The sequence below is a fragment of the Antechinus flavipes genome, chromosome 2 (assembly GCF_016432865.1).
Source record: "Antechinus flavipes isolate AdamAnt ecotype Samford, QLD, Australia chromosome 2, AdamAnt_v2, whole genome shotgun sequence".
NCBI lineage: Eukaryota > Metazoa > Chordata > Mammalia > Dasyuromorphia > Dasyuridae > Antechinus > Antechinus flavipes.
The window spans coordinates 291,532,077-292,108,792 of record NC_067399.1 but is presented as its reverse complement, the minus strand read 5'-3'; the positions used below and the strand labels follow the sequence as shown (position 1 = coordinate 292,108,792).

General features: G+C 34.2%; 2 protein-coding genes across 5 annotated transcripts; both read right to left on the bottom strand.

Annotated features, from left to right (window-relative positions):
- Positions 1 to 130,398: 130,398 nt before the first annotated feature.
- On the bottom strand, positions 130,399 to 131,016 carry LOC127546277 (eukaryotic translation initiation factor 1). Its single transcript, XM_051973481.1, has one exon. The coding sequence runs from the start codon at positions 130,925 to 130,927 to the stop codon at positions 130,586 to 130,588; it is 342 nt and encodes a 113-aa protein (XP_051829441.1). The 5' UTR covers positions 130,928 to 131,016; the 3' UTR covers positions 130,399 to 130,585.
- Positions 131,017 to 145,420: 14,404 nt separating this feature from the next.
- On the bottom strand, positions 145,421 to 475,835 carry STXBP6 (syntaxin binding protein 6). 4 transcript variants are annotated; one of them, XM_051977329.1, is made up of 7 exons: positions 475,612 to 475,835; positions 365,973 to 366,158; positions 269,510 to 269,590; positions 209,806 to 209,936; positions 208,294 to 208,459; positions 156,708 to 156,865; positions 145,421 to 149,750 (listed from the first exon to the last, which is right to left on the bottom strand). In XM_051977329.1, the coding sequence occupies exons 2-7, from the start codon at positions 366,124 to 366,126 to the stop codon at positions 149,727 to 149,729; spliced, it is 714 nt and encodes a 237-aa protein (XP_051833289.1). In that variant the 5' UTR covers positions 366,127 to 366,158; positions 475,612 to 475,835; the 3' UTR covers positions 145,421 to 149,726. The 4 variants fall into 4 exon arrangements, with proteins under 4 accessions (XP_051833289.1, XP_051833286.1, XP_051833288.1 ...); XM_051977326.1 differs by lacking the exon at positions 269,510 to 269,590 and having other exon boundaries at positions 475,612 to 475,817; XM_051977328.1 differs by lacking the exons at positions 269,510 to 269,590; positions 475,612 to 475,835 and adding an exon at positions 459,815 to 459,885.
- Between the last annotated feature and the right edge of the window lie 100,881 nt (positions 475,836 to 576,716).

Sequence of the window (576,716 nt, the reverse complement as noted above, 5' to 3'; positions counted from 1 at the left end):
ATTAAGCATTGGATCAAAGTTTTTTTTCTGAGGTTTGGTGATGTCTTGTATCACCATGACAGCTTGGAATAGATATGTTTGAAGTAGAGCAGAAGTACAATCCTTCTCTCCTTTTCCTCAGTTTCAAATGTAAAAGCAATAATATTAAGTTCTCTATAACAGCCCTTTGATTTCCACACCTTCTTAATTAGCTCCTCCCTGTTTATAAGCAGCAGCTCCTTGTGAAAGCCATGGAGCAGGAACCCAACTAGGCACTTGAAGCTTAATTGATCTGGATGTTTAGAATCAAACTTCATTAGCTTAAATTACTTCACTTTGCTTAATGTGTGCCTTCCCTCTGAGAACACCGATAAGCTTGATTTAACATTTTCTAAACTGTGATGTTTATCATCATTGCTACCTTCTTTAATTAAGCGCTCCAGACTCATGTGCTCAGGGAACATGAAGCGGTGGAAGGTATAGCTTCTGAAAGCATTCCATCATTACTATTTCCATGTTAGTCTTTTAAAACTTGATGATATTGTTTAACATTTAGCATTGATATTCTTTCTCTAATCATTTTCCATTTGTTGCTGGAAAGGGTCTAGAAATCTATTTTCAGGATGAAGAATGACAATTAATGCTGTGACTTTCAGTATATCACTTAACCTCACAAGGTTTCAGTTTCCTCTTGTGTAAAATTAAGAATTGTACCAGATGATTTCTAACATCCAATTAAAATGTAAAATTCTTTGATCTAGTAATATTGGAACCATGAGATATGAAGGATTCTTTCTGTATGGAAAGATCATTCAGATGATCTAGTTTAATAATGACTGTATCAGATTTCAAAACATGGCAGAACCTGTGGAAAGAGGTCTGTAATTACTTAAAAGAATTTGTCCTAAACATCTACACAGGCAAAAACAAGGGTTGCAGAATATCTATTACCCAAGTTATGTTATACAGTTAGAAAAAATGCATGTAGCTTATCCATTGGTGAACATGTATGTCTGTTTACATAGACAGAGACAGTAGATATATACCATATGTACATGTGTATCTATGCACATATGTGTACATACACATATCCTATAAATATACAAAGTCACTTTATATACTGACTTATTTCCATACTACAATCTGACTCAATAGAAAAGACAAATTCTTTGAATTATGAGTAAATTACACATGATTTCTTAAACCATACTATATTTTTTGAAGTGTTTTGATTACTTTTAGGAATTTGATATGTTGCTAAAAAATTCCTCATCTCCAACCCCATAGAACATAAAGTACTTGAAGTAAAGGATTATCACTTTTACCTTTGTACCTGGCACATATAGGTGTATGATAAGTACCTGATGAATGGAATTGAATGAACTGGAAATCCCTCTACTAAAGCATATAAGCTTATGTATGGATGATATTTTGGTTAATTTTGCTGCTTCTTTTTTTCTCTTTTTAAGATATGTTTGTTACTAAGGATAAGTTGTTTAAAGGGAAGTAGGAGACTATATTTGCAAATAAATTTGGCTTAAATAAAAAAGATATCATTTAAAAATGAAAAAGAAGATTAGCATAACTGTCCTTTAATTAAGGGAGACTACCTTTGAAACACCTTGACTGTGTGATTCAGAGAAATCACTTAGCTTCTTGGTTCTCAAGAAAAAGTGGTGAGATTTTAAGTTGCAGAGAAAGATACCAACTTGTACAATAAAGGGAGTGTCCTCACTCAAAAATTAAGTTAATCAATCGATTATATTGCAGGCTTAGCTTCTTTCCCTACACTGCCTCTCTCTATTTTTTTTTTTAATTAGAGTCTTAGATGCAGGTGATTTGGGGTTTACAACTTCACACGCCAAACCCCAAGTCTTTTTCACAGTGGGTCTCCACATGACCAAACAGATAGGAAGTTCATAATCTCCAACAAACATCTAACCAATTCAGTCAAGCAAACCGAAAATAGATGTCCAGTAATATGTTAGTAATCTTTAATTCTACTGAAATAGTAAAATGGTTGTTTGAATATAATCTCATTTCTCGTGTGGTGGGTATGATTCTGAGAAAATAATACTGGGTCATTTGTGTAAGCTAGAGAATATTTCAGCCTTCTCTGATCTGCAAAAACTTATTTCCTTTTCTCTCTGAACCCGGAACTCACTCATATACCTGTTTATTTTGCACATTTAAGTGTTTCCTTTAGTTTCTATTTAGACAATGTAACTCTTTGGAATGAGAACTATAAGTTGCTGACTTGGTGTGCTACCTAAGTCAGTTTTCAAGAATTTATTTTGAGTGTAGACTTATTTATACTTTGAGTTAAGAATGATTTTCAGATCCACAAGAATATGTCACTGATTCCAGAAAATCACCTAATGTGTTCTGTTTGGTAAGAGAAATATGTATTTTTCCAGTTGATTTATTTTTAAAATAAAAATTAATTTATGGAATAAAACAAGCATTTCTATAACAGTACAATAAAGACAAATATATATGAAATGGCAACTCTATTGTGCACAATTTGCTATTCCTTTCAAAAATACAAAAAGAAAATTATGGAATTTTTTTTTCTGCCCTTCCCCACCTTTCCATAAGACACAAATAGGTGTACACGTACACACATGCACACACATATATGTAAAATTATTCTATACATGCTTTTATTTATCAGTTCTTTTTCTGGATGCAAAATAGCATCTTTCTTAGGACTATGTATTCCTGAGCAGTGCTCTAGTCAATTTGTCTGCAAGGATTTATTGATCATCCATTACATGTTTTGTTTATAACTTTTTCATGACATTTTCATAATGATTTTACCCATTTTATTTTCACAACAGCTAAGATAAAGAATCCATCCCTCCTGATTCACAAAATTAGGACTTTGAAATATTTTGGATTTAATTTTATTTTTACTCTAGTTGTTAAAATGCGAAGAGACCATAAGAATCATTTTCTCTAACCTTGTTGTTCAGTTATTTCATTCATGTCTGGCTCTTTATGACCCCATATAGGGTTTTCTTGGCAAAGATTTGCCATTTCCTTCTCCAGATCACTTTACAGATGAGGAAATTGAGGCAAACAGGGTTAAGTGACTTGCCCAGAATCACATAGCTAGTAACATATGAGGCCAGATTTGAACTCCAGACTCTTCTTGACTTCAGGCCCAGTACTCTGTCTATTACATCATATAGCTGCTCTTTGCCTAATCTACTCATTTTATAGATGAGATCAAGAAATGTTAAATAACTTATCCCTTTTAATCTCTGGTTCAGTTCTTTCATTTCTTTGATTCTTCCTATCAATGTCATTTGCTTTTTTTTTTCATTCATGAGTGCCTTTTACTGACATTTCCAAGATGACATAATACAGAACTCATAAACCTTGCTGGTTAGGCAGAATAATGTTCTTTTTTCCCCAAGCTTATCAAGAAGGAAGAAGTGTCTGATCTAAACATTTTCCCTTTAGATAAAGGGAAGAATGTCTTTGGAGTCCTCACTATCTTACTATTCTTTTTGGATGGAGAGACCAATCTAACCATCCCCCAACTGTGTTTCACATTCCATCTGACCATTCACCATAATACCCAGGGCAGATATCTTGCCATCTGCCCTATTATAGCACATATTACTTCCCACTCCTCTTTTCCTATTGATCTTGTTCTGAGAAAGATATTCAAGTTAGTATTACTGCTGCTACTAGAAAAAGGATGGCCATGTACTATACTATAGCTTTATTTGTAATCTCTGTGACTATTCTAATCAAAATTCCCTTGCCTTGCCATCATTTCCCAATATATGTTGTATGAGAATGTAAGTTCTATGAGGGCAAGAACTATCTTACTTTTGTCTTTGTATTCCCAGCAACTATCTCAATACCTGTCATATGGCAGACACTTAATAAATATTTATTGCTTGCTTCCTTTGCTTCCTTCCTTCCTTTTGCGATTATTCAAGAAATCATTGGTGGGAGGAGGCAGAAAGAAAGGGAAAAGGAGAAAAGGAATATTGCTCAATTATGACACCATAACATAATTTATCAGCAAGGATATAGTGCTTCTGCTATTGCTATATATTGTAGTGATGGTTTTTCTTCATTCTGAATAGGACCAAAATGACATCATTATGTTACAGTCAAGTTACAGTGTGTCCGATTATAGCTGATCAGATTAAAATGAGCTCAAAATGCTCTGCCACAGGTCAGCCACAATAAGCCCCTATGAACATTTGGGATAGACTCTCTAATTTTTTGCATCTCATTTTTCTTCAGTCAGGGTTATTTCAGTTCTGCTTTTCTTATAGAACACAGCACCTTCTCTGATGAGGGCATGCCACAATAGGAGGTCCCATGCCTGTGTTTCCCATATATACAATTAATTTTAAAATTATTAAGAGAGACCTGGAGAGTGTCCTTATATCACTTTTTCTGACCACCTTGTAAGTGCTTGCCCTGTGCTGTTATTGTATAATATTAGCATTTAGCTCTCCAAGTGCCTGCTTACCATAAAGGAAACTAAAAAAAAAAAAATTTCCCTCTGTAAAATAGGTACCAGATTGTTCATTGCAAAGACATGAGATAGAGAGAAATTGCAGTATATATGAGGGGGAAAGGGAGATGGGAAAAGGAAGGGAGATAAAAAGAGTGCAGGTTAAGGAAAATGAAATTAATGATTAAGGTTCTCATGAGCAGAAACTGCATTCTCTTCGTGTTCTTTTTTTTTATATATATATATAGCTTTTTATTGACAAAACATGCATGCATGGGTAATTTTTCAACATTGATCCTTGCAAACACTTCTGTTCCAAATTTTCCTCTCCTTCCCTCCACCCCCACCCCTAGATGGCAGGTATTTCCATACGTGTTAAATATCTTAAAATATATGTTAAATACAATATATGTATACAGATTTATACAGTTGTCTTGCTACACAAGAAAAATTGGATTTAGAAAGGTTAAAAATAACCTGGGAAGAAAAACAAAAATTCAAGCAAACAATAACAAAAGGAGTTTAAATGCTACATTGTGATCCCCACTCATTTCCCAGTGTTCTTTCACTAGGTGTAGCTAGTTCTATTCATTACTGATCAATTGGAACTGATTTGGATCCTCTCATTGTTGGAGATAGCCACTTCCATCTCATGGATGTGAGATCCTCATATAGTATTGTTGTTGAAGTGTATAATGATCTCCTGGTTCTGCTCATTTCACTTAGTGTCAGTTCATGTAAGTCTCTCCAACCCTCTCTGTAAAGGTCATTTCTTACAGAACAATGATATTCCATAACATTCATACACCACAATTTATTCAGCCATTGTCCAATTGATGGGCATCCATTCAATTTCCAGTTTCTAGCCACTACAAAAAGGGCTGCCACAAACATTTTTGCACATACAGGTCCCTTTCCCTTCTTTAATATCTCTTTGGTCTATAAGCCCAAACACTGCTGGATCAAAGGGTATACACAGTTTGACAACTTTTTGGGCCTAGTTCCAAATTGCTCTCCAGAATGGTTGGATCCATTCACAACTCCATCAACAAGGCATCAGTGTCCCTGTTTCCCCATATCTCCTGCAAAATTCATCACTAACTTTTCCTGTTATCTTAGTCAATCTGAGAGGGTATTTCAGAGTTATCTTAATTTGCATTTCTCTTATCAATAATTATTTGGAGCACCTTTTCATATGGGTAGAAATAGTTTCAATTTCATCATCTGAAAATTGTCTGTTCATATCTTGTTACCATTTATAAGTATGGTGGAGAATGACTTGATTTGTTATAAATTTGAGTCAATTCTCTATATATTTTGGAAATGAGGTCTTTATCAGAACCTTTAACTGTAAAGATGCTATACCAGTTTATTGCTTCCCTTCTAACCTTATCTGCATTAGTTTTGTTTGTACAAAAGCTTTTTAACTTGATATAAATCAAAATTTTCTATTTTGTGATCAATAATGATCTCTGATTCTTCTTTGGTCACAAATTCCTTCCTCTTTCACAGGTCTGAGAGATAAACTATGCTATGTTCTTCTAATTAATTTATGATATCATTCTTCATGACTAGATCATGAATCCAGTTTGATCTTATCTTGGTGTACTGTGTTAATGTGGGTCAATGTCTAGTTTCTGCCATACTAATTTCCAATTTTCCCAGAAGTTTGTCAAATAGTGCCTTCTTATCCCAAAAGTTGGGGTCTTTGGGTTTGTCAAAAACTAGATTGCTATAGTTATTGATTATATTGTCCTGTGAACCTAATCTATTCCATTGATCAACTAGTCTATTTCTTAGTCAATACAAAATGGTTTTGATAACTGCTGCTTTATAATATAGTTTTAGATCAGGTACAGCTAGGCCACCTTCATTTGAGTTTTTTTTTTTTTCATTAGTTCCCTTGAAATTCTTGACCTTTTGTTCTTCCAGACAAACTTTGTTATTGTTTTTTCTAAATCTGTAATATATTAGTTTAGGGAATATTGTCATCTTAATTATATTCACTTGACCTATTCAAGAGCACTTAATATTTTTCCTGTTGTTTAGATCTGACTTTATTTTTGTGGAAAGTATTTTGTAGTTTTGCTCATATAATTCCTGACTTTCCCTTGGAAGATAGATTCCCAAATATTTTACACTATAGACAGTTACTTTAAATGGAATTTCTCTTTGTATCTCTTGCTGTTGGATTTTGTTAGTGATGTATAAAAATGCTGATGACTTATGTGGATTTATTTTGTATCCTGCAACCTTACAAAACTCGTGGATTATTTCTAATAGCTTTTTAGTAGAATCTCTCAGGTTCTCTAAGTATACCATGATATGATATCATCTGTAAAGAGTGATAATTTGGTTTCCTCATCATCTATTCTAATTCCTTTAATCTCTTTTTCATCTCCTATTGCCAAAGTTGGCATTTCTAACACAATATTGAATAGTAATGGTGATAATGGGCAACCTTGTTTCACTTCTTATCTTATTAGGAATGGGTACAGTTTATCCCCATTACATATGATGCTTACTTATGGTTTTAAATATATGCTACTGGCTATTTATGAAAAAGTCCATTTATTCCTATACTCTCTAGTGTTTTTAATAGGAATGGGTGTTGGCTTTTATCAAATGCTTTTTCTGTATCTATTGAAATAATCATATGGTTTTTGTTAATTTGGTTATTGATATAGTCAATTATGCTAATAGTTTTCCTCATATTGAACCAGCCCTGCATTCCTGGTATAAATCCTACTTGCTCATAGTGTATTATCCTGAGGATGATTTTCTGTAATCTTTTTGCTAATATTTTATTTAAGATTTTAGCATCAATATCCATTAGGGAGATTGGTCTATAATTTTCTTTCTCTGTTTTCAACCTAGCTGGTTTAGGTATCAGTACCATGTCTGTGTCATAAAAGGAATTTGGTAGGACTCCTCCAATCCCTATTTTTTCAAATAGTTTATATAGCATTGGAGTTGTTCTTTAAATGTTTAGTAGAATTCACATGTAAATCCATCTGGTCCTGGGGATTTTTTCTTAGGGAGTTGGTTAATAGCTTGTTCTATTTATTTTTCTAAAATGGGACTGTTTTGTCTATTTACTTCTTCCTCTGTTAATCTGGGCAAGCTATATTTTTGAAGGTATTCTTCCATTTCATTTAAGTTGTCGAATTTATTGGCATAAAGTTGGGCAAAGTAACTCCTAATTATTGCTTTAATTTCCTCTTCGTTAGTGGTGAGTTCTCCCTTTTCATTTTTAAGACTAACAGTTTGATTTTCCTCTTTCCTTTTTTAAATCATATTTACTAAGGATTTGTCTGTTTTGTTGGTTTTTTCATAGAACCAACTCTTAGTTTTATTAATTAATTCAATAGTTTTTTTTTTACTTTCAATTTTATTGATCTCTCCTTTTATTTTTAGAATTTCAAGTTTAGTGTTTGACTGGGGGGTTTTAATTTGTTCCTTTTCTAGCTTTTTAAATTGCAAGCCTAATTCATTGATTTTTTCTTTTTCTGTTTTATGCAAGTAGGCCTCTAGAGATATAAAATTTCCCTTTATTACTGCTTTGGCTGTATCCCACACATTTTGGTATTTTGTCTCATTATTGTCATTCTTTTGGGTAAAATTATTAATTGTGTCTATAATTTTATGTTTCACCCATTCATTCTTTAGGATGAGATTATTTAGTTTCCAGTTACTTTTTAGTCTATTTTTCCCTGGCTTTTTTATTGAATTTAATTTTTATTGCATCATGATCTAAAAAGGCTACATTTACTATCTCTGCCTTTCTGCATTTGAATTTGAGGTCTTTATGTCCTTAAAATATGGTCAATTTTTATCTAGGTGCCATTGACTGCTGAGAAGAAAGTATATTCCTTTCTATCTGCATTTGGTTTTCTGCAAAGATCTATCATACCTAACTTTTCTAGTATTCTATTTACTTCTTTAATGTCTTTCTTATTTATTTTGTGGTGTGATTTATCTAATTCTGAGAGTGCAAGGTTGAGATCTCCTACAATTATACTTGTGCTGTCTATTTCTTCTTGCAGCTCTCTTAAGTTCTCCTTTAGGAATTTACATGCTATACCACTTTGTGCATATATGTTTAGTACTGATATTGCTTCATTATCTACGCTGTCCTTTAGCAAGATATAATGCCCTTCCTTATCTCTTTTAATTAGATCAATTTTTGCTTTTGCTTGATCTGAGGTCAGTATGGCTACTCCTGCTTTTTAGACTTCATCTGAAGCATAGTAGATTCTGCTCCAACTTTTTACCTTTATTCTATATGTATCATCCTGCTTCAAGTATGTTTCCTGTAAACAACATATTGAAGCATCCTGGCTTTTAATCTAGTCTATTATCTGCCTCTGCTTTTGGGGGAGTTTATCTCATTCACATTTATGGTTAAGATTACTAATTCTGTATTTCCTGCCTTCTTGTTAACCCCAGATTATGGTTTTCTCTTTCTTTTTCCTCTTACCCCCGCCCCAGTATTAAACTTATGAGCATCACTTGCCTCACGCAGCCCTCCCTCTTTAGGATCCCCCCTTAGAGTTTCTCCCCTTTTCTTAAACATTTCCCTTTCAATTTCTGTATTCCATTCTATTTAATCTACCCCTTCCCCTTTTGCTTTTCCCCTCCCACTTTTCAATGAGGTGGGAATAATTTCTCTATAAACCAACTATGTCTAATATTTTCTCTTTGAGCCAATTCTGATGAGAGTAAGATTCACACACTGTGATCATCCCCCTCAGATATAATAGGTTTCCTTTGCCTCTTCCTGAGATTTAGTTTCCCTCATTTTACCTCCACTTTTCTCTTTTTTTGGTACAATTTATTTCCACCTCTAGATCCTTTTTCATATTATAACAGTAAACCAAATTATACATGTACATGTTATGTAACCATAACAGAAATACAGTTCTCAAGAGTTCTTTTTACCTTTTTATGATTCTCTTGAGACCTGTATTTGGAGGTCAAACTTTTTTCATCAGAAATATATGGAATTCACCTATTTCATTAAATGCCTATCTTCTTCCCTAGGAGAAAATGTTCAGTTTAGCAGGGTAGTTTATTCTTGGCTGTATACCAAGTCCCTTTGCCTTTCAGAATATCAGATTCCAGGCTCTTTGATCCTTTAATGTGAAAGCTGCTAGACCCTGAGTGATCCTTATTGTAGCTCCTTGGTATTTGAATTATTTTTTTCTGGCTGCTTGTAATATTTTTTTTCCTTGGCCTGATAGTTCTGAAATTTAGCTACAATATTTCTTGGAGTTTTAATATTGGGATCTCTTTCAGTAGGTGATTTCATTCAATGTCTATTTTACCTTTTGTTTCTATGATATCTGGGCAGTTCTTTTTGATGATTTCTTGAAAAATATTTTCTAGGCTCTTTTTTTCATCATGTATTTCAGGGAGTCCAATAATCCTTAGACTGTCTCTCCTAGATCTATTTTCCAGGTCGGTTGTTTTCCCCATTAGATATTTTACTTTTTTTTCCATTTTTTTTCTTTTCTTTTCTTTTCTTTTTTTCTTTTCTTTTCTTTTCTTTTCTTTTCTTTTCTTTTTTTTTTTTTTTTGGCTTTGCTTGACTGATTCTTGTTGCCTTACTAAGTCATTCGTTTCCATTTGTTCAATTCTGAATTTTAGGGTGTTATTTTCTTCATTTACTTTTTTTGCTTCTTTTTGTATTTGTCCTTTGAGTTTTTGAATGAGTTGTTTTGTTCTATGGAATTTTTTTTTTCCATTTCACAAATTCTGTTTTTTAGAGTTATTTTCTTTTTCCATTTCACAAATTTTGTTTTTTAAGAAGTTATTTTCTTTTTCTGTTTCACAAATTCTATTTTTCTGGGAGTTGTTTTCTTTTTCCAGTATATTAAGTCTATCTTTTAATGAGTTATATGCTTTTTCCATTTCACTATGTCTATTTTGTGTTGCCTTTTCCAGACTCCCTTGCAAAATTTTCGTTTTCTTTCTCCATTTTTTTTCTTTCTCTCTTTCTTCTAGAAGAGCCTTGTGTGATGGGGACCAGGTTATTTCATCCCTTGGAGCTTCATCTGGAGACAATCTTTCTTTAGTCTCCTCAGGGTTTGAATCTGTTCTTTTCTTTTGCCATAAAAGCTGTCAATTATTAGAGTCCTTTGTACTTTTTTACTCTTTTTTTTTTTAAAGTTAAGGTCTGCCTTTAGGGTGGGAGAGGTTTTCCAAGCAAAAGCAGCTGCCCCAGGTCAGTGCTGATTCACTACTGGTGCTGGCTCTGCTACATGGAGTCTTTAGCAATTTCCTGGGGCTCTGTGCTGTCTGCCCTGGTGTTTGTGGTCAGAGTCTGCACCACCACCCTGAAACTACACTGCTCCCAGACTCTGAATTGCCTGTGCTGGTATTTGTGGTCAGCTGCCCTGGCCTTGCTGTCTCTCTCCCACTTCTGATTGAAGCAGACCTTCTCTGGTCCACTTCCTCCCACAAATTCTCTGCCCCAAGAAAATCGCACCACCACACTGAGACTGCTCTGGCCCTGGGGCTCTGCACTGTCTATGCTGGCATTTGTGGTCAGCTGTTTGTGCTTCACTGCCTCTCTCTCCCATTTCTGATTGAAACAGATCTTTTCTGGTCTGTTTCCTCCCATAAATTCTCTGCCCTGGGACACTGAGCTATCTGCACTAGCATTTGTACTGGTTGCCCTGGCTGCCTCCTTCCCATTTCCAATTGAAACAGACCTGTTTTGACAATCTTTGAAATTATCTTCTACTGATAATTTGTTGCATTCCAATATTTGTGGGTTCTGCCCATCCAGAGCTAATTCAGAGGCTGGATTTCGTAGTTATTGTGAGGGTTTTAAAGAAGGTCAGAGAGAAATGTGTGTTATCTCCATCATCTTGGCTCTGCCCCCTCAGCCTTTTCATGTTCTTTTTAAGAACCCATGGCCAAATGACAAAGATCCTGTCCCTACTTTAAGAAGAAAATTTCTGAAGTGTATTGATTTGGAAATGGTAATGATGACCAAAAATCTCTTTATTATGAGATAGACAATGAGTTATAAAGACAGAAGTGAAAGAGACCCTGCCCTCAAGGAGATTATACTCAAACTGTCTACAACTAGGTAGACAGAGAGACATATATAAAATAGATAAAAAGTGATGGAAGGGTATAAGGAAAGGCTTAATATAGAAAGGTGCACTTGAACTGTGCCATCAAAAAGAATTCTGAATGTAGATCACAACATAACATTCTCACTCTTTTTGTTGTTCACTTGCATTTTGTTTTCTGACTCATTTAATTTCTTTGTTGATATGATTTCTCTTGTGCAGCAAGAGAACTGTATAAATATATGGATACATATTGGATTTAATATATATTGGATTACTTTTCATCTAGGGGAGGGGATAGAGAGGAGGAGAAAATCTGGAACACAAGACTATGCAAGGGTCAGTGTTGTCAAATTATCCATGCATATGTTTTGACAATAAAAAGTTTTAAAATTTTTCTTAAAAGTAAGAATTCTAAGAGATGGAGATGAAGAGAAAATTCACTGAGTCACCAATAGATTTAACAACTCTGCCAAATTATACCTTGATCCAAATCATTAATACTGTGGAGAGGAGTTTTATTCAATAGAAAATTGGATGAATGATGATTTGGGTCTTTTCCAATTCTGATGGTCTGTGTTCTTGTATAGGTTCCAGGCACTCATGATATAATAATTTACATAGCACTTACTCTGTGCCAGGAATTAGGCTAAGTGCTTTAAATTACTATCTCATTTATCCTCACAGCAACCCTCAGAAGTAGATGCTATTATTATCTCCACTTTACGGATGAACTCAGGTCTTTTTGACTCCAGGTATGGCACTCTATCTATTATTCCACCTAATGTGAGGAATAATAAATAAGGCAGTGGTCTGGAGCATAGAATATGTAAAAGGAAATAATATTCAATAATTTCAGAAAGGTAGAATTGAGCCAAGTTGTGAAGTGCTTTTTTAATTCCAGACAGAAGTGTTTATGTTTTATCCTGGAGCTGTTTAAAGTTATTAAGTAGGATAGTGACCAAGTAGTCAGACAGCAGGGTATTTGAATTTTACTAATTTGAATTTAACAAAATCCTTCATGATATAATTGTGGAGAAAAATGGACTAACAATAATGAGTTAGGGTGACATAGATAGTTGAACATTCGTTTCCAAAGTATGACTGATTTCCAACTGGGGAAGGTTTCTAATTGAGTGTCCCTGGGTGTTCTCCTCAGTCCTATCTTGTTAAAACTTTTTTATCATACATGAAATCTCAGCATTGAAAGAGACCTTAGATGCTATCCAATTTAACCTGTGCCTAAATGGGAATTGTCTCTAAAACATCTGAATATAATGCCTCCAACTAAGGCAGGGTAGGAAATTTCCTATGTGATGTTCTATATATGCAGGGAAATATGACTTCTGATTGATGGAGAGTCCTCAGGGCATCTGGTGCTACATGTATTATTAGTGAAGGGAAAAGACTATTGGAGAGAGAGTCAGGGTTTGAGAAGGTGAATATGAACTTTAGAATGACTTATGAGAGTCTCTGAAATCATGAACATATAAGAGAAGCTGGGTTTTCCTAAAACACTTTTATTCTCAGAACCTGCACCACTTAAAACTGCTTAGATTAGATTTCACCAGTGAGATTGTTCCTTCTATGAACTAATATTTTTACTTATGTCAAAGAGCCCACTCTTTTATCCTTGGATATTTTGTTGTCTAAAAAACTCTTTTATTTTTTTGTTTTACTCTTTGGATAAATATGGTGCTCAGTTTAAATAACTATTTTTGTGTAACAAGTATTTGATGAGAAGGAGCTAAGAAGGCCAACAATAAGTATCTAATAAAGAAACTTAGCACAAAACTAAAAAAAAAAAAAAAAAAGAAAAAAAAAAGAAATTCACAAGTACAGGATGGGGTATGTGTGGCTAGAGAGGATATCACATAAAAGAGATAGTGGTTTTCTTGAACTAAAAGCTCAAAATGAGTCAGCATATAAATGTGGTAAACAAAAAAACTGCACAATCTTATGTGAGTAGGAGATACTTAAAAGTTTTAGTGGAAAGGATATTGGGTAGAATATTGAACTGAATTTAAGAGCCTCTTGAGATTATTAGAGACTATGCAGATTTAAATGATAGATAGGTGATAGATAGATAGATAGACAGACAGACAGACACAGCAAGAATTTATTAAGTTTTTAATATGTGCCAAATATTGGAGATACATTTACAAATAAGCAAGACAGTTCTTATGTTCTCAGAGGTGAAGACAACACATAAAGGCATACTTAATGAAAGAGAAGGACACACAAAGTATAATGATGTGGCGATAGCAGGGAAGTGATACAGAGCCATGAGCTCCATCAAAAGAATGCAAAAGTTCACCTATTAGATCTAGGCAACTAAAGATGAGGAGTGTAATGGGTTGAAACTGAGCAGATGCACTGAGGTTTGGACAAGCAAGCACCTAAAGCTAATTATCAATTGGACAATACTCTATTAGCATTTGCTTGGAAAATGCCCACCCCACCATTCTATGCGGGCTCAATCTGTTGGTGTATAGGGAGATTGGGAGGAGGGATTCGAGGGTAGAGTGAGAAAGCCAGAGTGACTCCTGGCTGTATTCATGCCACCATTCCTCTCACAAAGAATAAAGATCAAGGACTTTTGCTTATCCTGACTCCTGCTGATTCTAAAATATCCTGGGTGCTAATGCAGTCATCACATTTGGCACCCAAATGTGGGACCACGGACCCAACTTTCACAGAAGAAGTCCCTGGTGACCAGGAAATTGAATAAGTATTTTAATAGACAAACAGGGAACTTACTTTGTTAAGGGCTAACCTAATAACCTTTTCTGGCTGAAATGGGGCAGATGTTAGGAAAAGATTCTCCTCCATCCCCAGCCCCACCATCACCCCCACCCCCACCCCGAAGGGATACTATAGAAAGCATGCTTAACTTAATTAAGGGACAAGGCTTAATTATAACTTGGGAACAGATGGCTAGACTCTTGGGTACATTAGAACACACATCCCCTTGGTTCTTAGAGGAAGAAGAGATTTCACCAAATAATTGGAAGCTTGCAGGACAATTATGTGAATACTACAATGATAAAGGTCCTCATTCAATTTCCAATGAAGCATTCTATATATACAACATAATACAGTTGGTCTTAAAAAAATCTTGCAAGTTATAGAAAAAAGAAAAGTTCTAGGAACAGCCAGATGAGGAAGTATGAGAAAAAAGAGGAAGACAGTTTAATGACCACATCCCCACAGGGCATGGAGATTTAAATGAGGTTCAAGGGTGTGGCGATTTTCCATCTCACCAGGCAGCTTCAACCCTGCCTATAGAGCAGATAATTGACACAACCCCATCAACTCCACCTTCCAGTATGGAAAGAGAAAGAGTAATGGGAGGGGCAGTGATGCCACCAGCACCCCCCCCCCCAACAACCACCCCCTCTTATGAGTAGATTGCAAAAGGAATTACTTAAGGCCACAGAGGAAGGGAAGGATATAGCTGAGTTAAAACTACAAATATATCCTGTCATTCATTAGTTTAACTCTTCAGGTCAAGAAAGTAGAAGATATGCTCCTTTTGATACAGACATCCTCAAAGACCTGAAAAAGGCTTACACTCTTTATGGGGCTACATCAGCTTATGTTAAGATGTTATTACAGAATTTGGCTTATGAAATCTTAGCCCCTAGTGACTGGAAATCTATAGCAAGGGTATGCCTAGAACCTGGATAAAACTTGTTGTGGCTTTCTGAATGTAGTGAGCTTTGTAGAATACAAACCCAACAAAATAGTCAAAATGGAGTTAATACTTCAATCACCTGTGACCAACTAGCAGGTGTAGGTTCTTATGCAGACATTTCAGTACAAATGAATTACTCCATATGGAGTATATAGGCAAATTGCTGCTGCTGCTATCAAAGCATGGGCTTCTCTCCACAATAAAAATGACAAGGGTGAAGCCTTCACAAAAATAACACAAGGACCAAATGAACCCTTTGCTGATTTTGTGGGATGTTTTCAGACAGCTATCATATGAACTAATGGTGAAAATATAATAACAGACATTTTGATAAGGCAACTTGCTAAAGAAAATGCTAATGAGGTTTATACAAGAATTATACTAGGACTACACAAAGATACTCCTTTAGATGAGATCATAAGATGCTGTGCCACAGTGGGAACAAATGCCTTTTATAGTCAGGCTATGATGCAGATTTCCCAAGATCCCAACATGGGAAGACAGGGTCCCTTCTGGCAAGGGACTTCCAGAGAGACTCATCAGTGCTTTCAATGTGGTAAAGTAGGGCAGCTTCTTGAGCTGAAAGCTCAATGTTGGCATAGAGACAGAATGAGAAAACAGCGTGGGAGAACAAGACCCAATACCCCATGTCCAAAATGCAACAGAGGTTTCCATTGGGCCTCAGAATGTAGACTGATTTAGGGAAATGGGATGAGGGCCCAGCTCCAGGGACCCAGGCAAAAAACAGTTGGGGCATGATGGCAGCCAATGTTACACCCAGAGAGTGCCTAGAAGTGCAGTATGGCTTCCAGCCAGGAAGCCATATGATGGGAGAAGGGAATTACACAATCAATCAGCCGGGAAACAACCTGATAGGAAAAGGGAATTATAATTGGGGAGAATAGAGTTGTGTGCAGCTGGGACAACTGAGATATTCCCTGGAGAGGTGAAATCTGTTCCTCTCCAGCCTATGGATCCCTTGCCTCCCGGCACAGTAGGCTTGACCATTTCACCTCCTGAGAGTATTTACAAAAGTGTCCATCCATACACTGGTGTGGGAAACTGGGGATTGTGTAGATAATATCCCAGTCACTAATACAGGTAGACCATGTGTGACTTATCAGCCAGGAGAAGTAGTAGCATCAGGTTTACTAATGCAGACTCCTAATAAGCAATCTGGTGATAGTTGCCCAAATTCTGACTCCAAGCAACAAAATCCAGGAATATAATAGACAGCAGCTATGACAGCTGAGTGACCTATGCTCACTATCTATATAAATGGCCTACCATTAGAAGGATTGGTAGACACTGGTGCAGATTGTATAGTCATTAGAGGTGCCAACTGGCCCAGTCACTGGCCAAAGATTAAGGCAGACACTTACATTTCTGGCGTAGGAGGATCAATAGCAGCTGAAGTTAGTGCTATCCCTTTGAGATGGACTTTTGAAGGCAAAACAGGAGTTTTTATTCCTTTTGTAGTTAAAAAAAATCCCCATCAATCTGTGGGGAAGAGACATTTTACAACAATTAGGGTTAAAAATGAGTACTTCTTTTTTTAGGCAGGGCTGCTGTTAAAGGCTTGACAACACTTTCACCTGCTCCTATCCAATGGAAAACTGATACACCAGTGTGGATAGAACAGTGGCCCTTAGGTAGCAATAAAATTCAGGACTTATTAGATATAGTACAGGAGCAACTTGACCAAGGACACTTACAACCTAAGTCCTTGGAATTCCCCAGTATTTGTTGTAAGAAAGAAATGTGGAAAATGGAGGCTATTGACTGATTTAAGAAAGGTAAATGAACAGATGGAAGTCAGCCCAGACTTCCATCTCCTACTCAATTGCCTAGAGAATGGCCTCATTGGATTATAGACATTAAGGATTGTTTCTATTCTATCTCTCTAGATAAGGAGGATATGAAAAGATTTGCCTTTCAGTGCCCAGCATTAACTTAGCTGAGCCTTATAAAAGATATGAATGGACAGTTTTGCCACAGGGAATGAAAAACAGCCCCACTATGTGTCAAATGTATGTTGCTGCTGCTCTTGCTCCAGTAAGAAAAGCATTTCCAAAAGTTATGCTATTACATTATATGGATGATATATTGGGATGTGCACCTGAGGAACAAATGTTAGAAGCATGTCTACAAAAGACCATAGAAACACTAAGGAATTACAAATTGTACATAGCTGAAGAAAAAATTCAAAGACGTGCTCCTTTTCAATATTTAGGATACGAAGTATACCCTAAGATGCTTACAGTATAAAAACTGTCCTTGAGAACAGAGAAGCTAGACATCTTAAATGACTTTCAAAAATTGATAGGAGATATCCAATGGATGCGTCCAGTGTTAGGCTTGACTACCTATCAATTGCAACTGTTATATGACATTTTAAGGGGAGACAGTGTTTTAAACTCACCACACCAGCTTACAAAAGAAGCGCAAGAGGCTTTGAGAGAAGTTGAACTGGCTTTCTCCAATGTGCTTGAAAGAGTCACTCAAAAACCCTTGGAAATATCAGTTTTTGCTACACAAGAGGCACCCACAGCAGTCCTTCATCAAGGAGACACTGTGATAGAGTGCATGAACTTCCCAGCACAACTAGAACAAAGCCTTACTCCTTACCCATTGCTTGTGGCTAGAATTTTATTAAAGGCCATTAAGTGAGCAGTACAATTATCTGGGATAAGGCCTAACAAGATATACACCTTTTATACTAATGCACAAATTAATGTGTGCTGTGAGACCATCCCAGAGTGGCAAATTTTATTAGCCATGGCTGCAAATTTTACTCACGGTCTCCATTAAAGATAACCAGACTATTACATAATTGGCGATGGATTCTTGAAGGTTTCTTAAGTTCCTCTTAAAGGACCAACTATCTTTATAGATGCATCCAAACATAATATTTGCGCTGTACACTCTCATGACTTAACTATAAAGAGAGTAGTCAAAACTCCTTTTCAGTCCACTCAGCAGAATGAATTGTATGCAATCATTCTAGCTCTTACTTATTATCCAGGAGATATAAATATAATATCTGATTCGGCCTATTCAGTAGGTGTGGTACAAAGAATTGCCACAGCCCAAATAAAATTTGTAATCTCTAATATATATCAACTCTTTAAGGAACTTCAAGAGCAAGTGAGAAAGCATCCAGGTAATATTTATATCTTTTCTGTCTTAATTGCCTGTTATTTCTTCCTTCCCAACATTGTTTGTGGAAAAGGTAGGCCCTCTTCTCTCCTCTCCAAAATTAACTTTTGATACTGTACTTTGGCTTTGTTGCTATTCCTTTCTGGTCCTTGCTCTATCAAGTATACCCTATATTTATTTCTTTCATTTTTTATATATTTCACCCACTGACTCCACCCATTTAGCCTTTGAAGATGTTCAAGTAGAGCCATAAATAAAAATTGTTACACTGAGATGCACACATTTGGTAGGGGAAGCAGTGAGGAGAACAAGTAAATGGGGAAGGTGACATGAGATATCAGAGACAAGGAAGGAAAGGAAACATGACTTTCTGGATTCAATCCCCAATATGAAGTCCTATTTGTCCTCTATTAATGCAATTAAAATATACTACCTTTCTTTCACCAATAAATTTAGTCATCAAAAAAAAATTGCATTTTTTTTCCAGTCCTCTTTGTCCTTCATATCTCTGTAGCTCTTTGACACTGTTGAAACTCTCAGCTTCCAAAACATTTCTCTTTCCTGATTTTACTCCTAACTAACCACTGCTCTCAGAATACTGTATATAATTAGCCAAGTCTATACATATGTTGATTTGCTTCTTAGTTTTGTTGGTATTGTACTCAAAACAGTTATTATCAATAAAAAAGCAAATATCAACAAAAAGCAAATATTCACAAAGTTTAAAAAAAGATTTTAAATGATCATATAAAAAAGTAGAGATGTGCTGATAAATGTTTGGCAACTATATTTCCAGAAAAAAATATATAATAAAGGACTAATGAAACACTTCTTTTAATATATGTTATTAACACTCTTTCAACATGCCTCTGAGAGAGACCATCAGAAAGTTCATGCTACATATCCATCCTTATCAATCTGTGTTATTGTTTCTCTTCTTTTGTTTTTAAGAGGATCAATGAAATGAATATAAGTGAGGCAGAGTTGCAAAAAGTCTTCAGCTTCATTCTCTCTTCCAGAGTCATCACAGTTCAGTGACAAAATAAGAGTTAAGGTGATTGGTGATAATCCAGGATTCAGATGACACTGTTGTCTTCAACCTCAGACAACCAAGCTCTAAGTACTCTATGGTGCCTGCTTCATCCATCTTCATGGACAGTGAAACAAATTGTTCTCATCCAACCTTTCAGCCAAGGAAGTCTTCATATGGTAGGGGTAGACATCTTCCTAAATTATCAATAGGTTTGAAAACTGACAGATATGACTATTGCATATGCTACAGATAAGAGATTATAGGTGAACATTTAAAGGTAAATGAGCTCTGAAAAGGGCCACAAGAGGTGCTAGTCTTTCCTGATCATCTCCTACTCTGTAGTAAAGGATCTCAGCTAAATGTTGTCAATGTCCTCTTAGGTGACACTATATGACACTATGTCATATGACATAGTGTCCAAATATGCCATTGTATATAATCTAGAAGAAAAGCCTAGAAATCAGGACAAGTTTACTCATGTGTTTAGAAATTAAACTACAAAAATCTTTACGGCCAGTGTTTCTGATAAAGGTCTCATTTCTAAAATATATAAAGAACTCTATCAAATTTATAAGACTAGCAATCATTCCCCAGTTGATAAGTGGTCAAAGGATCTTAACAGACAATTTTCAGATGACAAAATTAAAGCTATCTATAATTATATGAAAAATATTCTAAATCACTATTGATTAGAGAAATGCAAATTAAAACAACTCTGAGATACCATCTCACATCTCTCAGAGTGATTAAAATAAGATGAAAAGATAATGCTAAATATTGGATGGGATGTGGAAAACTAAGACACTAATGCATTGTTGGTGAATTTGTGAAATGATCCAACCATTCTGAAGAGCAATTTGGAACTATGCCCAAAAGGCTATAGAACTCTGCATACTCTTTGACACAGCAGTGCCATTACTGGGTCTGTATTCCAAGGAAATCAAAAAAGAGGGGAAAAGGACCCACATGTACAAAAATGTTTGTAGCAGATCTTTTTGTGGTAACAAAGAATTGGAAAATGAGTAGATGCCCATCGATTGGGAAATGGCTGAACAAGTTGTGGTAGATGAAGACAATGAAATATTTTTGTTCTATAAAAAATGATGAACAAGATTCTATAAAGGCCTAGAAAGATTTATATAAACTGATGCTGGGTGAACAAGAAGAACCAGGAATACATTGTACACAATAACATCAAGAATGAGTGATGATCAATTATGAAAAACCTTATTCTTCAGTGATCCAAAGCAATCCCAATAGATTTTGGACAGAAAATGCCATCTATATACAGAAAAATAACTAAGAAGATTGAATGTGAACCAATACATTTTATGTTCACTTCTTTTTTTTTTAATCTATCCCATGGTTTTTCCTTTTTGCTCTTATTTTCCTCTCCCAACATGATTCATAAAGCAACATGTATTAAAAATAAATAAATTTACCAGAAAAAAATTAAAACAGAAATTAGGCTGCAATGATATGCCTCAATAATTCCCCACAATCCTGAAATCAAGAAAACATGAATAAAATTACCATAAAGCTGAAAGAAAGTAATCTCTAAAAACAGAATTGTGGTTAATATTATTACTAGAGGAGGAATTATCAATAAATCTTACAGCAGGTTGTTGCACCTACCACAAATACAAGGGCATGAGAAAATGCAGACCAAATATAGCAGGAAGCATCAGCCTGGATGTTTATAAATCACACACCATTCATAGAGACACCCAAGATAGCATTTCCCAGTGCACTAAATTGACTTTGGGGTACTAAGATACTGAGATTTTAACAAGAGGAGATAAACTAGAGCCCAAAATTCTGAAAGTAAAAAATATATAACAAAACAAACAAACAACAACAACAAAAACCTCACACTTTTATGATTCCCTCAAACTATCATCCTATATTTTACTTCTTTCATAGTAGAACTCCTTGGAACAGTTGTTTTCACTCTTTCCAACTTCCCCTCATATTTCAATTGTTGACAGTCTAACTCAATGATTCTCAAAGTATGGTCTGGGATCTCTGAAACCCTTTTAGAAGGTCTACAAATTCAAAAATAGTTTTTATTTCCAATATGGTAAATGTCTATAAATATAATCCAGATAAACAAAAACACTTTGGAGAACTCAATAATTTTTAATAGGATAAAGATACTGAAAACAAAAGTTTGAGAATCACTAATTCATTGTTTAATTAAAATTTCTCACTCCAATCTTCTATTTGGTGCCAAATCTGATTCCCATCCCCTTCATTCTTCATCTTTCCTGACCTTTACATATATATACATATAATAATACAACTACCCCTTCCTACTGAATATAACTAAATATTCTGGGTTTTGAGTGATAGTGCTCTTTCCCTTTCTCCTCCTTCCTGTTTGATTTTTCTTTATTGGTAATCATATCATGCCCCTAATTATAAGTATCATTTTAGGGTTTGTCCTGAACCTATTTCTTCCCTTCTATCCTGTGCTCTTCTATTCTCTCCTCTTCTCTTCTCTTCCTTGGTTACTTAACCACCTCCTATAAGTTTAATTATTCTGTGCATATGACTGTTACATTTACATCTTCAATTCTATTTTCTTTATTAAGCACCTGTACCATACCTGCTTCTTTGATATTTTGAATTATATATCCCAAAGCCATCTCAAAATCAGCATGGTCAAAATAGAATTCATCATCTTTCCTTCTTAAGCTGTTCTCTGGATTTCCCTATTTCTGTTGTGAGCACCATCATTTTTCCAGTATTTAAGCTTTTCAACCTCAGAGTTATCCTTGACTCTACTCTTCCTCATTCCACGTAAGAACTCAGTTGGTAAGGTGTGTCATTTCTATTTTAACAAGATCTCACATTTTACTCTCATTCCCTGCTTATATAGGCACTACCTTAGTTTAATCTTTTTTTCACTTGTAGGATTATAATAATTCCTTCCCCACCTCAAAAATTTTCCCACTCATTTCTCTACATAGAGAATGTAAATATACATTTATATTGACCTGAATGTCTCCTAGGCCAAACTTAGAATTCAAACTTAAAATGTCTAAAGTAGAATTTATTTTTCACAAACACACACATACACACACATATACACACCTTCATTTCCTCTACAATTTCCTTTTCCATTTCTTTGATAGCACTACAATCCTTTTAGTCATCCATGTTTACAATTTTGGAGTCATCCAATGAGCTGTGTCCCCTACTCCTCATATCCAATCAGTTGCTCAATATTGCTGATCCTTCTTTCATAATACTACTCATTTCTATCCCTTTATTCAGCTAACAGAGCCTCAATGCTTATCCAATATCTCACCCAAGACTCTGATAATAACTTAAGTTAATATTCCTGTTTCCCTTTTTGTGATGACCACATATTTAAAATCAGCCGGAGTCAGGAATTCAGGTTAAGGGGAAAATCTTCAATCTTTATTCTTTTTGAGGTGAAGGGGGATTGTGATAGCAATGTGGGCAGCTGTGACAGGAAGCCAGCCAGCAGAGGTGAAGGAGGATTGCAGGTGAAAGGGGATCAGAGGTGAAGGGGGGTCGCGATAGCAATGTGAGCAGCTGTGTCAAGAAACCAGCCAGCAATCTCTCTTTCCACTTCCCTTTTCACTCCCCTGCCTCCACCTACCAAAATCGTCATTTCCTATATAGCACATCAGGATTGTACAAAGAGTGGGCGGGGGCCATTCTTTCTCCAAGTATATATATTAATAGAATATGGTCCAATTACTATTTAGCCTCACGTGCTTGGGACCTCAGTGCATCAACTCGAGCCTCAGCCCATTACACCTTTTCCATACCATTATTATATACCACAGTATTAACCAATTATGAATGCAACATTATTCAGAATACTAGAAAAGTTAGGTATGATAGATCTTTGGACAAAATTGAATGGAGACAGAAAAGAGTACACATTCTTCTCGGCAGTTCATGGAACCTATACAAAAATTGACTGTGTATTAGGACACAAAATCCTCAAAATCAAATGCAGAAAGGCAGAAATAGTAAATGGATTCTTTTCATTTCACAATGCAATAAAAACTACATTCAATAAAAAGCCAGGGGAAAATAGACCAAAAATAATTAGAAACTAAATAATCTCATCCTAAAGAATGAATGGGTGAAACAGCAAATCATAGACACAATTAATAATTTCATCCAAGAGAAGGACAATAATGAGACAAAATACCAAAATTCGTGGGATGCAGCCAAAGTGGTAATAAGGGAAAATTTTATATATATAGAAGCCTACTTGCATAAAATACAGAAAGAGAAGATCAATGAATTGGGCTTGCAACTAAAAAAAACTAGAAAAGGAGCAAATTAAAACCCCCCAGTCAAATATTAAACTTGAAATTCTAAAAATAAAAAAATAGATTAATAAAACTGAAAGTAAAAAAAAAACTATTGAATTAATAAATAAAACTAAGAGTTGGTTTTATAAAAAAACTAACAAAATAGATAAATCTTTGGTAAATTTTATTAGAAAAAGGAAAGAGGAAAACAAATTGTTGGTCTTAAAAATGAAAAGTGAGAACTTTCCACTAATGAAGAGAAAATTAGAGCAATAATTAGGAGTTACTTTGTCCAATTTTATGCCAGTAAATTTAATAACCTAAGTGAAATGGAAGAATACCTATAAAAATATAAGTTGCCCAGACTAGCAGAGGAGAAAGTAAATTGTTTAAATAGTCCCATTTTAGAAAAAAGAAATAAAACAAGCTATTAATCAACAACCTAAGAAAAAATCCCCAGGACCAGATGGATTTACATGTGAATTCTGTCAAACATTTAAAGAATAATTAACTCCAATGTTATATAAACTATATGAAAAAATATGGAATGAAGGACTCCTACCAAATTCTTTTTATGACACAGACATGGTACTGATACCTAAACCAGGTAGCTGAAAACAGAGAAAGAAAATTATAGACAAATCTCCCTAATGAATATTGGTGCCAAAATCTTAAATAAAATATTAGCAAAAAGAACACAGAAAATCATCCTCAGGATAATACACCATGACAAAGTAAGATTTATACCAGGAATGCAGGGCTGGTTCAATATTAGGAAAGCTATTAGCATAATTGACTATATCAATAACCAAATTAACAAAAACCACATGATTATCTCAATAGATGCAGAAAAAGCATTTGACAAAAATCCAATACCTATTCCTATGAAAAATATAGAGTATAGGAATAAATAGGCTCTTCCTTAAAATAGTCAGTAGCATCTAAAACCATCAGTAAGCATCGTACGTAATGGGGATAAACTGGAACCATTCCCAATAAGATCAGGAGTGAAACAAGGTTGTTCACTATCACCATTACTATTCAATATTGTATTAGAACTTTGGCAATGAGATGAGAAAGAGATTAAAGGAATTAGAGTAGGTAATGAGGAAACCAAATTATCACTCTTTGCAGATGAGATGATGGTATACTTAGAAAACCCCCAGGGAATCTACTAAAAAACTGTTAGAAATAATTCACAACTTTAGCAAAGTTGAAGGATACAAAATAAATCCACATAAATCAGCATTTTTATACATCACTAACAAAATCAAATAGCAAAAGATACAAAGACAAATTCCATTTAAAATAACTGTTGATAGTGTAAAATATTTGGGAATCTATTTTCCAAGGGATAGTCAGAATCTATATAACAAAACTACAAATCACATTCCACAAAAGTAAAGTAAGATCTAAACAACTGGAAAAATATCAAGTGCTCTTGTTTAGGTTGAGCAAATATAATAAAGATGACAATACTACCTAAACTAATCTATTTATTTAATGCTATACCAATCAAACTCCCAAGAAACTATCTTACTGACCTAGAAAAAAATAGCAACAAAATTCATCTAGAAGAACAAAAGGTCAAGAATTTCAAGGGAACTAATGAAAAAAATCAAATAAAAGTGGCCTAGCTGTACCAGATCTAAACTTATATTATAAAGCAGTGGTCATCAAAATCTTTTGGTACTGATTAAGAAATAGACTAATTGATCAGTGGAATAGGTTAGGTTCACAGGACAAAATAGTCAATAACTATGGTAAACTAGTGTTTGACAAGCCCAAAGAACTCAGCTTTGGGGATAAGAATTCACTATTTGACAAAAACTGCTGAGAAAATTGGAAACTAGTATGGCAGAAACTAGACATTGACCCACACTTAATATCATATACCAAGATAAGGTCAAAATGATTCATGATCTAGACAAAGAATGATATCATAAATAAATTAGAAGAACATAGGATAGTTTATCTCTCAGACCTGTGGAGGAGGAAGGAATTTGTGACCAAAGAAGAACTAAAGATCTTTAGTGATCACAAAATAGATAATTTTGATTATATTAAGTTAAAAAGTTTTTATATAAATGAAACTAATGCAAACAAGATTAGAAGTGAAGCAATAAACTGGGAAAAGGTTTTTACATTTAAATGGTCTGATAAAGGCCTCATTTCCAAAATATATAGAGAACTGACTCAAATTCATAAGAAATCAAGCCATTCTACAATTGATAAATGGTCAAAAGATGTGAACAATTTTCAAATGAATAAATTGAAGTATTACTAGTCATATGAAAAGGTGCTCCAAAACACTACTGATCAGAGAAATGAAATCAAGACAACTCTGAGATACTACTACACACCTCTCATATTGGCTAAGATGATAGGAAAAGATATGGATGAATGTTGGAGGGGATATGGGAAAACTGGGACACTAATACACTGTGGGTGGAATTGTGAATATATCCAGCCATTCTGGAGAGCGACTTGGAACCATGCTCAGAGTTATCAAACTGTGCATACCCTTTCCAGCAGTATCTCTACTGTGCCTATATCCCAAAGATATCTTAAAGGAGGGAAAAGGACTTACATGTGCAAAAATATTTGTGGCAGCCCTTTTTTGTAGTGGCTAAAAACTGGAAACTTGTGGTGAGCTTTTTCTTCCCAAATGCAGCCAGGTGATAAAAGTTCAGATCTTTTATTGTCCCAATATAGCCCGGTTAGCTTAGAGGCCTATCTCTCTGCTTGGTTCCAAGAGCTCTCTCCGAATGTCACCAAATCCAAAGGTCTGGTCCTTCAGCCTCTGCCTCAGTTTTCTTCAGCCTCCAGCCAGCTCCAACTCTTCATGTCATTCCGCTGAAATCTCGACTTGTAGCATCTTCACTCTCCGAAGAACACTTCTGCCACCAGCCAGCCAAGTGGAAAATATTCTGCCTTGCCTTGGAGAGAGGGCTTCTGGCGTAACTCTCCTGAAATCTGGCTGAGAGCTTCTGTCTGTTTCTTTTATCCAAGAGGGAGGAATTGTGGGATACTAGAGAGAGGGATTATGGGTTTTCTCCCATAGTGCTCTCTGGCCCAACGAGCTTCAAGGGAGGTGTGAACTCATTGAACTTAGTTCTACTTAGTACCTTGTTTCAGGTTCTGCCCAAAACATCTTCTTGTAAGATTAGATCAACTCTAATTAGTTAGCAGTTAGTAAGGATTCCAACAATGTACAATGATCTCCTGGGTCTGCTCAGTTCACTTAGCATCAATTCATGTAAGTCTCTCCAGGCTTCTCTGAAATTATTCTGTTGGTCATTATTTACAGAACAATAGTATTTCAGAGCATTCATATATCATAACTTATTCAGCCATTCTCCAACTGATGGACTTCCACTCAGTTTCTGTTGGAATCCTTACTAACTGCTAACTAATTAGAGTTGATCTAATCTTACAAGAAGATGTTTTGGGCAGAACCTGAAACAAGGTACTAAGTAGAACTAAGTTCAATGAGTTCACACCTCCCTTGAAGCTCGTTGGGCCAGAGAGCACTATGGGAGAAAACCCATAATCCCTCTCTCTCGTATCCCACAATTCCTCCCTCTTGGATAAAAGAAACAGACAGAAGCTCTCAGCCAGATTTCAGGAGAGTTACGCCAGAAGCCCTCTCTCCAAGGCAAGGCAGAATATTTTCCACTTGGCTGGCTGGTGGCAGAAGTGTTCTTCGGAGAGTGAAGATGCTACAAGTCGAGATTTCAGCGGAATGACATGAAGAGTTGGAGCTGGCTGGAGGCTGAAGAAAACTGAGGCAGAGGCTGAAGGACCAGACCTTTGGATTTGGTGACATTCGGAGAGAGCTCTTGGAACCAAGCAGAGAGATAGGCCTCTAAGCTAACCGGGCTATATTGGGACAATAAAAGATCTGAACTTTTATCACCTGGCTGCGTTTTGAGAAGAAAAAACTCACCACATTTTGGCGCCCTGAACGTGGGACAAACAGACCCCTCAGTGGATTTCAGTGGAAAAGCTCCGATCCTGATTCAAGTGGAAAAGCCTCTGATCCTGATCCAGTGGAAAAGACTTCAACCCAGAAATTAGGGTGAGTGCAACAAAGAAATTTTGTTAGAAGAGTTAAAGTAGAATTTCAGCTAAGATGGGACAGATATTTAGAAAACAGCCTGTTTCTGTTCAAGGAAAATGTTTAGAGAGCATTGTCAAAATTATGAAAAGCCAAGGTTTAATTATAAGTTTACAGCAAATCACTGAACTTTTACAAACTGTAAAGGACATATGTCCTTGTTTCTCTCTTGATAAGGAATTAGATCTAGATGAATGGAAATTGGTTGGAGAGGATCTTTGTCAATTCTATGATAATACATATAATGTAATACAATTGGCTATAAGAAGTTATTTAAGTGATAGAATGATGAAAAGGAAAGTACAGGAGGAAGAATTGCCAACTTTACTAGGTGAAAAGGAGGACGAATCAGATGAGAATGGAGTTAATTACAATTCTGAGTATGATACTTCACAGCAGGAGGAATTAAGTGATTCCACATCTCATGACCCTCCCCCCGCAATTAACCGTTCATGGGTGGAACAAGGGGGAGGGAGGGAGACAGAAACACAGTCAACTTCTCCTGTAAAGCAGAATTTGACAAGATTAGAAAAAGCATTAATTAAAGCAAAAAATGAAGGAGAAGATATATCTGATTTTATAAATGCATATCCTGTGATTGAAGAGCTCAACTCCTCAGGTCAAAAAGAGAGAAAATACACTCCTTTTAATTTGGGACGCAATAGGCAAACAGGAGCTGTTGTACAAATCACTTTTGACCAACTAGCTGGTGAAGGTCAGTATGCAGAGAGTTCAGAACAGATTTATTATCCCATAACAGTCTATGAGCAAATTTCTAAGGCTGCAATAAAAGCCTGGAATTCTCTCCCTGGACAGAAAGATGGAAATAATGCTTTCACAAAAATAGAGCAAGGTCCCAACGAACCTTTTGCAGATTTTGTGGGACGTTTACAAACAGCTGTAATAAGAACCATTGGAGACAATGCAGCAACAGAAATAATGACTAGACATTTGGCTAAGGAAAATGCCAATGAGATTTGCAAGAGAATTATATGGGGGCTAGACAAAAATGCTTCTTTAGAGGAAATCATAAGACGCTGTGCCACAGTGGGCACAAATGCTTATTATGCCCAGACTATGGTGAACTTGGAAAGACAAGGTCCTTCTTGGCAGAGGAATTCTAGAGAAACTCGTCGATGTTTTCAGTGCGGAAAAATTGGACATTTGAGAGCTCATTGTAGATATGGAGATAGAGTGAGAAGACAGGGTGAGAGAAAACCCAAAACCCCATGTCCAAAATGTAACCGAGGCTTTCATTGGGCCTCTAAATGTATATTGACCCAGAGGAATGAGAGGCAGGGCCCAGCTCCAAAGTATCAATCAAAGGACAGGTGGGGCATGATAGCAGCTGAGGTTACACCCAGAGAGACTTTAGAAATTCAGAACTCTGATGTCATCAACCAACAGAAAAGCAATCAGGATTACAGTTGGGAAGAATACAGGCCTTTTAAGACAACAAGACAATATCCAATGCAAACAGCTCCAATGTAATTACCAGATGATGGGGAGAAATCCCAAAAGTGGTAAATAGAAGAGAATTAGATAGGTTAAGTGCTTGGGGAAGAGGATCTGCTTATATTTCCACAGATGAAGAAAGAATCAGATGGCTGACAATGAGACTGTCAAAAGGATTCTTAAAATCTTCAGAAATCATTGGGTTCCCTGAGATGAAAAATTGTTGATGAGACTTTTGCAGTACTTCAGAGCTTACAGGAATTATTAGATTCCTGGCACATGAACTAATGGACAATGGATTCCTTATGGACTATTTCTAGGACTTATGGACATTTGTAAATTTTCAGGTCGATTTATGTTGTTACATTACTACTAGCCTGTGTTATATTACTATGTGCTTATGTATTTTAAGCAATTGCAAGAATCATTGGATTTCTTGAGATGAAAGATTGTTGATGAGACTTTTGCAGTAGTTAAATTTTCATGTTGATTCATGTTATTTGTTACATTACCACTAGCCTGTGTTATATTGCTGTGTGCTTTTGTAAATTATGTATAATGCCTCCCATATTGATGGATTTATGTATACCATGTATATCTGTTACAAAGTTCTGGCCCATATTGATGTATTTATGTGTACCCCCTCAGAAACCCCCTATGTTTTAAAACAAAAGAAAGGGGGAGATGTTGGAATCCTTACTAACTGCTAACTAATTAGAGTTGATCTAATCTTACAAGAAGATGTTTTGGGCAGAACCTGAAACAAGGTACTAAGTAGAACTAAGTTCAATGAGTTCACACCTCCCTTGAAGCTCGTTGGGCCAGAGAGCACTATGGGAGAAAACCCATAATCCCTCTCTCTAGTATCCCACAATTCCTCCCTCTTGGATAAAAGAAACAGACAGAAGCTCTCGGTCAGATTTTAGTAGAGTTACGCCAGAAGCCCTCTCTCCGAGGCAAGGCAGAATATTTTCCACTTGGCTGGCTGGTGGCAGAAGTGTTCTTCGGAGAGTGAAGATGCTACAAGTCGAGATTTCAGCGGAATGACATGAAGAGTTGGAGCTGGCTGGAGGCTGAAGAAAACTGAGGCAGAGGCTGAAGGACCAGACCTTTGGATTTGGTGACATTCGGAGAGAGCTCTTGGAACCAAGCAGAGAGATAGGCCTCTAAGCTAACCGGGCTATATTGGGACAATAAAAGATCTGAACTTTTATCACCTGGCTGCGTTTTGAGAAGAAAAAACTCACCACAGTACATGGCAACAACAAAATTAGATGATCATCAATTCTGATGGATATGGCTCTCTTCAACAATGAGATGATTCAAACCAGTTCCAATAGTTTAGTAATGAAGAAAGTCAGCTACATCTAGAGAGAGAACTATGGGAAATTAGTGTTTACCACAACATAGAATTTCCGCTCTTTCTGCTATCATTTGCTTGCAATTTTGTTTTCCTTCTCAGATTTTTTCTTTCTTTCTAGATCTGATTTTTCTTGTACAGCAAGATAACTGTATAAATATGTATACATATATTTTTATTTAACATATACTTTAACATACTTACCATGTATTGGACTACTTAGTATCTAGGGGACAGAGGTGGCGGAAAGAGGGGAAAAGTTGGAACAGAAGGTTTTGCAAGAGTCATTGTTAAAAAATTACCCATGAATATGTTTTGTAAATAAAAAGCTATTAAATAAAAAAAAAAGAAAGAAAGAACCAGAGATTCTGGATCTGAATTCTGCCTTCATCATTTGCTGTATGTATATATGTATGTATGTATATGTGTGTGTCTATATTGTCTCCTCCAGCTAGATTATAAGCTAAATTAATTATAAGTTCTATTTCACTTTTAGTTTTGTATTCCCAGTGCCTGCCACATAATAGATTAATTAATTGACCATGGCCCCCTGATCTACATGTGGAGAACAAGAACTCCAACACTTAACAATCTTCAATGTCTCTCTACAACTTCTCAAATAAATACCAAATCCTCAGCCTAGTATTTACTGCCCTCTGCAATATACTTTCTTTAACATACTTATTTCATATCACTTCCCTTCACATGCTTTATCTTCTAGTTAAATTTGCCGGCTGACTGTCCATTATTCACAATAACTTCTTTCTTGCTTCTTTCCTTTTGCATTGGTAGTGTTGCCTCATGTCCATAACTGAGTCTTTCTTCAGCTCCACTTCTTTGAATCACCTTGAGTTCCCTGAAAGCAAAGTTGAGTATATTCTATGAGGCCTTTGCTTATCTCTGCAGCAGTTAGTAATATTGCCCTCTTTAACTGATTTTGTATTATATACTTCAAATTTATTATATATAGATGGATGTGTAAATATATACACATATCTTTTTTCTACATTCATTTTATGTCCCTACAGTAAGTTTCTTGTGAGCAGGAACTACTGTTTTTGTCCTTTTATTCTCAGGATGTAGTATATAGCAGATGCTTAATATTTTTATTGATATGAATTCAATTGAATTCTCAAGTATGTCAATTTTGGCAGGAAAAACAGGAGAACCAAGGTCTTCCAGGATAAATGTACTGCAATGACAAAGTACAGTATTTTCCACAGCTGTATTTTTAAAGGAAGTAGAACATGAATTTCTTATTTGTTTTATTTTGGTTTGGTTTGGTTTTTAATTAAAGCTTTTTATTTTCAAAACATATGCAAGGACAATTTTTCAACATTTACCCTTACAAAATGTTGTGTTCCAAATTTTCCCCTCCTTTCCCCACCCCCTTCCCTAGATAGCAGTAATCCAAAATATGATAAATATGTTAAAATATATGTTAAATTCAACATATGTATACATATTTATACAATAATCTTGCTTCACAAGAAAAATCAGATTAAAAAAGGAAAAGAAAATGAGAAAGAAAACAAAATGTAACCAAATAATAATAAAAAGAGTGAAAATACTATCTTGTGAACTACAGTCAGTTCCCACAGTCCTCTCTCTTATCACAAGATCATTGGAAATAGCTTCAATCATCTCATTGTTGGAAAGAGCCACATCCATTAGAACTGATCATCGTATAATCTTGTTGTTGCCATGTACAATGATTTCCTGGTTCTGCTCATTTCACTTAGCATCATTTCAAGTACATGAATTTTTTAGCAAGGTCTGTGATTTGCTGAATTACTTCCTCATATTTCTACATTGGAGTCCTAGAGGAACTCCCAAACTCTACTCATCCCATTCCACTCGCTCTGGTGACGAACTCTCCCAGACTACTATTTCGGGGAAATCCTAGATGTGGTCCATCTCACTACCTCCTTTCTAGCCATCTCCTAAATAAACTCTTCCTCCTCTGACCTCCAGCTCTGGAACCATGAAATCAACTGTGCTATTGTTCCTGGATGGGATATGTCAATTTATTCCTCCATGACTCTACTCACCATCCCTGAAATTTTCCAGACCAAAGTGTCCCACCCAATCATCATTTCCTGTGTGTTGTCACCTTCTATTATAATTTAAAATCTTTAAGGATAGGAATCCTTAGTACACTAGTTGGCATGTATTAAGTGCTCAATAATTTTTTTTCATTCAAATTTGTTAGGAGTTCAAATGTTGGAGTTTGTTCTTCTCAAGGCACAGCCGGTTTAGAGGCTTAGAGCCCTTCGGATGTCTCCAAATCCAAAGGTTCTGCCCTTCAGCCTCTGCCTCTGCTTTCTTCTGCCTCCAACAGAGATGGAAGATCTCTCTTATCTCCTTCTGGGGAGCCCAGCACCAACTTGCCGCGGAGAGAGGGCTTCTGGCGTAGCTCCACTGAAATCCCAAAAGTGTTCTCTGCAGCAGAGTCGTTTCTCTCGAGTCTAGCGCGATCAGCCAGCCAAGAGGAAAAAAGTGTATTCTGCCATAGATCCTTCATCGCTGGCTTTTTATCTGCCTCTTCTGAGAGAATGGGATTATGGGTTTTCTCCCATAGTGCTCTCTGGCCCAATGACTTTAAGGGAGGTGTGAACTCTCTTGAAGTTAGAAAGTGTACTTTGTGAAGCTAGCATACTTGTGGAGTCCAATGAGTAAAGGTGGGAACACAAGCCTTGTCTTGATTAGTTCTACTTAGTACCTTGTTTCAGGTTCTGGCCAAAACAACTTCTTGTAAGATTAGATCAACTCTAATTACTTAGCAGTTAGTAAGGATTCCAACATCTCCCCCTTTCTTTTGTTTTAGGAGGAGTGTCTTAATGTCTCTGTTTCTTCTTTCTACTATTGCTTGACCTTGAGGATTAAAGGGTATGCCAGTAGTGTGTAGAATCTTATACTGTGCACAAAAGTGTTCAAAATGTTTGGAGGTATATGCCGGTCCATTATCTGTTTTTATTTCTTGTGGCACACCCATAATTGCGAATGCTTGAATGAGGAATTCAGTGACCACTCGGGCTGTCTCTTTTGCTGCTGGTATGGCAAAAGTGAATCCTGAAAAGGTGTCTACCACAACGTGGATAAAAGACAGACGACCAAAAGATTTATCATGGGTCACATCCATTTGCCAGATTTCAAAATTATTTAAATAAAGCTTTTTATTTACAAAGCATATGCATGTGTAATTTTTTCCAACATTGATCCTTGTATAACCTTAAGGATTCCAACACAAATTGAATTCCCTAACTACTCTGTCCTCAACTCTTAGTTAAGTTCTTGCTGACATGAATATAAAGCCTTTCATCCAATATGATGTGGATATGTGACAGCTGATTATGAATGAAATCTTACCCAGACATTGAGAAGGTTAGATGTAGTAAGAGCCAGCAAGTAAAGTCAGTTTAAATGGTAGCTTCCAAATTTGGATTCTCTAAAATCAATAGGCTACATCCTGACTAAAAAGGTGTTTATAAAGTAAAGAGGAAACAGAAGTAGTGAGTACTTGAGAGTCAGCTACAGTTCTCTCTGATGGAAGAATACTGTTGTTGATTATTAGTTAATCCAGTAAATCCCATGTAGGTCTGACTTCCCTTAATTCAAATAGCCTTTTAGACAAATTGATGCATAAAATGATGTGATAGAAAGAGTACTAGAATTCACATGATAACATTTAAAACTAGAAGATATTGGAGGTGATTTAACCCAGTACTTTTATTTTATATATTAAGAAACCAAGACTTTGACAGATGAAGGACTTGCCCAAAGTCACAAAGGTAGAAAAGAAGGGAGGAAGTGTGATGACTGCATTAGCACCCTCGATACCTTAGAATCAGCTGGAGTCAGGATAAGCAAAAGTCTTTGGTCTTTATTCTTGGTCTTTAGAGGTAGTATTGAATTGGATGGACACAAAATCTCCATGACCTCCTTCTTCCTCATCTACCACCAAAGTGATCCTGGCTAGTCTTACTCCACCCCCAGTCCCTCCTACAATTCTGTGTATATACCAATTATTGAGCCAGCATAGAATAGTGGAAAAAGCCATTTTCTAAGTATATGCTTATAGAGTATTGTCCAATCAGTAATTAGCCTTAAGTGCTCAGTTGTCTAGACCTCAGTGCATGAACTCAAGAGTTTCAGCCCTCTACAAACAAGAGTTTCTGCTATGTGTCAAGCAGTGTGGTAGGTGCTTTATCTCTTTGATTCTCATAGTCACTATGTGGGGTAGATACAATTATGACCTTTCTTTAGGAAGAGGTAAAGTGACTTGTTCAGTGTTATACACCTAGTGTCTAAGGACAGAATTGAATTCAGGTCTTCCTGAATCTAGTCTTATATAACCTTTCAAAGTTAGAAGTCTTAAATTCTGGCTCTACTATTTCTTTACTACCTGTGTGAATTAAGAAGATAAACTAAATTATCTCTAAGATCTATTCCAACTCAAACATTTTATGATTCAACTATTTCATACTTTAGAAAATGAACATAATGGCTTCTATGTTTTCTATGATTTCTTCCAGCTCCAAATTTAAGATATGATATATGATAACATATATGAAATAATATGCATCTTAGATCAAAGCTCTAGTGGCCCCATCCTGTTATGTAGGTCTGAAAAACAATTTGTTCCTGAGTCATTTATTGTCTAGAACATGTCCATGGGCAAAGGATGTCAGGGAAAGAATACAAAAAAATAGGATTAGTCAGTGGAGAGGTACAGGCAAAGGCAAAGATATCTGATAATCCTGCAAAGGAAAGATTTTTAACCTAGAGTGGAATTAGGGACAGTTTCATAAAGATGATGGTAATTGAACTGGATATGCATGGGTCTCCCTTTTCTCTATCCAGAACTTTGCTTCATATTTTACATTAAAATATGGTTATTAACCCTCCTCCCAAAAAAGAAATTATATGCAGCTGAAACTTTCTCACTGTTTCAGGCAATACTAGAAAGTTGTAAAATGTTGCAGATCTGCATTGATCAAGGAAATTTCCCCACTAGGCATTTCTTACACCCATGAAAATTCAGGTACAGACAATACCATGATATGTGTTATGATGTGATGAAATATGAAATGATTTGGTATGATATGAGAAATAGGATGTGATGATCAAGGGAATTCTTTTAGCCTGCCTCTTTGGCTAGTCATTCATATATTAATACACGAGAGGGCAGTGTTTCATAGGTCTGTGACATTTTAAGACATGAAAATATGTTAGTATTAACATCAGTAAAGAAATCTTGGACTGATTTTTTTTTTAGCTAGAAGATTTTAGAATCTCTAAGAGGATGCATTTTAATGACTCTAGGGGACTGAGCAAATTAAACATATTATCCTGGATTTTCTCCCCATTCTTCTTCCCCCTCCCCTTGCCTTCCTCAGATGAGGATTTCATAAAAGCTTCTACACAGAATGAACCCTGTCACAGGCCTCAGAGTTGCCCACTGCAGCAAGGTTACAGCTGGAGGTAAAGAAATAAGGGAAAAGAAGGAGCTTCACTAGCAAGCTTTGGATTTTCTCTCAAGGTCACCTTCCCATAAGATAAACTAGGAAATGATTGTTGCCCTAAAAGAGATTTCTAAATTGACCCAGCATTGTCCTCCAAGTAGACGTTGCTTTTCATTTTGTTTAAGCACAGAGATTAACTTATCTTTCACACACATTTTCCTTAGCCTCATAATTATCCTGGGGAAACTTTTGCCAGTATTTAAAACTAAGGTACTTACTTACCAGCTATAGTGACTCTAGCCAAGTCATATAAATTCTCAACCTCAGTTTTTTTCATACTAAAATAGGGATAATACCAACACTTATCTTACAGGGTAATTGTGAGGTTTGAATGAGATAATTAAAGTCAAGCACATAGGAAACATTAAAGTGCTACAAGAATGCTGGCTGTTATTATTATTGTTTAGCCCTATGTTGCCCTTGTACAAAGAAATGTTCCTATCAGAGTATAATGTGGCTCTCTAGCCTTCAGCTCTTTATTCATTTTAAACCCGTCCTTCATATCATCTGTACATGGCATGTATATATACATATACGTGTACATTGTACATGACAACAACAAGACTATATGATGATCAATTCTGATGGACATTGCTCTCTTCAGCAATGAGATGATTCAAACTGGTTCAAATGATCTTGTGATGAAGAGAGCCATCTCCATCCAAAGAGAGGACTGTGGGAACTGAGTGTGGTTCACAATAAAGCATTTTTATTCTTTGTGTTGTTGTTTGCTTGCATTTTATTTTCTTTCTCATTTTTTTCCTGGTTGATTGGATTTTTCTTGTGCAGCAAGATGATTGTATAAATATGTATGCATATATTGGATTTAGCATATATTTTTACCATGTTTAACATATATTGGATTACTTGCTATCTAGAGGAGGAAGTGGTGGAAGGGGGGGAAATTGGAACACGAGGTTTTGTAAGGGTTAATGTTGAAAAATTATTCATGCAAATGTTTTGAAAATAAAAAGCTTTAATAAAAATGAAATAAAAAATTGAACCTTAAAAAGACAGGAACAAATTTGCAAAACTGACATGATATGAGTTTTACCAAATTATATTACAAAAACTTTAATTAAAATATAAAATACATCTATAAAACATAAATAAATCTACATTTTGCCCAAAAAAAAAAAAGAGACCCCACAAGGAAGGCCCCAAGAAACATTGTTGCAAAACTCCAGAATTATAATCTGCAGGAAAAAATACTACAGGCTGCCAGGGGAAAAAAATCAAAATAATTCATGTATTGACAAGCCACAGTCAGAATTACTCAGGATTTGGCAGATTCTACAATAAAAAATCAGAGGACCTGGAATACTATATAATAGAAGACAAAGAACTTGGGATTACAACCAAGAATCAACTTCCCAGTGAAACTGAATATCATCTTTTAGGGATAGAGATGGACCTTTAGAACTAAGAAGAAAATTTGATCTACATCACAGGATCAAGAGAAACATAAAAAGATAAACAGGAAAGAAAAAGAAATCATATATTTAAAGGTAAACTGTTTTACATGTCTGGATGGGAAAATGATATTTGTAACTCTTGAGAACTGTATCTTTTATTAAAGCAGTTAGAGGGGGTATACATAGGCAGAGGGTATGGGTATTAATTGACTATGATGTGATGATAAGGGGTGGAGAAAGGATGGTACTGGGAGAAGAGGAAAGGAGAGGTACAATGGAATATATTAGCTCATATGAAGAGGTACAAAAGACCTATTACACTAGAGGGAAAGAAGAGAGAGGGATGAGCATTGTCTGAAATTCAAATTCATCGGTTTTGGCTCAAAGAAGGAATAACATATTCATTCTCTTGAATATAGAATTTTCTCTTACCCTTAAAAAAAGAAATGGCAAGAAAAGGGAGGGGTTGACTAGAAGGGACGGTAAAAACACAAGGAGGAAGGCATAAGAGAAGAGAGAAGAGGTGATAGAAGAGAGGCCAAATTGAGCAAAAGGTTGGTCAGAAACAAAACACAATACTACTGAGGAATGATAGGGTAAAAAGAGAGAATAAAAGTAATGTAGATGGGAGAAAATAAGTTGAAGGAAACTACATAGTTGGCAACATCTGTGAATGTGAATGGGATGACCTCTCCCATAAAACAGAAGTGAAGAGCTGAGTTAAAAACCAGAATCCTATAATATGTTGTTTAAAAAAAAAAAAAAAAACACATGTGAAACAGAGAAACACATCCAGAATAAGGGTAAAAAGCTGGATCAGAATTTATTATGTTTCAGCTGAAATTTAAAAAAAAAAAAAAAAGCAGAGGTAGAAATTCTGATCTCAGCCAAAGCAAAAACAAAAAGAAAAATCTAATTAAAAATGATAAGGGAGGAAACTATATCTTGTTAATGGGTACCATAGACAATGAAATTATATTCAATACTAAATAAATATGCACAAAGTAGTACAGTGTCCAAATTCTGAGGGAAGAATTTAAGCCAGTTACAGGAAGAAATAGACAGCAAAACTATATCAGTGGAGGACCTCAACCTTCCCCTTTCAAAGTTAGATAAATCTAATCACAAAATAAATAAGAAAGAAACTAGGGAGGTCGATAGAATATTAGAAAATTTAAATATAATAGACATATAGAGAAAATTGAATAGAGATAGAAAGTAATATGCCTTTTTCTCAGCAGTGCATAGCACCTGCATAAAAATTGACCATGTATTAGGGCATAAAACTTCACAATCAAATGCAGAAAGGCAGAAATAGTAAATGCATCCCTTTCAGATCATGATGCAATAAAATTTACAATTCAATAAAGTGCCAAGAAAAAGTAGACTAAAAACCAATTGGAATTAAAATAATTTAATTCTAAAGAATGGATCAAACAACAAATCATAGAAACAATGAATTTCAGCCACCAGAATGACAATAATGAGACAAAACACCCAAATTTATGAGATAGAGCCAAAGCATTTCTTAGGGCACATTTTATATCTGTAAATAGTTACATTAATAAAATAAAGAGGAGTTCAATGAACTGGACTTGCAGCTTAAAAAAAGCTAGAAAAATAACCAAACTTTGGTAAAGTTAATTAAAAAGGAAAAGGAAAAAAAATATTATCAGCATCAAAAATGAAAAAGGTGAACTTACCAGAAGTGGAGAAAAAATTAAAGCAATAATTAGAAGCTATTTTGCCCAACTATATGCCAGCAAATCTGACAATCTAATTGAAATGAATGAATATTTACAAAAGTATAACTTGCCCAGATTAATGGAAGAGGAAATTACTGAAATAACTCCATTTTAGAAAAAGAAAATGAACCACTCCCTATGAAAAATCTCCACAGCCAGATGGATTTACAAATGAATTCTACCAAACACTTAAAAAACGATTAATTCCAATACTATGTAAACTATTTAGAAAAATAGGCAAAGAAGGAATATTGCCAAATTCCTTGTATGACACAAATAAACCAGGAAGAGCCAAAACAAAGAAAGACAATTACAGATCAATCTCTCTAATGAATATTGATGCAAAATTTTAAAATAAAATATTAGTAAATATTACAGTAACTTATCAGCAGGATAATACACTACAACTAAATGGGATTTATACATGCAATACAGAGTTGGTTCAATATAAGGAAAACTATTGGTATAATTGACCTTATCAATAACACAATTAACAGAAATTATATGATAATTTCAATTTTGACAAAACATAGAACCCATTCCTATTAAAATCACTAGAGAACATAGGAAAAAATGGAGTTTTCCTTAAAACGAGAAACAGCATCTTTCTAAAATTATCAGCAAGCATTATTTGTAATAGAAAGAAGCTAGACAGCATTCCCAATAGGACTAGGCTGAAACAAGGATGCCCATTATCACTACTATTATTCAATATCATACTAGAAATATTAGCTTTAACAATAAGAAAATAAATGAAAGGAATTAGAGTAAGAAATGAGGAGATAAAAATATCTTTCTTTGCAGATGTTATGATGGTATACTTAAAGGATTTCAGAGAATCAACAACAACAATAAAAAACTACTTGAAATAATTTAACAGCTTTAGCAAAGCTGCAGATTATAAAATAAATCCACACAAATCACCAGCACTTCTATATGTCACTAACAAAGCTCAACAGTAAGAGATTGAAAAAGAAATTCCATTTAAAATAAATGTAGACAAAATATTTGAAAACCCACCTGCTCAAAATCTGGGCAGCCTCTAATCAGCACAGTGGGGGGCTCAGCCTGGGGCAATAGAACTTCCCCAGCAGACTGTGCTTCCCAGGCAGATACTTCCAGTCCCTGCAAATCCATTCACTGCTCAACTGCTAATACCCACAGCCCTAGGGCAGGCTTTGGCTTGGGATAGTGAAATTCTCACTGCTCAGGGTCTAGCCCCAGGGCAGTCATTATCTCAAACAGCCAGGGGTTCTTTGAAAGGGCACTTTCCCAGCTCGGCTCTGCAGGCCTGAGTTACTCCTGGGTGGGGAACTCTTTCCCAGAGCACTCCAGTACTTAGCTGCTTTTTGTAGCTGACTGGCAGGACAGCTATAGGTCCATACACCTTTCACTGCTCTGCAGAGGAAGCTGGTAACCTTCTGGCTCTGAAGGCAGACCCTATAGGCTTTAACAAAATGAGTAAAAAAATACAAAGAACAATTGATAGTTTCTATACAGAAAGAGAGCAGCTTTTCAACCCTGAAGAGACTAATAGCAGACAATCACCAGACAATTGTTGGTCCCCAATACAAAAGGCTCTCCTAGAAGAGACTATTAAAAAACCTTAAAAGAGAACTAGAAGAAAAATGGGGAAAGGAAAGAGAAGCTATGCAAGAGAGTACAGAAAAGGCATATAACTCACTAAAAGAAAAATTTGATAAAGAGGAAAAAGAAAACAACTTCCTGAAATTTGAATTGGAAAAGGTAAAAAACTCCCAAGAAGTGCAGGGAAACAGAATTTGTGAATTGGAAAAAGAAAATAACTCACTAAAAAAAAAATAGTGAAATGATAAAAAATTGTATAGAGCAAAACAACTCAATTGGACATATACAAAAAGAAGTTAAAAAAAAAAGCTAATGAAGAAAATAACTCACTAAAAATCAGAACTGAACAAATAGAAATGACTGATTCATTGAGACATCAAGAATCAGTCAAGCAAAACCAAAAAAATGAAAGATTGGGAAAAAATGTCAAATATTTACTTGGAAAAACAACAGACCTGGAAAATAGATCTAGGAGAGGTAACCTGAGGATCATTGAACTATCCAAAAATTATGATGAAAAAAAGAGCCTACATACTATTTTACAGGAAATCATCAAAGAGAACCCCAGAAGTAATAGAACCAGAAGGTAAAATAGGCATTGAAAGAATTCATCAAACACCTTCTGAAAAAGACCCTAAAATAAAGACTTCAAGGAATATTGTGGCCAAACTTCAGAATTTTCAGACTAAAGAAAAAATTTTACAAGCAGCCAGGAAAAAACAGTTCAAATACTGAGGTGACACAATAAGGGTCATGCAAGATCTGGCTGCCTCAACATTAAAGGATCGAAGGGCTTGGAATCAGATATTCTGAAAGGCAAAAGAATTTGAAATGCAGCCAAGAATAAACTACCCAGCTAAGCTGAGTATTTTTTTCCATGGAAGAAGATGGACATTTAATGAAATAAAGGAATTCCATTTGTTTCTAAGGAAAAAAAAAACAGACTTAAAAAAAAATTGATCTCTAACAACAGAACTCAAGAGAAGTAGAAAAAAGTAAAAGGAACTCTTGAGAACTGTATTTCTGTTATGGATATACATAAAAACCATATGGATAATTTGATTTTACTGATATAACATAAAAAAGGGAAGTAGAAATGGAAAGGGGATAGTATCAGAAAAAGGGAAAAGGGGAGATAAAAAGAGGAAAACTACATGCGACAATGAGGCAAAGGAAACCTATCATATCTGAGGGAACTTAGAGAGGGGGAGGAACATTGTGTGAATCCTACTCTCATCAGAGTTGGCTCATAGAGGAAATAATTGACATATTTGTTTTACAGAGAATCTTCTTTCACTTCATTAAAAAATGGGAAAGGAAAAGGGAAAAGGAAAAAGAGTAATAAGGGAAGGGTACAAGAAAGAGGAAGGTATTCAAAGGGAGAAGGGAGGAATACTAAAGAGGGAGAGCTGCGTGACGCAAGTGGGACCAATAAATTTAATACTAGGGAAGGAGAGAAGGAGGGCAAGAAAAAGGAAAGCATAATCTGGGGATATTAGAATGGTAGGAAATACAGAATTACTAATTTTAAACATAAATGTGAATGGAATGAACTCTCCCATAAAGAGGAGGCAGATAGCAGACTGGATCAAAAGTCAGAACCCTACAATATGTTGTTTACAGGAAACACATTTAAAACAGGGAGATACATACAGAGCAAAGATAAAAGGCTGGAGCACAATCTATTATGCTTCAGGTGAAGTCAAAAAAGCAGGGGATCAAGCAAAAGCAAAAATTGATCTAATTAAAAGAAATAAGGAAGGAAACTATATCGTGCTAAAGGGTACTATAGATAATGAAGCAATATCAGTATTAAACATATATGCACCAAGTGGTATAGCATATAACTTCCTAAAGGAGAAGTTAAGAGAGTTGCGAGAAGAAATAGGCAGCAAAACTATAATAGTGGGAGATCTCAATCTTGCACTCTCAGATTTAGATAAATCAAATCACAAAACAAAGAAGAAAGAAATTACAGAGGTAAATAGAATATTAGAAAAATTAGGTATGATAGATCTCTGGAGAAAACTGAATGGTGACAGAAAGGAGTATACTTTCTTCTCAGCAGTTCATGAAACCTACACAAAAATTGACCATATATTAGGACATAAAGACCTCAAAATTAAATGCAGGAAGGCAGAAATAGTAAATGCTTTCTTTTCAGATCACAATGAAATAAAAACTACATTCAACAAAAAGTTAGATGTAAATAGACTAAAAAGTAATTGGAAATTAAATAATCTCATCTTGAAGAATGATTGGGTGAAACAGCAAATTATAGACACAATTAATAATTTCACTCAAGATAATGACAATGGTGAGACATCTTACCAAAATTTATGGGATGCAGCCAAAGCGGTAATAAGGGGAAATTTTATATCCCTAGAGGCTTACTTGAATAAAATACAGAAAGAGAAGATCAATGAATTGGGCCTGCAATTTAAAAAGCGAGAAAAAGACCAAATTAAAAACCCCCAATCAATTACAAAACTTGAAATTCTAAAATTAAAAGGAGAAATTAATAATATAGAAAGTAAAAAAAAAAAACTATTGAACTAATAAATAAAATTAAGAGTTGGTTTTATGAAAAAACCAATAAAATTGATAAACCTTTGGTAAACTTTTGGTAAATCTGATTTAAAAAAGGAGAGAGGAAAATCAAATTAGTAGTCTTAAAAATGAAAAGGGAGAACTTTCCACCAATGAAGAGGAAAATAAAAGAAATAATAAGGGATTACTTTGCCCAACTTTATGCCAATAAATTTGATAACCTAAGTGAAATGGATGACTACCCCCAAAAATATAGGCTTCCCAGATTATCAGAGGAGGAAGTAAATTCCTTAGTCTTATTTCAGAAAAAGAAATAGAACAAATTATTAATCAACTCCCTAAAAAAAAAATCCCCAGGACCAGATGGATTTACATGTGAATTCTATCAAACATTCAAAGAACAATTAGCCCCAATGCTTTATAAACTATTTGAAAAAATAGGGAATGAAGGAGTCCTACCAAATTCCTTTTATGACACAGACATGGTACTGATACCTAAACCAAGTAGGTTGAAAACAGAGAAAGAAAATTATAAACCAATCTTCCTAATGAATATTGATGCTAAAATCTGAAATAAGATATTAGCAAAAAGACTACAGAAAATCATGCCCAGGATAATACACCACGATCAAGGAGGATTTATACCAGGGATGCAGGGCTGGTTCAATATTAGGAAAACTATCAGTATAATTGGCCATATTAATAACCAAATTAACAAAAAACATATGATCATCTCAATAGATGCAGAAAAAGCATTTGATAAAATCCAGCATCCATTCCTATTAAAAAAAACTTGAGATTATAGGAATAAATGGACTTTTCCTTAAAATAATCAGTAGCATCTATTTAAAACCAGTAGTAAGCATCATATGTAACGGGGGCAAACTGCATCCATTCCCAATAAGATCAGGAGTGAAACAAAGTTGCCCACTATCACCATTACTATTTAATATTGTATTAGAAATGCTAGCTTTGGCAATAAGAGTTGAGAAAGAGATTAAAGGAATAAGAATAGGCAATGAGGAAACCAAATTATCACTGTTTGCTGATGATATGATGATAAACTTAGAGAACCCCAGACATTCTACTAAAAGTTCTTAGAAACAATCCACACTTTTAGTAAAGTTGCAGGATACAAAATAAACCCACAAAAGCCATCAGCATTCTTATATATTACTAACAAAACCCAACAGTTAGAGTTACAAAGAGAAATTCCATTTAAAGTAACTACTGATTGTATAAAATATTTAGGAATCTATCTGCCAAGGGAAAATCAGAAACTTTACGAGCAAAACTACAAATCACTTTCCATAAAAATAAAGTAAGATCTAAACAATTGGAAAAATATCAAGTGCTCTTGTTTAGGTAGAGCAAATATAATAAAGATGACAATACTACCTAAACTAATCTATTTATTTAATGTTATACCAATCAAATTCCCAAGAAACTATCTTATTTACTGACCTAGAAAGAAATAGCAACCAAATTCATCTGGAAGAACAAAAGGTCAAGAATTTCAAGGGAATTAATGAAAAAAAATCAAATGAAAGTGGCCTAGCTGTATCAGAGCTAAAATTATATTATAAAGCAGCAATTACTAAAACCAACTAGTATTGGCTAAGAACTAGACTAGTTGATCAATGGAATAGGTTAGGTTCAAAGGACAAAACAGCCAATAACTTTAATAATCTAGTGTTTGACAAACCCAAAGACCCCAGTTTTGGGGATAAGAACCCATTATTTGACAAAAATTGCTGGGAAAATTGGAAATTAGTATGGCAGACACTAGGCATTGACCCACACTTAACACCGTACACCAAAATAAGATCAAAATGGGTTCATGACCTAGGCATAAAGAATAAGATTATAAATAAATTGGAAGAACATAGGATAGTTTACCTTTCAGACCTGTGAAAGAGGAAAGAATTTATGACCAAAGAAGAACTAGAGATCACTATTGACCACAAAATAGAAACTTTTGATTATATCAAATTGAAAAGTTTTTGTACAAACAAAACTAATGCAGACAAGATTAAAAGGGAAACAATAATCTGGGAAAGCATTTTTACAGTCAAAGGTTCTGATAAAGGCCTCATTTCCAAAATATATAGAGAATTGACTCTAATTTATAAGAAATCAAGCCATTCCTTGGAGAGACTTACATGAACTGATGCTAAGTGAAATGAGCAGAACCAGGAGATCACTTTACACTTCAACAATGATATTGTATGAGGATGTATTCTGATGGAAGTGGATTTCTTTGACAAAGACTCAGTTTCAATTGATAAATGATGGACAGAAGCAGCTATGCCTAAAGAAAGAACACTGGGAAACGAATATGAATTATTTGCATTTTTGTTTTTCTTTCCGAGTTGTTTTTACCTTCTGAATCCAATTCTCCCTGTGCAACAAGAGAACTGCTCGGTTCTGCAAACATATATTGTATCTAGGATATACTGCAACATATATAACATATATAGGACGGCTTGCCATGTAGGGGAGGGGATGGAGGGAGGGAGGGGAAAAATCGGAACAGAAGAGAATGCAAGGGATAATGTTGTAAAAAAAATTATCCTGGCATGGATTCTGTCAATATAAAGTTATTATAAAATAAAATAAAATATTTTTTTTAAAAAGAGAATATTCATATAAAAGACATAAATAAATGAGAACAGTAAAAAAAAAAAAAAAAAAAGAAAGAAAGAAATCAAGCCATTCTCCAATTGATAAATTGATAAAGTCAAAGGATATGGACAGACAATTTTCAGATGAAGAAATTAAAACTATTTATAGCCATATGAAAATATGCTCCAAATCATTATTAATCAGAGAAATGCAAATTAAGATAACTCTGAGATACCTGTCAGATTGGCTAGAATGACAGGGAAAGATAATGCGGAATATTGGATGTGGGAAAACAGGGACACTGATACATTGTTGGTGGAATTGTGAACACATCCAGCCATTCTGGAGAACAATTTGGAACTATGCTCAAAAAGTTATCAAACTGTGTATACCCTTTGATCCAGCAGTGTTTCTACTGGGCTTATACCCCAAAGAGATACTAAAGAAGGGAAAGGGATCTGTATGTGCCAAAATGTCTGTGGCAGCCCTGTTTGTAGTGGCTAGAAGCTGGAAAATGAATGGATGCCCATCAATTGGAGAATGGTTGAGTAAATTGTGGTATATGAATGTTATGGAATATTATTGTTCTGTAAGAAATGACCAGCAGGATGAATACAGAGAGGACTGGTGAGACTTACATGAACTGATGCTAAGTGAAATGAGCAGAACCAGGAGATCATTATATACTTCAACAACGATACTGTATGAGCATGTATTCTGATGGAAGTGGAACTCTTCGATAAAGAGAGCTAATTCAGTTTTAATTGATCAAGGCTGGACAGAAGCAGCTACACCTAAAGAAAGAACACTGGGAAATGAATATAAACTGCTTGCATTTTTGGTTTTTTTCCCAGGTTATTTATACTTTCTGAATCCAATTCTCCTTGTGCAACAAGAAAACTGTTCGGTTCTGCACACATATATTGTATCTAGGATATACAGTAACCTATTTAACATGTATAGCACTGCTTGCCATCTGGGGGAGGGGGTGGAGGGAGGAAGGGGAAAAATCTGAACAGAAGTGAGTGCAAGGGATAATGTTGTAAAAAATTATCCTGGTGTGGGTTCTGTCAATAAAAAGTTACTTAAAAAAAAAGAAAGAAAGAAAGAAAGCCCACCTGCCATGAGAAACCCAGGAACTATATGAACACAATTATAGAACGCTTTTCATCCAAATAAAGTCAAACCTAAACAAGTAGAAATATATCAATTGCTCATGGGTAGAAAAAAAATAAAAATGGCAGTTCTATCTAAATTAGCCTATGGTTCAGCACCATACCAATCAAACTGCCAAAAATTTAGAGAACTTGGGAAAAAAATAACCAAATTCATTTGGAAAAAGAAAAGGTCAAGAATATTAAGAGAATTAGTGAGAAAAATGCAAGCAACAGTGGCCTTGCCACAGTGGGACATATTATAATTTTACTCTAACATAGTCCTCTTTGAAAGTGCAGGACAACCAACAAACCAATTCTACATATGTATAAATGTATATATGTATATATACACCCACACATACACACATGTGTGTATGCACTTTTTTTTTCAGATTGACTGTCTTCAACTACGCCTTCTATGTCACCGAGTCAGATTTGCCCAAATGGAAAGCCAAAATAAGAGAAAGAAGAAAAATGAAAAGTAAATATAAACATATGTGGACGCATGTATATCAGATAAGCAGCCCCAAATATGGGAAGGAGGCACTAGATCCTATAGTAGAGTTCTGGGTCTGAGATCAGCAATGCTATCATTAAATCATTTTGTTAGTTGGATTCAACATTTCATGACCTTTGTAGGAGTTTCTTGGCAAAAAAAATACAGAATTCTCAAAGCTGATCCACATGTACACAAATGTTTGTAGCGACTCTTTTTGATTTGGCAAGGAATAAAATTATATCATAAAGCAACAACCATCAAAACTATATGATACTGACAAAGAAATAGACTGGTGGATCAGTAGAATAGGTCAGATACACATGACATAATAATCAAGAACTATAGTAATCTAAAATGAGGTCCAAATGGGTACATCATTTAGTTATAAAGGGTGATGCTGTAAACAAATTAGGAGACCAAGGGAGAATTGTGAAAAATTGTGAAGAAGGGAGCAATTTATTGCTAAAGAAGATATAGAGAACATTATGAAATGCAAAATGGATAACCTTGATTATATTAAATTTAAAAGGTTTTACACAAACAAAACCAATTCAGCCAAAATTAGAAGGAAAGTAGAAAGATGAAAAACAATTTTTACAGCCAGTTTTTCTGACCAGGCTTCATTTCTAAAATATATAGAGAATTGACTCAAATTTATAAGAATACAAGTCATTTCCCAACTGATAATGATGAACTGACAATTTCAGAAGAAGAAATTAAAACCATCTATACCTATATAAAATTGCTCTAAATCACTATTGTTTAGAGAAATGCAAATTAAAACAACTCTGAGATACAACTCTCACCTCTCAGATTAGCTAAAATGACAAATGTAGGAGGGAGTATGGGAAAACTGGGACATCAGTGCATTGTTGGTGATGAAATGATCCAACCATTCTGGAGCACGATTTGGATCTCTGCCCAAAAGGTTATAAATTGTCAACCCTTTTATCTAACAGTGCCACTAATGGATCTGTATCGCAAAGAAATCATAAAAGAGGGGAAAGAACCTACATATGCCAAAAATGTTTGTAGCCTTTTTTTTTTTTGTGATGACAAAGAATTGGAAAATGAGTAAATGCCCATTAATTGGGGAGTAGCTGAGTAAATCATAATATATGAAAGTAATGGAATATTATTGTTTTATTAAAAATGATGAACATACTGATTTTAGAAAAGCCTGGAAAGAATTACATGAACTGATGTTGAGTGTAACAAGCAGAACAAGGAAAACATTGTACACAGCAACAGTTAAATTGTACAATGATCAACTAAAATAGACTTGGTTCTTCTTAGCCTTTCAATGATCCAATACAATTACACTAAACATTGGATGGAAATATCAGCTGCATCCATAAAAAGAACTACAGAGACTGAAGGTATAATATGTTATGTCCACTTTTTTTCTTGGTTTTTTTTTCTCATGTTTTTTTTTTCCTTTTATTCTGATTTTTCTTTCCCAACACAACTCATATGGAAAAATGTAAAAATGAATGCTTAAAATAATAATAAAACTAATATTTTAAAAGTTTTACATGTAATTGGGAAATTTTTTTTTAAATAATATTGAGGAAAACAGAATGACTTATGTAAGTTTAGCTATCACCATTTCTAAGCTCTTTGGTGTTTTGTTTGCTCTATTTTATTATAATTGTCTTTTAATTGATCTCCTTGCCTTAATTCTCTAAAGTCAAATACAAATGCTACTATTTGCAATTATAAGGTCTCAAGCAAGGTGAGGGTAGTTTTTCCTAAAAATGTATTAGAAATGTGCTTGAGATTTAATTGGTTGAGTACAGGTGTTAAATTCAAATAGAAATAAAGCAATTACTATATACATAAAGGTCCTTGTTCACCATATATTAACTTAGTTTCAAAATACAATACTATCTATATTTTGTTGTAGTTCTATTTATTTTATCAAATATTTACTGATTGCATTTTAATCTGCTTGGGGGGGGTCATTTGAATGTTGGGACACATTTGGTGATTAACAACATTAGAACTTAATATCCTTTTTGAAATTGGGGAGTTTTCCCATTTGATATTTTTCCTTCTTATAATTAATTGCATTCATTCTGTTACAGAAGTTTTTCAAATTCACACAATAGTGTCCATTTTATTTTATTTTTCATGTCTACCTTTATTTAGTTAAGAAATTTCTCTGTAAGTTAATGGGGAAAAAAGCAAAAAAAAAAAATGGCCTAGCTATAGCAGACCTAAGACTGTATTATAAAATAGCAGTCATCAAAATCATTTGGTACTGGCTAAGAAATGGATGAGTGGATTGGTGGAATACATTAGTTCACAAGACACAACAGTCAATGATTATAGTAATCTACTGTTTGATAAACCCAAAGATTCCAGCTTTGGGATAAGAACTCACCACTTTACAAAAATTGCTGGAAAAAATGAAAAATAATATGGCAGAAACTAGATATTGACCAACATCTAACACTCAAATGAAGATAAAATTAAAAAAAAAGAAAAGAAAAGAAATGATGAGCAGGATGATTTCAGAAAAACCTGGAAAGACTTGAATGAACTGAATCAAAGTGAGTAGGACCAAGAGAACATTCTACACAGTGATGACAATATTGTAAGATGATCAAACTTTGCTATTATTAGCAATATAATGATCCAAGACAATTTCAAAGAACTAATAATAAAAAATACTATTCATCTGCAGAAAAAGGACTGATGAGCTTGCATGAAGATTGAAGTATACTATTTTTCACTTCATTTGATTAATATGGAACTATTTTGCATGATTGCACACATATAATCTATATTGAATTGCTTATTTTCTAAATGAGGAAAAAGGAAGAAAATTTAGAACACAATTTTTAAAAATGAATGATAAAATTGGTTTTTGCATGTAATTGGGGAAAAATAATATTTTCCTTTAAAGTTTGTACACTGCCATTGCTATAAAAGATGTTCAATCTTTTTATATTGTAGTATCACCTTTTATATTCAGATCAAATATATAATTTGACATAGTGTAATATATTGATCTAAACTAAATTTCTGGACAACCACTTTATAGTTTCCTGAAATAGTTTCTGTCAGAAAGTTCTTCACCGTGTAGTTAATGTACTTAGATGTTTGATTTTTTTTTTTTTTTTGCTTATAATACTGGGGTATTAAATTCAGGTTTTGTTTTTTGTTTTTTGATTCTTGCTTATCTAATTTATTCCAAGATTCACTTCAATATTATTTAAACAGTACCAAATAGTTTTGATAATACAACTTGAAGTCTGTGTTAATTACATTTTTTTTTCAAAATTGTCTCATAATTTTATAGCTTTTGTTCTAAATGAATTTGTTAGTATTTTGTTTGAGACTATAAAGTCCCTTCTTTGGAGTGTGATTGGAGTACAATTTCAGATTAATTTAGGCAATGCCATATGTTTTATTATATTGACAATGATTCAAAATGAACAATGAATATCATAAAAATACTGATTCTCAGAAATTTTAAGATCTTTATAGTTATTTTGAATGGAGTTTTCTTTTCTATTATTTCTCCCAAGATTTTGTTATTATTATATAAAATACTGATGATAATTGTGTGGATTTATTTTCTACCCTGTTTACTGAAACTACTATTTTATCTGTTAGCTTCTCTACTGATTCTCTGGGATTTCCTATGTCACTTGTCATCCCATTTACAAATAAGGATAATTTATCTCCTTTCTGTCAGTGTTCATGCTTTCAGTTTTTTCTCTTGTATTATTGCTATCAAGAATACTTTTACAATAATTATAATAGCCAACATTTATATAGCATATGTTGTCTCTCTTTGGTTTCCTTTTGTTCTTTGTTATAAGGACTGTATTCGTGGAGAAAGAAGGCAGAATATATTGAGAAATGAAGGTGATATAATAATAACATTTATATAAGCTGTGTACCAAGCACTGTGCTAAGCACTTTATAATTATTATCTTATATGATTTTCATTACAACCCTCAGAGGTAGGTGCTATTATTATCCCTATTTTACAAATGAGGAAACTGAGGCAAAAGAGTAATCTGTGATTTTAAATTCAGATACTCTTGTCTCCAGGTTAAGCGCTCTGTACACTATGAAAGGTAAGAGCATCCCTGCTTTACTTTTATATTTGTTGGGAAAGTTTCTAGTGCTTCTCCATTGTAAATAATGCTGTTTTTTCACATATATTATATTATCTTAAGTTGCATATTAATTACATATTTACTTATAAAATGTATATACATAATTACATATTAAAATATATATTTTACATATATCATAACCTCTTCTAATTATGCTTTGTGTATTTTTTAGCAAAAGTAAATAATGTGCTTTGTCAAAGTCTTTTTCTGAGATAATTCATGTATTCAAGTGATTTGGGTGTTTTTGTTTTCAACATAAATAATTATGGGAATTATTTTCCTAATGATTAATTATGTAAACATCAGTAGGAATGTGCTACTAGCACAAATCCAACTTGGTCATACTAATTTTTTTTCTTTTATATTCTTATTAGGATTTTCTTTTAAAAATTTTACATAAATATTTATGTGGCTATAGTTCTTATATTTTGCTTCCTCCCTTCTTGGTTTAGCTATTACTACCCCACTATTATTCCTACAACAGGAATACTAGCCCTAGGCACAATCCTGAACAAATTCAAGTTCTTGTTGAAATCTCTTCCTTCCCCAGTACTTGTCTCTGTCCCCTTTTGTTCTCTGAACATGTGAATGATTCATATGGTTTATCCTTGGGTCCTAATCAGACTCTGTCCCAGCATTGACAGACCTTTCTATCTCCCTTTGCTAACCTGATCAGGAGAAAAGGCTTACTGTGATGGTTTTCTTGGCTTTCCTTCAATATTCTTCTCTAAAATGTAATCTTCTCTGGGAGTAGGTTTCTTGGGGGGCTTCTGGAGGCAGCCTTAGTTTCAGTTCAGAGTAACCATCCCAAATGCAGCCAGGAATTAAAGTCAAAATCTTTTATTGTCTCTTTTCCTGGGCCCCATAAGCTTTCTTAGAGGTCTCTCTCCTTGGTTCTGAAAGCTTAAGCTGCCTTCTCTGGCTTGTGAATCTCCTCGACTGAATCCTGGCTTGTGAATCTCCTGGAATGAAATCTTGTTGAAGTTCCTAGCTTATATATGCTCTCTTAAAGGTGTGAATCTTGTAGAACTCTAGCAAATACTAAGTACGTAATCATTGTCTCTTATCATTTCCAGTGACTTAGCACCTTGTCAGAATTCTAACATCTCCCGCTTTCTTTTGATTTAAATATAAGTGGTCATGACCTCCCTGACTTCTCAAGAAGGAGAGAACCCCCCCAAAAAGGGTGATCATATCTTCTCTGACTGCTCAAAAAAAAGAGGTGGCCTGATGTCTCAGGAAGGGAGATGAAAATGCCAAAGGAAGTGGGAAATCAAATCAGATTAATGGGTTTCTGAAGGGGCTCACTTGAAACAGGTATTCATAAATCCATCAATATGGGAGGTATTACACATAATTACATAAGTTACATAATCACATAGTAACATAACACAGGCTAGTAGTGATGTAACAAATAATATGAATTATACATGTCCATAAGTCCTAGAAACAGTCCAAAAGGAATCTATTATCCATTAATTCATGTGCCAGAAATCCAATAATTCCTGCAAATTTTGAAGTCCTGCAATAGTCTCCTCAACAATTTTTCATCTCAAGGAATCCAGTGATTCCTGCTGGTTTACAAGTCCTGCAATAGTTTCATCTTGTGTTGGGGAATCCAACGATTCCTGCAGATTTTGTTCTCAGGTCTTTTCCTTTGTTTCCAGATTTTTCTCCTTTTCTGTTTCTCTCTGATGGACAAGGCAAATATGACTCGTTAGCACCCATCTGATTCCTTCTCCATCTGTAGAAATACAAGCAAATCCTCTTTCCCAAGCAGTTACCCTATCTGGTTCCTTCTATTCACCACTTTCTGGATCTTTCCACATCACGTGGCGATTATCTAAAGATAGTGGAGCTGTTCACACTGGACACTGCCCTTCCGATGGGTTATAAAACCTGTCTGCTGGAGCCAGTGCATCTTCATCAAAAATTAAAGAATTAATGGTAGAGAGAACTAAATTTAGAAGTTCTCTAGGGTTACCCATGGCTTTCCCTTTCTTTTGTTTTTGGAGGAATGTCTTAATGTCTCTTTTTCTCCTCTCTACTATTGCCTGACCTTGAGGATTAAAAAATATGCCAGGAGTGTGTAAAATCTTATACTGTGCACAAAAGTGTGCAAAATGTTTAGAAGTATATGCAGGTCCATTATCTGTTTTTATTGTTTGTGGCACACCCATAATTGCAAATGCTTGGATAAGGAATTCAGTGACCATTCAGGCTGTCTCTTTTGCTGTTGGTATTGCAAAAGTGAATCCTGAAAAGATATCTACTACAACGTGGATAAAAGACAGATGACAAAAAGATTTATAATGGGTCACACCCATTTGCCAGATTTCATTGGGCCTCAAACCAAGAGGGTTCTTCCCTGGAAGAAGCATAGGAGTGTGTAAAGGAAAGCAAGCTGTACAACTTTTTACTATGCTCCTACCTTCCTCTTTTGTTATCCCAAATTGTAAACATAAAGCTTGAGCAGCCTGATGATATTTAGAATGAGATTCCTGGGCTTCCTGAAATAAAGGCCCCACCTCTCATTTCTCTGGGTCATTTTACATTCTGAGGCCCGCTGGAAGCCCTTGTGGCATTTTGGACATAGAGTTTTAGATCTCCTCTCACCCTGTCTTCTCACTCTATCTCCATACCTACAAAGGGCTCTCAAATGTCCAACTTTTCCACATTGAAAGCATCGACGAGTTTCTCTAGAAGTTCCTTGCCAAGAGGGACCCTGTCTTTCCATATTCATCATAGTCTGGGTATAATAAGCATTTGGGCCCACTGCAGCACAGCATCTTATGATCTTCTCTAAAGGAGAATCTTTGTGTAATCCCCATATAATTCTTCTGCAAACCTCATTAGCATTTTCCTTAGCCAGTTGTCTTATCATAATTTTTGTAACTGCATTTTTCTCCAATGCTTCTTGTGAGAGCTGTTTGCAAACATCCCACAAAATCCGCAAAGGGTTCATTGGGACCTTGTTCTATTTTTGTGAAGGCTTTACCTCCATCTTTCTCTGGGAGGGAACCCCAAGCTTTTATTGCAGCAATAGCAATTTGCTCATACATTGTTATGGGATAATTAGTCTGTGCTGAATTCTCTGTATACTGACCTTCACCTGATAGTTGGTCAAAGGTGACTTGTACGTTAACTCCTGTTTGCCAATTGCATTGGGCTTGAATCCTACATAATTCATGATACTCTGAAAGCCATAACAAGTTTTGTCAGGTTCTAAACATATCCTTGCTATGGATTTTCAATCACTCTGGATTAAAATTTCATAAGCCAAATTATCTAGTAACATCTTAACATAAGACAATGTAGCCCCATAAAGAGTGCAACCTCTTTTCAAATCCTTGATTTTTTTTCCAAATCAAAAGGAGTGTATCTTCTCCTTTTTGGACCCAAAGAATCAGGCTCTTCAATCACAGGGTATGCATTTATTTTTAAATCAGATATATCCTGTTCTTCTCTCTTAGCCTTAACCAATGCCTTTTGTAATCTTGTCTTAGGCTGCTTCATAGGTGGTACTGAATGTGTTACTGCCTCTCCCCCTCCTCCTTCTCCCTCCACTCATGAAGGGTTAATTGAGGGAAGTAGATCAGGGGATGGGGAATGACCTAATTTCTCCTGCTGTGAAGCACCACAGTTAAAATTGTACTTAACTCCATTCTTATCTGATTCTTCATCCTTTTCCCCTAGTTTATTTGGCACCTCCCCTCCTGCTCTTTCTTCTTATAATTTAGATAATTTCCTAAAGCCAGTTGTATTAAATTATACATATTAAGTGTGTCTTTGGAAATTGAGTCAGGTCCATTTTCATTATAGAATTGACATAGTTGCTCTCCTACTAATTTCCACTCATTTGAATCCAATTCTTTTTCTTTAGAGAACCAATGAGATATGTACTGTACAGTTTTTAAAAAATCAATGATCTGCTCCCAGGTTACAATTAAACCTTGATTTTTTATCAATCTGACCAAGCTTTTGACACATTTTCCTTGAAGAGGAAAAGAAGGCTGTTTTCTAAACATCTGTTCCATTTTAGCTGAAATACTAGTTTAGCCCTGTAACAAAGTTTCCTTGTCTGTTTTTGTAATCACTCTAATTTCTGGGTGGAGGAGATTATTCCACTGAAATCAGGATCAAAGGCTTTTCCACTGAAATCAAGATCGTGTCTGTCCCACGTTCGGATGACAAAATGCAATATTCTTCTCTAACATGTAATCTTCTCTGGGAGCAGGTTTCTTGGGGGGCATCTGGAGGCAGCCTTAGTTTCAGTTCAGAGTAATCACCCCAAATGCAGCCAGGAATTAAAGACAAAATTATTAAAGACAAAATCTTTTATTGTCTCTTTCCAGTCTTGTCTCTTTTCTGGGGCCTGGTTAGCTTTCTTAGAGGCCTATCTGTCTCCTTGGTTCCGAGAGCTTAAGCTGCCTTCTCTGGCTTGTGTATTATTGTATTTATGAGGTTATTTTTTTAAATCCAAGTATGAAAATTAACATTGATGTCTATATGCACCCTGTGAAGTAATATTATGATCCCATTTTACATGTGACAGTTGTAAATAGTAAGTCCCCTAACTTACTCTGGTTAAAATATACCTAGAATATTAAGCCTGAACCCTGGCTATTTCCAGTGAAATGATCTCATCTCTGAAAAACTTGATGCTTTAAAATAATACATGAAACTCTTGAATCCCATTATTGCAAATTATGCATTAATTACATGCAGATGATGAAATTAGCTCAGAGAAACTAGGTGGCTTGCCCCAAGTCACCAGTAAGTAGGTAGTAGAACTTAAAGTGGAACCCAGGTTAAGGTCTTTGTATTCTAAGGCCAGGTGCTCTTAAAATTCCAATGTATAGCAGTTCCAGTTTCCTCTCATTTTAAATTGGAGTTATTAACCATTTTTGTATTATGGCTCCCTTACATAGTCTCATGAAGTCTAGAAACTCTCATAATAATGTTTTTAAGTTTATAAAATATATGGGATTACAAAGGAAGTCAAATATTTTACATTGAAATAAGGTTAAATAAAATATATTTTAAAACAAGTTCACAGAATCTAGGCTATGCATGTCTGTTTTAAAGGCTATTGTAATCTTTTCCTGCCTGTCTGTAGAAAAAATTTGCTTAGCCTGGAGGAAGCTTGTATTTGCTTCCCTAAGCTTTGTTCTCACTGATAAGGAATATAACGGATAAAAAAGCAGAACTAACTAATCAATCAAAACAAACAGTTGAAATCATGTTAACACAATCTGCCTGATAACATTTGTTAAGATGAAATAATTTCCTCTCTAGAAGGGATAAAATGCAAATACAATTTAGATTAAAGCCTTCTTGGCTTCATAAAATGTCAAAAGGAAATTCCATCACCAAGTGTGTTCATGGGGAAAATTGAGGATGTGGTTTTCTCTCTCACATTCACATTCTCTTGAGTAATTCATAATCTTAAAGAATGATAGGATTTGGTATAAGGACAACATTAAAAACCATAGTATCATACATCTAGATTTAGAATAGAATTCAGAATCCATTTAGTTGAACCATTCATTTTACAGATGGGGACATTGAGGCCTACATTTGTACAAAAACATTTAGTAACACAGATAATAAGTAGAAGACCTAGATTTGGGACTTATTTTCCCTAACACCAAATGCAGCTCATTTCAGAAATGTGTCATGTCTGTAGATTTCACTCAGATCTCCTTATTACAAATGTCATGAAACAACATCAAGGATTATTTAAAGAAAAACTTGTAGACATATGGACAGATAAAAATGTCAGTTTCATTAGAAAATTTCCCAAATTTCCAGGTGACAAAATAAGTACAGAAATAGTGCTTGTTCCTCAATCTGTTTCTAATCCATTCATAGCATTTGTCTTGGAGACAAGTTTTATCTTTTACTGCCAAAGGTCCTCTTCTTTCTACCCCATCTTCTGCCTCTGAATTGGAGAAATACTACATTAAGAATAACTATAAGAAAAGAAAAGAAAAGAAGAGAGAGAGAAAGAGGCAAAGAAATTGGAATAGTGCCTAGAAAAACAAAGAAGAAAATTGTAGTAGTCTCAAAACTGGTAAATTCCTTTGGGTTTTCTCAACATCTTGAAAGATGTCTAGTTCTAGACAGACATATCTTCACATCCAAATTCTCCACTTCATTCCTAGCAAATGGATAATAAATATTGTCTTCCACTAAAAGGAGCCAGGAAGGAAAAGACTCTTAAGCAGATATTTTAAGTTGTATAATGGAGAATCTGCATAATTAGAAAGCCACAAGTCAAATCATGGGCAAGAGACATAGATAATGAAATTCCCTCACCCCTTCTTTGAAGAGAAATGAAGGACTACATGTGCATAATCTTGAAAAAATGGTCAGAGAAAGTCATCGTATGAATTGGATTTTCTTAATTACTGTTATTTGTTACTAAGGAAGACTCAATTCAAGATCTAGATCAGATAAAAAGCAAAAGAAATAAATACAAATAGTCCTAACATTAAAGAAAATTATTTCAACTTACCTTTTATCCATGTTTCCAGATGTATCTGATTTTCTATATATTTGAATGAGTTGTGGTATTATCAAGTATATCTAGTATTAACTAGAATGAATCAAATTCCATTCAACAAACATTTACTAAGTTAAGGCCAGGTACTGTGCTAAGTAATGGGAATACAGAGATAAAAATGAAATAATTCCTTTATAACATGATTTAGTTTTATTTTAAAAAATATTACACAATAATTATATGTTGTATAATTATTATTTTATATTTTATTGAATATTATACTATATATTATCATGTTATAATTATATTGATTCATTCTAGTTTTCTTCTTTCCAGATTGCAGCATTTTCCCTCAATCTGAGAAGGAACAAAATTAATTCTATACCCTCTTTCTTTCAAATGCACACACACAAATATTTGAAACACACATACATACATGTGTATATTATATTATGATACATATAATGTATATAGTATATATGATAGATACATATAAGAACTATAAAGTATAAATATATTATGTACGTATAATTGTTTAATCTTATGTTTAAAGCAAAAGTTCTTAATTTTTTTTGTAACATACTCCTTGAGAAGAGTCCAAAGACAATATATTCCTGAATTCCTGCTTTCTTTTTAAAGAAGGATGGTTTCTGAGGTAGCATGATTCTGATTTCTAGCAAAAGGAAATTATTTGGGCAGTCGATTAGTTGCTATAGATGCTGGTTAGAAAATGAGCTCAAGTTCTAGAATTGAATAATTGGACCTTCTAAAGAAAAAATGAACAATTCATGGACAGTATGTCTCTTAGGAAAAAGCAGATGGTCACTCATGTGACCTTGATGTTTGAGGATTAGTAAAGAGCTAAAGTAATGAGATGAGGGACCAAAAGACAGGGACTTGGCCCAAAGTATTACCATGAGTAACTCATACAGTGTAGATCTAATGAGAAGGTTACCTGTCCTTTAATTTTCAAGGGAAGTCCAAACCATGGGGTGAGTCAGAAAGGGACTTTGAAGAATCCTATGATAAAGAAGAATGTTGCTGGAATGTCACCTATTGCCTCACTGGCATGTCAAATTTCAGTTCTATTCTGAGGGGAAACTTAAGAGATATAAATAATTATTTGTGTGTTTTTTATATCTGTTCCTGTACCTTATGGGATTCTTGATTTCTTTATGGAGTGAAATAAAGACTGTCCTCTACATGATGATGATACCTTGAATGCACATAAAGGATGAGTCTAATTCTATCATCAATGTTTATGGAAATCTGAACCTAAATTATATTCAAGTATTTTCCAGAAAGAAAGAGATATAAACTTCTTTTTTCAGTCCCTGAGATCAGGTTCAGTCTAAGTGCACCAAGGGCTTGGGCGACACTTGCCCACAGGCTTTATTTTTTATTATCCTACCCTAAGTTGCTATAAGGGACCTGAGAAAGGTTATCCCATACCAAAAAAAAAAAAAAAAAAAAAGGTATCATTATGCCATACATAGTAGAAAACACGACAAATGAATAGTTGATTTAAGGTTTCTGGGATTGATATCACTGAGATTTATATCAACCCATAATTCACTTACATATAGAGCAGCATTTCCTCTGATTCTTGACCTCAATAATTATTGAGTTCAATACCATATATCCCCATGTCTATGACATGTCCCTTCTAACTTCATCCTCATCAAAAAATAGTTTTTAGAGAGTGCTGACCATGTTAGGCCATATTGTCATTGTGATGGCACTCTGACAGAAGCCTGGCTTTTGAGCTAGAAGCTGAATTTGAACTGGAGATCAGATCCAAACTCCAAGAAAAGTGAAAAATGATTGGTTCTGTTCTATTTTTGCGCTATTCCTTCACCCTGTTTAGCATATTTTGTACCCACATGTTACCCTAATGCTTCCTCCATTCATCAGTCTCATCTGGGATCAAAACACAGCAACCATCAGAAGAAATGGTCAGCCTTTCTCAAAACAATCTTTCATGTCTGATTCAGTTGGAGTAAAAAATGTCCCTGTCTTTTGTCAACTCCCTAAATATCTAGAAATATGATCACAAAGCCCAATATTTCAAAACTTCCAGAGTATCAGTCATCCTTGCTTTTGTATATGATTCACTAGAGTTAGAGTTTTACTCGGAATCTTGTCAAAACAGTGCTGTCACTGCTGATCCAAATAATTTTTTGAAATACTAAATTGTTGCAGCTGACCGATGAATAGTGTCCAGTGGGAATAACAGAAATGATAACCATTTAGAGTATACAGCACTTTTCTCAGGTACTATATAAGCTATCTCCAGTTCCCCTGTATATTGGATTTTACTGCATTTCTTTCCTCACCATGTTGTCAAAGTAGATTAAAGATTGCCACCTTCAAGAAAATTTAATTCTGATTTCCATATTGTCTATTCTATAGTAAAGCAAGCTGTTCTTTCTCTTTAGGAGTATTAGGAAAGAATGGGATTGGAATCAAAAGAAAATTATCAATTCTCTGTTGGCAGACATAAAGGGCTTACCCAGAAAGTGAAGTTCAAAATCAAAGTCAGAAGAATTTATTCTACTTTTTCTTCTTAGTGCCCCTTTTCTTTCACTTTGAGAGCCCCCCCCATCTGTCTCTTGCAGTGTCTCATTCTGCTTCTGAGTTTACTGTCAACTAACATCACAATAGCATAATATGGTAGTTGTCTCCAAATACCTGAAAGATTATATTGAAGGGAGATTAGATTTGTTCAGCTTGGCCCTGGAGGATAAAATTAAACCCAAGTGGTGGAATTTCTAAGGAGGCAGACAAACTTAGTTTAAGGAGAAATTCTCTAACAATAGGAGCCATCTAGAAATAAAATAGGATGCCTCAAGAGGTAAAGATTGTCTTCCTTCTGGAAATGCAGTGTAAACTCATGGACCAGTTCCACTTCTGACTGGCTTAAGAGCCCTTTTCCAATTATGAGCTAGTTCACTTTCCTTAGGTAGTCTGGTGACTCCTGGTCACTTGCTTTATTAAGTATTTGAACATGCATTGAAATTCAGGTGCACCATCTCCTATCCATTTTCTTATCTCCCTAATAATCTGTGATTCTATGCTAATTAAAATAGTATATAGCACCATGATACAACTAGGTGGCATAGTGCATAGAGAGCGGCTCTGGAGTGAGGAAGACCTAAGTTCAAATTTGGTCACAGACATTTAGTAGCTATGTAACTCTGTTGAGATCATTTAATCTCAGTTTCAATTTCCTCCTTTGTAAAGTGAAGATGATAACACTTTTCGTTGTAAGAATTAAATGAGATCATGACTGTAAAGTGTTTAGCACAGTGCATGGCAAATAGAGAATACTTTATAATTTTATCAAGTGATAGTAATAATAGTAGTTGTAGTAATGGTTTAAAGTAGCATCTCTCAAATTATATTCTGGAATCTCTAAAGTTCCATAAAATTGTCCAAGGCCTTCTGAAAATAAAAATGTGCGTACATACATATCTATGTATATATATATATATATATATATATATATATATATATATATATATATATGTATATATATATATATATACATGCATACACAAACATATATAATAATGAATAAATGTAGGCTTCAATACCTTTCAGTTTTGCTGTCTCTGCAAGTCAAATGCCATATATGTATATGGATGTATATGCTTAAATATGTAAGCACGTGTACACACACACACACACACACACACATATATGTATGTAATTTGACCAGCAGAAATAGCAAAATTAGAAGGGAATATATAATTACATATATCATACACATTTACATATATAGCATACACATTTAAAATATGATGTATATATATGCATATATACATATACACACATACATACATAATTTTTTTAGCTAATGTGAAGAATGCTTGGAGATGTCCCAATTTGGTAAATTTGTGTGTGTGTGTGTGTGTGTGTATGTGTGTGTGTGAAAAACTCAAAACCCTAAATTGGTGTCTTTTTACTAAAGAACAAATCATTAAGCATGACAAATGTATAAGCTGCAATCAACTGACTGGCAATCTTTCTTGGCAAATCACATTCCCTGTCTGAATCTTTTTTTCACAATTATGAAATGGAAAAATTGAATTAAATGATGTAAATTCCTTTTCACAGCTAGCCTGCAAATCCATGAATCTCTGAATCTATTTCACCACCTATTCATTTTATGTTGACTCTTATCTTTATTATACTTTCAAATATCAAGAACATCTAAAGCAATAGTCTCAAAGTGTGGTCTATGGATCCGTCAGATCCCCCAAATTCTTTTAGGGACTTAGAAGTAAAAACTATTTTCATAATAGTATTATGATTTTTTCATTTCCAATATGGTAAGTACTGATAGAAATAATCAAAAGTGTGCTGGAGCCTGCTCAAATCAGAGGGCTGATTGGGAAAATTTCAGAAGGAGCACTAACAATGGACAAGCAACAAATTGGACTTGATTTATTGTTTTGTTGATTATCTAGACTTAATAAAATCTTAATAATGCAGATGAAATTTTAAAATGTGTCCTGCTAACACTTTTTGCTTTCTTTCCCCAGCAACTCAGTTATTAAACATTTATCAGGATGCCTCTGGAAATAACCCATGAATCAATAGTTCGTTGGGAAGGAGTCCTCAATAATTTAAAATATAAAAAGTTCCTGAAACCAAAAATTTGGGTATCATGAAGTTAAAAGCACACAAAATACAAAACTTAATGGAAATTCCAGACATAATTTTTACCCCCACAAGGATCCTTAAAAGTAGCTAACTACACCAATGGACAATATATAATATAACAAAAAATGAAAGAATCCAAGGTTACCCAGGCAACCCTAGATATTTCCCTAGAAGATTAGAGTCTTTCCTGACTCTGTCTACCAATTCTAATGTGGAAGTAGTAAAAAGTAATAAAGTCTCAAGACCAACTTGGATACAACAGCAAATTTAATTAGACCTTCCCCTTCTTCACACACTCAAGCTGAATACCATCTCTATACATTGGAAATTGGAAACATAATTTAGGAAATTACACTACCTGCTCTCTTCCACCTTGATAACTCTTTATTATACCCAGGTTATCATCATACCACCTAAGTTAAACAAATAAGAAGAGAAATGAGAATTGTCAAGAAGGATTTCACAAGTTGAGCTATCACATCCAAAATTATCTCAAAGTTAACTCCTGCTAATTGAGAACAAACACATCCTTTTAATTATGGAAGTTGTTTATTATTTTATTAATAATTGTGTTGTTAAAAATAGGAAGATTTTAAAAATAATCAGCCCGGAAAATGGTCAAATTGTTGCATATGAATGAATGGAATAGTATTGTACTGTTAGAAATGATAAATATGAGGGATTCAGAGAAACTTGGAAAATTTTACAGAAATTAATGCAGGGTAAAAATAAACAGTAGAATAAAGTAAATAATGACTCTAACAATGTATATAAATGAAGATATAATTTTATTTTGAAGCTGAAATTATGGAAAAAATTCAGAGGAGAATATTTATTACTTATTGGTAAAATCACTCAGATTTGAATTATCAATGTTCAAAATTTTATTAAAATAATAAATTTATAGTTTTAAATGGTTTCCTACACTTTATGGAAAAATAAAATGATTATCATAGAATTTTTGCTGATGATGACTGGATAAAAATCACAATGTTTTAAATATAGATTTCACAATAAGAAAATTCATAAACACCCATATTGAAGGACAAGCTATGCACCCTTCGAGAGTCACTGTCTTGCCATCTAGCCTAATCTGCAACTCCTACACACATGGAATCCCCCTTAATAACCTTCGAGAAACAGAAACCATCACTTCTTGGAGAAGCCCATTTCTCTTTAAAACAACTCATATTTTTAGAAAGCTTTCCTAATAAGAAAGCTAAATTTGGCCCTTTTTTTTTTTTTTCTTTTCTTTTTTCTTTCTTTTCTTTTTTTTTTTTTTTTTTTTTTTGCAGTTTCCATTCACTGCACCTGGTTGCAGCCATCTTGGGCTAGCCAGAACAAGCTTAAATTCTCCTCCCCATGAAAGTTATTCAAATATTTGATAATAGTCATTATGCATATCCTGAGTCTTCTTTTTCTTAAATTAATAAGTGTTTATTTTTATCTTTCCTTCTCACAAGGAAAAAGATTACAAAAAACTAATAACAAATATGCATTGTTAAAATAAACATATTCCCTCATTGTCTATATAATTAGTGCATTATTTTTCTGTCAGAAACGAGTAGCATTACATATATACATGTGGATATAGCACTATATATATATACCATGAAGGAAGTACCCTCCAAAATCTATAATGAAATAAGAGGAGAGGAATAGGTGGATGGGGAAGCAAAGAGTAAGGGGAAATGAAAAGGGAGGGATTCCTGGGTGTGGGAGGGAGATTAGTAAGCCAAGTTATGGAACAGAATTTAATGAAAGAGCCAAAGGGATAGGAAAGACATGTGTGTATATCTGCGGTGTGTATGTGTGTATGTGAGTGTGTGTATGTATGAATATATCTATATTTGTGGGGGAGTATATATATGTGTATGTATATATATACTTTTTCTTAACTGTAGCTTGCTTGAGAGTGAGGAGGAATGAAAAGGAGATAAGTGTGTGTGTGTGTGTGTGTGTGTGTGTGTTTACATCTATATACATATATAAATATATCCTGTCTTTCCTATAGCCTGTTTGGAGGTGGGGGAACGGGGATGAAAAGGGAAAAGGAGAATAAAGTTAAAAAGCTATGCAGCAGAGAGCAAAATAATAATTTACCAGGAAGTAAAGACAGACACTAATGAATACAATTTCTTCTACTAATTGGTAGAATTAAATTAGTATCTGTTGTTATATATTTTGAATCCTCCATGATGTTCTGTTGGGCACTTGACAATGTTCTTTTTTGTTTTGTATTTCCTTTCTATTTTTCTTTTTTTTCTTAGTCTGTTTCTTCAAATAAAATAAATGTGGGGAAAAATGAGTAGCATTTCTTCAAAATAAGGACTCATAGTTGATTATTGCATTGATCAAAATTTTATGATTTTATAGCAAATTTATGCATTTGGTACTAACTACTTCACTCTGTCAGTTCATATAATTTTCCGACTTTCCCTAAAACTGCTCCTTTATTTTCTTACAGCACAATAGTATTTAAATTCATTGAAAATTATTATTTCACTATATTCAAATACCTTAATTTGCTTGGTCATTCCCCACTTGTTGATTTTCCAATTTTTTGCCACCAAAAAAAAGCTATTATAAATATTTTTAATTTTTGTACATATAGGACCTTTTTCACTTTCTTTGACCTCTGAGGAATATAGATCTGGAAATGATATTTCTAAGTGAAAGGGTATTTTTCTCTAGTTGTATTTTTTTTCAATCAATTCTCATATGTCATATTGCAAGGGCCTTCACTAACCTGGTTGTCCTAAGTTTTAGTGTTATTGGCATTTTTAAACAGATGAATCTTGAACATGAAAAAATCTTCAAGCTTTATTTGAAGTTTTATAATAATGGAATCATATACAGATGATAAATATATCATGTTTGAGTAGGTATTCTTGTAGGCAATCACAAGAAGTGGGCATCTACTTCTAATATTGGCCCTATGATCTTGTATATGATTTGATATGGGTACAACTGTGTAAATTTTGAGTGCTAATAATAGAAGATATTACCATACTACCACCAGTTCTTTATGCAACTTGATGCAGTGTACCAAAAGCCAGGCATCCTAGATCTTAGTTCTCTCCCTAAATTCATATTTCAAATTGCCTCAACCTCATACCACATTCTTTTCTTCTTTGTTTTTGTCTCAGAGGGAATGCTGTGATTATTCTTGCCATTGCTAACCTTTCTATGTGTTCCCTTGGCTACATTTCTTCCCATGCCTCTCTAATAATCATCTCTGTACTTAATGTTTGACCTTTCCTTATCCAATTCCCTGTTACCTAAAAACATGTCTAGATCTTCTTCCATCTAACTGTCTCAAAAAAAGACTGCAGTAGCAGCAAACAATAGCCAGCAGCTTTTGTAGTGAGTATTCTGTAAATTTGCTAATCCAGAGGCAGGCTACTTCATCTCTTCTTCAGGGTTTTAGAGATATTCCCTGAGGATTGGATGTATGTTCTCTAATGCTGTCACTTCAAGTCTCAATTCTAGGTATTCTCCACCACCAGTAACTAGCACTCCAGTTTCACCTAACCAGTTAATATTAATTAATCTTTACAAAGTGGTTTCTAATTTGAAGGGCAGTTATGTGGAATATTGTATAGAACACTAGACTTGGAATCAGCAAAACTCATATCCACCAGCCATTTTGGAGAGCAATCTGGATCTATGCCCAAAGTGATATAAAATTGTACATATCCTTTAACCCATTAGTGCCATTACGGGATCTATATCCCAAGGAAATCTTAAAGGAGGGAAAAGGACTCACATGTGCAAAAAAGTTTGTAGCAGCTCTTTTTGTGGTAGCAAAAAATTGACAAAAGAGTGGATGTCCATCAATTGGGGAATGGCTGAACAAACTGTGGTACATAAAGGTAATGAAATAATGAACAATCTGATTATAGAAAGGCCTGGTAATATTTTCATGAAGTGATGCTGAGCTAAACAAACAGAACCAGGAATACATTGTACATAATAACAGCAAGAATGTGCATTGAAGAACAATGAAAAACTTGTTTCTTCTCAGTGGTTCAGTGATGCAAAGCAATCCTAATAGACTTTGGATAGAAAATACGGGCGTCCAGAAAAAGATCTAAGGAGACTGAATGCTATGTTCATTTTTTTTTTCTGTTTTTTTTTTAATTTCTTCCATGGTTTTTCCCTTTTGTTCTGATTTTTCTCTCCCAACATGATTCATTAAGTAATATGTATTTTAAAAATAAATAAATTTACTACAATAAAAAAGAAAAAAAAGGAATCTATGAATTCACTTTTGGCCTCATTCTGTGGGACAGCTGTGTGACTCTGGACAAGTCACTTAACTCTGCTTGCCTCAGTTTCCATATCTATAAAATGAGCTGAGAAGGAGATGGCAAACTGTAATATCTTTGTCCCCCCCAAAAAAAAAATCCAAAGGGCATCATGATAAGTTGTTCATAATTGAATGAACAAATCACAATAAATTTAATTTGCAAATAAATTTAATTGAAAAAAAGTACAAACACCTTTCTTCCAACACCTTGGGGTTACACTCTCCCTTATACCACCTCAGTTTCTGAAAAGTGGGCTCACATTTTTTATAGAATAGTTATATATTAATCTCCATTATACATATTCCATATTCCAAACAAACTGACTAATTTATCTATGTCAGTTGTGCATTAGAGCCAACTGTAACTGGCTTGCAAGAACCAATTAAAATTTCAGTGTATTTATAACCTCAGAAATCACCAACTGCTCCAAATCAGGGCTTGATTTATTGTTTTATTGATTTTTCTAGACTTAGCAAAATCATGTTGGCAATGCAAATTTATATTTAAAAGGTGACATCAATTATAATTGCTCTTCAGAATGGTTAAATTAATCCACAGCTCCACCAACAATGCACGAGTGTTCCAATTTTCTTACATCTTCTTCAACACTTATTTTCTTTTTATGCCATATTAGTCCATATAATAGGTATGAGGTAGTACTTCAGAGTTATTTTAATTTGCATTTCTCTAATCAATAGTTATTTAAATAATTGTTTTACATGTAACTATAGTTTTTATTTTTAATTCTTCATCTGAAAACAGCTATTCATTTACTTTGACATTTCAATTGGGGACCATTTGAATTCTTATAAATTTGACACAGTTTTCTATATATTTGAGAAAAGAGGTCTTTATCAGAAACATGCAGTAATTATTTCCCAACTTTCTTCCATCTTTCTGCTTGTGTGAACCCTTTTTACTTTAATGTGATCAAAATTATCCATTTTGCATTTTATAATGTTCTCTATTTCTTGTTTGGAGATAAATTCTTCCCTTCTCCATAGATCTGATAGGTAAACCAGTCCTTGCTTTCCTAATTTGCTTATAGTCTTAACATTTATGTCTAAATCATGTACCAATTTTGATCTTACCTTGGTATACCATGTGAGATGTTGTCTATACCTACTTTCTGCCATATTATTTTCCAGTTTTTCCAGCAGTTTTTGTCAGATAGTGATTTCTTATCACAGAAGCTGGAATCTTTGGATTTATCAAACAGTAGATTTAGATAGTCATTTACCTAAGCTGTTTTATTTATCTACCACTCTATTTCTTAGTCAGCAGCAAATAGTTTTGATGATTGCTTCTTTATAATATAGTTCAAGATCTGGTATGCATAGACCACCTTCCTTTGCATATCTTTTCATTAATTCCCTTGATATTCTTGACCTTTTGTTCTTCCGGATTAATTTTATTATTTTTCTAGTTCTATAAAATAATTTTGATAGTTTTATTAACTTGGCACTGAATAAGTAAATTAATTTAGGTAGAATTTTATTTATTATATTAAGCTCTGTCTACCAGTGAACAATTTATATTTTTTCCAGTTGTTTAGATCTGACTTTATTTGTGTAAAAAGTGTTTTATAATTGTGTTCATATAGTTCTTGGGTTTATGTTGGCAGATAGATTTCCAAATATTTTATGTTGTCTACAGTTATTTTAATTGAATTTTTTTCTCTCTCTCTTGCTACTGGACTTTGTTGGAAATATATAGGAATGCTGATGGTTTTTGTGGGTTTATCTTATAGTCTACAACGTTGCTATACAGGTTAATTGTTAAATGAGCAGTTTTTTAGTGGATTTTCTAAATCTATCATTGTCATCTGCAAAGAATGAGAGCCTTGTTTCCTCATTGCCTGTTCTAATTCCTTCGATTTCTTTTTCTTCTCTTATTGCTAAAGCTAGCATTTCTATTCAATAGTAAGTAATAGTTATAATGGGTATCTTTGTTTCACCCTGATCTTATTAGGAATGCTTCAAGCATTTAAGCATATAATTCTTGCTGATAGTTTAGATAGATACTATTTATCATTTTAAGGAAAATTTCATTTATTCCTATGCACTCTAGATTTTAATAGGAATGGGTATCATATGTTATCAAAAGATTTTGTGCATCTATGGAAATAATCATAAGATTTCTATTACTTTTGTTATTGATATGGTCAATTATGCTGAAAGTTGGAAGAGGGAGTACTAGATTGAGAGCATAGAAAAGAAACTTGGAATAAAAGAAATAACACTTTCACTTCTCTGACAATGGAATATGGACTTGGAAAAGGAAGCTCACTAAAGGGAAATTTTAGTTTAGATTGTTTATGGCATTCTCTAATTGATAAGTAGTCAAAGGATATGAACAGACAATTCTCAGACGAAGAAATTGAAACCATTTATAGACATATGAAAATATGCTCCAAATCATTATTAATCAGAGAAATACCAATTCAGACAACTCTGAGATACCACTACATACCTGTCAGATTGGCTAGAATGACAAGTAAAAATAATGTGAAATGTTAGAGTGGGAAAACAGGGACACTGATACATTGTTGGTGGAATTGTGAACACATCCAGCCATTCTGGAGAGCAATTTGGAACTATGCTCAAAAAGTTATCAAACTGTGCATACCTTTTGATCCAGCAGTGTTTCTACTGGGCTTATACCCCAAAGAGATACTAAAGAAGGGAAAGGTCCGTATGTGCCAAAATGTTTGTGGCAGCCCTGTTTGTAGTGGCTAGAAGCTGGAAAATGAATGGATGCCCATCAATTGGAGAATGGTTGAGTAAATTGTGGTACATGAACATTATGGAATATTATTGTTCTGTAAGAAATGACCAGCAGGATGAATACAGAGAGGATTGGTGAGACTTACATGAACTGATGCTAAGTGAAATGAGCAGAACCAGGAGATCATTATATACTTCAACAACAATACTATTTGAGGATGTATTCTGATAGAAGTGGATCTCTTTGATAAATTCAGTTTCAATTGATCAAGGATGGACAGAAGCAGCTACACCCAAAGAAAGAACACTGGGAAATGAATATAAACTGCTTGCATTTTTGTTTTTCTTCCTGGGTTATTTATACCTTCTGAATCCAATTCTCCCTGTGCAACAAGAAAACTGTTCGGTTCTGCATACATATATTGTATCTAGGATATACTGTAACCTATTTAACATGTAAAGGACTGCTTGCCATCTGGGGGAGGGGGTGGAGGGAAGGAGGGGAAAAATCAGAATAGAAGTGAGTGTAAGGGATAATGCTGTAAAAAAATTACCCTGGCATGGATTCTGTCAATAAAAAGCTATTTTAAAAAATAGATTGTTTATGGCAGATCAGCCCTAGGAAAATTTATGTAGATGAAATTTTTATCTTCAGTGTTCTTGGGATATCCCCTTCTCCAATAATCCTCTTCTAATTTCCACCCTTCCAATTGAAATGTGTCTGTCCTAAATCTTCTGTCTCTTTTTTCTTGTTATTTCATAAGCTGAGTACAAACAGATTTCTATGTGATTCCTTAATGAATTAAACTGTTTCCCCACATAGGTTATTTGCATTTTATCAAAGTTCTTCAATTTCTAAACCCAAATGTGTAAATCTCTAATACTGGGGGAAAACTGACTATCGTCCTAATTAGTTTCACCAACTATTTCTCCAGGTTTTACAATTGATGCCGTGTTTTTAGCAACTCCCCTCCCTCACCCCCCATCCCCCACCCCCAACACACATGCATACAAATAGATGCACACTCGTGTCAGCCTTCTACAATTAACTATAATATTTTCATGTTTCTCTTATAAACACTTCTAAGTTCCTAGATTAAATAAATAATATGTCAATATAGTCAGCATTTTCTAATGTCCTTTTAATAGTGAATTAGACTTGAGAACAGGGACTGTCTTCTACCTTGCTTTGTAAACCTATCACTTGGCACAATGCTTAGTGAGCATAAACTGACAAAGCCACTTCATCAGAGGAGCTTTATTTCATATTTCCAAATAAAATACAAGAACAGTTTCATATGTATTGCTATTTCCCAGGGCATGTCAGAGCATGAATTAAGCTTATGTTGTAGCTATTGGTTTTTATTTTTTGAACTTTATTTATTTATTTTGCTGAGGCAGTTGGGATTAAGTGACTTGCCAGGACCACACAGCTAGGAAGTGTTAAGTGTCTGAGGCCAGATTTGAACTCACGTCCTCCTGACTTCAAGGCTGGTGCTCTATCCACTGCATGACCTAGCTGCCCCATAACTATTGATTTTTAGCAGTCAAAAGATTCACTAAGAAGAGAAACCACACAACTAAGGCTCCCAATTTCACTTCCCCAGTTATATCAGTTCCATGGTTAAATTTTAAGTGCATTTTGATGTCTGCAATCATTAGGATCCTAAAGTCAGAAATCCAAATGTACATTTTAATATTAAGTAGTTTAAGTGGATCTCTGTTGGGCATCAGTGATTTTAAAACTGGGATGAAGATGACTTGAAAAATTCATGATTAAAATGTTTCAAAGTTTAACTTGCATCTCAGGGTTTAAGCTTCATCAATAATAATTGATGAATTATTATTCAGGGATAATAAAGACAAGCAACTCTGAAAGACCTAAGAACTCTAATCATAATGACCAACTATGACTATAAAGGACTCATGATAAAACATGCTACTACTCCTAAGAAATACTACCAAAGTAGCAAAAACTAGAATCTTTAATGGAAGCAAAGGAATTGCAATCTGGTATCACCATGCAGCAAATTTTCTTTTATTTGTTTGTTTCTTCTTTCTCACAGATTTGTTTCCCTTTTTGGACTGATTTTTCTTGTACAACATGATGGATATGGAAACATATTTTAAAAGACTACAATGTGAAACCTATATCAAATTACTTACTGTCTTGGGGAGGGGAACAGTAAAGATGAGGATAAAAATTTTGAAACACAAAATATTACAAAAATTAATGTTGATAACTATCTTTACATGAATGTTACATGTATTTACATGCATTTGGAAAAATAAAATACAATTGAGAAAAAATTAAATTAAAAATAATAAAATAGAGGTGAGATATTCAGATTAGTTCACAAAGATTAATCCCTGATATAACTGAAATACTCTTCATTTGTAAAGAAAGTAGGCAGCAATTTCTTTAAATAAATTATGTAATTAAATATGCCAGAGACCAATAATGTTGAAAAACAAAGTTATTTGTTTTGAATATCAGTGCTACAGGAAAATCATAGAAAGAAGTCTTTGGTTATCTCAGGGCTTTTTGTGAGTTGATAGCATCAGTTTCTCTGAAGAAATTAAAACTTTTAATGTCTTCTCTAGGAAGCCTATGCAGTTTTCTTTGTCTTGTGATAAAATAGCTTCTACTGGAGAGAAATTTTTCTGAGAAAATTGTAGCAAATGTCACCAAAGCATGCATAACTGGAAAAGAATGTGAACTGATCACAAAGATGTGCTGGAAAGTGTTTAGCAATTGGTTAACAGTGGGGAAAAAAGTATATCTGACAGAATTTGAAGTTTAATCTACATTATTAAAATTTTCTTCATCACTTTCTTAAATCTAAAATTTAACAAAATAATAAGACAAGCCCCAATTTATAACATTTGTCAATTTCTGGAGTGTAAATGCTCACATTGAAAATTTAAGTCACTTCTCCTTAAACCTTTTGAGAAGGCTCCAAATTATCTAGTCCCTTTGTAACTTTGAGGGATTGCAGATGAGATAGTGCAAGTTTGCATCAATATCTATGAAATATTAAAAGATAGATTTTTTTATGTTCCAAAGATCATACAGAAGGAGCATGCAGAGTTTAAAGACAGAGGGAAAGTTGGTATGAGTTAAATAGGTTTCCTGATATGTATTCAAGAAAGTGATATGTAATGTAGAGTTAATTAAAGTGTGACCAATAAAAGATGGTGAGCATTTACATAGGACTTTGAAGTTTGTAGAAAGTGCTTTGCAAATATTATCTGAATTCTTATAGCAGTCCTAGGAGACAAGTGCTATTATGGGACAGCTAGGTAGTACAGTGGATAGAGTCTGGGGTCTGAAGTCAGGAAATCTCATCTTCCTGAATTCAAATCTGGCCTCAGCTGTGTGACTGCACAATTCACTTACCCCTGTTTGCCTCAGTTTTGTTATCTGTAAAATGAGCTGGAGATGGAAATGGCAAACCGCTCCATTATCTTTGACAAGAAAATCCCAAATGGGGCCACAAAAAGTCTGACATGATTGAACAGCAGCAACAAGTACTATTATTAACCCCATATTATGGTTGAGAATAACTAGGTAAAAGAGAGGTAAAGTGAAGTATCTATTAACTATTGTCTGAGGTTGTACTTGAAGTCAGGTCAAATGGACTCCAGGTTCTGTGCTCTATCTAATACATCACCTAGCTGCTTTGGGAAAAAATAGAACAAAGGGAAACAAATGAAAATTGGGTTCAAAGAGATCCCAGTGTCAGCCACCAGGTGGTACCAGCAACAAAGGATAACAGTTACCAGACTAAGCAGAAACTAAGCTACATTTCTGTCTTGGGGTGCTTGTCTAGTGTCCAGGGATATTGCAACAATTATTTGTGCATGTAGCTATTGGTGTTAGATGTTTACAATTCAAAATGGTAACATGCTGCTCTTTATCTAAATTGGTCTATAAGAATTTTGGCCATGGCTGGTTATGTATATTTATGGGTTTGCCAGATTTACTGTGAGCCATCTAACATTGCCTAGACAGTGAAGAAAAGGCTTCCAGATCTCCACTGTGCAGCTCACACTGAATCTTCGACCTTGTATGCTTTTCCCACCGTTGTACAAGTCTAACCATTATCTCCATATGCAGCCAAGTTTAAGCAGCTGAAGAGAACTCCTGCTCTCTTATAAATTGCTTCTGAATTTTCAGGTTGGCCTGCTGACTGCTCATAGTGGCAGCCTCCCTGGGCTTCCTGCTGAATAATGCACTTGGACACGGCTGCTCAAGAGGCAGTAAATGAATTGCAGTCCTTGTCCAGTGTGCCCAAGCAAAAAGATACAGACAGGACTGTGCCAAGTTTAATTCACACACACACACACACACACACACACACACACACACACACACACACACACAAAGACTGTGAGGAAATGAATGCAAGTGAAGCTACTCTTAGTAAGGAAAGACAGTAACTATCTGCCTCCTGACAGAATATTTCAGAAAACAAATCAACTCAGAGCTAAAAACCAATTTCAAAAAGGTCTGATATACTAGGAGTCATGATGTTAAGCAACAAAATTCTACTATAGCAAAAATGCCAAAAGGACCTGCAGATTACTACATGAAACAATGAAGGATTCATTTCTGAATTGCTAGAAAATAAGTAGAGAGTGCACATATATGTTTTTGAAGGATTCATAATTAGCAATCAAATCCTTTCCTCTTTTTGTGATGTAAGAATATTTTGATACTCCTAGTGCCAAAGAGTGAGTTCATTCTGAGATATCCTTGAAAATAATTTCCTGGGATATTCAAAGAGGAAAGAGTTGATTCTAGCTTGTAGAGGGACAGACATGTTTACCTGAAAAATCTGAACCTTGCACTCAATAAGCATCTGGAATTTTCCACCTTGACTAAGTTGATAGCCAAGTGCAAGTTTTTAGAGATATTTTTAAAGGCAAGTTCCCTCAAGCCTTTATTATTTTCCTATGTAATTCAGTGATTGTAAAAAGTCTCAATCAAAAACTCATTAAGTAGGATGTTTCTGATTTAACAACCTTACACATCTACCAGGTACCAGAGTTTCTTGAAAATTTGGTGATGAATGTTGGATATACCATATTTTGATCTTATCCTTACCCAGTGAAAACACTGCCCAAATTAAGCACTTGATAGATGAGTTGAGAAGTCATTCAACCATATTTTCTGAAGACAAATTCATCCCTTCACTTTTAGTCTTCTCAAAGCAGTTTAGGATGACACTTTCACTTGTCCTCTTACTTTACTTCTACATTTTCCCTTTTCCTTTCTCTTCCCTGAATTATGATTATTTTCCCAGAATGATCAGCCCTACTTCCTGCTCTTTCACATTGTTGTTTGTAGTGTCACACTCACTATGACTCTATTTGGAGTATGCTTGGCAAGGATACTAGAATGTTTTGATATTCCCTTCTCTAGCTCATTTTTTGAATGAGAAAATTAAGGCAAACAGAATTAAGCAAGTTACCCAGCTGTATAAACAGCAAGTAAGAGTTGGAGGCAGGATTAGAACTTAGATCTTTCTGCCTATGGGACCTCGCTGCTTCCTTTGCTTTTTATGTATTCTCACTAAAACAACTTTCTGCCTTGAAAAACTCAGAGGCTTAATAAAGGAACTGAATAAATATAGTAAATAAATGAATAAGATTGCCTTAATAGTGCTAATGATTCATGCGCTAGCCCTTCCATTAAGAATATTTGCTTTACATATTTAATTTATATTGGATTGCTTGCTATCTAGGGAAGGGGATAGAGGAAAGGAAGGGAGAAAAATTTGTAACACTAGGTTTTGCAAAGGTGAATGTTGAAAATTATCTTTGCATATATTTTGAAAACAAAAAAGTTATTATTAAAAATATTTTTTGCATTATAAGAGACTTTCAATGCCTATTAATTATTTCTTGGTCTAATGCCATTAGTTTAGTAAGCAGTAATAATAGTTTCATTTTTATAATTTTTGCAATTGTGCCTGCTCCACAAGCACTCTCATATGTATTTCTCATCTTGTAGCATATGTTTCTTGTCATTTTTAAATTTAATTTTCCAACTTTTTTACATTTTAATTTTTGAACTCTTTGCCTCCAGCCCTCCCCACTACAGAAGACTACCATTTGACAGACATGTGTGAGTACATGTTTGTGTGTGTTTGTGTATGTATGTGAAAAACCCATACTATGCATTCTTCTATTTATCAGTTCTTTCTCTGGAGATGGAGAGCATCTTCCTTGTTAGGCCCTTTGTAGCTCATATGAGTCTGTGTAATTCTCAGAATAACTTAATTGTTCATAATTGTTCTTCAAACAATATTGCTATTAGTTACAATGATTCTGCTCATTATTTCATGCAAGTCTTTCCATGAAAGTCCTACATGTCTAAAATCAACCAGCCCATTATTTGTTACAACATGCCATCATAGTCATATACCATCACTTGTTTAACCATTCAATTGTTAGGCATTCTCTCAGTTCCCAATTCTCTGCTACCACAAAGACAGGTGCTATAAATATTTTAAAACATGTAGGTCCTTTCCCCTCAAATGATCATCTTGTGAAATAGACCTAATAAAAGTATTGCTGGGTCTATATGTAGACATAGTTTTATATCTCTTTGGGTATAATTCCAGAATGGTCTCCAAAATAGCTAATCAGTTCCACCAATAGTGTATTAGTGTCCCAATTTTTTCTACATTTCTTCTAAATTATTATTATTTTTATTTTTTTTCAAGGCAATTGGAAGTTACTGACTTACAGGGTCACACCTCTAGTGTTAAGTACCTTAGGTCCTCCTGACTTTAGGGTCAGTGCTCCTTTTACGGCACCATCTAGTTGTCTCAAAGATGTATATTCTTACAAATTTGACTAAGTTCTCTATATATTTGAGATATGAGACCTTTATCCAGAAACTATCTGTTAAGAACCATACTTAAGTGAAGAGGCAGTCCAATTCTCCAAGAGCCTCCACAGCTATGAATCATAACACTTGAAGGAGTTGCAAAGCAGCTTTTACTAACACAGATATTCCTTGTGGATCGGGAATGAAATAAATTGGAAGCAAGAGGCAAGAGGAGAGAGGGTCAGAGAACACAACTGCCTCTCATTCTCCTTGTATCATCATCATACTCTCACATGAAGAAATCCATTCTCTGAATTAGACCTCCAGTAGCCACTGGCAGGTGGTTTCCGTATCACAACAACTATCTATTAATTCATCTACAAAATAGAATCAATCAGTTTTCCTTCTAGTCTTAACTACATTGGTTTTATTTGTACAAACTCTTTATAATTCAATATAACTAAGATTATCTACTTTAAACACTCAATGCTTTCTATATCTTATTTATTCATAAATTCTTCTATCCACAAATCTGACAGGTAATATGTTCTTGTAATTTAAAAATTATCTTTCTTTAGATATAGGTTACATATTCATTTTGACTATAACTTTGTAAATGGTATATTATAGTGATCAAATGCCAATTTCAACCAAATTGCTTTCTAGTTTTCCCATCAATTTTTTTTTTTACCAAGTTCTGAATTCTTATGCCAGAAATTTAAATCTTTACATTTGTCAAACACAAAGTTACTTATTATAATCATTCACTACTGTGTATTATATCTACTCTGTTTCACCAATTAATTTTTTTTCCTAGCTAGTACCATGTAGTTTTGACAATTACTGCATCATAATATAAGATCTAGATTTGCTAAACTTCTTTCATTTATTTTTTCCCATTAATTTCTTTAATATTCTTCGCCTCTTTTTCTTCCAAATGAATGTTGATTTTTTGATAATTTAATTGGGGTGCAATTGAATAAGTATGTTGATTTTGGTAGATTTTTCATTTTAATAATCTTGACTTGCCTACTCATGAAAAATTAATATTTTCCCATTATTTACATCTGCTTTTATTTGTATAAAAAGTGTTTTAAATTATTATAATTATTTCCAGGTAATTTCCAGGTCCTTGTCTGGCAAGTATACTGCCAGACATTTCATGCTATCTACAGTTTTTTAAAACTAATATTTTATTTTCTTTAGTTACATGTAAAAACAATTTTAGCATTCATTATTTCTTTTTTAAGGTAAGAAAGAAGGAAAAAAGGAATGAAGGAAAGAATAGCATGCTTCACTCTTTACTTAGATGCCATCATTTCTTTCTCTAGTAGTGGATAGCATTTTCCATCATAAGTCCTTTGGGATTATCTTGAATCATTATATTACTGAGAATAGCTAAGTCATTCATAGTTGTTCATCATAAAATATTTTTGTTACTGTGTATAGTGATCTCCAGGTTCTGTTCACTTTACTTTGCATCTGTTCAAGTAAGTCTTTCCAGTTTTTTTTCTGAAATCATGCTGCTTGTCATTTCTTGTAGCATAATAATATTCAACAACATATGCCACAACCTGTTCCCAATTGATGGAGCACCTCAGTTTCCAATTCTTTACCATATCTCTCATTATTTGAAATGGATTATCTCTTACTATGTCTTCTTGAAGGGTTTTCGTGGTGAAATGTAGGAATGCTGATGATTATGTGCGTTTATTTTATATCTTGCTACTTCTCTAAAATTTTAATTGTTTTAATTAGCTTTTAAATCATATCATCTATAAAAAGAGATTGTTTTATTCCAGATTCCTGATTCCTTCATTTGTTTTTTCTTCTCTTAGTGATATTGCTAGTATGTCTTATATAATACTGAATAATATTGGTGATAATGAGTATCCTTATTATAATCCTGATCTTATTGGGAAGGCATCCAGCTATCCCCATTACAAAAAATGCTTGCGGATGGTTTTATGTAAGTTCTTCTTATCATTTTAAGTAAAAATCCATTTACCTCTTCCTTCAAGTTATTTTTAAAAATAAGAATGAGTGTTATATTTTCCAAAAGCTTTTTCTGCAACTATTGATATACTCATGTAATTTTATTACTTTTGTTTTTGATATAATCAATTATGTTAATGATTTTCCTCATGTTAAATCATCCTTACATTCTTGGTGCAAGTTCCTCTTGAATATAATGTATAATCTTTGTGATATATTGTTGTTATCTTCTACTTAGTATTTTATTTAGGATTTCTGAATCTGTATTCATTCATGTTATTGGTCTATAATTTTCTTTCTCTGTTTTTGTTCTTCCTAGTGCAGATATTAGCAGCATTTTTTTTTTCATGAAAGGAGTTTGGTAGAGCTGTATAATTCATTTCTTAACTTGATTGAGTGAATAATTACAGACTTAGCTTTATCTTAGCTGACTGATGGGTCAATATCATTTCTGACACTTACTGCCTCCGTGTCATTTAATTTCTCTGGGTCTCAATTTACTCATTTATAAAATGGTAGTGAGAGAGTAGATTTGATGATCACTGAGGTACCTTCCAGAGAACTAGCCTCTACAATTGTACAAGTGAGAGAAATGAGAAAGCAGAGACTGGAAAGACCTGTTAGGAGATGATTTAAAAAGAAGGAACAGTTAGCACACTGAAGCATTAATAAGTGGTTTAAGAATCAATGGACATTTCAAAGGAATCTACCTCCAAATCAAGAAAAGGAGCATTGTATTTCAGAACATACCTGGATTCTAGTCCTGACTCTGTTATAAATTTGGATTTTTAGATAGGTCATTTCTTTTCTCTAGGTCTGAGCTTCCTCATATGTATAGTTAAGTCACTGGATAATATGATCGCTAAAGTCCATTCTGTCTCTGACATCCTGTACCTATGACCTGAGATTTTAGCAGAAAAATGATCAAGCTCGAGGTTTCTTGACTTAAAGAACCAGCAGAGGGCACTTGAATTAAATTATTATGTCCAAAGACATGATTGATGCTGGTGTGGGACCCAGCCAACAGTACAAGGTCATTCAGAAATAGGGGGAAAGGTACTTGTCATTTGAAAAAAGACCATATGAGGAAAAGTGAATTTTGCTTTGTTGAGTGTTCTTAAATCAACCAACTTATGCCAAAGAGAAAGAAACTACTTATTTGCTTATAGCTGCTGTTTTAATAACAGCTCTGTGAAATTAATCATAGGCAATTGTCATCAGGCCGGCCTGGGGTTCATGTGGAAGGAGTTCTCCTGTACAAATCATAATAAGGCAGAGATTTTTTAACTTTTTCCATGTCATGGACCCATTTGATAATCTGGTGGAATCTATAGACCCTACTTAGATTTTTTTTTTTTTTCCCCCTGAGGCAATTGGGGTTAAGTGACTTGGCCAGAGTCTTACATTTAGGACGTATTAAGTGTCTGAGGACAGATTTGAAATCAGGTCTTTCTGACTTCAGGGCTGCTGCTCTATCCACTTCACCACCTAGCTCCCCCCCAAGAATAATTTTTAAATTTAAATATATAAAATAAAATACATGATAAAAATAAAAATACAAAGGTTTTAAAATATACAAAATAAAATTTTCATTTAAACATAAAATGTATATGTATAAAGATATATAAAAATTTTAATTGTATAAAATAGTTTTTATTTAAATGCATTAAACAAAATGCCTAAGATTACAAAGGAAACTGATTATATTGATAAAGTTTTCAAAAAATTTAAAAAATAAATTTAAGGCTCCCAGATTAAGAATTTATGCAATAGGCTCTCAGCTATTCCAAAATAAATAAGTCATCTAGAACTTTCTACCTTTTTATCAGATCTTTTTTTTGTTTGTTTGTTTTGAGGGCTAGAGGTAGAGATTATGTTGTTCAAATAACAGATTTTGTTTTTATTAGATGCCAAAGTGGATAGAGCACTGTGCCTGGAGTCAGGAAAATCTGAGTTCAAATTCAATTGCTTATTAATCATATAACTCTAGGCAACTCATTTAAAGACTGTTTATCTCAAATTTCCTCATCAGTAAAATGGGGACAATAATAATAGTTATTTCTCAGGGTGTTATGAGGATTAACTAAATGAGATAATAATTGTATATGGTGTTTATCGTAGTGCTGCTACATACTAAGCACTATATAAATTTAAATTATTATTGCAACTAGTTGTCTATGGTACATCCCATTCAGACCTGTCCTAGAATAAAGATACGTCACAGGCAAGAAGAAATTACTGGCATAATTCTTGAGTTCAATAGTTTTATTCCCTCTGGCCATCTACTTATCTCTTTCAGAAGGAAGTGAACACCAACCATCTTATCTTACAGCTCTTTTTATAGCTCCACATTTCCCTAATTACACTTCTCATATAGATTCAAGTTTAATTTCATTAAGTCATTTAACCTATTTAATTATAAGAATTCCCATAGTCATCATTTCTTTCTATCTTAAATGTTAACTGCAATTTTCAAATTTCCTTTATTTCAACTGTCTATTAGGCTTCTACTTGATTTTTTTTTCTTTTTTTTACCAACAACAAACTTTTAAGAGAAATTTAAATTGCTTACTTACTAGCCATCCACTAAATACTAACAAATAACCATAACTGATGATGAACCAAATATTACATTAAACTCTTAGCTTTTGACAAAGTAGAACCTTTTAATTATTATATATCATATCAAACAATCATATCGAAGACTTAGAGGTAGAAAGCATCTTAGAAGAAATATAGTCCAACCCCCCCCCTTAATATGTGAAGAATATCTTTTTACTGTATGTTTTTTTTTCCAAATCTGTCTGAAATAGCATTAACTTTATGTGTGTGTGTGTGTTTATTTATGGTTATTTATATGTGACTGTGTATTGTGCATGTGTGTATATGAGTCCATCTGTGTATCTATGCAATTCCCATGGAGCTGGGCACGTACATGTCACACGTTAGATTTTCAGTGAGCCATGTTCTCTGTCCCTAACTAAAGAACATGTGATATTTAACATATATAGGACTGCTTGCCATCTTGGGGGCGGGGGGGTGGAGGGAGGGAGGGGAAAAAATGAAACATAAGCGAGTGCAAGGGATAATGTTGTAAAAAATTACCCTGGCATGGATTCTGTCAATACAAAGTTATTATTAAATAAAATTAAATTAAAAAAAAAAAAACATGTGAGAGTAGAGGCTTCTGGTTGGCTTCTTGGTTTCCATGACCCACTTGGAAATGGGGGAATTATATCAAAATCTTTGGTAGCTAAGCTCAAAAGAGCAGCCCATAATAAAGGAGAGGTGGTTTCCATTCTCTTTCATTCAAGGTTGCCTCTTGCTGAGACACAGTTAAAACCCTTTCTTTAATTTCCTGCAAGTTGCTATGGCTTCCTCTTTCCCAATAGTTAGTATGGCAGTTTTGTGTATATGGCAATGAAAATATACTTCTTGCTTACATTACCTTAATTCTTGACTGCATCTTTTGCTTTGTGCTTCATTTCCTGAACATAGTTTGCCCAAAAAATAAATAAATAAATACCAAGACATGGACTTACCAAGTCTCCGTGACTACTTTAGATCAAGAAATATGCAGTTCTTGAACAAAATGCTGATTTTTCTGTAAGAGAAACTTGTGAAGATACACTATTGATGGAGAAGAAACTATCTTCAGGAAGAGAAGCCATATTCTGATTGTCCAGATGATCTGAACTTTGAATTGCTACCTAGATAATACATACAGGAACAAAAGTAAAATTTGTTCAGCAGTACCATAAATCTCCCAAGAGTCTCTTATACCTACTAGAAGAGTGTAATAGAGTAATAGACTATAGTTGGTCTTAAGTAAGTAATAATACATAGTTGAGTCTTTTATATTTTAAGCATTTCTTTTTGGTGATGGACATAAATTGTTGTTATTTACTTGATATTTACTATTTCATACACTAAGTAACTTTTATAAAAAAGATTCTATTGATCTCTTTTAGGAAAGATCCTAGTCATGAGCCATATCAAGTCTTTAAATTTTATTCCCTGAAATTTTACTCTGAGATAGAAGTATAATGAGTCAGAGAATTTGAGGATAAACTGATCACCTTTTCTTATAATCTCCCTAAGAGCTCAACCCATTCTACTTGAGACTAGAAATGGAGCTACTTTACAAGAGAATATCCTCAGTGCTTTAGGTGATATATATAATTGTAGTTAATGTGCATCTAGTTTTTTTGTCTTCTGATATTTTGCATCAATTTATAAATGAGTTCCACAAGTCTTCATATTCTTCATAGTTAAAAGCACAATAATATTGACTGAATGAAAAAGCATATGTTGTTTACTTTGTACCATTCCATTAATATACTATTTTCTATCCATGGAGCCTTAGAAAAATCGTTTGACCTTTCTAAGTCTGTTTCCCAATATGTAAAATAAGGAGATTGGACTAGATGACATATAAGATATATTTTGGTTTAAATTTATGATCTAATGCTTTTTTATTTTGAAGAGGAAAGTCAGCCAAGGATTCCAGTTTCATAAGTGAAATTAAACACACAAATACACACACACACACATTATTTTAGTAAGGAAGAAAAAGAGAGAACTGGTTGAAAAAATAGATATGGATAGACAGGAAACTCACTGACAGTCTTAGCCTTTTTGTGATAGAAGGATTTAAGAGGAGAAGAACTCAAGGCAAGATTGTCAACTGTCAATGCTACCTACAATACTGTCAATCAGATATTTAAAAATATTTTGAATATTTATTGTTTTTTCCTTATCTTTTAAAAAAAGTCCACTTTAATATATAGCTTTGTGGAGGGGAAAGAAGGAAGAAGAGTTATCAATAAAAATACATTATTAACAACTAAATGTTTGTTAATTGATTCATCATTTTCTTTAAACTGCATGCCTTACCCTCTTATTTACAGGATATTTCATTAATAGTCACAAAATAATTTTTGCCTCAGAAGTTTTAGTGCCACCTTAATATTTAATAACTTGATACTACATGAAGTTTTTTAAAACACCCTATGTAATTTTGTTTAATGTGTCACAGAGGTTGCCAGATGACATTTTTTCTTTCATTTATTTATTTTTATTGTAGAAAGTTCATTTATTTTTAATACACATTGCTTTATGAGTCATATTGGGAGAAAAATCAGAGCAAAAGAGAAAAACCATGGGAAAGATAAAACAAAACAAAACAAAACAAAAAGTGAACATAGCATGTGTTGATTTACATACAGTCTCCTTAGTTCTTTTTTCTGGATGCAGGTGACATTTTCTGTAGAAAATCTATTGGGATCACTGAAATACTAAGAAGAACCAGTCCTTTCATAGTTGATCATTATTAGAATTCTTACAAGTTGATAAATCAGTGAAATTGAGGAGACAATAGTTAAATCTAATTTAGCATTGATTTAATCCTACAACAAATAACGGTTTCCTAGTGATGTAATGATTAGAGTATACTCAGTGTGCATCATATAAGCAAGAAGCTCTAAGGGCCAGATCAAGGAGATTAAGAAGCCAGGATTCAATTGGGCAGAACAAAGGGAGACAGAGAAGAAGTGGCAGGCTGTCCTGTGGAAAACATTGAAGCCAAGATCCGGAAGGCCTCCAGAAAGCTAGCCGAGCCCCAAGTGAAGGAAAGAGAAAATAAAGGATCTGAACTTTAACTCCTGGCTGCATTTGGGGGTGATTGTTGAACTGAACTGAAACTAAGGCTGCTTCCAGAAGCCCCCAAGAAATCTTCTCACAGAGAACATTATAATTTTAGAGAAGAACATTACAGATCATTGCACATTCTTACAGTTATTGTGTATAGTGTATTCCTGGTTCTGCTTGTTTCATTCAGCAAGAGTTCATGTAAATCTTTCCAGGCCTTTCTATAATCAGGGTCTTCATCATTTTTATAAAACAATAATATTCCATTACCTTCATATACCACAACTTGTTCGGCCATTCCCCAATTGATGGGCATCCATTCCTTTTCCAGTTCTTTGCCGACAAAAAGAGTTGTTACAAGCATCTTTGCACAAGTGGGTTCTTTTCCCTCCTTTATGATTTCCTTCAGATACAGACCCAATAATGGCACTGATGGGTCAAAAAATATGCACAGTTTTGTAGCCCTTTGTGCATAATTCTGTATTTCTCTCCAGAATGGTTGGATCATTTCACAACTTCAGAACTAATGCATTAGTGTCCCAGTTTTCCCACATCCCCTCCAACATTTGTCATTGTCTTTTCCTGTCATCTTGGTCAATCTGAGAGGTATGAGGTGGTGCCTCAGAGTTATTTTAATTTGTATTTCTATAATCAATAGTGATTTAGAACATTTTTCATACAATTATAAAGATTTTTTCCCAAGCTTTGTACTTCCCTTTTAATCTTATTTCTGTTGGTTTTGTTTGTGCAAAAACTTTTTAATATAATCAAAATTGTCCATTTTGCCTTTCACAATGTTCTCTGGTTCTTCTTTAGTCATAAATTCCTCTCTTCTCCAAAGATCTAATAGGTAAATTATCCCTTGTTCTGCTAATTTTTGTATGGATCATCCTTTATGCCCAAATCACGTATCCATTTTGTTTTTATTTTAGTATGGGGTGTGAGCTTAGATCTATGCGAGTTTCTGACTTATTTTCTAGTTTTTCTAGTAATTTTTATCAAATGGTGAGTTTTTATTCCAGAAGCTGGAATTTGGGGGTTTATCAAATACTAGATTGCTATAGGCCTTGATTATTGTGTCATGTATATTTAATCTCTTCTACTGATCCACCACTTTGTTTCTTAGCAAGTATCAAATGGTTTTGATTACTGCTGTTTTATAATATAGTTTTAGATTTGGTACTGCTCAGATGAAGTCTTTTCAATTGCAAAAATCTTAAGGGTTTCCCAGTTTTATTTTATCTGATGACATAAGCTAGGATAATTTGATATTTGTAGAATTAAATAGCTCTCTTCTGAAATGTGCTGACATTTGTGATGGTTTTGAATGCCTCTAAATGATTCTCCTATTTTGGGGAAGAGTATCTGAGTCAGTAATAGAGCATCACATATAGAGTCCCTTTCTCTCTCTCTCTCTCTCTCTCTCTGTCTCTTTCTCTCTTCCCTTCCCTCCTGTCCATCTTCGACCTCCCTTTATATTTGAAGGCAATATTGCTAAAATAATTTTCTTCAAACATTAGTTTATTGCATCACTTCTCTGTCAAGCTTCAGCTGAGTGCGCAAGAAACTGTCACTAACTCCTTCTTTCCATTTCTTGAACTTCCTATTGTGAACTATACCACATATGTGACATTTCCACTTGACTTCTCTCCAACTTAGGCTTATGGACATAATCTTCCTTTTACCTCCTTTCTATCTACCAATTTCTTTCTTATTCTTTACAACTAAGCTCAGGTATCACATAGTGACCTTTCAGGGAAACTGGGAAGCAAGGGGTTGAAGGGCTCAGCCATGCCCACTCCTTATCATCACTGTAGTCAGTTCTGTTCTGTGACCATTTCCTGATACAATCTTTTGCAGCCAGCTTTGATACAGAGATGAGTGTGAGGAAGAAAAACAAGGTGGGGTATTTATAAATTTCTCTTTCAATCTCTTTGTCTTTTGTTGATATTTTTCATGCATTTTTTTAAAATGCTAATGAGAAAATACTTAATTTAGAGTCTCTAAACATTCCTTTGGTTCTATAAATGGCAGAAGAAAACACTTCAGGAGCCCAGGCAGAAACCAGTTGTGCATAACTGATTATTTACTGTTTCATAGGAGGACCTTTCATGGAGTCATATACATCAAATTTGACCCCATATCCTCAGGTTTTACAACTAGTGAAAGGAGGGACCTGGTGATAGAAACACTTGTACTAAATCATATTACAAGATTAGCTTTTATTAGACAGTAGAAATAAACATTACAATCATGAAAATCTTTTTTTTCCTAATTAAAAAATTTCTTCTACCATCTCCATAGAGTAAGGAGTTGAAGGGTCATATAGAAATGGAACTTTGGTAGGAAATCTGACTTTGATTGCAAAAATAAGTTAATAATTGCAATTCAAAGCCATCAGGATCTTTTGTTAACATCCACCTAAATTTCTTACTGTTTTTTTCTATACTAAACAGGAGGAGAAGAAAATCTCCTAAATAATCATTTATTAGATAGCATTGATGAGAAGTTTAAATTTGGGCCTTTTATTTTTTACTTTTGTAATCTTGAGGAAAATTTGCAAAATACATTAGAAACTACCTGAAAGAATCAAAACATTTTGCTCAAATAATTTAAAATGCAATGCATTTGATATTATTTATACTTGTCTTTATGATTTCCATCAATAATTGATTTTTTCTCTTATATTATTAATCAATTATTGAATTAGGACCAGAAGTTTTTCAGAAACCTATAGGTTATTTAGGACATTTAACTAAAGGACATTGTTAATGGTTGAAATTGTCCATCTGGAGTAAATGCTTTTCATTCTGGATGGGAGACCTTACCCAACCAAAGAACTTTACAAAGAATTTAATCTAAGGTGAATTCTGGCTTATTGTATTTCACTCAGATTTCACTGGGGCCAATTCTTTGTGCATTTTCATTTCAATGCAAGATACATAGATTGCCAGTCTAGAGATAAATTGCATCAAGAGAGATCAAAGTAACATTCCTCATTCCCTCATTAGAATAGGTCCTTCTCTCATTGTAATATCCATTCTCCTCATCAACTGTTAACTAATCAAAGTTGATTGTCACCCTCAAGAACACCTACTTTTCCAAGAGCATATGAGTTGAGTGGGTTCCATGTAGTCTTTGGAATTCAAAATGTATTAATTTTGTTAATTATCCACTATCATGATTAATAAAATAATTACCCAGAAATCATGGCTTTTGAATTTTTTTATACATCACACAATCATATCCTTTTGTACTGGAGGCTTTTATTGTTTTTTAGTTTCTAACTGTTCCTTCTCCCCAGCCACATTTTGTTAATCTATTATTATCTTGTTAGCCACCAGATCTTCAATTATAGTCTTTTCAACCTCAAAAAAGTTGACCTTTGGTCTCAGAGATCTCACTAGTGTGTTTGTATGTATGTATTTATCCCAACAATGTTGAAAAAGTAGTTTTGACACATAAGAAAATATTTGTAGTAACACTTTTGGTAGGAGAATAAGTTGCCATTGTTTATGAATGGCAAAATAAATTAAGATATACAAATGTAATGGAACTGTATAGCAAAAATTGAGGAATATGGAAAACACAAGAAACATGAGAAGGCTTATATGAACAGAAGAAAAGTGACATAAACTGTAGTGTGCTTTCTAGAGCCCCCAAGTTGGGGTGCCAAAATGTAGTGTGCTTTCTAGAATCCCCACGCTGGGGTGCCAAAATATATAGGTGCTAAAATATGCCCTCCAGACTAGCTCTTTGGAGGATCTTGGGATCAGCCAGAGTTTTTGGTCTTAGAGGAGGAGTGATGAGTCAGGGACCCATATGAATAATCAAACATGGAAGCAGTTATTTCATGTTCTTTCAGCTCTACATACTTTAGTAAAATTACATCACCACAGCACACTGAGCATGTGTCAGCTATTACCACAAAACACTGAGCATGTGCAAACTCTAGTATGATTACATCATTATAGCACATTGTCATCAGATTCCCTCTGGATTGAAGGGGTCTTATACCTCATGGAGAGTTCACCGGCTGTCTGTGGCTCTCTACAATAAAACAAACAAACAACAACAACAACAAAAAAAAAAAAAAACCAAGAAAATGATACATATAATGACTATAATAAAAGAAATGAAACAATAACAATATAAATGCTATATAATTATAATGCCCAATCAAAACTAAACAGTTGAGGAAATGCATCTCCATTCCTTCATTGAAAGGAAGGGGAATTATGGGTGTGGGTATTAAATTTACTGTCCAATGTAGCCAATGAATAGCATTTATTGATTTGTTATTATTGTTCATTTTTGTTACTGAGGAAGATTTGACAAGTAGGAGAATAAGGAGATGTTATATCTGTAAATAATGTGGTTTTAAAAAGAAAAGTAATTCATTTTTTTAAATACTAAAAAAAGTTTAATGGAAATTATTTTAAGTGGTTTAGTAATATAGTTTATCATTTGGAGGTCCTCCAAAAGCAAGGGGAGTCAGGGGCAAGGCTGCATTTTTACCCAGCCCTACTTTCTCACCCCCAGTAGTGTTTCCTTTCAAAGTAACAACCTTCATGGAAAACCAAGAACATTTTCAACTCAGTCAACTAAATTACTAAACAAAAAAAAAAAAAAAAAGGAGCTTTGAGTATGCATGAATTTGCAGAAGTTTTTCTAAATGAAAAGAATTCCATTCAACATTCAGACCTAGTTAGTTGCAATAAAATCTCTCCAGAAAAAAAAAAAAGCTATTAAATAAAATAAAGATCTTGTTCAAAAACATAGATTCCATTCTAGAGAGTAAATTTATTAGTGCAACAAATTTGAGAAGGCTTTCAGTCAAAAAACTGATCTTACTGAACTCTAGAAAATTTATACTGGTGAGAAAACTCTCAAATAAAGGAATGTGAAAAGACCTTCAGATGTGGTTTACAATTTACTATACATCAGAGAATTCATATTAGAGAAAAGCCCCACTGTGTAATATTTGTTAATAATCTCCTGATCCCTCACCTACTGATTGAAGAAAAAGAGATGTCAGTAACCATCACAAGTCCAATAATAGTACAGCCCAATTAGACTTCAACATAAAACATTGCTAAACCATTGTTGCTTACAAATAATGGGTGCTAGATATTCTCATATCAAGTAACCCAGTTCAAATCAACAATTCTTAGCACCAACATTTGGCTTTTTCAGACAGCATACTTCCAATGAGATCTCCTTCAGATGTATCATCTTGTGAAATCTAGTCTCTTCAATGGACTAAGTCTAGGTGGTTAACAAATGTGTTTAATGAATCCACTCTGTGATGCTTAATTATAATGGTCAAATATGGTCCAGAGAAGAGAATATGTAGTTTTATTCATTCATTGCAGAGATGAGGATCTATGGGTGTAGAATAGCATGTATACTAACAGACTTAGATTCTGTGTTTGTTAGTTTTATTGAATTATATACTTTTTCCTCTTTTTAAAAAAATTCTTGTTAACACAGATGGCTCTTTGGGTGACTGGGGATGTCAGTTGGGATATATTGAGAAATGGTGGTGACAAAAATTTAAACAAATGGTGACAAAAAATTAAACAATAAAAATTTATTTATATATAAAGAGAGAATATGTGCCTGTTTGCTAAAAAGTGCATGATTTTAAAGTTTACAAATAATAAAATTTCACATTTATATATCAGTTTAACATTTATAAAACACTTTCCTCATAACCATCTTATGAGATGTCAAGAATGAGTATTTATCAAATCAAGACAACAAATACTTATTAAATGCTTGTTGTTAGCCAACACAAACCATGTGCTAAACTATGGGGATACAGACACAAGAAAAAAGAAAAAAAAAAAAAAACAATCCTTTCCTCAAGTAGCTTACACTTTAATGGAGGAATCACACAAAAAAGGAGCTGAAAAACGGGGGGAGGGGTAGTTGAATGAGATATGATGATTGAGTCTAGATAATGAAGAATAATTAGTCTGTGTTCCTCCTCAAAAGAAAGATTCAGGGAGACTTCTCATGTTCAGTGATAGAATTCATTATCCTCCCTCAATAGTCATCATTTTTTTATACATCTTGTGATCTTAGTATGTTGTCATTTGTGCATAGTTTTTCAGGATATATCTTTGGTCTTTCCCTACCCCCATTCAATTTTTCTTTTTCTTATATTTTCCTATTAACAAACTTTTAAAAATTAATCCATCCCTTGGGACAGCTAGATGGCATAGTGGATAGAGCATCAGCCCTGAAGTCAGGAGGACCTGAGTTCAAATCTGGTCTCAGATACTTAATACTTCCTAGCTGTGTAATCCTGGGCAAATCACTTAACCTCAATTGTGTCAGCCAAAAAAAAATTAAAGTCTATCCCTACCATTACCTCATTTAATCATTCCCTTCAATATGCAAATTAGAACAAAAATATGGCCTGCATAGCCAACATTAGCCATGTTGGAAAATGTTATATCTCTTTCTTCATTTTAACTTCATCACTTCTCAATAAATGGTGTGTTTCATTTTTATTCCTTTGGTTTCAAGGTTTAATCATTGCATTGATCAAAATTCTAGTCTTTCAGAGTTGTTTTTCTCTATAATGTTATCATTGTATAAATTTTTCTCCTATTTCTGCTCATTTCACTCTTCATCAATTCATAGATATCTTTCAATTTCCTCTGAAATTGTACACTTTGTCATTTCTTATGTTAAGATAATATTCCATTATATTCATATGCCACAACTTGCTTAACTATTCCCCAATAGGAAGATACTCCTTTACTTTCCAATATTTCACTACATGAAAACAAATGCTTGGAATATTTTTGTATATACAGATCCTTTTCCTCTTCCTTTGAGTTCCCACAAAATTTTTTCAAATGTTTCCCATTATGCCTCTCACAACTGCATTGTATTATTGTTTTTAATTTTCTTATTTATTGTGAATTTAGCAATTATCTACAACCAATACACAAAAATAACAAGAAAGCAGAATGTATTAGAAACTGTGAAGTTCTGTTATGTATAGTTTGTTCTTTAAAGAAATATGTATATGTACATATACACATATTTTTAATATTAAATTTAGCAAGGTAACAACAAAAATGAACCTTTTGTAGATATCCCTTTCTGTACTTCTTTTTGTTTTCTCTTCCAAAATTGCATTATTTTTTGAGGTTCCTAAGGGAAAAGAATTTTCTTTCTTTATTGCTTTTAAACATTTTTTCATTTTATAAATATTCTTTAGGATCCTACTGCAATTGGCCAAATAAATCAGTTTCTCCCCAGGCACAAAGCCCCATGACCAGTTCACAAACTGACCTTTTTTCAAAGGGACTTATTGAATATTTGGATTTCGTTTTCATGATTTACCCAATTATTAGGTTTTCAGGAAATTTTATTTCTCCTGAGTTAATAGAGATCTTTTCTCAGTTCCAGACTCTAAGAACCCCAAAGGGAAATTTACATCGAATCACAGGGACCTGGGAGATGTTATCTGCTGGAGTTATAGAAATTCTCTCAGCTTAGGACTATAGTAATTTCTCTCTCTGTGCCTATGAAGTTCTCAAAGTAAAAATCTTATTATAAACCAATCTCTATTATTCAAAACAGTGCATAATTCAAAGCAGCTGCTATTTCTTAGCCAGCTAGATGTCCAAATAGTGTTTAATAAAAAAAAAAAAAGTACTTAATACAGTGTCCAGAAGAAATAGGTGTTTTATTAAATGTCTTCTTATTGTTTGATTTTGTGACATCATGAAAATCCAGATAACTCTGAGTTCATCCCCCTCTCCCCAAATTTTATTGGTTACTTCTTCTGTCATAAGAGAAAATTTGTCAATCTTATAATAGCCCCAATGAAAAAGGTAGAAAGTTGCATCATTATTTTCCTGTAATAGAGACAAAGAAGGTACAGAAAAACTAATGGACTTCCTCAGAGGCATATGATGGGATAGTTAGCAAAAATTACTTAGGTATATATATGAAAGGACATCCCAGTTTAAAAAAAAAAAATGTGAACAAAAACTTAGAGATTAGGATTGTCAAAAAGCATTCTCTTCTATAGGAATAGAAGATTGTTAATCTTCATCACTGGTCAGTCATAATACTTAAAATTTCCACTGATCCTTACATGGATATTTATGTGGAAACTATTGCTGATTCACTTAAAGATGATAGCAAAATTCAATGCACAAATCACATAAATTCCTTTGGGGTTTATTGTTGCATATTACATGCCAGTTCTCATATCGATAGCAGGTACAAAGAATATGAAAGTTGCCAGGATTCTGATGGAATCTTTCAAGTGAGGGATAAACTTTTTTGACTCTGTAGAATTTTCTGTTCCTACAAGAGCAACTGATTTACCAATATGAGTACTATTCATTCTATAAGGTCACAGGATAAATCTCCAGTGGAAATACAATTTGAGACTGCATTGCTTTTGCTTACATAAAGAAACAGTCATATCTTTGACATAGTTTAGCAATAAAGTCACACTTTTATGGGGCTTGGAGATTTGAAAGTGCTAATTGACAATAGAGAAGACTTTTTTTTTTAAACTCATGATTAGTCTTTCAGGTAATCCAGCCTTGGCACATATTCAATACCATCAGTAACCATAGAAATAAATAGATATTATCTAGTCAGGGAGGGGCGCATAAGAAACATTTTTTCTTAATTAGCCAAAGAACAACATAAATTCAGTAATTTTTTGAAGCAGCTGATTTTCAATGTGGGCAGCATACCAAGCTCAGTTCTTAATAAGACTTGTTTTGGTACTATTATTTTGGAGTGCACAAAGCACAATCTTCTTGCAAAAGTCATAAAGGGAAATAAAAACTATTGAACTTTTAGCATGCAACAATGAGCTTAGAAAGAGTTCAAAGAAAACCATTAACTCCTAAAATGCAGGCAAAAAAGGATCATAGTAAATTATACTTAATGGAAATATTTCTTCTATTTAGGAAAGAAGCATCCCAAAATCAATTTCTCTTGTGATATCAGTATTCAATGAGTAGTAAATATATCTAATCCTACACAAATGAATGGTCTATCAACAATCAAGTTCTACATATAGAAATTCATACATCAGTAGCAGCTACAAAAATGAGATGGGTCACAGCAATAAAATAAGGCACTGGTCATCCAGAACAATCTTCTCTTTTAGGAATGAGTAAACCAAGACCCAGAGAATTGAAATGATGTGAGCAGTTCACATCAAGTAGCAAGTAACAAGACCAAGATTTGAATCCTAGTCCTTGAAGTTCAAATTCATTGTACCATGAAGCTACTTCATTTGCAGAACTGGTACAAAGAAATCTAAATAACACATGATATTGTAATTAATCAAGTGTTCTTGAGCTAATAGGTGAAATACTTTATTGGCCATTGACATTATACCAAAACCAAGTTTATTATATTTACTTGATAACTAAAAAAGAATAAGACCATAATCCAATAGAGAAGATAGGTAGGTTTTGATGACATCAAAGGAGAATAAGAAAAGGTGTTAGCTATGATGACTTGGTAACTAATATATATACACATATATGAATATAGAATTATATCTATATAAAATACATATGGCTATAAATATGTAAATATTTGTCTATATTTCTATATGTAGACACATAAAAGATATATAGATATATATGCACACAAATAAAACTTATTATGTGTATTATACAGAGATATACAGATTTCATCTGCATATCTGTCTATATTTGTCTCTATATATCTATAAGTACAGTATATTTGCTTATTTGGGATTAATGGTATAGATTTAGTGATAATGGTATAGTGATCAGACTGGTATTATCTTTTTATTATAGCCCAGGATTTAGTCCTCTAGCATTTTATCTGTGAAACTTGTATTGCTAATTTATTCAAAGATAACCATGTCTTGGGGATCTTCATTCACTGAAACCAAATTTATGAGACTGTGAATGTAGATTTATTGCCTCCAATTTTTTAATAATAATAAAACTAGTATTTAGAAATTTTCATGTTTACAAAATGTTTTACAAATATCTCTCTTATTAATTATCTCTCTTACACCAACCCTGGGAGATAAAATGAGAAAACTAAGACAAAAGGTAAATAATTTGGTCAGGACCCATAGTTAGTTGGGACAAATTTGAACTCAGGTCTTCTTGACTTCAGGTCGAGCACTCTATCCACCGCATCACTAAACTTCCTTTGCTTTATATTCCAATTATATTAACCACATTAAAAAATCCCTAATAGTTTCAAGATAAATATTCAAAGCATAAATTCCCCTCCAAACATCTGATAGATTATTATCAAACATATCAGTGGTTCAATAGTTAAAAGAAGAGTATGTCTTATTGACCTTAGCCCCTTTGGACTCCATAAGAGACCCCTTTTTTTCATAAAGAAAAGAAGCCAAAAAAGAGGAGATAAGAGATAAATATCTCACCTCATGATTGTGATTCTGGGCAGCAGCTTTAGTAATGAATACACAAGCAAAAGAAATCACTTTGGATTAAAGTGAATTAAAATGTCCACTATATGAAAAATATTCCTCCTACATTATCATAAAGTTTGAGAATACATAACAAAGAAAAGCAAAAAACAGTCCCTGCCCTCAAATTGTGGTATTTAAATTTTTTGAGAGACATAATTTCTGGTTAATTTGTCACTTTGTTAATAATGCCAACATTTTAAATAAATGGTCAGTGACATTCTTGAATGTCAAAGACAATCATGACAGCTGTCTCACAACTTATGTGCCCTTAAAAAGAGTTCCTGACAGTAGCAATAACTTTGATTGGTTAACTATTAATGAGAGAACTAATATTACAATGAGGGCGTGGATCTATATTAAGGAATTTTGATTATTTCACTTACTCATATATTGATTCCCTCTATCCCCACTTTAAGCAATCTTTTAAAAGAATTTATGTCCACCCAAAGCAAAGTAGAACACCATGACTTGCCCCATTGGGTGGGGTCTGAACAAATTGTTAAAAAATGGTAATCCAATTTCATTGTCAGTGATATTCTTCAATGTTGGAGTCTCATATAGTGAATGAAAGGTGTGAAGTCAGGAGGCCAGGTGAAAGAATTCAGTTAGAACTCTTCAATGTTTATTGATAAGAGAGACAAATACATATACCTCAAATGCTCATAGACTTGATACAAAATACACTCTTTGAAGTTCCTATAGTTTTCTCTAACAAACAAGATCTACTGAGATTTAAATGATTAAGCCTGGATCTTTGTTACTTAAAGAGAGATGCAAATAGTTGAGATACACATCAGGGTAAACTTTATCATACCATTGTCTCAAGTATCTTTCTCCCAAATGCCTTTAGTCTCTATTATGGGCTATTTTTCCTGTTTTCCTGATTTCCAAATCAAAAAAGATTTGCTTTTAATCCAAAGAGTAGTATTTGCATTTTGCTTCAGTTGTTAGATTATTCATTTATTATATTGACAAGTGTCTCTGCTATTTCAATAAGAAAAGGGAGTTTTGGTTAGCCAAGTTACTTTAAGATTCAAGACCTGGAATGGATTCTTACCTCTTGACCCTCTACACTTCAAGAGACTGCACTTTTTGAAATGTGAACCTTAGAAAAAGATGGGAACTCTGGATCTCCTCAAATCATTGATTATTAATAATCATTTCTCTCTTTCTCATTCCTTTCATCTGCTCTACATATACTGTATATTCCTTAAACTCAAGAGTCATTAAATAGCAGCTTTGGGCATTCTATTAAACAACAAGCATTTATTATGCTCTTAATATTTGCCAGACACTATTTTAGGAAGTAGAGATTCAAACCCCAAAATGAAACAGTCATAATCTTAAGGAACTAACAGGCTATCAAATAATCTTTTTTAATCCATGATGTCCAAATAATACAAGAAATAATTAAGAAAAATCCAGCCAATAGAAATGGTGAATTAGTAACTACAGTGACTTATTCTTCCCACTGTCTACATGTATGTGCTTTGGGGCAAAACCACAGTCCCACCCTAGGTATGGCTCTGGGGCAAGTCAAACACACTGGTATCTAAAGAAGCCATTCTTTAAGAATTCCTTAAAAAAAAAAAATTCTTTCTCTTTCTCTTGCTTGTGAGCTTTCCAAGTCCCCAGCATGGTCCCTGAACTGCTGCACTTTATACTTGCTGACATAGAAGAATAATACTTCCCTATAGCACACTACCAGATGGTAATTGGATTCTAAAAATAGAACAAAATCCTGAGAATTCCCACAGCTTGGTCTGGTTTTAACTGATGTGACAGAAGAGAGTCAGCCTTTTCATTGTAGGCCTATGTGAAGAATGTGTTGTGCAGAATATGAAGTTGCAGAGTCAGTGTAGTAATGTGCTGCTAGTGCCAGAAACCTTAGTTTTTTGCCTCAGGATAGAAGACAGAGTGCAGTTATTTTTTCCAATCTATGCAGGACCTTACAGGATTTAGGAATGTAGAGAAGAAATTGACTATAGAGAACACCTACTACCTAATTCATCTAGCCGAAGGTTCACATGAATCTATAGCAAAAAGGAAACTTACACATCATCTAGTTCAACTTCTTCATTTTGAAGGTGAAGAAACTGAGTCCCAGAGACTTTTCCCAAATTACACACATTTCCTTCAATGACTTTACAGTAATGAAGAGTCAAAGTTTTACTCAATGTGAGAAAGAAATTCTACACATAAAGTGGTTTGCTTCCAGAGATGGAAAGATTTCCATCAATAGGGGCTTTTGAGACAAGGTTTAATTGCTGCTTGTCAAGAATATCAAGGAAGAAATTCCAAGTACTGATAAAATAGCTGATCACTCCATTTCTCCTGTTAAAAGTTCATTGATGGCTCTTCAATGTTCATAGAATGGATTCCAATTCTAAACCAAATGCAGAATGCATTATACTAATGTCAATCTATTTACCTCATTTTGTCTCACATTGATTCCATTTGTAAAACCAAAGCTTTAACCTCCATGTTGCTCTCAATATTATTTCAATTCATCCTTCATTCAGCCATTAATGTGATTTTCTAAATGGCAGGTCTGATTAAAGCATCCTCCCTCGCTCCCCACAAGTAAACTGCTTGTGGCTCCCTATTATAGTCTGAAGGATTAAATACAAAATTCTTTATTTGGCATTCAAAGCCTTTCATAACTTAGCTTCTCCCTGCCTTTCCAGTCATCTTATACTTTAGTCTTCCATACATACTTGGTATTTGCACATAGTAAGCACAATATAAATGTTGACTATCATTATTGTTGTTATTTTGTGGTTTCCTGCAAGTTGCAACTAAATCTCATCTTCTATAAGAAGCTTTTGCCAAATCCTCTTAATTATAAAACCTTTCATTTGTTAATTATTTCCTGTCTATCCTATATATAACTTGCTTTGCATATATTTGTTTGCATGCTGCTTGTCCTATTGGAACTATCTTTCCCTTCTTTTTGCATCTCTAGCACTAAATACAGTGTCTGGCATAAAATAGGGGCTTAATAAATGTTTAGTGATTATTACTTCTACCAGGAATCCCCCTCCTTATCACTAACTCTTGGAATTCTACTCATCCTTCAAGGCCAAACATAAATGTTACTAATCTATGAAGTTTTCCATGAACACTATAGTCAAAATTTGCCTCATTCTTCTAACACCAATGTTTTACCTTTCATAACAATTATTATATTCTTCCCTAATATACTGTGTGTTTTTATATGTGCTTTATCTCTCCTATTAGACAGGAAACTTCTTGATTAACAGTGGTCTTCTTTAATTCACTATTGTCTAGTGTTATATAATATATTTACTGAATGAATGAGGTGAAAAGAGAAGGTTTCACATGAACTGAGATTTGAGCTAGGGCACTATAATATGCATAGAATTAAGAATGGTGGAAGTAAAGGTATGCCTTGAGCCTCTGGCTAGTACAAAAATAAAATGCCTAGGCACTTGGGTTGGTTTTAGAGTGGGAATTACACTCAAAGGGAAGGCAAAGGTGCCCCCTGCAAACATAAGGGGGTATTGTGCTCAAAGGCAAGGCTCAGAGCTGCACAAGAAGATTGAGACAGCATGCCGGTTACCCCAGGAGCAGAGTTTAGCCATAAAAGTTGAAAGAGAGAGAGAGAGAAAAAGAGAGAGAGAGAGAGAGAGAGAGAGAGAGAGAGAGAGAGAGAATACCAAAAGAAAAGGGGAAAAAATGAGCAATAAACAGAAAAGAACCTTGATCATAAAAAGCTACTATGGTGACAGAGCAGACTAAAACACTAACTCAGATGAGGACAAAATTTCCATAAAGGAAACCTCAAAGGCCAAAAAGTCTTCTTGGAAGTTCTCATAAAAGACTTTAAAAGACAATAAGAGAAGTAGAAGAAAAAATAAAAAAAGAAATGAGAAATATGTGAGAAAAAGTCAACAACTTGAAAAAGGAAGGGAAAAAATTGACTGAAGAAAACAATTCCATAAAAATACAATTGGCCAAATGCAAAAAAGAATCTACTGAAGAAAACGCCTTAAAAATAGAAATAATCAAATGGAAAAATAGATACAAAAACTAACTAAAGAAAATCATACATTAAAAACTATAATGGGGCAAATGGAAGCTAGTGACACTATGAGACAGCAAGAATTAGTTAAATAAACTAAAAAGAATGAAAAAATGGAAAAATATATGAAATGTCTTGTTAGAAAAACAGAAGATCTGGAAATTAGATCCAGAAGAAACAATTTAAAATTTTTTGGCTACCTGAAGGCCATGATCAAAAAAAAAAAAAAAAAAATACAGCCCAAATAGCATTCTTCAAGAAACCATTAAGGAAAACGATCTCAATATTCCAGAAACAGAGGGGGAAATACTCATTGAAAGAATCCATCAATCACCTTCAGAAAGAGGTCCCAGAAGCAAAACTCCAAGCAACACTGTTGTGAAACTCCAGAACTAATCTCAAAAAAAAAAAAAAAAAAAAAAAATACATCAAGCTGCCAAACAAAAACAATTCATATATCAAGGAGCAACATAAAAGTAAATAGCAGAGTAGATTAAAAAACAGAATCCTATAATATGTTGCTTACAAAAAACACATTTGACACAGAGAGATACATACAGAGTAAAAGGTAAACAGAATTTATTATGCTTCAGCTGAAGTTAAAAAAAAAAAAAAAGCAGGGATAGCAATTCTGACCTCAGATAAAGCAAAAGTGAAAATAGATCTTATTAAAAGAGATAAAGAAGCAAAGTACATCTTGATAAAGTGTAACACTAATGCATTGTTGTGAAATAATCCAACTATTCTGGAGGACAATCTGGAACTATGGCCAAAAGGCTAGAAAATTGTGCATACCCTTTGATCCAGCAGTGCCATTATTGGGTCTGTATACCAAGGAAATCATAAAGGAGGGAAAAAGACCTACATGGGCACAAATGTCTGTATCAGCTCTTCTTGGAGTAGCAAAGAATTAGAAAATGAGTAGAAGCCCATCAATTGGGGAATGGCTGAACTATTTATGGCATATAAAAGTAATGGAATATTATTGTTCTTTAAAAAATGATGAACAAGCTGATTTTATAAGGGCCTGGAAGATGTACATGAATTGATGCTGGGTGAAACAAGCAGAACCAATTATACATTGTACACAGTAACAGCAAAACTGTGTAATGATCAGTTATAAAAGGTTCTTCTCTGCAGAGTGATCCGAAGTAAACCAATAGACTTTGGACAGAAAATGCCATCTACATCCAGAAAAAGAACTATGGAGACTGAATGCTATGCTCACTTCTTTTTTCCTCTCCAATGGTTTTTCCAAAAATGCAAGCAGACCACACTTGTTTCCCAGTGTTCTTTCACTGAGTATAGCTGGTTCTGTTCCATCATTGATTAATTGGAACTGAATTGGATCCTCTCATTACTGAAGATAGCCACTACCATCAGAACTAATCCTCAAATAGTATTGTTGCTAATGTGTATAATATCAAAGGTTTCTTAAAGCAAAATAACTCAACAAGTTACAAGCAAAAAAACTAACTTCTGATAAGAATATAACCAAAAGAAGTTTAGGAGTCAAGGAGATGACTAAAAGACCTTAATAATGCAGGCCATTCTTGGGGCCAGGATATAGAATCAGTGACCCTCTCTTGGGCATAGTCTTATCCTTAAGCCAATATTATAGACAACACTTTATCACTACTTCAAGTAATAAGTTCTAGCATGAATTATCTGAAGAAAGACTGGCAAGACCTATTTTCAATTCTTTCCTTTTTCATTGGAACCCTAAAGCCAAAAAAGCACCATAAAGCAGTGTTGTTAAATTAAAATTAAAAAACCACTAATTATTCTGTATTTTATTGATTTTTTAAATTTTGTTAATATTTCTCAGTTATGTTTTAATCTAGTTCAATCTCAGTAGGGACTGTTATGTGCCTGCATGAAGCCACAGTAGCCTGTTTGACACCTCTGTTCTAGGAAACCCAGATTCTTAGGGGACAGATCTAACCAAACACCAGATCACACCATAGTTCCCAGTAGATACTGCTGACCATGAGACTATCTGCAAATCTGGTATGGCATGTTGTTATTGGAAGAGTCCACTGGAGTTCCAGTCTGATTCAATTCTTTGACTACAATTCATAAAATCACAATGCTTTTTTTTAAAGGCACAAGTAAAATCACCTCAAGTTCCTGGCAATATAATGATAACTTGGGCTAATATAATTTTATGGTCCTAGTTTGCTTTGCCTATGGAATATAAATAGCATCCCAGTTAAACCCAGCAGTAGATCCAATTTGAAATTATAAAATCTTTTTCTTTTCTAAGAGAGTTGAGATATTTATCCTTCTTCCCCACATCCAGGGAAATCATATATGAGACAGATGTCTATCAGGTATAAGAAACAACCTGATCTGAATACTGACAGAAAGCTGAACTAATTGTTGAAATATAATTAACCACTGATAAATCTATTACTCATCCACATTAGCCCATGCTAAGCAAACACTATGTGGTATTGGCAGAGGAAAATTGAAAATCCAATGGAACCAGTATCCTAAGTAATATAAAGAGTACTTATTCAAATCTCACAAAAATATCCTAAGGTTATTCAGCCCTCAGAAGACAGTAAATTAGATCAACAAGAATTTATTAAGCAATTACTATGTGGCAGGCACTGTGCTAAAGCAGGACTAAAAAGGACCCTGTAAGTATCTCATGAAAACCTGAACTTAGCTTCACATACTAGATCAAAATGACAAGTGTGACCATAGAGTGACCTTGCCTATTTCTGTTCTTCTGCTTACTTGGACATGACACCTGTGAGGTGCTTCTACAGGTAAGATCAGTTATTGCTCTCTGAAAATACTGATCCTGGAAAATCCCCTTAAGCCCATTTTCATCATTGTATGCATCCTATTATTCCCACCATTGTATAGATCCCAAGCCCATTCCCATCATTGTATGCCTCTGGTTATTGTTTTAGGCTGTGAGAAATATATATTTTTTTGGTACAATAGCTGCTTGATGACTTAACTGCATCCTTTTTGCTTCTGTATTATTTGCTTGTGTTGTTCATTATAATCCTCTATAAACACTGTTCCTCAGTCACTGCATATGGAATGATTTAGACAGTAGTCCCATCCGTCAGCTAGCTTATTAAACTCTTCACATTAAAATATTAAAAACCAATCTCTGTCTTGCTTCAATTTCTCTAGTATTACACTAAAAGCTTAGGGATAAAAAAAAATAGTTCTGACTCTCATTGACCTCATATTTTAAGGTTGAGACAAACGTGTGTGTGTGTGTGTGTGTGTGTGTGTGTGTGTGTGTGTGTGTAGATAGATAGATAGATTTAAAGAAAGGCAGACACATCTGGGAAGATTAAGAAAAACTTTCCATAAAAAATAGGATATGAACTGAATCTTGAAGGAATTTAGGGAAACTAAGAGTAGAAGTAAAGAGGGAAAGCTTTCTAGGGGTAGGGAATAGCCAGAGCAAACACAGAGATGAGAGATGGAGTATCATGTTGGAGAAAAAGCAAGAAAGTTAGTGTACCTAGAATACAGAATACCCAGAGAAAAGAAGCAAAAAGAGAATTCAGCACCTTTGGGGTTAGTTTCTTAATGAGTAGCATGTGTTCCCTCTGACTGTAATGCCAGAGAAACTGAGGCAAGATAGAGATTAGAGAATATTTAATAATTTATTAAATGGAGAGATATACTGGAATCAAATTGGATCCATGGTTTGGTCCCAGGGCTGAATGAGACTATCATCTCCAAGAATTCAGCAAACAAGAGTTCTCAATGATATATATACATGTGGCTCAGAAGAAGAGAGCAGTTATGGAGTAAAGGTGCTGAGAGCTGGAAAAGGACTCTGACAAGGTGGGTCAAACACTGGAGATGAGATGACAAGTTACAAAGGGGGAGGCACCCTGGACATGGGGAGAGGCATCTTGATATTCCAATCATCCTGATCTATATCTTGAGGTTTACCAGCTAGATTTCTTTTTTAAGGATCATTCCTTAAACTCAAATCATTCTGGCTTTCATTGACTAACCAAAATTGATCCCAGACCAATCCCCAATTGGTCATTGTTTGGGTCTTGATTGACTCCCAGTGAATATAAATAGCAGTTATTTCTATTTTGGCCAGAAACCCTTAGGATCATCTCCTTCCAGATTGGATTTTTTTTTTGACTTGGTATCTGACATTTCAATAGCTTGGGATGGGGAGAGGCATTCTGATATTCTAAAACATAAGATCTTTTATCCTTATCAAGTATTCTGATAAAGAGGGAGGGGAGGTTTTGCAGAACTGAGAAGAAGGGAAACTAAGGCAGGACTGAGTCAGGATAATTAGGGAAACTGGGTCAGGACAATAAAAGAGAACTACGGCATAACATGGGCAAACAATTTTACACTATATTTGTATAGTGCTCCCCAATTACAACGTTCTTACTTATTATAGCCACAAAGATAACACTGTAAAATACATAAGGAATGTATTATAATTTTTTCCAAATTTTACAAATGAGAAAATTAAGGTTTCTAAGGGATCCTAAGAGACACCCAAGGATCCTCATGTAAAAAATTATGGAATTATAAAGATGTAGCACAGACTTTTTGATGCTTAGTTCAGGAGAAAGAAAATTTACTACTGTAGTAAATTCCATAGATGATCTATCCTGAAGAAAATTGGAGGATCAAAGATAGAATAATGATATTATTGTTGTTTGTCTTTACTTCTTGAATTTGACCATGACATCAGGGAGGTGAAACCATGAAATCCAAGTAAATTAGATTTAAGTGAGGGTGGACCATGCAAAATCATCAGCCTCCTTTTTCTCCTCTTTCTCCTCTAATGATATCTGCATCCAGTGGAAAGATATAGATCAGGATGACTGAATGACCCTGTATGCACTGGGAGACCTTGGCTTTTTAAAGCTAAGATCTTTAATAGATCTCAGTTTGACTAAGGCAATACCCATTCAATGATTAAAGCTAAGGTAAGAACTGAGGGAAAGAATGGCCTCCTTTACCAAGTCAAAAAAAAAAAAAATCCAATCTGGAAGGAGATGATCCTAAAGATTTCTGGCCAAAATAGAAATAACTATTATTTATATTCACTGGGAGTCAATCAAGACCCAAACAATGACCAATTGGGGTTTGGTCTGGGATCAACTTTGGTCAGTCAATGAAAGCCAGAATGATTTGAGTTTAAGGAATGATCCTTAAAAAAGAAATCTAGCTGGTAAACCTCAAGATATAGATCAGGATGATTGGCTCATGTAGATAGAACAATCATGTTGAAGAGAGAAGGAGAGAAGAAGAGGGAGAAAATTATTATTTTACTTCTCTTTTCTCTAATCAGCTAAACAACCTTTGATGTGGAAAAGACAAAATAAAAATAGATCCATAGAAACTGATATTCAAGAAAAGTCATTGGATTATAAGAGAGCATGACTACTCTTGATAAATTCAAGCCACTATACCCAAATGAATGACATCTCAGGGTACCAAAAGAGGTATTTTTCAATGGTCTTGAAAAATTGTAATGAATGTAAGCTGGAGAAAGGAACATGTTTGGATTTTCCAAAATAGGGTAGCAATGAAGTCTTCAAACAATAGACCAATGAATTTGACTCTGATCCCTATAAAAATTCCAGAATGTATTTTTAAAAAATTAGAAAAAGGAAGTAGTAATCACAGAGCCAGCATGATTTTATGAAAAGCAAGTCTTGCCATCCAAAAACTAATTTCCTTTTTTTTTTCCTTACATGCTCACTAAACTGGGATCTCAGGGGAATAAATGTTTTAAATGTAATTTATATAATTTTAGATTTAGACAGTGTAGATTTAGTGACTCTGACAATGTCTCTTTTGCTATTATTGTGAACAAGATGGAAAGATATAGGGGCAGAGAAGAATACAGTTAATTGGAATCAAAACAAAATGGTCAGTCCAAGAGAAGTCATTAATGGTTTAATCTCAACTTTGAAGGAATTCTCTAGCAGTTCCTTGAAGGGTTACCCTTGACCATATGTTTTTCATTGACATGGGTAAAGGCATACTTTGCACTTATTTATAAATAACAAAGCCAAGAAGGAGAGCTATGACACTGAATGTCAAACTCTAATGCTGGAGAAACTGAGACAAGATAGAGATTAGAGAGTTTTTAATATTTTATTGGAGAGCTTGAATTAATTGGCTGAATAGGACTAATGTCTCAAAGTATTCAGCATTGAATGTGAGATTCCAGGGATTTTTATAGGCTTCAGTGATATGGGACACAAAGACAGGGGTGGGGAAGAACACTGGTGAGCGGAACTTTCAGTACTATAAATTCAGTTCTGACGAGTTGAGGGTAAGAAAGGGTCATAAATTCTGATAAGTTGGAGATCTAGGAGCCAGGATGTCTGAAATAGGAGATATGTCTACCTCTCTCTAAATAAACCATTTGCATTTTATGGCTCTATAGAAGCTAATGGTCAGGGCCCCCAGCCCTAATTTATATCAATTCTAATGGTCACATAGTGGAGTTGAAACCAAGGGGACTGAGGCAGAACAATTCAAGGAACTGAGGCAGAACAATTTAGGGAAACCGAGACAGAACAATTCAGGGAAACTATGGCATAACAAAACATATTCCCCTTCTTTATCAAAGAGGTAAGTGGGGTGAGGAAGGGTGGGGGAAAGGTCTGTGGGTATAGAATGTTGTATAAAATATCAGAATTTTTTTCATTTTGTCTCTTCCTCTTTAAAACAAAATTTTTGTTCTGCAAGATGATACTATGGGAAGAAAGAAGGAAGAATACAGGATGAAATAATGCACATGATACCCAAAAAATTACTCATAATTAATTGGATGTCTAAGCTAATATTTTAAAACATTTTGTCTGGCTAAAACTTTGGTTTGAAACCATCTTCAAACACATTATTAAGAACATATGTGCTATGGGTATATGAGATATATGAGAGAGTGTATGTTGGTGGGGGGGTGGGGTAGTATCTTTGATATGAGGACTTGTCACTTTTTTTCCAGAGCTGCTCACCTACCTTTGATGTCTGTTATCACCCAATTCTCAGCTGTAGTTCCAAGAAGCTATAGCATAAACATCCATATTCCAATAAAACCATCTTGACAGACATGCTAAATCAGGTTGAGAGTATCTGACCAGTCTCAAATTTGTTGGTGAACTAAGGGGAAATTTATCTCAAGCATGTAAAGACTTCACCCCATAGAATAAGTAGATGAGACCAATTACTTCCAATTTCTATGAAAATAACCAAAAGCAGGTGCTATGAAGTGCTTAGAGCTTAGTAGCCATGGAAGATTCCAAGGTCATCCACTGCATCCCAAGCCATTGCCTGTTTTCCTGATTTTTATCTCCCTACTGGACTAGGATGACTTTGGAAGAAAGAGTGAAGTGAACAAGTTTGTGCAATTCTGCTTCACTTAAGTTCAATTCATTCACAACTAAAGACATCACTCTGTAATGTCATTGGTCCTCTTTGAAAATGAAGGACTATTTGCCAAGCACTGTGCTTAGTGATGGGGATAAAAAGAAATGTAAAGAGAATAAAATTAAACAGGGATTATATAAAGAGGTACAGTGGATTTGTTTAAAAAGACAATTTCACGAAAGATGGAGGAGACATTACTAGATAGCAACTTGTCTAGGGAAAAATTTTTTTATGGACTTTGAGCTCTGTATGAACTCAACTGTTTCAACACTCAAGATAACTCACACTTCTTAGTATTGTAAAGAAAGAACCTTGTAAACTTCAAAACAAAAACTAAATTTTCTTATCATTAATTAATATAATGATCAAAGAAGTTGCCCCAAGAAAAGGAGAGTTTAATAATTGGATAAATGATCCATAAATAATTGAAATTTTATTATTATCAGTCTGCATTTTCAGAATGAACTTGGTCCTTTTGTTCTCTGGTTGTTTAGCATTTGTATCAGGCTGCTTAAGATATATTTAATATAAAGATGAACTGAGGAATATACTCTAAGGAAGGCCACCATTGTTTCATTCCAATTCAGGAGACTTTTTTCAAGAGACTACTTTAAGCAATACTCAGTGCTACCTTTGAGATACAACAGTCAAACTAGACATTCTCTTCCTTATTTAAGAAGATTATGACCTAATAGGGAATAGGAGGAGGCAATAAGACAAGAACAAAATAACTATTACCCAAGGCAGAATCTACTAAGTGAAACAGGAAGATCTATGATGTATGAGAAGTTTGAAGAAGAGGAGACAGAAACTATCAAGCTTCATGAAACAAATTCAGTGTAAATTGGATCTTAAAAGATATACAACCCAGTTATAAAGAAAAAAAAATATGATAGGGAGATCGGGAGAGAAGGGCAGAATGAGAATGGCATACATAGAGAATGGAAGGAGGAATATAAAGGGGTATACCAACTTATTTAGGGGGAGTATTCTCTGTCCTATATTCATTTCCATGAGCATGGATTGAGTATGATTCCAGTGAGCAGGAGTAGGGAGAAACTGGGAGATGGGAATGAGGAGTAGGTTGGGGACAGATTTTCATTGGTCCTTTCTCTAAAGGTAAAGGGAAGGACCAAAGGGAATAGTCCATTAAACCATGTTGCCATGACTAACCTACTTTCTCTATATGTCCATAGATTAAAACAAGATACAGTGAATAATACCTCAATCTACCTGGGATGTAAAGAACATGAAGGAGAAACAAAGATTTAAAGTGAAGAGAAAGGTAATGCATATCTTTTCTCTGAACAATTTCTAAATTCATAATAAAAATCACCATCTTTTCCCTTTAAAGATATTTTCTGTACTGATGCTAAGTGAAATGAGCAAAAGCAGAAGATCATTGTACATAGCAATAACAAGATTATATGATAATCAATTCTGATGGACATGGCTCTTTTAACAATGAGATGATTCATATTAGTTTCAATGATCTTGTGATGAAGAGAGCCATCTACACCAGGAAGAAGACAGTGGGAACTGAGCATGGATCACATCATAGCATTTTAACTTTTCGTGTTGTTGTTTGCTTGCATTTTATTTTCTTTCTCATTTTTTCCTTTTTGATCTGATTTTTCTTGTGCAAGATAATTGTACTGGATTTAACATTATATTGTTAATTGGATTTATTATGTTGGATTTAACATATTTTTAATATGTTTAACACATATTAGATTACTTGCCATCTAGAGGGGAAGAGGGGGAAAATTTGAAACACAAGGTTTTGCAAGGGTCAATGTTGAAAAATTATCCATGAATTTATGACCAAAGAAGAATTAGAGATCATTATTGATCACAAAATAGAAAATTTTGATTATATCAAATTGAAAAGTTTTTGTACAAACAAAACTAATGCAGACAAGATTAGAAGGGAAGCAATAAACTTGGAAAACATTTTTACAGTCAAAGGTTCTGATAAAGGCCTCATTTCCAAAATATATAGAGAATTGACTCTAATTTATAAGAAATCAAACCATTCTCCAATTGATAAATGGTCAAAGAATATGAACAGACAATTCTCAGATGAAGAAATTGAAACTATTTCTAGCCATATGAAAAGATGCTCCAAGTCATTATTAACCAGAGAAATGCAAATTAAAACAACTCTGAGATACCACCATATACCTGTCAGATTGGCTAGAATGACAGGGAAAGATAATGCGGAATGTTGGAGGAATGTGGGAAAACTGAGACACTGATACATTGTTGGTGGAATTGTGAATACATCTAGCCATTCTAGAGATCAAATGATATGAAAAGGCAATTTGTAGAAGAAGAAATCAGAACTACCTGTAGTCACATAAAAAGAATACTCTAAATCACTACTGATTGGAGAAATGCAAATGAAAACAATTCTGGTATACTACCACTCATCAGATTGGCCAACATGAAAACAAAAAAACAAAGGAAATCAACAAATGTGGGAGAGAATGTGGAAAATTTGGAACACTAATGCCTGTTGGTAAAGTTGTGAACTAGTCCAACCATTCTGCAAAACAATTTGCAATTATGTCCAAAGGGCTATATAAAACTGTGGGTACTTTTTGACCCCATTTCTGGGTTTATTTCCCAAAGAGATCAAAGAAAAGGGAAAATGGCCTTTTTGTATAAAATTATCTATAACAACTCTTTCTGTGGTGGCAAAGGATTAAAAATTAAGGAGATGTCCATTAATTGGGGAATATCACAAGTTGTGATATGTGATTATGATGAAATATTATTGGGATCTAAGAAATGATGAGCTAAAAAACCTGAAAAGACTTATATAAACTTATACAAAGTATTTTGAGCCAAGCCAGGAGAACACTGTAAACAGTGATATTAATATTATAAAAATGAAAACTGTGAAAAACTTGGCTTTCTTATCAAGAAAATGAGTGAAGACAATTCAAAAAGAGCCATGATACTATTTATCTCCAACAAGAGAACTGATGAGACAATTCAAAAAGAGCCATGATACTATTTATCTCCAACAAGAGAACTGATGAACTCTGAAGCATACTTATTTTTTACATAGCATTTTACTTTTTCCAATTGTATGTAAGGACAATTTTAAATTTTCATTAGCTTTTTATACGATTTTGAGTTCCAATTTTTTCTTCCTTCCATGTCTCTTTCCCCTTTTCTATAAGATTGTAAGAAATTTAATATAGGTTATATATGTGCAATCATGAAAAGTTTATTTCCATATTACTCATCTCGTGAAAGAAGAAACATAATAAAAGAAAAAAAGCATGAACAAAATTAAGTAAAAATTGATTGCATTCAGACTCCATTAGTACTTTCTCAAGATGTAAATAGCATTTTCCATCATGAGGCTTCAGGAATTGTCTTTAATCATTGTATTGCTGAGAAAAGTTAAGTCAATCATAGTTGATCATCATACAATGTTCCTCCTACTATATACAATGCTCCCCTGATTCTATTCACTTCATTCAGGGTCAGTTCATCTATGTTTTTGGGGGTTTTTTCTAAAATTTACCTGCTCATCATTTTTTATCATACAATAATATTCTTTTACATTCATATACCACATGTATATGTGTTTTTCTGTTCTGGCATTCCCCAATTGATGGGAATTCCCTCAATTTCCAATTTGTTGTCATCACAAAAAGAGCTGAAGTTTACTTGTTTTAACTTTTTTTATTATTTTATTTTGTTTGTATGTCCTTTTTAAAATCGACTAATAAGGAAATGTGTTTTGTATCATTTCACATATTTAATCTATATTAAATTGTTTGCCTTTTCAATGAGGAGAAAGAAGTGGGATGTAGCAAAACAATTTGGAACTCAAATTTATTAAAATGATTGTTTAAAAATGTTTAATTAATTTAGTTATTTATTTAGTTAAGTAAACAAAAATAATTTTAAGAAAATATTGGAACATGTATCGAGGGGATGGGGTAAAGGAACATTAAAATGAAGATATACAAAGTTGGGCTGCAGTAAAGTTATTATAATTCTTATTTATAAAGTGCTTTAAAGATTGCAAAGCAATTTCTTTACAACAGTTTTGGGATATATCATCATTATCATCCCCACTTTACAAATGAAGAAACTGAGACTTTGAGAGCTGACTGACTTGCTCATAATCATCCATTTAAAAACTTCAGGCAAGAGCTGAAACCAGGCCTCCTGACTTCACATCCATCATTCTATCTAATATGCTATACTGTTTCCCAAGAATAGAAGTCCTGAAGGATCCAACCTGCCTGAAGTACTTTCATCCTTACAAAGGTCCTGGGTAGAAGAATGACCTCCCTGAAGAGAAGGGCAGCAGAAAGATTCTCTGCTTAAAAATTGACAAGGTAGTCCTAAATCCTTGGCATCTCGCACAGAGCACATAAGTTATAGAGCTATAGAGTTATAGACAGCTAATACTAACTGTCTCTGGACTTAATGAAAAATGTGAACCACAAGGAATATGAAACATGAAATTAAATTTTATGCAAAGTCAGGAAAAATTGGATATTCAAAACTAGAAGAGATGTTTTTTAGATCTATCACCATTGCTCGAATCACTACTAATATCATCATTATTATTATCATCAAAGTTATTAAATATAAATACTACAACTCATTAAATATAAATATTATATATCATCTCTGTCCTCTAGAAACTTAGAAACAAATGGAAAGCCTATTTTGGAGTCATGAATTGGCTCTATTTTTCTCCCAACTCTAGAGTTATTTGTAATTTTAGTACACACATTCAGAAGGGTCCAAAGTAGCAAATGCATCTCACATTCATTATGACCCAGAATTCCAAGTTTCCTTCTTGAACACACTATAGACTCCAAGGGAAGTTAACAGTGGAAGAGTGTGTTGGAGAAAAAAATCATTTCTGAATGACCTGGTATTGAATGAAATACGCCCAGTCATAAGTTTCCTTTAAGCCAAGCTCTTTGAAATATCCCTATTAACCAAGATAAAGTACCTACAGATGTTCAACCAGTCTAAGCACTTGATTAGCGGAACATCTAAACGCCTCTATTATGAAAAGTGATATAGTCTCATTCAAAAGCAATAATGAGCTGTTTCCCATTCCTGCTGTGGGGAGGGAGTCTGAGAGAATTTGAATTATTTTTCTATTTTGAGTTATTGCAATGGAGGGATAGAGAGGATCCCATGCACTTGAGAATCACAGCTGAGAAGCTTTTTATGTTCAGGAATATAAAAGTAGACAGTCCTCTCTCTCCAACAGGACATTTGTTTCTCTTGGAATCTCTTCAAGTGGGAAAGGAAGATACCTTAAGGATGCAGTGAGAACAAGCCCTGTGAGTTCTTAAGGGATGTGTAGAAGCGAGAAGGAACCTCCTTTTATTTCTGGTCCAGCAATTGTTCCCTGACTTTAACCATGCATTTACTTAGAAATAGAACATTTGTGAATGTTTTGGAGACCAGAAAATTCAGATTCAAGGCCTGATACTGACACATATTAGCTCTGTGACCATGGACAAATAAGTCACATAGCTTCTCACTGCACAATCTCCCTCCATACAGACATAGACACACCACCATCAGATACCTGTATAAGACTACAAAAAGGGTTTCTACAATATTGGGAACCTTTTGCACTGATCAGATCAGAAACCAACCCCCCTCCCTCCCAAAAAAAATACTAACAATAATAATAACTAACATTTGTATACTGCTTAGTGCTCCAGTAAACATTTTACAATTATTATTTCATTTGATCCTCACAACGCTCCTGTGAGATAATATTATTATCCCCATTTTATAGATGAGAAAACTAAGGTAAACAAAAATTAAATGACTTGCCCAAAGACAAAGGCCAGATTCAAACTCGGTTCTTCCTGACACTAGGCTCAGTAGGTACTCTTTACCACTGCTTTACCTAGTTGTAACTGAGATTCTTCTAATTGTCCTACTTCTAAGCCTCACCACAATATAAAGAAAACTTAGATTCTCAAAAGTTATCTGAGTGAGTACAAGTTATGACAAGTTCTTGAAAAGACTTTAAAACTGGACAAACTATGTCTTTTGTCAATAGGAAGCCAGCCAAGCTAAGTTCAGAGAGGCTGATCAATGGAAGGTTGGCCATGAGGTGATGAGTTCTTTCTGTCCTGCGACGTTATGGAGACTATGTACTAAGAGATAAAGGGGAAGTGATCTATATTGGTGGAGATAAAATATATTCTAATGAAATCAGAATCTGAAGAAGTGACATCTTTCTGGGAGTTGTGATTGTTCAGTTATTTTCAGTCTTGTCTGACTCTTCATGATCCCAATTGGGGTTTTCTTGGCAGAGACACTGGAGGGGTCTCCAATTAATTATTTCCTTCTCCAGCTCATTTTACATATAAGGAAATTATGGCAAACAGGCTTAAGTGACATGTCCAGGGTCACAGTTAATATAAGTGTCTAAGGCCAGATTTGAATACAGGAAAGTGAGTCTTCCTGACTCCAGGCTTGACATTCTATTCACTGTGCCACCTACCTGTCTTGTAGGTAATGCTGAGGTCCCTCCCACCAATACAAGGTGACAAGGTAGGTTGCAATGGATTATTTCAGTGGCCTACAGAGATAACAATACAAAATCTTTGTTCCACAGACTAACTCAATTAAATGCAATGGTCTTTTCTATCCTCATCCTTAAACTCTCCAGTTTTTCATTCTGTTGATCAACTCCTGTTTATGGATACTCCTCTTTTGTCTTCTGACACTGTTTTCTTCTAATCCTCCTACTTGTATGACCATTTGCTTCTCAGTCTCCATCACTTACTTTCAATCATGTTCTGTTACTTAAGCAAGCTGTTAGATAGCACAATGGATAGAGTTAGAAGCCAGGAATCAGGAAGACTGGAGTTCAAATGCAAATCTAAATTAATAACTCTATGTGACACTGAGCAATTCACTTAACTTCTGTCTCAGTTTCTTCAACTATAAAAGCCATCATAATGGCACCTCTTGTCATTGTTGTTGTGAAGATCAAATGAAATAGTAGCTATAAAATGCATGGCATATAGTAGGCATTATATAAATGGTTATTCCTTTCCCCTCCCCTAAGCATAGCCAAGGGTATAAATGCATCCATTTTTAAAGGATATATTTACACATATACATATTTCAAATAATACTTTGCCAAGACATTTGCTTACTGGAAATTTATTTCACCACTTTATAGAATTTTAACTAGCATTTCACATATAGAACCTGAAGGGGAAAAGAAAAGCAATTCTATAAGACTTTTGATTCAGCACTTGAGAAAATAATCTAAGACCATTCACCTTACACTTGCTAAAAGATTGCCATGTATCTTATAGATCTTGATTGTTTCTTACCTGATATTTTCTACTTTAAAACTAGCTAGATCTATCTCCTCCTCTTCTCAACAATAACTTCAAAATTAAAATGTCCATCTAGGTCCAAATGGCCCCCAAGCACCTGACATCATAGAAAAAAATTCTCAGCATATCCTTATTAACCAACCATGAGAAAATCAGAGAATGTTCTACTTTTTTACTTCCATTCTCCTCAAGCAATTACTGTTCTCAAAAATATAACATAGATATGAAAGTAGAGATGTAAAATAATACCTTCTTCCCCACTTATAACCATCCTAAAGGATCTAAAAAGAGTGTTTTTAACATACATTAGTGTAGGAACTTTTGTTGCACAAAAAAGGAAAACTAGGATATTATCTTTGTAACTGCTGCATGACCCCAATATATGACGCTGTAATACCATCACCCCATCTGGATAGAGATGATGAAGTCCACAGGGTCCCATTCCCTTCCCATCTGGCTGTAAGGACAGCCTTTTAATTAATTTCCTTTTGACATTTTAAATATCCTAGTTGGGTTTCTTTTTCCTTTCCATCCCTAGCATGAATATAGCATTACCACAGTCACTACATTTTGATGGCATTTGTCACCAAATCAAAGAATATACAAGTAAAAAAAAAACAGATCAAGGATGCAACTCATTTTGAAGTTCCTTTAACTCAATGCTCCCTTATTCCAGTTACTAAAGTTAGAGTATCCAAATGAAATTCCTTTAGTCTGGGTCTGACTACCTTACTTCCCTATTCAAAAAACTCTTGTGTGTAGGATAAAATACAAATTTCTCAGCTTTGCATTCAAAGCCCTCCATAATCTGACTCTCACTTATCTTCTAGACATTTAAAAAACTTCCTTAATAGGATCATAGAATTACAGCTTGAACTTGAGAAGGTATCAAGTCATCAGTCAATCAACAAGTAAATATTATGCTCACCACAGGGAACACAAAAAAAGAATTCTCTCTAAATCTCTAAATTTCAATTCTAAATCTATCTCTGATACTAAATGTAAGGAACAAATATAAGAAAGACTGAGCCTGACCAGAAAACCCTTTCACTTCCTTTACCCAAAGGAGATGGAAGAGTAAAAGACAAAGTTAAAATGCCAAATAAAAGAAAAAGGAGGAAAAAAAAAACTATTCAAGTCAAGTCTTATTCATTCAATGTATATAGATATATGCAATAGAACTACTGGAAAAATCATTAATACTCCATTTTCCTGAGAAATGAGAAAGGAGTACTCTCTCACTTGGCAATTAAGAAGAAATACCCTACAGAAGTTATAATCAAAATCATATAATTACAGAGATGAAGTTTAATCTCTGGGCCAAATGTCCATCTGTTTCCTGTTTCTAATCACTTAATATACATCAAGTGTTCACACAACATAAACTTATAAGAATCTCAGTCATGCATTACATCTTCAAGACAGGAGTTAGACAAGAAATGAACTTTAGGCAAGACAATTAGTAAGACAGGTCACATGGTGATACTCCATTCAGGGATGGGTTGAAATACCAGAAAAAAGAACTGACCTTCAAAGTAAACCATCTGTTCTTAGTAGAAAAGGACAATAAACAGTGATCCATAAGCATCATTCATTTATAGGCATGATGTATCAACACTGAAGCAACTGATAATTCCAAGCACATCTTGTCAGGGATAATGTTAGAGTGCTAGAGATACTCATTTCACGTCATTCCTAATAACTGCCCTAATTTGCATTTCCTTTTCTATCTTTCCTTAGTTTATTTAAACAGTTTTTTACCTTTACACCAATGTGATAAAGTGCTAAGTAATTAGCTGGAATTCATTTATAGACTAATAAATGTTTAAAATATATTTATTTTAAGAAATATCAGCCAGGTCCTCCTCTCTCTGAAAAAAGAGTGGTAGGTTTAGCCCCAACCTCCTGCTTTCCCTCCAAGTAGAAATGAAAGTCTTCCCTGGGAAACAGTGAGGGAAGAAGAGGCTAGAGTTGTCTACTCATTCTTTCCTCATAAACACTCCTCAATGAGTCTTGAAGCACATGGGTTTCTCTCTATTTTTTGCATATGCACCACATTTATTTAATTATCACACCAACTCGGTGTTAGTTAAGTACTATTATGATCCTCATTTTATAAGTAAGGAAATTGAGGCAGTTAAAGGTCAAGTAACTGATCCAGGGCCAACTAGCAATTGTCTCAGACCACTGAATTCAAGTCTTTCTTACCCCAAGCCAACACTCTATCCATTATGCTATCTAACATTAATAAACATTAACAAATGTTTGTTGAATTGAATTTATTAAGTATTTATTAAGAGTAAAAAATGAAGGATAGCAGACAGTGGACCAAGAGATATGCAACATAAATGGCATCTTTTTCTTACACAGTGTGAAGAAGTAGGAAGCCTCTTTACACTGTGCAGCAAATCTTTATAGCCTTTACAATATGGACTTCTGTGTATGCTGATTCTACTCTCTGCTTTTATCCTTTGAAGACTGGAAGACAGCCCAAAAAGGTAAATGCTATCACAAGTAGAACTTTGTAGCTATAGATTAGTTATGTTTAAAATGCCTACTTGCAAGTCTTGCTTCTTTGGGATATCAAAATGTATTTTGTGATGTACTAAAGATACTGTTCCTGAAGTCTACATGCTAGGCATTAGGTATACAAAGATGAAATAAGACATGATCCTGCCTCCCAAGGAAATTATAATATAGTTGAGGAGATAAAGCACAAGATAGTATAAATATAATATGAGAAAGTTTGGCATAATGACCAGAAATCTGACTGAGGTGTTTGGGAGACCAAGATACAAGTCCCATTTTTGACAAATACTAGTTTTGTGACATTGGACAAATCACTTAATTTCTCAGTGCCCCTTAGTGACTCTCTAAACCTTAAATTGTTGAGAAGGAGCAGATGAACATAGATTAAAGACATTTTTTTCTCCCACTGAGACCTCCCCATTTTTAGAATGTGGTTTGAACTTATTCTAAGCACCCAATATTATTAACAACTTACATAACTAGCTATTAGCACTCTAAGAGTGAAGGCTGATTAGTAGTTCCCAGGGTATTCATAGGCAGCTTAAGTGGTGCAGTAGATAAGAGTGACTTATCTGAAGTCAGTCTGAATTCAAATATGTCCTAAGATAACCTGCTAGCTTTGTGACACTGAACAAGTCACTTAATCCTGTTTGCCTTAGTTCCTTATCTGTAAAATGAATTACAGAAGAAAATGGCATGTAGAAAGGTACTATTCTAGTACCTTTACCAAGAAGACCCAAAATAGAGTTAGAAACCTACTGATTAATAACAAGAAGGCATCCATGCCCTCAGTATTCTATGAATCTCTCAAACTACTGGAGGAGCTAGGAAAAGAAGATTCCCCTACACTGGCTAAGGATGAAAGGACATTGTAAGTGAGGTGACAGTCACAGACTCAGAATTTGCAAAAAGGAACCTTTAAGCATTTTCAATTTTCTTTTCAATCTTGCTTAATGATTCAGAGTTTCATTTTGTCAGAAATGATGAAAGGGTAGAAGATGTGTGACTCTAAACTGGACACTGATATAGAATGATGCAATTGGAAAAACAAAAACAAACAAACAAAATTGTACCCTGAGTCAAGAAAATAGTATATTATACCCTCCTATATTTGTGTGATTCTAATATCTAAATGACCTTGTTTGTAACCTCTCAGGGCCTGAGTTTCCTCATCTATAAGACAGGGAAATTGGGTGAAGAGTCAATTTAACAATTCTCAACAATCAGTTATTAAGCATCTACTCTGTGATGGGCACATAAGCTGCAAAAGTCATGAGAAAGAGAGTCCAGATCCCTTTCAGTTCTACTACTCTATATGCCATTTTAGGACAAAAGCACTTTCTTATTCCATTTGGGAAGCGGCAGTAATATAGAATAGGGGACAGGGAGGAGAAAACCAGCCAGAAAGTGATGGAAAGCAGGGAAGAGATGGGAAATAACTTTTCTTTTTAAAAACTAGTTTTTTTTTAAAATAGTATTTTGTTTTCCCAAAGACATGTACAGATAGCTTTCAACATTCATTTTTGTAAGACTTTATGTTCAATTTTTTTTCCTCCCTTCTCTCTCTTCCCTTTTCCATGACCACAAACAATCTGATATAGATTAAATATGTTCAAATTTTTAAAACATTTCCATATGAGTCATGATGGGAGAGAAAAATCAGAGGAAAGGGAAAAAAATCATGAGAAAAAAAAAAACAGAAGAAAAAAATGATGAAAATACCATGTTTCAATCTTCATTCAGGTTCCATAGTTCTCTCTCTTGGATGCAAATGATATTTTCCATCCCAAGTCTATTGTAATTGCCTTAAATCATCACATTGCTGTAAACTGCCAAGCCCATTACAATTGATCATCACATAATCTTGTTACTGTGTACAATGTTCTCTTGGTTCTGTTCGCTTCACTTAGCATCATTTCATGTAAGTCTTTCCAGGTTTTTCTGAAATCATGCTTCTCATCATTTCTAACAGAACAATAATTTCTACTATATTCATAAACCAGAATGTATTCAGCCATTCCCCAACTGATGAAAATCCACTCAATTCCAATTGCCACTACAAAAAGAGCTGTTACAAATATTTTTGCATATGTGGGTCCTTTTCCTGTAGTGTGTTTTCTAGAGCCCCTAAGTTGGGGTACCAAAATATACGGTCTGCACTAGCTCTCTGGAAGATTTTGGGACCAGCCTGATACCTTGGCCTTAGTGGAGGAGTGAAAAAGGCAGGAGACCCATGAAGCTGGTCAAAGATGAAGTCTCTTTATTTCAAGTCCTCTCAGCCCCTAAATACCTTAGTATGATTATATCACTACAGCACACTGAGCATGTGCCAACTATAGAACCATTACATCACCACAGCACACTGTACCAAGTGTTAACTATAAGCACCCTGCTATTGATATGTAAATGCCTCCTTACTGTAAGTATCTCTGCCTTCAAGTAGAACTAAGATGGTCACACCCTTCTTGACTTCTCAGAAAGGATGAAACTCACCAAAGGCAGATGGGGAGCCAAACCAGACATTGTCAGCAGGTTCCTTCTGCACTGAAGGATCTTATATTTTACCCGGAGTTCCTCCATTATCTACAGCCCTCTACATTTTCCCTCTTTTATGATCTCTTTAAAATATAGACTGAGTAGTTATGCTGCTGGATCAAAGGGTATACAGAGTTTTATAGCCCTTTGGATATCATTCCAAATTGTTCTCAAAAACGATAGGATCATTTCACAACTCCACCAACAATACATTAGTATTTCAGTTTTCCCATATCCCTGTCAAAATTTATCATTATCATAAAAAAGTATTAGCATTTATTTTTAAAATTTCAAGTTACAAATTCCCTTCCTTCCACTCTCCTCCACTCACTGAGAAGGTAAGCAATTATACATTTATACAATTATAATTTACATTATACATGTGGACTACTGAAAAACATTTACATATTAGTCATATTGAAAAAAAAGGCAAGAAATAAAGTAGAAAAATTACACTTCAATATGCACTCAAAATTCATTCGTTTTCTCTCTGGAGATGGATTGCATTTTTCTTCATGGTGTTCAATCCTAACTTTTTGTGGCCTTATTTGGGATTTTATTGGCAAAGAAACTGGAGTAGTTTACTATTTCCTTCTTTGGCTCATGATGATGAGCTTTATGATGAGAAAATTGAGACAAACAGGGTTAAGTGATTGTCTAGGGTCACACAACCATTAAGTATATGAGGCTAAATTGAATACCCACTATGCCACTTTGCTGCTCTTTTCATCATGGGTCCCTGTGGAATTTTCATGGATCACTATATTAATCAGAGTAGCCAAGTCTTTCACAGATGATCATCATTACAATATCAATGTTACTGTGTACAATGTTGTCCTGGTTCTGCTCATTTCAATTTGCATCAGCTCTTATAAATCTTCTCAGGTTTTTCTGAAACATTCCTCCTCCTCATTTCTTCTGATAAACTCTACATCACAGTCTACATACTACAATGTATTCAGTCATTCCCCAATTGATGAACGTGGAGGGGAGCTTTTCTCACAGGCTTTCTTTGAATTCTATTTTGAATGTTTGTTTACATCTTCTTGGTGCTTCTATTACTCTCAATATTATTTCCCTGTATGCTCTCTTCTAGATATCTGAACACAGGAATAGCAACATAATATATAATAATATAATATAACAGGAATGGCAGTATAACATATAATAAAAAAAAACAATAGGTTAGGAACCAAAAGAGAAGTTTAGTTCCTGGCTAGATCATCAAGTAGTTGGCTGACCTTGAATAATTTTTCTTATTTTTGTCATGAAAGGATTGGACTACGATTATTTCAAATATATACCAATACATAATATTCTAATATGTAAAATAATATGTGCCAGACCAAGAAACAGAGATTACATCTGTGATTTCATTGGTAGAGAGACCTTCTGGATCAGGAAAATCTTTCTACCAATGCAGGTTAGCACCTTTTCTGCAATTTAAAATCTTCAAGAGCTGACTAGAGCTCTGAGATGCTAACTTACTTTCCCAGGGTTACACAACTAGTTTGGATCAGAAACAGAGCTTAAACCTATTTATTTCTGAATTCAAGGTCAGCTCTCTGTCCATTAAATCATATTCTATCTTATGAATATGAGATGACAAATTAGTGTATAAGGATGTGTATATATGTGTGTGTGTGTGTGTGTGTGTGTGTGTATAAACTCTGTATATATATATGTATTTATATAATACATATATCATATAAATTGTAATCCTCAGTATAGGTATCCATTATCTATATTTGTCTGTCTGTCTGTCTCTCTCTCTCTCTGTGTGTGTGTATGTGTGTGTATACACACCTACCCTGGGTTTGATAACTTTAAGGCCACAGTACTAACTGTCAAGGAATCTATAATGTAATCATAGATTTATAGTTGATAGGAACTTCAGAGATCATCTAGTGCAACCTCTTTATTTAAAAAATGAAAGAAAAAAGGCACAGATAAATGAACTAGCTTACCCAAGGTCACACAGTAAATAAAAAAGTGAGGATTTGAATATGTTTTTAGACTCCAAATCCAGTGATCTTTCTCTTGTATTTTATTCTATCTAACTCCAATTTTATAATCCTCTTTATATAAATAAGATTGTAATACAAAATGGAATGTATTGGGACAAAGGAGAGATACAGACCAAGGAGCCCTTAAAAAAAAAAAAAAAACTCCTAAGATTCCTTCTAGCTAAAAATATTACATGATTCTTTGTTTCTGTGAGACTAAAGCAAACTGGGAAAGAGCTAAAGCCTCTCTGGCTGCTGATCTCAGTGACACACCCATCAGGGAGGGAAACAGCTGAGCATCTGCTCCTGTCATGTAGAAGGCTTAAAGCTAATTAACACAGGGCTCAAGATCTGAGTTTTGTGAGTGTTAAGAAGATTTCCAGACAATCCAGCTCTTTCAGAACAGGGATCATGCATTTTTTTTGGCTGTCTTTCTTCCCCTGGTAAGCTAATGATAGGATTAGTGGCAGGAGACTTTGTTTCTGATAATTGGAAAGGCAAAGGAAGGGCAAATAAGAGGACTGGATCAATACTGCAGCATTTTCATGTACAAAGACTTAGAGTCATGTCTGGTGACCATACAGTCCATCTCTTTTATTTTACAGTGGAGCAACTGGAACCCAGAGAAGTGATATGAATTCTTCAAGGTCATATAGCGAGTTCGTGGCAGAGTCAGAATTACAACCTACCTCTCAACTCCAAACTCATTGCACTTTTTTTCTACATGGGAAAAGGGATGGAGAATATCTCTTAGTCTAAAGACCAAAGAAAACAATATTCTAAGAATATCTCTATACCTCCTTGAAGATTGGTGCCTCAATATTTACAACTATTATTTTTTCTTCAGAGCAGTAATTCTATCCTCAGCAAAATGTACAATGACTACATTCAGGATATCTTCACCTGTATGTCTCATTGCCTCAAAGACAATACATCAAAACAGAGTTTATCTTTCTTCCTAAACCTATGTTTTCTTTTGACTTTACTATTTTTTATCTATGGCAACAACATCCACTCAGTTTTCCTTGTTTACAACTTTGGAAATATTTTAATTTTTTCTCTCCTTTCCTCCTCCAGGCCAATCATAAAATTCTCTATCACATATCTTTATAATATGTCTAGCATCTGCCATCCCCATCTCTGTTTATTCTGCTATTACCTTAGAAAAGATCCATTTTACCATGACCTTGGAATATTTCTATAACTTCCTAGTGGATTTTGCTCATTCTACCCCCTCCTTGTTACAAGCCATTGCTTTAATAGGAAACAGGATAAACTTTATTTTGTGTATATCTGGTCAAAGAAACATGAATCTCAGTTAAAAGAATTTTACAGATGGTAGCTTAGTAGTACTAGACCTAAAATTATATTATAAGCCAGCAGTCATAAAAACCATTTGGTACTAGTTAAGAAATAAGAGTGGTGGATCAGCAGAATACATAGATACACATGGCACAATAATCAATGCCTATAGTAATGTAGTATTAATTAATACCCAAACTCCAGCTTCTGGGATAAGAACTCAGAATCTGACAAAAATTGCTGGGAAAACTGGAAAATGATATGAAGAAGCTTGACATACCAAAATAAGGTCAAAATGAGTACATTATATGGGCAGAAAGGGTGATACCATAAGCAAATAAGTAGACGAAGAGATAATTTACCTATTAGCCCTTTGGAAGAGGGGGGAATTTATGATCATAGAAGAACTAGAAAAAATTATGAAAGCAAAATTGATTACATTAAATTAAAAAGGGTTTGCACAAACAAATCCAACAGGAACAAGATTAAAAGGGGAAGTACAAAGCTGGGGGAGGGGGAGAGGGAAAATTTATAGTCAGTGTTTCTGATAAAGGTCTCATCTCTAAAATATATAAAGAACTATGTCAAATTTATAAGAATAGAAGTCATTCCCCAAATGATAAATGGTCAAATGATATGATCAATTTTCAGATGATGAAATTAAAGCTATCTATAGTCATATGAAAAAAGGCTCTAAATCACTATTGAATAGAGAAATGAAAATTAAAACAATTCTCAGATACCACTTCACACTTCTCAGATTGCCTGAAGATGACAGGAAAAGATAATGAGAAATACTGGAGAAGATGTGGGAAAACTGGGACACTAATGCATTATTGATAGAATTGTGAAATGATCCATCCATTGTGGAGAATAATTTGGAACTGTGTCCAAAGGGCTATCAAGCTATGCAAACCCTTTGATCCAGCAGTGCCACAGGTATATTTGTATCCCAAGGAAATTATAAAGGAAGGAAAAGAATCCATATGTGCAAAAATATCTGTAGCGGCTTTTTTGTGTTGGCAAAGAATTGGAAAATGAATAGATGCCCATCAATTGGGAAATGGCTAAATAAGTTGTAGTAAATAAAGGTAATGGAATATTTAAAAAATGGTGACCAAACTGATTTAAGAAAGACCTGTAAAGATTTACATGAACATTGATGCTAAGTGAAACAAACAAAACCAGTAATACATTGTACACAGCAACAGCAGTTATGTGCAATGATCAGCTATGAAACACTTGGTTCTTTTCAGTGGTTCAGTGAACCAAAGCAGTTCCAGTAGACTTTGGGTAGAAAATGTCATCTATATCCAGAAAAAGAACTATGGAGATTGAATGTAAATCAACACATGCTATGTTCGCTTCTTTTTTCTGTTTTTTTGTTTTTTTTTCAATTTCTCATGGGTTTTCCCTTTTGTTCTGATTTTTCTCTCCCAACATGATTCATAAAGCAATGTGCTTTAAAAATAAATAAACAAGCAACAACAAAAAGGAAAAGTAGCCTGAAAAAGGAAAAGACTTTACAGGCCATCTTATCTGATCTGCTTCTGTACATGAATTTTTTGAGCAATCTTGTAATATAGAACTTATTACTGTGGAAGTAGCTTTTTGAGTAGCTCTGAACATTCAGAAATCTGTTCATAAAAAGATTCATAAAAAGGCCTTTCCTAAATACCTCAAATCTTAATGCTCCTTTGTACTCCATCCCAGGAATAACTTTATATTATTTTGTATTAATCTACATATGTTTCATTTCACCTTGAAAAATGTAAGCTCCTAAAGGGTAGAGACTGGATATTTTTTTTTTATCTCTGTATGCTTATATCTAGCACAATGTTTGATACATAGTAGATACTAAATAATTACTTATATTATTCAGATTGAATCTGTATTTTTGCAACTTTTTCATGAGAACATGCCAACCAAAACTCTTGATCTTCAAATACAACATGGTATTGTAGGATGCAAAGAGCAAAACTAAAAGATATACCAAGATAAGAGACTGAGTGAAAGTAGTAAAGTTGAAATCCCTCACCCATTTCTGCTCAAATAAATATCTAAGAAGAGCGGCAGAATGAGGAGAGATTGGGAAAATTTAAGGAGAAACTTCAGTGGGTTATTTTTCCAACTTAAGATCATAAATTAGAACTGAAAGCAAGTGAACAGGGCAAGAACTAAGAATTAGGGGTAGGACAGTATTACATAGACAAACCTTGAACTAAGAAAAGAGTCACTGCACTATTGTTGTAAGTCTGGAGAAAGGAATGCTAACTCTGGTTGTGCTCAGAACAGAACCTACCTAAGCTGTTATTCTTATGCTTCCCATTTAGAAGACTGAGACTGAGGTCTAGAACTGTCTGTTGTAGATCCATCCAAGCTCAAGTCTGCAGATTTGTTGCATAGGAGGATAAAAATCAGATTATGCCCTAGATTAGATCACATAAAGTTTGCAGAAAGTAGCTCCCTTGATTGAGCCAGCCCCATAATGTTTGAAGAACAGTAGGACAATGTAGAAGCAACAACAACAAAAAAAAAAAATAAGCTATGCTCATATAAAGCCTACCAGAATTGCACAAAGTCACAAATTTAAAATTAAGGTAGGAAGAATGAGAAAATAAACAACAAAAAAAATGAATTATTATGATAATGGGTACATCCAAGATGCAAACCCAAAAGAAAACAATTCCAAAACACATAAAATCTCTAAGAAAGCACAATTTGGCCACAAGATAAATTAAAATTCCTAAAAGAAATGAAGCAAAAGTTTAAATAAAAGATTCCTTTTAAATTGATAAAATTAATGGATTATTTTTTTAAAATGAAAATTATGGAGAAAATACTTAGAAAGAAAATTAATAGCCTAGCACAAGAAATACAAAAACTTACAAACGTAAAAGTACATTTGAAAATTAGAATAGATCAATGAGAATTTAATGATTCTATGACATAAGAAAAATAGAAGAAATGTAAAATCTTTAATATCAAAAACATTTTGAAAGATCAAGGAAAGATCATTTAAGAAACATTAGATTATCTGAAAGCTATGCCTCTTCTCCCCCAGAAAAAAAAGTCCTGGATATAGTATTCAAAAAACCAGAAAAGAAAACTATCCTATACATATTAGAACAAGAAGACAAAAGAAAACCAAAAGACTCACCAGTCACTTCCTCAATGACTCCCAAATAGAAACTTTCTAATTAAAAAAAAAAAAAATACAGCTACTAGATTAAAAAAATACTGCAAGCAGCCAGAGAGAAGGAATTCAAATTATCAAAAAAAAACAGTCAAAATCACACAAGATATAGCATTATGAAGAAGAAGAAAGCATGAAATATGGTATTTCAAGAGAAAAAATATAGGCTTACAATTAAGAATGATTTAACTGTAAAAACTAAGAATAATCTTACAATGGAGGAAATGGATCTTTAACAAAATACAGAATTTTAAAACATTTATGGTGAAAAAAATTAGAATTGAATCTTTGAAATGAAAAGACAGAAGTCAAGAGAAACATAAAAAGATAAATGCAAGTGAGAAACAGTATTTAATATAATTTAAAATGTAAAATTCTCATTTAGAAATGAAATGGAGCAAGAAGAGGTATCTGCTGAGTTTAAAAAGATTTATGGTTTTAGAATGAGCTCTTTATGGCCCCATTTCTGATACTGAAACCATTCTAAGCATAGAATATTTGCAACAAATCTCATCTGGAAGCATGTCATATATACTTTCATCCAAATTATTGAATATTTATTTATGTATATATGAAATACTATACTCATGTATATATGTATATAGGCACATATATACATATGCATACATATAGAAAAATATAAGGGATTTTTATTATGCATATACATGTATACACATATATATACACAGAGAGAAGACTTTATATATAAGGGATAGATAAATATATACAGAAATGATAATTGACATGTTTGTATGTGCATATACATAAATATATTGTCATCCTAATCTATATCTTACCACTGACCCATGTGGTTCTGGAGGGGAAAGTGAGGCAGGTGACCTTGAATAGCCCTTCCTCACTCAAGTCCAATTTACTTGCATGTCATGATATCTACCTTCCTTTGGTTATAGTAGTCTTCAAGAATGAAGGACAAATGACAACAATATTCTAGATGAATAGAAGCACATGGTAATTTATTTTATTAGTTATAATTGTTCTATTATTACTATTAATCCTCTATTAAAGTCCTATTCCAACACAATATCAGGATGTGGCAATAACCTTGGGTTCTCTAAGGCTAGTCCAGCAAAATCTGCTCTGCATCTCATAGATCCTATTAAGTCTGAAAGGCTTTTTTTGTTTGTTTCATGGGTCCATTTGGCAATATAGTGAAAACTATGGGCCCCCCTTTTTTCACAATAATGTTTTAAATGCATAAAATAAAATACAAAGTGTCACTCAGGAAATCAATTATACTGAACTGATTAACAACATTAAAAAAATACATATTCTCAGATCTCAAAGTAAAAGATCCTAAATTACAGGAAGTTCTCCTTTGTATTCAGTAGGACTTTTGAAAAGAGTTTATGGAAATACATAAATAAGGATTGTTCAGTATGGGAAAATCATTAATGGACTGCTATATACATTGGTGTGAAAAAATATCTATATCTCTGAGATCACAGATCCCCTGAAGAATCAAATTAAAATTTTAGTAGAAATAGTAATATTAGTGATACTTATACTATAGTTTTTTTTTTTAAAGGATCTTTATATTTTGCTTTAAAATGTATTTCTTTTTTTAATCACAGTCATTTCCCCTTAATCTCCCATACTAGAACTAGAGTCAGGGAGATTTATCTTCCTGAATTCAAATCTGGTCTCAGACACACTTAACTAGCTATGTGACACTGGGCAAGTCCCTTATAACCTTGTTTGCCTTAGTTTCCTCATCTGTAAAATGAACTGGAAAAAGAAATGAAAAAATACTTCATTATCTTTGCCAAGCAAATCCCAAATGAGGTCATGAAAAATCAGATTTGACTGAAATGACTGAATAACAACAAATATATTAAATGTCAAATTGTGTATGTTTTATAGTTTAAATCTAACTTGATGTAACTGGAGATAATTGAAGCCAGAATAGTTTTCAGAGGAAGAAGCTACGAGTTGAGAGTTCAGCGGACAACCAGATTCATCTTCATCTCACACCACTGTGGTAGGTGGCTGGACTCCTGCACGCCCCCCACTGAGACCAAGCTGGTCTGAAAGACTCACCAGAAAGCTAGCCGAGCCCCAAGTGAAGGAGACGAGATTCATTCCATCTTTGTGCTAGTTGGAGGCTGAAGAAAGCAGAGGCAGAGGCTAAAGGACAGAACCTTTGGATTTGGAGATATTCGGAGGGCTCTAAGCTAAACCGGCTATGTTTTGAGAACAAGAACTCCAACATTTGAACTCCCAACATTTTGGTGCCCGAACAGGGACCGACAAAATCCTGATTCCAGGGAAGGCACCCAGAGAGAATTTTATAATATTTTATAGAAGAACAAGAACCCCACATTTGAACTTGCAACATTTTGGCGAATAGCCAAAATAGCCCTTAGTAACTCTCTAAGTATGTTGCAGATGGATATTTTTGATTCTCCTAGGTCCCAGATCTAGCAAATAAAATTGTTTGGGGTTTCTTCATTCAGATTCTCTCTTGAGGCAACCAAAGTTTGTGTTTTGGGTTTCGTTTATATTTTGGCTTTGCCCAAATCTTATTGAATGTCTACATTTACCAATATTCATCTCATCTACCTTGCTTCAAATTACTCTCTCAGCAAAATTTCTTATCTATGTGTAGTATGTGTGAGTACACGTTGATCTAAATCCCATATAATGTGAATTTTTCAGAGTCTAGACAAGCAGAAGCCACACTTTCTTACTCATTCAAGGCAATCCCAGTAAACTTTGGATAGAAAATGCAATGTACATTCAAAGAGAGAACGATGGAAAATGAATATAAATGAACATACTTCATCTTCACTTTATTTCTTTTTCTTTTTTTTTCTCTTGTGGTTTCCCCCTTTTGTTTTGATTTTTCTCTCCCAACATGATTCATAAAGAAATGTATATTAAAAAATTAATGTACGTGTAGTACCAACAAAAACAATAAAAAAAATTGTTCAGAATGTTGGGTGGGTAGGGTAGTGGGAGAATAAAATAAATGCCTATAAAAATCAATAAATTTTTAAGAATTGCCCACCGAGTCTTCTTGAACTTATTAGATAACCTCAGAATCTAATTTATGTCCAGATTGGTTATCTTGTATCAGGCAAAGGCATAAAAACATAGGGAAATATTCCCAAACTAAGACTCAGACTTGCCTTCATCAGTGTTTGATCATCTATGCCAGGTCATTTAATGTTTTTCCACTCATAACCCCTTTTTGTCCAAGACATTTTTATGTGACCCCAGAGATGTGGGCACATGAAATAGGAAAACAAATCAAATATTTACTGATAATAAGTCACAATTTCATGACCCCCACATTCAGTTATGAAATATCCATATGGGGTCATGAATCACAGTTTAAGAAGCTGGGATCTAAGCAATATTCTCTTCAGTTCTGTCACTGAAGTAGCCAGTTCATATAGATCTTCATAGAAACTGACCGAGTACACATAAAGTGCTACTATTTTATAAAAAATGGGATCAGAAATTCAAAGTTGGAAGGGACCTTAGAAAGTTAGCTAGTCTTACCCTCACCTCAAACCCATTTTAGAGGTAATAAAAGTGAGACCCAGGGTCACATAAGTATTAAAGTACCTGAGCTGAGATTTCAACCCATTTTCTCTAAGTCTATATCTAATGGTTTTTTCCCATCATATCACCTTTATTTGATCAATAAATACTTGGTTGTAGCATAGTAAGAGAAGCAGAAAAAGAGAAGAGGGGGAAAGTGCTGGGGAACTGAAAGCAGAGTACCTCAGTTCAAATCCCACTTGGAAGGGAAAAGAAGGACACAAGGATTTTTTTAGGACCTACTATGTGTCTTAACAGTTATCTTGTATGAACTTCATAACAATTATTATATCTCCATTGGACAGATTAAGTGACTTTGGGAGGTGGAGGGAGAGAAGGATTCACAAGTTGGGAATTATCTGAGACTCAAATTACTTCAGGTCTTCCTGATTCCAGGCTCAGCATTCAATACATCTGCCACCAATTGTCTCTGTAGTGCTCCTTGCTATGTGTATAATGAGAGAGGAATCACTTAAATCTTCTGGGTTTCAGTTTCCTTATCTGTATGATGAAGGGAACTGGACTTTAGAAATCCTTTCCAGATCTAAATCTAGGTGGTTCAATTTGAGAGGAAGGATTTAGAGTCAGAGAACCTGAATTTTGATCCTTGTTGTCCTACTCAATACCTATTTAACTTGTGCAAGTGACTTCTCTCTGAAGCTTAGTTTTCTCATATATATACTCTGAATTAGTACTGGATAAGAGGATCAATTTTCTAACTCTGTCTATATTTTTTATTTCTTTTTCACATTTCTGAAAAGCAGTTTTATTTAAATAAGAATTTAAATACATTACATAACATCTACTCTAAAAAGGGGAAAAAAGAAAAGAAAATCAAATCAGTCTGTCACTTCACATGGCACTGGGCAGCTGTGGCTAGTAAACTATGAACTCAGCTGTTATTACATTGACTATTTTGATACATTACTTCAAAATTTGTTCCCTTGTCAAAAGATTAATTCAGGTAAAGTTGTCCTCATAGTGTTCTCTCCACTTGTGTAACCCCCATAGTTACTATGTCTGGTTAGACAACATTAGACCTTGGTATGACTGATGTAAGAAAATGCCCTACCATTGTCTCAAAATGAAACTCCTTTCTGGTCAGGTGGACTGGGAGTTGGTGACCTTAACTCACTCCTCTGAGCATCATCAAAGGCAGCTCAGAGAGTTACGGTAAACTTCTCTAAAGCGGACAGAAAGCTCTGCAGAGGGAGCACCAAGGATACTCTGGACCTCCATGGCCTCAGAAGCTAGCGCTTTGGACTTGACTGAAATCTTAGATTATTTGTATTTTAGGCTGGGCACTGCCAGGCTTTACCTCTGTTTAAATGAGGGACTGCAAAATTAGACAGCAAGGCTCTTTTCAGTTTATTACAAGAATGAGTTACACTAGTCCAAGTTAAACAGCAGACCCCAAATGGTTACATTATACAAGCTGTGAGGTTTTTTAAACTTGTGACAAAGGACAGAAGGGAATTTTTCTACTCATTGCAAGGAAATCCTCACTTAAGCTTCAGTGAGCCAAAAGCACTTAAAACCCATGAACCTTCAGCTGGTCGTCCTTAGCCAGTCCAATCTCTACGAGGAACTGACATATGTTCTTACGCTGGTCACCCTGTAGCTGAATTACTTCTCCATATTCTGGATGCTCAATTACAGTACCATTGCAGGCAAATTTTTTCTTGAACGCCTTCACTAGTTTCTTTTTATCATAATCATCAGCAATCCCCTGGACAGTAGTGAGGGTCTTCCTGCCGTTTCTCTGTTGAATTCTTATATGGATATAATCCTCAGTCCCAGCAGGAAGCAGGTCATCACCCTTACTTGCATCAGCAAAGGGGTCGAAAGAGTGGAGGTTCTGGATAGCGGACATACGATGCGATTCCTTTTTCTCGGTGGAAACGGCCTGCGGAAGGCGGTGGCGGAAGAAGGAGGGCGAGGCGGGGGGGAGGGGAGGAACGGAGCGTCAGGAAGCACCTGGGCTCGAGGGAGAGGCTGCTGAGTCCCCAGCGGCGGTTCAGTGACGGGGACCGCTAACTCTCATTCTTAAGATTTTGTGTCTCTTAGAAACTGGAAGTGAAGGGGTAAAGAGGATGCCTTATAGAAAAAAATAATGAATGGACAATCTATAAGGCTAGGCACATAGTAGACACCCAATAATAAATATTCATTAAATAAATAATAATGAATTTCCTTTCTCCTATAAAGACACAAACAAAGCCAGGCACACAAGTCTTGCCTTGATGGAAAACCTTTGGCTGTAAAACTCTTAAAAAAAAAAAAAACTGACAAAGAAATACCTGTTAGTCAAGTAGCAAGTGACAGATTTAGAAAGGTTAAAACTGTCAAATTTTTACAATATGAGGTAGCAGTAAAGTAGATTTCATATAAATAGCAAAAATAGGAAGGTGAAGGAAGGAGAGGATCTCTACAATTTAGCTACAATGTCAAAAAAAGAAAAGAAAAAGAAAAAAGAAAAGCAGTGGAAATAAGGTCCAGGAATGGAATGACAAGACATCAGGGATTAACTAGGTAAATTATTTTTTTCCCTTTGATGCAGCAGTCATTTCAAAACTGAAAAAGTAGTTAGTTGCGAAAGTGGACCTTCTTTAATATTTCTCTAATAAATACAACTAAATAACAAGGCTGGGGCTTGCTTCTCTATCCTTGGGCCTGAGAGGACAGTGAAAATTATGAAAATGCTGTGGGCAGACAAATGGGACCTGTCTCTGCCATCTGTCTTCCAAATGATCCTGGAGGTACAGCTATTATTTCAGTCAGAAACTGGTAGGCCCACAATTGTTCATGGTCTTCATGAAGAATAGCGGCTGTCAAGGACTCGGTGAGTATTACAATTTCTAACAGACATGTTTTTAGCCTACCTGAGTCACTGAAACATAGGTGACTGATTGGCAATCTTCAGTTATCTATTCCCCTCATAGCTCCAGTTTAGACACTTCCACCACCCTCATCTGACTATTTATCCTCTCCTCTGTTGTATAAACATTTTAGGAGAAAGCCTGCCATTGTCTCTAAAAGGCAGGGAGGGAGGAAAAGAAGAAATAATGATATGGGAAATGTGAGACTTGATTGAAATCAACAAGAAGTCTTCTTTGAGACATCCTGGTAGTTTCAGCTAAAGAGATTGTGTAAGAAAGATGGCTAGTTTTTACCAAGGAGACACAATGGAGAATATATACTAAAAAAAGACTATCAAAAAATTTGTCTACTTTACTATTGCTATCTCATAAACTGATCAGAGAAATAAGGAAAATAAATAGGGTCAGTCAACAAGTATTTACTAAGCTTTTATTGTATCAGAGAAAAACAAACATATATATATATATGTATATATATATATACATATATATGTATGTGTGTATATATATATATATGTATGTATGTATATATACAGAGATAAAAAAACAGATTTTTTTTTTGCCCTCAAGAAGTTTAAATTCTATTTGGGGTTCAATAAAGGCATATATTCATAACTAAGTAAATGTCAAGTATATTTAACATGACTCCAAGTAATTTCAAAGCAAAGACAGTAATAATAACTATGAAGATCCAGAATGGTGTCACATTAGATAAGATACCTGAACTGTGATTTGAAGTCATACCAGGAGCTCAAATCCTGTCTCTTAAAACTTTCCTCAGTGTGAAGATTAATTGGTTGATTCTTCATGATTACTTGAGAGGAGAGTTGGCAAGTGCTTTGGAGTAGAGTTGGGAAGAGCTTGAAAGAACTTGGAAGAAGAAGACATCTTGGTTTCCTATATTCCTGCTTTAGGGAAATTTACATTATCCAAGCTAGAAGCAAGAACAATCAAGATCACTTTTCTGAATTTGGATCTGATGATCCCAGGACACAGGTTGCTTTTATGGACTAAGATTTATCGCAACTCATTACAAGATATAATCCAAACTGTTTCATTATTGAGTTAAAAAAAAAATCTTGAGTTCTAGGAGTCTAGTGTTAATGGGATATGTATTTTTATTCACTGAATCATGTAATGTTCCTAATGAGATTACCCTGACATGAAACCTTGTGCATGATTTTTTATTTTTCCTCCATATCCCAGAGTAATAAGATCCCTCATTACCTATAGGATCAAATGGAAAGTCCTCTGAATGATCTTTGAAGCTTTTCAAAACCTAGTATCTTTCTACCTTTCCAGCCTTCTTACTCTTGAAGACTGCTAAACTTTCTTTTCCCTGTTCAATTCCAATATAAATTCTCGAAGGAAGGGGCAGGGAATATATATTTGTATTTTCTGCATTCTATATGCATTCATGCATGTTATCTTCTGCCAGGGAATGGGCCCAGCTGGAATTTGGTTTGGTAACCTTGGAGAGAATCCTTCTTCAAGGAACTTATTTGATTTTTTCAAAATGTTGAATTAAATTTAAGAAAGCAGATACATGACTCAGTGGCTAATGCACTGGGCTTAGAGTCAGGAAAACCTGAGTTCAAATCTAGCCTCAAATACTACCTGGGTAACCTTAAGTAAATAACTTAACCTTGATTTGCCTTATCCACTTATATGAAAATGGTAAAGCACTCCAACATCTTTCAAGAAAACCCCATGGTCTCAGAGTGTCCGACATGACTGAATGCTTTAACAACACTAACAATTTTCAATAACTCAGTTGTCACCTCCTAGTCATAGTGATGTATCAGACCAGGGCTACATTGCGAATTATATTGGTATAAGGAAGGAATGTTGTTTCCCAAGTGATGAAATCATAGAAAAAGATTGTTCCATTTCAGAAATATGAGTCCTTTTCTTTAAATGAATCAAAAAGAACAGCATGATTTGCTAGGCTAAAAATGGGTTGTATCCACAGGGGATTTTAATTAAATTGGAGAGAGTCCAGCAGAAGCAGTTTAGTTGAATATAGGCTAAGAGGAAAGAGACTTTCAAGGAGAAGACAAGATATTTTTTCTTCTCCTCCACCCTCCATGGATTCTAGCAGTAGAATTATATCTTAGAAGTAGATATTTAGTTCAACAATGGGATAATCAGTATGTGAGAATTCAAGGAATATTTAAGGGAGAATAAGCATCCATTCCAAACACATTTGGATATAGAGTCCCTTGAGATCAGAAGCATCTTCAAGAAATGTAGCTTCTGGGAACAAAGAGAACTAGTTATAGAGTGAAAAAGAGGACTAGCTTTGGCAACAGAATAGAGCTTTTAGAGGACTGCACTTGAGAAAAAAATTTTAAGGCCTATTTGAATTATAGACCACATTATTTTCCCTAGACAATAACCACACTACCATTGTTGGTTTCTGTCCTTCATTTTTGAAGAGGATCAAAATGACATCACTATGTTAGAGTCGAGTTAGACTGTGGTTGATTAGACCAATATGAGTTTGGAATGCTCTACTATAGGTCAAACACAAATGGTCCCAGGGAACATTTGGGGTGGACTCTCTAATTTTGCACATTTTGCTTTTCTTCTGAGTTAATGCAAGTCTACTTTGTTCATAGAGCATAGCACCTACTCTGATGAGGGCACACCATGCTGGGTGGTCCTGTGCCAGTGTCTTGCGTGTCATACAATATCAATTCGAAAATTCTTAAAAGAGATCTTGAGCGTGCCCTTATATCACTCTTTCTGATCACGATAGTACTCTAAATTTGAATCACTCTTTCCATGGACACTATTTGTGAGAGACTGCACCCAGGTTTAAGGTACCATTCTTCCTATACCATCTCAGCAAAGGCTTTTGCTAAGAGCTAATTGGATTGTACTGATTAACTGCAGTGAGGATTAATAGAAGGGGCAATTCATGGCTTCTGTAGTATTAGGAGCATAAATTCATTGGATACTCTAGAATCCCAAGTAGCAAGTGTCCCTTGAAGGCCCAGTCCTAAAGTTTGAGTGCAAGCATGAGTTGAAGCAGTGGACCAGAAGAAGAATCGTATTTTTTTTTCCTTAAAAAGAGTTAAAATTCCTAATGACTGAAAGGAAAGCACCAAGGAGAAAATTATGTATAAATTAATTATATGAAATTAATGAGGAAGAAGGAATTTACTCAGTGGGAAAATAGATCCTACCCAAAATGTGATGAAAAATATAAAAGAAAACTGTTACAAACAACTAAATAGCACTTCATAGTTTCTTCTTTTAAGAGTCTAAAGCAATTTTTTATAATTCTAGTTGTATAAAGTGAATAAATATTATCTGGATTTTGAATATGATATACAATATAAACTGTTAGACACTGTGAAAAAAAATAGGGTTGTAGACCTCTCACTCCTGCTTCAAGGGATGGAATTCTCATTGTTTCACCAAGATTAATCATGAAATTTGTGCTAAACCTCCTTAAGATGAAGAAAAGAATTGTTTCTGTGAAGTTCTACTTGAGGGGCATTGGGGAAGGATCAGTGATATCGTAAAGGCTCAGTCAGTCATCAACTCTGTATTTAAAATATTCTCTTGAAAGAAAACAGTAATTATTACAATTATGACAAAACCAAAATATATGTTAAAGGCAAATTCATTCTCTGAGTTTGCTTATCATGGAATGATAAGATTCAAATATTTGCAAGTCATCTTGTCCATTCCCTGTGGCACCAGGGCAGAACTACAGTTGAAACATTTTAGAGAATATATTAAAAGTCCTTCAGAGGAGAGCCCTCTCCTCCCATTATTAACATTTCTTACCCATTTTTTATATTTTTACTGTCTGAGTATTTTTGTAGGGAAGTTTGTTTGCCTATCAAATAAAATAATAAAGATGGGAATTTGGAACAAAGAACTGATGAGTCATTTGAGTTCTCCAAGTGGCTTCATTTAAGGTTTTTTTTTTTTTTTTTAATTTACCTTTCCTTTTCCTATTCATTTTCATGAAACCATTTTTGTTTTTTTTCTTTTGATGTTTTTCATTTCTTAAATCACCATGGTATCGCATATAGCTTTCCTCCCTTCTTTGTCCCCCTTCTCCCTGATAGTCATCCCAACTGACAAATAGTATTTTTTAAAGAAAGGAAAAAAAGTCAGCAAAATGATCAATATGTTGAGAAAGACCCAAAATATGCAATATGTTACACTTGTAGCTCTCTCTCCTCCATGAAGGAATATCTTGGAGCTATCTTTTTATATCTCTTCAAGTCCCACTTGATCTTCATGTTACATTTAAAAAATTTTTTTGATGTATTGTTCTTTCCATTTAAGTAGTTGTAGTTACGGTGTATATTATTTTTATATCTCAGTTCACTTTGCATCAATTCATATAGATCTTTACATGCTTCTCTGTATTCAACACAAATAACATCTCTTATAACACAACTGTATTCCATTACATTAATGGACCACATTTTGTTTAGCTGTTTCCCAACTGATGAACATTTACGTTCTTCAATATCATAAAAATGTTGCTATAAATATTTTAGAATTTTCTTCTCTCTGGTTTCCTTGGGATATAAGCTCAGTTATGAAGTCATGAAGTTCAAAAGATATGGACATGTTAATAACATTATTTAATTTCACATTACTTTCCAAAATTATTATATCATTTTACCAAAAAAGAATCTTAAGGTTGATAAAACTAAGATATCTCAGACTTGGACAGTCATTGGTATTTTGCTAAAAAGATAGTATTTTTAAAAATATTATGAAAAAGCTAGGTAAACAAACATTAACATTATAAGAAACAGAACAATAAAATGTTTCCCCCACAAACCTGAAATTCATTCATCTATAAGTACATATAGTGCCTGTAAGAAGAATGGAGACACCTAGGGAACATGGATGAATAAATATATACATAGGAAAATTATGTGGTCATAAAGCAGTCATGCAGGGATTTACATGAAAGGAACATATAAGGTGGGCATATCCATGGATGAAATCACATAGGAAAGATGTGGATTATAATGAATATATATGGATCTGGTGATGGTATGTTGTTTGAAGACTACTCTAGTTTGAGGAACTCATCAACATGATGATGATTTTTTTACAAAATAATAAATTTTTGGACAATAGCAAGATGTATTGAACATTTATAAAAACATTTATAAAAGTATCAATGGTTGCAATCTCTTTGGAGGAGATTAACAACACCAATAAAATTACAGGTCACTGAAATAGTAATATGAAGTCAAAGAAGTTACTTTTCACTGTTCACCCAACAATATGAGATTATTTCCTCATTTCTATTCTTCCTATATATGTGGATTATTAGATTATAATCTGAGTTTTCTAGCATGGGAGAGACAGAACAAAGAAGATAACTGACGAAACTGGAAAGTGAGGAAAATGTATCTTTTCTCACTCAGAGACTATTTTTTAAAAAAATCTTTCCTTCCTCCCTCTCTCCTTCCGAGGTCCTCCATTCTTTCCAGATAATGTCCCATTCCTGGAGTTTATAACCACTGTTCCCTCACCACAATTCTTTTAGCTGCTAAATATTGTTATTCAAGGTTTTCCACAAGAAAAATGTTCTGATTTTATATCTCTATTCACTTGGATTGAGGAAACGGCCAATTTGCAAGAAGAAAAAGGGGATTTGAATCATCTTTCACAAAAATATACAATTAAAGGGATAGTTTATAAGCACTTAGAAAGAGGACTGCAAAGATGGTCACAGAATTAAACAGTGGCTTTGAGAAAGCAGCATAATTGGAATTCATTTATGTAGAAAAGAGAATAGAATCGAAGGAACCTTAGAGATCAAATTTAATTCCCTCATTTTATAGATGAGAAAACTGAGAGCAGAGAGCAATGATATCCCTAAATTCAGTCAATATTTTTTAGTCCAATCCCCCCACTTTACAGATAGGGGAACTGCAGCTCTGAGAAATGATGAGTTTGCTTAAAGTCAAATACAATGTACATAGCTGAGCCAGGAATTAAACACAGATCTTCTGATTCCAGATCCAGAGTTTACAACATATCTGCCACATTTCTGCAGACTTCTTTGAAAGATTCAGTTAGAAAAGAGGCTACATAGAAATTAACTCAGAAACTTTACCTGTGAGGGTATGCCAGAAAGGCAAAGAAAGTGAGAATAATTTCAAATTAATGGCTGGTGTGCTGGGACATTAAGAATTTCTAAAGCAGAAGATAGAAAACCTGCAAGATACTATTTAATCTGTCCCTTTGAGTTATTTATGGCCTACATGCTTTTATTCTATCAATTGCTACAAGCATATATTCGCAGGTGTTCATCAACACTTGTACACTCATTTCTGAGTTACCTGTGTATTTTTTGCTCACTCCTGTTACATGGAAAAACAGTGGTTCCCTCAAAGAGAATCATATCCTGATAACCAAAAGGGTACATAATTATTGTTCAATGATGACTTGTGATAAGGAAGTTGGGGGAACTGCAAGGAAAGAGAAGGAACACACTTGCCCAGTTTCTTCTGTCCAAAGTGTTGAAAGGCAGATCAACATAAATGGTCCTACCAGCAGATGGTGCTATAATCCCAATACGGCTGAATGTAGAAATTCCTAAAGAAGATACTAATAAGTATATATACAATAATACAAGGATTATACAATAATATTGTCATGAGAAGGATAGAGAAGATGGGGAAAGTGTTTTGTGAATGATCAAGCACTTTGCTGCTGCAAATCTTTAAGAAGAAACAACATGATAGGGTGGAAAAATCATTACATTGGATTTAGGAAACCCATAATAATAGAATCTCGGATTTGGAAGGAGCCTTAAAGGTCATCTAGTCCGATTTGTAACTGAAGCAGAATTCCCTTTTATGGCACTTCTAACAAGTGGCTAAACATTATCTGCTTAGATAATATGACACAGGCTTAAATAGACACAGACTTAAAGTTGAAAGGGACCTCGGAAACCAAGTAGTCCTCTTTGTTGTTGTTTTTTACAGATGAGGAAACTGAGGGCCCAAGGTCACATAATTTGGAGACTTCTAGTGACAAGGAAGAAATATAGGACATTAAATAGCAGAGATGGTGAGATCTAGTAAGAGGGTGTTCATTTGTACGTGTTTTAAAGAGAGGTGTTGGATATGTTTATTGATAGTAGGGTTGGAACCAGGACAAAGGAAGACATGGAAGATGAGAACCAGAAACAGAGAGACAAAGAAAAGGGGACAATAGAAAGTAGTCTGATATACAAGATAGTAAGTGATGGGACCAAGGGTGTATGTTGAGGGACTTCTTCATAGTAGTAGTTGTTCGGGCACTTCAATCTCATCAGAATCTTCATGATCCAAATTGGGATTTTCTTGGCAAAGATACTGGAATGGTTTGCCGTTTCCTTTTTCAGGTCATTCTATAGATAAAGAAACTGAGGTAAACAGGATTAAGTGACTTAACCAGGATCACAGAGCTAGGAAGTATCTGAGTTTAGATCTAAACTCAGGAAAATGAGTCTTCTTAAATCCAGGTTTGGCACTCTGTCCACTATGTACCTAGTTGCTCCCTCTTCACTAGAAAGTAACATAAAATAAAATAAAATAAATATCAAGGGCATGTGATCTGAGAAGGGGAGGAGCTAATGGAAATGGCCTTAATTTGTTGGGTGGCATCTGAAGTAAGGTCCTCAACTGGGAGAGTAGAAATGGAGAAGTAATGTAATAGTAATTTTAAGGAAAGTTTGAAGCAACTCTTGGGATAATGGAAATAGAGAATCAATTAGAGAGGAGTAAAAGAATTGCCTTGAAATAATGAAGTACCAGTTGAGATTATACAACATGATTATGTAAGTCCAATCAGCATGGTTTCATGATTTAACCTAGCACAGTTATCAGTATCAGATTAGTAGGAGTGAAAGTGGGAATGCTGGGAATAATGCAGAGTTGGAGTTTGGCAAGATGTGAGCAATGATAGGACAAAAAAATAAGGGATTTGAGAGTAGAAAATTAAAATGTTTAGCCAAGAGTGTACAGGGAAGAAGAGATTGTAGCAAGTACAAAGGAGAAGGCCTAGAAAAATATTGAAGGACATGATGAGGATAAATAGTTTTCAGGTAGTAAGGAATAGAAAGTGACAGAATGATAAAAGACTACAGAGGAAAATATGTAAGAACTGTGAACTGGGTGGGTTGAGGAAGTATCCAATAATGAAACCATATTTTGTTTATATAATGACAAACACAATGATCCTTGGTATTCCAATACTTTCACTGGAATGAGAGCTCAGTTTCAAGGAAAAGCAACTTGGAAAACCAGAGGTTCCAATAGCTATGGCAGAAGAAAACTTGCAAATTCTAATTTGCTACAATTAAGACATTTAGTGAATACATGCAGAGGGCAGAATCAGAATTATTTTTGTTAATTGTGAATAATGTAAACTCTCTATCCGATATGTTGAAAGAATGTATGGGCTTAGCATTTCTCACTCTGTGTCATTTGAAAATCAGTCTTAGAATGACAAAGTCATTATGATATGATACTATGGAATGGAGACAATGAATGATACCGATAATTGAATGTGCCAAATAATTTACCTGAGATGTTTGATGGGATTTGGTTTTTATTTAAATAGGTCTTAGAAAAATTTTAAACAAAGAGAAAATAAAATCTTCATCTTAAAAGTATTTTTTTTTTTAAATTCTGAATTTAACAAACACCAAATTGAATGGACATTTCTATTTATATGTTTCTGAAAAAGAGGATTGTGCATATAACTGCAGATCTTTCTCCTATAGTTTCCTTCTCTAAAGAAAATTTAATAAATTCAACCTATACTTTCAAAACTGTTGTTTGCGCTTTTTCTCAACTTTTTTCTGTCTTGATTTTCAAAAAGATGGCTCAATAACTTTCTTTTTTTTTTTTTTTCTTTTTGCTATCTTTCTCTATGCCCCTATACCCTCCTACTATCCCTTGGTTAAAAAACAACACAACAACAACCCATTCCAAATAAAGAAAAACAAAATTCTTGTGACATAAATATATATGCAAGTAAAAACAGATTCCCATGTTAGCTGTGGACAAAAATGTATATATTCTGCATTTTGAGTCCATCATCTCATTGTTGAAAAGCTGGTTGTATACTTCATTACCTCTCTTCTGGAATTATGGGTTATTGCAATAATCAGACAAATGTTTCAAAGTTATTTTTCTTAGAATGGAGTTGTTAAACATAGTTCTCTCTCTCTGCTGACTTTAAAAGGATTCTTCCCTGATGGGACTTAATTGGTAATCACTGAAATCAGCTCTTTTGTTACCATATGACTCAAGGAAATCAGTGAGGAAGTCTCCAGTACACTCCCATGGTTTAGGATTGACTCCCAGGCAGCTTTTCTTTCAGGCTTGTAAGTTCCTAGACTCAGACCCAGGAGCAACAAGAAATTGATGGTGTCACATTAGCTGAGGAGGAGGGGGAACAAAGTAAAAATGCTACTCAGGAAATTCTGTGCTTCATGATGACACCCAAGAGAGAAAACATAATGGGGGTCAAGGCATAAGGCTTATACTGTCATTATAATAGAACTTAAATGGACATTATATTTAATTTCCATGACAGCTTTAATTTTCTGGTTTAAATCTTATGAACATCTGGAAAAGCCATCTGCCCTTTTGTCCAAGGCACCAGAGTATTATTTGTTCTTTGCTTTGTAAAAGATATCCTCTTAATTTTTTTTTTTTTAAAGATATCCTCTTATTGACAGGAGGAGGAGAATGTAGGGAGGAACCAAAAAAAACACTAAAAACGGACACTGGCTAAGATAGGAAAGAAAGGAGGTAAAGTCATGGCAGGCAATATGGTGGACAGAGTGACTCAACTAAGGGAGTCCAGAGATCAGATGTCCAGTTCCAGTTTTGAACTTTCTAATTCATTGTATAATCCAGGATAACAGAAACCAGATTCTACTATTTAGTATGTTCTTTGTGCGTTCATGGGCAAGTTATACAATCTTCCTTGGCCTTAGTTTCCTCAACTGTAATATTGGAATAATATTCATGAAGAGAGTGCCTTTGTAAAGCATTAAGTGTAAAGTATTAAATCAATATAAGTTAAAAAGCTGCAGATAAAATGATATTGACCCAATGTAAAGAGAGACTTCTTAAATCCTAAAAACAAAACAACAAAACAGGCTACCTTGGGTGAAAATAAAAGCAGGGGGAAAAAAAGAGCTTGCTTTTCTATTTGTATCCTCATTGCTCAGCACAATGCATCATACTGAGTAAGCAGTTAATGCTTTCATTCATTCAATGAATCCTTCAGCCCATCTATTAGGGATGCCAAAATGAGTATTCCTTTTCAGTTACACATTGGGGTATAATCTCTAAGGCTGCTTAAGACTTTACAATATCACCTTTCTGGATACTATTTTCCTCATCTGTATAAGGGAAGGAGTTGAATTTTTTTTTAATAGCTTTTTATTTACAAGTTATATGTATGGGTAATTCTACAGCATTGACAATTGCCAAACCTTTTGTTCCAATTTTTCCCCTCCTTTCCCCCATCCCCTCCCCTAGATGGCAGGTTGAGCAATACATGTTAAATATCTTAAAGTATAAATTAAATACAAAATAAGTATACATGTCCAAACCGCTATTTTGCTGTACAAAAAGAATTGGACTCTGAAATAGTGTACAATTAGCCTGTGAAGGAAATCAAAAATGCAGGCGGACAAAAATAGAAGGATTGGGAATTCTATGTAATGGTTCTTAGTCATCTCCCAGAGTTCTTTTGTTGGGTGTAGCTGGTTCAGTTAATACTGCTCCATTGGAACTGATTTGGTTCATCTCATTGCTGAAGATGGCCAGGTCCATCAGAATTGATCATCATATAATTTTGTTGTTGAAGTATATAATGATCTCCTGGCCCTGCTCGTTTCACTCAGCATCAGTTCATGTAAGTCTCTCCAGGCCTTTCTGAAATCATCCTGTTGGTCATTTCTTACCAAACAATAATATTCCATAATATTCATATACCACAATTTATTCAGCCATTCTCCAATTGATGGGCATCCACTCAGTTTCCAGTTTCTGGCTACTACAAAGAGGGCTGGGGAAGGAGTTGAATTCTAAAGTCTCTTCCAGTTCTAAATCATATAAGCTTTTCCTCAAGTCTCAGCCTTTTAGAATGTCCTATAGAATGACCTGGTCTCACTAAACTTGCAGACAAATGCAAATTAGGGACCCATAGAGAGTCTCTACGGAGCACCTAAGCAGAAGGGATGGCTAGAGAAAAGGCAAAAAGAAGAGGATCTGTCAGAGTATACTTTTAAAATGCAAATAGCATTTTTTCTCCCCAGTAATAATCAAACTAGAATATTATTAGCTAACACCTTTCAGAAGGATTGGTTAGTAGCTAAGGGGAGCAAGAAAGAGACATAGGATCGTGGCCTTGGAAGGGGAGATAGGAAAGAGGAAAAGAGGTTTGACATATGATAGGGATACTAAAGCCCTATTTGGCCACAAAGATAACTAGTACCACCCCAAACAAGCTCATGTGCTCTCCTATCTTTACAATCTTATATTTTACTATTCCAGTAACACTGGCCTTCTTGTTACATGGAGAAGACACTCCATCTCTTAAATTAAGGAATTATCTCTGCTATCCTCCATGACTGAAATGTTCTTTATCCTCATCTCCACTTATCCTGGCTTCCTTTAAACAGTAATTGAAATCTGTCTTCTATAGGGAGCCTTTCCAAACTTCTCTTGATTCTAACACCTTTCCTCTCTATTTATGTCCTATTTACCTGAATGTGGTTTGTTTTCACATATTTGTTTGCTTAAGGTCTCCCTCATTAGATTAACTTCTTGAGTTCTTGTGAACTTTTGACTCTTTTTTGCATCTTCAGTTCTTAGCATAATGCCTGATACAAATAGGAGCTTAATAAATGTTCACTGAGTGTTGAATATCATGTTATTTCTAGAATGGTGGTCAGTCCCTGGGATGAACTTTTTTTTTTTTAACTACTTGTTTTATAGTACTCCTATTAAAATCTGTTTCTTCCAAAATTATATAGGAAAAGTAAAGAGAATTATCTTATACTTTTCCATTCCCATATATGTAGATCTCCCAGAATTCAATGAACTGATGTGCTCACAGTTCAACAAAATCATCATATTGCTAACTATGAGAATGTAATTTTCAATGTAAATGGAAGAAATCAAGAAATGGAAAAGTCAAGAAGTCAAGGCATGGAAAAATCCACTGACTTATGGGAGGTCATACACTAACTCCATAGCTGATTAGAACCCAAAAGCCTTATGAGTCTAGTTTAAAAACCTCTACTTATTCAAGCTGAAATCTAAAGAATATTTAATTCTCAATGATGTATGCTAATGAAGGGAAGAAAGAGCAGAGAATGGATGATCCACCAGGAAAGGGAAAGCTTTGTTTTACTCTAGACTTTTTACTTTTGGTTGGATTGTATAATTCTGTATTGGTTGGGAAACATCACTTACAAGGGATCAGTATTTCCCAAGTATATGTTCACTCTCTTATAAGAGAAGCTAAATTGAAAGTTTAAAAAAATTCTACAAATAAGATTCTGTCCATGGGTAATCTTGGTTGTATTATATATTGCTAATAAGAAAGTAAAATTAAAAACAAAACACCAAACTCACATTTATATAGCATGTTAAGATTTGAAAAATGTTTGATATATTATCTCATTTGATAAAAATTCTGCTGCAGTTTTGGACTTTAATTTTTCAATTTACCTTATTAGAACAGCTCAATAAATGGGAAACTTATCTTCAACTTAGATGTTTGTGACACATTAGCAACTTTCCTCTGCTGAAGTTTAAGAAAGCTGATTTTTGCTTCTACACAACATGCACAGAAAAACTTTCAGTATTTGTTATTTTACTGAATTCCTGCAATTCAGTAAATTGATCAGCCAAGCTAATGACTTAAATGGAGAACGGATGATAACCAGCACAGGAAAGAGAATCATACAATCAGGAGGCACTTGACAGTTTTTTTTTTTTAAAAAGCATTCTTGCATACATTATATCACTCTTGATGCAATCAACTGTTGTATTCTCATTTGCTAAAAATAATAACTTAATATGATGGTAATTTCTTTCAGATGGAACATAGTACATCATAACCTTGGGAATAATAGTATATTATAGTTATCATGGATGTTTCAAGGTTGAGAAATTGCATAACTACAACCTGCAGAGGCAGGACCAGTAGCAGTGATTTGGCTCAAATATTTCATTTAAGAGAAAAAATAGGCATTCATAATTCTTGTGAGACTAAATATTAGTATGTTTCTTTTTTTTTCCAAGTGTGTCAGGTGGAGATCTTTTTTCTCCTGTAATTTCAAGTTTCTCATTGCAACTAGTTGAGGAAATCTGTGTATTCTATGTTCTACTACCCAAGTTGTAACCATGACTGCTGGTTATTTCATCATGAACCAAAGACCATCACTCAAAGAACTCAGAGAAACAAGCTTGCATCACAGAGATAAAATATTTAATGACAAAATTGGTGTTTACAATAATGAATACACATATCAAGTTGAACTTGTCTTTAAAGAAAACAAAATTATGTTTGATGTCCTGGAGAATTTCTTGAGGAATTAATTACTGTACAACAGATATTGGCAATTTACAATTTGGCAAATTAGAGCAAAACTTACCTTTAAGATTACTTGTTTAGGACATTCTGCTAATAATTTCACATGAATATGTGACCTTTGCTAGCCACAAAAGTAGCGTTAAGACAGATTTCACTGTAGTTTTAAAATCTAACACAATCTTTTTTTATTCTTTGCAAAGCTTAAAAAATGTTGACTACTAATCTTGTTACATTTTACAAATACATTCTTTAATATGAAACATTAACCTGAATAGCTGTATACTTTCTGTACACATATATCTAATAATACTAGTAAGAAAGGCTATAGCTAAATTCCAGGAAGAAGCTATCACACTACAATTTTCTCTTTAGGATGGTTTGATTGTTGGTACAGTTTAAGAGTTTCATCAGGAATATAACACCCATAAATGTATAGAATATTAGGAATGAAACAAACACATGTTAAAAATCTCTTTAGCTCAGTAAATTGAATTGGTCCCAAACCATTCAAGTCTCTTTAAGTTCTTGGCCTTAAGTCATGAGTAATACATGAATACCTTCTATTGAAACACCTCTAGAAGAGCTCAAACTATTTCACATATCTTCATGTGATTCTTCATAACAGCCCTGGGAGATAGAACAGAGATCGCTATCCTAATAGAAATGATGACATTTTTAAGACATAGGCATGGTCATTAAACAAATTGGTGTTAGAAGCCAGAAAGGGTTGGGTTAGGCTTTCTCTTAAACAAGACCATTCTCAACAAGGAGTCTCCCATTCAAAACTTTCAAGAGGCATTAAGGGAAATGGAGGGAAGCTATTTCAGACTTTCATTTAAGAAGATTCTTTATTCAACCTGGGGGAAAAAAAACCTCATAATGTATTATATATATAAAACCTTATCAACTTGAATCTTTCTGAGACAGCTTCACCAAATAATTGGCAACAGACTCCTCTAAAGTTTGGTTGACGTAGGTCTTTATATTTGCCTTTTTTACCCTTCAATTTTATGTGCCACCTGAGTGGCTATGAGGTGTTCAGAATCCAGTTTGTAAATATATATATATGTATACAGACACACATGTATATAATTGCATATCCTCCCTCCCCTATGTCCATATTTAATGACCCCAAAACCTACTGAGTTTATTTCCAGCAACTTGGACAGTGCTTGATACAAAGTAAGCACTTAATAAATCTTGCAGAATGAATGATTGAAAAATTGTCATAGGCAGCATCCATCTCTCTCTTTCTGTCTCTTGTCTTTTTGTTTATTGCTCTATTTCTCTCTTCCTCTCCCCTCCCTGTCCTCATTGGTTTTGTTTTAAAAGTATTTTCCTAGAAAGTATACAATTTAAAAACAAACAACCTTAGTGAGCAGAAAGACCCATTGTGTCTTTTCCTGACAAAGCTGAAAAGCCAGTATAAAATACTAGGTCAAAATATTTTTCAAGTCTGATCATATCCTATACAATATATTTTGTACAACTATCTGCTATAATACGTGGCTTCTATGACTAGCAACTTTAATGGCCTCCAGTTTTGCTTCTTAGATAATAGTTTATTTATTTTTTAAGGTTCCCAGGTCCCCAAAGGAAAATAATACAAAATGCTGCTAAAAATAACCTTACTTTTATAAGGATATATCTTTAATTAGTCTCCCTAAAAGGATTCAAAAATTCATCTCAAATAAATTCTAACTTCTTTCTGACATGCCAACATTGTGAAAGAGATCTGTTTTCCAATAACTACAATTTTCTGTGTCCCTGAGACTGTTTTATCAGGACACAGAAGCTGCTTAAATGGACATTAATAATGCAGTTCCTTCTTTTGAAACATGAAAGATTACTTGGATTTTATATCAAACACTTTTGGACTATACTGACCCTGTGCTCAATGGGAAGAAGAAAGAAATAGAGTTTAGAAGAATCAAGCATTTTAAATATCAATGCATTTCAATGAGAACCTGGGAAGGCAAATAAGTCTGGGATATGCTGGGCAGCATGTTCTCATGGAGAAGAGAAGGCATCATTCCTTATATAGCATTTTAACTCTTGGTGGGAAAAAAATCTCTACTATCAAAGTCTTAGATTTAAGGAAGAATGTGAATAAAACCCATTCTAATCTGCAAGTGATGGAATAGGTATCATGCCTAGGTTGATCATGAAAAGTGGTTTGTTAAAATCCCCATGATTTAAATTACAAGAAATAAATAGCAAAAAAAAAAAAAAAAAAAAAAAAAAGGAAAAATCAAATCAATATGAACACAAAGAATGTCCAAAGAAATTATGATAATCACTCTAAAATAGACCATTTCATGGACAGAGAGAAAAGGGTGTAAATGTAAATTTTTTCTCCTTATTTGTACAAATTTTATCTGTACCAGTTTTTGTGCTGGACATTCCTTATACTAATGAAGCCAGTATGTGAAGAGCAAAACAAAAGTATGGGACAATGAGGAAAGAGAGAGACAGAATCAGAGAGATGGAGAGAAAGTGAGAGAGGAATAATCACTAATTCTCAAATTATTGCAACTTAGAATCATAGCATGAAAGAATTGGGGAGGAATCTTAGAAGTCATTCAGTTAAGATCTATACTTTATCAAGATTTTCTCTCTACACTGTAACTACCTCTGGCCTTTGTTTGAAGACTTCTTAGAATACTGGGAGACTTAGGCCTCTGTTGACACATGTATCCCAAGTTTCTGTCTAAGTAGGAAAATGCTGCCCTTTAAATATGGGACAGACACCATTAGGCCCATCACTAAATGCTTGAGACCTGATTTCTGAGAATAATTTTGCTGTACCCTAAAAGCTTTCACCTAGAAGGATGCTTAAAAAAAAAAAAAAAAAAAAAAAAAAACCCTTTTACATCAACAAACATTTTAGAAATTACCTTAATTGCTAAGATTTTCTTCAGAGGTGAAGAGGTGGCAAACTAGTACCTTCTATTTTACAGTCTTTTCTTGTCACCTCAAACAGAAGTTCCCTCTAATTTCAGAAATAGTACTTTGGTTGTATCACTCTTATGGCTTATCACACAGTGCCATTTCTGTGCTAATTGATATGTTTGTTTTAATCTCTCCCACTGGATTGTAAGGGAGCAGTGAATGAAAGGCTGGACTTGGGAGTAAGGAAAAATTTAGCTTCAAATCTCGTCCTTCTGACCTTTGTTGAGAAACTCTGAGCAAATCATTTAATCCCTTTGTTTCAGGTAACTTCTTATTTCTTATCTGCTAAGTCACAGATACTTTAATGAAGGAGTTCCCACATTGAAAGTTCTCATCCTTACTCAATGAAATATTCCCCACCAGCTACTGGAGGGCAAAGGAACCATATGTCATTAAAACTACTCTTACTGTACTTAGTACAGGGAAACTACTGTATTACAAATGAAATTTTTCCTTAAGTCTTTAACTTCACATTTATATTTTTCACAGTAAAGTAAAAAAAAAAAAAATCATTCTGGAACTAAGTAGCAGAAACATTGAATCTGCAACACAGAAAGCAGAATCTTAGCTGCAACTTTGTTTTGCTTTTTGGAATGCTGGTGATGGCTCATGCAGAAGGTAGCTAGGCAAAGAGCAAAATCTAAGTCGGCTGTTTCCCCTGATAAATCCTATTGTTTTCCATAATAGAGACTTTTAATATCCCAGGATACAGAATTCTAGCTTTCTGATTCTGCTAACACTAGCTACAAAAATGAGGAAAAAAATTAATCACTCTGAATTTTATTTTCATACAGAAACAATAACATTTGATGTAGCCAAATTAAAATGTCTTCCTGTTTCATATCAAGGAAAAAACCAGATTTTGCCAGTTTTCACCTTGTTCAAATTATTTGGTCCAATTTTCTTGTATTCTTGCTTAAAAACAAAACATCCAAGACATTTTGGGGAAAAATACAAAAAAAAAAAAAAAAAAAACAAAAACCCCACAATCTTTCTTTCTCCTACCCCCAAATTGAAGATAGTGCAGCATTTCTTAAGGTCACTACAGAAATGTAAAAACACAACATATTTCCCCTCCCCCCAGTACTAATGTCTGAACAGAACACAAACCAATTTCCAAAAAATTGGCAACAAGAAGCAGGTGGAATTTTGGAATTCTTGTAAAAACTGCTGAACCAATCTTTTTCATTTCTCTTGGGAGGGTCATCAGGATAGGCAGTAAGTACTTCAGCACTTATGCTTCATGGCAAGCTGAGGAGAGAGAAAAAGAGAAAAAGGGTAGTGAGAATCTCAGCCATTTCAATAGGGGGAAAAAAGAGGAGTAGATTTCATGGCATCTCTCTCCACAATTACACTTTTTTCAGAAAATTTTTTTCTGATTTCAATCTTTCTGGATAAATTAATGTATAGCATTTTAAAAAAAATTGCTTACAATTTTCAGAGTGCTTAAATGACACCTTTCATTTACAAAGTCCAAGTGGGTTTTCCTATCTTTTATCACGTCTTCTAAGGAATTCCTGAGACAGAAGTTAGGGTAAGGCAACAGTATCTACATTTCATACATGACAAAACTAATGCAAAGATTAAATGGCTTGTTCAAGGTAATACACTATTGTCCTGACTCTCAAATTGGTATTAGAAGTTGAGATTCTCTTTATCATTTGGCTCTATGCCCTTTCCAAATTGATTTCATGTAACTCCTCCTTCAGGCATGTTATGTAAAACCAGTCTATTGAACCTTGTTTGTAAGTGATAGTCATAACTTAATTCCATTCTTGGAATGCTCCTCTCTCCTTACTTGACCTTTTGAAATTCCTAGTTCCCTTTAAGGCTTGGTTCAGGTATAACCTCCTGCAAGATTCTTGATTTCTTCAATTGATGGTAATTTTCCTACTCTTCACCTTCAATCTTCCACCAGGATAAAATTTCTTGGTATTTATTTTGCATTTATTCATCTGGGTGCATGTTTGCTTCCAGCAAAATCTAAGCTCCTTAAGGGTAGGGATTATTTCATTTTTGTCTTTGCAACCCTGATACCTAGCACAGTGCCCAATACATTAGCAGTATTCAAAAAATGCTTGTTGATCTGAAGTCTTAAATTTGAACCTTCATTAATTAATTTCCTTCACTAATTAATCCATTAATTCTTGGCTTAATGAGATCACTCAAGCTAGTGCAATACACTTGATGATTAAATCATGCTATTGACAAAAGCTGAACAATAGCTGGAAGCCAGATCTTGATTTCTACTTCCAGGGGTATTTAAGAAATGCACTCTATTGAAACATCAGATTTCTACAAATGGGAGCACCAAATGCCACCCTATTAGTCAATAGGTTTCCAAACTTAGCTGAGCTCCAAGACAATTCATTTAGGGAAATTGAATTTGGGTACAGGATACAGATTTAATCCCACTGTGTCTCAGAGCCATGTCCCTACCCAATGAGTCAGTGCAATGCTATGACTAGAAAGGGAGAAGAAGTTGATGCTGAATTCCTTGTGTGACCTGAAATTACTATAGAGAGCTACTTGATGGAGTAAAAAAAAGATTTGAAAGTGGAGTTGAGAAAGACCCGGTATTGAATCTCTCCTTAAATACTTATTAGTTGCACGATCACAGGTGAGTCACAACTTCTCTGAACTTTGTTTTCGTCTTCCCAAAAGAGAGATAATGAAAATACCTCAAACTTATTTACAGGCTTGTTGTCAGGATGACATGAGATAAGGTATATAAGTGCTTTAAAATTTTTTTATTCCATAAATATCAGTTACTATTATTGTTATTAGGAACAATGGAACACAGTGGACAGAGTGCTAGGATCTTGCCTTTGGTATTTACTGGCTATATGGCTACCAACAAATTATTTAACTTCAGTTGCACTTCAAGAAATTGGAGGGCTTATTTACTAAATTATTGACTTGTGGCATCTGAATTGGTGGGGATTTCTACACTAGGATTTCTCTATTGTGAAAAGATTATTCCCCCTTACTGTTTACTTCTCATCATTAGAAGCCCTCTATTCTAAGGATGAGAACAGTCTCCAGCAGGTGAAAACTTTGTGTGTCTATGTGAAACTAAGCAGAAACCATAGTTTCAAGTTAAGAAAAAAAAAAAAAAAAAAAAAAACAAAAAAAACAAGCCAGGCAGGGATTTGATTAATTGGGTGATTAAAACCATAGCCGAACACCAGTTTTCACTGGAATTTTTGTAGAAAGCCCAATTCTGTCAATGTTATACTTGAACAGGGATTTCTTTAAAATTAGCTTTAGAAAATTAATTCTTGCTAGATCCTTCTCATCAAGAAAGTGGAGAACAACATTGCATAAAGAAAAGAACACTACACTAGGAACAAGGAGGAATTGTATGACAGATTTGAACAGACTGTTCAAGTCACTAAGCTCTCTGTGCCTCAATTTTCTTGTCCCTAAAATGAACAGGGCTAGAAGAATGAAGCAGGCCTTGGGGTTCTAGGTCTAACATTCTATGAATTATTGGGCCAATGTAAGACAGGATCAAGACTAGCATAATTCACCAAGAACAGCTACCATTGGCACAGTATCCTGTGGAAGTAGTAGAAGTAAGGACTATGGTTCCTTTTTTATTTAGTTCTCTAGCACTAACAGGAATATGTACTTACCCATTGGTCTGTAGTTTACAAAGCTTTTTATGCATAACCTCCCCCATGCTATAGGCAATCCAAATATTATACAATGACATCCCCATTCAACAAAGGTGGAACCTGCAGCAGAGAGGCCGATGCAAGGATCATAAAATTACATAGTGGCAAAGGTGGGACATGCCCTGAAGTGTTTAAAATGTTTCCACTAAACATCCTCACTCCTGCTTGTCCAGCAATGCCTTGGCACGCTGTATAGAACAGATACCAACTATCCTTTCTTCTCCCATGAGGATTTTAAAAATACTATTAACAGCAAAACTGCTGATTCAACATTCTCACTGAGCAAAAGTATTGCCCAGAGGCATTGCATACTCTGCAACTTGGTGATTTTTAGGGCAAAGGAAAAGTATGTATCTCTGCTTGAGTGGTTCTCTTGTTTGGAGTTTTGCCAAATCCTTTTCTCAAATCAGAATGTGAAACTGGGTGTGGGGAGGAGCTGAGATGTAGGGGGAGAGAGAACTTAATTCTCCATCCCTTTTACAGGAGACAACCATAAACACACATAAGGTTAACATGTATGAGAAGTCATCCATTCATATGCCTGAAAAATTCAGAGTATCTGAGAAATCCCCTGTACGTCTTAAAGCATATTCCTTGAAATACACTTGTATAACTTCACTGTGCTGCTAAGAGTTAGGGGAAGTGGTGGGAGAGGAGAGGATGAGAGAGGAGAAAAGTGTTCCAATTAAACTCTAGTATTAAATACCTTATAAGATGAAATTTTTGTCCTCTGCTCAGAGTGTATAGTTTGGGGGCTTTGTAAATACAACCTACCCATTATGAGTCAACTGAGCCAAGATTGGAGTGGGGGTGGAAGGCAAAGGCTGCATTTCTTCTAAACCCTCACCTGGGAACTTGTCCAGAGGAACTGTCAATGGGCCAGTGAAAGGACATCAACCCAATCAGACTACACTGGTTGTTCTATATGAGAATTTAGGAGTCTCATTCCCTGGGAAGATAGACATTCTATCACCTTGGAGACAAGTCTGCTTATTAGAGAACATTTCCAGGGCTGGGATGATTCATAAGCAAACATACTAATTTTTAAAAGTTGCAATCTTTGCTTTGAAATGTTCTCTCTCTCTTGTTTGCTTGCATACTTGTCTATCTCTCCCTCATTCTTTCTCTTCACCCCTTCCTCCCACCCTCCCACTCTCTTGTCTCTCCTTCCTAGGGCACTTAACATCAAAACTGCCCACTTAGAAAATCTAATGACTCGATCAGTTTAAACCAGACATCTCATGGTCCTTTAGTCCATACCAATTTCTCTTCTGATGAGTTTTTCATTATATCCTATGGATTGTTCTATTTGGGGGAAGTACTAACTTTAGCCCTTCACTTCTTTTGATTTTGGCAGGCAGATTTAAATCAACAAAACCTCTATCACTATATCATAAGCAAACTCCTTGGACCCCCAACTTTTCCTAAAGTCTGTTGAAGTTTCATACAATAATAGAATAGGTAAATTATAGCAGGAATTAACTTGCTAATTAATTAAGAATCATAAAAAGAACCCCAACAAACTATTCCTTCTGTTAGCCTCAGTTTTCTAATTTGCAAAATGTGAGCATTGAAACAGAGAATCTCTGAGGTCTCTTGGAAATTGAAAATCCTATGACACTTGACTGCATAGTCAGAGATTCACAGGCTGCATAGAAAAAGCTTGGGTACTTGCATAGTTTTTGTCTCTACAATTCTGTTTTATTGAGGTCTCTTATTCAAGCCTTATCAGTTCCTAATCTGCTGTCCTGTACCCAATACAAAGAGAAAACTAGTAGGTCACTGCCTTTATAATAAGCCTTTACAGAATTGAAAGACAGCTAACTTGTCTTCCAATAAGCTTGTCCTCTCCCTTATTCACTTTAAACTTTTTCCCATTCTTAATTTTTTTTTCCCTTTTAAATCACTTCAATTGCAATTATGTAAAACCAAACTGAGAAGGTAAGTTTTTGAATTTCATGATTTGTTTCTGTACCTAGACCTAGGAGAAGAGAGGCAAAAAAAGTAGAGGAGAAGAGAGTTAAGGAAGTCTCAACTCTCAGGCACTGTGGTATAGGGAAAAAGTGTGCTGGATTCAGTTAAATGAATGGATTCAAATTGTGGTTTTTTTTTTTTTTTTAACTCACTGACCACCTGTGTAACCTTGGACACAAGTGTCTTGACTTTCTTATCTAGAAAATGAGGTGGTGGACCATATCAAGCCCAATGTTCTTCCAAGTTATGTAATATTCTTCTCTTAAATATACTTGTTCTCTGGGAGCAGGTTTTTTGGGGGGCTTCTGAAGCAGCCTTCGTTTCAGGTCAGAGTAATAATCACCTCAAAGTCATCCAGGAGTTAAAGTCCAGATCCTTCATTGTCTCCTTCCAAATAGTCTGGTTAGCTTTCTTAGAGGTCTATCTCTCTCCTTGGTTCTGAGAGCTCTTGCTCCTTGTCCTTTGCTTCTGCCAGCTTCCGCTTCTAGCTCCCTCCTAATCCAAAGCCTCTAGCCAGCACAAAAGTGGAAGTTGGAGTGAATCTGACTTGTGAATGTCCCAAAGATCCTAGTGGGCTTGTCCTTTAGTGGGATCCTCCTTATATATGAGCTAATGTGTGAACTCTCTTAAAGGTGTGAACTAAGTACATAAGCATTGTCTTTATCAATTCTAGTCACCTTGTTTCAAGTTCTGGCCCATAACAAAGCTCTAATATTATCCTATGACAATGCATCTTTGAACTAATCCAACAACAAGTATTTATTAAGCAACATTATGCACCTGTACTAGGTACTGGTAATACAAATACAATGAATAAAAGAATCTCTTTTCTCAAGGAGCTTAAATAAAATAGGTAAGTCCTATTCCACAGTCCTTCCACAGGACTGGCTAATATTCAAATCTCCCCTCCAAATGAGCAATAAAGATAGAAGGATGCAACCAACAATATGCTAATGAATATCTGACAAATGGCTCTTTGGGGGAAAAATGTATGCAAGACACTTTTAACTTTAATATTTATTATTTGCATTTCCCCCTCATTTTCTTAAGTCAAGACAATCAACAAAATGCTAAAGAACCAATTTAATAGTAATATTAATGGATAATGTTTATATAATGTTTACTACATGACAGGTACCATGTTAAATCCTTAACAGTGATTTCATTTAAAGCTTACAACAACTTTGGAAGTCTGATGCTCTTATTATTCCCATTTTACAGATGAAGAAATTGAGGAAAAATGATTTTCCCAAGGATCCCACAGCTAGTAAGTGTCTAAAGTTGCATTTGAACTTGGGTCTCCCTGAAACTAGGCCCAGTACTCTATTTCTCTGAGCTAATTAGCTGTTTCTAGCATTTGCTGATTTACACAACATAAATAAGCTACCAGTGAAAATATAACTAGCTATCTACAATTAGAAGGAGCTGGCTTTAGCACAATCCAGCATGCAATTCAATGAAAAATCTGCCATTTTACAATTAGGTTGAACATGAATAAAGAAGTGGATCAGAAATCAAAAAATATCTGAGATCAAATTTGTAGGTGATTAATGTTTGCTGATTGTTTACCTGAAAGCCCTTGACAAATCAAGTCCTATTCATTAACCAGATCCATTATATTCTTTAATCAGAATTTTGACACACTTATTTAACCTACTGGAATATTTCTTTCTTCCTATACCATCAGTAAACTTGTTTGCCTCCACTGGTAGAAAGTTTCCTGATTTGGGAGTTTTCTATCTTCAGGTTTAGTCTATATCTCTAATCTCTTACCTAAGAAAGCTGGTTGCAAATGAATATTTGTGGGTTTTTTTCCTTTAAAAAATGACTGTTCTTAGAATATGGAGGTGTCCTGGCACATTTTGGTTATAAAAGTAGAAACAGATCTTGGCAGGCAAGACTGTAATAGCCAACTTATAGCTAAGATTCCAGCAATAAAGCACCAGGAATAGCTGGCCCCCTTCCTGAGTGATGCAATATTAAAACCACTTTTTCTAGCGCTTGTTTTATGCATAGCAGAGCACAAAGATGAGAACTCACAAAATGCCTCTCAGGAAGAAAAAGAGACTGTAAATAAAAAAAGGAGACAAGCACCCATGACTTCTTTCAAGCATACATCAACAGAGGGATTAGGATGGGGCAAGGAGGGAATCCCTTTTTGAGCACCATCTAAAGCACCATCCCATCCTTTGACACTTTAATTCCAAATCTCTCAGTAGGAACAAAAAGAATATTTCTGTGTAAAATATCAAAGTTTAAGGTAATGAGAGTTAAAGGGAGACAATTAAGGAATTAGTTAGAAAGTACAGGAACTATTTTCCTTTACTCCAACCTAAGAATTTATTGACGCAAATAAAGTCTGAACAATACATGTCTGGTTTATTGTACAAAGAATGGGAAAACAGTGTTGTTTGCATATTTCATGCTATACAACAAATAATCAGGGACAGATTCTTGGCACAACAGATTTCTATAACAGAATTTACCAGTGACTCAGAGTCTCCTTGAAAATAAGCAGGAGACCAAAACCAAGTTTTCTTGCCCTGTATCTTACCTTGTGGGCAGTTTCAGCAAACTGCTGGGCACTGTTCTTCATGTCTTCTGTCTTTTCTTCTGCTCGACCTAATCTTTCCCCACGCTCATTCAAGGCCTGGCTGGCCTTCTGCACTGCACTTGTCACACTGTCTGCTGCTGAATGAAGTATGCTGTTTCCTGGAGCAGACAAATAACAATAAATAATGATAATGATGATGATGGCTCATAATTTACACTGAAAGAGTAATTTAAGGCTTTCAACATGCTTTCCTCACAATGATCTTATGGAGGTAAGTACTATTTTCCAGGTGAGGAAACTGAGGAAATACTTTGACTGAGGTCAGAAAACCAAGGAATAGCACCAAGATTCATATACATCGTTTCCTGGGTATAAGTCCAAAGTTTACCTATTATGCTATATTGTTTCTTTTTTCAAATAACATCAGAATCCTGTTTAAGAAACAAGTAACTGACCAGGCCCTTTAAGGTGGGAAGCCATGCTTTAGGAATAAATTAGACAGATTAGGATGGGCCCTGACATTTTCAAGATTCAAGAATTCTAATTAATTGTTCCCAGGAGTCTAAAAAGGACAGCTTCTTATTTCCCCAAAAGAAAATTTATGCAGTGGCAGAAATTGGCAAACACTAAAATCTGTCCTTTGTACCTTAAAGTATGAGACATTAGATATCTCCATTGTACATGGCATGCCAGAGAGCTTTGTTTTAGGAATGAGAGTGGGAAAGAAAAGTGTCCCAAGAGATAATCTGAACACAAGAGCTTTTGATATAAAATTAAATAACATTGGATAGTGTGCATCACCAGACAGTGTAAAAGAAGAAAGAAAGAAGAAGAGGGGAATGAAGGAAAAGGGAGGAAAGGAGGGAAGGAGGAGAGGGAAGAGGAGAAGAGGGAGAAGGGAAGCAAGAGAAAGAAAAAAGAAAAAGGAAAAACTAAAAAAGGAAGGAAGGAAGGAAGGAAGGAAGAAGGGAGGGAGGGAGGGAATAAAGGAAAGAAAAAAGAAAGGAAGGAAGGAGGGAAAGAGGGAGGGAGGGAAAGAAAGAGGGAGGGAGGAAGAAAGGAAAGGAGGGAGGGAGGGAAGGAGGGAGAAACCTCTCCTACCTTTCCAATCTTCCTTCACTTTACTCTCTAACATGTACCCTTTAATCCTGTAATGCCGTTCTCCTAGTTGCATCATAAAAAAGAAATCTAAAATCTTTGACTTACACATTCTCTATGACTTTCTCCCACCTGGGATGTTCTTTTGCTTTTCCTACCAGCCTTCCCTCTGATAATTACTACTAGTACTTTCCCATCTCATAATTTCTAGAGATGAGGAAGGAAGTACTTCCCAAGGCACCCTACTTTACCTTTAGATAGTTCTAATAATTAAAAAGCTGTATTCTATCAAAAATAATCAACAAACATTTTATTAAGCATCTATTATATACCAGACATTTTCCAAAATGATGGGTGATACAAAATACCCTGCTCTCCAGGAACTTACAGTCCAACAGAGAAAACATGCAAACAAATATATATAGAACAAATTATATTCAGGATGATTAGGAAGTAATTAACAGAGGGGAAAGTACTAGAAGTAATTATCAGAGGAGAAGCTGAACTCAAGGATTCAGAAAGGCAAATTATTTGTTCATAGTTATATAGTTAGTTTTGTGTAATGTTCTGGCTAGCTCTCTGGAGGTCCTCTGAATGGACCTTGGTTTCCACAAAATCATCACCACAAGAATAGTCAGGAATAAAGCCCAAAGTCTTTATTATCTCCTTAACTGTCCATCTCCTTCTCCTGGGGCCGAGTTAGCTTTCTGGGGAGCCTTCAGATGAGCTTTGATCTTAGTGAAGGAATGCAGAGGGCAGGAGAGCTACTAGGATTGTGGGAGATGAAATCCTAAATGCAGCTGACTTTATCTTCAGTTTAAATACCCTATTACAATTACATCAACTGTAGAACTATTACATCACCATGCAAAGTATTAAGTATATGTAAACTAGATAACCATTGTATCATCAAGTCCTCTGAGTTAACACCTTGTTTCAAGTATACTTCTTTCAAGTATACTTCTCCAGAGTTCTGGCCCTCTACAATTTTGAAACTAAGAATCTTAAATGGATACTATATCCAGCACGACCAATAAATTACAAAGTAGCAACTGGAAAAATGTACAGCTCCCTCCCCTGAAAAGCTAATAAATTTATTATACTATTTAACTTTACCTCTGGGATGTATACATGTAGCTACAATAAGTTTTTAAAAAGAAATTAAATTTCCACTGGTATCAGATGCAAAAACCTTATAATTTCATTTCTGTGAGGATCAGCTATGGTCTATAGAAAAGATGTGTGAACAGGGGAAAAAAAAAGTCTTTTTTTTTTTTTTTCATGGAGTGATTTTGATTAATCTTCAGCTAACTGTTAAGGGATGGCAAATTCCTTAATTATAGAAAATGTTAATTAGTTTGTAAGGCAACAGAGAAAACGTAGGCTGTATAAGATAACGCTAAGGAGAGAACAGGTAAATGACAAGATCAGTATGCAGGGATATAATGCAAGACTTTTGTGCCAAAGGGGACCCAGAAATGGGTGAAGAATACATAAAAAAACATAGGGAGAAAGAGCAGATCTTTCCACTGTTTTCATCAGTGTCACTGGCCCTTTATTGTCAGTAATAGTATAAGTTATTTAATTAATGAATTTGTGAGAAAGTTATACTATTGCTAGTTGGTCTGAAGCAACTAGTCAGAAAACAAGAATGTAGAAAAGTTAGGGGATTTTGGATGCTAATTTAGTATGAGATGATAGTTGCATTCCATACTGAGCCTGTGCCCCAAGGAGGTAAAAAAAAGAGGAAAAAAAGAACTCATATATGATAAAAAAAAAAAATCATAGCAAAACCTCCTTAAACAAATCTCTAATGTTTTGCATTATTGCTTATGTGTAACTTACATAAAACTGCTTACTTTTTCAGGAATGGGAGGGAAAACTTGGAACTCAAAATTAAAAAAATATATATATATATAAAGTGTTTTTAAAGTAATTGGGGAAAAAATAAAATGTTATTTAAAAAAAAGATTTCTAATGTTCCACACCCATAAATTCCTCTTCTCTGCAAAGAAGTACATATTTTTGTCTCTCTCCTTTTTCCCCCTTAATTTTTATGTTGTTGAAGTCTCTTTGTATATTCATCATACTTCATCTTCTATGTGTTCTCATGTCTCTTTGAATTCTTTAGATTTGTAATTTCTCACAGCACAATAATATTTTGTGACATATAGGTACCACAATTTATTTAGTCATATAGTGGTACTTCCTGGAGCAGCAAAACAAAAAACGAACCAAAAAACCCCCACAAAGCAAAACAACAACAACAACAAAATCTTTGGGGGAAAAGCTATAACATAAGGGATGAATAGACAAATGATGGTAATTATGTGTGTATGTCTGTGTGAATACATATGCACAGACATGCAATAATATTGTGCTGTGAAAACTAAGGATATCAGAAATATGGTATTATGCCTATGAAATGATACATGATGAAATAGGCAGAAATAGAACACACTGGTTACAATAAGGGAAATAAAAAGAATATTAAGATGAAGTAGAGTACTGAACAATTATAATGCCCAGTCTTTGCCCTGGAGAAGAAATGAAGAAGTACCTCTCTCTCTATTTAATAAATAGCTGGGAGACTAAGAATGTAGAACATTGCATGCACAGTTACAAATGTCCCTATTCTCTACTTATGCATGACTTTATTTCTTTGTAGTGGAGGAAAGAAATTGATTCGTAATAGAAAAACAAAATTCTCTCTCTGTCTCTCTCTCTCTCTTTCCCCACCCCCTCTCACACACTCACATGCACACACACACACATACACACACACACACACAATTCAATGACACTCTCTGGAGACACAAAGTACTTAGTGTTGTTCCAGAAATGCTAAAAAAATCAGATATCATGATGGGTAATCAGCGACTACGCCTTATTTAAACATTATATAGCTCCTAGCAGTGATCGTTTAAATGCTTCCTAGCTGGCTGGCTGGCTGTTGAATGTATCTTCTTTTAGGAGATGCTTAGCCATCTCCTTTGACATCTTGTAAATAATTGGAGAACTGAAGTACTCCTCTGGGACCCAGTTTCAGGTCTTTTAAGAACAAGACTCAGAAGCAAAACAAAACAAAACAAAACAAAACAGAATTATTCCTTCTGGATGCAACTGAAGTAGTCATTTATAATAACTGGCATTTATATAGTTCTTTAAGGCTTGAAAAGTCCTTTTCATCTTTGCAAGTTTCCATTTGATCCTCACAACAACTGTCAAGTAGGTGCTGTTACCTCAGTTTGACAGTTGAGGAAACTGAGGTAAATAAAGGAGATTAAATGACTTGCTCAGGGAAATGCTGCTTTAAGTAAATGCCTGAGGCCTGATTTTAACACAAATCTTCCTGACTCCCAGCACCCTATTCACCTTGTTATCTAGTTGCCTTCTGGAGAGGCTATTATAAGAGTCCAAGTAAGAGTTGATGAACCTCTGTATCCTGATTGCTGGTGGTTGTGTATGTAAAGGGAAGAGAGATTCAAGAGATGCTGTAGAGAGAGGGGGATGAAATAAGCTCTTAATGATAGGAGCTTGAATTACAGCTTTTTTTTGGTATTTCTCAAAAGTAAGGGCAAATTAGTAGGTGCTCAATAAACATTTAATTAATTGGATAGATAGCCATTAATAGTCTTACCATGTCCCTCAACTACAATAACTAAGGGTATAGTCTGTGGTTATAAAACAGAGAGAACTTAACTGTCTTATTTGGGAATTGGTTGCATAACTTTGGTCTCTAATGAAAAATGATGGGGAAAATGGTGCTACTATTCTTTAAAATAAGAAAAAAATGTATTAATGATGAAATTTGAAAATAAGAGAAAATGAAATGGTCCATAAAATTCAAAATAAAATTACTTTCTTGTGAGATTAATGACCAGAGCCAATGAGACTTCAATGGAGCCTCCTGATTTCTCTAATCAGAGATTTCTTTTTGATACAGGACACTCAAATTAAGATAATTAGAGAAACCTTTTCCCCCTGGTTAACTAGATGGAATAGACAGAAAATATACTTTAGATAATATAAAGAATGAAAACACATATGACCTTATGGAAAATGACTAATTAAATGTACTTTTAAGAGACAAATGCAAAGCTTTGTGGTACAAATTAAGAGAGCTAGGAAACAATGGAGCTACATAAATACTCAAATTTACTCCTCTGCAGCTAATGGTCTAGTAGATAGAGTCAGGAGAGTTCAAATCCAATCTTAGATACTTGCTAGCTGTATGCCCATGGGCAAGTCACTTAAACTCTGCCTCAGTTTCTTCTTCTGTAAAATGGGGATAATAAGCACACTTACTTCATAGGGTTTCTGTGAAAATCAAATGAGTTAAAAAGAACTTAGCAAAGTGCCTGTAACATAATAGGCATTTAGTAAATGCTTGCTTCCTTCCTGACATCTGAACTATTTTTATAACAGTCTTCCACATCAGATTGTAAATTCCTTGGGGATAAGGGGTGAATCTTATTCATCACTGCAGCTTCAATTAAATCCTTGGGGATAGTAGACACACTCAGCTAATGTTTATGGAATAAATGAGACCCTTAAAACTCAAGGCTTTGGGAACATCACATATTGGCATTCATTTTCCTGGGGGGAAAAAATCTGTAACTTGCTTTAAATGGAATGGAAAGATATTAACACTTAAATTTATTCAGGTATTATGAAGATAGCCCAGTCAACTGTACAGGAAAAAAAAAGTCAACTGACTTTTAAATTATAGGACCCAGAGAATCAAGCTAAGACCAAGCTTGGTTCATTTATGATGTCTTCATAAATTTCACTCAATATGTACTTTTAAAAAATGTAATAGCATCTTATGTTAAATGATATAGAAGTTTTTATTGTGAGAGAAAGTCAAAATAATACCGTAAAAACTAGAAGCAGTGACTTCTGGAAAGCACAATTAGTGAAGGTGGAAGTTTGTTAAAAATGAAGCAGGGGTTAACAACTTAAATCTAGCATTTCCAGGAAGGGGAAAGGGACTATGTAGAATAACATGATAAAGAAAAATTTAAAAACATGAGCCATGGTCTAAGATGGCAGCTAGGTGATGTAGAGATAGAGTAGCAGGCCTGAACTCAGAAAAACTCTTCTTTCTGAGTTCAAATCAGCCCTCAGACAACTTACTTGTCACTTAATCCTGTTTGCCTTAGATTTCTCATTTATAAAATGAGCTGAGAAGGAAATGTATACCACTCCAGTATCCTTGCCATCAAAACTCCAAAACTTCAAATTCAGACTCAACAGAAACAACTTAACAATAACAACAACAATATGGTCTATGGCCACATGTTAGACAGTTGTTTTTTTTTTTTTTTTTAAACTACATATATGCAGTTGACCAATACATCAGTTTCCAGTTTCTATCTCTGGTATAACTTCTACAACTTATGTTCAAGCAAATAGAGTACTTGGACTTTTTTCTATGGGAGGTAAATTTAAACTGTGAAATAGAAAGCGAGTGTTCTTTATAACCAACAACAGTTGAAGGGTAATTGTTCTGGGGGAATGACTGGAAACTCTATGATATTTTATTACTATGCATGCATATGGATGCATGCTATTTCTCACACACACTCACAGAATTCATGCTATTTTAGCTTTCCTATACAAATAATATTCTTTCAAAACTGAATCTTCCTAAAATCCTACCTGACCTATGACTACTTCATAGTTGAATTTTGATTTTTTTTTTGGTGTTTTATAGATATATTTATATATCTATAAAACAAAATATTGATAATTCAAGCAGATTCTGAGAAAGTGTAGGATGAATTATAGAATAGTTTTTACAAATGTATTTTTATATCTTGGTAAGAGAAATTAATAAATTCCTGCCAGAGAAAGGGCTAATAAATGACTTTTAAGTTTGTGTGGTCACAATTATTAGTAAATAGTTTGTAGAGAAATGAAGTCTAAGAGCTTGGAAGTAGTTTAACTCTCCTAGGCAGCCAGATAGAACAAATGGCTAGAGTTCTGGACAAGAGTCAAGAAGGCCTGAGTTTCAATACTGCCTAAGACACTAGCACTGTGAACCTGGGCAAGTCAGAATCTGCTTCTGGGTGCCTCAGTTTCCACAATTATAAAATGAGAAAAATAATAGTGCTTACTTTACAGAGTTGTGAGGATTAAATGACATAAAATTTGCAAAACTCTTAACACAATACTTGCCAGATAGTGGGCACTTAATAGATGCTTATTTCTTCTCTTCCTCTAAGAGAGTTATATCTTGCCACTATAATCTTAGTTATACAATCAATTTCCCTAGCTTGTGATAGGTAGTACAAAGGTAAACTCTCTGTCTAATGCTCTATGAATTACCAATTAGTGAGGTCAAAAATCAATGAATTTTTATAGTATAGAATTGGAAGAAATCTCAGAGGAATGACATGAGGAGAAGGCTGGGTTCTTTAAGACACAGGAGCAAAAATATTGTAGGGTGTACCAAACCCAAAAGGCTGCGAACACAGTCCTGTATGCTGCAATCAGATTGTATCCACTTTCAGAAAACTGGGCTAACTACCAGTAATCTGCTCATTGGGTGATAAATTCATCAGCCACAGCATCCCATGAAAGAAAATGTATAAAATAACCCCAAATCTTGTTGTGGTAGGGAATGATTCTTCTATTTCTGTAGCAGAAGGAAAATAAGAGATGAGAGAAGAAACATAGAAAGCAATAAATATTTGTGGAATGAGACTTTAGGATAGAGCAGACCCTGAACAATTCAACAAGCATTTATTATTATCAAAGACTTATTGGGTCCTGATTTTCAGCAAGGTTTCTAATAGATATGGGACCCTGGAGCACTGCAAATTCTCAATAAAAGATGCAATAAACAAATAAAGGCTGACAATTCTCTCAGTTTTTAGGAACACAGAGACAAAGCATGTAATTACATTTCAAAGGCTTGCTTTCCAAAGAGAAGAGTGTAGCTAGAGCTTAATAGCAACTCCAGAATTATCTCTTGTATCAAGTCTGAGGCTAATTCCCTAGGCAGTGAAATTAGTTGTGTTGCCTGGAGCTGAGTGACAAAGAAAAGTCAATTCAGTCACCAGGAATACTTTGTAAACACAGAAACAGAAAAGCTGGCCTGAAGAGAAAGACCTCACAGTTATATAGAACTTTTAAGTCACCAAATGGAAAGCAATAATATTATCTATTGGATCAAGCCCATGTACACTGACAAGAAAGCCTTTTTTAAAAATTAAAACTTTTCATTTTTCAAAACATATTTATGTATAATTTTTCAACATTAACCCTTGCAAAACCTTGCATTCCAACTTTCCGTCCTTTCTCCCATCTCTTCCCCTAGATAGCAAATAGTCCAATATATGTTAAACATGGTAGAAATATATGTTAAATCTAATATATGCATACATATTTATACAATTATCTTGCTGAACAAGAACAATCATATCAAACCAGAAAAAAATGAGAAAGAAAATAAAATGCAAGCAAACAACAACAATAAAAAGAGTGAAAAGGCTATGTGGTGAATCACATTCAGTTCTCACAGTTCTCTGTCTGGGTATAGATGGCTCTCTTCATCATAAGATCATTGGAACTGATCTGAATCATTTCATTGTTGAAGAAAGCCACTTCCATAAGAATTGATCATCATATAATCTTCTTATTGCCTTGTACAATGATCCTGGTACTGTTCATTTCACTTACCATCAGTTCATTTAAGTCTCTCCAGACTTCTCTGAAATTATCCTGCTGATCATTTCTTACAAAACAATAATATTCCATAATATTCATATACTATATCTTATTCAGCCATTCTCCAACTGATGGGCATCCAGTTTCTTGCCACTACAAAAAGGGCTGCCACAAACATTTTTGCACATGTGGGACCTTTTCCCATCTTTAAGATCTATTTGGGATATAATCCCAGTAGAAACACTGCTGAATCAAAGGGCACATGCACAGTTTGTCTGGGCACCTGAGTTTTCATTGATTCAAGCACTGAAATTTACAAAGACTAATGGAAATAAGTTTGTCAAGGCCATACTACCCCAGTTTAACCTGTTTCTTCTTAAAGAACACCAGGTAACTACAATAATAATGGCCTCTTGGTTGGTACCAAGGTCTACGACACAAAATTTTGAATCACCAGTTTTTGTCATAAATTTATCAGAACTAGTGTTTTTCTTTTTTGCAACAGTTCGTTGTTTTTGGCCTTGCTGCTCAAAATAAGATGAGAGCCCTTGTTTGCTGACTGATACAAACCAAATTATCAGTTTTAAGAACCTGTTGCTAAGATTATGTGATGATCAATTGTGATGGACTTGACTCTTTTTAACAATGAGGTGATTCAAGACAATTCCAATAGACTTGGGATGTAAAGTGCCATTCACATCCAGAGAAAGAAAGCACTATGGAGACTGAATATGGATCGAAGCTTATTTTTTGTTTTCATGTTTTGTTGTTGTTAGTTGGCTTTTTTCTTTTATTTTCTTTCTTATGTTTTTTTCTCTTTTGATCTGATTTTTTTTTATGTATGCAGCATGAGAAATATGAAATATGTTTAGAAGAACTGCACATATTTAACTTAATTTGGTTTACGTGTTGTTTGAGGAGGTGATAGCAGGGAGGGAGAAGGAGAAAAAAATGGAACACAAGTTTTTGCAAAGGTGAATGTGTGAAGACTACTTTTATATGTATTTTTAAAAAAGGAAAAAAAGAACCTGTTACTGAGTATTTTTCACAATACTTCAGTACTTTTGGTATATGATTTATTTGTTGTTGAGTCATGTTTTTCAATTGCGTCTGACTTTTTGTGATCCTATTTCGTATTTTCTCGGCCAATAATATTGGAATGATTTGCCATTTCTTTCTCCAACTCATTTAGCAGATGAGGAAACTGAGGCAAACAGATTTAAGTGACTTGCCCAGGTCATACAGCTAATGTGTCTGAGGTCAGATCTGAACTCAGAAAGAAGTCATTCTGACTCCAAATCCCATATTCTATCCAATATATCTAGTCATAAAGCTAGATGACCTATAAACTTCCATCTAGCACTAAATTGTCCTAAGATTGTGGAGATATATAATCTTAACATAATATATTTAGGGACCAATGTGGTGTAGCAGAATAATTTGTGAATTTGGAGTCAAAAACCCTGTGTGTAAATCCTTTCTCTACTACTTACTGGCTTTAAGCCAGTTACTTAAGCCGGGCACACAGAAGGCAAGATAAATACTTCCTGACTGATTGACTTAATCTTGTCCTCTCTCCCTCAAAAGGTTGTTAAAAGGAAAATATCTTTTTAAGCCTTAAAGCACTTTATCTAATTATTTATTTATTTATTTTTATTTCCTTCTTTGATTTTCTTTTTTTTTTTTAAACTTTGTCACAGATATTCACCCTCCTCCTCCTCCTCCTCCTCTTCTTCTTCTCCTCCTCCTCCTCCTCCTTCTTCTTTTTTAAACTTTTTATTGACAGAACCCATGCCTGGGTAATTTTTTACATTATCCCTTGCACTCACTTCTGTTCCAATTTTTCCCCTACGTCCCTTTACCCCCTCCCCGAGATGGCAAGCAGTCCTTTATATGTTAAATAGGTTACAATATATCCTAGACACAATATATGTGTGCAGAACCAAACAGTTCTCTTGTTGCACAGGGAGAATTGGATTCAGAAGGTATAAATAACCCGAGAAGAAAAACAAAAATGCAAGCAGTTTATATTCAGTTCTTTCTTTGAGTGTAGCTGCTTCTGTCCATCCTTGATCAATTGAAACTGAATTAGTTCTCTTTATCGAAGAGATCCACTTCATCAGAATGCATCCTCCAACAGTGTCGTTGTTGAGGTATATAATGATCTCATGGTTCTGCTCATTTCATTTAATTACAGTTCATATAAGTCTCGCCAGTCCTCTGTATTCATCCTGCTGGTCATTTCTTACAGAACATTCATATACCACAATTTACTCAACCATTCTCCAATTGATGGGCATCCATTCATTTCCAGCTTCTAGCCACTACAAACAGGGCTGCCACAAACATTTTGGCACATACAGGTCCCTTTCCCTTCTTTAGTAGCTCTTTAGCTACTTAAAGGGACTTTAAGGGAGCTACTTAGGGACACTAGATACTAGATTGGTTTGCCATTTCTTTCTTCAATCCTTCTTCCACTCCATCACACTATGCAAAGTCACTTTTTTCCCTTATTAGCCACATAAAGAAAATTAATATTTGGTCTCCTAAAGTTATCTCATGTCTCCTAAGTCTTGTTTCCAAAAATTATACAATAATTTAGATGGAGAATAGATGATCTTTCTCTGGTACACAAACTTTATTTAAAAAAAAAAAAAGGGTAGGGAGAATAGGAGAAAAGATGCTTGGAATAAATTAAGTCAAAGTCAGAGTAAGAACAAAATAAAGTCCTTATGGGGATAAATCTATCCTGAGAGAAGTGCAAGATGAAGCTCAAAGATCTGAAATGAACCTTTTAAGACTCGTTTAAACTAGATCATGAAAGCAGGCAACTTTTTTTTTCTCTTGAGACCAATTAGGCTCAGAATCTGACAGACAATGACTGATTCCCATGGTAATAATTTCAATGTAACATATGCAGGTTTCTTTCTTCTCTCCACTCCTCCCTTCAACCCCACCCCACCCCCCTTTGTACCTAACGTATATAAAAAGTTCCATTTTATCCTCTGTTTCAGTGCATAAATTTTAGTTTTCTATACAAAACTACCACCTTGATATATCTCAGCTAGGCCAGCTTCCTGTCATCTGCTATAGGAACCTACTGGTACATCTTCATTATCTATCCATGACTCTTTTCATCTTCTTCTCCCTCCAAATTCTTGGAATATGCAAGATGTGTGAGAGTCACAGACAAGACTGTTCATTTTTTGAGGACATCTCAATTCCAAACAAGTCCATTCTGACCAGCATGCTCTGCACCCTTGGGAAGATTCCCTAAGTAATCTCCAGTCTTCCAAGATAGAGCTGACAAGATTCTACCTTCTGGCAACTTCCTAGCACTATAAGATTTAAATCTAGAAGCAATCTGGTGATCTAGTTCAAGACTCTCATTTTACAGAGAAGGAAATGGAAACAGAGGGAGATTGAGCTCCCTAAACTTAAATAAGGTAATTAATAGATTCAAACCCAAGTCCTCCAATTCCAGATATTGAGATCACTTGGTTCTTTTTACCCATTGTCCTAATCCAATCAAAGAAACATTTATTAAGTATACATTATGTTCAAGGCATTTTCGAGGTGCTGGGAATTTAGGGAAGCAAACAAAAAAATCTCCCTTGCCATCAAGAAATTTTTTATTTATGCAGAATACAACATGTATATAGAGAAGTATATACATAATAAATTGGAGAACAGAGAGAATGTTAAAATATAAGGAGATCAAGAAAGACTTTCCCAGAAGATATAGCAAATGAACAACGCTATGAAGGAAACTGGAGATTCCAAGAGGCAGAGACAACCTGTGTTTATGTAGCATTTCAAGGTTCTAACAGCTAGTAGCAAATATTTTATTCTCACCATGACTCTGAGAAATAAGTGTTATTATTATCTTCATTTTTACAATTAGAAAATTGAGGCAGAAAAAAATAAACCTATTTGTCCAAAGTCATAGATGTCTAAGGGTGAATTTGAAGTCGGGTCTTTCTAATCCCAGGCTCAGCACCTGATCCACTGAGCCATAAAAGCATAGAGAGTCTGAAGTGGTTTGATATATAACAAATTGAAGAAAACCTGGAGCCATATTGTAAAAGGATCTAAATGTAATGCAATGGGATATGTTTTCTAACCCACAAGCTTTCTGAGAGACAAAATAGTATTATTGATAGAGAGCTGGTTTCAAAACTAGTCCTGCTTTCATCCTCTGACATATACAAGCACTATGATGTCATCCAGACTTATCTTAACTCAGGACTGATTAAAATATAATTAGGAAATGTTTAATAATATAAATAAAAATACAATACAAGACAGATCATGTTAATTTGTGGTAAATCAATATGCAGTTTAGAGTGGTCCATTTCTATTTGAATTTTATACCACTTGTTCTGACAACTTTCTAAGACTATAAATTGACAGAAGGTATATTGGTAGAGGGAGTTTCTTTCTCTGGGAGCTCCCTATACAAATGAAACCACAGATTTAGCCTCTATCCATCCTATAGCAAATAGGGATCCACTTAAATCTCTTGAACAAAGGAGTAACATGCTTAGACCTATTCTTTAGGAAAAATATTTTAATAGCTTTGTAAAAAATAAATTGATGAAAAAAGAGATGGTGACTTAATTTTGAATATTTAGTAGCTTTTCTGTATGTTTTATTGTGTTAAGACAAAGCATTCACTTTTTAAGAAGCACAGAAATAGCAAAATTAGGTTAAAAGATAATGAGTTCTGTTTGAGATATGTTCAGTTAAGAGATAGGAATTGAAGTCGCTTAGATTTAGACTATGACTGTTCTGGATCATGATGATGGGATACTTATGAATAATAATGCCACTGATTGTGATAAGCATCACTCTGTGGATTTAGAGTAGACTGAAAGTATAGATGTGTAGGTCATAGGACTTCGGAAAGCTGATGTGTGTCTTCCCTATTCTTTCTATTTCCTTTACCCTAAGATAAGTAGAAGAAATAATTTAAAACACAAATGAATAAATATATTTTCATATTATAATAATTAATGAAGTACAAATAACCTAATCTGTACTGCTTGATCATTTGAGGCATTGCTAACTTCAATTATTCTTTAGGCAGATATAAAAGAGAAAAAATATATTTTACCAATTCAGAAGCTCTTAAATGCCATCAGTTTTTAAGCCTCAAAGCAAAGCTAACTTCCATCTTGTTCCTGATGCCCAGGATAATAGACATTTACTAGCTGTGTGACCTTGAAGCAAGTCATTCAACTCTGCTTCAGTTTTTTCATCTGCAAAATGAGTTGGAGAAGAAAATGGCAATCAATGTCAATATCTTGGCCAAGAAAATTCCAAATAGAATCATAAAGAGTCAGATGCAATTGAAAAACAGAACAGAACAGAATAACTTAACAACAACCAAGTCATGTTATATTAAAAGTTCCAAAGTTTTGTGAAAAAATACTTAGCAACAGGTTCTTAAACTGGCAATCTGATTTATGTGAATTGGCAAGCAGGAGCCCTCATCTTATTGTGAGCAGCAAGATTGGGGGAAAAAAGGAACTGTTTCACAGAAGAGAAACACTAGTTTTGAAGAATTTATGATAAAAACTGATAGATGATTCAAAGACTTGTGGTATAGTCTTGAGCATCATTTTGATGTCAGCTAAAAGGCCACTGTTATTATAGCTACATAGTGGGTTTTCAAAAATTAATAATATTTTATGTTCCCAAATATATGCAAAGATAATTCTCAATATTCATCTTTGCAAAAACTTATTTTCCAAATTTCTCACTCTCCCCTTCCCTATGCCCAAGACAGAAAGCAATAAAATAAATCTTAAACATATGCAGTTCTTCTAAAAATAGTTCCATATTTATCATGCCACACAAGAAAAATCGGATCAAAAGAAAAAAAAAGTCCACAAGCAAACAAACAACAACAAAGTGAAAATACTGTTTTGATCCACATTCAGGCTCCATAGTTCACTCTGTGAGTGAAGATGACATTTTCTATTCCAAGTCTTTTGGGATTGTCTTGGATCACTGCATTACTAAGAAGAGCCAAGTCCATCACAGATGATCATCACTTAAACTTATTATTATTATATATAATGTTCTCTTGATTCTTCTCACCTCATTTAGAATCAGTTCATATAAGTCCTTTCCAGGATTTTCTGAAATCAGCCTGCTCATTATTTCTTATAAAACAGTAATATTCCATTACAAACATATACCATAACTTATTCAGCCATTCCCCAACTAATGGGCATCCATTCAATTTCCAGTTTCTTCACACTACAAAAAGTGCTGCTACAAACATTTTTGCCCAGGTGAGTCCTTTTCCCTCTTTTATGATCTCTCTAGGATGCAGACTCAGAAAAGATACTGCTAGATAAAAGGATATGCAGTTTTATAACCCTTTGGGCATAGTTCCAAATTGCTCTCCAGAGTAGTTAGATCATTTCACAACTCCATCAACAATGCATTAGTGTCCCAGTTTTCCCACATCCCCTCCAACATCATTATCTTTTCCTGTCATGTTAGCCAATCTGAGAAGTATGAAGTAATATCTCAGAGTTGTTTTAATTTGCATTTCTCTAGTCAATAATAATTTAGAGAATTTTTTCATTACATGGTGTTCCTTAGAAGGAAACAAAATAATTTGGGGTGGTATGTCTTCACATGTTTATTTCCATTAGTTTTTGTAAATTTCAGTTCATGAGTGAATGAAACCTTGGTGCTGGCCAATAGAATTGCCACATGAAAGCTCAGCTAGGATCTGTTTAAAAGAAAAAATGTTCAATTTTAGTACTTATTGTATTTTCATTAATATAGAGTTGAGTCTGTCAGTTGATTTGCATATACTTCTCTCTAAATATAAACATGTGATTATGGTTAGTGGCAAAAGGCCCCCCTTTTTCCTCTCCACAGTCCTCACACTTGAGATTTCCCTCTCCTACTTTCATAGCTTTGAGCTGTCCCAAGTGGCAAAGTTCATTTTTATATGTGGTACTTAGGAGCGCTGGAAAAGGCCACTTAACCTTTTACATAACATCCTAGCTATTATGTAGGGCAAAAGTTCTGAAACTCTGCAATGGAAAAGATATTCAGAGTTCCACTTTGGACTGTCAAGAATATTTTTGTTTTCCTGTTGTTGTAGCATCAGAGACCTCCTGTCATTCCTCCTAGAAGGGAGCAACCATGCCATGGGAGTAGAAGAACCTTAGAGCATTCTAAACAGATTCTAGTAGACAAAAGACTACAAGGTGATAAAAGACACAGATGAACAAATGTATTTAATTTAAACACAAATTACCTAAATAGATTCTGCAACTTCTTGATTAGCAGTAATATAGTAATTTATTAAAAGTCAAATTAGCATTCACAAAGGTGCTATGAACTAATTGGGGGGTGGGGAAGGATTTCAAGGGAAGTGTTACTTTTGGTTTCAAAAACTGGACTGTGGGATGTTTTGAATTGTTCTATTTCACTTTTCCTTTTATTTTTAGGTACAGGTGGTACAATCCTCACTGACCTAGAAGTTCAAGTCATGGAAACCTTGAAGACAGGATTACAGATGGGATGTGCACTCAGCAAGTCTAATAGGGAAGTTCCAAGTAGCGAGGATGACTGAGATTTAAGTCTAAGAGGGACTTTGAAATTGAACTATGGGATTGTACTATATTTCAGGAAATGAGCTAAGCTGTGGAATTGTTTCCCTCTCTAGAGTATGAGATGATGTGGGGGCCTAGGGAGAAAATTTCACCCCGAAATGTTGGGGGTATATGTTCGTGTTTGTTTTTGCTATTCCTCTGAAATAAATATAAATATTCCCTTGTAAAAGCAAAAGAAACAAACTACCCCCAAATACAATGTTTTCAAAACAAATGAATTTTTTTGTTATACTTACTAGTTTTGGTGGACTCATGATCTGATTTGGTCATTTTCTACCTTATAATAACAAATATATCTGATCTATGTTTTCTCATATTATGTGATTCCTAACTATGCCTGAAGTATCTATCCAACATATGGAAATTTTTTCTTGTCTTCTAGTTTTCAGTGGAACCAGGCTTTTGCTATATGGCTCATTAAATTTATTTTATAGTCATAGGTATCCTTAAAGGTGATATTTGTGCCACTTTTTATTTACCAGCCAATATCAGCAAGATATTCCTGTTTTCTTAAAACTATGTACCTTTTCACAGCTTTTGGTTCAAGGCAATTTTGATTTTTCTGGAATCATGGTATTTCATAATTCACACCTATATACTATAGGATCCCTGAAAGAATACTGGTATGAAAAACAAGTTAATTTTCAGGCTGGTTATCTTAGAAAGAAATATCTAGCAGTCTGTCTATATTTTGTCTTATGCAGAAAGTGGCTTTGTGTAAGAATGAGATCAAAGTTTGAAAATGAAAAAAGAAAAGAGGCTCAATGCTTGGCCACTGATGCCTCTGTCAGAGGAACTAGTAGTAATCACTGTGAATGATGCAAAATACACTAAGTTTTTGGAAACTCCCCAAAACAATCTGGATCATTTTCTAAAAGTGTCTTCTTTAAACTCTTCCTGGCATGTTGGGTGATCACCACTAGTGATGTCATATGCTATTTATTTAGGGTGTTGTACAATAAAAGGAAACAGATCAGGCAGTGGATAAAGTACTGGGGGAGAAGTCAGGAAGACCCATGGTTCAGGACCTTGTTCTACCACTCTGTAATATTAGAGAAGTCATTTAGCATGTTGCAATCCATTCAATAAAATGAGAATACTATTACCTCTCCCATTTAATATGAAAGAATATGAAAATGAGCATAGCATTACATGTCCTCTTTAAAAAGCTATTCTAGGAAGTTATAATGAGAAGCTATGTAAAAGTACTTTGAGTTCATTAAAAAATATATACAAATATCTGGGCAACTGAATGATATAGTAGATAGAGTACTGGCCCCAAAGCCAAAAATATTTGAGTTAAATTCAGCTGCAGATACTTACTAGCTGGGTGACCCTAGACGAGTCAATTAACTTCAATTGCCTGCCCCCCAAATGCAGATATTCAAAGTATTTATTGGTATAAATATTAGCAGTAACAGTTATAATTTTTTCTATCTCAGATGAATGTAATCTTAAATTTAAAAAAAAATTGGGGTCACAGTAAAGGCATTAAAACAATTTGTCAATGATAGCGACTAACATTTATAAGCTTTTTTTGGCTTACAGAATATTTTTGCTCATAAATTCTTAGGTGAATGTCAAATGGCCTATTGCTTTTTGTTTTGGGTTTTTTTTTTTTTTTTAACCAAAACAAGACAGGTATTATGAATTTAAATGTGGTGCTCTTTAAAGTCTCTTTTTTTTGGCAAAAGCAATACTAACTTGAGAATAATAATAATGAACAGTAGTTTTAATTACAGAGGTACTTGAAGAAACAACAGATAATTATAGAATGGCTTATTCACCATATAGATAGAATTATCATAGGCGTATGTTAGACAGTAAACTTTTTAAAGGCATTTAACTGAGGGTTCTGGTTAAGATGGTGAGGTGAAAAGGTAATAGAAAAGACCAGTTCTCCAGAGAAATTGCAATATGTGAAACTGGTCCCAAAAGAACAAATGGAATTCCCAGAGCCTCAGGAAAAAAAATGCCTCTATCCAGTGAAGTCTCACCAAATAAGGGTAAGAAGAGGGCAGAGGCTGGTACAGTTGGGTTGAAACAAAGCTAGCATATCAGCACATTAAAATACAGAAGCTGCTGGAGGGTATAATACTATGAAAATCAACACAAAGTAGGCTGTAAGCTGCTTGGATTGATTGCAAAAACAGTTTTAAAAATTAAACACCTGCCTTGACTGTGAGAAGAGAAGGGGTGATAGAATAAGTCTCCAGAGATCCATGTGCAAGATTCAGGACCAAGTGAGTACCTGGGCACCATTATGAGTGTGAATAGGACCCACCAGGATAGAGAAGATTGGGATTGAAACAGAGCCTAGTATTAGCTACACTGAGGTGTTAAACATACAACTTATGATATTACATGGCCAAGCCAGTTTAAAATATAACTAGAAAATATTTAACAAAAAAATTTAAAATACAATAAAACATTGTTAACACTACATTTTAAAACTAACCCAATATGTGGGCTGCAGGGATCTTATCTATGGACTAGTGGCCCCAGTTACACTAGTGAAAGCAGTAGTATCTACTTCAAAGGAGAGGGGATAAACCTATTCAAGAGAACCAGAGGAGGCTGGCCAGAACACAGAAATCTCAGGCTAAAAACTGAAGCAGAAAATACAAGTAAACAAAAAAAAGATATCAAACATAGTGAAAAAAAATTATAGGGTAAGAGAAGCCAAAAAAGTCAAACTTGGAAAAAGAGTGACTTCATAATGGAAGTAGAACCTCAGAATAAAAAAAAAATAGTTTGTTAACAAAAATAACAGGACTTAAAGAAATGAAACAAAAGATCAGTTTGTTAACAAAAATAACAGGACTTAAAGAAATGAAACAAAAGATCAAGGATGAAATTAAAACGAGAGTTTAGAAGAAAAAACTAAAATGAGAATAAATGACTTAGAAGAAAAGATGGAAAATCCTACATAAATTGTAGGCTTCCTGGATAATAGAATGGAGAAAAGAGAGTTCTGTAACTCCATGAGATGACAGGAAATATTAGGACAAGGTCATAAGATTGAAAATAATTTCATTTGGAAAAGAGAGAAGAAATAATGTAAGCATTACAGGAATGCTTTAAAATAATGATTAAAAAAAAAAACCTGGATAACACATTTTAAGAAACTATGAAAATTTTCTTTTACTTGCACTTCAATTTCTTTATAGGCAAAATAAAAGGAAGGAGATTTGGTATTTTCTAATGCTCTTCCAATTATACAACTATGATCTTATAAATTCTGTTCCTGAAACTCTTAAGTGTATTCAAGTTGATAAAACAAAATTAGTTTAAGTCCATACAAATATAACAAAATTTTTGTTATGTAGCTCTTTTAGGAGCTAGAAAAGCTACTATAAAAATCCATAATGATTAATCATAGGATCAGAGACTTGAACTAGAAGAGAATTTATAGGTCATGTGAAATCTATACATTGCATTTTAAAATAAAAAGTGTGAGATAATTTATTAATGTAAGTATTTTTGTTTGAAGAGATGTAGAGACTGATAGATTTCACTATACTAATGAGAATACTCTCTCACCCAAGCAATTTCTGCTTAAATTTCAGAGGTAAAGGTAAAAATACACAGCAAAGAAAAAAATCAAGATATAATGTATAATTTAAAGAGGAAAAAATCTTAAACTTAAACAGCATAGCAATGGTAATGACTTGTACTATTGTGGAAAACTATCTTGCTAAAAGCAACTACTTACTATCTTTTTTTAAGTTTATTTAAAATTTTTCTTTTAATAATACCTTTTTATTTTCAAAATATATGCAAAGATAATTTTCAACATTCACTCACTCCTGCAAAATTTTGTGTTCCATATTTTTTCTCCTTCCCTTCCCCCACTCCCTCTACTAGACAACATTTATCAGTTGGAGAATGCCTTGTATTCTTATAAATTTGAGTCAATTCTCTACATATTTTAGAAATGAGGCTTTTCTCAGAACACTTGGATGTGAAATTGTTTTCCCAGTTTATAGCTTCTTTTCTAATCTTCTCTGCATTGATTTTGTTTGTACAAAACCTTTTAAACTTAATTTATTTATAACTATCGATTTTGTATTTTATAAGGCTCTCTAGTTTTAATTTGGCCACAAATTCCATAGATCTGAAAGGTGGACTATCCTTTGTTCTTCTAATTTGCTTGTAGTAGCCACTTTTTATGTCCAAATCATGAACTTACTTCAATCTTATTTTGGTATAGGATGTTAGGTGTTAGTCAATGCCTTGTTTCTGCCATACTATTTTTCAATTGTCTTAGCAATTTTTGTCAAAGACTGAGTTCTTTGGGGTCTTTGGGTTTATCAAACACTAAATTACTATAGTCATTGACTATTGTATTTTGTGAACCTAACTTATTCTACTGATTCACTACTTTATTTCTTAGGTAATACCAAATGGTTTTGATGACCACTATTTTATCACCACTATCTGCTATAGCTGGGCCACCTTCATTTGCATTTTTTTCATTAATTCCCTTGAAATTCTTGATCTTTTGTTCTAGATCAACTTTGTTATTATTTTTTCTAGCTCTGTAAAGTAGTTTCTTGAGAGTTTGACTATTCTTTTTAATATAAAGATTTCTTAGTCTTTTGGGGAGTAGTCTGGTGAAGTTTATGATTATCTCAAAATAATGTTTTTAAATACATAACACAAAATACAGAGGATTACAAAAGAAACTGATTATACTAAAATACAACTATCAAAAAATATATATATATTTTTAAGTTGACTAATTTCCAGGTTAAAACTCTTGCTCATATGGTTCCTCTTTGATCTTGCCAGTGATGAACAGAAATTCCTTTTTCATTAGATTAAACAAAACAGACATTCCTAATTCTAGTATGGTTACCATAAACAAAGCATGCTTTAATGATCTAAATCTTAAGAAATTAATATTTCTCCATGAAATTGATTATCTATAAAGAGATAATATATAAAGTATTTTATTACATAGGATTCAGCACAATTTTAAAGGTGCTTAGAGAGTTGCCTGAAGCACTAAGAAGTTGTCAGATTAGTTCAAATTCATGCAGTCTTTTTGTTTGTGCTATGTATTTTGAACCCAGGGCTTCACAACTCCATGGTCAGCAATCTATCCACTAGATCAAGCTATATCTCTCTAAGACTACAAACCTCCTGGACAACTCTCTAAGTAGTATAGTGGAGAGAAAGTGCTGCTTTGAGGATCCATGACTTAATATGGGTAAAACATTATCCAAGCAGTAAAGTTCTATACACAACCAGCTATTATGAAAATTAGTACCAGAAGATTGGGTCTACTTGATAAACTTTTTTGCCCAAGAAATTTAGATACAAAGAAACTGCAATATACATTGGCAGAATAATATACCTTGAGAAAATCACAGCTTTTGGAAGTATGATGATTATTATCTCTGATATAGTTAGGTGAAACAACAGATATAACACTGGACCTGGAATAAGGAAGACAAGTTCAAACTAGCTTCAGACAACTATCTGGGACTGAGCAAGTTATTTAACCTCTCTCAGTCATTGTTTCCTTATTGGTAATATCAACTATCTCTAAGATTTGCTATAAGGGTCAAATGAAATCATATATAAAATATTATGTTCATTTTAGTTAGTTTCTCTGATGACTGTTAGAGATAGCAAATGTAGAAACAGGAAAAAAATGGTGTGAGGCTACTTATCTCAGAAAAATGGCTTAAAGGACAATCGAAGATTATAGTTATCATAATCAAGAATTTTGGGGACACACAATGCATTTTTTATTAAAGCTTTTTAATTTTCAAAGACATACATGGATAATTTTCCAACATTAACTCTTGTAACTTACATTCCAAATCCTTCCTTCCTATACCCTCCCCTTAGAGAGCAAGTAATCCATTATATGTTAAATATGGTAAAAAATATGTTAAATCCAATATATGCATACTACACACACACACACACACAATTATCTTGCTACACAAGAAAAATCAAATCAATCTGGGAAAAAATGAGAAAGAAAATAAAATGCAAGCAAATAACAACAAAAAGGATGAAAATGCTATGTTGTGATCCACACTCAATTCCCACAGTCCTCTCTCTGGCTTTAAATAGCTCTCTTCATCACTTAATCACTGGAACTGGTCTGAATCACCTCATTATTTAAAAGATTCATGTCCATCAAAATTGTTCATTGTATAATCTTGTTGTTGTTGCCTTGTACAAAGATCTCCTAGTTCTACTTATTTACTAAATTCATCAGTTCATGTAAGTCTCTCCAGGCCTCTCTAAAATCATCTGCTGATATTTTCTTATAGAACAATAATATTCCATAGCATTCATACACCATAACTTATTCAACCATTCTCCAACTGATGGGCATCTACTCAGTTTCCAGTTTCTTGCCACTACAAATGGGGCTGCCACAAACATTTTTGCACATGTGGGTCCCTTTCCCTCCTTTAAGAGCTCTTTGGGATATCTACTCAGTAAAAACACTGCTGGATCAAAGAGTATGCACAGTTTGACAGGCCTTTGGGCATAGTTCCAAATTGCTCTCCAGAATGGTTGGATCACTTCACAACTCCACCAACAATGTCTTAGTGTCTCAGTTTTCCCACATTCTCTCCAACATTCGTCATTACCTTTTTCATCTTAGACAATCTGAGAGGTGTGTAGTAATGCCTTTTTTTTTTCTTTTAAATCACAATGAAAGGTAACTTCTGGAGAGAAGGGTCTCCAGTTTAAAAAAAAAAAAAAAAACTCTGTTTTGTTCATGTGAAAATTGCCCTTGCTTTCATTTTTCTTAGAGTTGATAGAGTGACACATTTCAATATATCTTTATGGTTGCTTCTTTTTATAGCTTCATTTTATATTAATAATATTATCTCCCTCTCAAGGTTGCAGTGAAGGCAAAATGACAGCATGTGTAAAACACCCTGAAAACTTTAATGTTATATAAATTCTACCGATTTATTATTGTTGTTGTCATCATCATCTTGTTGCTGTCATGTTGGCAGCCACAAGAGCCTAGGAGGCATTTTAAATTCTTCAATGGATCAGCTAGGAGATGCAGTGGATAAATCATTAGGCCTGTTAGTCAGAAGAAATTGAGTTCAAATTTGATCTCAGACACCGGCCACCTGTATGATTCTAGGCAAGTCTGGGGGATCCTGTTTGCCTGAGTTTCCTGATCTTTAAAATGGGCTGAAGAAGAAAATGGTAAGCCATTCTACTAATTTTGCCATGAAAATGGCAAACTAAAAAAACAACTAAAGAAAGAGGGCTGTGTTTTAATTAATCAAAAAGGCTCTTCTTGACATTCTACCATATCTGCCAATGGAGTTGAAAGAGATAATATGTGTCAAAGAGATGATATAAATTGGTAGCTGAACCAGAGTCAATAAATCCATCATAAATAAAAAAAATAAATAAATCCATCATATTAACATTGATATGAAACCAATTAACTGATATTGTGGGGTTTCTTTTAAACTACTTCTTTAGTATCTCGGTAATTATTCTAAAATGAACATTCATTCCCAACATCAAATTTCTGCTCCGGTAAATTTTGATTACATCCCCTACTGAATTAATTTGAATTGGATCACATTTCAACTCAAAGCAGTCATTCTGTTATCCTATCCTATCTCACTTGATTAATAATGAATTCCTGGGAAAATTTAACTTTTTAAAAAGGATGCATTGAAAACTCAAGCCAACTGATCATTAAAATATACTAGAATGACCTTCAAGGGACTCAAAATTATTATCAACTCAGTGAAACCAATTGAGCCACATGGTTTTTAAATAAAGTTTCAATTCAAATTAACATGATTATCACTAAATTCATGGTTTGTGAATACTCAAAGAATGGGGAAAAAAAATTCTATCCAGCTCAAGTTCTACTGCCAAAGTCACAAATGCAGCCATCTTCTATTTCAAAGGCTCTGTTCAAGAGGTTAAAGCATAAAGAAACAACAATAATTTCCACATATGGCTTGTGGGAGCCATCTGATAATTTTATGATCACAGCTTGCTCTGACGGATTTCCATTAAAAATATGGTAAAACGAAAAAAAAAAGAAAAAAGAAAAAAATAAAAATATGGTACAACGTTCTTTTTTATCACCACTCATTAGTTTTCAGAAACTCTGATCTCTAATAAGAGTTTCCTGGTGAAAATTCTTTTTAATCAGAAATCATGTATAATTGGTTCATCTAAATTACTGTCCTCTAGAAATTCAGCTTGATTACATATTATTTATTTCCTTTTAAAGCTTAGAACTGCCATTATCTTGTCTGGTGTATGATTTTTTTTTTCTAACCAGGAAAATATGTGGACTCTAATATCCCATGAAAAATGGATGGGAAGAATTTTTTGTCCTATACATCTTTCTGATAAAAGTATGATATTTAAGATATACAATAAGTTGGTACAAATTCACACACATAAATGAGTTAGATGAAGTCATTCCCTAATAGATAAATAACACATCTAAGGTTAACATTTCCAAAAGAATATGGGGAAAAAATATTTTCCAAATCACTAATATATGGAATACAAATTATAATTATGAGGTTTCCCCTCTCGAACAGCAAATTGGCAAAGATGATGAAAGATGAAAATGCTTAGCATTAGAGAAGGCAATACATTGAAGCTAAAACAGTAAATTGGTCAAATTGTTCTAGAAAACAATATAGAGCTATGCTATAAAAGTGATCAAATTATTCCTACTATTTGATCCAGCAGTACCACTACAGCATATATTAGAACTTGGTCAAAAAGAGAGGGAAAGATGCCTTATATCAAAATATTTATAGTAGAGTTTTTTGTGATAGCAAGAAACCTGGAAAATTTGATGTTCACTAAACATGAAATGACTAAATATAACACTAGAGAAGATTTATTGATACAAAGTAAGTAAAACCAAAGAGAACAATATAAACTATAAATGACTACAACAAGGTAAAGAAAAGAAACCCTTAAAGACATTAGAATTAAGATCAATGCAATGACCAATCAATACCAAAGGATAAAAGATGAGTTATAATTCCTTTTTTTTTTTTTTTTTTCTGTATAGAGATCAAGATTATGAGTGGAGAATGAGGCATATACTATCAGAAGTATCAGTGATTTTTTGGGGGGAGGGGGAGTTAACTGGGAGTCTTTCAAGGGGGTTACTGTGAAAGGACAGTGATCTAAATAAATTAAAAATAAGTTTTTAAAAAGGGGGAAAAAAATCCCAGGGAACAGATTATGGTTTGTCAGGAAAATAGAAAAAGTAGTTGGGTTTTTTTCTCCCTCCACCCCCCACCCTTTACTCCTTGCTCTCTATACTTTATTTTACTGGTCACATGAATCATAGTTACTAAAAGGAGAATAGAACCTTAAGACATTAACAAAAGGAAAAGCCTAATAAGATATCTCTAAATATATGTGTATGTGTCTTTACCAAGAGAACACCAAAAGGGATCACCAAGTGGTGCACAAAACTGAAAACAACTAATCAAAAGCAAGGTACCCTAAATTTCAGAGATAAAGCAGTGGCAGAATAACATTCACAAAGGAATCAATTCCTTTGAATTCTGGTTTAAACTAATTATTCTTGTAATTGCTTTCTTATTTGATGATTGCCATGTTAGAAAAAGGAAATAATCAATATAAATGGAACATTACTAAATATAATAGAAAAGAGAAAGCCCAACTATAATTTCAATTTAAGAGACCAGAAGGGAAAACAAAATCAGAAATGTCCTTTCTAGTTCTAAATATACTGACCCTGTGCATGACAGAGGTGCATGACTTCTCTCTCTCTTCACCCTCCCCACACGCATGCACACAAACACAAGCTTCAACTTCAAGATTTAATAACCTCCTCTGTTCATCACATCATGCTAAACACTTGCTATACAAAGACAAAAATGAAAAATGTCCGATTATAAGGATTTCACAAAGATACTAACTATATATGATTAAATAAATATAAAGTATAAGGTTTGAGATCAGATCTATCAGATTTAAATAAAGGAAATACCTAGATGAGGAAAACTCCCTCTACCAATGTAGGTTAGCACTTTTCTGCAACTTAGTCTTAAACTGTTGATTGAAGTAGCAATTTTTCCAGGATCAAAAAGCCAGTTTCTGTCAGGGCCAGGTATTCCTGGCTCCAAGATTTTCTCTAACCCAAATTCAACTAGACTAAAATTTTCAGTGAAATGTGTTATAGGTTAAAGGTCTTTGTGATCCCCTGTAGAATATATAAAGAAACAGTTTCAATATAAGTCCAGCATCATGAACACATAATCTAAATTTCGCATTTTGTTTTGGAAAACTTATGGGAAATGACTATTATTAAAAGACTTTTATTTGAAAGATGAGACATTCTGACTAATGCAAAAATATATTTCAAACGCTTTCATATCTAAGGGCAATATAAGCCATATATCCCTGACTACTCTATTAATGGACCCAAGCCGTGGCAGAAAAGACCTTCGATATTCAAATGCATACAGAGAGTTATTTTTAATTTCAATTTTCATGAATATTACTTCTCCTGCTTAGAATCTTAGAATTGTAAAGGACCTTCGAAATCATCTAATTCAAGGTGGGATGAGGAGAGAGAAAACTTTGAAGTAGCAGACCCCAGATTTCAGGTCTTCTGACACCAAATATAAATTTCTCACTATATGACTATCATCTAAGACAAAGTGTCAACAGAAAGAACTTTCAGTTTGGAGCCACTGGATCTGGTTATGAATCCCTGCCTTGTAACTTACTATTTGTGAAACCAGGAAAAAGTTAATCTCTCTGAGCCTAGTTTTCCCAATCTGTATATACTACTACTTAGCTCTGTTAACTCCCTCTCCCGAAACATTGGGCTAAGGGAGCAAGAAATGAAATAGTTTGGAGATAAAATCTTATTGGAGAGCAATCTTCAAGGTCATGGAGGCACAACAGACCAATGATGTAGTTGATTTGGCCTTGGTAAAAGCTGGCCTTCTCCATTTTTTACATTAGCATTTAATTTTTTTTTTCTGGAAAAAAAGAGAGAAATCTCAACACATATCCACAAGGTGGATCTGCCACTGATCTCGTCTTGGTTTACAAAGTAAGAGAAGGACACATATTTTCCATATATGTAACACATTGAACACATATAGACATATACACACATATGACTTGTAAACAGATGGAGAGATTGCTAAGTCTATTCTCACAGCTTTCTCACTAGCTCTGGCTGCTTAGTTTATTTATTTTGATTTGAATTGACTTGTCCAGGGTCATAAAGCTGGTAAGTGCCTGAGAGCAGAACTCAGGAAGATGAGTTTCATGATTACAGTTCTGGTATTTTATCCACTAAGGAGTCTAGGGTATACTCAGGGAGGACTAACATCTCTGGGGTGAGGGCTTCTGAGCCCTTTATAGGACTTCTTTTCACCTTTGGTATCCATCTGATCCCCCTAATTTTCACCTGTGGTTCCAAAAAGCTATAATGTCTACCGCGGCTAAACTCTGCTAAACCATTTTGGCAGATAGCCAACAGATCAAAGGTAACCAAAGGTTCTCAAAACCTAAGGTGAATTAAGGGGGTACCTACCCCAAGCATGTGAATATTTCCCTTGGTGGAATGAGCAGATGAGAACAATTTTTCCCAATAGCCATGAAGTAAGCTGTAGAGTGTTTACAACTTGGTTAGACACTGGCGATACCAAGATCATCCATTGGTTTTAAGTCATCACCAGTCATTTTAACCCTGACCTGCCATTCCAGAAGAAAGAGTGAGGCTGATAACTTCCTGCAACTGCCTCACTTAAATCCAATTTATGCATGAATCAAAAAATATCACTATACTATTTTTTAAAACCATTTGTGCTGAACTAGCTATGGCCAGATGTGGTCACAGGTTCCTATCAGGACGATCTAGTAAGACCATGGGAAAATACTGATTTCTAAAGTTCAGGTCACACTGAATCCTGAATTCCACCTTGATGTGCTTGTCTCAGTTCCAGAATTTCTTCAGTTATCACTTTTGCTTCTAAAGATTAATTTAACTATTGTCCTCAAAGAAGATACACCATGGGGAATTAAACAAATTCAAATCATGCATGTCTAAAGAGTAGACCTGCATTACTCATGTGTTCAAGAAGACTTCCGGAGTTTAAGAAAGTGGATGACTCATAGCTACTTGGGAGAAATTTCATATATTTAATTTTCACTGTTCTCTGATTATTTGCTTATTGAATAAATGCTGCTTGTAGTATACTTCTTCCTTCCTTCCTTCCTTCCTTCTTTCCTTCCTTTCTTTCTTTCCTGAGGCAATTGGGATTAAGTGACTTGCCCAGGGTCACACAGCTAGAAAGTGTTAAGTTTCTGAGACCAGATTTAAATTCAGTTCCTCCTAACTTCAGGACTGGTGCTCTATCCACTACACCAAGTAGCTGTCCCTACTTACTCACTTTTGTATAAAATTTTTGTATAAAACTGATGCCATTATTCCAACATCATTTGACTAGAGATCACTAAAATGCATTAAGTTTAAAATAAGGAGAAAAGATTAAGCAGTTGAAGGAGCTTAGAGTTGGCTACCCGTGTGCATGTATATTTACAATAATTTTTCTACAATCCAGCATTTCCTTTCTCTTTGAACTTGTAGGAAAGAGCTATTTCTATCCTCTATTGTCATACCTTGAAATTACTGCCTTTGTTGTATATGTTACCAAAGGTATTTTCCCTATCTTTTATCTGTTTATTTTTTTTCTTTTTTCTTTTTTCTTTTTTAATTTTTATTTAATAATTACTTTATATTGACAGAATCCATGCCAGGGTAATTTTTTTTACAACATTATCCCTTGCATTCGTTTTTCTCTTAAGTTTATAAAGCAGTAAAGAACTATTCCATATAAGTGAATTTTCTAGATAATTAATGTTTACGCATATAAGCATAATTTTTTAAAAATTTAAGCCATTTTGATGAAAATCTACTGAAATTATATCTGGTCATCCACTTCTTTCCTAAATAGAAGGCACTACCTAGACACAATTTAACTGTAATTCAGGGTCATTCTTATGAAAACAAATACAGAATAACCTTGTATTGGCTCTACAAATTTTCTCTTTTCTTCTTCCATATTTTGCTATGGCTTGTCATTATGTCTGATATCTACTAGTGTTACTCTTCTCTCATCTTGCAGTTTGTTGCTTTTGATTTACTAATAGCTAGGAAATCAAATTATGACATATATTAAAAATGATTTGAAATAAGAATACAATCCTGATAGGAAGATTAAATTCAGACTGTATTAGAGATATCATCACTTATTTTTTATTTGGAGTTATTATTGCTATGCCTCTGGATAAATGGAAAGTTATGATACACACACATGCACACATAGGCACACGGAGGTAAGATGTGTACATGTATACAAATGTGTACATGTATACAAATATTAGAAGAAAAAGGTAGGAAAGATGCATTTGGTAATGTACCCAACAAAGACAGTAATTCTAAGGCATGGTAATAAAGATAGAGGTACTTATTTTCCCAACAGTCCAAGTAGAAAGGCAATACAAATCTGAAAGGAAAACAAATATGATCATTCTTTCCCATATTAGATTCATGACCTAAGTGATTTTAGTTTTTGCACAGGCAGAAGAACAGAAAATTCTCTCTACTGACAAGTTTGAAATTATTTGGAAGAAACTCAATAACTTCATTTCAAATACATGATTGAAAGTGCTGGTTCCTCCTTTTGGGTAATTTTTTTTTAGATTTTCTTTGCAGTAACCTTCATCTCCATCTGCACCAATGCCAACATCCCAGGAAATTTGGAAAGCAATGTGACTTACTTAGCGTGCTTGAGTAGGATAAATATTGGTCACTGGTGGTTAAGAAAATATATAGTGGCTTAGACACTAGAACTTAAAGGTTGGGAAGGATCTTTAAGATTTCCAATGCAACCTCTAAAGTGAATCAGGAAATCTCTCAGTCAAATGGTTTTCTAGGCACTATATTCATTGCTCTTTTTCTTTAAAAAAAATTTCTTAGAGAAATAAACTTGCTTTAGAAACAAAAACAAAAATACCAAGGACAATGGAGTCAGATAAAAATAAGTCAATTCTGGCTTTTTAAAGATAGGTTAAAGGCACCTATAGATATGGACATTCAAGCTGAGGAAACAACAAAACTCAGAACAGGAAAAAGCAAAAGGTAGAACAAATCCAATCATTGTTTACCCTTCAATTATACGGGAAGCTGTTCTGAAATTCCAATTAGATTAGAAGGACCTGAGTTCAGATTCTGTGCCTGCTATGTGATATGTATGTGACCCATAACAAGCTGCAAACCTTCAATTTCCTCAAAGGAAAATAGATTTCAATTAAAAGTGGAGAATATCCCCGTCCAGTAGGATATCTTATGATTTCTTTCCCTTCCTTCCTCCTTTTTTTAATGGGAGAGCCAGGGAAATGGCCAGTCTTTCATTGGAAGGAACAAAATATTATAACACATTTCGAATGAACTAATTCAGAGGTTCAGTGGCTCAATCAGTACCAAATTAGGGCAACACTATGACTTGCCTTTGTAAAGCCAGAGGCAGATGACTATATTGTTGGCCTCTTCACAGACACAATTTGAACTCAAATTTTACTTATCAGTGATGGAAGGGAGCAGGTTGGGATTCTTGCTTCCCGGAGCTGCCTTTAGGTCTAGCATAGTGTATGGATTCAAATCATTTCTTGAAGCCATCATAATCTCTCTCTCCAAGCCAGTTACCTGATCCTCATCAGAAGGGATTTCTCTTCCTGTTACCATGGGATGAGTGGCCACCTGAGCCAAAAGCCTGGCTATGGACCCTCAAGGCCTGGACTACCAGCATTCAGTACTGGTCCCAGCACCCTACAGTACCCAGAACTCAGTCCTCAAATGGTCAGATTTGGTTATCTATTCCATGTATACTATACCAAGAAGGGAAAAGCAGTCTAGAAATAAAAAGTAACTTGACAAAATCAATCAATCAATGTCATGGCAAGAACAGGCTTTGCTAAGTATTGGTGATACACCTGCCTTTAAGGAATAATCTTTTCTAATCACCAGTATTCATTTTCAGACAGGGAAACAGAAATTGAGGGAAATTAAGTGACTTGTCCAGAGTTACACAGCTGGCTAGTTTCTATGGCAGAATTTGAACTCTAATTTTATCGACTTCAAGTTCAGCACTTTATCCACTATGCCACAAATTGTCTCCTAAATAAAGAATACATTCTATTGCATGGTTAGTCAGTAGCAGAACTGGGGATAGAATGTAAGGGGTGGGGAGTAGGTATGGGAGTCCAACTCTCAGTCAAAGGCTCTTTATACATAACAAGTTTCTTGTGAAGCAGGCATTTCTCGTCTCCTTTCTACTTTGGATGAGATAATGTTAGTGAAGCCCATAGATCTCTGTGCAGAATATGAAATACTTAACACTATTCCTGGTTGAACTAGATAACAATTTCAAGTATGGAAAACATTTTAAATTCACAATCCAGAAACAATAATCAATAATAAAGTATAAAGATTAATTAATTAGTGACTGTTTCTAACTCAATTTTGGATCTGGAATGGAAAGAAAGGACAGGTAAAGGTTTAAAAAAAAAAGGAACAAGGAGATGAGTACGGAAAAAATGGAAAGACTTTTTTCTTCTTAAAATCTTTATAAAAGTCTTGCTTCAAGTAAAATTTTACAGGGGCCTAATTAAGCATTTTTGCTGCAGAAGTGAACTATAATTAAAACCCTGCCTTATATGGCTTATAAACTTGCAGCTGTGGGCTGACTGTTTCAACATATCATCATATTGGCATTAGTCTGACAAAACATGGTAATCATTTCCTTTTGTATATACTAAGAAGCCTCTAGTAGATGAATATTTTAATTTATATGTTAACCATTGTAGACACAGATTAGTACTGTCAGTCAGTATGAAAGCATATGTAAAATGTCTACACATATACATACATATATACATGTGTATGTGCACATACATATATAATATTGCTATGATTTATTTTCCTGTTTTTGGTAATTGGATGCCTTGCTTATCTTCAATAAATATAACAATCTAAGTTTTCCAAACTAAGGGAGATGTTAGAAAAGAGAACAAAACTTAAAACTTCATAGCATGAGGGTAGGCAAGTGTATTATATTCTTGGGGGAAAAAATTGCTTTGAATATTGTAATGAGATAATTTCTGTGGTCCAACAACCATAGCAATCTTATTTGAGATTTTCTTTTCAATAGGCTTCATTTTCAGATATTTGTTCTTGCTAGTAACCAAGGGAATTTGATATTCTCCCCAAATTCATATTCATTCTTTGGTCAATAGTGAATAAGATGCTTTCTTTTTCTTCAATTGAATGAGTCCATGACTTTCTGGACTGAGTATCCTTCCCAGCAACAATGACTTAATGATACTGTGCAATTAATGTCCATAGTCTTCTATTAATTGTCCAGAGAGTATGAGCTACCCTACAAATTGGAGGCTCTCCTTTAAGGTTTTAAAAATATTTTTAATTTCTAAAATTTTAATATTTAAAAATATTTCACAGATGGGTACAAGTCCAAGTACATTATCTAAGGTATTCATCTTATCTTTCACTTTTTAAGAATCCTACATTTTTTAATTCTAGTAAACATCCCTGTATCCTTGTAAATATAGGATATGTTGTATTTTAGTCTCTTTTCCTCAAGGCTGTAATTATTGAATACTTAAAATTCAGGTTCATTTGACTATTCTGTTCATATTATTGTAGTAATATAAATGCTGTACATAATATAAAGTGTGCATTATTGATATCAAGGGACCTCAATCTGCTTTTGTTATGAGTCCTTTTGAAAGTCTGGTACCATCATTGGATCCCCTCTCAAAATAGTTTTCTTAATATATAAAATACACAGAATTACAAAGGAAACTTATCATAATAAAATATATTTCTCAAAATATTTTTTAAGAAAAGTTCATGGACCCCAGGTTAACAAATCTGGATGTTGTTGCCCTATTTGTGTTTATTTCATTCTATATAAGTTTATATAACAGCCAATACCACCGCCGGTCACCTTTTAATTCACCTTATCGGTTCGGCTGCCCTAGCACTCATATCCATTAACATCATACTATCCTCAATTACACTCATTATCCTTTTCCTTCTCACAATTCTAGAACTGGCCGTAGCTATGATTCAGGCCTATGTTTTTACTCTTCTAGTTTTTTTATTTATTAAATGCCTACTATATTTTAAGCACTGTGCTAAGTGCTGGAAATACAAATAAGAAAAAAGAAAGATAGTTCCTATCCTCAAGGAGTTTACCATCTAATGGGAAAGACAAGACATAAAAAGGAAGCTGGGAAGGAGGAGGTAGGGGAAGTAAGGGTAACCAGGATAAGGACATCTTGTTATGTGGAGGCGAAACTGCAGACAGAAAATTAAATAATCTGAGAAAGTCCTCTATAAAGGAAAATTTTGGGAAGAGTTTAGTACTCCACCCTCCAGGCTTCTAATCAGAGGGGAGGAAAGGTTGGGAGATGAGAAAGTATTTTTTGAATTCCTCATTGCTCTTATAAAACAATAATGCCTTATTACTTTCATTTACAATAATTGGTTCAGCCATTCCCTACTGATGATTGCTCATTTTGATTCCATTTCTTTTTGTGTGTCCACAAGAAGTATTGGTATGGATATTTTGGTACCTATTTTTATCTCTGACTTCCCTGGTTATCCTATACCTCTTTCTATAGAAATGCTCCACTTCCATTTTTAGTTAAACATACTTTCAATTGTATCTTTTTTATGCTTCGTCTTGTGCATGAGTCACTAATACTGACATGCTATGGTATCAAGTGACTCCAATTTTTTTTGCGTCACTTACAATTCTTTTGTTCAACAGTAAAAATATAAATAAAGCTATTATTTCTTTCAGAGACTTTACCACTCTGTTTTTCTTAGGATACCCCAATGTGAGCAATCAACATTTAAAAGGAAGTATATTTTATATGCTAGGTATTGTGTTAAGAGCTGAAGATGCAAAGGAAGGTCAAGATATATTTTACTTTCAAAATGCCTACACTATAAAAAAAGATATAAACAAAGAGGGATATACAAGAAACCTCCAGAGTAAATAGACAGTAATATGGGAGAAGATACTAGTAGTGGGAAGGGGAGAACTAAAAAACACCTGCAGAACACATAATTTGAGGTAAAGAAAGCCTGGGAAACTATGAGGCAGATGTGAGGGGCCAAGAATTTCCAATATATGAGACACTTCATTCAGATGGATCATAGAGTGGGGAAGGGGATTTTAGAAGGCTGCAAAGGTTAAAAGGGGCTAGGCTATAAAGCTTTGATTGACAGAAAAGTTCATATTTGATCCTGGAGGTACTAGAAATGTATTAACGAGGAAGCTGAGAAAGTCAGGCATATACTTTAGAAAAAGCTTTTGAAAATTAAGTAAAAGATGGTTTTAAGTGGGGAGAGGCTTGAGGCAGGGAGACTAATTAGGAGATTACTACAATAGTTAAGGAAATAACAATCATAATAACTAGCATCTATATTATGTGCCAGGCAGCATTTTACACTTAATTTATTTGATCCTCACAATAACCAGTAAAATGATCCCCACATTAGGTCCTTTTATGAACAATCAAATTGGCTTCTGAAGTATTCTTTATTGATAGTGTACTATTTTCTATTCCCATGCTTTTGCACTCAGCTGGCTGTCCTTTATGCCTGTTATGTTTCCATCTCACCTAGAATTCTTTGGATCCTTAATTTCCTTTAAGAATACTAAGCTTGAATTCTGCTTTTTTCCATGAAGACTCTCCTAATCCCTTTAACAGTTAGTGCTATATCCCCGTCACAAGGATGTGTTTTGTATACACTTACTATCTCCACTTTGTTACATAGCACCTGAAAGTGATACAAAACATAGTTCTTGTCACATCGAGGAAGTGTGACAGTTTGGCAGACCCAGCATTTGAATTTAAATTTTTGGAGACCATATCCAGTATAATCCTATTTTACCATACTGTAAGAGTTATTTAACTGATAATTTCAAACACACATAAGCACACACACACACATATTCACACACTCTCCCTCTCTCCTTTTCTTCCTCCCTCCCTCCCCCCCTCTCAAATATACAGTGGTATCTCAGCATTCATTTGCTTTAAAACTGGTCAAATTGGGTATTCCATGCATTTTAAGGAGAAAAATATGCTTCAGCACTTGCTTGGCACTCACTGCACTTGGTTGTTGTCTAGATTGAGCAGTAGGGATGTGAAGATGGTCAGGCACACTACCCAATTTTGCTCCCATCCATTCACTGCTATTGCCTGGGCAACTCCTCCACAGGTGTGTGGGGCTGTAAAGCTGGAGCCCACAATGCTGAGGTTGCATATGTTGTCAGGCAGATTATGGAGCAGACAGTGTGGCTACAGTATATAGTCTCCTCGCCTCAAATAGCAGTACTAGAAGGGGCTTGTCTAACAGGAGGAGGAGAAGCAAGAGCAGGAGGAGCAGTAGTGGTGTGAGCAGCAGCAGCAGCAGCAGTAGGAGCCCAGGCAAGTTAGAAGCAAGAGAGGACCTAGAACTCCTGGCAGCTTCAAGCCCTGAGAAAAGGAAGGTGAGGGACCTTAGCTTCTGCCTCCACATCATACCCTTCCTCCTTCTTCCCCTCAGGAAACTTGGACAGTATGGAGTGCTGGGAGGGGGGAGAGAGTATAAAGTCCTGATTGGGCTGGCTTGTTTCTCTGCAGCTGGAAGCCCCACTTGATCCTTTGGAGAATTGGGTGAGGAAGGGTGGTTAGACTGTGGACTAGAGATGTAATCTTTATAGAAGAAATTCTTTTTGTACTAATTATTTTTGCCACTCATCGTGCCTTCTTTAACCACTTAACAATGAATGCCAAGGTACCATTCTATATATACTTATAGATGTCAAAGAGGTAAGCAATCAGCATTTATTAAGCATTTACTGTTCAGGCACTATGCTAATGTTAATCTTATTTTATCATACTGTAAAGAGTTGATTAACTGATATTTTTGAACACACACACACACACACACACACACACACACACACACACACACATTCATATATAAAGATACAGATGTCATGGAAACAAGCATCAAGCATTTATTAAGCATCTACCAGGTGTCAGGCACTGTTCTAGGAACTAAGAATACAAGTACAATAACCAAAAAAATCTCTGCTGTGGAGTTCATGATATTCCCCTAAATCACAATGCTCAAACTGTCTTCTACCTTTCTGCTTCTGAACTTTCCCATTACTGTCCAGGTACCACCATCCTCTCAGTCACTCAGGCTAGCAACTTAGGTGTTATCCTTGACTCTTACTCCTGCCATATCAAATCTGATGTCAAAGAGCTAACTCAGAGGAATTGAGGAGACAATGGTTATCTAGTTTAGCATGATGTTCTCTAAGTTCAGTATGGCTGATTTAATCTTACAACAAATAATGGTTTCCTAGTGATATAATGATTAGTTTATACTCAGTGTAGCGCATATAAGCTAGAACTCAGAAAGCCCTGAGAGGCAGAGGCAGAGAAGACAAAGGACTAGTGGCAGGAGCTTAAGCTCTCAGAACCAAGGGCAGAAATTAAATTCGCTCTTTGATCTTTCTGGTGGCAGGCCTGGACTCCTGCATTTCTTCACTGAAACCAAGGCTGGTCTGAAAGGCTCTCCAGAAAGCTGCCCAGCCCCAGGAAGGAGATAATAAAGAATCTGGACTATAAGAAAATTAACAGGGCCCCAGAAAAGGAGACAAGACTTTGAAGGAGACAGTAAAATATTACAAACAGTGACATGGTTCATTTACTCAAATAAAATAAGTCATTGGACAAGGAACTTATTCAGGATACCAATAACTAACCTAATGTTTATCAATTATCTAAAAACTGTGATTTCTACTACTTTCTTCATCCTTTGCTGTCACTCAACCACAGACACTGTAAAAATAGAAGGTCACAAAAGGGTGAAGAAGAAAGCTTACAAAATAAATGAAGTAGTAAACATGATCATTATAGTTCCCTCAACCTAATATTCTGCTTCTGTAGTTAGTTAAGGGCTCCCACCTCTGATGCTTACTAGCTTTACAACTAGTAGCAAATAAATAAATTTCTCAGGACCTCAGTTTCTTCATCTCTAACATGAAAAATAAATGGGGGAAAGAATGGTTGGAAGAGGTTGAAAGACTTTTCATGAGAGGAATAGAATCAGCTAACCATATTTTAAGAGATAAAAAAGTCTCAGTGTTATTATGAAAATATTGTTGATCTCAGGGACCCTCTAGGCCTCAGACCTACATTTTGAAAACCTTTCTAGACTACTGCATTTAAAGAATGTCTTAATGGATATTTTTGCTTCTAGCATTGTCCTTCCCTAACTCTTTTTTGACCCAATGCTAAAATGTTATTACTGAGGTATAAGACTAATATCACTTCTCAAACCACAAAATCTTTAGTAAATACCTACTTTCTCTAGGATAAAATACAAACTTCTCATTCTGGCCTATTTAAGATTCTCTACAATATAGATCCATCTATCTTTTCAGACATATTCAATTGTTTAGTTTATGTATTATACTTCCTATGAAAAAATCTTTCACATTCTCCTAGCAGTTCTTTCTCCCTTCTTAAATTACTTTGAATTTACTTAGCTGCATAACTGTTGAATTTGTCCATTTCAAAAAAAGGAGGGCAGGAAAGGATTATTTCATTTTTGTCTTTCCACTTACCCCACCTAGTACATCATCATGCACATAGTACAGTTATAGCTTTCATATCATGACTTTCTCCATTATGGTTTTGATATATTGGGGTCAGCATGAGAAATTAAATGGGAATTTGAGGAAATTTTTTGGAAGCTATAGACAACAGAAAAGGTCAGCAGATGACACAGAGAAAGTTTAGGAACTCAGACTGCATAAAATAAATGTACAATATTGTATAATATCGACACATTTTACTTTTTAAAACTGTAAATACTACAAAAAAGAAAAAAAAATTTAGACTTCTCTGGTATGAAGGGAAGGCCAAAAAATGTGGATTTTCTAGATTGCAGGAGTAACACATTCTAATGCCAGCATTATGGAAGAAATAACTATACACACTTAACATTTACTTAAATAACTGCTATTATAGAAATAATTGCATGCTCAAAACAATTCATAAAGACTAAGAGTAAATTCACCAAAAGAAAATCTTTAGCTTTTAGCACCATTATATTACAAAGTTGCATACAATATATTTTCATTTTTTAGCTTTTAACAAACAAGAAAGACAAGAATTAAGGCTCCTATCAACTTTGAAATAAAATTTAGTTTGCCTTTAAATGTTATTTACAGATTAAAAAAACAACAACCTGAAAAACAAGCATTTCCCTGCCTCCTTCCATTTTATCACCTGTATAATTAAGGCTTAAAAATTTAAAAATCACACAAAGATTTCATAAATATACATATATATATATACACACACACATATATATACACACACACACACACACACACACTATATATATTATATAACACTTTCATAAAAAAAACTTATCTTTACAATGTCTTTACAATATTTAAGGAAAACTGACATTATTGGAGTTCATCAACTGCTCATCAAGTCTAGTGTCTGGCTTTTAGAACAGAAGTGTGAAATCATTCTGACCTTGTGGAAAAGACTTTTTGCAGAAGTTTCAATGCCTTATGATGAGAACAGGACAGAGAATCAATAAAACCAGTGAACTATGAAAATAAAATGAACTTTAGTTTCTACAACTGTAAATTGGGGGCAACAACTTCGACTAAATGCCTCAGAGTTGCTGTGAGGAAACTGCTTTATACATGTTAAACCATTACAGATATTGAGATATTGTAATTGCTTCACCCTTCATTCATATAATTTGTCTTTTTGAAGGGTGAGGGGTGGGAAGCCTGATTTGAAAAAATATATATATTCAAAAGTTAGGATAACAAGGCCCACTCTCCAGTAAAGCTGGAAAGAAATTTTTAAAATATGGTTTCAGCTGTTTTCTTGCCCACTAGAAGGCCTAAATTCGAGGCTTCTAACTCTGCTGAACTGTCATTCTATAGATCATAGACACGATCATTTTGGTAAGTCAGCAGGAGTATATGCACTCTGTAAATGTCAGAAGTAAAATGCAACACAATCAGAATTCTATAAGCCATGGCAAAGAGCTCAGAATTTAAACATTTAAAATGTCTAAACTACAGATCAACTCCTTACGTTAGAAGAAAGAAATCACTATTTCTATCCCACATTCTACAGTACACACTAAACTGAATTTGGTGGCAAAGCCAACCAAATGACTGTTTTTCATGCCTTTGACAAAGAAACATATACTGGAGAAGAAGAAAGGTCAAAAGACTTGTCATAGTAGAATCAGAAGAGAGGGACATAAAGAAAGAAGCTTTGTGCACACTCCCTTTTCCCAAGAGTAAGAAATGCATGTAACTATATTTTATGTGTTTATGTTTTTATTGAATCCTTTCAGTTATATCCATCTTTCTGTGAACCCATTTGTATTTTGTTTTGACAAAGACAGTAGAGTGGTTTGCCATCACCTTCTCCTACTCTTATGTATTATTCTTATACTGATGAAATCACAGGAGCAGTCCCTATGTATATGCTAAGGTCATCGGAGCTTCATATTCTCCTTCTCTGAATGTCTTTAAAAGATAAATTCTTATCAATTAAGATTAACTATATAGTTCTGCTCAAAGACAGGAGAAAGGATTCTACCAGAGGTCAGCAAATAATTGTCTGTTTTTGATCTGAGAGTTAAGAATGTATTTTACATTTTAAAATAAGGTGTTACTGTACTTTAAAATATTTTTAAAAACTTCTTCACCTGAAGGTACAAAAATAGGCAGAGCTATAATGTGCCAACATCAGGACATATGACTTTCCCAGGGCTGATATTCAGACTAAAGGCAGCATTTATTGGTTTACTAAGGAATGGTTTGAAGCCTGGATAAAACTAAAATCATGAAAAAGTAAATCTCAACTTGAATCCTAGCTATATCACTTATTAGTTCTGAGACACTGTCACAGACATTCATCTCTGCTGAACCAGAATTCCCTCATGCATAAAATGGGGAAAAAACTTAAAAGGTTGTTATGATAAGTATTCTATAAAATTTTAAATATGGTACTATCATATAGCTGTTATTATCACTTTTAGACTTTCATTGGACGTCTTCAAGTGGAAACTTATCCAGTATACTTGTTCAGTATGTAATGATAGAAATTTCTTTATATCAAATATTCTTAATTAGGTTCCATGGATACCTGGGGAAGAAGGGTAGTGACCATGACAGAGAGCTGGTGATTGGAGAGGGAAAAATAATATGCCTTTACTTGTCATTCATCTTTAATGGAAAGTTAGCATTTCCTTCTATTATAAATGTAGGTAATAATATATCAATTCTGAGAAGCGATCCATAGTCTTCTTATAGGTAGTGAGCTATCACAGTGAAAAGAATGAAATTAGGAATAGCTGAACACAATTTCTACTACAGACACTTATAAGCCATGTAGCCCTGAGCAAGTCCTTAACTTCTGTTTCCTCTAGTTTTTTTATCTGTAAAATGTAGATAACAAGAACATCCACCTTCTAGTGTTGTGGTGAGGCTAAAATAAGATTTATAAAATAATATAATAAATAATTGTATATCATATTTACAAATACAATATAAATATAATACATAAACATATAACAGGTAGATACTAAAATACATATAAAATAAAATGTTTTGAAACTTTAAAGCACTACATAAATGTTAGTAATTATTATTCAGCAGATTTACAAGTATGACATCATACAAAAAAAAGGTTAAAAACTTCTATATTAATGGACTGGGTGGCTATTTTGAGCTTTCTTCAAGCTCCAAAATTCTGTCACTATTATGAGTAAATATTTTGATTGAATCAAATGGTTTGGGGATTTAAAAATATATATATCACTATAATAATTCCCCACATAATCCCAGATAATAAGTCATTTTTATATTAGAATGCATTTTCAAAACAAGGTGCCACCAGATTTCTCAGCAATGAAACTTAAGACTACAGAGCAACTGAAAAAAAGAAACCAGTATATGTGACGCTATTCTTCATTTGTCATTGATGATGTAGAAGGAATATCAGAAGACCTTAACCTAATTTTGATTCTAATAGATCATTCTCTCTCTCTCTCTCTCTCTCTCTCTCTCTCTCTCTCTCTGGTAAGACTGACATAAAAACCAAATGTTGACATGACTTCTTGATTTGGCTTGCAGTTCCTAGCATATTGCCCTATGCTTGCCTGGGATACTCCCTATTAGACTGTGAGTTCTTTGAGAGAAGAGACTGGCCTTTCTTTGAATTTCTAGCATTTAGTGAAGTGCCTGGCACATAGTAGGCATTCAGTAAATGCTTGTTAATTGTGATGTGACTCAAAATTGGTGCTGTATGATGATAATGTGCTTCCAGTGAACCAAATGAAATGCTCCTCATACTCAGTGGCAACTGATGTATTTTGCTAACTTTTCCAAACTAGAACTTCTCTTCTCCAAATTGTGTTTTGACTATGTGCATGGAAAACCTGAATAATTATTTTGATTGCTGCAGTTTTTCTTCCTTATGTTTTTAATCTCCCACCCACTCCCCCCAAAAGTCTATGGAAGGGAAGTTTTGAACAGGCACAAAAAGTAGAATATTCTTCAAAAGACATTTGAATAAGAATAAAGGAAGAAAAATATACAGACACCCTCAAAATTAAGTGAATTGCCATTATTAAGTATCTAGTACTTCTTGTTCACGATCATCTTTAATTTCTTAGCTCATTCTTTTTATAAGCAAAGAGCTAGGTCTACACCATTTTCAAATACACACAGAAACAGAATGCATGCCTAGAAGAGGTCAAAGTTTAGAATTTTGGAAGCTAAGAACTTGGCTCAATCCAGTTGTGCTTTGGAATTCACCTTGATACTTTAAACTTTCTTTTCAGGATAAGTCAAAGCAAGCCAGTCCTTTACATGACTCTCCTGGTGTAACATTATCATCTTCTCACTGAAGTGATTTCATGTCAATTTTCAGAAGTGAGGCAAAACAAGCTAAAAACTAAACATACCCTTTTCCTTGACAAATTTCTATGCTGCATTTAAGGGCCAGGTTTTGTGAGGTCAATTGTTCCTTCTAGTTCCTTCATAGTCAAAGATCAAAGAACATGAAGTGTTAGGATTGGAATGGTTCTTACAGATTACCTAGTTAATCCTCTCATTTTACAGAAGAAAAAAATAAAACAGAAAGTCAGGAAGTTGTTTGACCAAGATCACAGAGCTATTAAGTGGCAGAACTGAGACTCAGATTCATTTAACTACAAATTCAGCATGCTGTCTACTATAACACATTTCTTTAGTGAATAAGGCAAAAATCCACTTTCATTTATTAAATTTATCTAAATAGGCAAAGTAAGTTGTTCTATTTTTTTTTCTGAAATGCTGCCCAATCCTAACTAAAGGTGTCCAACCACATAGATTTTTTAAATTAAAAAAAAAAAAGAAACATGACTTTCAACTTAACACATTTTTCTGCTATCAATTCAACTAAATAAAAGTTAAAACAGGAGCTTAGTTATAGGTAGTAGGGTTCTAGTTCTTAGAATATTTAAAAACTTTAAAAGGGATTGTCATTCTTTAACAAATTTCATAATATCAAACTTATCTCCAATAATAAAAAAAATGATATTTTGTTTCTGAGATATTCAGCAGCAACATAATATGCCTGGATAATAAATCAAAGGTCAATCCAGAGATGAACCAAAAGTTTCTGGAGAATGACTTCAAATAAGAATACACTTTTCATCTAGAATGAAAAAAACTGAGAACTTTAGACTTAAAAAAAAATTCCTAAGTAACATGGCTGATCCCAAGAAACCAAGAGCATGACTATAAACAAATAATATTGCTTCTATAAAACAGAAACAAATAAAAGAACAACTAATTGGGACAGCTAGGTAGCACCAAGCCTGAATTCAAGAGGAATTGAGTTCAAATCTGACCTCAAACACTTAACATTCCCAAGCTGTTGTGACTCTGGGAAAGTCACATAATCCCAATTGCCTCAGGGGAAAAAAAAGAACAACTAATTTATGGATCTCTTTTCCGTATATTCTATACTCAGGAAGTGCTCTAGAATATGAATATGGATGTAAGTAGAGTCATTCATTGCTTTTCTGAAAAATAAATGAAATATAAACTTAAGTTCACTGGAAAAAGTTAATCCAACAATTATTGGTACTGATCACAAGAAAAAAAATTGTTTTGATTTCTAAAATATTTTTTTCATTGTTGAAATAAACAATGGTCTTCTGCAGTTCCCATATGGCTGTCAGAATTTTGTACTCTACAATTCTATAACTATGCTGATACTCATGAGAGCTCTGCAACACAAATATTCTTAGATGGTGATGGAAATGAGTACAACCAAAAGAAAGACTTCTCAAAAATTGTCCTCTAGATTTCAAAAAGATAAATTTAAGACAGACATTTTAGATTAAGTTCAGTAAGATGAACAATCACCATTGATACTTTAAGACCTAAGGCATAAGTTGGAGAATAAATTTTTTTTTAAAAAGCCCACAGACAATGCTCAGGGGGAAAAGGGAACAAAATTTAATTTTTATGGATTTTAGACAAAGTGAAAAACAAATATCTAGAAATGTAATACTATTTCCATTTTACAAAGCACTATTCCCTTTAAGGACATTACACATTTCTGCTTCTAACTAATTAGCTGAACAATTTTTCCTGTTTGCTTAGAAAAAAATAAGATGAACAAATAATGATTTTATTTTCATAGGATAGAAGTTGGTATTATTAAGGATGATCTGAATTCATACCTATAAGAACAGGCATAAAATAAAATTAAAAAACAAATTAAAACAAAATATTACTACAAACACCTCAACGTTGAATGAGCAATGAAAAAAAGAAAAAAATATATAAACGGATCTGAAAAGATTTATTTTTGATTGCAGAAATTTCTTTTTGCTTCTTACATGCTAAAACATAGTGATACAAGTTCCCTTTTTAAAAAGACTCTGTGTTTATTCATTTCTATTGAGCACAAAGTCAACAAAGGTACAGAAACTGCTGAAAAATATATAGGTCTGTTGGATAGCTTTTTTTTTTAAAGTATGGGGTTTTGTCTTTATTTTGGTGTTTCACTTTTTTTTTTAAATCTACAATCCATAAATAACACAACTCTACATTCAAACAGCTTCCCTAATCTAAGCACCTGTGTGGAAAAGGGAAGGAAAAGGAAGAGTTAGGGGAAGGAGGAATGAGGTAGAGGGAAAGGAGAATAAGAAAGGGGATAGGTGGGAATGATCTTTGATGTACTGGTTTTCTTGGGCTCTCGAATGTGCCATTTCCTCATGGCCTCTTGATTTAGGTGCCAGGCCATCATGCCATGTAATCAGAAAAATTCCTGAGTCCTCTGGGGATTACAATAATTGTCATGAAAGTGAAAAATGAAAAGTATCCTTCCTGAAGAAGCTTGCTCACTGATGGCCTGTATTTGATTCTAGAAGACCAAAATGGTATGGAATCATTTTCCTAGAATACTCAGGCCTTCTATGGGAAATGCTACCTTGAACCCCTTTGCAATAGTTATGGGCTGCTTCAATTTAACTACTGGAAGAGCTTTTTTGTGATGATGTGAACTTTAATGGAGGCTCCCAAACAACCTCTATCAGGCTGCCATAGGATAACCACATTCTAAAAAATAGAAGCATAATGGGACAAAGCAGGAAGAGAAATGCAATTGGTATCAGAAGACAGACAGTCAAATATTGACTTTGGTACTTATCAGCTATATAACTTTGGACAAGTCATGTTGGTCTTTTGATTTAAATGAAACAAGATTAGATGATTTCCATTGTTTCTTTTCCTCTTTTGGGAAAACTCAGGGATCTATTTTATTTTATAATAGAGAAATACTTCTTTTCATGATCTATCAGGTTATATCTTCCAAAATGGTGTGGTTTAGAATCTGGTGATGTGGTAACACACTATTAGAAGCAATCTACTAATAACATCAGCCTGAGCAATTTATATACTTAAAGGAAAGGTTTTTAACATCATAATCTATTCCTTAAGAATCAGTCAGATACCTTAAAAACCAGTACATATCATTACGTTTTAAAAAGAGAAATTTAAAAATACAAAATGCAATCCCAATCAGAACTCTGACATTATAGGGACATAATCATAATTTTTTTTTTTTTTTGGAGTTGACATTTTGATTGGGTTTTCTCTGAAATGAGTAAGTAGTTAAATAAAAAAAATACTGTCCCTTGTGGAGCCCATAGGAATACATGTAATGCTCACAGTGATATTTATTTATTTTATGAATTTATTACCTTTTAAATAACTTATCCAATAGACAATGTAAAAATGTATAATCAAGATCTCTCATGTTGTCCACATTGCAACATATCATTTCATCATTCTTCAATGTAGAATTAGTCTATTTCTTCAAATCAAAGCACTAATACTCTATGAGTCAAAGGGCAATGGAAAGGCTGTCAGATATTGACAACTGGGAAAGAATAAAAGAAAACATTAGGAAAAGAAAGTAGGGGGTGGTGATATAATGGAAATAAGGGGAAACAGATGAACAACTCATATACTATACTTGTATCCAGGAAATTAAAAGAACCAGAGGAAGTCTGTGGCCCATTGGGTAAACAAAAGATTTACAGAATGTCACTAAATGATAGGGTTTACTGTAGCATAGAGGTATTACTTACATAGATAATATCACAATTTCTTTGATATATTAAATCATATAATTTCCACCAGACCCAAGAAGCATTTCTGAAACACTTATTATGTGCTAGGCACTATGCTAAACAGCAGGAATATAAATACAAGAAAAAAAGAACACAGCCCCTACCCTCAAGAAGCTTACATTCTAATGGAAGAAGATAACATGAAAGGACATTCAAGAGCTGGATGGGAAAAGAAGGAAGGTACCTATATGTGGGCATGGTGGAGATGTATGGAAAGTGAAGAAAGGAACTAGAGTAAAGGAATGAATATAGCCTGAGCAGACTATGACACATAGAACACTAAAAGAGAACTCTTCAGGTCATCTAATTTTATTCTCCCATTTTGGGTACAAATCCAATGATTCCATTGCTAATAAATAGGTGTCTATTCTAATTTCTATAATTTTTCTTGGTCACATATTTTAGAAGGCAGAACAAACCTGAGAATCTTCAGAATAGCATGTGTACAGGTATCAGATATAACCTGCTAGTCTAAGTTTTATAATTAGAGAAATCTACTTCAGATTTCCCCTGTAAAAGGAGGTTTTATTTGGGAAAATTGGGAAACATTTAACTCATTAAATCCCTGGTTATCACACATACACACACACACACACACACACACACACACACACACACACACACACCACACAAAGGATGCACAGAGGATAATAACCACAACACAGAAAATTCATGATCTGTCTCTAAGCTGCTCCACCTCTCCCATCCAAAGGCCACATGCCCCTTTTCATTTTATGAAGTTCTACAGCTCTCCCAATGTCACTTGGGGATTTTTAAGACTCTTGCATTTAATATCAGAAGATCAAAGTGTTCCATTCTGTCTACCAAAGATAAGCAAAATTTATACTTTGGGCGGAAGTTTCAGAATGCACTGAAGTCTCAGCATTTGTTTTACTGCCTTTTCCCCAAGAAGACAATGAAAAATTACGGCCATGTGGGATACAAACAAGTGGTAAATGAAATAGAGACACTGTCCAATAAGAGCACATTTAAAGGCCTTGGCTGGAAAAATGTAAATGAGTTCTCAAAGTTGGTCTGGGAATTTTATGCAGGATGTTTACTAAGAAGATAGTTTGGTAAAAGAGAAAGATTGCTTTCCTGGCCATCAGGAAATCTAAGTTCTAGCTCCAGTTTTGCAATCTATGCTATCATGGGCAAATTCTTTTCCTCTCTGGGCCTTGACTTAGATGATATCTAAGGTTCTTTCAATTCTTGCATTCTGTGTGGTTACTGCAAGGGTAATTCCTTAATATAAGGATAACATCTTGTCCAAAGTTCATAACTTGCCATCAATCAGTAAGTATTTATGAAGTTCTTTCTTACCATGTGCTAGATATCATTTTAAGCACTAGGGAATACAAAGACAAACTGAAAGTAGTCCCTATATTCTAAGACCTTATATTCTTTTTAAAATTAGGTTTTTATTGATTTTTTTTTTGTTTTTATACCACTTAATTTCCCTTTTCATACCTTTTCCCTTCAAGCAAGTCATCTTTTATACAAATAATTTTTAAAAGAAAAATAGGAAGAGGAAAAAAACAGCAGAATTTATCTATATGTCAAAAACCTAAATATCCTTCCATTTTGAGAAGGTCTGGTGAAACTGTTCTCAACTGACAAAGCCTTCAACAATACAGCGTTACCTTCGTGCTCAATGCTCGATAACAGGTAATGTTCTACAATACAGCCATAAACAAAATTTTATTTAGAAATTTACTACTTATTCTTCCTTGCAGCAGATTGTAGTCATTTAGCTTCACCCCATCCTATAGATGGGATGTGTATTATCTGCAATAGGAGAGCTGCCAATTTATAGCTATATATGTGTTTGAGGAGGGAAGAATCAGAGTAAAGAATATAAAATGATAGGTCTTATGATGGCATGATAATTTGCAGAAACAACAGGCAGTAGAATGTGACAAAGATTTGAGGGGATTCGAAAAGTCAGAGCATTCTTGAGCAAACATAAAAGGTCACTTTATGACCCTGTTTGGAGTTTTCTTGGCAAAGATATTAGGGTTGCTTACAATTTCTTTCTGAAACTGGGACAAGCAGGGTTAAGTGACTTGCTCAGGATCATACAACTAATATGTGTCTAGAACTAGATTTGAGCTCAGAAACATGAATTTTCCTGACTCCAGGCCTGGCATTGTATAAGCTGTGCCACTTACTAAGAACAGGGAAACATAATTACTAAGTTCTAGCATGAAAAATATGAAAAAAGGATTAAAAAAGGGTAACAGAGAGGGTAGGAAGTAAACTACTCATCCAGGGAAATGGGGGGAAAAAACCCACTGTATCTTCTCTTATTAGTCCTATTCTGCATTCATACTGGAAAAGAAAAGATGGAAATGTATAAGGTGAGTCCTGCTCCAAGAACAATTCTCAGAGATTCCAAGCCTACAATTCCACATTTCCAATGGTGACTCTGCAGTAATGGAGCTGTCTGATCAGAATGATTTGTTATCCTAATCAGGAAATGTTGAGTCAACATGACAATCAGACACAAGACTTATTATCAAGAAGGAAAAATATCTGAGCAAGAAACTGAATGATAAAAGACATGGACAGATTATATATTGAAAATAGACAACCATCTTTTTTTTTTTTTTTTGGTGGAAAACAGGAAAAAATGTGATTCAGGTTCCACCTTTGTTGAACAGACTTTAAAAATATGAATACAGACACGTATTTATAGTAGACAGGACCCTAAAAAGTCATTCAGTCTAACACCTGCATTTTACAGATGAGGGAACTAAGGTCCAGAGAGCTTAGCTGTCATAAAGGTAGTCAAAAAGTACTTGGCCTTGACAACTTTTTCTGATCTTCTACATTAGGTTTAAGCCAAATAGGTCAATTTCCTTTAAATATTTATCAGTGGCAATGATATGAAAAATTATATTCTATCTATTTCTTGAATAGTCTTCAATATTTTCTTACATCAAAACCACAGTATGTAATATTTTTCATTATGGCATTACATGCAAGTTGAATGAAAGTATGAACAACTCATCATCTTTTATATCTAGAGCTAAAGAGATAAATTATAGAAAACTTGGCTTTCATTCTATGAAGAATCTCCCACTGTTCTGATGACATTAACTAACATTTTCCTATTTGAGGGATGTGACATATACTTTAGTAGAGTTGACAATGAAGATGAATAGACTTATATTTTATCCATAGGGCATGCAGCTGGATAATGGATACAAAGTATTAATACATATCAGCTCAGATGAATAACAGACTCTGCCCATATTCATTTAAGAGATTTCTACCACTTAAACAAGTGATCTGTATACAAGATTGGTCTCTAAATGTCATCCTCAATTGAGGGCCTGTTCTAGAAATAAATGTAGACAATGGTCAGTTTCCAATTTAAGATTACATGAAAAAGAAAACAAAGAGGTATTATGTTGAAAAAGACAGCGCCCTCAGCTCCCGCACTCTGAATTTGATTTTATATTTGTCATACAGTCATAAGTCCCTAAAGGGACAGATGTGGTCTACTAAACAGAATATAGATTTGAAGTCAAAATCATGGTTCAAATACCAATTCTTTTATTTACAACCAGCAGAACCTTGCCCTATCTATTTCTCGATTACCTCAACCCTAAAAATGAAGAGTTTGGATTAGAAAACTTGAATGGTTCTTTCTAGTTCTAGACCAATAAGGCTATGATCCTAGTGGATGAATATGTAGATCAGACTCAAAAGGCATAGTGGGTTTGTGTTCTGGCTTTGCCAGGTATAAGCTACAAAGTCAGAAGCAAGTAATTTTAACTTTATAACCATCAGTTTTTTTTTTTTATTATTTTGTAAAATGAGAATAATGGTATTAGCACTGTCTAATTCAGAGATTAGCCAAATGTTCTATGAATGAAAAAGTGCTGATGTAACTATAAGAGCCACAAAAAGAAAATGGGCTAGGCTCAAAAGTTGTTTCCTGAATATAGCATATGAAGGACTCAAAAGTCAACTATTCCAAATTCATACTGCAAACAAGAATCCCTTTTATAGAGATTTCTAAGAAGCCCATATCCAACCTTTGCTTTGACATCTCCAGAGAAGGGGAGCTCATTATCACCTACAGCAGACCATTCTTTATTTTTTGATAGCTTTGTTAACAATTGCTTTATAATCATAAGCAATAATCTTTCTTTCCTCAAAATTTTGCACTGGAGATGACTCTGTTCCAGCTATTTCCACCTCAGCCACAGTGAGTTTAAAAAAAAAAAAAAAAAAAAAAACAGTAAGAAGGAGGGTTCCCCACTGCTATTATGTCTAGAAGCATCCCAACATATACTATCATATGACAGAACCTACAACATTACTGTGCCTTACTAGAGAGGTATGCCTCTATTATGATTATATTATTATTACCTCAGAGTTTTAAGTATGTGGACGATGTTAATGATTTTCCTTACAAAGGGAACTCTGCCTTACATAAGCCATCCTATTTATGCTGCTTGAAGAAAAGAAGGAATCAGATAATTATTAGAGTAGATAGACATATCATTGATGTTAGAATAAAAAGGATATTATATGGTATCTATAGAGGAGTGTTTGGTTTTAACATTTAAAATCATTATGTAAAATAAGTAGAAAAAGCATTAGAAAAACTACACAATTTCGAGAAAGAAATAGGAAAAGTGGGTTAGAAGAATCTTATAGGAAATTAGCACAGACTAAGTTACTTCAAGTAATTTATTCTCCTAAGAACTATCAGATTAGGAAAAAAACACCAAGATATTAAGATTTAATTGTAAAGACCACGTTAGTACCCTGGATACTTTAAAATCAGTCAGTGTCAGGATAAGCCAAAGTCCTTGATTTTTATTCTTTATCGAAGGGAGAGGAGAGCTAGTAGACACAGGAATCTCTCTTTCTTCTTCTGCTCCGAGCCACCTTGCTCTTGTCCTACTCTACCCTCTAAATCCAACCTCAATCTCTCTATAGCCAAACAGATCAAACCTGCACAGAATATTGGCAGGGCCATTCTTTCTCCAAGCATATGCTAATGGAGAATTGTCCAATTGGTAATTAGCCTTAAGTGCTAGGACCTCAGTGCATCAACTCAGTTTCAGCCCATTACATTTAATCATAAGATGGACAGTCCTCCCTCTCCCAATACATTTTTCTTATGCTGCATCCCCCGATAACGTTTCTGTTATCTAGTCACAATACTACCTGGCAGCAAATGTTTCTACCAAATGGCCAAGTCATCAATAAGAGGAAATCTAAAACAACAAAGTGATCAGTAGACCTTTCTTCCACTCACCTCCCATAATCTTGGACTGACAATTAATAAATTCTGGCTTCTTGTCTGTGAGGTACCGCTGACAAGTATGATGGAGAATCTGGAAAAAGGTGCATTTTTCCGAAGCTGTGCTAGCCACCCACTGGTCAAAAGCATTTTCAAATAGCAAATCAAATTCTGCAGAATCCTGGAGAAGAAACACCAGAAAACTAGCATTTATTATCTCTTAAAAATGACTACTGTCAAATCATTGCTTTCTAAAACTTTCTAAAACTGTAAAAGATCAGTTTATTTTCTGGGAATTTAGTACTAATCACTGGGTGCCATTAACATGAAAAGTATATGGAATGCTAGGTAGCTGGCACAATGAGTACAATGTTAATACTTGGACTCAACAAGAAATGTGTTTAAATCTTCTTTCAATTGTTTACTAGCTGAGACCTTGAGCAAATTACTCAATATCTTTCAGCCTCAGTTTCATTTATAAAATAGGAAAAAATACAATGTTATAATGATTAAATAAGAATACTTGTATAGAACTTTGCAAAACTTAAAATGTGTATGGTGTGTGTGTGTGTATATGTGTACATATAGACTATTATTATTATCTTCATCACTATCATTACCATCAAATATCATCATCACCAAATTCATAGGGATTGTGGATATTCTTGGAGATCAGCCATCATCAAAGAGAGGAAGCTTAGAATAATGGATAGAATATTAGTTTGTGATCCAGGAAAGTCTAGGCTTAAATCCCATCTCAAACAACCTAGGCCTCAGTTTACTCATCTGTAAAATGAGGAGACTGAACTTGAGGAGGCAGCAAAGATCTCTCCTACTTCCATCTCTAGTCCTAACATATTTGACTAAGAGATGATTAGTTTTGTTTTGTTTTGTTTTTTTGGAATGTGGGATTTGTAGTGTTTTTCACTTCAGAAAAATAATTCATTTAATTCTCTGTACCCCATTTTATTAATCACGCACCTAACCTTCTATCACAAAAGACCCTCCCCTTTCCTGCCATGGTAATACATGACATGAATATCACCCACATTATCATGCATCATAATCAGCTATTTTTTTTCTTCCTTCCAGAAAAAAGATTGGATACTTCTGGTTGGATAATTCTATCATAAAAACCTTGACCTTTTAAACCTAAATAAGTCATAACACAGAATCTCAAACAAATCTTAGAATTTTTGTAATTTTCTTAGGTAAACATAGCATTTCCCCTGCTAGTACATATTTAATGCTTCCTGGGCTGGCAGTGGGTTACCAGTCATGACCATGATTACCTGCACTACCAAAGGCAACATTTCTCCTACAAATGGGACCCCAATTAGTTCCTAGTTACATAAAAGATGAAAAACTTCAGATTTGTTGGGATGAGAAGAGCTGTGACCAGAAAAATTTTTGCCAAAAAAAAAAAAAAAAAAATGAAATAATGAAAAAGGCAGAGAATAGAAAATTTTTTTTAAAAATCACTTTCTGAATATAATTCCTTTACTCAGCATTGAACATTTCACTCACCCGGTTAGGATCAATACCATTAACCTGACGAAGCTGGTCAAGCATCCACTGAGACCTTCGTACAAAAGATGTGGAGCCTTCAAATTGTTTGACCTTTGTGATAGATGCCTGTGTGGGCTTTTTGTTTGTCACTGCAGGAAAAAATACAAACAAAAAAGACCATATCTGGTTAATGTTTCTCTTCATTCATTCCAAAAAGAAGCATTTAACAGATACCTATACAGTACATGTAGTACTGTGCTAGGTATTAAGGGATGAGGAAAAGAAGAGAAAAAAAATAAAAGCAGGGTTCTGGAACCTTTAACAACTTAACAGTATAGAGTGGGAAATAAAATATACACATGCAACATGACAGAGATAAAACAACATGTCTATAAAAGCAAAACTATAAAAAGCTGTGGTCCATGTAGAAGAGCAGGCAGAGGTGAACGATTGGTCAGGGTCAGGATAAATCAATAAGCAAGGCTGGGTTAGGTATTAAGGGAAAATTGCATGGATAGGTTGTGTGAGGGTAGCTCAGATTTTGGAATTAGCAACCAGTTGGTATTACAGTACGGTCTTCAGCAGTGGAATACAATGACCCATGTATTCCTGGAATTTTAACATGACTAAAGTGAACAGAGTAGGCTAGAGACTAACAATAAAGTACCCCCACACAGAATATAAAGGTTAAACTGCAAAAAACTAGGCAAAACTGATGAGACCAAATTTGGTATGGCAGATGGAAAGTTTCATTTAAGAATTGAGAAGGGAAAATATATAGCCTGTAATGAAGCTCAATCAACTCTCGTGATCTCAGAGAATAGTCAGGGGATCTGAAAGGACTTTAGGGATTTACTTGAGTAATGAGTAGCTAGTGACCTGAAAAAAGCAATGGAAAACAATAAAATATATATATATTTAGTTTTCAAATGAATTCTTGTGTTTAAACTTAATGTGAATTTTGTCTGTAGTTTTTACAATTTTATACCATACCACAGACCATTATAACAAAACCATTATATTGTGAAAATAAAATTTAAAAGAATCTGCAAAGCTACCTAGCTTCTTCATTATGAGTATGTCATTATCTTCCTTCCTTCTTGATCTTTTCATTTTCTTGTTATTTCTAACTTTATATTGGGCAGTATCACAGCTCAAAAATGATATGAGAGCTACCCCTCTCCCTTTTTAGAGAAGCAATCTGGCAAAATGGATGGTGTTGAACTTAAGTCATGAAAACCTAAATTTATATCTTATCTCTAACATACATGATCATGGATCTCAATTAGCTTTTCTTTATAAAAGAGGTAAAAGTCCATGTTATAACCCTCATAATATTGTAAGGATGAAATGATATGGAGCAAAAAGTTCAGCTAGCTATTTTTCCTTTTTTTATATTAAAAAGATATCAAATTTTAAAAAAGCAAGTTGAAAAGCATGTATAAGTATATATATGTGCAAAGCACTTATGTATATATGCACACTCAACCTATATGTGTATTGTTTATACACATATTTATATATGTATTGTTTGCATGCATATATTTATGTGTATGTTTATATACATATATATGTTATATATAGATCACGTGTGACAAATACATACATGCATGCTTATTTCATTGGTATTCCTCCCTTGTGAGAAAACAGTATCTATCAATGCAGGTCTACATCTTCTGTGTACCTCATAGTCTTAGGAAGTCACCTAGAGAATTGAAAGGCTAAATAATTTGCCTATAGTTCCACAACCAATATGTATATGTCAGAGGCACACATTTGAGGCTATCTCACAATTCATTATGGCACTCTACTTTTTTATTGTAAAAAGGTCTTCTATTCTACTTCCTTTTGATTCAAGGATACATATATTAATGATATATTTGGTAATCACGTAGACAATATCAGGAGACCCAGGGCAGGGCTTCAGCACATTAGGTTGATCTCTTGAAAATTATTAATTATAAAATTATTAATGGGAAGCCAAGGACAAGAGTCACCAAGGATGATAAGGTATGGATCAAGTATGATCTACTATTATCAAAAAAATATTCAAATTAATGAGATCATTCCAACTCATATTACAGAAGGGGAAACAAACAAGGTTAAATGATTTGCTATTATAGGTTTTGTAATTAGAGAAGTCCACTTCAGATTGCCCTTAAAGAAAGAGATTTTATTTGGGAATATTGGGGAACATTTAACCCATTAAATTAAACAGCCTAGAATGTTTCCCAAACTAAATTATATTTTGAAATCACAAAATTGCGAAGCTGTCTACAGTATGATAATCTGTCCTCTGTAGTTTCAGCACAGTTCAGAAACAAGGAGCAGGACTTAGGAAAAATAAATGAATGGAGGGTAAGATATATAAAAGGAGAAAAAAGAACCAGTTTTTCAAGTAATTGGTTTTTAGGGGTGGCTTATTCAATGTTATCAAAGATCTGAGAACAATAAAAGAATTTATAATCTGGCTACAAGGAAGACTTAAATTGGCTAATACAGTTTCCTCCCCAACCCCGCAGAAGATTCTTCTTCCTGAGTTTAAATTTGACCTCAGATACTACTTGCTATGTAACTCTGGGCAAGTCATTTAACTTAGTTTGCCTCAATTTCCTCATTTATAAAATGAGCTGGAGCAGAAAATGGCTTACTACTTCAGTATTACTGCCAAGAAAATGTCAAATGGGGTCACTATGTGATTGAAAATGACTGAATAACAAAAGTTAGAATACAATCTGCATCATAGCTAATTATTCACCAAAGGTAATTACAATTCCATTCAATGAAACAATTTAATGACAGATTTAAAACCAATCATGGTGTCTGCGAGTACTGAAAAAAAAAAAAAGCTCTCTATTGCACATGTAGAGTTTGGCTCAATACACACAATAAAGTTTGACTCCTTGAAGATCACCAAAGACTATTATAGCTTAAATTTATGCCAGTGGCTATGTCTGAAGGGAATCCCGGGTTTAGAGATTATTCTTTTCAGGCAAAGGAATCTCTCCCCCCCACCCCACCCCCACCCCAGATATCACTGGAACATTTTTATCTTGCACTTAGCCTAATAATTTGATTGCCTTTTATTTGTTTATTGAGGAAACACTTGGCTAATCATCCCCTGATTCTGCCTGACCAACATGAATTCCAATTTTACTTTTCTTCATAAACTTGTACATTGTGAGAGAAAAGTATGTAATGTCCCCAAAGACAATAGTTTCACTTTTGCCATTTCTATTCCCCAGCATATAAAAGGCATATAGTAGATGTTAATAAAAACTTGCTGATTAACAATAAATATTTAGTCTTTTCATAAAATCCATAGCCTTCAGTTACTTCATAGTCTCATAAAAATGGCTAAAGTATAGTTGTAGGTGTAAACTTATTTAAACTATCCATATAGTACAGCCATTCCCTTACCCAAATTCAGGGCAAGGTCCATTCATTTTAAATTTATTATTTGCACATTCTATGGGGTGGGAAAAAGGATCACATCAAATAGAGAGGCACAATTAGAAAACTATTGCTGTGTTTTAAGACTAAAGGAAACAACACACCTTGAACACATGCAGATCCTAAAATGTGCCTAAAAGATTAAAAGAAACTTTCAATAACAGGAAAACATAGCTTCCTGTATTAGATACACACCCCTAAACACAGAGGATTTCCTTGTTTGTTTATGTAAATCATATGGTCTTTAGGCTTTTCAGGGAAACATGAAGCCTTTTCTTCTACCTTCATTTAAGGATGCCTTCATTTAAAATCCTTTGGGTCTATTTCTTTCCATGTAATTCAAATGTATTATAAAAAACTCAAAGATAATGCAAAATTAGGCTATAATGAGCAATGAGATGCCTCTAGAGGGATACTTGATATACAGAATCTCAATCATTCACCAGCTGGTCCACTAGCACATTGAATTAAAAATCTCTGTTCTGTAAGGTGTTTGAAACTGTCTATCCTGAGGGGAAGGCTTCTTGATACCTACTATATAACTCAGAGGCAGTTAAGTCTACTTTGGAAAGTTCAAATTGTGACAAGTTTTACTGTTGTAAATTATCGCCATATAAATCTCCATGTGTCCAAAATATCCCTCTCTACAACTCTGGCTTTTTGCTTTTTAGTTTTGCCTCCAAGTATAAGCAGAAAAAAATTTAAATCTCCTTTCCATATGTACCTCTTCTAATAACATGAAAATTACTTAGGTTGGTAGCCTTCATTTTTGAGATGTGGTTTTTTAAAAATTACAACAACAACAACAACAAACATTGAACCATGCTAGAACCTTGCTTACTAATTTCTTTTTTGGGGGGGAGAGGATTAAAAGGAAGAAGATAATATCACCTGTCTGAGCCTCATTTTCTTAATCATTTTCTTGATTTTCTTTTAGAAAAGAAAGGGGTTAGAAAAGAAGTTTCTAAACTTCATAGCCATATCCTACGCTCCCACCCAATTCCAAGATTCTGATTCTAGCTTCTTTTCACCAGCTTTTTGTTTTTGGCCATGTTTTGAGACTTTGGCTAGTTTTTCTGGGCAGAGAGCCCAGTTTGGTTTAATTTTTGTTTATTGTTATTATGTATGACATTCCGGTTTCTGTTTGGAAACAGGTGCATTAAAAATTATCATAAACACTATATATGCACAAATACATTTAAAAACAAAGACTTTACTGTCTAAATTTTTTTTTAAAAGAAAGAAAAAAAAAGAATCTGCCAGACTCTTTGAATTCTAAGTCTTAAGATTCTACAATTTAACTTTTTTTTTCTTTGCCTATGAATTATTCAGGGATAATTCTTCATAAATTAGACTTAATCAGGTTTTTTTTAGATGACTAATTATTTACTATATGTAAAGAACTAGATAAACTGGAAAAATGATTACTGCTTAAATGTTTAATGGAAAAGAATCCAATGTACGTTTTTTCAAAAGAAAAAAAAAATCACATTGGTTTGGATTTCCCTAAAATCAGGATGTTTAAACAAGAAACCTGCCAATATAGCAATAAATCTTTCCTGCCTTTCCAAATGATCATATTATAGGAATATTACCTATACTTGGGGAATATTGTTTTTAGGGATTAAGATAGTCTTTTGGATAACAATATCATATTCAATCTATAGAATTTACATGGCTAATTATATACATGTGTGTATACACATACATGTATAATGGTTTTATATTTATACTCTTTAAAACAGGTGGAGTGAAGAACCTAGAGTCAGTCGTAAGGTGTGAGTTCAGATTTGATCTCAGATATCTACTAGCTAGGTAAGTCACTTAACTCTACTTGCCTCAGTTTTTTCATCTGTAAAAGGAGCTGGGGAAATGGGACCACAAAGAGTGAGATGTGACCACAAAGAGTGAGATGTGACTCAAACAAATGAAAAACAATAAAAGTTCAAATTTATTCTGTAGATATTTCCTGCTGTCTCTGGTTGGAATATAAACTTCTCAAAAAGTGATACTTTCATGCTTTAGATTCTGAAACCCTTGTACTTAGCATAGTAGTTGATAGATGGTGGTAACATATAAATGCCGATTCATTGATGGTGGATTTCATTAATATGGAACTAGTGACTCCATTGTAAAACACAATTAGAGCAGGACAAACCGCATACTAGTTCCAATTTCCAGACATGCCACTTCACAAATAAAGACAGGTGGTGTGGGGAGAAAAACAGAAGGGATTCTTTCTTTCTTTTTTTTTTCTTATAGAAGTAATCTAGTCTAGTATAAGCTTTTAGTACAAGTTTTTATGCTTGGCTTGAATTATAACTTTTAAGTTATCATCCTCAGGCCACTGGTGAACTTTAGAGACACTAGCTATCAAATTGTAGATATTGTCAGGAACATCTATTATCTGAGAATCAATCTAGCTAAATCTGGAAAACATTTTTTACCACAAAGTTGATCACCAAATTACAAATTATTTGAAAACAGTTACTGATGATACTATCTGCTTAAATATGGATAAACTGTGACCTGTGTAGATGAAAGGAAAAGCAATACTCATAAAATTATTCATCATTAGAGGTATTTCAGTATTATTATATTCTAATTTTTTGAATAGCATTGTACCATGTAATGCTATATATAGAAATATATACTCTACATATTGAAATACATACTATTTCTATAGTATGTAGAAACCCTACAGTAATTGGAAGGTTCTATTCTTCAATTGTTTTGGATAAACAGGAGTTTCCTGTTTTGATTTTTATTAAAAAAATATTTTAAATCTTCATTTCATTGAATTCCCTTGTTGCCTATCACTAAAAGCATATAGAGTCAGAGAAAATCTAAAGAAATTACTTCATTATCTCCATTTGAACACTCCTCAAACACCTGTGCTAAAAGCCAATCAGAATGCCTGTCCAAAATGATGCCAGGAACAGTTTCTGTTTGTCTCTCTTAACACCACAGCACAAAGTGATAGGATCTATTGCCATCATCTGTCAGCATAAAGAGACTCATGATGAGCCTAGAGGATGAGGATGAAGATTAATATTCTGGTGTGGAAAACACAGCACAAACTTAATCTTGTTCTTTGTTAACTCTCATCTCTTGTGGATAACCCTAATTCTTCAGGGAGTGAATTTCCATGAGTTCAGAATAACATTATTAATTTTCTTCTCCATTTTGTAATCTTCACCTTCCTGTGCCTCTGAGAGATTAGATTATTCAAGGATAGAGGGACAAATGATTATTTATTTTGCATTTAACTTTGATTCCTTATTCACATACAAACAGATTAATTTTGGGCTTGTGATGCAATATGCAACACTGACTTCCTTGAAAGATAAACAAACAAGGATTTTTATTAATCTAAATGTAATAGTTCCCTATATCAGTGAAATCATAGGTCCATCTTCCATTGCTAAAGTAGCTTAATCTATAATGTTATAAACTCTGAATAGAAGGTGACACCATTTGACATATAAGTATAAAGAAGTTTAACAAGTTTATGACTTGCTAGAACCAAGACTCAAACCTGTTGACTTAACTGACTGCTGTTGCTTTTACTATTCAAACATCCCCCTGCTATAGCCAATAGTGCTGAATTTGGAGTCGCTAAGAACTGAATGCAAATCCTGCTTCAATCACCTACTAGCTGTATGACTCTGGAAAGATCATTTAACCTCTCTTGGATTAAATTTCCTCATCTCTAAAATGGGGAAAAATAATAGCACCTATTTCACAGGGCTGTTGTGAGAGTTAAATAAGGTAACATAAATAAAAGATTTTGTAAACCTTAAAGTGAAATCATATAATATTTTAATATATGGTATGAGTTATAGATTATTGATACTTTTTTATATAATGATTTGGAATAATGTATGTATATTGTTTGAACGTCAAACACTATGCTTCTTAGCAAGTATGTATTAAAAATTACACAAGATTTCACTACTGATAAATATTAATACGTAGTCATTTGAAAGAGATTTAATATTAATGCTAGAAATATAATGCATGAAAAATGCAACATATACAGATCAGGAAAGGTATTTGGATGGGTAGCCCTCTAAGTTTATCTTCATATATTTCTTGATCAGATACTAGAGATCTACAATGAACTGGGTCCATAACAGAGTAGGAGGAAGTCACTTTCAATCATATTTGACAAATTAGATATCACTTTCAATGGTTCCACATTTCTTACTACAGAAAAGTCCATCTTAAGAAAAAATAATATTTTTCCACCTTGCTAATATGGATGTGAATCATGGAATATCACAACCTCAGAAGAATCAAAGTAGCAAGTAACCTCAAGAGCACCACCATAAGACACGTGATAGGTATAAATTGGTTAATGTGCATTCATTAAGATAGTAAGTAACACACAAAACATGATCATAGACATGAGAAAAGGTGGGTTATTTATGTAGCTAAAATAAGGGATAATAGATGTTCAGCCTAAATACCTCAATTATACTTCCAAATATAAATTTAAGAAAAATAAAAGTAAGACCTTTTAATATGTTAGAATACAGAGTTTACAGCAAAAATTCTTACAAAAAAAATGAAAACTGTCAGTGTTGATGACATCATGGATCCACAAAAGAGCTGCTCCAAACGTGGGATTGTCTTACCCAAGGTAATTTAAAGATAAAAGGATGCCAAACTAGTTTTCCTGACTGCAGAACTATTTATTATGCCATGGAGCCATTATAGAAAGTTCATGGCTATAGTAAAGAAATTATCACTCTAATTATTTAATTCTGGTGTGTTATAGATTTAAATTAGAAGAGGTTTTAGAGGTCTATCTAGTTCAGCACCACCCTCTTCCCCCTTTTTATAGCCTGAGAAACTTAACAATACAAAAAGTATACAAGACTAAGATTTGAACACAGGTCCTGGGACCCTAAATCCTATGCTATGTCCACTGTATCATTTATAACACACACACACACACACACACACACACACACACACACCTCATGAAATACTTAACTTCTTCATTATTGTATCAATGGCATCATATCTTTCCATATAATGTGACAAATTTGTTTTGAGGGTTCTGTTTAGGCAGTTATCTACTGAGACAGCATGTTTCATAAGGACAAGAAACTCCTGGGACATTCACAGGATTGGTGGCCAAATCAGTACTTTAATCCAATGACAAAATTGTTCATTATTATAATCCTGAGTCAGTTAATCATAAAAATTATGAATTTCACCGAGACAATACTAAGCCCAGAAAGCCAGAGATGCAGAATTGGTAGCAAGAATGACAATGACTGAAAGGCAGAAACATCAGTTATTTGAATGGCATACAGAAAAACAAAATAAGGTATATGCAGAGTGTGTTTATAAGGCAGGTTTTCCATTTCCAGGTCCAATGTTTTTTAGAGTAATATTTCTCCATTTCAAAATCATTATTCCTGGCATCATTTTCCAACCATATTTTTATATGCTTACATATATGTACACACACATTCAGATCAAGGTATACTTTTTTCTTCTTGGGTTTTTTTTGGGGGGGTCAATGTTTTCTTTAGAATATCACTAATATGGAAATGTTTTTCATTATTATACATATATGATCTATATTAGCTTGCTTTTTCAAAAAGGGAAAGGAGGAAGAGAATTAAAAAAAAACTGTAATCATTTTTGCACATTATTGGGAAAAATAAAATACTAAATACATTAACTAACACACACACATATACAAATATATACACATACACTAGTAGACAACATTCTACACAGAGTTCTGACTCAATAAAATGAAAGATATATTTCTCTAATTTTTCTCTCTAGGGACAAGATGATCATTATAATTATAGTATTTATTTCATTTTACTCTCTTTTCACTTATATTGTTGTGGGTTTTTTTTTTTCCTTGTTCTGTTTACTTTATTATTTATTGAGAGAAATCTTCCAAGTTTCTCTGAATTCTTCATATTTTTTATTTTTGATGGACCAATAACCTTTCCTTACATTTATACACCAAAATATGTTTAGACATGCCCTAATTAATGAATACTCACTTTTATTTCTAGGTCTTTCCTAATAAATGTATATATAAAAAAATATAAATAAAATCATTTGTATAGTGGATTCAACCTCAAGCATTAGTCAGCTTTCTGGGATCAACTACTCCTCCTAAACCAACTCTCCATGTATTTTTGGCTCTTAGTCATAAGGCTTTCGTTTTCACCAATCTCTAAACCTAGACTGACCATTGAACTCTGAAAGAACTGAGCCCTCTAATCTTTTCAGTCCCTAATCAGTCTGTCATTTAAAAGTTCAAAAGTCTTCCAATACTTAATTACCCTAACAGCTACTATTTTTTCATCTTTCTTCTGCTAATATACTTGTTTCTTGGTGCATGATTATGTCATCTACTTCCCTCTCACTGTTTCATCTGTCATTATCTTTTCTCAGGTTTTATTTACAAGACAACATTATTCAGACATAATACACTAGGATGAGAAAGGTTTTGCTTTACTCAAGGAGGATCAAATGGAAGAAGGTCCCTCAATTGGGGGAAACTTGGGCATGGAAATCTGAGTTCTAGCCAGTCAATATAAAATGTAACTTTAAGAACTGAGCAGGTGAAGGAAACCATAATTAAACATGAGCTCCTGGCTGCAGGCTTTCTAACTTGAAACAAGAAAAAATTTCTGAAATCTAGAATCTTATTAGTTTTGCTCATGTAGTTGACCCACATAAAGCACAAAGAAGATATCCTCTGAAATGTGGTTCAGGAAATAAATGCAGAATTAAGCAGGCCTCATGAAGTGTTGATGCTGTGAGGAAGCGGGCGAACATGCTAAAAATAGGAAACAATGATTTGGAGCTGATATTTACTTAATGCTTTTCCAGGATGAGTTAAAAATCTTTCCAATTTTATGGCACATACAAAAGATAATGATCTTAAAAGTAAATCAGCCACTATCCTACCAAAGCACAAATGATTACCAAACTGAACAAAAATGTTCCTACTGTTAAAAGGCCTGAAAGCTTTTTGAGTAGGGAAGATCTTTTTTGTTAGGATTCTTACAAGGTGCTAAGTAAATGGAATCAAGGAGACAGTGGTGAAATCTAGTTTAGCACTGATTCAATCCTACAACAAATAATGGTTTCCTAGTGATATAATGATTGGTGTATATTCAGTTTGGAACATATAAAGAGGAGCTGTCAGGGCCAGAAAGGACAAGCGCTCTATAAGGTTTCTGAGGCAGATTCATACCATCTTCCACCTTTGTGCTGGCTGGAGGATGAAGCACAAACCTTTGGATTCGGAAACATTCGGAGGAAGCTAGAGGCAGAAGCTGGCAGAGGCAAAGGACTAGCAGCAGGAGCTCTTGGAACCAAGGAGAGAGATAGACCTCTAAGAAAGGTAATTGGGCCCAGGAAAAGAGGCAAGATTTGAAGGAGACAATAAAGGATTTGGCTTTAACACGTGGCTGGCTGTATCTGAGGTGATTACTGAAGTAAAGCTAAGGTTGCCTCCAGAAGCCCAAGAAACCTGCTCCCAGAGAACATTATATTTTAGAGAAGAACATTACACTTTTTATTATTCCCAGAAGGAAAAAGAACATATTTGTAGTTTTGAAATGAGGGACAACCATCATATTTACATGAAGCCTTTCCCAATTGCCCAAAGATTTATAAGTGCTTACTATGTACCAAGTACTGAATATACAAATAGAAGTTGAAGGAACAACTATCCTTATTCTTGAGGAACTTATGTTGTAACAGAAGATAACACTTAAAAGGAAACTAAAAAGGGAGTTGAGGAGTGATGCTTGGTAGAGAAATTCTGCAGTGCACCTCTGAAAAAAATGAAAATAAAACATGATTGGTCTTGGTACTTTATTTATAAGGATGCTCTAGGAGTGATATAATTAAAGGGAGAGAGAAGTTGCAGAGTTGGAAAAGTACTTTCTACATATGAATTCTAGGACTTGACTGAAGTTTCAGGAAATTCAGGAATGGGGTATTATTCCCCACCTCCAAACTACTATATGTTTAGCTTCTTTGTATGCATTTGTATTTAATAATATTATGGCTATTGTCTTTTGTACTGAAAGAGGATCAAAATAACATCACTATGTTGGGATCAATGATAGAATGTCCAACTATGAATGATCAGATCAATATGAGCTCAGAAGACTAGCACAGGTCAGGCATAAATGAACATTTAGAATGGAGTTTTAATTTGTGCATCTTCCTTTTCTTTTGAGATACCACAATTTTGCTTTGCTCATAAAGTACTGTGCCTTCTTTGATGCAGGCATGGCATACTAGATAGTCCTGTGTCAGTATTTCCTATGTTTCGCCAAGCCTTAATTTCCACATCTGTAAAATGTTAACAATAATATTGATACTATTTTCCACACAGGGCCTCAAAAGAAATGTTTTGTGTAATTGTGAAATGATATATGTAAATTATTACTTCATAGATGCATGCCATTTTTCAGCCTAGATCCTATTTTTTCTAATTTTAAGTGTGTGAAGACTACATCAAAACTGGTTAAATGGAGTGCTGAAATAGTTTATACTACATAGACACATTGTTCATTTACAAGTGGTCCCAGAACATTATTCACTAGGGAGAAAAGGGACTCTTCCTTCAAAACAGTAAGTAATCCACATATGTTTACAAGTCCAATGAAAAAGTCAATAGTATCTTAGTAAAGGATTAAACTTATTTTTAAATAATATTTTATTTTTTAAATTACATGCAAAGGTAGTTTTCAATACTCATTTTTGTAACATTTTGAGTTTCAAATTTTTTCTCCTTTACCATCTCTCTTCCCAAGACAGCAAGCAATCTGATAAGTTATACATAAAGTACCAAACTTTTAAAAGGTTTTATTATTGCCTTTTTGTATGTGTACTACAATCCTTTCTTGATATAATCCCTTTTTATTGAACCTTCCTTGGTAAAAAAGAAAGACAGCACACCATAATCAATAATACAGGTCTATCACTATATATAATATTCTTCTACCGTGGTCTCCTACTTTTCTAACTAGAAGAGAGAAGTAGGTTTCATTATCTCTTCTCAAAGACTGGTCATTATAATTAATCTGTTTCCTCCCCCAATAGGTTAAACAGGCCAAGGATAGGAACAATTTTCAAAAGAAGAATTGGGGAACTGGAAAATCATATGAATGTTCTAAATCATTAATAAAAGAAATCCAAATCAAAGCATCCCTGATGTTTCACTGCATATGTGGCAAAATCACAAAGGAAAATAAGAATGGAATGGTTAGTGTCAGAGGGGCTGTTAAAAGACAGGCACACTAATACATTTTTAGAGGTATAAATTAGTACAATTGTTTTAGAAAGAAATTGGGAATTAATTAATTTATCTTTTGGATTTTCATTTATATTTTAGTCATTGTATCTGTTCTCCATCTATAATTTCACTCTCTTTTAAAAGTAACATTACTGAACTTTTGCAATGTCTTCCCTATGTTACCTTCCCTTATAACAAAGCACAGTTATGCAAAAGAAACACACCTGCTATATTTGACAAGGGCCCCATCCTGTCTTCGTAATGAATCACTTCTCTACTGAAAAGAAGGTAGTGTGTTCATCAGCTCCTCCCAATGAAAAAAAAATATGGATATATGCAATTTTCAATGGCATGGGTCACTATGAAATCCAATTGGTATATTTATATCTTCTCACCTATAACTTTGATTTGATGCAGCTGGTTTATAATTTTCAACCTTTCTACACTAAAAAAAAAAAAAAAAAAAAAAATCTTTAAGAGAGAAGTTCAAAAATACTAATGGCTTCATTTGCAGTCTTTAAAATGAAAATCAGCCTTACACAAAAGGGCTTGATTGCCACTCTGAAACAACAGGAAAATTGTCGATTTATAAACTGTTCAATGTCCTCATCACAAACTGATATGGTGCATTTGTTGTGAATGCTGTATATCTTTCCTCAAGGATACACTAAAAGTCTTCTTATACTCTCCAGGAGCTTCAAACTTGCCATTTCAAATTCAAGTGACAGATTCCAAGAATTTGGAGTATTTTTTAATAGGAAATATTTGGGATAGAAGGAAGAGGCAGAAGAAAGAGTGAGTCAAAAAAGGATAGTCAGAGGGGGGCTAATTAAACAGAAGAGGAGGAAGTCCAACAGAAATTCAGAAACAGAAGTTAGACAGAAGGGAGAGAAAGAAGGGAAGGAAAAAGAATGGGAAAAGGGGGAAGAAAAAGAATAAAAGAGAAGAGAGGGAAAGAGGGGAGAAAAGAAAGGAGAGGGGAAAGTAGTGAGAGACAGAAGGAAATTGAAAGAGGGAAGAAGGAGAGAGGAAGAGAAACAATATTTTTTGCCACAGAGCTCCTATTTGTGTGAGCTAGGATCTCTGAACACTCTGATCTATGTGTATTAAAGCCGAACAATCCAAGATTCTGCATTAGAAAACTCAAACAAACTCCATTTAGACATTTAAAACCAGATGTCTTATAAGCATCTCAAACTCAACATGTTGGAAAAAGAATTCATTATGATTGCCTTCCAATCCACTTCTCTTCTTAAATTCCTTCTTTTAACTCTACAACCTCTCTGACTCTTCACATTGCTGAAATAAACTACTCCACTGAAATCTAATCTTGCATATCCAATTGTTATGCCACAGTCTCTTTGAACTGTTCTATCTCAGTTTCCTTGCACTAGGTTCCCTGAATTGTTCTATCTCAGTTCTGCCTTAATCCCCTTAGTTATTTTAAAAAAACAAACAAACAAACAAAAAAAACACCCTCTCTGGTCCATTACCATTTGCTCTAAGGTTGTAAATCGTCAATGTAAGCAAGATAAGGGGGAATTCAGACTTCCTGACTCTAGCTTTTAGTAAGAATTTACAGCCTCCTCCCATTCTGGCAGAGCCAAATGGATCTGTGAAGAAGTTTCTCGCTTCTTTCCCCTTTTCCTTTGTAAAAAAGGTATTTAAAGGGTTGAGGTTCTCCCATACATGGCTGGATTCTTTGAGATGACAGTCTCCTCCAGCTCTGGGACCAACATGGATCCATTGGTCCCAGTATATCTCTCCATTTAATAAACTATTGAATTGGTCTCTAATCTCTGGCTGGATAATTTGAGATGAGAGTCCTGTCCAGTCAATTAGGCTCTCCCAATTAATAAAATATTAACAACTCTCTAATCTCTCTCCTGCCTCAGTTTCTCCGGTATTACACAATCAGTTCCAAATCTTGTCATTTCTGCCTCCATTGTAGCTCTCATATCTGCCTCATCAGTACACCCCTCAGATTTCATCACTTAGCCAAAAGATTGGTCTTCCTGTTCTAAATATATCTATGACCAATTCTTCCTCCATATACTGTTAAAATGTTAAACTGTTAAAATGATTTCCCCACTATTTCTAGTATCAAACATAAGATCTGTTTGACATCTGAAGTCCTTCACAATCTGGTCCAAACCTACGTCTCCAGGCTTATTTCACATTAATTCCCAAGAGAATACTTTGGTTCAACCAAAGTGAGTTTATTAGCTTTCACACATATTCTTCCATCCTCAATTCCAATCCTCTGCCTGGAATGCTCCTATGTTTGGAAAGTACTTTCTCCTCATTTCCACCATCTCTCAGAGATCTTAATTTCCTTCAAAGTTCAAATCAGGTATCATCTTGAAGCTTATCCTGGATCCCTTCAGCTACAAATGTCCTTCCCCTATAATTACCTTAAATCTATTTTGAAATGAGTGTAGTACAGTCCCCAGCTAGATTATAAACTCTTCCAGGGAAGGAACTGTCTAATTTTTTCTCTTTTTATCCCCAATGCTGTCTCCATATTAGGAGATTAATCAATGCTTACTGACTGATTGGCATGCCCCCAAACCTGAGGAGAAGATTAACTTACATGTATCTAAAGTAGAGTTTAAAGACAGACCACTATAAGATGGTTTATAATTGATGGTTTGATAAATTAAATATTTTGGGTATTTGTTTGTTCTATTTGTCATTAAATAAGATAACTGGTCAGACAAAAGTACTGTGGCTATTTTAAATGGTTCCAGGACAAAAGAGAATGGTAATGGACTGGGAGTGCAAAGGTTTAGCTATTCTAACCTTGTAGAAGATTTGGGGCAAGTTAGCTTTCTGGGTCTCAATTTCTTCATCTATAAAATAAGGGAATTTGAATAGTTCATTAAAATTTCATTTCTCATTAGCTCTAAAATTAAGTGTTTGGAGAAGCTACTTACTATGAAGTAGATAATCTCTGAAAAGTACATTCAGATAACTGTGCAGAGCAATACAGATGAATAGGATAACTGAATGGGTTATGGACAGCATTTAAGCCTTATTTCTAACTTCCTCAATGTTGAAACAGAAGTAAACACCATTTTGATCTCTGTCTCTGGATAGCTTTATAAACTGTGGATTAAAAAAAAAAATCATCAAAGAAATGGTTACATAAAAAGGAAAGTAAATTTAAATTATTCCTCCAAAAGCTCCAAAGACTAGGAATGCAAAGGATTTAACAAATTCGGCTAATATTAACCATTATGGATAGGAGGTTTCTGCCAAATTGGAACTCTCAGCAATTTACATACCCTGTGAAAAAATTCAATGAATATTTTATCTGTGGGAGGTGCAGAAAAGCATTTTTAACCCAACGAGCATTTAAATCAGACAGGATTGTTTCTGCCGCTATTAATTTCTTATCTCACAGCAGCTCAGAACTGAACCTTTTCTTTGATGGGAAGGAAAGGATTTAGAAACACACTTTTTTGGTATTTGACAATGGAGACTCAAATTCCCAGTTTCCCCTCTTTTAAATTACTTAGTAACAATTATCACATTTAGAACAAGGCTTTTGGATTCAATAAATATTTTTGCACACTCTAGATTGCTTTTTCATTTTTATAACAATTTAATGATATATGTATGGGGAGAGAGAAGTAGGGAAAATTCAGGTAGGAATGAGAAAATCTAGTTTCTAATTCTGATTCTATCATCAATTAGCTATGTAAAATCTCAGGTAAATAATTCTCACAATTAGTACTCTCACTTCCTTATAAAATCCAAATTTTACTACATATAGTCAATACAAACTATCAAATTTAATTAGAACTGTACTGTTCAGGCAGATGTTCCTCCTCTTCTCTTACCATTACTCCCTTCACACTCTTCTCTTATTGACAATATATTTTAAATGTGAGTAAGTATCATTAATTTTATTTTAAGGGAGTAGAGATTAAGAACGAAGAAGAGAATAGTGATTTGTATCAATGTAGCTTCATTTTTTTTTCTTCATTATATTGGAAACTAAAATGACCTCAACATAATGTTTGGATCAAAAAATAATTCAAACACACTGGAAAATAACCCATGATCAAAACTAGTTGAGCTATAGGATAAATGTGATTTGTTTGAAAAATCCAATACACATAGAAACAGTGGCTTACCACTGGGATCTTAAGAACATTAGACACTAAAAAAGTGTCAAGTGTTAAGTGTCATTTGTTGTCAATGAAATAGGATCATTCAGAGTTTTATGGAAAAGAAAATATTGTACAATTTTCATCATGAATTCACCTATTGCTATTTTGTCACCTTTGCAAACATCAGCCCACAGGACTTTGAAAACATAATTTTCTTTCCAAGGCTCATTTTCTCCTTTTATTTATTTAAAATAAATTAATAAATAATATAAGTATATATAATTAGGAATAAATATAAAATTTGAAATAAAATAAATACATTTATTTATTAGCTCCATTGGGCAAGGTTTCCAATGGAGCTAATTTCTATGGCCCATTTTCTATGGCCCTCTTTCTGAGGGTGCTCACAGTATTGGTCAGACAGATAAACTCCTTATTTCCACTCAGCCTCTGATAAGGGTGAGTCTGAAATTGGTCACCAGAATGCTTTTTTTTGTTTGTTTTTTGGGTCATACTCACAGAAGTTACAGGAAAAGATTCCTCTAATAACTTTTGTGCATCAACAAGCACTGCTTTTTCTCATTTAATGAAAATCTCTTTTGCCTGTGTGACTTTCAGCTACCATTTTAAGTGATTTTTAAAATCATTTTGGGTGAATGCTGAAGGAAGCACTATTTTAAATAGTGAAAAATGTGATACTCAAGATGAATACTAAATTGAAAGCAGGGAGATCTACAATTCATATATATAGAAAATCAATTAAATGAAGAGTAATAAACAATTATGTTCCAAGTCTTGTGTTAGATGCTGGAGAAGCAAATACAAAGAAACAAACAATCCCTTCTCACAAGGAACTTACATTCTAATATACACTGGGCTTGGACTCAGAAGACATGGATGCAATTCTCAATTCAAATGTTCTTTAACTTCATTACCATGAGAAAATTATTTTTGAACTTCAGTCTTATCACTTCTAAGAAAGAGTTAATAATACAAGATAATAATATTTTACTATCTGTCTCTTAAGGGATATAGTAAGGAAAATGCTTAATAAGACATGAAATATTAAGTATCTGCAAACTATTATTAACAATAATGACACAAATTTCTCATAATTCCTAGCATAATATCTGAAACTCAATTATTCTACAGTAATTGTTTTGAATGAAATATGAGAAAGAAGAAAGATAACTGGGAATTAAAAATACTAAAAAATTAGAGCCTTTGTCATTCATGCATTATTATATGCAATAATCTGTGGTGGATTAGAAAATTGGTTATGTTCAGAATGATGACTGAATAAGTAAAACCAATATGTGCTAAAGGTCATTCTGAGTTGACTTTATTTCAGGAAATCTCCAAAGGAGAATATTTGGCCCTTGCTTCAGGGAGCAAAGGTTGAAGGAAGTCCCACAATGCAGGGACCATTTGAGTACTTATATCATGGCAGAAGCAAAAGGTCAGAAATCAAGATTACTTCTCTAGATTTGCCTGGCTTAACCTGCAGATACTGAGCCAACAATCTGGCACAGGGTTAAGGGCCCTGAGGGTGCTGGATAAGTACTTGGGAAACTCCTGGAACAAAGTAAAAATTGCTTAATGAAGAACTCTGCCTGTTTTTTCACACATGGTAACCAATGTTAGAGGCCCATAAAAGACATAGCACCAAGCACCCAATAGCAGGCTACTCATTCAATTAGGTCAGTACTTAAAAGAGATAATATTTGTAAAAGTATTTAGTACAATTCCTAGAATATATTAGGCAATATACAAATGCTTATTAAGATTCCTTTTCCTTTTCCTTTAATAAGGCTCAGTTGTTTTCTCCATGTATAGTTTATATATAGTAAACTCTTCAAAATTCTTTTCCCCACAGTTCTACAGGACCAAGGTCAACTTTCTAGCAGGGCTTTAGACTTTGAACAAACTCACTTTAAATGGGGTAAGAGATGGATGATCAAACCAGGTTGACCAGTGGCTTCATATTCTAGTAGGCAACAGGGGATTCAAATACTTCAAAGATAAGAGATTCAAATTCTACCCACAACCCCATTATATTGCTTTGGGGTTAATGTGAGCAAAATGCTTTGTAAACTTTTATTGTTATATATCATTATTATTTAAGATCTTCTATAACTTGGTCCCATTTCTGCACCAATGTAAATTTCTAATCCCTTTGGATATATGGTGCTTTTTTTTTCTTTTTTATTTCCTGCCTACTCTGGTTCCTACCTGGAATGCTCTGTCAATTCTCTTCTACCTAATTCAAACGTTTTCTATCCTCCCTTACTCCTGAAAGATCTCTTCCTTCTCTGAACTACATTTATTACCAGTATCTCTCAGCTTGGTATTTAGTTAAGCACCAGATCTGCTTTACAGAAGAGATAAAAATTAATTATAATTAGCACATTTTAACAAATGAGTGTGCCCCTAAGCTATTGAAATTGGCCTATTCCTTTAGGAAGGTTAAATCTGCTTTGAGAAGCCTTGTCTATTTTATTAATCTGCTAACCAAGCCCTTTCTTCAATGGTACCTCAAAGGTAAACTACAGTCAAGCCAATCTAGATTTGATTCAATTCAACAAACCTTATTTAAGGATCTTCTGTGTGTAAGACACCAAGATAAATTGAAAATACAAAGATGCCTAGTGTAAACAGATAATGTCTTCTGGGATGTTATATTCTTCTGGAGTAATAAGGAGATATGATACATTAATAGGTATATTAATAATAGCCATATAAGTAATATATAAATAAGTATAATTCTAGATAGGGAGTGGTTAAGTATAGTACTTGTGGGGAGAGAGGAATGTGAATAGAGACCAAGGAAGCCTAATGAGAGGAAGAATTTAGTATCTAAGTCACAAGAGTAAGGCAGAGAAAAGAGAAAATAGAAGAGGAAAGGTGAGAGAAGGAAAAGGAGAAGAGGAGAACTGAAGAACTACAGAGACACAGGAAAAGTAAATTTATAATCATTGTTAGAAGTCAAGTTTGTGAGATCCTAGAGAGCAAGGATGATTTTTTTGTCTCTATAGCAGCACATAGCACTTAGTGCCTGGCTCATAGTTATTAAATGTTTCTTAACTAAGTCCTAATAGTTTGGAATATAGTTAATTACTGCTCTGACGTAGCCCTTATTATTGTTTTATTAATTATGAAATTTGGTGCTTTAGGCAAAAATGACAAAGCACTGCTTATGAAGAATTTGTGTGCTATAGTTTGATAAAATAATAATTCTGTTTCAATGCTTCAGGCAGGCTCAGTGGGTCAAAGAAGGTTAGAACAGTTGTCAGAAAGAGCTAAATTCTAAAAAGACATGATAAATAATGAGAACATGCCCATATATACCTAAATGGAGAAGGTAATACACAAGTTCCCAAAACCTGCTTGTAAGGAAAAAATGGAGAAAGGGCCATATCTCTGCTTCTAAAATTAAATATTCTAATAAGGAGAAGAAAAGAATAACATACGGAGTTTGGCCAAAGGTAACTATTATGATGTGGTTCATTAGATGATGGATGAAAGAGCACTGGCTAATAGCCTTGGATGTCATTTATGACCTTCCTGAAGGGCAAAGGATAGGTAGGGGAGTTCACTGGGATAAGATTAGGTGTTTTCCTGTATTAGACATAAACTTGCTTTTCCATTTTTTTCTGAAAGAACTACATTCAAGCCCTTCTACAGGAATGATTCAGAATTCTTCAGCAAAGAGTTCCATATTTAAAATGAAGGCCAATACACAATACAAACTTTTAAGTACAAAGAAAAATGGGTACAGGGGAGGGATGAAAAAGGATAAGTGTTCAGCTACAAATAATGTCTTCCACTAAATTGCCAAAGCGTTTATTTTTTTCATAAAGTGTAATAAGTTTGATTATGTCCTACTCCTATTTAATAAATTCTAAAAGGTCTCTATTACCTCCAGGATCAAACATAAATCCTATTTGGTATTTCAAGTTCATTCCACAAGATTCCTATCTTTCTAGTTTTCTTATACCTTACTCCCTTTCCACACCCTCAAAGATATAGCCACATTAGTATACTTGTTTCCTGAACAAAACACTATATTCCATCTCAGTTCCTTTTCCTGGCTCTGCTCTTTCATCCCAGTCTCTCGGTTTCCTTGCTTCACTCAAATTTCAGCTCAAAACTCACCTTGTAAAGGAGGCTTTCAGAGTGCTCCGAGCTGTTAGTGAGTGCCTTCCTTTTTGAGACAGCTTCCTAATACTCTGTATATATATTTAATTTATAACTAACTATATTCATGTTTGTCTTCCCATTAAAATGTGGGCTGCTAGAAAGCAGCTTCCCTGCACTCGACATGGTGCCTGGTACATAGAATAATATGCTAGAAGCAACTAGATAGACTTGTATTGGATAAAGTGCTGGACCTAAGTTTGAAGACTTGAATTCAAATGTAGCCTCTGACTACTAGTTATGTGGCTATGGTCAAGTCCTTGTACTGCTGTCTGATTCAGTTTCCTCAACAGTAAAATGGTGATAGTAATAGCACCCATTTGCCCAAGTTTTGAGAATCAAATGAGACCAACTATTTCTAAAGAGCTTTGTAAATTTCAAAATACCATACACGTGCTACATGAGAATTCATATATTTGCTCTATTAACAAGGACTTAATGTTTCTCAGCATCATGATAAAGGCATTCCTCCTAAAGAAACTCTTTATTTCAAGTTTTTGGTTAAAAATGTTTAGAGGGACCTAAATACTCATTTGCACACTCTTTGATCCAGCAGTACGTCTGCTAGATCTGTATTCCAAAAAGACCATTAAAAAAGGGAACAGGATTCACAAGTATTAAAATGTTTATAGCAGTTCTTTTTGTATTGGAAAAAAATTGGAAATTGAGGGGTTGGGCATCCTCAAATGCCCAACAATTGCAGAATAACTGAACAAATTATGGTATACAAATGTGATGGGATATTATTGTTCTATAAAAAAAGGTGAGCAGACAGATTTCAGAAAAAACCTGGACTTACATTAACATGCTGAGTGAAGTGAGCTTAACCAGGAAAGGATTGTATATAGTTATAGCAACATCAGTGTAATTATCAACTTTGATAGATTTAACTCTTCTTAGCATATCCATAGAAAGAACCATGGAGTTTGAAAGCAGATAGAAGCATACTATTTTCACTTTTGTTTTTCTTTCTCATAGTTTTCCCTTTTCCTCTTTCACAACATGATCAATATGGAAATATATTTAATATGATTTTGCTTATATAACCTATATCAGTTTGCTTGCCATCTTGGGGAAAAGGAAGGAGAGGGGAGAGAAAAAAATGGAAATTGAAATATAAAAGTAAATGTTGAAAACTATACATGTAATTGATAAAAAAAAAAAATACTATTGAGAGAAAAAAAAAAAAAAAAAACATCCACCAACCACTTCTCTTCCTGAAGGAATATTATTAGCCTTCTTGTCACTACTAATTTTATCTTAGAAACAAAGCATTTTGTGCTCTGAATAACTACTGAATCATTTGGGAAGACTCTATGCTAAAGGAAAGCAACAAAATATGAGAAATGAAGTTGTTTACTTGACAAAAGCAAATTATGTTGGGATTATAACTTTCCAAAATTCTCCTGGAAGGAACTGTAACTGGATATGAGAAATTAATGTAAATTTTCTCTAGGTTAAAAGAAATTTAAACCACTAACACTTTTACCAGAAAATGTTACTACTATTCTTTTTTTTTTTCTTTGTAAGAAAGATAAACAACATTCAATATAAAAGTCTCTATAATTTGTAAAGTCCTATGAGGGAATACAAAGAAGCATAAATCTGGCATTTAGTATCAGAGTTCTGCCATTTATTTCCCCACCTTTGGCCTTGTTTTTTTCAAATGTGAAATTAAGAGTTTGGAGCAGATGATTTCTAAAATGTCTTCCAGTTACACAACTGTAATTTTGTGATTATAAGCCAAGGCCTGCCATGATTTCAATGTGCTTATTATCTAGAAGGAAAGGGAAGGTATGCAGAAAAATGTTATGATATAAGGAAGATTTATGTAAGTACTATAAGTGTTGTGCCACAGTCTCTTTTGAACTGTTCTACCTCAGTTTCCTTGTCCTCGATTTCCCTTGTCTCAGTTTCCTTAACTGTTCCCCTTAGTTGTAAGATCCTCCTCTGGTCCATTAAGACTGAGGACTATTTGCTCTAAGGTTATAAATTGTCAATGTAAGACTCAAGATAAGGAGGAGATTAGACTTCCTGGCTCCTTCTGCTCTCAGGAATTTGTGACACTATCACTCGAAAATATTCCAAGAGATAAGACTATCCCAGATACCTCACTGACATCTTTACTTCTGTTTATTCAGACATCCTGACTCTGGCTTTTAGTAAGAATTTATGGCTTCCCCCCATCCTGACAGAACCAAATGGCTCTGTGAAAAAGTTTTCCCGCTTCTTTCCCTTCTTTGTCTGTAAAGGGTATTTAAGGATTTGGGATTCTCCCATTGATCACTAGATTTTTTGAGATGACAGTCTTGTCCTGCCCTGGGACCAACGTGGATCCATTGGTCCCAGTATATCTTTCCATTTAATAAACTATTGAATTAGTCTCTAATCTCTGTCTGACTGGATACTTTGAGACCAGAGTCCTGTTCAGTCCATTATGCCCTCCAATTAATAAAATATTAAAAACTCTCTAATCTCTCTCCTGCCTCAGTTTCTCTAGCATAAAGAGAATTATGTAAAAATTTTATATAAATTTTATTTATATTTTATTTTATTTAAAAATTTTTATATAAAATTTTTATTTTTATAAAATTTATATTTTTTATATAAAATACCATGGGAATTCAGAGTAAATAGCACTTTCAGATATATGTGGGGAAAGGTTGATAGGCAAGGGAAAGAGAAAGGGGAGAATTAAGCAATACTTTATGAAAGTCTTTGCTACTATGTATGTGATGAAGAGGCAAACATGCCACCTTTGCTATCCCAAGGAGCCTCTGCCCACTGGAATACTGTTTCCAGTCCCCTCTTCTCTATATTTAACACCTTTTACTAACTAGACTCTGACCTTACTTCCAATCTCCATAAAAAACCTCTTTTATCAATCTAAAAAAAAAAAAAAAAGAGGATTTGGGGCATTGAGGCAGAATTGAAGGAGATTTTCTCCTTCAAGGATTTTCTGAGTTCTGGGGTCCCCTCTTCATTCCCTCCTCAAGCAGTCACCTCCAGATACATGTGAGATAAAAGGGGCAACGATCTCCTCTTAATTGCTTCAAGCTGGCAAGGGTCTTGGAGTCCCAAGTTGGTTCCGATCCTATGGGGGCTGGGGCAAGCCAGAATCTCCTATTGGAATTCAAAAGGAGTGCTTTTGATAAGGATTTGTGAATCAAAGGTCCTAGATTCTTGAACTGATAATGCTTCAGCCAGAAGGGGTTGGAAATCAGAAAGGAATAAATGAATCTGAAAGGACTAATTTCTTAAAGGGACCATAACCCGCTTCATTGACATTTGGTGACTTATACACAGCCTCTGAGATACCTTGTTATTCTAATTCTATGATCCAATGTAAGGAAAGCAATATAGTAAAAGAAATCTATGATTTCAGAGGCAAAGGATCTGGGTTTGAATATTAACTCCTTTATATACTATGTGATCTTGGATTTTTTGTCAATAAAGAAATTTGATTACAACCTCCAAGGTCCATTTTAACTCTAAACTCTCTAAAAATATGAAAAAGTGAATAGAATTCAAGAAGGTAGAAATGGAACTGATGTCAAGAGATACTTTAAATTAAAGATCCTAAGGAGACTGTCATTTATTTGGCAGAGAAGTATCCATTGAAAGTATTTGAGGAAAAAGTGACATAATCCAAATCATATTTTCAAAAGATTATTTGGGTAGCAGTGTTGAGGATGAATGGAAGGGAAATGTAACATTAGGGAGTCTATTGTAGAGGTTGTCATCCAGGTTGGTAGTCATGGAAGTTTGGATTAGGGTGCTGCCATTGTTAAAAGAAAGGAAGGGATAAATAAAAAAGCAATCTTGGAAGGAAGAAAATACAAAACTTTTTCAAGTGATTAGAGGTGGATGGAAAAGGAAATGCAGAGTTAAAGATCCCTTTGAGGGTTTGAGACTAGGTGTAATTATAATGCTAAAGGGAGCTACTCCATAAGTTGATGAATCTCTTGAGTTCTAGAGTTCTGAACTATAATGAGATCCTTAGGAAGGGAGAAAGGAACCAGGTTTCCAAAGGAGGTGACCAGAGAGGCAATTTATGAAGTGCCTCCTATGTGCCAGGCATTGTGCTAAGTGCTTTTACAAATACCTTTATCTGATCTTCAAAACAACTCTGGAAAGCAAGTACTATTATTATCCTCATTTCACATCAGAGGAAACTAAGGCAGATAAACTAAATAACTTGCCATGGGTCACAGAGCAAGTAAGTGTCTGAGGCTAAATCTGAATTTGCAGATCTTCCTGACTACACACCTAGTAGTCTATTCACTGTGCCACCTAGAAGGAAAAAAAAAAACTTAAAAATACAGAAATAATATGCTGCTCATTGGATCTCTTGTGGCTCATCTTTTGTAGAGTGTCATGACCTAGGATGAATCTTAAGGCAGCCCATTTCCTAACCAAGAACCTTGGATGTATATTCAAATTCAATATTTAGGAAGTAATCTTGTTAAATACATATTTATATCTAAAAGCATAACTCTTAGTTTCCTGGCCTTACTTCCTGGCCTCTGCAGAAGAGTTTTATTATTTTCTCAAGAAGGAAACCAGTCCTGATCGCCCCACAGCAGCTGCCAACGCTTTCTTCTTGCCCTCCCTCTCTCTTTGCTCTCATTATTTGGAACGCCTGCCTATCCACCTTTGCTATCTCTCTGATTCAAAGCATTATTAGCAAGTGGATTTTTTCTAGAATCAATCAATGATGGCATGCAGAAAGAAATGGCATAGGAATTCCTTTTTAATAGTGGGAGGTATATTAGAAAACCAAAAAATATAAATTCCTTCCTTTGAGATAGGTTACACATTAACAATTCAGCTACAGGGTATACATTTACAATGGGATGAACCTAAGCCAAAGGCCTAAAATTGGTAATTAGACATTTAATTGGGCATGCAATGACCCTTACTGGAATTGACCAGTTTCAACAGGTAACGCTAAAGAACATTAAAAAGATGAGAGTGTGATGAATCAACAACAAATGGAAATGAAATGTACTCTGGTACCTATACTTACCCATAACAGGAATGCACACACACCATTAACTAAATTTTGAACTAGATTATTGAAAGATTCAAGTATGGTTGATTAATTTTGGTTGCATTTATACTGATGATTCCCAAAAACATTTTACCCAATCATGCCCGACTTCCTCTCCTGGAAGTTACTACCTCTCTTGTTCAATGAGACATGCATGCCTTGGGCATGGTACATGCTCTACAAAGAAAAAGGGCAGTGAAAGATATCAAATTAGAAGATCAGGAAATTCAGACAAAATCCATTTGTTTAAACAGAACAATTCCAAAGTAAGGTTATTTAGATTCAATAGGTACTGGATTTAGAGTCAGAAGGTATGGGTTCTAATCCAAGCTTTAGAATTTATTACCCTCTCTGATCCTAGAAAAAAAATTCGCTTCGGTCCTATAAGCCTCAGGTTTTTCATCAAACGAGGGGATGGGGTGTGAGGAGGAAATATGTACTAAGTCATCTAATTTAATAAATAAGAATGAATCCTTTCTTAAAAAGCAAAAGGTAAAAAAGTAAAGGTAAGTAAAGATGTCTGATCACTAGTCCTATCTCTATGATAAATTCTATTGTTGGAATATTTTTGTTCATTCCTTTCAGTTGTACCTAACATGACCTCCTTTGGGGTTTTCTTGGCAAAGATATTTTTAATAGTTTGCCATTTTCTTCTCTGGCTCATTTTACATTTGAAGGCTCAGAGATAAACAGGGTTAAGTGATTTGGACACTGTAAATGTCCAAAACCACATGTGAACTCAAAGATGAGTTTTTTTTTTTTTTTAAAACACAAATCATTTTACTTGAATTTAACCATCTTATCTACTCAAAATCATACAAGATTAACATAATCTTTTTTATCATTTTTTTCTTTATTTTAATACACACTGCTTTATGAATTATGTTGGGAGAGAAAAATCAGAACAAAAAGGAAAAACTTTTTTGGGGAGAGAAAATGGGAGAGAAAAAAAAAATAGAAAAAAAGTGAACATAGCATATGTTGATTTGCATTCAATCTTCATAGTTCTTTTTCCGGATGCAAATGGCACTTTCTATCCAAAGCCTGTTAAGATTGCTTTAGATCATTGAGAATAATCTGAGAAAAACCAAGCATTTCATAGTTGATCATCACACATTCTTCTTGTTATTGTATACAATGTATTCCTGGTTCTGCTTGTTTCACTCAATATCAATTTGTATAAATCTTTCCAGGCCTTTTTAAAATCAGCTTGTTCATCATTTTTTTATAGAACAATAATATTCCATTATCTTCATATTCTATAGCTTATTCCCCAACTGACGGGAAGATGTGTCTTCATAACTCTAGGCTTACTGCTCCATCTACTATGCCACCTAGCTGCCCATATTTTGAATATATGCTTACTATTAAGATAATTTATCAATTCACAAGCATTTATTAAGCACCTATAATGTGCCAAGGACTGTGCTGGTATCTGGGAAATAAAAACTGAGTATTTGTCTTTAAGAAGTTTAAATACACATCCCTGTACCACCTTCAACAAAAATCAAACAAGTTAAAAAAAGCAAAAACTCAATACCACCAACCATCTGATCCTCAGAAAACCTGTTCCAGGCCAACTTTCCTATTGGATTAACATATCTTGTCCTCTAACCAGCCATTAACTTGCTTAGAATACTGTCTATTTAAACAATTTTCAGGGTTTGTTTGATTGCAATTCTTTTATAAGCCTAAACCAATTATTCTAAGAGATGAGAGGAAAAGGAGAAAATGGTACAAACAGGACCAACAGGACCCATTTTCTCTGTCTTCATTGATAGTTTCTTGCCTTATAGATAAACTTCCTTCCCTTGTGCTCTGGGCACTCCTTTTTAAAAAAGCAAACAGGATCTTGGCTGGCAGGAGCCATCCCTATAAACAATAAAAGTTCAAGAGAGATGATTATCCCCGGACAAAGACAGAAATGCACAGTAGTTCCAAGGGTGGCTAGGAGAAGAGATTAAAAAAGAAAGGCCTAGTTTATGTACGTAGTCCATATTTTTCGAATATAAAATGTGGAGAAAGTACTCTTACCAGTAGGCTCATCAGTTAGCTGCTTTGAAGGGAAGTATGGTTCTATTTAAGGACTTCAAATCAACTGATTGTATTGTTCAGTCAATTTTTTAGTCACATCTGATACTCCATGTCCTCTTTTGGGGTTCTTTGGATACTGGAGTAGTTTGCCATTTCTTTCTATAATTCATTTTTCACATGAGGAAACTGGGGCAAACAGGCTTAAGTGCCTTGCCCAAAGAAGTGTTGGACTAAACTTGAACTTATATCCTCTGACTTTAGGTATAATGCTCTATGCATTGTGCCACTAGCTGTCTAATTGACCACATGCCTCACAAATATAGTATTTAGCTAGAAGAATGAAGAAAGAAAAGACCACTATAGTGAAGAGTTTTCTCTTTTCTTTTCCGATAATGACTCATATTGAACACTAAGATAAAGGTTTTGGGGGAGGAACACACTGCCTGGCTCAGTAACAATGTAGAGAAAAAGGCAGGAGCTGGCAAGATCATATTACAGGATTCCACATATGCCAATTCATCTTATCCAGGACAACACATTACTTCTTTTTGAAGATTCTAACCCTGGCTTCAGGGTCTTATTAATACTTCCTTACAAGAAATAATTATTAAATGTTTATAGAGTACAGAACACTATGCTAAGTGTTAGAGAAGAAAGAATATTTAGATAGGGTGTACAGCCTTCATGGGGTTTCAAGTCTAATAGATCTTGTTACAGCCCTTGCAGAAAGCTCTGAAACTGTCTTTGGAAAGATCTCTTTGCTAGGAATTGGCCCTTAGTGAGTGGGTCAGTAAATCAACAAACATTTACTAAATGATTGCTCTGTGCTCTGAGCTACATACTAAGGATACAAGAAGAGATAAAAAACAGTCCTTGCCCTCAAAGTGTTCACAATCTACTAAATTTGTTCAAATTCTCTAAGTCATCTTTGTCCCCAGCAACCTTGATTCACAGTATAGGACTCTAGTTTATCAACCTGAGGCTAAGTCTCTATAGTCAGGAATCACTAGAAATTGGCTTCAAAGATTCTAGGAGGAAAATGAAAATGAAAATAAAAAACAAACACCAACCCATAAGAATTAAGAATATCTGAAAAGATCCTGGAAACCTCTCAAGAATGCTGTAGAACCATCAAATACCTACATCACCTCACAAGTGTCAACCACAGAAAAGGAAGAAGGGTTGGTAAGCTATCCTCATGTAGATTTACAAGAAGTGACTATGTTTTTCATATACTGAAATTAATTCAGTTAAATGTAAATTAAATGTGAACCAAGCAAATTTGATTGCCTTAGTATTCAAAATTAAATTAATAGCAAATTATTAATAATTTTAAAAAGAATGTGAATTAAGTTGCCATTGAAGTTTATGAGTCAACATTCTTCAGTCAAATATCATAAGCAATTCTACTATTGAAAGAAAAGGAAGCACTACTTTTGTGTCTACTGTGTATTAGGAATTATGCTAAAAGTTTTATAAATATCTCATTTGATTCTCCTAAAAACCTGAGAGGTAGGTGCTGTTAAAATGCCCATTTTAGAACTGAAGAAGCTGAGACAAATAGAAGTTGAGTGATTTATCTGGATCACAGAGTTAGTATCTCAGGTAACATGGAACTCGGTCTTCTTGACTTCTATCTACTTCTCCCCATAATTGTCTCAATTGAGAGAGTATTTGCAAATTTCTGCTACTACAAACCAAGGATATCTATTAAAAATATTTGCTCTCTGCAAATAGGAGGCTAATACCACAAGGTTAGTGCTAAGAGAAACTTTACAGACTGTAATGGGCCAGAATTCTGGTGAAATTCTTACAAGGTATTAACTCAGTGGAATTGATAATACAATAGTTATCTAGTTTAGCATGGTGATTAATAGTTCTCTAGTTCAGTACATGTACTTACTATAGTTCTACAAGATTGACACCTATTCTACAAGATTCACCCCTATGATGCTGTATAAGGACTGGATGAGAGATATTCACTCCATCTCCCAACACCATGGTGGCTGGCCTATCCTCCTTCATTTCTGCACTGAGACCAAAGCCTATCTGAAGGGCCTCCAGAAAGCTAGCCTGGGCTCCAAGCAAGGAGACAGACTGTGAATTAGATAATAAAGAATTTGGACTTTATCCCTGCTATTCTTATGATGATTACTCTGCTGAAATGAAGGCTGGTCCCAAAACCTACAGAAAGCTAAACCAGAACATTACAACAGATTATTCTGTCCAACTGAGGAAACTGAGATTTCTAAGATGACATTCCCTAAGTAAGGCAAACAAGATCTGCTATGATTGGAATCATGACCTGTCTCCAAACTCCTGATCCAATATTCATCTTTTTATATCTTCCTGTCTCTTTTACTTTTTTTTTTTAACTGTTTCTTTGCAAGTCCCTCTTTTTGTCCCCTCCCAACTGTTAACTCTGGTCCATATACCCCAAAGACATTTTTCTGTGACAAAAATAAAAATTTGAAAAATCACTTATCAGTGATAATCCAGACTGAAAGGTGGGGTAGGGATTGTAGGAGCCAGAATCACTCCATTTATTGTCCAATTTTGGGGGGGATCATTCCTCCATCTCTTGTGGGTTTCCATATCCATTCTGCAAAAGAGCAAGTTAAGACAATCCCATCTACACACCTTCTGAATTCTGTTGTGGGTGGTCAGGTCTCAAGCTAGTAGGAGAAGTTTACATTGGAACACTTTTAAACTGAGAGAGGAAAGCAGCTCCCAGTTTGGGGAATAGACCAGAACAAAGAATCTGAATCAATATTTGAATGTTCTGTGCACTGAAAAATACTTTAAGACATCATGAAAACATTATTTAAACTTTATAACATTAAGGCAAAATGCCAAAGGGCAGGGCAGTTTAAAAGAAATGAGATGATACTTCAGTTTTCAGATACTTAATGTACTAAAAACAGAGTAATGAAAACAAAAATAAGAAAAAGTAAGAAACAGATTATAGGTGGGCCAGATAATGTCTTGATTAGCTTCTAGACCAAAGATCTCATTAGCATTGCTGGGATAAGGATAGGGATAAGACATAAGATTTCATGGATATAGGGAACTCCCAAATGAAGGAACTCTTTCTGCAAGTCTATACCTTCTCTACAATTTATAATCTTAGGGAATGCTACACAGCATCAAGAAACTGAGATCAACCAAGGATCATTTAGCAATGAAAATCTATATTAATGTAAATATACATTTATACACACATACATAAAACATGTTTATATGTATTTGTATATATGTATTTGTGTGTTAAAGCAGATCATTCATTCTTACATAGCTAGGCAAAGACAACAGAGAAAATCATTAAAGACAAGTTATGAACTTGCATGGGAAAATGTCTGGGTTTACCTACATAGCAGAAATAAGGATACATGTATTAACAAAAAAAGATGCATTCCAAAACTGCATTTTATTGATAAAAGTTTTATTTCCAAAGATGGAAACAATAGAGGACTGAGGTATTTTTTGAGCTGTGAATTGCTCAATCCATGCTGGAAAACAATTTAGAACTATACTTTTCCTCGAACTACCACCCCAATCACTAAATTATATCCTTTGACCTCTTTATATCACTACAAGTTCCCAAAAAATTGAAGAAAAAGATATAAGTACAAAAACTATTTGTAGAAGCACTTTTTTATTATGGCAAATAATTAATAACAAAGGGAATGTCAATCAAATGAAGAATGGATTTAACAAATTATGACATAAGAAAGTAAAGGACTATTATTGTGTTATATTATAAAAAAGATGATTTCAGAAAAGTTTGGCAAGGCTTGTTTTGATATAGACTGAAGTGAGCAGAGTAATTCATACCAGAATTCTAATTACTGTAATAACCAACCATAATTCTGGAAGATTAATGATGAAGTTTGCTATCTACTTCCCGATAAAAAAAAAAGAGCAGTGACATTCAAAATACAGAATAAAATAAAAAGTTTTGTGCATGACCAATGGAGTAATTTCTTTTGCTTGCTTTACAAATTCATTTACTTATTTCATTTATTAATTTATTTACTGTTTTTTTTTTTTTAATCAGACTTTGCCTATTTATTACAATGCTTTTGGTTTATTACAAAAGTTTTCTTTTCCTTCCAGTATGGGATAGATGGAAAGGAAAAGGAGGCTACTCACCTACTGACATGAGAAGAAAAGTATAGAAACTATCACAGACAATCAATGGAAATATGAAATTTTTATTGAGTTTATTATAAACTAAAAAAAGAAAATATCTACATAAAGGGATTTGCAATTTTGTGTGTATCTATCTTTTCCTGTTTTATATTATATGTGAAAACATTAATTTTATTTGGTGTAACCAGAATAAAAAAAAGAAAATAAAGGTTAAAAACTTAATAAATACCATAGGAAACTGGGATTCATTCTTCTTGCAGATGGTACCCTGCAATCCAATCTCATCTACTAAGTCTACTTTGTGGCTTTTCTGAGTGACTACTCCACCATGCCTATTAATTTGGGTACTTCAACGTGTTGATATATTTTGTTAGAAAGAAAGAGGGATGAGGAAGAGTGGGGAGGGGAGGAAAACATTAATAAAACATTTCTGAGAGGAAAAAAAAGATTGTAAGCTTCTTTTAGACAGGTTTTGTCTTGTCTTTCTTTTCTTTAATGTGTATCTCTGGTTTTTTCTTTCTTGGGGGGGAAGGGGCCTGAGGCAATTGGGGTTAAGTGATTTGCCCAGGGTCACACAGTTAGGAAGTATTTAGTGTCTGAGACCAAATTTGAACTCAGATCCTACTGACTCAAGGGCAGAGGCTCTGATGTTCTATCCACTGTACCATCTATCTGCCCTGTACCTCTAGTCTTAACAGAATACCCAGCATATAGTAGAAGTTTAATAAATGTTTATAGACTATGTTAACTGATATAGAAAAAACTCTGATGTAATAGAAAATTTCAGTTACAGTATCAGCTCCATACCTAATTAGCTCTGTACACTGATAAAAGCTACTTTACCCCAAAAAGTATATGTATATGTATATATAAGTATATACATATAAAGCTTTTGAGCTTGGGACTCAATTTCTGTCTCCATAAAATAAAGAATATTGTAAAAACTAATGAACACAGTTATGTTAGCTGTTATGCTAAACATCTTTTTGTTCTTTGTTTTGATCTTGAATCCCTCTAATACATGCAAATTGTGCTGTTTTGACTAAATCACTTTATATTTCTGTGAGCCCAGAATGAAGGTAATAGACTCCACATCTTACAGGGGTAATGTAAGGATCAAATGACGTACCATTAGAAAAGCACACTGCAAACCTTAATGTCCTATATACATTAACACAATAACCTTTGAGAGCAAAAAAATTGTTTAAAGGACATATTATTATATCACAACCAGATACTTATATGGTATCCTGATTTTCTCCTTGCTCACTGGATAGGGAGAAAGGATATATTGGTAATATATATTGGATATACTTGCCACTTTGTATCTCTTCCCTACTTATTTCAAATCCATTGAATAAGATATCCCTCCCAGGATAAGCTCATCACTTCTAAACTCACCACTACTTGCTAACTCAAGCACTGATAAAATCCACCTCCCTGAGCCTCTTCTCCTAGTTTGGAGAGTTGTAACACATCAAACCAAACTCCTCCAGCTACTTTCCTTTAGAGAGGGCAAAAACTGGACTCTCAGATCACTCCATCTTGCTTCTGGCAGCCCTGCCTATTTTCAATCCCATGGAATATTGGGTATCTTTTGATATCCTCCCTTCCATCCTTTTGTATTCTTTTGCATGTTGTCTTCCCATTTCAATTACAGACTATCTTTCTTTTTATAATTGTATCCCCAGTACTTAGCCCAGTACCTAATGGTATTTAATCATAGATATTTAAAAAATTATTGAAATGGACTGGAAAATGGATGTGATATAAAAATAAAAATTATCTTAAAAAATAAAGTGTAGTATATATACATATATAATCTCTTACGTTGTGTGTTTTTTTTTTTTTAACTTCTAAAACATTTGTGAACAATTAGTATTCTCCTATGGGACCAGACAACTTTTCCACAGATTACTCCCTTGAGGGAGATAAGAAACAAGGGTAAGAATTATTATCTCCACTGAATAAAGGATTCAGTCCTCTGGAGCTGTGTTTCTTTCCTACTGACAACTAACTGCCAGCATCAAGGGGGTGCAAGGAAGAGGAAATATTACAGCACTTTGCAGGGTATAGATTCAATTCTTTTTGGAAATTAGAAAGAAAAAATGACAAGAGAAAAATATTTTTCCTTGAGTTGTCATTGCCTCTAGTGAAAAAATCCTCTTGTCACCTTGTCATCACTCAATTTCCAATATAATTGATAATGACAAGAGGAAAAACATAAATGAATTCCTTCAACTAAAGTTACCTGGGCCAAAGGCCAGAGACCACTGGGATTCTGCTAATAGATAGGAAAAGGTAGCATGGATAATCAGCATGGGAGCTGGAAAGAGCTTTGTACTTGGAGAAAGAAAAAAGGGATGGAATCCCTCTAATAAACACAAATTGTGATGTTTTGACTAAAGCATTTTATATTTATTTCTATAAGCCCAGAATGAATTTAATAGGCTTCATTCATACCTTTTACACTGGAGTTGTGGGGATCAAATGATATACATAAGAAAAGCACAATGCAAACCTTAATGTCACATATATTAATACCAACCATTATAAATTCACCTAAATGTTTACTTTTCTAATCAGATCACCTACAAGAAACAATCATGTTAGTTTTGCTATTAGACTATAAACTCTATGACCTAACAAAGTGCCAGCACATATTAGCACTTAATACTTGTTCATCTTAATTTAATAAAGTTCATCCTTTAATCAATCACTAGTATTTTTATTACCCTAACTTTATTTCTGGGAGAATATGTCTATTTCTGGTCAACAATCTACATTCTTTTATAAAAATTTATAATTCCCTTTGTCTCTCTCTCTCTTTTTTTGCTAAACCTAAAGCTTATGAAATACCAGGTTTCTCTTCTCAAAGAATATTACTCTTAAAATTTTCAAATTTAAACTTTTCTTAATATCAGCTCATATATGACATCAAAATACATGCACATAAATCAGTCTTTAAAATAAAAAATATTTTCCTAAAAAATATAATAATAATAAAGTAAGCTATTCTAAGAGGATCTGATCATTACGTTCACTGCAGAACTGATTTTGCAAATAATACAACAATAATAGTAAGGTTTTATCAAGATACTTTGGAAGCAAATGGAACTTCAGGGAGACATTGAGATTCAGTTGGGCACAGTAGCCATTATTCTGGGGAATATTTGTTGCATGCAGAGCAATCTATATTCTTTAAAAATTGGACTAGAAGAAACCTAGCACAATTTCCTCAAATGAAATTACATTCATATTTTCAAATGCAATTCAGAAAAAAATTTCCATTATAAATTATTCGATGTAACACCTAAAAAAAAAAAAAATCAGTTGATTTTCATCTTCTCTGTTCATCATGAAAATTCAGGAACAGAAGTTATATCACCATTTCTAAACCAGCAATTCTGATTTCAAACTTCAATGGCACATAGAATGAATCTTATCTTGACTTGTTCCCTAAAGGACAGCAATTCTAGAAATACATTTTCTCCTTTAAAAGCAATAAAATATTGTGCCTTCAAATGCCTAGCCAAAAGTCAATAATGGAAGCTTTGAGTTTGCTGATCTGACATTTCTAAGCCTATTGTTATAACTTCTTTTCCCCAAGTCGCCAAAACATACTGTTTTGGAATCAAAACAATGAAGAAACACATTGAGGAAATAAAAAGAAGATAGAACATGGAATGTTTGAACTGGAAAAAACTTCAGAAATGAATTAGTCCAATCTATTCATAAAAAAATAAACTTTTGAGATCTTTTATTTTAACAAAGGTAGCATGAGCAATAAACTGGATTCCAAATTTTTTTGATCACTTACACTATAAGTAATTTTTTTGTTGTTGTTGATACATGCTCATATATACTTACTTATGTTACTATGCTAATATTTATTCACATTATAAAACAGACAATAATAGGAATTTGAAAGAATGAGGAAAATATGAAACAATATTTGATTCTAGTGTCAATACAGAGTCAGTGAAGTTTATTAAAAATGGGGGAATGATATGGTCAGACCTAAACTTTATGAAAACCAATTTGGAGGATGACTGTAGTTAAGAGAAAAGGGAGACAGGGAGACTTTTTAGGAAACTATTTCAGTAATCTAGGTGAGAGTTAATGAGGGTCTTTGCAAAAGTGATGGCTGTAAGAATAAAGAGCTGACAACAAATGTAAGAGATATGAAGATAAAATTGACAAAAACGGACAGTTGGTTCAATTTGGAAGGCAAGATTGAGGATGATACCAAGGTTTGGAAACTTTGCCTTTGAACAATAACTTAACCTCTAAGAATCTTGTTTGTTTGTTTTGAAGAGTAAAGTTCAGAAAATAATAATTCTTGTGTCAGTTACTACACTGTGCTATCAGTGGCTCACATATATAATGAAGCTTCCATGTCATACTGATAGGGGAACCCCAATACTATCCTGACTTAGGAGAGGACTATGAGGTAAACACTTGAGAACTCCTTGAAGGGGAGAAACTCCTTGAACACTCTGAGAAGCTCTTGCCTAAGAAAGACCCGCCCTAGGAAATCAATTTAAGTAGTTTTATTCTATATCCTGGAGGAAACCTGAGCATAGCACCCCACATTGATAACACTCACTATCGATTACACCCTTTATTGAGTTGGAGATTAGTCTAGGACTATTCATTCAATTGGAAAATTTCTATTCAACTCCCGAGGATTTGGTCTGATTTCAACTCAAACTGCACCCAGCCCTAGCCAAAAGTTTCAAATTATAAAAAGGGGCACCTTGGGGCACTTCCTTGAAGAGGTCCAAAACAGGAATATGCTATGCCAAGGAACTTCTCTCTCTCTCTCTCTTTGGCATAGCTGTCTGCGAGGACACTCTGCCTGCTGAGAAGGCATTCTCTTCTCAGTGTCAGCACCTCTTCATCTCTCTCACCTATTTCCATAACAAGACCTTGCAGAGGCCCAAAGCAGGACATGCCATCCCAAGGAACCTCTCTCTCTCTTTCCTTTGCATAGATGCTTTTGAAGACCCTTTTCCTGCTGTGAAGAGACTCCCTCTTCTCAGCATCAACCCTTCATTATCATTCTGCCAGGACTCCTCGGCTAGACCTTTACTTTTTTATCAGGACCTTGCCACTAAGGAAGTCAGCCTCCTAGCAAAAGCTGACATCCCAGTGCCAATAAACTTCTTTTTTGGCAGTCTAACATTTCAGGTTCATAAATTCTTTTACAAAGGACCTGCACTGACCAGAAGGGGTTCCCACAATTCTCTGTCCTGCGCCAAACCTCTCAATATTTTTAAAAGTTTTGCAGACATATTGTTATTATTATTTTTTTTTTTTTACTATTTGAAAACAACACCCCACATTTTTTTTTTTTTGCTCTGAGGTATCCTTATGGAATATTGATTTAAAAACATTAGTAGCTAAGATATTAAAAAAATAATTCAATGTTCCATCCACAACTTAGAATTGAGAATCAGGAGATAATTTTTTTTAAAGATAAAATATTTTTAAATGTATTTAGTATTTAGCACAATGCCTGGCACATAGTAGGTACTATTTAAAAAATTTATGTCCTTCCCTTATTATAAAATTATACTTTTATACTTTATCTCTACACATATCTAATAATTCTTACAAGATTTAATTTCCTATGGTCAAGTAAATGCTTTATTTATATGTGTATTTCCCCTAGTGCTTAACATAATATACTGCCTCTAGTAGGAATGCGAAAATGAATTCTCAGAATCTGAAATCCAAAAGAAACTTCAGTGATCATCTGGTCATTTTATAAATACTAATAGTTATCACATATTTATATGGTATTTTAAAATTTATGAGTTATTTTCCTCAGTTATACCCTATGCCACGTATGCTATACAAGGTAACCATTAGTCCCACTTTATATAGATGACAGAATTGGGTACTCTGAGAAGTTGAGAATTTCTCAGAAATGCTTGTTGAATAAACTGAATGAATTTATACATTTTTTGACAAAAGTTGTCCTACTTCCATTATCTCGATTCTCATGATCCTTTTGGTTGGCAGAACTATGATACATTCTCACTTTATAAACAGAAAAACAGATTAACTTGTATTGGGGGTCATACAGATATTCTGTGGTAATGCCACAGTTTTCTTTTAGTGTCCTGATTCAGTTTCCCTAATTATCCTGATTCAATTCCCTAATTATTTTGCCTCAGTTTATAATTGCTCTGCTCAATCCTGCAAAACTATCCCTCCCTCTTAATCAGAATATTTGATAAGGATAAAAGATCTTATACTTTAGAATATCAGAATGCCTCTCCCCATCCCAAGCTATCAGAATATCAAATACCTTCTTATCAAGATGCCTCTCTCCTCTTCGGGGTTCCTCCCTCCAATCTCTGGAGGCTCATCCCACCCTGTCAGAGTCCCGTTCCTGCTCTCAGTACTCTGACTTCACCTCTGCCTCAGTCTACCCCCTGAGTCTGAGCCATATATACATAAATGTCAACTCACATTGTTTGCTGGATTCTTGGAGATGATGGTCTCATTCAGCCCTGGGACCAAACCATGGATCCATTTGGTCCCAGTAAGTCTCTCCCTTTCAAATAAATTATTAAATACTCTCTAATCTCTATCTTGCCTCAGTTGCTCCAGCATTACAAAAGCAGTACTTAGTCTTCTCTCTCTTAAATTAATATTCTCTCAACAACCTGACATTTTCTCAAAAATCTAATCAGTCATTCAGCCATGAAAAAATTATAATTATAAGGAGAAAAAAATACAATGTAAATCTGACCAATCTCCTGCACATTGTGTTCCAAGATGACTTTAACATGATCAAATAAATTTAATCTGGTTTCCTCCCCCTCAAATGACAAAAACACAGGGAGCATGGACCAGAATGCACTTTGGCAAGAAGAATGTTTTTCTTCCACAAATTTACAAATTCTTGACAAATGAGGCCTTTAATGGAAATGCTTTATAAAATATTATGTGAGAATACAAAAGCTAGAATGTATGGTGTGTATTCTTCCTCAGGGCTTAGGTATTTTGTTTTATTGAAACTAAAATACTGCTTTTATTCTTCTTTCAATGGACAGGACTTGTCCTTTACCTAAAAGGCCAGATGTGAATAGCAATAAATACACTTTCATTATCATCATTATTATTATGTATTTGTGCTAAGCTGACAAAATCAAGGTTCCATAACTCTAATCAATAGAAACTAAGATGTTTCTAAATATGTAAACTAAAATATTGCATTTAGAACACTTAACCCATTATTTTAATGCTGCTTCTCTTTTCTATTTCTGTATACCACTGTTTATCTGGCCTCCAATAGTCAATGGTCTGGAACATTAATGGGGTGTTCCAGTGGGCCCTTATCCTTTCCCCTCTTTTTTTTTTTTTTTTTTTTATTGTTTTGCAAACAGGGCTTATTAAATCATTGCTGAAGGCGCTGGAAATGAAGAACAGTAAGAATCTGCTGATGTGAAAGGTTTCACTGAACTCAAGCAAATAGGTTCTGATTTTGCTGCAGTTCCCTGGCAATAATTGCAAAGTATACTGTTGTGATAACAAATCTAAATTCCCATCACAAAAGAAATGATAAATATACATCCAAAGATTGAATTTGGAGATGCTAACCATAAATGGTTACCACTTCTCATCCATTAAGGAATTCATTTTACAAGCAAATTAATAGTAAAATAGGACAATTCACTTCATTTAAAATAGTCAAAAATCAGTGGAGAAAGAACTTCAGAAATCACCTATTTAGATACCCTCATTTTACATATTAAAAACTGAAGCCCCAGAGGTAAAATCATGTATTTAAGATCATATATTTATTTTGTGTCAGAATTGCCATTAGAACTTTTAAATTTGAATGTTTTGAATTTCCAGTCAGAAAGCACTGAGAGAGTAGAAAAGGAATCTCAATGGTTGCTGCCTCTTAGTACTTGTATGATTTTGAGCCAATCAGTTTCCCTCTCTGAGCCTCAATTTCCTTATCTGTAAAAATGGCATAATCATATTTGCACTATCCTTATTCTCATAGGGTTTGCACTATCCTTATTCTCAAAGGATTGTGAAGATGACAGAGGACAGAAAATAAAATGTCTTGTAAACATTAAGACACTGTATAAATGGGAATTTGCTATTTTAGGGGACTCTGAACATTGTTTTTCATTATCCTCTCTCTTCTTGTCTAAGACTGAAGAACAAGAGAAAAGATTTTAAATAAAAAAAGGTAGCAGACAGAGAGAAGGATTAGAATAGTCCAATTACTCACTATTGAAAGAAAGGCTATTTCTTAGATATGGGCAAACAAACATCTCTTGCTATGTAGAAGCTGCTAGTTTAACCTTGAGGGAGGACTTGTGTCTGTTAAGCTGAATTGCCTTATGTTCACAATATCTTCTATGTATAAACATATTGCTTTTATCAGTGAAGTAGCTGGAGATGCATAGAGAAGCCTAAAAATAAGTTACCAGAACAGTTCTTTCCTACATTAACCAGAAGGACCTTCTAACAAGGTCTAGGTCATTCCAGTTTTACCAAATGAAGAAAAAGAAAAGACTAATGGACTGGGGAGTTTGAGTAACTCTCTTCACACCACCACCAATCACACAGTCTGTTTTTATCCTAAATCCAAGTCAAATGTTGGGGGGAGAGAAGGAAGTGGCTCTTGGAGATTCTCAGATAAAGATGGTGGGACAGAAAAATAGATAAGGTATTTATTAAGTGTTTACTATTAACTCAATTTAAAAAAAAATTAAAAATTGTTTTACATGTAACTAGGGAAAAATAAAATATTACAATTTTTTTTTAAAAAACTGTTTACCATGTTCCAGGTAGTATGCTATGACCATTTACTTTATATTACTATTTGTACAATCAGTCTCCTTATTAGTTCCATTCTTATAGTTTATAAATGGTAAGGAATATCAAAATTCTGCATTATCAGGTCAAGGAAGCTCAAATAAAAGAGCATTTATTAAACAGCCAAGCAGAGTATTGTATTAAGCTTTTATGAGAAGGAATGAACTTTAACTGTTATCTGGACTTCATTGCCAAAACTGGAAAGAAATTGTGAGGTAAAGAAAAAAGGACTATAAGGACTCATTTCCTGAGAAAAAGAGTTAGTTAACTATCAAAGAAAACAACTGAAGACATATTTACAGAGAATCTGTAATGTTCTTCTCTAAAATATAATATTCTCTAGGCTTCTGGGAGCCACCTTCATTTCAGTTCAATGTAATCACCCCAAATGCAGGCAGGAGTTAAAGTCCAAATCCTTTATTTTCTTCTCCAAAGTCTTGCCTCTTTTCCTGGGGCCTGGTTAGTTTTAATAGAGGTCTATCTCTCTCCTTGGTTCCGAAAGCTTAAGCTGCCTTCTCTGGCTTGTGAATCTCCTCGACTGAATGCTGGCTTAAGCTCAGAGCTTCTAGTAGGCTTCTCCTCTTTGGCACAGAAAGCTCCTCATTATATATGCTCTCTTAAAGGTGTGAATCTTGTGGAATTATAGTAACTACTAAGTATATGTTAATTAGAGAATCATTATCTCATCAATTCCACTTATTTAGCACCTTGTAAGAATCCCAACAAGAATCAAAGTTAGCTCTTATGCAGTGGAGATACCCTAAAGAATATTTCTGTGAGATCTCTTACCCTGATGGAGCTAAATGATGGGGCTATGTTTTGAGAATTGAAAAATCAGTAGTGACATTTGATAGTTATAGAGGTGATTGTAGTTATGATCTTTTCCTCTGTAATACATTGCTGAAATATTTAAATATACCTTTTTATAGTTTGGTATAAAATGGATACTCACTCAATAGTCAACAGATATTTCAGTTTATGAGATTAAGGGATTTAAAGAGAAAGGAGAGAAAAATTATGGGGAAAAATAGGTTCTTTTGATTTGTTTCATAAATTAGAAAAAGGGGCTCAGAACTAATTAATAAGTGAGAGATTGTACATTTCTATCCATTTGCTGAAGAAATATCAGAATACACTTGGCATTTCTATCAGTTCACAAGGAAATATCAGAACATACTTAATTACCTTAGAACCCAAGATAAGAATTAATAAGATAATGAGTTAGACAGCTGGCTGAATGGTGAACTGCTTTTATGATTATCATGTAATATACCACATGGCTCTGCCAGTCCCAAATAGGCTACAGGTGGAGTAGCTGCCATGAAAATACTGCTCCAGATTCTATTAAATAGGAAGGTTTTGGTTCTTCTTCTTTGAATTCAAGATTTGCTGATGAGATGGGCAGCATTAATGTGTGAGCCCAGGTACCAATCCATCTAATTCAGCAGGCAGAGAGGAGACAAAGTATTGGTGATATTTTCTGAATTGTATGGAGGATCCTAGGATCATAGATTCAGAATTAGACTCTGAAGATCATTTAGTCTAATTGTTTCATTAGAAAACCTATCCACAATCATAAGGGTCATTAGTAGCCGATCCGGTATTCAAACTCTTTTTTTTTTTTTTCATTTCAAATCCAGTTTTTATTCCATTATGCAACAAGAGATGAAGTTGGACTATACGATCATATGTCTAGATTTAAGAAGATATTAGGGGCCATCTAATCCAATCTCTCATTTTATAGGACCATTGAGACCCAAGGAAGTTAAGTGACTCACACAGTCACAAAGTAGTAAATGACAGAGTTGACATTTGACCTCAAGTCCATTAATTCCAATGACAGTATTCTTTGCACTAGACCACACTTTCCCTTCTAGTTTAGGTTCCAGGTCAAATGTCTTCACTCATTCTCAATTTTTTGAATAAGCTGAACATGTCTTAACTTGTGTGTGCCTTGTAGCTTGGCTTCCTCATGTGATCATGTGATCATTCAAGTTAGGAGATGGAAATTTTTCTACTTGACCAGTCACAGCCTATTCTACACAAACTGCTCCTGCAAGAAAGCAGTTCCATACAGATATGAAGGCTTTTAAACATCTTTCAAAAGATACAGCTCAAGCCCGAGAGCACTTAGTACAAGGCTGAGAATAGAATAAATATGTGTTGAGTGACGTAAACTGGATTTGTTCTTCTGGCAGATAATATATAGTTATATATTTATGTACCATAATTTTCCCTGCCTGGTGGCAACAACTCATAAAGGGCAAAAAAGATGAGTTCTGTTATTAAACATTCAGAAAATAGATGTTTTGATGTAGATCAAATTAATACATAAATTAAAAGACCACATTATTTCAATATGTTCCTTTTTCTTCTGATTTATCACAGATAAAAATATTTTTAATAATAATTGCTTGATAGATGTCTTGAAAATAGGGTCCACTTAGTTCTTTTTAGCAAAAGGAAGAGAAAAATTTCAGTTCAATATCTATTAGCCATCTTTTGTGAGCACAAGATAATGCTAGGCACTAGGGTAACATAAAAAAGACAGTGTCTGCCCTAATGGGGTTTATATGTGTAACATAGAACAGATAACTATAATAGGTATTTAAGTGCATTAAGGAAGTGGAAATAGTTCTGTGTGAGGACCAAGACAGGAAATAAAGAAAATGAAGTTAATAATATGGGGAGATAATCTTTATTGTGGTCAATTGATAGCATTTTTCCTAACAAGACAATGAAACAGGATGGAGAAACCCTTTTTTCTGGATTTTTTTCTTTGAAAATTAGGAGGTTTCTGGAACTCAGATCTCTGCCCCAGGCAGCAAACTAACTATTAGGGAGAAACAAAAGTTCTCTAAGGATTAGCAGCTTTTTCACCTTGCTCTATCAGGGCCTACAGACAGAGCAGCAGATGAACAGAGAAGACCAGCCACCAGGGAAAGTACAAAATGTGAGGCTCTCTGCTGAGATGTCATCAAATAGCTACCAGAGAGAAATGAGAAAGAGAGCTGCATGGATGAAAGAAAGGAAACAAATTAGGAATGGGGCCCTGATGCTATTCCAAGCTTTAACTATCGATAACTGTAAACAGAACTCCCACAGATTTGGGCAAGGAGCAGAAAGAGCCAAGCTTTCTTACATTACACTGTTTAAAAGAGTTCTTCAGGGACAAGTTTGATAAGTAGGAAAACTAAAGTGTTAACCAAGCAGCACTGGGGAGAACAGCTGTCATCCTGACCTCCATATTCAGGATACGCTTTACCCTAGCTAAAAACATTATGCTCTTGCTAAAAATAGTTATCCCAGGTAAAATTGACCTTTGTTGACAAATATCACAGTAATCTATACACGAACAGGGAAACTGGATGGCATGTCTGTATATATACACATACAACACTTCATCTTGCATGGAGTTCACTGGAACAAATAGGCAAAGAAAATCTGGCTGCATTCGCATGAATAAAAATGAATTTTGGCAATCTCTAAACATTAAACTGTCATTCTTGGAAAGTCATCTAACAGCAGTAAGTGTCCACAAGATGAAGTATATAAATTAAAAGTTGATTTGTGGATTTAAAGTTATACTTTATTACATCAAAATATCCAGCACAAAATCAGAAGACCATGGATTTAGACATGGAAGGGAATAAGCTACAGAATCCAATCCTCAAAAGATTTAATTATGATTTATCCTAAGTCCATAGAAAGTAATGGCAAAGTAAGAATTCAAACTCAACACTGAAGGAATCTCATTCAATGGAAGCCCTACCTCCAGACTTCTTATAAAATTACCATTTTGAACTCCAAGTCCAAAGCAGGATGATGCTTTGCCAAGGAACCTCTCCTCTTGGTACAGCTACCTATCAGGACTCTTGCCCTCTGTGAAGAGACCCTCTTCTCAGTGATAACCTTTATTTCTCAGACAGGACCTTGCCACAAGAAGTCTCTTCTTAGCAAAGTGGCTTCTCAGCCAACAATTAAACTTCCCTTTTGCCATTCAAACTTTTCGGGTTTGTGAATTCTTTCATGTTGGACCTACATTGACCAGAGGGGATTCCCACAACTCTCTGCACTGCCACTAACTGTATCAAATCTATACAAATCATTTTTAGTTATCTAGGCCTTAGTTATTCAGATCTCTAAATGTTGAATACTGTGGTTCTAGTAGTTTGGGCTTGGGGGGAGGGGGGGCGCGCGGAGAGAGGAGGAGCATTCACTACTTTAATCCAGGGAGGAAGGAAGGAAGGAAGGAGAGGGACTGAACAAAAAAATCCTGTACTAAAACTCTGAATTATGGGCTCTTAATTGCTTCTATCAGATTTACTTGAAGCTACAAATTGGCTGAAATTTTGAGCTTCATTTGTCTTTTTATTTTATCTTTTCTTTTTAAAATTTTTGATTGGGGGAGAGGGACAACATATTTTTATCGGAAGTAACACAACTCAAAGTAAGAGTATGTTAAATGTTTTTATTTTGGCTAGGAAGGAGTTCCAGGTTAGTCAATTACCATATCAAGTTCTAAGTGGACAGATACACTCTACATAGGCTTTATAATGCCCATTCAACAATTTTTGCAGCCATTTTGAACCATTTCTGAATAAGCAGAACAGGGAAAAAAATCAAAAAATGTAAAGATATTCTCATTTTGCATTTTGAAAAAGAACAAAATTTCAAAACTATAAGGTGAGTAATTATTTTCAATAAGTATTATGAGATATAGTAAAGGGATTACATGCAAAATGCAAAACAATGTTTGTATCTACTTTAAAGCAACATACATATGTCCTTATTCCATTTTAGACATCCATCTACAAAACGCAATTATTAGCAAGAAAATTGTCTCATCTATTTGAACATTAATCATCCCATCAGATTTTCTAAATGGCTATTTCAAATAAGAAAGCTAAAAGTGATAATATACATTTGTTCTGCTGATATTAAGCTTGATTTTGGCCCAGGACACCGCTCTTACTGTAAATTCCTGGCAGAGATCAACTCAACCAAACACAAAGCATTTAGTGCAATGTTTCTAATTTTAAGATCTTCAAAGAGCAATGATGAATCAATATCCTTCACCTATATTAACTTACTAGATTTTTTTAAGATGGCATATTATTCCTACAGAGAGGCAAGGTTTTGACAAAAGGAAAGTGGTTCCAATTTTGCTATTATTTGCTTCTCTGCTCTACAATATGCTATAATATTTCAATGGTAAAGGTTGTAGTAATCTATTTCTCATATTTCATCATAGTTTCTTAATGAATATAGAATACACTGGTAAAAGAAAAATATGAAAAGTTGTACCAACAGATCGAACTTTCTAGTTGTAACCTTGGAAAAATCAAAAGCTTTAGTAGCCTAATTTTCTTATCTGTAAAATGAGGATAATACTTAAAGGATTAGGACAGTGATAGGGTCTAGTAACATGTCTGGACTGGGATTTAGGAGATCCAAGTTTGAATAATGGTTCAATGAGGACTATCACTGGTGATTTTAGGTAAATCACTTAATAGCTGGAATCTTCGATTTCTATCAATAAAATGAGGAACATACTTTGAAATCTGCAATATGCTATATGAATGAAAACTATCAGATGAAAATTCTGTAAAGGGATTGCAATGCCTGGGAGCTTTTATAGTGTTAAAAAAAAAATAATGGGAATGGTGTTACATTTGGCATTAAAGGTAGAGAAACAGAATTCAAGTTGTGCCACATACTACCTATAAGACCTTGAGAAGGCATTTAATATGTATCCTATTTTTCACCTATAAAATAAAGTTGGTTCATTTTTTAATAGTGATGTTTTTTTGGGTGGGGTTTGTTTGTTTGTTTTGTTTTGTTTTGTTTTTTATAAGGCAACTGGGTTAAGAGCCTTGGTTTTCTCATTTACAAAGTAGAAATTATATTTGTGCTACCTAGTTTACAAGATTTCACAATTACTAAGTATCAGGTATCCAGACTTTAAGCTCAATAATTTTTCTACTGCATCATATATTGTGCCTTCAAACAGAAACTTAATATTGCAAGTCTTCAATATCAATTTTTATCTGAAGTTCATAATTTGTTACCGAAAAATACAGATATTTTGTATCTATGATTTCTCCTATTCTATCATACCTTCTGAAACTATACATTCAACTAGATAGACGGCTGATGGTCAAGCCAAACAGAATTTAACAATAGAGAGACATCTGTTAAGGCTTTGAAGAAAGGAAGGTATTATTTATCTGGGTTGAGTGGACAAGTTTAAAAAGATACCCAAGCTCGATAAAAACACCTAGGCAGTCTGGGATTCCCAGAGAGGTCATTTACCTAAATATAACCTAGACCAACAAAAGATTGACACCCCTCATTCTCAAGGAGCTGCTAAAGAATAAAGGTTACTTTCATTTTTGTGGTTTTTCCTAAATCTATGTAAGTATGGTATAGAGCAGCATATAGCAGGATACTAAATGTTTCGTGAATTAAATGGAATCATATGTGGGAACAATAAAGTTGGTGGTCCAGTCATATTGTAAGAATAAATATAAGGGGTCTTGATACAATGGCAAGAAGATTTTAAGACAATATGGATGAGATGCAGAAGCCAACAAGGTTTGATGGATGATGAACCCATCAAAGCAAGAGTTTAGTCATTTTTTATGTATTGGGGAAAGACCTACATTGGCAATCTAGAAAGAACTACCAAAAAAACCTCAACATTTATATTGAAATGCAGTTCACAAAATACTTAAAGGAAAAAAAAAACAAGTTCAAAGGTCATAGGTTAAGAACTCCTGAATTAGAAGGAGTAGAAAGATTAATATAATCATAGATCCATTGAAATGTTATTATTGCAGTAGTTTTAATCACCTAAATAAAAAAAGTATCACAGTAATATTAATAAAATATTACTCTGATATCCCATATGGATTTGGAGATGACCTTGAGGTTCCCAATGTTATGCCAATGGAACCTAGGTCCTGGAATGTTTAAAAAGCTTGGATTATATACCTGCTGTATGCTTTCTGAACATGAAGTTATCCTAACATAAGAGTTTTATTACTTAGTTGTTTATAGAGTGATGAATTTTTTTAGTCATAACTACAGCAACTATTACACAGTACCTACAGGCACAGAAGGGCTGCCATCAGCATTGGCAGAGAAGTAGTCACATCTATGAAATCATGTATATTTAATGTATTTATAATACTATTATTATATCATCACTTTCCTACCTCATTAGTCATCAGAATTAATTTAACGTTCTCATTATATGAGCAAATCTACAAAAAAACTTTCCACACAAATTAAGTCAGATCTAACCAATTAGAAAATATTAAGTGCTCTTGAATAGGCTGAGCAAATATAATAAAGATGACAATACTACCTAAACTAATCTATTTATTTAGCGCTATACCAATCAGACTCCCCCAAAAATATTTTAATGACCTAGAAAAAAATAACAACAAAATTCATCTGGAAGAACAAAAGATCAACACTTTCAAAAAAAAAAAAAAATCAAATGAAGGTGGCCTAGCTGTAACTGCTCTAAAATTATATTATAAATTAGTGGTTACCAAAACAATTTGATATTGGCTAAGAAATAGACTTGTTGATCAGTGGAATAGATTAGGTTCAAAGGACAAAATAGTCAATAACTTTAATAATCTAAGTGCTTGACAGACTTTTGGGATAAGAACTCACTATTTGACAAAAAAAATGCTGGAAAAATTGGAAATTAGTATGGTAGAAACTAGGCATTGACCCACACTTAACACTGTACACCAAAATAAGGTCAAAATGGGCTCATGATCTAGGCAAAAAGAATGAGATTATAAATAAATTAGAAGAACATAGGAAATTTACCTCTCAGACCTGTGGAAGAAGAAGGAATTTGTGACCAAAGAAGAACTAGAGATCATTATTGATCATAAAATAGAAAATTTTGATTATATCAAATTGAAAAGCTTTTGTATAAATAAAACTAATGCGGACAAGATTAGAAGGGAAACAATAAACTAGGAAAACATTTTTTACAGTCAAAGGTTCTGATAAAGGCCTCATTTCCAAAATATATAAATAATTGACTCTAATTTATAAGAAATCAAGCCATTCTCCAATTGATAAATGGTCAAAGGATATGAATAGACAATTTTCAGATGAAGAAATTGAAATTATTCCTAGCCATGTGAAAAGATGCTTCAAGTCATTATTAATCAGAGAAATGCAAATTAAGACAACTCTGAGATACCACTACATACCTGTCATATTGGCTAGAATGACAGGAAAAGATCGTGCTGAATGTTGGAGGGGATGTGGGAAAATTGGGACACTGATGCATTGTTGGTGGAATTGTGAATACATTCAGCCATTCTGGAGAGCAATTTGGAACAATGCTCAAAAAAATGATCAAACTGTGCATACTCTTTGATCCAGCAGTGCTACTACTGGGCTTATATCCCAAAGAGATCTTAAAGAAGGGAAAGGGACCTGTATGTGCAAAAATGTTTGTGGCAGCACTTTTTGTAGTGGCCAAAAACTGGAAACTGAATGGATGGCCATCAATTGGAGAATGGCTAAATAAAATGCGGTATATGAATATTATGGAATATTATTGTTCTATACAATAATATTCCATAATATTCATATACCTCATTTTATTATTTTTATTATTATTATTATTAAGAAATGACCAGCAGGATGATTTCAAAAAGGCCTGGAGGGACTTACATGAACTGATGATGAGTGAAATGAGCAAGATAAGAAGATCCTTATATACTTCAACAACAATACTATATGATGATCAATTCTGATGGATGTGGCTCTCTTCAACAATAAGATGAATCAAATCAGTTCCATTTGTTTAATAATAAATAGAACCAGCTATACCCAGTGAAAACACTCTGGGAAATGAATGTGAACCACTATATAACATTTCCAATCTCTCTGTTTTTGTCCACCTGCATTTTTGATTACCTTCACAGGTTAATTGTACATTATTTCAAAGTCCGATTCTTCTTGTGCAACAAAATAATTGTATGGATATGTATACATATATTGTATTTAACATATACTTTAACATAATTTAACATGTATTGGTCTATCTGCCATCTGGGGGAGGAGGTAGAAGGAAGGAGGGGAAAAACTGGAACAAAAAGTTTGGCAATAGTCAATGTGAAAAAAATTACCCATGTATAAGCTTATAAATAAAAAGCCACATAAAAATAAATAAATAAAATTAACCTCCTCTCAGGCTTAAGTTTAATAATCTCACAAAAAGGAGCATTATTTTGGTCATTTTAATAGTATTTCATTTTTCCAAATACATGCAAAGATAATTTTCAACACTCATCTTGTAAAACCTCGAGTTCTAAATTTTTCTCCTTCTCCCTTTCTCCCCTTACTCCTCCACCCAAGACAGCAATCAATCTAATATAAGTTAAACAGGTGCAATTCTTCTAAACATACTTACATATTCATCAGGGTCATTTTTAATGGTGTAGGTTATAGAAAAGCAACCGTAACAATGAACCAACATTCTTCTGTATGGTACGGGATATGGTGATAGTTACTCTATTTTAGGACAGAGACAGAGCATGAAAGCTGGGCAACAAATTTCAGCTCTGAAATCTCAGTAGCTTCTTGATTCAACTACTAAAAGTAGAGATGTTATTCCTTCAAGCCATCACAGCTCTTATCACTATTTTTCATGGCTATTTAAGTTTTTTTTTGTTTGTTTTTTTGTTTTTTTTTTTTAGTTTTCTGTTCTCACCTAACTTTATTATGCCTAACATTTACTCATATCCCCAAACTGGACATTGCTATACTATTGTATGAGATTGTTCTGGATCACCTTGTCCAGAAGAGGCTTCTTTTTTTGATATTGATAAAACTAATATTTCTATTGATTAATATGCTCTTAAGTTATACTAAAATGGTTCAGTTACCCAATAGATAGAACAGTGATGGGAAGAGTCATACCTACATGCTTTACCTGCTTGGGAATTTGTGTCTTTGACTTCCACGTTTCTCTGCCCTTTATTTTTTGCCTATTGTAGTCTTGTAAAATTGCTTTATACCTTTCTTTATCAAATCCTTTATGAAAAGTGTTTTTCTTTTTTCTTTTTTTTCCTATAATCCTTGGGAAAGCTGGAATTTTATCTAATCCGTCACTCAATCAAAGCAGCAAGACTATATATTGCAATGAGATGTTACAGAAAAAAAAAAGCAGAGCAAACAAAACATTCAGATACTCCTAACATGGATACTTGGGACAAATGATAGCCACAAAATCAAATTTAAAAGTCATACTTATACCTCAATACTTAGTTCCATTATTGGAGAGGGGCAGGTTTGAAGTAGATTAAACCCTGAATCCCACCCAGAAGCATGTTGTTGAGTGAAAGAGCAAACTTTATAATCATAGCTGATCTAATTACAAATGACAGGCTTAGGCTGTGTGTCCCTTACGTGAGAAAAAGAGTAGAAGTTATGAGGATTGGCAATTTGTTCCCCTTCCTCTCAAGAAGCACCACAGCACCAGCATTCTGTCTACTCATAGCATTTGATTGTCTTTTTCAAGGCTGAAGTTGGCAAATGGTATATCAAGAGCAACTGAATCACGTTCCAGTCACAAACCAAATTGAGTTTTTCCCATTCACATATAGTGTCTTGAAATATGAGGCTGCAAAGAAAAAGAAAGTCTTTCACAAAAGCACCAAAAAACAAGGAAGAACCTCAATTATTATTGTAAAAAGGGACTCAGAGGATCCCAGAGAAATAGAAAATCTGGCTTATAAAGAACAACCACTTTAGAATAAGAGGTATAGAGTACAACACAAGAGTATTGGATATCATCTCCCCTGAAAACCAAGGTATAACAGAAAAAATAGTGTTTTTGTAACCAGAGGGCTTTGATACAAATATGTACAAGGTGAATAAACTCAGACAGATCACTTGATTTCTCTGATCACAGTTTACTTAATGGTAAAATGAATTTTAATTCATTTTTTGAATTTCTAATTTTATCTCTTAACACACACACACACACACACACACACACACACACACACACACACACACACACAGAGCAATACGACTTTGGTAGTTTGTGCAATGACCTAGTCTTAGATGACATATTATTTTCTCACTTGACATACTGTGGTGTTTTTCTTCTTTAAATATAATGGTTCTCTCTGGGAGCAGGTTTCTCAGGGAGGTTTTCTGGAGGCAGACTTAGTTTCAGTTAAAAGTAATAATCACCCAAATGCAGCCAGCTGATAAAATGCAAATGGTTACTTTTTCTTAGTGGCCTATCTCTCTGCTTGGTTCCAAGAGCTCCCTCCAAATGTCTTCAAATCCAAAGGTTTGTCCTTCAGTCTCCAGCCAGCCAGGTGGAAAATGGAATGAATCTCTCTTGCCTCTGAGGGAGGGCTTGTGGCTTCCTCCCAGAGTGCTCCTCTCCCACCCCAGTCAATGTTCCAAAGTAACTAACTTGAAGCTCTAAGAGCTTTAATATAATTTCCCAAAGGTTGACTCCTCCTGAGGGAGGGATTAAGGGAGGTATGAATTCGGATATCTCATACTAAACCCTGAAATCTCCCAAATGTGTGAACTCCAATGAGTACTTAAATACTTCTTGCACATATGAGCTCTTTAAAGGTGTGAACACAAGCATTGTTTCTATTACTTCTACTTAGTACCTTGTTTCAAGTTCTGGCCCATAACATCTTGTAAGAGCAGATCAATTATACTGAACCATGCTAAATTAGATAATTATTGTCTCTATCAATTCTAATGACTTAACAGTTTGTAAAGATTCCAACAACATAACATAAGTCTTTAAACATACCCTCACATTGTCATATGTACTGGAATCACCAAGATTGCTAATTCATGTTTTTTCTTTCTTTTTTTAAAGTTTTTTTTTTTTTATTTGGACGATAACTTTTTCTCATTGAGATGAATTCTGAAACCTGAAGGTTGCCCAATATAGAGATTGACAGTAATTGAGCATTTATCTATTCTACTAAAAATCCATCAGATGACACTTTGCTAAAGCATCAATTGATGAGGAAATCAAGGCAACATTTGTGTCTGGAATGGTACTGATAACAAAGTCATAGATTTCATTCAATTCAACAAATATTTACACATGGCTTATTGGTATATATCATTCTTTATTCCACATTGCAAGGGATGGTTCCTGATTCCAAAAATTGAGGCCACATCCAGGTAGGGAATCGTGTCTTTCTTTTAAGAAGAGCCACTCCCAACTGACTTCTTCAAAAGAGAATCCACCTTTATTTCAGGTTTCACTTTTACATGTGTTCTCAGTAGCTTGTCCTTCAAAGCAAAGTAATTTCTTTCTGAAAGGGACAGATCAGAAACTATCTAGTACTAAATTATCTAATGACTAATAACATGGCCTGCATATTATCAGAAAGGATTGTCTTAATGAGGGAGAATGCTCCAATGTTTTAAAAAGTTTAAAAATATTCAATGAAGCAGGGAAATCCCGTATGCCTTATTATTCTCAATTTCCACCCTGTTCTTCTCTTTATTCTCAATAAACACAGCACATAATGATGTGAAATGGGAAACATATGGAAATATGTAGACCTAAGAAACACTGATGTTTGTGCATGTACTTATACATTAAATCATGGAAACTTTAGCCTTAAATGGTGCCTTAGTAAGTACACAGGGATCCAGGGATTTAGAACCAAGAGGTCCATGATAGATTTCAGGATGTCTGTGCAGTGAGATGGGAAAAAAGATTATACTTTTATTTCAGCTTAATTGGTTTCCTTAGCAATTCTAAGTATTTTATTTTAAGTATGGTATTTATTAAATACCAGCTTTATGCCAGTCACAGAGGTATATGCTGGATATATAGTTTAAAGAAGTAGTTAGATAGAACAGTAGATAGAGTGCTGAGCTCAGAGTTATAAAGCGCTGGATTCAAATCTGAACCCAGCCATATACTAACTTTGAGATTGTGAATAGTTCATTTTATTTCTGTTTGTCTTTGTTTACTCAACTATGAAATGGGGATGACAACCAAACCTACTTCCTGGGTTTATTGTGACAATCAAACAAGAAAATATTTGTAAAATGTTTTGCATAGGGCCTGGCATACAGTAGGTAGTATAATAATGATAGCTATTACTATTAAAGAATAAAATGATTCTTACTCACAAGGAACTTATATTCTAATGGTCGAAACAACTACATGTGTTTATGCATGTATATATAAACACATGCATGTATTTACACAGACATATATGAACATATATGCATACACAATATGCATATACACATATACAGAATATACAAATATATACATAAACACATTTATAGAAACATATAGGCATACACACATATACAGAATATACAAATAAATGCATACATGCATATATACACATATGAACACAAACTATAGAGATGTAAACATATGAATACAAACTATATGTATATTTGCAAAGTAGCTAAATACAAAGTAGTTTGGGAGGAAGGGCATTAGCAGTTGAGGGATTAGGAAAATGTCATATATTAGATGCTGCCTGAACTGTGTCTTAAAAGAAGAGAGGAACTCTATGAACAAAATTGCATTCCAGGCATGTGGTCGGTCCTGTGCAAAAACTCAGAGAAAGGAATTGGAGGACTTAGTGTGAGTAATGGAAGGGCATTGTGGTTAGATCACAAATTAAGGAACAGGATTATTTATAATGAGGCTGGAAAGATCATCTAGCGCAAGGGAGTAAAAGCTAAATAAAAGAGCACATTTTTTTATCCAAGAGGCAAAAGGAAGTCATCTGATTTGGTTGAGCAGACAAGTCACATATTCTTTGCTTAAGGAAAATTACCAGGGCAGCAGGTGAAAAATGGCTGTGAGTATCTAGATATTTGAAGAATGGAGATCAATTAGAAGGTTGTTAGAACAAATTAGATAAGAGGATAATGAGTGTCTGAAGGTGATAGCCATATGAGGGGAGAAAAGAAAGAGGGGACATGTAGAGATAGAATAAGTAAGATTTGACAACTAATTGGATGTGTCAAGTAAGGGAGAATGAGGAGTCCAGAATAATGCTGAGATTATGAATCTAAGATTCTAGAAGGAAAGTGATATTTTTAAAAGAAAGAGGGGAAATATTGAAGGGGGGGAATTTGAATTAAGGGCAAAGATAGAGTTCAGTTTGGGATATATTTTGAGATGTTTCCAAAAACACATTTAGCACTGTGTGAAATGCTAAATAGACAACTGGTGATTATGGAAATGAGGCTCAATGAGAGACTCAGGATGATTATATGGACCTGGGGCTGTGAGATAAACCTATGGGAGTTCAGATGATTACCAAAAAAAGTTTATTGGAGGAGAAGCAAAGAAAGCCCAGGACAGAAGCATGGGCAACATCTACAGTCAAGGAGACTTGAGAAGGAGCAGTCAGACTAGAGAAGAGTGGTATTAAGAAATCCCAGAGGAAAAAAAAATATCCAGCAGGAGAGTGAGTGGCCCACAGCATATGGAAAGAACTATGCTAGGCACTGTGGTGACTGAATTTTGGTTTGGCTTTTACTCTCATTGGGTGCCTGAAATTATGAGTTTGTACTTTTTGTTTTATTTTGTTTTTGAGATTCTAACTTGCTTCTGTGTTTCTGTGGCTTAGAGAAAGGCTTCATTCATACCTCTTTATAAATACTTTTTAGGAGGAAGAATTGGTACAATAAAAACAAACAAACAAAAAATAAAACAAAACAAAAGAAAAAACCTTCTCCATGGAGGTCTAACTCTCTTCATTTATCTCAAATGGAGTTGGAATTTATTTTGGACTCTATATCAAGTAAGAAAATAAATATGCAAACTGGATTTTAAATCAAAAGACATGAGCTCCAAATTTCTCTCCAAAATGGTGGGATTACTTGCCATCTAGAGGAGGTGGTGGGAGAAAGTGAAGGGGGGGAATTGGGACACAAGGTCTTGCAAAGGTTAATATTGAAAAGTTATCCATGCATATATTTTGAAAATAAAAAGCTTCAATAAAATAAACAAACAAACAAGAAAGATTCTGAATGAAATTTTTTCTATAAAGTATCTTTGTGGAGCACCAACCCTGAAGTCAGGAGAACCTGAGTTCAAATCTGGTCTCAGACATTTAACACTTTCGAGTTGTGTAATCCTGGACAAATCACTTAACCTCAATTGCCTAAACCAAAAAAAAAAAAAAGTTTCTTTGTGGCAAAATCCAGGTATGTGAGAAGTTCTTACCTTGTTTTTTGGGAAAAAATTACATAAGGTGGAGGAAGTTATGAGGGGAATAACTATTCTGAACCCCAAATCACTTTGCAAAGCTATAAACTCTATATAAATTAAGTTATTCTTATTAACAAGAAGGGACTAGTTGGCAAAGTGGAAATAACCAGGAGAAACTGATTTATCTGAAAAATATGGTTAAGGAAAAACAATCTCATATAGAACCTGGTATGTTTTCTAGGCTTTAGAGAAGTAACTTTCTTAACATTCATGGAAATAAAAGATATAGTGTCATGTACCAAGGTAAGAATTACTCTAAAAAGAGAAATGAAAAGTTGAAAAATTGATCGCAAAGGAGAGTGGGATAATAGAATATCTAAACAGACTAACATGGGGAGCTTTCACTAAGCTCATATATTTTTTAATGTTTAAAAACAAGGAACAAGAAACTTAAGATGAAAAGCAATTTGTGTTAGATAAGAGTTTCAAGAAACCTAAAGTTCAGATGCTCTTAAAAATGAGAAAGTCAAGAAGACTTTTAAAGCTATTGCAGGGGTGAAAAAGAATGAGGAAAGGAGGTCTAAATTCAAATCCAAGCTTAGTCACTAGCTGTGTGATTCTGGACAGGTCACTTAATCTGCCTGTCTTGATTATATAGTAGGCATAACAACAGCACTTACATGACAAGATTTATTGTAAGAATAAAATATAGGCACAAGATAAATGTTAATTATCATTATCATCATCATTGTTACACTACTATTTAGAACAGATGAGACTGCTAATACAAAGTATAGTTATTAATTTCTTTTGCTTATTTTTTTCTACCCAGAAAATTGAGAAGATTGTAAAATGAGTCAAATTGCTTAGAAAAAATGAACTACATTGAAGGGTACAGAATCATTGTAAATCATGCTTGAGAATGGATTAAGAGTAGACAGTCCTCAAAAAAATTGGGATGAAAAAATGTTACCTTTTTCATAAGGGAAGAAGGTAAGTTTTCAATGAGTTTGATATCAAATCTTTACAAATTCAATATTAACACTATTAAAAGATAATTGGCAAGCAGAAATGAAGAAAGGTAAGCAGGACAAGTTAATAGGGTTCACTAAGAACAAGTCACACTAGATTATTTTCTTTTGTTTTTATTTTTGATGATGATTCTTAAAATGGTATATCAGTAAATGCCCACATATTTAGGATTTGGCAAAAAAAAAAAAATACTTTTCAGAATATCTTTTAGAATATCTCATAAGTAAGAGATAGGATGAGGATGTTAATATAGTTAGGCAAAGTAGGATGAAGGTGAATAGCTGTACTCAATAAAGTATTGATGAGAGTTTAAAAGCCAAAGAAAGCATTTTTTATTTGATCCTGTCCAGTTCTGTTGTGGTTCTGTTAAGTTTTAAATATGTATTATGACTTAATCTTTTTCTTAACCCACTCACTCCTGTTTCTACTTAATATTGGCATACTAATAGAGCCCGTATAATCATCAGGCATGTAGGATTCATGATGTAAAAATTAGAAGGGACTAAAGAAGTTATCTAGTTCACTGCCTCATTTTACAGATAAAAAAACTGAAGCTCAAAGGCACAGGTACACTCAGAGTATACCCAAGGTCATCTAAGCATTAAGTTGCAGGCCTAGACATGAACTCATGTCTTCTGACTTAAAATCCAGTGTTTTTTTTTTTTTTTTTAAAGTATACCATTCTTCCTCCTACAAAGTATTTATAAAGAGGAATGAATGAAGCATTTCTCTAAGCCACAGCAGCATCAGCCACTTTTGTAAGCATGGTAGAATCTCAAAAACAAAACCAAATCAAAAGTACAAACTCATAATTTCAGGTACCCAACAAGAGTAAAAACCTAACCAAAATTCAGTCACCACAATGCCTAGCATAGTACCTTCCATTATAAAGCTATTCAGGAAATACTTTTGAATGAATAAAAGAAACAAGACAGAAGGATGTACTACATGTTCATATTTATTTTCTAATCTGATATAGAGTCCAAAATAAACCCCAACTCCATTTGAGATAAATTAAGTTAGACCTCCACGGAGAAATTTAGGGAAATTCCTTGAAATTTTTGATCAGCTGACAAGAAAATGCTTTTGAATTCTTCCCTTAGATTAGTGGAGCAATCCAATTCAATGAATATAAGAAACATTAATTAAGTACTTACAATGTGTTAGACATTAAGCTAAGTGTTGGAGATGCAACTCAAATAGTCCCATACCTCAATAAATTTACACTCTAAAGGGAGCAGGTGTAACTCACAAAAGGAATTAGGACTCCAAGATATACAGGATGGGAGTGTCTTGCTCCACAGCATAGAAACCAAGCAGGGAAAGAGTTGGAAAGTAGGATGATCAGAGTTTAGCCTTCTATAAAGGAAAGCATTGGGAGGAGGTTGGTATTCCAACTTCCTCTCCAAACAAAGGGCAAGAAGGCTGAGCCAAGTGTAGTCAATCAAGGCTGACTGACCCTTTTCATGACTTTAGTCCACCATGATCTTTCCCTCCTCAAAACATTTAAACACATTTATTATTTGTGTTGTTCATTAAATACTTGGATTACTGTATGTTTAAATGTATGTGCACTATTAAATTATGAGCTCCTAAGAGAAGGAAAGTGTATGTATAAACCCATTAAATAACATTGTATAATATAAACTTGCATTGCTAAATAAAACATGAAAATACATAGAATAATGAAGAGTAGAATGAGCAGAACCAAGAAAACAGTGTACACAATAATAGCAATATTGTTTTAAGAATGATTCAGAACAAATGGGTCATTTTGACTATTACAAATAACAAAATTAATTATAAAGGACATATGAAGATATGCATACAGAGAAAAAAATGATATTAAAGTATGTATAGAATAATTATATAATATGTATATGTATATGAATATACACACACACTATTTATATCTAATAGTAGCCTTCTCTAGGGCAAAGGTGGTGATGATGGTGGTGGAGGAACTTCATGACATATTTAAAAGGAATAGCAAGTTGTACAAATTTGTTCATGAGCAATCATCTTTTTTTTTTTTCTCTTAATTATTCTATGTATGGAAATACTTGTTTCATTTCACAAATTAAAAAAAGAAGAAGAATTAGAAGTTAAGACCCAGAGAGGTCAAGAAGCATATCATTTAGTGAATGCCCCTAAAAGATGTCGATTATCTGGAATCCAATCTACCCCTAAACGAAATACTTAAATCTGCAAATATTTAAAGCTAAGGCAGGACCTATAGAGAATATCCAATTTATTCTTTGAAAGACTGGAGAACGTATATCTCTTACTTTGTTCTTTGTACTTTGTTGATTTTCCCTTATAGTTGAGAAATCTTGCAGGTCTGTTCTCTGCAGGTCCTGAAATTCTCCCTTTAGAATAAGGAACAGGAAAATTCAGTGATACAGGGACTGGCTTCTTGCCAAAAACTGATACTGCCTCAGGCTTAGTACAATAAAAATCATTCAGGTGGTGGTCCTGTCACTCACTAACCTTGGAATTAATACAACATAGATGTGGAGGGAAAATGATACACTCCCCTTCTCACCACCTGACCAAACAGAGGCCTAAATAAAGAAGTATATAATAACTTTCAAATTGAAGCAGTGCTTCTTAACCTTGATTTCATGAACCTGTTTTTTAAATTTATAACTGTATTTCAATTTATTTTATTTCCTATGTAATCCTACATATTTTATTTTGTGCATTTTAAAATGTTATTCTGAGAAATAAACAGGTTTTATTTGGTAGCTAAAAGGTTTCATGACATACACAGAAAAGGTTAAAAAAAAAAAACAACAGCTAATTAGGGGAGACATAGCCATATCTTTAAAGACAATTCTAAGCAGAGAGAGGATGGCTAAATTTGGGAATAGCTTGAGTTTATGAAGGATGGTAGTAAAAACAATTTTGAAAAGCACACTGTTGTAAGATATTGGAGGGCTTCAAATGACAGGGTAAGTAGCTTATACTAAGGAGTACAGGGAGCTTCTAAAGATAATTCTGAGTAACAGAATCAAATGGTCAACTTTAGGAAGATCAATTTGGCATTATACTGCCTGTTGCAGAAAAAAAAGTTTTGTAAGATACTTTACACAAATTCTGATAATCCAAAGAAGTCCAGTATATTAAACTATAAAAGACAGGAAATATGTGGTCTTCAATGGTGGTTAATAGCCCAACTTAATTTCTAGGTAAATATATGAGATGTAGATGACAGAGTCAAGATCTGGAATAGAGAATTTCTAGGTCTGAGTTTCCTAATCTATAAAATAAGAATGGAAGCAAGGATTACAGTAGATGGTCATGAAAGCCCCTTCCAGCTCTTATATACTACAATTCAATAACAGTAATTCTGCAACTGATTTGAGCCAGATTAAGCAGACATGATGCTCTGTCTTCCCACATGATAAAGTCACATAAGGCAGAACTTCAATATAAAAGAGAATGAGAGAAAATAATACTGAAGAGAGCATTGGCCATAGTAATGAGGAATGAGCATGGAAATAACTCTAAGAAATCACAGGAGGATTTAAAAACAAAAACAAAAACAACCAAACAGGAAGAAAGGGATACAACTCTATCAATTACCTTTAATTGTAACCCTTTTTCAATTACAGATTATTGACAAGAAGTAATTATTACTTGATTAAAGACATGCTTTAATTGTGCTAAATAATCTGATTTCTTAAAAATTCTATAAATAAGTGATAGTCCAATTTTTTCATTTAGGTATAACTTAGAGCCCCTCCCTTCCAATTCCTAATACCATTACCTATTATTGCTAAATAGACAACATTACTTATTAATGTTCAATTTGCATATAAATGACATTTCTGCTAAAACACAATGGCAAGCAAAGCTCCATGATTATATCAGAAATCTGCTTAAAATTTCAAAATCAGACAAAATGGTAGGCAGTTCTCTGAGAAGGTTACTTATGACTTCTCAAAAAAAAAAAAAAAACACCTTATGACTTCTCTTTGTAAGGCAATTTCGTTATTCCCACAGAATAATCTAATCAATAGAACAAAAATAGCTTCTGTCAACATATATCTTGGCCATGATTTTGTGAGTAGCAATAAATCCAGCCAAATAAAAATATAGGATCCCAAATTCAGAATAAAGCAATATGTAACTTAGCAATTTTTTTTCTCTATCTACTAATCATTTTCTCCTATCTCTTATTTTAGTGTGTATGTATATATGCATTTTGTATATATACATTACATATTACATACTTGTATACACAATTATATTTTACATATAAAATTATAATACACATATTATAATTCTATATAAAATTCTATATTGTTCATATAATTGATTTTGTTATAAAATATATTCTAAAGGGATAGCATTAATGAAAACTACAGCCTAAATCAAAAGTTAAAGGAAAGCAGGTAGTAGATATTACAGATATTAAATGCTTTCCTTAGTACAGTAATGGTAAGTAAAACTTCCTGGCTAATAGTCTGACTCATTTTCATCAGTGGACTGATGTATTAAGAAGAATGTTAGGCCAAGGAGAGGGTTTTCCAACTTAACTGTGTTTTCAAAGACAGAGAGTTAAGAAAGCAAATTGTAAAGGATAAATTAATTTTATTTTAGTAAGAACTGCAAGGGATTTTAGAGATTATCTATTTAAACTTCTCACAATTTACATATCAAGAAACTACAATTTTAATATGGCAATATGAACAACCCAATGTTGAATTGCAGCGATAAGCCTAGAAACTTGGTTTCCAAACTCTCAATCTAGAGATTATTCTATGATACCAAACTACCACCAAGGAATTTTAAATTCAGGTTTAAGGAGTAATATGTGATTTAGTTCCCAAAGTTTGGAGGGGAACAATAGTATTGACAAATACCTCTTGCAAAAAAAAAGTCAAGCCTGAGGAAGTAATTTTTTCTTAAAAGGAGGTGTGACTCAGTGATATAGAGATAGGGTTAGGATTCTAATCCCTAGTTTTTGCACAAAACCTGTCAAATACCTCCCCCAAAAAATCCTATTGGTTTTAGGAGATTATAAATTCAATATGAATCAACCAAAACGACTAATCTTATCTTAGTCTACATTAAAGGTAGAAACAGAAAGACAGAGAAAGGAGAGGAGAGGAGAGGGAGGGAGTAAGGGAGGAGGGGGACGGGCGCGCGCAGGTGGGGAAGCTAAAACCACAAAGAAGTACAATTGCTTTAAAGCATGACTCTAACAGTAATAGAGAAAACAGTGTGAGACTACATTAGGGAAAGGGTCCGAGTGGATTAATTTAAATACAATATAGTCCCAAATGACCAGGTCATTAAACTTGTTTTTGCTATTGAAAATTTCCTCCTTTTAGCAAAGATAGATAGTCTATATAGTCAATGTTTGATTAACACTAGCTTATTTGATTATGTAATAAAGATAATAACAGTTAATATTTAGATAGCAAAGCAAATGGTATCTCACTAGATCCTCATAACAATCTGTGAGGTACCGGTTTATTGTTCTCCCCATTTTACAGATAAGTAAACTGAAGCTGAAAAAATAAAGGACCAGTCCAGGGTCACATAGCCAGTAAACATCTGAGACAGGATTCAATTTCAAGTCATACTTGGCTCCAAATCTAGTAGTCTATGAACTGTTGCTATATTACAGACCATATAAAATACAAATAATCTCCCCATACTCATCTCAAAAACTTCCATGAAGCAGTTATTTAAAATATTCATCATAATTTCTAAGTACTCATATTTTGGACAATAGTAGAAAGTTGCTATCTCAAATTCTGGGAATCTTCAAGAGTTTCCACTATGGAGAGAAAAAAAGTCCAGATTAATACAGACTTAATGAATAATAAACAGGTTCTTCAACAATTCAATTAAATCCAACGTGTGTGTGTGTGTGTGTATGTGTGTGTGAGAGAGAGAGAGGGGGGGGGAGAAAGAGAGAGAGAGGTTTCTGTGCAAGACAATGTACTAAGGATACAGGGACAAAATGAAGTTGTAGTTGTCCTTAAGGAGTGTATAGAAGAGAAAAGTACTAACAATGGGGAAAGATTAAGGAATTCTAGGCAGGGAAAGTGGCACTATAAAAAGAACATAAAGTTTCTGAGAGGTAGAGATGAGAAAGGATTGCATTTCAATCATAGAGAACAACATTTGCCATGGTATGGAGGCAAGTAACAGGAATTCAAAGAACTAGGTTGCTAGAATTCATGAAAGGAAGTATGATTTTTTAAAAAAAGGTCAGAAAGGTAGGGAGAAGCCAGATTGAAGAGGGTCATCAAAGCCTAGTTATATTTTAGCCTATAACCAATAAAAATTTATTAAAGGTTTGGGGCAGAAACTAACTTGGTGTGACCTGTGTCTCAGGAAGACTGTGTTGGCACAGTGCATTTGTTTTTCAAAGCAATCATTTTCACTACCAAATCGGAGTGAATTCATTTTTAGTAGAGTTTTGAAACAATAACTTATTCACTGGAAAATAACTCTGAAATGCAGCAAAAACTTGTTTTTTATGAAAGAAAAAAGAAAGTGAAAAAAGAGATGAAGAAAAAGAGGAAAAAAGATAAAAGATAAAGGAAAAAGATGAGGGAAGTAGGAAGAAAAGAGACAATATCTGCTCTACTATTTATGATCATTGCAACCTGCTTAAAACTTAGTTCCTTCACTTGTAAGAGAAGGAGAATAGACTAAATCCTCAAATCGTTTCCAGTTCTAAATCTTATTTGTCTCTGAGGAATAGATTAGGGGAGATTAAGTTTAACATAGTACGTTTTTTAAAAAAGAAAAAGATGGAGCAAAGAAAAGGAAAAGAAAAAAAAGGAAATCCTGGTGATTTTTAGGATTTATAAATTCAATATAAATCAAGAATGTGATGGGCAATCAAAAAAGACCCAATTTGACCTTACTATTCATTAAAGACAGAGAAAGAGAAAAGCTAAATCTACCAAGAGGTGAAATAGATTACTACAAATAGCATCTTAATTGCCAATGCAAGTTATGAGAGGCACAACATAAAAAGACACTAACAAACCTAAATAAATACAAAAGAACAATCTGAATAGTGAGGAAACTAGTAACCTTGTTATGTGTATATATATACACATATTGATAAAGAAATCGTGTTAGTTTTGTTTGGGAAATGAAGACATGGCTAACCATGATGACAGGCATTCAAGTATGTGAAAAGTTAACATGCAAAAGAAAGATACTAGACCTAGAGGCCCAAACTAGAAGAGATAGATGGAATTTCCAAGCAATCAGATTTTGATTTTCCATGAAAAAGAAAATGAAGTAATTTTCAAAAATAACCATCAGCACTCTATAGTACAGAATAGTAACATACAAATATGGTTACTAGTACATGATTGACAATGTCAAGTCTGGTAGGTCACAGTCACTAGTTGTAAAATCAAGACCATTCCAACCCACACAAATGAGCATTTCTATATATTACTGACAAAGTTCATCAGCAAGAGATGAATTCCATTAAAAATTACTGTAGACAAAATAAAATACTGTAGACAAACCCAAGAAGTATAAGAACACAATTACAAAAAACTTCTCACCCAAATAAAATCATATCTAAACAATTAGAAAAATATCAATTGTTCATGGAAAGGCCTAGTTAATGTAAGAAAAATGACAATTCTGCCTAAATTGGTCTACTTGTTCAGTGCCTAGCAATCAAACTGATAAAACATTATTTTATAGAACTAGAAAAAAATAATAAAATTCTTCTGAAAGAACAAAAGGTCAAAATATCAAGGGAATTAGTGAAAAAAAAAATACAAAGAATGGTGGCTTAGCAGTACCAAATCTAAAACTATATTATAAAGCAGCAGTAATAAAAACTACATGGTACTGGCTAAGAAATAGAGTAGTGGATCAGTGGAATAGATTATATACACATGACACAATAATCAAAACCTATAGCAATCTAGTATTTGATAACCCCCAAACTCCAGCTTCTGGAATAAGAAATCACTATTTGACAAAAAATTTTGGGAAAATTAGAAAATAATATGTCAGAAACTCAGCATAAACCTACATCTCACACTCCCTATCAAAACAAGATCAAAATGGATACATGATTTGAGCATAAAGGATGATACCATAAACAAATTAGGAGAACAAGGGATAATTTACTTGTTAAAACTTTGGAAAAGGGAAGAATTTATAAGTAAAGAAGAACAAAAGAACATTATGAAAGGCAAAATGGACAACTTTGATTACATTAAATTAAAAAGGTTTTGAACAAATAAAACTAAGAGAAACAAGATTAAAAATTAAGTACAAAGCTGGGAAAAGATCTTTACAGCCAGTATTTCTGATAAAGATCTGATTTCTAAAATACATAAAAAACTGTGTCAAATTTATAAGAATACAAGTCATTCCCCAATTGATAAATGGTCAAAGAGTATGAACAGACAATTTTCAGATGATGAAATTAAAATCATCTATAGTCATGTGAAAAAATGCTCTCACTATTGATTAGAGAAATGCAAGTTAAAAACAATTCTGAGGTACCACCTCACACCTCTCAGATTGTCTAAGATGAGAGGAAAAGATGATGATTAAATATTGGAAGGGATGTAGAAAAACTGGGGTGGAGAAATGATCCATCCATTCTGGAGAGCAATCTGGAACCATGCCCAAAGGGCAATAAAACTGTGCCTACCCTTTGACCCAGCAGCGCCATTACTAGATCTGTATCCCAAGGAAATTATAAAGGAAAGGACCCGCATGTACAAAAATCTCTGTAGCAGCTCTTCTTGTGATAACAAAGAATTGGAAAAGAAGTGGATGCATATCAATTGGGGAATGGCTGAACACGTGGTACACGAAGTAATATATTATTGTTCTATAAAAAATGATGAACAAGTAGATTTTAGAAAGGCCTGGAAAGATTTACATGAGCTGTTGCAGAGAGAAACAAGCTGAACCAGAAATACATTGTATACAATAACAGCCAGGATATGCAATGATCAACTATGAAAGATTTAGCTCTTCTCAGTGGTTCAGTAATCCAAAACAATCCCAATAGACTCTGGACAGAAAATGCCATCTGCATCTAGGAAAAGAACTAAGGAGACTGAATGTCAATCAACAAATGCTATGTTCACTTCTTTTTTCTGTTTGTTTGTTTTTTTTTTAATCTCTCCCTTGGTTTTTCTCTTTTGCTCTGATTTTTTCTCCCAACATGATTCATAATGGTGTGTTAAATGTGTATTAAAAATAAACAAAATATACAAAAGATCATCCCAAGCCTTAGTTTCACCATATTTCATATGAAAGGTCTAAGATCTGACAGTTCTAAAATTTGTGCTTCTAAAATTTTAAAATTCAGCTGGTCTTAAACTATATTACAAAGTAGTAATTCTTAAGGCAAAAAACAGAATAAGAAAAGTAGGGGTCAATCGGATTTAGGTATAAAGCATTTAGAAGAAAACTACTATAGTTGCCTAGGATGTGATTACCATAAAATACTGGGATAAAGATTCACTATCTAATAAAAAGATGGGAAAATTAGACAATATTATGGAATTAGACCAATATAACATATTACATACCAAGAATAGTTCCAAACAGATAGTGAATTTCAGGTTTACAAATGTGTGTGATACTAAGATTTCCCAGTTTGTTTATGGCCTGCTAAACATAACTGTTGCTTCCCCAAAAGAGTAAATATCAAGAATTCTGAAACTGGGTTTAGGTGATGTTTTTTGACAGGTGCTACAAGAATGTGCAGCCAGGTGTCACCCTTGGCAAACATCATCAACCAATTATTCTGGGCCTCTAGAGTTCGCAGCTCAAGGACAAGAGGATAAGATTTGCCAGATGATTTTAAAATTCAAAGTAAAAAGGAAAATGCTTAGAAAGTATAAATAAGCAAAACACATACCATTTGCTTTGTGCCAAAGTAAATACATTTCTGCATAATCACTAACCCTAAGGCATATAGTTTTATATTTTCATTTTAGGGAATATGTACGGGAAAAAATGCAAAGCTATTCGCATATTTAATCATTTAGTGAAGTCTGCATTTAACAAACACTGGGGAAGTTGTTGGTAAGGCAAAGATAAGTACTTTGGTCCTATATGTATTAAAGCCAGATCCACATACAATCATTCTCTTTCTTTTAAATTAAAGAATTCACCACTACTTTTCTGCATATTTTTAGATGTACCCTTCAAGTATGAAACCAAGAATTAAACTCATTCAGTGCTCTGATAAACATCATTTCTTATCTTTACATAACACTTTATAGCTACAACATGTTTTCTTACCATAATCCTTCGAATTGTGTAAGAATGGAGTAGTGGGGCTTTCTATGGCTGAAGGCAGTCATGGGTGTAGGCCGAATTGGGCTGATTTCCCGGTTGCGGCAATGATGAGTCCTATTAGTGCCAGGGTGTCAACTTTTTTTTTTTTTATACAAATTTTACAAATTAGAAAAATAAGCTCCAAATGAATTTAGTGACTTTTTCAGGATCATAAAACTAATAAGGAATAAAGGCAGCAGATTCCAAAACCAGTTGATTTTCCACTAGTACACATTGTGTTTCTAAAGAAAAGATTATTGGATTAGGAGTGAGAAGACAAGAATAATCTGACACTAAGTGTTACTTCGAGCAAGTCACTATAATACCTTCCTGAGCCTGAATTTCACCCTCTACCAAATGAAAGATTTTCTAAAATCTGACAATTCCAAAATTTTGTGCTTCTATGAAATTTAGCATTTCCTAAACTATATTATGAAGTAGTTAATTCTCAAAGCAACTTTGATACTGAATTAAAAAAATACATCAGAGGAACAGATTAAGTATAGAGCATACTAACACTAATAATAAACTAATAAAACAAATAGAAATAGAATAAAACTAATATAATAAAAATTATGTTACAATTCTCTTTTATTGTCCTGACTCAGTTTTCCTAATTATCCTGACTCAGTTTCTCTGTTTCTCTAATTGTTCTGCTTCAGTTTATCAGTTCAAAGCTTAGTCTTTCAAAACCTCCCCTCCCTCTTTATCAGAATATTTGATAAGAATAAAAGACCTTATGTTTTAGAATGCCTCTCCCCATCCCAAACTATCAGAATATCAGATACCTTCTTATCAAGATGCCTCTCCCCATCTCCGAGGTTCCTACCTCCCCCATCTCTGGAAGCTTACCCCATCCTGTCAGAGTCCCATTCCTGCTCTCAGCACCCTGACTTCACCCCTGCCTCAGTTTACCCCCTGAGTCTGAGCCATATATATATATATGTCATTGAGAACTCACATTTTTTGCTGGATTCTTGGAGATGACAGTCTCATTCAGCCCTGGGACCAAACCATGGATCCATTTGGTCCCAGTAAATCTCTTCCTTTAAATAAATTATTAAATACTCTCTAATCTCTATCTTGCCTCACTTTCTCCAGCATTACAGGAGTACTAAGGATTTAAGTGTTTTGCCCAGAGTCACCCAGTACCTATCTGAAAGAGGACTTGAATCTAGGTCTTCTGTCTTCAAGGTCACCTTTTTCTCCCCTATACCAGGCTGAATCTCAAATGGGAATGAACTGGCTAATTCTCTGATAGAAATTTTCAGTGATGGATGACTTCACTGCAAATTCCCTGTATTTAATAACATACTGCAGTAAATTAGATTTATGGATGGATGGATCATGATAAAATTTTAATATTTTATCCTATAAATTTCCACTGGATTTGGCTTATGCATGAATAGTTTACTACTGTTTTTAGACAGCTATTTCCTAAATGTTTTTAAATCTATATTCATTGCATAAGACATGGGAATTGCTACAAGATAGGATTGCTACAAGATAGTGTACTTCAGAATGAAACCTTAGTTAACACAAACCTTTTAACATTAATATTAAAAGGTGTTTATCACAATGCTTAGGTCAACATTGCCCAGTCTCATGAAGTAGAAAGGAATGTGTTAGAAACAATCTGTCATGTTTCCTCACCCTTAATCAAACATTAGGTTGTATTACAATGCAGTTGCTGTCTGCAGATGTCAGACATTCAACTCTTTTTTAAGTCTGCCATAGCAAGGGAATAAAACATCCCAATTCAAGAGAAGAATGTAAGCACTAAGTTTTAGTGGATTCATTTTACTGAATAATGATCTCCAGGGTAGTATATAGCTAATAGATAATATCCTCTCTCCTTTACATACTGGCAGAAGGTCAAGTTTTCAAGAGATGATATTAATTAGTTGATCTGATTAAGTTACCTAGATTTTGTTGAGGAAAAGAGAAACTCACATTTCTATACTGTTTTAAAGATTTACCACTGAACATTTTCTATAGTGCTTTAAAAATGCAGCATTAAGCTTTAGTACCAATAAACATTCACACTTGCTCATCAGAAATTCTGTCATCATAGTTTCTTTCATCCAAAAACCTCAAAATCATCCCTCTCTGTCACTGCCTTTTATGATTGTTATCACTTCTTATGTACCAGAAAAGCATATACTTCAAAACTTCAAGGATCTGTGATTTCATAGATGCTTGGTGAATATTCCCTCTTTATGCAGATGACAAATTCTCAATATAATGTAACTTTCGGGGTTGATGTGGCAAAAATAATTTGACACCTGATAACCATCCTCTGGAGATGAACCTCTCTGATTTGATTAAGCTGGTAATGTGCTGCACATGACATACACATTTCAGGGATCCTAAAATCCTTATAAGCATAATCCATTCCCCATCCTCTACCACTAGATTCCCTATTTCCATTACCCTCTATTCCGCCTCCTCTCCAAGTCCCAACCAAAAGCCACAAACCTCTATAAAATGTTTATTTAAAGAACAATGAATTTCCTTTTATCCTTGATTTTTTCTTCTCCCACTCCTTCCATTTTCTAGTTATCACTGATACTTGGCTACTCTAAAGATGCAGCTTTTCTGGACATCCTTTCCAGTACTCAATCCCTTTGGTTCACTGTTTGAGGTGAAAGAGTTAGAATACATCTTGCTCCCTTGAAATGGAATTGCCATTTCTAGGTTTTCCCTCTTTCTCCATCACTCACTAACCACACAATCAAAATCCTAGTAACTATTACCTACAGAATCCATGTTACTACTCTCCTTCCTTCCTCAATAAAGTTTACATATGATTGTCAAAGTTTGATATTTGGTATATTTTCTCTACTCCCTACCTGTTGCTCTCATATTTGAGAACTTCAACATACAAATGGACTCTTACCAAAACATCCTAACCAGTCAGTTTCTCAACCTATTCAGTTCTCTTGAACCTCACTCACTTCAGTCACCCAGAAAAATGGTCATCACCTTGATATTACAAATGTGCCACTTCCATGCTTAAAAACTTTCAAAATCCCCTTATCTGATTATATTATATTGGCTTTCCACCACTCTCTGCCTTCCTTTACAAAACTTCATTCTTCATTCATACCATGACCTCTAATTCCTTCATCCTTCAGTTCTCTCTTAGGCAATCTCCTGTGCCCTAACCAATCTCTCCTCTTTTCCCTATCATGAATGCTTGGTGAATCAAATAAACTCTAAACTGTTCTCTATATTGTCCCAGAACCTTTTGCCTTGAAGCACTTCTACAATTCACTGCCATTAGTCCTACACATGTGCTGCTGAATAGAGGTAGAGAAAACCATACAACTGTTCTGATCAGGTTTACTACAAATTTATGTTGTATAGACTAAACTAGGCCCTCACTACTGCTGGGAAATCTTACTATATCACCTTTATCAGTTTTATTCCATTTTTAACAATAGTTCAACCAAATCTTTTCTGCTTTATAACTTTGAGTGACTGCTACTTTTCTTTTATATTAAATGTCCTATGGGCAACATTGCACAAGTAAATAAAATAACTCATTTTTGTAGCTGAGCAAAGAATAGCATGTAAGACATTGTCCAGAGAGGCACTGAAAGATATTAAATACAAAAAAAAAAAAAAAATCACAACACGGATGATATGAACCTTATCCTATTTTCATGTGATTCTGATATATTCCTATAGCGTTAGACATTTTGAGAGTTTTTTGTTCTTTGAAACTTGAGCATGGGAATTTGGGGTGGTACCATCAATTTAAAAAATTTTTACATTTCTGTGGGTCAATATTATTTAGAGATAACTATAAGCAACAGTTGATTTGTGATAATAGTCTAGATATAATGCAGTTTATTGCTCGAGTTCTCCCAGGATATTTTGAGTTTTATACTTTTAGTATGGAAATTTGACATGTTAGTTGATGATGATAACAATAACAATTATAACAATAATAGATAGCAAACTGTGAAAATGTAATTCTAGATATCAGATCATGTCTTGCTAAGTAAGTGTTAAAAGTTTTATTACTTTCAGTGATTGCTACACAATTTCTGCTATTCTTGAACCAAGTTTACATTTATCTCTAATCTGGTCTTCTTGAGAATCAATGAGAATTAATATCATAATTTATAAACACACATTTATCCCACATATAATTCAGATATTTCTTTAATGTTTCATTGAGGGCTTATCATTGGTGGGCTTCATAAAAGATGTTATCACTTATGGTTCTTTTGATTCCACTGTGAATCATAGAAGTTCTATATTAAGGTCAATCACTTCCAGTTCATCTGCCACAAAACCAATGGTGTATACAAATTATTAGTATTTACTATTGCATAAGGGATGTCTACTTGCTCCAAAATTTACTTCTACAGTTTTCTCTTTTTATAACATGCTTTATAGGGGTGATAGGTTTTGTGTTTCATTAATAATGAATTGGTTTCTGTCAGACTTTCCAAATCTGTTATAATTCATTTTATAGTTCCAAAGGTGTATGTTATGACTAGTACTACATAGATGCTAATTTTTTTAAAAGTATTTTTAGTATTCAGTTATAATTTCAGGATGCAGTTTTTTTTTTTTTAACATATTCAATCATAGACTTCTTTCTTAATGTTTGATGTGGTCAAAGGAGACCAAGATATATTTATAGGTATTGCTTAGTGTGACCTCTAGATTCAAGTTTAAAGTCTCATTCTTATCATAACATGAATTGTCAGAGTGAAAAAAACCTTAAAAAAAAAACTTCAATATTTTGTAGGGATGGCACAAAAATTAAGAGGAAGAGTGAGCAGGAATTTACCAAGATATTTGTCTTTCTCTTTTTTAAAAATCACAACTTCTTATAAAATTTGTTTTGTTGGGCTTGAACAAAAGAATGAATAGTTTTCCAAGAAGATCATCTATAAGAAAAAAGACTACAATGGCAAAGCAGGTGCTCCAACCAAAGAACATATAAAGGATGTCACCCACAGATTTTTGTTGTTCAATTGTTTCAGTCATATCTGACTGTGACCCTATTTGAGGTTTTCTTGGCAATGACACTGGAGTGATTTGCCATTTCCTTCTCCAGCTCCACAGAAAGAGTAGGGTAAATACCAATCTGTGGTCTAAGTAAAAATCCCACATTCAATGGGGATCAGATTATGGGGATTTTTGTTTTTTAAGGGAAAATAAGTAAAGGTAAGAATATTTCATTTTAAAAATGTTTTAAATTAGTAGTTTATCAAAGGCCATGCTTTACAGTAATGTAAACCATTTAACAAAGGTATACTTTGCTACCAATTTCTGGTATTACTGTATGAGTTTAAAGTTGATAAGTTTTTATCCTAGAATACAACTGTTGACAGATGAAGTGTGGGGAAACAAAATGATAACTTCTAATTTTTGAGTCTTTGTCAATAAATATTTGGGCTGGATCAAAGGCTTTATTTTTATACCTAAATTTACAGCTTGTAAGAAATAATTTTTGCCAACTGTACTAAGACATAAAGAGTGCTTTCAAATCATGGTGTTTTTACTCAAACTTCCACAGAATAGACATATTATAAAGGCAGGAAAAAGTCATTTGCTTTATTATTATTATTGCTTTATTTATTATTATTCTTATCATTCTAGAAATTTTGTGACAGTAGTGTCATCATATCTTTGTCTCCCAGTGAAATAGTATAATAAATATCCTCTTAGACTATAATCTCATCAATGATCTTGGCTTGACTTTTATTTATTTAACTTAAAATCTGAGCATATGCATGAGGGTCAGCTAGAGCCCTACCTGGACTGCTTAGATGTGAGTTTAGCTGGAAATCAATGCTCCATTTCACTTATGCCTACTAAATGCCAATGTGTACACTATGTAGGTGTGTGGGAGTTGGGGAAGAAAAGAGTGTTTGAATATATTCTCTAGCTAGCATCATGTAGAAATGATTATTAAAAGTTTATACATACACTCAAATACAGAGAGGAGTTTTATAAGCAGAGAAAATCATTTGATACTTTAAAAGATAAATTACAGGAAGGATCTATCAGACTTGCAATCTCCTCCTAGAAAGTCTAGTGGTGTGGGGGGAAATGCTGAATTTGTTATGTAGAGGGTTGGAAGTTCATTTCCTACTCTTGATACAATATTTGTGTGACTCTGGAATCAGGAAAATTTAGATTCAAGTACCGTCCTCAACTAAGAAAGTCACTTAAATTCTCTGAGCCTCAATTCCTTCATCTGTAGAAAGTATGTGAATAGGAATGAAATGTTATAATGCAATTAAGCAATGATTAATAGGAGGAATTCAGAGAACCTGGGAAGATGTGTATGTGTTATTGTTGAAAAAATGCAATAAGCCTAGAATATCTATTGATTACCCTTCTTATAAAATCAATTCCTGAAATCTAATTGACCCACCCAAAACTTATTCTTTGTTTTGTGATTTTATTATATTTTGTCAGGATGTATTAAAAAATGTACATGAAAAGATCACTAAAGAGAATTCAAACTGAGTAACCAAAACCAATAATGGATCAGAAGAAAAGATGAAATATAATTCCTTCATTTTGACAAGCAAGCAAGGAAATCTGAAGCTAAATATTAGATATAATGTCAAAATATGGTCACTCTATCAGTTATCTTTACTGACTTGTTTTTCACTATACTAAGGGAGCATCTAATCCTGGGATTTTGTTGGGAGACTGGAAATATTCATAAGTGATACTCATTTTTATATGAGGGAACTGGATTAGATGAGCTCTAAGGCCTCTTCTATCTGTAATCTCATCATATTATGAGCTTATAAACTTTTTTATGGCAGTGTGATTTTCAGAAAGCTCTAACACATAACTTTCTAAAATTTAAGTTCTCATTAGGCTTGATCAGAATAATAGCCTTCTCTAACTAACACACACACACACAGATATGCATATATATAATTTTAACTACAATAGTAAATACAATAGTTATACTATTGTAGTTAAAATTACCATAACGCTTAGATCAGGCTCTTCTCCGACTGGACCAGGACCTAGAATTGTGACTTTATAGAATATCATCATTTCTAAATTATTAAGCCTAATTTTCTCCATTTACATATGAGAAAACTGAAACCTAACAAGAAAAATAGTGAAATTTGTCATAACTTAATTCATATCCTACCTGTCTTCTTAATTTTTAAGGACCCCATAATTTTAAAAATATATTATTTTTTTTCTTTAATGGAAAAACTTTAAAGAAAAGAGATTGAATTTCCCATGGCTCTTTAGGTAAATAACTAGAAGATGAGCTATTCCTATGGGTTCATAGCTCATATCTGAAGCAAATTTTAAGATTATATCATCCAATGACAGAAAAGAAGACTGAAGTTCAGAGATGTTAGGCGGTTTACAAAGATAATAAGGAGGAGAGGAAGCATTTGAACCCAAACCATTATTTTTGACTTATTTGATTTTGCCTCTCTCCATAGCATGCTTGAGAAAAATTTCTACCTTAGATATTTTATGTTTAAAAAATTATGGTCATTTATAGGGAGGTGGGCTAGAAGGATTCACAGATATCATTTAGTCCAACCACTTTTTCTAGAAAAAGAAAAAAAAAGGCAAAGGGATGGAGAGACATCGTCAAAAGGTTAATACAGTATTTAGTAGTAGACTCTGATTTGAACCTGAATTTTCTAATTATAAAAGTTTTTTCCACTATTCTAATATTTCCCCAAAATAACAAGCTAAGTCAGCTTACACATTGTGGATCCTTTGTTTACACAACAGTAGGGCACATAAAATAGAATAAGATTTTTTTAAATTGCTTAAATAAAAATTAGGTTTCCACTGAATTTAACATTCAGAATCTGAAATGTTTTTCATACAATTACTTGTAACTTGCAGGTTTCATTGTCCTCTATTTATAGTATTTTAGGGCATAGAACTTCAAAAAGCACAGGGATGTCAAGACTATATAGCAAATTGGCTTTGAAAAATGACCAGGCTACCCTCTCCTCGGCAGGGACTCTGGGAGTAAAGAAAGCAAAATCGACATTCTGAACTACCAACTAAAAATAGCGTTTTGTTTATAAGTTCTGACAAGACACTGGAATATTCTCTCATAAGCACTTTGTCCATAGTATTCCTCTGAATTTATATTCTTTTTCTTCAGAGCAATGATTTGTGCTCCTTTCATATCTCTCCTAACAGATCATAAGTCCCTTGAGGACAGGCAGGATGCTTTTTTTTCCCCACCTTTGTAACTCCCTCAGTGCAGACCATAGTACTTTGCATATAAAAGGGCTTAAAGTTTGAACAGTGGATATACTCTGATTTAATACATTCATACATCACCGTTTTTTGATCCCTCTTCAAACAATGGCCAGCCACTTGGTTTCTGTTTATTTTTAATGGAGATAACAAAAGAGTAGCTACAAATATTTGGTGTAGATATAAAGCTACATTCTGTTTTGTTTTTTGTTTTTTTTTTAAATTTCTTGGTATATATTAACAATAAAGGGATTTCTGGGTCAAAAGTTATTAATTGTTTAGAAATTTTTCTAACTTAATTCCAAAATGTTATCTAGAAAGCCTGGGAAAATTCACAGTTCCACCAATTATGTATTTATTTATATGTTTATCTTTCCACAATCCCTTCAAAATTGACTACTGTCTTTTGTTGTTTCCCCCAGTTTTACAGAAGCAAGGAAAGAACTAAAGGATTGAACTCAGAATTGTCTTAATTTGTATTTCTATTGTAATTTGATTAGTAGCATTTCATATGGCTGTTGATAATTTGCATTTTTATTCTTCAAAAAAAAATTATTTATACCCTGTGAATAAATATCTACTGGGGGTTAACTAAATAATAGTGTAATAAAATATCATTGCACCATAGGAAACAGGAAAAAAGATAGCAAGGTTAAAATGCACTAGAGCGTAAAAAACCAGGAAAACAAAACACACAATGACACCAATAATAGAAATGGGGAAAAAAAAAAAAACATTCTAAGGCCAGTTTGGGTCCAGAATAGTTAATGAAATACTTTCTTTTTCTCAGTAGAAAGGGGAGGAGAAACCACAGGAGCAAAGACTACAAACTGCTGTTGTATTGTAAATAGGTTTTTCTTAACAATTTTTTCTTGTTATAAGGGAGGATTCAAAAAGAAGGAGCATATCAGAAAATAACTGACATAAAAAATAATCTTGTGGGCATTACAAAACAGGCAAAGACTCAGATTAGCCATTCTGATTGTAGTTTGCCAATCCCTATATAATGGATAAAGAAGTATACTTATTGAAATGAGCAGAACCAGGAGATCATTATACACTTCGACAACGATATTGTATGAGGACGTATTTTGATGGAAGTGGATTTCTTTGACAAAGAGACCTGAGTTTCAATTGATAAATGACGGACAAAAGCAGCTACACCCAAAGAAAGAACACTGGGAAACGAATGTGAACTATCTGCATTTTTGTTTTTCTTCCCTGGTCATTTATACCTTCTGAATCCAATTCTCCCTATGCAACAAGAGAACTGTTCGGTTCTGCAAACATATATTGTATCTAGGATATACTGCAACATATCCAACATATAAAGGACTGCTTGCCATCTAGGGGAGGGGGTGGAGGGAGGGAAGGAAAAAAAAAAATCGGAACAGAAACGAGTGTCAATATAAAGTAATTATTAAATAAAAATTAAAAAAAGAACTATACTTAAAAGTCAAGACTTCAAATTCTGCCCTTAATATATATTTGCACTTAACCTCCCACTGCCTCATATAACTTTCTAAAATCTTTAGCTATAGAAAACTTGCTAGCTGAATTAGTGGAAGGAATTTCCACAGCAGCAGTTCCTTGCATCAATGTTATCACTTAAAATAAAAATGGATAATCATACAAAGCAAAATATGTTAAAAAAAAAAAAAACTTCAAAAATGTATAGGATGGTGGCACAGAAATACCAATTTAAATATATCTTTACAAAGAAAAAAAGTAAAAAAAAAAAAAAAAAAAAAAACCAAAAAAACAAAACTTGATAAGATTAAATATCCTTTGAGGAAGATAAGATGTTGCCATTTGTTGGACTTACTTCCAAATTCTACTCTTGAAGTTTAAAATTACCTACTCAAACTTCTAAATATTATTGTTTGATTAATGTTGCTTAATATTTCCTCTGTGCTTCAAAAATATGAAACTGGCATCAATATGATGATCAGTTCTGCCTCTTGTATGTAATAATTTCTATGGATTAAGGTTTAACAAAAATATTTAAGATTTATGGGTTTGTTTCTTTTTTAGTTAAAAATTTTTGTTATTTTTAAAAAATTGGACAAATTCTGTTAACTAGCATGTACCCATGGCTATCAGAAAACATCTGGTAATGCAAGAATATTCCCTATCTGGTAATGCAAGAATATTCCCTATCTCCTTGCCTTTTCCACCTCTCATGGAATTAGCAATTTCTTGCACAAATTTATAATTTAAGGGACTTTAGAGATTACTCCCAAGTACTTTTACAGAAGAGGTAAGAAACAAAGGCCCTCAGAAGAGAAGTTAACTTCCATAACCTTCCATTCACCTAGAATTACAACACTGGAGTCATTTTTGTTTTGTAGACTATTGCAACAGTTTACTAATTGACTGTACTGTATTAAATCTCTTCCCATTACATCCTCCACAAAGTCAAAGCAATTTTTTTTCTAATTCAGGTATGACTATATTACTCTCCTACTCAATAAACTAATGGCTCCCTATTAGCTCTAACATTAAATATTAATTCTTCTGATAGTTAAAATTCTTCACAAATTACATCTAACTTCTCTTTCTAACCTTATTATACATTGCTCTTCTTCCACAAACACTGAAGTCCATAAAGACTGGCCTTCTTGTGAACCCTCACATATAGCATTTCACCTCCCATTTCTATGACTCTGAAGAAGTCCCTCATTCCTGTAAAGATTTCATCTTCACCTCTGTCTTTTAGAATTTTTTAGTTTCTTTCCATGCTTAACTCATGTAATCTCCTTATATGCATGTGTGTGTGTGTGTGTGTGTGTGTATGTACAGTGACAAAAGAATTTTAAAAGTAGTCCAAACTGGAGCAGTCTCTAACCTGTGGGAGGCTGGTAAGTTGGGAATCAAACAGTTTAATTGTTAGTTAGCATGACAGATGTAGTTGATCACTTTTGTTGGGCACATACCTATAGCCCTAGTTTTCAGGTCAAGAGCCCAAAGGAAATAAGGATAAATATGAAAATTATAAATCCCAATTCTAAGCTTTTGCTGTGTTTGAGATCATCCAGAGGGTGAGTGCAAAGGACTGCTGTTATGCTAAGTTAAGGGCTGAAAAAAAAAAGGGGGGTCTTCTAATATCTTGACTACCTACATACACACAGATATAAATATAAAATATATAGATCACAAAATGTAAGCTATTTGATGTCTCATCTTCCTGACTCCAAAAGCAAAGCCCTATCCATTATATCATCTAGCTGAATTCAATCTTATGGGAGTTGAGCTTGAAGAGCTGATAGATAAATATTTTTAGGAGTTAAGAGGAATGATTATTTTTTTTTACTAATTTTAAAACCAGTTGGGGCGCTAGTAGGTATAGTGGATGGAGCACCAGTCTTGAAGTCAGTAGGACCTGAGTTCAAAACTGACCTCAGATGCTTAACACTTACTTCCTGGCTATGTGACCCTGAGCAAGTCACTTAACTCCAATTGCCTCGGGGGAGGGCGGGGAAGGGGACTCAGGACTCAAAGAACTTCATTTTTGTGATAAATGGCCAATTATTTGTAGGTTAGTTATTAGTAGGTTTTTTTTTTCCTTTTCATTGCCTCATTCAAAGCCTACTCTATATATGTGATAAGGCTGAGGAAGAGACATTCTTTTCAATCTTGGGCAGAACTTCAATAACAGGGAGAGCTTAAAAAATATTTTCCTTATAACATTTATTCTCTAATTTTTAACCAATCAGAGTTGATTTCCAACTTAAACATTCAGGTGATCTTATGGTAAGAATGGGGAAATTCTGACCAAGAATACCACCGATCCCAATTTATTGATTATCTGCTAACCTGATTGATAAATTGTTTATCAATTACCCAGAAACTATGTCTCCCGGGCTTTTTATTTGTCACATAGTAGAACAGCAATGAGGACAAAGGAATAGAGTTCAAAAGAAATATTAGAGCCACATAGTTCTACATACATACTCCAATCTACTTCCTAATCCTTCAATTAGTGTTTAATTGCTCATTGGTTAGTGTAATCTTTATTAAAAGCTCAATGATGTTCTCTTTTTCTTATATGTATCTCAATACTTACTAGAGTGCCTGGCACATGGTTTCATCAATGTTTAATGAATTGGGGGGCAAGGGGGGGGGGAAACTTCAATGCTACATCCTTAGATTGTTTCTATGGACAACACTGACAGTTTGCAAATACTTTAATGTCCTAGTTTGTATTATTTAGGCACAAAATTTGCTTCTGGATCTTAATTTCTGGATTTTTTTTTTGTTTTAAATAGATTCTGCCAGAGAGCAAAAGAACAAACTAACTAGAACATTACAATAGTTAAAAAAAATAAATAAATAAAAGTTACCCATCTAAATATTCTCTCTATTAATCTGGAACAAAAAAATTAAGATCTAGTGTACATAAATATCAAACTCTAGCAACTGTGCATGAGTCAGGCAGCAAAGTACAGTGATTGTCTTACAAGAAATAATTTTTCCCCTTCTGCCTTTTTAAACTTGTTTTATCGACTATTCTCTTCAGCTATATTTTAAGAAAGAACATTAGCCTCAATTTTCAATGCTTTCTTTTGCATCACAGCTATTTATTTGCTTTCCTATTCTCCTACTTTCTATCTACAGAGTCCTTTGTTCTTTGCTGCTGCTTTTTACAATTCAACAAATATTTAAGTGCCTACTATGTACAAGGCATTAGCATGATGTGCTATGGATGTGCTAGGAATAAAGAGCTGAAATGCTCCTTTTCTTTAAAGGACTTTCAGTCTATGGAAGGAACTAGACAGGAAGGAGAATTGTTAAGCAATTTTGAGATATAAAAATTTGAGATATGAATAAGAGAGAGCTGCCAGCTTATGACTGCTCTTTTCTCAGTGAAGCATTGGTCAAAGTCTTTGCCACAAAGGAGAGTGGTGTGGATGACAGACTGACAATGGCAGAAGGAGATATAATAGAATCCAATAGGTAAGAGACTATATTACTAGGGAGAGTAAACCCTGTTTACTTCAACTTATTCTTAAGCAAAAACTCTGGAACCAAAGGAATTCTACCAAGCTGTATTGCATATGTGTACATAAACACATCCCTGGAGAAGGAAGACTACTCAAATATTTTTGCCAAAAGAGTCAGACATGACTGAACAATTGAACAACAATATAAACATACATGTGAATGAACAGATAAATAAACTATTATTGGCATATTAAAGATGTCTGAGGTCTGCCAACTTTGCATTGCATTCACAAAAGACTCTACCCTTCCTTTGGTTTGCTATCAGACCTCATCTTCCCCTAATCCTATACTTTGCAACGTGGGTCACAGTATGCCAGAGCAAAATTGAGACCCAAGGGAGGTGGGATAGTAAAAATGTTTCCTTCTATCCCTTTATCTCCTCTCCCCTTCCTCTCCTTCCCCCTCTCCCATCGCGCTCTCTCTCTCTCTCTTTTTTTCTCCTTCCCTCCCTCCCTCTCCAGTAAATCTATGTGCTAGGAGAATAGGAAATCTATATATAATAAATCCAACAAATTCAGAGTTTTCTTGTCAAAAACATTAGAATGGTTTTCCATTTCTTTCCCCAGCTCATTTTTACAGGTGAAGAACTGAGACACACAAGGTTAAGTGATTTGCCAGGATTATACAACAAATCTGTCTGAGGCCAGATTTGAACTCATGAAGATGATTATTCTTGATTCCAAGCCCAGTGCTTTCTCTACTGCACCACCTGACTATATTTGTTTTATCTGGGATCTAAAATTGTATTAGCATATCATTCTTTAAAAAAAAAAAACTTTTAAAAATCATATTTTAATTTCACTTTGGGTATAATTAATATCAACATGACCAAATCGTGCAAGAAGAAGAAAAGAAAGAAGAGGGAAAAGAAGTGATGGGAATAACTGTATTTTTAATAAACATGGCTTTATGAATCATGTTGGGAAAAAAAATCAGAAAAAAATGGAAAACCCATGGGAGAGAGAAAAAAAAAAAAAAAAACAGAAAGAAGTGAACATAGCATGTGTTTTATATTCAATTTCCACAGTTCTTTTTCTGAAAGCAGATGGCATTTTTAATCCAAAGTCTATTGGGATTGCCTTGGAATCACTGAACCACTGAGAAGAACCAACACTTTCATAGTTGATCATTGCACATTCTTGCTGTTCACCTAACTGCCCCTCACAAAGTCTTTCTTGTCCACCCACTGTAAATTATCTTTTCTTCCTCAAACTTTCCAGATTTTGCTTGTACTTACTTATGCATACACCACTTCTATTTTGTTTTAGTTAGTGTACCATTGTAATTTCCTTCATTGTCTATTGTCATCTTCTTGACATATTAAGGACATAATGTACAAATGTACAAACAAATATGTAAGCTGAATTGTTGATGTAATTGAATATCCATTTGCAGTTACTACTTGCAAAGAGCAACCTAGGGAAATCAGATGCCACTCAAATTTAAAATTGTCACTCCCTCCTTTTTCTTCAGATGCTAGATAGATCTTAATTCAGTTCAGCTTTCAATATATTATATGCCGATGGTTCGCTAGCATTTCCTGAAAAATGTTGTAGGTACACTCTTTCTTAAGCAAATACAATACGTAAAAATCATGTATCAAAAAATATGTAAAAATATATCACACAAGATTCAAAAGAATTCACCACAGGAAGTAGTGATGATGATTTTAAAGAGCAAGACCATAATCTTTTAATCATTCACAAATATTCTACCACATCTACAATTCATCACTGAAAATTTTTATGGCCATAACCTTCTCACCTACCATTTCTCCCTGTGCCTTTCTCCTTATAAACCCATATCCAGCTTCATAACAAACTTCAGTAACTCCAGCACACATTAGGTTTCTTAAGTGCTGGGCTCCCTTTCTTCCCTTCAAAATCTCATATTTCCAATGACCAGTTTTAACTATACTATACTCCTCTAGAGTATACTAACTATACTCCTCTTGACTCTTGAATTCTTTACTCCACTTTTACAGCATTTCTTTTATAAACCCAAACCTAAATTACTCAATCTTTCTTCTTCCAACCTACCAAAAACTGCCGAATTCAACTGGAGGAAGTTATAAGAACAGGGCATACTGTTGTAATCTGATCTCAGCTGAGCCTTCCTGTTACTGTTCCTTTCCTCCCAAATCATTTAGCATTTAACTACTTTGCATATATTTATACCTATTTACTTTACATTTATATTGTATATTTTTATATATGTTTGCTATCTCTCTCATTGTAAATAGGTTTTATTTTATTATTTTGACTTTTAAAACCTGTGCTGGTATAGTATATCTGCTTAATATATTCTTGCTTTCTGATTGATTAAATGCAAATATATCACATCTCTCTCCTTTTCTAACATCCAATAAAGTACCTTATCTCATATTTTATTGTAAAAAAAAAATGGATATACAGTAAAAAAAACTAAATTCTCCCCTCTCCTTCATAATTCTACATTTCAAATTACCTCAACCATTACATTTTCTTTTCCTTTGCTCCAAACTCTGTGAGAAGATTGCTTTTCTTGTAATTACAATTTTCTCTTTGTGTCCTTGTCTCCACCCATTCCCATATTTATTAGCTTGATCCTTGAATTATCCCATATACTTTCTTCACATAATTTCCAACTAACTTCTTCCCGGGTGCCTACCCAGATCACTACTTCCCTACTCTCAATCCCTACCTATTATATAATTCCCTTATCCAAACAACTTCAGTGGCTACTTATGCTTCAAATCAATTACAAAATTTTCTATTTTGTTTATAAAAAAGTCCTTCACAACCTTTCCTCATCCTATCTTTACGATTTCCTTAGACATTACTGCTCCTTCTGTTCTGTGATCCAGATTTCTTTCTGTTCCTCAAAAAGGAAAACGAAGAAATGTTTCCATACTTTTGCAACTTTTGACAGTTTTTTTAAAAATTAATGAAACAAGCATTTGTACATACTTTTCCCTCTTCCTTTCTTTCCAATTCATTTTCTAACTGATATATCCTTCTTGGTCTCCTTTCCATCCATGTTCCATCATTTCTACATGGATATACCCTAACATTCTGTCCTGGGCCAATTTGTATCTTTACAGCCTTTTAGCGACTTCACCCAGATCAACTACCTCATTGAGCAGTGGTTCTCAAAATACAGTCCTCATACCTGAGACATAGTCAGGGAGTCCATGAGATCAAAAGTCTTTTCATAAAAATATTTAGATGTTATTTGCCTTTTCATTCTCATTTTCTCACAAATATGCAATGTAGCTTTCCAAAGGCTATATAACTTAAGAATTAAAGATTTAGATTCAAATATGAAGACAGTTAATATTTCATTTGTAGAATTGCACTTTTACCTTACAAATTAATAAAGCCACATATATGGTTGGATCTGCTCTTTTGCTTTTATCTGATCCATATCAGTATAAACTAATCATCAAAGATCTGCTTTTATGTAAATGCTTAGAAATAAACACATGTGGTGCTGAAATATTTAAAATGTCAAATCAACTTTTTTGAATACTTTGGTTTAGCTATATCAACATTTACATTAATGATACAAAAATTATGCATCTCTACCTGGACATCCCATAGGTATCTCAAACTCAACATGTTCAAAACTGAAATCACTATTTTACTTCTAAACTCATACTTCTTTCCCTACTTCTCTATTTTTGTTAAGGGATTCTGATTTCTCATGCTTTGAATTTTTGACAGGACATTACAAGGTGAGATTTCACATTCTTCTCTTCAAAGTATCAACCTTGTCATCACCAAATTCTTGATTCATCACTTTACTCTCCCCCCACATCCCATTTGTTGTCAAATCTTATTGATTCTATCTCACTTCTGTCTTCTTTCTCCTCACACCACAACCAGTCTGAGTCAGGCCCTTATCACTTCTCTTATTGACTATTACAACATGGATATCCCTGAATTCAATATTTTTCCTTTTTAATTTGTCTTTCACAGAACTGTCAGAATGATATTCCTAGAGCATGATTGAGTATAACCAGTCACACTTTCTCCTTCTTACCTGCAGGATAAATTCTTCTGTTTGGAATTTAAAGTCCTTCACAATCTGGCTCTAGACCACATTTCTAGGCTGATTACATATTATTACCTCTACATGTCAGCAGAATCTGTCCATTTGTGCTTTCCCTTGTTTATAATATAATCTGTTGTTTTTGTGCATTGCCCCTCACACCTAGAATACTACCCATAATCACCTTCATCTCTAGACTATCTAGCTCCCTTCAAAGCTTAGTTACCACTTCCTTCAATAGATCTTTTCTGATTACTCCTAATGCTGATGCCTCCTTCCCAATTTCTCTATATTTATTTTGAATACATCCTGCATTTTTCTAGTTGTTGAACCATTTTAGTCATGCCTTGGTGACCTCATTTGGGTTTTGGTTGGCAAAGATTCTAATGGCTGACCATTTCCTTCTTCAGCTCATTTTATAGATGAGTAAGTTGAAGTAAACAGGGTTAAGGGACTTGTCCAGAGTCACACAGCTAGCAAGTGTCTGAGGTCATATTTGAATTCAGGAAGCTGATTCTTCCTGAATTCAGACCTGATATTCTATCTGCTATGTCACCTAGCTGCTCTTAATATACTGTATTTATTTATTTACAAATGTGAAATTATGGCCAAGTTTATATGTATAGTGTCCTGGTGACACCAGGTGAAGGGAAATATATTCTGGCTGGCAATTGAAAGATTGGAACCTCAAAAATTATCCAATGTGATGATATACATCTATCGTTATGGTTCCACTATAACAAAAAAATAAATAGTTCTACTTTTTAAAGGATAAGAACATAGGAAAAGAACATTGAATATTTAATTTCCCTAGGGTTAATGAATAACCTTGCAAAACAAATTACCTTAAATAGGTTGCTTCTTCAAAGCCTACTATAAAGATGGATGAAAAGGAATCACAGCTGGGTAAAAACAGGGCATTATAACTTCTTTTAATTTAAACACTTCAATATTTCAAGCAACTGGTATTTCATCCAGTGTCCCTATTCTGCTATTCCTGCAGACTGTAACCTCCTTATGTCTTAGTGAATGTTTGGGTTCTTGCTATTTAATGTTTTGGTGAAGAATTTCCCCCTAATTTGGTCAAGTTGATACTTCCAAGATAAACACATATACACTAGGGACTATATTTTTGAAGGCTTTCCAGTACAGCAGGATTTATGATCATCCTGAATCACCTCCAGGCCACAAAGAGGCTTTTGAGCAGGACACTGGAGGAGGTTACCCAAATAGAAAAGAGGAAGTGAACCTATTGCAATAACAACTTTCTATTATGTATGAAATTTGCCAACAATCTCATAATATGTGGATACGTTTTCATTTCTCCCTTGCTCAAAGGCCAATAGGGAAATATCTATTACTGGAGCTTATGAAACTGTACTTAAAACACTAAGGGAGAAGCAAATGATTCCAAGTGTCTCAAAAAAAAAAGGGGGGGGGGACAGAAAGAGTACAGTTACAATGAAAATACATGGATAGGAAGGGTCTTGATAAATAATTAAGACATTATACTTTGTTTTATTTCTCTTTTCCATATTTTCCTTCCTCATTCCTACCTCTTGCAAATCTGAGATTTCTTCAAGGCTCAGCTCAAGCATTACCTTCAAATGAGATCTTTTCTCTTCCCTTAACTGTTAGTTCTTCCTCCATTCCCACAATTACCTTCTCTATGTGTATGTGCATGCACACACATATGCATGTTTATAAGGAGAGCATCATCTAGACACAGGGAGATCCAGCAGAAAATAAAACCAGTGTAAAAAAGGTTTAGCAAAAGATCTGATAAGGTCCTGAATGGTGTATTAGATAGAAAATAAAGAATAGATTCCTGAGGTAAGCAGGGAGAAGCCACTGATAGAGATCAGTTTAGTTCCATGGTCCTACTCTCTGTAGAGGTCACCCAATCAGAAATCCAACTATGTGAAATCCCTTAGACCCACACTCTTTAAGGGTCTTGAGGAGTCTCACCTTGCCATGCCCTTCCAAAAATCTAAGTCATGTCTCTGAAGTTAAATTTTTCTATAAAAATGTACTTATGGACTATCCCATGGTTGCTGCCTTCCTTTGGGTCACTTCACCATGGCATTCTGCCTCATAGTGTCTTTCCACCTCCCCCATGCCACATGATATCTCCTCTAACTCCATTATGCTTCTCAACACCACTTCTCCTCTTTACAGCTAACTAACTCTCTTAGTGTGACAAGTTCCTTTCAGAATTTAGCTTTACCAGCTAAGGGCATGTGCCAATCTAATGGGGTGTTGCCTTTCCACTGGATAATTTTGAGTTCCACTGAGGAATTTGTCTTTCATATGCTCTCCTACTCTATTTCATACTTACCAGTCCTGGTATCCACTGTATCCCTTCATTTTGTCTGTAACTTCTTCCCTAAATAATTCTACATCTTGTCAAAGAGAATGGCTATTGTGGATTCTTCACATGACTGAACCCCAACTTTTGGTACCTATCATCATCTGGTGTCTACCACACCAGATCCAATCAGGTCCAATTAAGCTAAGTGAATATCCCAAGGATATTCAAAGACAAAAATGAAAGGAAGACAACACATGGAAGAAAATGAAAAACATGTATAAAAATTAATTTATCAAAATGGCTTTATCCTCAAGGACAGGGAAATATCTGGACCTTAATATCATTGTCAGAGATGGGCTTAAACAGTTAAAATGAAGCAAATGTAAACAGAGGTTACGGGTGTACTGGGAAACACTGCTCTAGAGAATCTATATGCAAGGTGTCTAAAGGAGATAATACTCAAATTATGTGTGTTTGTCAGGAATGGAGAGGAGAATCTTAGATATAAAATCCTTGAGTTATCTACACATAAATCAAGATTATTAATAGCAATGAACAAGGTTTAGAGTAGGTAAGAGGCCAGTAGACTTACTGATCATAGATCATGAAGCAGTTAGCTAATATATAGGGAATAGGATATGGGAGTCAAAAAAAAAAAAAAAAATAGAGAGAGAATAGTGATATAAACTGTATCCTCTTTAACCTTTAAGAGGGTCCTGATGTAAATTGTGTCCCCTTTAATCTTTGGGGGAAGGGTACTCCTGACTCTCAAACCATCTAAGCCCCTGGGAGAGGCCCACCCATTCATGAGGGAAACTCCCAAATAAATATCTCATTTAATTGGAGATCTTGGCCAGGGGCATAATCACCACCCTGTACTGGGTTGAAGATTTGTCCCTTCAACTACTCCCAGCTTGGGGCCAGGGCAAACCTCAATATAACCAGAGACCTGTCAATTCATCACTGCTAATTCCTAATCAGGAAAGCCACTGAGAAGTAGGTTCTCAGTATAAACCCATCTTTGCTAAAACCTTTGCAAAAATATTCTAACAGGATTATGCTCACTAACAAAGCTATCTTCTTAGCATACTATTTTCTTAGCATAAATAAACCTATTCTTGCCACAAACCTGGAGCCTGTATTCATTGGGGTTTGCAAATTCGTTCCCAAAGCCTGAGACTTGCCAAAGGGGATCCCATTGCTGTCAGGGAATCTCACAACCCTCAATTTTCATACCTCAACAATAGGACTTGGGAGTTTCAATCCTACCCCAGACACTGAATAGCAAAGTCACAGCCTCTCTCAAACTCAGTCTTCTCATCTATAAAATGGGATCTTAAAATGCAAAACAAATGTTAGGTATTATTAGGAAATGTTAGATGATCAGGTAATGTTGGTAGATCAGATAACAAGCATTTGGTAAACATTTACTTAGAAAGTAGCAAAAAGGCATTGTGGAGGAGAAGGCACAAGGTAGCTAAAGCAATCAGGAAATGCTTCTGACAGAAGGTAGGATTTAAGTTAGGTTCTGGAGTTGTGAACTGACCCAACCATTCAGGAGAACAAGTTGGAACAATGCCCAAAGGAAAATCAAACTGTGCTTTTCCTTTGATCCTGCAATAACACTACTAGGTCTGTATCCCAAAGAGATCATTAAAAAAAAAAAAAAAAAGAAAGAAAGAAAGAAAGAAAAGGACCTACATCTGCTAAAATATTTATAGGAGCTTTTTTTGTAGTGTCAAAGAATTGGAATTTGAGGTGATGTCCATCAAGTGGGGAATGGCTGAACAAGTTCTACTATAAAAAATGACAAGCAGGCTGAGTTCAGAAAAAACCTGGAAAGGTTTACATGAACTGATGCAAAGTGAAGTGAGCAGAACAAGAAATGTGTACACAGTAACAACATATAACTGGAAAAAAATTAATAAAATATAGCCCTGACTACAGAGCAAAGGTGACAAGAATGTTCACTAGGTTAGTAGTTTTGTCAATGGAGAAAAGAAGTTATATACAAAAGAGGCTACAAAGTTAGAGATGATAAGATGTTGGAATCCTTACAAAGTGTAAACTCATTAGAGTTGATAGAAACAGTGCTTATGTAATTGGTTCACACATTAGAGCTCACACCTTTAAGAGAGTTCACACATTAGCTCACACATTAGAGTTCACAAGTCCGGGAGATTTGCAAGTTATACCTCCCATAATCCCACTCTTGGAGGAGGAGTCAACCTTTGAGTTTACACCTCTAAAAGAGCATAAAAGGAGCTGAGTCAGTGGAGGAGTCAGTTGAGGAGATTAAGAAGTTAGAGACTGCAGTCAGGAAGAACTGGGGATTTGGAAGAGGAGAGGCTGAAGTTGGCAGAAGCAGAGGCAAAGGACTAGCAACAAGAGCTGTTGGAACCAAGGAAAGCTTACCAGGTTGTTTTGGAAGAGACAATAAAGAATTGGATTTTAACTCCTGGATGCATTTGAGGTGATTATTACTCTGAACTGAAACTAAGGCTGCCTCCAGATCCTGGCAAGGAACCTGCTCCCAGAGAACGATCATATTTGAGAAAAGAACACCATAACAAGCTTTGATAATTAGTTGGGTATATTGAATGAATGATATTGAGAACGACATCAAAGTTGGGATATAGATACAGACACACACATATGTTGCTCTTAATGAGTAAACACATGTTAGAAATATCTTCGTAACTGATAATTAAACTCATGGAAATTGATGAAATCAAGTGAGAAAGTAGAAAAGAAAAAGAGCAGAGAATTCAGGGCAGAAGCTCAAGGGAGATCCAGGGTTAATGGGCTTGACCTGGAAGAATATAAAGCAAAAAAAAAAAAAAAAAAAAAAATCTGTTTCAGTAAAACAAAATGCCACATTAAAGGATCTTTATCAATAAAGTACCTCCTATTCATATATCAAAATCATTCAACATCCCTTAAAAGAAATAAATGTTCAACAATCTTCTAGTGACTAGCAAATAAAGCATAAAGTAGGAAGATATATTCTTTTCCAAAAGTGTTCATTGCTGTGATAGAAGATATTCAACATGAATTCCTGTTGAAGGTTTCTACATAGATGATGAAGAGAAGAGAAAGGGAATAAGCACTTTATAAAATTTTTACTATGTTACAAATACAATCTCATTTGATAAGGTACTCCAGATGTTCCCATTTATAAATCACATTTTAAAAAATCTGCAAACACTCAAAAAGAAATTGACTTGTTCATTTGTATAGGAAAGATCAAGTGTTGAAGAACAGGTATTCCACATTGTTGATGACTGCTTATAGAGTTTGTCCATCTGTATAGATAATATAAATGGACAATTAGGATCTAAAATGGAATCTTTTTTAAGAAAAAAGAATTAAACTCTCCTAAGATATGGAAGGGAACATTAAATTAGCAGATATTCTTCTTTAACCGGGGGTCAGAGGAGGATTTTGATTTCTGTTTCACTTTTACATCAACTTTAAATAAATGGTTATCTAAATCTTAATGGCCATTAAGGCTGATCCATTTTGTTACTGCATGTATAGCTTGTGGGGAAAATATGGAACCCTGCTTTGCAAAGAGAGGACAAAATATCCAAGAGGCATAGCTTGAACTGCAGTCAAAAAGACTTTTTCTTCCCCTTTAAACTTTAAGAAGTGTGTATGTGTGGGGGTGGGGATGTGAGGGTGTTACATATGAGCTTTAAGACATTCAAGACACAGAGATACTCCTAGACTGGAAACTCCTACAATTGCCTATGTAGCAAGAGGGAGAAAAACAGCTGCTTTAACCTGAAAAGCATTGTGTGGCTCCAATCTTACTACAGAACCTAGACCAAGTAGCTTGGAAAACAATTCCAATAAGTGTTATTAAGATCTAGAGGGTTTTTGATAATTAAGGAGCCCGCATTAATAAGTCTCAATGCATGAAAGTGAGTCTGGGCTTATAGAACTTCTGCCTGGTGATTAGACTTATTTGTTCCACTCCCCTATAGTACACCACAAGCTCCTTTGAGAGTCAAGATGTGATTTGTCTTTATTTCCAGTGCATGGCATTGTATCCAGTAAAACAGCAGGCCCTTATTGCTTGTTAAATGGAGAATCACGCTAATACTCTTTTGCATTTATGTTTCCAAATATGATTGGTAAGCCATACTTACTCTCCAGCCTCAAAAACACACAGAGAGTTATTTAACTTTTTAAATTCATCCTTCAAAGTCCTTGTGACTCAAAGAGAAGAACCTTTTGGCAAGAGGTGTATACTGTGATAATAAATGCTATGGGAGGGTTTCTAGCAACTTCGAAGGTTGGGGAGACATAGCATTTGGACTATATTTGTATTATGTATTTATCATATTCTACTTTGTGCTAGGATTATTTGTGTACATGATCTATTTCCTCTATTAAATTTAAGCTCCTTAAGGATAAGGACTCTGCCATTTTTATCTATATCTCCTTGAGTGCTAAACAGAGTTCACTATACTATAAATTTGTTGAATTGAACCAGGACACATATATAACCACTTATTATTTTTAAAACATTTTTCTGCCCAGTTCTATAAACCTGATTTCCTACTATTTGGAAATAAAAGAAGACAGCAAGTCTAGCTTGTAACTGATGTAAATTGTATCTCCTTTAATCTTTGGGGGGAAGGCTCAAAAGGAACCTTAGGGGGAAGGGTGCTCCTGACTCTCAAACCCTTCTGGCCTCTGGGAGGGACTATATCCATTCAAGAGAAGTAATCTCATTCAGTTTTGAATTGAATTGAATTGAAAATCAGTCTCTCAGATTCATCTAGAGCTTGCCCCATCTCCTGCGGCCAAAGATCAAAGAAGCGGCCAAACCTCAGAAAACTAATAAAAGATGACTCTGAAATGCCAATCTTTGCTAAATGCCCATCTGGATTTAGCCCACTGATGAAGATATTTTCTTCTCAGTGTAAACCCATCTTTGCAAAATTATCCTAACAGGATTCTTTGCTCACTAAGAAATCTGTCTTCTTAGCAAGCTGTCTTCTTAGTGTAAATAAATCTTCTCTTGCCATGAACTTTGGGTTTGCGAATTCTTTCACAAGGAATCTGTGACATCAACTAGAGAGGATTTCTTACCCCCAATTCTTGCATTTCACCATAACCAATTATGCCAGGGAATTAATAATTTCTCTTGGGCAAGACAGTGAATGCCAATGTCACTTCTTTTCTTCCTTGCATTAAATTTTTTAGTTCTTGCTGAAAATACTGCTCTCCACAACAGGGAAGACAATTAGTAATTTTAGAATTTCAAGTGCCATTTACATTTCTATTAATATTAATTGTTTATTAGTTTAAGTACAGTTTTTCTTCTTTTGTTTGTTGGCCAAGTCTGGGTCTCTGTTATGAAATAGAGAGCAAAATGGAAAATTATGTCTTTTATCTACATCTTAAGAGTTGAGTGCAAGCAAACAAACAATATTTGCATAAAAGAAAGATCATTTAAAATAAGTGGAAATAGAACTACAACCAATGAATTGTATAATTACTATTATACAATTATACTCTGGGCATAATATATAATCTATGATCCATATATAGATATATACATCGCTACAGGAGTTGGGAAAATATTCAAGAGTTTTCATGAATGCAGGTTTGATGTTGAATTAGAAGAAGGGACACTGGAGACCACTTAGCTGAACTTTCTCATTATAAAGATGGGGAAACCCAAACCTAGAGAGTCTTGCCCCAAATCACAAGAGTAGTTAGTGATAGAAATAGTATTGCAATGCTAGATCCTCTGACTCCAACCCTTGTGTTCTTGTAATTACAGTTAAGTATTTAAAGGTAAGTAGGCTAAAGTTATTCCTTTGTTTAAATAGCTCAGATACCAATCACAAGCTCTTTGCCTCCATTGCTGATTATTTTTTCTGCTACCCCTAAACCCCAACCCTAGCCAACTCTGTTTCATCCTAAATTAATGCTATTGTTTTCAGTCAATGATGCTGTGTTCTTCCTTAGTTTCTGGGACATGATATGTTTCTGAAATGGATGAGAGCAGAACAGGCAGTAATATTTTTCATTTTATCTATAATTGCCAACAGTTCCTCATGTTTATGATCAAACTCCTTTAAAAACCGCTAGTGTCATATCATACAAATCTTGACTTTCAGGTACTTACTTTCTCTCCCAACTAATCTAAAAAATTAAATTGAGAAAACTTCTTTAAGTATAAGAACCTATTTCCCCCTTTCTCTAAAGGCATTTTAAAAAGACCATTTTTTCCAAAACACCATTGATATGGTTCTTTGCCCCCCTTCCTCTTTCTCCTTTTTCCCTTTAACTATAACCCTCCTTTAGCGACTCTTCTTCCTCTATCAAACATATGACTGATGGAATTCTTGTTAGGGGTAATAGCACAAATGTCAATCAGATTTTTTTTTCAGTTTACATTTCTTTTTTGTAATCTTTTTCCCCCACCCCTTTTCAGTGGACTATGTTAATGATTACAGTAAAACATTCTTCGATTTTTAACAAAGGGCAATTGCCCCTCCCCCAAACTTCCAGATAGCATAGAATCAATGAGGGAATTAATACTCATTAATCTTAGTTTACTGCTTGGACAGCCCATGAATTATGATCAGTTCTTGTTATACCTCTGCACACAGAGACAATTACTTAGGGAGGGGCAGAGGGAAAAGGAAATACATTTAAACATAGTAGGGCCATGAGATGTCCTACCACTTGAAAGAAGTCATCTCCCAAATTTGCAATAAAAAGCCTATAAATGACTTGATATACCAAGCCTCATATATAAGATTTCTCCTTAGATTTGTTTATGGGAGACAGATATAATCTAAAAAAATGCATACCCTCAAGAACAAAAAATAATTTTTTTAATTGAATATACTTTATATACTATATCCAGGTACAATGCACATTGTCCCTTAGAATCTTGCTGGGGAGTAGCAAAATCAAATGGGGAGGAGGCTATTATGGTATTATAGAATATGTCAACTCATCTCCATCATTAACCTTGCATTTTTAGTGTTTCTAAACAAGCAAGGCATCTTTAACATTTTTCCCCCAGCTCTATTCTCAGGCATATGGCATGTTGTTCATTTGCAATTTTAATGGCATCTCTAACTCATAAAACCATTATTTCTTCTTCTGCTAGCTTATTAGTCTATTAACAATCTCACACTGTGAAAACAAATTGGAATCAAGTAACCTGCCCAGTTTTTGACACCACTTTTCAGCTCTTTAACAATCTCTTTCCAATACTGTTTAAATCTAAATATAGAAGCAAAGACTATCCAGCTGAAATAATTTAGTATCTCTGTGATTAAAGCAAAAACATGCAATTATCAGCTCAGAACCTCCAAGCCAGGCTCAAACCATCATATTTTATCACTATTCATTTTGATCTATAAGTTCTAAAGTTACTTGAGATTATGAGACCCCATCTATTTAAAGATGTCATGCTGAGAAAAAAAAGGGGAATCCAAATGTTTTATAAGATCTCCCCTGAAAACTTGTTCATTTCTCCCTCTTTATTGCCCCCAGTGAGCTCCTGAATCCCTCCTAACCAGCTTCCTTTTTTAATATCCTGCCCAGTGCAAAAGAAACAGAACTGTTACTCTAACATATGTAAAGAGAAAAGTATAGCAAGAGAATCACAGTATTTTTTTCTTTCTGAATATCCTTCATCTAGCCATCACAATTTTGCATCAAAAGGAAGAAAAGTACAAAATCCTAAAAACCAAATAATTGCAAAATTTGATTTTAAAAATATATAAATAAGAAAATGATAAATGTTTAAGGGGATATGGGACACTGATGCAATGTTGGTGGAGTTATGAACTGAACCATTCTGGAAAACAATTTAGAACTGTCCCCAAAAGGCTATAAAACTGTGCTTTTGCCCAGCAATTCCAGTAGTGGGTTGTCCCTAGAAGAAATCAAAGGAAAAAGATATATTATGTACAAAAATATTTAGAACATTTTTGTGGTAGCATTGAATGGAAATTGAAGGAATGTTCATCAAGTGGGGAATGGCTGAATGAGTTATGGTATGTGATTGAAATGAAATGCTGTTGTGCCAAAAGAAATGATGAGCAGGAGGTTTTCAGAAAAACTGAAGAAGGCTTATAAAAACTGATTCTGAGTGAAATAAGTAGAACCAGGAGAACAATATACACAGTAACAACAAAATTGTATAATAATGAATGAATAACTTAGCTCTACTCAGCAATATAATGATCTAAGATAATTCCAAAGGAATCATGATGCTATCCCTGTTTGGGCGCCAAAATGAGGAGATTTTTTTCTTTATAATATAATAATAATGGTTCTCTCTGGGAGAAAGCAGGTTTCTCGGGGAGGTTTTCTGGAGGCAGCCTTAGCTTCAGTTAAAAGTAATAATCACCCAAAATGCAGCCAGCTGGTAAAAATGCAAATGTTTATTTTCTCCTTCCAAAATAGCCCAGTTAGTTGAGGCCTATCTCTCTGCTTGGTTCTAAGAGCTCTTGCAGCTTTGTCCTCTGCTTTGTCCTTTGCTTCTGCCTCTGCTTTTTTCAGCCTCCAGAGCCAGCACCAAGTTGTATCTGTCTTGCCTCTGAGAGAGAGCTTCTGGCTCTCAATCTCCCAGAGTGCTCCTCTCCGACCCCAGTCAATGTTCCGAAGTAAAACTCCTCACTCAAAGAGGGCTTCTGGCTGAACTCACTTGACGCTCCCCTTTCAATCTAAATTCAGCTGAACTCCCTCCAAGTAATTAACTAGCCCGAAGCTAAGAGCCTCTTTATATAGGATTTCCCAAAGGTTGACTCCTCCTTCTGGAGGCACACCTAAGGGAGGTGTGAATTCACAAAGTTACAAAGTTTGCTTTGGAAATCTCCCATACTTGTGAACTCTAATGAGTACTGGTGTGAACACAAGCATTGTATCAATTAGTTCTACTTAGTACCTTATTTCAGGTTCTGGCCCAAAACATCTCCTTGTAAGATCAGAACAATGATACTGAACCATGCTAAATTAGATAATTATTGTCTCTATCAACTCTAATGACTTAATAGTTTGTAAAGATTCCAACAACTTCCAGAGAAAATCTGGGGAGGGTTGAATGCAGATCAAAGTTTACTTTTTTTTTTTTAACTTCCTTTATAATTCTTGGGATTTTTAGTCTGTGATTTCTTTTGCAACATACTTAAAAAGGAAATGTTCTGCATAATTGCATATGTATAATCTACACCAAACTAGATGCCTTCTCAAAGACAGGAAGGGAAGGAAAACGAGAATTTGAAAAATATTTTTTTCTAAAAGATTGTTAAAAAATTTTGTTTGCATGTACTTGAACAAAAAAACTAAAAATTAAATGTTATATATCCATATGTATACATATTACATACACATTTTTTATATATATGTATCTGACTTTTATATAGGTGAGGGTCCATATGTGTGAAATACCGTATAATATGTAAGGCTTTTTTTTTTAATTTGTTGATTGGTTTTCCCTTTTGAAAAAAAAATACTTGTTATAAGGGATAGTTCTCTGTGGGAAGATTTAGAAAGGATTCAGAGGGAAGAGAGTGATATAAAATCAAGATAATAAGAAATTATTTAAAATAAATCAAACTGTACAACTTGATAGAATACATGCAAATACCTATTTAAATAATATATTCTGCACTTATAAAATATCATTCAGCAGCACTTTTATAGTAGCAGCTAAATGGAAACAATGAAGATACCCATCTCTTAGAAAACAAACAATAAGAACTGTGGTACATAAATATAACAGAACATATCTGTACCATAAGAAATAATAGTAATTTTTTAAAAAAGGATCTAGAGAAGTATAGAAAGATATATGCAATAATGCATATGGAATTGTAAAATTAGGAAAACAATCTACATATGGCAAAACTGTAAAAGGAAAGAAAAGAAAAAACTGAATCAATCCTGTGACATAATATTGACGAAGATGTCTGACCCCAGAAATGCATTGCCTTCATCCTACCTTCTTAGCAAAACTTCCTCACTCTACTTGCAAAACACTGAAAATACCATTAGATTCCACTATTGCATGGTTAGTTTTGTGGAACAATTCTTTTGTTTTCTTTTGTTATAAGAAATGACTCTCACAGTTGGATAAAGGGAGAAAATATTTAGAAATAAAGTTATTAAAATAAGAATTAACAATAAAATGTTTTTCCCACTTATTTGTAAAAGTTTGGTTCACCTCAATAATTTTAGGATCCATATCTTTATCAATTCAAGTATTCCTTGGTGCAATCAGAATGAAACCTCTTCAGGTCTTTTTTAAGAGGTGCTATGATAAGAAAAGCAAATCGCCATCCAAGATGTAAAGAGTCTCTCTAAATGTCAGTGGGCCAAAACTCCTTCAATGCATATACAGCCTATTGACTACATGCAGAGCCTTTTCAGTTTGATTGGGACTGAAATTGCTTTTTCTCTTTTGGTATTGCTTTTAAAACCTTGGATTTTAATCCTGGCCATGGATAACAAAGGAGAAAATATATCTCCACGTTTTCTGTAAAAAAGTAAAAGATATTTGAAAATATTCCATTATTTCTTCTCTATTAGCTTATCTGTCTATTAACAGTGAAAACTTCCCCAGAGAAAGAATAGGTAGATAAAAATAATTTGTCCCAATGGCCATGAAGACCATCAGGTGCTGATGGAGTTCTTAGAGCTTGATCAGATATCAAAAAAAAAAAAAAAAAAAAAGTCATCCACCGGATCTGGGACCACTGCCAGTAACCTTGACTTTTGTGTTATCACTGGATTTTGATGACCCTGGAAGAGAAAGCAAAATTGACAACTTTGTGCAACTCTGCCTCACTTTATTCCAATTCAATAGAGAATCAAGACTTCACACGATGATGTCACTGCTCATCTAAGAAAATGAAGGATAAAGAACAGTCCATTAACAATTGGAAGCTTCATGGATAAACCAAATGGATATAAAAATTACATTACTACCCAAATTAATCTATTTATTTAGCGCTATAACAAACTCCCAAGAAATTATTTTACAGATCTAGAAAAAATGGTAACAAAGTTCATCTGGAAGAACAAAAGGTCAAGAATTTCAAGGGAATTAATAAAAAAAAATATGCTAATGAAGGTGGCTTAGATGTGCCAGACCTAAAACTATATTATAAAGAAGTGGTCATCAAAATCATTTGGTGCTGGCTAAAAAATAGAGTAGTCAATCAGTGGGACAGATTAGTATCATAAGACAAAACAGGCAATAACTATAGCAATTTAGTATTTGACAAACCCAAAGACTCCAGCTTTTGGGATAAGAACTAACTATTTGACAAAAACTTCTGGGAAAATTGGAAACTGGTATGGAAGAAATTAGGCTTGACCTATACTTAACACCATATACTAAGATAAGATCTAAATGCATTCATAATTTAGACATAAAAGAGTGTTACAGACCTAAAAGAGCATTATGAGAAAATTAAAGGAACATAGGATAGTTTACCTCTCAGATCTGTGGAGAACGAAGGAATTTGTGTCCAAAAAAGAACTGAAACTCATAATTGGACACCAGATAGATAATTTTGATTATATTAAGTTAAAAAGTTTTTGTACAAACAAAACTAATGCAGACAAGATCAGAAAGGAAGCAATAAATTGGGAAATCATTTTTATATTTAGGGATTCTGATAAAGGCCTCATTTCTAAAATGTGTAGAAAATTGACCAAATTTATTAGAATCCAAACCATTCTCCAATTGATAAATGGTCAATTTTCAGATGAAGAAATTAAAACTATTTCTAGTTACATGAAAAGGTGCTCCAAATCACCACTGATTTGGAGAAATGCAAATTAAGACAGCTCAGATACAACTACATATCTCTTAGATTGGCTAAAATGACAGGAAAAGACAAGAACAAATGTGGGAGATGTGGAAAAACTGGGATACTGATACATTGTTGGTGGAACTGTGAATGGATCCAGCCAAAATGGTTGGAGAACAATTTGGAACTTATGTTCAAAAAGTTATCAAACTGCACATATCTTTTGACCCACCAATGTTGCTATTGGGCCTATATCCTAAAGAGATCTTAAAGAAAGGAAAGGGACCCACATGTGCAAAAATGTTTGTGGCAGCCCTTTTCGTAATGGCAAATTGGAAACTGAAATGGATTCCTAATTGGAGAATGGCTGAATAATTATGATATATGAATGTTATGGAGTTCTATTGTTCTGTAAGAAACAAACAGCAGGATGATTTCAGAGAGGCCTGGAGAGACTTACTATGAACTGATGCTAAGTGAACCAGGAGATCATTGTACACAACAACATCAATATTATATGATGACCAATTCTGATACAGGTGACTCTTTTCAACAGTGAGATGATTGCTGCCAGTTCCAATGATCTTGTGGTGAAGAGAGCCATCTACATGCAGAAAGAGGACTGAAGGAATTGAATGTGGATCATAATATAACATTCTCACTTTTTTTGTTGTTATTTACTTGCGTTTTGTTTTCTTACTCATTTACTTTCTTTTTTGATCTGATTTATGCAACAAGAGAATTGTGTAAATGTTTATACATATTGGATTTAACATATGTTTTAACATGTTTAACATATATTGAATTGCTTGCCATTTAGGGGAGGGTGGGAGGAAGGAGGAGAAAATCTGAAACATAAGGTCAATCTTGTCAAATTATCTGTGCATATGTTTTGAAAATAAAAAGGTTTATTAAAAAAAAATCAGAAGCTTACTAGTCTAATACAATCATAGCTCCAAAATCTATTGTAGATCATAAAATGTGGAATAAAGTCTGTATTATCTCCTGGGAGACCAACAGAAACATACTACAGCAACTCTCAAGATTCTGTTTTCTCCCTGACCAAATTTTCTTTTTGAGTTAATTTTCCTACTTACAAATTTGGAAAGAAATTTTACATCCTCTCTGTAGGTCAGAGAAATGTATATGTATATTTCTCACTCCCAAGAATCATTTTCTGACTTTTTCAGCAAAACTCTATTTTCCTAAGTCATAACTATGTGACAAATAGTTGAAGCATTCCAATAAATAAACATTTCAAAGACAAATGTTTGTCAGTATCTACAAGCTCCCATAAGGAAAACAGGCATTAATTCTGACATTTTCTCTCAAATGCAATCCAGAGATGGATTAAAGTATGGAATTGCATGGGGTCAAGAGATGGCATAAAAATATCAGATAAATAAAATGAACTCAGAAACTAAGAGAAAAACAACCTGAAATTTGTCACCTATGTTATGTATTTAAGCCTTTAAAGTTCTTCCTATTTCAAAAAACAACTGATGATAATTTTTAAGTATCTAGCATGTTTGTGCCAAGTTCTGGACATAGTAAGCTTTGGAAACATAAGGAAAAGGGAAAGTCTTTATTGCTCTCAGAAGCTTAAATTCAATAGAGGAGAAAATTGTATATGAGAATTAAATAGAGTTAACCTTGGAGGGAAAAAGCACAGCTGGGGAGCACAAGGAAAGATCTCATGGAAAAAATAGCCCTTAATATGGGTAGTGAATGAAACCAGGAATTCTAGGAGGTAGAGATGTAATGGGAATGATGTCCCAGAAATGGCAGTTAGCAGGTACAGAGGTGGGGGATCGACTATTATGAATAAAGAAGTCAGTATAGCTGGATTGAAGACAGCTCAAACATTGTGATGTATAAGAAGGCAGCTCAACTAAACTCCCATGTGTCCATATTGGCTATTCTTTGCAATATTTTTAATTTCTCTGTACAGAGTACAGAGAACTCCAAAGTAAGCACTTTTTACTATCTTTGCCTCCGTTTTGCAAAAGTCAAAATCAACAAATAAAGTTAAAAAGTTCCTACCTTCAAGGATTATACATCCCAATAAAGGGGAAAACCTGTAAATAATTAAGTACTTACAAAATCTATACACAATAAATGGGGAGGGGGAGGAGGGTTAATATCAGAGTGGAAAACTCCAGTTTAGGGGAAACAAAAAGGGAGAAAGGAGATTGGGAAAGTTCTCTTGGTGAAATGTTGATTTTTGAACTTAGTCCTGAAGAAAAATAAGAGACTGAATGAGTAGATAAGGTATAAAATGGGGCATCCAGATTGGAAACATGCAATCAGGAGATGGGAATGTCTTGGTGGAGGAAAAAAATTGGCTAGTGGAACTAAATCATAATGAGAGTAGAGAGGAAGAAAACTAAGATGATTGAAAAGGTAGGAAAGAGTCAGGTTATGAAAAGCTTTAAAATACCAGAGCACTTATCCTGGAAATAACTGAGAATCAAGAGTTCAAGGAAATGATTATTAGAACAGGATCATAACATGCAGTTTCAACAAAGGATGGACAATGAAAGCCCATTTCAAAGTTAGGTTCCAGGTGAGGGTACTCACCTGAGTACCTGAGTACATGAAAATATATGTACTAGAAAAAAAAAAAAAAAGATGAGAAAAAGAAAAGATTCTGGCTTTTCACAAACATCTATTTAGAATTCCAGGTGCACAAAAGTCTCCTAAAGAATTATACAACTTTTGAAAAATTATACACACAGTATCTCTTAAATTAGAAGGAATCTCTGAACTTATGGAGTCCAATCTGTAGTTGAGCAAAACCTCCTTATAAAACAGTGTAACAAATGGTCATCCAGAATGTTATCTACCAAGGTAGCATATTCCCCTTTTGGATAGCTCTAATTGTTAAGAAGCTTTTTTACATATCAAAATTTTAATTTGCTTTTTTATAACTTCCTTTTCATTGCAGGATTTGGATTAGATGTTTTGGTTCAAATTCTGGCTTCATCTCTCAGTTTCTTCTTCTATCAATTGAAGTCATTGAACCCCAATCTTTCAAGTTGTTTCTAATACATTCTTTAGAGAGTCACGGATATTTCAGTAAACAGTAATTTGAAAAATCAAGGTACCAGTAGTCTTCTCAATCCTTTAGCCTCCTTTTCCATTTCTTATATATCCCAAAACTAATCAGTCAGTCATTCAATAACCATCTATTAAGAGCTGACTAAATGCTAGGCACTATGCTAATTTCTGGAGATTCAAAGGAATGTAAAAAATAGTCTTGTTTAAAGGAACTTCCCAGAAGAAGGGGAACAACATATAAAAAATTAAGTATGCTGTAGATACATATAGAATAGATGAAAATAATCTGAAAGTATAAGGAATTAGCAGCTGGAGGAAAGGTCCACTATAGAAGATAGGATTTGAGTCTAGAAGTGAACAATCTCTCTTTTCAGATATCTATTGAGACAAATATTGCTTTGAGCCTCCAAATAAGAAAAAAGATAAATAGAAAAAATGATAATTAAAATAGACATATAATCAGCCAATGGTCAATAAAGATTTATTTATGTCTGCTATGTCAGATGACAAATATGGAAACATTTAAAAGTACTGTATTAATTTTTTTTTATGTACTATGTGACTATTTCCCCCACATGCAGATTCTTTATTTGAACACTCTGCCTATCCTTATGTTGGAATGTATTCAAACAAAGGTTGAATTCCTTCTCATATATGGTTGCTTAGCCTTATAATGCCCACAGTCATTCCTTTTTCTAAGACAGCAATTTTTTCTGCTTTTTATTAGAAACTGCAGAAATTTTTAGTTGCAGTTTGTAGGGCTAAGAAATACTTGTGCCCACCTTTGCAGTTTCTGTAAATTTTATCGTTGAATTTCCAAGAACTAATAAGCATTTATCTTTTCCCCCACTTAAATGTAAAATACTAGAAAATAAAGTGCAGGGTGAATTTCTTTAAATTAAGTATTTATATCAGCAACAAAATTTTACAAACTACAAGATAGAGCATGCCAATTTTAAATGGGAATGATATTTTCTCCAGTATACAAGTGATATTTATTGGCATGCACTCCCCTATTTAATAACTCCAAGGGTTTCCTTTTATCTCTAGGATAAACTTCCCTTTTAGCATTTAAAGACCTTCACAGCCTGGCTTCAATTAGCTTTCCAATCTTATTTGATAAACTCTTCCACTCTCTATGATCAAATTAAAGTGGTTTTCTTCATGTCCAATCTTGGTGACTTTGTACTAACCATTGCCTCATAAAATCACTCTTTTCCTTCAAGACCTGATTCAGAAATCATCTTCTATAAGAAACTTCCTAATTCTCCCAACAGCTGGCTCCTTTCCCCCCCAATCCATTTAGTATTTAATTACTTTGTACTTTTGCATGCTTTTTAGCATGATGTTTTTAGTCATGCTGTCAAATGTCTTCAATGAGGAAAACATGGCATCAAAGTCAGCTACCATAAGGATAGAAAATTCTTCAATTTGAAAAGGCTAAAAGCCAAAACTAAAGTGGAGGGTGTGTTGATGCATGATATTTTTGTTTGCAAATGATTGTGCACTTGATGCATCTTCCAAAGCTGAGATGCAACACATTATGGATTGATTCTTTGTTATGTGTGCTTTGTGTTTAGCCTAACATTTAACACTTAGAAAACACAAATACTCCATCAACCAGTACACTATCCACATGTGAAACCAACAGTTACAGCAAATGGAGAAGTTTTGAATACTGTGGGGTAAGTTCACTTACCGCGGCAGTATACTTTCCAGGAATGGACACACTGACAATGAGGTTAGCTCTGAAATAAAGTGTGAGAGACGAGAGATATTAGACTATCAAACTCATTGTTATATGTCTGTGAAAACTGGATAATATGCCAGTGCCATTCCGGGAAATTGAACTGCTTCCATTTGAATTGTCTTAGGAAGATTCTGAAGATAATCTGGCAGAATAAGGTATCAGACACCAAGGTCCTTTTTGGAACTAAAGTGACAAGCATTATTCAAACTCTACTGCAGAGAGTGCAATTCTGTTGGATTGACCCCATTGTTCGAATATCAAATGTACGCTTCCTGAAAAGACTATTTTATGGAGAACTCATACAAGGTAAGCACAAGATAGTCAGAAAAAGTGATACAAAGATACTCTTGAGGTCTCTTTTTAAGATCTTTAGAATTGATTGTATGATATGGTTGACACTGGCACAGAAGCATGCAGCATAGTGTGCCCTCGTCAGAGAATGAGCAAAGCAGAATTGAATTAGCCCAGAAAAAATGCGAGATGCACAAAGTTAGAGAAGGTACCCCAAATGTTCATAGGAACTATTTGTGTCAGAGCATTCCAAGCTCATACTGGTCTGATCGACCACACAAACTTGATTCTAACATAGTGATGTCATTTTGGTCTTCTTCAACAACAAAGGGCAATAACCATTTCCAGTGCATAGATGGGAAGAATATAGTAGGTACTTAAAAATGTAGATTGAGCAGTTTGTTAAATCTGAGAGTTGTTCTATGAACTAGGATGACTTTTTTTTAAGTTACAATGTAACATGTTCTTTTCTTTTCTACTTTGTAAAACTTTGATTTGGCAAAAAGGTAGCACTCATTCAACTAGTGAGTGCCTACTATATGCAGCATATTTTGCTAAGTACTGAAGCCAAACCTGGTTCCTATAGAATTACTTTGGAATAGCAACCTGTGAACCTTTGGGCATGACTTTAACACACATGGAGAGAAAAACTCTGTGACTTTGGAGAGCAAGACACAAATAACTTTTTTTAAAAATCAGACCTTTCACTTTTCTTTTCTTTTTTTTTTCCTTTTAATGTGAGATAATTGGGGTCAAGTGATTTGCCCAGAGTCAGTTAGGAAGTGTTAAGTGTCTGAGGTCACATTTGAACTCAGGCCCTCCTGACTTCAGGACCAGTGTTCTATCCACACCATCTAGCTGACCTAGACCTTTCATTTTTTCTACAAACATTTCACAAAGAATAGGCATTTTAATTTTCTTCGATATATTTCTTATACTACAGAATCAAAATGTATCATGAAGCAAAATCCACTTAAGATTATGACCGTGTCTGGACTACTAATTAAACTATTCAGAATCAGGAGGCCTAAGGTAAATCAAATTTGCCAAGAAATTGCCCAAATATGAAAAACATTGTTTTTTAAAATTCATCAGTAATTTGCTGACTGAATTTCTAGTTTAGAAAAACAAAATGCTGTGCACACGCATGCAAGCAAGCAAGCAAGCAAGCAAGCGCAGGCGCGCGCGCGCGCACACACACACACACACTTCTCTTAAATAAATCATACTCTTATTTTGTTAAAACAAAATTCTATGTATTTAACACTTCTCTTAAATAAATCATACTCTTATTTTGATAAAACAAAATTCTATGCATTTAACACCGATATTTTTCTGGCGGTTCTATATGGCTACAAATCATAGGACAGTACAATCTCCAAGAAATTAAAATTGTAAATTGTCCAGGAGATATAAAGGCAAAATCCATAACACTGAAGATAGGAAGATTACTTGGGCTTAAGTTCCACTTCAGACACATACTGGTTGTGTGGCTTGAATTAAGTTACTTAAAATATCAGAGATCTAAGCAATCCCCAGTTGTTAAGAAGATCCCTAACATGAATTGGCAGAAAAGGTTCCTTCACTTAGAAAACTTTAATTTGAACAAAATCATAGTTCCTTATCCCTATGGCACTCCTGAGCCTCTAGCATGCATGTATACATGCATAAATACATACTTACATCTGCCTTCATTCTAGCTAAGCACCTAGTTATGGGGGAGTATCTTTTTGTGGAGCTATCTTTGTGCTATGTAAGCAGTACAGAAATAACAAAGGGATTTCTAGTATTTGCACTGGTCAGATCAGAGTTATAGATTATTTCATATTGTGGCTTCAGTGAGTTTTAAACAAGTATAGCTAAAAGATCAACTACAAGGATTTATTAAACATCTAACTCTATGAAGAACACTATATTAGATGTGGGGGCAGTGATAGGGGAAAAAAAGAGAAAGGAGAGAGAAAAAATGACCCAGTTCTTGCCTCTACTAGAGAGTGGTTGTAGATATTATTATTTGTACAGAAAGAAATATAATACATGGTAGGGACGAATAAGAGCAAAGGAGAGATCCAGATTTGACTAAGACATGCCAACCTCTTCAATATGCTAGAGATCATTCAAAACACAGATTTACTCAAATTACAGGATGGGAGTACTCCAAATAGCAAGATTGAAAAATTACTTAGCCTAGACAGAGATTTCTTTGCTATAATAACATAAAAGTGTAAATCAGGTGAAAAACAGTATAATTTGAAAGCAATATTTAAGTTAAAATTCAAAGAAATTATCTGCAGAAAGCCTGAAAAACTATAGGTTGGGAGAAAAAAACTCAGAAAAGCATAAAAGAAACCAGCTGGAACTAGAGTAAAAGCATAAAAAGTTTTTGGAAAGAGGGACAATAATATGGGGGATATTGCAAATGACAGTAATCTCTGAATGAAAAAAAAAAATCAGAAAAAAGTAAGAAGGGTCAAATATGTCTTTCAAAATGAGTAAGATGACATTTACTGACATAGAACCTTAAATATAGATAGATAGCAAGAAATTTATAACATTATTTCCACATAACATTATTCCTCTAAATATATGTTAGATTTGGAGAGCATGTGACTTTTCTGCTAAAGAGATCAAAGGTTAGTCACCCTGATTCTCCTTAGGAAGTAAGAATGCTTCCTATTAGGATGTCTTATTAGACTTGGAAATGATAACCTTTTCCTGGTCAACACCACATTCCTTATCCATGCATGCATAGGTCAGAGGGGAAAACTGCCAGCTTCCAATGCATGCCTAAAATAGTCATCCTATTTGACTAAACATTCGCTATGAATTCACTACAAATAAAAAATAACATTTGCATCGAAAACTCTCACTATGCAAAAATCTTTTAATATTCTCCTTTGGTTTAAGTATATGCTTAAATTTAGGATTAAATTGCTTGAAACCTAGTTAAATACATTTTTGTATGTACTTTATGAGTATTTTGATCAATTAATCTAAGCAAGTTCTGTACCAGAGAAGAGAGGTTGAGTTTCAACTCTGCTCTTTCGGTGCATAGGGATTCAAACACACTAAATCCCTGTTCACCTATATAATACAGAGTGATGACTATATCTAATAGCCTATATTTACATAGTGCCTTATAATTTCCAAACCATTTTATTCAAAACAATTGTGTGATATAATTAGCCCTGTTATTATCTCCACTGTGCAGCTGTTTCTAAAACATAATATATTCATCAAAAGAGAAGAGGCAACAAAAGCATAGGATTTTAATGGACCTTATACATCATCAAGTTCAACACCATCACTTTAAAGACACAGACAAGAATCTAGCAGGATAAGAAGGCCTGGAGGTGCTACAATACACCTCCAGGCCTTCTTATCCTGCTGTAATACATACTAAGGTAAGAAATATTCACATTGACAAGACCACAATATCAAGAGAAAGCAGTCAATAGTAGTAATTTGATCAATATACATTTGATCAATTTGTGTATATCTGTGTGATATTGTGTGTATACACACACTCTCACACATAAATACATATATATATATATATATATATATATATATATATATATATATATATACATATATATACACCAATGTGGATGGATAAAAATGTTAATATAATTTTTGTTCCTTTTAACCACGTCCATCTATCTAGGCACTATGATTTTGGTCCATTATAGATTCTAGCCATTATAATTTGAGGTCCAGAGTGTAGATAGACCTGTTTCATATTGCTCTCATATTAAAGCTTTGAAAGCATATTTTCTAGTTTGATAAGGCATCAGTCTTTGATATTAAAAACTGTTTAAGAACCTCACTTCAGAGCTACCTGTTTTCTTCTTTTTCATTTGTTCTTTTAATACTATATCTGGACTTCGCTTCTACTCTTATTTCTCCCTACCATGTATTATATTTCTCTCTGTACAAGTAATAACACCTACCACCATAAGCCTCTTTTATCTACCTCCCAGAGGAAGCAAGAATTGGGTCATTTTTTTAACTTTCCCCACCTTCTCTTCTCTCCTTCCCTCCTCCACCCTAATCCTCCCTCTCCCCCAGCATCTACCATTTTAGTAGTGAAGCAGAAAGAGCTGGGGAAAAATCTCCAGGTATAAAAGAATGAGTTAATATATTTTCCTTGCATTTCTGTGCGCATATAGCACTATATTCCTACATCTTTTTTTTCTTCCTGTCTAATCTTGCATGTAAAGCCAAACCTATTTTGCACATGTGTTAAATACATGCTCACCTCAACAGAGTTGAATGAAAAGCTAAAAAGACTGATGCAACTTTCACTTGGCTCTAATCACAGTATTTCTGAATATTCCTGTTTCTGAAATTGCACTTTACATTGTTTTTTTGTTTTTGTTTTTGTTTTTTGTTTGTTTATTTGTTTGTTCTTATCTAAAGCTGCCACTTGCAAATGATGCTAGGGAATTCCCTTTGCCAATTTAGGCTTTTTGTAATTATTGCTTTCAGGATTCTAAATTCTGTGGAGGACAGACAACTGAGAACTGTCTATCAAAACTGTAACACTTAATCTTGTGCCACTTTGCAAATGCAAGAACATGTTAATTAGGTGCAAAATTATGGAAAACAACTCTGTGTGAGTCCATGAGAAATTAAACAAAACAACTCCTCATGGTAAACTGTGATGTACACATTATTCCAGACAATTGATAACATAAAGGAAAAATAAGGGGCAAGTACTTATCACTTGGCCACTTGAAGTAAATCTCCAGAATGTGCTATCCCACAGCTCCCCCAAAACATGGGATTAGAGGAAACATTTTCTTGATTTGATGTACAGAATATGTCTGTAGTTTAATTGCTATGCAGGTGTTTTGTGTCTTGTTACACAGTCCAATTAAGTTAATGAGTACTGATGAGGACTATCAAAGGAGCACAGGATATGGACTGGGACTCTCTAAGCCAACCTTATTTTACAGATGAGGAAATTTAGGTTAAGTGATTTACTTAAGGTCATTTAGGTAGTAAACAGCAACATAGGGATTCAAATCCAGGTATTTTGCTGCCAAATCCAATATGTGTTCATGATGCCACAGTCTCACTTACAGGATATAAAGTAATGGCTATATTTAATACCTTAAATTTATATAGTGCTTTACAATTTTCTAATCATTTCACTGAAAGTGATAGTGTAATATAATTAACACTATTATTATTATACCTATTTTTCAGGAAAGGAAACTGAGGTAGATATATTCATAACCAAAGGAAATAATAAATTTTCATTAGAATTTAGTAAAAATAAAGATGTAAAAAAAATTCTCATTCAAATTCATAGACCTCCCTTTGAAAATCTTTCCAGGACCTTCAGATTAAAAAGTCTCATGCTAATCCAGTGGCTTGGCAACAAGAGGTTATTGCATTAAAAATGGATTTTCTCCCTAGAAAAAGAGGCATCTGTTGCCTTCACACCTTCGCCATTTCAATGGAATCTTGGAAATTCTTGTTTGGGTGGTCTTTGCTCACTCACAAAATATTTCAACTCTGAAGATGCCAAAATAATAGGTGTTCCTGAAGGTAATTATAAAGAAGGATGTTTTCTAAACACCTGAACTTAGGAATCACCTGATCAAAATTAAAATAAGCTAAATGCTTTCAAATGTCTCCAGAACTCTTTTCCCCTTTGATAACAGTTTAATGGAAGCACAATCGGTAGGCCAGGGTAGAGCAATAGAACTCAGGATCTTAAGCCAACATGCAAAATGAACATACTTATTGGAAAGGTGGTTGCTTAGGTGAGACATGGAATCCTTCTCTGGCTTGTATTAAAGATAAATCTCATCCTTCCCCTGCCTTGTCCTGCTTAGGTGCTTTTCATCCTTGCCTAGTTTGGCTTGATGCTGAAAACTTCTCTTTCTGACCTTTCAGATAAACTGGCTAATTATAGTTTGATAATAAGCACAGCGATCTATTTTTATGCTTGTGAATGTCAGAGACCTGTTGACCTGGATTCAAGTCTTTTCAGAAATCAATTTTTTTTTTCCTCTAGTATCTCTCACTTCTGTAACTCTCCCATCCACTATTCTCTAGTCTCTAGTTTCAGCAAAGAAAGTGATAGTACAATGACTTAGCGGCAGTTAATTTGTGAGTATATGAAGGAGGATTTGATACAATTAAAAAAAAAATCTTTCCAATTCTTCTACATGGGGGTGGGCATAGTCATGGGTCAGAGACGCTTTATAATAAAGATCATTACATTGAATTGATTCACTGACATAAAAAATAACTACAGTTATCCCTTCCATATAGGGGCACCCCTGACTTGGAAAATTTACATAAAAATTTTTGGCCCTGCCTTTGGATCAGAGAAGAAGTCTGAATTTTCCCTTTTTTCTTTTATGGGGTATTTAAAGTACTTTATTGAAAAGTTTGAATTAAGTATTTGGTCATAGGTTCTGTGTCATCTGCAGCTTCTACAAAACTCCTCCAAAATTCCCATTTAATTTCTCATATGGATCCAAGATATATCAAAACCATGAGGGGGAAAGTCACAATGTGGAAGGCATAATTGTATTATGCAACCCTTTAAAGCTATTATAATAATAAAATATGAATAGGATTTTAAAAAACTAAACAAAAGAAAATCAAAACTTTTTTTTATTAATGTTCCATTATTAAGCATTAAATGTCCCATTTTAAAGATGAGAAATCTAGGTTCAGAAAGGACAAAGGCTTCCTTAAGGTCATACCGCTAATGGGTACTTCAGTTGTTCCCTTGATTGTAATACTAGTGTTTTTCCAATGTCCTTCAGTATTTAGCTGTAGCTTCTGGATCTTTAGACAACTAACTCTCAGCCCTTTCATCCAGATTATCATTTATGTTCAAATCTCATAGTACTTACTCAAGGATATATTCTTCCTCCTTCAGTGAATAATGCAGGCGTACCTCATTTTATTGTGCTTTATTTAATGCACTTCACAGATACATTTTTTACAAATTAAAGAGATGTAGTAACCCTGAGTCAAGCAAATTAATCTATTCTAGATTCACATTATGCCTCTGTGTCACATTCTGGTAATTGTCATAGTATTTCGAACTTTTTTGTGTTAAATGTTATGATGTTCTATGATCAAAAATGTTTGATATTAACTATTGTAAATGTTTTGGGGCACCACAAATTTCACCCATATAAGAAAGTGAACTCAATTAAAAAATGTTCTGACTACTCCACTGAGCAGCCTTCCCCATCTTTTTGCCTATCCTCAGGCTTCCCACTTCCCCTATTTCCAGAGACCAAACAATAAACAATATTGAAATTAAGCCAAAGAACCTCAAAATGTTCAAGTGAAAGGAAGAGTCGATTGAAGTGACAAAATTCCATTGTTGTCTTAAAAGTTGAAGAAATTGCAACAGCCCCCCAATTTTCAGCAACATCGTTGTGATCAGCCAGCAGACATCAACAAGACCCTCCACTAGCAAAAAAGATTATAATTTGCTGTAGGTTCAAATGATGATTAGCACTATTTTCTAGCAATAAAATATTTTAAATTAAGGTATGTACAGTTTTAAGACATAATAATATTGAATAGACTACAGTATAATGCAAACATAAATTCTACATGCACCCGGAAACCAAAAAATTCGTGACACTTTAATGTGGTAGTCTAGAACCAAACCTACAATAACTCCAAGGTATGCCTGTTGTACTCTTTTTCTACCCTATCTGTCTAAAGCCTACAATTTTTTAAGAAGCCCATTAGAACTTAATCACAGTACTGTTGTGTGTATGCAGGTTACATATACAACAAACAGAAATCAATGCTCCTTTTAATCCCCCAATATCCCAAAAGGAAAGGGAGATTCACAAGTGCCTATCTCATGCCCAGTAAGCACTGAATGCAAATGGGCTACTAAAGATGTTCATTTGTACACAATCATGGTTTAGGATTTTTTTTTATGTTTTTGTTTTGTTTTGTTTTGTTTTCTGGTCGATGTAATGTTTACTTGAATACATAGTATTTGAGAAATTTGAGATTGGAAAGAGATTAACTGCTAAGAAAAACAGAAAATGCAAATCTGATGCTAAGAAACCAATCAATTGTTAAGGGCAGTCATCCAAAGAAGATGAAACTTGATACAATTCCTAAGAGAAAATAAAGAGAAACAGGGTAAATGTACAAAATTTAGGAATCTACCTTCTCCTGATTGCACTAGATAACCCTAGCAGAGAGCAGGAGAAAGATTACAAAATGGTACAAACAGCCACCATACTGTATACATTTTCATGCAAAAAAAAGAGAAAGAGAAACTGTGACATTTCCAAGCAGATTGGGCAACCAGATGCACACTCCCTCCAATTCAATAAAGAAGAGGCGGAAAACTAAGCCCAGCAGGGTATCTGGAAAGGGTTCACCATCAGTGGGAGAGGGTAGGATGGAGGTGGTGAATGTGCGTCAAAACCCCACTGTGCCCAAATCTTCTTGTTCTTTGGCATGTATAGTTCCCAGTGACTTAAGGAACTATAAAAGGCTAGGGTAATAGGAAGCAGAGTGTATTTTGCAAAATTTGTATGTGACAGAATCAAATGTAACTGAAAAAATAGTTGTGCTACCTTCTCCTCCTGATAGAAGTCCCTTAATCCAAGAGAAATAGGGGGAAAAAAGACAAGACAGGAATGACCACTTACCTTTATTTCTTCCTTTGGCTATCAGTTTGGCTTGAATTTTGGCTACCAATTTGGCTTGAATTTTTTCTTAATTTTTTTTTTCCCCTGCACACAACTTTTCATGCATATTTTTTAAAAGTATAACAACAATAACAGCCAATTATATAGCGCCTTTTAAGGTTTGCAAAGAATGTTATTATACATTATCTTATTTGATTCTCACAATTATCCTGTAATACTGCAGCTACCATCATCCCCATTTTACACACAAGGAAATTAAGGCTGGGAAAGGTTACATGACTTGCTTAAAGTTAAAGAACCCAGTGTCTGAAGTGGAATTCAAACTCAAGTCTTCCCAACTCCAGGTTCAGTGCTATATTTAGCAAGTACAATAAAGTAGTGCTGCTGGAAGTATCTTACTTGAGTACTTCCAAGATTATACTAATATCCACATAAAGAAAGATAAAGATGAAATGTAACCAGTTAACCTTTTTCTGGTGTCAAACTGGTGACTATATGGTAGAAAGGCCAATACAGGTTTTACTTTGGTGTATTCCATGACTTCACATGAAGCAATGTTATGCCACAGTTTTCTTTAACTGTCCTGACTCAGTTTCCCTGTACGAGTTTCCCTTCTCTCAGTTTCCTTAACTGTTAGCAGGATAAACGAGAGAATAGACCTCCTGACTCTTTTCTATCCTCAAGGATTTACAATATCCCTCTAAAATATTCAAAGATATCTCATTGATATCTTTACTTCTTTTGTATTCAGACATCCTGTCTCTGGGTTTTCTAGGATTTAAGGCCTCCCTATCCTGATAGAGGCTTTCCCTCACTTCTTACCCCTTCCTTTGTTTAGAGAAAAGGTATTTAAGAAGTTGGGGTTCCTCCATTCAGGATTGGAGGATGGCAGCTGGCTGTATGCTGGACGCTGGATTCTTTGGGTCCTCCAGTCCTGGGACCAACATGGACTCCTTGGTCCCAGTATATCTTTATCTCTGTCTAACTGGATAATTCCAAATGAGAGTCTTGTCCAGTCAATCTTACTTTCTCCCATTAATAAAATATTAAAACTCTCTAATCTCTCTCCTGCCTCTGTTTCTCCAGCATTACAGCTTCTCTGGCCAGGATGATTTCATAACATTGTTACTATGTTATAATCAAATATATTAAACTAAGATTCTGCAGAAATTCTGACATAGTATCTTTCAGAAATTTATTCTGGAGATAATGATCTCATTTAACACCATTCCCACAAGTATGGATTTTGTAAAACCAAATAAGGATAAGAGGCAGGGTATGCCTCTATTTGTGAAGAGATATATTAAACGGTAGATATGCAAGGGAATATATCAATGGAAAAATATTAGAAAACTTCTTAGACAATGAGGCAAAGAAGGGACTGGAATAACATCAGAAACTGATAGGATTTTATCAGTGAACATAACATTAAAAAAGAAGCTTTAACATTGCTTTGCTCTCACACCTGAAGGTCATGGAACCTTTCAATCTGATTTGCAGCTGAAACTTTTCATGTGTTGTCTCCCTCATTAGGATGTGAACTCCTTGAGAATAGGAATTGTCTTCTTTTTCTATCTGTATTCCCAGCACTTGGCATAGTACTTTGCAGATAGGAAGCAATTAATAAATGCTTCATTCATAATAAAAGCTCTCAATCTTATATATGTAGTATGAAAAACTATGTTTCTCTTTGGTGTATCTGAATGACATCAATGTATCTGGAAACCACAAGATTAAAAAGTAACAGTGGCCATAAAGATTGTTGAGTGGTACCCAGAAATGATCATCAGACCATTCAAATAATAGATCAATCAGTTCAACATCCCATTATTAACTCATTTCATCCATATAATCTTATACATATCATTTAACCTCTTTGCACCTTGATTTCTACAACTTTAAAAATTAGGGGTTAGACTTGATGTATTCTGAGGTCCTTTCCCCTTTCAGATGTATGATTCACAAGAAATCTAGTTAGGATCATTCTCTGCTAGGTTGAAAATCCCTGTTGAAAGAGCTTTGGTATTCAAACCCAAAAATGGATATACCAAATCTCTATAATCTATAAATTTCTATTCTCAATATCTATTCTAAACCTTTTATTGGATTTGGGAGCTTAATTCTAATCAGTTGGTTCAATATTCCTTTATGACATTAAGAAATTATAGTCTAAAGGCTGATAAAAGCTTAAATTCAAAGAAAACTTCCAGGAACAGTTTACCATTCAAACAAAGGAATCTAACAACAACAACAACAACAACAAAAACCCCAAAACCCAAAAGCAACAAGAATGGAATCGGCTTTCCTACTCAATTCTGATACTGGGTCTTATGGTATTGAGCTGTGTTAAATAAAACATACTCCTATGTAAGTGGATTATGACATGCATGTGTAGTAATGTAGTAATGACAGCATCTTTTCCTTCAAGTCACCCAAAGAGATGAAAAAAAAAAAAGTGACCCCTCAAAGGAGATCAAAAAATTATCTGTGCAACTCTTTCTCCTTATTATTTTTTCCTAATACAGATAGTACTTTTTAATGAGCCAAAATAGTTATTACTCACACGGCTAAAGTCACCAGTAACATCTGTTCATGGGATTTGAAATTTGAAAGCACCTTAAAATGATCTAATCCTACTCTCAGTTTCCCTTTTACACATGAGGAAACTAGACCAAGAGAAGTCATATTTGCCAAAAGTATAGCTAGAGAAAAATAGAAACGGGACTGAAACCCAGATCTTCTGATGCAGGGTAACTTCCCTCACACTATGCTGTTTTCATTCGTGATCCTAAAATGAGATACTGTATGCTAAAATACTTTGAAAACTTTGAAGCATGATACAAATAAAAGGTATTACTATTATTATCATCACCTATTTCAAACACAGAAGTTGACAAGCATGCTTCTACAAATCTAATCAGCTGCTGGGATATTTTTAAAGCTGGGGAAGCATTCTCTCCTTTGTCCTTGCCTTTCCTTTTCCTCCTACACAAAGTAAAAAAGTTGCTCACGCTTCTGAAAGACATGATACAAATTGTGTATTTCTAAAGTTGTCATTGAGTTCTCCTCCAGAAGAAGAAACTAATATATAAGGCCTGTTTTTAAGGACACCTGGCAATCTAATATTAAAACAAGTATAATAGTTTAAAACAAAAAGAAAGCAAGGATCTACTGGTGCCTGTCATACTTGGGAATAAAGTTTCACCATGAAGAAGGACCAACATAAAAATAGCCACCATGGCTGCCCCCAAATGAAGTGGGCTGGGCTGAAATCTCAAAGAGATAGGTAAACACAGCTGCATCCTTGATTACTTTAAAATCCCTTCACTACTGCCCTCAAAGGAAAAAAAGTTCTAATTAAAGTTATTTTTAAATACTTATAGATCAACACACCCTTTACATTGTCACAGACCTATAGATATGGCCAGGACAGATAACCAGAGTACTATCTTTTGAGGTAACCTTTTTAGAGCCCAACCCTTCCCATTCCCCATCAGGCAGTGATGATGCCAGGAACTTTATACTAGTGGGTTTAAAAAGTAGAAAGATATAGTTAAATATGAAGTCCCCCGTTCCTTTTCTCTCACATCCTATTTTCCCCCCCTTTTTCTTTTCATTTTATATGTGACTTCCCCTTTCATTTCTCTCTTACTACTTTTTTACCAATGCTCATGGCCAACACTTCAATATTTTCTACCTCAATTCAACTTGATAATTTGAAAACACCTACTATGTGTAAAGCAATCAAGTTAAGTGTTGAGATAGTGTGGGAGGAATCAGGTTTAAATAAATATCACAGCCCCTACTGCCATGGAGCTTACAATTTAACTGAGAAAAAATAGAATATATCTATAGAGAATTGTTGGAGAATTGAGGATGGAGAAAAAATGATTAGAGAAAAATATTTATACAGAAAGTGATATGATCTAGAGATGAAATTTCTTCTCTTTTCCTTTTTATCTTTAAATAATATTAACTAATGTATACATAATGTCTACTATGTGCTAGGTACTGTGTTACATGCTTTCTAAATAATACCTTATATGATCCTCAAAACAACACTGGCAGGTAGACGCTATTTTTAATCTCAATTTTACAAATGAGGAAACTAAAGAAAACAAAAGTTACCTGCCATGCCCAAAGCCACACAGCTAGTAAATGTCTGTGGTCATATTTGAATTCAGATATTCCTGATTCCAAGCTATCAAATCATGTATAAACTGGCTATTACAAAGAAAACACTTTGTAAAATTTTAAAAGTTCTTTTAAAAAAGTGAATTCTAACTCCCTGTCTGTCTCTATCTCTATATCTGTCTCTCTCACATATATACACACACACAACTTGTGCCAGTGAATAAAAGTTGTTCATATTCAAAGGACAAATAATAACTCAACTGGAAAGTTCAAATTAATGAATTCTAATATTCCACATACAAAGATTATTGTTGTCAAGATTATTTTTTTTAATTTTTAAAAAAAGGAAAATGCTCTGTTATCCTTCTAATGGTGTTAAAAGCTTCAAATCATGGAATATCAATCTCAAAAAAATCCAATGAAAATACTCCAAAAGAGAAAATACACAGAAGGCAGTAAGCTATGGCATATTATTAACAATAATGCTCACAAATGACATAAAAGATATTGTCAAAGATATATATATATAATATATATTATATAGAGAATGGAGGTAACCTGCAAACAGTAAAAGGAGCCGAGGAAGACTGATAAGCTCATTCGTTGAATTATTTCTGAAAAATTTATGGAAAGACATGAACAAGAATGAAAAGACAGTTGGGGTTATCAACAGACATATCCAAAGAGAATACCTATCAGTAAGATTTACAGATAAACAGAAAACTCAGTACAACAATCTTCCATTGCTTGTATGTCCTGCAACTGATGCAATAAATATCCAAATGGCCTTTGGCATTAAAAAAAAAAAAAAAAAAAAAAGGTTCTATATCTCTTTTGTAGTGGCACTTTTATAACACAAAGTCAAAGGACAGGAAGAAGATGGACATTGAAAGTAGAAGAGAATGAATGAAGACTTAAAGTTATTAGTGTGTACATTTGGAAAATGTAGAGATACTATTTTAGGGGAAAGAGTCACAATGAATGATCACAGTATCCAATACTGAGGTCCACTGTGAAAAAGGAAAAAAAGACGAGATCCATGAAAGATTATTACAGTAAGATTTTTAGTTAGGGGCAATGCTCCCATTTGTCAGTAAAAGGGAAAAAAACCCTAAAACTAGTGAACCTTGAATAATAAAACAGAATTTCTGATGGGAAAAATCTATGTAGGTAAAATCTTAAAAAAAAAAAATTACAAACTGAAGAATATAGATTGATAATCTATCAAAGCAGGAAGAAACAGAACAATTTCAACCAAAATGATAATAGACATAATTTAGTTATCCCTAAGGACTATAAGACAAGACTAATTATTGAAAAAAAGAATTGCTGATAAAATTTTTGGAGAAATATGAACTGGAAGGCTAGATAATTATCATCTGTATATCATCTGGAAAAAAAAATACTATTACCTGGCCTGCCTTCCCTCCTTGAATACCAAGAGGTGATGTTTCTCATTTAGAAGGGCTAGGAGAAGGAGAGGAAGGACTCTAAAAATAAAAAAATTAAAAAATCAAAGCAAATAAGCAAAAGGACAATTAATTACAGGATTTGAATAAGTAATAAGTAAAGCATTCCCTCAATTTTGCACTTGACACATAGCTTCCCAGGCAGAAGCATCACATTGCTTTAGAAACTTTGGAAGATTTCACTTTTTTTCCCACCATTAGCCAACCTTGTTTTAATGACTAATAGCTTCTTACTTTAGATCAACTTTCAAAGAGAAAACAAACAGTGTTTTAAAATGAAAACAGTTGTCTTTGTGTGCAGTATCATTTTGTTCCAGTAGCATCAAAATGCTTTGGTTCCTCAATGAGTGTGGGGGGGGGAAGCCAAATCCGGTTTCCTTTGCATCAGAAACTGCCTAAGAGTTATATTTTACAAAAACCCTTGGGAAAACACTCGTGCTTTGAAATAGCACATGAAAACCATGAAGGGCTGACTTCAAAACATGAGGGAGGCCTGATAAAGGGGCAGTTTGCAGCAATGTTCCAAACCAAATAATGTTGACATTATTCTGCACCCTAAAGCAAGAAGTCCCTGAGGGGATAATGACCATGAAAGCTCAATTCCATGAGATGTGAAAAATGTCATTTTTTCCCCTATTCTACCTCTCATGGTCCATGAATCTGCTTATCTCAGCTCCTTTGTCCATGCAGACCCCTTGACCTAGAAAATTCTTTTCCTATCTATAACTCAATGAAAATCCCAACTTGATCTCACTTATTACCTCCATTTGGATTTTTCTGATTCTCTCCCTTTCCCTACTAGACACAGTATTTATCTCAAATATACTTTGAACATTTCTATGCCATGTTTCTCTCATTATGATGAGGTCAAGTAGCAATGCCTAGTTCAAAATAAATATGTGACAAATTCACAATGGCCATTCCCTTTGCCAAAAGGTAGATCTATTTAGGAAAAGGTGATAGACAAAATAAGAAGATAGGCACTAGGAATGGCAAATAAGAAATAAATTGGGGAGAAGCTAGGTGGGGCAGTGGATAGAACACCAGCTCTGAAGTCAGGAGGACTAACTTTTTGGAATCAGGAGGACCTGAGTTCAAATCTGACCTCAGACATTCAACACTTCCTGGCTGTGTGACTCTGGGCAAGTCACTTAACCCCAACTGCCTCAGCGAATAAATAAATAAACAAACAACAATAAACAAATACATTGGGTGAGCATATAATTAGCATATAGTTTCCTAGGGGAACTCATTATTAACTAGGAGAAAAGAAATATTCTATGAGGTGAAAATAAGCCATTGACTGGTAGGTTAGATCCACAGAGGAGTTTAGCAGATTAATCAGAGTCAGCTAGACACTATGAGGAGGGAAAGAGAGAGTAAGCTCATTGTGGGCTTAGTGCTGGAAAGAATTTAGCAAAAATCGCCATCATAATCAGATCTTTTATCGAAGAAATACAGCCTTGGTGGTTTCCCAGGGAAACAAGGGAAGTAAAGATGGGAACTCAGAGGGATCATGGAACCAGACAGAATGTATCTGGCAGACCAAGTTCCAGACCTGTCTAAAAATATGCTAATCACAGCTTAAAGGTTATTTAAAGATTCACAGAGGTTGGGGGATAGACAGTGGAAGTTCATAAAGAGTTCCATCCTCACAAACAGGACAGTCTGGGAATTGATTATATCTGATAATAGGGAGATGAGAGTCTTCCTGACAGGGGAAGATAGCAAGTCCATATCAATTATAGTAAGCTCCTTGAGAACAGGCACCACGTTTTTTTGTTTGTTTGTTTGTTTGTTTGTTTGTTTTATTTTGTTTTTTCTCTTGGTATCTCCTGTAATCCAGCAGGATTACTCGATAAATGTCTGTTGATTAACCCATTTATGATTTTCATAATCAAACTTTCAGACTAGCTCCAACCATGAGCTAAGAAATTTCTTGGAAAAACTGACATCATATTTCAGGATTAATGATAGTAAGGTGAGCATATCTTGGATAATAAGCACTAAATCCATAGTAAATTTAAATCAAAACTCTAATCTATCCAAAAAGAATTTAATTCAACAGGGATAAATACAAATTACGACTTTAATACAACATACAGATAGAAGATGGAGAAAGACTGGCAAATGACAAAGACCTGAATGTCATCATGAAACACAAGCTAAACAAATAAGGGGAACCAAAGGAATACTGTTAAAAGTTAATGATGAGTGCAGTTGACCGAGAGGGACTAGTACACTGATGGAATAGTTCCCTGTGGCAGGCAGGGAAAGAAACCTCTGTCATGGTGGCCCCACTTTGCTGTGCCCAGCCAAGAAATCCAAGTTATGTAAAATCCCTGAGTTTAAATTCCCCTATAAATTGGTCCATGGCTCACATCATTTTTGCTGAATGCTTCTTGGGGTGATAGTCCATTACAGTACTTTGCATCATGGTGTCTTTCCTCTCCTCCCTCCCCCATGCCAAATGATAATTCTCCTCTCATTCCCCAACCCTGCTTCATGACATATTTCTCTTTATTGCTAACTCTTTTAGGGTGCCAATCTGCTCTATGGATTTAGTCTGTCAGCTAAGGGTATGCTCCAATCTTATGGGGTATTCATTTATTTTGGTTAATTGTATATATTGTTTTCAGGCCCTTTCCCAATTCTATTTCATAGTTATCATTCCTGGTATCTATTGTATTTCTTCATTTTGTCCCCTAAATAAACCTACTTTTTGCCAAAGAGAATGGTCATTATGAATTCTTCACATGATTGACCCCAACTTTTGGTGCCTACATCAATCAAAATTTGGTGCTTTCCTATGTCACACTATTTGATGCTCATAATCACATCAATTAATATATTGCATCATGAGAAGAATAAGAACAAAAAGAAAAACCTATTCCAACCTTTCTGTAATACAATTTGCAATTATACTTTTTTTTATTTTCACAGAAACCAAAAACTAGAAATTAAATAAGTATTCTCCTGTTAGGGAATGGCCAAAAAAAAAAAAAAAATCACAATATATTAATGCAACTTAAATATTTTGCCATAAAAAAATGACAAAGTAAGTAGTGTCAGAAGAAACTGTGAAAAACCCTATAAACTGATACAGCATGAAGTGAGCTAGAACCAGAACAATTTGCACATTGAAAATAGCATTGCAGAGAAAATCAACTTTGAGAGACTTTAGAACTCTAACCAAAGCAATGATAAGCCATAAATTCAAGAGAACTAAAAATGAAACACAGCACTTACTTTTCCAACAGAAGAAATGACCTTAAAATGCAAAATGAGACATGTATTTTTAAATGTGATTAATTTAGTAATTTTTTTTCAATATTGAGAATCTTTTTAAAAATTATTCAATAGTAGAGAAGGAAGGGAAACAATAAATGTTTTAAAAAATAATCTCTTAATTATAAAAATGACTAAATGTCCATAACCTTTCACTTTAAGATCCCACTGAGAAGAATATACACCAAAGTCAGAGAAAAAAAGATTCTAAAAACACCCAGGTATTTATGACCATACTTTTTGTGGTAACAAAGAATCCTAGTACCAAAGAAGATGCCCTTCAACTGGGGAATAGCTAAACAAATTGTGGTACACGAATATAACGGAATATTATTACATAATAAGAGACTACAAAAATAAAGAATTCAGAGAAGCACGGGAAAGACTTAATTGACCTGATGAAGAGCACAGGAAAACTATACACACACACATACACACACACATCATATACAACACATACATATAATTATTTTAATCATTATTAAAGATTAAAGATATAAAAGAAAAGAACAAAAAATGGAATATGTATAATTATGCTAATGAAGCTTGGCCCATAAGATTAGATGAAAACATGTACCTTCTTCTACCCTTTAAAGAGGTTGAGGGCTATGAGATAAAACATTGATACCATAATTATCAGAATCATGGGGTAATTAGATTTGCTAAACTTTTTCATTTAATTTTTAGTTTGGTTACAATGAGTAACTGAGCAAGAGAAGAAGAATTAATATATTCCAAAATGAAATCAATAATACAAATGATTATTTTTTGAAATCAGGTTTCCCCAACTCACTCAGACTGAAAGTTTAGCATCCAGTCTCTGGTTTCATCCAACTATTAATAGACAAAAAAGCTTTGAACTTTGGTATTTTTGACCTGAGCTATTTTATGTCTCCTTAGGTGGTCTGATATCCTAACCCTTACTGGGAGCTCACCACATTGATGTCAGACCTAAGGCTTCCTTCTGCATAAGCCCATTGCATTTTGGCATACTCAAATGATTGATCAGCCTCAGCCTCTAAAGTATACTCCTGGAATAATTCCATCTGTTAATAAGCTTCTTTTTTGAAAAATAGCAATGATTTTTTTGAAAGACGAAAAGCGTAACATACACTGAGAAATCAGTACTTTGTGAAAGTAACCTACCTTGCTTGGGATTTCACATATTAGGAAAAGTATGGAGAGACAAAAGAACAACTAAAATGACCAAAAAGATTAAAAATGAGTATGCTGGGGAAACAAGAATTGTATACTTTGAAAAAAGACAGAAATGAGTTGGGTAAGAATAACAGAGACTAACATTTATATCCTGTTTTACAGTGTATAATCTATTTTACACATCATTTCTTTTGATCCTAATACATTTTATAAGGTTAAAGAGAAGTAAAATGATTCCAAACATTCTAGAAAGATTTCACAAACACAAATATAGCTATCTTATAACTGCAACTAAAAAAATGTCTCCCCTTTCCTTTTCTCTTTTTCTCATAATAACTTAATGTTCTATAACCACTGTATTTTCTCCAATGTGGGAATGGAGGGAGAGGAAGAGAAAAATTAGTGATATATTTGTTTTTAAAAAACAGATACCTATAAACATTCAAATAACCCACTCATGCAAAGTATATTCCCTAAAGAAAGATAGGCAAAATTCTTCAAATGCTGTGATTGCAAGTGGTTTTTACTTTCATAGTTTACTGACTGTTAACAGATGGAATTTTAATAACATGCAGCCAACACGGTAGTGTCTGGCTTAAGTTTTGTTGTCTTTCAGTAGCTTGTTTTTACTTAAATGTTACAGTCACTGTTAGGATTTTACTTTCTTCAGTTGGCTTTGCTTCTCACAAGTCCTTGTAAGTTTCTTTGAATTCTTCATAAATAAATATCATTTCTTTTGATGCAGACTCCATACTCATGCTCTTTAAATTCATGTAAAAGTACTCCAAGGAGAGTTAACAGAAAGAAAGATCATATATACATATATGTGTGGTTCAAAAATGGTGAGGGGTCACCATTTAATTTAAAAAAAAGGCTGGAGAGATCTCTAGAAGCAAAGCAAAGTTTATTATACATTCTGGCAAGAAAAGGGTCCCACCCTTCAAGTAGACAATTGAAAAGAGAAAGCACAGTCAGGGGCAGGGGGCAGGGTCAACACTTTTAATCCCTAATGCAAATACCCCTTCCCACCACTGACCCTCATCCTTATTGTCTGAGGAGCTTACATTCTAAACGTGGGAACTATTCAAGAAATTGAACTTGACCAATAAATACACAGTTGCCCATATTTGACTGAAATAGGGAGACATTGATGTCATAGGAGGATAGCAGGAAGGGGACTTAAGTATGCCCTTGACTCAATCTTCAAAGTCCTTTAGACCTACTCAAACTCTGAAGGAGATGAAGCCTTACTGGATTTTTCACAACTGTCTTGAAAGATCTCACCTCATCTCGTTCATATATATTAAGAGAACATTACTGCTCTGTTAAAAAAAAATAATAAATATGAAGAATTCAGAGAAGTATGGGAAGCACATGAATTGATATAGAGTAAGATAAGTAGAAAAACAATATACATAGTGAAAACAATATAAATATAAAGAATAATTAAAAAACACATCTGAACAGTAAAATGATTAAGCTAATTGCAGAAGAGATGGAAGGAAGTACCTTCTACCCTTAGAAGAGTAGAGTAGGGGGAGTTTGAAGGCTATAAATATGGACTACAGGATAGACCTGATTGATATACTGATTAGTTTTAATAATTTTTTTCCCTTGATTGAAGAGATTTGTCCAAGGCCACATAGGTCAAAGTGGAGAGAAAGTATTCAAAACCTAATTCTGAATTTAAATTCAGTATTCTTTCCATTGTGCTTATACTGATATCTGCTTAAACATCAAGTCTGGTTGCCCACTCATTTTGACCAAGTCAAGAGATAGTATATAAGTGCCTTAATCAGGATATATCCTGAGAAAGTCTGTAAAGAGATCTGGTTCAGTCATTTAGTTACCATCTCCCAAAAAGGAGCAAAGAACAGAACTACTTAGGAGTAGAAAAGCACAGAATTTATGTTGAAAGATTTCACATCATTCCTAATCAGACTTTTAGTTGGCTGATAGCCTAGTGACTTGAAATCAGATTAAATTTAATAACTTCTAAAAGCCCAACAACTAAACAAGGATCTATGTAGCAGCAAGAAGAAATGCTATTTGGGAGAGTATCCTGTTCTGCCCCACTCCCATTGGTTTGGAGCCATGATTCTATTTCCAATAGTAAAGTTTCTTTCCATATGGAAACCAGATCCAAACCATTGGAAACTCAATATATTATGGGACTTCTACATGTATCTACAAACACATAGGAAAAGGTATTTAATTTTTAACTAGTGCTACAATTGTATAAGAAAAAAATGCATTCATGCATTCATGCACCCACAAGCACATACACACACCAAAAAAATCACTGTGGTCAGATATTTTTGGTATGTGGGTCAGTGCAATGAAATACAAATGCAATCAATAGCCCAATTTATTACCCAAAATTATATACAATAATAAAATTTCAGTAGGGACTTTGTCTTGTTGAACTAACCATCAAAATATCAGGACAAAGGAGTTCATAAGGAATCCATTCATGAACTAGAATTATTACCATTTGGAAACAGTTTTAATTGAAATACATTAAATACTCACTTTTAGAATTTAAGTTCTTAAGAAAGTTTTAGACATAAAAGAAAAGCTAAACGCTATTTCTATTTTTAAAAAATGAAAGTGGGTGAAAAAAATTCAATCATGAACTAGAAATAATTTGGAGTTGCTCCTTTTGCTTCTTTAAAACATGTTATCAGGGCAGCTAGGTAGTGCAGTGGATAGAGCATTAGCCCTGAAGTCAGGAGGACCTGAGTTCAAATCTGGTCTCAGACATTTAACTCCTTAGCTGTGTGACCCTGGGTAAGTCACTTAACCCCAATTGCCTCATCCAAAAAAAAAAAAAAGTTACCAAACTTCTTGAATTAGAATATTAAAATTCTTCTATATAGAGATACCTAGCGCCTATTATCATTTAAAATATTCTTTATGCCCCTTACACACACACACACACACACACACACACACACACACACACGACTTAAATCAACCTAACAAAAACTAATGTTAAATCAACTATAAATAATCAGTACCTCAGGATCCTGCCAAGAGCAATGATACTTTTGAGGGACAATAGTAATTCAAAGGTAACAGAAATGTACAAATGTCAGTCTTCACTGTCATATAACCCTTTAACATTACTAATATTACCACAAACAATTTATTTATTAAGGCAGCTAAACAACACAGTAGATAGAATATCAGCTCTGAATTCAGGAGGACCTGAGTTCAAATCTGATCTCAGACACTTAACACTTTCTAGCTATTTGACCCTGGATACAACCCCAATTGTTTCAAAAAACTAAAAAATGACCAACTCATTTATGACTTTCAAAGCTTCTTCCTTATAATAACCCTCTAAACTAGGCAATAGAGGTATTATTACAATTATTTTTCAGAAGAGGAAACTGAGGCTTCTCAGAGAAGTTGAATGATTTTCTAGTCATACAGAAAACAATAGATTGAAGTGACAAATTTATTGTTTTCACACACTTCCTGGCTCAGCACCACTCTCCCCTTCCTCCCCCCCCCCCCCCCGTTTTTAAGGTAGATATGTGATTTCATAAGGGGACTGAATACGGGAAGATCAGCAACTTAACTATAACTTGTAGTCTTGGCGAGTTTCCTGAAGCATTGAGAAGCCAAATGCCTTACTAACAGTTACATAATCAGTATGTATCAAGGCCAAGATTTAAACTCAGGCCTTTCTGATTTCAGGACTGCTCCTCTACTCACTTTAGTTGATATATATGTTCCTAAGTCTTAAGAACAGGTACAGGGATAGAGTACTGTAAATCAGGAAGACCTCAGTTCAAAATCCGGCATTACATTCTTATTAGCTGTGTAACTCATTTGGGAAAGTCCTACCTCCCAATGCTGTTAGGAAGATCAAATGAAATAACGTTAGTGTTTGAAAACCTTAAAGAATAATATAGCTACTAGTTATTTTTATTGTTGTTGTTATTTTCATAATTATTGTTAGATAGCTCAGATTTCTACATTCTATGGATATTCAATATAGTTGATGACAAATTTGTCTGATTTTAGGCAACCCTTAGTTCAGTACTAAAATGAGTAAGACTGGACATTGAGTGTCTTGAACCAAGATTTTATATGGACTTTTGGAAGAACTACCATTAATGTAGGAAAATAGAAAAACTTCACCCTGTTCTCCTATCCTTAGGATTAGGAGTTATAGGTAACTCCAACTTCATCTGAATATGCTTTGCAGCACCAAAGTTGCAATCCAATTCCTCAAACTAAAATTTATCAAACTAATTCTATGTTGCTTTTTTTTCTTTAAAAGGATCATAATTCTCTTGTGTATTATTCTTGTGTTCTATTGGGCATCAGATGGTAGAACTAGAGCTATGCGTGAAAAATTGCAAAGAGATTGACTAAAAGCTTAACATCAGGAAAAAAAAAAAAAAAAAGATGCCCCCATACTTAAGAATTGGGATGGGCTTCCACAAGAGATACTGAGTTAAAATTTCCACAGAAGTCTCTGAACAAAAGCTAGACAACCAATTGTGGGATATGTTATACTGAAGATTGCTGTCATGTATGAATTGGACTAGAAGGCCAATGAGGCACTTCTAGCTCCCTAATTCTGTACTTCCTTTATTATTTATTTTTATTTTTGCTGAGGCAATAGGGGTTGAGTGACTTAATAGGAAGTTTTAAGTATCTGAGGTCATATTTGACCTCAGGTCTTCCTGACTTCAGGGCTGGTGCTCTATGCATTGCACTACCTAGCTGCCCCTTATTTAATTTTATTAACAAATTTTAAAGTTTTAAAGTTTTATTTACAAATATTTTTTAAATTTATTTATATTCATTAACAGTATCAGATGAATTTGAAGAAATATATATCATTACCAGTTAGTTAAATGCTGCATATAACATTATAATGTAATTGTGCATTAGTGTGAACATTTGTAGCTCTCTGCACATATTGCCTAAGGGGGAAAAAAACAGAGTAGGAACCTCAAAGATTGGGGAAAATATGACAGGCATCTTTTATTCTCCACAGCTGGGATGCTGTACGGGTAAAGGGAAGAGAGGAACCAATCCACACCATTTGATAATATGTAACTTGATGCATAGAAAAGGGGGGAAAAAGAGAGAGTAAAACCTCAAGCTGGAAATGAAGACATCTGCAACTTCTCACTTTATATTTTAATGAAAATAGAGAAATTATATCTGTCAAAGGCTCAACAGTAACCTAGGAGGGAGAATAATGTACCTCAAGAGACTGACGATGACAAAACTTGAAAGTTCCAATTTGATTTTATGTGGTAAGGTTTAAAATAGAATAATTCAATTCCCAAACCTTGATAAACTATTCCAGTCTAAATCCCATTTTTAATTATAGCACAGACATTAACAATATGACAAAACGGAAAATGTTACACGTTCAAAACACTCTGTCCTATCCACTGTTATATTTCCTAGCAAATGCAAAAGTGATCACAAGAGGAGAAATTCATTTTGCAATATTCTCCCTTGTTCATAGACCTATAGAGTTCGCATGGCACTTGCTCTAAAAGTTCACGTGATTTTGTAGATTCCACTTCTTTATTTAAACCCAATTTGCCACAAAACCATATTTTAATGAAAAAAAATTCTCTTAGAACAAGGAGACAAATGTAAAGTATTAGATGGAGTCCTGGCATCAGATTTTTCAGCAAATGGCTATCTTCCAGCTAGAGAAATTTCATCTGAAACATTTGTTGAAATAAATTTGTTTAAAAAATTTATTTGAAATCACAGGAGACATTTATAACTGTCCCTGTTTAACATTATTATTTTATAAAAATATAAGTGATAAAGGATTTACATCCAGTTGTATTTTCTTCTGTAATATTATTAGCTTACATCAAATAACCAACAAAAGCCAAGTGAAAATAAAAGCAAAATCAATTCAGAATATACCCCTTCCAAATTTCAGCTAGCATAGCTATCTATACCTCCGTGACACCACTTGATGAAATGGCTGTTTACAAAAATCATATTCAGAAACAAGGCAAGTCTTACAAGATAATGAGGCAGAAATCCCAGATGTTTATCCCTGAGTAGCCATCTAGATTCAATCTCTTGCAGAAAGTAGATTTGTTTATGTGTGGATTTAAAAGTTCAAGTATTCCAGAGAGAATGAGCACCTTGGGTCTGGTGAAAAAACTGCTATGAGTATTTGTGACTCCAACCACTGTTCAAATTGGGCTCAGATGCAGAAAAGGGAATCTTCTATTTAAAGATGAAATACAAAAGCAATACAGTACACCACACTATTTGTTGGGTGTTGAAGGCAACTGAAGGAGCAAAGAGAAAGAGCACATATCGAAAATCAAAGATGTCATATGACTGACCTGTAACATAACAAATTGTAATCAAAGAAGCATCATGAAAGTGAAAGAGTTCTGAATTTGGAGTTGGTTATTAGAGCTGTATTCAAATCCTACCTTTCTGGACCTCAGTTTCCTTACTTGTAAAATAAAGAAGCTAAACTAGATCCTTTCTAAAGTCACATCAAGCTTTAGATCTGTACCTTGATATCAATAATAGTTTTTAAATTATAGAAGAAAAGATTTAGGATTTGCTTCATTATAGGTAACTCCAACTTCATCTGAATATGCTTTGGAGCACCAAAGTTGCGATCCAATTCCTCAAACTAAAATTTATCAAACTAATTCTATGTTGCTTTTTTTTCTTTAAAAGGATCATAATTCTCTTGTGTGTTAATGATAGAAATTTTGGTTAATAAAGAGAAAAAATCTCAATCTAAAGGACATTAGATCAAAGAGAACCACTCACAGAAAAACCAAGAGCTATATCAGCAAAGAATAATTCTGCTGGTTAGGATCAATAAATGTAGCCTTCAGAAGGAAAGAGAACTAAAATATCATACTTATAAGGCCAAACTATTTCACACAAGAATCCAACAGATGGTTATATTGTTGACATGGGGTCATTGAATTTTTAGTTTTTTTAGTCAGTCAAACCAAATAATAAAACTGAAATCCTCATAGGAATATGAGAAACTAAAGAAACAGAAACTAAAAGTAGAATACCCTAGCCACAATGTCTGAAAAAACAAGTATTTGCTCCATGGGAACAGCCCATGTACTCCATAATGATATATTTGACCATTATCACAGGGATCTAATACCAAATCTTTCAAGAGAAGCTTGTTAGGTATTTAACCTTCAAAGAGAATCATCACCCTATGCAGACAAGCAGTGTAAGGGCACACAAAGAAGAAATCTTACTTATCAGTATAAACTATCTACACATGCGATCTTATGAGATAAAGAAGATTCAAACAATTTTATCTGGATCATTAATTTCCTACATAACCTTTACAAAAAAAAATGGATTGGCAAGAATTTCAATTTTCTCCCTTTATACAAGACTGGTTATAGTAGCCAATGTACAAATACGGTCTTTGGCTAATTCCTAAATTTCTCTGGGTCTCAGTTTCCTTGACTAAAATATGACTAGATGATCTCCAAGGTTCCATCCATCCATGATACTAAAAATGAACTCATTTCAAATCAATTTCAATTGATTCCAATGTTTATTTCCCTCTCCCAAGTTTGTTCAGCAAATAAAAACACCAGATTGGATGCAAGCCACTCATCTTAGATCTGGATCATTAACTAAATACACTGACCTAGAAGAAGAAATATGAAGTATGTTTGTATGACATTTTACCATTTCCCCTTCCTCTCTCATTCCTAATCTGTGTCAACACAATAGAAGAGGTCTGATGAAAATATAACAGAGTTAAATAAACAAGAGGAGGTAAAGAATCACCTATTTTGAGGGACTTTAAAAGATTAAGACTACATTTAGAATAATCCCAATTTCAATTTAAAATGATCTCACTGCAATGTAATTTTATTCTTTCTTTTTTCTCTACATACTTATGCTGTCATTTGTTTTACTCATAGTAGTACCTTTATATGTTGAATAGGAATATCATTTCTTTCCAAGACAATCAATCAGTAAACATTTATTAACATTTATCTGCTATGTGCCATGCTCTGTGCTAAAACCTGGGGAAATAAAAAGAGACAAAAGACAGTCTCTGTTCTCAAGAAACTCATAATCTAATAGGAAAGACAATGTACAAACAAATATATATAGGATATAGAGGGAACTTTTCTCCTATGGAAGGCTTCTTCTAGAAGGTGGCATTTTATTTGGGAATTCAAAAGAAGCCAGTAAAGTCAAGTAAATGGAGGAAAAAAAAAAAAGAGAGATAGATTTGTGGGCATCTCCTACAACCAGAGAAAAGCCCAAAGCTACAAGTTAAGAGTTTCTAAGCCAGAAGGTCAATGTTACTGGATTAAAGCATACCAGTCAAGGAGGAGGATATTAAAAAGGTAGGAGAGTGACAGGTTAAGAAGGATTTTGAATGCCAAACAGAACATTATGTATTTAATTCTTTTTTTTTTTATTTAATTCTAAAGTCAATAGGGGTATACTAGAGTTTATTAAATAGAGGGGTAACATGGCAAGACTTGTGCTCTAGGAAAATCACTTTGATGGCTAGATGAAGGATATATTGATAGAGACTTGAGACAAAAGAGACTTACTAGCAGGCTATGCAATAATTGAAGAATGAGGTGATGAGGTCTGTACTAATGTGGCAGCAGTGTCAGGAAGAGAAGGGAACATATTTGAAAGATATTACAAAGATATACTTGACAAGCTTTGGCAAAACCCTGGCTATGAGGTATGAGATAGTAAGGATTCAAAAATGAATTCTAGGATTTGAGCCTATGGGGCTCTTTATAGGAGGATGGTGTTGCTCTTTATAGTAATAGGGAATGAAAAAGTAGAGAAGGTTTAAGGGGAAAGGTGATGAGTTCTGTCTTAAAGATATTGAGACTAAGATATCTATTGGATATATACACTTGGAGATACCTGAAAGGCAGTTGGAGATGTAAAAATAGAGATCAGCATAGAATTCAGGGCAGGATGAATACATTTAAGAATTATCAGCATATGAACAGTGTCTCTTTTCAACAGCAAGGTGATTTGGACCACTTCCAATGATCTTGTGATGGAGAGAGCAATTTGCATTCAGAGAGAGGACTGAGTGTAGTTCATAACCTAGAATTTTCACCTTTTTTGTTGTTTGCTTGCTTTTTTGTTTTCTTTCTCATTTTTTCCCTTTTGATCCGATTTTTCTTGTGCAGCATGATAAATGTGGAAATTTATATAGAATTATAACTAAAGAAAAGTGAACTGGGCTGCTTTGGGAGAAATGAGCTATTTTTTACTCGAGGTTTTTAACACAAAGACTGGATTCTTCAGGGTTATGCTATGGACAGAAAGATCCCTTTGCATGCATTAGTTACTTGAAGTAGATACCTCTAATGTCTCTTCCAGTTGTGAATCCAAGAAAATAAGAATAATAATTGAAGTACTAATATTAATATATTATATTATATGTAACATATATAATATAATAATAATAAGCAACTGAAGAAATAATAACTTACGGTATCTTATAAATGTCAACTCTTTGGCGGTATAAATTGCTTAAACTAATTTATATATAGTATTAAATTAATTAACTAACAGTGGGCTAAGTTGCCCTGGCAACATTTAGCAATTTGGAACTTTTATAAACTGACTTAGCGAAAAAAGCTTTTTGTATTAATACTCCAAAAGAACTCTGCTCATATCAGGAAAAGTTTAAATACAGACAGAAGCAGCCTCATTGTACTAATCATATTCACATCACCAACTTGAGGGAGCTTTACTTTCCAATGCATTCAAAGAACCTAAGAAAGTTATCCCTAACAGAGGATAAAGCTAAGCCTTTCCCTATGCAACCAAGGAAAGCAGTTATTTCACTTTCACAGAAAAATTTTATCAAGAATGCACTTGTTCAGTCTGAAAACTAGTGACCTTTCAGAGTGAAGTGAGGCAAGAATATGAATATTTTAGGAATCCTAAACTTAACCTGCCAGGAAGTTTACTGTATATTAAGCCATTTTAATACCAACTGGTTTGGTTTAAAATTAAAAAAAAAAAAAATACTAGTCCATGGCAAACAATCATTTACTCAAGATCATAATGAAGACTTTTGATTTTTATTATTTTTTTCCCTTCCATTAAAGATAGACAGGACAACCCTTTTGCTCACTGGGAACAATCAACATGTGCAAGATAGAGGATGGCATTCACTTTGCAAAAGTGAGAGATGAAAAAAAATTGCACAGAGCAATATTAGCAAATATTCAAACCAAAATGAGTGGCTTCAAAATATATTTGATCTATTCTTCACTACTATTATTGTAATAGAAATGAAAATGATAAGAATATCATCAAGCACTGTCATGCACACTGTGAGAACCCATGACCTTTTATAATAAGGTGAGGCAAAGGTATGAATGTTTTAGGGATCATAACCCTAACTTACTGGGAAGTATACTATATTACAATCCATTTTAATGTTTATTGGCTTGCTTTAAGAAAAAAAATCAAGAATACTAATGATTTTTCATGGTGAATAGTCATTTATTCAGAATTTTAATTAATAAAAGTTGTTGCTTTTATTTTTTGTTAAGATGATAAAATCTCACATTTATTATTATAGGTTACTAAGTGTTTTATATATGTGTGTATACATATATATACACATACACACTCACACACATATATTATTGTTCATTTCAAACAACAAACTTTTTTACAAGAATAAATTGAAAGGAAGTTTCAAAATCATCTAATCCAATCCCTACTTTTAAAAACGAGGATATTTATTAACAGAGAGTTGAAGTGATTTGCCTAAGGTTACACACAGTTAATAAATGATAGAGCAAGATTCTGAATCCAGGCAGCTGGATTCCAAATCCAACACATTTTTCACTATTAAGTGCAAGGCATCCTGCTAGATATTGAAACTACAAAGACAAAAATGACATTATCTCTGGCCTCAAAGAAATCATATAATGTGTGATGACAGGCACACATATAAGACAGAGACAGAGAGACAGATAATAAATACGATGTATTAGGAAGAGGTGCTGGTAGTTGGGGATCTCAGTAGCACTTGGGTTGAGCTTTGTAGGAAATCCAAGATTCTGAGAGTTGGAGGTGAGAAAAGAATATTTCATCCATGGGGAATAGCCTGTGGTTCAACTGTTTTTCAGTCACGTCACTCTTTGTGACTCCATTTGGATTTTTCTTGGCAAAGGTACTGGAATGATTTGCCATTTCCTCTTCCAACTCATTTTACAGATAAGGATATTGAAGCAGAATTAAGTGACTTGCTCAGGATCACACAAGTAATAAATGTCTGAGGTCAGATTTGAACTCAGAAAGATCTTCCTAACTCCAAGCCTAGCACACTATCTCCTAGGCCATTAACCTGCTTCACACAGTATATAAGCCTGGCACATGTAATAAGCACTATGGAAATGATAGTGGTAGTAGTCGTAGTAATAGCAGCAGCAGCAGTAGCAGTAAAGCTGGAAATTTACAATGGAGAGAGATTACAAAGAGGGTTAAATGACTAAAAGAGGAGTATATATTTGAGCCTAAAGACAACCAGGAGACTCTAGGTTTTTGAGCAAGATAGTGATAGTCATCTCTGTGCTTTCAAAGCATCATTTTTCTTTTTATTTTCTTATGGTATTTTCTTTAAATGAGGAGTTCTTAACCTTTTTTGTTTGCTTGTTTAATGTCATGAACTCATTGGGGACTCTATAGAAGTCTACAAATTCCTTAGAATACTATTTTTAAATGAATAAAATAAAATACGTAGATTATAAAGACAACCAAATATGTTGAAATGAATGTGTTATTTTTTTTCCACCCAATCTCCTAAAATCGGTTCATTAGACCACCTGGCAAGCCATAAATTCCAGGTTAAGAATCCCTACACTATTCTGAGGAGTAGTTAGTAGTAGAAGAAAAATCAAGAGAGGGTAGTATCATGAAAATCCAGAGAAGAAAGTTTCCTGAAGAAAGGAGTGGATTTGCATTTTACATATGAGAATTTTGAGAATAAACAATTAAGCGACTTGTACATAGCTAATCAGAACATAAACTGGAACCAAAGTTTTATTTCATGTCTAGGGTTTTTTGTTTTTGTTTTTGTTTTGTTTTTCCCCTAAATGCAAAAATAGTGATTAGGGTATAATTTAAATATTCCTGCCAATGCCAGGTATGTTCTTCAGTAATAATAACAGCAACATTAATATAGCTTGAAGATTTGCAAGGAATATTACAAATGTTATTTCATTTTTATTCTGACAAAAACACTGGGAAGTAAATGACATTATCACTTCCATTTTAGGGATGAGGAAGCTGAGGCAGATAGAGGCTAAGTGACTTGCTCAGAGTCATACAACTAGTAAGTGTCTGTGTTTGGATTTGAATTCTGGTTTGCCTAATTCCAGATTCAGTGGTGCACATAGAATCATTCTCTATCAAGAAACCAGAGACCAGTCTTCATCCCCAGTGACCTCAGAAAAACAACATTCTAGGTTTTACAGAATCAAACCATGTCATATTTTAGATATTTCTAACCCATTTGACAAATGCTCATAAGCTTTTCAGGGCAGTGTCACTTTTGCATTTGGTATTAAATGTAAGAAAGAAGTCGGAGGATATTCAATCTGAATAAGACCAGAATAGTGCAAATAGATGAAAAATAATTTTATTCCAGAAAGAAAAAAAATAATGTAGGGGTAGGGCAGAGATATTTCAAGAAACAAATTAAGATTTCAAAATTCCACAGAAAAAAGTATGTCAAATAGATTTGAAAGTGAATGATAACTGTGAGAAAAGTGCATTTGGGGGAGAAAGCTATGGGATATTCAAAGTACATTAAGTGAACATTTATTCTGTCCTTTAATATGGATGCTTCTTAGTAGAAACTCTCAAGTACTCCAAATATTTAAGATAATGGCTTTGCAGTGTTGGCCACAAAAGAAGGATTAGGAAATTAGTTATTTTCAGCCATTCTAATGGCCAATATATAAATCAGAATTGACCATTTTCTTCTTGTAAAATAGGTCTTGTGAGTTATTTGATGAATTCCAAGGGAATTAAAAAACTATTTACATAGGATCTGTGCTTCAGTACAAATAATTTTCCTTAGGCCCAAGCATTAAATTAAAAATTAAAAGAAAGTGAGAATTTGAAAACCACAGTAGGATGTATTAGGGAGAACCTAGATTCCAGGGAATTCTCTATTGAGGGTTTAAAGTAGCCTCTATCCAGCAGTAACATATGCATGGTCAGAGTTCTGCCATCCACAACTGTGAGCAAGAGTTTTAAAACTTATGTGAAATTCTGTGTGTGGCTTATCATATGGTTGAAGAGGAAACTTCATGTGTTGTCTTTATAGAAACCATAAAATAAAAGAAAGAGAAATGAAAGGAAAGAAGAAGGAGAAATGAAAGTAATTATAAAGACCTAGGTAAGATGATAACTATGGTATCAAACTCCATTGGCTTTTCAGGCAGAAGAATTCCATCTTCTGTGTTTGTTATGCAAAACCCATACATATGTGTCCTACATATTATATATTAAAAATACATATACATAGAACTTAAAACACAAAGCAATGGAATCCTTCTAGCAGTATAATGCCAAGTTATTGACCCTAAATGTAATCTGAGGAAAGGAAGAAGTGGCAGTGAAGACCCAGGCCCCAAAATGTCTCTTTGTTCAAGAATACCCCCCCCCCCCACACACACACACACACTATATTCCTTAAGGATTTAATCAGGTCAAAAATTTACTTATGTTTCTGGTTTCCTTTTCTAAAGTACTTATATCTCAAGGAAGGCTAAGCCTATTAATCATTCCTACCACACATTATGAATTACTTTAAATATATTTTCTTTTTAATTGAAAAGAAACTCCCTGAATAAATGCAAGTTTTAAGTTTGGTGGGGAGGGGGAGAGACCAGAGGATGAGTAGATATTTTGGAGAATGGGTACAATGAGGAGACCTGAGAGAAGTATTATAATAGGGAATTAAGCATGAGGATGAAGTTGCAACCAAAGAATAATATGAAGACACTAGTTGATGAAGGAAGAGTATTGTTAGAAGGTGAAAGGGTGGTAAAGACAAATAAAGCCAAATGCATGGTTTTACTGGAATGACAAGCTTAGGAATAAATCACAATGCCTGGCACATAGTAAGTACTAAATAAACATTTTTTAGTGACAGTTTCATAATCAGACCGTAGTTGAAGTGTTAAAAATAAAAATCAATGTTGCTGTAAAAAGGCCAAAGCTTTGGAGAGACAGCTTGAAGCATATGGATAGTCATCTGTTCCTCACCCTTGTCTCCTGATCCAGTAACGAACCCTTGGCATAGATCGCTGAACTGCAACTGGTTTCTTTTATCCAGCTCAACCAGTTGGATTTTAATGCTCTGAGGAAATTCTAATAAACACTCAGTCTAGCTCTCTTATGCCAAATATTTGTACCCTATTTCTATTCATCATGGTGCAAACATTCTTTTCAGCAAGTAGGGTAGTAACAAACCTAGAATCAGGAAGACTCAAATTCAAATCTGATCTCAGACTTTATCTATATATTTCTGGGCATAATACTTAACCTTTATTTCTCTCAATTGCCTCAGTGGTAAAATGATAATTGGATTAGCAACTACTTCCCAGGGTCTTTACAAGAATCAAATGAGGTATTAATTGTAAAAGGCACTTAATACAGTGGATGACACATAGTAAGCACTATATAACTATTATTTTTATTTTCATTATTGCAAAGAGTTCTAGACTGGGAATCAGTAAGATCTGAATTAAAGATTTATCTTAATCTCATTTCTAAAACAGAATTGACTCAAATTTATAAGAATACAATATCTAATTGATAATGGTCAAAGGATATGAATAGACAATTTTCAGGTGACAAAATAAAAACCAATATTAGTCATATAAAAAATGTTCTAAATCATTATTGATCAAAGAAATGCAAATTAAGACAACTCTGAGCTACCTCTACATACCTTCAGATTGCCTAAAATGGCAGGAAAAGATAATGATAAATGTTAGAGGGGTTGTGGGAAAACCAAGACACTAATACATTGTTGGAGGAGTTGTGAATTGATCCACCCATTTTTGGAGAGTAATGTGGAATTATGCCCAAAGGACTATCAAACTATGAATACCCTTTGATGGAACAGTCTCTACTGGGTCTGTATCCCTAAGAGATCATGAAAAAGGGAAAAGGGCCCATATGTGCAAAAAAGTTTATTGCAGCCCTTTTTGTGCTTGCAAGGAACTGGAAACTGAGTGAATGCCTATCAGTTGGGGAATGGCTACATAATATGGTATATGAATGTTATAGGAATATTATTGTTCTATAAGAAAAAATCAGCAGGATGATTTCAGAGAGGTCTGGAGAGACTTACATGAACTGTTATTAAATGAAGTGAATAGAAAGGAGAACATCAAACACAGAATCAACAAGATTACGTGATGATCAATTCTGATAGAAGTGGCTTTTCAACAATGAGGTGATTCAGATTAATTCCAATAGATTTGTAATGGAGAGAACCATCTGCACCCAGAGAGAGGACTGAATGTGAATTACAACAAAGTATTTTCACCTTTTTTGTTGGTGTTTTGCTTGCTTTTTGTTCTCTCTCTCTCTCTCTCTCTCTCTCTCTCTCTCTCTGCTATTTAAGTATTTTTTCTCCCGCAGCATGATAATTGTAAAAAATATATATAAAATAATTGCACATGTTTAATCCATATTGGATTACTTGCTGTCTGGGAAGGAAGGGAGGGAGAAAAAATTTGGAACACAAGGTTTTGCAAGAGTGAACGCTGAAAATTATCTTTGCATATATTTTGAAAATAAAAGCTATTGTTTTAAAATAATGAAAAAAAAAAAAAAAGAAAGTTTACTTTAACTAGTAAGTTAAGACAAAGTTAACCAGGCTCACTGCCTGACTCACATATGAGATCAAAATTTAGCAAAGTCAAGTTATCACATAGAGTATCATGTCTCAGCTGTGTAATATATAATATTATTGAAAAATCACAGAAAAACTGAGGATCCAGATTCCTAAGTTTACATAGATCTCTCTCAAGTGGGCTTGAACATAATTTGTTCCCAATTTTCTTGACTCTGATAAAACTTTTTTTTTAAAAAAGATATTTTACTGAAGAATGATCTTACAAGAAAAGGAATGTTATGATGATAAGTACAAAGACTCAAATAAACAAGAATGGCAATAAGCTTCTGCAAATCTCTCTCTCTCTCTCTCTCTCTCTCTCTCTCTCTCTCTCTCTCTCTGCTATTTAAGTATTTTTTCTCCCGCAGCATGATAATTGTAAAAAATATATATAAAATAATTGCACATGTTTAATCCATATTGGATTACTTGCTGTCTGGGAAGGAAGGGAGGGAGAAAAAATTTGGAACACAAGGTTTTGCAAGAGTGAACGCTGAAAATTATCTTTGCATATATTTTGAAAATAAAAGCTATTGTTTTAAAATAATGAAAAAAAAAAAAAGAAAGTTTACTTTAACTAGTAAGTTAAGACAAAGTTAACCAGGCTCACTGCCTGACTCACATATGAGATCAAAATTTAGCAAAGTCAAGTTATCACATAGAGTATCATGTCTCAGCTGTGTAATATATAATATTATTGAAAAATCACAGAAAAACTGAGGATCCAGATTCCTAAGTTTACACAGATCTCTCTCAAGTGGGCTTGAACATAATTTGTTCCCAATTTTCTTGACTCTGATAAAACTTTTTTTTAAAAAAGATATTTTACTGAAGAATGATCTTACAAGAAAAGGAATGTTATGATAATAAGTACAAAGACTCAAATAAACAAGAATGGCAATAAGCTTCTGCAAATCTTTTTGGATCCCAGTTATTTGTCTATAAAGTTAAAAGGTCTAGAATACATAACTTCTAGAGTCTTTTCAAGTTGTAAATCTTATGTTCCTATAATTGTGCCCTAATAACTGTCATCAGAAAGTTGGGATTGGTGGGAAAATCGGTTCTAGGATGGATTTATCTGTTCTTCAATTTGGACATTCTGCCAAAGAATATAGATGACTATCATAGACCCGCATATTAGTATCCTTTTAATGAAAGGACAACTCAAATTTCAAATGTACATAAAGAGTCATTAAATATCTCATTGAATTACTCAAGATGACTTGAGGGCAGCATATGGCTGTGGTAAGTAAAAATTCAAATAACTATATAGTAATACATGATTAAAAGGTTGTAGAGTCTGGGGCCTAGTCTTTAGGATTATTTCTTCCTCAATTCCCACCATGTTTGTTGAATGAACAAGTGACTCACTGAAGAATAAAACTACTGAAAATTAGGCTACCAAACAACATTCTACATATATATGACAAGAAGCATGAAATGGGCAGAAATTAAACTCTGGAACCTAGAAGTCCTAGGTCTCTGACATATTGTCTTCCTAGTTTATGCTGGATAAGTAATTTAAATCTCTCAGTGCTCTTGAAGTAATTAAGTCACAGGCAAGATGCCCATTGCTAAAAATGAATACTTGGATACTAAAAATTCTCTGTATCCAATAATTAGGCCAATAATAATAATAATAAAAAAAAACCTTGTATCTTGGATCAGCAAAAAGCATAATCTTCTAAGAAGTGGAAAACAGAACACAAAAGTACTCTGCTAATCATAGTCATCTTGCACATACAGAAGATCTTCGCAGAATAAGTACTTCCAGAGGACGTCAGCAAGGTATGTTGTCTTGTGCCTAAAGGATAGTGCCTTCATTTGCAGTTTCACTAACTGTCATTTCTCTAACATTAAAGTTAATCAAGTGAGTCAGATGTTAACTCATGCTTGTATGGTAGCATTGTGGTAGGAGAAAGTGAGACAGATGGAGTTTCATTTTTAAATGGAATGTTTTGACTTTGGCCTGTACTAAGAGTTTTCCCTTGTTTCCATCTGCTTTTTTTTTCTTTTTTTTTTTTTTGGTACTGGCACAAATGGAAAAGACAACTCATACTATTGGCTAAAGCATAGAGCAAAGCTGTTCTAGCTCATAGCATACAAATGAGATCAAGCATTTAGTGTACAGATTATTCTATGATTACTCTGAGTAACTTTAAAAAAAATTTTATTTCCCCAACACATGATGGGACCTTGGATGATACAATTATTTGGGGAAGAAATGGAAAGTTCTCCTTGAAATGCTTTATTTCCCCGACTTAACAATCTCCTCCTATCTAACTACCACTTCAGAGGAGGCAAATAAAAAATCATTTACATCCTCTTTTATAATAGAAGATTTATAACCATGAATATGGCTCAAGAGTTTTCAAGGAGTTTGTTTTCCTCTTTTCCCTCACACAATTAAATGCAAATATACAAGCACCATCCGTTCTTGATCAAAGAGATGATATCCATGAGTTTCCCAGAAATTTTTCAGACCCATAAACTTGCCCTTTTATTCCCCGATGTCATTTGTTACATTTTAAACACTGACCTCCCAAAGTCTAATGTGATAAGAAAAAATAAACATGGAGTCAGAACTATCATTCATTCCTGGGGGACTTTTAATTTCTGGGCTTTAAGAGGCAGCTAACCTCAACTGTCTACAAATCTCTGGTGATACAAAAAGAGGCAAAAGGTAGTCTTTGCTTTCAAGGAACTTATAATCTAAGGAGAAAGTCAACAAATATGTATAAACAAGCTATATGCCAGATAAACAGGAAATAATTAAGAGAGGAAAGGCACTATAAGTAAGAGGCAGTGGAAAAGGTTTCCAGTAAAAAAAGTGTATAATTTATATGAGATTTAAAGGAAGCCAGGAGGCAGAAATGAAGAGGGAGAACATTCTTACTATACTGAGGAAGGAAGGAAGGGCAGGCAGAGAAAATACCCAGAGCTGAAATATGAAGTGTCTTTTTATCTATTAGACAGGAGGCTAGATCAAAAAAATTATTAGTTGGAGAGTAAATGCTTAAGATAGACTGGAAAAACAAGAGGGGGATGAGTTTAGAAAGACTTTGAATATCAAGTACAGGACTTTGTATTTGCTCCTAGAGGTGATAGAGAGTCACTAAAGTTTACTGAGTAGTGGAGGGACAAGGTAGGGTCTGTGATTTAGGAAAATTACTTTGGTGGGTAAAAAGAAAACATACCAGATTGGAGAAAGAGTAGAGGAAAGTTAATTTACCAGCAGGCTTTTGCACAAGCCCTGAGTGAGGTGATAAAAGCCTGCAACAAAGTGGTGGTAATAACGGAGAAAAGAAGGAGACATAGTCAAGAGATGTTACAAAGGTGAAATCAACAGGTCTTAACAACAGATTGGATATGGAAAGATGAAAAATAGGAGTTGAGAATGTTATCCAAGATGGATCCCGATAAAGCAGGAGGATCGTATTTCCTCTAATAGTAAAAGCAAATATAGGAAATGGGAAAGGTTTAGAGGAAAGAGAATGAGTTACATTTTGGACATAACGAAGCTAAATGAAGCCTTTCCTGATCTCTACCAATATATAGATAGTGCCTCCCCTCAATGTATCTGTTTTGTAATATAACTACATATATACATATGTAGTTAAATATAGAAACATATATACATACATAGAAAACTATATATATATATATACACATATATAGTTTTCTATGTATGTATATATGTTTCTATGTGTGTGTGTGTGTGTGTGTGTGTGTGTGTGTGTGTGTGTGTATACACAACCTAACCACATGTATCTGGTCTTTCAGTACATAGAGTTTTATTTATGAATGGCATTTGTTTGCCAATATTCTCCCACAGTCAGGGGATACCTCTGGAGAAAATCTCTCTTGATTTATAAAGCAATTCACATTTTATCACATAAGCTCAAGCATATGTATATAGGCTATATAGTAGTAATGAATTTAAGATCTAAGGACAAGAATTCAAATTTGTTGTTTGTGAGAACAAACACTGAAATATGAAATAGTTTTGGAAAGAAATTTTAGGTTATCTGGTAGAGAAGACCAAACTGGAAAGTTGTGGTCACCCTTTCTTCCAGATTCTGGAAGATTTACACAATATAGAATTTAGACTAGAGTGACCACCTATAAATCACATATGTACAGGCAAGCAATTCTGCCAGGAGGGCAACTTGACCAAAACATAAGGAAACCCAAACACAAGTCTGGTGGATAATTACATGTCCTAGGTGTGGTACCCCAAACAAGAATATTTTGGGTATATCCAGGGGCTGGAGGAATCCAAAATACCTTGTAGCCATCTCCAGCATTCTTAGACATCTACTGGGACAACATTATGGGGACAGACAATCATATAAGGCTGGATTTAAATAGTATAGTGTTTTCCCAAACAATATAAGAAGTCATTTTCCCAATAAATCTCACCTCTGCCATTATCTACATGGTCAAGTTTTAACCTCCCTCAGTTTCTTCATCAACAAAATGAAAGAATTAGATTAAAATATCTCTAAGGTACATTCTAGATCTACATCTATGATGCTGCTATCTACAGCTTCTTCAGTTGGGGGAATTCCCCATATGGGAATTCAGATTGCAATCCACCTTTGACTTAGTGACATATACACTTTATACCTATATGTACATACATACACAGGCATATATACATTCATGTATGTATATACATACAAACCCAAGTGTATGTGTACATTTCTTAGAATCATTTTTCACAATGATAACCTTGTATTATTGAATTCTACTAGCTATGAAATAAAATTGGAAAAGCATCTTTGAGGTCACCTTGTCTAACCTCTTCATTTTAAAGATAAGGAAACTGAACTTAAAGCACCCTAAAAACCTTAGTAAATAATTATGGTAATTTTTTTTCTTTTCTTAAAGGCATATTTCTCAAGATCCTATAGACAAATTCAATTCTAAGTTTACTTATTCTACAGGAGAGATGAGCAAAATAAAATACATAAACCTGCAATGTATCCAGAACACAAAAAAATGGCAGATAATCAATGGATGTCTCATAAATGAGATATGAGAGACACAGACTACATCACCTGTTCATGTATTTCAATATGGGAGGGCTAGAGAGAAATCCGGTCTTGTCAAATATAGCCTGCATAGAAAGAAAATGTTCCTGGCCTCAGTTAGAAAAACATGATGGAGATACTTGATTTGCCAGTCATCTTAGTGAAACTGTTCAAAATCCTGGCAGCTGCCTTTTTATCTCTTTCTCTTCTTGGGATGGGATCACCTCACTCAGTGCCTTATCTTTAAGTGAAGAGATTATAAATTTCCACTTTCTGACTGGCTGAAACTTCTATAATTTAACATTCAGAACTAATGTGTCTCCTGAAAAGTAGGCATCACTAAGATTATCTAAAAATCCTTATGGGAAACTGAAAAAGTACTTCACCTAGTTATGTGACAATATTATTTGTGCTTTAATAAGAAAACTACTTTAGAAAGAGCCACTTAATAGCTTGACTAGTATAGAAGGGATATTTAAAATAAGTGAAGCAGAAATAATGTTGATTTCAACAAAATGTTTCATTTCATTAATCCTATATTTTTGTGAGTCAGGAGAACAGATTGATAAATTTTGTGTACTTTTATTTACTAACTTACATATTTTATTCAACCTTCAGCTATCCTGTATTAATCTTTTCCAGTTTCTCTCTTTTCTTCTCCCGCTCTCTTTAATAATCAGAGGCTAGACTTAAGAGATGATCTCGTACAAATGAATCACAAAATAGATCCAAAAAAGTCCATTTTACATATGAGATAATCTAATCTCAAAAAAGCTGTAGTTTGACCAAGTATTTATAAGTAATAAAGTAGAAGTTAGGATTCAAATTAGCTCATTGATCCAGTGCTTCCTGCCCCACACCATGCCATCTGAATATTAACAACAAAGGGTGTTATGCTATATAGCAAGACAAAAAACAAGTAAAAATTCTCTTTGTTGGGCGTGTCATGATAAATGTCTACATTATCTCAGTTTCAAATTCTAGTGATGAAGAATCTCACCAAATGTTCTCAAAATTCCAGAGGAGCAAACTGAGAGACAATGCAGTCGAGTGTATTGGAAAATCTGTTTGGGTCTAGCCTTTGACTACATAGTATGAAAACTCTGGGCCCTGTAGAACTTCCTAAGATTATAAGGAACAAAGAAAGTGCCAACCTTCTGTGTAGTGAGGGAGATAATTCAGTTATGAGCTGCTTGTAGCAATGAAATCACAGGTCCAGTTTTATACCTACTAAATTAAGAGATTCTGTTAGTTACTACTTTGGTGGCTCTGGGAAAATTATTACAACACTTTGTAACTCAGTTTGCATATCTCTAAGATGAGAGGATTGAAGAAACCTTATAGCTTTCAACATATGATTATAACAAGCTATCAATATGAATAAAAGAGTGAACTTGGAATCAAGAAGATACTTGAGTTCTAATCTGCCTGAAACACTTAATTATGTAATCTTAGGCAAATCATTTAACCTCAGGTTCTTCTATAAAATGTAAATGTGTGTGTGTGTGTGTGTGTGTGTGTGTGTGTGTGCATATCCATGTGCCAACTTCTTATGTAGTGTAGAATTAGTTAGATGATGCAATGAATACAGTTCTGGATCCAGAGTTAGGGAAATCTGAGTTCAAATCCTGCTTCAAATTCTTATGACCTGTGCAACTTGAGGTAAATCATTTTAACCTCTGTCTTTCTTAATTTCCTCACATGTAAAAAACACTCACTACCTGCTGTGAGGATCAAATGTGCTTTGTAAATCTTTAGATGATACACAAATGATAAACTATTTGTGGGTTTTTCCACCAACTCAAACTTTGATAATTTTGGCATACTTTTTATAAGTCTTTATTTCTTCACTGATATTCATGTATCCTAAGAGTATATTAAAACTTATTCAGAAATATTGAATATTGACTGCTCTCTTCAAATGGATTATTATCAATAAAATTTCATTGTCCTAATATGGCTATCAACAATGAAATTAACAAGTGAAAAATGTCCCCAGAACCCCCACAAAATTCCATGAAATCCCATTTTGCTTACTAATAATACACTGAAACTTCTCCACAACATATTCTTTTTTGTATTTAACGTGGAATTAGGGAAACATTTCCTACGTTATTACCTTAAGATATTGATAAGAGATGGTTTGTTCAATGGAGGTTATTGGAAGTTATATAATAAATAGTTCCATTGTCATCACTGTTATCATTATCATTATTGTAAGAAGAGCTAAACTACCAAGTATCTCATATTGTATTATTCCTTTTAGTCCTCCAGATATATATATATATATATATATATATGTATATATATATATATATATCCCCTTTGATGAAGATACAAATATAACTACTTTTATATTATATTTTATATTATTATATAGCTTTTAAAAGTTCTTCCTTTCTCCCAGCATTTCACCTCATTGACTAATTCAAATGCTATATTATTATCTCTGAGATAAGTGATTTTGTTATGGCAAAGTTATATAATGATTATTACTAATATCTTTTTGAGAAAATTATAGAAGTTATAAGGAGTTGGCCTGAAATCAATTTTAGGGGGTTCAATTCCTCCCTTTCTAGCATTAAAAATTAACAAATAGAGATTGTTCGAACATGTGAATATTACCTCCACTAATTCAAGTCACAATCCCTCTAGGCCTTAGGAAGTGTTCTTGGAAGAATAGCTATGACCTAAAGATAGATCACTATAGAGTCATTCAGGTGATGAACATCTTTGAACTTAAGCAGGGTGGCTCTGAAATGAAAAATATGGAAGCTGTCACCAGTGTGACTTTCTATCTTGGTAGGACTCATCAGAGCTTAATCATCTAATGGCATTGTCTTCAAGAACCAAGGTCATGTGTGTGCTTTGATGAGGATGATTTTAAACTTCTTAAATTAAAACCCTTTGAAGTGGCAAACATTAAACTTCCCAATGAAATATACAGGGATAATTTGGTCAACACAAGATATACTTTGCCTTCTTGAGAGAGAACAAGAACAAGAAAAAGATCTTTTATCTACACTTAGGAAAATTAAGATAGTAACTGCAGTTCTGCATACCACATACTGATTTAAAACAAGAATGGGAGAAAGCATTTTAAAAGCAGTTATATATCCACACATATTCAGGACAGAATGCCTCTCTAGATAACTATTCCAAAGCTAAGTTACAAATACAAATTTCTTAATAAGCCTCTAGTTCTTTATAAAAGAAAAAAATAAATTGGTGTGAATGCTTTATCTGCTGGTGGTTTTTATACAGAATTTCTTTGAGATTATTTTTGCTGCTTTTCCTTGCAAACAAATTAAAGCTTGAAAACAAGTGATCAAATATCTTCAAGTATATAGCAGATCTTGAATTTAAATATCATCTTCAATTAAACCTGGAAAGCATTAAAACATCTACTGAAATATATGTATTAAATAGTGCCAAACAGAAGAGGTGCAGGAAGATAATTGGCATTTCTGTGGAACCCACTATGTGCTGGAATCTGTTACGTGCTTTATTTTTACAAATATTATCTCATTTGATTCTCACAATGATTCTACAAAGTAAATGCTATTACTATCCCCATTTTACAGTTGAGGAACCTGGGGGAAACAGATTAAGTGATTTGCCTAGATTCACATAGCTATTATTTGAGGCCAAATTTAAATTCAGGTCTTTCTGGTTCTAAGCTTTTTGCTCTATCCACTGCGTCACTAGCTCCCTCTAAGGGAACTGGTCAAGGTCAGAGAGGGAGATGCAAAATAATATATGGTCATAACCTTGAGGAACTTAAAATCCAATTGAACAAATAAGACAGATATATATGAAGCAACTACAGAGCAACAGAGAAGCAATTTTAAGATAATTTTTAGATTCCTTTCACAGGGTTCAAAAGTGTTTTATACAAACACACACACACACATCTGAAACTGCATAAAGACTTTTGGTACAATCCTTATCTACCTCCCTCAATTTCTAAAATCTGAGAATTTTAGAAAAGTATTCCCAGATTTCTTAATGAGAAAAAAACAAAATTGGAAAATTCAGAGAGTCAACCAGGATTACAAGTTATTACCTACTAAACTTCAAAGCTTTTAAATTATAAGAAGAATCAAAGTTCTAGAAAGTATATTTTCCAACTGTCATTTTCTTGGCTAAAACACATACCTTCTTCATTATCTTGGATGAGAGGAAAGTGGACTGTTTTTATTTGGCAATATATAATTTCTACAAGACAAAACAAATCCTATATTAATTAATTTTATTAATGGATTCTAACTAAAAAGGGACATTAACTCATTAACTGCCAAGAGTAGTTTAACTTTTAAAAAATATAACAAGTATCTCTGGACCACTATTTCAGAGACAGGTTACTTCATCTTCCCAGCAGAGTTTAAGTACACTCTGAGGAATTTGAGGTGTCTTTAATGTCATCAACTTTAGCCCCTATTAATTGTGTTCATTGCACCTCCTATTGTTGAGTGACAGCAAAAACTTGACTATAGAGTTCCATCCCTTTCATCCTTCATCAAAAATATTCAGGGTCTCCTTATTGCTTATTGTACATTAAACAAAAATTCCCCCCATTAAGCGCTTTATGACATGATTACATTTCCAGACATTTCACATTTTTAGGATACACCATTTCACTCCTCTAGGCTTTAGTGTCTATTACTTAGTAAAATGAGATTTTATTTAATAAAATGGAAAGTACCTTCCTACTCCAAATCATTGGTCTGATGTTCCCTTTTAACATTTATATCCCAGTCAACTGGTTTACTTGCTGCTGCCCAAAATCATCATTCTTTTTCCAGCTTCCATACTTGTATACAAGATGTCACCCGTATCTAAAATGTATTACCTTCTACTCTCTGCATCTTAAAATCCTTAGCTTCTTTCATGACTCAGTTCTCCTACTTTCTTATTACCTATCTTTCCTAAAATCTTCAATTTGTGTTTTCTACCCCCTCCCACTCCCAGACTGTCATTAGTTTATTATTTTTTTTATCTTCTTCTTCTTATTATTTTTTGCTGAGGCAATTGGGGTTAAGTGATTAACACAGGGTCATCCAGCTAATAAGTGTTAAGTGTCTGAGAGCAGATTTGAACTCAGGTCCTCCTGACTTCAGGGTTAGTGCTCTATCCACTTTACCACCTAGCTGCCCCCCTCTCATTAATTTAAATGCTTTATCCTCACTGTTAGACCTCTCTGACTAACAAAGGCCATAATTGCATCCTGCATATAATAGATGTTTAATAAATCTTTGTGGAATTGAATTAATAATGGACTATTGAAATAATTTTTTAGGTACCACTTAACATTATACTTAGCACCCCTTACTTCTTATCCAATGGTTTATATGTAATATAAAATATGTAAGGCAGAAGAGAAATACAGAGTTCTTATGTTATCTTCTCTAATTTCTTGGTCTTTAAGCACAACCAGGATCAAAGATTTCGAGGTAGAAAAAACTTGAGATCTTCTAGTACTATGGTATCAAATTAAAATAGAAACAGATCTCTCTCAGCTACTTAATAATTTAAAAAGCAATTAACATCACCTATGCTTTCTTGCATTTTTATTTTTAAAAAAATTCTCCAATTATACTTTAATTTTCCTTATCTCCTTTGCTGGAGTCTTCTCCAGGTCATATCCCTCATATTAGGTGTCCCTTAAAGAAGAGTCCTGAACTTTCTTCTTTTCTCCCTCAATACTCTTTAAATTGCTGATCTTATCAATTCCCAAGGATTTAATTACCATCTCTATGCTGATGATTTTCAGATCTACCTATGCTGCCCTCTACCTCTCTGATGACCTTCAGCATAGCATCTTCAATTGCTTTTTAGACATTTTCAAGTGGATATTTAGTCCACATCTTAAACTCAATGTCTGTCCAAACAGAACTTATCCTTCCCCTAAATTTGTTCCTCTTCCAAGTTTTCTCAAGTTTAAGAGACTAGGCCTAAGTCATATGATCCCTATATCCAGTTGAGCCTTGGGTTTCAGGAAGTCACATAATCCTTATTCCCACCCTTGAACCTTGGGATGCAGGAAGTTAGTGAAATTACGGGAAGTGATGTGACCCACAGGAAGCAGACAACATTGATGACCATTGGTCAAGGATGGTTAAGTCCTTTTAGGCTATCCAATGAGAAGGCTCGGGTCTTTTGCTAAGTCCTGTACAAGGCGGAAGCTGGCCAGGTTCCAGGAACACACAAGATGGGAGTTGGGATGGCTCCCAGAGGTGTCTGGACCTCTTCCTGCAAGGACTAAATAAATGCTTTCTCTTTGTACTTGAAGATGTCTCTGATTAATTATATTGGGGAAGGAGGTCTTGCATCCATCCCATATACTCCCTTCCCTACTACTGTAAAGGGTAACATCCAGATTTTCCAGGCCCTCAAGATTTCAACCTAGTAATCATCCTGTATTCTTCATTCTCTCTCCCTTATGTCAAAGCTGTTGCCAAGGCCTAGAGAATATACCTTTGTAACATCTCTCAAATATTCTCCCTTGGACATTGCCACCACCCTAGCAAGCCCTCATTACCTCACATCTTGATTATTGCAATAGTCTGATGGTGGGTCTGCCTATCACAAGTCTTTCTCCACTCTGATGCATTCTCCATTTGGCCATTAAAATTGTGTGGGAAAAGGTGAAGAACTTACAGATACTAAAGTAGAGCAAGCTTATAGGCCTCAGTTTCAGCTTCTCCGGAGTCACTTGAGTTTAGATAAGGCCTGGGCTACATCCCATTGTCCATCAAAGGGATTATGTGGCCAAAGAAGCTGTCTATCACCTTGTCTACTACATTCCACTGACCAATAGGGGAACAGTAGACTTATGTGACCAATCATAACATATAGGGATGGGATTTTGGAGGTTCTTTGTCTGAAATGTATAACAGCTGTAAGCATTTTCAAGGCTCTGGCCCTATCCTGCTGTGAAATTTTGCTCGCAGACCAGGATGGGGTCTGCTTCTTGAGATTCTAATAAATAATTATGCTTTCTATGAATGATCTTTGTAGTAGTCACTTTGGGTAGGTCTTTTTGTCCCAAACAAAATGATTTTCTTAAAGTACCTCCCACTAAATGAACTCCAATGGCTCTCTATTGCCTCTAGGAACAAATACAAAATGTTGTTTAGCATTCAAAGCCCTTTAAAACTGGCCCCCTCCTACTTTTCCAATCTTCTTAAACATTATTCCCATATATGTACTCTTCCACTCAGTGATACTGGCCTCTTGGCTGTTTTTTTTCTACTAAACTATGGTGCTTCCCTTTTACAAATTATATACTAAATCATTCCAAAAAGGACCAGTCTGCTTCATCTTACACACCTTCTCCCTCTTCCCCATACATGCTTCTCTCTCTCTCTCTCTCTCATTTCCCTTTCTCCCTTTCTCTGTCTGTCCCTCTGTCTTTCTCTCTCTCTCTCTTTCTCTCTCTGTTCCTGATTCCTCTCTTATCTTAAAAGACATTTCATCACTTCCCTAGATAACTCATTTTAACATTTAATAAGCATCATGGTCATTAACAGACTTCTACTCAACAAAATAGGAATCCTACTAGGTGAAGGGTCAAGAAAAATAGAATTAAAGCACTATATAAATAAAAAATTCAAAACAACTTAGGTGAGGAAAAAAGTATATATTCATAAAAAATGTTAGGAATATATAATGTGTATATAATTTAATACTCCTTTTAACTTTGTATTCTCTCTGCAGAACTGGCAAAAAAATCTTTTCAGATTACTACCCTGAAGTCAGTTCAAAACAAAACAAAACAAGTAAAAACAAACCAAACAAATAGCACCCCCCCAAAAAAAAAAAAAAAAAAAACACATCTTACTGAATTTGGAGAAGGCCTGAATACTGATTATATCACTGACTTAAACAAGTCACAATGAGGTCACTTGTAAGGTCCCTGACAGCTCTAAATTCTACAATTTCAATGGCTTCAAAATAAATGATTCTCAATCAACCCTATCACTTTCACCATTATACTCAAAATTACTTAGAGGAGACTGAAGGGGTCAGTCTCATTTCAGACCAAATTTTTGTTTGGCAGCTGCTTGTGCAATTCAAAACAGGAGAACAATACTCTTGATTCAAAGTTATGGATTAGGAATGAGGACAAGGTTGAGAGAAATTTGTGCTTAAAAAGGAAAAAGGAAGAAAACCCCCCCACACAATCAGAACTAAGAAAGACACAATTAATAAGATGCTCTACTGCTATCTTCTCTACTAAAATGGAAAGATAATCACAGTCAGAATGAGAAGAATCTGAATTTGGCTTTGGCAAACATCCTCAAGGATGAGACTGACATATCTTCAAGCAGCAGGTGGACTCCACAAACTGCTACCAATTCCTTGATTGAACCCAAAGTGTGAAAATAATGCAAACTGTGAATGATGCTTCTTTATTCTTCCCTCTCAATTAAAAAAATAAATCAGAATTGGAAAGACTCTGGTGTCAATCTCACTCAGCTCCCTCTCCCCTCCCCTTCAGTTATATTATCTGCCTAAATGTCATATCTATTTCAACAATCTATCCTTATACGTAACTTAAAACAGTCAAGTGGTAAGAGCTGGTGGAAACAAAGGATTTTTCTTAATCAGAAAGCAGTGGAAAAGCACAGCTCTGAGTTTTAGATTTGAAGTTTGAAGATGATGGGTATTTGTTCAAAATCTCCAGTCCTCCTATAACCAAGCTTTTCCCCTTCCCAGGTCATTATCCTAAATTGCAGAGGAAATGATTATGCTATCTCACAGAGATCAGGTTGTCAGAATCTTCCTATCACTCTTGCATGGGACAAATAGAAATAGGCGGGCAATAATGAATAGCCAAAATTTAAGCAAAACTGTTCAGTTATATACATAGTGAAGAACTGTTAGATTTTGGACCAAAAGGCCACTTTTCCCTTATCATTACTTCCTAAAAACAAACAAACAAAAAACAAAAAACAAAACAACAAAAACAGCACTACAAAATAGGATATAAGCAAAATGACCAGATATTATCATTTTCTATCCAAGGGCTAATCTTGCCAAAATCCCCACAGTCTCAGATTCAACTCAGCAATAAATCAAATTGTTTTTCAGCTTGATGAAATGTTCTCATTACTGATACAAGAAACACTTTTAAAAAAAAAACTCCAAGGACCTATTCTCACTAACAACGAAGTCTTGTGATACTATTCCTAGAAAGATTCCATATAGTTTATTTTTAAAATGTTTTGTTAATGTATTTCCTTTATTTTTACATCACTTACATTTTACATTGTATCTGTCTTCATTCTTCCTCCCCAGAAAGCTATCCCCATAAGACACAGAATTTATTTTTTTAATTAAGAGGACAAAAAAACCCCCAGCAAAACCAATTTATGTGTTGAAAAAAAATCTGAAAATACATAGATTGTTTCACACCCATATACCCCTTTGTAAAGTTAAAACTCTGCAAAGAAATCTGGTGGGGTAGAAAGGATAACTTCTTACATTTTTTGGGGGGAGGGGCTATTCTTTGTAATTTTTAAAGATGGTTTTGTGTTGGTTCTTCTAATTATATCACTATGGTTACTGGATATGTTGCTTTATTGATTCTAGCTACCAATTCGCATCAGTTTATCTAAATCTCTCCATGCTTTTCTGTATTCATATTCTTCATTTCTTACAGTACAGTATTATATTCCATTATACTGATATATCACTATTTGTTTAGCCATTGCCTGATAAACTAGTATTCATTCACTTTGTTTCCAATTCTTTGCTGATACAAAAAATTTTGCTTTCAATATGTTGGTATATATGGAACCTCTCTTTTTACTAATGATTTCCTTAGGATGTATGCCTAATATCTTCTGTCATTAAATTTCCATTCTTTTTGGGGAATGGCAGATTTAGGGAGGCATGGACCAGTGAAAGGGCCAAGATCTATGATTTTATTGACAAAACAGAAACTTCCTTCACTGATGCTGACTACCAACTTCATGCTTTATAGTTGTATATGCCAAAGGCATTGATTTGTCCATGAGAAAAGGCAAGACTTGAACCCAGATCTTGTCAAGTCCAAAGCTAGCTCTCTGGACACTACACCAAACTGCCTCCTATAGCCTTTATCTTATTGGTACTCAAATGTCCATTAATTACACAAATTAAATTAGAATCATATTTCAATCTTCAGTGTAGTCTGATTTCTCATCTATTAATATGGGGATAGTACCCTACAAGCTTTAAATAAGAATGTATATGTATGTGCTTTGAATCTACAAAGTCAAAAGGCAAATAAATATTATGATCTAGCATTTGAAAGGAAAGTATATAAGGTCTAAGATCAATCAGAAGTCTCTCTTATTTTTATTTTCTAAAACTAAAGCTTAAAAAGCCATATTAAAAAATAGCCTTAGCAGGGAACTATGTTTCTAAGCAAATGTAGGACAGAAGAAAGAATGCCTGATTTAGAATAAGATGACTTCATTTCAAAATAAGACTCTGAAACTTATTGCCTAACTGGCATTGGGCAAATGAAAGAATCACAAAATCTGACACCTGGAAGAAACCTTGAAAGTTATGTAATCTAACTGATAATGGAACACAACGATGTTCATTCCAGTCTTTTTTTCTTCCTAACATCTTTTATCTCTTGCTGCTGTGTTTCAGTCATGTTCAAGTCTTCATGACACAGTAGACCATACTAGTCATGGAGTTTTCTTGGCGAAAATACTGGAATGATTTGCCATTTCCTTCTCCAGGGAATTAAAGTACACAAAGGTTAAATGACTTGGCCAAAATCACACAGCTAGTAAGAATCTGAAGCTGGATTTGATTTCTGAAGCTTATTCCAGGCCTAGTGCTCTATCGACTCAGTCATCTAGTTGCCCAATTTTTGTCTTTATTATTCTTCTATAACCAAAATAAAACACGTGGTCACTTCACTATCTGGGACTTCAGTTTCCTCATCTGTAAAGTAAATGGGGTTAAATTTAATGATCTCTAAGTTTCCACTGACCTTTAAATTCTATATTCTCTTTTGTGGTAAGCCCAATATCTGATATTTAGCCTGCTTTAATAACATCACCCTTAAGATCTAACTAGCTGAGAGGACTAAGATTTGAGGCACTGATGTAACTTCCTAGGGTCCAAGTACAAGGAAGGAGTCAGCAGCTTTTCTCAGCCTTCTTAGAAGAACAACATAGGAGGAATGAAGCTTTGCTCACCCAAATCCATGCTGTAATCTTGCAGATAATATTTTCTCAGCTCTAAGTAAACTTTTTTATCCTACCTTAGATATTTTACCTGTGCCTCATTTTGTTCCAATTTATGGCCTAAGTAAGGACAAGCTGAAAACACTTTTTCAGACAAAATATGATTATACATGTGCAATCATGTTTTTTCCTAGGGAAAAAATCACCATCTCTCTGAAATATATTCCAGTTAAATTTTTATGTCTAACACAATGACCAAAAGGGGAAAAAAAAAGAAAGGATGAAAAGAGGAAAGCAAAAGAAATCATTCTCACAGAATAATAAAAGGAATTGGAAAAGAATCAATTCATCTCCTACTCGGTCCAAAGCAACAGACTCAAATATGGTCTTTCTGTATGCCCAAAGTCAAAGTGGAAATTCCTCTAACTCTATGGGAGTCCCATTCTAATTTTTATCAGAAAAATCTGAGTTATGAGTCCAGAATAAATCCTGCAGCAATGCCTTACAGTCTCAATCATAAAAGGAAAGAAATGCTCAAAGGGAATTTAATAAAAGGGATCCATCTGCCTGACAAGTCACCTGCTGTCAGACAATGCAAAGAGCTGAGAGCCTTGTAGACATTCTCACCTTCCAAAAGGTGCCAAGATTCATCTTCTGACATCACCCATCACTGCTTATCTACTCCAGTTATACAAATGAAAGTTGCTGCTGATACTATCAGCAATGAACAATCCTTCCAGATAACCAGAAATAATTATAAAATAAGTGAAAAAAGAAAAGCTAGTAAACCCTCCATCATCTGCAGCACTGAATAAAAAAGTAATACATGGACGCATTAATTCCCAAATTCACCTAAAAACCCTTAGTCAAATTTCCTCCCCTCATTGCCATTATAGAAGCAAGGTCAAACAAAGGTACAGGAGTAGGAAACTAGAGAGACAAAGGGCACGAATTATATGCTGATTGGACAATTAGGCTCTGCATAACTGAGAATTAATCATTTTTAAGTATAAAGTTGCAATTAGAATCATTTCCCCCCACCTTACCTGACAGGCAGATGTAAGTTAGATATTCGCCTTGACCCCCAGTTGCTAGGAAAGGAATCCTTTTCTTCGTTCTCCTCTTGACTTGGACAGCTCCCAGCATCCTCTCATCAAGGGGTGCAAAAATTTCTTTGCTGATTGCAGATTTGGCACTCATTGTAGATCAAAAATGGATACCCAGTAATTTTGCTAAAGCAAAAACCACAAAGATGATTGAAGTTAATGATACTGTAAGATTCCCTATAAGAATATTAAAAGATACTATAGAATAACATTACACAATAGTATTCTTATTGTCATATTCAATTCTTTATAGTCCCATTTTGTTGTTTTCTTGACAAAGATACTAGAAGTGGTTTACCATTTCCTTTTCTAGCTCATTTTATAGATGAGGAAACTGAAGCAAAGGGAGTTGATTGAGTGTCTCAGACCAGATTTGAACTCTTGAAGATGACTCTTCCTGATTCCAAGTTCAGGGCTCTATCCACTGTGCCATTTAGCTGTCCCAGTATTCTTTAGTGCTACAAACTATAGTTTTATATGGTACCATGAATATGATAATATTATAAGGATATGTAAAATAGGCAGCAAATTATTTTTTATGATATGTTTCAATTTCTAGGTTAACCATTACTTATAACTCACTGCGATTTCATTAAAAGAGCTTAATCCTCAACTTAATTACTTCCATAAACAATTAGGTACATCCACCCTAATGCCTTTCTTGGGAGAAATTAACTACTCCAAAGTGTCCTCTAGTTTGTTAATATATCCCCTCTGATGACTTCTAAATCTAACATCATAGAATCATAAATCTAACGCTTTAAAAGACTTTGTTAGATAGTTCAACATCTTTATCCTGCAGGAAACTGAAGCCCAAATATACTAATCCAAGGTCATAAAGGCAGTCACAGAGCCAATATTCAAATGTAAACCCAATGCCAAGTTCAGTGCTATGTCACTAATGTCACCTCTCCCTCACCCTGGAACAAGGTCCTCTAGGCCCCAACTAAGAGCCTAGTCCATTGCCCAAGAATCCTTAATTCAGAGGTCATTGCAATTCCTCTACAACTCCTCTAATTGCAAATAAAACTGTTTCTCTAAAAAAAGATTCTGTTCAAATAAAAGTAAACATCACTACTAAGTTGAAGTTGAAAGACACATACCTTTTTTCTGTTAGCAATCGGTAAATAGTACCTCAAAAGAACTTGCAAAGGTTTTTGCAAAATACTTTAAATATGCTATATATCATTTGGTTGTGAACAATAATCCTGGGAAGTAGGTGCTATTATTATCCCCATTTTCATATGAGAAAACTGAGGCTAAGAAAGAATAAGTGACTCTTTTCCAAAAGTTACACAACTAATAAACATCTGGGATATGATGTGAACTCAAACCTTCTTGATTCCGAGTCCAAAACCTCTCTTCACTGCATCACTTCATTGCCACTTGATAGATTCAGATTTGGGAATATAAAAGAATTTATCTGAATGCCTGCAAGGCAGTCAGCATGTCAATGTGGAAAGAATTCTAGATTGGAAGGCAAATGAATTAGATTCAATCTCTGCCACTATGTGTGTTACACTACTAAGTAGTCACATCCTCTCACATCTAAACATTACATATTTATAAAATATATAAGATAATAATATAATATATAAGAGATAATTAAGACAATTTAAGAGGTTTCTTCTATCTCTAAATCTATCAGCCTTTGAAGGTAAGTGACTCTTGTATTTAAACAAAATATATCAAGAAATTTAAGAATATAAGTATTTGATGCCTTTTATTTCCCCCCTCACTCCTATTACACTATAAACTATATTATACTGTATTTTCCTGTGGCTGAATACTTATAGAATTAGACTTCTTTAAGTCTGCTAGGCAATAGATTTTCAGGCCTGGAGTAAAGAAGTCTCATAGTTGTGAGTTTATATCTGGTCTCATATACTTACCAGCTGTGTTACTGTGGGCAAACCATTTAACTTTGTTTGCCTTAATCATTTTATGCATATGGAGAAAGGAATGCCAAAACACTCCAGTATTTCTCCCAAGAAAACTCCAAGATTTGGACATGATTGAATTGCTTCTACAGGACAGAGATCATGTTATTTTCTTACTAAATGGCAAGCTCTGCACAAAGCAGGCACTGAACTATTTCTGAAGTCGAAAGGCCATTAATTTAATTATGTTCTCCCCTCCCCTTGATTAGGCTAAAAACTTAATGACTTTAACTTAGGCCAAATACCCTATTTTTCAGTGTTAACATCTTAAGACATCTAGCCTTTTTTCCCTAGATTCTCATTTTTCTAGACATCTCATCTCCACCTGGGAGATAAGTGCTATTATAATCCTCATTTTAGAGATGAGGAAACTAAGGTAAAAAAGGGATTTAAACAACTTGCCTGGGTTCACAATGCCAGTAAATGTCTGAAGCAGGATTTGAACTTATGTTTTCTAACTCCAAAATCAGTTTCCCCATCAATTATACCACTTAGCTGTCTAAATTTAAGTCTCATGCTATCTAAACTACTACTCCATTCATTCTAGTCACTGAAGAAAATAAACTGAAACATATAAAGGTTTATTTCCTATGACTTAAGTTTCCTGAAAACTGTATCCAATAAATAACAAGTGAGGCTGATCCTCCAAGAGTACAGCCATCTACTATCTGTTCTGTAATAGCTTATTTGGCTTATTAAAGAACACCAAATAAGACAAGATCTATTACTGAGATCTAAGTGGGACAGAAGCAATGTCTTCTTAGGAAATGGTTTTTGTTTTTTAATGGAATGATGTAGTCTGGAATATGAAAAGAGATCAGGAACAAAGAGGGTATTTTCAGAATTTTCTTCTTCTTTTCTTCTTTCTGATGGCATGAATTTGTCAAGTGATATAATTCACTTAACATTTTGCTGTGGACCTCTGTCTCTAAAGCCCTTAGCATGTAATAGTGTGTGCTTATAACTATGTCTTTCCCATCTGCTAGACTGAATGCTTCATGAGAGCAGAGAACACATCTTTTCACTAGTTATTTCTATCTCTGCATAGTTCTTGGCTCATAATTTCAGTTTTTTATGAGGATACACACACACACACACACACACACACACTTGATCTGTGCTAAATGAAATAATTAATTCAAGTTTCTGAAATTGATGGAGCTGCAAGAGTACCAGGCTTGGAGCCAATAAGATCTGAGTTCAAAACTGGTACGAGAAGGTTATTACTTGTGTGACTCTAAGCAAATCACCTAATCCCTATTTGCTTCAGTTCCTCATCTGTAAAAAGGGAAACCGCTGAAGGATCTTTGCCAAGAAAACTTTATGCACAAAAATCCTTGGTGTCACATAGATTCAAACATGGCTGAACAACAACTAAAACAGAAAAATCAGAAAGAAACCAGAGCAATCTGATTTGACCAATTCAAATAGCAAACTACGATTTAATAGGAGCTATTCAATATTTTTCTCCCCAAGAAGTCTTTAAGTACTAGAACATTGTAAATGACAATCACCATCATTATCACATTTGCACCTATCTAACATCAAAGTACTTCATCAGATTTCCATGAACCTTAAGAAAAAGAGTGAAAGTACATCAGTTTCAATCTTCCTTTGACCAATTAAAAAAAATGATAATAAAAAAGGAAAAAAGCAGACAAGAAAAGGATATGTTTTTCTGAAATCATTATCATAAGATTTGAAAACTTCACATGATAACAGCTGCCAAATTGAAAAGGGATTGACAGCATAAGAATTTAGAGATCTAAGACATCACTGAGTATCATAAAACTGGGAAAAAGAGAGAATGAACTGGTCTTCCAACAAATTTGGAATATACTAGAGGACGACCACAAGAAGCCATACCCAATATAATCTAAGTCAAACCATATAACTGAAATCTTAAGAACTGTGAAATCCAACATAACTTCCCCAAACCTTGTTATTTCTCACCTAGGACTCCAAAATTTTTTTTTTGAGCCACCTCATCAGTTCTATCATATGTTTCTACTTATCTACACATCAATGTATGGTCATTAATTGACAGGTAACAGATCAGAACCAATGAGGAGAGGCAAGACCAGAGGAAGGCAATGTAACTACATTAACAAGTACTTTGTTAGTCAACTCCAGTCTGTTTCATTTACAATCGACCTAAAGAAAATGAGAATCTTTGCATTTTGTGCCCTTCTATCAGAGAGCATGGCTATTATGCTGTTCCTTCCAATTTGTAAAGTATCAATTTTCACTATGTCTTCTAAGTGAAGTCAGCTAACTGCCTTTGTTAACCTGATGCCTTGCTTGACAGAAACAGAATGACTGTAATATAATTGTTTAAGGTTCAAGAATCACTCAAAATTGGAGCTTTAACAATTTCCCAGCAGTCTCTTTACATTGCATAAAGATACTATTGATTCTCTGGACAAAGAGGAAGCTTGATACCTGCTACTATTTTTGCAGCTATAGGAATCATGGTTAAAAATCCTCTGTGAAAATATTTAGCCACAAAAGAAAAATCTGTGATTCCCTTAGTATAGAAAATTTGTCTTATCAAAGCAGTTTATACCCCATCTGTCACTTGGGAGATCTAAGTCCTAGGAATGTTCCTAAGGCACCTAAAACATGGAGTTTATAAAGTGTGTGTGTGTATATATATATGTGTGTATATATGTGTGTATGTGTGTGTGTGTATTATGCACACACACACACACACACACACACACACACACAGAGTGTGCACATGTATATATGAGTGAATATAAAGCCACATAAATTCTCAGTGCTATAAGAATACACTAGTAAGTATATAAAACCTCTTAAAATAGAAAAAACGTATCAGTCTTTCCTAGCTCAACATCTACCAATGGTCTTCAGTAGGTGCCATTCATATGCAATCAAAATCAATGTAAATATTCTAGCTCCTCATTTAAAAGACCAATGATATAATCATGGACAAATCATCTTCCTTTTGAAAAGTTTATTAAAGCAAGTTCTATTTTGAAACAGTTAAATTTCCTGTAATGAAGGTTAAATTCTTTGAAAATAGAGATTAATTAAAATATAGAATGAAAGAATAAGTGACAGAGACAATGAGATATAAAGGTTCTTTTCAGTTTATATTTGTATCTTTTAAAGGGTATATCTTTTTTAGATTTCATTAGATCATTTTGCCCTTTACAAAGGATACAAAAATGTGGAAGGTTTATTTGTATCTTATAAAAGATATGAGGCTTTCAGTAGTTTTTATGTACATAAAAAGAACAGGTAATCATTTAAGCAGCTAGAAGATACAATGAATAATATTTCTAGTTTATCATCTTACCTCACCACCACCCCTACTCCACCCCCATTTACTCATCTGCATGGAATGACATGAGGGACTTGAAATTTAAAAACAAAACTTGGGAACCCTGCACTCCAAATATTTCATGATTATTCAGCAAATAGTCACTGCCTAGTTTATAACCTAGTCTATAGAAATGAAGATTTGGGAAACATAAAGGTCAGTTACCATAAGTTAGAGTGAGATCTCCAACCAAGTTGCTCCAGATCTATACCAAAAAGATTGGTCAAAAAGTAAAGGATAAACTGCACTTCCATCTCCTAAATGGAATGTGACAAGCCTCAAGGCAGAAATCCTGAAGGAGTAAACTGAGAAAAGATTTGCCTGTCATAGAGCAAGAGTCTGTGGGTCTTTCTAAAAAAAGGTAGCCATACTTCAGCCAAGGAATACAACTGAGCTGAAACTAGAGACTATTGGGATTCTAACTTCCCAGAAAGAAAGAGTCCAAGTTATTCAGGTTCAAGAATACTTTGTGTTTGAGAAAGTTGTAAGAAGTGGATAAGGATTTCTCCTCTTTTCATCCTATCAAGCATTAAACAATCCAGATTCTGTCTAATCAAGAAAAAAGACAGGTGAAGGATTTAAAATATAAAATTCACACACATATTAACAAAAAAGCAGTCATCCAAAGATGAAAACATCTTGTTAGAGTAAGATCTCTGACAGAAGAAAAAAAAGATGGGAACTCAAAAGAGAATGAAGATAGCAATTAAGAATCAAGCTATAAAGAACAAACCTTGAAAGTTCTGCTGAGAAAGATATATGACAGAGAAAGATATATGACAGAGTCATTGCATCTAAAGGAGCTCTATTAGGACCACATAGTGTAATACCAGAGAAACTGAGGCAAGATAGAGATTAGAGAGTTTTTAATAATTTATTTGAAAAAAGAGAGATTTACTGGAACCAAAGGGATTCATGGTTTGGCCCCAGGCTGAATGAGACTATCATCTCCAAGAATCCAGCAAATAATGTGAGTTCCCAATGACATATATATATATATACACATGGCTCAGATACAGGGGTAGACTGAGGCAGGAGCAGAGTCAGAGCACTGAGAGCAGGAACATGGGACTAACAATCCAGTTCTGACAGGATTGGGGAAGCCATGGGAGGCATTTGATAATTGGAATTACAGAATGGATAGAGGCAACCAACATTCTGATGATGCCTAAGATAGAAGGCCTTTCTCCTTATCTGGATCATCATGATTAGGAGGGAGGGGTGGTATTGCAGGACAATTAGGAAATGAGGCAGAACAATTCAGGGAAAACAAGGCAGGACAATTTAAGGAAACTGAGTCAGGAAAATTAGGGAAACTGAGTCAGGATAATACAAGAGAACTGGCAGGTTCAGATCCTGCAGGTTCAGAGTTGTAAGGTGCTTTGTCCTTATGTCTTCCCTACATCTATTTTTCACTCCCACAATAAATTACTGCCCATTCTTTCCACAAACAGTATGTTGGGAGAATATGCTCCATATCTATGGGAGGAAGTAGCTTTACCATACCATCTTTAGTAAATGCCTTTGTTTTGAGTTGACTATTGATTTACTTGATCATAGGAGGACAACTGTTTTAAAAAGTAGTTACTACAGGATACCTTATAACTAACAAAATTCAATGCCACTTTTGGGATGGTATTAAAGCTCAATTCTTCTCAGAAAGTACACACATTGAATAACAAACAATATGCATAATACTTAACACACAGTACATAGTTCAATGAAGAAACTAAAGAAAAGGTTAGATGCCAATGCAACAGACTAGGTTTTTGTTTGGTTTTGGCTTTTTTTCGGAGGTGTGGGAGAAGGAGGCGAAGTATTTTGGTGATGAGATACAAAACTTGAAACTACATCTTTATTTCTATGTGATTTGTATTTTCCAAGTTATTTCAAAATGCCATCATTATTTTTGTCATAATCTAGAAACTGAATTCAACACACTAAGAAAACAAGTAAGGATTCTGAATAAGGGTGCATATTTAGGGATACACAGAAATCATAATTATCAAGATTGTTACTGTGAGAGATTAATTTGAAGACAGCCTTCAGAGAATATTATTATTAATTATTATAACTAGCTAGTAGCTATATAATACTTTAGGTTCCCAAAGTGCTTAATATATTAAATCATTTGATATACACAACAATAATAGCTGATGCTATTATTACTATACCCATTTTGTCAGGGAAGAAACTGAGGCACACAGTTAAGTTCCCAGAGTGATACAGCTAAATGTGTGATGTAGAATTCTAACTTAGGCATTCTGGATGCTCTATTCATGGTCACATAGCTACTAAAAAAAACCTACTAAATAAGAAAAGAGAAAATTATGGCAGCACAAACAATAAGTAAAAATATGAATGTATTAGCCAGAGTAACATAAAAATATCTTTGTTTTGTTTTTCTATACATAGCAAGTGACCAGAGAAGGAAGCAACTGAGTCACATCACCAGGATGTGAAATGTGGAATAAAGGATATGCCTTTGAAGTTAAAAAATAAAAAATAAAAAACCACCCAGAAAGAAGGCCTCCAAAACATTGAAAACATTTTATGTGGAGGATACATGGAATAGCATAAACTAGATAATAAAAATATAGATGAATCCTAATCTGCATCAAGAAAGCAAATAACCATACCAATAAGACCAGACTTTACTTCAATTTAGTCTACTAAGACTATAAATCTTATAAGAACAGTGACCCTTATACAATTTTCTTTCTATCTCTCTTATTTCTAGAACAGTGTTCATTCATAGTGGATACTCAATAAATTAACTGTTCAGTTATATTATTCCTCAAGAAATTACATTGCATGTGTTCATATATGCATATGTATATATGTATACACACACACCTTTATACACAGAAACTCATATACACAAACACAGATACATTATATATGTATATACAAACGTACCCACACATATATAATACACATATGTATTTTTTCCATAAACAATAATTGTTTCTAGTTATATGCCCATCTTTCTCTTGAAGTAACCTGACAGTGCAGTGGGAAAAACAAAAAAAATTAAAAACTGTTTAGGATTTAGACCTATTTCTACCCCTAACTTACTGTGTAACTGAATAAACTGCCTTTTGTGAGCCTCAATTTTCTCTTTTTACATTACTTATAAAATCTAAAGATGATTTCAAGCTTTAAAATTATAAAAGACTAAGATTCTTAGGCTAGTATTACCAGCAAATAGGCTAACTAGAAGTCACTGAAACAATCAAGAACTGATTTAGAAAGATAATTTCAGAAAAGAGAAAGAGGCTGATGTGAATTTTCCAGGGTAACAATGGGTTCCAGGAATATTTCTACTATTATAGAATTTTCTTTTATTCCTCTAGCATCTTTTGATTAATACTGACCTTGCCTGACCAAAACCTGTCTCATGGGAGATTTTACACCACACACACACACACACACACACACACACACACACACACACCCACCCCTTATATTTTGGCAGTAATTACCCACAACATGTACTCTCTGAAAGGAGCCACTTATTCCCTAACCATAGAATGAAACTAGGATGAAGGAAATAGAACTAAGTTCCAAGACATGGAGAAAGCATCCTGAGCAGTGTTACAGACTGCTGGCTCTATCATATTTTTCTATGTATAATGCTACTGGTGCTAAAAGAGATGAAGTTTCTTCTTTGTAACAATAACTATTGTTAATATAAACTAATAAAGAGAGAGAGGGGGAGCCAGTGACTCACATTCTACTTCAATAACAACTCTAGGCTATTTTAATTCCCTATCTTCCCTCTTAGTATATACCCAGTATGCACACCTGTCCCCTGTACATTTTAAATCAAAGGACAATGTTTATATTCAATTATTTACACTTTCCTGTTGCAAATTTTATCCCTGTTCCTGTCAATCAACTTAAAATAAACTAACATTAATAAATCAGAAGAAAGGAAACTTCACTGGATCTTTAAAAAGAGAGAAGTTGTAAATGGAAAACAAGTTAACTTGAAACATGACAGTGCTAAAGCTCATCACACAGAGAAAAAACACTATAAGGATATGCTTTTCTCATTCTGAGATGTCCTATAAACTAGTCCCAAGTGTCTCAAACTAAGCTTTAGACCTGAGGGAAGAGCAAATAAGAATGTGTCTATTGAACAGTCATGCTTCATTAAAATGAACAAAGGCAGTAAAAAGTCAAGCTGGTAAAGGAGCTAAATTTGTTGGCATCCTACACCCTTGACTAAACACCCAGGGCACTGCAGACTCCCACACAGCTAATTAGTAACAAGTTAACAAAACCTACTCCTGCCTTCAAGGAGCTCATTATTTAAACCAGGCAGCATTAGCAAGGATAAAGCTATACAACCATATAACAGAAGAAAAGTCTACATTCAATTAAAAAGAAAATAAATAATCATTTAAATGTAAACACAAGATAGTAATGATACATATTTTGATAAAAGAGATGGCTACTTTCCTTATGTCAGATCAAGCAAAAGCAAAAATTGATCTGATTAAAAGAGATAGTGAAGGAAAGTATATCTTGCTAAAGGGTACTATAGACAATGAAGCAATATCAATACTAAACATATATGCACCAAGTGGTATAGCATCTAACTTCTTAAAGAAAAAGCTAAAAGAGTTGCAAGGAGAAATAGACAGCAAAACTATAATAGTGGGAGATCTCAACATTGTACTCTCAGAATTAGATAAATCAAACCACAAAACAAATAAGAAAGAAATTAAAGAGGTAAATAAAATATTAGAAAAATTAGATATGATAGCTCTTTGGAGAAAAGTGAATGGAGACAGAAAGGAGCATACTTTCTTCTCAGCAGTTCATGGAACCTATACAAAAATTGACCATATATTAGGACATAAAAACCTCAAAATTAAATACAGGAAGGGAGAAATAGTAAATGCATTCTTTTCAGATCCCAATGCAATAAAAACTACATTCAACAAAAAGCTAGGGGTAAACAGAACAAAAAGTAATGGGAAACTAAATAATCTCATCTTAAAGAATGATTGGGTGAAACAGCAAATCATAGACACAATTAATAATTTCACCCAAGAAAATGACAATGATGAGACATCATACCAAAATTTGTGGGACGCAGCCAAAGCAGTAACAAGGGGAAATTTTAAATCTTTAGAGGCTTACTTGAAGAAAATATAGAAAAAGAAGATCAATGAATTGGGCTTGCAACTTAAAAAGCTAGAAAAAGACCAAATTAAAAACCCCCAGTCAAATATTAAACTTGAAATTCTAAAATTAAAAAGGAGAAATTAATAATATTGAAAGTTTAAAAAAAAACTATTGAATTAATAAATAAAACTAAGAGTTGGTTTCATGAAAAAAACAATAAAATAGATAAACCTTTAGTAAATCTGATTAGAAAAAGGAAAGAAGAAAATAAAATTGTTAGTCTTAAAAATTAAAAGGGAGAACTTTCCACCAATGAAGAGGAAATTAGAGCAATAATGAGTTACTTTGCCCAACTTTATGCCAATAAATTTAATAACCTGTGTGAAATAGATGACTACCTTCAAAAATATAAGGTTCCCAGCTTAACAGAGGAGGAAGTAAATTGCTTAAACAGTCGCATTTCAGAAAAAGAAATAGAACAAGCTATTAATCAACTCCTTAAGACAAAATCCCCAGGACCAGATAGATTTATATGTGAATTCTACCAAACATCTGAAGAACAATTAGCCCTAATGCTATATAAACTATTTGAAAAAGTAGGCAATGAAGGAGTCCTACCAAATTCCTTTTATGACACAGACATGGTACTGATCCCTAAACCAGCTAGGTTGAAAACAGAGAAAGAAAATTATAGCCCAACCTGCCTAATGAATATTGATGCAAAAACCTTAAATGAAATATTAGCAAAAAGACTACCGAAAATCATCCCCAGGATAATACACAATGATTAAGTAGGATTTATACCAGGAATGCAGGGCTGGTTCAATATTACAAAAACTATCAGTATAACTGACCATATCAATAACCAAATTAACAAAAACCATATGATCATCTCAATAGATGCAAAAAAGGCATTTAATAAAATCCAACATCCATTCCTATGAAAAACACTTGAGAGTATAGGAATAAATGGACTTTTCCTTAAAATAGTCAGGAATATCTATTTAAAACCCTCAGTAAGCATCATATGTAATAGGGATAAACTGGAACCATTCCCAATAAGATCAGGAGTGAAACAAGGTTGCCCACTATCACCATTACTATTCAATATTGTATTAGCAATGTTAGCTTCAGCAATAATAGTTGAGAAAGAGATTAAAGGAATTAGAGTAGGTAATGAGGAAACCAAATTATCACTCTTGGCTGATGATATGATCATATACTTAGAGAACCCCAGCAATTCTACTAAAAAGCTATTAGAAATAATCCACACTTTTGGCAAAGTTGCAGGATACAAAATAAACCCACATAAGTCATCAGCATTCTTATATATCACTAACAAAATCCAACAGACTTACAAAGAGAAATGCCATTTAAAGTAACTACCGAAAGTATAAAATATTTGGAATCTATCTGCCAAGGGAAAATCAGGAACTATATGAGCAAAACTACAAACCACTTTCCACACAAGTAAAGTCAGATCTAACCAACTGGAAAAATGTTAAATGCTCTTGGATAGGGTGAGCAAATATAATAAAGATGACAATACTACCTAAATTAATCTATTTATTTAGCACTATACCAATCAGACTCCCAAAAAACTGTTTTAATGACCTAGAAAAAAAAACAACAAAGTTCATGTGGAAAAACAAAAGGTTAAGAATTTCAAGGTAACTAATGAAAAAACAAATGAAATGAAGGTGGCCTATCTGTACCAGATCTAAAATTATATTATAAAGTAGCAGTTACCAAAATCATTTGGTATTGGCTAAGAAATAGACTAAGTGATAAGTGGAATAGGTTAGGTTGAAAGGACAAAACAGTCAATAACTTCAATAATCTAGTGTTTGACAAATCCAAAGACCCCAACTTTAGGGATAAGAATTCATTGTTTGATAAAAACTGCTGGGAAAATTGGAAATTAGTATGGCAGAAATTAAGCATTGGCCCAACTTAACACTGACTGTACACCAAGATAAGGTCAAAATGGGTTCATGTTCTAGGCATAATGAATGAGATTATAAATAAATTAGAAAAACATACGATAGTTTATCTCTCAGACCTGTGAAGGAGGAAGGAATTTATTATCAAAGAAGAACTAGTCATTATTGATCACAAAATAGAAAATTTTGATTATATCAAATTGAAAGGTTTTTTTGTACAAACAAAACTAATGCAGACAAGATTAGAAGGGAAACAATAAACTGGGAAAACATCTTTATAGTCAAAGGTTTTGATTAAGGCCTCATTTCCAAAATATATAGAGAATTGACTCTGATTTTTAAGAAATCAAACCATTCTCCAATTGATAAATGATCAAAGGATATGAACAGACAATTCTCAGATGAAGAAATTGAAACTACTTCTAGCCATATGAAAAAATGCTCCAAGTCATTATTAATCAGAGAAATGCAAATTAAGACAACTCTGAGATACCACTACACACCTGTCAGATTGGCTAGAATGACAGGGAAAGATAATGCACAATGTTGGAGGGGATGTGGGAAAACTGGGACACTGATACATTGTTGGTGGAATTGTGAATACATCCAGCTATTCTAGAGAGCAATTTGGAACTATGCTCAAAAAGTTATCAAAATGGGCATTCCGTTTGAAACAGCAGGATTACACTGAGCTCATATCCCAAAGAGATCTTAAAGAGAGAAAAGGACCTATATGTGCAAGAATGTTTTGGCAGTCTTCCTGGTAGTGGCCAGAAACTGGAAACTGAGTGGCTGCCCATCCATTGTAGAATGGCTGAATAAATTGCAGTATATAAATGTTGTGGAATATTATTGTTCTGTAAGAAATGACCAACAGGATGATTCCAGAAAGATCTGGAGAGACGTACATGAACTGATGCCAAGTGAAATGAGCAGGAACAAGAGATCATTATATATTTCAACAACAATACTATATGATGATCAATTCTGATGGACATGGCTCTCTTCAACAATGAGATGAACCAAATCAGTTCCAATAGTGCAGTAATCAATAGAACCATCTACACCCAGTGAAAGAACTCTGGGAAATGAGTGGGAACCACTACATAAAATTCCCAATCCCTCTATTTTTGTCTGCCTGCATTTTTGATTTTCTTCACAGGCTAAGTGTACATTATTTCAAATTGTACATTATTTGCTTCTTGTGCAGCAAAACAACTATATGGACATGTATACATATATTGTATTTAACATATATTTTAACATATTTAACATGTATTGGTCTACCTGCCATCTAGGGGAGTGGGTGGGAGGAAGGAGGGGAAATTTTTCAATATATATTTATATATATTTTATAATATTTATTAAACTGTTTTTGCTTTTCTTTCTTTTTTGAAGGTGGAGGGCAAGCTGAGAGGGAGAAAAATATTTTTATTAACTGAAAAAATAGCATAAAATGTAAATTTTTAAAAAATGAGACAAAATAATTTAAATCAGAAACAAATCCATATGCTTTCCAAAATTCTTGAAGCAAACCAGGGAATATTAAAGTTGGAGACATCATCTTATCCAAATATTACATATGAGAAAACTGAAATGTAGAAAAGTGAATTTACTTTCTCTAAGTTTATCAGAATTACAATTAAAACCTGAGGCCTTCTGACTTCAAAAGGTTCAAAATGTTTTTTTGTTTTTCCACTATGCCATCCTTTCTCCATAAGAAAGCTAATGCAATTCTCTAATTTTAACATAAATTGAACTGATGTTTTTGTATGAGTCCTACTATAATCTGGAGAATGCTACCACTTTGGATGTTCTTCTGAAATGTGTGTACTATCATTACTATATTATGAGTACTGAATCCTTCACATTTAAAACATTACCTCTATTTAAAAAAAAAAAAAAAGTCCTGTCTTGGTACCCCTGTTGGAGATAACAATCTGAAAGCTAAGAAAGAGACTCTCTTGTGTCCCAGTTGTTGTGACAGCAAATTCAATATAGCTCATAAGAATGCTAATAAAAAGAATTTCAAAGTAACTGGCAATTATATCCAGAAGGATCAGTCTGATATTACACTTGTAGCAAGAGGGACCCTAAGAAAGATCCTCATTACAAAATATTTTTCACACTTATCCCACTGCCTGAAGTTCCCCCTTTAATTTGTTTGAAATTTAGATCTTTTTCTTCTTCTACACTTTATTATTAATAAATATTTTGGTTTTCCCAACTAATTAATGTTCCACTATAAATTTCCTTGAAAGGAATAATACCTTAATTCTATGAGCTCCAGATAAATTAGAATCTAGAAAGTTAGATGAGGAAAGTTCATATATCATGTGATTATTGTTGTCTATGTTGAGATTATAGAATACAACTTACTAATTTCCTCACCTGAAAAGTTTGTGTAATAAAAACATGTAGGGAAATGGAAGCTTGGAGCATAGCAGAATAAAGAAAAAGATTTGGGTGCTTCCTACCTCTTACCTTTTAAAAAATTACAAGAAATAGGAAATACTATCTTAAAGAACAAAGATATTATTTGGCTTAGAAGGGAAAAGGAGAAGAGAAGCTAGATGATACAGTGAATAGAACTCCCTGAAGTCTGAAAGACTTGAATTCAAACCCAATCTCAGACACTTACTAGCTACATGATCCCAGGCAAGTCATTAACCCCAATTGTCTCCAAAGGGGTTGGTTGGGGAGCAGTCTTCAGTAGAAAATATATGAAGGTTAAGGTTAGTAAATCACACAATTTCAGACTTGAAAGAAACTGGCCACCAAGTCTAATCTGTAATTAAACAAGAATGCTTTCTACAACATACTGGACAAATGTTCACCCCAGTTAGAGAAAGACTTTATTATCATTACTAAAAGTTAAAGTTACTTTAGTAAAATTACACCCAGAAACCAAGTTCTCTGTGACAAAGATACCCAGAAGTCCTTTTCAGTAACCAGAAGCATTATGATCTTTCAGACCATTTGACTCTGAATATCAAAAGTGACAATAGCCAAATGCCTAATACCAGATCTGGTGAGTAATTTTACTATTAAGAAAGAAGCAAGATAACCTGTAGAGAAGCAAGCACATAGTAAGTAGAAGGTGAAGTGATTTGGGTCCAGTGGGAAAATCGCAATGTAAAATTCAGGAAGAGACAAAAAGATGGGATCGTCTACAATAGCGCTGTTATTTAACAGTGAGATACCTTTATGGCAGAGAGATTGAGAAGCAATGTCTTCAAAGCCACAAAGCTAGGCCAACCTTTTCATTTCCTCTACAGAGATGGGATTTGAGTAAGGAGGCCATTAACCATGGCCACAGTCAGTGGAAGGACAACTGGGTAGTACAAGAAATGGAAGGTGCCACCTTCAAAAAAGAAAGAAAAGCAAAAACAGTTTAATAAAAATTGGCCCTGGAGGTGGGAAGGCCTAAGTTCAAATGTGATTCCAGACACTTACTATGTGATGGTGAGCAAGTCACTTAACCCTGCTTGCCAGCTTTTTCATCTGTAAAATGAATTGAAGGGAAAAACGACAATGCACTCCAATATCTTTACCAAGAAAATCTCAAATAAGATCATGAAAAGTTGTACAAGACTAAAATGACTGAAGAACCATAAGAATTATTAGGAGAGCTGGAGCTAGAACACAGATCTCAGCATGCATCAAATTAATTGGCAGCCAACTGAATGTAAGGGAGTAAGAGAAAAATACAAAGAACTGGATGAGTAAAGAAATACAGACTTTAATAGGACATTTAAAAGTTAGCAAAAAGGAGAAGTAGCAGGAAAGAACAAAAACAAACTTCATTTCACATCACAATTTTGTGAATGGTTAGCCTTTTGTCCTCAAGAAACCCAGGAAAATAAAGATTTTTGAAAGACAGGAAATAAATTTGCTGTTAAAAATCATTTATTCTGGAAAAGCTTGTTGATCTCTGGATATGCCCATTGTGCTGTTTAATTAACAAAGATGATCAAATAATCTAACTTGGACAGAGACTACTGCATTACTCTAGGTGGAATTATTTGGAAAGTTTAGTGTTTCAATATTGACAAGTTGACATTATGTCCAGACAAGACAATGTCCACCCAGATTCAACAACAGCTGTTTGCCATGTTACTTCCTGCTATTACCAGTTTAGAGTTTGTTCCTGGGAAACTTTTGGATGGCTACTATAAGGTTCTTTTTTTTACATCTCCTGGGATGTTTTTCAAAAATGGAAAAGTGTTACATGTGAAAAATCATATATTTCTGAGATTTCTTCTGCTTCTGAAAGAACACTCCTCTGCTAACTTATTCTGTACTGCTGCTCCCCTTCACTATTTCCACATACAACTTTGGTTGCTGTCTTCTAATGGTTCTCCTTATGACCCATCTCTACCATGCAGGCACTGCTTCCTAGTTGTCATCCCAGCATGATCACCAATCTTGTCCAAAGGAATAAAAAGGGATCACTTGGAAGTAAGACTTCCATTCATTTCATTCTACTGCTGTTTCTCAGGGGAAGGTGAACACACACTATAATCTACAGAAAAGGATGATGATCAATATGATTTAGCAGGGATTCTTTCTCATTCTAGATGATTGTTGAGATCTTCTCCAACTCTAAAATTCTGATTCACTGAAGGATTTTCCTTCTGATGATCAAATTGGGAAAGAGGTTAAAAAGAAAAAGATGTACAGAAGAAAAACTGCTAGATTTGGAGACAGAAGAATTGGGCTTCAATCACAGAATTATGGAATCAAGGAATTTTAGAAGGAAATTTTGAGGAAGGAATCTAAATAACCAACTAAACCTGAATAAAGAATCCTGATTATAACACACCTGAAAAAGTGGAATTCCAGTCTATTATTAATATATATACTTCAAATTTGAAGAATCCCCTGCTTTCCAAAAGCAATTCAGGCAGTTGCAACATTATTTTTAAATAACTGGATTTTTTCCCTACTATAAAGCCAAAATTTGCTACTTGCAATTTTTACTCATTATTTTACCATTATCCATTTTTCTAATTATTCTCTCTATGGCTCGATACAAAAAAAAAACAAACAAACAAACAAACAAATATTAATATCATGTGATGTTCCTTTAAATACTTCAAATGTCATATCCCTTCTCTTCTCCAGGTTAAGCATTCTCAGATTCTATATCTGATTTCTCAAATGTCAGGCCCTTAAGATCCCTCAACAAGATAGGAGTCATTTTCTGTAAGTTCTCCAGCTTCTAAATATCTTTTTACCACTGTATAATCCAGGACTAACAACATATTCCAGATGTGCTATAACCAGCGCTGAATAGGATTATATAATTAGGTCCTTATTTTTAAAAGCTATAACTCTTTTACTTCAGTTCAACTTTGTAATCATTTTTGGGGAAACCATATCACAATACTGACTTCTTTTTCTTCAACTGTGTCTGATTTTTCATGATCCCAATAGGGACGTTCTTGGTAGAGATACTAGAATGATTTGCTATTTCCTTTTAATTCATTTTTCAGAAGAGAAAACTGAGGTAGAGTTAAGTGACTGTGCCCAGTCACATAGCTAATAAGTGTCTAAGGCCAGATTTGAACTGAAGATGAGTCTTCCTGATTCCAAGCAAGTTCTCTATTAAGTGTGCCATCTAGCTGCCCAATACTGATTTAGTTCTGACACTTTACTATTTTGTGTGGACAAGGGGAAACAAAATTAAAAGCCTACCATGTGCCAAACACTGTGCTAAGTGCCTTCCAAATAATATCTCATTTGATCCTTGGGATCTAACTTGAGAGGTAGGAGTTATGATGACCCCCTAGTTAAGGAAATTGAGGCACACAGAAATTGTCACACTGCTAATAAATGATTTGAATTCAGATCTTCCTAACTCCAACACACTATCCATTGTGCCACCTGGCCCCTTCTAGCTGCCAAATCACTCCATCTCTCGTGGCATCAGTTTCTTCATCTGTAAAATGAAGTATCTGGACTAAATGAACTTCATGATTCCTATCAGCTATAAATGTAATATTTTGATTTCAAAGATTTTACAAATTAATTTGGGAGACAAGATATGTTATAGTTATTAACAATCATGGGTCTATTGACTCTTTTCAACAATGAGGTGATCCAAGACAGTTCCAATAGACTTGTCATGGAAAGAGCCTTCCACATCTAGAGACAGAATTATGGAGACTGAATGCAAATCAGAGCATTATATTTTCACTTATTTTTGTTGTTTGTTTGCTTAGTTTTTTTCCTTTTTGTTGTTTTTTTTTTCCTTTTGATCTAATTTTTCTTGTGCTGTAGGATGAGTATGGAAATGTTTAAAAGAATTGCACAAGTTTAACCTACATTGCTTGTTGTCTTAGAAAGAGAGGAGGTAGGTGGAGAAAGAAAAATTTGTAATACAAGGTTTGCAAAGGTAAATATTGAAATCTATCTTTGCATGTATTTGGAAAAATAAAATACTATTAAAAAAACAATTATGGGTCTACTAGAGCTAGAAGACATTAGAGATCAGTTAGTCCAACCCCTTTCTTCAAGGAGCTTGGAGAAGTTACAATATTTACCTAGTCACAAAGCCGTATTGGTTGAGCTGAAATTATAACTCAGACCCTTATCTCCTAAATTCACTTCTCTTTCAAGGAAGAACTTGGTAGCTATCATATGAATGCTGCAAATAAGTACCTAAGGAACTCTGGGGAAAGAGATCATGATATCATACTTTCCTGGAACAATATTTAATACTGTTTTATAATTGTAGACAACAGACAGGTAGTTGTTTTTTTCAGTGTTAAACTAGAAAGGAAGGTATCAGCAGATAGAAGGATGTCTGAAATTCCCCTAGCAAGAGAAGTTGAGTTGAAACTGAGGAAAGGCCACTTGGATAACATCTTTTTATTTTCTTGTAACTTCATAGCTTTTGATCTCTCTTCAGAGGAGGTAGGATAGAATGAGAATTTATCTAAACGGAATAGCCTGGGACAATCTAAGGAGAAAAGAGTATTTCTGGCCCAGTTCAAGCTGGGACTCAGTGGTGAACCCAAATTAACAATAACATTCCTCATATCAGTTTGAGTGCCCTGTTCCATCTACAAAGAAATGCTCACTATACAAGTTGTCATAAAATTGTCAACCCACATGTGGTTGGCAATTGATCTAGGAATTAAGATGCTGGCACTGGCTAAGATTCCTCCTAACAAATGCTAACTTCTTTTTGTCCCCGGGATCAGCTGCATTCTGGCATCAGTGGTTTCTGTACCTATTCCAGGCTGTGGCAAACAACAGGGTCTGAAAATAGTGATCTGTCAAGACTAGTTCTTGTCTTTGGAACTGTACCCTTCAGCCCCAGTACAAAACATCACCAGGTGCCTGCAATCTGTAATCAGAGCTCTATTAAAAATGCTCTCAGAAATGCCTGAATTATCTTGATTTCTACCCACAGCTGCACAGTATCTTGCTGGGTAGCTGAAGAATCTCTTTCTACAAATTCACCTTGAGACTGTCCCAGAAACTACCCAATGCAGGTCAGAGGCCAAACAAGGGGATGCCTTGAAAACCGGGACTTAGTTTAAGATACAGGGGCCAATCAGCATCAATGTAAACATGAGAGGAGTGGGGAGGTATCCATGCTGTAGCCAACTCAGAATGCCCCCTCTGCAGCCTACAAATCCAGGTCAGTCTTGTGGTCCACATAAAAATGCAGATTAACGTCTAATTCTGTCAGGTTCTGGTCAATCAATGTCAGTCCCTTTCCATCAGCCCATTCCAGAAGACAGCTTCTGACCTAGCCAGCTGTGCAGTGCTGTATGAAGGAACAGCCAGCAGCATGGTGTAGACATTTTAATTGTTTTTAAACAAAATACATTAAAAATAACGTAACAGCAAATGTGATCAGGCTCATCCTTTAGAACCTAAAATTTAAAATTCATTCACATTCTTTATATTGCCATTAGAAATCTGATTCTGAAGTGGGGTTGAGGAAAAAAAGTTTAAAAATATATTTAGAAATTCTCCAGTCTAAGGCTACTAGAAGATAAAAACACTCCTGAAGGTTCCTTGTTTCCATTAGATAGGATGGACAAATGTGTACAGGAATGTTATTTGTGAGGCAATAATAGTAGAGAAATTATTTCTTGATGTATGCATCTGGCTACCTCCTGGCAATCATACTACCCAAACTGATTCAATCCAAACAATCAATCAATCAACATTTTTTATTGTTGTGGCTATTAATTATCAGGCATTGTGTTAAGTGCTAGGAATACAAAAAGAGACAAAAAGATCATATTTACCCTCAAAGAGCTCCCAATCTAATGTGGGAGACAAGTAAACAAATATGTACAATTAAATTATAAACAGGATAAATAGGAAATAATTAAAAGAGAAAAAGCACAACAATTAAAAGGAGTTGGAAAGGCCTCTTATAGAAAATGGTATTTTAATATGAACTTAAAGGAAACTTGCAATAGGCAGAGATGAGGAGGGAAAGCATTTTAGGTATGGGGGACAGTTAGAGAACATGCCAGAGCTGAGAGATGGAGAGTTTTATTTGTGGAACAGCAATCCCAATTTCACTGGATGAGAATCCACAGCTCTAAGACCAAAAACAATGAGAAAAAAAAAGAAAGAAAAGGAAAATAACCCGAAGAAGTATTTATGGAAAAGTTCCTTGCCACTAAAGGAAGTGCTATTTCTACTCCTGCTTAGTTTGGTTCCTGCCACATACATAAAAAGTGATAAATCAATCTTCGTTTATTGATTAGATCAGTTGAGAGACAAGTATACACAAGCATTCTTTCATCAGACCATTTGGGGACAAAAGGTTCATTTGGGAACAGCAGACATGAAGTGTACATATGCTGAGAAAGGAGCCAAATGGTGGTGTCATTTTCAGTTCCTAATGAAACATCAGGGGATGGAGGCAGGATGATCAGAAAATGTATACCATACAGAAAAAATGCACAACAGTGCTAGAGTAGAAATCAAATGAGACATTTCCTAAAGGCACAAAATACAGCTGCAACTAGCTCACTACTGACCAGACAGAGAAATTAAATTAACTTCAAATCATGAAAAATCAAGTCCTCCTAAGAGGAAATTTCACCACCATCAAATTTTGGCATTTGACAAAACAAAGTAAAGCACCTATGCTTAGGGACAGCATCTGTCCTCATTTTATCTTTATAAATCTTCACATGGCTGCCTGTGTATCTTTTCTAACACACTGCTCTGATCATGTCATTACTTTTCAGCTTAACACACACACACACACACACACACACACACACACACACACACACACACACACACACACACTTTACAATAGCTCCTGATTTCCCAAAGAATAAAATATAAACTAAAAATCTTGACATTCAAGACTCCTTTCCACATCTGACTACAATTTCACTTTCAAGCTTCATCACATACCGTTCCCTTTTACAAACCACTTTTCATCCAGAGCTTCTGTTTATCTCTCATTCAACTACTGCCTATTCCAATTACCATGCTCTGCTCACACTAGCCCCTATTCCTGAAATGAATTTCCCTCCCCACAATTTCTTCTTGTAGTAGCCCTTCCCTTTTTTTCAGGCCCATTTCAATTATTACCTCATCTAGAAGCATTCCATAATCTTCCCTTTACCCCCATTGGCCTCCCCTCACTCCCTGGCATTCCTGGCTAAGACTAAACGAAGTCTTCTGTCTCTAATAACACTTTGAGGGATCTCTCCTTTGCCAGTCAGTCAATAAACATTTATTAAGTACTTTCTATGCACTAATACTACAGATACAAATTCAAAACTGAAACAGTCTCATGCCCTTTCAAGAAATCTACAGTCTAATGTAATAAATAAGTACAGGCAGACCAATGAGCAAACAAGTCAACAACCTAATTAATTAATTGATGGATACATAAATTTAATGGTCATATATGAAAATGTGTGCTTCATTCATAGTAACCACTTAACAAATAATTGTTGATTAACCAAACTCAAAAATGTTTAAACAAATAAAAGAATGATATTTGAAAATAGTCGTATAAAAGGGACAGCATGTTTTATAATAAGGAATACTTAAGGGCTGCCCAAAACAAACTAAAATCATTACACTGAAACTCAGAATCATAAAATTAAAGGGTTAATACACTATTTTGTCCAATTCCCTTATTTTAAAGGTGAAAAAAACTAAGAGCCAAAGTATTTAAGTGACTTGGCCAAGTTGGTGTTTGAACCCTGAAGTTCTAAACTTGTGTTGCTTTAGCCTTAGCCTCCCCCAAAGCAGGGACTACAGACTTGTGATTAAACTACAAGATATGTTTTGAAGAAAACTACAGAATCTTTAATGACTAATTTTATATTGGAGAGGAGGGAGAAAGGAATTGGCCTATGTGCGAATTAAAAAAAGAGAAGAATCAAATATAACCCTTAACTTTCAAGTTCCCATCTTAGAGGTCAAAGAATATTGGCACTGTTTATAAAAATAGGTTTTCATATTTCCCATTAAGTCTAATAACTCTAACTAGGCTCCTTTTCCTCCTGCTTCCTCCAAGATTTTGTACTCCAGAGTCATCACTTCCTCTAAAAGCATCTTCAATTTTTCCCCTTCTTCCAACCTAACTTGGCAAAACTTGGGAATCACAAGAATTGAAACCAAGGTAAGTTCTAAAAATATACTAACTCACAGGACCTTTCAAACACTAAAGAGGAAATTGTTTTTTTAATTAAGTTTTTTGATATTAGTTGATGACCTGGGGATATCTTGATTGTAATACTACATACGAGTTTAGTTACTTATGAAAAGACTATCCAGATTCCTTCTATTCCAATTCTTTCTCATTTATCATATAGCTCTCAGTGGTATGTAAATGAAAGAAGATAGCTTACTGTACTGAGATAAAGGAAGCTGAGATGATTAAATGCAAATGCAAAAATCATGTCAATACAGTGCAGAAAACTGAATTCTTCATTTTCCTATGTAATTATCTTGGAGCCCATATGGAATTAAGCCAAAAAATAAAGTATGCTCTAAAATAAGTAAGCTTGGTTACAGAATGCTACTTCCAGTATTTCCCTAATGTATCTACTCTCTATTGCAGTTAGAAGGTTCTTAGTTCTTAATACATGGAAGAAAAGAAGAAAAACATCATCATCTTTGCCCTCTTCCAAAGGACACAACTGTTTGTCAATGTCCATCTTAAAATAAGTAGCATCCAAATACTCTGAACCAAAAACCTTCTGAAAATAACTCTACAATATTAAAACTGCATATCCTTTGATTCAGCAGTACCAGGGTCTGTACCCAAAGAAAATCATAAAGGAAAGAAAAGGACCCACATATGCAAAAATGTTTGTAGCAGCTCTTTTTGTGGTAGCAAAAAATTGGAAAAGGAGTAGATGCCCATCAATTGAGGAATGGTTGAACAAGTTGTAGTATATAGAGGTAATGGAATATTATTATTCTATTAAAAAAATGATGAACAAGCTGATTTTAGAAAGACCTGGAAAAATTTTACACAAACTGATTCTTAATGAAACAAGCAGAACCAGGAATATATAGTACATAATAAGAGAAAGAATGTGCGATGATCAATTATGAAAGGCTTGGTTCTTTTCTCTGATTCAGTGATTCAAAGCAATCAACCCCAACAGAATAGATAGATTTTGGATAGATTTGGATAGAAAATGTCTGCATCCAAAAAAAAGAACTAAGGAAACTGAAAGTAAATCAACAAATGCTAAGTTCACTTCTTTTTTGTTTTTTTATCTCTCCCATGATTTTTCCCTTTTGTTCTGATTTTTCTCTCCCAATGATTCATAAAGAAATGCATATTAAAAATAAGTAAATTTACTAGAAAAAAAGGAAAGTAAGTTTCCTCTTCTCTTATGTCTTGTTTGAATCAAAGTTCTCAGCAATATAAACTTGTATTCACCCCCTTTAAAAATTTTTATAAGATTACAAGTCATTCACCAATTGATAAATGGTCAAAGGATATAAACAGACAATTTTTAGATGGTGAAATTAAAATCATCTATAGTCATATGAAAAAATGCTCTAAATCACTACTGATTAGAGAAATGAAAATTAAACAATTCTGAGTTATCTCACAACTCTCAGATTGGCAAGATGAAGGAAAAAGATAGTGATAAATGTTGGACAGGATGTGGGAAAACTGGGACATTAAGATATTGTTGATGGAGTTGTGAAATAATCCAACCATTCTGGAGAACAATCTGTAACTATACCCAAAGGAATATAAAACTGCAGGGCCACTACTAGGTTTATATCCCAAGGAAATCATAAAGGAGGAAAAAGGACCCACATGTGCAAAAATGTTTGTAGCAGCTCTTTTTGTGGTAACAAAGAACTGGAAAATGAGTAGATGCCCACCCATCAATTGGAGAATGGCTGAATAAATTGTGGTATATGAAAGTAATAAAATATTATTTTTCTATAAAAAAATAGATGAACAAGATGATTTTATAAAGTCCTGCAAAGATTTACATGAACTGATACTGAGGGAAACAAGCAGAACCAGGTATACATTGTATATAGTAACAGCAAGCATGTGCAATTATCAACTATGAAAGACTTGGTTCTTCTCAATGGTTCAGTGACTCAAAGCAATTCCAAAAGACTTTAATTAATTAATTTTTCAAAAAAGACAGATTAGTCTAGGTAAGATGTGAAAAAGGCCTTCACAGAGTAGTAGCTGTTTGAGAGAGGAGAAAGTAGCTTATACAAAAATTATTAATAAGATAAAAAGACAATACTTGACAATAAATTGATTCATGGGAATACGGAATTGAAGATGACTCTGAGGTTATAAGCCATTGTGACTAACAAGACAGTGATACCGTTAACACTAAGAAAGAAGAACATGAGAAGGAAAATGATAAAGAGTTTTGGACATTTTGAATTTTAAATGTCTACAGACTGTACGATTTGAGATGTCTAGGAGGGAAGTGGTGATTCAAGAACAGTACTCAGGGTAGAACTGTGAACAGATCCAACCATTCTGGAGAGCAATTTGGAACTATGCTCAAAAAGTTATCAAACTTTGGGATATAATCCCAAAGAGATTTTAAAGGAAGGAAAGGCGCCCACATGTGCAAAAATGTTTGTGGCAGCCCTATTTGTAGTGGCAAGAAACTGTAAATTGGGTTGGATGCCCATTAATTGAAGAATAACTGAATAAACTATGATATATGAACACTATGGAATACTATCGTTCTATAAGAAATGACCAGCAGGATGATTTGGAGAGACTTGGAGAGACCTACATGAATTTATGTTAAGTGAAGTGAGCAGAACCAGGAGATCATCGTATAGGGCAATAACAGGACTATGTGACGATCAATTCTGATGGGCATGGCTCTCTTTAACAGTGAGATGATTCAAACCAGCTCCACTTGTTCAGTGATAAAGAAAGCCATTTACATCCAGAGAGAGAACCATGGGAACAGAGAGTGGACCACAACATTTCATTCTCACTCTTTCTTTTATTATTTGCTTGCATTATGTTTTCTTTCTCAGTTTTTCTTTTTCTTCCTTCTTGATCTAATTTTTCTTGTGCAACAAGATAACTGTATAACTATGTATGCATACATTGGATCTAATATGTATTTCAACATATTTAACATATATTGGACTACCTGCCAGCTAGAGGAGGGAGTAGGAGGAAGTAGGGGAAAATTTGGAACAAAAGGTTTTGCAAGGGTCAGTGTTGGAAAAATTAACCATGCATATGCTTTGTAAATATAAAACTTTAATAAAAAAAAAAAAGAATAAAAGAAAGAAAGATGATATGCATGATTTAAAGGTGTGAGAAATCTAGGTATTCTACAATTACTTTCTGAAAGTGGCCAGGATTTCTGCAGTGTCCCTTTGAGGGAAATTCAAATGAAAATATATATTTTCCCCTGCTACATATAATTTCAACATTAGGTTGTTTAAAAAAAAAAAAAAAAGAATAGGCTCAAAAGAGACCTGGATATATGGTCATCTCCACAGAGATGTTATGGCTTGGGACTGTCAATCAAAAAATTAATAAACTAAATATATATCCTAGAGTAATACATTTTTTTTAGCTGGAGTCTAATAGACTTTAACAGAGATACCACAAACCTGCACAAAGATATTTGAATCATATATGGCTCTGGAAGTGCATCTGATTCCAGGATCAAAGATTTCTATAGTGTAGTGCATCAGAAATGCCATAGCATTAATAGATTTTGAATTGGAAGTGAGTTCACTAGTCAATTAGTTTGATCCCCTCGTTTTGCAGATGAGGAGACTAAGGTTCAGGGAAATTATATGATTTACCTAAGAGCATTCAAGTAACCATTGTCAGATGGTATGTGAATCTAAATCTTCCAACTTCAGAGCTGGTGTGGTTCCCACAACACTATCTTGTTATTCCTTGCACTATATCCCTGAGTTATATGTCTAGCTATATAATTAAAATTTTTGGTTATGGTATTAATCAGTGAATGAGAATTTGAATATACATGCTAAATACCACAGTAATGAACAAACCAGTTGTGCATGAACACAACCATCTGACCCACATCTCACTCCCTCTTAGTGTGTCAAGAGACACTAACATTGTCAAATAATCCCACAGTGCTCCCAAATTGAAATGTCACCTGAAATACCAGGTGAAAACTTCTTGCCCTTTCATAAGATTCCCCTGAAAAGTAATTTTGTAGCACGTTTTGTAGCCTCAACATCTTTATACTTCTTTAAAAAATTACCTTCCTTAAAAAGATAAGAACATTGTGGTAAACAGAGGAATGTAAGTTATTTATCTGGGTAAAATCAGTTTAAAATGAACACAAATGCAACATTGATGGAAAAATAGAAGATATGACATAAGCAGCCCAAAAAATATGTGAAATGGGAGATAATTTTTTTTTTTTTTTTTTGCCCTGGCAGAAGGTCTTGATCCTGGCATTCAAAGCCATTCACAGTCTGGCTCTAGCCTACCTTCCTAGATTTATTTCATAATACCCACACCATACTATATCCCCAGGCCCCTCATATACCCCATAGATTGGCAAAGTGGATAACTTACTGACAACCACTCTTCCATCCTGCTATCTCCTACCTAAAGGCTAAAATGTCTTACCATATCTAAGTACTTTCCTTCAAGATTCAAGTGGTACAAAGTGTTGCAATATATATGATTGTTGATACTATGTATTATAATGAAGCTTTAACTGGGAGAAGAGTTGGAGAAGAGAAGGGGATGAGAGAGAGGCTTCTGAACTTAAAGAAACAATCCATTTTTATCTGCATGCAATTCTGCCTTTACTTATGTAGCACTAAAATCAATCAATAAATAAATACTTATTAAATAACTACTACATGTCAGGCAGGGGATGCACCTAGATGGCATTGTAGATAGAATAATCCCACCTGAGAGATGCTTATTAGTTGTGTGAACCTGAGCAAATCACTTAGCCCTATTTTCCTCAGTTCATGATCTGTAAAATGAGATGGAGAAGGAAATGGCAAACCACTCCAATATCTTTGCCAAGAAAACCCCAAATGGGGTCACGAAGAGTTGGACACCACTGAAATGATTGAACAATAATAAAAATGTGTCAGGCATTGTGCTAGCAGTTGGGGATTCAAAGACAAAAGTTAAACAGCCTCTGTCCACAAAGAAAAAGGTCTGTCAAGGGCAATCTGTGTTAGTGATTCTTTTCCCTACAGACAGGAATAATTTACCTTGCAAAGCTGAATATAATCTTTTAGGGGAAAATAGACCTTTAATGGCATAGAAGACTTTTCAAGCACTTCTTTGAAAAGATCAAAGCTGGGCAAAAACTTTGAAATACAGACACAATAGTCAAGAGAAACTTAGAAAGATAAATTTATTTGAACATTTGGAAAAGGCAGACAGAATGATGCAGTGCTAACATTTTAATATGAGAAGACCAAATAATTTCCCTCAAAATCTTAATATCATCAAAGGGTATTGAGGAAATTAAATAAGAAAAACAAAGGTCTGAGGAGTATACAGATTCTGAGTGAAATCTGGATGAAACTTACTATTCTTCATAACTCAGGAACATGAGAATAAATGAATATGGAGGAAAGGGAAGTAGGAAGCAGGCATCAAATAAATGTCACTCTCATGTAACTATACAAAGAAAGGTTGCACAAAAATGCATGTGTGCATATGCACACAAACACACACAAATCACTATTTGGTGTAGAAATAAAACAAACTCAATAGGGAAACAAGTGAGAAGAGAGAGAGGAGGAGTGAAGCAAAAGGATAATGCAGAGAATAATAGTCCCAGTAAGCAAAACAAACTTCCTGATCCTGAAATGGATATAAAAAAGGAAAAAGAAAAAAAAAAAAAAAAAAAACAAGGCAAAGCATACCATTGGAATCTAAGGTGAGGAGTCTATTAAATGCTGATGGCTAAACAAATTGGGCTATATGGATGTAATAGAATAATATTGCACCAGATTATTTCAGAATGATGAGTAGATACAGTGTTGGGCCTGGAATCAGGAAGATGCAAGTTCAAATTTGGCCTTAGACACTACTGGTACATGAGCCTGGGCAAGTCACAGCTTCTGTCTCAATTTCCTGAAACTAGTTTCCTCCTTTGTAAAAAGAGCACAATAATAGACCTGCCTAGTAGGATTGCTATGAAGTTCAAATGGGATAATAATTATAAATTACTTAGCACAATTCCTGGCATATAGTAAATGCTACATAAATGTTAACTTTAAAAAAAAAAACCAAAAAAACAAAACAAAACAAAACAAAAAGGATGCAGACTAAAGTGAGAACCATTTATTGTAATGCCAACAAGATTATAAAGAAAGATAACTTTGAAAGATTTAAAAATTCTGATCAAAAGAATGATGAAATACACATCTAGAAGACCTCTGATGAAATAAAGTTACTTACCTCGAGATAGAGAGACTATAAGTTCATGGTATAAAATAAGTTACAAATAGGCATATTTTAAATTTGATCATTATATTTGTGAATTTATTTTGGTTACCCATGCTTAACTGCTACAAAAAAAAAAAAAAAAGAATGTGTGTTGGGGAGGTAGAAAGGTTAATAGTAGCAATACAAAAAAAAAAAAAAAAAAAGAAAGAAAGAAAGAAAAGGAAAAAATAGAGGGTCATTGAAACAATTTTTTAAATCTACAGAAAAAATCAAGAAAGAAGCAAAGACAAGCAGGAGAGGTAGAAGATAATCCACTGAGTTTTTAATAATTCTTTCTTCAAAAAAAGTGGTACAGAATGAACACTTATGATTTCACAGATAATCCTCATCTGAGTTCTGCTGAGTATATAGAAATGCTCAATGTGTAGTATCTGAATTGAGAATAAAAAAGAAATTTAAAAATATTTATAAAACAAATTATGTATATTGTATTCTTCTATTGATTTGCTTTTTTTTTTTTTTTTTTTAAATAGGAGGAGATATGGTCTCATTCCTGGAAGTTTACAGATACTGAGAAGATATTAGGGGAATACATTTCTTTTGGCAGGATTTTTTTTAATTTTTAGTTTTTTTGAAAAGTGAATTTTTAGAATACTGACAGTTAAAATAATGCATAATATTCTTCCTCATTAAATTTCATTTTAAAATTTTCATATGCCAATTTTGCTAATAATGAATAATATCTGTTATTAAAACTACAGACTTGAAAGTAGAAAAGGAAGGCACTCAGGAAGGTAAAATTCATCTTAAACAATGTTGATCAAAACTTGTTTCCTTCTAACTTTGCTTTCATTTTGACAGTTGCTCATAACTTGGTAGACTTGTCTTTGCAAACTACTTAAATTATGAGGTCCAAAGGTTTCAGTTCTTATAGATTAAGTTAACCATTTACCTTGTCCTTGCTTGCTTTGAAGTCTTGTCAGTCACAGTTTTAGCATAAATCAATAATAAAGCATATACCCTTTTTTATTTGTTTTTAGTCACTTAGTTTTAGTTACATGAGAACAGTCTCTGTCATAATATTAAAGAGGGAAATACCAAGAAGGAGATATACGGAGAAAGAAGGAGTATAAATGGGTTAGTTTTCCTTTTTTTCTTACTATCATTTTCATGGTTATTGATGGAGAATAGAGGATAGTGTAACTAATGGAAATTTTGCAAAAATCCCCCACATGATTTTCAACTTAATTCAAAATTCCCTCTTAGAAAGTAATTGTATAAAGGTGCTTGAGTTCTTGATCTTCAGTAAAAATAATATAAAATAAAAACAATAAACAAAAACAAAAATTGCATCAAGGTATTTAAAACTGTAGAGTTTTCTAGATAAGTTTAAACTTAAAAACATTATTTTCAAAGAACTAAAATTAATATTATGCTATTTCCCACCAATACTTTATTGTCCCTTGACTCCCACATCCAAATGTCAGATATTGCCACCTCTAAGACAAATCCTCCTGGTAGACACTCTGCCTCTTCATCTGAGTTTCCTACCAGAGGAATTCGTATTCATCCTTTGAAGTCTTTCTCAAATGGCACTTCCTTCAATAAAACCTTGGCTGATAATCTCTGGCACATCTTCCAACCCAAACTGAACCATTTTGTTTTGTATCTCTCTGAGGCATTTAGCCCATAATATTGTGTATTAGCATTACTAATTCCTCATTCCCTGTTCTGGTTTAAGTTCTATTATGGTAGAGCAATGATTTGGGTGATATGGTTGATTAGAGTGCTAGGCCTGGAGTCAAAAGTACCTGAGTTCAAATCTGATCTTATACACTTACTAGCATGTGACCCTGGGTAAGTCAGTTAAACCCGTTTGCCTCAGTTTCCTCATCTGTAAAATGAACTAAAGAAGGAAATGGCAAACCACTCTTTGCCAGGAAAATCCCAAATGGGGTCACAAAGAGTCAAACATGACTGAAATACTTGAACTGCCATTTTTCTCCAAACTTTTTCATTTCTCCTTCCTAATCACCCCTTTCCAAGCATGTGGACGCCTGAACACACACACACATACATAGAGGGGTTTAATCTAAATCCTGAATTCAGTCTGGTGTTGCTCATTCACAAGAACTATGTTAATTTCTCATATTATCTCTTGGTCCATAGTCTTAAACAATAAACGTAAAATTAAACTTTAACTATCCAAAACCTAGATTTCCAAAAGAGTGAGATTTCTAGAATAGCTCTGTAATTTTAAGTATTATTCTCCGCAGCCCCCATTCAAATTTCTCTCCCACCAAGTCACCAAAAAAAGATAAAGAAGCAGTCCAAAAAGACCACATAAACAGAGTGAAGAAGAGCTGACCTGTTTTTACTGAATATGCAGTGATTAGATCATTTGTGATGGAAAAGAAAAAAGCACTACAGTCAATAGATTCTATAAAAATTCAACATTTCTCTATAAAAATTGAGAAGTATGAATAAAAGTTGAAAAGAGACAGGAAAGCATAAAAGCTAGGAGTAATAGAGATCAAGAGAAAGAAATTAAAAACAGTAATGGGAGTAACAGGCACTGAGGAATTAATTAGTGATAAAGCATTTATTAAGCACTTATAATGGGCCTGGAATAGAGGGATACAAATATAAAAGAGAAATTAGTTGCCTACCTTCAAGGCATTTTACATCCTAATAGAAGACAATACACATGGGATAGTTTTTGGTTTAGAAAGTTACAGTGATGGTACATACAGTCATCAAGCAAGCAAGCATTTATAAATAATTTACTATGTGCCAGGCCCTGTGCTAGATACTAGGGATACAAATATAAAGAATGAAAAAATCCCTAACTGTAATGAAGTAACATTCTAATGGAAGTGGGCAATAAATTATATACTGCCACAAAGAGAGGAGATCCAGCCATTGTTATTGATTACTAATTGGCAAGGGAAAAATTAGTTATGAAGATGCAATGAGAAGAGAAATGGAACAAGCATTTATATAGCATGTGCCAGGCATTGTGCTAAGTGTTTTACATACATTCTCATATGATACCCAGTACAACCGTGCAAGGTAGATTATTTCCCATTTTTACAATTGCAAACTGCAGCAGAGAAGAGACTAAACAACTTGCCCAGAATCATACTTCTAGAAGGTTTACTGTTTAGTCATTTTTTTTCAGTCAGGTGCAACTTGTTGTTTCCCCATCTGGGGTTTTCTTGGCAAAGCTACTGGAATCGTCTGCCATTTCTTTCTCCAGCTTACTTTACAGATAAAGAAACGGAGACAAACGAGATTAAGTGACTTATCCAAGGTCACAGAGCTAGCAATTTTCTGACTTCACATTTGAACTTAGGAAACTCTATCCCTGTACCACCTAGCTGCCACTATGGTATTATCTCTCTCTAAAAAAAATACAAAGCAGCACCACCACTATTTCCAGAGCTAATAGCAACATTTTTGCATTGTATTCATATCCCCAATATCCAGGAAATGACAAGTCCATAGCAATCCCTTAAGGAATACCTGTCCACTGACTGCTACTTTTGTAGGTGACTATATATTTCAGTCAAATCTCTTAGTTTTCTACCAAAGGGGACATTTCCCCCTGACATATTCATAGAATTCAGATTTAAAGATAGAAGAACTTTCAAAATCAATTCCAAGTGCATCATTTTACAGATAAGGGAACTGTAGACAATAGAGTAAGAAATGTACCCAAAGTCACACTCAGTAACAGTCAGAATTTGAATTAAGATAACATTGTTTCAATGTGGCATACTTTATATTATTACTGTATTGGTTAATTTTTTTTTTTATATATTTTGGAATCTGAATGTGAATTCATGAAATACTGAAAAGGCTAAGTTTTCTTAATTTCCTCTGGAAAAACTACAAGAAGTTTGTTCTAAAGGAAGATTTTATAATAAAGCAAAAAGATATTTAAAACCTTGAAATTAGAAGGGACCTTACCATGTCTAAACTTTTATGGCAGCAAAAATGCAAATTAACTTGATTAAGGTCACAAAGCTAAATGGCAAAACTGAGATTCCAACTCAACTTTCCTCATATGAAATCTAATCTTTTTTCAACCATTCTATCCAGAACTTTAAGCCCTGTTCTCAGAAAAGAAATAAAGAGGGTTTTTAATCTTCACAATCCTCATGCTTGGTACAAGACAATTCATAATACATTCCTTATGTTTTAAGACTGACCTAAACCTGAAAGCATAAATGGCATCCTTTAACATCTTTTGCTGATTCTACCTGACTATTTGAAGTATCTGAGCTCGCAGTTAAAAAAAAAAAAAGCCAAATATGTTACTTTTGCTGATATTAATATCATTAACTACTCATTTTCAGAAAACCAGTAAGAATATTCACAGTCCTAAAGGGGAACTTAGGCCTTCTTTCTCTTCCTCTTTCTCATTTCTCATTTCAATTCAAAGTGCATTACTGTCTTACAAATTGCAACATTAATAGAAACTGCCAACTGATTAGCATCCCTTCATGGATGGCAGGTTTGCTAAGGAACTATGAGGGATCTTACTGTGAATTCAAGCCAGTGATGTCATTAGTTCTCTCTGAAAATGCAGGACAAACAACAAGATCTAATATAATAGTCTGCCTCCTTAAACCAAAGAGAAGAGAAACCTTTGGGGAAAAAGTTTTCCTTGAACAGAAGAGTTCAGATATAGTAGCTAAAATTGTATCTCTAAGAGGATTTATTACTGTGCATAAGTAATGGAAAAATTGTTAGATGTTTTGAGTATATGCAGAAGATATGCCCCAACCCATTCTGCATTCAATTACAAGGACTACACAGAAAGGCAACACAACATATTGGACAGGGATCTGTACTCAAGACAAAAGATTGAGTCTTGGCTCCAATAGTTCACAAATGTGTAACAGAAGGCAAGTCACAATCTCTCTGAATCACATTTCCTTCATTTGCAAAATGGGATATTATCTACTTCACAGAATTGCAAGGAACATACTTTCAAGTAAACAACAACAAGAACAGGGAAATATTTGAACAAGGCCATAATTTTGGATAAAAATAAGTAAATTATGTACTATAAAAAATAATGGACATGTAAAACAGGACAGAAGAGAAATACCAAAAATCACTGTGTTCCTCGAAAAGCAAAACTAATACTATAGGATAGTGCTTGATAAACCTGAGTATCTCAGATGCTGAGAAAAATATCATTATTTACCAAAAATTATTGAGAAAATTGGAAAGCAATGTAAGAGAAATTAATTTTAAATCAATATCTATGCCATGTGGACAAGAGTAGGGGTCTTGAGCAAATCAAGAATGAAAATAATAATAGGACACAAAATGGGCAATTTTGATTGCTTCAAACTTAAAATTTTCTGAATAATAATGCAATTAGAATTAAAAAGAAAACCATTATTATTAAATGGAAATTACTTTAATCAAATTTCTCTGAGAAAAGTTTTTAATCCAAGGTTTATAAAGGGAATTGATCATAATAAATAATAATAGCTAAAATTTATATATCATTTACAATATGCTAGGCCCTGCACTAAACACTTTATAATTATTATCTCATTTGATCCTTGCAACAACTATGGGAGATAAATGCTGTTATTATCCACCACAATCCATTTCTTTTTCACCACTAAGCAAACTGAGGAAAAGAGAGGTCCTAGAGTCATATAGTTAGTAATAGTATGAAGTTGGATTTGAAATCAAGTCATCCTGACTCCAAGTCAAGAATTCTACGATTATACAAAAGTAATGGGATAGTATTGCTATTAAAGTGTCAAAGGAGAATTTCAGAGAACCTAAAATTTTCAAATATTGCCACAAATTAAAACTGAATAAATTAAGTTGGACCAAAAGAACAAATTATATAGTAACAATACTATAAAAACAAATAACTTTGAAAGACTAAAAAACTTTAATGTAAAGATGCAGAATAAGACATGATTTGGGATATGGCTAATATTTGGACTTTGTTTTGCTTGACTACATATTTGTTATAAATGTTTTGTTTTGTTTCTTTTTGTTTTTCTCAACTGAGGAGGTACAGTGAGGGGAAAAGAAAAGAAATGTTTGTTAATTCAAAGGAAGAGAACATGTATTATTAAGTACCTATTATGCATCATAAATAAAAACAACTGTAGAGGCCATAAGAACTATGATTAATGCAATTACCAGTTATGACTCTAGATGTATAAGGAATCTAATTTCCCACCTCTTTATGGAGAGTTAATGGATTAGAGGTAGAGAATAAGCCATGTATTTTCAGAAACAATGTGTGAAATTAGTTTTGTACAAATATGCTTGTTATAAGTGAGGACTTTATCAACTGTGTCACCTAGCAATCTACTCCAAAAATTTAATTTTTAAAAAAAGAAAGAAAAATGATCACTTTGAAGCATTATTGGTAAAGTTATGAAATAGTCAACCATTTCTGAAATGTATTTGGGAGCTATGGCCTCAAAGTCACTAATATCTGCATATCTTTTGATCTTTGACCCAGTGATACCATAACCAGACTTATACTCCAAAAGAGATCATAAGGAGGAAAAAAGCTAGAAGAGCGCTTTTTTTGTTGTTCTAGTAAAGAACTAAAGATAAAGTAGGTGCCTCTCTACTGGAGAATGGCTGAGCCAATTATAATATATGAATGTAATGGAATATTGTTCTGCCCTATGAAAAAATTGAAAAGAATAGATTAGGAAAAACCTGAGGCACTTTTGAATTAAGAGCAAAGTGATCAAAACAATAGAATAATTTATACAATAAAATTAACAAAGAAAAACAACTGTGAAAGATATGAGAACTATGATCAATGCAATGACTAGTTACAACTCCAAAAGATGTATAAGGAATGCTATTTCCCACTTCTTTTGAAGAAGTAATGGACTAGAGATACAGACTTGAGATATATGCATATACTTTTAGAAACAGTCAATGGATGAATTTGTTTTGTACGATTTATGCTTGTTTTACGTGAGGGCTTTTTACTTTTTATTTGGTGGGAGAAGATTTGTAGGAAATAAAGAAGGGATGAAAAGAACTCTAATGAATCATTAAAAGTACCCAGAAAAGGAAGTTTCAAAAGGGGACACAGACAAGTAGGGCAGTATTGGAACACATTACATTTAAATTAAATGAAGAGAACAAAGACTGCCATAACAGAAGTTCACAATTTCATATACAAACCCTTTTTTTCCCTGTAACTATACCAAAATGTTAATTTTATGTATATTAAGATTGTATCGAATTAAAAAACTCTTAAAGGTGAATAGGATATTATTATAAAGGCCATAAGATAGAAAGGAAAAATAAGTCATATTCACAGAGTAGTGACTATTCATAGGATCATAAAATTTAGAAATGAGAGAAATCTTAGAAAGCATCTATTCCAATTCTCTCACTTTCCAGATAAAGAAATTAATTACTGGAGAAGTTCAATAATTTGGAATTTGAAACCAAGTCTTTAGAATACTCATCCAGGGTTGATAACAGCATGTCCCTTCTCTAGCTTAGCAAAAACATGAGATTTGTGATATCAGGTCAATTATATAATACTTTTAAGTTTGCAATACTCTATTCCCAAAAGCCATGTTAGTAAAAGTACAGTAGGCAACATGGAATCTAGACCCTAAAGTGAGGCTGACCTTCAAGGAAGGTGGAGGCAGAAGTATGAGTAAGAGTTCCTCACCATTAGCTCCCTAATCCAGTGAAATTACAAATTGAGGTAACAAAAAGTAACAACTAATATAATGCTTGAAGCAGAATCCTTTTCTGAGGTTGTGTTTGTTACAAGTTCCATTTTAATTCCTGCTGTCCTCTCCAACAACCTTGTCAACCTCAACTTGCTGCCACTCAGAGAGCAGATAAGCCTTTCTAGATGAAGTAGTGGGGCACCTTGAGGGACAGGCAAGAGACAATATGTGTCACACAAGTCAAATTACAACCACTACTTGACCACAATCTCCCCTAATATCCCAATGGAAAAGGGACAATTTTGCTTTTCTGTTTGTATTCCCAGCACTAAAAACAGTGCTTTGACCAAAATAAATACACTCCTAAATGCTTCATTAGTTTGTTCATAAATGACTATTCCCACTTTTCAGGTGAGGAAACAAACTCAGATTTAAGAAACTTGTCCAGGGTCACAATTAATTGCTTGAGGTAGGACTAGAATCCATCTCTCCTGACTCCAAGTTCTGTCCTCTTTCTACTAAGACATTTTACTTCTGATGATGTCTTCTCAAATGACAGAAACACACAAAGAAAAGAGATTCCATTCCTTTAATTCCAGGGAAATGAAAATAAGCTAACAGCCAACCTCAGAGGAAAGATCCACAGAGATCCTGCCCAATGTCCCTTCTATAAGGGAAATCCCTTGAGGTGCTGGGATCTAGAGAATAATTAGTGATAACCTCCCAGCATAACATGGCTAGTGACCATGAGCATGTCACCAGATATGAATTCTAGGATTAGCCTTCAGATTGAGTCACGACATATCTCACCAGATTCATTCAAAGACTATGCCAGCTATTCCTCATTACAACACTTTCCTACCTCTGACACGGTTGCTGGGTGGATCATGCACTGGATGAACTTACCCAACAAGTTAAAATAGTCATGGGAATTTGTCCCTTCACCATGGAAGCAGGAAATGACACCTACAAAATGTTCTCTTAAAATGAAATGACCATGAGCTCTACTTGGTGTGTGATAGTCAAGGAATCTTCTTGAAATCAGCCAGTGAGAGAAGGAAGCAGTCAGAAACATAGCTGAGGTAGATTATGCCTAAATGCTCTTATACCTAAGGTTAGTTTATATTCTGAATGCTTACTTCCCTCAGACCCCCAAAACAATGCTCTGTAATAGCATTTGGCACTTACAGAATTGAGGATTGACTGTATCTGTTCCAAGATCATCACATGGTATGTCAAATTGAGAAAATTAGGAGTATCTGGTGGGTCTGTTTAATATAGATATAGATGGACAGATTGAAAGAAAGACAGAGATAGAGATAGAGATAAGATAGATAAGACGGATGACAGATGAGAGACAGAAACAAAATTCAGGAAGTCTGTCTGTATTGTGGAAAGAATGCTAGATTTCATATCAGATAAAACAAGTTCAAATCCAAATTTCATTTATTCACTGTGTGACCTTAGGAAGGATATTTAACTACTCTAGATCTCTGTCCTCTTCTGTACAATAAAAAAGGTTAGGCCAGAACATAGATTGAGAATTAGAAGGAACATAAAGAGGCCATCTAGTCCACTCCCCATATTTTGAAGATGAAACTAAAACCCACACTGAGTAATTGGGCACAGAAATAATGATTAATTATAGCAAGATTAGAACTCAGTTCCTTGTTATTCCAAAACCAGTATTCATGACCTTTGCACTACACTATGTCTTTTAGATGACGTATGGTACCCACCTAAACAACTTCTAAGCTTACTTCTAGCTCAATTCTATTATCTTGTAGTCAAATAGTACCTAGAGTTAACTCTTGATGCAAAAAGCAAAATGAAAACATTGCTTAAGTCAGACTTAAGAAATTCAGACTTTAACTCTTATTTCTAGTGACCCTAATCCATATGAATGACAGATTCTATAGCTTAATTCTACTTGTATATTCTGAAAACACATAATCCCTCAAAGAGTGTGTATGTGTATATGTGTGTGTGTATGTATATACGTGTGTGTATACACACACACACACACACACGCATAGATTTATGGATTTCATTGTTATTTTGTTAAATCCTCCATTTTTTCCTACAACAAAGCTCATTTGTCTCTTGAATGTAACTTTACCTGCCAGAACAAGTCTATATAACTCTATCACATCCAAACTTATATTCAATGAATGATTTTTCTGATGATAGTAATGATCATTGTTACATGACTACTGTATACAGAAAATTGTTCCAAATTTTGAAGGAGATAAAAAATTTGGAATTAGAAACAGTCACCACTGCCATCTTTCACATATTAGAGATAAGAAAGAATTTGTAATCTTACTTTGATGACAAATGTGTTGAGTAAACTAATCACTCCAGATTAAGTCAAGGAGGAATTTTTTTTTTTTTTTCAAATGGACTTGACAATATAACAGCAAGTGCTTCAAGGTCAACATTGTTGTTGTTTAGTCATTTTTCAGTTTTGTTTGATTCTTAGTGACCCCGTTTGGGGTTTTCTTAATAAAGATACTGGAATGGGTTGTCATTTTCTTCTACAGCTAATTATTTTACAAAAGTACTTTGCCTAGAGTCATACAATAATGTCTGAGGCCAATTTTGAATTCAAGTCTTCCTGGAAGCCAGGTTCTCTAATCTACTACTCTACTTAGCAACGCACTTTAAAATATTATCTCATTTTATCCTTAACATCCAACAAACACAGGAAATATGTATTGTTTTATTCCTATTTTACAAATGATGATACTCATACAGACTCTTGCCCAGGATTACCCAGTTACCAAATATCTGTGGCTGGTTTTGAACTCTGGTCTTCCTGAAACTCACATCTAGTAGCTTAAATTGCCTTTCCCCCTCCTTGCTTCATCACATTGGCTAGGCCACCTCAGATCCAACAAAGCAGAATTCCTAGAGACACAGGTAATCACCAAGTCATTTAAATTTCCCCCAAATAAACTTAGAATGAACAGAATCCCCAGGATGAGACATGCTTTTGGCAGCATTTCATAAGGAAGAATAAGCATGCAGCAGGTCTGGAACACATCCCATCTGGCTCTGATTCCACTCAGGCGTTCTACGGGCGGCTCTTTAGAAAGTCTATGATGGTAGCATAGGGCACAGTGCCAAGCAGTGTAAGAACAGGAAGTTCCTTCAAATGGCTTCAAGAAAGAAGCTTCTCTGTAACCCCTGGCAGCCAAATATTCAGACCCTAAGCCATGGCTCTGCTCATAGGGAGTCACATAAAACCTATAATAAAAACTATGGCTTTATGGCTATGTTTTTCACCTTCCTATCTATCTGTCTACTAAATGAAATGGATTCTCACAACTGATTAATGAAGCAGATAAAAGTTATAATCAGGCAAGGGTTATTCCCCACCTCCAATGGAACCTTTAAAAAAAATCTATATTTTATTTAATTTTAGGCAAGAAAATTTTAAGCAAGAAAGGACTTTAGAGATTACATAAATAATATAGAGATAAAATGAAATAACATGTTAAAGTGCTTTATAAATCTTAAAATGCCTTATGGTTCATTATCATTATTATCATGACTAGCATCTAATCTATCACACTACTGCCATAGGTTAGGAAACTGATACTCAAGAGGGGAAAACTACTTGTGAAAGGTCATACAAAAGCTAGGCAAATAGCAGACCTGGGGTTTAAGCCTTTGCTCTGAAATCCAGTGCTTTTCTTACTCCAGTACAAGTTTCCTCTCATAGAGGAGAAATTAACAGTCAACAGTGATTTATATTTATGCATTCTTTTGTTGATACTAAAACAGTAATTAGACAATCTATCCAGAGCACACCCAGGTGTTTAGAAGATTTAATATCTCAATGTCAATAAACAAGACATATTAATGTCCTTTTCATGGAAAAACAGGATAATAATTGTCAAAGAAATGACAGCTTTTACCTTTCCCCCCTCATACTTACTTGGCCCTGTAGTCAGAAAGATTTGAGTTCAAATCTGCCTGTAAACACATAATAGCTCTGTGACTCTACCCAAATCACTTAACTTGCTTTCCTCAGTTTCCTTATCGGTAAAATGGACATAATTATACCTACTTCACAATTGTTGTGAGGTTCAACTGAGATAATATTTTTTAAATGCTTAGGACAGAATCTGGCATATAATAAGTCTTATATAAATAACAGCGATTGGGGTAGCTAGATAGTGCAGTGCATAGAGCACCAGCTTTGGAGTCAAGGGGACCTGAGTTCAAATCCAACCTCGTAAACTTAATACTTACTAGCTGTGTGACCCTAAGAAAGTCATTTAATCCCAATTGCCTCACCAAAAACAAACAAACAAACAAACATATGTTAGCTATTGTTTTAAGTGCTGTAGGGAACTGCTTTGAGGACTCCTGTAAACAGCATTTTTAAAATTACACATATACACATATACAAATACACATACATAAATACATATAGCAATTAAAAATATGTGTTCCTGATGCTAAGTGAAATGAATAGAACCAGGAGATCATTGTACATGGTAACAGCAAGATCATACAATGATCAATTCTGATGAACATGGCTCTCGTCAATAATGAGATGATTCAGGCCAGTTTCAATAGTCTTATGATGAAGAAAGTCATCTGCACCCAGAGAGAGGACTGCGGGGACTGAATGTAATTACAGCATAGTTTTTTCACTCTTTTTGTTTTCTTTTTTTTCCTTTTTTGATATGAATTTTCTTGTGCAGCATAATTGTGGAAATATGTATAGAATTACACATATTTAACATTACTTGATGTATAGAAAAGGGAGTGAGAGGAAGGAAGGGAAAATTTTTGGAACTCAAGGTTTTTTCAAGGATGAATGATGAACATTATCTATGTAATATTGGATTTAACATACAATTTAACATATTTAACATATATTGGACTACTGTAATGTCTGGACTAGCTTTCTGGAGGATCTCTGGATGGACCTTGGTCTTAAGTAGAGAAGTGAGTAAATATGTTAGCTGTGAGTAAGCTGTACGTATCTTTGCTTCAAGTATGCTTTTCCGGTCCTCTACAGACTACCTGCCATCTAGGGGAGGGAGTGAAGAAGGAGAGGAAAATTGGAACAGAAGGTTTTGTAAGGGTCAATGCTGAAAAAATTACACATGCATATGTTTTGTAAATAAAAAGATATAATAAAAATAAATAAATAAAAGAAAATTATCTATGTAATTATTTTGAAAATAAAAAGCTTTAATTAAAAAATATATATGTTTCTTAGTAAATCACAGAACTTCTCAGGGCCAGTTTCTATAAAAATGAGAGGACTAAACTTAATGATGTATGAAATCCCTTTAAGGCCCTAGGAGTCTCTGACTTGGGAATTTCCTGTTATAAAAAAGGCAAATAAAAATAGTGGGAAAATGAACTAGACAAAGCCAGAAGGCTTAAATTTGAATCCTACTACTACTTATTTGACCCTGAGTAAGTCACTTTACTTGTCTCTGCCTCAGATTCCTCTTCTTAAAATTGGTGATACTATTCCTTATATTACCAAGCCTCTCCAGATTTTTGCAAAGTACAATGTAAAGTATAATTTGCTATACTTATGAATTGCTATTATTAGTGTCAATTTTTAAAAAAACTTATTCTTATATAATTTAATGATAATAAAAAATTTTGGATCCTAATGTTTGATACGTCAAAACAAAAGACTCCCCATTTCAGAGTTTTTTGATTCCTTACAGATTCGCTATCCTATTTATGGACTATCCTGATTTTTATTTTTCTATTCTGTTCCTGTCAGCTAAAAGATAAAATATTTTCCTCTTCTTAGATAAATCCTAAAGCATTTCTTAGTGAACCTACCTAGTCTATCCTGAAGAATCAGTTGTATAGACTGAATTGCCTTCTTTCCATTGTTATTCCCATGAATGTCACAAAATGTAGACAGTACCAAATATAAAATAAGAATGCCAGATTATCCAACCAACAGATCATGAGTTTCTTGCAAAAGAAAATTCAGACAATCAAAGATTTAGAATTAAAAGAGACTTCAAGAAAAATCTAATCTATCCCTTCATTAATAATGGCTCTGCAATATCAATAAGCCAGCTTGTGATTCAGCTCTCTGTTCACACACAGCCAACTGTCCTGTTCATTCATCTTCAGCTTCTGTGCTCCCTTATTGGTATTCAGTTCCTAAATATTCCTTTAATGACCTTTACTATTCCTGCATAGTCTTCCTTCTTCCTTAGATATGAAAACTTTGTCAGGACCAAGCTACAAAGACTTCCATTCAAAATCAAACTTAAAATATTTCAAATCCGTTATAAAGTCTGTTCCTACATTTGGAGTGAAGACCTTTATTTAGAATTAAATGATCTAGGTTCAAATTCTAGCTTTGTCATTGCCTGTCTGTACAACATCAAGCAACTCACTTTAAATTCTCTGGCACCTATGAAATAAAAAGTAAAATAAATGATCTCTACAATCCCTTCTAGTCCTAAATCTATGATGTCAATTGTGCACCTGTTTCAGACAGATGACTATGAAACAAAATTATTCAGGGCCTGTTTTATAATAAAAGTCCATCCTTTAGAGTTCACTTCATAACATATTGCAACAGTATCTCAACCATACCTCAACATCCATCCAATATGTCTTGCCCTAAAATAGAAGCATTCGCAGAATCCTAGTTCTTGCCTCGTCTACATTTGGACAGATTTCTTGGGATTTCCTTTTTTTTGGGGGGAAGGGAGAGGCAATGGAGGAAGGGAGGGAGGGTCATAATATATTATTTTTAAGTATCATACTAAAAGAAAAGGATTGGGAACCCTACATGGTTAATATCACCTTTACATCAGCCTTTAATGTCTATAAAATTAGATATAAGGCTAAGATAATTTTCCCATATGGGTCTCTCCTTCTCTATCCTTAGAAATGAATTTGAAAAATATACCTAATCAGAAGTTTGAAATGAATTCCACTTCCCACTACTCCCACCACCCTGGCATACTTTAGTGGCTTTTGAGGATGGAAATGAAGGGATATGAATAAGATGAAATATAAGACAAAAACCATCAAAATTAAAACTAAAATTTTGACTCTGAGTTCACATTATTTCAAACGTATATACTATACATATATATTCTATCATATATTATATATAGTATATTATATAGTATCTATTATAGAATAAATATATTATAGAGTACATACTATATATAGCATATTACATGGTGTATACAAGCATATATTAGGTATATACTGTGCATATAAATACATTTAGTGAAATGCAAATAAATATAAATCTACTAATTTACCTTTGAACTAATCTTCAGGTAGCACGGCAGATCATAACCAACAGCACAACACACAAAGCACCTATTCTCCCATGGGATCTAAGCTGTTTATGCAAGATGTAACTTTCTAAACAAGAGACCCAAAGCACAGAGAGGAGGAGCAATGCTCAATGACAACTAAGCCCAAGATTCCTGGCATTCCCCAACCACAAATCCTAGGCTCACATCATCATATCACATGCTTGCCATGTAATGACAGGTCTGTACAGTGATTTTATTTCACAGGCATTTTCTATAACTGTTCTGAAACCAACGTCATAAATACCAACAAAATAAAATCGAGAGATATGACTTATACTAGACTTATGAAGTTTCAAAAACCAGTTCTGCAAAGCTTTTCTTACACTATGACATTCTCTAGTACTACATAATATATCAAACATAGTTAATTCAATGAAATACAGAAAAGGGCATATGTATTTCTTGCCTACCACTAAATAAAACTGAATATGGATGGAGTGAACATTAAGGTCACACAAATGTTTCCATAATTTGGGAAAGAACATTGCATCTGAAGTCAGGAACCTAAGTTCAAATCCTGATTCATATATTTCCTACTTGCATAAACCTGGACAAATCATTTATTCTATGACTCAATTGACTCATCTGTAAAATGATAGGCTTGAAAGAGATGGCCTTTGCCATTCTTTCCAGCTCAAAATCTACGATACTACTATGAATATAATTTTATTTGGAATGCAAAATAGTAAACTTAACTTCAGTAAAATATGTTCATGGGAATAAATCTTTATTTCCTATTCAAGATGCTTCTTTTCTAGCAAATACATATATATATATATATATATATATATGTATATATACATATATATTATATATGAAACAGTTGTATGTATGTATGTATGTATGTATTTCCTCTAAAAAAAAACCAACTCCTGTATTACTTGAATCTTCCTGACATCTTTCCACTCTTTCTAAGCCTTAGGGATATCTCGCTAACAAAATAATTATAAGCCACCTGCCCCTGTCAGAGAACTTGTTCCAGATTTCCTCAATAAGGTGACTCTTTCTAACCTAACAGCTGAGGCTTCCTGATGTTTCTAACTTAGTTTAATCAACATGCCAAGGAGTCACCTGAAAGAAGGCCTTTAATAACGTAATATCACTCTCCTACATATTAATACAAATTGCCTTGGGAGCACACATAATTTCTTCTTATGAAATGTCTTCCATTTTTAGGCGACATGTAGTTATTAGTGATAACTAATAACAACACAAGAGAAATAGAGGGTTAATTATTCTTTAATGGGGGTGGGTAAGGCTGTCTTATAGTGAGCAGAAAGGAAAGTCATCTTTGACTTGGGAAATCTGAGTTCTAGCCTCAGGCCCACTCCATTGAGCAGCTTTTTTTCTGAGCATGGAATTTCCTCCACTTATAAACAAAAAATGAACAGCTAGGTGGTACAATGGACAGAGTACAGGGCCTGGAGTCAGAATTCATCTACTTGAGTTCAAATCTAGAATCAGACACTTACTAGTTGTGACTCTAGGAAAGTTATTTAACCCTATTTGCCTCAGTTTCCTCATCTTTAAAATGAACTGGAGAAGGAAATGGCCAACTATTCCAGTATCTTTGGCAAGAGAATCCTCAATGAGGTCACAAAGAGCCAGACATGACTGAAAACAATTGAACAACAACAACAAAATAAAAATTAAAGTAGTCAGATAAGATTATTTCTAAGGTCATAGAAGCGCAGATCTAAGGCTAGAAGGAACCATAATTATAAATCATATAGTCCATTTTATCGATGAGGAGACTGAGGCTCACTCAGTCCAAACTCTTCCAAATCTTTCAAAATCATATATGTAGTAAGGAGTAGAGCCAAAATTTGGAACAGGCACAGGATTTGTAGTCAAGAGTACTAGATTCAAATCCCAGTGTTGCTACTCACTACCTGTGTCACTCTGAGCTAGTCATTTCACTTATTGGGGTGTCAATTTATTCATCTATAAAATGAGAAGTTTGGACTCAATGGTCTGTAAGATATCTTCTAATTTTATATCTATAATCTACGATGTAGATCACCACTAAAAGGTTAATGCATTTTTCATTGTATCATATTGCCTACATTTCATGATTCTAATCTACAAAGAACATAGATGTTAGATTAGAGATCATAGATATAGGCTACTATGACTTTAAATGTCATGTAATCCAATCCCTTCATTTTACAGATAAATAGACTGAGGATGGACAGTTAACTCAGTCAATTTTCCAAGATGACACAATTCCAGAGGATTCATGCATGTATCCACTAAATTTAAATCTAGGGAAAGAAATAACATTTTAGAGTGATACAAAACAATGTGTTAACTGACAATAAAGAGACAGTCAATTCCAATAGCTTTAGAAAGCCACAGTTAAGAAATATGTATCTTGGACAGTCATAGAAAGGGATCATGTGGCCAAGAAAGTTAAGAGTGTCAATAGCAGTAAATTCAGACTATTCCCTAAAGTTTCCTTAAGTTGAAATAATGCAGTACTATTTAGCAGACCCATGGTAGAAGAACCCATTTAATCACAGGTTGAACACAACACAGCATAAGACTAATGAGCAAAATGACACTAATCATCTAGGCAGTCTATTCTCTGTCTTCTATGCTCTGCATTAAAATTAGCTCTGAGCTCCTTGTGTTTTCTTGTTATTATCATAAAAAAACAGCCAATAATTCCATATGGTTTTAAAGTTTGCAAAACACAAAAAAATTCAAAAGGTAGGTGATATTATACCTATTTTATAGACGGGAAACCAAAGCTTTTTAAAAGTAGTTAAATATCTTTCCCAAGGTCACACAACTAGTTAGAAAATAGCTGAGGTTCCATTTGATCTCCAATCTTTCTGACTCCAAAGTCAGTCCTTTTCCCACTATGTCACCTAGCTGCCTCACCAAACCCTTAATGAAAGAGATCACTAGAGGAGAAGCATTCTTCAGGGCATAATTACAACACTCTTTTGTTTAATACTCCAAACAAGACTGGAGAAGTGGTAAGCAGGGAAAGAGGAGGATGGACAGAATCAGAAATTTTGAAAACTTCTAAAATAAACAATAATGATTTGGCCAACCTGAAGCAAGGAAAGTAAAAATGACCTCTTTTTAAACAACAACAATATAAAATTACTGCTATCTTGTTTTCATATCATCTACATTTCCCTCAAAAGATCCTTCCTCCTCCCTCATTCAGAGCCACCTTTTATAACAAAAAACAAAAACAAAATTCAATAAAACTAGCACATCACCATGTATGACATTATAAGAGAGTTTTATATCCACAATCCCCATGAATGGAAGGGAAGAAGATATGGTTTCTTTTCTCTTCGTTAGAGATTAGTTTGATCATTACAATTTAATAGCATTCAGTTTGGCTTGCCTATTGTTCTTGATATGAATATTATTTTCCTGGTTCTACTTATTTCATTTTGCATGAAGATGGAGGGGAGAGGTATAGAATTAAGAAAGCCAAGAAAAACAGGTCCTTGCCTTAGCTCTCTCCCAAATTCTCCTCTAAACAACTTTATACATAATGTCAATTCTGGAGCAACATAATCCTCAAAGGGATGGAGGTTAAACAATTGTCCAGTGCAAGAAAATTTAGGTCAGCCAAAAGATTATGTCATGCTAGGATAAGAGTGGACCACAGTCCAGTTCAGGATGCACTAATGCAGGCCCAGCCCCAGCAAACCAGCAACCAGCCTTGGGTGTGATTGAATTAAGAGCAATAGTAGCTCTCGGTGGAACTCTCAGCCCACAGCAAAAAGGGAGTAGGACAAGTTGTCAGAAGATTACAGGATCCCTTTGCTGGCACTGGATTCAGGATTCTATTTTCATTATCCATATGTAGATCTGGGTCACAACCCCACAGTGAAGACAAGCACTTGCACACAAGAGCTTACAGCATCAGAGGAGCAGGGACCTTAGTTACAGTTCTAGGGTCATTCAAAAACCAGAGTACAGACCAAGAGAACAGTGACTACACTTTTCCTTTAGATGACACTACTTTGGAAAAACTTGAAAATTTACAGACCTCAGAAGTAACTCTGAGACCAGAAGCAAGAAAGGCCTGAAACCTGGGACACTGACCCTTCCACCTTAGGTGGAGTGAAAAAAATACACTGCAAAATGAACAAACAAACAAGAATATGAGTATAGAAAGTTACTATGGTGACAAGGAAGATCAAAACAGAAACTCATTAGACAAATAAAAACCGCTAATCCAAAGTCTCAAAGATAAATGTGAATGCGTCTCAGGCTCATTTTGAATCATATTAAAGATGTCTTCAAAGTTCTATCTAAACCTTATTAACTTACTATATATTTTCTAAATTAAGATTTTTTTTGAGGAGAAGGAGGTAGGGCAGAGAAATAGGCACATATAGAACCTAATTAAATGGCCACTAGCTTCTGTGCTTTCTTTTCTACATATGCTGAACTCCCTGCTCTGGGATTAGCTCAAACTCAGAAAAGGGATGTATAAAGAAATGGCAGCACTACATTCTCAAAGGAAAAATGATTCCATAAATGAGATATGAATTTATTCTCTTTTTAGAAGTACATTCTTTTAAGATAAAGATACTTAGCAAACTTGATAACAGCCTGCAATGCTGCGCAAGCTTCGATTATTTCACTTAAAAAAAAAAAAAAGAAAACAGAATATTGCATCAGTTACTGCATTAATAATTAAACACGAAGAAAAGAAAAATGTTGAAAATTTGGCATGGATAATCGTTACGTTTTCCACATGGGTCTAATTAAACATGATTTAGATTGTACTTTGCCTTTTACCCTTGCTATTAAACAAAAAAGGAAAAAAAAAACTAAAGCTGCCACTTGTCCTTTGCTTACAAAAAAAAGAGAGAATGTAGTTATATAGGAGGTAGGACAAAGAAAACTAACTTAAGTCATCCTATAGACACATTTTCCCCCCTTTGTTTGTCATGCCAGTTGATGGTATAACAAATAGAGAGCTGGGCCTGGAGTCAGAAAGACCTGCATGCAAATCTAATCTCAGATATTTAGTAGCTGTGAGATCCTGAGCAAATCATAAGATCTCGAGGTGATCAAAGCCCTATCCAAGCTGGAGCCATTCTTTCAGCAGTCTCATTCTACTTCTCCTCTTCAAACACAGCTGAATCCCTCATGTGACCACCAAATTCAATTTATATTATTATAGTTATTTGCAACTATTTCACCCAGTGACTAGATTGGAAGTTTCTTGAAGAAGATGTCTGTGTCTAGTTTTGCATCTTCATAAACTTTACAAACTGAGTATTAGAGGTACTAAATGTTTGAGGTGAATTGTGCCTACCCTCCAACCTGGCTTGTTATTCTAAAGATTATTTTGTAGAACTTGCCCTAAGATTTACCTAAAAATTAAATGAAATAATAATTTAAATAAATTAATGGGATCTACAATAAACTCACAAAAATAAGCAGTTCTTTATTTACAAAAAAAATCAGTATAAGGGGCAGCAAGGCAGTGTAGTGGATAGAGTGCCAGCCCTGAAGTCAGGGGGACTGAGTTCAAATCTGTCTCAGACACTTAACACTCCCTAGCTGTGTGACCCTGGGCAAGTCACTTAACCCCAACTGCCTCAGCAAAAAATAAAATAAAATAAAATGAAAAATAAAAAAATCAGGATAAGTCACAAATAGAAATTTCACCCAAAATAACTATAGAAGTATATATATAATCCTCTACAAAGACATATATAGAACTTATGTGAACAAAACTATAAACTACAACTTTCTTTATGGAGATTAAGATTCAATAATTAGAGAAATATTAATTCCTCATCATTGGGCCATGCCAACATAATAAAGACTGCATATGCCCTAAATTAATATGTAAATTTAGGGCTAAACAATCAACCTACTAAAGAGTTACTGTACAGAACTATGACAAATTACAATAAAATTCATATGGAAAAACAAAATGTCAAAAACCTAAAGACTCATATTTCCCAGCCATCTGATTTAATTAACTTCTCTGAGACCATGTAGCTATCTGGAGGAAATGGTATGGTTTTTCTCCCTTTCTTCCCTATAAGGAAACTACTTTGTAAATCATAATATTTTATGTGAATATAACTTTTCACTATTTGACATGTATTTGTTCATTGGCTGTCTTCTACATCTAACTAATCACGCTCCAACTCATTTTTTTTTTAACCATGAATCATCTGTATTCTAATACCTATTTATACTTATGACCTAGCTGCCTTATGACTCATCTCCTAGGTCAAATTCCCCTGATTTAAATCTTGGTGTTAATCTTGACACTTGCCTTAGATTAATCCATACATACAAACATAACTATAGATAACTCACAAAGTGATATACTGAAAGGGGATATATATTATTTATTAATTATACACACATAAAGATAGAGAGACAAAAGTGAGGGGACAGACGGAGGGAGAGGGAGAGGGAAAGAGGAAGAAACAGAAAAGGAGACACAAAAGAGAGACAAAAAGAGAATAAGGGAAATAGAAAGGAGAGACAGAGAGACAGAGAAGGCGGGGGAGAAAACCCCAAATGTAGAGTGGGAAGGGTTTTGGAGTGGAAGTAAAGAACATGGGTTTCAAACTTGTCTTTATTAACTCCTTAGGTCTTATCTATCAATTTTAGATTTTAGTTATCTGTAGAATTCAGAAGTTTTTTCTGGATTAAATAATCTTCCTATTGCATATATCAAACCATTTCAGTTTCATGTTCAGGAAACTTTATTCACTCTATATTACCTATAGAAAAAAATACAAATGCTTCAAATAGTATCTAAAGTACTAGACAATGTGGAGCTTAACTAGAAGTTTAACTAGAAGTATCAAGTAGAAGATAAGTTCCTAGATTTATCATGAGACTCAGGTTCAACTACCATACTTATCAGCTTTGTGACCTTGCCCAAGTCTTTGTTTCAGTATCTCAATCTGTAAAATGAGAGAGTGTGGGATTAGATGAATGTTTAATCCTGTCCCTACAACTTTCCAAATTTAACATTAGTCTCTGCAACATATATTATATTGTAGTCAAACAAGCTTCTTTGCTGTTATCCCAATTTGATGGTATATTTTAAATCTTAGTAACCTGGTACAAACTTGCAACAGATTCTAACTGTATTTCACTTCTTCCTTCCCTACTTCTTTTAAGGCTAAGATGAAATATCACCTTTGATAAAAAGTTTTTCTTGATCTTCATTGTCATTAATACATTCTCCCTCCTTAAAATAATTGCATTCTTCTCCTAAAATTGGCCACCTCAAAAGTAGAATTTAAGCAACTTCAAGGCAATGATTTTTGTTTTGTCTATGTATCCCCCTATATCCAGGAGTGCCTACTGAATGTAGAAATAGATGATCTCAAAGTTTCATTCTAGTTTTGTTATCCTATGATTAAGAAAAATACTACATGAAAAAGTGCAGCATCCTGTCTCTTAATTTTTGTATGATAATATGCAAAAGTAAACCTCAAGATTATCTTATTTACAGAATTATTTCTATTCTTGTAACGTTGGCAAGGCTGTATTGCTCCACATCTTCCCTAAACTAAACAGAACTAAAAGGTAGATTAAGGGGACATTCATCACTTATACTTATTGCCTCCTATCTTTAGGTAGGAGTTTAGAAAGAATCTTTAGCTGACGTTTACTCTGAGAAGGAGAAAAAGCACAAAGAATCAGAACACATAATTCCTAATCCTCATTTTATATACTAGTGATGACTCCAGGCAACTAACTAGCTATGTGACTCACTAGCTCTCAGTTTTCTGACTATAAAAAGAAAAGGACATTCTCTTCTAGATCTAACATTCAGTGATTTTCTCTGGCCTGATGAGTTCAGGATGGTAAATGCCCAAAGTTCAGAAATCTCAACTTTCTTGTGTTTCCCAGTTTAATCACTGCCTTGGGACAGTTGACTTCCTATAAAATAGAGAGGTGCACTTGTGTACCTATGAAGCTCTTCATGGATGCTGCCTTTTAGCAAACATCCATTGGTAATTCTAAAGATATATTGTTTTGTTTTGTTTTGTTTTTCCCTCCAGGCCCTCATTCTATTTTTGTCTTCTATGAACTGGAGAAATTTATGAAAACTCTATTTTTGGCCCCATTTGAAGCTACTGCAATCTTCTTTTAAGTCTCATGCAATTCCACTATAGGGTACAGTGTATTTACAACTTTGCTTAATAATGTTGAGCTATTGTAGCTAAACTGAAAATTTGAAAGCTCTAATTCATTACCCCTGAGCTGCCTTGGCCATTGTTTGTTTATGCTCATATAATGTGAATTATCTTTAACATAAATTCAATTAAGCAAATAACTGTACCAAGGAGAAAAAAGAAATGAGGGGCTAAAATATATTTTCTTTATTCAGACAGCATTTTACCTATAATGTAACACCACATTACGATATACCTTCATTATTATATATGCATATATAACAACTCATTGTTTTTGCAACAAAAAGTTAACATTTTGTTCTTATTTGTAAAATACTGTACTTTGGAATATATATTTAAATTTGCTTTATTAATTTCCCCTCATGTAATACATTTCAAACCAAACAGAAATGTTTTTATATTACCTAAGCTATTGGCTCTCTCCATTCGCATCGAAAAATGAAAACTGACTAGTAAGAATCAGAAAAAGAGTGGAAAGAGAAACATTCACTGCTCAAAACATTCACCTATGTGGAAACAAAAAGGTTTTTTTTTTTTTTTTTTGGTAATTACTTATGCATTTGCCAAATGCCAGGTATTTGGGAAATATTGCTAAATATGATGCTTCATTGTAAATGTTCAAAAAATCATTACTAAAAGGAAAATTAATAAATCCTCAAATCAAGCTTTTAAAAATCTTGCAGCAGCTAAAACTCTGCATACTTTTTAGGTACCAAGGAGTAAAAGTTCCAGGCATATTTTATGGGTGAGAACATTCAGTCAAAGAACCACAGTCTGCATCCTTTGAGTTTAAAACTTGTTTATCACACAACAGGTTGATAAATCTTTTCTGAGCATAGTTTATTTTTTTTCCTTCTGTTTCTATGTATCTAAGACTATACTTTTGGCTCCCTTTTTAAAGAAGTTTTAAGAACCTTGTTACCACTATGCTGATTAGTCACCTTGGAGCACTTAGATGTTAAATAATTAACAGTGTCATGCAACTGGTATGTTTCAGATGCAGAATACGAACCCAGGTCTTCTGTGTTCTCTCTCCAGCAGACAATCCTTGCTTTTAACGAGTTCACACTTTTAAAGTTTGGTGCAAGACTAAAATGAGCAGAACCAATAGATTATACACAGTAATAGTAATATTAATTTAAAAATAACTGTGGATCCCATTAGAAAATTGAATAAGTTATGATATATGAATGTTATTGAATATTATTGTCCTATTGGAAACAATCAGCAGAATGATTTCAGAAAGGCCTAGAGAGATTTATATGAACTGCCACTAAGTGAAGTAAGTAGAGCCAAGAAAACATTGTACACAGCAACAAGATTATGTGGTGATCAACTCTGATGGAAGAGGCTCTTTTCAACAATGAGGCGATTCCAATTTCAACAGACTTGTGATGTAGAGAGTCATCGTACACAGAGATAAGACATACAACATGGTATTTTCACCTTTTTTGTTGTTTGCTTTTTTTTCTTTCCCATTTCCCCCCTTTTTTGAGCTGATTTTTCTTGTGCAGAATGATAAATGTGGAATTTGTATATGTACAGAAGAATTGCACATGTTTAACATAGTTTATTTGTTGTCTAGGGGATGGAGAAAAATTTGAAACAAAAGGTTATACAAGGGTGAGTGTTGAAAATTAACTTTGCATGTATTTTAAAAATAAAAACCTATGAATAAAAAAACAGAATGAGCAACTAAGTGATTTTTGAACATTATAAATACAGAAATTAATATAGAAGGTTACTGAAAGCTAGGATACAGCAAAGAAATTTACTTGAGCAGAGAGAAGTCAACTAAACTAACCTTACTTTAGTAGGTTAATCTATACTACTATGCTTTAAAGGATCTATAATATCATGGATATAGGTAAATATTCCTTTCAAAAATGTAGATTATAATATAGAGAATTGACTAAAATTTATAAGAAATCAAGCCATTCTCCAGTTGATAAATGGTCAAAGGATATGAACAGACAATTTTCAGATGATGAAATTGAAACTATTTCTACCCATACGAAAAGCTGTTCCAAATCATTATTGGTCAGAGAAATGCAAATTAAGACAACTCTGAGATACCACTACACACCTGTCAGATTGGCTAAGATGACAGGAAAAGATAATGATAAATGTTGGAGGGGATGCGGGAAAACTGGGACACTAATGCATTGTTGGTGGAGTTGTCAATGGATCCAACCATTCTGGAGAGCAATTTGGAACTATGCTCAAAAAGCTGTCAAACTTTGCATGCCCTTTGATCCAGCAATGCTACTACTGGGCTTATACCCCAAAAAGATACTAAAGTAGGGAAAGGGACCTGTATGTGCCAAAATGTTTGCAGCAGCCCTGTTTATAGTGGCTAGAAGCTGGAAAATGAATGGATGCCTATCAATTGGAGAATGGTTGAGTAAATTGTGGTATATGAATGTTATGGAATATTATTGTTCTGTAAGGAATGACCAGCAGGATGAATACAGAGAGGCTTGAAGAAATTCACATGAACTGATATTAAATGAAATGAGCAGGACTAGGAGATCATTATATATTTCAACAACAGTACTGTATGAGGATCAATTCTAATGGAAGTGGTTGTTCGGCAATGAGAGGATCCAAATCAGTTCCAATTGATCAGTAATGAACAGAACCAGCTACACCCAGCGAAAGAACCCTGGGAAATGAATGTGAACCACACCATAGCATTTACACTTTTTCTGTTATTGCTTACTTGCATTTTTGTTTTTCTTCCCAGGTTATTTTTTCTAAATCCGATTTTTTCTTTTGTAGTAAGACAATTGTATAAATATGTATACATATATTGTATTTAACATATACTTTAACATATTTAACATGAATGGGACTACATATGCCATGTAGGGAAGGGGGAGGAGGGAAGGAGGGGAAAAGTTGGAACAGAAATTTTTGCAAAATTCAATGTTGAAAAATTACCCATGCATATGCTGTCAATAAAAGCTGCTTAAAAAATGCAGATTATAATCTACTCACACCTGTCCATCATATTTTGCTGTTGTCTATGACCTCCATAAATCCTCCACAGTGGGATGAAAAAGCTTCCTTTAGGGTCACTAGATTGGTAAATTAGGAGAATGCCAAATGTAGTATATCCTGATTTGAAAAAATTTATTTGACAAAACTTCTCTCTTTATGGACAAGATGGAAAGATGTGGGCTGCATAATATTATACATTCACTTAATTTGTAGCTTGGTCGAACAATCAAGTATAGATTAATGAATTTATGTGAATCTGGATGGAAATATCTAGTAGAGTGCCAAAGGTTTTTTTGTTCTTGGCCCTATCTTTTTCTTTTTCTTTTTTTTTTAACATTTCTCATCAACAGCTTGGCTAAAGATACAGATGGTAAATTTATCCAGTTTTTGGATGATGCTGAGCTTGGTGGGAATAACATTTTATGACAAAAACTAGGATTCAAAAATATTTCAATGAGCTAGAGCAACAGACTAAAAACAAGGCTGAATTTAAGAGAAATGTAAATATATTTAGGCTTTTAAAAAATGTTCATACTTTTTAAGTAAAAGAAGTAGTAAAATAGACAGAACTTTGGATTTGAAATCTTCATAGATGACCTGGGTTTAAACTCTGCCTCTCAATATTGCTAAGATCTCAGGTAAAATACATTTTAATTACCTGTATCTCAATTTGAGGGGTTTGGACTAAAATCTTTCCATGGTACCATCTAGCTCTAAATAATATTATCCTACAAAATCAATCTTAAAACAAAAGCTCATGTGAAAAGTGAATGCAAATCAATTTTAGATTTTGGTTATCTGTAGAATTCAGAAGTTTTTTCTGGATTAAATAATCTTCCTCTTGCGTATGTCAAACCATTTCAGTTTCATGCTCAGGAAACTTTATTGACTCCATATTATCTATAGAAAAAAAAAACAAATGCTTCAAAGTGAATGCATGAAGTAACATTTATTAAGTGCCGTCTGTGTGTCAAATGGGGACAACTAGGACACAGTGAATAAAACACCAGGCCTGGAATCCTAGAAGAAGATTCAGTGAAATAAAGCCTCATATATTTATTAGCTGTGTGACCCTGAGATCACTTAAACTTTATTTACCTCAGTTCCTTACCTATAAAACAGAGACACAAGGAGAAGGAAATTACATACCATTTGGGTATTTTGCCAAGAAAATTCCATGAAACAACAAATAGAAAAGAATTGGTGCAAGGGTGAAGTGAACAGAACCAAAAGAACACTGCATAAAGTAACAGTAATAATGTTTTAAGAGTTTCTTTGACTATTATAAACATGCAAGTTAAAAATAAAGGACATATGAAGAAAGACACTATCTGCATCCAGAGAAAGAAGTATAACAACAATTGGACTGCCAGAAACTTCTGACCAAAAAGAGAACCTTGACACAATAATGCAGGAAATAACCAAGAAAACTGTCCTGGAGGAAAAGTAGAAATAGAAAAAATTTACCAATCACCACCTCAAAGATCCTTTGTGGAACATACACAGGAATTATTACTGCCAAATTTTGAAACCCTCAAATCAAAGAGAAAATTTTGCAAGAAACAAGAAAAAAAAAAAAATTAAGTTTGCTGGAACTACAAATAGAATTGTACAAGCCTTAGCAGTAGCTACAATAAAAGACTGCAGATCCTGAAATCATAACCACCGACAATCAAAAGAACTAGGCCTGCAGTCAAAAATATCGTATCTAACAAAATTATCTATTATCTATAATTTTAAATGAGAAAAAAATGGATATTCAACAAACTTGCAAACCTGAACTTAATAGAAAATTTAACATATAAGAAAGATCAATTTTAAGGAATTTAACATGGACAAACTGTTTAAACATGGACAAATTATTTTTTGTTTTTATATATGTATATATGTATATTTTATGCTTAAGATTCACATCAACAGATAACTCAAAAGAAAGACTGCAAGAATTAAGGTAAAAATAGTAATCAAGTTATACAAATGAGGTGTAGAGGAAGAAGAGATATAGAGGGCTTGTGGGGAGGGGAAGGGCTCTTATTCATAGTTTTGAATACTACTCACATCAGGAATGGGTTTAATAAACAACACAACATATGTACCATGAAGGATATAGCACCTTCCAAAACCTATAAAGAAATAAAGAGGGGGGGAGGGGCGCGCAGCTAGATAGTACAGTGGATAGAGCATCAGCCTTGAAGTCAGGAGGACCTGAGTTCAAATCTAGTCTCAGACACTTAATACTTCCTAGCTGTGTGACCCTGGGCAGGTCATTTAACCCCAATTGCCTCAGCAAATTAAAAAAAAAGAAAAAGAAAAAGAAATAAAGGGGGAGGGATGGGTGGATGAGGAGCAAAGGGTGAGGGGAAGAAGACAACAGAGGGATCCCTGGGTGAAGGGATGTTAAGTAAGGCAAGTTAGGGAACAGAATTTAATGAGTCAACAGGGAGAGGAAAGACATATATGTGTATGTGGAGTGTGAGTGTATGTATGTATATGTATATTTACATACATATACATAAATATATCTTTTCTAACTGTAGCTTTCTTGGGAGGGGGAGGCTGAAAGGGGGAAAAAAGAATAAAGTAAATAAGGTGTACAACAGAGAACCAAAGAACAATTTTCAAGGAAGTAAAGAAAAAGTAGACATTCATGAATATAATTTCCTCTACTAATATATATACTTTCTTGATCTGGCAATTTGTTGTTACCTATTTTGAATCCTCCCTAATGATCTGCTGGGTACATGACAATGTTCTCTTAAGTTTTATTTTGTTTTATATTTCTTTTCTATTTTTCTTTTTTTCTTACTCTATTTTTTCAAATAAAATAAATTTAATAAATATATAAATAAAAGAAAATGCAATAAAAGAAAAAGTAACATTGGAAAGGGTAAATTATTTAAGCTTTTGAAATACTGATTTTTCTTATTAAAATTAAACATAACTACCATCTTTTGCATATATTGTTGAGTCGATTTTTTAACTTTGTAAAAACTTTCATCAGTTGCTGCTCAATGAACAAAAAGACTATATTTGTAATTCAAACCATAAGATTACCCAAAGAATGAGATTTGTATGAATATTTGGCAGTTTTAATGAGATTCCAAAGGGGGAAAAAAAAAAAACTAATGGAAATAGATCAAGAAATAGAAAGAAAAGATCATGAAAGAAGACTTCCTCTTCTGATCTATTAATCTAAGAAACATTATTCAGAAATTATCACACATTAATACCGGGAGAGTGTGCCCTTGCCTTTTACAATTAAAATTTTAAATATATTATTCCAAATTCACAAAATTAAATAATTAAACTTCCAAATTTCCTTCTTATAAGTTTTCTATGGCAAAAAATTAAAACTACAGTAAGATTTTTTAAAAACCGTAAATAGACCAGTATAGGAACTGTCTGTGACTTATTTGTTTGTTGTTTCCAACTCTTTGTAACACCATTCAGACTTTTCCTAGGAAAGCAATAACAACAAATCATTTGTCTTTTCTTTCTTCAGCTCTTTTTTACAGATGAGATAACTGAGGCAAACACAATTAAGTGACTTTTCCAGGGTTAAACAAATGCTAGATGTTAAAGCCAAATTTGAACTCAAAATAATGAATCTTCATGACTGCAAGTCTGGCAGTTTATCTACTGGGTCACTTAGCTGTCCAAGTGATATGATTACTACAGAGCATTTCCAAGTGAAGTAACTCCTTCTGTCATGGGCTGACACCTTTTTTTTTTAACTTTAACTTTTAGCTTTAGTTACTTAGAAACACTGCTTAAGTGTTTAAGTGACTTGCTCAGGGTCAGGATTAGTCCTGATGCATCCAGGACTTCCTGGTTTTTAGGCAGGCTTTTTAGCATCTGGCTTTAGTGGAAGGATATCAGTACTGAAAAGTGAGTAATCTCACTTAACAGATTAGTAAAGGAATGGAATCACAGAATTTAACAACTATCTCCTCCTCTTATTCCAATCTTTAATAGGATGAACGATCTTATTTCATCTCTATTATCTGGAACAGTACTTTCTCACATAATAGTTACTTAATAAACATTTTTTTTTTCAAATCAAGTTTCCTAGGGTCACACAGTGTGTTAGTAATAATGACAAGACATTTCAACACTGGAACTGTGTTTAATTTATGTTATTCCTAAATATAGGATGAACTGGTAGTGAATAATAGCAGTAATGTAATGCCAGAGAAACAGAATAGAGATTAGAGAGTTTTTAATATTTTATTAATTGGAGAGTATAATTGACTGGACCAGACTCTCATCTCAAAGTATCCAGCAATGAATGGGAGAATCCCAAATCCTTATATACCTTTCACAAACAAAGATGGGGAAAGAAGTGGGAAACTTCTTCACAGATCCATTTGGTTCGGTCAGGATGGGGGGGAGGTTATAAATTCTTACTAAAAGCCAGAGTCAGGATGTCTGAATAAACAGAAGTAAAGAAGTCAATGAGGTATCCGGGATAGTTTTATCTTTTGGAATATTTTAGAGGGGTAGTGTCATAAATTCTTGAAGGCAGAAGGAGTTAGGAGTCAGGAAGTCTGATCTCCCCCTCCTCTTGAGTCTCACATTGACAATTTATAACCTTAGAGCAAAAGGTCCTCAGTCTTAATGGACCAGAGTGGGGTTTTACAACTAATGGGATTAAGGCAGAACAGTTAAGGAAACTGAGATAGAACAATTTAGGGAAACTCAGTTAGGACAATAAGGGAAACTAGTTCAGGGAAACTGAGAGAACAGATCAAAGAGATTGTGGCATAACAGTAAATGACATTTATATAATACTTGAAGATTAACCATACAGAAGAAAGCCATTTGCACCCAGGGAGAGGACTGTGAGAACTGGGTATGAACCACAACATGGAACTTTCACTTTTTTGTTGTTGTTATTTGCTTGCATTTTGTTTTCTTTCTCATTTCCCCCCCCCTTTTTGATCTGATATTTCTTGTGCAGCACGATAGTTGTGGAGGTATATATGGAGGAATTGCACGTGATTTACCTATATTGAATTGCTTGCCATCTTGGGGACGTGAGGGGAAGGCAAGGAGGAAACCTGGAAAAGGGGTTGTGCAGGGGTAAGTGTTGGGGATTATCCATGCATGTGTTTTGGGAAGGAAAAGCCTTAATAAAAATAAATAGAAAGAAAAAAAGAATAGAAAAGAAAAAATTGAAAGAAAAAAAGATTAACTATATGCTTTGTATATATTATTCTGATTTAGTTTTTGTTTTGTTTTCTTTCATTTAGTTTGTTCAAATGGATCCCCTGTCTCACTAGAGCAAAATTCTGTGGTCAAAAACTGACCCCAGAACTAATTAGCACTTAGGCAAGTTCATCTCTCCTTAAACACGGTGGCCCCCTGTGGAGCTTATCAGATTGGTGCTGATTTAGCAGATATTCTTTTGGCTTTTCCCCAGTGAAGCTCAGAACTCGAACTCAAGCAATTCATCAGCCCAGCTCGGTTTCCCAGTGCAAAACTCACATTCATGTGCTTGGTAACAAGCTATGTATGATCTCATTTTATCCTCACCACTGCTATCCCCATTTAAAAAAAAAAATTGTTGATCAATGGCTCTACTTAACATCTTTATAATTTTCCATTCCAAAATATCTCTTCCAGAGCACCACTCTTTTTTATCTGCTGCCTCCTTAAAGGCAAGGATTTTCTTAGCTTTTTTTATTTGCATCCTTAGTACTTTGCACAGTGGTTGGCACCTAATGAATACTTAATGAACAGTATTTCATTGGATTTTACTTTTCGGGAAATTAAGGTAAAGAGATGTTAAGTGACTTATTCAAGAGTAGTGAAATTATTAAATTTATGAAATGGGATTTGAGCCTAGGACTTTCTGGTTCTTCACCTAGTATTTTACACATGTCACATTGCAGTGATATCACTTCAATAACAGGATGAACTTCCTAGCCAGTACAACTGTCCAACAATAAAATAAGCTGGCTCACAAAGTGGCATTCTACAACACTCTAAGTATAAAAGAAATGCCTGAATGGTCACCTGTCAGAAATGCTATAGCAATGGAAAAGGGGCTAAACTAGTTGAATTCTAAAATCCCTTTGGATGCAAGAATTGTCCGATTTTATTAAAATATGAAATTGTGGGTTGTATGTAGAAAAATTGGGGTTGAACTTATCTGGGAGGGGTACAAGAACTTGAATTGAGCACTGAAGGATGGGTAGGCTAGAGAGAGTAATAAAAAGTAGGCTTGATGCAGGTAGGTAGCTCAGTGAAAACAGTCCACTACTTTGGAGTAAAGAGAATCAGAGTTCAAATCTGACCTCACTAGCTATGTGATCCTGGGAAAGTCACTTAACCCCAATTGCCTCAAAAAATAAAAATAATGACGTAAAGGGAAAGAATATAAGAAGGTGTGAGCCAACAAAAACCCAAGGAACTAAATATGATTTCCTGCTAAAGTGAGAAGATAGACTTGACTGGAATTGAAGATTTATGGTATAAACATTCTAAGGCTAGACTATGCAATAGGAGCTTTGTATCAAATCTGGCTCATAAAGGTAAGGTTTAAATGGGAGTCTCTAGGACTCTGACAATCTTTTCTCCTAGAAGTTTTCTTCCTTTGTTTCCTTTTATTACAAACCTGCGTGAACAAACATACTCATTATTCCACAGCCAAATTTCTGACCTTCACTATTTTCAAATTCCAAAGCAAATAACATAGTGGATCCAATGTGTTCCATACTCTTTAAACTCCATACTAGACACTCTGATTTTGTGATGATGATTATTTGTCACCCTTCAAATGTTAGCTCAGATTTATCATCTTATTTTAAACCAAAACAAATTTTCCTTTATCTGTTGATTCCTTTAAATCCTCTTTGTATCTTGAATCTAGGGAAAACTCAACTCCTTATCATTCAGAGAACTGAAGGCTATAAACTATAAGCCTTCTGCATACCAATTACTCTCCAACTTCTGCCTGCTACTCCAGCACTCCACACACCTGATGTAAGATACCTGCAACATATCTCAGCCACCTTCCTTCTATCAAGCCTCACCCAAAGGAGGCAGCACAAAGGAGCTGTTAAACTTTGTTTTATGGAGATGGTCTATATTGCAACAAAAAGTGTTATATCAATCATATTCAGAAGCAATAGGCGGCAAATTCATATTTTCTTAGCAATGGATTTATAAGGTTTAAATTATTGAATTTTTTGCAAGAGGACATGCTCCCAAAAACAGATCCAAAATTTAACTCAACAACATATTTGCACATTAACCTTCTTCCATTGAAACCTAAATTAATCAGGCATCTATCTAAAATAGAAAATACTTTGGGTGATAAGATCCACAATCATGACTCCCTTCATTTAATCCAAAAGGTATTAAAGAAATAAAAATCTAAAGAAAAATTCTGGGAGATAGTTTTAGTATATTTGAAATAGTTTTCTGACCTCTTAAATCAACTTTATAATTTATTTGTACCAATTGACTATATAATAATGATAGTATAAAATTGATATTAACAATCAGTTAACTTTCTAATCTAGTTTTGTTAGTTTTTTTCCCCTAAATACCACAAAGTATTCTTGAAACCAGAACCTTCGGGTTCCCTGCTTTTATCTTTTTTTTATTTTTTTCTTGGTCTGTTTTTATGTTTCAACTTCTAGCCTGAATATAAGAATCCATGAGTTTTAGGAAACTATTTTGGAATTAATGTCCTCAGATAGGTAAGAAGAACATAGATTAGGGTTGGAAGGAACTTTACCAGTTTAAAGAGTGCAATCCTCTCATTTTGGAGGTGAAGAAACTGAGGCTCAGATTATTTAACTAACTTACCCAGGATCAGTGTCTAAAGTAGCACTAGAACCAAGTCTTTCTGAATCTATGTCCAGCTCTCTAAGCCACTATGAGGCTGCCTCACAAAGAGTAAACATTCTCTGAAATTCCATTAGGTTTCAAACAACACTCACCTAATTTTGAGGTGAATATGTGAGCAAGCATTTGAATTATACTCTCCTTTCTTTTGAACAAATACCTCATGGATGCCCAGGAATATAAAACAATTCTAGTAATGTAAATATTTAGCATTATATGCCAAGGTACTTACAGCAAGAAAATGCCAACACCAGAATGCATTCCTTTAAGTACGCAGTACTGCTTGAAGAAATTGATCTTATCATCTAAGGTAATCCAAACACCAAAATATGGAACAAAATAGTTCTATAGGCTATCTAACTCAGAGATCCTACTTTCTGGTTTCTCTCTAACAAGAAATTTAAATTTGGCTGATTAATATGATCTTTCTTCTCTCTCTCTTCCTCCCCCTTTTCCCCCCTCCCTTCCTCCTTCTTCCCCACCTCCTCCTTCTCTCCTCTGTTTCTTTTCCTCGCATGCTCCCATATGTCTATCTCCTCCTACCCCTCCTCCTCTACCTTTCTCTCTCCTCTTCTTTACTTCTCTCCCTCTTATCTTGCCAAGCACGAATCATTTTCAACAGTAGTTTCTTGTACAACAAATCCTTTCTCATCCAAAGTGTACCAGCTATTGGGCTTTATCTGAATATAAAGCTGTTGTTTTTTTTAAAGACAATAGCTTGTTGTCATTATTATAAGACAATTCAATCAAACATGTCAGGCCTTGTTTATTTATTTTGGCCTTATTTCTTCTCTTTTCTTCTCTCTCTCTTTTCTTCCCTCCCTTCATCCCTCCCCCCTCTCTCCATTGCAATTTTATGGCATTGACCCTATTTTTAATGGTACTCTAAACAGAATGCTTTTTATATACTCTCTTCCTTTTCCCTTCAGGTCATGCTACATAACATGATAGAAAAAGAAGCTAGAAAACTCTGCTTCTGAGCATGATTCCTTTACCATACAGGCATTTTAGCCAAAAGCCACTACAAAGGGACAAATATTGGTATAAATAGCAAATGAAACATAGTTCTTCAAATAAGAAGAACTGGGAGGAGGAGTGGATGAAGGGGGGAGTGCTTTAAAAAAGACAACATTTTAATATTATAATAGTAGTTCAGAAGGAAAATTTAAGGCACCTTGTTGGCTAACAACTATTTGAAAATGGAAATTCTGTAAATGTGCCCTTTTAAAAATAGTAATGCTTTTTTAAAATGTGGCTTAGACAGAATGTAAATGAGGGTAGACCCTCTGGTTTAGAGTGTGAAAAACTGGTAGCAGAAGTCTCAGAAGTCTTCAAAATAAAACAATATGGAGGCAGAATTGTCCTCCCTTTCATTCTTCAAATTACAGAACTCAGGAAGATTTCCGGAATCACTGAGAAAGGGACTGAGATCAGTGATTTCATTAGTATAGGCAAGTATACTCATACTATTAACTCCCTCCACTACCATAGATCAGCAGCATCTTTTCAACACTTTTTTAATCTTAGAAAATTATAGAACATATTAAGAGCTAAGAGACTAGCCCAGAGTCACATGGTCAAATTAGCCTATGTCAGCAGCAGGACTTGAACACAAGTCTTCTAGACTCTGAGGCCTAATTCCTATCTATTTTACCACAATGTCTCTCTTTCATCTTGAATAAGTCTGGTAAAAATCATAAGGATCTGAAAGACTTCCTGAATCCAAGCTAAAATTTTGTATTATAGACAAATATACTCCACTGGGAATTAAGTGTGGATCCCAAGACTTTAAATCTTACATAAGCTTGAAAAATTCCATTTTTCCTCAGTTTTAATCATCTGGAAAAATGAGAAAAAACATCCCTAACAAAATCACTGCCATTTACACAGACTTCCAAGTACTACAATAAGGAGAATAATTATCCAGCAGTTTTGGCATCTTTAGTAAAATTAAAGTTATGGTGAGGGCATTATCCTATAAAGCTAGGATCACTCTGCTTCGCTCATATAACACAAAGACCAGTTCTACCTTTCTTGAATAAACAGACACCTTTCCTCTTCTGGGACTTGAAAACAGAAAATAACTGATTACTCAGCTACTGTCTTGAAAGAAAATCAAGGGGGGGAGGGGAAGAGTGGGAAACTACATGAATATTTATAGAAGAATAACATGATAGGCAATTATATAGTTCAGTGGCTAGAGCTCTAGTCCTGGAGTCAGGAAGTTCTGAGTTCAAATTTGGGCTCAGAGACTCAATAGTTCTTTTTCTAGGCAAGTCACTTTTTTGCCTAATCCACTGGAAAAAGAAATGACAAACAACTCCAATATCTTTGCCAATAAAATCCCATATAAGGTCAGGAAGTCAAACAACACTGAACGAGCCACAATACGATATGAAGGGAAAGAACATTGGAGACATTTGGAGTCAGGAGACATGGGAGTTGGACTCCCAATGTTACGTCTCAAGGCAAAGTGACTACGGATATGTCGCTTAACCAGCCTCAGCATCCCCATCTTTAAATGAGGACCATGTTAACTATATGAGCTTACAGAATTGTTAGGGGCAAAGTATTTTGGAAATTAGAAACTTGTACAGAAATCTTCATCTTCTGTTTTGCAAGGGTCAATGTCAAAAATTACCCATGCATATATTTTGTAAATAAAAAGCTATAATTAAAAAAAAAAATCTTATCTTCTTTTCCAATTGCTCAAAAGAAAACAATCATACTAAATCTTTTTTTTCTAAAATGACACCCTGCCATATTAACAATAAAATCATTCTAGAAAATAAGTGCTTCCTGAATGCAATTCTAAGAAATGAATCATAAGAATCAAACTTACGATGCTTTTTTTTTTGCTCTCCTTATTTTCAAGTGATACCTAATATCAGTACAAGGATACCACTCTTCAGAAAGAAAAGGAAAATCTGTGACAAGAAAATTTGAAATCCTTAAGTGGATTCTTAAGGCTCAATAGCCAAATCACTTATAAACTAGGTGAATCTTAAAAATTTGCTTTCAAGTTCTTAACTAACAACTATAGTTGATATCTCCATATTGAGATCACAGCCTGCTATGTTTAATGTCCATTTTGTAGGAACTGTAATAGACAATTATTACAGTCATATCCGACAACTGTTCTAATTCCAAAGAAAGTAATTCTCATTCTCTCTCTCTCTCTCTCTCTCTCTCTCTCTCTCTCTCTCTCTCTCTCTCTCTCTCTCTCTCTCTCACACACACACACACACACACACAGTGCCTGGCCAGAGCCATATAAAAGCTGATTTTCTCCCTTCTCTTTGAAAAAAACTTATTTTTAGAAAGACTTCCCAACTAAAATCTAGCTTTGCATCTTCACAACTTCTACCAATTCTCAGAGCAAAGCAAAATAAATCCAGTCCTTCTTCCATGTATTAGTCCTTCAAATATTTAAAGACAGCTATCATATTCTGGCCCCCACGTTCAGTCTCTGTAATAAAGTAATTTTCCTAAAGTACAGGTCTGGCCATGTCACCCTCCTACTCAACAAACTTCAGTAACCAGCTCCCTATAGCCTCTAGGATCAAATATAAAATGCTGTTTGGCTTTGAAAGCCTTTCAAAACCCAACGCCCTCCTATCTTTCCAGTCTTTTATACCTTATTCTCCAGCACACACTCTTCAATCCAGTGATACTGGCCTCCTAACTATTTCACAAAGAAGATACTCCATCTCTACAGGCATTTTTTCTGGCTTTTTCTCCATGTCTATATTCCCTTTTCAGCTCTGACTACTGACTCCTTGACTTTATTTAAATCCAAATTAAAATTCTACCTTCCACCAAAAGCCTTTTCCAACTCTTCCTAATTATAGTGCTTTCCCTCCATTAATTACTTCCTATTTATCCTCTCTATGTATCTGGCTTGTCTCTCACAGGAGATTGTAAACTCTGAAGGTAAGCCTGTTCTTTGCTTCTTTTTGTACCCCCAGCACTTAACAGAGTGTCTATCATATATTAGGTACTTAATAAATATTTGCTAGTTGAGCAATTGATAACTATCCCCAGATCCTTCTATTAAACCTTTAGAAGAAAGCACTGGTTATGAAGTTGAGGAATCTAGATCCAAAACCTGCCTCTGACACTTCTAGAATGACTCTCCTTGGGCCTCAACTTCCCCATTTGTAATATAAAAAGACTGGGATGATATTTCTTCTAGCTACAATTTTCTGTGATTCTATGACTGATCCTATGTCTGCCCCCTAGACATTCTCTAAAATAATGTCCTTTCTAAAATGTGTTGCTCCCTGAACAAATTACAAGATTTCAGATAAATTAACTAGGCAGAAAACAATGTGACTATTATTTCCTTTGTCTTGGTCCTAGACCTGCCCAATGTAGATTAAGATTTCATTAGCTCTCCTAATAAATTTTTTCCAGATTTCTGCCTATCTCAAATTCATCTAAAAAAGGTAAATCAACCTACTATCCGTGGGTAATGAAAGATGCAATTTTATTGGTGATTTTATTTTATCTAACTTTTCACTGAGGTAGATTACAATATCTCTCCATAGCTTAGTAACCCATCTTCAAAAATTATTGTGTTCAAAAAAAAAAAATTCTTTCTGACAAGGAACTGTAAGATGACAAATCACTCCAAATATAGCTAGTCTGGTCTTTCATCAACATACACACAATGATCTATATTTAAACTCACATTAGGAACCATTCTACCTTGCCAGAGTTCTAATTCCACTAGCATGGCTTTTTTTTTTTTAAAACTAGCATGGCTTTCTGGGGTCAAACTTCACTTTGAGATCTATCAATATCACATGGAAATATTGAAGCTCTGTACATATTCACATTGTTCAAAAAGCATTGAAACAGAAATTTCCCTCAGGAAGGAAACAGCACTATGAAATTTTTCCAGTTCCTCTGTCTCAAATCCAGTACAAAGTTACTTAGGTTCTAATTTTCTGCCGAGAAATCATAATCCACAGCATGAGGTTGTTAGGTATCTACCACATGTCACTCAGCTAGATACTACATATACAAAAAACAAATGTGAAAGTAATCCTTAACTCAAGGAATTTATATTCCAAGGCAGGGAAATATGTACAGAGTCAGGTCAATACAGAATATATGAAAATACAAAGTAAGTTATCTGTCATCTCCCCTTCCAATTTTCTAAGACATATACCATTATGATAAAACTGAACAGGGAAAGAGAGATATCCTAAATTTGTTTACAAATCCCCCAGATGACCGCTCAGAGTTATGAAAGGAAAAAGAAAAGATTAATAACCTAAACTTAGAAAAGTCAATCAATTCTTTATTTTTCAGGTTCCTTCTCTGCAAAACAAAGGGGTTCAAGTAAATGATTTTGAAGGTTCTTACCAACTCCAATATTCTGTGATTAAAAAAAATACATTTCCATGTATCTGTAGTCTACATAATAACAACTCATATTCATATAATGCACTCATTGCAAATCACCTTTAAAATAACAAAGAGAATTATGACTTTACTGGTAAAGAGAACTCTGGGTATTTACCCATTATCCTTATCAAAGCAGATAGACAATATTATTCTTTTATTGTTGTTTAGTCATGTTCAACTTTTTATGGCCCCATTTAGGGTTTTCTTGGCAGAGATACTGGAGTGGTTTGCCATTTCCTTTTCCAACTCATTACACAGATGAGAAAACTGAGGCAAACAGGGTGAAGTGACTTGCCTAGGGTAACGCAGTGTGTCTGTGGCCAGATTTAAACTCAGGAAGAGAAGTCTTCCTGACTCTCTGTCCAGTGTACCACTTAGCTAAGTTAACACTGTCAAACAGAGCACTGAGAAGTTAAATTGCAAACATTACATAAAATTGATACAATAATCCTCTATAATATAAACAATCCTGTATTCTGCAAGGATTGTGATACCCATTTTACAAAGCAGGATACTGAGGCTTGAAAAGTAAGCGCATAGGAAGTAGTTAGAAAAGTAAGTGCTTAAGTATGATGAATATAGAAATACATATAGAAGAATTATATATGTTTAAGCTATATCAGATTGCTTGATATTTTAGGGAGCAGGGGAGAAGAGAGGGAGAAAAATTTGGAACACAAGGTTTTGCAAAGGTATGTTGAAATTATCTTTGCATGTATTTGAAAAAATACTATTTAAAAATTAAAACAACAAAAAAAGAACGGTAAGCACAAAATTTGAACCCAGGTCATATGACTTGGAAGTAAAGTACTTTTTTCTATTATACATATTGCTAATAAGACAAGTTGCTGAACATGTGCTCTTTCAACTTTACTTGAAGGAGAAAGAAATTCGACTACAACAGAACTCCCCCCATCTCCCCACCCCCAGCCTTCAATGTTCCTTACCTCAAACATTCCAATTAATTACCATGAACATCATCTAAACTCAATCCACTAAAATAGTGTACCCCTTTTTTCTCCTACTGAGATCAAAGCCCTGTGTTTTACCTGCCTCATCATTAATCTGTTCTACCCCAACCGCCAAGTCTCGCAGCCTATGAATTTCTGGCAACATATTCATTGTAAAATTCCACTGAAAATTTTTGTGTGTGTTTCATAAGGGAATTTAACCCTTCCTTAGTACTGCAAATATTTTTCTTTCTTCAGCAAGATTTATTCCAGTATCCAATTCCAGATTAAAAAAAAAAAAAAAAACTAAGGTTATATAACTGGCATATCAGTAACTTATCTCTCCCCTCACCCCCCAAACAGATATTGCTCTGTTGTATGATTTAGTCAGTTCTTCTTTCACTGATAATAGGCATCAGAAGAAGTTAAAATAGTTAAAATTCAAAGGAAGAAGAGGCATGGATTTGGAGGCAATGAGCTTAATTTCAAATCCCACTTCTATACTTAAGCAGACCATTTTGAGCTCTATTTCCTCAACTATAAAATAAGGGAGTTAAACTAGGTAGGAAAGGGTAAAAGAAAGAATAGTAAACTTGAAGACAAAGGGCCTGGGTTCAAATCCCAACTAACATGTTTTACCTTTATGACTGAACAGTTCTGTCTCCATGGACTTAAATTTTCTCTTCTGTAAAATGAAAATGAAATAACATCGGAGTCCTTTCCCATACTAAATCTCTAAAGACTAGGATTTCTAACATTTTTTTTTCATATCTCTAAATCTTACAAAAATCTATGACAATATTTTCAACTATAGAGTTTAAGGGAATACTGTACTGAAGAAGCCAGTAAGTGTAGTTAGCTTTCAAAAAGGAAATAACACAATTGAACAATTTATATGATAACTACATCGTAAAGACAAAAAAACTTTAAAAGATTCTCATTGATTTATTAACAAAAAAGAATTCCAGAAAACCAGTGATGAAACATGTAAGCCCTTTCTGTCAGAGGTAACATATTCAAGTTACACAATGAGAAGATACATTTTTATATCCCAACCAATGGGGAAATCTGTTTTGATTGACTATGTTTACTACAAAAATCTTGCATCTTTTTTTTCTTCAATGGAGATGGGAAGTCTTGAGACAGAAAAGATCAAGAGATAGAGTAGTTAAAAAAAAGAAAAGGTTCATTAAAATGTTTTTGAAATAAGAAAAATGAACACAAAGAATCACAGACAAGCAGGGCAGCTTTGAAAATAACAATGTATTTATTGTATACTTAAAAAAAAGCAAGCTCTAAATAACAGATTCACAATTATTATATATAATCATATTATTCGATTGTAAATATTGATACTCCTTTTAATTGATATTTATTAAATGCAGAATTTTTAAATGAAAAAAAATTTAAATGCATAAAGGTAGAAAAGTTTAGGGTATTCTAAAGAAATAGTCTAGAGTTCAGTCTAGTTGAAATTTATGACATAGGTAGGTGAACTTTGGGGGACCAAGTATTTATTGAGCACTTAATGTGTCAGACACTGTGAGAGGCAATGAAAATACAAGATCAAGGAAAGAATCAATCCCTACTTTTAACGTAGGAATTATATTCTAATAAGGAAAATAAGTACACATACACACATGCACACAATGTATTTATATATACACATACATGCATATTTATGTATGTATATTATAAATACAAAAGGAACAAATACAAATTTGTAAAATAGATGCCAGACAATTTGGGATGGAAAGCATTAGCAGCTGAGAAGATCAAAAAAAGTTACTTGCAGATGATAATGTCCAAGCTATATCTTAAAGGAAGGTAGGGATTCTAAAAGACAGTCTTATGAAAAGGTGTATTCCAGGCATGGGGGAGGGGGGGGGAGTAGGCAGCCAGTGAAAGGCAGAGAGATGGAAGTTCTAGAAATATACTAGAACCCGGCCAAATTGTAGAAGGGCTAGAATATTGTAGGCATAAAAAAATTCGTATTTTATTTGACAAGAAATGGAAGTGACTGAAGATTTTTACATAGGAGGAGAGTAACATTAATGAAATAGTGCTTTATGAAGATGAATCCAACATTGGGGGAATTAGAAGGGAAAAAGACAAATTAAAAGGCTTTCAGAATTGCACTTGGTCATCATTCCTCAACAAATATTCACTGAATACCTCCTTAATGTCCTAAGGAGTAATTAATATTTTTATTATGTGCTAGACATTCCACTAAGCACTTTACAACAATTATCTCCTTTGATTCTTACAGCAATAGTAAGAAGTAGGTACTATTATGACCCTTATTTTACAATTGAGAAAACAAATTGAGGAAATTAGTTGTATGCCCGAAGTCATACAACTAATAAGTGTCTGAAGCTAAATTTGAATTCAAGTCTTCCACTCCAAGCCCAGCACTCTATCCACTGTTAACACCCAGTTGCCTAGTATTTACAAGGTAGACCTAGAAGCCTATAATCTGCTTGGTAGCAAAGCTATAACATGTTAGAATTAATGGATTTTAGTCTGTCCCATTTCTCCTTCTACTGCCATCTCACCCAAAGATAATAGGCTAAATTATTTCCATATGATTCAAGTGTCTATCAGTTTTCACAGGATAAAAAAAAAAAAAAAAATCTGGCTGTGGAAGGTATGCTTGTTTAATGATCTTATTATTTTGTTTCAACTATATCCATTTGGCAAGGTTCCAAGTTATACCTAATTATTGAATAAAATTAATGCAAAACAAATGGGAAAGCCTAAAAAATCTAATCAGCTTGTGTTTGAATGAGAGTTTTAATCTTAATATCCAACAATCACCTATTAGTGCTATCACTGAGTCAAAGGCAAAGTAACTTTTGATATAGTTCTAAATTACTTTCCAGAATAGCTGCATCAATTTATAGTTCAATGAACAGGGCATCAATCTGCTTTTTTTTCCAACCCTTCCAACACTTGTCATAATCAACTTTTCCAATCCAATGAGTGTGAGGTAGAACCTCAAGATTGCTTTCTCATTTTCCTAATTATTAGTGTTTTGAAGCATTGTTCAAAAATATGGATTAGATTTCTTCCCTTGGAAACAAAAAGGTAGTCTTAAGTACACCTATGACCAGTGTATGTTGGGGGCAAAGAGGATAAGGGAAATAAATTTACCTAAACCCCAGTAGACACTAAGGGAGAGTAGGCCACATGACTTTTAGATGATGTTGAACACCAGAAGTAAAGTTCAAGATCTCTGAAAACAAAGAACTTTTTAATGTTAGTGTACTATTTCATCCCCCTTTTGAGTTGCCTAGTAGTAATTTAATGCAAAACCATTTAAATCATCTGAGAAGTTGGTGTATGCTATCTATTGTCCAAAAAAGAGGGAAAAAAATAAGGTGAAGATCTGGAACATGAAAGAAGGAAAACCTGCTGGTCTTCCCCTCCCCAGAAGATCTGAGATAAAAAGAGTGGGAGAAAATGTGTCATTGATAGAAAATTGAAAGGGGAACCAAGAAGTGGAACACAGTAGTAGGGTTTCAAAGGAAAAAGTCACTTGTGTCCTATGGTACCACAAATGAACATACCTATTCACCTACTGCCAAGCCATGCAGGTACTAGGAGAGAGAAAGACCACGAAACATAAATAGAGCTTTTATTCACATTCAAACCCATAACAAATAGCAGCAGCCATTTCTTCTGATAGTCTGGAAAATGGCACACATAAAGGTCTTCATAAGAAAATATTACTATATAGATAAAAAGAGAAAAAAATAAAAAATACATTTCAGAATTAGTCTTGAAATCCATTTTTAAAAGCCACTTATGAGGACATAAATACAAACAGTATCATTAAGTCAATAACTAGCTTTTACAGACAAATATGGAGGTCAATACCTAAGAATACCTTCTTTATCTAACCTGAAAAATGTTATACGAGGCACATGCAATCTAAGAAGTCAGGAAGGAATGGAAAATACCTTTTGCAAAGGAAAGTAAATATCACCTTTACAATAAAGACACCAAGAAGAGGAAAGAAGGTCAAAGTTCAATTTTTTTATCTAACTCTTACAAAATATCCTAACAGAATCAGAGTATTTAAGAGATGAAGGGGACTTCAGAGGATATCTCTAATTCAATTCATGCCTGAACAAGAATGCCCTCTATAATGCTATATAACATATATATAACCTTCACTTGAAACTTCTCTATGGCACAGGATCACAAAATTCCTGTTTCACTAAATGGAACATTATCCCTTAAGTATGAGTCAGACATCAGTAGATACTGAACATTCCAAATGCCTAAGACCCAATTTCTCATGAAAAATTTTGCTCGACATTTATACTCTTGCTGCTATTGTTTACTTGCATTTTTATTTTTCTTCCCAGATTATTTTTACCTTCTTTCTAAATCCGATTTTTCTTGTGCAGCAAGATAACTGTATGGATATGTACACATATATTGTATTTAACATATACTTTAACATATTTAACATGTATGGGGAGGGAATGGAAGGAAGGAGGGGAAAAGTTGGAACAGAAGTTTTTGAAAGGGTCAATGTTGAAAAATTACCCATGCATATGTTTTGTCAATAAAAAGCTATAATTTTAAAAAAAAGAAAAATTTTGCTCAAACCTAACAATTTTCAACCAAAAGACTGTTAACAGCCAGTCCCAACAGTACACACTTAAAAACTGTCTCAACTATCCAGATGTTCTTCAGGAGATGGCCCAATTCTACCTTCTATTTTACAAAGATTTTCCTAATCACCTGAAAAATGGATCTAAGATTCTGTTAGTACCATTTAGAACAAATCACATAATGCCTAATATGTGCTAATTTGTTTATTTATCTGGTCCCTTCTCTCCTACTCTCACAGAAGGCATCATGAGGTAGTATATTTAATGCTTGGGCATAAGAATTCAAGGCCTGAAGTCTGTCAGTTATCATCAACTTGGTTTGGTTTAAATTGGTTTAGCCCATTTAAGATAGTGTATGGGGTGTTCAATGAATACTAGTACTTCCAGTGGGAGGGCTTTTTAGTGCTGTTCATCTACCTCTGGAAATCACCTTTCACTCATCTTTCACCTGTGGCTCCAAGAAGTTGCAGCATGTTCAACAACCACACCCTGGTAAAAGCATCTCAATACATAGGCTAAACCAGATACTCAATGCATATAGAATGAATGAGCCACAGAACACCATGAAGGACATGGAAAAAGAGAGGGAAACAAAGAATACCTAGTGAACTATATAACCCCATCTGGTAAGATAAGACTACCCTATAATACTGAATCTTTTGAAGTCTTTCTTCTCTTGCTAAGTCTTGCCTCCATTTAACCTGACCCTTATCCCTCTTTTCCATTCTGTTTTCAAAATAGTTGGTCAGAACCCAATAGTTATTATTGCTAAAAATTAGATAAGGGCAAGTGATATGGATGTTTTGAAGGTACTTTTGGCATATATGACATGTGACTTCAGAAATTGGTTTAAAAAACAAAACTCTTAAGAAAAGAATCCAGGAGGAAAAAAACAAAATGCATTAAACTAGAGCTTCTAACAACACAAGGTCAGTCAGCCAATCAATAAGCATTTAATAAGTTCCTACCACATTCCAAGCACCTGGTATGTGCTGATACAAAAACGGACAAAAGACATGTCTGCTTTAAAAGAGTTTACAATCTAATGGGAGAGACAACAACCAACCAACTAGGTACAAACAAGTTATACACACGTGTTATATATACATATATACATTAGACACACACACATCCCCACATACCTTCAATCAGACACACACAGACACACAAACACATGACAAATAGGAAATAATTTTTTAAAAAAAGCCACTAGAATTGAAGAGTTGTGAAAGATTTCCTGTAGAAGATGTGATATTAGTTGAGAATTGAGGGAAGTCTGGGGAAAAGGCAAAAATGAGGAAAGGGAACATTCTGAGCATGAGGACAGTCAGAATACCGAGCACTGAGAGACAAAATACCTTTTGTGAGGAAAAGAAGGAAGAAGGTCAGTGTCAACAGATTACAAAGTATGTAAAGGGTGTAAGATGTGAGAAGACTAGAAAGGTGAGGGAGAAGGCAAGTTATAAAATGCTTTGAATTCCAAATGGAGGATTTTGTATTTGATCCTGGTGATGACAGGAAGCCCTTGAAGTTAAATGAGAAATTGGGAGATGTGGTCAGACCTGAAAAAAGGTCACAAAGGACTGCTACTATAAATCTGCTATTATCTTTTCTTTTAAATTTCTTAAGCACAACCATCTTTGACATTTCCACTCTGTATCTTTGACACACTACACATTAGACACACCTAAAAATATACAAAGGATAGGAATACAAAGGATAAAGGATACAAAGACAGAGAGATGGACTTAAAATCAAGAGGAGGCAATACTCAATAAACATTTATTTAACTGAATTATGGAAGCTGAAAAGTTGGGAGACCAAAGGGAACATCTGTCATAGATGGTAGAGAAGGCAAAGATGTCCCAGAGCTGTGCAATTCAGATAAGAAATGAGGAGAATCATGTCATTGCTAACTAGAACTATAAGGAAGTTGCTTAGCCTTTCTAAATTTCAACCTCCTTTTCTATAAAATATAACCTAGGATTGCTAAAAGCTAAGTACATTGCAAATTCTAAAGCACTGCTGAAAATGAGCTACAATCATTGTTTTAAATTAAAGTGAATTAAAAACAACTTTGCTTTAGGAAATTCATGATATCCTTTGAGATACTTAGAAATATATTTGCTTATATATTTGAAACAAGAAATAAAAAATCATTGTTCTAAGGACACAGTTCTTAAAGTGAGGATCAGGGATGTCTCAGGGTCCCAATTACACTCAAAAAACTCCCTGAAGTCAAAACAATTTTCAAAATGACACTGAGATATTTCAATTTTCAGAATGGTAAATATCAATTAACATAACACTCATTAAAAAAAAAAGTGGTTCTCCATCATTTTAAAGAAATTTTTAAGTTCTGAGGCCAAAAAATTTGACAGGTACTATTCTAAGGAAAATAAAAGAATGAATCAGCTTTCACAGAGACAAAGATAGAAAAGAGGATATGTGTTGTTCAAACCAGTGTTAAAACATTGGCTAATTTCAAAATTATTTCTTCCTTTGTACTTTATTTCCACATTCAATAAACCTTATTTTCATATATAAATATATATATAGTACAACTAAATAGTACTATAAGTCTTCACATTAATTTCATGTCAAAGTAACAATGTTTAGTTTCTTCTCTGCTACACAAATTAAAGTTGGCTTGCTTACCACAAAAAAAAAAAAAAGAAAAAAAAAAGAAAAAAGAAAAAAAAAGAAAAGAAAAGAAAGCATAAGGCAAAATAAACCTTGGTCTATTTATTTTCAAATCTGACTTTTAATTTAAATGTTAGAAATATACTTTAATTTCTGTGGTTAAATACAATCATAATCAGAGAGATTTTCTTTAAAAAATAAAACAATAGGGGCATTAGGTGGCACAGTGGTTAGAGCACCAGCCCTAAAGTCAAGAGGACCTAAGTTCAAATCTAGTCTCAGAAACTTAACGCTTCCTAGCTATGTGACCCTGGACAAGTCACTTAACCCCAACTGCCTTCGCAAAAATAAATAAAATAAAATAAAATAATTTTTAAAACCCTCTTATTTCATATCTAAAATTGTAATTCACAAAAATCAGAAAGTAAAAGACATGAAGAACTACTTTACCTCAGAACATTTATGTTAAACCTTATTTTCATATAAATGCTAATTTTATGAGATGAAAATGACAATATAGTAAATAAGATTTGAATAAAGAAGTAGAAATCAGTCTAGTGTAATTTTTGCTTGAGTTTATTATATTTTAATTAAAATGACAAAGGTACCCATGATTTTTTTTCCCTATCGTTATTCCAAAAGTATTTTTTTCAGTAAAATTTTAATACCAAATTGTCAATATGGTGGGAAAAGAAATATAATGAGCAGAAGACTTTAATTCCAGTCTCAGTTCTGTCACTAATCAATTGTGTATGCGTGCCCTAAAGCAAAGAACCTCTACTTTCTGAGTTCATTTTTTCATCCTGAAAATCAGGATATCATTTTTCATTTTTCCCATTTTTTTTTTCAAGGTTTGCCTTGACCAAAGAATTCATTGCAAAATGAAAGGGACCTTAGAGAGATCATATGGTATGACCTCCACTCCTTTAGTTTTATCCACTAAATTATAAGAAATAGATGGTGGTTTGGAATAAATTATTTCTATGATCCTTTCAGCTCTAATATTCTATGAATTTGTGAAATATTTCCTTTTATTTTTTGCTAGAAAAATCCATTTTTATAGAATAGATAATTCTATCCATAGTCTCCACACTTGTCAAACTTTAGCAAATAATGACATGAAGGCAAAAGCATCACTTATGTGACTCCCTTATTACCACAGAAAAAACTGTAGATGAGGGTCAGATACAAGGCATAATAACAAAAAGCTTAGTTATGCTAACTTTATGCTAAGTTACTTTTTTATTAAATGACCCACACACTTCAGAGATGTTTCTAATCTTCACAAAAGTGCTGGGGGAGAAATACAAGTATTATTTTTCTTTTTCCCCAAGTATATTTTCTGGCACTCATTTTTTGAAAAACTGAGAAAAAGAAAAATCAACTATTTTGAAATAAAAATAAATTATAAATTTCCCTAAAAGCTAAAGAAGATGGGGAAAGGAGTTTAATTTTATCATTCAGAACTTTCAGATCTGGAAAAAAATTTAGTCTAGGCCAAAGCTTCCACCGAACAGGAAATTGAGGCAAAAATATATAAGATAATAACATCATCACTATTGCCAGCATTTATATGATGCTCTAAAATCTGTGAAGTGATTTTTATCTTCATAATAACTCTGGGAGATAAAGGTTACACTATTCCTATTTTACAGAAGAAAAAACTGAGACAAAGAGATTAAATAATTTACTCAAAATCATACAGCAAGCAAAAATGGGAAGGCAGAATTTAAATGCAAGTCTTCCTGATTGAATCAAATATTTACTGTGACATCTAGCTACCTCTTAATAGCAAATAATGGTTAAGATCCTGATACAAGGTAAAATATAAAGCTAAATTTCAAAAACAGTCACTTCAATAACCTTTAACTATCTACTGATTTATTCTTGTCTATTGCTGAAATGAATTAATAAAAGCAAAATAATCTCTAAGGTCTCAAGGCTCTAGAATCTATGATTATAAGAAATTTATAAGTCAAGGAAAAGAGTACACTTCTCTGAGTTGAAATGTTATATTCAACAAGTTTGTTGGCAAGCAGTGTGCAGTCCAAGTTCCAGGTCTGAAGTGAGGAATTCTCATTTTCCTAAGTTCAAATTCAGCCTCAGACAGTGGTTGTGTAACGCTGGCAAATCAGTTATCCCTGTTTGCCTCAGTTGCCTCATCTCAAAAATAAGTAAGAAAAGGAAATTGCAAACCACTCCATAGCTGCCAAAAATACTCTAAATGTAGTCACAAAGAGTCAGACACAATTGAAAAATGATTCAATAACAACAAGATGTACATTTATCTTTGAATGCTTAAAAAAAAGTATTGAAGTTTCATGGAGGTAAAACTGAAAACTGAAATACATGACATTTATCCTCAATGAATCCAAAGAACCCAACTGACCTTGACTTTGTTTGGGGTGCCATTTGGAACTAGAGCCTGAAATATTAGCTTACTCTTGTTGAAATCCACATTCAGTCCGACTAGCAATACTTCACTTCATCCTCTTAAGGAATGTGTGATTAGATTGCACAGAGAATAAAAATGCTGGATAGAGGACTCAAGAATGAATCTGTATATGTATGAATTCTATACATATCAAGTCTTAGCTATCACTATTATTACTAGGAAAAAATACAAATCCCAAAAGAAGATTTTGCAATCTAGATGAGTAAACAGAACACAAAAATTATGAAGCAACATAGAAACAAGGAAAAGCTAACACAGCACAGGTTCTAAATGCTAAATGGATCATAAAAAACTTTTTTTTTATTTTTTGTGATTAACACTTAGTTGTTCTGGCAACTGGCTGATGCTGACATGGTCCCCTACCTTTCTTCTTGGAGCATTATTTTGTAATCAGGAATCTTCTGATTCCCAATCTTCTACTTACTTCCTACTTCATCTCCAATAAGTCTCCTCACCCACATGGATCTTATGCTACTCTTAAATGGGAAGGTTGGACCAGATGATCGTTTAACCTTCTCTAGGCCCATCCAGCTCTAAAGCTTTTGATCCAATACTTAGTTTTTGCTAGTTATTCCTTAGCACAGAATTTTAAGCCAGATTCCCTACCTCACAACTGTTTTCATCTGGCCCCACTTTACCAAAAAAACTTAATGCAGCATAAATTCCAGAACTCATAGATGTTTTCTTTTCTTCCTGGTTTATGTTCATTGGGTCATACCAAATGAAAATGAACAATTGAGGAAAGAGACATTAGAAAAGGACAGCCAAGACTCTCAATACCAGGAGGAATAAATACTTTTTGATTCTGATAGAAGGGGGAAGGAAGGGTAAGCATTTATATAGAACCTACCATGAGCTAGATACTGTGTTAAGGACTTTTTAACAGATTTTTATCTTCAGAGATTCTTATACAAGAGGAAAATAGAGACAAACATCTATTTTGAAAATAACATGGATTTTTTAACTAATTTTTAAAACAAGACGTACGGAATAGAGTCATGACCATCTATAATCTCAACTAATCTACTCAGTATATCTAAATAATTAACTTTTTTAGGGAAGCAGTATTTGCAAAATTTTAGAAATTTTAAACTTTAATTAAAATCAGGAGTACTGATCTGTTCCCAGTTTAATCTTCACCCTTTGTACTGGGACATCTTCAGTAGATAGGGATAATATTATGTCGTGTTCTAATTGTTTATCCTAGTACCATACTCTCTGTGATAGTAAGATATTCAACAATTTTTTAAATTATAAAGAATAAACAATCAGGAAAAAATACCTTCCACCAAAACTGATCTGAAATGAACCTTTAGATACTTATTCAACAGAAATTAATAAAGTAACCTTACCACAGCAGTCTCAAAAAGGGGAGGGGAGGGATTTCTAGTGGGTCCCTGATCTAAATGCCAGACACATAAAGCCGGACCTAGTCACTATCTACACCCACTCAAAAAACAAAGGATGTGGGTGGTGTTTTTACACCACCTGTCAAAATGCTAATCCTTTGTTTACTCAGTGAATTGTAAATTTTCAACATAAAACTATATTCATAAGGTATGTCTTTCTTTGGAAGAAGGTCAATTCTAAGGTTCAGGCTTCTAACTGTAGCTGCCAAATCTGATGTTCACAAATTACACCCATAAATAGGATAGTAATACAATCTATTAAATACATACCAAGACACAAAACCTTGGACTGCTCTATTACTACTATACCAGGAACTTACAAGCTAAGTGGCTCAGGTATGCTTAATTCATCTGCTTACCTCATGAAAATTAAAATGCTAAGGAAAGATGGCAATGTCACTACCACAGTAAATTTCCTAACACTGATTCAGCTTCCTTTTCATAATAATTTTATTTGCACAGAAGATAACTTGAACTTTCTAACTAGAAGGAGGTAAGTTTAAAAAATAAGAGATTTATAATTGTCAAAGGAGTAATTTATGTTCTCTGTGTCTCATTATCCCTAAAGACTTTCCTTGCTCAAGAGCAAAGGATAAAGACCATCAAATGAAAGAAACCATTCTAAAGAACTATATACAAAAAAGTCCAAATGTTTCTATGATATCCTGAAGCAAAACTAGGGGAAAAAATGTTTTCAGCATCTATTTCTATTTTTTTTTTTTTTTGTTTAGCCTTAGCAATACAGAGACAGAGAACTGTAAATAGGCAGAAATAAAGAGGGTGAGGGGAAAAAGAAATAAAAACTGTTACTGATTACTACTGTCTTTAGACCTGAATACAGGCTGTGAGATGATCTACACAGGTAAAGCACATCTCAGGAAAAGATACTGAGTTTCCCCAAGGTACATTTGGAAGCTTTCAATTTCAGCTTTCAAGAATGATTTTGGAAGGTCCATACTTCACACAGAAAGAAATAATCACACTTGTCTGTCTGTCTGTCTCTCTCTCTCTCTCTCTCTGTCTCTCTGTCTCTCTGTCTCTCTGTCTCTGTCTCACTCACACACACATACACACACCCAAAACCATCTCTAAGTAGCTTTCACAAGCACAAACTCAGAGTATAAAAATGACCCAATCATCAAACAGCCTCCAGAATTTTCTGAATAGCTGCTCATATGTCAAGAATACATAGAAGAGAAAGTTGGTTTGTTAGAATTCAAAGATGTTAGGAGTAAAGTTCCTCATCTGGTTAAAATGCAAAAAAAGACACTAAGGGTTCTCACTTTCAGAAGCGTGAGGAATGTCACAGCCTGAGGAATCTATGGGTGGGGTAATAGGCCACTGAGGTTTTGCATTCCTCATTCACAGGTCTCTTTTCAGACTGTGAGCATAAAGATAGAATGGGGGTGGGGGAAGTTCAGGGTAATAATATCTGTGAACCTGCCTTCTTGCCCTAACCAAGTCCTAACAACAAAATAAATAAATAAATAGTCACAAACAAATCTGGTGATATGGCAGTGACCACTAGGCTATGCGGACAACTGGCTTGGTGAAGGAAAGTATCCATCCAGCTTCCTCTCCAATCGGTTCAGTCATCCACTAGCCTCATGTAATCATCCTGAGCCACCACACCCAAAGTCTTACTCTTGTAACATAATCTCTCCTGTATTTGTCCTTAAAGGACAGGTAAGTATATCTCCTGACACAACTGTAGTTTTTTTATTGGATTGTCTTCTGACTAGCTACACTGATCTCTTCTCACCCTCACTACCTTCATTATGGCCCCACCTGAATTTTCCTTGGGCTTAAAAATTCCTATTTATATCTCTGTCTATTCTCATGGATTCAGACACTCTTACTTCCATGGTGCTAAGGAGTAAAAGTAATTCATTTAAAATAGTCAAAATTTCAGAATATTTTATTTGGGAGAGGTCTTAGAAATCCTCTAAGGCAGGGGATAATAAATTTGTTATCCACAAAATTGCCAAGGGCCCCTAGAAACAAATTAAAATTAATTAGGAAATATTTATCAAAATAAATATTCGATACAACATGGATAATGTTAATTTGTGATTTTTTAAATTGATATGCAGTCAGCAATAAAACTTTTTAAAATCTAAATCCAGGGCTATTTCAATTACCCCAATATTGGCAGTCTCCCACAGGGACTACTTTAAAGTGAACAACAGATTGATACTTATGATTTACAGTGTATTTCTTAAATTATCATCACATTATTTTAAACTCACACTTCAACCCCTGAATCAACTTAGTCCATTATCCACCCACTCCTCAGTCCCTCACAATTTGGTTTGTATTCTCCATGATCTATAATAGGTTTATTACACTTATACACAATAACTTCCCCACTATTAAATCCAATAGCCTTTTCTTCCATCCTCATTTTACCTGACCCCTCTGGTGTATTTGGCACTGCTGAAGGAACACTCAGACACCCTCTCTTCCCTTTTCTCTTGGTAGTGAGTGACACTGCACTCATATGTCTCTTTCCCTACCTTTCCAACCTTCTCTGCTTCTATTGCTGACTAAACATCTTCCCAACCTTGAAGCTTTATTATCCCCAAGGTTCAATTCTTTACCCTCATCTCTCTCCATGAAGAGTTCTTTTTTTTTTTTTTTTAAGTAATGTATCCTTTGGCAGTCTAATGAAACCTTTGAATTCATGTCTCAGAAAAATCTTTTTAGTTGAATAAAACAAAGTACACAAGATTAAAAAGGAAGACAATGACGTTGAAATGGTTGTCCACTTTTTTTTGAGTTCACAGAATTGCAAGAATGTCCATCAATTGGCGAATGGTTGAAAAAGTTGTCACTTCTAGTTAAGAAGTCCTGATCTATAAACTCATCCACATTTAAGGCTTCAATTATCACTCTCAAATCTCTCCCCTCAAGTCCAGACTTATATCTCCAACTTCCTGGAAGATATTTCTAATTGGACTTCCTTCAAAGACATAAAGCTAACACATTCAAAACTAAACTATTGTTCCTCAAAAAAAAAAAACCTGCCCCTCCTCCCAACTTCTCTATTTTTTTTGATAGTACCAAAATCACTAGAATAGCAATCCTAGCACTGATTGTATAAAGAATCATCTTCCCTCATCTTTTCCTCCCACCTCCCCCCCCTTCCAATTTCATCAGTCCAAAAGTTCACCCCTGGCATTTTCTCTCAAATCTATTCTTTACACACTGTAATAACCCCCAATAGGTCTTCATACTTCAACTGAACTAAAATGATCACTCAACTGGTCTTTCTGTCTCCAATTTGATTTTCTCCAAAATCTCCTTCAGACCACTACCAGATCAATCTTCTACATACTAATATATACATGCTGACTTTCAAAATTGGCTCTAATTACCTAGTTAATCAAGTGTGAACTCCAGCTCTTGGTATTTAAGGTCCTTCACAATCCAGATGCAATCTACACAATCAATCTTCCAACCCTACTTGCACACCTCTCCATTCTTACTCTCCCCTTTTCCAACTCCAAACCTTTTCTCCCATATCCTACTATCTCAAATGCTTTCTCTCCCCTAAAATGTTTCATGGAACTTTGCCCTCATCCTCTCTTTTGTGCTTGTTATACTGGCCCTTATAGCTTTGATAACAAACTCAAATGAAATATATCTCTAGGGCCTGCCCATTAACTTATTATTCAGTCATTTCAGTTATGTCTGACTCTTTGTGACCCCATTTGGGGTTTTCTTAGGGGGAAAAAAACTGATAGTCTGTCATTTCCTTTTCCAGTTGTTTTCTGCTTTTTTTGTTTTTTAGTAGGAAAGATTACCCAGTCAGACTTGTGTACATAATTGAGAAAACCACAAGTTAGCATTATCTATATTATATTGTATTTTAAAATTTATTTTTACTCATTTATTTATTGACTTTGCAAAATATTTCCCACTTCAATTTAAACAGGGTCCATAACACTAAGAGTGTTTTGACTCATTCCATGTTTGATACCTGTGCCTTAGGGAATAGTTAGTAAAGTACATATTTCTCTCCAACTATCCCTCTCCATAATAAATTCAGATGATAAAATTGATAAGCAGATGATAAATTCCTTGAAAGCAAACTATAAATATATATATATATATATCCTATCTACCACTGAATATCATGTCCCATCTTCACATAGTGGTCAATGACTTGCTCAGAACTACACAAATAGTAGGTCTCTGAGGTGGAGTATGAATCCAAGTTTTCTTAAATCAAAGTTCAGTGGCCTATTCTCTACAATATGTAGCCTTTCTTGTATTTATTCAATTTAATAATCTTAAATTTACATTCCTTTGGGGAAGGGAGAGAAGTCTGAATATGAAAAGCAAATACAAGGACAAAGAAAAGCATTAAGCATTAAGAAAGAATCAAGCCTTGAAGGATAATTAAAAATACTGAGAAGGAGATAGTGAAGAAGAACTCCTTCCCAGAATAGAGAGATCACAACTTGTCCAAAGGCACAAGGAAAAGCAGAAGGGAAACCAAATGCCAAGTCTGATAAACAGCTGATGGGCCAGTTTGTCGGAACAGTATAGTCCATGGAAGGAAGTAGTGAGAAATAAATCTGGAAAGGTGAGAGTGTCAGATTACTGAGGGCTTTATAAATCTAAACTCAAGATTCTGTATTTTATCCTAAAGTAACAGGGCTCCAAGTAAGAGTTGTTGTTGTTGCTGTTTTTAGTAGGAAAAGTACCCAGTCAGACTTGTGCTTTTGGAAAACTTATTCTTCTGAGGAGGAGAAAGAAGAGGAGATTTAAGAAAAGAGGCTGAAGAATACAGGCCTTAGTTAGGAGGATCTGAGTTCAAATCTATTCTCAAATACTTGACATTTACCAGCTGTGTGATCTTAGATAAGTCACTTAACCCCATTTGTCTCACCAAAAAAGAGACTCTGACTACATATCTTATCCCAAGTGTGGTATCTGGCCCAAAGATGATACTCACAACAAATATGACTTTTTCAGTGTCTCTTTCTTTGGTCTCACATTCAAAGTGTGACTCAGAGTAGGAGGCAGATTTAGATCAATGCCCAGAACTCCACATTTTGTACTGAAAGGTCCTCTGGCTGCCAGGGTCCCCAGAAGCAGAATAATTCATTTCTTGAGTACTCATCACATTTAAGATCTTGCTCCAGGGCTAGAGACTATAGTTATGACTGGTTAAGTAGCTGGAGCTCACAAGCAATGAAGTTAAGCATGACTGACCTAGCCCCAAACCCTGAAATACAAAAATTAGAATCATTTTTAAGTCACCAGCCCTCAACCAAACATCCAGAAGCTATAGCACCCTGAAATTTCCTGAACTGCTCTGATCTCTGAAGCAGCTAGGCAAGATCAGGCCTGGTTAGTACTTGAGAGACTCTCTACGAATACTAAACCCACTACAATCTTTTCCTAAGGCTACTCAAAGTAATGATATCAATGCTGCATTTGGAGTCAGTCTGAGTTACTCACCACCTCTCCTGCTCTGGGAAAACACAACTTCTCTGGGACTCAGCTCTCTTCTGCAAAAATCCAAAACAAGAAGGCTGCACGACCTCTGAAGTTACTTTCCTATCCCAAATCTATGACTTTACTAATCTCAGAGATGATAGCTAATCCCTCAAGTAAAGTCATGCTACAAAAAAACCCTGAATGTGGAGAAGATAGCTGTATCAGGATAGTTAATTAATCATCAACAACAGATTAGGGGCCTTTGTTTCTTCTATCTCTGCTACTTTCCAGATCGCCTTCTCATAAACAGAGAAAGAGAAAAAATAGATGAATAGTGCTCCATGGATTTGGGGTCAGGGAGTTAAAACCCATCATGAAGAAAATGCAGTGGAGAAAGAAAGAATCAAGATTCCCTGAAGGCAGACAGTGTTAGTGGGAAAGTGTGAAATGCTGACTGGAGCTTCACATGGAAAACATATTCCATAAACATAAGTATCATGCTCATAAGTCAGAGCTTGAAATATACTGTTTAAAACTTTGCCGGTAAATCTATTATATAGACTTAATCCCAAATCACTAGATTCACCTATGTTTATCACATCTGTAAAATGGGGATAATGCTGATCCCACAAACATAAACATAAAATATTTATTTAATAGGTTTTGAGTGAATTCTACAGCATTAACCTTCCAACTACATGATGCATCATGTTTATTACTGTTATGTAAGGATTTCAAATTTATAAAGAATTACTGCTCTCTCCAACTAGTGAAAGTTTGTACATCCTAACAGCAAAGCTTCAAAATTCTTCTGGATGGCATTACAACATCCTTTATAACTATTGTGCTAATTAACAAGGATGGATCCTTAGTCAATTCTATATTTATATTGCAGTGATTTAAGAACTAGCTATAGGGGCAGCTAATTGGTACAGTGGATAGAGTACCCAGACCTGAAGTCAGGATGACCTGAGTTCAAATATGATCTCAGATACTTGACATTTCCTAGCTGTGTGACCCTGGGCAAGTCACTTAACCCCAATTGTCTTGGGGGGAGGGAACAGAATTGGCTATAGTTCATTTTAACCTGACATGTTGAAAAGCACTTATTTTGAACACACAGACTGGCATTTCCTATTAACCCAAATATAAATAATTGATGTTGAATGTATTTAATCAAACTTATTCTAAGGACTGGAAAAATTCCAGCCATTTCAACCAGTGTGTATTTAATAAGCATCTACTTTGCTCAAGGCATAATGATACCTGGGAATAGAAAAACAGTCTCTTCCTCTTGAAAATTCTTTATACAGACTACATATCATGGATAAAATGTAAGTTCACTGAGGGAAGGAATTGATTTTTGTTTTGTTTTGTTTATGTTTATTCCCCAGAAACTTTTAAGTATAAATCCCACTGCTGGCACATAATGGCTATATGATCCTGAGCAAGTTGCTAAATTTCTCCATTGCTAGTCATCTTGACTTTTATCCTGCCACTGATCCTAGATGGTTGTGGAGGAGAGAGTGAGGCTAACTTTGCACAGCTCTGCCGCACTTAAATTCAATTCACTTTCAAGTCAAGCTATCATCTTCATGGTTTCATAAGTCCTCTTCAGAAATAAAGGACAAACAACAACAAACTCCATGAATGACAGAGGAGGTACTGACTTGCTTCGGTAGAAGGAGCTGTCTCAACCTCAAGTTCCCTAAACTAATTAAATCATAGGTCTAGAACCCTCTCCCTGTCCATGCCCTATCTCTTACTCTAGACTTGAAAGGTAGTTGCTTAATGTTTGCTGAATTTTATTTACTTACAAGATAAATTACTTAGAGAAAGAGAGAGAACAAAAGAGAAAGAGACAGAGAGAGAAATAAGGGGAAAAAATCAGGAAAAGACTCCTCTAATATTGGCCCCTGAGTTGAATGCTTAGAAAAGCCTGGTGTGCACTAAGAATTTTCTTAATTCTAATTCCTCTTTCAATATCTCAATCTCAATCTCTCAAGTCATAAGGAAACACCAAATAAATGCCTGTCAACTTTTATAACACTGAATATCTTGGCTTCAATCTGTTAATTTCACATAAATTTAAATATGCAACCATATCATGTTAATAGGTCTACAAATGCTGCTGCATTTTGTTTCTGCAGGGAGATCTAGGGTCAAGAATACAAAGATTATCTACTTTGAGGTAGTTTTAAACAGGAAGGTGGCAAGAATATTACAAGACAGATGACTTTTCTTGTTAAGCATGAAATTTATCACTGAAAATAGGAAACAAAATCAATGTTTTACATATGGCTTTTAAAAAGTTTTTTTTTTTTTTTTTAAAGAAGTATTTATTTATACTTAATGGTTCCCTTAAAGGATCTAATGAATTCTAGAGACAATTTTTGTTTTTTCCCAACTTTAAAGGATGAGAAAAGAAGGAGAATTAAAAGTAAACAGTCAGGTTGTTAAAACAAGCTTTCATAAAATCCCATGGAAGCAGAAATACAAAGTGAAAGGGCCTATATTTACAAGTCTATTCATAGCAATACTTTAGCTATAGGAAAGACATAGTAAAAGATGGTAGAACAAATTGCAGTATTTGAATGAACTGAAATATACTGTGTCACAGGAAATGAAGGAGTGAATTCTGAAAAAATTTAGAAGACTTATATGAATTAATAAAGTGAATGGAGTACAAGCCAGAGGAAAATGTATACAATAAGAACAACATTGTAAAAAGAAGCAGTTTTGAAAGAACTAAGAATTCTGATTAAAGCAGCAATAAGAACAATTCCAAAGGGAGGGAAAAAGAGAAAGAGAATGAATCACTCAGGTAAATACTACCGAAAAAACAGAACAACTAATATCTATCAGAAATATGACCCTTAACAAATTAGTAACCTAACGAGTAAGTGTTTTCCCTGTTTGATTCTCTAAACCCTAAAGTGCTGGCTTGTAGTGGTGGAAAGGATTATTTTATCTGAGAGTTCCTTGTAACTATGAGAAAACAGATCTTTCCCCTTTCCATTTGTTTATATATGTACAGGTTTCTTTCTATAGAAATCTCTTTTCCTTCTTTCTCTCTTTCCTTTCCTCTTTCTTTGCTTCTTCTTTCTCTTTCTTTTTCTCTTTTTTCCACCTTCCCTCTACCCTCCTACTCCTTTGTATTTATAAGTACAAGTGTAAGATTTGATTGTACTTCCCTTTAATTTAACAACCATCTCCTCCACCCCCTGGTATATTCCTCTTTCATCAGGAGGCAGCTAGAATACTGGTCCTGGAATTAGGAAGAACTGAGTTTAAGTCTAGCCTCCAACACTTACTAGCTGTAGAATCCTGTGCAAGTAATTTAACCTTTGTTTATCTTAATCCAGTGGAGAAGAAAGTCATAAACTTTTACAGTATTTTTGCCAATAAATGGACAATATGGTCCCTGGAGTCACAAAGAGTTGAATATGACTGAATAATAATAACTTATTTTCTCAGATAGTTATAAAGATAACATGAACTATAACTAATGAACTATTATAATTTGCATAACAAAATGAGGAAGGAAAACCTATTAGGAAGCCACTGCAACAGTTTAGGCAAGAGATGATGAGGTAGAACTAAAGTAGAAGTTGTGTAAGACAGAAAAGGAGTCAAAAAGGCAACTAGGAAGGACCAAAAGAGCAAAAAGAAAAACTAAGTGATTCCCCCAACTAGATAATCAACTTGTAAATGAAATAGTAATGGTAATAATAATAATAATAGTTAATAAATAAGGGAGGCAACCTAAGCCTGTTATGGTTCTGCCTGCTAAAGCTCCAAATCTGTTATCATCTTGCCTGTTTGAATAGAAATAAGTATGACTGTGAAAAACTTTTGAATGTGTTTTGGAGTAATCTAACTTGATATTATCCATGTTCTATATTAGTGTTTGATTCAAGGTGAACCAGATAGCCCTACTGCAACTCAGGGGATCCAATAGTCTCATCTGCTTCCTGTAGCAGGGACTATAGATTTGCACTGCCACACTCAACCTTCCAACACTATCAAAATGTCGTTTGGACTGATTTTTAAAAATTCTCTCAATTTATGCCAAGAAAAAATTGATACTAAAAATCTAGGGCTTCAATCAGGAGGTTATGCAATGGACAAATCTAATACTTACATATAACTTTTTCTTCAGGTAAGACACACCAGAGACAAAACTTTCAAGTAAAATATTGTGACCATGTATGTCAAAAGATTAACTAGTATCCTGAAATCAAATATAATTGGGAAATATTTTAATAAATAAAAATACAATAAAATACAGATAATGTTGATATTCTAAGTCAATATGTAGTTGGCAAGAGATCCTTATGCAAACTTAGGGACCCCCTTTCTATTTGAATTTGGCACCATTTCTCTAACAGTGTTCTAGAACATCTTCACATAATCTGTATTAATATGCATCCTTAAGATAATAAAACAGGTAATAATAGCTTTAGAAAATATCCAAAAAGTCATATAATGTTAACAAAATATAGGGCTCACTATCTCAAAGCAGGTATATAAAAACCAATAGTTCCTCCTTAAAAAAATAATCATATAACAGGCTAAAATTTTATAGAATACTGTTCTGAATAAAAAGACATGATTTCTCAAAGCAATTATAAAGCTGATAATGATGGGCCTCACTTGCCCTGTCAAATGCAACTTACACTGGTTTACTGTAATATGGAGCTCATAAAATAGCTAAGATATAAGATGGAAGCCAAAGTCCCATCCTTAGGCAGCATCTACATTAACTCAACCGATATTATTTCAACAGAAATTCAACAGAAAACAAAGCAATGGTTGAGTCAAGTTTGCATAAATGGTATAATGCACGATTACAGTACCAAGATTAGGTCACTGCTACCAAAAGTTACAGAAAGTACATCCTTAAGAAGCTTAGATTTAGTAATTAATGCAGGTTTTGCAAGGAAACAGTAGAAACCATCCAGCAAGCTATAAAAATTTAGCAACCACCAAATACCTAGAAAGACACAACCAAATGACTAGAATAACAAACCAGAACATTGCTATTCTCCAAAAAGTAACAGACAAATCTATGGAGATTCAACAAACTCAATTGAAAGTAGTATATTATCAGAAATAGACTAATATTCATCATTATCCTCTTTTAATTGCACTGACCCATAAGAATTTAAGAAAAATATACATATTAAAAGTTGTCATACCAAATACAATCTCCAAATTAAATAATTAAAATTTTCAAAATCTTGGCAGATTAAATAATAACCATGTGGAACAAGAAGTCTATAGAAGAAGAACCAGCATCCCAATACTTTCATTCAACTATGAAAACAAAAACAAATACAAAAGAAAGATAATGACTTGTTCTAGGACCATTTCCATTTGAGCAACACAAAATAAATAAAAATAAAATAATAACAGGCATTGATTGAATTCATTCAAAGGAAACCCATCCAGTCCAACAGAAATTGTGAGGAATTAAAACACAATTCACAAGATAATAAATTGAATTGAAATAAATTTTATACTTGATCTGCTCCAATCTCTGCATTTTACTGATAAGAGAATAAATAAAAATTTAAGTGACTTGCTTAAAATCATACACAAGTGTGTACCAGAGTAAGAATTTGAATTCAAAGATTCCAATCCCAGAGCTCTTACAACATCATGATAATTTCTCCTTCAAAGTTTAGAAATATAGCAATAGGCTTTAAAATCACCTGGCTTCATCTGAAAGCTACTGACCAAGGATTTATTAGCAAATATATCACATTATAAAATAAGGTGCCTGTAAACATTCTGCTATCAGCACCTCTTAAAAATCTTTGTTTTCTTCTTCAATGACTGAAAATCCTGGCCATGGAAGGCAGGGCTATAACGTAAAGGCAAGGCAGTGCCAAAGAAAAGGCTTGGGCCAAAAAGAAAATCCAAACTCTGAAGCACCAGAGTTCCCCGCAGGCTACGCCTGAATGTGTGATAGTGGTGAATGTGTGCTGGCATCTGAGTAAATTTATCTGCTGGTTAATCCCTAGTGCTAAATGAGTTGTGTTTGGGGTGGGGGGAAGGGAGGAAAGGAGAAGAGGAGGGAGAAAGGGGAAGGGGGAGTGTGTTCAGATTTGACAGAATTCTACAAAGAAAACTAGAAGTTGATATTAAAGTGCCTATTCATAGTCAAATCTCCACTGGGGGAGCTAAAAATAAATTGCTCTGTCAGCATTGCATGTTCTCCTCCTTGGACCACAAGAAGACTAAATTTGAAATTTCACTTGAGACAGAATTCTGTGAAAAGTTGAAGATCAAAGGATACTTGTCCCAAGAGCTATCCCACTGACCCAGTAGCTTGAGTAAATTCCTAACTTGGAACAGACCCTGGGGAACAAAAAAAACCTATCACTAATAATTTAGTTTTATGGTTCACAAAAGCACTTTCCTATAAGAAACTTGTGAGAACAATGGGAAAATATTATTCTCCTAATATTACAGATGAGAAAAGAAGCTCCTAGAGCTTGTACTTGTCCGTAGCTGGTGGAAGCTAGAGGAAGGATCCAAATCCAAATCTCTAGAATCCAGGAACCATGCTCCTTCCATAATTTCATGTTAACCCTTAAAGTAGGAAAAAAAACTTCCCACATATTTAAAAAAACAAAAAAACAAAAACAAAAACAAAAAAAACCTTGCAAGGTTTCTTCCCCTCTCCCCCTCCTCATAAACTGCCTCCCTCCCAAAAAAACCAAACAGCTCTATTAAGGTTACTGATCATACAAAAGTTAATATTCCAAGAGAGTTAGACTGGGAGTAATCTAGTATCCACAGATATCAGATGTCTGGAAAACTGTGAAGCTGAATGGGAAAAAACTGCACCTTTATTTTCACTAACCTCTGATATTAATGAGATTTAGGAGAGCAAATAGTACCAAATGTTGGGGTTCGACCACGTAAAAAATTCACAATGGCCTCTCTTTGACAAAAGATTGGTTTATTTCTGAGGAGTTTCAGACAAAGCGAAGAGGTAAAATAGACACCAGAAATGGTAAATATGAAATAGTTAGGAGAGCAATAGGATTACCAAGGAAAGGAATATAAAAGAATATATTAAAGGAATATGCCATGAGATATGAGTATGCCATTGACTGGCAGTCTAAATCCATAGAGGAATTTAGCACCCTAAAAGAGTTAGCTATAAAAAGGAGAAAGACACCATGAAGCATAGGGAAGGGATGGGAGGAAGGATATCATGAGGCATGAGGGAAGGATGAGGAGAAAGACACCACTAGGCAGAATACCTTGGTGGGCTAACTCAAGAGGGATTCGGCAAAGATGGTGTGGACCATGGACAGTTTTACAGAGGAAATAGGAGTTTAACATAACTTGAATTTCTGACTGGATTCAGTAAGATAGGGTTACTCAAGACCTCCACACAGACTGGGACTATACAATTGAATTGATCCCCATCAGATCCCTTCCCTGCTTGCCTAGGAAGTAATCTTACCAGTACTTCAGGTTTCTTCTGCCAACCTTCAAGACTCAGGATCTCATCAATAATTGTTTGGCATTTCTTTTATTCTTTTAAATTCATTCTGAGAAGGGATTTATATGCTTTACCAGGCTTCCAGAAAAGTGCCTTACACCAAAAAAAAAAAAAAAAAGGTTAAGAACCCCTAAATATTTAAAGAATAAACTGATATCAAAAGCTTGAGGAAAATCACACAACTTAGAAAGTTGTACTGGCCTTAGAAAATAGATAAGATTCCATATGCATTTAAATATTTAATATTCTTTTCTCAACTTTGGTGAAATAGTACTTCTACCAGCTGTAGCTACATATTTTGGGCAAACTCATATTCACAACTTTAAGTTTTGTCAAAACTTAGACAAGATATAATGGCATGGGGATTAAAATTGTAATTACCATATTGGTTACTTTCACACCAAAGGAAAATTTTTCCCAGAGCCAAGGCTGCAGAAGGATCCTTATTTTGAAAGGCAAATAAAATATATACATCTGACTAATCTCTCTTATCCTCAGAAAAAGAATATAATACAGATACAAAAATATTATTACCCTTTTATTAAAATGTTTAAAAGGAATATAAACCATGCTAGAAAGAAAACCTCTTTTGCCTTCAATCTCATTTATTATGAGATCACAGTAACACAGATTACTACCTTAGTTATAATAGAGACTAATTCCTTCATTTTTCAAATGAAGAATGAATTACAAATGAAGACTTCAGCTTCCTACTATATGCAGAATCAAAGTTGGGATGTTCTATTGGGCATTAAAAGACTTCAAAATTTTGTCCCTTCCTATCTTTTTAGTCTTAAAAATAACCCTTTCCACAGACACTAATTCAGCCACAACTACCTGCCTTCTTAAATTCACAAATCTTAATCTCCCAATTCTATCTTTTCAATAGCAGTCCTGCATAACTGGAATTCTTCCACTTCACTTCCATCTTCTAATTTCCCCTTGGTATTCTTCAATATGCAGCTCTTAAAAGTCTCAGAAAGAGGCCTTTCTGGGTACCCTTCATTTCTAGTGCTCACTCTCAAGTTTCCAATTTATTCCATATATATTTTATAATACACAGTTGTTCTGATGTTGTCTCCTCCATTAGAATGTGAGTTCCATAAGAGCAAGATCCATGTTTTTGCTTGTCTTTGTATCTCCAGCACTTAGCACACAGTCTTTTTCATAGCATGCTTTTATTAACAAATACTTACTGACTAAAAGACTATTAAATCACTTGCCCACATTCATATAAGTAGCATAATTGGGTCTACACTAGGAAAATAATCATTTATCAGTTTGAGGCAACATCCATCAATATTTAAGGCTAGGTAAGAATGAGGCAGAGAATTTGGAACTATGCTCAAAGTTATCAAATTGTGCATATATTTGATCCAGCAGCATTACTACTGGGCTTATATCCCAAAGAAATCATAAAGAAGGGAAAGGGATCTGTATGTGCATGAATGCTTGTGGCAGCCCTGTTTGTAGTGGCCAGAAACTGGAAACTGAGTAGATGCCCCTCAACTGGAGAATGGCTGAATAAATTGTGGTATATGAATATTATGGAATATTATTGTTCGGTAACAAATGACCAACAGAATGATTTCAGAAAGGCCTGGAGAGACTTACATGAACTGATGCTGAGTGCAATGAGCAGGACCAGGAGATCATTATATACTTCAACAACAATACTATATGGTGATCAATTCTGATGGACCTGGCCATCTTCAGCAATGAGATGAACCAAATCAGTTCCAATGGAGCAGTAATGAACTGAACCAGCTATGCCCAGCGAAAGAACTCAGGGAGATTACTAAGTACCATTACATTGAATTCCCAATCCCTATATTTTTGTCTGCCTGCATTTTGGATTTCCTTCACAGGCTAATTGTACACTATTTCAGAGTCTGATTCTTTTTGTACAGCAAAATAATGGTTTGGTCATGTATACTTATTGTGTATTTAATTTATACTTTAATATATTTAACATCTACTGGTCATCCTGCCATCTAGGGAAGGGGGTGGGGGGAAAAGGGTAAAAATTGGAACAAAAAGTTTGGCAAATATCAATGCTGTAAAATTACCTATGCATATAACTTGTAAATAAAAAGCTATTTTAAAAAAAAGAAAGAAAGAAATGAGGCAGAGAATGACTTCTTTTGCCTAATCAAAATATGAAAAATTCAGTCAGGGAGGGAAAGACCTTCAGGGTTTCTGTCCAAAACAGATACAATCGCTATTTCTCTTCACCCAAAGTCAAAGATAATCTAAGCAATGACCACGTGGGGCTTGGCCTAAGGCTTGTTGTTGGCCAAGAGAACCAGAATGATCAAACTATAACTGTTAAAGATCCAGCTTTCTCCAGTTACATCTAGGGCCATCTCCAGTAACCTAGATCTATATCTTGCTACTGAACCAGATGGCTCCAAAGGAGAAAGTGAAGCTGGTATTTTTGCACAATCCTCCCTCACTTAAATCCCATTCACTCACATATCATGGCATCACATCCCTGATATCTGGTCTTCTTTGAGAATGAAGAACAAACACTCTACTAGACTTGTTCTCTAAAGAGATCATAAAAAAGGGAAAAGGACCTATGTGCAAAAATGTTTGTAGCAGCCCTTTTTGTAATGGCAAGAAACTGGAAATTGAGTGGCTGCCCATCACTTAGAGAATAGCTGAATAAGTTATGATATATGAATGTTAAGAAATATTATTGTTCTATAAGAAACAATCAGCAGGATGATTTCAGAAAGGCCTAGAGAGACTTAAATGAACTAACGCTAAGTAAAAAGAGTAGAACCAGGAGAACATCATACAAAGTAACAGCAAGATTATACAATGATCAATTCTAACAGATGTGGCTCTTTTCAATAGCAAGGTAATTCAGGCCAGTTCCAATGGTCTTGAAATGAAGAGTCATCTGCACCCAGAAAAAGGACTGTGGGAACTGAGTGTGGATCATAGCATAGTATTGTCACCTTTTTTAATGCTGATTGCTTGCACTTTGTTTTCTTTCTCTTTTTTTCCTTTTTTGATCTGATTTTTCTTGTGTATCATAACTGTGCAAACATGTATAGAAAAATTGCACATGTTTAAGAAACTGGATTACTTGCCAACTAGGGGAGGGGGTGGGGGGAAGGGAAGAAAAAAAAGTTGGAACACAAGGTTTTGCAAATGTGAATGTTAAAAATATCTATGCACATGTTTTGAAAATAAACAGCTTTAATAAAAAAAGAGAGAGAGAGAGAATAAAGGACAAAAGCAATCATTTATCATGAGATCATACAATTCAGATCTGGGAAGATCTTCCTGGGTTTCATAAAATTATTGTTTGGTCCTGCCTATATTAATAAAGTGATCTGATTATCAGTGTAAAAATTAGATAGTTATCAAGCACTATGTGGGAAGTACTTTACTAAGTCCCAGGGATTCAAATAAAAACAAGTAAGATAGTCCCTGCTTGGGAGAAGAAGGGGAGAGGTTGGAATACCTAAGGAAGCATGGGAGCTGTTGGTTCAGAAATCTGTAAGGTAGAGGCTTAGTTCCAAGGAAAATAAAACAAAAACTCGCCCATTATAAACAAATTCTCTTTCCTGACCATGAAAATGATAGAACCAGCTGCTACCCAAGAAAGGTAAAGAAAAGTTAGGGAAGTACTAGAAATGGGCACTAGAGTGTCATTTAGGAGTCAAGTCAAAAAACTCAATGGGTTCTTTGAATCCAAAGAAATCCAGGAGTCCTGAAGTGAAGAGTGGATTTTCAGTCTAAGGTGGGTTGAATAGAGGTAGAAAATGGCAGTAATCATCAGAGAGGGAAAACATGAAATACTATCAAGGGAATAGAATCAGAAAAAAAGGGTCTGATTCCTTAAAAATCAGTTTCTTCCCCTGGTCATATTCTTTTTTGATAGCCACATAGTCATTGCCTCCCTCCCAATCCAAGCTGCAATCTGCACTACTGTGGGCCCAGACAACATTGCCCAAAAGAAATACACATGCGTGTGTGCACACACACACACACACATCCCTACCCCTGCTCTTACATACTCAATAGTCTCTGACTCCTGGAAACTCATGTTACAAGAAAGGAAAAAAAAAAAAAAACAATTGTGTTAATTCAATATGGATTGTTGGATTGGGTCTAATTCAATGACAGTGTCATTTCCCCTGTTGGGAATTCAGTCCTTCTAAGTCTAAGTGATAATTAGAGCAAGCTGTGATCAAAGCTCAGGCAGGAAAGCTTAAAAACTTAACTCTCCCATAAACTATAAGTAATATTCCAGGAATGGGCCATGAACCTTAGTGACCCAATACTGAAGTAGTTATAATGACCTTCATAAAATAAAGTAGCATCAGGATGACTTCCTGACATTAAACTTATCCAGGGGAGCAAAATAATAAATTCCCAAATAAAAAAAAATGATGTGCTAAACTAAGAGAATAGCACTGATTTTCAAAAAAAAGGGGAAGGGGGAGAGGGAAAGGTGTTTTTATTACTGCAGGAAAAAATAATGTCAGCAGAAAAGAATGGCAACACCAAATATTGAGTTCCAGGAAAGAATGTGAAAAGCATTTACTCACTTGTATAAAGTGAGAACCCAATAAATCAGCTAAGTTTTCATAATTACCTGTACTTAGAAGAGGTTGACAGGCAGGTTTTCCTTTACCAAGTGCTGATTACTATCAGGAAAAGAGGTAACATGAGCCTTGCAACTTTCTCTTTTGAAACACTAAAATGAGCACTTGAATTTTTCTCCACACATCTACTGAAGGGGTTGATCTAGTGCTCAGCATGATTTATATGAAAGCTTCAATGCACAACTGGAAACAAGATAAAACAGGATGGCTTGTTCAGTTTGACATAACAGTTCAGGAACTAGAGAGCTGACCAACCAATTTCCTAAAAGGCCAGTCTATTTGCTTGATACATTGTTATTTGTTTTTTTTTTTTTCCATAGTAACCTTAGAAAAACATGAAGTAAAGGTACCAACTCAACAAATATTTTGAGTTCCTATTGTAAAATAGCATGCTAGGCAAATGCATTGAGATAAAAGATGTAGTATGTCATTAGTGTCATCTTGATCATGGTCAGCTAGCCACCCAAGTGAGTGAGAATAATAAATAGTCTGTCACAAGGAAGACAGGACAGATACACTTGGATAATTTGGGCACTGTGATTTCCTCATTGTAGTATGCTCTGCAACAATGTAGATTCCACCTCTTCAAGAATTGCTGAGTGGGAAAAATCATCACTGATGATGACTGAATTTAGCTAGGCTAGTCCTAAATTCAATTCAACAAACACTTATGAAGCACCAGTACCAAGCTGCAAAGCACTGTGCTAGGTGCTGAAGAGATAAAGTCAAAAATGAATATTTTTTTCCTATTTTCCAAAGGCTCATTTTATTGGGTAATACAACATATAAACAGATTATCAGGAGCATTAAGTGGAAGTTGGGTTAGATGTAAGGCAAAACATCTTCAGGATGAGAGCTATCCAAAAATAGAATGAGCCATCTAGGAAAGAAGTGAATCCCCTTCAGAGGTCTGTCTGTCAGGTATGTGATAGTACAGCCCAATCTCCACTATATTATTAAGTAAATCGAGTTAAATAAGTACATCTTTATGAGTATAAATGAAATTAGCTGACTATTCAGAGCATTCTTGAATCAGCATGCAACTAACTAAAGAATTCCTATGGTATCTCAAGGCTTGATATAATCAACACAATACATTCTATCACCCATGAAACAATACCATCTATGAAAAAGCAGTAGACTTGGAATCAGAAAAGCTGGCTTCTAAGATTTGCATGATACTGGATAGATTCGCTTTTCATCTGCTAAGTTAGGAGATTGTATCGAATCTTTAAATTCCCTTCAAGAACTAAAATTACAGTACTATGATTTCCAAACAGAATGGCATGAAAGAATTCAAAAAGGAAAAGATCTCACATAGGGTTTAAGTGAGACTATCATCCAGGAGGTAGTAACTAAACTAAGCCCTGAAGGAAGAAAAGGATTTCAACAGGTACAGAAGAGGATTCCAAGCATGGGGGATTGTTAAGATTCTTATAAGATACTAAGACAGTGCAATTGATAGAGACAATAATTATCTAATTTAGCATGGTTCAGTATGATTGATCTGATCCTACAAGGAGATGTTATGGGCCAGAACTTGAAACAAGATACTAAGTGGAACAGAGGAGACAATGTTTAAATCTAGTTTAGAATTGATTTAATCCTACAACAAATAATGGTTTCCCAGTGATATAATGATTGGTGTGTACTCAGTATATAGAATATAAGCAAGAAGCTCTCAGGGCCAGACACACAAGCCCACTCTTGGGGGAGGCAACAGATTCATTCCATCTTCCACCTTTGTGCTGGCTGGAGACTGAAGCATAAACCTTTAGATTCGGAGGGTGCTAGAGGCAGAAGCTGGCAGGGGCAAAGGCCTAGTGGCAGGAACTGAGGAGAGAGATAAGCCTCCAGAAAGCTAACCGGGCCGGAGGAAAGGAGACAAAACTTGGAAAGAGACAATAAAGGATTTGGACTTTAACTCCTGGCTGCATTTGAGGTGATTATTACTCTGAACTGAAACAGAAGTCCCCCAAGAAACCTGCTCCCAGAGAACATTATATGTTAGGGAAGAACATTACAGGGACAACATGGACAAAGAGCTTTTAAAAAAAAAAAAAAAAAAGGTGGGACAATCTGTGGAACAGCAAGCTGCCTGGTCTGGCTGAGGAGAGAATATGAGGAAGTTATAGGAAGCTAAATGAAGCCAGAACAAGGAAGGCTTTGAATATTCACTTGTATGAAGTTAGAGGCCAATAAATCAACTAGTTAATGGTGTATCGGTGTACTGCAGCTCTTTTTTTTTTTTTTTAATACCTTTTTATTTACAAGATATATGCATGGGTAATTTTACAGCATTGACAATTGCAAAACCTTTTGTTCCAATTTTTCCTCTCCTTCCCCTCACCCTGCAGGTTGACCAGTACATGTTAAATATGTTAAAGTATAAGTTAAATACAATAGATGTATACATGTCCATACAGTTATTTTGCTGTACAAAAAGGAATCTGACTTTGAAATAGTGTACAATTAGCCTGTGAAGAAAATCAAAAATGTATTGCAGCTCTTTCTGAGATGTTAAGAGTTTTCTATAGAAGAAAAACTGCTCAAGGATACCAAAAGCACATGTCTTTAATATGGTCTGCATATAACAGAAGATTTTTAAACTGAAACATCACCTGCTAAGTTAGGAGATTGTACTGAATCTTTAAATTCCCTTTAAGAGCTAAAATTGAAGGACAAAGGAAAAGAGCACATCTACATCACTGTCACAACAGAGCCAAGAATGGCTGGACAAATCACTGTAACAGCAGAGACAACCAGATCCCTGGAAGGGCAGAATGAGGTCAGGATTCATCCACCCCTGAAAAGCGCAGGCCTGAGGTGAGATGATCTCCAGGCCAGTGCAGAAGAAGGGGATCCAGAAAGCAGCACTCCCCGGACCCGACAGCCAGCGTATGCTACAAGCTTGTCACTCACTGTTAGCATGGGCATGCCTAGTTTTCTGTCTCAGACAACAGAGCTATTTCCAAATACAAATAAAAGCCAGGTTTTTGTTTTTGTTTTGTTTTTTTTAAACAAGAGCAAGAACTCAAACAGGAAAATCTCACTGATTTCCCACTTCTGATGTCCCAAGCCAGGTTGTTACAATTGCTGCTGTTCATCATCTCAGTTATATCTGACTCTTTGTGACTCTATTTGGGATTTTCTTGGCAGAGATACTAGAGTCATTTACCATTTCCTTCTTGGTTCATTTTATAGATAAGGAATTAAGGCAAACAAGATTAAGTGACTTTACCCAGAGCCACACTATCAGTATCTAAGGCTGGATTTGAATTCAGGAAAAAACACTCCATCAAAGAGGTCTTGACTATCAAAGATGCATTGGGCATGGAGGAGGCTGCAGGAGATACAGCAGAAAGAACGCTAGATTTGGAATCAAATCTAATAAGTTCAAATCCCACCTCTGCAACTTATTATAACCTATCTGATCTGAGATAAATCATTTAATCTCTCTGAGCCTGTTTCTCCATCTTTAAAGAAGGAAAGTATAGAAAAATCAGTGGTTCTGAAAGTGTGGTCTAGAGAATTCTGGAGGGGGTAGGAGGAATCCCTGAAACTCTTTTAGAGGTCTACAAATTCAAAATTAGTTTTTTTCTTTCTAATATAGTAAATATCTATAAATATAACCCACATAAACAAAAATTCTTTGGACAGATCCTTAATAATTTTGAATAGTACAAAGATACTGAGAACAAAAACTTGAGAACCACTGGAATAGATGACTTCTAAAGTCTGTTCCAGATTTATTATCTATAATCCTAAAAAGAAAAGATATGGAGTAGGAGACTCAGAGGATCCCACTTATATGGGCACAATCTTATCTATTTATCAAGTAGGCAGCAAAATCACTTGCTGTAACAGAGAATTGGATTGGAGTTAGAGGCTTATGGATAAAAGGGTTGCCAAGAAGCAATCATGATTAAGACTGGAGAGAAAAGCAATAACTACTATAAAGTTTGCAAAATGGTTTCTAAACACTTTCCTCAAAGCAATCCTGTGAGATATCTCCATTTTAAATAGGAAGAAACTGAAATTAAGAGGATATATAAATTGTCAATGATCACATAATTTAGGAAAAGACAGAGAAAGCTAGATTCAAAATTTGTCAGAGGCTTTCCAAATCCCCACAATGGATAATCTATTCAATTCAACCCAAAGATTTATTGATCACCTACTATTGTACTACTACTGTGATTCACTTTATTGTGCTTCAGATATTGCATTTTTGACAAATTGAAAGTTTGTAGCAGCCTTGCCTTGAGTCTATTGACACCATTTTTCCAACAGCATCTGTTTCCATCAACATGTTCTTTGAATCACATTTTGATGATACTTGCAATTATCAAAAAAATATATAACAATGTACATGAATGTGTAAAATTTTTCATCATTATTATATTTATTATGGTGATCTGTGATCAGTGATCTTTGATGTTACTACTGTAGTTGTTTTGGGGCACCATGAACTATGCCCATAGGAAACAGTGAACTTAATTGGTAATTGTTGCCTATGCTCTGATTGCTGTTCTGTTTTCTATTCCTCATTTTTCTTCCTTTCTTCAGGCCTCACTATTCCAGGAATCACAACAATATTGAATTTAAGCCAATTAATAGTGTTCAAGTGAAATGAAGACTCCACTGGTGCAGAAACTTCATTGTTGTCTTATTTTAAGAAACTGCCACAACCACTCCAATCTTCAGCAACCATCACTCTGATAAGTCAGCAGCCACCAATCCTGAGGTAAATCCCTCTACCAGCAAAAAAAAAAAAAAAAAAAAAAAAAAAAAAAATTCACTTAAGGCTCAAGTGATGCTGAGTATTTTTGGCAACAAAGTATTTTTTAATTAAGATATGTATATTTTTAAAGACATAATACTACTGCATACAGTCCAAATTTTATGTGCATTGGGAAACCAAAAACTTTGTGTGACTTACTTTACTGCTATATCATTTTTGGGAGGTAGTCTGGAACCAATCCACAATATCTCCAAGATATGCCTATAGATAACACACAGAGATAGGTGCTGGGATGCAAAGGGGAAAAAAAGAATGTTAATCCTGTCTCAAATAATTTACAAAGAGTTGGGAATGAGAAAGAGAGAAAACATGTACAAAGATAAATAAAACCAAGGTAGGTTCTAGAAGCAATGAATCTGATAATCAGTAGGGAAAGCTGGGAGAGGGAAGAGGAAAAGTAGGAGATGTGCTAGAACTATACTTTGAAGGAAGATAGGAATTGAGTTAGAAGTAAAAATACCTGGCTTGCAATCCTACTTCAAGTCCTAGCTAAGAGCAATCACTTAATTTTTCTGAAGCTTAGATTCCTCATCTGTAAAATGGGAGTAATAAACAGCACCATCCTCCCAGGACTGTTGTGAAGATCAAATAAGGTAATATATGTACAGCACTTTGCAAAACTTAAGCTATCTCAAGAGTCACCTAGAACAACTATTACTATAAATGGTTAGCAATGAAGAGGACACATCATAGGAAAGTCCAGAGGAAAATAACAACAAAAGGGATTAAGACAAAAAAAACAGCAATAATTATGAAAGGACATAAAACCTCTTTATCTGAAAGAAAAAGAATGAGCAAAGAAAAAGAACCTCTCCCACAAGAATTTATTAATTATAATTATTACAAATATTTCAATTATTAATTACAATTTAATTGTATTTGAATTTTTTTTTAATTGGAAAGAGACAGCATTGCATCATGAAGAGAAAACTTGGAATCAAAAAGTCCCAAGTTCAAGACCTACCTCTGAACTCATCGAATAACTGTTTATGTGACCCAGAGTCAACCAGTTACTTCTCAGTGCACACAAAAATACAACCTGATTCTCTGTTTATGTGTTTACTTATTTATTTACCTATTTATCTCTTTCAAAGAGTTCTCATTTTAGGGGTATGGCATAAAAGACCAGCATAGTATTGTCTTTTATTCTCAGAAGGAAAAAATAATTGGCTTTTTACCAGATCTGGGTCAAGGTATCTGTGGGGAAGGTTTAAAAATTACACTATCTCCTTATCTTAAGCTCAGAATATACCCTATTAACACATGGGATTTGAATTATTACAAAATGAAGTACCTGCAACTCAGAGAGCCATATTCTCTGATATTAAAATGATACTTTTATAAAACTTAATACTAAAAAAAGTCCCTCATTGCCCTTATGAGGTAGCTATGTGATACAGTGTTTAGACAACTGGACCTAGAATCAAAAGAATCTGAGTTCAAATTCAGCCTCAAACTCTCCCTAGGTGTGTGACTTTGGACAAGTTATTTAACCTGTTAGCTTTAGTTTCCTCAATTATAAAATGAGGATAATAATACTTTGCAAGGTTAGTGTGAGGCTTTAATGTAATATTTGCAAAGCATCTAGCCCAGTGAGCAAAACACAGTAGGTGCCATAAAAATGTTAGCTCTTATCATCATCATCATCATCATCATTATTTCCCTGTGTGCTGTATGTACTCTGAGCAACTATCTTGTCTGTCCTTATTCCCAGCTCTCTCTTCCTTTCAGATATTAGAGAAATCAGAAAAATGCTTAAACATTTAAATATATATAAATAGGTAGTCACAAAAGTGTGAAACAATCTACTGGATCATCCTGGTCCTCTAAAGAAAAGATAAATAATTGATAATATGCACTGGGAAAAAAGCAGCATCAGTTTGCTTTGGGAACTCCACAATCTCAAACGTCAAAATAGCAATTCACAATTACTCATCACTATCACCAAATGTCTTTGGATCTCTCCTAGCATAGCTAACTCAAGTAGATCCACAAGGCTTATTTAAAGCTAGTTAAGTTCACACCCAAAAGAACTACTGTCTATATCAAACCTAACCCTATACCTGAAATGGCATATACTGCTCATCTTACTTTATTTCAGGGGTTCTTAATCTCAGGCTCATATATAGATTTCAGAGAGTTCTTTCAAATTGGAAGAGAAACAGCTTATTTCTTTATTATAACAGGTCTCATTTGTAATCCTATATACTTTATGTTTTGTATTTTAACAATGCTTAGCACAATTCCTCTCATTAGTAGGTGGTTAATAAAGGCTTGCTGACTGCTTGACATTCTAAAAAAAGAGACCATAAGTTTGACTAGACTTTAAAGGGATCCACAACACAAAAAAATGTTAAGAAACCTAACTCTATTCTCTTCCGTCAGCAATTCAGCAGAAATAGGAATTGTAGGAGATAGTTTAAGGTTTATCTAAACTATAAAAACTTAGCAGCATATAAATAATATGTCATTAGTGAAACAGCCTTTGAAATCTATAAAGCTGACAAACAATTAACAAATCTCCCAAAGTTCTATCTTCCTGCTCCCAGATAGATAGCTGAGGAAGATTAGATTCTTATATGATTATCAAGGCACCATTAACTTATATAAAGAAAAAGACATACTTAGATTCTAACTGATACATAAGAATACAGAATTTAAAGCTGTAATGAGACCTTCATGAGGTCATTTAGCCCAGTTCCCTTATCTTAGAGATGAAGAAATCGAGGCTTTCAAAGATTAAGTCACCCTAAGGGTTCTTCTCGTGTTTTTTGTTACAAAGGATCTACTTGGATCTACTTAGATCTTCCAAGAGCAAAGGACAAATTGTTCTTTTAAACTAGTAAGATTCTTTTGCCCAGACTCTGGAGATTCCAGAGAAGAATCTAAAAACAGGAGAGAAATTTGATGGAGCAAAGCATTGTTAAGAGACTTTGGAGAGAAGTCTAGGAACTCAAGGCTAGCATGAGGCCAAGGATTTTACTATTTGGAGGGAAGAAAAGAGATTTCCATTTCCTACTGGCGAACTAATACACTTTGAGAACATCAACATAGTATTTATTTGTATAGAGCAGACTTGTTGTTGTCATCAGGGTGGCTACATATCAAAGAAAGAATTATTTGACCAACTTTCCTAAGTCATTTGCTCCTGTCACAATGAATTCTTGTACGGACCTAGGAGGGAAAAAAGTTGTCCCGGTACTCAATTCAATGTAACTAACATTTATTAAGTACAAAGCACTATGATAGCTACAGGAGATAAGAAAAGAAAGACCCCTGCCCTCAAAAAGCTTGTTCTGTTATAGAAAGGGGATACACATTACTAAATACAAAGTATGCATAAAGTTATGCAGTGTAATTTCTCAATGTATAACAGTTAGGGATATCAGAAAAAATACCTATTACAGAGATTCTAAACATGAAGGATTTCATTTTAGACATTGGGGAATACAGGGGGAGAAAGGGAGAGGGGTGACCAGTACTATCTAGAATTGAGAGAGTAAATGACTAAAAAAACTAATGAAAAAATGGAAAGGTAAATTAAAGGTAGATTGTAAAAGTCTTTAAATTCTAGATTAAGGAATGTGTATTCTATCCTGGAAACAATAGAGAGCCACTGAGAAGTTTTGTTTAAAAGGTGTAGCATGGTCAAATCTGTGTTTTAGGAATATCAATTTGGCAGCTGTTGCAGAGAAGGTATTGGAAAAGGGAGGGAATGGAAACAGAGACAAACTAATAGGCTTTGAGGTAAACAGAAATTCATATTAGGATCACAGAATCTATTCTAGGGCTAGAATCATGCCACTGATATCTCCCATTCCTCCCTTGGTATAAAGATGAGAAAAATATTCCATAAATATTAAATGACTTGCGCAAGATCACACATGCCTTAAGTAAGAATCATTACTGAGATCTGAGGGGAAATCCATTCTTCACACCTGTCTTCCCAAACAATGCACTGCTTTGATTTGCTACACTTGTCAATTAATTCAACTAGCATTTACTAAGTGCCTATTATTTGAAAGTGACCTTGCTAGAGACCAAACATACAACCAAAAAATAAAACTACCACCTCAGTTCTTACCCTCTTGAATGTTACATTCTACTGTCTCAGCTTCTTGCTAATACCTGGCATTTGTTAATAATCTTTAAAGATGAAAGAATTACCAGTGGTTTCACTTAGAAATCAGACCCTAAGTAAAAAGTCAACCTCCCTTTTAAGCAGCAGAAAGCACTGGGACACAGATACTGAAAAGGGACACCAATTATTATTTGTCTCAAGTGATTGCTTTTCCTTTCTTTCTTTCTAAGGCCCAAGTGTAAGCCTGGAGCTGGCTAGGAAGATGAAGTATGTAGTTTCTCAAATGGCCCAGTTAGCTTCACTGGTGGTCTGTCTAAGTGGTCCTCTATGACTGTCTCAGATCTATCCTCCTCCTCAAGATAAAGGTAAAGATGCTAGCAACAAACTTGCTCTGAAGATGCAAGAAGGAAGAGGAGCTACATTTTTAAAGGAGTAGAGTTTTTCTTATTGTCTACAAAAAGGCCCCAGTAAATGAAACTCTTCAAGTCTTAGGAATGGAATACACGCACCAGTTACCAATTCCTTGCAAATAAATAGTCATGACTTAAGCATTATTTGAAAAATAACCTGTGAAGCTAAAAGAAACACTGAAAAAATTCAAAAGCTTTGAGTTTTCCATGGCCAAGTAATATTTATAGTTTGAGGTTAATCTGTTTTCACAAAAAGCCAGAGTTTCTGAACTTAGGCAAAAAGTACAAATTAACACCGCAGAGCTCTGAAGGGACCCAATGGTGGAGTCTGGTAACCTGTGTGACCCTTCCAGTTTCACTCCATGTCTCCCAAAATACAAAGCAAGAAGCCAGCAGCAATCTGATTTATAAGCCCTTTTAAATGTAAATGCAAATGTGGCATTTTAGAGTCATGTATGTCTCTTTAAGAATTTCACACACAAACCTCAACAAGCTAAGGTGTTGAGCCAAAAAGAAGGCGTATTTCTAGCCCGCATAATCATTTCTGGAATGATTCCCACCAGCAGCCTCAAAGTCGAATAGCAGTTCGCTGATCTCAACCCAAGCTTTTTCATCTCCTGGGTAATGACAGTGATGATTCTTAGGGACGAAAACCACCAAACTCAAAAAAAGAAGTGGAAAAACTCCAACCAAGAAATCCTAAGCATCCTCCACACATCTGCATTTCACAAAATGCCATTCCCGGCGTCCCAGGATAGTCAGGACTCAAAACTGGGGAGCCTTCAGCTTTGGGTGAGTCCACTTATTCCTAATCCATCCCACCTAGCCCCTAGGGGAAGGAAAAAATAGGAAGAGGAGAGTCAGTTAGCTATGGAATCTCTCCACCCCCAATGACCTAGAGCTGAAGTCAAGAACAGATACACATTTGTTCAACTACTGGAGCAACTGTATGTCATCCCTAACTCTCAACGAGGCCCTTCCAATCCTCCTCCAATCTTTTCCTCTCTGGAATGTGTTTCCACCGAGGCCGTGGGGGAGAGGGGAAACATGCTATAGACAAGAACAGCAAGGAACATTTATCCACCCCAAACTAAACACGTTTCCCCTTCTTTCAGTTCCACTCATACAGAAGTCTGGTTTCTGGCAGGCACCCAACCCGGAGTTGGCGCTCACCACAGCAAACTCAAAACGCCAATTGCCTCCAGCCAGATCAGAAGAGGGACCCAAAAGCAAATGCCCCAGAGCAAGGGAAGAAGCATCCGCCTCCAGTTTGGCAGGGAAGATTCTCCAGGAGGATCCCAGGAATGAAGATCCGGGGTTATTTGAGAATTTCATTCTCTAGGTAGAAATTAAGAAGCTCAGTCCATGCTCCAGCGGAGCCTAACCCATTCAGCTCGCCCACTTTTCGTGACCTCAGAAGCAACACCCTTCCTCCCTATGGGAAAAGAGGGGATCCTCTTCTGGAAAAGAGGAGAGGGAAGGGGAAGGAATCCCTCCTTAACTTTCTCATTAAAATTAAAAAAAAAAAAAAAAACCCGCTCTTCTTTATATGCACATCAGGATTTAATGCTGAGGGAAGAAAAGGGGATAGGGAAAGGTACCCTCTCAATCTGCACAGAGCAAGTGACATATCCTGGATAGAAAGCCCCCTCTACCACTGCCTGCAAACTTAAGAGCATCTTGCTTGCATTCACCAGCGCTGCAGCCCCCTCCCCAAAGGAGCCTCATCTGAGCAGAGCGGGCAGCTCCTTAAAAGCCGGCGTTGCAATTGCATCCACCCTTTTCTCCCTTCACTAGTCCCTTAGTTTCTTCTCTCCTCCCCACTCCTGAGCCTATACCTTGTAACGCCGCTCGTGCTCCCAGAGGTACAAGTGCGCGGCACGCGCCCCAGCTCCAGTCGCCTCTGTCCGTGAGGTTTATCCCTCGCGGGGTACTGGGCTCCAGCAGGGAAGGCTCGGTCGGGCCCGGACTGGCTCCTCCGCTCGGGTTCCTTCTCCCGCGCGCGCAGCTAGGGAGGGGTGAGGGGGGAAAACTCCCGGCAACTCCAACTCCAGTCACTGGGGCTCCAGCTGCAGCCGCCCGCCAGCCGCGGAGTGCAAACGCTTGTAATGCAAACCTGCCCCCGCTGGCCGACTCTGAGCATGCCCAGTTGGGCCGCTAACTACAGCTACCTTGCTCGGGGCAAAAGGCTGAGGGTGTCCTTTGCCCTCCTACAAGACCCTCGGAGAAGTAGAGAGGCAGGGAGGTGGGAAGCATCTGGGTGTGGACAGAGCCTGGGTCGGGCTGGGACGGTCCCCGGTGGACTTCTGGAAAGGGTAAATGGCAAAAATGGGTAAATGTGGGAGGGGTAAAGAATTTCGCAAGTTTTATCCCGCGTGGAAGACTAAGGTTTCTCTTTTAGGTGTTGGTATTATTTTATTTATTTATTTATTTTGTTAAATCTGCGCCTAAGATTCTAATGAGGTGGAAAGCCGGGAACTAGCCTTAGGCAAAGGGAAAGTAATGCATACCAGTGGGTAAGACTTTATTCGGTGGCATTCTCCCTGTTATACAACGTTAAAATAACATTTTTTTGTTTGTTTTTTTAATCACGCAGTGAGTCGGAAGAGCAGTTTTCCAGAGAAACTGACGTGTGCCCCACCTGTAATATGTGGTATGATGAAGTATTGAAGAATCAGAAAACTGTGTGACCTTGATGAAATAACTCCCTCTGGGCCATATTTTTCCTCAGCAAAATTCGGGATGACAGGAAGCTGTCTGACTTTAGGAAATGTTTGGAGGTTGGGGGAAAAAGATGAAAGGGTCTTGAAAAATGTAAAGGAATCAGCATTTTTTTGTTAATCTGGTGATGCAGAAATCTGATATATAATGATGAAATTATAATAATAATCAGTAAAGCGGTGACTCTGCTTGCTGTTTTAGGAAAAAAAAAAAAAAAAAAAAAAAAACGTCATCTAGCACATCCTTTAAATGTAGCAACTTCTTCCGAAGCATTTAATAGACGATTTAATAAGGAAGGAGAGGGAGGAGAAAGAAGGAGGGAGGAGAGACAAACAAACAGAGAGAGTCGGATAGACTCAGTTTCTAATCAACTTTGGAGCAACAGCTCCTTCCACTATGTAAGCACTAGTTCTCCAGCACTTTTTAACATCTTAAAAAAAAAAATTATCACTTTTCTTCTTCCTTTGTCCAATTTTCCAGCTCTAGTTAGCACAATATTTACTCCTCATTCCAGGTATTGGAATCTCTGCCACCATTCCTTCCTTTACTTGTTCATTGCAGCTTTTGCTGCCTTAACAATGTGTCCAGGAACTCTGTAAGGCCATTTAGGTCAGTGGTGATGATTTTTAATTCACTGAGGATGAACCTGTGCTGTAACATGAGGTAGAGGAGGGTGATAACAATAACTCATATCTCCACAGCACTTTAATCTTTACAAAACATATCTTCACAACTCTGTAAGATGGGTAGTAATAACATAGTGTCCCAAAAGTTTTAATGTAGTTTGGAGCTCTAATAACTTTTGAATACTGTTTACATAATACTTTAAAGTTTTTAAAGCTCTTTACATAAATTATCTTGAGCTCCATAACAATCCATTAATGGAGATAGTATTGATAATATTATCCTCATTTTCCAGATGATAAAACGGACACACACACAAACACACACATCACATAGCCGGTAAGTACATAGGATTTGAATCTAGGTATTGATTTCAAGTCTTATGTTCCCTCTTATTTATCATATTATGATAATATTATTTAAGGCAGCTAAGTGGTGAAGTGGATTGCCTGGCTTGGAGTCAAACCCAACTTCAGACTTCTACTTTGTGACTCTGGGCAAGTCATTTTATTTTGCCTCATTTCTTCATCTGTAAAATGAGCTGGAGAAGGAAATATCAAAATCTTTCCTAAGAAAGTCCCAAATGAAGTCACAAAGAGTTGGATATGACTAAACAATAATAGGATTTATTCTCCACTCTCCAGATGGAAAAAGTTAAGGCTGAAAGTTGTAAAATGACTTGGTTAAGGTCACAATGCAGGAAATATGTAACACACCCATGTCTTCTGATCTCAGGTTTAATGCTCCTATAAATGAAGTAATTTTAGAGCTCAAAAAACAAAAGTGATCATCTAATCATACTCTGTCCTACCATACTTTACTTACTACATGGTAAATGATTTGCACAAGGATATATGGCTAGTAATAGTCTGCTCTTGTTAAATATACAGAATTTTCATTTAAAGTAGAGTTCAAAGAGTTTCAGACAATTTCCAGAAATCATCAGAAAGCTACAAAGGAGAATGGCAAACTTTAAAAATAATAACTGACATTTATAAAGTATTTCAAACTTTGTAAAGTGATTTCCATATATAATCTCCCATATTAGATTCTACAAGTATTTTTATTGCTGTTTTACAAATTAAAAAACTGAGGCTCAAAGAGTAGAAAGGACTTGGGTTCTAATTACACAGCCCATCAATGTCAAAGGCAGGACAATTTTTATATGCATAATATCCCTTTACACCACTCCTTAGAATCATGAAATGTTAATAATTATTGTAATATTGAAAATGGAGGGAACAGAAGCACTTATTGGTGATCAAAATATATTTAAAACATAGCACCTGAGCAGTTTAGTTTATATATATGTAGCACAGAATGACTTACAAGTATGTAGCAGTTCCTTCATTTGGTCCTCAAAATTCAATAAATGAGAATAGCTAATACATATATATAGCACTTTACAATTTACAAAGTGCTTTAATATGTTCTCTCATTTGATCCTTGAAACAACTCTATGAAGTAATACTACTATTTTACAGAAGAAGAAAGAGGCTGAAAGAGATGTTATGACCTACCCAAAATCACACAGTGAGGGTGTGAACTAGATGAAGCAAGTATGATCATCCCCATTTTATAAGTAAAGAAATGGGTCCAGGAGTGTTAGGTAATCCTTGTTCTAGGACCCCAAAACCTAGGCCTACATGAACCTGATTCAACCTTGCATTCTATCCCCAAATCACTCTCTTTGGATCGTATTGCCCATGTTCAGAGGAAATTTCACAATATAATTCTTAGAATAATGCTTGTGTCTAGTATGAGAAATCAGGTTCCAAGATCCCATATTAGTAATCAAGTTAACTATATATAGGGTAGAAGAAAGCCTTGAACGAGATGAGGTGAGATCTTTCAAGACAGTTGTGAAAATCGAGTAAGGCTTCATCTACTTCAGAGTTTGAGTAGGCCTGAAGGACTTTAAGCATTGAGTCAAGGGCATACTAAGTCCTGCTATCCTCCCATGACATCAGGGTCTCCCTATTTTAGTCAAATATGGGCAACTATGTACTTATTGGTCAAGTTCAATTTCTTGGGTAGTTCCCTGTTTAGAATGTAAGATCCTCAGCCAATAAGGATGAGGGTCAGTAGTGGAGGGGGTATTTGCGTTAGGGATTAAAAGTGTTGACCCTGCCCCATAGGGCTTCCTCCCTTTGATTGTCTGCTTAATGGGTGGGACGCTCTTCTCATGAGAATGTATAATAAACTTTGCTTTCCTTCTAGAGATCTCTCTAGCTTTTTTTATTAAAATGGTGATCCCTCACCATTTCTGAACCACACAGCCTTTATTATACGTAACAGAAAATGCAGAAAACTCAGAAAGTACTAAAAAATAACTCATGCAGAAGCTAATACAATTCTCTTTCTCTGCTGAGTTCTAACTTTACCTAAGGTTTTCCAGTGCTCCAAACTCTGTGGTTTAGACTCTTCTCAAAAAGGAAAAGATTTGGGGATTTCAAGTGAAATCCTTATAATTTAGTGAGTCACAATAATGTCTACAATTACCTCTATAAGTAATTAGCATTATGAAATTAAAATGTATAGCTCTTTTCCCTGAAAGGGAAACTTATTTGTAGTTGCTAGACAGACAAACTCCTATCAGACCTATTACTATCTGAATAACCTTTAATAAACATGAAAGGTAAAATCTAAGTCATTTGGTCCTCCATAATGTGACATTTTGAAGGATTTGGAGGAGAACAATATCTATAGGTTAGGCTAATTCTTTATCAAAAAAGCATTAACAATGTCCTCCAGACTTAATTGGGAAATTTGCTAAAGCAAATGTTATTGATGGAGCTTCCTGAAGATCTAAGCACAAAAGCCATTCTACAAGGAGTATCTCAGTCAACATGGGCAACACATAAGTACCGAAGCTGTGCTTAACTGACTATTAATTCTATATCCTCACTAAGGATTCTTTGCTCTAGGTTATGATGAAATGACTCTGCTTTGGTTAACTGTTAGTCTACAAGAGTTTAATTTTATTCAAAACCTGAAGCACCAAATCAACTTGAATCTATAACAAGGGACTATATGCAATTTTTTATTTTTCAGTCTCCAAGAGATTGATGCTGCTTGGGAAATCCTTTTTTTTCTCTAGAAAGTGTGGTTGCATAAAGCAATCCCAATAGACTTTGGACAGAAAATGCCATCTGCATATAGAAAAAGAACTCAGGAGAGTGAATGTAAATCAAACACATACTATGTTCACTTTTTTTTCTTTTTTTTTTTTTCTCTCTCCCATGGTTTTTCCCTTTTGCTCTGATTTTTCTTTCCTAACATGATTCATAATGTGTATTAAAAATAAATAAATTTACCAGAAAAAAGTGGGGTCCCAGAATCTTTAAACTTTGAATTGCAGTTGAGTATCCTCAAAAACCCATGAACCTCTCTTTTTTCTCCAGAAAAATGGATTCCAGGAACATGCTTCCCAGGAATGCATTGCTCTGCTCTCCACTACCCAGGAGGCTTGGGTTCACAAACTCTTGACACTTTTCCAAAAACTTCCCCAAAGCACATATGCCATCCCCAGCTGTAAAGAAAGTGAGGGTATGTATGTGTCTTTCCCTGGCCTCTTCAGCACTGGGTTCTGGAATTCAAAAACTTTCCTAATGGGCTTTTAGAAGCTGCTAATGACTTCCTTGAGGCCTAGTCTTATGGGAATTATATATTCTCTCTCAATAGCCATCTAGGAGCACTGGATATGGAGTTCAAATCCTATTGCTGACATTTACTGTGTGACCCTGGTCAAGTTACTTAAACTCCATTGGCTTCTGTGCCCTCAATTCAGTTTAGGAAATTAATTTTAAAAAATTTTGTTTTGTAAAATGAAAATCGTAAAAACATGTACCTCCTAGGGCTGTCATGAGTATAAAATGAGACAGTTGTAAAATACTTTGTAAATCTTAAATCTTAAAACCACTTTATAAGTGCTAATTATTATTATTAATTAATTAATAAATAAATAATTACTAATTAATTAATATAATTAATACTTACCTTCCTCATCCCCAGGGTTACATTGTTACAACTTAATACTGATACACTTAGATCTGTTTTCAAAAAAAAAAAAAAAAAAAAAAGCAGGGGGTGGGGGGGAAGTGGGGAAGATTATGATTGCCAGCTCCCTTTTATACATTAGCACAGATGGAGGGGCCCACCATAGTCAGAAACAACTAATTTATTTTCAGTCCCCAAAACTAATCTTTTACAAGGAGCCACTGGACATGCTCATATCATCCATATGAAGAAATATTTTTTAAAAGACACCCCAAAAGGCTCATAAAATAGGTTTATCAAGAAGGTCAAGAAATTTCCCTGGTCCATTCTCTATAGCAGAAACTAGCAAATAAGAAACCAGAGCTCAAATCTCCCAATTCCCAGTCCAGGGCTCTTTCTATAACCCCCAAAAGAGACAAATTAGAAACAGGAATTTTGACTTTATTTTAACCAGACCTCTGAATTCATTGGTATAAAGAACTTGGAATTCTTAATGCAGATCTCCACCTAGTTGCTCTGTAAGGTGGAGACTTAACCATTCTAAATCACAGACAAGACTTAAACTCAGATGTTTCTGATTGAGATCCTCCTTCATTATCCAGTGGTTCCCATTTATTAGTTCATGAGCCCTAAGATAGTAGCTATATTGGTCCGAACAGTTCATGCTAAAAACTTTTTTTAATGTTGACTTAAGAAGTAAATGATTATAAAGAGCATTATGAATAGTATATTAAATTTCTTTAAGTTTCCTTTGAGATGCATTCAGAACATTTAGCATTATACCAAGCAGCCCTCTTGTCACCAAAGAAATTATAAACTCCTTGAGACCAGGATCTGTATTTTGCCTCTTTCTATATTGCCAGCAGTGGCTGGCACTTAGTAGGGCTTCATAAATATTTATTAAATGAATGAATGAATGGTAAGTTAGTGATTAGAGGGCCAAATCTACTCATCTTTTCTGAGAAATAAGAATAGGTTTTATTTTGTTTGAATGCTGACAATGGCAATTTAGATAAGGTTTCTAGAGAAGAAAAGAACAATCAGTTTTATTCCACCTCATGATAAAAGGAAAAATCATGGAGTGGAGAACTGTGGGCCACAGGACAAAAACCTATTTCTGAATTTCTGAGGATAAAATAGGGTCAGAGAACATTAGGTTCAGATATTGCTGTTCTAGTATTCAGATTGTTCACTGTCTACCCCAACTTAAAAAAAAATGCACAAATTTCAGTTTTCTGTGGTACTTTTTGGCTATAAAAGGAAATGTTGTATGGATAATAAATGGAGGAGACTGATATGGATATGTTTAACTAAAACCAAGAAATTGGCTTTAGTTTATAATCATATAAACATATAATCATATAAACATATAATCATATAAACAGCACTTGTGTGATGACATCATCAATCACATCCCATCCTCCATACCAGTAAAGGAGTGTAAAAAATAAAATAAAAATCTTTAATTTAAAAAAAAAAAAGAAAAGAAAAAGTAGTCAGTTGCATTCAGAACTATTTAGATTTGGTATCTTGCTTTTATATAAGAAAGATGGACAGATTACAAATTATAAAAGAGTTATTGTGTTCTAAAAGTTCTTGTATAAATTGGACTCAGGACACAGGGCTAATATTTTTTCATAGAAACAATGTTATGAAGGGTGGTGATGATTCCAGTTCAGTTCACAAATAAAATACTAGGACTAACAATATCTAGGTCCAGGGAATAATGTCTCATTCAGCAAAAAAGAAAAGAAAAGTATTGAATGCATACTCTCCTTTGTCTGGTACAAAAGTAACCATAATCAGCAGAAGGTATTCCTATACCCAAGGCATTTATTGGAACACAAATGATTTGAAATCACAAAAGAAATGCCTATGTGCCATAAACAATACAATTTCCTGATATTCAAAATATATTCATTAATAAAACATATTTAAAAGTGTTACTTGTGATATTGTAACACTTTTATGTGAACCTAATTGGACACTCTATTTTTGCTATTCCTGGTCCTAGTTTGGAACTCTGCTCTGGACAAAACTTGAAAATAGGTGAAAGACTATCTTTAGCATCACCCCACTTTTTTTTATGAATCCCTCTCCTACTCATGCTACTCTAAGGCTCTATACAGCAGTTTACTCAGGTTTTCCTTACCCATTCCTCTACCTACCCAAATACTCTATGTTCCAGTTACTTTATCCTCTCCACGATCTTCCCCATTCCCACCCTACAAAAGTCACCCCTACAAAATAATAGCAATAGAAACTTCATTATCCCAGAGCACTTGTCTCTTCTTGTTGTTATGGGCAAAATAATCTGCTTGGTCCAATTTATGCTGTTCCTTAACCTTCCTTTATGCTCCCATTCCAGCCCATTCCAGCCCATTCCAGGTATTTGCATTTTCAAAATAAGTTGTTTTTCAAACAGCTTTTATAAGTATATTTTTAATATTTCAAGCAGTGTAAAAAGTAAAAAAGTAAACTATCCAGAAGTCAGTTAGATAGCATAGCACCTAGAGTAACATGCCAGGAGTCAAGAAGTACCTATCTTCCTGAGTTCAAATTTGGCCTTGGACGCTTATTAGTTTCAGCACTAATTATCTTGGGCAAGGCACTTAACCCTTTTGCCTCAGTTTCCTCATCTGTGAAGTGAGCTGGAGAAGGAAATGTCAAACTACTCCAATATCTTTGCCTAGAAAATCCCAGATGAAGTCATGAAAAATTGGACATGGTTCAAATATAACTGAACAATATGAATATGACATTGCAGAGGAGGGTAAGTATTGTTCATATATAAGTCATTTGTATGTCTTATTTTAATGAGTTCATCCTGTAGTTCTAGGGCACACTACTTTCATATGTGGGCCCCCTTATATCAAGTTCTGGGTCCCCACGTCCATACAAAACCATAACAAACCTGGGGCACACTCTCTGTTATACCATAGTCTCCTCCAGGTCGTCCTACCTCAGTTACTCTGTCCCAAAACCCCAGGTTATAATCATTCCTTCTTAATGTTTGATGAGATAAAGGTCTCATATCTTTAGGCTATAATCATTCCTTCTTAATGTTTGACAGGATAAAGGTCTATCCATTTTAGATGTCATTAGAATATCAGTAATCTCTCCAGTATCTCCCTCCATTATGTCATCCCAGGAGCCTCCCTCCATTAGCTTATCCCCCATTATGCTATTATTCTTGTTATCCTATAAAAGAGTCTTGTCTGATATTCAGGGCTGGATACTTTGAGACGAGAGTCCTATCTTTTTATTCTCCAATAAATTAATAATCAAATTGTTCTCTAATCTCTATCCTGCCTCAGTTTCTCCGGCATTACATCTCCAAAAACATATATATCATCTATAAAGAGAAAAGGTGTTCACAGGAGGCACATGTTGGATAAACAGATAGGAAACATGTTTCTAGAGCATGAGTAGATGGGAACTTATGCTTCCAACGCTGAAGGATCACAACTTGTCTTTGGGTGATATCACCACACTGCCCTCACTGGACCTATTCCACATTAGTGGCTCGCCACTAGACCTGTTGTTCCACTGAACCATTGGTCTTCTGATGACAGCTTGTGATAGTTAAGCATTGTTCTGCTTTTCTGGTAATGGCTGCTGGGCATGGTAGTCTCTGCTGAGCACTCATACCAGAGTCTGGGCTCCATCTTTTCAAGGCCACATTCAGATTATTTTAGTTACAGTTTGCTAGGGTCTAGTGATTAAAAGTACTCCCTAAAAAGGACTTGCTGACAGCCTTTTAATCATAGACCTTAAGCTCAGCTAGTAATAAAAGAAAACAAACAAACAAAAACTGGCAGAATGTTTCAGTGCTAAGATTAAATCTTATCTTTTTGATTCCTACTTCTCCATGGAGACCTACTCCAGCCAACCATCTCATTTAGCAATAGAAATTCTAAGATCTTTAAAGGCTTGACATGCAAATAAGTTTGAGCCAAAACAAAAGGAAAACTAAAAAAGCACTCCTAATCTAGCTTGCATTCTTGCTTATATTATAGATAGTTGTCTACAACAATTGTCTGTTGTTTTGGTGGTATATTTTAGACAGAAAAATCTTGCTATATCTATAAAAAAAAAAAAGAGTGCTATTATATGATTGCTTGAAACACTAAAGTATATAAGAAATTGAAAGAATTGTTCAAAGTGCAGTAGAGAAATGCATGGGGCTTGTGATCAGGCTACAAAACATTACACACCAGAAATGGTAAGGAATGAAGAAAGAAAACAAGAATTATTAAGTCTGTCACATGCCAAGTCCTATATTAAATTTTTATTGTTGAGTTTTTTCAGTTATTTCCAATTCACCATGATGCCATTTGGGATTTTCTTGGCAGAAATACTGGAATGGTTTGCCATTTTCTTCTCCAGCTCATTTACAGATGAGGAAACCGAGGCAAACAGGGTTAGGTGAATTGCTCAGGGTCACACAGCTACTAAATACCTGAAGTCAAATTTGAACTCAGGCCCTCCTGACTCCTCATTTGACCCTCATAACATAACCCTGAAAGCTAGATCCTATTGTTATCCCCATTTTATAGTTGAGGAAATTGTTAGACAACAGATAAATGACTTGCCCAAGATCACCTTACATTAGTTTAATATCTGATGCCGCATTTGAACTCGTCTTCCTGACTCCAGACCATTTGGCTCTAACTATGGAGTCATAGAGCTGTTTCTGATGTATTCAAAGAGGTCATCAAAGAAATATAATCAGGAAAAAAAAAAAGGATGAATCAGGCACATAGTAGAAATGATCACCATGGATAGTATGTTGTGAGAGAGCGAAGGCAGTCTCCAGTATGTTCAGTAAGCCATCAGTGGTAAAATTATTGGAACACATGGAGAGGAACAGGCTTGAGGGATTCACCACATTGAGGAGATAGCTAGTACTGGATAATAACAGCTATCATTTAGATGATACTTTAAATTTTTCTAGGTACTTTACAAATATAATTTCATTTAATTTTTATAATAGTTCTAGAAGTTAGGTGTCCTTATTATCTGTGTTCTGCAATCAAAGGAACTAAGGCAACAGTTAAAGTGATTTGCTTACAATTGTATAGGTAGTAAACTCCTAAGACTGAATTTGAACTCAGATCTGTCCTGACTCCAACTCCAATGCTCTATCTACTGTATCATCTAGCTCCTGACTTGCAATACATATGTATTAATAATCATGCAAAGTGTGGTAAGGTGTCCTTTGGGAAATACAAAGCAAATAAGATAATTTTCTTCCCTTTGGAATTTAAAAGTCTACTATAATGGTTGGTCATGGCCAAACAATTCATCCTCAAGTGATCAGTCTATTAATGATAATCTGTCTATATCGATCTAGATTGTTCCCTAGAAAGAAAATTTCATCTATTATTAGGAGCATACTTCAAGCTATCTAGCATAATAGAATTTCCTAGAGCAAGTATTAATTAAGCTATTTGCACAAATAAATGTAATACAAACATACATTCAGAATCTTTGAATTGGAAGAGATTTCAGTTACCACACTTGGGAAGGGAAGGCAAATGACCAATAGACTAGGAAGACAAACACTGCCAATAGTTCTAAGGAGGGTATTAACCCCCTCTCCTTGCTGCTCTGAGCCTGTCCATAAGCACTTATAAAAGCAGAGACAAGCTCAGAATTTTGGAAGGAGGTAAAAGAGTTTAACATGATCTCTTTCGGAAGAGAATCTTTTTTTAAATTTTATTTCCCATTGTTTAGCACAATAGTCAATACATAGTAAGCAATTAACAAATGTTTCTTGACTATGGAAAAGTACAGTACCCTATTTCTCTTCCATGCTTCATAAGAAAATTTTTATACATTAGTTTGTGTTTAAATCAGCTGATATTTCTTGTCAGAGTCCCATGGTTTCTGACACAAGTCTAGAAAAATAGGAATCTGTTGTATTTTGTTTGAGAACCTCTCATCACCACAAACATGCCTCATTTCTTTTAGTATTTTCTTGAATCACCATTGTTGTTTCAAAGGAGGTCAACCGTTTTCTCAATTGTTCTAGCTAATTTATCTCATGATCCCCCCCATGATAGTGACAATCTGATATGGAAATAAAAATAATTGCACAGTTACCACTGCCAAAGGACCCAAGGGGAGAGGAATTATTATCTAAAGTAACTAGTTTAGTTGAAGAAATCATTTCTTATTAGTCTAAGATTTGAAACTATAGGTTATTGCCTGAGTGAACACTTTGAGAAGAACATTCTTACCAATTGATCAGGAATCTCTCGTTATCACATAAAATATTCCAAGTGCTTTGAATTTTCTGATTTACTTTCCCACAGGCTCTACATATGAGATTGATGGGTATGGTAATGCTATGTTGCAAAGTCAACAAGGACATCCTTGATCATCCCTTTCAAGTCCTCCTCTTGGGTATGATTGTGTTAAATGTCTCAGGATCCTGGCAACCTGACCCTCGATACATATTTGAACAGCCATCCTCTTCACAACATTAAAATCAGCAAAAGCAAGAGCAACATCAAGTTCTTGTGTGCTAAGAACTATGTTAGGTCTGAAGAGATAAAAAGAATGAAACAATTCTGACATGCAAAGATCCAACATTCTAATGAAGAAGATGGCAAGTACATAAGTAAGTATATACAGAATAAATATAAACTTGTAAAATACAAGCATCTCCAAATGGTCAACCAGTCTTTGCTTAAAGACCTCTGGTAATGAGCAACTTCAAAGGGTAGATTTTTTCAATTTTTTTTTTTTTTTTAGTTCCTTCAACACTACTTCTATTATATAATTTCTTCTTTCTTCGTAGTAGTAGTAGTAGTAGTAGTAGTAGTAGTAGTAGTAGTAGTAGTAGTAGTAGTAGTAGTAGTATGACCTGTATTTATATGGTGTGATGCGTGTTATTTGTTTTTTAATGGAGTGATTTTTACCATCCTGGTCGTTGTCCTCTGGACATACTCTAGTATGCCAATTAGAATAGAGGTGAATGAGAGCAGCTTGATGCAATTTATATGTATGTTATCAAGGAATAAATCAGTCTTCCATTTTAATGGAATATAAGTATTTTAATGCAAATATGTATGTATAGGTGTATTTTATGTCTATAATATATGTATATCATACTTCACAATATGTATAAATACATATACATACATATAAAAACACATATATAATGAGGTTCTTTTCCTTTTTTGTTAAGTGCACAAAAAGAGGAAACAAATTGCTTAGTGAATTCAGGTAAAAGAGTTCTCACTGCCTGTTTAGAGAGATCAGCAAGGACTTCTTGGAAGAAGCACCATTTAAGTTGGGCATCTACAAATGTATATATGATAACAGATGAGTTATTTTGAAGATGAGTTGTGTCCTTGTATGGTGGACAAATTGAGATTCTGGACTATTGCTGTATGATTCTCTTCTAAGCCTATTATTATTTTCCTTTATTTCTTAATTTGCTCTAGCTCTTGCACATTACTTTGTGGGAAGTAAACTAAAAGGTGACATAGTTCACTGGCACAAATGGGACTATAAGTAGCCTTTATGCCACCCTTGTATCAATAATTTAGGATGTCATGATTTATTTCATCCATGTAAGTAGTCCTCCACTGATGCAGACTGCAAATTCTTTGGGCTTCAAAAATAGTCTTTATAAATTGCTGTAGATGAAAAAATTCATCCCCAGGTGGCCAGTGCCCTAGTAATAAACCTCTGGTAATGTCCTCAGATAAAAGATAGTTCATTACTGGATCAATTTTCAGAGCCTTTTCAGTTTCATAGGCCCTGCTAAAGCTTATAATCTAATGACATAACCTTAGAGAAGCCAATAACATCTCCAAACTCAGTGAGTTAATGGAATAGAACATAAGTGGAATATATTCATCCCCCATAACCTTCCAACAATTTTGATTATATCCACTATTTCTTGCTCTCTCTCTTTCTCTCTTTCTCTTTTTGTGAGAGAGAGTCTGATCTTCCCAACAATATTGTTGGCAGGGATCAGACATTAAACTTTTGAATCTCCTATCATGCTGCATTTGATATTGGAATATTGGAGGAAGCTAGAGTACTGGTAAAGAGAGCAGGAATCTAGGAAAATTCTTGAGTAATAAAAGATTTTGATAGAATACAACTAATTAAGTTACGAGTTACGTCAATCACATTTGTCCACTTAGTAAGGAGACAAAGAGACATATACCTCAAGATAACTGTTAAAAAAAAAAAAAAAAAAAGAAAAAAATCAGATTGGTAAGTAACTACTATAAGCTTTTGATGTCCAGTTGAAATGAATTTTATAACAATAAACCATGATTGCTATTGTTAATATACTATATCCAATCAGAAGGAATGTAAAAATAATGTGGTTTAGGGGACTTAAGAAGAGAACATATGCAGCTGTTGAGAGGTTCATTCACTTCTACTAGAGACAGAATATCACTCACCTGAAAGAGATCTAAAACAATATAACAGAATTATCTATATACTGTGGATATTAGTGTATACTTAGATAGACCTAAATAACAGTGGTTGAAACTAATATATATATGTGTATATATATATACATGTTATACAATTTATATATAATATATATAAATTCTGGTAAACTACACCAACCTATGCATACATGAATTTATATATAGTATGTCTTGAAATCAAGGTCCCCATTGCTTGAGGCAAGTTTCTTAACATTTTCAGAGTTCTGAAAAGGTCAAGAGGAAAAGCTAACACTGGGTGTGCATTTTAATTGACTTATCACAGTCAGGGTAAGGGCAATTGAAATACTTCCTTACAATGTATCAGCACACTAATTGGCACTCTTTGCACACCTATTACTGATTAGGTGCTGTCTTAAGAAGATTTCTACATTAGACTTGTGGTATTATGGGAATCCAATGCTAGGTATTCAAAAAAAATTTAATTTAAAAAGATATTAATAATAATTCATATTTATTTAGTACTTTCCTTCCAACAACCCTGTGTGGTAGATAGCATAAGCATTATTATCACCATTTTGCAGATAAGAAACTGAGGCTCTGAGAAATTCACTCTGAACTTGCTTTAGTTTACAAAAGCTACTAAGTATTCCAGGCAAATTTCAAACATAGGTGTCCAGTCTCTAATTCCAGCATTTTGTAAATCACAGCATATTGTTTCTATTAATAAAAAAAAAAAAAAAAAAAAAAGGAAAATTTGGAGAATCATAGCTCTAGCTGGAGTAGACAGTAGTATACCAATGGTATATGATATATACCATACCAATGTCTGGTGTTGTTCCAGACACAGCAATGAGAGATTGGAAAGGGAGGAGTGACTCTTTTCAAGGGAAGAAAAATACTGGCTAAGCTATGAAACAAGGGAGCAGTACAAAATTATGGACAGCTAAGTGCCCCAATAGATGAAGTATTAGTGAGTTAGGAGATTCTGCATTCAAATTCTGCTTCAAAAGCTTACTAGCTGTGTGACCCTGGACACATCACTTAATCCCATTTGCCTCAGTTTCCTCATATATAAAGTGAACTGGAGAAGAAGTGGCAAACTACTCCAGTATCTTTTCCAAGAAAAAGCCAAATGATGTTAGAAAGAGACAGATATGACTGAAAAAATAACTGCATAGTAAACAATGCCAGAATATTGGGATAGTTTTTGTCTTCAACATAAAATAATGATGAAGAAGTATAAGAGATTTCTAACAGAAATCTTACCGAAAATCAGGTTCACCATAATATAACCAGACCTCATTACTGTGCAGCAGAGGAGTTAGTCACATGATTTTCTATTTAGTCATACCTGCTCAATGAATATCCACAGCATTATCACGGTACATGAATCTAAGATCTTGTTAATATGTAGATATGTGAGTTGGGATGTTAACATTATACTTAACAAGTATACCTTCTTTTAGAATCCCTAACAATCTCCCACAGAAGTAGAAATGCCCTTCTGTCCTTACAAAATAAGCTTGGCATTCAGCAGAGATGAGAACCTGAGGAAAAGATATAGAACAGACAGTTGACTGCAGAGAGCAGAAGGATTGGGCCAGGGGGTCAATCCCACAGCAGCTTCAAGGAAAATCAGAGGACTGAGAGTACGTTTTTGAAATCCTAATCACAACTATTTCCTGGAAGCCTTACCTCAGCTCCAAGTCAATCATGTCCACAAATGAAACACAATTATGTTGTTCTCACAATAACGAGGCTCATCTTCAAAGCTCTCTTATCACCCTTATCATCCTGGGCATCCTGGGGTTTCTAGCCAATATTTCTAAGGAAAAGAACTAAAGGAAACTTAGTGGTTTAGGGATTTGGGTTTTTATTTTTCATAAATATAGATTTAGTTAAAATCTACCAGGAAATTATATCTATTGGATAGAATACTTTGGAGATTCAACAAAACCACAAACAACAAGAAGTGAATAATTCTGAATTCTAATAATAAATAACAAAGTTCTCCTCAACCTACCTGGCTCTCTATTCCCCGCTAACCCAAACTCTTAGAAATAAAAATCCTCAGCTGATGTTATCTGACAAAGGAAGTGTTCAAAACTGTATATAGTTACTTTATCTTGCAGCAACTCTATTTTGACTGGAGATAGTTTGTTGTATCAAATTTCAGAATTTAGTAGATTGAACTGTCCTATTCACTGCTTCTTTTATTTATGCATTGTTATTGAGAGGATTATTTTGGTTCAAAATGACTCAGTTTCCACTAAGACCCAGAAAAGCAGCATAACTTCGAGCTAAACAAAAACTCCCTTGCAGTGCTCATACACCACAGAGCCAGGAACCAAGGATAGCTGCTATCTCACTGAAAAATTCTGCCCTAATAGCTAAAGATACCCTGTGATTTCCTAACATTTAACAAGGGGAGTCAATAGAGGAGGATTGGGAAGTATTAAAGAATGAAATTCTGAAGATGCTAACAGAAACAATTCTACTGAAAAGAGTATAAAAAGAAGAGCTAACTAAAAACTCACATAAATGCAAAGAAAATTCTTTGCCCAATAGAATTTTAAATGGCATGTATAGAAAATGATCAATACAATTCAACAGACTTTGCCAGTTAACAGTTAAGTGCTACTTAACAGGCATTTATTGTTTTCCCTATCTTCTATCTACTCCTACAATTGAGAAAAAGGAAAAAAGAAAAGCTTTGTAACATGTATGGTCAGCCAAAAACAAAATATATTTCCATATTGGCCAGATTTTGAAATGTGTGCACATTCTGCTTATTTAGTCCCCTCACTTCTAGGAATCAAAGAGTAATTATTAAATGCCCACTATATGGTGCACACTATACTTTCTGATTGGGGATATGATGAAAAAAACAAAAACAGCTCCTCTTCCATATACAATATGTACATAGATAAACCAATATAAGTGATATACAAAGTAAGTACAAATTGCAGGATGTGTTAAATACAAATAATTATGGATATTAGGAAAGCTCTCAGCATATTTTTCAATCAAGTTGTAATTCAGGACTTCACCATGGTGTGGGGGTGATTCTGGATTTTCAAAGGTTTTAATAATAAAATATAAAGCCCAGCAGATCTTACTAACTTAGAAACGCCTCAAGTATGCGTCTACCAAATGGCATGTTTCCCACCAAAATCTAATCTAGATATATAATTTCAGAGAAATTTGTTTCTGAAAGTTGGGTCATAGGGTGGCAACTTTTTTTTTTTTTTTAACTTCAGTATCCCTTAAAGATCATATGCTTAAGCATGAAAAATATGTCATCTTCTTGATAGAAAGAGTGCACATAACAATGAAATCATAGATGCTTACAGTAATGAACTATTTCTAGAAAATAGTGAACTATTGCAGTTAGGTGAAATCTGAATGACAATACCTAGACTTAATCAGCTTAAATTCCCAAAACAACTTATTGAAAATGCAGATAATACAATATTCCACTGTTTGTTTGTTGCCTTTTAAAAAAGGTTTTTTTATTTGTAATTTATGGAATAAAACGTATTTCTGTAACATAGTACAATAAAAAAGACAATTGAACATGAAACTAGACCTCTATTATGTATAACTTTTAAATATATATCTATAAGTTTTCATATAATTAAAAAAAAATTTGATTAGTAGGTAAAACAATACCTTACAGTGTATATAATGTGTGTATAATCTTGTAAGAGAATCTTATAAGCATACACATATATGTGTATGTACTCAAATAAACTTCCCTACAGAAAAAAAATACATGTATCTTACAATTATATAAAATTCCTTGAAAAGTTATAAAATAGATAACCTTATTTGCTTTCACATTATTAATATCCAATGACACATAATAGAGAGAGGCATATGTTTGCCAAAGGTGTTCATAATCATCAGGAAATAAGATCTCATGAAGAATCCAAGTCAAAGAAAGATTTCTTAAAATGAAAATATTTTTGCTGATGTTCTTGTTTGAAGATGACATTTTTATTGATTTAAATTAATTAAAAATAAAATAATAAAATTTTTAAAATTAAAAATAAAAATAAATAAGAAACATTTTTATGTCTACAATAAAACATGAGAGGATTTAAAATATTGAACAATAAATTTTCATGTACATGTGGGTTATCAAACTGTGCACACCTGTTGGTCCAATAGTCTCACTACGGGTGATGTTCCCAAAAGATCATAAAATAAAGGAAAGGACTCACATGTACAAAAATATTTGTATCAGCTCTATTTGTGATGGCAAGGAATTGGAAAATGAAAGGATCCCATCAATTGGAGAGTGGCTGAATAGAGGATACGAATATAATGGGATATTGTTGTTGTACAAGAAATGATGAGCAGGCCGATTTCCAAAAAACCTGGAAAAACCTACAAGAACTTATGCTGAATGAAGTGAGCAGAACCAGGAGAGCATTGTTTTGTAGTAACAGCAAGATTATGCATGTGATGATCAGTTCTGGCTATTCTTGGCTCTTCTCAGCAATAAAGTGATCCAAGACAATTTCAATAGACTTGGGATGGAAAATGCCATCTGCATCCAGAGAGAGAACTTTGGAGATTGAATATGGATCAAAGCATAATATTACCACCTTTTTTGTTTGTTTGCTTGCTTTTTCATTCTTGTGTTTTTTCCCTTCTGTTCTGATTTTTCTTTCACCACATGACTAATATGGAAATGTGTTTAAAATGATTGTACATGTATAACCTATATCAGATTGTTGTGTAGGGGAGGGTGGAGATAGGGAAGGACGGCAAAAAAAATTGGAACTCAATACCTTACAAAAATAAATGTTGAAAATTATCTTTACATGTAATTGGGAAAATAAAATACTATTAAATTTTAAAAAGAAGTCTGAGTTTTCTGGATATATGATGTTCACAGGATACTCCTGAAGCCAAGATGATGGAGATAGGGGGAGGGAGGGAAAAGGAAGGAAGTGAAATTGAAGCTAATATTCTTCTGGTGGTGCTGTGTGACTGTAAGTAATATAATGCTACAATCTCTAAAATCTTAAAGGAATTTGAAATGTTTTTCTTGAAAAATAAAAGACTCATGGAGGAAATACATTTTTCAAGTATTTGAAGAGCTTCCATAGAAAAAAAAGAGATTTTTTTTCTACCTGGTTCCAGATGACAATTAGGAGCAGCAGGTAGAAACTGCCAACAGGTAGATTTAGGCTTGCTATAAGAAAATATTTCTAATAATTAAAACTTTCCAAAAAAAAATCTCACGAGGTGGTAAAAGCTTCTATTAACATGAGGTATTCAAGCAAAAGTAACAGGGCTATTTGTTGGGTCTTTTGGGAGATGTCTATTCCAGTTTGACTAGAAAGCTTCTGAGGTCTCTAACAACTTTGAGATTATGTGTTTTTACATACACTGTAGAAAAAAATGTTTGATCAAACTGTGCTTTAATTGCAAATCCTTAAAAGCTTATTCATTTCTGCTTTATACCACAGATAAAGATTTGAACAAAGTGGGATACTTTGTTCAGTGCATGACACAAAAATGCTCATTGATTATTTGATTAGTTTTGTGGTTTGCCTAGAACTCCCCTATCCTTGTAGGGGCCATCTGGACTAAAAGTGACCCATGGGTAAAACCCCAGGTTTATGGAGATTCAGGTTGATTCCAGTGATAGGATCCCAAAGCTAGAGTTAAAAGGGATCTAACAAACTATCAGATCCAACCCTCTCATTGTTTAGAAGAGAAAACTGATGCTCATAGAAGTTAAGTAACTTGTGCTTTGTCACACAGTCAGTCAGTAACAGAATCAAAATTCAAGTCCAGATCATCTGACTCTAAGTCTTATACTTTCACTGTCCCAATGTACTTTATATATCACTCACTATCAGTCTTGGGCTAGAACCAGATTATTTTCTATAAATATTCAGGATGCTACTTGCTGAGACTTTTGCCTCATGTCTTTAGGTATTTTGTAAGCTGTTAGAATTGATTGAAATATTTTTCAGATTACTTCTTCTTTTTGCTTTCTTTATATCTTGTTCCAAGCTTAACTTTCATAGCATTATGAAAAATAGTACTTTTAAAGTGTCATACCCATCTGCAACATCTACTTTATAAAGAACTCTAAATTAAAAATATTTACAAGACTCATGATGCTAGGGTTTATAATTAAGAATTGGATAATCCAATTCAGAGTAGGAGCAGTGAATTTCTGACTGCCAGTTACAAGTTGAAGGAACAAGATATTTTGTTAGTCCTAAGTGATAGCTACTTTAATTAGAAAAAAACTTGGCTCTAAGATTCTATTATATAAAATAGAAATACTAGAGAAGTTTATTGGTCTTCTGATGTCATATTGGCAAAAATATAGCTTCCACACAAAGCCAAGTGTCATTTTGCCATCCGTAAATTATAATAGAATAGATTGCCTTATAATAAATTATACTTGTCTGGCATGGTACTTCTATTGTGAATGATAAAATGGATGTGCCATTCACTGGATCAACAATTAGAGTATAATGGGGCTGTAGTTCATCTAGTATAGGTATACTTTCTCTGAAATGTGTCTTAAGTAGTTTGTAAGGAAGTCTGTTATTGTTTAATAGCTTTAACCGAATAATTTCATCCAATTCTGTACGAATCTATTTGGGGTTTCTTGGCAAAAATACTGGAGTGGTTTAAAATTTCCTTTTATTTTTTACATTTTATAGATAAGAAAATTAAGGCAAATAAGGTTAAGTGACTCGCCCAGGGTCACACAGCAAGTAAGTGTCTGAGGCTGGATTTGAATTCATATTTTCCTGACTTCATAGCCATCTCTACTTAGCTGTCTCTAAAGAAGTTAGTTTGAAAATTTTTGTTAGGTCCAAATAAAACTTATCAGTTAAAAAAAAAAACAAAAACAAAAACAAAAACAAAAAAACACATCACAAATGGATCCAGCCATTCTGGAGAGCAATTTGGAATTATGCTCAAAAATTATCAAATTGTGCATACCCTTTAATCCAGCAGTATTTCTACTGGGCCTATATCCCAAAGAGATCCTAAAGGAAGGAAAGGGACCTACATGTGCAAAAATGTTTGTAGTAGCCCTCTTTGTAGTGGCAAGAAACTGGAAACTGAGTGGATACCCATCAGTTGGAGAATGGCTGAATAAGTTATGGTATATGAATATTATGGAATATTATTGTTCTATAAGAAATGATCAGCAGAATTATTTTAGAGAGGCCTGGAGAGACTTACATGAATTGATGCTAAGTGAAATGAGTATAATGAGGAGATCATTGTACAGGGCAACAAAAATATCATATAACGATCAATTCTGATGGACATGACTCTTTCCAACAATGAAATGATTAAGGGCAGTTTCAATGATCTATACCCAGAGAAAGAACTGTGGAAACTGAGTGTGGATTACAACATAACATTCTCACTTTTTGTTGTTCACTTGCATTTTGTTTTCTTATTTATTTTCTTTCCCTTTTGATCTGATTTTTCTTGTACAGCAAGATAATTGTATAAATATGTTTACATATATTGGATTTAACATATATTTTAACATGTATAACATATATTGGATTGCTTGGCTTCTAGGAGAGGGGTTGGGGGGGAAGAAGGGGAAAATTTGGAACAAAAGGCTATGTGAGGGTCAATGTTGAAAAGTTATCCATGCATATGTTTTGAAAATTAAAAGCATTAACAACAACAACAAAAAAAACAAGCATGTACATTTACATGTTATGAAGTCATATGGCATAAAAATGAAATTCCTCAAAAGCATGAAAACAAACAGACAAACAAAACACACCATAAAATTACCATAGATTCCTCTGATTAGTATTGATGTTTTAGTCAGAAGACAGTATGCCATAAGTATTTACTTTATTAAAAAAATTTTTTTAAATAACTTTTTATTGATAGAACCTATGCCAGGGTAATTTTTTACAGCATTATCCCTTGCACTCACTTCTGTTCCGATTTTTCCCCTCCCCCAGATGGAAAGCAGTCCTTTACATGTTGAATAGGTTACAGTATATCCTAGATACAATATATATGTGCAGAACCGAACAGTTTTCTTGTTGCACAGGAAGAATTGAATTCAGAAGGTATAAATAACCCGGGAAGAAAAGCAAAAATGCAAGCAGTTTATATTCATTTCCCAGTGTTCTTTCTTTGGGTGTAGCTGCTTCTGTCCATCTTTGATCAATTGAAACTGAATTAGCTCTCTTTATCGAAGAGATCCACTTCCATCAGAATACATCTTTAAACAGTATCATGGTTGAGGTACATAATGATCTCTTGGTTCTGCTCATTTCACTTAGCATCAGTTCATGTAAGTCTGGCCAGTCCTCTCTGTGTTTATCCTGCTGGTCATTCCTTACAGAACAATAATATTCCATAATGTTCATATACCACAACATAGGTATTTATTTTAAAAAGTTCTTTGATTTAACAGATGTGCATTAACTAAGCATCCCCAATGAATCAGGGAAAAATTGTTTTTTTTTTTTTTTAAAACATCTTTTCTGTTTTGATTACAAGGAAGAATTTTAGAAAAGAGCTAAAATGGCTTAATCAGGAACTATCCTTCTGTGAGTATTTACAGCTAACATACCTAGAATTAACTTGGAAAAAAAGTTGCAGTAGCACTTCAAGCATTCACAAAAACAAAACAAAACAAAACAAAAAACGGAGAATCAGGAAGAAACAATTTAGATCTAGATCTGGAAGAATCCTCAGAAATCACCTGGTTTAAGACTCAGAGTTGAAAGGCACCTCAGAGGCCATCCAATCTAACCTTTGCCTGACCAATATCTCAATTTACAACATTCTCTAGCATGTGATCATACTCTGGTCAAGGACCTAAAACCTGAGGTAATCCATTTCATTTTTTAAACAACTAATTATTAAGAAGTTTGTCCTTATTTCAAGACTAAAACTGTCTCTAGAATTTTTACTCTTTGCTTCTAGTTTTTCACATACCTCTGCCGTTTTACAGTTGAAGAATCAGAAGCTCAGAAATTTCAAGGGACAGATCAGGTAACATGTACTAAGTAGCAGAAGTGGGATTAGAGGCCATGTTCTTGGACTTCAAATTCAGCTTTCTTTTCACGACATCTTTCTCTATTAAATGCAAGGCAGTCAAAGAAAAGCCCCAGGAAACAGGTAAACTGTAGGATGGCCAGAATAAGGAAGAGGTTTAAGTATAGGAATCCTTTGTCTAAACTGCAGAGCAGCTTTGGAACAGAATCCATCTGGCAGATAGCAGTCTGGCATTAATTGAGTGAAACATTAACAAGGGGAACATTCAGTAAGAGTAAACTAGATAAGAAAAAAACCTGGTTGGTTCAGCCAGAATATCTACAAATACTAGGCAAGAAGTCCAAAATCACCCGGTGGTCAGCAGTAGGTTTTTCCAATTTGTTTTACACACTTTTAGTTATTAATTGTACCACAACTACTTATTTCTCAGGATAGAAGGCTTTGCCCCCTTCCCTATCTTAAGAAATAAAAATAGAGGAAAATCTCACAGAAATGTTACCTTATATAATCTCCAAGAGTATTTCACTAAGGCTGTACAAAATATATGTTTTTAGGATTGAATGATTAGATTCAAAGAGGTCATTATTGTTCTTTTTGATTCCAGGCTTAGAACCTTATTTACTGTAACACCTTGTTCAACCTGTGATAAATAAATCAACAATTCTTAACAATTTTTTTTTTGTCATAAACCTTTTTGTTAATTCTTAGAAACTTAAGAACCCTTTTAGAATAATGTATAAAATAAAGTGCCTGGGTTTCAAAGGAACCAATTATAACAAAATAAAGATGTAATATGTTTGGCACCAAGTCAATGGATGCCTAATTAAGGACATTTTGTATCAAGTGTTACCTAATATTACAAAAACCTATCTATTTTAACAACAATATTCTTCCAGTGATGTTATATAGTAATGAATTGTAGATATCACCATCTTTTAAGAATCAAAATTGCAGGTGACCCAACGGATAATGGAGAGACTCATGGTGGGCATTTGTCAGCAGTAGAATAATATAAATTATGACTTTCTTATATGAAGAATGATATGAGATTTTAAAAAGTTTTTTTTTATTTTTAAATAGTATTTTATTTTTTCAATTACCTGTGAAAGCAGTTCAACATTTATTTATTTATTCATCTATTTATTTATTTATTATAGCTTTTAATTTACAAGATATATGCATGGGTAATTTTTCAGCATTGACAATTGCAAAACCTTTTGTTCCAACTTTTCCCCTCCTTTCCCCCACTCCTTCCCCCAGATGGCAGGTTGACCAATACATGTTAAATATGTTAAAGTAAAAGTTAAATACAATATATGTTTATATTTCCAAACAGTTATTTTGCTGTACAAAAAGAATCAGACTTTGAAATAGTGTACAATTAGCCTGTGAAGGAAATCAAAAATGCAGGCAGACAAAAATAGAGGGATTAGGAATTCTATGTAGTGGTTCATATTCATCTCTCAGAGTTCTTTCACTGGGTATAGCTGGTTCAGTTCATTACTGTTCTATTAGAACTGATTTGGTTCACTCATTGTTGAAGATGGCCACAACCATCAGAATCGATCATCATATAGTATTGTTGTTGAAGTATATAATGATCTCTTGGTCCTGCTCATTTCTCTCTCTCTCTCTCTCTCTCTCTCTCTCTCTCTCTCTCTCTCTCTCTCTCTCTCTCTTTTAAATAGCTTTTTATGTACAAGTTATATGCATGAGTAATTTTATAGTATTGACAATTGCCAAACCTTTTGTTCCAATTTTTCCCCTCCTTTCCCCCACCCCCTCCCCTGGATGGCAGGATGAACAATACATATGTTAAAGTATAAATTAAATATGTTAAAGTATAAATTAAATATAAAATAAGTATACATGTCCAAACCGTTATTTTGCTGTACAAAAAGAATCGGACTCTGAAATATTGTACAATTAGCCTGTGAAGGAAATCAAAAATGCAGGCAGACAAAAATAGAGGGATTGGGAATTCTATGTAATAGTTCTTAGTCATCTCCCAGAGTTCTTTCGCTGGGCGTAGCTGGTTCAGTTCATTACTGCTCCATTGAAACTGATTTGGTTCATCTCGTTGCTGAAGATGGCCAGGTACATCAGAATTGATCATCATACAGTATTGTTGTTAAAGTATATAATGATCTCCTGGTCCTGCTCATTTCACTCAGCATCAGTTCAAGTAAGTCTCTCCAGGCCTTTCTGAAATCATCCTGTTGGTCATTTCTTATAGAACAATAATATTCCATAATATTCATATATCACAATTTATTCAGCCATTCTCCATTTGATGGGTATCCACTCACTTTTCAGTATCTTGCCACTACAAAGAAGGCTGCCACAAACATTCTTGCACATGCAGGTAGGTCCCTTTCCTTTCTTTAAAATCTCTTTGGGATATAAGCCCAGTAGTAACACTGCTGGATCAAAGGGTATACACAGTTTGATAACTTTTTGAACATAGTTCCAAACTGCTCTCCAGAATAGCTGGATGTATTCACAATTCCACCAACAATGTATCAGTATCCCTGTTTTCCCACATCCCCTCCAACATTCCGTATTGTCTTTCCCTGTCATTCTAGCCAATCTGACAGATGTGTAGTGGTATCTCACAGTTGTCTTAATTTGCATTTCTCTGATTAATAATGACTTGGAGCATTTTTTCATATGGCTAGAAAGAGTTTCAATTTCTTTGTCTGAGAATTGTCTGTTTATATGCTTTGCCCATTTATCAATTGGAGAATGGCTTGATTTCTTATAAATTAGAGTCAATTCTCTATATATTTTGGAAATGAGGTCTTTATCAGAACCTTTGACTGTAAAAATGTTTTCCCAGTTTATTGCTTCCTTTCTAATCTTGTCTGCATTAGTTTTGTTTGTACAAAAACTTTTCAATTTGATATAACCCCAAATTTTCTATTTTGTGATCAGTAATGATCTCTAGTTCTTCTTTGGTCATAAATTCCTTCCTGTTCCACAGGTCTGAGAAGTAAACTATCCTGTGTTCCTCCAATTTATTTATAATCTCATTCTTTATGCCTATGTCATGAACCCATTTTAACCTTATCTTGGTGTATGGTGTGAATTTTGGGTCAATGCCTACTTTCTGCTATACTAATTTTCAATTTTCCCAGCAATTTTTGTCAAACAGTGGGTTCTTATCTCAAAAGCTGGGGTCTTTGGGTTTTTCAAACACTAGATTATTAAAATTATTGACTGTTTTGTCCTTTGAACCTAACCTATTCCACTGATCAACTAGTCTATTTCTTAGCCAATACCAAATGGTTTTGGTAACTGCTACTTTATAATATAATTTTAGATCTGGTACAGCTAGGCCACCTTCATTTGATTTTTTTTTTTATTACTTCCCTTTAAATTCTTGACCTTTTGTTTTTCCATGTGAACTTTGTTCAGATCTGTTTTTTCCCTTTGAAACACATAGAATTCACCTGTTTCATTAAATGCCCATCTTCTTCCTTGGAAGAAAATGCTCAGCTTAGCTAGGTAGTTTATTTTTGGCTGCATTCCAAGTTCTTTTGCCTTTCAGAATATCAGATTCCAGGCCTTTCGATCCTTTAATGTGAAGGCAGCCAGATCTTGAGTGATCCTTATTGTATTTGAATTTTTTTTTTTTCCTGGCTGCTTATAATATTTTTCCCTTAGTCTAATAGCTCTGAAATTTGGCTACAATATTCCTTGGAGTTTTTATTTTAGGGTCTTTTTCAGAAGGTGTTTGATGAATTCTTTCAATACCTGTTTTACCTTCTGATTCTATTATATCCAGGCAGTTCTCTTTGATGATTTCCTGTAAAATAGTTTCTAGGCTCTTTTTTTTATCATAATTTTTGGGAAGTCCAATAATCCTCAGATTATCTCTCCTAGATCTGTTTTCCAGGTCTGTCTTTTTTCCAAGTAGATATTTGATGCTTTTCTCTAATTTTTCATTTTTTTTGGTCTTGCTTGACTGATTCTTGATGTCTCAATGACTCATTCATTTCTACTTATTCAGAATTTTTAATGAGTTATTTTCTTCATTAGTTTTTTTTTTTTAACTTCTTTTTGTATATATATCCAATTGAGTTTTTAAATGAGTTGTTTTGCTCTATGGAATTTTTTTCCATTTCACTATTTTTTTTTTAAGTGAGTTATTTCCTTTTTCCAATTCACAAATACTACTTTCTTGGGAGTTCTTTATCTTTTCCAATTCACAAATACTATTTTCCTGGGAATTCTTTAGCTTTTCCAATTCACAAATACTACTTTCCTGGGAATTCTTTAGCTTTTCCAATTCACAAATTTTGTTTCCCTGCACTTCCTGGGAGTTTTTTACCTTTTCCAATTCACATTTCAGGAAGTTGTTACTCTCTTGCATAGCTTCTCTTTCCTTTCCCCATTTTTCTTCTAGTTCTCTTTTAAGATTTTTTAATGGTCTCTTCTAGGAGAGATTTGTGTGATGGGGGGCCAGGTTAGATCCCACTTTGGGGTATTGTCTGGAGATTGTCTGCTATTAGTCTCCTCAGGGTTGAAAACCTGCTCTCTTTCTCTATAGAAGCTATCGATCTCCTTTTGGCTTTTTACTCATTTTTTTAAAAGCCTGTAGGGTCTGCCTTCAGGGTAAGGAGGTTCCTCTGCAGAGCAGGGATAGATATATGGACAGAAGCTGTTCTGCAAATGGGCTGCAAAGAGTGGCGAACTATGAGAATGCTCTGGGAAAAAGTTCCCCACTGTAAGTGATTCAGGCCTGGGGGGCTGAGGTACGGAAGTGCCCAGTGAAGAACCCCACTGTCCAGATTAGTGACTGCCCTGGGGCTAGAGGCTGAGCAGTGAAAGTGTCATTACTCCAAGCCAAAGCCTGCTGTGGGGCTGTGGGAATTAGCAGTTAAACCAGCAAATAGCCTCAAAAGGACTGGAAGTGAATTTGCTCAGAGAAGCATAGTTGTGCTGTGGAAGTTCTATTTTCCCAGGCCAAGCCCCACACTGTATAGATTAGAGGCTGCCAGGGGCTGATCCCCCATTCCATGCAGATTTGTGACTGCCCCAGCCTGTGCTGCAGAATGCAGCTGCACAGCTGTGCTGTGGTCTGTGCTGAGTCACTTCCAATTTTGAGTGGGTATAGCTAGATCTTGTTAGGTTCTGGCATTTTTTAGAATATCCTCTACCTTTGGCTTTAATTTCTCTGCCAGTCTACTGCTTTGCAAGGTAGGTAGAGCAATCAGCCTATGGTAGAGTTATCTCTGTAAATTTTCTAACCATGGAGGCCACCCCCGCCCGGTCTGCTCAATAAGCTAGCCTCTAGTTCTATCCCTGCCTGTGCTGGTCTGTTTCCGCCACTTAGGACAAACCTTTTCTGGCAGTCTTCCAGATTATCTTTGGCTGGCAAGTTATTGCACTTCTAACTTCATGAATTTTACCAGTCAAGCACTATTTTTGAGGCTGAATTTAATAATTGGTCATGAGGGTATGAGGGGAGCTTAGAAAGTCTCATATACCTTCTCTGCCATCTTGGCTCTGCCCCATAATATTTATTTTTGTAAAACTTTGTGTTCTCAATTTTCTCCCTCCTTTCCTTATCACCTTCCTCCCCAAGATAGCAAGCAATCTGATATAGGTTAAATACATGTAATCCTTTAAAACATATTTCCATGTTTATCATGTTGTGAAAGAAAAATCAGACCAAAAGGGGAAAAAAAAAATTAAAAGGAAAAAAAAACAACAATAAAAAAATGCTTCAATCCACATTCAATCTTCATATTTCTCTGGATGTGATTGGGATTTCCTATCCCAAGTCTATTGGAATTGCCTTGAATCACTTCATTATTAAGAAGAGTCAACTCCATCACAATTGATCATCACTTAATCTTCTTGCTATTGTGTACATTGTTCTCCAGAGCTCACTTCACTTAGTAGGTCTTTCCAAACTTTTCTGAAATAAGTCTTCTCATCATTTCATATAGAAAAATATTATTCATTACATTCATATATCATAACTTATTCAGCAATCCCTCAATTCGTTGGTATTGCCTCAATTTCCAATTCCTTGTTACCATAAAAAGAGCTGCTGCAAACCTTTTTGCATGTATGGATTCCCCTCCCCACCTTTCAAGATATCTTTGGAATACAAACCAATTAGTGAGACTGTGGATCAAAAAGTATGCACAATTTGATAGCCTTTTGGGCATAGTTTCCAATTGCTCTTCAGAATGATTGGATCATTTTATAATTCCACCAACAATCTATTAGTGTGCTAGTTTTTCCATATCCCCTCCAACATTGATCATTATCTTTTCATGTCATTTTAGCTAATCTGAGAGGTATGAGATGATACTTCAAAGCTGTCTTAATTTGTATCTCTCCAATCAATAGTGATTTAAAGCCTCTTTTCAATGATATAAGAGATTTAATCCAGAAACCTTATGATCAGAAATTGTGTTTAAGAGCAGAATAGGCCTTGGGACTTTTGATGTTATGGGTTCAGATTTTGCAACTATTGTTTTACTATGCCTGTCAGTAACTTTTCAAGAAGCTGATTGATATCCAATGGTTTGATATCCAGTTTTAGGGGAAACACCAGATAAGGCCTCAGGAGAAATAGCATTGTAAGATTTTGTAATTTGTATGTAAATATAAATTGTAAGAGTTATTTACCTAGAAATCCTCTCTTCAGGGAGAAAAGTTTTCTTCTGGGAACCTTACTTGCCAGTTCAATGTAATCTAAAAGAGTAAACCTAGAGGAAAGGCTGCATATATTAAACTGATGGTGTTGATAAGTATGAAAGGAACTACTGAATGGAATGATAAGGACAGACTTAGGGAGATGATTTCTAGCTCTTAGCTGATGTGCTAAGGAGATGAGCTGTACTCTGCCCAGTTTAGTCTATATTTGGAGTTTTAAGTACACTTTGGGGTGCACAGTTTAGTGAAGAGTATCTGGTAAGTTAAGAGTATCCAAATAAAGGGTTCCAAAATGATGATGCATTCTATATCCATGCCATATGAGAATTTATTGAAGTAACTTGGGATATCTAGTTTGGAGATGTCCAAATGTTACAGAGAATAATATAACTATTTTCAAGGTTTTGTCCTGTGAAAGATGGATAATATTTGTTCTATTTGGCCCTGGGGGAACAAATGGGTGGTAAACAGAGAAACTTAGATTTAATATCAGTATATCTAACAATGAAAGCTATTAAAATAGAATGGAATGCCTGTAAAAACAACAGATTCCTTTTGTTGTAGGTTTTGTACACAGGGACTAGATAATTCTTTATTGAGTGATGATTGTTTTTTGGTTATGAGTTGGACTACACAAGCACTAAGTATTTTTCCAGTAGTTCTATGACTCTGTTATTCCCATGGTCTTGCCAATATCCATTATCTAGAATTTTTTCTAATCTTTTTAGACAGTATTTTGAGAAAAACAAGAAAGAATTGATTGCAAAATGCTGCTAAGCAATTTCCTCCCAAGAATGTTATCATAGTTAATATTTGATTTGTTTTAATTCTTCTTCATATTCCACATGTACATAGTACTTTACACTTTTAAACTGATGTTTAATAATCATTAACTTTTCTTCTATAACAAGCCATGAAAATTCATATATTTAATTAAAAAATAAACTTTAAGTAATTCAAAATAGGCTTTTCCTTGGGCTTGATTTCTCTTTCAATATTCATTCTTTTTGAAACTGTCCATTCATACCTGAATTTGGAAGTTTTAAAGAGCCAGGAGTATCAGTGAAATATAAATTTGAAGTAGATATATTGTTCTAGAGAGGCAACTGGATTCTTGTTCTAAAATTCAAAAGTTGAAAAATAACAAATGTAGAGGATATTTATAGCAGTTGCTGTCCTTCAACTTCATTAGTACTTTGTGCTAAGTTGTAGCAATCTTTCCAACTATAGCCTCAAGCTAGGTTCCTTGAGATGCTCCTCTGTTTCTTAATCTCTATACACTGAGCATGCTTCAAAACATTGATGTCAGTTATAGTTTGTGATACTTAGCTCACTACAAAAATTTTTCTAATTATGGCTCTAATTTAATTCTTCTTTAAGAATTCTATATATCAGAAACTATCTCAAATTTATGACACCTACACTTGCAGTTAGTTTTATGTTTAAAATAATTATTGACAAGGCTATGGAATATCAACAACCTGGAAACTAAATGCATTCTAAAATTAAGTACCTTGCTACTAAGAGATCATCAATCTAGAGCTGTAAGAGTCCTCAGAGGCAATCTAATCCTAATTTGTAACTTTAAAATTAGAAAAATTAAGTTTAGAGAATTTAAATGACTTGTTCAAGATTACAGAATTAAGGATCAAACCCAAGTCCTCTGACTGGTGAAGCTGTGCTCTCTCCTCTATGCTAAACTGCTTCCTTGTGTCTTGAGATGATTAATAGATTTCCATAAAGGCTTCAGGCATATAAAAATATATATACCTGGTCTTTGCTATTTTTGCAGAATTCCAGGGAAAAGCTAACTTACTGATTGTTGAAGAGGAATATGATTTCATTTCTATTAAGGCACTTCTTGAGTTACAAATACAATTTATAGATATTATATACATATAGACATACATATATTTATATATAGTATATTTCTCCATATATTAATTATATAATATGTAATATATAATGCAAACTGTGGTATAGTGTAATATATAATACAAATTAAATGTATATATATACATATACACATAACACATATAATTAGAAAGTATGTACAGTGCAAATAAGTTAGTAGAAAGAATAGCTAGAATGCAAATAAAGAAGCCTTGGAAAGAAAAGTTTGCTCTGTGTGCATATGTATACATATAAATATATATTCACACGTATGTATGTATATACATAGATATTTTCTATAGGAAAAATACATATTTATACACATATATTTATACATATAAATGCACATATTTATACATATATCTATACCAGTGGCACATATTAGGCATGTCTAACTATGTGAGTATGTAAGTATGTGAATATAGTGTATGTACCTCCTAAAAGACAATATAGTTTCAAGTTTTGATAGTATGTAGCACTTAGGTGGAGCAGTGAATAGAATACCAGATTTGGAGTCAAGAAGACCTGAGTTCATATACTGTCTCAGATCCTGACTTCATAACCCTTGGCCAATCTCTCTCTCAATCTGTTTCTGTATTTGTAAAATGGGGATAATAATATTTCACTTACCTCACGAGGTGTTAGTGAGGAGCAAATGAAATAACACATATATGTTTTGCAAACATCACAGCATTACATAAATGCTGGCTATTATTATTGTTCTTTTCTTTTCTACATCATATCATCAGACAGTCTCTATTTCATTTGTAAGCCAAAAAAGAACCAAATAAAAATGACACATATATGTGTGTGTGTATGTGTATGTATATATATATTATATATATATATATATATATAAAATTAGAGCTAATAATAGACTAGCATCTATGATATTTCTCCTAGTCTTCTATACTTGTATCACCTAGGATGGAACCTGGTACAGATGGGGCTAAGAATTGTCCATGGCAAATTCAGAAGTTTCTAAAACTAAAGATGATGCGAGAAGTCAGCTATATGGGTTGAGACCAGAAGTGCTATATTGGCTATGCAGATCCTACGTTTGGTTACCAGTGAGACAATTGTTAAGCAGAATTAGCAGAGGTAGGAAGTACTATCTGAATCAAAAGTATGAATATAAAAAACTTTAAATAACTTTTTTTTTTTTTTTGGTGAGGGGAAAATGTTCTTGGTTCTTAAAAAAACATAAAATCTGTAAAAATAAACTTTTTGGGGAAAAATGTCATATGTATGTATGTGTGTGTGTGTGCATGTAAATTCAAGTTATATAGATATATAGTAAACTTTCTTTCCAAGGCTTATCTATTTCTACTCCTGGCTATTCTCTGAGAAACTCTTTAGTCTGTTTAGCATTTCAATCAATCATTCAATCATTTTTATTAACAAATTTTATTTGTTAGACACTGTCGATACAAAGACAAGAAAATTAAATTATCCTGTTCTCAAAGCATTGGCATTCCATTTGGAGAAATGTATATATATATATACATTTTTTTGTATACATTAATACATTGGCTTTCATGGTATGTCTAGGAAATAGTATGTCCCTTCTCCCCCTTACACACACACACACACACACACACACACACACACACACACACACACGTATAAGCTGATCACCTGAAATCACATCATGAAAAATGACTTTGATATTGGTTCTGTAGATTTCACTTCACCCTCACTTGTTCTTTCCCTCTGTTTGGAGGATTAGAGAGTAGAGCACTCCCTCCCAACACCTTCTTTTTAAGAGGTTTCACAACCTTCCTTATAATTTCATTCTCTATTAGCAGTTCTACTTGACTGCCACTTCATAGAACAATATACCCTCCTAGTGCTTTCCTCACCACCTCTTAGTTTTCAGTTTCCTTTTCAGAGTCCCCTATAAGATTGTAAGCTCCTTGAAGGCAAAGAAAGTCCTTTTTATTTCTTATTTATACCCCTAGGCCTTAGCATAGGGTCTGGTACATAGAAAGTATTTCACAAATGTATCGAATTGAATTGGATTGGCGAGGAAGCACTAATTGCTGGAGGAATTAGGAAAAGCCTCACACATTTGGTGGCACTGGAACAAGATTTGAAGAAATGTAGGAATTCTAAGAGGTAGAGATGAGGGGGGTGCATCACAAGTATTGGAAAGAGCCTGTGAAAAAACATAGGTAGATAGGAGATAGAATGACTATGTGTGAAACAAATAGGCAAGTAGAAAAATAGGTATGTGTTTATACATACATATACACACATAAGCACACATACACACATGAAGGGAGAGAGAAGTCTAACTTGGCTCACAGAATTTTTTTTTTTATTATATGCAGGTACATATATATGTATTTTATTATACATACATATATACCTACATGTAGGTATATACACATATACATTTATGGGGAATGTTTTATCTAGACCATCCACACTATTTGAATTTTTATGTATTCAGGTCATGTTTACACTTAATCCAGAGGTATGAGTTTATACTGTTTTAATAATACATCTAAGAATCCATCACTAAAATACAAGTGAATGCTTCCTTACTGATTTTCATTAGGATTAACCTGACGCATTTTGCTTCCTGGTATCTGGAAGACAATTATTATCTATTGGGTTTTCTGTTTAATTGGCTAGCAGAGATTAGTTCATAGGTAGATTAAACAATGTTTCCATGCGTTATTATTGTATATACTTTCAACATTTGGATATATCTTCTAAAAGTGATTATATTAAGAATGATGTACTCTGCCCCCACTTCCTACAGAAATCATCTCTATCCCTATTGATGGACCTGTTTTTTTTTTTCTCCAATACCCTGGTTTGTTATTTATTATTCATTAAAAATCCTATGAATTAGAAATTTTATTCACGTAAAACTTCTGAATACTCCAGGTAGCTTGGGACTTGACCTTTCTCCATTGACATTGCATGAGAGAGAACTTCATTTCACTCAGTTCTGTATTACTTTGTCAGAGGCTGGAGAATAGGTGTGGAATTTTTTAAACCACAGTAACTCTAGTAAGCTATAACAGCCCAATTTGTATTGGTAGAGAAAATCCCCAAAGCGGTGAAATTATAGCTTAAAATATTGAAATAATACAGATACCATTTTAATATCTAAATATGTTTTTAGATTTTTGTGTAATTATCAGGACCAAAATAATCTTATTCACCAGAGTCTAATAGAAATCTATAGAATTTAATTTAAAAAATTTCAGTCTTCTAAATAATTTATTTATTGTCCAAATTATTATATAAAATGAATGATCATCCTATTGAACTAATCCATCAGTATATATACATATATATCCATCTACATATACACATATACATACATATCTTTGATTATCTACCTAGTTATACAAACACACACATATATGTACATATAGATGCATGTGTTTTTATCTATCTATAAAGGCATAGACATAGATATGTATACATATAGATAGATCTTTAATCTATATATACACACAGGCATATAAATAGATGCATATCTTTTAATATATCTATATACACATACATAGACATGTACACACATAGACAGCTATATATTTTATATATGTATATACATATGTACACATATAGATAGAGAAACATCTTTTTATCTATCTCTATATGTACATATATATGCATACATGTAGAGATCCACATCTTTCTATCTATTTATCTAGGATAGACATGGTGAATATGATAATATTTGGGGCCAGAATTGGAGGAAGACATGGATAGCTTTTGAGAAATTAAAAAAGCTTTTCCCTGAAATAAGGTCCTATCTTTTAAATACTGATATTCTTTTAAAGTTGTTTGATTGTAAATCAGGGATAATGATTGTAAATCAGGGACAATAGAGAATTGAAATAGAAGATCAATAAAAGAGCAATGGAAGTGTAAATGATAGGCTTAGATATGATAAAAGATATTACCAAAAAGGGACTTGTGAAGGAGAATAGATGTAAAGGATGATATTTAAGAAATGTATGAATTTTAAAAAAGATGATCTTTCATGTAAAAGCAAAGAATAGCTGATGGATAGATCTACGTATTCTCATGATATCAAAAGAAAGGAAGATATAGACATTATAGTACATAGAAAATATCCTAGATTTTAGAATAAGAGGAAATGGGTCCAAATCTTGACTTCCACTTAATAACTATATGATCTTGGATAAATCACATAACATCCATAGGCTTCAATTTCCCTCATCTATCAAACGTAATTTCCAAGTCTTATCTCTTATTTTATAATCCCTTGGCATATTGGGTTGATCCCTTGTGTTGAGTTTATGGGAATATATGGACAAGAGAGATAGGTATGTATGAGTTACCCTCAACATGGTTGGAGGAAACCTCCATATTAATTGAATCACAAATCTGTTTGTTTATATTCTCATTTCAAAAGAGATCTTTTCCATTAAGGAAAAGAGATCACCCTATTTAATTCTACTCTGGATTTTGTTTTGATCCATTTCAAGCTATTAAAAAAAAATAAAGAATAGTTGCAAATTAAATGAGTAACAATGACATATCTTTCTAGTTAGATGGTTAGATCCTGACAGATAAGGTCTATGTCATATATTACTTCTCTATCATCTTTAGCAAATAATGGGCATATTAGTAAAGGCTCAATATTTATTGAATGAAAGAATGGATAAATAATTCCTGCCTGGTGTCCCTCTTGTTTTATGAAAATTACTAGTGTGAGGCTTAGATAAAATGGTATAAGTAAGGTTTGTTTTTAGTATATTTCTCTTTTACCTACATACATGTAAGTACGAGATAGCATTTTGTTGCCTCTATTACTGTCTAGATTTCTCTTTTTACCTTCCTTCACACTTTGTTGGTTTCCTGCCTAGATTCATGGGTAAAAGCCAAGATTGCTGCAGTGAATGAAAGAAAAGACAAAAGAGTGAGTTGAAGGAATTCTCAAAGTTTTAGCAACAATCTCTTTCAATATTTTTTCCTTACTAATTTTATTTATTGAGGTTCCTCCCCCACCCACCTTTTTAAATCTCTGCCTCTTAGAGCTCTAGATGTCTTCAAGATACAACCAATCACTTTACAAAACCTTTCTATAGCCCATTTGGTTGCTATCTCTTCTCCTAGCTGTTAATACTCATTCCCTCCTGAAATTAATTTGTGTTATTTTGTAATTACTTAGTTTCTTAATTTGTCAATGTGTTGTGGGCCAGATAGGTAGCACAGTGGATAGAAGGTAGAGATTGGAATCAGGAAGACTCATCTTCCTGAGTCCATGTCTGGCCTCAGATGGTTACTAACTGTGTGCCCTCGAACAAGTCACTTAACCTCTATTTGTCTTAGTTTCCTCATCTGTAAAATGAGTTAGTGAAGGAAATGGAAAACTACTCCAATATCTTTCCTAAGAAAACCCCAAACTGGATTGTAATAGTTGAACATAACTGAAAGATGACAATTACAAATAATGTATATGTTGTGTCCCCCTCTAGTCCCAATAGAATGTAAATCTTCTGGGGCAAGGAATTTTCATCTTATTTTATGTCCTCCCACTGTTTAGTGTACTCACTTGCATTAGTATGTGCTATGTTTAAATTAATTTTGTTATTGTTGTTGAATTGACCTCTATGGTAGGGATAGGACTCCTAGACATAAGATACAGGAGAGTGTCCCTTCTCTCCAGGGCTGGTCAATAAATTGTGTACAATTACTTTTTCTTCACCCAGATGCTTTCTTTTAAATTATTCTAAAAAGAGTTTAGAACAGGTAATGATAAAGAATAATAACATTGTTAAGTATAATAAAACAGATTTAGAAATAAAAGGAGCCTTATATTTTCTATTCCAGTACCCTGATTTTAGAGATGAAGAAAATGTTGAGGGGTTAATGACTTATCTAAGCTCACACCATAAATGACAGAATCAGAAATTAAATCTAGTCCCACACTTTGTTTTTTGGATCATGCTATCTGACTGAACCATTGGATTATTTCATCCATCTGGGGTAGGTTTAATTCCTGGATCCAAGGATAATGATTGATATTTGGATGAAAACAAAAGCTAAAGGAGTGGGGATATTTAATGTAATTCAACTTATTTCTCTAGAAACTGATTTTCATATGTCTTAACCATGCCCAATCTTGATTGATTCAGTTATACAAGGTTATACTTTGTCTTTCATAGAGGTTTTTGACATAATTTTAAAGTTAGTGAAAAATGATAAAGTTGTTGATATAGGTTCCATTGTCTGTTTAGTTTTTTAAAAATAAGAAATCTATCCTTGGTGGATCCTGGGCCTAGCCTATAAAACACTTACGTATATTTTATTGTAAAGGGTAGCAGTGGTAGCTGACAAAATGATACACAAACTATTCAGTTTGAAGAAGGAAGAATGGGGACCATCATTCATCCAAGGAGAATTAAATGGAGAAGATCAGCAGGACACTTGGCAAACAGATAAAAGATCATATCTGATATAAAAGGGCAAACTATTTATTTAAAAGAATGGAAATATATTGCTATTTAATGCTCTTAGAAATCTGGCCCTTTCTATCTTTTTAGATTGCTTTTCCACTCTATGGTCTACTCATGCTGGCTAAATTTGTTCCATCTTTCATCTCTGTGCCTCTGGATTATCTGTCTTCCATGCTATACTTGTCCTGTAGGTTTCCCATTGCCCTCGCTACTCCCTCTAAAGTAACTTTTTATGTATTTTGTAAGTATTTTTTATGTACCTATGTGCAAGTTGACTTCTCTGTTAGAATATAATCTCTATGAGGAAAAGGTTTTCCTTTTTCTTTGTGTCTCCAGCTAAACATTGTCCTCAACTTAATAAATGATTTTTGATTGGTGGTTTGGTTACCCTGAGAAGGTCTTTGTTTTCAGTATTCACTCTAAGAGAATCCTAATTCCTTTAAAAAGCATCAACTTAGGTAGGACTGTATTTACAAATAAGCAAAAATTGAAATTGTCTAGGGCTTTCTAGTTTTATGAACCTATAGGGGGACTTCTGGAGGATGATTAGGAGGTTACTTATTGGAGATTTACTCAGAGTGCACATAGATCTTAATGTAATTCTGCCTCTAGGATCAACTCAAATTTGCTTTTTGATGAAAAAGCATCCTCACTTTTTCCCTCGGTGCCTCCTTCTCCCCCCCTCCCCAATATCACATGAAACAAAACAAAACAAAAGTGCTTAGATTTCCAGTTCTTAAGCAGATTCAGTCATGAGATGAAATATCTGCAGACTTTAAAGTGACACATAAATGTTAAATATTATATTATCACCATAGTGGTTGTTGGTGGTATAAAGATTAGACTTGTAATTTCATTGCTATAAGAGAACATTCCAATGAGGACTCTACTTCTACTGAAGTAATTCATCACCTAATTTTTTTTTTCAATAAGCTTTTCTTAAATGCCTACTGTGTGGCAGGCTTTGTGTTTTGTGTTCACAAACATAATTTTCTTTCATTTTCCCATTTTACAATTGAGGAAACTCAGTGAAGTGGGTTAAGTGACTTTAGTAGTATCTTAAGTTGAATTTCAATTCATGGCTTCCTAAGTGTACTTTAGCTACCAATTTATGGTTTTAGAGAAAACTGCCTAGGGCACAAGATTGTTTAGTAACTACCAGCATCATAAAGCCAATAGATCTCTGAAGTGAGCCTTTGAACCCAGGTCTTCTGTATTCCTAGACTACCTCTCTTTGCTCAATGCTGTAATGTCTCTTATTCATAAATAATAACATCATTATTACATTCATCTAAAATGGGAATGGAAGATGTGAAGAGGATTCTAGATGATAATGGAGGCAGCAAGAGAGTTTGTAGCACCTAGATTATATGAATGTACAAAATGATGATGGTGATGATGATGATGATAGTCCATTTCTCTTACAAAGAAATCCTTCCCCTATTGTGGAAGTTTAAAATAAAAGAGGGCCTTCCAAGATGTAAAGTTTTTACTGAAAAGGCCTCAATCTCTAAGCTTGTTAAGAGGAGGAGGCTCAAAGGCTAGCTGCCAAAGTACTTGCAGAAGATCTAAATAAAGAAAAGATTCAGTTAATTATATATTGTAATGGATGAAGTCACCAGATGCTGATAAAGATGCAAGTTTTTATGAGCTTTTCTTCTTCCTAGTGAAAAGAGGGATTTCAATCCAAAGTACATACATCAATGTGATTAGTTTTTCAGTGAAAGCTTACAACTTGCTTCCTTTCTATCTCAACATTTCTCTGTATTTACTTTCACTCTTTCTCTATTTCCTTTGGGGAAAAAGTAGCTCTCTTCTTCACCAAAGCTAGTTCAGAATCATAGAAATTAAAAGCTGGTTTTAATCTTCTGTATTCCTGACTCTAAAATTACTTAGCTTCACCAATTATTTTCTTTGCAACTTTTATCTTTGTCTGTCTTTGTCTGTGTCTCTGTATCTGTTTCTCTGTTTCTGTTTCTTTTTCTTCTTTCTGTCTCTCTTTTTCTCTTTCTCTTTTTTTTTCTCTCTCTCTCTTTCTTTCTCTGTCTGTCTCTCTTTATCTGTCTTTGTCTCTCAGTCTCCATTCTATCTTCAACTAAGTCTTTGTCCCTCTTTCTACAAAAATACTTTGGTGTCTCCATTTTAAAAAAAATCATCCCTGTCTTTTTGAAAGACAGTGATGAAAGACCACTTTTAATCTATACCCAATAAAAGTTGGCTTTTATTGTTTAGCCAACTGCCTATTCGTTCACCTTTTGTCCCCTGACAAACAAGTTTCTTCTTCCCCACTGTTCTACTAAAACTTCTTTTTAGAAAGTCATAAATGAGATGGTGAGAAGGCAAGGTCAGGTCTTTTCTCATTCGTTCATTCTCATCCTCTTTAACCTTTGCATTTCTTGACATTATAAAAGAAAGCATATACAAAGTGCTTTTTAAACTATCAAATACTATATAGATGATTTATTATTGATCAGATCTTTCTTCTTGAACTATTCCTTTGTCTACTTTAACTATCTCTGAACACTTCTTTTTTGTTTTTATTGGCTCCTTTTCTTTTGCTTCTCCCAAGGGGAATATTTTCCAGTTTCTTGAACTTGGCTCTCTGGTCTCATACCTTTATTGTTGCTTTTCAGTCATTTCAGCCATATCTGATTCTTTGTGATCTCATTTGGGTTTTTCTAGGCAAAGATATTGGGGTGGTTTGCCATTTTATTCTTTAATTCATTTTATAGATGAAGAAATTGAGGCAAACAGGGGTAAATGACTTTTTCAGGGTCACACAGCTAGTAAGTATCTAAGGACAGATTTGAACTGTCCTTCAGACTCCAGGGGCAATATTCTCTATCCACCTGTATCACCTAGCTGGTATTCTTATAACTTTCTAAACTCACTGAAAACTCATCCTCTTTAATGACTCCAACTCTTATCTTAGTGCAGGTGACTCCAACATTTATGTTTCCATCCTCAATCTGTTTTCCATGTTTCCAGCTGCTTAATAGAAAGTCACACATACTGGGTTCAATAGCATCTCAAACTCAATATGTCTATAGTAGAATTCATTCTCTTCCTTCATATACTTGCTCTTACACATAACTTCCCTATTTCTAACAACATTATTATTCTCCTAGTTAATCAAACAGGAAACCTCTTTGGTTCCTTCCTCTTTCTTTATTCCTTCATTCAATTATCTGCCAATTCTGGTTGATTTCATGAACAGATATCAACACATAAGACAGAGAATTACTTTGACATTAGCCTCTGATAAACAGATTTGATTTGAATATTGTGTAAAAAAAATCAAAAAGATTTGTGTACATTATGTGTGTATAATGTGTATATAGGGGATTTGTATAAGCTAAGATATGATACATTCTATTGTGGTGCTGATAGCTGAGAGCAGCTTCTTTTAAATCAGTGAATATATTTAGAGTAGTGTCCTAATAATAATATAGGATAATAAATGAAAGATGAATAAATATGAAAAAAAATAAATATAGCATAATTAGGAGGGAAAAAAAGTAGGGGAGGGAATAAGTACTTACATAGCATCTGTTATATGTTAGATACTGTGCTAAGTACTTTCAAAAAATCTCATTTGATCTTCAGAACCTGCAAGGTAGGTATTATCATTATTTCTCATTTTATAGAATTCAGGACTTCTGACTTCAGACTCAGTACTCTGTCGACTATACCTTCAACTCCCTTTTCAGAAACTTAAAGCAGTAGGCTGCTAATAAAAACACTAGAAATGTATTTTATGGGTAAGGATTACATAAAACAGAACCAGGAAGGAAGTGGATGAAATAGGGAAGAAAATAAAACTGATTTTGAGAAGCTGGCTTGTAACATAATCTGTCTTGTAACTTTTAAAAATCTCATCTTTTTATACATGAGTTAGGTGTGGCTATGCCAACTGAAACAAGTTTTTTTTTCCTTTCTTTTATTGCTACATGCACTGTAACATAATATGACTGAAGGACAACTGTTGCACTTCACTGAAGAAAGGCCTGGGATGAGAATATAAACTCTTGTTTGAAATGAAGATTTTTATAATATGATTTTAACAAAGGAGTTCTGGTTGTGAAGAATAGGAAAAAAGAAACAAAACTAGAAGTGCAGAGAATTTTTTTAAAAAAAAATTCGATCTTATCAATACAATGATTCAAGATAATTCCAAAAGATCCAATTCTATTTACTTCCAGAGAAAAAGAACTGATGAACTCTAGGTGCAGATTAAAACATCTTTTTTTTTTTAACTTCATTTTTCTTGTCTTTTTTTTTTTAACTTCATTTTTCTTGTCTTTTTTTTTTTTTTTGACAATGTGAGTAATATGAATATATTTTGCATGACCACATGTATAATGGAAATCATATTGTTTGCCTTCTCAATATTGGGATAAGGGCTGAAGGGGTAGAAAAAAATCTAAGACTCAAAATTTAAAAAAAAATGTCAAAAATAAATATTTTTAAAGGTCAAAAATTAACACTAAAAATAAGTAGTTTCAATTCAACAGGTGTTTTTATTAAGTATAATATATAATTACATAGATGACTTTGGTCAAATTACTTTATCTGTGTGGGTCTTGGTTTTTCTCACAAAATTAGGAAGAAGGAATAGTTTGCTTACAAGGTTCTTTCCTAGGAGAAATCTCTCATCCTCTGCACCTGTGGAATTGATTCAGCTCCTTGACAGAATGTGAAAATAAAGACAAGAGAGCTAAGGGATCTGATCCTCATATTGTTTCCTTCACCCATTTTTCACTGGAAGTCTTAGAGTGAAATTACAATTCATAGGAGTGAGAATGGAAGCTATCTTTTCTTTTAAAATGATATAGCCCACTCTGATACCTCTATCTTTAGCAAATCAACTGAGGTGCATTTGGCCATTTATCCTCTTATAAAAAGATCTTTTGGATTCTAGAAAGGATCAATATAAGTGGTTCATTCAGCACTGTTCTTAGAATATTCTGGAATTCCAGCCTTTAGGATGGGCCTATTTCTACCACAACTGCTGGGCCTGGAGTTCACTATCACCTCTGAATACAATAATAATAATAATAATAATAATAATAATAATAATAATAATAACACTTTATAGCATTTGTCATCTTCAGGCAAAGATACCGAGCTTATTCACATCTGTCTCTCATTGCTTAATGTCCACAGTTTCCCCCTCCCCCCCTACAAATTCTTCCAGATAAATTTGCTAAGTGGTTCCATTCAGATTCACAAATTGTGGAAGATCACCTGGGACTCACCTTTCACTGCATCTGCCTCACTCTTCTTCCACTTCAACAACAATTCCATTTTGATCGAGTTTTACTGGCTATTATAGATTGCTGTGGATCACACCTGACCTCAGCCTCACTGGTGGTTCAGCTTTGAAATTAGAACAAAATGAGATACTGAAAGGCTATCTATTACCTAAAAAAAAAAAAAAAAAAAGCATAACCATAATATGGAGAGGATATGTGGCAAAATCTGGTTCCCTTGAATTTAGCTTCTCTGCCTTCCATTTGGTTGTATGGATCAGAAATTGAAGAAAGTGCTTTTGACTTCTCATCCATCAACTTTTGTACTTAGGCCACTGGAAAGCTACATCATCAATGGTTCAAGCCTTAGTTTCTTAAGTCAATTAAGTATTTGTGACGGTTCCAATGCTTTTAAAAGAAAAATTATTCTAGCCTATATAGAGTAGGAGCCTAGACAAGGTTGGCTCAGGCTCTATGTAAGAATCCCAGGAGATATTACTCTGGTCATAGAGATAAAGGAGAAGAGAATTCAGAAAGAGGAGAATAGTCAGTAGTGTCAAATGATGCCGAGAAGTTAAGGAGGATAAATTCTATGAAGATATCAGTCTGTGAGGAACTGGAAATTTTTTCATTTGATTCCTTTGATCTAAGAGAATGACCTTGCTTTTCACTGTTAGTCCTTTTATGTGAATCAATCTGAGTTATCAACTTTATTGCTAACATTTTCCTATTAAATTTTCTATAAAGGATAGAGATTTTGTAGTAACTGTCTATATAGTATTTCAAGCACCTCAGAAGAAAACTTTTTATTAAAAAATAATATTTGATATAAGTGTGCTCAGAAGATATTATTCCAGTTCTATTGTTTTCATTTTTGGGCCATGATGGATGCATTTTACCATCTTTACTGATGATCTCAGTAAATTGCTGGCACAAAATGTTTTTCCTTCATAGTATATATTTCCTCCAGTACCTGCAGAAATTATTTTTAAAAAGGGCATCATATTATCCAAAACTAATTTTTGGATAATTGGAATTTTAAATTTAGAAGTAGATTGAGTTGGAAATGAACAATTTAACATCCAGAGAAAGTCATATTTTTTAATGTTTCATGCTTAAAGCCCGATTTTGTTTTGAGGTTTCATATTTCTTTTAATAACTCGTTAATTTTTTTGTATCTGTACATAACAGAGAATACTATGAGAAAGTATAAAATAAACACCTTTCTTGAGATAATTAAATTCTCGGATATCATTGTCAGTGTACATGTACTCCAGAGGTTTGTTTTTTTTTTTAAACTAATTTCTACGTTTGACTGGGAGCATTTCATGTTAAAATTTACCAGATAAAATTTTTCCTTGACGAAGCCTTACTTACAAACTAGTCTACTGGATCATAAGTTCCTTGAGGGCAAAGACTTTTTTTTTTTTTTTTGCCTCTTTTTGTATCCCAGTGATTAGCACAGTGACTGACACAGTAGGTACTAAATAAATGTTTCTTGATTTTTGAATGATTAATTGATTGATAACAGTATGTAGACAAGGATACTTTCTGAAGATGCTAGAAGCAAATGGTATAGAATAGAAAGATACTGGATTTGGATTTGAATGATGCGGGATCAAATTTTTTTCATGAGATATGTTACTTTAAGGAAGTTATTTTTCTGAACTTCCTTTTGCTCATGTAAATTCCTCAATTGTTTATTATGTGCTAAGGACTGGAAATACAATTAGAAAAGCAATACAGCCTCTGCTCTCAAGAAACTCATATATTTATCATGAAAGATACATAAAGGAGGTTTCAGTATTAAGTCAGATAGAAGGTCACAATGCCCTTAGGTTGCAATGGTAAAGTAATTGATCACCTATATTTCCTAATGTCATTTCCAAAGATAAAATCATAACCATTTCTGAAGTTGAAATATTTGCCAGTGCCAAGGAATTTAGGTGTAAAGCCTTTATTTTGGGGTTATGATGGGTTGTTTTTGAGTTGTTTGTGGGTACTGATGAGGTTGCCAGGTTGTATCTCTGAGAGGTTGCTTTTCTGGATATGGTGACTTTGGGGGTTTTGCTGGAATGAATGAGTTGGATTCAGTGGCCTCTATGATCTCTGCTGTTCTACATCTATAATTCAAAAATATACACACTGATCTTGACATCTTATTCAATTGAAAGCAAAGCAGTTAGGGCAGTCAAGTGGTGCAGTGATAAAGCACTAGGCCTGAAATCAGGAGGATCTGAGTTCAAATCTGGTCTGACACTTACCACTTCCTAGCTGTGTGACCCTAGGCAAGTCACTTAACCCCAATTGCCTCAGGGAAAAAAAAGGAAGAAGAAAGCAAAACAATAGATACTGACTTTAGGATCAATTCTTATTTTATGTGGCACAGTAGAGAGTGCTGGGTATGGAGTAAGTATCACTGAATCCTTGATTAAATGTATAGGTTAGTTAATTGATTTCTCAGAATTGGGGATCCTAGATTTTGCCAATGGTGATTAATCTGGGATTTTATGTAGTTTTGTTTTAGTCTGGATTTGTGATGTCATTGGGATAGGGAACTCCAGATAATGAAAACATCCTCTATAGTTATCAAGTAGTAACTTTCCTGTCAACTATCACTTAGGACAATTGCTTGAAGCTTTTGAGGGTCACTTGTCCATGGTCACAATAGTTATTAGCTGTGTGATACTTTCCAGCTGTGTGACTTTGGGCAAATCATTTAACCCTATTTACTTTATTTTCTCAACTGTAAAATGAGCTGAAGGAGGAAATAACAAACTAGTCTTCTTCCCAAGAAAATCCCAAATGGGGTGACAAAGAGTTGGACCTGACTAAAATTATGTTCACAAAGATAGTTATGTTTCAGAGGAAGTAATAGAACTCAGGGTTTTCTGATTTCAAGGTCAACCCTTTATTCATGTCACAGTGCTTTTCAATGTGGGCTTAATAAGCACATACAATTTCAAGACAAGAAAAAAATTAACATTTGGGTCCCCAAATAAAATTTAAATTTTTACACTACTAAACTGAAACTTTATCAGCTCTATGATTTAGGGTCTTCATATTCACTGTGCCATTTTTTTTTTTCTGAAGTCTTTTTCTGCACTTCAATCAGATATAACAAAAAAGTTATTCTGAGTTTCATGCCGCTAGGGGATGACAAAATGGCATCAAGAAAAATATAAAGTTGAATCTTAAGTATCTCAAAATTGCTCCCCGCCCTCTCCTCCCCCCCCCCTCCCCCAGCCATGAGCAAACTGTATCAGGACATTGAAAGCTGAAAGAAATCAGGTTAGTTAGCCTATTAGTTGATAATATAAAGAGCTAAGCTATCTTCAACAACTAATGAAAGGCAGAATTGCACAATGTCTTTCAAAGAGAAAGATTATTTTAGAAACAAAACTTGAGAACCTTGCTAAAATCAAATTGTTTTGCTTCAAGTAAATACAGAATTGGGAGAGAATAGTATTAGGAAGATCTGTATTTGAATATCACTTCAGTCACTTAGTAAATGCATGACACTGGGCAAATTACTTAACCTTCTCAATTTTATTTATAAAATGGAGATAATAGGACTTACCTCACTGTAGTGAAGATTAAATAATATAGCATATGGTAAGTGTTTTACAAACTTTAAAGAGCTACAGAAATGTTAACTATGAGATTTTCTTTTTTTGTGTTTATGAGACAATATGTCCAGTCACATAGCTATTAACTGTTGAGTATCTAAATCTGGATTTGAACTCTGGTCCTTCTGACTCCAGGTTAATGTTGTATTCACTGTGCCACCTATCTGCCCTATGAGATTATTACAGCATGTGACTAGGCACTACAGAATTGATTTTGGACAGGCATATTCCATCATGAATTGTAGTCATCAAATAACATGTGCTCATTAAGGGGTTTTCTATGAGGAAATTGTACCTGTTTAGCAAGTGGTGGAGATTAGATACTTAGTGGTCAGATGATGGAGTGAAGAAACTTCTGGATTTGAAATCAGATTTGTTTTCAATCCTGATTCTATCACAGTATGACCAGCTGTATAACCTTCTGCAAGTCAATTATTCTGAGTTTCATTTTCCTCATTTGGAACATTAGAGACGGGGAGGAAGAGGAGAAGCATTTATTAAGTTTCTACTATGTGCCAGGTACTATGCTAAGAGCTTTACAAATATTATTATCCCCATTTTATATAGAAGAAACTGAAGCAGACGGAGGTTAAATGACTCACCTGGGATTTCACAGCCTGTAATTGATGTCAAATTTGAACTCAGGTCTTCCTGATTCTATGCTTACAGTTCTAAACTATAGTGTCACCTGTCTCAGATGACCTTGATGGCAATATAATTAATCAATAAGGGTCTTTCCAGCTTTATTTTTATTGTATCAGAAAGTTGAGTGTTGTGATATGGGAGCCACCTGCCAGTGGCTCCAACTCAGACCTGTAGAATGAATCTCTTCATGTGAGGGGATGATGATGAAACAAGGAGACTGAGAGGCAGTTGCTGTTCTCTGACCTCCCCCATGAGAGGCAGTTGCACTGTCTGATCTCTCTCCTCTTTCTTCTGCCTACAATTTATTTCATTTCCAGTCCACAAACAACATCTGTGTCAGTAAGGACTGCTTTGCAACTCCTTCAGAATTGACCTGCCCCTTCATCCAGGCATAGTCTTTAACAGTTGAGAGTAAAACAGAGGATGAGAAGATGACAAAATATTTATAAGGGGAAAGAGCAAACAGAAAATTATTTCAAGAGCAATCTTTTTTACAGAAAAGCAATATTATAATGTTCTATCGATAAATTCTTCAGTTTTTAAGAAAATTTATTATTTTAATTTTAACAATTAACAAAAATTTGTTTTCTTTCCCCATTACAGCTGATCTTAAATTAGCATACTGATTGACCCTAGAATAAGATGCTTTCCAGTCCCTGAAGTAACAGCCCAGTGATTAACAAGACAGAGCCTGGCATCCAGCAGGTGTTGATTCTTTGATGGGCATGCTCACTCTATCACCAAATGTACTTCAGAATCAGTGATGGTAAATTAACATCTATGTCATCTCTGAGTCATGCTTAAATTCTCTTGAGAAGGAAGGATCAGAGCTGATTAAATACAGTGTCACTATTTATCCATTTACTACCAAGAAGTTTCACATGAAAATGATATTCATGATCTGGATTAATAGTTATGCTAAGAGATCATCTTTATTATTTTTTTAAATAACTTTTTATTGATAGAACTCATGCCAGGGTAATTTTTTACAGCATTATCCCTTGCATTCACTTCTGTTCCGATTTTTCCCCTCCCTCCCTCCACCCCCTCCCCCAGATGGCAAGCAATCCTTTACATGTTGAATAGGTTATAGTATATCCTGGATACAATATATGTGTGCAGAACTGAACAGTTTTCTTGTTGCACAGGGAGAATTGAATTCAGAAGGTATAAATAATCCGGGAAGAAAAACAAAAATGCAAGCATTTTATGTTCATCTCCCAGTGTTCTTTCTTTGGGGGTAGCTGCTTCTGTCCATCTTTGGAGATCATCTTTCAACAACAACTCTGTAAATAACATACATGTATATAGTTTTTATTTAATGAAAGTGTTAAAACTTTATTTTACCCCACATGAAAATTGTGTGCTCATAAAACTAAATCCACATTTTCTTATTTAGGTTATCTCATCCTTCTGAACCTCTCTGTAACATTAGACACTATTGGTCATACTCTCCTGGATATTGTCTTCTCATTGAATTCTTCTGAAACTATTCTCTCTTGTTTTCCCTCCTGCCTGTTTTTTCTGATCCTTCTCAGTCCTCTTTGTTGGATCTTTATCAGTATTTGTCCACTAAATGTGAGTATGCTCCAATAATCTATCCTAAGCACCCTTTTGTCTATACCCTTATTTAGTGATCTCATCAGCTGCCATAGCTTCAATTATAATTATGTAATAATTATAATGACTCTCAGAATTTACCTATCTTTCTATGTATACACAAACATACACATATAAAACAGATGTCGACAGATAAACAAATATGTACATATATGTATGTATTTGAACAGACAAGTATGTACATATTATTTCACCTTTTAGAATATAAGATCCTTGAAGACAGTGGATTTTCTGTGTGTATGGGTTGGGTATGTATTTTTTGTATCCCTAGCATTTAGCATAGTTCTTGACACACAGTAAACATTTAATAAATTATTATTGATTGATTATTTTAAGATGTTGGCAGGTAGCATTGATTTTTTGCAATATATTCTGAAAAAGACAAACTATAGTATGGCGGGTCATATTACAAAGTGCCCAGCTCAGTGGACATTCTAACTTTATTCTTTCTCTGTGTAATTCATGCTGTTCTCTTTCAATGTTTCACATTTCCACTGGTCCTTGATTTCAGTGAGTCTGGTTGCTCTTTCAAGCAGGGTATATTACACATCATCCATGCTTCTTTCATTCTATGTCATTCTTATCCATGTTTTTCATCCTTTGATGAGGCATTTGGCATTCCAGAGGTCTTCCCCCAAATCTTTTACCATTAACATGGCTATCAGAGTAGCACAAATCAATGCCCATGTTATCTTTCATTCTTCTACCTTTTTTTTCTTTCCTTTTCTTTTTCAATTTTAAAAGCATTTTTATTGAAAGTTTTGAGTTCCAAATTCTATCCCTCCTTTATTTTCTCCCCTTTCCCCTTATTAAAATAGTAAGCAATCAGATATAGGTTATATATGTGTAATTATGTAAAATATTTTCATATTGGTCATTTTGTACAATAAAACTAAAAAAAAATGAAACTGGAAATTAGAATACTTCAATTTGTATTCATTCAATATCACTTCTTTCTCTGAAAGTGGAGACAGCTTCATGTGAGGATTGTTTTAGATCATTGTATTGCTGAGAATAGGTAAGTAACTCACAGTTCTTCATCATGCAGTATTGCTATTGTTGTGTACAACATTTTCCTGGTTCTGTATACTTCACTTTTTTTTTTTTAATCAGTTCATGAAAGTCTTTCCAGGTTTTTCTGAAATCATTCTGCTTGTCATTTCTTGTAGCACAATAATATTCCATTACAATCATATGCCACAGCTTTTTTAGCCATTCCCCAATTGATGGCTATCCCTTTAGTATCCAATTTTTAGCTGCCACCAAATGAGTTGCTGTGAATATTTTGTTCAAATAGGTCTTTTCCCCTTTTTTGGATGTCTTTGGGGAACAGATCTAGAAGGATCAAAGGGTATGCAGAGTTCATACATATATATGGCTTTTTTATTTATAAGTTATATGCATGGGTAATTTTACAGCATTGACGATTGCCAAACCTTTTGTTCCAATTTTTCCCCTCCTTCACCCCACCCCCTCCCCTAGATGGCAGGATGACCAATACATGTATAAATTAAATATAAAATAAGCATACATGTCCAAACCGTTATTTTGCTGTACAAAAAGAATCGGACTCTGAAATAGTGTACAATTAGCCTGTGAAGGAAATCAAAAATGCAGGCAGACAAAAATATAGGGACTGGGAATTCTATGTGATGGTTTTTAGTCATCTCCCACAGTTCTTTCGCTGGGTGTAGCTGGTTCAGTTCATTACTGCTCCATTGGAATTGATTTGGTTCATCTCATTGTTGAAGAGGGCCACGTCCATCAGAATTGATCATCACATAGTCTTGTTGCCATATACAGTGATCTCCTGGTCCTGCTCATTTCACTCAGCATCAGTTCATGTAAGTCTCTCTAGGCCTTTCTGAAATCATCCTGTTGATCATTTCTTATAGAACAATAATATTCCATGATATTCATATACCACAATTTATTCAGCCATTCTCCCATTGAGGGGCATCCACTCACTTTTCAATTTCTTGCCACTACAAAGAAGGCTGCCACAAACATTCTTGCACAGACAGGACCCTTTCCTTTCTTTAAAATCTCTTTGGGATACAAGCCCAGTAGTAACCCTGCTGGATCAAAGGGTATGCCCATTTTGATAACTTTTTGAGCATAGTTCCAAATCGCTCTCCAGAATGGCTGGATGTGTTCACAATTCCACCAACATTGTATCAGTATCCCTGTTTTCCCACATCCCCTCCAACATTCCGCATTATCTTTCCTTGTCATTGTAGCCAATCTGACAAGTGTGTAGTGGTATCTCATCGTTGTCTTAATTTGCATTTCTCTGATTAATAATGACTTGGAGCATCTTTTCATATGGCTAGAAATAGTTTCAATTTCTTCATCTGAGAATTGTTCATATCCTTTGACCATTTATCAATTAGAGAATGGCTTGATTTCTTATAAACTAGAGTCAATTCTCTCTATATATTGGAAATGAGGCCTTTATCAGAACCTTTGACTGTAAAAATGTTTTCCAAGTTTATTGCTTCCCTTCTAATCTTGTCTGCATTAGTTTTATTTGTACCAAAACTTTTCAATTTGATATAACCCCAAATTTTCTATTTTGTGATCAGTAATGATCTCTAGTTCTTCTTTGGTCATAAATTTGGTCCTCTTCCACAGGTCTGAGAAGTAAACTATCCTGTGTTCCTCTAATTTATTTATAATCTCATTCCTTATGCCTAAGTCATGAACCCATTTTGACCTTATCTTGATGAACGGTGTTAAGGGGGGGTCAATGCCTAGTTTTGGGTATGCAGAGTTTTAAAGTCCCTTGGACATGACTCTAAATTGCTCTATAGAATGATTGGAGAAGTTCACAACTCCACCTGCCCTGTATCTGTGTCCCAGTTTTCCAACATCCCCTCTAACATCCAACATTTTCCTTTTTTGTCATATTAGCCATTCTGATAAGTGTGAGGTGGTACCTCAGAACTGTTTTAATTTACATTTCTATGACCAATAGTGATTTAGAACATTTTTATAAGAGTATAGATAACTGATTAATTTGCCTGAAAACTGCCTGGTCATGACTTGTTTTTTTAAATTTGTAATGTCCTACTTTATTATTTTTTTATTAAAGCTTTTTATTTATAAAGCATATGTATGGGTAATTTTTCAACATTGAAAAGCTTCGCAAAGCCTTCTGTTTCAAATTATCTCCTCTTTCCCCCCACTTTCTCACCTAGATGGCAAGTAGTCCAATACATGTTAAATATGTTAAAATATATGTTAAATCCAATTTATGTATACATATTTATATAGTTATCTTGCTGCACAAGAAAAATTGAATCAAGATGGGAAAAAAAACTGGGAAAGAAAACAAAACGGAAGCAAACAACAACAAAAAGAGTGAGAATGCTATGTTGTGGTCTACACTCTGTTCCCACAGTCCTCTCTTTGGGTGTAAATGGCTCTCTTCATCACTGAACAATTGGAATTGGTTTGAATCATCTCATTGTTGAAAAGAGCCATGTCCATCAGAATTGATCATTGCATAGCCTTGTTGTTGCCATATATAACGATCTCCTGGTTCTGCTCATTTCACTTAGCATTAGTTCACATAAGTCTCTCCAGGCAACCTCTCTGAAATTGTCCTGCTGGTCATTTCTTACACCAACAATAATATTCCATAACATTCATATACCATAACTTAGTTAGCCATTCTCCAATTGATTCAGTTTCCAGTTTCTGGCCATTACAAAAAGGGCTGTCATAAACATTCTTGCACATTTGGGTCCTTTTCCCTTCTTTAAGATCTCTTTGGGGTATAAGCCCAGTAGTAGCACTGCTGGGTCAAAGGATATGCACAATTTGATAACTTTTTGAGCATAGTTTCAAATTGCTCTCCAGAATGGTTGGATGTGTTCACAGTTCCACCAACAATGTATCAGTGTCTCAGTTTTCCCACATTCCCTCCAACATTTGTTATTATCTTTTCCTGTCATCTTAGCCAATTTGAGAGGTATGTAGTAGTATCTCGGGGTTGTTTTAATTTGCATTTCTCTGATCAATAGTGATTTGGAGCACCTTCTCATATGACTGCAAATAATCTCAATTTCTTCATCTGAAAATTGTTCATATCCTTTGACCATTTATAAATTGGAGAATGGCTTGAATTCTCATAAATTTGAGTCAATTCTCTATATATTTTAGAAATGAGGCCTTTACGGCAGCCCTCTGTAGTGGCCAGAAACTGGAAACTGAGTGGATGCCCATCAATTGGAGAATGGCTGAATAAATTGTGGTATATGAATATTATGGAATATTATTGTTCTATAAGAAATGACCAACAGGATGATTTCAGAAAGGCCTGGAGAGATTTATGTGAACTGATGATGAGTGCAATGAGCAGGACCAGGAGATCATTATATACTTCAACAACAATACTATATGATGATCAATTCTGATGGACGTGGCCATCTCCAGCAATGAGATGAACCAAATCAGTTCCAATGGAGCAGTAATGAATTGAACCAGCTACACCCAGTGAAAGAACTCTGGGACATGAATATGAACCACTACATAGAATTCCCAATTCCTCTATTTTTGTCTGCCTGCATTTTTTATTTCCTTCACAGGTTAATTGTACACTATTTCAAAGTCTGATTCTTTTTGTACAGCAAAATAAGTGTTTGGACATATATATTTATGTTGTATTTAATTTATATTTCAATATATTTAACATGTATTGGTCAACCTGACATCTGAGGGAGGGGATGGGGGGAAGGAGGGGAAAAATTGGAACAAAAGGTTTGGCGATTGTCAATGCTGTAAAATCACCCATATATATAACTTGTAAATAAAAAGATATAATAATGATAATAAAAGAAGAAGAAAAAAAAGAAATAAGGCCTTTATTAGAACCTTTGAAGGTAAAAATGTTTTCCCAGCTTATTGCTTCCCTTCTAATCTTGTCTGCATTAGTTTTGTTTGTACAAAAACTTTTTATCTTTATATAATCAAAATGATCTATTTTGTGATCAGTAATGATCTCTAGTTCTTCTTTGATCACAAATTCCTTCCTCCTCCACAGATCTGAGAGGTAAACTATCTTATGTTCTTCTAATTTGTTTATAATATTAAGAATGACTTGTTTTAAGATTCTGACTTAGTTCTTTATATATTTGAGAGTATAGGTCTTGTATAAAACATGTACACAGACAGAGATACTTTTATTACATTTCCCCCCAATTTTTAGTTTTTCTTATAATTTTACTTGCCTTAGTTTTGCTTATGCAAAATTTTTTAAATTGATATTATCAAAGTTATCTATTTTACATTTTATGATGCTTTCTATATCTTCCCTTATCCATAAATCTGCCAGGGATTTCCAGTCTTCCCTGCAGTTTTTGTCAAATAATGAGTTTTTGTTCAAAAGCTTGGATCTTTGGGTTTATCATATACTAGATTACTATAGTTATTTAATGTAATTTATACTTAATCTATTCCATTGATCTACCAATGTATTTCTTAGCCTGTATTGGATTGTTTTATAGTATTTTCAAATGGTTCCTGAGTTTTCTTGGGAAATTTCAAAGTATTTTATATTGCCTGCAATTACTAACTTTTTTCCCTAGTTAAATTTACCCTCGATAATTTTTTTAAACGGTTCTTCTTGGGTATAAATCTTAATGGATAATATATTGCTTCCTACTTATACTCAGATTTTATCTTTTCATTGCCTTTGTTTCAATATTTGATTCTTCTTAGGTTGTTATTTTCCATGATTGACAAGAATATAGCACCACTGGGAAGATAAATCTATATGTATCTCTATCAATTTATTTCATACACACATATGTGTATGCAAGTTTATACACACATACATAGATAACATGTTTTAATTGTTTAATCATTTAAGCGATGACCAACTTTGACTCCATTTTGGGTTTTCTTGGCAAAGATACAGGAGTGTTTTGCCATTTTTTCTCCAGATCTTTTTACAGATGAGGAAACCAAGGCAAACAGGGTTGAGTGATTTGCCCAGAATCACTGGGCAAATTTAATAATTTAATAATTTAATAGCTAGCTATTAAATGTCTGAGGCCAGATTTGCACTCAGGAAAATGAATCTTACTAACTCTAGACCCAGTATTCTATCTACTATGCTATCCAGTTGTCCCATGATTTTATATACCCACACATATACACATAATATGTATCTTTACAAACATTAAAACATTTATCAACTCTTATGAATATATAATTTATAGATATCATTTTATAAAGTACATTAAGGTTTGCAAAGCAGCATGTATATATTATCTCAGTTGATCCTTGCAACAACTATGTATGATAGGTACTGCAGCTATTGTCATCCGCAATTTATAAATGAGAAAATAGGCCCAGATTGAAAAATAATTTGCATTTGTTTACATAGCTAAAAAGTGTCAAAGGGATGAAGTGAATTCAAGTTTTGCTGTCTATGCCATTATGAATGTGATTCAGTTCCTATAATAGTTTGTCAACTTTTTGATCACTAGTTATAAATAAAATATAAAGAATACCAACAGTTAATATTTTTATAAAGGGATTGAGCATCATACAAGTTTTAAATTTTTATCTTAATGCTATTTACCTCCTTTTTACTAAACTGCAGATGTGAAAAGGGACCACACAGGAATGAAAACTATTACATTATGCTATAGATGTAACTGGGGCTCTGACACATGCATAATGTGCTCAGTTGATGTAATCTCATTGTGAAAAAGAATTTGGGGAATTTATTCCTGGAAAAATCTTGATAAGTTCTGGAGAAATACCTTGGAGTGACTGTGGAGCGGGTGTGGAAAGTCTATAACTGACTCCAAATAGCTAACCTCAAATTTAGCCTTCTACAATGAGCTGCCTACTCTGAAATTTTCTCACCTCAAAAGGCCTTTTCAAATTTTCTTGTGTTTTATTCATATCGGGGGATCTCAGTGACTTTTTTGCTTGCTGAATCCAGTGAGAAACCATCCACTAAAGGGAAAAAAAGACCTTAAGATTTCTCCTCTCTGGGTATTTGTGGACCTGAGAAACAGGATATAGATCAATGAACTTTTTGTTTGTTAATTCTTGTCTCTCCTAAATGAAGTGAAGGGAATCTCCAAACATGGGAATTTCAAAGATTGGGAAGACAAACCTCAGAAAATCAGAAATTAGATTAGAAGGTGGGTTCACAGCCAGTGAAACATCCATGCCCTGAGGAGTAAGGAGTAATCTTTGGGAGTGATCTGCAGGACTTGGAAGTCATGCAGGTTCTAGACCATGAATGGGATTTGGTGGGACTAGTATATAAGAACTGAATTAAGTTATGAGCCCCATTTCTTTCTTCCCCTCCCTCCCATACCCTTTCTTCACAGATTAGAATGGCATAGAGGACATTATGTCCCCAGGTGCTAAGGAAAATGTGTATTTGTTCTTGCTAAAACTTTGAAGCACATATCCATTTGTTAAAAAAAAAAAAAAAAAAGAAAAAAGAAAAAGAAAAAGAAAAAGAAAAAAAAAAGTAAGTGTTATTTGGTAGTAGAACTGAGAACATTAGTCAGACCACTAACAGATGGGAAGAACACAGCTGGTGAGATCTCAAGTTCATGGCAGAGAATAGAGACACTCACAATCCCCTCAGACTTATCACATAAATGGTAGATACAACTTGCCTGGCTCTGAGAGAGAAAGTATATAAGAGTATATAGATAGGTAGATAGATAGATAGATAGATAGATAGATGGATAAAGAGCTGTGTGTGTGCATATATATATATATATATATATGTATGTATATATATATATATATATATATATACACATATAGGTCATCATAGTAAAAAAAAAAAGCTAATCATTGGAGTTTGAAGGAAATTGATGAAATTACTTTTTGATGATGAGCCGGACTAATTCTCAGATAGCAGAACTAGTTTGTTGTCATATCTAATCTTGAATTGTTTCCATCTTTGTAAAACCAGAGCTTATGTTTTATCATTTGAGAACCCAGGGTTAGTGCCCTGTAATATAAGAGTAATACTTTCCTGGAAATTTCATTGTCTGCCACATATTTTTCTTATGCATACATGATATATTCATTATTATTTAATAAATATTTATGGGACAATTACTACTTGGCTGAATTGATATAACTGAATAATACTTTCTCATTTTTTCAAATATAAACCTCTCCAAGGAAAGAACTGTATCCTTTCTTCTAGAGTCACATAATTTTATAGATAACATTAGTCTGAAATTTCATTTATTTCCACCCTTTCCTTGAGGTATGAGGAAATTGAGGCACAAAAACCACTTTATCTATACTAATAGAAATGACTCAAAGGGAATTTTCCAGATAACAGAATTCACAGCAGTGAATTCCTTTGAGCCTGTTAAGTGTTTCTGTGGAATCTGTAAAGTTTTGCTCTAAAGAAAGAAAGGAAAATCTTTTTAGGAAATGGATGTTGGGTAGAGCAGTAGGAAGCAAAGGTGATATATTCCTTAAGAACATAGATGTTTAAAATGAATAAAAAATCAGGATAAAATTGACTTGAACTGGTTTCCCTGTGGGCTAGGCACTCCATTATCTGACTCTACTTTTATTTATCCAGTCATATCTCTCACTAATCCTCAAAACAAATCCTCAGACCAGGGCCAGCCTTTATCAGGAAGTTGCTAAAGAAGCTATTTTTAGAACCACCTGACCAATTATAGTTTCATGTCCTAATGATATTTGAATTAAATGCAAAAATTTCTCATTGATTCTGTTTTTTTCCTTTGGCCTAACATAAAAAGTTCCACAAATTAGTGATTACAATTAAATTTTTAAGGTTTCATAAGTCCAAGGTATTGCCATTTCTGAAAAGTTAATTCAACTCATACAATATAACAATTAGAAGGCAAGCGTTATAAAGCTTTTCAAGAGACATTAAGTGGTCTTTTCCCTGCTTCAATATGAGTCTCATGGTTTGTTTGGTTTCCATAACAATCCAACACAATCCAAGAAACATTTGTTAATAAACTATATTGTGTGCAAATCATTGCACTAAACCCTGGAAACTTGAAAATAAGAAATAAACAAAATGAAAAATAATTCCTGTCCTAAAAAGATTTTATATTCTACTGGGAGGATACAATATGTTAACCAATAAATATGTGTGAGGAGAAGAGAGAATCAGTAAGAGGTACATTTAAGTATGACAGATTCTCTTCATGAAGCTTTCAGTCTAGTAGAAGGATAAAATATCAACATAGATAATAATAACATATGAAGATTTCATTAGTAGAGGAAAAATAAAGCCTTTTATGAGGTCTAGGGGGAAGGTTGGGACTTAGGGGGTTCTTAATATAAGTAAAGTTGAAAGGGAGAAGAAAATGTTTTTTAGACTATTTCTATACATGTCAAATGGAAAATGGAGGCAACAAGTAACATAGTTACAAAGAATTTCAGAAGTCATTCTTTCCAACAATTTCATTTTATAAATGAGGAAACTGAGCTCCAAGGATTTAAATGACTTACCAAGGAAAGAATGTAGAAAATATTAGAGGTAGGGTTTGAACCTAGATTCTTTGAATCCAGAGCTTCAAACGCTATTTTCTACTGCATCCCTTCAGGAAGGGTAAGAATCGATTTCTAGGTAAGAAAGTGATATAAATGGTGCTTTGGGAATATATGTTTCTTTTCTGCCTTGTGGGAATAAAGTTGTTGTTGTTGTTGTTGTTGTTGTTTTTCCCACTCAGGCTATTTGAAAAATGATCTTTTTCCTATATTTATGTGCAAAGAAGACCAATTGCTACCTCAAGAGGCTCATCATACACTTGTTTCCTTAAAAATTATAAAGTTTTTTCAATTACTTCATCATATTTGTCCTCCCAACATCCCTTGGAAGGAGAGGAATATTTTAAAGATAAAGAAACTGGTACAGAGCAACTATAGTAATGAGTATTGGAAATAGGATTAGTTCAGATTTCAATATCTGTAATATAGTGCTTTCCCCTCCTCAGATTATACTATGACTTCTCGTTCAGTCATATTCAGTTGTGTTTGAGTGATTTACTGTTTCCTTCTCCAGCTCATTTTGTATATAAGGAAATTAAGGCAAACAGGGTTAAGTGACTTGCCAAGGGTCTTTCAGTAAGCATCTGAGGCTGGATTTGAACTCATGAAGATGAGCCTGCTTGGCGTCACTGGAAGACCTAACTGCTCATATTGTTCTATGGCATCTGCATTCACCTGGGTAATGAGGTTTGTGAAGAAATATTTTTCCTTATTAGAAGCTAGACAAAATGAACAATTAGATCAGTAAATATCCAGTAGTCATTCTCCATGTTTGTTTGTTTGTTTTTTTTTCTGGAAACTCAAAGAAGTCAAGACAAAACAATGTCAAAATCACATATTGAAAAGAGCTCAAGCCAATAAAAGGAAAAATTTACAAGTATACTTAAATAAACTCACTTCTAAAGCCAATTGGTCTTCTGGATTCATTACATTGAAAGTCATCTTTAACTTTAGAACCAGAAATGCATGCCTGAGTGCTTACATGTATGTATGTATGTGTAGGACTGGAACATTTCTTCCTCCCCTTTCCATTTTTCTAACTGGTTTTTCAAAATGATTGTTCCATAAATGTGGTCATATCATATCATGTGAAAAATTAAATTTTGTCCTGGCATGAAAAAAATACCATTTTTTTTTGTCTTGACAAGTAATCTATAGATATAAAGATGAGAATTAAATCAGTTCACATTAGAGAATTAATGAACTCAATGCATGAAGAAATGTTTCACTCAAAAATGATTGTCCTGACCAAAAATAGGATACACACACACACACACACACACACACACACACACACACACTCAGGATTCCCTATCAAGGTACCATTCATATTCAGCTGAAACCGTCTTTTAAAATTTCCTTATCACTGATTTTTTTTGATCATTATCCACATTCAAAACAATAGTGATGTAGAACAAAGAAAAATAAATTTATTGAAATATAATAAACCTAACAATTTTTTACATCTTTAGAGAATTTAATATGTTTTATATCCTCTTTTTGTTGCTGTGGTTTGAAAGGAGACAGAATAAATTTCCCTAGCTTCTCCCCAGTCTTTTCTAAAAGAAGGGAAGCAACAGTTTAGAGTCAGAGGTCACTACTGTTCTCATCAAAGAAAGAGAGTGTCACACTAGAAGTATATCTATCTTTTCTCTTAAATATTGTTTAGGGGATATGCCTGGATTTGAACCAACTTTTGATCATTTTATCATTTCAGGGGGGAGGGGATCCCCACGGTCTATATCCAAGGCTTTACTACTTTTCCACTGAATATCAGTTACACAATGAACACACATAGAGAATAGCAAAGAAATCCATTTATTCTCATCATGGGAAAACAGAAATTTTCATCTAATGTATATAAAGGAGAATATATATTAGAAAATACCAAATGAAGTACTTCTATTAGGAAGGAAGCAATAACTTAATTGAGAGAGAGATCTACATCTCAACTAAAAGGAAATTCTGGAACATCTAGAGTAGCATGTTGGGAATAAGGACATAATGTAGGTAGCAAGCTCCAAGTCTGTTTCAGAATTTTTTCCTTCATCAAGCTGAAGTGGGGTAGACCTCTTCCAACTTATTTCTTTAAGTTGTCAGCTGACTCCATGATTGAAAAAAACTTGAAGCCTTGGATAGTCCTAAAGTGAGGACTCTAAGAACTGAAGCTATCTGTCTCACATTAATTGTACCTGGTCCCTTATATAGGATAGGGCCTTCATTTCCATTAGTAATGTAAGAATCTCATTTTTAATGGGCTTTGGGACAGGTTATATGGAAATCTCTTGTTTTACATAATTGAGTTTATAAAGGTTTGACACAATTATTTAATTCTTCACTTTTATCACATTGAATGTTAAAAGTATCTTTGATGAACAGCTGATTTTTCTAAATTTACCCTTGATCATAGCCCATAAGTTTTCTTTTAAAATTTTATTTAACATTCATTTTTTAATAAAATGAGCTCAGGATTCTTTTACCCTGTCCCATCACTTTGCTACCCATTGAAAAGGCAAGAAATATGATATCAAGTCTATCTATCTATCATCTACCTATCTATCTGTCTGTCTGTCTATCTATCTATCTGTCTATCTATCTACTTATCTATCTATCATATATCTAATCTTGCAAAATAGTTCCAAATTAACCATGTTGTAAAAAAAAAAAAAAAGGCAAGAAAAAAATAGAGGAAAAAATATGCTTAAATCTGCATTCACACTTGATCAGTTCTTTCTTTGGAAGCAGATAACATTTTTCATCATAAGTTTTTGGAATTGTCCTGGATCATTGCATTGATCAGAATAACTAAGGTTTTTTTTTTTTTTTTAAAATAATGCCTCATTATATAATATTGCTGTTAACTGTGTACAATGTTCTCCTGATACTACTCACTTTGCATCAATTACATAGGTCTCCCCAGGTATTTCTGAAACCATCCCCTTGTCATTTTTTATATTCCATCACAATCACATACCACAACTTGTTCAGCCATTTCCCAATTGATGGGCTTCCCCTTAATTTCCAATTCTTTGCCACCACAAAAATGATATAAATATTTTTGTATGTGCACATTTTTCTTTGATTTCTTTGAGATACATATCTAAATACTTACTATAATATTGCTAGGTCAAAAGATATGTATGGCATACATACAAACTATGCCTTTTGGGCATAGTTCCAAATTGTTTTCCAGAATTATTAGATGAGTTCACAACTCCACCAACAGCAGATGATTATTGCTATAACAAAAAGAAATCATGTAAAAATTATTTCATTTCCCAAATAATTCACACTTCAATGTACTTGTGAACAGGACAGAAGTACTTTTCCTTGCAATCTGAGTAAAGGCTCCCAGCCTAGATAGATCCTTAATATCACGTTCATTTCTATTATTTTCCCCTCTATGTTTTTCTGAGGTCAAAAGCACATAGGTCAAAGTGAAATAGAGGGTAATTAATTAATAATCCTGGAAAAAGTAGATATAGTATTTTTAGTCCAAATTATCTGGAGATTAAAGCAATATAGACTGCAATTAATAGGGCTTCCTAAATTGTTGGTGGTCATTATAATTTTGTTCTGATTTTTATCTCCCAACATGATTCATAAAGCAATGTGTACTAAAAATAAATAAACTTACTACAAAAAAAAAATAAAAAGGAGGGATGGAGACAAAAAATAGTGTATGAGAAACAGCAACAAGATCAATTTGGCTGGACTATAAAGTTCAGGAAGGAATACCATTTATAATAAGCTTTGAAAGGTAAAGTAGGCAGCAGGATGAATACAGAGAGGCTTGGAGAAACTTACATGAACTGATGCTAAGGGAAATGAGCAGAACCAGGAGATCATTATATACCTCAACAACGATACCATATGAGGATGTATTCTGATGGAAGTGGATTTCTTTGACAAAGAGACCTAACTCCGTTTCAATTGATAAATGATGGACAGAAGCAGCTACACCTAAAGAAAGAACACTGGGAAATGAATGTAAACTATTTGCATTTTTGTTTTTCTTCCTGGGTTATTTTTACCTTCTGAATCCAATTCTCCCTGTGCAACAAGAGAACTGTTCGGTTCTGCAAACATATATTGTATCTAGGATATACTGCAACATATTTAACATATATAGGACTGCTTGCCATCTGGGGGAGGGGGTGGAGGGAGGGAGGGAAAAAATTGGAACAGAAGTGAGTGCAAGGGATAATGTTGTAAAAAAATTACCCTGGCATGGGTTCTGTCATTATTATAAATTTTTAATTAAAAAAAAAAAAAAAAGATAAGCACCCAATTCATGTAAACTAAAAAAAAAAAAAAAAAAAAAAAAAAGAAAGAAAGGTAAGGTAGGACCAAATTGGGAAGGATATAAAAATTTAGAAAAGGGAACTTTTATTTTATTTGGCAGATATTAGAGGACTATTGAGGTTTATTGAGAAATGGAGTGACATGATCCATCAGATTGGCACTTTAAGAAAATCACTTGGCAGTATATGGAAAATCCTTTGGAAAGAAGAGAGATCCGAAGACGTGATATCGATGAGAGGGTTATTGTAATGGTCCAACTGAGAATTTAATGAGAGGCCTTAAGTAAGATGGTGATCATGTAAACAAAAAGAAGGGATGGATATCAGAGGTATTTGGAGGTAGAAATGCTGACATTTGGCAATTGAGTGGATATATAGAATAAAGGAGTATGAGGAGTCAAAGACAACCAAGTGATTGTGAAACTAGGAGACTGGAAATATGGAATTTTGCAAGGGGAAGGATGGATTTTGGGAAAAAAATAATGAGTGCAGTTTTGGACATGTTAAGTTGAGAAAACTATCCATTTAGAAATATCTAAGAATTAGTAAGAGATGGGGCACCACTGCTTGGGAGAAAGGATAGATTTGTATATATAAATAGATTTGGGAGTCATTTACAAAAGATTATAATTGAACCTCTGGGGATCTGATGAAGCCAATAAGTAACAAAGTATATAGAGTAAAGAGAGGATGCAGAAAAGAGCTATCAATGAGATAATATTGATGACAAATGTTTAAAAATTGCATTAAAAATTATGCAAACATTAATTACTGCATTATTTTTATTGTTACAGCCTAGCCTGAGACAAAATTTTGTTTTGTGAAATGACTAGTGGAAGAGTTCTGTCTTCAAGGCAGGGTATATCCATTTTTGCCTGTTCTGTTTTTTGAGAATTTAGTGCATTACTTTAAAATTTTAGACTCCTTGGACTAGAAATCATTTTGAGAGGTTATTATAATGGTCCAAGTGAGAGGTAAAGAAAGGATAATTTTGAGAGTAGGCAAAAGTCAAATGAATTTTTCCCGTTGGTAGTAGAAGGAACGAGGAAGAGGATTTATGGTCTGCCTTTTTTTCCTCATCTGATATGCTAAATATTCTTCCCATGATATTTTCTGGTAGAACATGAGAAATTATGTCTCTTTCTTTTGTTGGTAGAAATCTTTCTTAGAGAGTACTAAGATGTTCCAAACCCTCATTCTGAGGAATATTAAAGAGCCTAAGTTTTTCCACTGTATGAAAATCAGCTTGTAATCTTCTAAAGTCTTAGGTACAATATCTCTTATTGTGATATATGCAGTTGCTCTTCCAAGATGTAGTTTCAAACTTGAGATCAGATAGGATTTATCACTAGCTTTCCTGACTGGGATTAGATCTAAAGGCCTTGGCAGAATTATCTTTCAGCTTTGTGGATGAAGGAGTCTTGAGGTCTGAATTATAGCTTGATGGATTAGGACCTAGAGCTTTTATTGATTAACAGATATTGTCATTTCAAAGGAGGCTTCAAATTCTGGGTGAGGATATGTGACTGAGGAGGAAGTATACAAATGTGTCAAAGGAAACTGATAGAAATTTTCAATTAGACAACAATTTATTGAAAGCAAAAGATGTTTTCCTGTAACAATAGAAAATAAAATAGTACAATGTTAAAGTCCAGAGAATGAGAAGGATTTCATATAAAGGGAAGATAGGCAACTTTTATTGTCAAACTGGGTAAGGAAAAGAAAACAACCAAGAAATACATTGTAAAAACAGTGTTCGCATTTGTGAATTGTGTATGTGCATTTTCCATTAGTTATTACCCAGAGCAAGTAAAAAAAATTGCTTACACTGAGTTTTTAACCTCCTTCTTTGCATTATTATCCCTTTGGGAAAAACACTAATGTTTCCATTATATCTATGTCTGGCAATTTTTTAAAAGTAGCATTCCAGGGATTTCTCATGCCAAGATGGTGGAATAAGGAAGGACCCCATAGAGCCCTTGATCCTATTGTTGACTCAGTAATAAAGCCCCTCCCTGGGGATGGCCAACAGTAAGGCTTTACTCCTGGAGCCTATGAGCAGAGAGACATGGTTTCCACAGTAGCCCTGCAGTAAGGTACCATCCCTGGAGCAGGCCAACAGTTAAACTCCACACTCAGGGGAGGCCAATATGGAGGCATCCTTTCCTCCCCTTCCCCCAATACAAGGCAGAAGGGAGGCCTACCCTCCAGTGAAAGCAAAGCTAAGCCCTGATGCCTAGTGAAAGCCAGTAGTAAGACCCAAAGTTCCAGCACAGAAAAAGTTGGAATAGTGCAGACCAGAACCCGACTCTCACTTAAAAACACCAAGTCACAAAAAAGATAGAAAATAAATAAACAAACAAAAAATAAACAAAAAAGAGCTTGACTATAGAAAATTACTATGTGATAGAGATCAATGTATATACTTGTAAGAGGACAAGAGTCAAAATGTCTATATGTGAAATCTCAAAAAAAAAATGTAATTTGGTCTCAAGCCCCAAAAAAAGAATTTCTGGGAAAGCTAAAAAAAAGACTTTAAAAAGCAAATCAGAGACGCAGAAAATAAGAAAATAATTCCTTAAACCTTAGAATTGAACAAGTGTAAACTAATAGCTTTGTGAGACATTAACATATAAAACAAAGTCAAAAAGTTAAAAAAGAAGAAAATATTACATTTCTCATTGAAAAAATAATTGACCTAGAAACTAGATCCATGAGAGCTATTAATAGGATTATTGAATTACTAAAAGTCATGGGAAAAAAAAAAGTCTGGATACCATCTTTCAATAAATTATCAAAGAAAACTTCCCTAATATATTAGAACCAGAGGGAAAAAATAGAAATTAAAGAATCTACCTATTACTTCCTGAAAGAAATCTCAAAACAAAACCTTCCAGAAACATCATCTCCAAATTCCAGAGTCCACAGATCAAGAGGAAGCATTGCGAGAATCCCAAAAGAAATAATTCAAATACTGAGTACATTCAGGATTACAGTTTCCACATTAAAGAACCAAGGCCAAGGAATATGATATACTAGAGGGCAAAGGATTTATGATTACAACCAAGAATTACCTACCTAGCAAAATTCAATATAATCTTTCAGGGAAAAATGGAAATTTAATAAAATAGGACTTCAAGCATTCCTAATTAAAATAGCAGCACTAAATTAAAAAAAAAAATCTTCAGATACAAATCTCTAGAAAAACATAAAAAGATAAAACATAAGAAATACAATATATAAATTTGTTTATGTTTCTACACAAAATAATTGTAATGGGCTGAAGCTTGAGTTGATGCCCTAAGGTCCCAAGCACGTGAGGCTAAATAGTAATTGGACCATACTCTACTAATATATATGCTTGGAGAAAGAATGGCCCCTGCCCACTCTTTGTGCAAGTCCTGATGTGTTGTATAGGAAATAATGTAGGGATGATTTTGGTGGGTGGAGGCAGAGGGGCAAGAAGAGAGGCGGAGAGAGACTGATGGCTGGGTTTGTGTTGCAGCTGCTCACATTGCTATCACCATCCCCCTTCACCTCCACAAAGAATAAAGATCAAATATTTTCCTTTAACCTGAATTCCTGACTCTGGCTGATTTTAAAATACATGGTCATCACAAATAATATTTAGAACAACAATTTTATTATTATTATAAGAGCAATTAGAAGGAGTATGTAGACAAAGGATATGGATGTAAGATAACTTTCATGGGATAATACCTCTTCCCAAAATGAAATAAATGAGTGAGAAAGAATTTGCATTAGAAGGAGGGGAAAATTTGAATGGGGTAAACCATAGGCACTTTTAATGGAGAAGAAGATGAGGGAGTGATGGATAAAAGGTTAAATCTTACTCTCATCAAAATTGGTTCAAAAAATGAATAAAACATATATATTCAATTAAACACAGAAATCTATCTTACCCTCTAAGAAAGTAAAAAGTGACAGATAATAGAAGGGGTAGGGAGGACTGACAAAAGGAAGGGTACATTAGGGAAGGTGGTGGTCAGAAGCAAAGTACTTGTAGGGAGGAAAAAGGTAGGGATATAAGAGGGGGAATAAAGAAGATGAAAATAGCATAAAGAGAAGTACACAGTTATCATAACTATAAGTGTAAATAGGATGAACTCGCCTATAAAACAGAAGTGTATAGCAAAATGGCTTGAAAACCAGAAACTTATAATATGTTGTTTATAAGAAATATATTTGAAGCAAAGAGATAAACAGGATAAAGGTAAAGGGGTAGAAGAGAATGTATTAAGCTTCAGCTGAAACAAAGAAAGCAGGGGTAGCAATCACGATTTCAGATACAGAAACAGCAAAAATAGATTTAGTTAAAAGAGATAAAGATAGAAACTGTATTTTGCTGAAAGGTACCATAGACAATGAAATTATATCAATATTAAACATGTATACTCCAAATATTATAGTGTCTAAATTTTTGAAGAAGTTGAATGAATTACAGGAAGAAATACACACAAAAAAAGTATATTAATGGAGGACCTCAACTTTCTCCTTTAAGATCCAGGTAAATTTAATCAAAAACAAAACAAAACAAGAAAGAAGTTAAGGAGGCAATAAAATTCTGAAAAACTTAAATATGATAAATCTCTAGAAGAAATGAATGGGAGTTAGAAAGGGATATACTTTTTCTCAGCAGTACATGGCACCTAAACAATAGTTGACTGTTGGAGACAGGAAACAAAGAGCCAAGAAGAACGTGACTACCTGTGCGTAAACTCTGATACTGTTAGCTAAAACCTTATTGTGAACAAACAATACGTCCTAAATTCCTGAGACAAGATAATGTGTGTCCCAGGAAATTGGCCATATCCGCCCAGGAACTAGATAACGAGTATGCCCCAGAATGTCAGCCACACCTGTGGTCTGACATTCTTCTCTTTACATTGCAACCCACCACCCAGAAAACACAGGCAGTCAAACCATATATAACTAGGCTCCTTCTTTCAATAAATGAGACTCTTTTCCACCACAATGTAGTCTCCCTCCTCCTTCTCGCCCGTTTCTCTTACAGGTCTTGTCCTCCTTGATACCCCACAAATGACGAGGTCCTTCTGGTTAGGACAGTTGACCATCTATTAGGATATTAAAAACCTCATATACAAAAGCAGGAAAGGAGAAATAGTTAACACATCCTTTTCAGATCATAATATAATAAAGATTACATTTAATTATGGTCAATGGAAAGACAGATTAAAAATTAATTGGAAATTAAATAATCTAATCCTAAAAGAAAACCCACAACAACTGGATCAAACAATAAATCATAGAAACAATTGATAATTTCGCTAAGGAAAATGACTACAATGAGACAACATCTCAAAATATATGGGATGCACTCAAAGCAATACTTAAAGGAAAATGTCTATATCTAATTGGTTTTATCAATAAAATAAATAAAAAAGCAATGAATTGGGCATGCAACTAAAAAAAATTTAGAAAAAGAATAAATTAAATAGTTAAAGAGGAGATTAGAAATCCTGAAAACCAAAGGAAAGGTTAATAGAATTTAAAGAAGAAAACCATTGGACTGATAAATAAAACTAGAAGCTGGTTTTATTAAAAAAAAAAAAAAACAATAAAACAGATAAACACTGGTTGATTTGATTTTTTTTTTTAAGGAAAGGAGAGAATCATATTAGTAGTATCAAAAATGAAAGGAGTGAATTTACAACCAATGAAAAGCAAATTTGGAAAAATAGGCAAAGAAGGAATCCTACCAAATTCCTTTTACATCACAAATATAATGGTGCTACCCAAACCAGGAAGTGTCAAAACAGAAAATACATTATAGACCAATTCCCCAAATGAATATTGATGCAAACATTTTAAATAAAATGCTAGTAAAGAGATTACAACAATATCACAAAGATCACATGCTATGACCTGATGGGATTTGTATCATGAATGCATGGCTGTTACAATATTAGGAAAACTATCAGTATAATTGACTATATCAATAACAAACCCAACAGAAATCATATAATTATCTCAATAGATGCAGAAAAGGCTGATGACAAAATACAGTGTTCATTCTTATATAAAACACTAAAAAACATAGGAATAAATGAATTATATCTTATAATATAAATAACAATTATCTAAAATTGTCAGCAAGCATTATCTGTAATGGGAATAAGTTAAAGGCTTTCCTAATACAATCAGGGGCATAGTAAGTATGCCCTTTATCACCTCTATTATTTGATATTGTATATTAAATGAAAACTATAATACTGAGAGAAAGAAAGAAAGAAATTAAAGGAGTTAGAATAGGCAATGAGAAAACAAAACTATCATTCTTTTCAGATGATGTTATATTTAGAAAAGCCTAGTTAATAAAATAAAAACTATTTGAAATTTTTAACAACTTTAGCAAAGATGTAGGAAATAAAATAAGCCTACATAAATCACCAGTATCTTTACATATATATATATATATATATATATATATATATATATATATATATATATATATATATAATTAACAAAGTCCACTCCAAGAAATGGAGAGATTTCATTTAAAATAATTGTCAACAATGTAAATAAGGAGGGAGTATGCCTGAAAAGACAAACTCAGAAACTATATGAACACAACTATAAAACACTATGCACCCAAATAAAGTCAGATGTAAACAATTAGAAAAATATTGTGTTCATGGGTAGACTGAGCCAAAACAATAAAAGTGACAATTCTAAGTTTATTCAGTGCCATATCAATTAAATTATCAAAAATTACTTTATAGAGCCAGAAAAAAGAATAATAAAATTTATCTGGAAGAACAAAAGCTCAAGGATATCAAAGAAATCAAGTGAAAAAAAAATGCAAAAGAAGGTGATTTAGCTATACCAGATCTTAAACTGTATTATAAAGTGGTAATTATCAAAACAATCTGGTACTGGCTAAGAAATACAGTGGTGGATTAGTGAAATAGAGTAGACACAAATTACATTAAATAAATGTTCATAGTTATCTACCATATGCCAGTAGAGAGCCAATATTGAATAAGTCCATGAATAGCATGAGTCTGGTACAAGTATTACTTGAGACCTACTCTTTTTTAGGGTGAACTATTCAAACAATATCTATAGTATATTCAAACTATATATAGAAGGGATATCTACTCATCATCTCCCTAACAGAGAGTAAATTGATAGCCATCAATTGGTAAATGGCTAAAAAAAGTTGTAGTATGTAAATATTTTTTGTGCTACAAGAAATGACAAGCAGGATTTCAGAAAAAACCTAGAAAGATTTACATGAATTGATGTATAGTGCAGTAAACAGAACCAGGAAAACATTGTTCACAGTAGCAGCAGTGTTGAAAACTGCTTTGAAAAATTGATGACTTAGCTACTCTCAGACAATCTTCACATGACTAATGAAGTACATTCTTCACCTCCAGAGAAAAAAATTGATATTGATTGAATGTAGACTGAAGTTTGCTATTTTTTAGTATCTTGATTTTATTTTTTCTTTTTTATTAGTCTTATACAAAATGACTAATATGAAAATATTTTACATAATAATTGTACATCATAACCTATATCTAATTGATTACCATCCCAGGGAGGAGAGAGGGCAGAGAGTGAAGAAAGGATAAAATTTAAAACTCAAACTTTAAATAACAATATATTAAAAAACAAAAGGTAATGTAGCAAAATTCTGAACTTTTCCCTTTGTCTTCTGCCTGATAACTCTTGAAGGAGTAGGGGCAGTGAAGGTCTTATTGACCTAGGAAGTCAACTGACCTATATAGCTTTTATAAATATTAGAAAAGAAAGTAAATTGGTCACTAATATTTCATTTCTTTATTTAAAATATTTTGAATTTATGTTTTGTGTCTTTATGTTATAGTTATTCTGGGGAAAAAAGAAAAAAGATACTCTCTCCTTCTTTAGATTAGACTCTCCTTTGTAAAAAGAAAAGCAATTAAGCAAAAAAAAAAAAATAAAAAATAGTGATGACCTATGATCATGTGTACAGAATTTTGTCTTAATGGGACCTCTTCTCTGCTAGCAAAAGGGAGGTGTTTTTCATTGTTTGTTCTCTAGATCCTTCACTTTGCTTCTCAATTAGTTAGAATTTGATTTGATATAAATCTTCCTGTGGTTTAAAAAAAAATTCATATATACCATTGTTCTCTTTATAACCTATCTATATATCTACCCATCTACTTACCTATTACCATAGTTTTTTCAATTGATGGGTACCCATTCTATTTACCATTCTTTGCTCACAAAAAATGCCGTTTATGAATTTTTTTGATATATTTTAAATATATATTCAAAATATGTATTGGATATTTTGAATATATCAGATGATTGTTTCTGTTATTGACTTCTTTAAGGTATACTATGGATAGTGGTATAACTAAGTTAAATTGTATAGGTAGTTTAGTCACTATACTAGACTGAAAAAATTTCAAAATTCAGAAAAGTTAGCCACAGATCCATCAACACTGTATTAATATGTTTATCTTCTCATAGTCCTTCCAATATTTATCATTCTTGGATTTTTAAAAATTATTTTTTTGGTCGATTTTCATGGTGAAAGGGAAAATTTTAAAGTTTTTTTGAATTTCTTTAAATGCTTTTTATTTTAATTAGTTATTTGGAAAATGTCTTAATGTGGTCATTTATAATATACAATTCTTTTTTTTTTTAATTGTTCATATTCTTTGACAACTTACCAATTAGAGAATGGCTCTTGGAATTTCATTTTTGAGTTAATATCATTTAGATACATATTATATATCATACAGATAAAATACATATGCATTTGCTGTTTAATAATAAAAGATGACTCAATTTGCAAGTTGAATGAATGAATATCTGATTTGAGGATCTGTTCCAATCCTTTCCAAAGGATATTGCTGTCTTGCTTTTGTGGGAAACAGAAGGTCCATGACTGGACATTCAGGCCTTCCTTTAACTATCTCAAAAATAGTTATTAAGCCATAATTACCACATATTAAAAATCTATACATTTGGGGATGAAATATTTTCAGAATAAAAGATCATTTTCAAGAGAAGGTTAATAGTACAATATTGCCAGTTTTAAGTTTCTCCCCACCAAACACTGAGTGCATAAAAAACCATTCACAAATATAAAAAAATGAATAAACCTATTTATCCAAGTAAAATAATAAGAAGTAAAGGTAGCTATAAAGATATGAATAGACTAAAGAATAGGACTGATAAAAATAAAACACTTCTGCTCAACCAAGAAGTGGGGGAAATTGCTATTCTCTGAGCAGTGTTAAGGATTGCAAATTCTGGAAGTCAAAGAACATTTTGTGGAGGGACATAATGGTCTGTTCCATTGACCTGTATTTTTAAGTAATTCTTAATTCTCGTAATTTATGTTCCTATAATTTTTCTTACTATTTCTTTACCAAATGGACTTGATGATTAACATTTTATAATATGGGATAGCTAGGTAGCACAAAGGATAGAGCTCCAGACCTAGAGTCAGCATCAAGTTAATTTGGCTTCAGACAATAATAGTGATTCTTAATCTGTTTGCCTCAGTTTCATCGTCTGTAAAATGAGCTGGAGAAGAAAATGGTAAATCCATTGGATCTTTTCAAAGAAAACCCCAAATGAAGTCATAACTAGTTGAACATGACTGAAACAGCTCAACAATAGTGTTAATAAGTTCCTTTCATTTGTATTTTTCTCACTTTTCTCATTTCTTCCAAAAAAAAATTGATTATTTCTAAAAAGAGTTCCTGGCAGAGAAATCAATATTCACATATAGATTGATTAAGCAAGTAAAATGAAGTAAAATAGGTCAAGAAGGAAAATGTGGGATTTCAACTACATAAGAATGAAACAATTGTGTCTTAATCCAAGAATTCTTAACACTCATAAATTCAAATAAATATTTTCCCTTTCAAAGTTCTTACCCTGGGAGATTGTATATTTACTTTAACAATGTCACTATCATTCAAAACTGTGTTGGAAATTTCTATTTGGAAATTACCTTGAGAATCTGTGAAACACAATGTACATTCTTGTACTTTCTTTTTATGAATGAGTATGGCCATTGAATTTGTTTCATTTCTATCAAAAAACTCTGGATGGTTTTTTTTTTTTTTTACCTTTGTGGATGTATTTGATTTTTTAAAACAATCAAAAATCATTTGAGAACAATTCTAGTGAAGGAAGTAGATGATCAAACTAGACAATATTGTTTTAGGTTTGAAAAAAAGTCTTAAAAATTGAGACTATTTTATATATTTGTGTATATGTTTGTATGTGTGAATGACTCTTAAAGCCATTCCAAATGAACTCTTTCAAAATATTTTAAATAATATCAATATTATTGTAAAAAACTGTCACCTTTGAAGGTCATTGGGTTTGAATAGTCATTGGGTTCTGATCATTATTTTCCCTTCTAACATTAACATTCTTTGGCCTACTTAATTTTGCTTAATTTCGTGCTTATAAATTTGCTTTATTGATTTGTGGGGCTTCCTTATTCATTTAATTAGGGCAACCTCATTACTTGAAGGAGATATTCTTTAGCATCTTTAACTTTTGAGTGTCTGGTCCTTTAGATCTCCAGCACATATTTTCTTCAAATTTCTAATAAGATATTTAAAAAAAAAAAAAAAAAAAAGCATTTCTAAGTTCCTTCCTTCCTGAAATGCTTTCATTTTATCTACATATAAAGTGATTTTTTTTTAATTGTTGTTGTTACTTTTCCTTTCCCCACTGCAATATCAAGCATAAAACAGCTATATATTAAGCACCTACTTTGTGCCAGACGTTTTACTAATCATTTTATAAATAGTCTCTTATTTGACCTTATTGACAATCCTGAGAAGTAGGTTTTATAATTTTCCTCATTTTGGATAACTGAAGCAGATAGTGGTAAAATGAGTTGCTAAAGGGAAGGGATACGCAATTTTCATAGCACTTACTATGTACCAAGCACTTTAAAATATTATCTTATTCAATCCTTACTCTGGGAGGCTGGTGCTATTATTTCTCCCATTTGACTATTGGAAAAAGTGAGATAAACAGAGCATAAGTGACTTGCCCATGATCATAAAGCTAGTCAGTGTCTTAGGATGCATTTGAATTAAGATCTATATTGAGTTCAAGCCCAGAAAGCTAACCACTGAACTACCCAGATGTCTCTAGTGTTGTGATCATGATTTCTCCAGAGAAGTTCTTTTCTGAAGTCATATTTCAGCATGGAAGTGATTCTTGGTTTCCAAAGAGTTTGCAAATGAAAAGAAAGTATTAGAATGTTGTGCCAAGATGGACAAGTTTTGACTATGGTCCAGAAAATGACTGTGCCTAATGTCAAAGGACTAGCCTATTTCAATACAGAAGGATCCAGCAACAATAGTTTGGACAACATTAGGTAACAGTGATTTTTGACCATGGGGAAAAAAAAAACCCAAAACTAAAATAGCCATCAACCCTCTCAGACTTCTTCATTTTTGAGTGGTATATTGAAGGATAGGAAAAAAAAAAAAGGAATGAGACAGAAAGTACTAAGAATCAAAACATTTCAGATAATTTCTAGATATTCTAAATGTGAGATATTTTTTCTTTAAAATTATTTTAAAATAAATGCATATTTTTCAGCATTTATCTTTTCAAAAATGATGTGTTCCAAATTTTTCTTCCTCTCTCCCTCCCTCCTTTCCAAGAAAGCAAACAATATGATATAGGTTAAACATATGCAATTCTTCTAAACATATTTCCATATTTGTCACACTGCACAAGAAAAAATCAGATGAAAAGGGGAAAAAAAAGAGAAAGATAAAAAACCCAAGTAAATAAACAATAACAAAAAGGTGCAAATACCATATTTTGATCCACATTCAGTCTCCTTAGTTGTCTCTCTAGATGTAGCTGGCACTTTTCATCACAGATCTATTACAATTGCCTTGAATCACCTCATTGTTGAAAAGAGCCAAATCCGTCACAGTTGATCATCAAATAATCTTGTTGTTAGTGTGTTCAGTGTTCTCTTGGTTCTGCTCTACGTGTGAGATCTTTGTCTGAGAAGAACAGGTTAATCACCTAGAGAGAGGAATGAAACCACATCAGTGCTGCTGTTCTCTCTATAATTAAAAAGATATGAAGAAGTCATAGCTAAATGAAAGGATGATTCAGAGGCAGTTGGCAGAAATGGGAATGGCTTCACTCTGAGCAATAAGAAATACCATTTCATAGGATACATTGTCATCTTACTGCGATGTTCATGATGATCATAAGAAAAGGAATATTATGAATATAATCATTGCTTACATGTTTACATAGAACAATTAAATGGAGAACTTTCATTAAAATTTTGATATTTCATCACTCTGATGTGAAGGTGAGCACAGGAGAGGATGGCAAAATATGTTGAAAAATATAGGTTAAGGCTTGTAGGCTTTCCAGAAGCCTTTACATCACGAGTATCTTCTAAAGAAAATTAAAGAGAATCTTAGAATTAAAGAGAATTCTGCATTAGGTATAGCAGAAACTGAAAAACATTAAAAAAATTAAATTGACAGTAAAATGGCAAACTATTCCAGTATCTTTGCCAAGAAAACCTCAAAGAATTGGGGTCACAAAGAATTAGATATAACTGAAATGATCAAACAACAAAAACAAGTATTAGAAGTTTTTAACTCATAATTTATTTTATGTAAGCTGTGTGAAATATAAATATTTTATTGTATACATTTAAAAACATCCCAGATAGGAGTCTATAGGCTTCACCAGAGTTTGGCAGATAAACAAAAAGTTAAGAACCTGATATATTAATAGATGATAAGGGATGATTATTGGTAATTAAGAATTTGGACAGTCAGATCTGATAGGAAATCCAGCTCTCTAAACCTTAAAGATCCAGAGGATCCTAACTCTGGAAGGCAGAAATCTACAAAGGAATCCATGTGACCCAAGATAAGACCAAGCAGGGCTCACTATTTTACCTAACAGTTTAGGAGAGGGTAGAATCTGGCTCTAGAACAAAGCTCTAATTCAAAAACTAGGACTAGAGAGATGAGCATATAAAAAAAAAATAACCATTTAACAAAAAAATTGTGATCTAACAATTGGTGCAAATTAGAAGATTAAATGTGAGAAGACAGATTATACAATTACAGAAATTGCAATCTAACTTATTTAAGCAAGTTAATGATTATGAAAATAGGAAATGGATAAAAAGAATGACAATTTTTCTACCATCATTTCTTACAAAAGTTAAATTGATATAAAATAATCACCACAATGAAGAAGTAAAAAAAAAAAAAGTCCAGAAATAGATTTAGCCTGCAAACATTTGCTTTCCTTGTATTCTGGGTTGGGCCTGATTCAGTCAAGTCCCTTGGTATTTTGGGTGAGATATAACAAAATGAGACACTTATAGGTCACTTAACAGTTAATAAAAGGAATAGTACTTAGCTGAAGTAAGGAAAAGAATATTCAATGAGAATATGAAGACAGGGCACTGTGCATTAATTTAGCTCAGCATAACCTCTTGTTTCTAAGTTATCCATGGTGGTCTGTCAGCCAAGTACAAGTCATTTAACTTCTCTGAGTCTGAAATTTTTCATTTCTAAAATACAGTGGTAACAGTGATAATAGTAATAGAAAAAGGTGGAAGTTCTTTGTGGTTGTCTATACTAACAAAATTAGGAAATATTGTCTATAATCCAAGCCTTTATTATCCTGAGCCAATTAAATCTCAAGGATGATTTAAATACATTTTAAAGGGAAAAAAGTAGCTTAACTTTTATATGGTTTGGGAGTGGGGTTGAGACATGTAGGACATTGCTCCCATTTCACCAACATCACTGAGTAGATGGAAAAATGTAGTAATTGTTTACAACATGGAAGTGTGATACAGGTTCATTTATAAAACATTTCAGAGTTACATGGCAAAGTTAAACCAGTATTTTGATATTTGAAAAAAATCAATATGTAGGGTATGGCTGGGGGTGGGGAAGGGGAGGCTGCTTATTATAAGACCTACATAAGCCAAGTCAGGTGATACTGGAAGAGCAGAAAATAAATGCAAAGATTTATGAACATTTCTTTTCTTCATCTACTTATTAATGATAGTGGAACTAACATGTTTGCAAGGAATTTTTGAACCATAACTCATAACTGTTTGAGTTGTGAGGGTCTGAATAGCAGCAGAATGAGAAGTTATAAAGGTAGTCTTAAATATTTTGTAAAAGATTTTTTGTTAGGCCAGCAGATCTAGCTTACTGGAGTCTATATCTAAGAAGAGTTGAAATGGTCCCCTAGACTATTAACTAAAACAATAGTCTAAGATTGGGAAATGGTTTTAGATACAGAGATCAATTCAGAAGAAATTTGGGCAGAGAACAACATGGTAACATAAAAAACCCCAAACAAACAGAGAACCCTAGTATAAAGAAGAATACAGCTGGAAGAGAACATTAGAGAATACTGAAGGAACTGTGGGGATCAAGAAGTGATATTGTAGGCAGAGAAAAAAATTAAGAGTAGATACAAAGGCAGAAGTTGGACATATCCTGGGCACATGTGTACTCTTTTTTTTTTTTAAATTATAATAACTTTTTATTGACAGAACCCATGCCCAGGTAATTTTTTACATTATCCCTTACACTCACTTCTGTTCCGATTTTTCCCCTCTCTCCCTCCATCCCCTCCCCTAGATGGCAAGCAGTCCTATATATGTTAAATATGTCACAGTATGTCCTAGATACAATATATGTGTGCAGAACCAAACAGTCCTTTTGTTGCACAGGAAGAATTGGATTCAGAAGGTAGAAATAGCCCAGAAAGAAAAATAAAACTGCAAACAGTTTACATTCATTTCCCAGTGTTCTTTCTTTGGGTGTAGCTGCTTCTGTCCATCATTGATCAATTGAAACTGAGTTAGATCTCTTTGTCGAAGAAATCCACTTCCATCAGAATACATCTTCATACAGTATTGTTGTTGAAGTATATAATGATCTCCTGGTTCTGCTCATTTCACTTAGCATCAGTTCATGTAAGTCTCTCCAAGCCTCTCTGTATTCATCCTGCTGGTCATTTCTTACAGAACAATAATATTCCATAACATTCATATACCACAATTTATCCAACCATTCTCCAATTGATGGGCATCCATTCAATTGGCAGTTTCTACCCACTACAAATAGGGCTGCCACAAACATTTTGGCACATACAGGTCCCTTTCCCTTCTTTAGTATTTCTTTGGGCTATAAGCCCAGAAGTAACACTGCTGGATCAAAGGGTATGCACAGTTTGATAACTTTTTGGGCATAATTCCAGATTGCTCTCCAGAATGGTTGGATTCATTCACAACTCCACCAATAATGCATCAGTGTCCCAGTTTTCCCACATCTCCTCCAACATTCATCATTATTTTTTCCTATCATCTTAGCCAATCTGAGAGGTGTGTAGTAGTACCTCAGAGTTGTCTTAATTTGCATTTCTCTGATCAAAAGTGATTTGGAACACTCTTTCATATGAATGGTAATAGTTTCTTTCTTTTTTTTTAATTGTATTTTATTTAATAATAACTTTGTATTGATAGAATCCATGCCAGGATAATTTTTTTACAACATTATCCCTTGCACTCGCTTATGTTTCATTTTTCCCCTCCCTCCCTCCACCCCCCCCCCCAAGATGGCAAGCAGTCCTATATATGTTAAATATGTTTCAGTATATCCTAGATACAATACATATTTGCAGAACCGAACAGTTCTCTTGTTGCACAGGGAGAATTGGATTCAGAAGGTAAAAATAACTCGGGAAGAAAACCAAAAATGCAAATAGTTCACATTCATTTCCCAGTATTCCTTCTTTGGGTGTAGCTGTTTCTGTCCATTGTTTCTCCAATGAAACTCAGTTAAGTCTCTTTGTCATAGAAATCCACTTCCATCAGAATACATCCTCATACAATATCGTTGTTGAAGTGTATAATGATCTCTTGGTTCTGCTCATCTCACTTAGCATCAGTCCATGTAGGTCTCTCCAAGCCTCTCTGTATTCATCCTGCTGGTCATTCCTTACAGAGCAATAATATTCCATAACATTCATATACCACAATTTACCCAGCCATTCTCCAATTGATGGGCATCCACTCATTTTCCAGTTTCTAGCCAGTACAAACAGGGCTGCTACAAACATTTTGGCACATACAGGTCCCTTTCCCTTTTTTAGTATCTCTTTGGGGTATAAGCCTAGTAGTAACACTGCTGGATCAAAGGGTATGCACAGTTTGATAACTTTTTGGGCATAATTCCAGATTGCTCTCCAGAATGGCTGGATTCGTTCACAACTCCACCAACAATGCATCAGTGTCCCCGTTTTCCTGCATCCCCTCCAACATTCATCATTATTTTTTCCTGTCATCTTAGCCAATCTGACAGGTGTGTAGTGATATCTCAGAGTTGTCTTAATTTGCATTTCTCTGATCAATAGTGATTTGGAACACTCTTTCATGTGAGTGGTAATAGTTTCAATTTCATCAGCTGAAAATTGTCTGTTCATATCCTTTGACCATTTATCAATTGGAGAATGGCTTGATTTCTTATAAATTAGAGTCAATTCTCTATATATTTTGGAAATGAGGCCTTTATCAGAACCTTTAACTGTGAAGATGTTTTCCCAGTTTGTTGCTTCCTTTCTAATCTTGTTTGCATTAGTTTTATTTGTATAAAGGTTTTTTAATTTGATGTAATCAAAATTTTCTATTTTGTGATCAGTAATGGTCTCTAGTTCATCTTTGGTCACAAATTTCTTCCTCCTCCACAAGTCTGAGAGATAAACTATCCTATGTTCCTCTAATTTATTTATAATCTCGTTCTTTATGCCTAAATCATGGACGCATTTTGATCTTATCTTGGTATACAGTGTTAAGTGTGGGTTCATGCCTAATTTCTGCCATACTAATTTCCAGTTATCCCAGCAGCTTTTGTCAAATGATGAATTCTTATCCCAAAAGTTAGAATCTTTGGGTTTGTCATGCACTAGATTGCTATAGTTGACTGTTCTGTCTTGTGAACCTAATCTATTCCACTGATCAACTAATCTATTTCTTAGCCAATACCAAATGGTTTTGGTGACTGCTGCTTTATAATATAGTTTTAGATCAGGTACAGCTAGGCCACCTTTATTTGATTTTTTTTTTCATTAATTCTCTTGAAATTCTCGACCTTTTATTGTTCCATATAAACTTTGTTGTTATTTTTTTCTAGATCATTAAAATATTTTCTTGGAAGTCTGATTGGTATAGCACTAAATAAATAAATTAGTTCAGGGAATATTGTCATCTTTATTATATTCGCTCGGCCTATTCAAGAGCACTTAATATTTTCCCAATTATTTAAGTCTGACTTTATTTCTGTGGGAAGTTTTTTGTAATTTTGCTCATATAATTTTTGACTTTCCTTTCGTAGATAGATTCCCAAATATTTTATGCTGTCAGCAGTTATTTTGAATGGAATTTCTCTTTGTATCTCTTACTTTTGGGTTTTGTGGTGATGTATAAAAATGCTGAAGATTTATGGGGATTTATTTTGTATTCTTCAACTTTGCTAAAGTTATGAATTATATCTAATAGCTTTTTAGTAGAATCTCTGGTGTTCTCTAGGTATACCATCATATCATCTGCAAAGAGTGATACTTTGGTTTCCTCATTGCCTACTCTAATTCCTTTAATCTCTTTCTTGACTCTTTTTGCAGAGGCTAGTGTTTCTAATACAATATTGAATAATAATGATCATAGTGGGCAACCTTGTTTCACTCCAGATCTTACTGGGAAAGGTTCCAGTTTTTCCCTATTGCATATGATGTGCTTATAGTTTTCCTAATATTGAACCAGCCCTGCATTCCTGGTATGAATCCTACTTGGTCATAGTGAATTATCCTGGGGATGATTTTCTGTAATCTTTTTGCTAATATTTTATTTAAGATTTTAACATTAATATTCATTAGGGAGATTGGTCTATAATTTTCTTTCTCTGTTTTCAGCCTACCTAGTTTAGGTATCAGTACCATGTCTGTGTCATAAAAGGAGTTTGGTAGGACTCCTTCAATCCCTATTTTTTCAAATAGTTTATATAGCATTCGAGTTAATTGTTCTTTAAACATTTGGTAGAATTCACACGTAAATCCATCTGGTCCTGGGGATTTTTTCTTAGGGAGTTGGTTGATGGCTTGTTCTATTTCTTTTTCTAAGATGGGACTGTTTAGGATTTTTACTTCTTTCTCTGTTAATCTGGGCAAGCTATATCTTTGAAGGTATTCTTCCATTTCATTTAAGTTGTCGAATTTATTGGCATAAAGTTGGGCAAAGTAACTCCTAATTATTGCTCTAATTTCCTCTTTGTTAGTGGTGAGTTCTCCCTTTTCATTTTTAAGACTAACAATCTGACTTTTCTCTTTCCCTTTTTTAATCAGATTTACTAAGGATTTGTCTATTTTGTTGGTTTTTTCATAGAACCAACTCTTAGTTTTATTAATTAATTCAATAGTTTTTTTTTACTTTCTTTTTTTTTTCTTTTTTTTTTAATTTTTTATTTAATAATTACATTATATTGACACTCGTTTCTGTTCCGATTTTTTTTCCCCTCCCTCCCTCCACCCCCTCCCCTAGATGGCAAGCAGTCCTTTATATGTTGGATATGTTGCAGTATATCCTAGATACAATATATGTTTGCAGAACCGAACAGTTCTCTTGTTGTAAAGGGAGAATTGGATTCAGAAGGTATAAATAATCCGGGAAGAAAAACAAAAATGCAGATAGTTTACATTCGTTTCCCAGTGTTCTTTCTTTGGGTGTAGCTGCTTTTGTCCGTCATTTATCAATTGAAACTCAGGTCTCTTTGTCAAAGAAATCCACTTCCATCAAAATATGTCCTCATACAATATCGTTGTCGAAGTGTATAATGATCTCCTGGTTCTGCTCATTTCACTTAGCATCAGTTCATGTAAGTCTCGCCAGTCCTCTCTGTATTCATGTTTTTTTTTACTTTCAATTTTATTGATCTCTCCTTTTATTTTTAGAATTTCAAGTTTAGTGTTTGACTGGGGGTTTTTAATTTATTCCTTTTCTAGTATTTTTAGTTACAAGCCCAATTCATTGACCTTCTCTTTCTCTATTTTATGCAAGTAGGCCTCTAGAGATATGAAATTTCCCCTTATTACCACTTTGGCTGCATTCCACACATTTAGGTATGATGTCTCATTATTGTCGTTTTCTTGGGTGAAGTTATTAATTATGTTTGTGATTTGCTGTTTCATCCAATCATTCTTTAGTATGAGATTATTTAGTTTTCAATTATTTTTTGATCTACTTTCCCCCTGACTTTTTGTTGAATGTAATTTTCACTGCATCATGGTCTGAAAAGGATGCATTCACTATTTCTGCCTTACTGCATTTGAGTTGGAGGTTTTTATGTCCTAATATATGGTCAACTTTTGTATAGGTTCCATGAACTGCTGAAAAGAAAGTGTACTCCTTTCTGTCTCCATTTCATTTTCTCCAGAGAGCTATCATATCTAACTTTTCTAGTATTTTATTTACCTCTTTGACTTCTTTCTTATTTATTTTGTGGTTTGATTTATCTAATTCTAAAAGTGCAAGGTTGAGATCTCCCACTTTTATAGTTTTGCTATTTCTTCTTGCAGTTCTCTTAATTTCTCTTTTAAGAATTTAGATGCTAAACCACTTGGTGCATATATGTTTAATATTGATATTGCTTCATTATCTATGCTACCCTTTAGCAAGATATAGTGCCCTTCCTTATCTCTTTTAATTAGATCAATTTTTGCTTTTGCTTGATCTGAGATCAGGATGGCTACCCTTGCTTTTTTGACTTCACCTGAAGCATAGTAGATTTTGCTCCAACCTTTTACCTTTACTCTGCATGTATCTCCCTGCTTCAGGTGTGTTTCCTGTAAACAACATATTGTAGGATTCTGGCTTTTAATCCATTCTGCTAACTGCTTCCTCATTATGGGAGAGTTTACCCCATTCACATTTATGATTTAAATTATCAATTCTGTATTACTTGTCATCTTGTTAACCCCTGTTTATGCTTTTCTCCCTTCTTTCCCCCTTACCCCTCTTCCCAGTATTAAGCTTGTGAGCACCACTTGCTTCTCACAGTCCCCCCTTTTTAGGATTCCTCCCCCTGCCTTAGAGTTCTTCCCCCATCTTACCTCTTTCCCTCACAGTTTCCGTATTCCCTTCTACTTAGCTTATTCCTTCCCTTTTCACTTTTCCCTTCTCACTTTTCAATGAGGTGGGAGAAGTTTCACCATAAATTGAATATGTCTAAAATTTTTCTCTTAAAGCCAATTCTGAAGGCAGTAAGATATCCACTATGTTCATCCCCCTCCATTCTTTCTCTCAGATATAATAGGTTTCCTTTGCCTCTTTGTGAGATGTAGTACCCCTACTTTACCTTTTTTTGGTACAATGTCCTTTCTACCTCTAGTTTCTAGAACAAGGCATACATGTATTCTTTATATATCCTTATAGTTGAAATATAGTTCCCAAGATTTCTTTTTACCTTTTTAGGTTTCTCTTGAGTTCTATATTTGTAGATCAAACTTTTTGTTAAGTTCTGTTTTTTTCATCAAAAATAGGTGAAATTCTCTTACCGAGCTTCCTCTACAGACTGGGGTGGTGGGGGGAGGGGGAAGAATGCAGCAGCAAGGCCCTAATAGGACAGCGATGGCTATGCAGCGCCTATGCTCTGAGACTCCAAGAGTGTGCTGAGACACTGCAGGGGAGGCATGGCCAGGTCCTGAGAGACTCCAGCTGTTCCAGGTTGTATTCTTCACCCCCAGTGTTTTTAACTTCTCTGCTGGGCTGCTGGCTCACTGATAGGGCAAAGTATACAATCTTGTAGCAAAGCTCTCCCCACAGAGACAGCTGAGATCACACCCCACCCCGCTCCAATCTGCTCGGCTATGAGTTGCTTCCCATGCTCTCGCTGCTGCTGCTGCCCTCAGCCTGCGCCTGATCTAAAACCATCCCCGCCCTCGAGCAAAAACAGACCTTTCCTAGTGAATTTCAAGGATGTCTTCTCTTGGTAATTATTGGTGGATTTTTTTCAGTCAAGCATTAATTTAGAGGCTTGTAATGAAATGGATTCTGAGAGAAAACGTGGAGCTTAGGCAGCTGTGTGCCTCCTCTCTGCCATCTTGGCCAGATATGTGTACTCTTTAGCCAAGCATCTTGTATGTATCCATCTTTTCCTGTTCATATGCTAATAAGTGGGAGAGTGTACCACTTTGATTTTTGGGGAGTAGGGATAATTCTTTCTTGTAATTTTTAAATACTCTTTTGTTTTTTGATTCTGGTTGACTCATGACCTTGGTAGTGGAAGCTCAGGAGCTACTATAGGATCCTGATCTACAATATGTCTTAAATCTGGAATAGATTTCAAGGGACTTGTATGAGTAGAGAGATTGTGTACTTTATGAGCAAGAAATGGTATAAACATTATCATTAAGGAAATGTGTGGTCACAAAAATAGGTGGGCTAAGTTACATAGCAAAAGAGAGAGATAATCAGTGGGCAGTCTACTACTATACTAGCACCCATGAAATGTTGAGAAGATATGGAGGAAGTATCAGATTTGTGGAAGATATGAACATGAATTGCACAGAATAAAATATGAATGGGTCTTGATTTGCATTAATAGAGGGATTATTACCATTGATGAGATTACAAATCTATTAAAATCTCTGAAATAATTACTCTTGTATATTGGTACCACTTTAGACTTTATATGGTCACTTCTCAAACTAGGTTCAGCAAATATTTTCTTTTTCAGATGGTTCTGAAATTACTTTCATTAGGAATCATTAATTTGTTTGATCTCTTCTCCATGACAAATGGTTTTATGTGACTTGAGGCAAGTCATTTAACTTCTCTGAGTCTTTAATTCTTTGTTCCTAAAATGCAGTGGTAATAGTGATAATCAAATCATATGTATATGTATAAATGTATAAAATATTTTGCACCATAAAATGAATGAGACGGTAATGAATAATTATGAATAATAAAATTCTTCCAATTTGTGTGTCAGTAATTGAAGATTCCCTTTCACACCTATTAGATTGACAAAGATGATAAAATAGGTACATGACAATTATTGAGGTAGCTGTGGAGAAAATTATACTAATGTAAAGTTGATGAAGCTGTGAATTGATTTAGTGGTTATGGAATGGAATGTCTAATTATGTCCCCAAAGTCACTAAAGTGTTTATATACTGTTACTTAGAAATACTACTAGTAGCCGTAGGTACCAAAGAGATGAAAAAAGAGGACAAATATATCAATAGCTGGCCTTTTTGCTACATCAAAGGAATAGAAATCAAGGAGTGCTTATCAATTGTGGAATAGTTGAATAAATTATGATATTTTTATGTAATAGAATATTATTTCAACCTAAGAAGTGAAGAAAGAGATAATTTCAGAGAAACCTTAAAAGAATTATATAAATTGATTCAGAAAGAAATGAATAAAATCAAGAGAAAACTTCGTAAATTAGCAATAACATTTTAAGGGAAAGAACAACTTTCAAAGGCTTTAGAACTCTGATTAGTGTAATGACCAACCACTATTCCAGAGATCCAATGCTGAAACATGCTTCTCCCTCCTGATAGAAAATAATGGAGTTAAGATCAAAAAAAAAAAAAAACAAAAACCCAAAAAACAAACAAAAAAAAAACAAACCCTAAATATTTTTAGACTTAGTCAATGTGAGAATTTGTTTGGCTATGCATATTTATTATAAAAAAAAGTTTTTTCTTTTTTTTCAACTTGGAGTGGGGGAAAATGGAAATAGAGTGACCACCCCCCCCCCAAAAAAAGAAAGAAACAAAAACAGGAGATAAGAGTTCACAGATGAGAAAAGAAGGAAGGCTTAATGGAATTATAGACAAGGAGAACAGTTTGGAAATTTAAATGCTAAATATGTTATATACTAATAAAGTTTGTTAATTGTCTTAAAAACAAGTTGTTTATAGTGGAGATTCATGGTTTCATGTACATTCTTTTTTGTTCTACATATATGGAAATAAACCTTTCATTGGTGTTTGCCAAGTTTGGAATGATGACAAATAGGAGGAACAATAGATTGGAAGATTCCAAAGTTCAAATTCACCCTCAGACACTTAATAGCTGTGTGATTTTAATTCTGTTTACCTCAGTTTCCTCATCTGTAAAATAAGTTGGAGAAGGAAATGCTAAATCATTCTAGTATCATTTCCAAAATGCCAAAAGACAACAACAACAATAACAATATACAAAACCAACAGATACAACTGAAATTACTGAACAGAAATAAGAATGTTAGCAAAAACAGTCTAATTATACACACACACACACATACACACACACACACACAATACAATTTCTAATTAATAAGATTCAGAGCTTGCTCTGATATTTTTGGATAAGTTTCTAAGTTCTGTTACCACTTGTAAATATGGCCCTGTCTGAGATTGAATGATACACATCTGTGTCTGTTTCTCTGTCTTTCTCTAATTCTGTCTTCTCCCTCATTCCTGTTATAAACTCTCCACTAATAAGAGTCTAGGTTCATTTTTTTTTTTTTTTAGAAATAACTATATGTCAACTGTCACATGCCCACTTTCTACTAGGACAGGGCAGATGGCACAAGTGACAAAACCAGGGAAGAAAACATCTGCTGGGGAGGGTGCTGGGAAAACATAGTTCAAATTGTGATTCTGGTGGGTATGATGTTATGTCAATTCAAACCATAATACATGCACAAACAAATTCATGAGTCTAGGAAGGAAATAGGAAGATTTTTTTGACCATGATCCAAAACTAAAGGTGAGAGGTGAGAGCACAACAGGGAAAATGCCATGAAAGAACAGGACTAGGTTTTGTTATTGTACAATTTCTAGGTCCAAAATAGGAGTGGTGTGCTAACCACATTCTTTTTGTGGGTTAGCATGTAGGCCTACATGCTAACATTTTAACCAATCATTTTCTAATTTTGTTTTGTTTTTGAGACTCTTTCTTTTATTTTGCCTTTGAGTGGAGTCATTCACAGGTCTTATTGAAATACTAATCAGCTGGGAAGCTTTTATCAACTCTACTTTTTTTTTTTTTTTCTGAACTAGGCTGGTTGAGCCCTACTTAGGTAGCCTATAGTCTTTCCATTCTTGGGGGTCCCAGAGTATTGGGAACAAATTTAGTGAAGTTACCTCATCAACTTTAGCCTTGCTGTAGATCAGAACTCCAGAAAAAAAAGCAATCCAAAAACTTCACCATCTTCTGTAGCAAGGACTATAGATGTTCTACCACACTTGGCTGAACTTTTTGTTGTTTTTAATTTTCATTAATATCATTTGTCTTTATTTTATCTACAGTTTCCAACATATTTCTTCCCTTTCCCTATCACAGATTTCTCTTTAACAAAGAATAAAAAAGTAGAACAAAGAATACTAACTAACATGTAGAAAAATTATTATTATAAGCAGAGGTCTCTATTTACAGTCCCTTATCTCTACAAAGAAGGTAAAGAAATAACGTTTTACACTTTTTTGGGGGACCAAGCTTCTTTATTATAATTTCACAACAATCAGTTTTGATGTCAAAATAGCAATTTTTAAAAGCCATTGTTTTGAAACTGCCTTAAAACAGGTAGTGGTTTATATTCTGGAAATACTGAACCTTGAAACTGTCTTAAAAAAGCATAACCTGAGGCTCAGAGTCCATTTACATAAGACTCTTCTGGTTGCTATTCAAAGTTGAGAATAATCATACAGGATTATTTTCAATATTTTTAATAAAAAACATAATTATTTTATGTGAATTTAATGGACTACTACCATATTTGTAAGAAATGACTTAGACATGTCAGAAAATCTTGGTGGTTTGAACTCTCACAGAGTGAAGTGAGCAGAATGAGCAGGAGAATAATTTACAAAAAGATGTCAGTTCTCTAAAGAAATGCAACTTTGAAAACCTTAAGAACTTTAACTAAAAACTTCAACAAAACCAATCAACCAACCAACCACGCCATCAGTGGATCTATGATGAATCATGATGATTCTATGCTGATAGATGAGATACACAAAATAAGCATTTTTGCACATAGTTACATAGTAGCTATTATGCATTCATTCATTTTGCTTGAATATGCTTATTGTAATATTTTTAATTTGGTGAGTTTGGGGGGAAGAGACAGGAATAATAATTAAAAGAAAAGGGGGACATTCAGATATTTACCCTAAAAAAATACATTGAAGAGAAGAAAAGGAATTCCAGAAAGAAGAACAGGCAAGCTGAAATGTTTTAAAAATAACTTGCTGAATTTATTTTATATAAAAAAGCAAGTGATATAAAATGGTTACATATAGAATTTTTTGTAGTTTGCTATTTCTGGTGTTGAAAATTTTAAAAATTTAAAAAGATATGATTGAATTTTTTGGTTAAATATGTGCAATTCTTTTAAACTTGTAGTAGAAGAAAAATCAGAACCAAAGGGGAAAAACTGTGAGAAAAAAACAAAAGAAGTTAAAACATTATTTGGTCCATTTTCAGTCTTCATAATATTCTCTCCAGATGTGGGTGGCATTTTCCTTCCCAAGTCTATTGGAATTGCCTTGAATCACCTCTTTGTAGAGAAGAGGCAACTTCACAATTGATCATCCCATAATCTTGTTGTTACTGTGTACAGTGTTCTTTTGGTTCTGTTCACTTCACTAAGTATCAGTTCATATGACACTTTCCACGCTTTTCTGGAATCAATGCTACTCATCATTCTTACAATAAATAATATTCTATCATATTCATATACCATAACTTATTTGACAACACAAAAAGGGCTACTACAAACATTTTTGGACATGTGGGTCTTTTCCCCTTTTTAACAATGTCTTTGTGATACAGACCCAATAGTAAGACTGCTGGATCAAAAAGTATGCTGTTATGTAACCCTTTGGATATAATTCCACATCACTGTGCAGAATTGATTGGATCATTTCACAACTCCACCAATAATGCATTAGTGTCCCAGTTTTCCCACATTCCTTCCAACATTAATCTTCATATTTTCTGTCATTTTAGCCAACCTGAGAGAAGTGAAGTGGTACCTCAGTCATCTTAATAGTTTGTCTAAATCACATCAATAGGGATTTTGAATATTTTTATATGACCAAATTGGCTTTTCTTTCTTCATCTGAAAGTTGTTCATATCCTTTGACTATTTACATGATTGATTTTTTTATGTGGACATATGTTTAATATGATTGTAGATGTCAGATTGCTTGCCATACTGGGAAGGGGTTAGGAAAGGAATGGAAATCAAAATCTCATAAATGTTGAAAATCATTTATACAAGTAATTGGAAAAAAGAAAACAGTATTAAATGGAGGGGCAGGGATTCAACAGGTAAAGAATGGAAGTTTCAAATAGAAGGCACCAAAAATAAACAAAGATATAAAACATAATAGATGCAAATTTGATAAGAATGTAATATGGGACAAGTCCAGAATTATCCAGAAACTTTTCTACTCTGCATACATTGATACTTTGATATTATAAGCTGCCATTCTCATGAAAGTTATGACAATGAATTAAAAGATGACAATTATTGGAATAATTCATGTATTTCTTCCTCTTCAGGATCAAAATATATCAAGTTCTGAGAAATATTTTTCTGACATTCTTTCGAGGTAAAGATCATATAAATAGCATCTATCTCTCCTGAAGAGGAGTTAGGCTTAAATATGATACATCTCTTTTTGTCTTCACAAAATTGATATAATTTGCTATTTTTCACCTGTGGAGATTCTTGAAATTTTAACAGAAATATTGTTACATAATGAGATAAAAATAACTCAGTTTTTGGCTGAAAAATTCCCAATCTTGTAGCAGTAGGGGTTCATTCTTTCTCAATTTGTCTGTCATATTCTGAAGCAGCTACTCATTCAACTTTTTATACTTTTGCTCTAGTTCTGTGAACATGTCCTAGAGATCTTTGATTTGCTGTTTCATTTTGGCCTTCTGCTCCTTCCTTTGTCTGAAGATCTTAGAAATCTTCTTGGCCTCTCTCTTCTTTAGCTGCTGGAACCTTTGCATTTCCTGCTTATTGAGCATTTGTAAATAATTTTCTCCCTCCTCATCTTCCTCACTCTCTAGTTAAGACTCCATCTCAAGTTCAGATTCTTAAAGCTCTGGCTCTGATTCCTAAGGCTCCAGCTCCAGTAGCTCTTCCATTTCCTCCTTCTTCTCTTTCTCTAGATCCTCTTTTAAGGATGAAAATATTACAGGAATATATGCCTTGAATATTGGTCTGGAGTAGACATAGAGCCCATGATAGACCTCTTTCCATCTTCTTAGACAAGTCTTCTGTAAACATTCTAAAAGTTTCCACAAATTATTCTGAGGGTCTCAATGCTGCCTCCAGTGTTTTATTATTAAAATTGTTGTATTATTAAAATTATTAAAATAGTGTTTTATTGCCTCCAGTATGGGACAGAGTGCATGGTCCTCATGCTCCTGGGATTCTGAACCAGATACACAAATTGGGGTCTCATCATCAAAACAAAATGACTTCTGAAGCTTCTGGTGCCTTTTATGCCTGATTTGTTCCTCTAACTTCTGAATAAGGTAAGGCTCCACAATTCTGATTATGTTAACTTGATTCAATACACTCATCATGGGTTTTTATTCTCTCAACTGCAAGACTTCCCTGTACTTAGAGCAACAAAAAGGTATGGAACTTCCCCCCACTGTTTGAGACAAATTTGGCAAAAACTATGTCCACAAGCTAATAGTGATAGGGTATTTGAAATACTGCAGACAAATAGAACAGATAAGGTCATCCAAGAGATTTTTAACCACCTCCCTGTCACTTGATGGCTAGGAGTAAGGCTTGGATGGTAAAAATGTGCTGGAGACCTACCTTATACTTCACCAAGCCCACAAAAAATATGATTGAATTTTTAAAAAAGTAATTTTGTTTAGATTGAATCCCCTCAGTTATCTAGAATTTAGGGGCAGGGCTCTAAGAGTCCTGTTTTAGTCCTGACACTTGTAACTTAGACAAAAGGAATAGCTTTTGATACTACAACCTTAAAGCAAATGTGAAATTTTGAATCTTCCCTGGAGTTTTTATAAAATATAAAAACATTTTCTCTAAAAATTTTTTGGTTTTTCCTTCCAAACCAAATCTTTGTAATAGCTGGACAGAAATGGAATCAAGGGAGCCAATAATACTGATATTTTTCTGTGTTGTGGCAATCTTTCACTCTTGCAAATGCTACTGACTATTAAACTAAAGTTACAGTCTTAATTGAGAAATGATCAGAAACAGGAGGTTCAACAAATGCCACAAACATTGATAAAACACCTACTATGCTTAATCAGAATACTATTCTCATTATCCAGATAGATACACTGGTTAAAGAAGACATGATAACTGCTTTCATGAGCTTACAGTCTAGAAGGGCAATGACACATATACACAAATAATTATAATATACAACAATAGTTTACAAATGCATCACAGAAAGGCCAAAGATCCACTGGGGAAGTATGTTTCTAGTAAGGACACTCAGCTTTATAGAGGAGGTGGCATTTTAAATGAGCTTCAGCAAATGGACTGGGATTTTAACAAACACAAGGAGAGAGAAACAGAAAGATAGACATAAATAAAGAGACAGAGACAGACATAGAGAGAGACAATGAAACAGAGACAGAGAAATATAGATTCTAAGTATAGGAACCAGCTTGAGCAAAGTCTCTGAGTTAGGAAAAAACAGAGAGAGAATAATGTGAAATAGAAAAGTGGGATGGTACCAAAGCGGGGAGAGACTTGAAAGTAGTCAGAATTGTATTCATCAGGCAAAAGGGAATTATTGAAAATTGATGACCAAGAGAGGAACATGATAAGACCTGCTATATAGCCTTTTGATAAAGAAGAACATAGTAGTGCCATAGAAATGATAAGCAGGCTGATATGGTAGATAGAATGATGTTCCTCAGGGTCAGAAAAACCTGAGTTTAAATCTTGACCATAGGCAAACTATATAATTTCTCTGAGACTCAATTTATACATTTGTAAGATGGGCAATGTAAAGTGTGCAAATTTTGCAAATTTTAAAGTACTTTATAAGTGTTAGTTGATGTTTACAATTGTTAATATATTTTTGAAGCCTCTATTTACTCTTTTCTCAATTTAAATTGTACTCACCATCCAAATAAATATTGCATGCTTTCTGACTTCTGTGGCCTTTCTCTGTTCACTTCGCCCGGAGTGTGCTTATTCTCTCTTATAAGCTATCTTATAAAGTTCAACCTAAATGGGGGCTCTTCCATGATACTTTTCCTGATACCATAATTAGTAATAACCTTTTTCTACTTGGATCTCACATTCCTTTAAATTTTTTATTTATAAACATAATTCAAAATAATGCATAATATGTGTATGAGTACTACTAGACTATGGGACTGTAAGAGGGAGGAAAATATGTCTTACCTATCTTATTGTGATCTTCTTAATATTAGCTAAGTGCTCCAAATAAAGTAAGTTCTTAACATTTGTCATTGTTGTTCTTGAACTGCATTTGGTAGCTTGTGAAATCATGGCCATGCCATGTGAATTTTCCCACCTGTTTGTTCCCTTGTTTGCTCTATTTTGTGTATAAGTAAGTTTTTGTTAAATCACAGACTTAGTACTGAGATTCAAAGACAAAAGTATAATCCGTGATCAAAAGGAGTTTAGATTCTAATAGATGGGACAACATGTTTATTTACATAAAGAAGCATGTATAAAACAGGGCAACTAGATGGTACAATGGATAGAACACAGGTCTTGTAATTGAGAAGACTCATCTTCATGAGTTCTAATTTAGTCCCAGGCATTTTACTAAGCTGTATGTACAAGTCACTTAATCTTGTTTGCCTAAACTGAGGCCAGAAGAGAACTGCTCTTCTGTAAAATGAGCTGGAGAAAGAAGTGGTAAATCTGTCTAGTATGTTTGCAAAGAAAACCCCAAATGGAGTCATTAAAGAGTTGGACACAACTAAAACAATTCAACAACAAAAATGTATAAAATAAAGATCAGAAGTCATTATCTTCATCCTGCCTAATTACTTTTCTCCCTCTTTCCTTCCTCTCTTCCCTTTCTGAGATGGTGATCAATTATATTGGTTATTCATATGCAAAATATATTTCTATATTGGTGAAATGTGAAAGAAAACAGGCCAAAACAACAACAACTCCCTCCCCCCATACACACACACACATACACACACACAAAATCACTAAAAAATAAAATAAAACATTGTATGCTTCAATCTGCATTCAGACTTCATCTATTCTTTCTTCAGAAGGGAATAGTATTTTTATTTGTAAGTTTTTCAGAATTGTCTTGGATGATTCTATTGCTGAAAATGGCTGGCACTCACAGCTGATCATTGTACCACATTGCTGTTTTTGTTATATTTTTCTTCTACTTCTGCTCACTTCACTTTGTATGAGTTCTCCAGGTTTTGCTGAGAGCATCCTGCTCATCATATAGTACAATAGTACTCCATCACAATCATATACCACAACTTTTTTTTAGTCATTTTCCAATTGATAGGCATTTCCTTAATATCCATTATTTACTAGTACAAAAAGAGCTCCTATAGATAATTTTATACATTTTTTTTTTGTACATCCTTTTCTGACTCATCACTTTCCTGCCTTGATTAAGTATATGTGAGCAACAAAACCTACTAAGGATTTGATTTCACTCTTACATTATAAAGTTAGAATAGTGGTTTGGGTTTATTTTTTATGGAGTCATTATTCTATAATTGCACAGTCAGATCTTGAAGGCGACTACAATTAAAAACAAGGGAAGATGGAAGTATTGTCCTTAGGCTTTAAGATAGAAATAGAGTTAAGATGGGGAGTGGTGAGGATGATTGGGTTTGAGGAAATTTTTTAGTTTCAGTGCTAGAGATTTGGAAAGAAAAGGACACAAGAAATATTAATGCTATGAAAGTTGTAAAAGGAGCTCGCTGACTCTATAAAAAGAGTTCATATTTTCATTGCAGAATTCTCCATGTAGGATCAGAAAAAAAAAAATGTATTCTTATCAAAGAAATTATGAAGTCTAGAAAAAGAAAACATTTTGCTCTGTTTCTAAAATTGCTACTCTTTCCAAAAACAGCTACAAGGCATACAGGTATGATAAGGTCAAATTAATGAAATTCCAAATTTTATTCAAAACCACCAGTTGCAATATTCAAACTGTGTGTGTGTGTTTGCATGCATGCGTATCAAAGATTTCTAAGGGAGAAAAAAAAATATAATACTTATTGATTCTTATCCTCTCAAAAAAAGATAACAACTCTAGTTTGTGGTTTACAAAGCACTTTACTCAATCCCAAGGGGTAGGCTAAGGAGGTTTTTTAAATTCCTCTTTTATAGATAAGGAAATTGAGGTTCAAAGTTATTGGATTATTTATTTAGAACTTCAGAGATTTACTAGGATTCAAATATAGGTTTCTAACTACAGACATCCCCTTGTCTTTGAATGATTTTTGTCTTGGTTCCTTAACTTTTTCAAGTTTCTGCAATTGAAATTAGAGTGCCTGTTGACTCAGGAATTCCACTGGTAGGCATATACCACCAAGGAGTTTTTAAAAGAGAGAGAGAATTACCATACACACTCTAATAACTAAATTAGCAATTTTAGTTTCCAAAGAATTTAAAACATAATAGATTTTCACTGACTAAGAAATGGCTAACCAAATTATTAAACATGATTATAATGAAATATCAATGTATCACAAGAAATATTAAACATGAGGAATTCAAAGAAGCATTCAAAAACCTATTTGCTGATTCAGAGTGAAGTAAACAGACTGGAAAATAATATATATACAATGATTACAAAATTGTAAATGGAAAACAACAATAACAACGAAGATTATAAAAGCTTACATAGTTAAAATTGGGAGTTAAATAGCCTGGGAGAATACTTGATAAAATGTAACTCACTCACATCTGATAAAATGTATAGATGTGGATTATTAATTCCACTGAATAACTGAGTTGATATGTTTGTTTTGCTGAACTCTCCTCTCTCCCACTCTCTCTTTCTCTCTTTCAATGCTTGTTGGATTGGAAAGTAGGAAAAGATACATTCAAAAATAAAGACATGGACATGTGTATAGGATGTGTGTAGATACCCTAATGTTTCAAAAATAATTGGTTTTTTTTTTTTAATCTCACTTTTAAATTTGCATTTTTAGGTAAAGTTTTAATTGTTAAAAAAAGTTAAGTTTAGTTAAGTGTTGTTTCTTTATTTTGGTGAAAAAAAATAGGTTCTTGATGATTAAGTATTCAATAAATTTTTGCCCTAACAATTTATCTGGATCTATCTCCTAATGAAATGTACTGTACATGTTTATGACTGAACATGAAATCTAAAGCATCCATGTAGTAAAAACTACACTCATGACATTTTAGAAGTGAACTAACCAGTGAATCCCCAAAGGCTTTATGAGTGAATTTTATTGTTTCTGAAGATCACATCAATTCAGTTGTCAGAGCTTTGAAAACAGCAATATTATTGAATAACAAATTTTTGGGTTTTTTTCCACTCATCATCAAAAATAAATCCAGCTCTAACCATCTGGAGAGCCAGTTATTAAATTTTCAGTGTATTTATACTATGGAAATAGGAAAATGCTACAAATCAGGGCTTTATATTTGATGGTTATCTAGACATGTGAAGTTGATGGAGGTATAAATAGTGCAGATTCAACTTAAAAGTATGGTGTCAGTAATTTTTTGTGTGTGTTGATACGTTGATTGTTAAATATTTATGAGCATATTCTTGGTTGGAAGGCAATTCCTGGGAGGAATGCCAATGATACGAATTTAATATTTGAATATTTCAAAGACCCTAACAATACAATGTATATGTTAATGAAGAAATGATATGACAATATAGAAAAGCACACTTTTTCTAAAATCAGATGGTCTGGGTTCCCAGTAAGCCTCTGATTGTTGTTCAGTTGTTATTCAGTTCTGTCTGACTTTTTATGACTCTATCTGGGGTTTTTCTTGGCAGAGAAAATTGAGGCAAATAGGGTGAAATGACTTGTTTAGGATCACACAGCTAGCAAATATGGGGCCAGATTGAACTCAGGATGCTAGCCACTGTACCATTGAACTACTGTAGGACTTTTTGAACTTTGGACAAGTCACTTAACCTCGATGGATCATGGATTCCTTAACTTTAAAATGCAGGAATTGGGATAGATGCCCTCTAAAATTTCTTACAGCTTTGATCCGTGGTTCTATTATCTTTCTCGTCCAAAGCAGGCCACAGTATCTTAAAATTGAACATTAGCTACAGTTCTGATTACTTTCCAATGCTTAAGCCAGGGCTTGGCATGTAGTCAGCATTTAATAAATGCTTATTGACTTAATTTATTTTTCATAGACCCTGATGGTTTTAGTTTTAGGTAACATTTTATGAATCTGAATAGGAAATATGTTGATTAGAACAGGATCTATAATGATAAGCATTGTTCTGGCTGTCATTCAAGGATTTAGTCACTAGAAAAGCAATTAGATTGGATAAGTAAGCAAGGAAGTACTGAGTAAGAAATTGCCAGCTTTGCTTTTAGACTTTAACTTACTTTTAACCTTCTGAGGTTCACTTAAAGGGTCTAAGGTTAATTTCTTTGCTTCACATTTAATTTAATTTAATAATAAGGTTAATTTATTTGAAGCATGACATGTTATATTATCATTTTATGTATTTTTATGGTCCTTCTTAATATTCCTGGCACTTAGCACTTTACCTGGCACATAGTGGATGTCTGATAAATGCTTACTGACTTATTGTCCATTTTGTAGAGTTTAATGGAAACAAAATGAGAGCCATCCATACAAGAACATAGCAAACCAGGGGGATTGTCTAGGTATTAGGTGGCTTAAGTTTAAATCATGATTCAGAGAAGTGGATGGGGATGGAGGAACCGTTCCATTACTAGGTATTAATAATACCTCCATTCACATAGAACACATAGCGATGACTCAATTTATTGTCATCCTTCTGTCAAAGATAGAGATAGTATAGGAAACATGAGAAAAAGAACAATGGACTATCAATCCAAGGCCTGGAGTCTAGTTCCATCCCTGGCACACACAGATATAGAACTGGAAGGAACTTTAGACCTCATCTAGTCCAACCCGTCTAAATTACAGATGAAGAAACTGAGTCTAAAAGATTAAGTGATTTGCCAATGGTCATGAAGGAGTAAGTAACAAAGCATTTGAACTCAGAGCCTGTAATTTCAAGATCATCTTTCTCTTGACATTATCATATCAGAGTGCTTCTAACTAACTTGTTCATGGGGAAAGTCATGTTAATTCCTGGTCCCTCAGTTTCCTTTTGAAACCCATCAATAAAATAAGGGAGTAGAGAAAATAAACACTACAATCCTCTTATAAATTTAATAACTTTTTTTATTAAAAAATAAAAGACCTGGACAAAGCAAGTGACATTATCCCCAGACATTAGCTACCTATAATCCTGCTTTATTTAGATGTGAGTTCTTTGAGTTCAGACATTGACTTTTGCCTTATCTTATATCCTCAGCATTTAGCACAATACCTGGTTTATAGTTTTATTAATGTGTTTATTGACTGATTGTAGAGGCCTTTTTAACTTGCTTTTTTACCTCAGAATTTCAAAGGCTCCAACAAGTGATGGATATATCTTTCAAAACACATCCCTGCCTTTTCATATGTGTTTTTCCCTAACTTCTTATAAAGGACCCACCAAACCTGATATTTTTTGAAGGTATCTGTGGAACGTCGGCCATCCATTATTTCTCTCTATTAAGATGTTAGCAGTCTACCTCCTTTTTGGTTCATACATTTCAGATCACACCTCAAAGCGCTCTCTCTCTCTTCTCTCTTCTCTTCTCTTCTCTTCTCTTCTCTTCTCTTCTCTTCTCTTCTCTCTCTTCTCTTCTCTTCTCTTCTCTTCTCTCTCTCTCTCTTTCTCTCTCTCTCTCTCTCTGTCTCTCTCTCTCTCTCTCTCTCTCTCTCAGGCAATTGGGATTAAGTGACTTGCCCAGGGTCACACAATTAGGAAATGTTAAATGTCTGAGACCAGATTTGAACTCAGGTCCTCCTTTCTGACTTCCAGGCTGGTGCTCTATCCACTGTGCCACTTAGCTGTCCCATCAAAGCAATCTCTTAATGTCTCGAGTATAAGTCATCATTTGAAATATTCTATAACCCCCGTGGCTTCATCATTCCTATTTTCTCTGTATAAACATAAGGGTGGATCATTCACAAGGAATAACCCCAAATCTTACACTCACTAGTGAATCTAGACAACCTTCTAGGAATATCCCTGAATAGAATATTGGAATTCTTTCTCTCAGGAATACTTTTTTGTTTTTTGAAATATGATTTTTAAAAATAAATCAAACAATTAAGCTGAGTAAGGCTTTGCCTTGGGAAACTCCTCATGGTACTATAGAGGAAAACCAAGCTGATTTACAACTCTTCCTCTTTCTTCCTCTTTGTTTTTCTCTCTTTTTCTCTCTCTAACCCAAACTGAAATGAGACAAGAACAAAAAGATAATTCTGGGGTTCTAATTTTTAAAACCTAAATAGCATTTCAGAGATAGCACACAATATATAAGCTGATTCAGGCAGCTGTCATCTTACCCCCAGATGTGTCTATAGTTGCAGTTTTAGCATGAGAATAGTTTTAATGTAAGAAAAGTGTTGGCTCAGCACAAGCTGACCCAACATGCCACAATATTCTCTTAGTCTGGCAGATGCATATTTGTTAATACAAGGACATAATGGAGACCTATCATGCAATTTGAGTTGATAGCGCTTTTTAATTCTCATTCAATGTTACAAGCTGTTTCGCCAGAAACACTTAACCTTAGATTTTCAGTGTTGGTCAATAATATTTCGACCCATCTCTTCTAGATTCCTTATTCTATTTCTTACATCTTTGCCATAATCTTTAAGTTTCCAATTTTATGCAACCATTCTCCCGTATTCTCAGCAAATAACCAAAAGATCATCCTACTTTTGGATTGTATTACTTATCTACATATTTCTCACATGCCAATCAATTTTGGTTACTCTTCCCCACCAAGTATCACTTTGATAATAATGGCAATGTCCAGGATGAGTAGTATGCTAAATATTATGAAAAAAGAACTATAAAGAACAAGAATAAAGATTGTTGTTTAAGAATTGGATATTAAAAAAAAAAAAAGATGGACTAGAAATGTATTCACATAGTAACCAAAGGCAGACTTATAGGCTCTACTATATCCTTACAGTGTCAAGAGAAAGGAAGAAAGACTCCTACAAGATTTGGGAGAAGTTTTTTTAGAATATGCATCAAAGTTGTTTAGGTTGGGAAGGCATGGATGAGTAGCTATCCATATTGGAGGAAATATCCACATTGAAGAGATCATAAAGCCATTTTAGAATTTGAACTATTATCCAATAGTTCATGTTTTCTTACCTTCAGGCTTTTGGTCATGAGATTTCCTTACTTTGAACATTCATAGCAATTTTTGCCTTTTAGGCACTCGCAGAGTTTCACATTGTATAAAAGTTATTCAGGTACTTATTTTTGAGAGCTGGGAAGTAGGTGAGTGTAATGTCAGGACTAATATTCTGGAGGTCCTTCAGATGGGCCTTGTTCTCAGCAGGATAGATACCACAAGAATGGTCAAGAATAGAGTTTAGATTCTTTATTCTGGCCCAGTCTTGATCTTAGTGCAGGAGGCATGAGAGCTACCAAGAGGCTGGTCAAAGATAGAATGTCTATCTTCCAGTCCTTCTTAGCCCTTAGATACCCTATTGTAATTATATCATTACAGCATACTCATTATATATGAACTAGAGAACCATTATATCACCAATGCTAAGTACTAAGTATATATCAATTCTACTGAGTTAACACCTTGTTTCAAGTATACTTCTCCAAAGTTGTGGCCTTCTACAGGTGAGGACTTTGAACTTTGCCCAAGGAACCCAACGGTGTGTAAGAAGATCTTGTACTTCTCTGTTTGTCTTTGTACAGAGTGCTCCTATTCCTGGTCTCAGAGCACTATGTTTATGGTATGGCCCTATTCTATAGCCCCCTCTCAAAACCTGCCCTTGCTTTTATTTTGCATGACTCAAAAGATAAATTCTCTTGTAAATATTCTACTTCCCTCACCCTGATAATTGAATCCATGGTTAGACTTTTCTCTTTGTTGCCTCCTTCTTCCTTTCTTACATACTGATTTTTTGCTATAGATAAAAAAAAAAAAATCTTGTTAGAACTCTATCATATTGTACATTCCTTCCTCAGATAGACACTTCCATTTTGCATTTTTCATATCCTGCCTCTTTGTTTCCATGCCTACTAGATTATAATTCTGAAAGACATAGCTGACTTTTGTTCTATCTTTGTAATTTTAGATTTGGTAGCACCTTTGCTCCTTTTTTTTTTTTTTTAAGCAAAGTCATTTATTTGAAACTCTTCAACAAATGTTTTTGTCATTTTAACAGAAACCATGGTCTATCCAAAGGTCTCTATATTGCTTATGTAACCTTTCTTTTCTCATGGGGTTGAAACAGCTGAGATGGATATTCTCAGTGTATTCTCATGCAAAATAGAGGTTCTGGCTGACTTTTTTTTAAAGAAGTGAGACCTGAAATCTAGAAGAGAAAAGGAAGAAGTGAGGAAGTATTACAGGGTTGAAGAGGAGGATCCTCTGTAGGATAATAAAAGAGAAATGAAGGGAGAGTAGTCCCACTGGGAGGCCACCAGATGCTGCTGCTGTTCCTGCTGAAAGTGGAAAATCAAACAGCGAGGTGCAGAGTGGCTGTTGCCAACCCTATTTATCAGAGAATGAAATTGGTGATAATCTTGCTTCCCTGTCCCCTCACTTATGGCTCTTGATCTGAACCTGTAACCCCAGTCTTTATTTGATATTCTATTTGCTTTCCCTATTTGCCATATGTTTTCATAAGAATCCAGTTTCTCTAGGAAATTGCTCTATGTGGTGTGTCTATGTGTGTGTGTGTGTGTGTGTGTGTG

Bases quoted from the DNA above. Each gene is read 5' to 3' on its own strand.
- STXBP6 (XM_051977329.1), bottom strand. From the start codon at position 366,126: ATGAGTGCCAAATCTGCAATCAGCAAAGAAATTTTTGCACCCCTTGAT. The intron at 269,591-365,972 runs GTAAGGTGGGGG...CTTATTCTAAAG, and splicing joins AACTTACATCTGCCTGTCAG to GGAGAATTTCAGGACCTGCA. The intron at 209,937-269,509 runs GTAAGAGATATA...TTTTTCCTGCAG, and splicing joins AACAAAGTACAAAGAACAAA to TGACAAACAAAAAGCCCACA.
- LOC127546277 (XM_051973481.1), bottom strand. From the start codon at position 130,927: ATGTCCGCTATCCAGAACCTCCACTCTTTCGACCCCTTTGCTGATGCA.